The sequence below is a fragment of the Hordeum vulgare genome, chromosome 5H (genome assembly GCF_904849725.1).
Source record: "Hordeum vulgare subsp. vulgare chromosome 5H, MorexV3_pseudomolecules_assembly, whole genome shotgun sequence".
Taxonomy (NCBI): domain Eukaryota; kingdom Viridiplantae; phylum Streptophyta; class Magnoliopsida; order Poales; family Poaceae; genus Hordeum; species Hordeum vulgare.
The window spans coordinates 236,458,232-237,034,947 of NC_058522.1; the positions used below are offsets into that span (position 1 = coordinate 236,458,232).

At 45.7% G+C, this 576,716-nt stretch overlaps 1 protein-coding gene across 1 annotated transcript; it reads right to left on the minus strand.

Moving 5' to 3' along the window:
- Positions 1-215,099: 215,099 nt before the first annotated feature.
- Positions 215,100-217,752, minus strand: LOC123399600 (60S ribosomal protein L3). Its single transcript, XM_045093999.1, has 6 exons — positions 217,657-217,752; positions 217,299-217,403; positions 216,736-216,846; positions 216,134-216,438; positions 215,633-216,042; positions 215,100-215,539 (listed from the first exon to the last, which is right to left on the minus strand). The coding sequence occupies exons 2-6, from the start codon at positions 217,381-217,383 to the stop codon at positions 215,281-215,283; spliced, it is 1,170 nt and encodes a 389-aa protein (XP_044949934.1). The 5' UTR covers positions 217,384-217,403; positions 217,657-217,752; the 3' UTR covers positions 215,100-215,280.
- Positions 217,753-576,716: the final 358,964 nt, after the last annotated feature.

The window sequence follows — 576,716 nt, forward strand, 5'->3', positions numbered from 1 at the left end:
GCAGGAAAATTCAAGGGAAGATTCCCAAAGAAGAAAGTAAGAAAATGCTATCACTGTGAGGAAACCAACCACTTCTCCAATGACTGCCCTTATGAGAAGAGATAAGATAAACCAAGGTTTCCGAAGACCTTTGTAAAGAAGAAATTGCCAAACCCTATGAACTCCAAGCTCAAGAGGAGAGATGGAAGAGCAATGGTTGCACAAGAAGAATCAGATCCAGAAGACGTTGGTGGGGTTGCCGGAGTAGCTCATGATACACAAAACACCTTGAGGCTTGTCAACAAAAGTGGCGACGTTGTTCACTAGAACTATATGAAAGACTACAAGGGCAACGCCCACAAGTGTTTGATGGCAAAGATTGCCATAGAAGATGAGGAACACCAAAGCTCCCATGATAAGGTTAAGGTAACTCCACGGTTAAACTCTTTCAGTCTAGTTTCTACCTCATCTGATGAGTACCTTGATGCGGAGGATCACTATGAGGACAATGACTTAGATCATCCTATGTTTGCCAAAATAAACAAATTTATGTGCTCTCTTAAAGGAAAGAAGCTCACTATGTTTCGCATACTTATGGAAATGGTGAGTAAGCACACCAATACCATTAAGGAACTCGAAACCCTCGTCACTGAGGAGAAGGAAAGGAATGAAATCCTTGAGCAGAAAGTCCTGTATGAGGAAGCACAAAATGATGCATTATGCTCAAAAGTTGGTGAAAACCTTGATAAACATGCTAACGATCTTGCCTCCTTGAAAAAGGTTGAATCTGTGTGCAAAGTTATTAAATGATAAAAACAGACTTGTGAATTCTCATGCTTCTCTTACTAAGGACTGTGAGCGCCTATCCTTGTCTCTCAAGGACAATGAAGAGAAACTCACTTATCTTACAAAGAGCTTTGAGGCACTCAAGGTTACTTACCTTGACACTCTAGCTAAGGCTTACTCCTCACCTATTATTAATGTTGATACCTGCTCTGCTAACTCTAGTAGTGAACTGGCATCTATTCTTGAGGAAAACTGTTCACTAAAGGCACAGCTAGATAGAGGTCTCATGACATGTGCACAAGGACAAAAGACTCTCAATGAGATCTTGAGTCAACACAATGAAGTCTTCGCCAAGGAATGGCTTGGGTTTAATGCAAGCACCGCCAAGAAAAGTGTATCTCCTCTCAAGGGCACCACCTCGCTTAAAGAAATATTTGTACAAGAGGGACACAAGGAGAAAGGTAAGGTTGTGAGTGGGTCAGCCACTAGGGGTTTGCCCACTCTCAACAAGACAACAGAGTTCATGCCTCCATCCTATGTACTTTGCAAATCAAAGGAAGGAGAGGTTTATGCTAAATTCTTTGGTCCTCGTAATGCATTCCGGTTTTATGCTATTTGGGTCCCTAAGACTCTTGTAACTAATGTGAGAGGCCCCATGACGAAATGGGCACCTCAAACCAAGTCTTAATTCGTGTAGAGGCTGTTTTCTCCGGAGGAGTCAAATGGGTGATCGACAGTGGATGCACCAATCATATGACCGGAGATAGTAACTTGCTCTATGACTTCATGCAAGCCATTCGACCATACATGAGCATTGCATTACGAGGACCAAAGAATGTGAAATTCTTTAAGAGAGACACTCTGGAAGTGGCCTTTCTTGGAGAGTTGGATGGCAACCTTTACACGGTTGATTTCTCGAAAGAGAGCACTTTCCATACAACTTGTCTGATGGCCAAGGCTGACATGGGATGGCTGTGGCATCGCCGGCTCGCCCATGTTGGCATGAGAAATCTTCAAAATCTCTTAAAAGGCAATCACATCCTTGGACTAACGAATGTGTCTTTTAAGAAAGATCGTGTGTGCAGTGCATGCATAGCTGGGAAGCAACATCAATCAAAACACCCACCCAAGAATATTGTATCCACCTCAAGGCCTTTAGAGCTCCTTCATGTGGATCTGTTTGGGCCTCCTTCATGGGCTAGTCTTGGTGGGAAAAGGTATGGGCTAGTCATTGTTGATGATTACTCAAGATACACATGGGTATTCTTTCTCAAGTTCAAGGACGAGACGAAGATCACCTTCATTAATTTTGCCAAACAAGTCGAGCGCAAGTTTGACAAGGCCATCAAGGCAATAAGAAGTGATAATGGCTCCGAGTTCAAGAATTACACCCTAGAAGAATTTCTTAGCGATGAGGGAATTGAACATCAGTACTCCGCACCTTACACCCCTCAGCAAAATGGTGTAGCAGAGAGGAAGAACCGACACTTGTGGAAATGGCAAGGTCCATGTTAGACGAATACAAGTCACCACATATTTTTTGGGCTGAGGCTGTCAACACAACATGTCATGCATCAAACCGGATTTTCCTTCGACCAATATTGGAAAAGACTCCATATGAGCTCCTAACCGGGAACACGCCCAATGTCAAGTACTTTCGTGTATTTGGATGCAAGTGTTTCATCCTCAACAAACGGGACCGGTTAGGAAAATTTCAATCCAAAACAACTGAAGGGATTTTTGTTGGCTATAGATCAAACTCTCACGCCTACAAAGTCTACAACAAATCCAATGGATGTGTTATAGAAACCTGTGACGTGACGTTTGATGAATTTAACCGCTCCCATGGGGAGCAAGTTGATCTAAGTGATGCAGGTGAAGAAGATTCCTTGCAAGATATCTTGAACATGGGTGTTGGTGCAATCCTTCCCATGGAACAAGAACCCCATGATGATGATGAATATGATGAGAGTATTTCTCATCCTCAAGACAGTTCACTGCCCGTACCTCCACAAGATACTAGCACACATATCATGTCAGTTGTTTAGGATCAAGTGGGAGAACATGTCTCTCACCCTGATCACACTCAAGAACAAGTTGACCTTCAAGAGCAAGACCAAAGTATGGATATGGTTGATGATGAACTTCAACAGGTGCAACGCGAAGAGGAATATCTTCCACCGCACGTTAATGATCCATATGTTGAGGACGTTGATGATGGAAACAAGGTCGAACCTCGTGAAACCCTGACCTCCATCATGCCACGTGTGGTCGGTCGTGTTGATGTTGATCAAATCCTCACCGGCGTGTCGGAAGGTAGAGTGACTCGTAAACAATTAACAAACTTTTTTGCTCACTTTTCGTTTGTCTCTAGTACTATGCCACATAGGTTTCAGGATGCATTGTGTGACAATGAGTGGATCCTTGCTATGCAAGAAGAGTTAAACAGTTTTACACGCAACGAAGTATGGTCATTGGTAGAACGACCAACTAAGGAACACAATGTCATTGGAACTAAATGGATCTTCAAGAACAAGGAAGATGAGAATGGGATTGTCCTTCGCAACAAGGCAAGGTTAGTAGCATAGGGGTATTCCCAAGTTGAAGGTTTGGACTTTGGTGAGACTTTCGCCCTTGTTGCTCGTCTTGAATCCATTCGCATTCTATTGGCCTATGCTGCTTTCAATGGTTTTACTTTGCATCAAATGGATGTGAAAAGTGCTTTCCTTAACGGTCCTCCACAAGAAGAGGTATATGTATCACAACCACCTGGGTTTGTTGACCCCAATCACAAAGACCATGTGTACAAACTTCACAAGGCTCTGTATGGCCTCAAACAAGCACCCCGTGCTTGGTACGATCATCTTAAGAAGTTCTTACTCGATGATGGCTTTGTGAGAGGGGTGATCGATCCCACTCTTTTTACTAACAGGGAAAACAGTGATTTGATCTTATGCCAAATGTATGTCGATGACATCATTTTTGGTTCTCCTAACATCCATTTATGCAAGAAGTTTGCGGCCTCCATGACCAAGACCTTTGAGATGTCACTCAACACGGACTTGAAGTTCTTTCTTGGGTTTCAAATACAACAATTTCAAGAAGGAATTTTCTTGTCTCAAACTAAATACCTCAAGGACATTCTAGAAAAAATTGATATTGTTATTGCTCATGTGGGTACCGACATGCAGCTCGCTGACATCTTCACCAAGCCACTATGCGTAGCAAGATTTTGTCAACTTGGGCGTGAAATTGGTATCTTGGAGCTTGATAACATAACTTGAAATCCTGTACACATGCACACACTCACATTATGTTCTTATCTTGATGTTGGCATGCATTTAGGGGGAGACAGTAGCACTCACATCATAATTTTTGTTTTAACCCTATAATATGCATAAATCTACTACCTCCCACAAGTAGTATATATAGTTCTCATAGGCAACACTATTGGGTGACCCTTGTGATAAACCATGTCAAATCACCTCATCATCAAGATCCCAGAAATTGCCTCTGCCTGCTTCTCTCTCGGTCGTCCGAAGCTTCTCGGACGTCCGACGGCTGACACACTCCGGGCGTCCGGCACCTGTCGATCGTCCGGCGGCTGATGCCCTCTGGACGTCCGACGCTCGTCGGACGTCCGATGCATCGGGGGCCTCTATAAATAGAGGGGCGCGGGCAGGGCCTTGCCCTAGCCACCACACGCCCTCTCCCTCTCCCTCCACAGCCGCTGTCAGCCGCCATAGGAGCTCTACCTCGCGATTTCTTCTTCCGGTTGCCTTCTTCCTCCGCGGGATCCTTCTTCCGGCCATCCCCTTGGCTGATTCCATCCCTTTCTCCTTCCGATCTGCAGGTAAATCTCGGTTTCCCTCTTGATTGGTTCCGCTTTCTCACTAGTCAATGTGTTCGTTCCTGTGTCTTGACCGTGACCATTCCCCATTGGGTTTCCAATTGTGTAGGCTTTCCAATCATGCCCAAGATTAAGCACACTGTCCGGAAGAACTCTGCTGGCTCATCCGCTCGTGCCGCTCCTGGCACGGGGACGGATGACACCGATGTACCACGCCGTCCCTTCAAACGGCTCGCCCGACGTCCTCCTCCACAGCCCAGCTCCTCGTCTGATGGCTCTGACTTCGAGGATGAGCTTGCAGCGGAGGAACGTGCTGAATACGTTGCCCTTCGGAAGACTATGCTGAAGCCGGGGACTCGCATGCCCTCATATATGCCACCGCCTCCTCCTGAATAGCCAGCAGGTGATGCTCGACGTATCTCCTTAGAGCCTCCTCCCTCCTTGGGTCGTGAAGTCATGGACTTCACCAAAAAACCCAAATCCGCCTATTTTACTTTCTATAGAGATGTCAACCAATTCGATGCCGAACGTGATTCTCTGGATTCACGGTTTCACACAAATGTCCAAGCGGACATTTTCTCTACAGTCATAGTTCCTAAAGGTATTTCAGTTCATCATTGCATTGACCTCGAGCACATCCGCACTCACTCGACGAAATATCCGGGTGCCATTGAGCTTCTTGAGTCCTCGGGGCAAGCTGGTCCCCTTGCCTTTAAGTGCGATATTAACAGTGGCGCCATCCACCAATTCTATGCCACTTGTTAGTTTCATTCTGACGACTCCGTTAGCTGGATAACCTCTGATACGGAGTTTAGGGCCACTTATACGGAGTTTGTTTCCGCTTTGGGTTTTCCCGACACCGGTTTCAAAATTCACAAAACTGACCCTAACCATGCTCCCTAATCCGTTGCAACATGTGGTTCTCTTCTCAAACCACGTCACGAACTTGATGCTGATGAAAAACAGAAAGATCTCAACCAAGTGTCTATCTGGCGGTCTCCATACTTTATCATTTTTCAATGCCTTATCCGCACCATCTACCCCAAGATGGGTGACAGGGGAACCTGCAGCGGCTACTGCATTGATATCATGTCACACTTGCATGATTTTCCCAAGCGCAAGCTAAATGTGCCTCATTTTTTGTGGCATGAGATTCGGCTCGCTAGTCTTCAATACAAGCGAGCCTTCCCTCATGCCCCCTTCATCCAGGCTTTCATCAACTTTATTGCTGCTTTCCCGCTTGCTCCTACTCACACACACCATAAGTGGGTCATCCCCACTCATATGGAGAATGACTATGCTCCTAGGAAAACCCCATCCACCGCCACTCGTCGTGCTGCTTCCCGGTCAGACACTCCTTCATCCAGCTCTGCCCCTCTCGGTCGCTTTGCCAAATTCATTGGCAAAGCCCATTCTGCCATGATGAAGGCATTCTCCTTCCAGTGCGCTCAGAACCACGATATGGTTTCGCGCTTGATCTCCTCCAAGAATGCCCTCAAGGCTCGTCTGAGAGACTCGGGCACTCTTGATGTCAGTGACGATGAGGCTATTCCTGCTATTCCTCCTTCTGATTTTGGCTTCCCATCTGGTCCTGAGTGGGCTGATTTTCTTGACGAGGCTGGTGGCAGTGGCTTGCCTGAGGATGAGGATGATGAGGATGGTGGTGCTGATGATCTCTGAGCAAGGTTGATGTTTCTGGTGCCTCCCTTTTTGTTACTTGATGCCAAAGGGGGAGTAATGTATCCTAGTTTTAGTCTTTGGAGTTTTAGCTTTTGAACTCAATTTGCATGTTTGAATAATGTAATGGATAAACGACTGTGATGCACTATGTATGGCTACCTATGAATGTCGTGATTGCTATGATATCATCGTATGTTAATTATGTTTTGTTCTATTACTTCATATGATGATCGGTTGCCATATGATGATCTATTATCTCTACTAAGTCACGTAATATCTTCGATACACACATTAAGGGGGAGCTCCGTTATTTTACTGTGCACATACTAAGGGGAGCTCCGTACCAAACCTCTCCAAAGCTAAATGTATGTTAAATCTTTTGAGAGCTATGTATATGTTGTCATCAACTACCAAAAAGGGCGAGATTGAAAGTGGAGTCATGCCCTTAATCGAGTTTTGGTGTTAATGACAACACATACATAGGAAACTAATCTTATTTGTTGAGTGTATCTCAGGATGGCTTTTAAAGTACTCTTAGTAGATCTAGAATTATGTGCCAAGATGGCTTGAGAAGATCGGGACTTATATGTGAAGAAGGCTCGGGATTGAGAAAAGATGATGTAGCCTATCCTTTAATTTACTATTCTTGAGTATAGGGATCCCACACTATTAAGAGGGGATCACGGGTTTTGCGATGAACTTGCTCAAACTACATCTCTACTTTTCTGCTCATACCACATCTCCACTGCTCTCCTTTGATCTCAAAACAGAACCAATGCCTCGGACTTCCGGCTTCCTCCGAATGTCCGAGGGCCGGACGCCCGACCACTTCGGAAATCCGGAACCCTATAACCAGAGCCGAAGTCTCGGACATCCGGCTACCTCTCGACGTCCGAGGACCGAACGCCCGACCACTTCGGAAAACTGGAACCTTGCACCAGAGTCAAATACCTCAGACTTCCGGCCTTCCCCTGTCGTCCGAGGGCCGGACGTCCGAACGCTTTCGGAAATCCGGTGCCCTTGAACAGAGCTAAACTCTCGGACATCCGACCCTCTCTTTGGACGTCCGGTCCCTGTTCGACTACACAGTGGCCAACTGATATGAACACTCCTTCGATCGTCTGATGCCTGTCGGACGTCCGACCACTGTCAGACTTAAGTAACCTCAACGGTTATTTTAGTCTCCCCACTATATATACCCCCCTCCCACTTCGTGAGAGGGGGTTCAACACGGCAAGAACACTTACAAGAACACCTTCTTCCGCACTCACTCTTGCCTACACCCAATCTTAGATCCCAAGAGCATCTGGGAGCCCCTTTGAGTGTTGTTCCAATCAAAATATAGATCGTATCCTTCTCCTCCTCTCCACCAAAGCGATTTGTGATTTGAGCAAGTTTTGAGCAATCCCCGTGATCTTGTTACTCTTGGAGGTTGGAGACTCCTAGGCGGTAGGAGTCTTCGAAGAGGAATCAAACCATTGTGATTACCCCTCGAAAAGTTTGTGAGGGTTTGGAAGCCACCTCTAGGCTTACCACTAGTGGTTGAGAAACGCCTTCGTGGTGTTGTCTCAAAGGGAGAATAGGGTGAGCCTTCGTGGTGTTGGTGTGCCTTCGTGGTAACATCCGCCCCTCTAACGGTGACGTAGCTTCCCTCCAAGGAAGTGAACACCGGGATACATCCTCGTCTCTCTTGGAGTTTTGGTTATCCCTAACCCTAACTCTCTGTTTGTGTTAATCCTTATTACATACTTGCATTTGATTATACTTTACCGGTTGCCTTACTTTACTCTAAATAGCTTACTCTTTGTCTTTGCAATTATTAGGCTCGCTCTCATATTCCGCACCATTGCCTAAAATTGCTAAGTAACTATTAAAATTTGGAACTGTACCTATTCAGCCCCCCTCTAGGTCCATCTCGATCCTTTTCACAAAGATCTCGTCGTAAAGGGTTACGTCGATGCAAGCGTCGACACTTATACAAATGACTCTAAGTCTCAAACCGAATACATATTTATTCTTAATGGAGGTGCGGTAAGGTGGTGCAGTTCCAAGCAGAGCGTCGTAGTGGATTCTACATGTGAGGCGGAGTACATGGCTGCCTCGGAGGCAACTAAGGAGGGTGTTTGGATGAAGCAGTTCATGACGGATCTTGGAGTTGTGCTGAGCGCACTAAATCCAATAAGCCTGTTCTGTGACAACACTCGTGCTATTTGTCTAGCAAAGGAACCAAGGTTTCACAAGAAGACCAGACACATGAAACGACGCTTCAACCTCATCCGCGACTATGTCGAAGGAGAGGACGTAAACATTTGCAAAGTGCACACGGATCTGAATGTTGTAGATCCGCTGACTAAACCTCTTCCACGAGCGAAGCATGATCAACACCAGAACTGTATGTGTGTTAGATTCATTCCAATGTAAATCGCATAGCGATGTGAGACTAGATTATTAACTCTAGTGCAAGTGGGAGACTGTTGGAAATATGCCTTAGAGGCAATGATAAAATAGTTATTATTATATTTCCTGTTTGAAGATAATCGTTTATTATCCATGCTATAATTGTATTGAATGAAAACATAAATGCATGTGTGTATATATAGACAAAACATTGTCCCTATTAAGCCTCTAGTTGACTAGCCAGTTGATCAAGGATGGTTAAGGTTTTCTGACCATATGCAAGTGTTTGTCACTTGATGATTGGATCACATCATTGGGAGAATGATGTGATGGACAAGACCCAAACTATAAATGTAGCATGTGATCGTGTCATTTTGTTGCTATTGTTTTCTGCGTGTCAAGTATTCATTCCTATGACCATGAGATCATGTAACTCACTAACACCGGAGGAATGCCTTGTGTGTATCAAACATCGCAACGTTACTAGGTGACTATAAAGGTGCTCTACAGGTATCTCTGAAGGTGTCCGTTGAGTTAGCATGGATCAAGACTGGGATTTGTCACTCCGTGTGACGGAGAGGTATCTCGGGGCCCACTCGGTGATAAAACATCACATATAAGCCTTGCAAGCAATGGGACTAAAGTGGTAGTCACGAGATCTTGTATTACAGAACGAGTAAAGAGACTTGCCGGTAATCTTAGGTACGCAAATGATGAGATGTTGTCTTTCCTCTAGGGGTGTTATGTGAATGTCGACTACATAAAACTTCACCATTATTTGGGCCTAGAGGAAGGCATTGGGAAGTAGTAAGTAGATGATGGGTTGCTAGAGTGACAGAAGCTTAAACCCTAGTTTGTGCGTTGCTTCGTAAGGGGCTGATTTGGATCCACTAGTTTAATGCTATGGTTAGACTTTGTCTTAATTCTTCTTTCCTAGTTGCGGATGCTTGCGAGAGGGGTTAATCATAAGTGGGATGCTCGACCAAGTAAGGTCAGTACCCAAGCGCCGGTCCACCCACATATCAAACTATCAAAGTAACGAACGCGAATCATATGAACATGATGAAAACTAGCTTGACAGAAATTCCCATGTGTCCTCGGGAGCGTTTTACCTCCTATAAGACTTTGTTCAGGCTTGTCCCTTGCTACAAAAGGGATTGGGACACTTTGCTGCACCGTTTTTACTTTTTCTACTTGCTACGTGCTACGAATCATCTTACCACACAACTACTTGTTACCGATAATTTCAGTGCTTGCAGAGATTACCTTGGTGAAAAACACTTGTCAGGTCCTTCTGCTCCTCGTTGGGTTCGACACTCTTACTTATCAGAAGGACTACGATAGATCCCCTATACTTCTGGGTCATCAAGACTCTTTTCTGGCACAGTTTTCGGGGAGTGAAGCGCCTTTGGTAAGTGGAACTTGGTAAGGAAACATTTATATAGTGTGCTGAAATTTATTGTCACTTGTCACTATGAAAACTAATCCTTTGAGGGGCTTGTTCGGGGTATCTTCACCTTGAACGGAAGCACAAAGAGTTGCTCCTCAACCTGCTGCACCTACTGAAAATATTTGCTATGAATTTCCTTCGGGTATGCTTGAGAAACTGTTGGCTAATCCTTTTACAGGAGATGGAACATCACATCCCGACTTGCATCTAATCTATGTAGATGAAGTTTGTGGTTTATTTAAGCTTACAGGTTTGCCCGAGGATGAGGTCAAGAAGAGGGTCTTTCCCTTATCCTTGAGGGTTAAGGCGTTGACATGGTATAGGCTATGTGATGATACTCGATCATGGAACTACAATCAGTTGAAATTGGAATTTCATCAAAAGTTTTATCCTATGCATTTAGTACATCGTGATCGGAATTATATTTATAATTTTTGGCCTCGTGACAGAGAAAGCATTGCTCAATCTTGGGGGAGGCTTAAATCAATGTTATATTCATGCCCTAACCATGAGCTCTCGAGAGAAATTATCATTCAGAACTTCTACGCTCGGCTTTCTCATGATGATCGCACCATGCTTGACACTTCTTGTACCGGTTCTTTTATGAAGAGAGATATTGACTTCAGATGAAATTTATTGGAGAGAATTAAACGCAACTCTGAAGATTGGGAGCTTGATGAAGTTAAGGAGTTAGGTATGAATTTCAAGTTTGATTGCGTTAAATCCTTTGTTGAAACAAATACTTTTTGTGATTTTAGCACTAAGTATGGACTTGACTGTGAGATAGTAGCTTCATTGTGTGAATCATTTTCTGCTCATATTGATCTCCCCAAAGAGAAGTGGTTTAAATCTCATCCTCCCTTAGAAGTCAATGTAATTAAACCCAATCCAGTTGAAGAGAAAGTCATTGCCTATAATAATCATATTGTTCCCAGTGCTTACATTGAGAAACCACCTTTCCCTGTTAGGATAAAGGATCATTCTAAAGCTTCAACTATGATACGTAGGGGCTACATTAGAACACCTACAGCCCCTGAGCAAATTAGAGTTGAACCTAGCATTGCTATTATCAAAGATCTCCTGTCCGACAATGTTGAGGGCCATAATATTCACTTCTGAGAAGATGCTGCTAGAATTGCTAAACCACACGCTAGAGACAAACATAGGCCTGTTGTTGGCACGCCTGTTGTTTCTGTTAAGATAGGAGATCATTGTTATCATGGTTTATGTGACGTGTGTGCTAGTGTTAGCGCAATACCTCAATCCTTATATGATGAAATTAAAGACGAGATTGCACCTGTCAAGATAGAACTCATTGATGTCACTATTCAGCTTGCCAATAGAGATACTATCTGGCCTGTGGGAATTGTTAGAGATGTTGAAGTCTTGTGTGGTAAAACGAAGTATCCTGCTGATTTCCTCGTTCTTGCTACCACACAAGATAGCTTTTGTCCCATCATATTTTCTAGACCTTTTCTCAATACTGTCAATGCTCATATTGATTGTGAGAAGCAAACTGTCACTGTTGGCTTTGAAGGTGTGTCACACGAGTTCAATTTCTCCAAGTTTGGTAGACAACCTAATGAAAAAGAGTTACCTAGTAAGGATGAAACTATTGCCTTAGCTTCTATTGTCGTGCCTCCTAATGATCCCTTAGAGCAATACTTGCTTGAGCATCAAAATGATATGCATATGGATGAAAGGGATGAGATAGATAGAGTTGTCTTAGAACAATATCCCATCCTTAAGAATAACTTGCCTGTTGAACTGCTTGGGGATCCACCCCCACCAAAGCGTGATCCTGTGTTTGAGCTTAAATAGTTTCCAGATACTCTTAAGTATGCTCATCTTGATGAAGAAGAGATATATCCTGTTATTATTAGTGATAGCCTCTGAGAGCATGAAGAAAAGCAGTTACTAAAAACTCTCAGGAAGCACCGTGCTGCTATTGGATATACTCTTGATGATCTTAAGGGCATTAGTCCCACTCTATGCCAGCACAAGATTAAAACTGATCCTGATTCCAAGCCAGTTGCTGATCATCAACGGAGATTAAATCCAAAGATGAAAGAGGTAGTAAGAAAAGAAATACTAAAGATCCTAGAAGCGGGTATTATCTATCATGTTGCTCATAGTGATTGGGTGAGTACGGTGCATTGCGTCCCTAAGAAGGGAGGTATTATCGTCGTCCCTAATGATAAGAATTAATTGATCCCATAGAGGATTATTACTGGCTATAGGATGGTGACCGACTTTAGGAAATTGAATAAAGCCACTAGGAAAGAACATTACCCTTTGCCTTTTATCGACCAAATGCTAGAAAGACTGTCTAAACACACACACTTCTGCTTTCTAGACGGTTATTCTGGTTTCTCCCAAATACCTGTTGCACAATCTGATTAGGAGAAAACCACTTTCACCTGCCCTTTCGGTACCTTTGCTTATAGACGTATGCCTTTTGGCTTATGTAATGCACCTGCCACCTTTCAAAGATGTATGATGGCTATATTCTCTGACTTTTGTGAAAATATTGTTGAGGTTTTCATGGATGACTTCCGCGTTTACGGGTCTTCTTTTGATGATTGCCTCAACAACCTTGATCGAGTCTTGCAGAGATGTAAAGATACCAATCTTGTCTTGAATTGGGAGAAGTGCCACTTTATGGTTAATGAAGGCATCATCTTAGCACATAAAATTTCTGAAAGAGGTATTGAAGTCGATAAGGCTAAGGTTGATGCAATCGAGAAAATGCCATACCCCACAGATATCAAAGTATAAGAAGTTTCCTTGGTCATGCGGTTTTCTATAGAAGGTTCATTAAAGACTTCTCTAAGATTTCTAGGCCTCTTACCCATCTCTTGCAAAAGGATATTCCTTTTGTTTTTGACGATGATTGTGAGGAAGCCTTCGAAATACTCAAGAAGGCCTTGATAACTGTGCCTATTGTTCAACCACCTGATTGGAACTTACCTTTTGAAATCATGTGTGATGCTAGTGATTATGCTGTTAGTGCTGTCCTAGGGCAAAGAGTTGATAAGAAGTTGAATGTTATTCACTATGCTAGTAAAACTCTAGATAGTGCCCAAAGAAACTATGCTACTACGGAAAAGGAATTTTTAGCAGTCGTGTTTGCATGTGAAAAGTTCAGATCTTACATAGTTGATTCCAAAGTCACTATTCACACTGATCACGCTGCTATTAAGTACCTCATGGAGAAGAAAGATGCTAAACCTAGATTTATCATATGGGTTCTCCTGCTACAAGAATTTGATTTGCACGTTGTCGACGGGAAGGGTGCTGATAACCCCGTAGCAGATAACTTGTCTAGGTTGGAGAACGTTCTTGATGACCCACAACCTATTGATGATAGGTTTCCTGATGAGCAATTGAATGTCATCAATACTTCACGTAGTGCACCGTGGTATGCTGATTATGCAAATTATATCGTTGCCAAATATATACCACCTAGTTTCACACACCAACAAAAGAAGAAATTCTTCTTTGTTTTGAGACATTGCTTTTGGGATGATCCTCACCTTTGTAAGGAAGGAGTAGATGGTGTTATTAGACGTTGTGTACCTGAACATGAATAGGGACAGATCCTACAGAAGTGTCACTCCGAGGCCTACGGAGGACACCATGCGGGAGATAGAACTGCACACAAGGTATTGCAATCAGGTTTCTATTGGCCCACTCTCTTCAAGGATGCCCGTAAGTTTGTCTTGTCTTGTGATGAATGTCAAAGAATAGGTAATATCATTAAACGTCAGGAAATGCCTATGAACTATTCACTTGTCATTGAACCATTTGATGTTTGGGGCTTTGATTATATGGGACCTTTTCCGAAATCCAACGGGTATACTCATATCCTAGTTGCCGATGATTACGTCACTAAGTGGGTAGAAGTTATCCCCACTAGTAGTGCTGATCACAACACCTCTATCAGGATGCTTAAAGAAGTTATTTTCCCTAGATTTGGAGTCCCTAGATATCTAATGACCGACGGTGGTTCACATTTTATTCATGGTCCTTTCCGTAAAACGCTTGCTAAGTACGATGTCAACCATAGAATTGCGTCTCCCTATCACCCTCAGTCCAGTGGTCAAGTAGAGCTAAGCAATAGAGAGATTAAACTAATTCTACAAAAGACTGTCAACAGGTCTAGAAAGAATTGGTCTAAGAAGCTCGATGATGCACTGTGGGCTTATAGAACTGCCTATAAGAATCCCATGGGCATGTCTCCGTACAAAATGGTGTACGGTAAAGCATGTCATTTACCTCTTGAGCTAGAGCATAAGGCTTATTGGGCAATCAAAGAGCTCAAATTTGATTTCAAACTTGCTGGTGAGAAGAGGTTATTTGATATTAGCTTGCTTGATGAATGGAGAACTCAAGCATATGAGATTGCCAAGTTGTTCAAAGAAAAGGTTAAGAGGTGGCATGATAAAAGGATACAATAGCGTGAGTTCAATGTAGGTGATTATGTCTTGCTATATAATTCTCGTTTAAGATTATTTGCACGCACACTTCTCTGTAAATGGGAAGGTCCCTATATTGTTGAGGAAGTATATTGTTCCAGTGCTATCAAGATCAACAACACGGAAGGTAATTGTCCGAGAGTGGTAAATGGGCAGAGAATCAAGCATTATATCTCAGGTACTCCCATAAATGTTGAAAGCAATATTATCAATACCATAACTCCGGAGGAATACCTAAGGGATATTTATTAGCCTCTTTTAGACTAGGAAAACGAAGAGGTATGTGTTTTGGTAAGTAAACAGACTCCAAAACTTTTCCAGTAGGAATTTTTCTCCGTTTTGGAATATTTAGAAAAATAGAAAAATTTGAAGTAGTTCGGAAAGCGCACGAGGAGCGACAAGCCTGCCAGGCACGGGCCACCCCCTGGCCGCGCCTGGGGGGCTTGTGGCCACCTTGTGTGCCTCCCGGACTCCGTTTTCTTGCGGAGTACTCCTTCTGGTCGGAAAAAAATCATTATATATTCTCCCGAAAGATCTGACCCTCGTATCATGCAATTTTCCTCTCTTTTCGTTTCGAGCTTGTTTTCTGCCGCAGATCTAGAGATAGATGTCGTCTCACGAATCAGTGGGGGAGAAAAATCTCCCTCAAGTCTATGGAGAAGTAAATGCTGATCTGAAAATAATGGAGGTCATGGAGGCTAAGGAAAGGCTACCTAAAAAACCAAGGGCAAAACTAAGAAGGAGAATCAGGCGTGGGACGAAGGGCAATCTGTGTTCAACAAGGAAGAAGTTGAAGAAGTGGATTTCCTTCAACCCTACCTCCACCTACTGTCTCCATCCTTGATTGAACTCTTGACGTTCTTTGAAACAACTCGTGCTCGAATTACTTATCTCACTCGTGAAGTTGTTTTGCTCGAAAAACATATCACAGATCTCCAAGGTATAAATCCAAGATTGATGGCCCTCTTGGAATCAAATGACAAAACAACTCCACCACCATCACCTCCAAGGAAAGACAACTGAGCATGTGTGTGGGAAATCCGCTTGGCTTACGCCAAGCTTGGGGGAGTTGCCCCGGTATCGTATCACCATCACATCTTTTGCTTTTACCTTTGTTTTAGTTTGTTCCTTTCTGGTTTTATCTTTCTCTAGTAGAATAAAGGTCAAATACATAACACTTCACCATTATTTGGGCCTAGAGGAATGCATTGGGAAGTAGTAAGTAGATGATGGGTTGCTAGAGTGACAGAAGCTTAAACCCTAGTTTATGCGTTGCTTCGTAAGGGGCTGATTTGGATCCACTAGTTTAATGCTATGGTTAGACTTTGTCTTAATTCTTCTTTCGTAGTTGCGGATGCTTACGAGAGGGGTTAATAATAAGTGGGATGCTTGTCCAAGTAAGGTCAGTACCCAAGCGCCGGTCCACCCAGATATCAAACTATCAAAGTAACGAACGCGAATCATATGAACATGATGAAAACTAGCTTGACAGAAATTCCCATGTGTTGGGGATATTACCTCTTGATGACCTGCCTTAGTTGGGCCGGGTCACCAGATCAGGCGATTCATCTAAGCATGGTTTGGGCCTTGGCCTGGCAAGACCAAAGGTTGTATGGCGGTCTATAATTTCCTGAAGGTCTCCAAGCTTTGGAAGATGGCGACTTGGAGATCGTAAAGGTCATGGTTTGTAGAAAGGAAAGACCCTTGTAAACCCTAGGGACTCGACTTGTATATAAAGGCAAGTCCCGGGGCAGGAGAGGGCAGGTTAGAAATCATCGAGTGCTAGGTCTGGCGAGTTACGCCCTCCTTGTAATCGAAACTCCATCAATACAACTCAAAGCAGGACGTAGGCTTTTACCTCCTCACGAGGGGCTGAACCTGGGTAAATCCCCGTCTCTCTCCCGTTCAACCCCTTTGAGTCGCCACCAAAAGTGCGATGGCTCCAGTACTAAGTCCTTTCACGAGGACATCTGCCGTGACAAAACCACGACGGTTGGCGCCCATCGTGGGGCCTGCGCACGGTGGAGTTGAGTTCTCAAAGGGAGCCCTACCAGGGTTTGGGAGCTACGCGATGGGGCTCATGACCCGGAGCCACCGTGGGAAGATCTACATCAACAACCGGCAATGGGGACCTGAGGCGGATTCGATCGAATCTGGTTACAGGGTCCCCTTCGGCAAGATCAACATCTTCATCGGCATGATCGGATCATCCGTGCCTGAGCCGGACATCTCCACCGACATCGTCGAGCCGGCTAGGTACGTCCGCCCAGTAGTGACGCCAAATCTGACTCGCCCGGTCTTTGTTGGGTTCACGCAGGGATCGGAGGAACCAGAACACTCGGCGTCCCAGGAAACTACACCAGTCAACACTGATGACGAATCATCCATGGGCGATTAAGACTCAATCCGGCCTCTACATGGGGATTGTCTTGGGGGCTTGTCGCTGGCCATGGACCCCGAAGTCCTTGACCGAACCCGCTGCCAGATCGCCATTTATATGGCGGGGGCGACTCAACCCTCGCAAAACCCAACAAGAGGCGACGGAACCGGCAAGACGTCTAGAAGCCCGGCCATTGTCTTGGTGGAATTAGCGGCGGAAATCACAAGGCTCATGGCGACTCCCCTCACACCGGAGAACCAGGAAGAAGTAAACGTGGAGCTGGCGAAACTCAAAGAAGCGGTGGCAAAGGCTCATCGGGATGCCGAGGTGGAGTCTGCCAGGATCGAGAGCCGGCAAGCTCAAATTACGGTCGAAAGAACTCGCTTAAATACTGACAACTGGCGGCTCGAAAGACACCAGCGCGCATCTGACGCCGTCCATCAGCGGAGACACCAGGGTCACCTACCCCCTGATCTCAACCCAACCCACCTGTTCGATACTCCACGAACTCCTCGGGCGGGAGCCCCCCCAGGGGGAGGACTAGGTCAACCACCTAACCCGCCGGTTCAGCCAATTGAGGATCGCATTACCCGATTCCGGACACCTCAAGGTCACTTTTCCAACCCAGTGGACAACGTGCTTGCTGCAACTCGCCATTTGGAATCTCTTCCGATTCACGGCAACAATCGTGCCGAGATAGAAGCAAGGAATGCCATTGAGATGTTGAAGACGGCAGTGATTCAAAACGCCCAGTTCTCACATAGCCTAGATAGGCTGCATTCCACTCCCCACGCGAGTTACACCAGGAGTCGGCCAGAGGACCAGCCCGCCGTAAACAGCGGGCTGCGACTCGTCCCCCAGGACAACCCGCCTGATCATCATAACCCGCCGGGCCGGGATCTCCCGAACATCCAAGTCGCCCCGGCCCCTCTCGTCAGGAGCGGTGGATGAGTGGGGGTGCCGTGCTTGGCCCCCACCCTTCGCAACGAACGAATGCCCAAGGATTTTAAGGGACCAAGAAAGGTGCCTCACACCCCAGACCTTGAGCCGGCATCGTGGGTCGAGAGTTATGAAATCGCCATGGACATGCACGACGTAAACGAGGCAGACTGCGCCAGATACTTCACAATGATGCTCGAGGGGTCAGGACGTACTTGGTTAAAAAACTTACACCCAACTCCATCCAAACCTGGGCCGAACTGAAAGAGCGATTCATCAAAAACTTCCGAGGAACCTGCAAACGTCCAATGACGATTGTCGATCTGCTGCACTGCGTTCGGCGCCCCGATGAGTCGGCCCACCATTGGTCACGGCGGGTTGCGGAAATTATCCATTCATCAGACGGCATTATGGCAGCTCAGGCTGTGTTGATCCTCGAGTAGAATTGCCATTACGAACCCCTGGTACAAAAATGGGGCGACTCAAGCGAAAGGTCCAAGACATGGCGGAGCTAATGGATACCCTCACTAGGTACGCTGAAGCGGATGACACCAAAGATCTCGGTGAGGACGGTAAAGCTAATTCGCCCAAGAAGGGCGAGTCATCCAAAAATCATACCCGGTTCCAGGGACGTAACCGACACAATCAAGGAGCTAATGGCAAGAGAAGGCAGCAAGAGGAACCTTCGGATTTAGTCGCCAATACCAACACCAACAGTGGCAACCAACGCGAGAAGAAAAACAGGGGATTAAGTGGTAAGAGGCCGCATAACTATGATGAGTTACTCAAGGGCCCTTGCCCGCACCATGCCACGGTAGACGGCCCGACGACTCACTCCTGGGAGAACTGTTTCGTAATGCGGGAGTTTCGAGCGGAGGCGATCAAGAAAAGCCAAAATGATGACCTCGACCAACGGCAGGAGCAGTTTGCTGCACCCAGCCAACGCCAGAACCCCTTTGGCGGTTTTCCCGAACCGGGGGCTCAGGGAGGCTCGCAGCCAAGCAGCGGACAGTATCCGGTGCATCACCAGTGGCGATCCGATGCATCACCAGTGGCGGTATAACCCGCCAGGAGCCTTTAAGCAGCCGCCCCCACAGAGGGCTTCGCAGGGTCAGGATGACAACGGCAGCTTCCGCGACAATCCCAAACAGTTAAGTAATGGGCAGTATCACGTTTTCACCACCAATGCCTGTAGACATGATAAGAAGGTGAGTCACCGGGCGTAGAGTGTGTCTGAGCCGGCGCTTCCCAGGTACCTCCACTGGTCTGAACAGACCATATCATGGAGTAGGGAGGATCACCCGCCAAGAGTTGACAATCCTGGCGACTTAGCGTTGGTCGTAGCTCCCCAAGTTAGGGGGTACACCCTGTCCAAAGTGCTAATGGATGGTGGCAACAGCATTAATATCTTGTATTTCGACATTTTCCAAAGGATGAACCTATTGGAAAAGGACTTGATGCCTTCAACCACGGTTTTCCACGGAGTCGTCCCAGGAAAGTCAGCGTACCCCGTAGGCCGAGTCAGACTCACAGTGGCATTTGGAACGGCACTTAATTACAGGTCCGAGTCGCTGATGTTTGAGGTGGTCAAATTGAAAAGCCCCTATCATGCGCTATTTGGGCGGCCGGCTTATGCCCGTTTCATGGCTCTCCCATGCTATGTTTACCTTAAGCTCAAGATGCGTGGTCCTAAGGGACCCATAACAGTTGATGGTGATAGAAGGATTGCAAAGGAATGTTTAGAAGGGGACGCGGCTTATGCGGAAGTCGCCTGCGCTGCGGAGGAGCTCAAATATCATCGGACCAATGTTGACCCGGCAGACATGTCACCCCTAAAGAAGCCAACAACAGATGCTGAGTCGCCCTCAAGTTCGAGCCAACGGATGACACAAAAACAATCGATTTCGTTCCCGGCGATTCATCCAAGCAGTTCACCATTGGGACGGGTCTGGATCCCAAATAGGAAAGCGCGCTCATCGAATTCATCCGTGAGAATCGGGACATCTTCGCATGGAAACCTTCTGACATGCCTGGTGTGCTGAGAGAATTCACTGAGCACCATCTTAATGTTGACCCAAAGGCAAAACCTATCCAGCAGTATCTTCGGAGGTTTAACGAGGAACGACACAAGGCATCGGGAAGAGGTTGCCCGTCTCTTAGCCGCCAGATTCATCGTGGAAGTTTTCCACCCCAAATGGCTGGCTAACCCGGTTTTGGTACTCAAGAAGAATGGCACTTTCCGTATGTGCATTGATTACACGGACCTCAACAGAGCTTGTCCGAAAGACCCTTTTGCTCTTCCCCGCATAAACCAGATCATTGACTCGGTGGCGGGATGCGAACGATTATGCTTCTTGGACGCCTACTCTGGATATCACCAGATCAAGATGGCTGTGGAGGATCAAGAGAAAACAACTTTTATAACCCCCTTTGGGGCTTTTTGCTATGTGTCCATGCCTTTTGGACTCAAGAGTGCGGCGGCGACTTATCAGCGCCGCATCCAGAATTGCTTCCGCAGCCAATCGGTCGCAACGTCCACGCCTACGTCGACGATATTGTGATCAAAACCCGCCAGGGGGAGACGTTACTGGAGGATCTCAAGGAAACTTTCGATAATCTGCGGGTATATCTGATGAAGTTGAATCCCACCAAGTGTGTTTTTGGTGTTCCTGCAGGGAAATTGTTGGGCTTCCTGGTGTCTGAGCGTGGCACTGAAGCTAACCCAGACAAAATCGAAGCAGTTACATCCCTTGGAAAGCCGGCAAAGGTAAATCAAGTTCAACGACTGGCGGGTCGCATTGCGGCTCTAAGTCGCTTTGTAAGCCGCCTGGGAGAAAAGGCGATTCCTCTTTATCAATTACTAAAGAAATCTGACCATTTCGTTTGGACAAATGAACCAGACGAGGCGTTCGAAGCCTTGAAACGACAACTGGTCAAACCGCCGGTCCTAGCCGCCCCGACTGAGAAAGAGCCCATGCTTCTATATATTGCGGCAAACTCCAAAGCAGTAAGTGTGGAAGTGGTCGTTGGAAGAAAGGAGGAAGGGAAGGAGTACCCAGTGCAACGCCCGGTGTATTTTATCAGCGAAGTGCTAACCCTTTCCAAGAAACGGTACCCACATTGGCAGAAGTTAGTGTATGGTGTGTTTATGGCGAGTCGGAAACTTAAGCATTATTTCCAAGAACATCCTATCAAAGTGGTTAGTTCCACCCCCCTGGGGGACATCATCCAGAATCGGGAGGCAACAGGGCGGATTGCCAAGTGGGCGATTGAACTTGGGCCGCATCACGTACGATACACCCCTCGCACAGCCGTCAAGTCTCAAGCCTTAGTTGATTTCGTCAATGACTGGACGGAGTTGCAAGCCCCGGAGGACAAGTCTGATCTTACATACTGGACTATCTATTTTGATGGATCCAGACAACTGGTGTGGTACTGGTATCCCCTCAAGGAGATAAATTCTGTTATGTCCTCCGACTCATGTTTCCGTGCACTAACAATGCTGCGGAATACGAAGCTTTGCTTCACGGCTTGCGACTCGCCAAGGAGATGAATCTGACGCGAGTCAGATGTTTTGGCGACTCTGATCTGGTGGCGCAGCAAGTTTCAGGTACCTGGGATTCTCGGGACCCCGTGATGGCGGCTTACAGAAGAGGTGTGTCTGACGTGGCGGGTCATTTTCATGGTTATCAAGTAGACCACATTGATCGGCGCCTCAACGAGGCAGCTGACGCCCTTTCACGTCTTGGTTCCCAGCGAAAGCAGGTTCCCCCCAATGTTTTTCTGGATATTTTGCATAATCCATCCGTGAGTTTACCATCGGCGGAGGAGTTGGCAATACCGGATCCAGAGTCTCAGTTCGTGGCGGCTCTCCACGTCACGCCGGATTGGGTTCTACCCTATTTGGCTTATCTCGCCTGGGGCAAGTTACCAACAGACGAAGTTTCGGCCCGTCAAATCGTTTGGCGGAGCAAATCCATGGTGATCATCAATGGCGAATTATATAAGCGGAGCGCCTCTGGAGTTTTTCAACGATGTGTTTCGTCCGAAGAAGGATGCATAATCTTAAATGACATTCATTCCGGGGACTATGGGCATCACGCCGGGTCACGCTCTTTGGTTTCAAAGGCATTCCGTCATGGTTTGTTTTGGTTGACGGCTCATGCAGATGCAGAAGAGATAGTTCGTCGATGCGAGGGATGCCAGCGTTATGGACGACAGGCTCATGTACCGGCTCAAGAACTAAGAATGATTCCCATCACTTGGCCTTTTGCGGTCTGGGGGTTAGACATGGTCGGCCCCTTTAAAATGACATCCAACAAGAAAACCCATTTGCTGGTGGCGGTTGATAAGTTCACCAAGTGTGTTGAGGCAGAACCTATTGGAACTTGCGATGCGGAGACAGCGGTCAAGTTCTTGAAGAAGTTGATCTTCCGGTTTGGATATCCACACAGTATCATTACTGATAATGGCACTAACCTGTCCAAACGGGCGATGCATGAGTTTTGCCGTCGAGAACATATCCGGCTTGATGTTTCTGCGGTTGCTCATCCACAATCTAATGGGCAGGCGGAACGGGCGAATCAGGAGGTTTTACGAGGAATCTATCCCCGACTCGTGGTTCCCTTGGAGAAAACCCCAGGATGTTGGGTCGAAGAATTGCCTTCAGTATTGTGGAGCATCCGGACCACCCCGAACCGGTCCACGGGTTTTACCCCTTTCTTTCTGGTCTACGGAGCAGAAACTGTTCTTCCTACTCACATAAGGCATGACTCGCCTAGAGTCGCTGCATATGTGGAGCAAGACAACGAACTGGCGCGTCAAGACTCCTTGGACGCGTTAGAGGAGGCACATGACTTGGTTGCGGCCCGCTTGGCCATCTATCAGCAGGATCGACGGCATTATCACAACCGCCGAGTTAAGAGCCGAACCTTTCAGGAAGGCGACTTAGTGCTTCGGTTGATACAGGATCGTGCTGGCATGCATAAGTTGTCACCGCAAATGGCAAGGACCGTTCATCGTCAGCAAGAATCTGCGCAATGGCTCTTATTATCTGATGGATCTCCGGCCTAACCGGCCAACCACGGAGGCTGAGTCAACTCGCCCCTGGAATATTGCCCACTTGCGGCCTTATTACACTTGAGCTTTTAAGCTCTCCATTTTGTAAGTTTTTCAGTTTTTATTATGAAGCAATTAAATTAAAACGCCTCCCGACTTGGGGGCTTCCTCACTGAGATCAATTTTGTCATCCTGTCGTGTCCTTATGAGCCGACAAAATCATTTTCTAGGGTGGCGCTTGAGCTTTCTGACTCGCCCCATCCTGTCGCGACCTTATGAGCCGACGAAACCATCATCTTAGGGTGGCGCTTGAGCTTTCTGACTCGCCCCATCCTGTCGCGACCAAATGAGCCGACGAAACCATCATCTTAGGGTGGCGCTTGAGCTTTCTGACTCGCCCCATCCTGTCGCGACCTTATGAGCCGACGAAACCATCATCTTAGGGTGGCGCTTGAGCTTTCTGACTCGCCCCATCCTGTCGCGACCTTATGAGCCGACGAAACCATCATCATAGGGTGGCGGTTGAGCTTTCTCACTCGCCCCATTCTGTCGTGACCTTATGAGCCGACGAAACCATCATCTTAGGTTGGCGCTTGAGCTTTCTGACTCGCCCCATCCTGTCGCGACCTTATGAGCCGACGAAACCATCATCTTAGGGTGGCGCTTGAGCTTTCTGACTCGCCCCATCCTGTCGCGACCTTATGAGCCGACGAAATCACTTGGGTAGCGCTTGAGCTTTTTGACTCGCCCCATCCTGTCGCGACCTTAAGAGCCGACGAAACCATTATTTAGGGTGGCGCTTGAGCTTTCTGACTCGCCCATCCTGTCGCGACCTTATGAGCCGACGAAATCATTATCAAGGGTGGCGCTTGAGCTTTCTGACTCGCCCCATCCTGTCGTGACCTTATGAGCCGACGAAACCATCATTTTAGGGTGGCGCTTGAGCTTTCTGACTCGCCCCATCCTGTCGCGACCTTATGAGCCGACGAAATCATTCTTGGGTGGCGCTTGAGCTTTTTGACTCGCCCCATCCTGTCGCGACCTTATGAGCCGACGAATTCACTATTTTTATTTACCTTCCTGGCACTGCCACAAGGTTTTCCAGACTTTTTTCTGATTCATCTTGAAATATTTGTTATCACTTATTATTCATTAAGATGATTTCACATATGTTTTTCAAGCTTAGAACAGGTTGATGATCAAAATCACTTTATCCATGGCGGATTAAGCATCATAAAGAAACTTCAAAACGGCGGATCAAGTATTTCAAATCGCCTTAAGGGCGACATAAGGATTCTTTTTGAAAGTATCACAAAAGCAGTACCGATTCCTAAAGGAGACCTATTACATGGCTCTTATGGCCAACTCAATGAAGTTTATTCTGCTGACGCCCTTGGATCAGCTTGCTACGAGCTTTGGCCGACCTGAATCTGCAAGTCGCCCAGTACCCAGTTGCACTTGGCCAAAGCGGCAAAGTCATCTTCATCGGTCAGGATTGATGAAAGATCTGCGTCCAAGTCAAAAGGGTTCTTGGGTCGCCATGGAGTTAAGCTGGTCGTCACAAAGGTTGGCGGGTTGACCTTCTTGTTCTTACTATCAAAAGCAGCCTGGTACTTTGATAAGTCCAGACTTGCAGCAAGTTGAGCCGCCGCCAGACGGGAGTCCTTGACGACACGCTGGTAAACCTCTTCGGCGAATTCTGACCCGTCATCCTTGAGTTGAGGAAAGCCCGCACGCTACTTCTGGGTTGATCTCTGGAGCATATGCTAAGCAGCGACTTAATGTAGTCAACACTCCCTTCCGGGCGGCTGACCGAGTCAACTTGCCAATCTGGGGAGGAAGCGTGGATAGGCAGCCAAGCATCTTCTTGATGGAGGTTATAGGCTCCTTGGCGCCCATCACTACTTTCACAGTCAGTACACTGCCGGTATATAGCTGCTCTGTCAGCATGTAAATCGCCTTCAGCATCAGCACGCAATCATCCTGAAGGTTGGCGGCTCTCGGACCTGTACAAGGGATAATGATAATCAGCGACTCAAGATAATGATAATCAGCGACTCAAGATAATGATAATCAGTGACTCAAGATAAGAGGACAAAGGTTTAAGTATTTTACCAAAGACGGCTTGCGCCATGTTTGAGATATGACGTTTCAAACCGGACAGCTCTTGTTGCACAGTAGCTAGCTTGGCTTCAGCTTTCTCTGCTCGCTTTGTTGAAGCATCTTGGTCAGCTTGAGCCCTTTTTAAATCGGCTTTCAGTTTTTCCATCTCAGCTAAGATCAGTCGATACTTCTCCTCCGATTTGGCTCGGGCATCCTGCTGATCAGATAGGTTTTTCTTTAAGTCGCCAAGTTCTGATTCAGTCTGGATAAGAGATTCCTGTTGAAGTACATGATAAAGGGCAAGTCTCAGAACTATTGCAAGAAATATCCCTGACACTTGGGGGCTAATGTATAATTTTTTCAGACAAATTATACAGCATCAAGACCCGGCTCATCTTTTTACTCATGACCGGGCCCTTGGGGGTTACTGGTCAAAAGTTTTTTTTTCTAGTCATCAAGACCTGGCTCATCTTTTTACTGATGACCCGGCCCTTGGGGGTTACTGGTCGAAAGTTTTTTCTAGTCATCAAGACCCGGCTCATCTTTTTACTGATGACCCGGCCCTTGGGGGTTACTGGTCGAAAGTTTTTTCTAGTCATCAAGACCCGGCTCATCTTTTTTACTCATGACCCAGCCCTTGGGGGTTACTGGTTGAAAGTTTTTTCTAGTCATCAAGACCCGGCTCATGTTTTTACTGGTGACCCGGCCCTTGGGGGTTACTGGTTGAAAGTTTTTTAAAGTCATCAAGACCCGGCTCATCTTTTTACTGATGACCCGGCCCTTGGGGGTTAATGGGGATAATATAGTATACAACAAAACTTACCTCATGTTTATTCTTCAGCATCCGAAGCAGGCTTTTCTCCATCTCATAACTCGCCTCCAGGTGACTTGCAAAACCAGAGCAAAGTTCTTTGAATTCCAGATGTTCATATTCAAAGAGCTTAGCCTTGGAGAGTCCAGACTCAGGAACGGTTTGAGATGACGATGGCACATGCTTTGATAAAACCGCTGTGGCCGGTTTAGAGAAGCTGGTACCAGTGATAATTACAGCATCCGGGTCTTCTGCTGTTGTCAATGGACTTGGCGGCTTGGGGGCATCCATAGTTTCCTTGGGCGAGCTAGGAAGATCCACTTGATCCTCAGGATTGTCTTGGTCCGGGTTATCTTGGATCGGCGCCGGCTCCTTGATGGGTTCTGAGATTATGATAGGAGTTGACCCGCTGGTTGTCCTCTTCTTCGCCTGTGCCCTGGAAGAGGGAAGAGGCGCGTTTAAAGACTGAAAATTTATCACCATCAGATTCAAAGTAAAATTATCAAAGGACTTACCCAGGGACACGGATCATTGGCGGAAGTGTCGACATTACTGAGTCGCCAGATGTAGGAGGAGAATTCTGCAAGAGTTGTACGCCAAAGATATAAGCGGGTTACAAATGTGATCCAAAGAAACATGAAGAAGTATTCTTCTTGGGTACCTCATTTGGCCTTTTCTTGTTCTTTGTTGGTAAGCCGGACACCAGATCACCGGAATGACTTCGGTTCTTCCGATTTGAGGTGTATTGTGCATTCTTTAGAAGAAAATTTGGGTCCAAACAAGCATTTGGATGTGAGAAGGGAACTTTCCCACAAATTCTCCTGGCCGGCTTAGGTGGAGAAGGAGATGAATCGGAGGAAACAGAAATTACCTCTACGGAATCCTCCTGGCTTTCGTTGTCTTCATTCTATTCAAGAGAGGCAGAGATATAAATACAAATTTAACACTAATGGATGGTGAGTGAAAAGAAGATAGGTTTTTACCTCCGAAGGTGCGTCGCCGACTTGAGATTCATCGGCCTCGGATGGTTCGGCCACAGCAGCTTTGCCCTTGCCCTTGGTTTTCTTCTTTGTGGGCGGCTTAGCTTGCTTCATGGCTGGCTTTTTGGGCTTCTTGGACCAAAATTTATCACCTTTTTGAAATGGCATATGTTATAAAAGGCCATGATTCGAATGAAACGTAAGGAGTAAAGACAAAAGACGGGATAAAGTTGCTTACCTTGGGCGCCGGATTAATCTTGCAGAAGGGTTTAAGGCCTATTTGGCTGCATTTTCCCGCGGGCTCGCCGGTCAGCTTCTTGATGATGGTGACAACATCATTTTCTGTTAAAGCCGTGCGGAAGTAACATTGAGGATGATCTAGGGTGTCGTCAAATTCGCACATTAACCCGTCCCGGCGACTCAAAGGGAGGATGCGCCATTCGACCCAGCAGCGGATCAAGTCAACCCCAGTAAGGCCGTTGTTTGTCAAAGATCTTAACTCGGACAATACTGGGATAAAATCTTATTCCTCCTCTTCGGTGAGCTTGTTCGGAAGCTTGAAATTTGTTGGAAGGCGATCTTCCCTATAACCCAGAAGCTTGTTTTCGCCTACAGGCGAGGTCTCTTGACAATAGAACCAAGACTCGCCCGAGCCTTTGGGGTGGCTTGGCATGGCGAGTGACGGAAAAGGGCTATCCCTGCGGCGCTGAACATTTATGCCGCCGAGCTCCAGGCTGGGGCCATTGTGAAATTCCGTTTGGCGATTTAAGTGGAAGAAATACCAGCATAAGGGAACTGAGGGTTCCATCCGCAGGTAAGCCTCACAAAACACTTGGAACTGGCATAGGTTGCTTATCGAATTGGGCCCTAGATCCTGGAGGCGGACGTTCATGAAGGCCATGGCGTCTCTAAGGAACTTTGATCCGGGCGGCTTAAAACCCCGCTCAAGGTGTTCGACGAAAACAACTATCTCCCCTTCTTTGGGATTGGGGATTTCCTCTCCGAACCCGGTACGCCAACCGATAACATCGTGAGGGTCCAAGTTTCCTGTTTTCACATAATCCTCTAGTATGGCATCATTGACCTTGGTAGGGAGCCAGTCACTTTTGAAGACGGTACCCATGCTACAAAGGAATAAAGTACGGGTGAATTGACACGCCCGAACATCTACTGTAAGAGGTGAAATAATTTCATTTGACTCGCCAAGTAATTCGTCCGCGGGTTGAGGAGGAATCTTGACCCGCCCAATAAAGGCCCGAGTCGGGTTGCTATAGCGACTTACGAAGTTTGGCTACTCACAAGAGTTGTGTCTTAAGGCGTCAGAGGCATTTATCCAAAATGGTGAAGTATGAAGACTACAAACAGCTTTCACATAACGAGCGGTAGATTATGGATCTACTGGACTGCTGAAAATAATTGAGGAAAATGGTTGGATACGGCAACCTACAACCAAGATGAGATAATGTTGTTGGTTTGATGAAGTATTACTCTAAGCATGCAAATCGAGGGCGGACAAATAAAGGTATTAGAGACATTGGTTTTCTCGTCGTCATCGATACCAACTAATCAAGAATAAAGTAACAACTATTCGGGAAAGCATCAAGAACATGGTAGTGATGAACTTCAAAAAAGAATGGAGATCTGCTCTTGAATAAAGAGTGACCTAACCTGATAGGTTCGGCCGGAGATGGTCGACGGCGACGAAGGCTTTTGGAGGGGCACGAAAATCTCGGTCGGGCGCGAAGATCTTCGGCGGCGACGAAGTGCCTGGCAGCAGCGAGGTGGTCGACGACGGTGAGATGGTCGATGGCGGCGAGCAGCTCGGCCGCAGTGAAGTGCTTGACGACGACAAGATCTTTGGGCGGCACCAAAGCTTTCGGGCGATGGCAAGAACTACGGTCGGTGGCGGAGCTCTCGGAAGGCAATAAGGGTTTTCGCTGTGATAATGGGGAGAAGATTGACGATACTGGTGGGTGGAATATGCCAGACCTATCCCCCCACCTATTTAATAGGGCAGGCGCTGGAATCGAGGCGCCGTGAGCGGGAACTGCCAAAGGATAAGAGATTCGCCGTAATGGCGTTACAAAAATTTTGGGATAGCGATACCAAAGGATCCGTTCAGATTACGTCATTGTCTTTTCCAGAATTCAAGGGATAAGAAGAGACCAACGAGAAATGGTTTGGCGATTTAAGTTTTTCCGCGACAGATGGCGGGTTGAGTTCATGACGTATGTAGAAGGATGAAAAATGAATCGCCCTTAACTGAGCAAGAATATTGGCATGAAGAGAATTCAAGTCAATCTGGGGCCTAATGTTGGGGATATTACCTGTTGATGACCCGCCTTAGTTGGGCCGGGTCACCAGATCAGGCAATTCATCTAAGCATGGTTCGGGCCTTGGCCTGGCAAGACCGAAGGTTGTATGGCGGTCTATAACTTCCGGAAGGTCTCCAAGCTTTGGAGGATGGCGACTTGGAGATCGTAAAGGTCACGGTTTGTAGAAAGGAAAGACCCTTGTAAACCCTAGGGACTCGACCTGTATATAAAGGTGAGTCCTGGGGCAGGAGAGGGCAGGTTAGAAATCATCGAGTGCTAGGTCTGGCGAGTTACGCCCTCCTTGTAATCGAAACTCCATCAATACAACTCAAAGCAGGACGTAGGCTTTTACCTCCTCACGAGGGGCCGAACCTGGGTAAATCCCCGTCTCTCTCCCGTTCAACCCCTTTGAGTCGCCACCAAAAGTGCGATGGCTCCAGTACTAAGTCCTTTCACGAGGACATCTGCCGTGACAAAACCACGACACCATGTTTCCTCGGGAGCGTTTTACCTCCTATAAGACTTTGTCTAGGCTTGTCCCTTGCTACAAAAGGGATTTAGCCACTTTGCTGCATCGTTGTTACTTTTGCTACTTGCTACTTGCAACGAATCATCTCACCACACAACTACTTGTTACCGATAATTTCAGTGCTTGCAGAGATTGCCTTGCTGAAAACCACTTGTCAGATCCTTGTGCTCCTCGTTGGGTTCGACACTCTTACTTATCGAAAGGACTGCGATAGATACCCTATACTTGTGGGTCATCAGAGCCCTGCAGGAATAGATCATCACCATCACCGGCGCGTCATCATGCTACCGGAGAAATCATCTACTTCCCCGTCTCTCTTGCTGGATCAAGAAGGAGGAGATCATCATCGAGTTGTACGTGTGTTGAACACGGAGGTGCGATCAACATCAACCGCGTTTCTTAACGCTTCCCACTTAGCGATCTACAAGGGTATGTGGATCCGATATCCCTCTCGTAGATGAACATCACAATGATAGATCTTCGTGTGCGTAGGAAGTTTTTTGTTTCCCATGCAACATTCCTCAACAGGGAGGAGGAGGAGGATGCGATGTGCAAGGCTCCCAAGTGTGGCTTATATAGTGACGGCCAAGCCATGTGAAGGGTCGGTTAACCCCTTTAATGCGATGCAATGGCTCGAGTTTATTCCTCTTTAAATTGCACCTGCATTGAAGCGGCGTCTCTCCGGAGGTCGCATCGGCCAGCGTCGCCCTCCCTCCATTCGGTCACATCGCGGAATTAATGTCGTCCATTGCATGCTGTGGGCAGGCATGAATGCGGGCAAGCGGCACGTGCAACCGAAGAAAAGCGCACGATGGGCAAATGGATGGTTTGGCTGGGCCACGACGGTCAGAAGCGGGAATGGGAGCGGACGGGCTCCCGCAAAGCCTCCCACATTTGTCTCTGATTTAAGGGATAAAGTACGTTCGGACCGTGCCGCGGACCGATACATGACCGCGTCGTATGGCTTCCGCGATCTGGATTATTATGGGAGATTTTCGGGTCGGCGTTGGAGATGCCTTGACTACTTCGAATGCCGTCTCTCACACATGTCCAAACGTATCCATTAATATTAATCTAAGAAAACATATTTACGGATATATCTTAACTTGTGTGCAGCTTTGATGGTACCGAAAGGTGGCCTATTTGTAGACAAATTTTTTCATGATTTTTTTACAATTTTTAGCACAATTGTAGGGACAATATATGAACTTGGATGCTAAGTTTATTTACAACAAGCTCTTTCATTCACCGTCATCGAATGCTGGTGACAATGATTAGTATTCGGTGATGGATTCTCTTTCTTTGACCTGCAAGTGTTGCGATATTAACATGCTTCAACAAGCTCTATTATTTGTCATACTTTTGTAATGAGAAGGCTATGGAGTGCAAGTACACCGTCAATGACACAACTACGCCATGTGGTACTACATTGTCGACAATTGTGAAGAATAACTTTGAGTGGAAAAAAACTTTTGCCAAAATGTGGTACTCATTTGGAGTGATCCAAACTCCTTGGGCTATTGTTTATGGATTTGGGGGGTGATAGTGCATCAATGATCAAGCACAACATAATTATGGAAAATGAGGACGGTGGTATACATAGTGTTGATTTTGAGAAGTGTGGATGACACGCCATTTCTCAAAGATGCATTGACATTGTTGAGATTGAGAAGTGCATAAACAACTACGCGATGATCTTATGGGGCATTATCACCTTCTTTTAATCATGCCTGGAATTATTAGCGAGACCCACAGCATGTTCATCCATGGATGGATTATTACTGATGATGTTATTGTAGCCTATGAATGCTTGAAAACAATCAAGAAGAAAGGTAAAGTGGGGACATGTGCGGTCAAGCTTGACATCCATAAGTCTCATGACTCCATTGAGTGGGTCTTCTTGAAGGCAATTTTGGGCAAGTTGGGATTCAACGATAGGTCGATTGATCCTATCATGGCATGTGTCACTTAAGGGTAATATAAAGTGAGGTTCAACAACACGGAAATTGCACCTTTTATCCCAACTAGATGATAAGGCAAGGGGATGCCCTTTCCCCTTACTTATTTATCTTATACACACACGGCCTTTCTAATTTGATTCCTTTTGAGGAGGAAATAGGAAATCAAAAGGGTGTCCAGGTGTGTCATGACTCCCCTACTATTTCACGTTCGTTTTCTGTTGATTGTTCTACTATGAGGGCGGATGCTGAAAAACCAAACATGTTGAAAAGGGTTCTCAATGATTATTTTATGGCCTTGGGAGAAATGATTAGTGCAGCTAAATCATATTTTTTATTTCAGCCCCAATAGAGATGTTAATGCAAAGTTGAGGTAGGCCAAATTCTGGATATAATGACACAACCAACTTTTTATAAGGGCCTCTTTGATTTGCTAGATTCTAACAAGTGGGAAATTCATGCTCATCTCAATCCTACAAGATTTAAGGGTTTTTTCTGTTGCCTCGTAGGAAATACAAAGTTTTCTTTTAACTAGGTTTGGGTGGATGTTATAAACCCTATGGGAAGTATTACAAAGAAATCCTTAGAAAAAACATATAGGATTCAATCCTATGAATCAAACAACCAACATAGGAAAAATTCTAAAGGGTTCTATGTGACAGCCCCAATGCATTCCTTCCCCATTTATGTAAATGTTTCCTTCTATGGCAACCTTGCTATGTTAATGATAAGTGGTTTGAGCTCAGTTGTGGCATCATTTCATGTGCATCATGGTATCATGCATGGCATCATTCCATTTGTGTTCTTTGCCTTGTGTTGCTTGTTGCACCTTGATGTTTGAATGGAGTGTATGGTGTATATGCACCTTGGGGTTTTCTATATGATTGGTGCAACAAGATCAACTCAAAACCCCTTGTGCACCATAGTTTTAAAACTTTTGTCCCCTTACCAACTACTGCAGCAAATTTAAAAGCTTCTATTTTTGCCCCAATAAAATGTTCCTCCTCTTTTAAAATCTTCTTATTAATTGTGGGGTGCAACACTCTTTTCTTCAAATTTATTTTCCTTTTGTTTTTATTTAAAAAACAGAGTCCATTTAAAGTTAAAATCATTTAATTTTGGTCTCCTAAAATGCCACACTTGTTTTTACAAATAGTTGCAACATTTTAGAAGCCCAAAGTTAATTTTATTTTGGCAAAACCCTTTTTCATTTGACCCTTGTATATTTCAATCAAACCTAGCTCTGTTTTATTGAAAGAAAACCTTTTGCGAGGGAGAGAGAGAACGCAGTCCAGTGCGGTTAGTTGCGGCCCAGAGCCCACCGACGTGTCCCTCTCTTCCACCTCTCGACGTCACCTCTGTACGACTCCATGGACAGCCACCAGATCGATCTCCTCCTTCATCAGAAGACCACCAGAGCCCCCCCTCCGGCCTATTTAGACATGCATGCGCCCTAGGGTTCCTCCGCGACCCATTTTCCTCCTCCCCCCCCCTCGCACCGCCAGGGCAGCCCCGAGTGCCTCCACCGCCGCCATGACTTCTTTCTGCTCGAGCTCGACACCAGCGTAGCTAGCGCCCGTCTTCCCCAGCAGTACCTGGAGGACATGAACGCATAGGCCGACCCGTTCCCATGAAGATCGGGCGCCAGGGTCTACTTCCTCGACGTCCACAACGACCAGTGCTTCGGCCACCATCGACGATTCTTCTACAGAGAACCTTGACGCCGTTGTCGCCGTTTCTTTCCTCTGCGTCGGGATCTTTCTCCTCCGACCCTGGGTGAGCCGCAACCCCCGCTCTCCTCCGCTTCCCCCTATTTGTCTGTAGCCGTCCCACATCGCCGTCATTTTTCTTTGTAGTTTATGATTTTGTGTAGTTTTCCTTTGCTATTTTATGGTGTTTTTCTGCATGCAAATATAGCAGTATGACATATGGATTTGGGGTAGAAAGACCCGGGGAATTCAACGGTGGCACTGGATTTCAGCTTTGAGAAGTTCTGTAAAAGTGCCATTAATGATGAGGTGGCACTTTGTCATTTGAGTAGGTTAGTTTCTGTGCACATTTAGATGGTTGTGCATACGTGCATCATATTGTGTTCTGGTGTGTAGGGCCCTTTTATTTTTCTGCCTGTTAATACCGTGTTGTGGTGTGTAGGGCCCACGGGGCATACTCTGGGGCCCCTGGTGCCTATGACAAGTGGGCCCCCTGTCAAATTAAAATGTGGTATTTTTATTTCTGTTGATGTGATAATTCCATTTTTGGAATAGTCTAGAAATGGAATTTCCTAATCTGGTTTATACCAAATCTAGCACGTGCAACAACATCCCCTCTGCGTGACATGTGTAGTTTATGATTCTGTGTAGTTTTCCTTTGCTATTTTGTGGTGTTTTTCTGCATGCAAATATAACAATATGATATATGGATTTGGGGTAGAAAGACCCGGGGAATCCAACGGGGGCACTGAATTTCAGTTTTGAGCAGTTCTGCAAAAGTGCCATTTATGATGAGGTGGCACTTTGTCATTTGAGTAGGTTAGTTTCTGTGCATATTTAGATGGTTGTGCATACATGCATCATATTGTGTTGTGGTGTGTAGGGCCCCTTTATTTTTCTGCGTGTTAATACTATGTTGTGGTGTGTAGGGCCCACCTGGCAAACTCTGGGGCCCCTGGTGCCTATGACCAGTGGGGCCCCTTGTCAAACTAAAATGTGGTATTTTTATTTCTATTGATGTGATAATTCCATTTTTGGAATAGTCGAGAAATGGAATTGCCTAATCTTGTTTATACCAAATCTAGCACGTGCAAGAACATCCCGTGTTCGTGACATGTGTAGTTTATGATTCTGTGTAGTTTTCTTTTTCTATTTTGTGGTATTTTTCTTTGTGAAAATATAGAAATATGATATATGGATTTGGGGTAGACAGACCCGGGGAATCCAATGGCGGCACTGGATTTCAGTTTTGAGCAGTTCTACAAAATTGCCATTTGTGATGTGGTGGCATTTCGTCATTTAAGTAGGTTAATTTATGTGCATATTTAGATGGTTGTGCATACATGCATCATATTGTGTGTTGCATTATCATTTTCTGGTGTTTAGTTGTTGTCATTTCTTTGGGTAGCATCGGGCAAGATGATCGTGACCTTAACCGTTTTTAGCTTTGTTATGCATAGTTGATTCGTTTCCATCGTTATTGCTCCGCGGCCTACCACATGATATATAGGCCATCAAACATTGCCATGAAACGTCAAACACCTCCCCTCCTAGCAAACATTGTTTGGCTAAGTTAGGCTTGCTCAACCTTTATTATTAGCGTTGCTAGTTGCACGTGCAACTGGTCCATGTGATAACATGGGCAATTGATATCATCCTATTTAAATGCTATTTAATTAATGCACCTATATACTTGGTAAATAGCGGAAGGCCTAGCCTTTTGCCGGGTGATTTCTCCCGCTGTTGTCGCCTTAGTTTCAGCTACCCGTGTTTTATTCCATAACTAAGCGCTCATAACACGTTCGGGGTTGTTATAGGGACCCCCTTGGTAAATCGTTTAGTGTTAAGGCTTGTCTGGCAAGACCCAACTTTGGTGTTAATTTGCTAACAACTTAATAATAAAAAGCATAGGGAATAGCTACCCCGAGGAGACTAATCAACCCCCTGGGCCAGTGCTCCTCATGTGTGTTGGTCCAAACTAGAGCCATTTGCGGGGCCACCCGAGGCAACTCAAGGGATTTCTATCCGGCCGCCGTACGTAGTGCTCATCCGCGTGTCCTTAGAACGAGATACGCGGCTCCTATCGGGTTCGTCGACATGTCAGGTGGTCTTGCTGGACTTGTCTTACCTTAGCGATATATCTTGCGCATTGGGATTCCGGTGAGACTTTGGGTCTTGTCACAGTTGAGGTTTTCCTTTAAGGAATCCGACGAGATCGCAAGTTTCGTGGTCGAGGATTACTATGCGGCCTGTGGTATTGATGGATTAGTTGGAGCACCCCTATAGGGTTAAATCTTTCGGAAAGCCGTGCCCGTGGTTATGTGGCAATCATGGATACTTTGTTAACATCCGGTTCTAGGCAACTTAAAGTGACTTAATTAAAACCAGCCAACTGTGTGCGTAACCATGACTGTCTCTGTTAGAGCTCCATCTCTGATCGAGAACACGGTGGGGTTATGACTGACATAAGTAGGGGTTCAGGACCACTTAGTGATTATATTAGTTTACGACCGTCATGCGTAGACCACCGTATCTTTATTTCTTGTTCAACGTAAGTTAGCCACCATATATGCTTAGGTTGCTGCAAACTCAAACACTTACCCCAACCTCACCTATTAACTTAGTTAGACTCGATACCAAGGTCACGAGATTGCCGAGTCCCCGTGGCTCACAGATTACTACAACCAACCACAGGTACACGTACCCCAGATGCCGATGCTTCCGAGGATACCCAGCTGAAGTGGGAGTTCGACTAGGCTAGTGGCAGGTTCAACGTGACGTATCCCGAGGACTAGATGCACTTGGTCGTGATCATGGGGCTAGCAAGGCGGGATAGCATTAGCTTTTGTCGTTTATCTTGTCCATAGTCGGACCCTGTTTCCATTTGAATAATGTATGACTTTGTGACTCTATAATTTAGCTTGTGGAGAGTGTAAGCCAAATCTTATTACTCTTCCATCTATTATGTAATGCAATGTTTATCCTGCTTGTGGAACGTGTAGATGTGACTCTTTCCCCTTTTGAGGCCTCACCCCGAAATAAGGAAAGTGTCGCATCTTAGTCATTGCATTTTAATCCTCCAAAATTCATATGAAAATCCTTTGAATCAAAGGAGCCCTCATATTTGGGCCTTCTTTCTATGATTGGCATGAATCACGTGGATTGTTTTAAACATCTTATTGAGAGAATTCAAAAATTATCAAAGGATGGCAAGAAAGGATTTTATCTTATGGTGGCAAGGAGGTTGTGATTAAAGCGATGGCCCAAGCCATCCTAATATATGCGATGATTGTATACAAATTCCTGAAGAAAAATTAAAAGAGGAGAACTAATGCTATTTCACATTATTGGTGTGATGACGGGGAAAATTAATGTAAAATGCATTGATTCGCATAGTGAAGGATGTGAGTCCCAAAAGATAAAGGCGACATGTGTTCTCGTGATGTGCGTAGTTTTAATCTCGCATTGTTTGCCAAAAAATGTTGGAGGCTCATTGAGCATCATGATTCCTTACGTGCAAGGCTGATTTGATCAAAGTACTACTCCCTGACGGCTTGCTGAATTGTTAGTTTAAAAGGGTTCATCTTATGTCTCACACAACATTTCTCTCCAATGGCGACCCGCAAACTGCCCGCATACGTCCACACCGCATTGTCTGTACCGCGGAAGCCATCTAGCGTGGGCCTCTATCGGTCCACAGGGCGGTCCAGACGCACTTTCTCCCGCAAATTGGAGACAAACATGGGGGTGTAGGCATCCAGACGACACCAAACCCCGCATCTGGCCATCGTGGCCCAGCCCAACACCTCCCCCTTCATCCTCGTGCGTTCCCGCGTGGCACCAGTTGCTCGCATTCATGTCACTGTAGAGCACGCCGCTCCACATTGAAGATGGCTCAGGGCGGATGCGACTGGTTGCTACCTCCGGCATTGAAGCGGCGCACCGGTCGAGGACGCCGCTCGCGACCCGTCCCTGATGTAAGCATCTGTTCAATGTCGGCGACGTGTTATTGGACAAGACAGTTCTAATATTTAACACTCACATTCAATGCCTTTCTCGTCTATATGTCTCCATTAATTAGGCTCGCCAGCTGAGAAATTGACTCCGGCATCGTGTATTAACGTGTGACCTCACCGGAATCCGCTATTCAAAGGCGGCCACACCCAGCTAACTCAACGCCACAACACAAGTCGCTCCACATCCTCCTTCCTTTCACTGTGTCTGCGATGACTGTAGGCGGCGAAGTTCTGTGAGAGAGCATTTCCACAAAGATGAAGCACAAGGTGCCCGCCCTTTGTACCGCGTGGCACAGCCACCGTGCCAGGCGGATTGAGGTCGGCTTTCCAGCGAGCTTGCCCGAGGTCTCCGACGATGCGGATGACGCCATGATGGAGATGTGCTCTAACAACACCACCTCGGCTCTTGCGCCTGTGCACGCTGGTTTCATCATGGAACAGGTGTAGGTGCACTACAACACCACTATGGCGGAGGTGCATCTTGCGTCGATGCCTATGTTGGCAGCAGACGAAGGGCTAGATAAACGGCGAGGGCACGAGCGTGAAAGTTGTAGAGGCCATGGACACGGCAGACCCCAACTTCGTCGAGGAGCAGCATGCGACCTACAATGCCCTCCGCGCTCAAGCCGTTGCTCGCCAAGAAGTGGAACCCACAGAGGGGCAGCTGCATGTGAGTTCACTGACGATAACGCCGGTGCCACGATCTCCATCGTGGACCTCACGTCCACCGGCGATGGACAAAACGCGGACTCCTCCAAGGATGAGTTGGGAACGAGAGATGACAGGGACTAGTGTCCCATGTGGGTCAGTCTGTCTCTCGTATTCTACACTTCCTTCCCCGAGATCGAACCTCCACTTCATTGGTCTTATCGCCGATGCTCATGGAGACGGCGGATGGAGGACTGACACGTCCATTTTGCATCATGCTTTTATATCAATATTTATTGCATTATGGGCTGTTAATACACATTATGGTATAATACTTATGCCTTTTCTCTCTTACATTACAAGGTTTACATGAAGAGGGAGAATGCCGACAGCTGGAATTCTGGACTGGAAAAGGAGCAAATATGAGAGACCTATTCCGCACAACTCCAATAGTCCTGAAAAGTTTTGACCTTCGTATCACGACATTATCTCCTGTTTTTGTGTTGAGTTGTTTCTGCAGTAGATTTAGAGCAAGATGTCTTTGCAAGAGTCAGTCGGGGAGAACCGTGCGTTTCACCTCACACCAGGGTCCGAGGCATTCAGCAAAGCCAACCACTTCGGGTAGGCCATGGAGGAAAATATGGAGGCTGACTTGATAAGCATAGATGCTATGGAGGAAGACCAAGAAGTTACCTCCCGTGTACAACCTCAAGCCATGTTGGAAGAACTTCAGATCTCAACAATTCCGAATTCAGTAACTTGTCATCGGTGCAAGCAATAAAAATTGCTCTCTAAATATGTGTGATCGATTAGTGTGAGGAAAATAAACTTTGTACGAACTTGTGGTATGGAAGAAACTAAGTCCCACAAATCCCATTTTTGGTGTGGAACCCTCATTTGAGGTATTAGGCACTCCTGCAAAGTTTCAACATCATAGGACAAACTTAGCTATGTAGAGTTTCTCTAACTCCAATCTGGACAGAAGGGGTTTTAGGGTTATTTGGGGTCCTTAATCACCTTGTATCAAGGTGAAACTTTATGTGGACACCAAATATGGCTTAGGGATACCACTGGAATTTTCTAGGATTTTATGGGGAATATTTCCTTTGGAAATATTTCAAAAGGTCAAAACAGACAGAAATGGTTTTTAGGGTGTTACTCAAATAATTATAATATAAATAGGGGTTTAAAATCTTATGGAAAATATATGTTCTTCTAATCGTCTCCAAATTGAATCAGATTTTTCTAAGGTAGAAAAGTATTTTTCCAAGTAAGAATACCAATTCTGGCCTCAGAAATGGACATGCAAATTAATTAGGAAAATAATTCTAAAAATAGTTATTTTTTGGTTTTGAAGAACTAAAATGAAGTTAAAATCAGATCATTAAAGTTTGGGTAGAAACACTTCTTGCCATCAAGGGCATGTAGTGCAACTCAAAGTAGGGTTTTACCTTGATCAGAAACAAGTAAAGGTTTTTGGAAATAAATCGATATTGTGAAATAGGATTTTTATCATCACATGATCAAACACACAAGCATATGACAATCATGGCACTCACATCATTAGTTTTGAAAAAGTTTTAACAACCTCAGATTTTTGCATTATAGAGAAGTGGTAGTAAAAACAGGGTGTGACAGACCTATCCCCCTTACAAGAATCTCGTCCCCGAGATTCCTAAGCTAGGTGCTAAAAAGGTTCGGAAACTCAGATCGGAGATAGTCTTCACACTCTCATGTTGCTTCGGCTTCGGTGTCGTTGCTCCACTGAACCTTGAAATACTATATGGTGTGGCTTCTGGTGCAACACTCAGCTTCATCCAGAATGTGGATCGGCTTCTCGAGGTAGGTGAGATCCGGCTGAAGGTCGATGGCTAGATGGTCAATGTCCTTGTAAAGATCAGAATGATTTGGTGCTTGAAGACACTTCTGCAGTTGTGACATGTGGAATAAGTTGTGCACACCAGAAAGTTCCGGAGGTAGCTCCAACCGATAAGGAACTTCTCCACGCCTTGTCGTGATCTTAAAAGGTCCAATGAACCTTGGAGCGAGTTTCCCTTTAACATGGAAACGCTTGGTTCCCTGGAGAGGTGTGAGTCGGAGGTACACATGGCCTCCGGGAATGAACTCCACATCTGTGTGGCGAGAATCCGCATAGCTCTTTTGTCGCGACTTGGCTGCCTTTAGATTTTCTCGAACAAGTTGCACCTTCTCTTGTGCCTTGTGCAAAACTTCCGGCCCGAAAATCAGCCCTTCACCGGTTTCGAATCAGTTGAGCGGGGTGCGGCACTTTCGTCCGTACAACACTTCAAATGGGGCCATTTGGAGACTGGATTGGTAGCTGTTATTGTATGAGAACTCAGTGAACGATAGACAGTCTTCCCATTTGGCACCATGTGCCAAGACGCAAGCGCGGAGCATATCTTCGAGTATCTGATTCACTCTTTCCGTTTGTCCACCCGTTTGTGGGTGGAAAGCGGTGCTGAAAGAGAGCTTTGTTCCGAGGGCTCCTTGGAACTTCTTCCAAAATCTTGAGGTGAACTGCGTGCCTCGGTCAGATACAATCTCCTTGGGAACTCCGTGAAGGCTCACAATACGCTCAATATAGAGACTAGCCAACTTGTCCCCATCATAAGTGGCGTTTACTGGAATCAAATGGGCCACCTTGGTCAACTGGTCGACAATGACCCATATAGAGTCATGGCCTCTGCTTGACCTTGGTAAGCCGGTAACAAAGTCCATGCCTATCTTGTCCCACTTCCATTCTGGCACCTAGAGAGGTTGTAGCAATCTATCAGGTCGCTGATGCTCAACCTTGACTCGCTGGCACACGTCGCACGTGGCAACATAAAATGCTATTTCCCTCTTCACGCCATGCCACCAGTATCTTTCTCGAAGATCTTGATACATCTTGGTACCACCGGGGTGAATAGAGTAGGGTGTATCATGAGATTCCTGTAGGATCAAATCCTTGAGTTCAGCCTTGTTGGGTACGCATAAACGTTTCCCAAACCACACTACTCCTTGTTCATCCACCGAGAATCCTGGGGTCTTGCCTTCTTGATTCTTCTTCTTGATGACTTCAATGTTCTTATGACCCTTCTGGGTCTCCTTGATATCATCAACCAGCGTTGGTTTGACTTCAAGGTTAGCTAGGAATCCTGATTCTACCAGCTCCAAGCCGAAGTTCTCCAATTCTTCATATAAGGCAGGTTGCCTTTCCTTGAGCATGACGTTCAAGGTGCTCGTCTTCCGGCTTAAGGCATCAGTCACTACATTGGCCTTACCGGGGTGATACTAAATGTTGAGCTCGTAGTCTTTGATTAACTCCAACCATCTTCGTTGCCTCATATTCAATTCCCTTTGGGTGAAGATATACTTCAGACTTTTGTGGTTAGTGTATATTTCACATCGTTTCCCCAGAAGGTAATGTCTCCATGTCTTCAGGGCATGCGCTACTGCTGCTAATTCGAGATCATGGGTGGCATAATTCTCCTCATGCGGGCGCAATTGTCATGATAGATACGCCACCACTCTGTCGTCCTACATTAGAACCCTACCGAGCCCGGTTCTGGAGGCATCACAATATATCACAAACTCCTTGCTGATATCTGGAGTGGCCAATACCGGGGCGGTAGTTAATCTCTTCTTCAATTCTTGGAATCTTGCTTCACACTCCGGCGTCCATTCGAACTTCTTGCCTTTCTTCAACAGCTGTGTCATAGGTCGAGCGATGTGGGAGAATCTTTCTACAAACTTGCGGTAATATCCCTCGAGTCCGAGGAAGCTCGTGACTTCCTTCACATCAATTGGTGATTCCCAGTTGGTTACCGTAGTAATCTTGGAGGGATCAACCGCCAATCCACTTGTTGTCATGGTATGACCCAAGAATCCAACTTCGTTCAGCCAGAATTGGCACTTGCTGAATTTGGCATAAAGTTGGTCCTCTCCAAGTTTTTCCAACACTAACCTCAAGTGTTGCTCATGCTCTTCTTCGGACTTGAAAAAAAAAGTGTCATCAATGAATACGACGACAAACTTCTCCAGGTATTCCATGAAGTAAGCTGGGGCATTAGTCAACCCAAAAGACATGACAATGCATTCGTACAGACTGTACCGTGTCACGAACGCTTTCTTGGGTATGTCCTCGGGTCAAATCTTCAGTTGGTAATATCCAGACCGGAGATCGATCTTGGAAAATACCTTAGCTCCATTTAGCTGATCAAACAAGTCTTCAATCTTGGGGAGCGGATACTTGTTCTTGATCCTGACTTCATGGAGAGAACGGTAATCGACGCAGAGTCTGATAGTCCCATCCTTCTTGGACACGAACAGAACAGGTGATCCCCAAGGTGACGCACTCGGAGGAATAAACCGTTTCCTAAGTTGCTCATCCATCCGCTTCTTAAGCTCTGCTAGCTCTTCGGATCCCATCCTATAAGGCTTCTTATAGATTGGCCTTGATCCGGGCATGAGCTGAATGATGAACTCGATGTCTCGGTCAGGAGGCATTCCTGGTAGCTCATCAGGAAAGACGTCCGGGTACTCACAGACTATTGGCACTCGATCGAGTTCTACCGCTGACAGGTTGTTGACCCGTGGTGCTCGAGCGGGTACTGACTCAGATACATACATGACTTTGACCCCTTGGTCGCTTGTCATGGTAATGGCCCTGTTGGCACTGTCCAAGATGCTTTGATGCTTGGCCAACCAATCCATGCCGAGAAGTACTTCTAGGCCTTGCGACTTAAGCACAATGAGATCCGCTGAGAAGCTCGTCCCATTGATAACTATCCCGACCTTCCTACATCCTAGGTTGGTCCTCAACACTGCTCCCGGGTTTTGGATTTCCATATGCCCGCAAAGAAGAGTAGGTTTTAAACCACAATTTCCCGCAAATCTTTGTGTAACAAAAGAATGGGAAGCATCACAATCAAACAATACTGTTGCTGGGGAGGAGTTGACGAGGAACGTACCCAGAATGCAGTCCGGGTCTTCCTGTGCCTCTTCTGCAAAGATATGATTAATCCGCCCCTGCTGTGATACTGCTGATTGTGGGGAGCTTGGTTCCTGCCTGGTGCTCCTTGGCCTTGATTTGTCGCATTGGGGCGTGGTGCGTCGGGCTTATTGTTGGGACACTGCCTGGAATAGTGCTCTGTCTGTCCACATTCATAACAGGTAACTTGTGCTGGAAGATTGGTCTTGACTCCACTGTTGTTCAGTGGGTTGATTGCTGGCTTAGTGTTGACTTGCTGCTGAGGCTGGTAGTTCTAGCGGAATCTTGGAGTCTTGTACTGCTGCTGTTGATAGCTTGGTCTTGTTGGAGCTGACTGCCACGGGCGTGGCTTCGGGTTACTCAGTCCTCCACTTCCCATTAGCTTGCGCTTAAGGGCGTCATCCATAGCACGATGCTTATCCTCCAACATAAGAGCCTTATTAACCAGATCGCTGAAGGTCCGACATTCACAAACAACCAGCTGATACTGGACTGACTCATGGAGTCCTTCCATAAAGCGTTCTACTTTGACGGCCTCAGTGTTGACGTCTTCTGGTGCATATCTTGATAGGAGGTTGAACTTCTACAAATACTCCTTGACGGATCCACTTCCTTGCCTTAAGGTTCGAAATTCCTGCTTCTTAATGGTCATCATTCCAGGAGGAATGTGAGCAGCGCGGAATCCATCTTTGAACATAGCCCAAGCGATGACTTGCCCTGCTCGCATAATCTGAAATCCATCCCACCACGCTCTGGTTGTGCCTCCGAGACAGTGAGAAGCATAGAGGACCTTCTCATGATCATCAGTGCATTTGACCAGCACGAGGAGGTCTTCGATAGTACGGGTCCAGTCATCGACATCCAATGGTTCAGTCGTCTCCGTGAATATGGGTGGCGTAGTTCGCATGAACTCAGAGAGAGTGGAGCGACCATTGCCATTGCCGTTCTGCGGCGGGTTGTTCACCAAGGTTTGAGCTAGCTGCTGAATAGAGGCATTGTTGGCTTGACGTTCCTCTCGAAGAGCTTGAAGGAACTGAGCCAGACTCAAGCTTTCGGGAGTAGGCGGTGGCGGTGGAACATCGTCTTGCTGCTCGTGGTGATCTCCAGCTTGAGCTTCCCCTCCAGTTCCATGCTGCTGACCTGAAGAGGCAGAGCCAGGGTTCCGATGGTGCTGTTGTGAGTTGCATTCACCATCCTGCCACGGGAGTGGACACGTCAATTTGCCGATCTGGCCGAAATCATAAGGGATGACGCTCTATTAAAGAGGGGGTCTGGTGTTGTGCTAGTGTGAAATGTTTAGGCCAAAAGTTTTTGAAAGAGCTAATGCATTAGATTAAAACAAGCAATGTAGTCACTTACAAACTGCCTCGGGCAGCATGCAACTTGCATCCAACATGCTTACACAACACTCATGGTTCACTGAACCGATACATGAACTCCTACGCTCGGGGAGTAATTCCTACTTGCCTGGGTCACTATTACTAAGCGGCCGACTGCATGGTCTCGTAGGCGGGTTCTGCGGATCTTTGTCTTCATCTTCATCGTTATCTTTATCAGTGCTTTCCTTCTTGGACGGAGTAGGGGAAGGAAGCGGTCCATCGCGGCGTCTCTTGGTTGGCGAGGTAGCGAAGAGTTCGGTGTACTCTTCCGCAGTCAGGCGACGACTCTGAAGAGGAGTGGCCTGAAGCGGTGGTATTCCTCCTCGAAAAGCGATGCTGGGTGCTCCTTTTGGTGCTCCTTCCTTCTTCACCTCGCGGTTCTTCATCTTCTCCATGCGAAGTAGATCCTTGACTTGCTGCAACTCTTGGCGAATCTTTGTTGAATCTTTGATCAAAAGGTGCGTCAAAGTGTCGGAGGAGAGACTGAAGTAGGTGTGAACCTCAGTGGTGTCCCGTCCTCGGAAGATGGGTTGAGTGTCCAACTCCCGTCTATCCCATCCTCAACAAAGTCTAGGTGACGAGTAGATGGCTCGTCAGCCATCTCGGGAAGGATGTCGCGGAGTCGCACGAGTGCTTCTCATGCTGCTGTCTCCACTGCCAACATCAAATCCTCCATCCGTGGTCCTTCGAAGAACCAGCTAGTCGGGGAGTCATTAGCCTTCACTATCATGTCCACATGATATTCTTTGGTGTCGGTGTTGACCCAGTGCTCGTGGTAGAGGAAGATGGGCGTGCGGCGTACTTGGCACTTATCTAGGCTATCACTCAAAAGTAGAGGAAAGACCGTCTCCAGAAGCTTCTCAGGTACGGTGGCCATCTACAAGGTGTAGAGGAGAGGGTTAGAAAGTTTTTAGTGGGTGCATAATTTTTAAGGTCTACGTGCACTAATCGTTTTGGCTATCGTCCATGCTACCTAAGGCTTCCTATAGTCAGGATGGCTCTGATACCAGCTCTGTGGGGACCCCAACTTATGAGTCGAGATCGCCGAATGAACGTGCTCAGTTATCCCAGATATCAATGCTCACCCAACACACAGATTCCGAATAAAAGAGTCTTACATCCAAGTACCGAATTATTACATCACATGACCGAAGGGTCAAGTTCACAAGGTTGGGCCTAAGGCCAAATCATACTGATACAACTAATAGCGGAAATCATAGGGGCTAAGCGGGTGCCCATGCCATCAAGCCTACACCGACAGCCATTCTGACTCGGAAGCGTCCTAGTTCATGATATGAACAATGAAAGTGAAGGATAACAATGAACTTCAAACTTCGATCCTTCCAAGTCTGGTCAATAATAGAACCAGTGGCAAGCCAATGAGTACTTTTAAATGTACTCGCAAACATCCCATGATATGAACAATGAAAGTGAAGGATAACAATAACATGCATCATGGGTGTAATTCATCTTGGTGGAATGATCATGAATACGCATCAAGTTAATGAATCACTTTTGAAGAACAGGTTACAGATATCCATATATCTGTTGAGGGCTGAACCATCCGGGTTCTCCCTATATGCTAAGTCACCGAACCTGGTCATATCATTACTTTCATAATAACTCATGTTTATCACCACTCACACACACTTGGTTCATGCGGAAACGACTGGACGTAGTTTAAGCAGGATTACCCAACTGTCCTTGACCGTGGACACGTCTATTCGAATAGTTTTACACTCTGCAGAGGTAGTACGCTGGACCCACGAGATCCGGGAAACTTCCGTGTCATCCACGACTCGCGGTATATAACATACCCGAGGTAAGTACCCGATCAATGCTTTTGCCCTGACGATACTAGACAAAGAGGTCCACTAGATTGGTACCCAGCCCACATGTTGTACGTCTTACGAGCACCGACTCTGTAGAGTATCAACCATGCGGGGACCAACGGTGTGCGTGGAACTTATAAAAATGGCATAGTCGCCCTACCTGGCCACATATCACTCCCGCCACTAGTAATGTGGCTCTTTGCTAGCACCGACCAGAGTAATCAGCAAAGCCCCGTCCCATAAAAGGGTAACGTGGTCGTACAGGTAAGGTTGGGACGGTCGACACATCATAAATCTAATACCATTTCCGAAACCATACTCACTCAAAATACCCGGTGCACCACTTCACCAAAAGTGGCCACCAAACTCATCATCACCCTCGGGCATTAGTGGCACCCGATGGGGTTTTCATAAACCTTTGATTTATGTCGTCATCATTTTCAGGCTAATACTATTCTAATATTACTTGTCAACATGATACTAGCATGATCCTCAACGGGGTAGGATCAAGTTCAATGCAAGTGCTCCAGAGGAGCCATCGGTAACATCACATCAAATGATTTACCGGCACTTATGATCATATGCAACGAAAATACTTGATATCTTAACATGCAATATAACATATGCTAAGTCATGGTCAAAGGGCTGCTTGCCTTGGTCAGCTAGGTATCCGGGGTCTTCGAGGTCTTCCGCTCCGATTGCCTCGTCACACGGATTTTCTATCGTCGATAATAGAATAAATAAGAAATAGCTCACTCAAAAACAGATCACAAAGTCATTTTGAAAATCTTCTTTATTACTGATAAATCTAAGTTGTTATTTTGAAAAATATTTGCCTCTGTTTCCAATGAAGGAACGTTTTAAAAATCAACCAAACAGAAGCAAAACTATTCCAATTTAGTCCTTTTTATTATTGTAAAACTAAATAGTTGCTGAAAAATTCATCCAATGGTCTTATTAAATACTACATATTTCTAGAATAAAATCAATGGAAAATTTATATTTTTACACTCGTTTAATATTTTTATAAAAATCTTTGAAATCAGATTATAAAAATAAAGGAAAAATGGGCTAAGTCCCTGGCCTGGCTCAGCCTGGAACTGGGACGGCCCAAGGCCAGCCGATAGCCTACCCAGGCGCGCTCACCGTCAGGTTTGAACCTGACGTGCGGGGCCCTTGGTCAGTGGTTGCGGTCAGCAAGGGGGAGAGGGCTGGGCCACCGACAGGTGGGGTAGACCTGTTGGGGTCATCTCCTACCTCTGGCCAGAGAGGAGGAGGAGCACGCGGGTGAAGCTGCCGACGTTCTCAAGCCCCAACGAGGACAAAAATGGGTTCGGCTCGTCGCCGCCTACCTGCTGGTGGTCGGAACAACGACGGAGAGGCACGGGTTCACCGGCGACGAGGAGGCCGCGGCGAAGGAGTTTCGAGAGGTGGTCGAGAAGGTAGCTAGGGGCACGGAAATGCTTGGGAAAGTTGGGGGAAAGCTTCCTGAGGTCGAAGGGATCAGTTTGGTGGGTCGAGGGACGCATGAGCTATCGTGTAGCCAGAGATCGACCGGAGCTCCGAGGCGGAGGGGCCTCGGTCGATCTCGAGCAACGGGGCTCTACTGGCTTGCTGGGGTGGCTAGGGAGGTGCTAGTGGTCGTGGCGAAGCTGTCTGAGGGGTGCAGAAGCGAGAGGGAGAGCTATTTATAGGCCCACGACGGTGAGCCAATTCGGGAGCGCCGGCGACTCACCGTGGCGTGCATGGGGGTGCAGAGAGGGTATGGGGTCGAAACCATGGTCTCAGGACGTGGTTTTGGAATGCGAGAACCATCTGCAACACAGGGGGAGAGAGAGGAGTCGAGCATCCGTGGTCGCGCAACCTTGGCCGGTTCTAGTGCGCGCGGGCATGCGTCGCACGAGCTCTAGTGTGGGAGAGGAGGGGCCCTGATGGTTTCTCGACGCAGAGGTGTTGTCGGGGAAGAGATTGGACACCTTGGTGGAGGCTGGAACTGGCCGAGGGCATCGCCCCACCATGGTGGCTTCCTGTAGCGCGCCCAGAATGCAGTTTTGGCATGCCACGGCATGCTGGTGCGCTCTGAGGCACTTTGGACTTGTCTAGCATGTCCTGGCACTGGCTGTGAGTGAGGCTAGCCGTTGGGGTCCCGTGGGAGCTTCGGCTGGTCAAGGGAGACAAGGAATACTGGTGCTGTCAGCTTTGAACTAAAGCTTAGATTTGGGTTTTTGTCATTTCCACTTTGAACCAGTGAGGGGAAAGTTGACTGGGGTTGGGCATTGATACTGGCCACCTAATCTAAGAGTTTGGAGCAAAGGGTTTGGGTTTAGCTATGGGTTAAAGGGGCTTTTACCCATCTGTCAGAAGGTGTTTGACAGTGGTTTGGGGCAGTTGCACCCCACCACTCATGCTGCAACTTAACATGTTTGGGTTTGGTGCTAAAAAATTGGGTTTCACCAAGTTTGAGCTCCATTGGACAAGTTTAGCTTTGTAAACTTGAAAACACCACCATTTGACCAGATTTGTCCCTTCCAAAGAGAGTCTCGGCAAACCAAGTCCCACAAATCCCATTTTTGGTGTGGAACCCTCATTTGAGGTATTAGACAATCTTGTAAAGTTTCAGCATCATAGGACAAACTTTGCTATGTAGAGTAGCTCTAACTCCAATCTGGACAGAAGGGGTTTTAGGGTTATTTGGGGTCCTTAATCACCTTGGATCAAGGTGAAACTTTATCTGGACACCAAAATGGCTTAGGGATACCACTAAAATTTTCTAGGATTTTATGGAGAATATTTCCTCTAGAAATATTTCAAAAGGTCAAAATAGACAGAAATGGTTTTTAGGGTTTTACTCAAATAATTATAATATAAATAGGGGTTTAAAATCTTATGTATGGAAAATATATGTCGTTCTGATCATCTCCAAATTTAATCAGATTTTTCTAAGGCAGAAAAGTATTTTTCCAAGTAAGAATACCAATTCTGGTCTGAGAAATGGACATGCAACTTATTTTGTGGTTTTGAAGCACTAAAATGAAGTTAAAATCAGATCACCAACTTTGGGTAGAAACACTTCTTGCCATCAAGGGCATGTAGTGCAACTCAAGTAGGGTTTTACCTTGATCAGACACAAGTAAAGGTTTTTGGAAATAAATCAATATTGTGAAATAGGGTTTTTATCATCATATGATCAAACACACAAGCATAAAATGACAATCATGACACTCAGATCATTAGTTTTGAAAAAGTTTTAACAAGCTCAGATTTTTGCATTACACACAAGTGGTAGTAAAAACTGGGTGTGACAATATGTGTGTATGTATGAATAAAAGTAGTGTGTGCAGAATGTGTGTTCGTTTAGTGAATGTGGTGCTTGCTGTCCCAATGACATGGGGGGCCACGCCCCTAAAACAGAAAATTAAAATAAGTAAAAATAAAAAAAGGAATATATAAAAATAATAATTAATAAATAGTATAAATAAATAAATAGTGAATTAATTAATTTGTGAATTTATTAGTTAATATGACATTTAAGATTAATAGATTATTTAGTGAAATTGTTAATTAATATTTTTAATTATTTGTTTTTGATATTATGACATGTGGGTCCCTCCCACTAATTAAACTGATTAATTATTAGTTAATCGAAAAATTGAAATGTGCCTAAGGCAGCGGGGACCCACTGGTCATATTTGACTAGTCAAAGTTATTGTTGACTGGTGATATCATAATTGAAATATCTGAATTATTTAAATCTGTTTAATTCCTAATATTGAATAAAACTTTAAAATAATTATAAAATAAACCGTAAGTCACATGGAAATATTTTGAACATGAAAGTTCATTTGCAAAACGAGACGAACCGGATATGCTAGTCGTTCATGTGTCACGTGTCCCTAGCATAGTAAACGTAGAACTTTTCCACCGTTTTCATATGACCGGTAGTAGCAAGAGCCCCGGGAAATACCATCCGATATTTTCCCGATCCGTCTATGACGCATAGCAGTGCGTTAGCTCATGCCTAAGCCTGCTTTGACATGCCATGCTTACTGTTTGCATCGGTGTTATATTTATTGTTTCTTTCCCCCTCTTCTTACCGGTAGACCCCGAGACTGACGCTGCTGCCGGGTACGACTACCCACCTGACGATCAGCCCTTTGCCGCAGAGGAATAAGGCAAGCAAACCCCCTTGATCATTCCTATATCGCCCATTTCTTTCTCCCTCATGCTTGCACTAGAATGTTGCTACTGTTGTAGATAGATCCTATTCTGATGCATAGCATGATTTTGATGAATTGCTACTTTGAGTACTGCACCTTAAAACTGTTTAGTATAGGTGGAGCAGTCATCCCCCTGACCCTTAGTCCAGTTTCCCTACTTAATCTTCAAGTCTCGATCCCTGATCGACGAGCCAAGACCCGACACAGCACTTACACCCCCTTAGTTGTACGACGCTACACAGCTACTATCGGGTACCGAGGGTGACACCTCACGAAGTACCCATGATGATATCACTGTAGTGCAGCTAGTCGGTTGTGGTTATCGAGGGTGCTTCCTCCTTCATGACTCCCGATGATGACTTTGTCGTACAACCCCTCAAGTGTGAGACCCTCGAGGGTGATTCCTCTAAGTCCACCTTGATGGTTACATCATTCAGAATCCAACGAGGGTGATGCCTCGGATCCCCCTGATGGTTACAACCACATAGTTACTTGACCGTGTTACTGGGAACATTGATGAATAAATGTTAGGCGGGTGGATTCCCTCGTGGATGTGTCGATGAGTTAATTAAAATGTTAAAGGATTTGAGTATTTGATCTAGGTTGCTCGGAGACCTTATTCGCACTAATCGTCTATGTGGGAGAATTTATGGGTACTCGATGTCGTGGTATCAGCCGAATCTCTTCAGATGTCAGCAATGAAGCGGAGCGTGCCTGAGTGGTCTGGATATGCATCGGGCTTGTAATAAGGGGTTCTAGAACATACATCGGCCGCCCTCGCATCGGGTAGGAGGGCACACGGTGATGGGCCCATGACCCATGCGTGCTTAGGATTTAGACCGGCGGGCTGGCCTCTGTGTTGAGTCTAGGTGGGGCTGCGACGTGTCGATGTTCCGAGGCCGGGCATGACCCAGGAAAGTGTGTCCGTCCAGAAATGATCGAGCGTGACGGGGAATATGTTGTGCATCCCTGCAGGGAAGAACTTATCTATTCGAATAGCTGTGTCCATGGTTACATGGCGACTTGGAGTTGTGCCCCGATCTTATACAACTACAACTGTTACTTAACTCGAATGTTGCTCTGGGATTGCTTCCTCGCACAGAGTCGAAGAAAAATCTATGGGCGTGACCTCATATTAACATTGCTGCAACAATATGACTATATTTGTGTTACCTGTTCTACTCTTGTCTATTGCTGCAAGACCCCTGAAGATGCTAGTCTTCGATAGGACTAGACTTCTCTCTCTATTCTCATATTGCTGCAGTCAGTCCACATATTAAACCCCCCTTTCCTTGATACAGATGCATACCTAGCATAGTTCTGATGTCACTCCTGCGAGTACTTTGGATGAGTACTCACCGTAGCTGCGCTCCCCCTTTTCCCCGTGATCTGTTGTTGTGACCAGATGATGGAGCCCGGGAAATTGAGTATCCAGCCGACGACGACAGCTACCCCGATGGTGCCTACTACTACGTGGAGGTCGCTGAAGACCAGGAGTAGTTTAGGAGGCTCCCAGGCAGGAGGCCTTGCCTCGTTCGATCGTTGTATCTTTTGTGCTGGCCTTCTCTAAGGCATCTCATGTTTCATGTATGTACTCACATATTTGTTGCTTCCACTGACTCGTGTGTTTATCGAGCTTCTGTATTCTAGCCGTTGAGGCCCCTGGCTTGTAATATGAAGTTTGTATGTTTTATTTGTGTCTAAAGTTGTGTTCTGATATCTTTCCGTGAGTCCTTGAGCTTGGTTGTACGCATTTGCGTGTATGATTTGCGTATGATCAAATCTAGGGCATGACACTTATATTTACTCTTTCCTACGTTTGCGATAAATTGGAATTGCTTCAATGACAAAAAATATAGTTTGTTAGTTCTCAATAGAGTTCTTGATTCATATTTTACCTTGTGGATGAATTGTTACTCTTGCATAAGATATTCAATATGTGTTGCTGTCCTAAAGATAAGAGTGTTGCCTTTTCCCCCGCAGCAATGGAACATCCATGGGTTACGGGAGCTATAACTGTCATGGGAAAACTTCACACGGAAAGAATGGATCCTAGACGGCGAAGTAATAAGCTTGAGGAGGAGAATCGCATTGTGAGGAGCATCATCGCATAGAATATAAAACCACCACCTCCGAAGAAAGACAGCTAAACACATGGGTAAGGGCGGTCCCCTTGGCTTGTGCCAAGCTTGGGGGAGGTTCCCGGTATCGTATCACGATCACACCTTTTTACTTTCTTCGTTTTTCTTCGTTGATCCTTTTGGTTATATCTTGATCTAGTAGAATAAAGTTTTAGTCTTCTCTAGTTTTGAGTTTTGCTTTATGTTCCCCCTATGTAAGCAAGTCCGAGAGTTATATAATAAAGAGTAGTTTTGAATTGTGGGCTTTGCTTGCTATGATCTTGATAAATAGTAATAGAAAGAAGTACAGAATAAAAGCAAAAGAGTATACATAATAATCTTACGGGGAGTGATGACTTCAGATATAAAAAGTATGTTGAATGAAATTTATTGTGAGTTGACAAACAAAGTTGTTGGTCATTCTTGCAATTAAAAGGAAGTAATAAAGAAAGAGAGTTTCACATATAAATATATTATCTTAGACATCTTTTGTGATTGTGAGCACTCATTAAAATATTATATGTTAAGAAGTTGATGTTTGACAAGGAAGACAACATAATGAGTTATGTTTGCTTATTTCCGAATAGAAGTTATATGGTTATAGATCCTTCAACATGTGTCGCTTGCTTCCACACCATATTAGCCAAAAACTTCCGCACCAAGTAGATATACTACTTGTGCATACAAACACCTTTAACCCAGTTTTGCCTTGAGAGTCCACCAAACCTACCTATGGATTGAGCAAGATCCTTCAAGTAAGTCATCGGTGCAAGCAATAAAAATTGCTCTCTAAATATGTGTGATCTATTAGTGTGAGGAAAATAAACTTTATACGAACTTGTGATATGGAAGAAATAAAAGTGATAGACTGCATAATTAACTTCTTTATCACAAGGGGCAATATAAAGTGACGTTCTTTTGCATTAAAGGATAGCGCATCCAACTATAAAAGCACATGACAACCTCTGCTTCCCTCTACGAAGGGTCTATTTGTTACCTTTACTCTCTAGTACTTACCTTTATGCAAGAGTCGTGGTGATCTTCACCATTTCCTTTATTTCGCCTCTATCTTTTGGCAAGCGTCATGTGTTGGGGAATGATTTAGACAAATATATCCACTCGGGTTTTGACCTGGAAAAAATCATATTCGAACTTTTGGGGCGAAGCGCCGTCATCTCAAGGCGTAACTTCGGCAAAACCAGTCTAGAACTGCGACGGAGCTATTGTGCCGGGGAAACTTCCCTCCCGGAGGGGGAAATCGAAGCCATCGTCATCACCAACGATCCTCTCATTGAGAGAGGGGCAATCTCCGGCAACATCTTCATCATCACCATCTCCTCTCCAAACCCTAGTTCATCTCTTGTATCTGATCTTTCTCTCAAAACCTCAGATTAGTACCAGTGGGTTGCAAGTAGTGTTGGTTAGTACTTGTAGTTGATGCTAGTTGGTTTACTTGGTGGAATATTATATGTTCAGATCCTTAATGATTATTAATACTCCTCTGATTATGAACATGAATATGCTTTGTGAGTAGTTACGTTTGTTTCTGAGGACATTGGATAAGTCTTGTTACAAGTAATCATGTGAATTTGGTATTCATTCAATATTTTGATGAGATGTATGTTGTCTCTCCTCTAGTGGTGTCATGTGAACGTCAACCACATGATACTTTACCATTATTTGGGCCTAGGGGAAAGCATTGGGAAGTAATAAGTAGATGATGGGTTGCTAGAGTGACCGAAGCTTAAACCCTAGTTTATGTGTTGCTTTGTAAGGGGCTGCTTTGGATCCATATGTTTCATGCTATGGTTAGGTTTATCTTAATTGTTCTTTCGTAGTTGCAGATTCTTGCGGGAGAGGTTAATCATAAGTGGTATGTTTGTCCAAGTAAGGGCAGCACCCAAGCACCGGTCCACCCACATACCAAATTCTCAAAGTAACGAACGCGAATCATATGAGCATGATGAAAACTAGCTTGACAGAAATTCCCATGTGTCCTCGGGAGCACTTTGCTTTATATAAGAGTTTGTCTGGGCTTGTCCTTTGCTACAAAAAGGATTGGGCCACCTTGCTGCACCTTTGTTACATTTGTTAGTTGCTACCCGTTAAGAATTACTTTATCACAAAACTATCTGTTACAATAATGTCAGTGCTTGCAGAGAATACCTTACTGAAAACCGCTTGTCATTTCCTTCTGCTCCTCGTTGGGTTCGACACTCTTACTTATCGAAAGGACTATGATAGATGCCCTACACTTATGGGTCATGAAGGACGACAAGGGCTTGACGCCGGACACCGCCGTAAGATATGTTTAGGGTCGGGTCGAAACGGGATTTTTGTTTTTAATGCTCAAAATCTACAGAAAATTCATCCTGTTTGCATGAATGTAGTCCAGTTTGTATTTAATTCACGTGTGTTTGCACAAATTATGTACGATTAATTCAAAAGTGTTCAAAATGTATGTGAACATCGTTGGATGGCGGCCTCCCGCATCCGTGTCTGTGGATTGATGGACGAATATGAAAGGAAATTTTCGGTTTGTCATTGGAGAAGCCCTTACTAGTGAAATCTGAGATGGGCCTAGGGCCCATAAGACAATTTATAAAAAAACTCTAAGGGCCCATGTAGGTGGCATGACAAGGGGTGGTGGGAAGTTTAATCCCACCTTGCTAGTTGAGAGGGAGTTGGACCTCCTTATAAGGGTCTATCCTCTACATGATATTCGATCATGAGAAGAGAAGAGGCCCTCATGCACTCCTCCTCCGTCACCCGCCTTTCCATGCAACTCCTCGTCACGACGCGCCGTAGGTTGCGGGATTGAGGAGAGCCAAGTTCATACCTACGCACTTATTTTTGCCGATGAGGAACAGAGAATACGTAACGGATGCGCCACGATCTGAGATGTCAGATCATGGGCTGTTACTGACTCGGACATGGGTCCAACCCATGTCTCTCCACCTGGATGTGCCTACATAAGCGAGGCCTCGGCCAACTCTAGCCACCATGAGATCAGAACACATCTGCCTCCACATGCACCGCGTGTCATTCCTTTTGCTCTTGCTGCCTCCGATGACTTCGTCCCGTTCGCCGCTTACACGGTTGACAGGAGAGCAGTCCTCTGAAACCCACCCTCTTTGGATCTCGTACGGGCAAAGTTGTCAGAATCGCGATTCTGAATCGGATCGGAGCTCCGTTGCTAGGATCGTGAATCGTAGAATCTTAACTATCAGGATAGTATAAACTTAGATTCTATGAGCAAAATCGTAGAATCGGAGGGGCTATTTTGGATCGTAAGATCGTAAGATTCTAAGACTTGAGTCATGATTCTAACAACTTTGCGTACGGGAGAGAGGCAATTAGGTTTTTGGGGAGCGACTACACGAATGATCGCCTCTGTTTGTTTACTTCCTCGACGTCCGCATCACCTTCGTCATCATCACCATGTCGTGCCCAAGCCATGTCGATCGTGCTGCTACTGAGAAGCAGGCTGCCAATCAGAAGGCGGCCGAGGATGGTGTCGCTGCTACCGCTGCAGCTACGGCCAACTAGCCTATTGGAGGGTATAACTCATTTAGCCCACTCTAGCTTATTTTAGTTGTAGCACTGCTAGAGTTATGTATAGATGGATCTATTGTTAGCGTAGTATGTGCTTGCATAATCAAATATCAGCGTGTTTACATTTCTGTCAATGCCCTGCTAGTGAATTATTCTTGGATTAATTTACTCGAAAAATTGCCTATTTCCTCAACAATCCAAAAACCTAATGTTTGTAGGAATTTTTCGAGTAATGGTTTTGCTACTGCACTGTAACCGGATAAGTTTAAAAGTATGTACTTTAAGCGTTGTTACTCCTATGGGAACGATCACTCCTGAATAGGAGAAGGTGTTCACGGAGGCCACCGTCTACTTTCTCGAGGCAGTACTCATGGAGATCGAAGATAAGCTGGTTGACTCATATTTACATGTGCGGGTTCCCAAGGACTTATGGGAGGCGCTCGAATCAAAATTTGGGGCCACCGATGCTGGGAGCGAGATATATGTTATGGAGCAGTTCCATGATTACAAAACGGTTGAGAACCGTTCTGTGTTGGAACAAGCTCATGAGATAATATGCATTGCTAAAGGACTTGAGGTTCTTAAGTGCGATTTACCAGGCAAGTTTTTCGCAGGGTGTATAATTGCTAAGCTCCCTAATTCCTAGAGGAACTTTGCTACCACTCTGAAACATCACAGGTGTGAATTCTCAATAGAGGATGTCATCGACCATCTGAGTGTTGAGCAGAACTCAAGAGAAAAGGACTCACATGGAAAATGGGGCATAAGTCCTTTTGCTTACAATATGGTACATCAAACGAACTACAATTTCCAAAAGCCCAAGGGAAACAATTCTGTCCAACAGAATACCAACTTTAAGAAGAAGGGAAAGAAGACCTTCAAGAAAAACAAGAAGGGAAATGGCTGCTTCACTTGTGGTTCGGAGGAACTAGGCCAACAAGTGCCCAAACAATTACAAGAAGCTAGGGCAGGACAACAAGTCTGCCGATATGATTGTGATGAACAATGAAAGTGGTGCATCCGGGTACAATAATTTATTTACTGTATTTTCGGTTTGTTAATCCACCGCTTGGTGGGTGGACACATGTGCAAACATTCATGTGTGTGTTGCATCTCATTGTTCTCTTCTTACCAGGTCACAGGGCGCGGGTCCGTATTGATGGGGAATGACATGAGTGCTTCTATTCTTAGTGTTGGCACGGTCGATCTGAAGTTTACTTCGGGATGGATCGTGTAGGTGAAGAATGTGCAGCATGTCCACACTAACAACAAGAACCTCGTCAGTGGTCCCTTTTGTATAGAGAAGGGTTGAAGTTGGTCTTCAAGTCTAATAAATTACTCCCTCTATCCCAAGATATCAGTCTTCACTTTGTACTAGCTCTAGTATAAATTTGTACTAAGCTTAAGACACTTATTTTGGGACGGGGGGAGTAGTTGTTATGAAATATGGACTTTTCATTGGAAAAGGTTATGAATGCGGGGGTCAGTTGTCACACCCTGTGTTTGACTCTCCTAACTAAGTTAACTTATCTAAAAAATTAGGACCAATTAAAATTTTTGTGAGTGTTTATGATGCTTGATGTGATTGTTGCTTGCTTGCTTGTTGCTTGTGTGTGAGTCACAATGTTCCTGCTACCCTTAGACTCACCTCCTTGACCCAAGCCCTTGCCTAAGGATCCTGCCATCTGTATAGGACCAGAATATTTTTTTACCAAATATTATTTTTACCAAATAGCTTTTATTTAATTTAAGCTTTCAAAAACCCGTGAGTTGGGATTTGTACTACAAGTCCTCAAATTAGGGAAGTTATTTTGCACCAAATATTTTATTTGAACCCCATTATCAAAATGGCTTCCTAAAACCACAAGATTATTATTTTAAAAGTTATTTTAATATTTTATTTAAATGCCTTTCCTTGAGGCCAAAAATGGTCCCTTATGAAGGAAAGTTATTTTTATTGCTTTCAAAATATTTGAGAAGATTTAGGGAAACTCAGTGGACATATATATTCGATATATAAGAGTTTCAACACATGATCACGTTCAATATAATAGGCAAAAACCTTCAAAACCCTTCCTTGTCAATAAATCCCAGTAAATTTCTCAATAAATCCCAGTAATATTCTCAATAAATCCCAGCAAAATTCTAGCATGTCACACTTGTCATATGTGATGATCTTGCCTAGTTCATCTTAATCAAAGTTAATTTGATTCAGTTAAATATTCCAAAACCCTATCTGTCCAAATCCAAATTTGAACAACTCCACATTGTCAAGTGTATCCAATTTTTCCCACATTTGGTGGGCATGTTCTGATACTCTAATAATGCATCCACACAAAGTAGTGCACCAAGGAGAATAGAAGAACCTTCCCCAAACCCCTCAAAACCTTCTTTGTTGATTTCTAACTTTTGGAAACTTTAAGTTATAAAGTTTCTCCAATTGATCCCAACTTTTTGGGCATGCTCTAATGCTCAAATAATTCCACCACACCAAGTTGTGGGTTAGTGGGAATTGATTTTCATAGTTTTGTAAGCAGAAAGCCATTTGTGCCCATTTCATGGGTTTTTCAAGTCTACATTGGAAACTTTCTCCAGCAAATCCCAAATTTGGTGTCCAAGCTTATTTTCTCCTATTATGTTAGCTTGTTAAGTTTCATAGAAAATGGGCCCATTTGCTTGCCCAAGCATCCATTAAACACCTTCTGCACATTTACCAAAATTGCTTATTTGACCCCTTCTTTGAGCTTAAATTTTTTACCACAGCTCTATCTAGTCCTGTTTTACCTCTAGTAAACTTTACATGGCCTCTGGTCAATTATTGGAGGGGACTCCACCTCTCCACCTGTCATTTTTACCTTGGCAACACTTATTTTACCCTCTTGCTATACTTCTGCTCATGCCAATGCCCCCACATCTTTCCAGAGCGTATCTAGTATGATAATGCATCGTTCCAAACCAAAATATGGCATGCTCATATGGGAAATATGAGCAGCCCTTCTGAAACTTTTTTTTTGCATAATTATTGCTCTGAACTACAAGTACTAGCTACACTCCTTCCCGTGAGTTGGAAGTTAGCACTATTGTAGTCCTTGCATAGTTAGCACTGCTAGACATGGTTTCACCCCAAGATTCCCCCACTCAAAACCACTTTTGCTAGCCCCAAGTTTGTTGTAGCAAACTTAATCAGTGATGAAACCCAGCCTAATCAACCGATATGCAACCAAACTCCTAGGTCATCTTCCTAAATGTATGCCTTGCATGAAGGGCGTATTTGACTGGTCGTAAATCCACTGTAGACATGCATTGTCCTGAAGACCACCTCCCTGGCATGCAGAAATGGTGCTCTGCACCTTGTCCCCTTGCTGGAGCTCGGGTCCGGCAGAGGCAGCGTGTCCCACTGAGCGTGGGCACTCCCCTTTCACCAGTCATACCCTCCCTAATGCCAAGAAGAGGCCAAGATAGCTCTGGCGCCCGTGCTCTCCCATGCGCGGAGCATCCTAGGTCCTCTTCTATGCCCCCTCTGTTTTAGCCGCTCCCTCGAGCCCTGCTACCTCTTTCCCGCTCCCCTCTCTTCCACGAAACCCCCAGACCAGCCCAAGGCAGCCACTCAGCCCTCTCCTCTCCTCCACGGCCGAGATCCCTCTGTTGCGCTCCTCTTCGATTCGGCAACTCTGGTCTCCCTCTACCCCATGAGCCTCACCAGAGCTTTCCCCCTGGATCACCGCAAGTCCATGTCGCGCCTCCTTCCTCTTGCTATGGCCGGGGCACCACCCTCGCGGTCACTGCCATCGACCTTCACCGCGGCTAGGGGCTGGCGCTCTCCGATGCCTTCCAGCAGGGGAAAGCAGCCCATGTGGCGTGGCTCCCTCCCCTGAGCTCGTAGGTCGGTGCGGTGTCGCCAGCCACCGTCATGGGGCGGGAGGTAGGGGATAACTCGACAGCCGGGGCCACCTGTTTAAGTGGAGGCGGCTGCGCGGGACTCCGCCTCTCCGTGGCTAAGGCATATTTGGCACAGTGCGCCTTTGGTGTCACCGTGGCCGCGCGGCTGGGCCGGCCCCGAGGCCTATCGAGTGCACTAGGGACAACTTAACCCTCTGGTAAAGACCTTTTGTTTCTTTTTACCTTTATCAAAAAGTTCAAAAAACCATAGTTAATGCATGCTAACTCCAATTTGGCTAATTCAAATTTATGTAGGTTCCTAAAATCCAGATCTATCCAAAGAGGTGCATTGCACATTTTTCCAAATAACTTTTATATAGTATAATATTCAAATGCACATTTGAATATTTCTAGCCCCACCTTGCTAAAATCCTAGGAGACTCAAATCAACTCCAAATGGAGTGATTCCAATTTCCAGAGACATATTAAATCATTATCTAATTTCGTAGCCTAGGTAAACTTTTTTATCTGCAATGTTTGTGTTGCATCGAATAAATAGCCCTTTTTGCTATTTAGTCCATATTAGAAAATCCATAGGAAATTCATACCAACTCCAATTCCAGTGAAACCACTTCCTAAATGTTTCTAAATTCATGCTCTGTTAAATGCGTGCCTCCAATTATTTTTAGCAGAACGTTTTCTGTAGACTTATTATAGGAACACATATTCCTCCTATCCTCCATTCAAAAATCTATGATGATCTAGATCTCTTAGAACAAGCTTCAGGTATTTTTCTTATGACTAGAAAGGTACAAGAAAAATAAATCTATTTTGAGAGCACTTTTGTTTCTGCTTGCTGTGTGGCTTACTGTGGTTGTTTCCGACGATAGTTGACGTAATAGACGGAGTACTCGGAGTTGGACCGGAAGACCTCGAAAACCATGAAGACCTATTAGAGCAAGGCAAGAAACCCTTTGACCATACATGATAAAATATTTTATGCATGCCATGTTGAACACTTTATTTCGATACATATGATCATGATTAATCGGTATACCCTCGGTACGGTGTTACCGATGGCTCCTCTGGAGCACTTGCATTTGAGCATGACCTTACCCTCTATGAGGGTCACACCAATATAAAGTTGACAAGTAGATAGTAGTGCTACGCTTATGATGAGCATATGCATTGTGGTGGTAACACTAAAGTTATATCATAGGTTTTTACGAAAACCCCGTCGGGTGCCTCTAATGCCCGAGGGTGATGGTGTTGAGCTGGATGAACACTTGAGAAAGAAGTGATGTATCGGAAAGGTTTTGTGTGAGTGGTTACGGAAATGGGATTAGATTTAAGATTTGTTGACCATCCCAACCTTACATGTGCGACCACGATACCCCTTTATGGGACGGGGTTGTGTTGATTACTCTGGTCATGCTAGCAAGGAGCCTGCATTACTAGTGGCGGGAGTGATATGGTCACTCTCGTGACGGGGTCGTCCCAGGTAGGGCGACCATGCCATTTTTACATGTTTTGGGCAACCGTTGGTCCCTGCATGGATGATATGTTCTAGAGTTGGTGCTCGTAAGACATTCATCATGTGGGCTCGGTACCAATCGAGTGGACTCTTTGTCTAGTGTCGTCAAGGGAAAGCCATTGATCGGGTACTTACCTCAGGTATGTTATATACCGCGAGTCGTGGATGACACAGAAGTTTCTCGGATCTCATGGGTACAGCGTACAACCTCTGCAGAGTGTCAAACTATTCGAATAGCCATGTCCGTGATCAAGGATAGTTGGGTAATCTTTCTTAGACTGCATCGAGTCGTTTCCGCATAAACCAAGTGTGCGTGTGTATAAAGGTGTTACATAAAAAAGTGATTAGTTGGTAAAGTTTGTTGACTTGAGATGGAGGATGAACGTGAGGTGTTCAGCCCTCATCAGATATGTTGATATTTGTAACCTGTTCTTATGATTACCATCTACCCTATGATGCATGAATATACCTACACTTGACCATGTTAGTACATTAAAAAAAACCTTCTTTCCGCAAAGGTCGCATACTTATGCTATATCATGTTTCATTATTGCCTTGTTCCACATCATGTGTTGCTTGCGATTACATTCAAAGTACTCATTGGCTTGCCACTGGTTATTTCATTGACCGGGTAAGATTGAGAAGGAGATGGTGAAGAGTACCATGGTGGTGTTCCTGTTAGCTAGGGCTCTTCCCAGTCGGAATACTGTAGGTTGAGGCTCATGGCATGGGTTCATGCTTTCGACCTATAATTCCGCTATTGGTCAAGTTTGGTGTGATTGGCCTTCATGGCCGTATCTATGTAAGACTTGACCATAATGGTCCTTATTTGTATCGGACGTTAATTATGGATGTAAGACTCTTGTTATTCAATATATGTGTGTTCAGTGAGCATTGATCTCTGGGATCACTGTACACGTTCATTCGGTGATCTCGACTCGTAAGTTAGGGTCCCCACAGAGCTGGTACGAGAGCCATCGTGACTGTAGGAAACCCTTAGTTAGCACAGACTGTAGTTACGAGAAAGCTGTTTTTCCAGACCCTTCAAAAGTACTTGCAAACGTGTATATTTCTCACCTCTCCTAAATCTTCAAAGAAAGCGAAGGTTCTACCTTAGCACTTCCACCCTTATTCTCTTGACACTCCTTGTCTACTTTTTCAAAACTTGTAAATGGTCGCTAGCACCCTTGTGCCCTCTGATCCCCGGATTACTTACCCTCCTCGCGGGTAACTTGGAAGGAAGCAACCTTTCCGAGCGATCACCCACGTACTTGGAAGACAAGGATGGCAACGCTACGTAGAAATACCTCCATGAGGAATGAGGACATCGAAACCCAGAAGATGGAGACACCTCGACACTGTTCCGGATTGATGCAACCTACACCTACGATAACCAGGACATGAGATATGCAAGACCATGACATGCATTCCTGATAAAGCAACCCTGTCATTATCAATGTTGTGCCGACCACCACCGGTGGATGAGAACCTCGCCATTTGGTCCGCCTCACCTTAGTGAGTAGGAAAAAGGTTCTCTTCATCCCCCTCTCTAGGTGTTGATATTGTGATAAGTGTGACTGACATGTCGAAACTCTATCATGCCTTTCTGATGTCATTGCATAAAGTTTGTCCACTTGGAACTCTCGGCGCCTTGGAAGGCAAGAAGACAATGGCAAGATTATAAAGACAACAGAAGACCCTATCAACGACAGCCAAGAGGAACCACCCTCGCCGGTAGCTCACCAGACGATAAGTCATTAAGAATTCTTTTAAGCTCAACCCGAGTCATTTCGGCAAACAACAACAAGAGACATGGGAACACCATGAGAAGACCCAAAAGACTGAGCGGACCCTCTTCGGGACACGAAGCAAGCACACCCGTTGAGTCCAAGAACCCCTAGGGTAGGATGAGTGGTGAATCTCCTATATGAAGTCGAGTCCATGAAATGGTTCGTATGGGACCATGTTCTCTGTTGCTTGTTTTGTTTGATTGTGCTTTGATATAAGTCGCGCTTTTGCCTCGGGCAGCAAGTACACGATTATATCACCAGTCTTGTCTCAATTTTTGAATTGACTTTCGTTACTCGCTTGATTGCACCGCACTATAACACCCCTTAGGCATTCCCCTCTGTGTTGCTATTGTCTCTCTCACCCTTCTCGACAACTGGAGACCAGCGAGACAAGCTGCACCAAGGATCCACTTCGACGGACGGCTGACACTGAAGACTCCGACTACAGCATATTCCACCAGACGCAACCCCATAGCATTATGTTCCCCCTCAGGATTGGAAGACCCTCCCTAGACCAAACTAACATCACGAGCTTCCTCAGCTCAAATCCTGACCACATGTCTGATACACGAATTTGCCAGAGCACCCGTTGAGCACCAGTAACCCACGCTTAGCACTGGGTTCTTTATGGAACGAGTGATTAAAATGAACATGTATCCTTCATTCTTAAAGCTAGCGCCAAAACCCGTATGCCATAGGAAGGTTCGTTCTGGGTAAATGATTTGTAGGCTATGAGCTGTTGTGATGATAATAGGACTCGACGATATAGCTAGACTATCTTGGTGGGTCGTACGACCTGTGTGAAAGTAGGTGAACTTGGCGGAACAAGTTGATAAAGCAGCATAACCTACATATTCTTGGGGTAAGTTTGGATTCAGTACGACAATTATGCGCGACCTAAAATCTTGGTGATATAATGAATTGGCTTTATCGATTAGTAGTCATGGTTTGAGGATGTTACCATAATGACTTCGAGTAACGAATAAGAGTGCTTATTGTACTTGAGTTTCGGGTTTAAATAGGTAACCTTAATGGAGTATAAATGATGTATGAGGCCACATGGTTCGGAGTAAATTGGATTTAGCCCGATGATCTCGATCATGATACCATGTTTCTCGGTGGATAACGAGTAGAAGTATTTGGAGTCGTCGAAATGATTTATGCACCTATATAAGCTTAGCCTTGGAGATTAGTTGGCCATGATATTGGAAGTTGGTGGATACACTTTGGCGTAGTCCTTGCAACAATATGTGAATTATGAGGACACTAAGTGATCGGGTCGAACCCCATCGATATCGGATTGTAGGAGTGATGAGTCCAATGGTGATCAATAGGATAGGTGGACCACGTGATTGGATTCGTAGGAAGGAAACCGGACATTAGATTAGTATACTATGTGTTTGCTTAATATAGGAATGTAGTACCCTATCCATTGGATGATCTAGCTAAGCACTTGGATTGTGGTGTCTTAATTTAACTTAGAAGCTTGTATGCTTTCCCGAGGATTTTTACATAGGGATGCATGTGCAACTTAGTTATAGTATACCTATGAGATTTAGGTTAAGGTCTTCCCTCAGACCCCGGAGTTGACTAGCATCAGTGATGTGGAGTTAACCTGTGTGAGATGATATTTTCAATGATATAGGGTGATATTGGCCGGACATAGAGGTTAGACTATTGTCCCCCGAGGAAGGTGCTTAGGGATAAGATGATAGATGTTCACACACATCCTAAGTTCCTTGAAACCCCAAAGCTTCACCGAGCCATAAGATGGTCAGATTACGACCATAGGAAACGGCTCTAAGTCGTTGGAATATGGCTAGTACTCCGCCCTGAACGCCACCCATCATGTCTATGGAAAACATGGGCGCGAGGTACCACATCATGTTGGACCACAAACCCCTCGGCCAGTGACCGCCCATAGCGAGTTCCCGCTCTCCTCACCCGTCTCATGAGCACTGTGCTTATGTGATGCTTGGGGAGGTGTGTTGTCATCCTCAGGGATGACATGCTTATTCACCCAACAGGAGGAAGAGCACCTTAGTCCCATTTGGATGATCCCCAGGAACGACGATCGCATGCCCCTCGAGAGTAAGGTGTTATCTCGAGAATGTGGCTTCTCGAAGCAATCCCCAAGTAGCAGAAGTCAACCCTATCCGAGAGAGGCGAAAAAGCGTAATGGTTGGGAGACCATGACGAAGTAGAAGAAGTAGTAGAAGTGAACCACCGCTCCTGCGCCGGCTACATAAACTACGTCAAGAAGCATCGTCGACTAAGACGATGAAGCCGTTGGACAGCGACAGAAGTCAGAGAGCCTCTTCTTGGTCCAAATCAAGGACAAGAGTCCTAATTAGACCATGTGAAAACCTGCTAAAGGTGATTCACCCTCTTGCCGAGCCCCAGAACCCCTCTCGAACCTTCCGAGATGGAAGAACCCGTTATGAACATTCAGTCTTATAACTTAGACTCATGGGAGAGACCCAACCCAGACCCTTTCACGAGAAGCCTTCGAAGATCCACTGCAACACCCTCGAGGATGAAGACCACCTACGACCATAGCTCTCCTGCCTTAAGGGAGTCAAGGACTTCCCCGTCAGCAAGGAGCTACGCGAAGACCTTGACCCTTATGTTCTAACATGAGACATCTAGATGTCACTAACCGACATGAGCAGCCCCAGGACCAGCACCCACACACGCTACCTTGCCACGTATTCCGACCTCGATGTACACGTGCAAGCGAGAACCCTACGGGGACTTAGTTCACCAAGCACTTGACCCTCACTCAAGCCTAACTTATTGCTAGAACCCGCTCACGGTCGAGCAAAGACGTGCGGAGCATTCGAAGTTGTATCATCAAGCACCTCAAGACCCACAACAGCAACATGGGGACGTGAAGACTGTCTCCAACTTAAAATTCAGTATCTCTCCAACGCCTAGCCTAGAAATCTCGAGGACGACATTTTCTTAAGGGGGTAAGGTCTGTCACACCCTGTGTTTGACTCTCCTGACTAAGTTAACTTATCTAAAAAATTAGACAAATTAAAAATTTTGTGAGTGTTTTTATGCTTGATGTGATTGTTGCTTGCTTGCTTGTTGCTTGTGTGTGAGTCACACTGTTCATGCTACCCTTAGACTCACCTCCCACACCCAAACCCTTGCCTAAGGATCATGCCATGTGTATAGGACCAGAAACTATTTTTACCAAATATTATTTTTACCAAAAATCTTTTATTTAATTTAAGCTTTCAGAAACCCGTGAGTTGGGATTTGTACTACAAGCCCTCAAATTAGGGAAGTTATTTTGCACCAAATATTTTATTTAAAACCCATTATCAAAATAGCTTCCCAAAACCACAAGATTATTATTTAAAAGTTATTTTAATATTTTATTTAAATGCCTTTCCTTGAGGCTAGAAATGGTCCCTTATCAAGGAAAGTTATTTTTATTGCATTCAAAATATTTGAGAAAATTTAGGGAAACTAAGTGGACATATATTTTCCATATATAAGAGTTTCAACACATGGTCATGTTCAAAATAATAGGCAAAACCCTTCAAAACCATTCCTTCCTATTTCAAGCTTTTGGAATATTTATATAACAAATATTCTCAATAAATCCTAGTAAAATTCTAGAATGTCACACTTGTCATATGTGATGATCTTGTCTAGTTTCATCTCAATCCATGTTAATTTGATTTGGCTAAATATTCCAAAACCCTATCTGTCCAGATCCAAATTTGAACAACTCTACATTGTCAAGTGTCTCCAATTGTTCCCACATTTGGTGGGCATGTTCTGATACTCTAATAATGCATCCACACCAAGTGGTGCACCAAGGAGAATAGAAAACCTCCCCAAACCTTCAAAACCTTCTTTGTTGATTTCTAACTTTGTGAAACTTTACATTATAAAGTTTCTCCAATTGATCCCAAACTTTTTGGGAATTCTCTAATGCTCAAATAATTTCACCACGCCAAGTTGTGGATTAGTGGGAATTGATTTTCATAGTTTTGTAAGCACAAAGACATTTCTGCCCATTTCATGGGTTTTTCAAGTCTACATTGGAAACTTTCTCCAACAAATCCCAAATTTGGTGTCCAAGCTTATTTTCACCTATTATGTTATCCTGTTAAGTTCCATAGCAAATGGAGTCCATTTGCTAGCCCTAGCATCCAACAAACACCTTCTGCACATTTACCAAAATTGCTTCTTTGACCCCTTCCTCTAATTTCCTTGAGCTTAAATTTTTACCACAGCTCTATCTAGTCCCCTTTTACCTCCAGTAACATTTCCATGGCCTCTGGTCAATTATTGGAGGGTGACTCCACCTCTCCACCTCTCATTTTTAACTTGGCAACACTTATTTTACTCTCTTGCTATACTTTTCCTCATGCCAATGCCCCACATCTTTCCGGAGCGTCTCTACTATGATAATGCATCATTCCAAACTAAAATATGGCATGGTCATGTGGGAAATGTGAGCAGCCCTTCTGAAACTTGTTTTTTGGCAGAATTATGGCTTTGAACTGCAATTACTAGCTACACTCCTTCCCCTGAGCTGGAAGTTAGCAGTATTGTAGTCCTTGCATAGTTAGCACTGCTAGACATGGTTTCACCCCAAGATTCCCCCACTGGAAACCACTTTTGCTAGCCCCAAGTTTGTTGTAGAAAATTTAATCAGTGATGACACCCAGCCTAATCAGCCCCATATGCAACCAAACTCCTAAGTGGTCTTCCTAAATGCATGCCTTGCATGAAGGGCATCTTTGACTGGTCGTAAATCCATTGTAGACAGGCATGGCCGTGGTGACCACCTCCCTGGCATGAAGAGACGATGGTCTGCACCTTGTCCCCTTGCTGTAGCTCGGGTCCGGTAGAGGCAGCTTGTCTCACAGAGCCTAGGCACTCCCCTTTGACCATTCATGCCCTCCCCGACGCCAGGAAGAGGCCAAGATGGCTCTGGCGCGCGTGCTCTCCCATACCCGGAGCATCCGAGGTCCTCTTTGGTGCCCCCTCCGTTTTAGCCGCTCCCTCGATCCCTTCTACCTCTTTCCCACTCACCTCTCTTCCACGAAACCCGCAGACCAGACCAAGGCAGCCACTGAGCCCTCTCCTCTCCTCCATGGCCGAAACTCCTCCGTCGGGCTCCTGTGCGATTTGGCCACTCTGGTCTCCCTCTACCCCGTGAGCCTCACGAGAGCTTTCCCCGTGCATCACTGCAAGTCCACGTCGTGCCCCCTTCCTCGAGCTATGATTGAGGCACCACCCTCATGGTCGCTGTCGTCCACCTCCAGCGCGGCCAGGGGTCGGTGCTCTCCTGTGCCTTCCAACAGGGGAAAGCAGCCAAGGTGGGTGTGGCTCCCTCCCTCGAGCTCGTAGGTGGCCGTGGCGCCACCAGCCATCGTCGGAGCCACTAGGGCAGGCGCCGGCTAGGGCCCTATCTTGCTCTCCCCAACTCCTCCGTCGTGGGGAGGGAGGTAGGGGATGACCCAACGACCGGGCCCACGTGTAAGTGAGCCATAGGCCGGGGCCACCTGTTTAAGTGGAGGCTCCCGAGCGGAACTCTGCCTCCCCGTGGCTAAGGCGTATTTGGCGTAGTGCGCCTTCAGTGTCACCGTGGCCGCGTGGCTGGGCCCAAGGCCTATCTAGTGCAACTTAACCCTCTACTAAAGACCTTTTGTTTCTTTTTACCTTTATCAGATGTATCGAAAGAGGTGCATTGCACATTTTTTTAAATAACTTTTGTATAGTAATAATATTCAAATGCATATTTGAATATTTCTATCCCCACCTTGCAAAATTCCTAGGAGACTCAAATCATCTCCAAATGGATTGATTCCAATTTCCACAGACATATTAAATCATTCTCTAATTTCCTAGCCTAGGTGAACATTTTTATTTGCAATGTTTCTGTTGCATCAAATAAATAGCCCTTTTTGTTGTTTTTTCCATACTAGAAAATCCATAGGAAATTTAAACCAACTCCAATTCCAGTGGAACCACTTCCTAAATGTTTCTAAATTCATGTTGTGTTAAATGAGTGCCTCTGTCGGTGAATACTCACAACATATGCCATAGGTAGGCTAAAGTCGGTGAGAACCGAAGGGACAACGGAGGGCGTTGGGGACGCGGTTGGTACAAGCATGGAACGCACGATGTACCCACGTTCAGGGCTCTCCGTAGAGGTAGGACCCCTAGTCCTCCCGGAGTGTATGATGTATATGGATGGATTACATGGTTGCTCCGGGAGCTGTGTTGAGGAGGAAGAAGAGGGGAGTAGCCGGCTCGTCTCTGCCTCTCCCTATGTGGTTGGTGGGTGTGAAGTGTTGTTCGACCGACCCTCTGCATGGAGGGTGACCGGGGGCTTTTATAGACGATCCCACTGGCATACAATATGGATAAAGGGTACAAGAGTGGGACCCGGTTGGCAGCCTCGCCGGCTGGCCATGGAGCCCACGAGGGTCTTGTCTTGTCGCTTGAGGGGCCCGCCGGCTGCATGGTCTCGTCTAGCAGTGAGACCCGCCGGCTAGCCAATGAAGCTCTCGTGTAAGGTTGACGCCGAGCACGCGTTGTACGTCCGGCGTCGTCCAGCGAGATTCGTCATGGGCAGATAGTACGACCGCCTCCACTGTTCCCCACGCTGAGTGCAGTAATGGAGTGGGAGTTTGACGGTCCGATACTATGCTAGATGACGGATCAGAGCCGGGGTAGGTCAGCGGCGTGGCCGCCGACGCTCGTGCCTGCCGGGCACTACGATCCAGTACCTTTGCTCATGCGTAGCTATCTTTAATCATAGGGTCTCGTCATGACCTACGATCTGATGTTACTTGAGATCCCCATGCGGCTAGCCTGCTTGGCTAGCCGGCTTGGGCACGGCCGCCTCATTCCTAGCCGGTTGGCTTGGACAAGACAGTCAGGAAGAGGTAGCCGTCTCGACTCTAGCCAGTAGGGGTTGTCTGGCCGGCCAGAGAGTTGGCCGCCTCGTCCTCCAGCCAGCAGGTGCAGCCTAGCCGACAAGAAGACTTGGGCCTTGGGAAATGGTACTTGGTCATATCCTTTGGGCAGGAAATGAAGGAGCAGGCTCGATGAGCCTACCCCGGGGTTATCCCCCCAACAATAGTCACCGAAGCTGGAAAGGCCCGCCGTCTGCGGACGGGCGGCCTCGCCGGCTTGATATTTTGTCTTGGTATTCCTGCCGCCATCCGCGGCAGGGGACGCCGGCTCCGAAGCCTATTGGCTTCTAAGTGACGCCTCGGCTTCGTCGTAGGTCGCTCAGCACACGCCACGTGCCAGGCCCCGCCTAACGTAATGATGGTGATTACTGGTGACGGGACCGGTCATGGGCCCTGGGTCCCGCCACGATGACCCCTCGGCTTCCGCACGAGAGATCCTCTGCGGATTTACTCTGCGACGGTTGGGCTTAGGGAAGCGCCACCGCCCGTAATACATGGGGTTAGTGGGGTTCCACGCGCACCGGATCCCCTCCCCATGATGCTTTTTGGGATTTAAATAGGATGTGGGGGGTCCGAGGAGGCCATTCGCCCCCCTTCTCGCCCCGCATCAACGCCCTCTTCCTCCCTGAGACCAGAGAGAAAGAGCATGTCCTCTTCGTCTTCTTCATCTCTCTCGTCGTCGAGCCACCAGCCCTTTCGAGCTCTAGCCGCCCGCAGCCATGGTCGGCGGCTCTACCTCGAAGAAGACCTGATCACAGGGAGCATGGCTTGGCAGCGGGATCTCCGAAGGCCATATCGAGGCGCTCTGCCATCACCGGATGTTGCCCCCGGCCTCCCAGGTGCTGGTGCGGACCCCTGGCGCCGAGACCGCCCCAACACCCGTCGCGGGAGAGATCGTCGTTTTCGACGAGCATTTCTACACGGGCTTCGGGCTCCCGGCGAGCTCCTTCTTCTCCGAGTGGCTTCACTTCTTCGGCCTACAACCGCATCACCTGGCGCCGAATGCCAAATTGCAGATGTCGGCCTTCGTGGTCTTGTGTGAGGGCTTCCTGGGGATCGAGCCCCGCCTCGATCTTTGGCGAAGCTTGTTTTTCTTCAAGCAGCAGCCCATTGCGATGGACAAGGCCGATATGGAGAAGCTCACCGGACCGCGCCCGCTGACACCGTGCGGAGCCGCACCGGTGCATCATCGTGCGAACTCCGGCTTCCCCCAGCTGCCGCTGCAGGCGTCCATCAAGCAGTGGCAGAAGGGCTTCTTCTACATGAAGAACGCCGACCCTGCCCAAGACGCCCTCAACATGCCCCCATTCAACATCAATCCTCCGATGAAGTTGAACTGGGGGGCGAAGTCCCCCAAGAGGATTCCCGAGGAGGCGCAGATCAGCGCCCACCTCGACATTTTGGAGAAAGGCGGCCTCCTTGGCCGCGACCTGCTCACCACCATGGTGACTCGCAGGATCCTGCCGCTGCAGAGGCGGCCCCATCTGGTCTGCCAGATGAGCGGCCGGCATGACCCCTCCCGGACATCCACCAAGAGATTCACCCCCGATGCGGTGGCGCGAGGGGTGAACCTCATTTCCATTGCCCGTATGGACGACAGTGGGAACTGGTCATGGGGGATGACCTCCTACAACCGGTCCCGTCCGCCTCCGGTGGTAAGTGTTCTCTTATGTTCTATTCTTTGTTGTTTGTCTCGCGACTGTCCGTCTCGTTGAGCCGGCTGTCGAATCTTGTGCGTAGATGTTTGAGTGGTTGTAGGCAGCCCTCCGCCCGCCTGCTCCCGACGTGGCGGCGTCCGACGTCTCGGAGATCGAGGATGAGGGCATGATCGAGTCCCGCTCGGACTCCTCCGAAGGCTCGGAGAACGCGTTGGAGTCGGAAGGGACGGATCCGTCTGGTGAGTATCCGCGGCCCTCCGTCGCAGACTGGACGGATGACGACGGGACTTCCTCATTCCTATCTGATGCAGCCTTCGAGGAAGACTCCGACGGGGTGGAGGAGGTCAACAGCCCGCCGCTGACGCGCGGACGACGCCAACGGGCCGAGGCGGCCAGGAAGAAGGGCAAGGGTGCCACAGCTTCCAGGCCGGCTCCTAAGCGCCCGACGATGGGTCCTCTAGCTAGAGCACGGGCAAGCGGAGCTAAGAAGCGCCATGGTGGTGGCAGGAGGCAGGTGCCCATCGTCGCAGGGTAAGGGTTCCTCCCCCTTTTGTTCATTTGTCTTGTGCGAAGCTCTCTTTCTTAAAAACGTCGCCCGGCAGAGAGGTGGAGGACGTGGAGGAAGACACCGCCTCCGCAGTCGAGCGGGCCGGATGGGCATCCGCTGACGCTGCCCAGGGGGAGCTTGAGGAGCAATCCAAGCGCCGGTGGGACGTGGCCGCGGGGAAAACGGCCGAGGGCCAATCTCGCCCCAGCCGGGTCGAGAAGCCGGTGGAGAAGCGTACGAAGGCTAGACATGAACCCTCCGCGCATGCTCGCGTGGAGGACCCAGCTAGCGAGGTGGCTCTGAGGCGCTCCCCGAGGGCTGAGGAGGCCCAGACCTCCGAGCCGGACGCATGTGCACCTGTGGACCTAGAGGAGATCCCTGACTCCCCCAGGGCCGAGGCAGCGCCCAACGCGCCATAACTGATCCTGGACGCGCCAGACGTGGCCCCTGATGCACCACGGGTGACCATGGATGCGCCGGACGCGGCCCATCCACCTCCAGCTGAGGAGGCAGCGCTGGCCGGGACATCGGCGGAGCCGGTCGCCGTGCCGGCACCTGGAGCCGTCCCCATCGTTGTCCCCCACCACGGTCCGGCTGCGCTGGGAGGTGGTGCCCGGGTCGGGAGCCCGCCGATGAAGTCTTGGCGAGCGGCCAACCTGGCACGCCCGCGACTGCCCGCAGGCACCGCGCTCCACGGCGCCCGGAGCTGGTGTCGATGTTTTCCAGCAACCGGTTCAAGGTGGACCAGTTGGCCCGCGTGGTGGCCGGCGATTTGGAGCGCGTGGAGTATCGCACGAGGGTAAGTGCCTCATCTTGATCTTCTATTTTTTACTTTTCATCTTCTTGCATCAGTGGGGGCGCGCCAGCGCACCCACTCGGTATAGCCCCCGAGAATCAGGCCGACCAAGCATCGGCCGGGTCGAATCTCTTTGAGCTTGTCTTCTTGCTTTGCTTTTTTAGTTGGGGCGCGCTAGCGCACCCACTGGGTGTAGCCCCAGAGAATCGGGCTGGTTATGACTTAACCCGGCCGAATCTCACTTCTACTTCTTCTTTGGTTTGCAGGATCTTTATGATGCCCAGGTGCAGGCTTATAGGAGCTGCGGGCTCAGAACCAGGCGGCCGATGTCCAGGTTGCCGAGCTCCAAGCCGGCTGGGCAAAGTCGTCGTGGAGCGGGACGCCCTACGTGACGCAGCTGGACGGCTCCAGGAGCAGCTGGCTCTTCTCCAGACGGAGAAGAAGGAGCTCGAGGTGGCCAGCCGGGTCGAGCTGGAGCAGCTACGTGCCTCTCTGCAGGAGAAGGATGCCTCCCATACTACCGACGTGGAAGGCCTCGCGTCGGCCCATCTCGGGGAGATGAAGCTCAAGGACGCCGCCTTGAGGGAGAAGGAGGAGGCCCTTGTCCGGAAGTAGACGCAGTTGGGCAAGGCCCTGGACTCTGCGGCGACCCTCCAGGAGGAAGTTGCCCGCCTTACTCAAGCGAGCAAGGTGCGGGAGCTCAAGGTCCTGGAGAACGCTCATGAGACCGATGGCGCCTTCCATCGTGAGTCTTATTTTTGTTTTGTCTTGAAATTTCTTGTCCGTCTCCTCTTCTTACTCGTTTTTACACCCTGTCCCCGTCTCAGGCCTCTTCCCTGAGACCCAGGGCGCAGCCGACACGGCCGTCAAGGTGACCTGTGAGGAGCGCCGCGCGGCTGGGCAGGAGGCAGATGCTACCTCCGGCTGGAGCATGGAGGAGATTGGAGTGGGCCTCAGGGCCCGCCTACGCGTCCTCGGCGAGTCTGTGGCTCGGCTCCAGGTCGCAGGCTCGTCGATGGTGGCGGCCCTGTGGCCGGATGGCGTGGAGCCAGCGTCGATGAGCCGGCTCGCCCGCCGGCTTGCGGCTGGCGAGGATCGCCTTGACGCCTGGTGCGCTTCGGATGAGCGTGCTGGAGCCTACATGGCCCTGCGCTTGGCCAAGTCCTGGTATCGAAATCTGGACTTGAGCAAGCTCGTCGCTCAGCCCGACGGCTCGGAGGCAGAGCTGCAAGCTGTGGAGGAGGCGTTGCGCGTGAGGGCCAGCGACATGGCCACGTACGCCGCTTGGGATGAGCTCAACTTGGAGCGGGGTGGAGGCAGCGATGTGATCCATGAGGATCTACATGGCCTTTAGCCTTATGACATCGATGGCAGCTCCGACGAGACGGCCCACGAGGTGGATAACGATGCCGCCTCCAGCGGCGCGGCGTACGCCGACTCTGTTGCGGACGGAGCCGGGAGCCCACGCGGAGGAGACAACGCAACCGCCTCGGGAGCAGCCGGCGATGGTGAAACCACCACTTCAGGAGCAACAACCGGGGCGATCGATGAGGCCGCAGCCCCGTAGCCGGTGTCCTGTTTTCGTTGTCTGAAATTATTTTGTCAGTCCAACAGTTCCACCCACTGGGGGGTGTAATGAACCTCGGCCATCGTCTAATGCATTTTGAATGTATGTATTCAGCATTATATTCGTATTGCCATGCGTGTTGTTTTATATCTTTATCTTTTGATTCCTGGTTGACTTCTTTTTCCCCAATCCCTATATTCCCAATTTTCCACCCCCGCCAGCCCGACAGTCGGGAGCCGGTTTGTGACTTGGTCGAGGTTTCCGGCCTTAGAATACAAGACTTAGTTTTTTCCAAGCCATCAAGACTTAAAGGTTCAGACATAAACCAGCAGAGGCCGGCTAGAATGAGGTCGTAAAATAGATCAAGCCAACCCGAGTCGACAACCTTTTTGTAGTCAAACTTTGCATGCATCCGTCCTTACCTGGCATCGCCTCGCTAGCCGGACGGCCGGGAGACGGTCTGCAGCTGTTACGAGGTGACCAGGGATCGGTTCGGCATACACTATGTGTTCTTCTACAACGTAAGGAAGGCGTCCGGGCGGCTAGCGAGCCCCCGAGATGATTATAGCCAAAAGGGGCATCGCAGAGTGAGCACTCTAGACATGAACTTAAAAAGAAGCATGAGGCATGCTCTTTTCATTGCATTCATTGGGAATCCCTGAAGAGGGAGAAAGATACATATGTACATGCTCTTTCCGTGTTTGATACTTTCCTTCTAGTAGTAGAACGGGCGAAGCAACGCCGCGTTCCATGGACGTTTCGTCTCGTGGCCGGACTTGTACCTCTTGCCCTTCCTTGGCTTTTGGGCATCGATCAAGTAGTATGCGTTGTTGTGCAATGCCCTACTGATGATGAAGGGTCCCTCCCATGGGGATGAGAGCTTGTGCTGGCCGGTGGTGCGCCGGATTCTTCTGAGGACCAAGTCTCCATCTCTGAAAGAGAGAGGCTTGATCTTCTTGTTGTGGTAGTATCTCAGCTTTTGTTGATAGATGGCCGTCCGACTCAGGGCCAAGTCCCTTGATTCCTCAAGGAGGTCAACACCGTCTTCTCTTGCCTCCTTCGCCTCCGTTTCCGTGTACAGGGTGACCCGAGGCGAGTCAAACTCGATATCCGTAGGGATAATGGCCTCGGACCCATATACAAGGAAGAACGGAGTGAAGCCGGTCGACCGGTTGGGCGTGGTGCGGAGGCTCCATAGTACAGCCGACAGTTATTCGATCTAGCAGCTGGCCGACCTGACAAGTGGTGCCACCAATCTTGGCTTGATGCCGGCCAGGATCAGGCCGTTGGCCCTCTCCACTTGGCCATTTGACTGGGGAAGTGCCACTGACGCCAAGTTGGGCCGGATGCCTACCTTGGAGCAGTAGAGCGCCAGACCGCCTTTGGCGAAGTTGGCGCTGTTGTCGGTGATGATGTTCTGGGGGACGCCATATCGAACAGAGATGTCCGTGATGAACTTGACAGTCGTGGGGACATCAAGCTTCTTGATAGGTCTGGCCTCGATCCACTTGGTGAATTTTTCGACGGCTACCAAGAGATGGGTCATGCCACCACGAGCCGTCTTCAAGGGCCCCACCATGTCTAACCCCCAGACGGCGAAAGGCCATGACAGGGGGATGGTTTTGAGGGCCGAAGGCGGCATGTGGCTCTTTGCGCTAAAGAATTGGCAGCCTTCGCATTTGTCGACCAGATCCACGGCCTCCTCGAGGGCCGTGGGCCAGTAGAATCTGTGGCGGAACGCCCCGGCCACCAGGGTTCTAGAGACGGCATGATGCCCGCACTCCCCCTGGTGAATGTCTCTGAGGATCTCGTGTCCTATTTCTGATTCGACGCGGCGCTGGAACACGCTCAGTCATGCTACGCCGAACCAACTCGTGATTGATGATAGCGTAGGATGTAGATCTGCGTTGGATCTGCCTCGCCTCCGCCTCGTCTTGAGGAAGCTCCCCGCGAAGGAGGAAGGCCAAGATGGGTTGAGCCCATGACGGAGCCGACACAAGGGCTGGCTCCACCTCTACCTGACTGTTAGGGGCTGCTGCAGCCCCCGCTCTTGGTGAAGGAGTAGTCGTGGGCTCGAGACGAGGTGTCTCTGGTGCCGCCGTGGCTGCTGGCTTGCCATCTACCTCCATGACGTCCACCCACTGGGTGTTGAGACGACGTGATTCGAGGCAGGGCGGAGCCGGAATTGTTGTTGTAGCTGGTGTCGCTATTGGAGTCGGCATGGCCAGCATAACCGACACGGGAGCTATAGCCGGTGTAGCTGGTGGAGCCGACGACGCTTGCACCGAAGTTTGAGCCGGTGCCGCAGTTGGAATCGGCATGGCCAGCATAGCCGGCACAGGAGCTGTAGCTGCCATAGCTGGTGGAGCCGACAACGCTTGCACCGAAGAATCAGCCGGCACGAAGATTGATGCCGACTCTGGAAACGGTCTGATAGACGGCTTGTGGAGCTGCTCAAGGGAGACGCCGGTTGGGATAGCCTATCGCATGGAGCCAATCTTGGCCAGTATATCAGCCACCTCGTTGTCTGCTCTGGGACCATGGTGGAATTCGCAGCCCTCGAAGGGGCCGCTGAGCTGCTGGATGAGGAAGCGGTAGCTTGCCATGTTGGCGTCCCTGGCGTCCCATTCGCCAGAAACTTGCTGCAGCACCAAGTCTGAGTCGCCGAAGCATATGAGCCGCCGGATGCCAATCTCCTTGGTGAGCGGGAGGCCGTGAGCAAGTGCTTCGTACTCGGCGACGTTATTGGAGGCGGCGAAGTGGATCTGGAGGGCATACTTGAGCTGGTCTCCTTTTGGAGATGTCAAGACGATGCCGGCTCCCAGACCGGTCCACATCTTTGAGCCGTCGAAGTGCATCCGCCAATGCATAGAGTCTGGAGGTGGCGGCTCGAACTGGATTCCGGCCCAGTCGACTAAGAAGTCGGCCACCACCTGAGATTTGATGGCGGTGCGAGGCTCGTAGCGGATATCGTAGTCCGCCATGGCGATGGACTACTTGGCGATCCTGCCTGTTGCATCACGGTTGCCCATGATTTCTGAAAGTGGAGCAGTGCTCACCAGAGTGATAGCATGCTCTTGGAAGTATTGCTTCAACTTCTTTGGAGCAAGGTAAACACCATAACACATTTTTTGGTAGTGGGGATAGTTCTGTTTGGAGGCGGACAAGACCTCACTGAGGTAGTAGACAGGGCGCTGCACTAACAGTACCTTGCCCTCCTCCTTGCGTTGAACTACCAACACTACACTAACCTCGCGAGTGGTCGCTGCAATGTATATGAGTATGGGTTCCTTTTCGGCCGGCGCTGCCAATATTGGCAGGCTCGAGATGACCCGCTTGAGGTCGCGGAAGGCTTCGTCCGCCTGGTCGTTCCACTCGAATTTCGTCATCTTTTTCATGAGCTGGTAGAGTGGAAGGGCCTTCTCGTCGAGCCGACTGACGAACCAGCTAAGGGATGCCAGGCAGCCGGCGAACTTCTGGACGTCTAGGATCCGAGTCGGCCGCACCATCCGCTCGATGGTGCCGATCTTCTCGGGGTTCGCCTCGATGCCACGAGCGGACACGAAGAACCCCAAGAGTTTAGCGTCTGGGACCCCAAAGAGGCACTTCTCTGGGTTGAGCCGTATCTTATACTCGCGCAGGTTGGCGAACGTCTCCCGCAGATCGTCGAGGAGGCTGAAGTGCTGCTTCGTCTTGACGACGATGTCATCCACATAGATGTGGATGTTTCTGCCGATCTGTGGCAGTACGCACTAATGCATGCAGCGTTGGAACCTCGTACCAGCGTTCTTCAGACCGAACGTCATGGTGGTGTAGCAGTAGGCCCCAAAGGGCATGATGAAGGAGGTCTTCAGGCGATCAGTTGGATCCAGCTGGATTTGATGATAGCCTGAATAAGCATCCAGAAATGACAGTAGTTCGCAACCTGCAGTGGAGTCGATCACTTGATCTATTCTAGGCAACGCGAAAGGGTCTTTCGGACAGGCCTTATTCAAGCTAGTGTAGTCGATACACATTTGCCAAGTGTTGTTCTTTTCAGCACCAGGACTGGATTAGCTAACCAGCCTGGGTGGAAAACCTCCATGATGAAGCCGGCTGCAAGGAGCTGGGTAATCTATTCTCCAATTGTGTGCTGCTTCCCCTCGGAGAAGCGGCACAAAGGTTGTTTTACCGGTTTTGCATCCGATCGCACGTGAAGTTTGTGCTCGGCGTACTTCCTTGGAACACCCGGCATGTATTTGGGGGACCATGCGAAGATGTCTCGATTCTCAAGGAGGAAGTAAACGAGCTTGCCTTGCTATTTGGGCCTGAGGCCAGCCCCGATGGTGACGCACTGCTTGGGGTTTGCAGGGTCGAGTGGCACCTGCTTGGTTTCTTTGGCCGGCTTGAAGGAGCCCTCGCCGGCCGACTGGGACGGAGGAGAAGGAATCGCCGGCTGCTCGGTAGCCTGGGCCACGAGCCGGTCGATCTGCTGCTTCTCCTCGGCAATCACCAGGGCGTCGATGAGGCGGCTGCTATCTTGGGCGCACTCGAGCGACTTCTTGTAGTCGCCAGCAATGGTGATGATGCCCTTTGGACCCGGCATCTTCATCTTCAGGTAGGCGTAATGCGGGATAGCCATGAACTTGGCCAGAGCCGGTCTGCCCAGCAGTGCGTGATACGCGCTGTTGAGGTCCACTACCTCGAACCATATGGACTCTCGGTGGAAGTGAGGCTTGTCGCCGAAGAGGACGTCCAGCTGGATTTTGCCGATAGGCGAGCAGGACTGCCTAGGCACGATGTCGTGGAATATAGTGCTGGTTGGCAGGACGTCCGTCTCCTTGAGCCCGAGCTTGTGGAGAGTGTCAAGGTAGAGGATGTTGATGCTGCTGCCGCCGTCCACCAGCACCCGGGAGAACCGACAGGTGAGCCTCTTGGAGGCAAAGGTGGGGTCGAGGACGAGCGTGTATGAGCCCGGGTTGGGCATCACCGCGGGATGGTCCACCCGGCTCCATGTGATTGGTCTGTCAGACCAATGCATGTATTGGGGAACCAGGGGAACCGTAGCATTCACCTCGTGCCGTCTCTGGTGCAGGCTATGCTTGTCGTCGCCTTCACTGGTGAAGATGATGAATGCTCCGTCTTGATGGGGGTAGTCGTCGTGGAGGCGACCGTCGTCGCGAGGCGGCGGTGGTGGAGCCGGAGCAGGACCAGGAGTTGGGGCATGAGGCGCAGCCAGCGCACCTGGGGCAGCTGGCAGGCCATCCCCTTGCGACAGCCGGCGCGCGAAGCTGCACTGTCGAAGGGTGTGGGTGGATGGCTCAGCCCCAGAATGTATCTTGCAGGGGGCATCAAGCAGATGCTTGAAGGTCTGCTTGGGCAGCCAGTTTGCATTGCCCCTGTTGGGACGCTTCCGCTCAGGGCCGGCTTGAGGAGCCCACGTCTCGCCCTCCACACTGGCTACCAACTTGTTGTTGGAGCACGAATCCATATGATTCGCCTTGCGCTTGTTGTTGTTCTAGCCGCCTCGACCGTCATCGGCCGGCTTGCTAGTAGCCGGCATGGAGACAGCCTTGTCAGAGGCGGTCTTCTTGACTCGCATCGCCGAGTCGGCCGTGGCATACTTGTCCACCTTGGCCATGAACACCGCCAGAGAGGTGGGCTCGGAGCACATGAGCTTGTGCTTGAGCAGAGTGTCGTCTCGGCAGCCGTCAATGAAGTACTGGATGGCATGTACCTCATGCACCCCCTCACAGGAGTTGCGGACCTCCGTCCGCCGAGTGACATAGTCGCGAAGGGGTTCGTCAGGCCTCTGGACGCACATGGCCAGCTCGCGAGGACGGCCAGGGCGCTTGTAGGTGCCAGTGAAGTTGTGGACGAATGCCTTCTCGAATTCCACCCACGAGTTGACGCTACCGGCTGGAAGGCTGTTAAGCCAAGTCCGAGCCAAGCCGGCCAACATGAGTGGCACGTAGCGGACTGCTACGTGCTTGTTGCCCCAGGCAATGCCGACGGCTATGGTGTAGTCGATCAGCCAGTCCTCTAGATTGGCGGTGCCATTGTACTTGGGTGTGTCCCGAGCCAAGCTGAAGCCTCGGGGGAATGGCTCCCCTCGGATCCGGGGGCCATAGCAGGCCGGACCGATGGGACCGTCCTCCTCCACGAGGGCTGACTGGGCCAAGGTGATGAGACGCCTACGGGCGTCCTGGTCACCCTGGGGAATGCGAGTGCCGATCCGAGCCGCGAGTGGACAAGCACCTCGTGAACCGGAAGCGTGGGTTCTCCCCGAACGAAGAACCTCACACGCCGAGTCGCTGTCGTCACCTCCGCGACGCGTGCTCGAAGTATGCTCGCTCTAGCGCTGGGTGCGCCGGTCTTGACTTCCCTCGCCCCTCCGGCCGGAGGTACGATGCGAGGAAGATCCCTTCGCGTGGTGCTGACCGCTAGGGTTGCGACGCGCTCCGGGGTTGGGCCCCGGAGACTCTGACTGGGCCTGACTGGGGTCAAGCCGCGTCTGCTGTTCGTTGGCGGCATCAAGGGGATCCTTGACCCGCTTCTCCTGGAAGGCGAGCCCCTCGCCCTCCAAGCTTGACATTTCTTCCATGGCCAACTGCGCCACTCGCAAGTTGGCCGCAGGGGTCTCGTAGGTGGGCTGGTTGCCGCCTAAGATCTCAGCAATGAACCGGTCATGGCCGCGGACCAATCCGAGCCGGCTAGGGGCCTCGGAAATTGGAGTAAGGCCGTATGCGGAGTTATACTCGTGTTGCATGGCCTCCATCCGACGCTTTGCCGAGGCGACGACAATGCCCTCCTCCAAGATATGCTTGCGAGCCTCCTCTAGTGAGGCTCGGGCGTCATTAGGGTTTACAGAAGTGACGATGGGTGTCTTCTGGCCGGCGAGAGTGTCCTGAAGAGTATCAGCGGTGACAGCAGCAGGCTCACCAGCGTCCGCTGATGCCTTGCCATGAGCCGTGCTGGTGCTAGTGCCGATAACCATCACCTCCACGACGTTGGAGATGGCGGCAACATGGTATGGGGTGAAGAACCCCATCGACGGTGGAGGGCCGTCGAAGACGAGTTCGTTGCTGGGGTACACGTCATGTGCAGGCATATCAGCGATAGAGAGCCTGCTGAAGCTGGCGCATAGCACCTCAATGTCGAAGTCCTCGACGAAGTAGCGAGGACCGTCGTTGAGATGCAGGTCGCTAAAGAGAACGCTGAGGTTCTCCATAGCAGCGACGACGACGCTAGGAGGCGCCTCGTCATCGGAATCTTCATCCAAATCCGCATGGAGGATGGGGACGTCGATCATCATCGGTGTTGCCTCATCGAAAGTGGGCTCCATGGGCATGCAGATCGATCCGGACGCGATGCATCTGGTGGTGTAGGTGCGGGGCCCCGCCCAGCGCGTAAAGCCAGCCGATGTTGTGATCGGCCCCACAGTGGGCGCCAAATGTCGGTGAATACTCACAACATATGCCATAGGTAGGCTAAAGTCAGTGAGAACCGAAGGGACAATGGAGGGCGCTGGGGACGAGGTTGGTACAAGCATGGAGCGCACAATGTACCCAGGTTCAGGGCTCTCCGTAGAGATAAGACCCCTAGTCCTGCCGGAGTGTATGATGTATATGGATGGATTACAGGGTTTCTCCTGGAGCTGTGTTGAGGAGGAGGAAGAGGGGAGCAGCCGGCTCGTCTCTGCCTCTCCCTATATGGTTGGTGGGTGTGAAGTTTTGTTCGACCGACCCTCTGCAAGGAGAGTGACCGGCGGGTTTTATAGGAACCCACCAGCATACAATATGGATAAAGGGTACAAGAGTGGGACCCGGCTGGCAGCCTCGTTGGCTGGCAAGGGGGCGCACGAGGGTCTTTTATTGTCGCTTGAGGGTCCCGCCGGCTGCATGGTCTCGTCTGGCGGTGGGACCCGCCGGCTGGCCAATGAAGCTCTCGCATCAGGTTGACGCCGATCACGCGTTGTACGTCCGGCGTCGTCCAGCAAGATTCGTCATGGGCAGATAGTACGACTGCCTCCACTATTCCCCACGTTGAGTGCAGTAATGGAGTGGGAGTTTGACGGTCCGACACTATGCTAGGTGATGGATCAGAGTCGGGGTAGGTCAGCGGCGTGGCCGCCGATGCTCGTACCTGCCGGGCACTCCGATCAAGTACCTTTGCTCACGCGTAGCTACCTTTAATCGTAGGGTCTCATCATGACCTACGATCTAATGTGACTTGAGATCCCCGGCCGGCTAGCGTGCTTGGCTAGCCGTCTTGGGCACGGCCGCCTCATTCCTAGCCGGCTGGCTTGGCCAAGACGGTCAGGAAGAGGTAGCCGTCTCGACTCTAGCCGGTAGGGGTTGCCTGGTTGGCCAGAGAGTTAGCCGCCTCGTCCTCCAGACGGCAGGTGCAGCCTAGCCGGCCAGAAGACTTGGGCCTTGGGAAACGGTACTTGGTCATATCCTTTGGGCAGGAAATGAAGTAGCAAGCTCGATGAGCCTACCCCGGGGTTATCCCCCCGACAGCCTCCACTCATTTTTAGCGGAATGTTTTCTGTAGACTTCTTATAGGATCACATATTCCTCCTTTCCTCCATTCAAAAATTTGTGATGATCCAGATCTCCTAGAACAAGCTTCAGGTATTTTTCTTATGACGAGAGAGATCCAAGAAAAATAAAATTCCTATTTTTAGAGCACTTCTGTTTTTGCTTGTTGTGTGACTTACTGTGGTTGTTTTCGACGATAGTTGAAGGAATAGATGGAGTGCTTGGAGTTGGACCGAAAGACCTCAAAGACCCCGGAGACCTATTAGAGAAAGCCAAGAAGCCCTTTGACCATGTCTGAGAAAATATTGTATGCATGCCATGTTGAATACTTTATTCCGAGGCATATGATCATGATTAATCGCTACACCCTCGGTATGGTGTTACCGATGGCTTGCTGACCCACAAGTATAGGGGATCTATCGTAGTCCTTTCGATAAGTAAGAGTATCGAACCCAACGAGGAGCAGATGGAAATGACAAGTGGTTTTCTGTAAGGTATTCACTGCAAGCACTGAAATTGTCGGTAACAGATAGTTTTGTGATAAGGTAATTCGTAACGGGTAGCAAGTAACAAATGTACCAATGGTGCAGCAACGTGGCCCAATCCTTTTTGTAGCAAAGTACAAGCCTGGACAAACTCTTATATATTGAAAAGCGCTCCCGAGGTCACATGGGAATTTATGTCAACCTAGTTTTCAACATGCTCATATGATTCGCGTTCGTTACTTTGATAATTTGATATGTGGGCAGACTTGTGCTTGGGGTCTGCCCTTACTTGGACAAACGTCCCACTTATTATTAACCTCTCTCGCAAGCATGCGCAACTATGAGAGAAGGATTAAGATAAATCTAACCATAGCATGACACATATGGATCCATATGAGCCCCTTACGAAGCAACGCATAAACTAGGGTCTAAGATTTTGTCACTCTAGCAACCCATCATCTACTTATTACTTCCCAATGCCTTTCTCTAGGCCCAAATAATAGTGAAGTGTCATGTAGTTGATGTTTACATGACACCACTAGAGAAGAGACAACATATATCTTATCAAAATATCAAACGAATACCAAATTCACATGATTACTTATAACAAGACTTATCCCATGTCCTCAGGAACAAATGTAACTACTCACAAAGCATATTCATGTTCATGATCAGAGGAGTGTTAATAATCATTAAGGATCTAAACATATGATATTCCACCAAATAAACTAACTAGCATCAATACAAGGAGTAATCAACACTACTAGCAACCCACAGGTACCAATTTGAGGTTTGGAGACAAAGATCGGATACAAGAGATGAACTAGGGTTTGGAGAGTAGATGATGTTGATGGAGATTGACCCCCTCTCGATGAGAGGATCATTGGTGATGACGATGGCTTCGATTTCCCTCTCCGGGAGGGGAGTTTCCCCGGCGGAATAGCTCCGCTAGAGCTCTAGATTGGTTTTGTCGAAGTTTCGCCTCGAGATGGTGGTGCCTCGTCCCGAAAGATCTGATATGATTTTTTTTTCGAGGTCAAAACCCTTCATATAGCAAAAGATGGGCACCGAAGGCCTATCAGGGGGCCCACAAGCCTGCAGGGCGCGGTCAGGGGGTAGGCCGCGCCCCCTGGTTTGTGACCTCCTAGTGGGTCTCCTCCGATATTTCTTTCGCCCATTATTTTTTATATATGCCAAAACAATTCTCCGTAACGTTTCACGACTTTTGGAGCTGTGTAGAATAGGTCTCTAAGATTTGCTCCTTTTCCAGTCCAGAATTCCAGCTGTCGGCATTCTCCCTCTTCATGTAAATCTTGTAAAATAAGAGAGAAAGGGCATAAGTATTGTACCATAATGTGTATTAATGTCACACCCTGTTTTTTCTATCACCTCTCTGTGTTGTAAAATTCTGAGCTTGTTAAAAAAATTCAAAACTAATGTTGTGAGTGCCATGATGACATTGAATGCTTGTATGCTTGATCATGTGAAGTTTGAAAACCCTAAATTCCTTGGTATTTTACTAATTTCCAAAAACCTTTGATAACCAAAGTGATACCACCTTGAGTTGCACTACATGTCCTTGATAACAAGAAGTGCTACTACTCATATTTGGTAATCTAATTTTTACGTATCTTTATATTTCATAACCACAAAAATAATTATTTTTGTGAGTATTTTCCTAATTAAATAACTTGTCCATTTCTAAGGTCAGAATTGGTATTCGAACATGGAAAAATACTTTTCTGCTTTGGAAAAATCTGATTAAATTTGGAGATGATCAGAAGGACATATTTTCCATACGTAAGATTTTAAACCCCATTTTATATTATATTTATTGATTAAAACTAGAAAAGCTATTTCTGTCTATTTTGGCATTTTGAAATATTTCCAAAGGAAATATTCTCAATAAATTCCTAGAGATTCGAGTGATGTCCCTAAGCCATGTTTGGTGTCCACATAATGTTTCACCTTGATCAAAGGTGGATAAGGACCCCAAATAGCCCAAAAACCATGTCTATCGAGAATCAAGTTAGAGCAACTCTACATAGCAAAGTTTGTCCAATGAGGCTAAAACTTTGAAGGAGTGTCTAATACCTCAAATGAGGGTTCTACACCAAAAATGGGATTTGAGGGACTTAATTTGCCCACACTCCCTTTGGAAGGAACAGATCTGGTCATATTAGAGTGATTTCAAGTTTACAAAGCTAAACTTGTCCTTTGGAGTTCAAATTTGGTGGAACTCCATGGTTTACCACCAAAGCCAAACCTGTGAAGTCTCAGCACCAGTGGTGGGGTGCAACCCCCTGTGCCCACTGTCGAACACCTTCTGGCAGATAGGAAAAAGCCACCTTAGCCACAGCTAAACCAAACTCCTTTGCTTCAAACTCTTAGATTAAGTAGCCAGTACCTGTATCTAACCCCACTCAACTGGCCCTTCACTGGTTCAAAGTGGAAAGGCCAAAAACCCCAATTTAGACCTCAGTTCATGACTGACGGCACCAGTATTTTTTGCCTCCTTTGACCAGCCGAAGCTCCCACTAAAACCAAACGGCTAGCCACACCCCCAACAAGTGCCAGGACATGCTAGACACGTCCAAAGTGCCTCGGAGCGCACCAGCATGCCGTGCATGCCAAAACTGCGCTCTGGGTGCACTACAGGGAGTCACTGAGGTGGGGGCGACACCCTCGGCCAGTTCCAGCCTCCCCCGAGATGTCCAACCCCCTCCCCGATAGCCCCTCTGCGTCGGGCAAGCCTCAGGGCCCCTCCTCTCTCGCGCTAGAGCTCGCGCGACGCGTGCCCGCGCGCTCCAGAATCGGCCAAGCTTGCGCGGCCACGAATGCTCGCCTTCTCTCTCCCTCTCTTTGCTGCAGACGGTTCATGCAGTCCAATACCACGTCCTGAGACCGTGGTTTCAACCCTGACCTCTCTCTGCACCCCCATGCACGCCACATGAGTCACCGACGCTCCCGAATCTGCTCACCGTCGCGGGCCTATAAATAGCCCTCCCCCTCGCTCCAGCACCCCTCAGATAGCTTCGCCGCATCCACTAGCACCTCCCTAGCCACCCCAGCAAACCAGCAGAGCCCCGGTGCTCGAGATCGACCGAGGCCCCTCCGCCTCGGAGCTCCGGTTGATCTCTGGCTACACGACGGCTCATGCGCCCCTCGACCCACCAAACTGACCCCCTTGGCCCCAGGAAGCTTTCCCCGTCCTCGTCGAGCTTTTCCGTGTCTCTAGCCACCTCCTCAACCACTTCCCGAAACCCCTCCGCCATGGCCTCCTCGTCGTCGACGAACCCCTGCCTCCCCGTCTTGTTTCGACCACCAGCAGGTAGGCGACAGTCAGGTGGACCCATTCCCGTGTTCATTAGGGTCTGAGCACGTCGGCAACCTTGTCGGCGTCCTCCTCCTCCTCTCTGGCTGGAGGTAGGAGACGACCCCGACAGGTGTGCCCCACCAGTCGGTGGACCAGCCTGCTCCCCCGCGCTGGCCTCGGCCACTGACCGCAGGGCCCCGCGCGTTAGGTTCAAACCTAACGGCAAGTGCGCGCCTGGGCAGGTCGTCGGCTGGCCTTAGGCCAGCTTAGCTGTGGGCCGAGCCAGGCCATGAGCTGGCTTGTTTTTCTTTTTATTTTAAATCTGGATTTCTAAGATTTTTATGAAAACATTTAACCAGTGTAAAATAATAATGCTTCCACTGTTATTTCTCTAAAAATGTGTAGTATTTAATGATATGCTTAGATGAATTTTCCGAGCAACTATTCTATTTTACAATATTAAAAAGGGCTAAAATGGAATAGTTTTTCTTCTACTTGGTTGTTTTCAAAAATATTTCTTCAAAGAAAATTAAGGCAAGTATTTTTAAAATGATAACTTAGATTTATCAATAATAGGGAACATTTTTAAAATGACTTTGTGGACAGTTTCTGTGTGAGCTATTCCTTATTTATTGTTTTATTGACAATAGAAAATCCGTGTGACGAGGGAATCGGAGCGGAAGACCTCGAAGACCCCGGATACTTAGCTGACCAAGGCAAGCAGCCCTTTGACCATGACTAAGCACATGATTACTTTGCATGTTATGACAGCAAGTATCCCCGTTGCATATGATCATAAGTGCCGGTACTCATTTGATATGATGTTACCAAAGGCTCCCCCGGAGCACATGCATTGAGCTTGACTCTACCCCTTAGGTTCATGCTAATACCATTTTGACAAGTAAAGATAGCAGTAGTATTATCATGGGCATGATGTTGTCATAAAGCAAGAGTTTATGGAAACCCCGTCGGGTGCCACTAATGCCCGAAGGTGATGATGAGTTAGGTGGTCACTTTTGGTGATGTGATGCATCCGGTATTTGTGTGAGTAAGGTTTCGGAAATGGGATTAGATTTAGGATGTGTCGACCATCCCAACCTTACCAGTACGACCACGTTACCCCTTATGGGACGGGGCTATGTTAATTACTCTTGTCGGTGCTAGGAAAGATCCACATTACTAGTGGCGAGAGTGATATGTGGTCACTCTCATGATGGGGTCGTGCCGGGTAGCACGACTATGCCATATTTATGAGTTCTAGTCACACCGTTGGTCCCCGCATGGTTGGTACTGTCTAGAGTTGGTGCTCGTATGACGTACAACATGTGGGCTGGGTAGCAATCGAGTGGACCTCTTTGTCTAGTATCGTCAGGGGAAAGGCATTGATCGGGTACTTACCTCGGGTATGTGATATACCACGAGTCGTGGACGACACGGAAGTTTCCCGAATCTCGTGGGTCCAGCGTACTACCTCTGCAGAGTGTAAACTATTCGAATAGCCGTGTCCACGGTCAAGGACAGTTGGGTAATCCTGCTTAAACTACGTCCTGATATTTCTGCATAAACCAAGTGTGCGTAAGTGTGAGTGTGTGTGTGTGGTGATAAGAAAAGTGTTCCTGTGATAGCAATGATATGACCAAGTTTGGTGACTTGGCATATAGGGAGAATCCGGATGGTTCAGCCCTCGACAGATATATTGGTATCCGTAACCTGTTCTTCAAGAGTAATTCTTTAACTTGATGCATATTCATGATCATTCCACCCGGATGAGTTATACTAGAGATGCATGATATTGTTATCCTTCACTTCCATTGTTCATATCATGGGCTGTTTGCGAGTACATTCAAAGTACTCATTGGCTTGCCACTGGTTATATTATTGACCAGACATGGAAGGACCGGAGTTTGGAGATGAGTATGTCTTCGGCGACACCCCTGCGAACTAGGACGCTTCCAAGTCAGAATGCCTGTCGGTGTAGGCTTGATGGCATGGGCACCCGCTAAGCCCCTTTGTTTTCCTCTATTAGTGTATTTGTGTGATTGGCCTTAGGCCCTATCTTGTGAACTTGACCCTGCGGTCACGTGTTGTAATAATAATCGGTACTCGGATGTAAGACTCTTTATTCATTATCTGTGTTCGGTGAGCATTGATCTCTGGGATCACTGAGCACGGCGATTCTCGACTAGTAAGTCGGGGTCACCACAATTAACAGCCCATAATGCAATAAATATAGATATAAAAGCATGATGCAAAATGGACGTATCAACTCCCCCTAACTTAGACCTCGCTTGTCCTCAAGCGAAAGCCGAGATCAATAAATATGCCCTCATGTTTAGAGATAGAGGTGTCGATAAAATAAAAAAACGGACATGAAGGCATCATGATTATCTTTAGAATAGCAATACATATTGACATAGAATATCTTATACTAGAGTAACAATTCGTTCACAAGGCAAAGTATGAATCAAGAACTCTCTTGAGAAGTAACATACTATGATTTCAGTCACTGAAGCAATTCCTATTTATCGCAACATAGGTCAATATAAGAGCTTGTAAGGCAAATCCACATACTCAATCATCTTATAGTCTTTCATAATTGCTAACACTCACGCGGTACCTATGAGGTCAAAGCTTCAATCGGACACAAAGAAAGATAGGGGCTTATAGTTTTGCCTCCCAACTATTTACCTCAAGGGTAATGTCAACAATAATAACTCATGATCACCCACATCCGAGTGGATATATCTGTCAAGATCATTCCCCAACACATGACGCTTGCCAAAATATAAAGGCAAAATAAAGGAAATGGTGAAGATCACCACGGCTCTTACATAAAGTTAAGTAATAGAAAAGTAAAGGTAACAGATAGGCACTTCGCACGGGGAAGAAGAGGTTGCCATGCGCTTTTATAGTTGGATGTGCAATCCCTTAATGCAAAAGAACATCAATTTATATTGCCCCTTGTGATAAAGACCTTTATTATGCAGTCTGTCGCTTTTATTTCTTCTATATCACAAGTTCGTATAAAGTTTATTTTCCTCGCACTAATACACCACACATACTTAAAGAGTATTTTTTATGGCTTGCACCGATGACAACTTACTTGAAGGATCTTACTCAATCCATAGGTAGGTATGGTGGACTCTCAAGGCAAAACTGGGTTAAAGGTTTTTGGATGCACAAGTAGTATCTCTATTTGGTGTAGGAGTTTCTGGCTAATACGAGGTGGAAGCAAGCGACACATGCTGAAGGATCTACAACCATATAACTTTTATTCAGAAATAAGCAAACATAACTGATTATGTTGTCTTCCTTGTCCAACATCAACCTTTTGGCATATAATATTTTAATGAGTGATCTCAATCATAAAAGATGTCCAAGATAATATATTTATATGCGAACCTCCCTTTCTTTGTTACTTCCTCCTAATTGCAACAATGACCAATAGCTTTCTTTGTCAACTCACAACAAATTTCAATTTACATACTTTTTATATTTGAAGTCATCACTCCTCATAAGATCATTATGCATGTTCTTTTGCTTTTATTCTATACTTCTTTCTATTTCTTTTTCTTAAGATCATATGGCAAGCAAGCAAAGCCCTTGACTTAAAACTACTCTTTATTATATAACTCTCGGACTTGCTTACATAGGGGGAACAAAAAGAAAATTCAAAACTAGATAACACTAGAACTTTTTTCTACTAGATCAAGATATAACTAAAAGGATCGAACAAAGAAAAACACAAAAGTAAAAAAGGTGTGATGGTGATACGATACCGGGGCACCTCCACCAAGCTTGGCACAAGCCAAGGGGAGTGCCCATACCCATGTGTTCGGTTGTCTTTCTTCGGAGGTAGTGGTTTTATATTCTTGGTGGTGATTTCGCTCACAATGCGATTCTCCTCCTCTAGCTTATTATTTCGCCGTCTGAGATCCATTATTCCCTTGCGAAGTTTTCCAGTGACGGTTAGATCTCCCATAACCCATGGATGTTCCATTGCTACGGGGGGAAATGCAACACTCTTTTTCATATTTTCATAAGTAAGAAATTTAGCATTGGAAGGTATAACCGAATTCAGAATAATTGAGCTCTAAAGTTCTTCCAACATGCATTCACGTTGTAAACGAGAGGTGACTTCTTGGTCTTCCTACATAGCATCTATCCTCTTCAAGTCAGCCTCCATCTTTTCCTCAGTGGCCTGCCTGAAGTGGTTGGATTTGCTGAATGTCGCGCCCATTGTGTCGGGTGAAAGGCACGCTTCTCCCCGGCCTACTCTTGCAAAGACATCTTGCTCTAAATCTACTGCAGAAAACAGCTCAAAACGAAAACAGGAGATATTGTCGAGATACGAAGGTCAAAATCTTCAGGAGATTATATAATGAATTTTTGCCGACCCGAAGGAGTATTCCACAAGAGGGTGCACGGGGTGGACACAAGCCTACAGGGCATGGCTAGGGGGGTAGGTCGAGCCCCCTGGCTTGTCGCCTCCTCGTGCATGCTTTGGACTACTTTAATTTTTCCTAATTTTTTACATATTCCAAAACTCGTAAAAATTGCCATTGAAAATGTTTTGGAGTTGGATTGCTTACTGTAGCACATACCTATTACTTTTCGGGGTCCGAGGTGTTCTGATAGGTCTCCCTAATGTTCTCTTCTAGGGTTATGGTATTGATAATATTTGTTTCAACATTTATGGGAGTGCATGAGATATAATGTTTGATTGTTTTCCCATTTACCACCTTCGGATTTGTTCCTTCGGCGTTGTTGATATTGATGGCACCAGAACGATATAATTCCTCGATAATGTAAGGACCTTCCCATTTAGAGAGAAGTTTTCCTGCAAAAAATCTTAAACGAGAGTTGTATAGCAAGACATGATCATCTACATTGAATTCATGCTTTTGTATCCTTCTATCATGCCATCTCTTAACCTTTTGTTTAAACAACTTGGCATTCTCATAGGCGTGGGTTCTCCATTCATCAAGTGAGCTAATGTCAAATAACCTATTTTCACCAGCAAGTTTAAAATCATAGTTGAGCTCTTTAATTTCCCAATAAGCTTTATGTTCTAGCTTTAGAGGTAAGTGACATGCTTTACCATAATCCATTTTACAAGGAGACATAACCAAAGGGTTTTTGTAAGCGGTTCTATAAGCCTGTAATGCATCGTCAAGTTTCTTGGACCAATTCTTTCTAGATCTATTAACCGTGTTTTACAAGATCAACTTAATTTCTCTATTGCTCAATTCTACTTTCCCACTAGACTGAGGATGATAAGGAGATGCAATTCTAGGATTAACATCATACCTAGTAAGCGATTTACGAAAGGCACCATGAATAAAGTGTGAACCACCATCAGTCATTAAATACCTAGGGACTCCAAATCTAGGGAAAATAACTTCTTTCAGCATTTTAATCAAAGTGTTATGATTAGCACTACTAGTTGGAATAGCTTCTACCCACTTAGTAACATAATAAACAACAACTAGAATATGAGTATACCCATTGGATTTTGGAAAAGGTCAATAAAAACCAGATTGTAATACCTTGTGTGCAGTTCTATCTCTAGTGTGATGTCCTTCGTAGGCCTCGGAGTGACACTTGTATATGATCTATCCCTGTTCACACTCAGGTACACAACATCTAGTAATACCATCTACTTCTTCTTTATAAAGGTGTGGATCGTCCCAAAAGTAATGTCTTCAATCATAGAAGAACTTTTTCTTTCGTTGGATGTGAAACTAGGCGGTATAAATTTAGCAACGATGTAATTAGCATAATCAGCATACAAAGGAGCATTATGTGAAGCATTTATGACAGCTAATTTTTCACTAGGGAAGCTATCATCAATAGGTAGTGGGTCATCAAGAACATTCTCTAATCTACACAAGTTATGTGCTACGGGGTTATCAGCGCCCTTTCTATCAATAATATGAAGATCAAATTCTTGTAGCAGAAGGACCCATCTAATAAGTCTAGGTTTAGCATCTTTCTTTTCCATAAGGTACTTAATAGCAGCATGATCAGTGTGAACAGTTACTTTGAATCAACAATATAAGGTCTAAACCTATCGCAAGCAAACTCAACTGCTAAAAATTCCTTTTCAGTGGTAGCGTAGTTTCTTTGAGCAATGTCTAGAGCTTTGCTAGCATAATGGATGACGTTTAATTTCTTATCAACTCTTTGTCCTAGAACAGCACCAACAACATAATCACTTGTATCACACATAATGTCAGAGGGTAAGTTCCAATCAGGTGGTTGAACAACAGGTGTAGTGATCAAGGCTCTCTAAAGAATTTCAAATGCTTCTACACAATCATCTTCAAAAACGAAGGGAGCATCCTTTTGCGAAATATTAGTGAGAGGCCTAGAAATTTTAGAGAAGTCTTTAATAAATCTCCTATAGAAAGCAGCATGACCAATGAAACTTCTTATACCTTTAATATGTGTTGGACACGACAATTTTTCAATAGAATCAACTTTAGCTTTATCAACTTCAATACCTCTTTCGAAGATTTTGTGTCCCAATATAATGCCTTAATTAACCATAAAGTGACACTTCTCCCAATTCAAGACAAGATTAGTTTCTTCACGTCTCTGCAAAACTCGATCAAGGTTGCTCAAACAATCATCAAAAGAAGTTTGTAAACAGAAAAAAAATCATCCATGAAAACCTCAACAATCTTTTCACAAAAGTCGGAGAATATAGCCATCATACATCTTTGAAAGGTAGCAGGTGCATTGCATAAACTAAAAGGCATATGTCTATAAGCAAAGGTACCGAAAGGGAAAGTAAAAGTGGTCTTCTCTTGATCCTCTTTTGATACAGGTATTTGAGAGAAGCCAGAAGAACCGTCTAGAAAGCAAAAATGTGTATGTTTGGATAGTCTTTCTAGCATTTGATCAATAAAAGGTAGCGGGTAATGATCTTTCCGAGTAGCTTTATTTAATTTCCTGAAATCAATTACCATTCTATATCTTGTAACAGTTCTTTGCGGGATCAATTCATCTTTATCATTAGGAACAACGGTAATACCTCCCTTCTTAGGGACACAATGAACGGGACTAACCCATCTACTATCAGCAATAGGATAAATTATACCTGCCTCCAGAAGCTTTAGTATTTCATTTCTTACCACTTCCTTCATTTTAGGATTTAATCATCGTTGGTGATCAACAACTGGTTTAGCATCAGGCTCCATATTGACTTTGTGGTGACATAGAGTGGGACTAATGCCCTTAAGATAATCTAGAGTATATCCAATAGCAACATGGTGCTTCCTCGGAGCTTTCAATAATATCTTTTCTTCATGCTCTGAAAGGTTATTACTAATAATAACAGGATATATCTCCTTTTCATCAAGATAAGCATACTTCACAGTGTCGGGTAATTGTTTAAGCTCAAACACGGGGTCACCCTTGGGTGGAGGAGGACCCCCGAGTATTTCAACGGGCAGATTGTGTTTCAGAATAGGCTGCTGATCAAAGAAAATCTTATCTATTTTTTTCCTTTCATTCATATGCATATCATTTTCATGGTCTAGCAAATATTGTTCTAAGGGATCGGTAGGAGGCACAGCGATAGAAGCAAGACCAATAATTTCATATTTACTAGGCAATTCTTTGTCATGGGGTTGTCTACGAAATTAAGAGAAATTGAAGTGATGAGATGCTTCCCCAAAACTCACAGTAACCGTTACTTTTTCACAATCAATCTTAGCATTAAAAGTATTCAAGAAGGGTCTACCGAGTATAATGGGACAAAAAACATCTTGTGGGGAACCAAGAACAAGAAAATCAGTAGGATACTTTATTTTCCCACACTAGACTTCAGCATCTCTAACAATCCCAATTGGTGAAATGGTATCTCTATTAGCAAGCTTGATGGTGACATCAATTTCCTCTAATTCGGTTGGTGCAATATCATTCATAATTTGTTCGTATAAGGTAAAGGGAATTGCACTCACACTAGCACCACATCACATAAGCCATGATAACGATGATCTCCTATTTTAACAGAAACAATAGGCACACCAACAATAGGTCTATGTTTACCCTTAGTATCAGGTCTAGCAATTCTAGTGGCTTCATCGCAGAAGTGAATGACATGCCCATCAATATTATCAACCAAGAGATCTTTAAACATAGCAATATTAGGTTCAACTTTAATTTGTTCAGTAGGTATAGGTGTTCTAGTACAACTCTTACAAACCACAGTTGAAGCTTTAGGATGTTGCTTTATCCTAACAGGAAAGGGTGGTTTCTCAATAAGCAGTAGGAATAACAAGATCAGCCTTATAAATAGTAGTTTCTTCTTCAACTTTAATACGTTCTACCACTTTAACTTCAATGGGAGGATGATATTTAAACCACTTCTCCTTGGGGAGATCAACATGAGTAGCAAAAGATTCACGAAATGAAACTACTACCTTAGAGTCAAGTCCACATTTAGTGCTAAAATCACGAAAAGCATCGGTTATATTTAGTCCATCTTTAAGGCTTATACCTGAGTCATTACCTTCGTCGAGTTCCCAATCTTCAGAGTTGCCTTTAATTCTTTCCAATAAGTCCCATTTGAATTCAATATCTTTCTTCATAAAGGAACCAACACAAGAAGTGTCGAGCATGGATTGATCACTATGAGAGAGCCGGGCATAAAAATTCTAAATAATAATTTCTCTCAAGATCTCATGATTGGGGCATGAATATAACATTGACTTAAGCCTCCCCCAAGCTTGAGCGATTCTTTTTCCTTCACAAGGCCAAAAATTATAGATATAATTCTGATCACGATGAACCAGATGCATAGGATAAAACTTTTGATGAAATTCCAATTTCAATCGGTTGTAGTTCCATGATCCAATATCATCACATAGCCTATACCATGTCAACGCCTTTTCCTTCACAGATAAAGAAAAGACCTTCTTCTTGACATCATCCTTGGGCAGACCTGCAAGCTTAAATAATACACAAACTTCATCCACATAGTTTAGGTGCAAATCAGGATGTAGTGTTCCATCTCTTGCATAAGGATTAGCTAGCAGTTTTTCTATCAAGCCCGAAGGAATTTCATATAATATTTTCAGTAGGTGCAGCAGGTTGAGTGGCATCTCTTTGTGCTTCCGATCGGGGTGGAGATACCCCGAACAAGCCCCTCAAAGGATTGTTTTCCATAGTGAAAAGTGACAATAAATTTCAGCACGGTATATAATTTTTTCCTTACCAAGTTCCACTTACCAAAGGTGCTTCACTCCCTGGCAATGGCGCCAGAAAATATTCTTGATGACCCACAATATAGGGGATCTATCATAGTCCTTTTTATAAGTAAGAGTGTCGATCCCAATGAGGAGCATAAGGAAATGACAAGCGGTTTTCAGGAAGGTATTCCTTGCAAGCACTGAAATTGTCGGTGACAGATAATTTTGTGACAAGGTAGTTCGTAATGGGTAGCAAGTAACAAATGTAACAATGGTCCAGCAAAGTGGCCCAATCCTTTTTTTAGAAAAGGACAAGCCTTGGCAAACTCTTATATAAAGAAAATTGCTCCCGAGGACACATGGGAATTTATGTCAAGCTAGTTTTCATCATGCTCATATGATTCGCGTGCGTTGCTTTGATAATCTGATATGTGGGTGTACTGGTGCTTGGGTGCTACCCTTACTTGGACAAACATCCCACTTATGATTAACCTCTCTTGCAAGCATCCGCAACTACGAAAGAAGAATTAAGATAAATCTAACCATAGCATGAAACATATGGATCCAAATCAGCCACTTACAAAGCAACCCATAAAGTAGGTTTTAAGCTTCTGTCACTCTAGAAACCCATCATCTACTTATTACTTCCTAATGCCTTCCTCTAGTCCCAAATAATGGTGAAGTATCATGTAGTCGACGTTCACATGACACCACTAGAGGAGAGACAACATATATCTTATCAAAATATCAAACGAATACCAAATTCACATGATTACTTATAACAAGACTTATCCCATAACCTCAGGAAAAAATGTAACTACTCACAAAGCATATTCATGTTCATGATCAGAAGAGTATTAGTAATCATAAAGGATCTAAACATATAATCTTCCACCAAATAAACCAACTAGCATCAACTACAAGGAGTAATCAACACTACTAGCAACCCACACGTACCAATCTGAGGTTTTGAGACAAAGATCGGATACAAGAGATGAACTAGGGTTTGGAAAGGAGATGGTACTGATGAAGATGTTGATGGAGATTGACCCCCCCCCCCTCGATGAGAGGATCATTGGTGATGACGATGGCTTCGATTTTCCCCTCCAAGAGGGAAGTTTCCCCGGTGGAATAGCTTCGTCGAAGCTCTAGATTAGTTTTGTCAAAGTTCCGCCTCGAGACGGCGACACCTTGTCTTGAAAGGTCTGATATGATTTTTTCAGGTCAAGACCCTTCATATAGTAGAAGATGGGAACCGGAGGCCTGCAAGGGGGACCACAAGCCTGCACACTACAAGAAAAAACCTTATAGGCAGAACCTCAGTAGTAGCGCTGGAAAAAACAAAACGATGCTCCTAATTAGCAGCAGCGCTCATCCAATAAAGCGCTACTACTAACACATTAGCAGTAGCGCTGCTAATTAAGAAGGCGCTACTACTATGTGGAACCAGATGATGCCACCGACAGTAGCTGTAGTAGCAGCGTTGCCCAAAATCTAGCGCTACTGCTAAGTGTTTAGCGGTAGCGCTTTGTTTTGCAACATCGCCGTTGCTAGTTCGCCCCACTTAGTAGTAGCGCTCGCTGGTATGCAGCGCTACTACTAATAGAACAGCAGCAGCGCTCTCTGTTATTCAGCACTACTGCTAGTTGCGGCTGCCACCTTTTTACCCCCCTCCCCTCCCCACTTTCACCTCTCTCCCCCTCCTCTTCCCTCTGCACACTCTCTACACGATTATTTCTCTTCTTCTCTTCCTCCTACCTCTCTTCTCTCCTCATTAATGTCCCCCTCCACCATAACTCTCCTTCATAAATGACTTCTTTCACATCTCTCTTTGTCCCACCTCTCTTCCTCTCCCCATTTTATTAATTCCCCCCTCCATCATAACTCCCTCTCCATTAGTTAGATAGCTAGATTCACCTATCCTCCCCAACAACTAGATCTAGCTAGCTATTTAGCCATCCACACGTGCTCTTTCAATTGGTCTCTCTCGGGAGATATATAGATGAGTAAAAAGTAGTTCACTTAAAGAATGGGAATATGTGTGTGAATGAGAATTTGTGTGTTTGGGATATATATATATATATATATATATATATATATATATATATATGTATGTATATATATATATATGAAGAGATTTTTGCGAGTGTGACATGCCCTCTGATCGAGTTGCTTATGTTTTGCCGAAATGTCGATTTATTTCTGTTTCGGTGAATTTCGAGCAAACTCAATATGTCCTATTTTTAGGCAAGGTCATGCCAAAATTTTATATGACTTTGAAGCATGCATGCATTATTTATTTTATAACCCTTTTGCTTGTTATAACGTTGTTAGGGCCTATTTATGCCTAAGTAATTTTGGTGATTGATGACAGTACCTTAGTTGACTAATCGTGTGCATTGAGCATTTCAGATAATACATGACAAAGGCACAAGACGATTCCGCACCCTCCATTGAATAGAAGCACGGTGTATTCTGTGATTCTCTTTGGTGGTTTTGAGTCGTAGTAACGTCGTACTATTAAGAGGGGACCCGTATTGAGAAGGATTGGGTGGATCAATCTTGCACGCACACACCTTTTCTCCATCTCCTTTCCCTTGCAACTATGGAGCTTTTGCCCTCTGTGGTCTTTCTATTCTTGCAAAAATGTCCTCTGGCGGTAGTACCGCTGGCCCTGGCGGTAGAACCGCTCGCCCTGGCGGTAGTACTGCTGGAGCTGGCGGTAGTACCGCTGACCCTAGCAGTAGTACCGCTGGAGCTGGCAATAGTACCGTTGGCCTAACGGTAGTACAGCCCCTGGTCAGCGGTAGTACCGCTCTAGGACTTTAGTACCGTCATCCTTGCGGCTGTACTACGTCGGACTTTTTGTGAAGACTTTCTTGGCGGTGGTTGGCCTAGTAGTATCTTTGCGCTACCATGGGCTCAGGGGGAGTACCGCTGCAGCCAGCGGTAGTACCGGTGGGCTCGTGCTGTGAGTGAGGAAAACGGTTGGATTCTTCCCCCACTATATAAAGGGTTCTTTTTGCTCAAGAACCCTACCATTGACCCTCCCAAGCTCCATGGTTGCTCCCTAAGCTCAAAAGTGCCCGATCTCTCTCCCTAGCCAAGCAAACTTGTTGATTTCCAAGGGATGGGTTGAGAAGGCTAAGATCTACACTTCCACCAAGAGAAAATTGATTCCCCGCACTAATCCCATGCGGATCTTGTTACTCCTGGGCGTTTGAGCACCCTAGATGGTTGAGGTCACCTCGGAGCCACATTCCATTGTGGTGAAGCTCTGTGGTCTTGTTGGGAGCCTCCAAGCTTTGTGTGGAGTTAGTCCCAACCTTGTTTGTAAAGGTCCGGTCGCCGCCTTCAAGAGCACCCATAGTGGAATCACGGCACATTGCATTGTGTGAGGGCGTAAGGAGAATACGATGGCCCTAGTAGCTTATTTGGGAGCATTGTGCCTCCACACCGCTCCAACGGAGACGTACTTCCTGTCAAAGGGAAGGAACTTCGGTAACACATCCTCGTCTTCATTGGTTCCACTTGCGGTTATCTCTAATCTTTACATTGTGTATGTTATTGTTGTAGACTATTACTTACTTGCCTTAGCGATTATAGTTGGTAGCATCATATAGGTTCATCACCTAGTTGTCATTTTAGAGAACCTTTATGTTGCTAACCCTAACTTGTTAATAATAATTAAAAAGTGGTCATTGCCTATTCACCCCCCCTCTAGTCAACCATATCGATCCTTTCAATTGGTATGAGAGCCATGTATCTTTATTAAGGGTTTCACCATCCGAAGAATATGGATGATGATGAGGTAGGAGCCCATGGGCAACCCAAGGCCATGGCCTTGACTTCGGTCACAAGGGACGACTTGAATGCGGCTATGGCCAACCTCAGGACGTCCTTGACGAATGAAGTCAAGACCATGCTTAAAGATTTGATTGAGGGAATTAAAAGTTCTCCCGAACCAGCGTTGGTGGTTAAACCCACCAACACGGATTCGGAGGCCAATTCCTCTAGGGAAGCGGCTAAAGGTATGTGACCTTCTTCCCCTCTCGAAAATAATGGGACTGGAACCTATGCCTCAATTCCACCTCCCATGGTCTATGGAGGACCGGTTCCTACACCGCGTATTAATCCTATTGGTCCTCCTCCTAAGCTTGTTAAGGGTGATTTTGCTAACTGGGTGTTTTCTATTAAGTCTCATTTGAATCACAGCTCAACAAATTTATGGAGAATCATCGAGCAAGGCTACTATCCTCATGACCCAAGCAACCTCACTCCAAGAGAAGAAGCGGACAATCAATATAATCACTCCGCATTATTTATTCTCCAGTCCGCAGTGCCTCCTGAAGATCTTCCTCACTTGCGCCCCTTCACTCTGGCTAAGGACTGTTGGGAGCACATTATGGTGTTGTACAAGGGAAGCTCAAGCATTCAATGGTCCAATTATGAAGTGGTGCTTGATGAGGCGATGAGTTTGTGATGAAGGAAGATGAGGACCCTCGTGATCTCTATCGAAGGGTGACTGCTATTGTTGCTGCTCTCAAGGATCATGGCAGCAAGGATATGGATGACACATGGATCAAGCACAAGTTTCTCAAGGCCATCATGCCATTTAACAAAGCCATGTCATCCGTCATTCGCCAACGACCAGATTTCCACTCCTTGTCTTCCAGTGAGGTGTTGGATGAATTCATTGCAATGTCAATCATGAACAAGACCGCTGATAATGCACCTGCTCTTGTTCGGTCAAAGACAGCTTGACCCAACCTTTCTTTAAAGGCAAAGGCTGCTTCTGAAGAAGAAGAGGGTGAGGAAGAGGAGAGCTGCCCTGAAGACACTAAGTATGCTTATCACAAGCACATGGCTCTTGCGTCAAGGCAATTCTGGGGCAACAAGAGGAACTCAAGGCCCAACTTCTCCAAGAATAACTCAAGTGGGTTCAAGTCCAAGCAACGTGTGAGGACATGCTATAACTGTAACAATGTGAGTCACTTCGTGGTAGAATGTCCCTACGAGACGAGGGAAGACAATGGGGGCAAGCTCATTCGCAAAGACAAAACCAAGTCATTTCCAAACAAGAACAACTTTGTCAAGAAACCCCACCCAAAGGGTATGGTGTCACTTGAAGAGTACCCCTCCGATGATTATGACGATGACGATATGGTGGCAACTGCGAGTGTCACCATTGCCACCCCTTCTCCCAAGAATATGTCTCTCTTCAATGCCCCCAACGGTAACCACATCGCCAAGTGCCTCATGGCCAAAGGAATCGATCAAGTAACACCCAGCATTAAGACCACCATCACTACTGCTCCTTCATTGTTGAATTGTGTTGATGATAGTGATGTTGTGGAACTTAATGAGCATGATCTTGACAAATTTCTGTGTACGATCAAAGGAGAACCCAAGAAGCACTTTGTTGCTCTTTTGGAACAACTGGGTGAGGCTAATGACCTCATCGAGTCTCATGAGGAGACTATCTCTGAGCTGCAAGGACATAGTCGTGACAATGCCGATGAGATTGCTGAATTATCTATTGCACTAGAAAAGGAGCGCACTCTTCGTTTGGCTCTTGAGGAGTCATACAACGATGACTGCGCTAAATTGCAAAAGGAACTAGATCATGCTATTGTTCTTACTCGTGTGCTTAAGTCTGAAAAGGCTACACTTGGGGTTGGCCATGACAGACTCAAAGTGGAGTTTGACACACTTGACAAGGCTCACAAGGTCTTGAAAGGTGCTCATTTCTCCCTGAAAGAGTCTCATGATCAACTCCAAGCAAAGCTTACCAAGGAGATCTCTACTTGTCCTCCTTTCGTTAGAATTGATAATGCTTGTACAACAAACCCTTGTTGTGAGCATGTACATCTTGTGGAGGAAAATGCCAAGTTGAAGGATCAACTTGAGAAGGGCCTTGTGCCATGCATCCAAGGCGAGAAGAACCTAAACGGCCTCTTGAGCAATCAAAAGGGTGTTGTAGGAAAGGATGGACTTGGACTTACATCCAAGTCGAAAATAAAAAGGAAGAACAGGAACAAACGATCCCCTACCCTCATGGACATCTTTGTCAAAGAGGGTGAAGGGACTCAGAAGGAGAACAGGAACAAGGTGGAGAATGGTAGCATCAAGAAGGGAAAAACCATTCCTACCAACACAGCCGGCAAACTCAATCCATCCTATGTTTTATGTCGTGCTGGTGATGGGCATGTTTATGCCAGATTTGTTGGTTCTTACTATGAGTCCATTGAATGGGCTATTTGGGTTCCTAATACCCTTGTCTCTAACATTAAAGGACCCATTCAAAAATGGGTACCTAAAACCAATACTTGATCTATTGCAGGAGTTTGCTTCCGGTGGGGTGTCATGGTTGCTCGATAGTGGAGCAACAAATCATATGACCGGAAGCAAGGACTTAGTGGTGGATGTGCACCCTTCCCCATCTATGCCCACCCATGTCCAATTCGCCGATGCATCATCGTCAAAGGTATTGGGATTTGGTAAGGTGGTCATGTCTCAAGAGTTATCTATTAAGAAGGTCATGCTTGTTGAGTCCCTTGCTTACAATTTACTTTCGGTTCGTCAACTTGCAATTATGGGCTTTTCCACATTCTTTAATCTTGATACTGTGGTCCTTTTGTGGAGCAAGACTCTTAAATTAGCCTATGTGGTGAACTTTTCAAAGCGACCCACTAAGAGTGTGACTTGTCTAATGGCTCAAGTTGATGTGGGCTCGCTTTGGTATCGCTGACTAGCTCATGTCAATATGAGATCTTTGCAAAGTCTCCTCAAAGGGGACCATGTTCGTGGACTAACAAATGTGAGTTTTGCCAGAGATCGTGCTTGCAGTGCCTGCATTGAAGGGAAGATTCATGAAACTGCTCATCGTCCAACGACTCTCATTTACACTAAGAGGCCGTTGGAGCTCCTTCATATGGATCTCTTCGGTCCTCCATCATTTGATAGTCTTGGGGGCATAAAGTACTACTTGGTGATTGTTGATGACTACTCAAGATACACCTGGGTATATTTTTTCAAGAGGAAGAGTGAGACTCAACAAACTGTCATCAACTTTGCTAATGAAGCTCAACGTCAACATGAAGCAAAGATTTTGATGATTAGAAGGGACAACGGCACCGAGTTCAAGAACTACACCTTGGGTGAGTTTCTAGGTGATGAGGGAATCGAACATCAATATTCAGCACCATACACCCCTCAACAAAATGGTGTGGTGGAAAGGAAAAACCGGACGTTGATGGACGCGGCAAGAACAATGATGGCGGAATTCAAATCTCCGTATAACTTTTGGGCCGAAGCCATCAACACAGCATGTCATGCATCCAATCGGCTCTATATCCGGTAAGGCTTGAACAAGACCCCATATGAGATTCTCACCGTAAACAAACCCAATCTCAAGTACTTCCGGGTATTCGGGTGTAAGTGTTTCATTCTCAAGAAAGGTGCATGTTTAGCTAAATTTGATTCTACAGCTCAAGAGGGCATCTTTGTTGGTTATGCTACAAACTCTCAGGCTTACCGTGTCCTCAACAAGTCCACCGGGCTCATTGAGGAAATGTGTAATGTGGAGTTTAATGAAAATAATGGCTCCCAAGTGGAGCAAAGTGGTATCTGTGATGTAGGTGATGAAATTCCTCCCCAAGCCATAAGAAGAATGGGGATTGGTCAAATACTCCCCATTGAGGAACCCCTTGTGGTCGAAGGAGAAGGACAATGCTCTACTCAAGTGGAGCCATCATCCTCCCAAGCCCCACACGCTTCCGATGAACAAAGAGAAAACCCTCAACCAGTTGAAAAAGTTCAAGGACAAGATCAATTGCTCAAAGATGGTGATGTGCCCCACGATGTCCAAGTGCTTACACAAGGTTCCCAATCTGCTAAAGATCAAGATCAAGTGCAACTACAAGATCCAGACCAAATAGAGGCACAAGATCAAGATCAAGAGCAACCACAAGATCAAGGACAAACCAGTGAGCCTGCTCAAGTCGAAAATCAAGTTGATCAGGATGTTGTCTCTAAATTTCCTTCTGCGGCACCTAAGAGGGCTACTGGTGCCAAGGGAGGATCAAAACGCAAGGCCAAGCAAAGTAATCAATTCGATGCTCCCTAGTTATCAAATGCAGAACTCTTGGAGCGTCACGCAACCAAGATTGCAAACATGCTGAGAGTCAAGTCACATCTTATGAAGAATGTGCTTGGTAGTTTGAAAAGGGGAGTATCCACTCGTCATCAAATTTGGAATTATTGTGAGCATCACGTGTTTGTTTCGTATTGTGAACCTCAACAGGTACAGGAAGCGCTCGATGATGAGGATTGGCTTATGTCCATGGATGAAGAACTCAACAACTTCGAGCATAATCAAGTCTGGAAATTAGTGCCAAGAGCAAAGGAGGAACATAATGTCATCGGGACCAAATGGATCTTCAAAAACAAGCAAGATGCCAATGGGATTCTGGTTCGAAACAAGGCAAGATTGGTGGCTCAAGCTACTCCTAAGTCGAGGGTATCGACTACGATGAAACCTTTGCCCCTATTGCTCGTCTAGAATCTATTCGCATGCTGGTTGCATTTTCTTCTGATCACAATTTCAAATTACAACAAATGGATGTAAAAAGTGCTTTTCTTAATGGTCATTTAAATGAGTTGGTCTATGTCAAACAACCCTTGGGTTCGAACATCCCAAGCTCCCCAATCATGTATACAAACTTAATAAGGCACTCTATGGCCTGAAAAAAGCCCCCACGTGCGTGGTATGAGTACCTACTGAGTTGTTACAAGATCGTGGGTTTGAAATTGGGAAGATAGATCCCGCTCTTTTTACCAAGAAGGTCAAAGGGGATTTGTTCATATGCCAACTATATGTTGATGATATCATTTTTGGTTCCCCTAACGAATCTTTCAATGAAGAATTTGCTGCACTAATGACCGAGAAATTTGAGATGTCAATGATGGGTGAGTTGAAGTTCTTCCTCGGGTTCGAGATTAAACAAGGCTTAGAAGGGACTTTCATCAAACAAGCCAAGTACACTCAAGACATGCTCAAGAGGTTCGAGCTAGAGGATGTCAAGCCGGTCAAGTTTCCCATGCCAACAAGATGCAAGCTTGACAGTGATCCCAATGGTAAAGCAGTGGATCAAAAGGTATATCGCTCCATGATTGGATCCCTTCTTTACCTCTGTGCATCTAGACCGGATATCACGTTGAGTGTAGGGATCTGTGCACGGTTTCAATCTGCACCAAAAGAAAGCCATTATATGGTTGTTAAGCGAATCTTTCGATATTTGCCTCATACCCCAAACTTTGGCCTATGGTATCCCAAAGGAGCAAGCTTCAACGTAGTGGGCTATTCTGACTCAGATTGGGCGGGAGACTATGTGGAGAGGAAGTCAACTTCTGGAGGATGTCAATTCCTTGGTCGTTCACTGGTAAGTTGGTCTTCAAAGAAGCAGAATTGTGTCTCACTATCTTCCACTGAAGCTGAGTATGTGACAGCTGCGAGTTGTTGTGCACAGTTTCTATGGATGAGGCAAACTTTAAAGGATTACGGTGTCACTTGTGACAAAGTGCCTCTTCTATGTGACAATCAAAGTGCTATCAAGATTTCCCTCAATCCGGTGCAACATAGCAAGGCCAAGCACATTGATATTCACCATCACTTCATTCGTGAACATATCAAGCGAGGTGATATTGAGGTTCACTTCATCAACACTGAAGAGCAACTTGAAGATATTTTCACTAAGCCCCTAGATGAAGCAAGGTTTCGGGAGTTAAGGCATGAGCTAAATATCATTGATTCAAGTAATGTGGATTCAAACTAGGAACTTTGCACCTCACTCTGCATTATATCTTGTTCTAGGTGTAGGCATGGACATAGGGGGGTGTTGTTCTCTCAATGAACTTACCCTCCCACCATTATGCATAAATCGATCAAGTCTTTCACTTTGGCCATTATTAAATGGCACTTGTGCTTCAAAGACGAGCGTTGGTCATGAACCCAAGGATAATTCTTCATGGTGTCATACCTTTGTCACAAAAATAGGTGGCTCCGGCCACCGCCCACCTTTCTCTCTTGTTGAAGAAAGGATACAAAATGACTAGTCAGTATATCTTGCTGGTGTTACCTTTTTTCTCTACACTGACTAGTCGTTGCCCACATCATTTCCACGAAGTCCTAAGTCTCTTTGTGCTTTTCTGGAGCGGTACTACAGCCAGGGGGAGCGGTACTACCGCCAGGACCCCCAGCGGTACTACCGCCAGGACCCCAGCGGTACTACCGCTAGGGGGAGCGGTACTACCGCCAGGATCCCAGCCTTTCGTGGCTTGGTTAGGGCTTTTTAGGGCTGTCTCAAGGGGGGCGGTACTACCACCAGGGTGGCGGTATTACCGCTATGACCCCAGCGGTACTACCGCAGGGGGAGCAGTACTACCGCCAGGGTAGCGGTACTACCGCTATGACCTAGCGGTACTCCCGCTCCACCCGTGACCTGAGGACTATATAAAGGGAGAGGGGGCCGTTTTTCTGCACCTCTTTCATCTTCTTCGTGGTGCTCTCTCCCTCTACCCGAAATCTCCCTACTTGGATCTCCTTCCGTGGAGTCTCCCCTCTCTTTCTAGTTGGAGGGCTTGCTCCCCTCCCCCTTCCTCCTTCAAGTGCCATGGACTCCGGCAAAGCTCCTCCCCTTCCTCTCTTGGTTGGTGTGTTTGTTTCTAGGGTTAGGAGCTTGTTGATTTGGATCCATGGATATGCTTTATGCTTAGTTTTTGGATGGAACGGGGGAGAAATCTTAGGTGATTTTAGATCTAATGTTCTTCATTGCAAATATTTTGACATGCCCTAGTTCTCCATGTTTTAGATCTAGTAGCTCTTATCATACATCTCATGGATTTTATCTAAACTTCGATCCCATTGACGAGGCTTGTCTCCATCTAGATGATCTAGAGTTCCACATGTTTTAGGGCTATGATGATTCTTGTGATAAGTTTATTTGTTAGTCCTCGAGCTCTTGAAACGAATCTAGTAATTTTAGTTGTTTCAAATCTGTCTAGATCTGAAAGTCAACCCCTAGCGGTACTACCGCTCCACTCGGGCGGTACTACCGCTAAGGAGGCAGCGGTACTACTGCCAGCCTGGCGGTACTACCGCTGAGGGGCAGCGGTACTACCGCTATGACCCCAGCGGTACTACCGCGAGGGCGATGGTACTACCGCCAGGAGGGCATTTTATTTTTGATTTCCCTTCGAAATATGTGCTTCTTCTTATGATTTTTTAACATTGCCATGACTCCTTTTGTTGCTCTTTTTGTGTGTGTGTCTTGTGTGTCATGAGTGGTTCTCGTCGCTCGAATCCTGTCTGTAACACCCACTCAAAGCAGTACCGCAATCGTGAGGCTCCAGAAGGTTCCACAACTTCCAGTCTGAACCCTACAAAGAAGTCTTTCAAGAAGGTTGCCACCAAGTCCAAAGGGCCCAACGTCCGCACTACGCCTCCTAAGGACTTTGTGGCACTCCGTACCCGTGATCCCTATGGTAATGAAAAATCTCAAATCAAGGGTTGCGATCATGTTTGGTCACGGGAACAGGCAATGATCTTTCGTGACATCATCGTGCCCTTCAAGAAGATCTATGTCCCAGTGCAGTGGATCGACCTCTCTCACCTTCGGCGGCATCATGACTACTTTGGCGAGGATCTCTCCTTGGTTGAAAAGCTTGGCATTACGGAAGTCATCACCTTCAAAAATGACTTTGATCCAGATCTTGTGGCCCAGTTTTATGTCACCGTTCACTTTCAACCTGATGACGAGCGCACCATGACCTGGATGACGGCTGGTCAGAAGCTGACTGGTACCTGGGCGGAATTCATGCAACTCCTCAAGGTCGCCTTCGAGGGGCAAGAAACTGTTCTTGGGCTGCATCCTCATGCTCGAGCTAAGTCTACTTCCACCCCCAAGGACAGGCTGCAATATCTTCACATAAAAAAGGGTGTGTTCCCCACGCATCTGGATGTCATGCATTGGATCTTCCGTAACACCCTGTTCCCTCGTATTGGCAACAAGGACGAGGTGCATGGACATCTGGCTGAGATGCTTCTGCTATGTGAGGAGGCAAGGAATAAGGACACTGTGCCTCTCGACATAACTGATGTGATGTTCTGTGAGCTCTGGAATTGCATCATGAACCGTAAGGTCCCCATCTACGGGCCTTACCTGTTCGCCTTTATTCAGAAGAAGTGAAAAGATACCTATTCGGACGAGGTCCTCCCTATTGAAGCTGACTACTTTGTGCATGATCCTATCAAGTTGCGTCTAAAGGACAAATGGGCCAACACCTCGACTTCTTCTCAGCCCATGGAGACTGACATAGAGACTGCTGCTGGAGGAGGACCTGCTTCGCATACCCGCTCTTCTGCTATCCCATCTTGGGCTGTGAAGCTGAAGGATCAGATGAAGACTCTCTTTTATATGCAGGCCAAGGGACAGTATCAGTCTCATGTGGCTCAGAAGGAGAACCATCAGATGCACAAGCGTGTCTTAAGGACACTTGATGTGGCAATATCGAGCGGCTTAGGGGACGACATCACTCCATAGACTGACTTGATGAGGGCTCAAGGTTAACAGTGGAATGGGTCTAATGCTGAGGAGGAGGTTTCTGACGAGGACATTGAGGAGGAGCAGGACGAGCAGGATCCGGATGCCACGGATGAGTTTGAGGATGAGGAGTGACCACCTGTGTCCTAGGTGAGCCCCTTTTTGGTGTCTTGGTTCCAAAGGGGGAGAGAGTCTAGGAGTTGGATTTGCTTGCTTTATCTTTATCGTGTTTGCTTTGAACTTGATTTGATCGTATTTGCTATCTTTACTAGGTGTGATGTGAGACTTGTTTTTATTGTGAGACCTATTTTAATCATATGTTGTGAGTCATATGCTCTTCAATTATCTCTATTAAATTATCTTTATGCTCACATGCTTCCTACTGTGCAAATCTGATATTGTCATCAATCCACCAAAAAGGGGGAGATTGTTAGGGCATATTTATGCCTAAGTAATTTTGGTGATTGATGACAGTACCTTAGTGGACTAATCATGTGCATTGAGCATTTCAGATAATACATGACAAGGGCACAAGACGATTCGGCACCCTCCATGGAATAGAAGCACGGTGTCTTCTACGATTCTCTTTGGTGGTTTTGAGTCGTAGGAACGCCGTACTATTAAGAGGGGATCCGTATTGGAAAGGTTTGGGTCGAATCAATCTTGCACGCACACACTTTTTCTCCATCTCCTTTCCCTTGCAACTATGGAGCTTTTCCCCTCTTTGGTATTTCTCTTCTTGCAAAAATGTCCTCTGGCGGTAGTACCGTTGGACCTAGTTGTAGTACCGCTTGCCCTAGCTTTAGTACCACTGGAGCTGGCAGTAGTACCGCTGGCCCTAGCGGTAGTAGCGCTGGAGCTGGCGGTAGTACCACTGGCCCAGCAGACGTACCGCCCCTGGTCGGCGGTAGTACCGCTCCAGGACTTTAGTACCGTCATCCTTGCGGCTGTACTACGTTGGACTTTTTGCGAAGACTTTCTTGGCGGTGGATGGCCCGGTAGTATCTTTGCGCTACCATGGGCTTAGCGGTAGTACCGCTGGAGGGTTAGCGGTAGTATCGATGGACAGCCAGCGGTAGTACCGCTGCTGCCAACGGTAGTAACGCTGCTGCCAGCGGTAGTACTGGTGGGCTCGTGTTGTGAGTGAGGAAAACGGTTGGATTCTTTCCCCCACTATATAAAGGGTTCTTATTGCTGAAGAACCCTACCTTTGACCCTCCCAAGCTCCATTATTGCTCCCTAAGATCAAAAGTGCCCGATCTCTCTCCCTAGCCAATCAAACTTGTTGATTTCGTAGGGATTGGTTGAGAAGGCCAAGATCTACACTAACACCAAGAGAAAATTGATTCTCCCCACTAATCCCTTGCGGATCTTGTTACTCTTGGGTGTTTGAGAACCCTAGATGGTTGAGGCCACCTCGGAGCCACATTCCATTGGGGTGAAGCTCCGTGGTCTTGTTGGGAGCCTCCAAGCTTTGTGTGGAGTTAGCCCCAACCTTGTTTCTAAAGGTTCGGTCGCCGCCTTCAAGAGCACCCATAGTGGAATCACGTCACCTTGCATTGTGTGAGGGCGTGAGGAGAATACGGTGGCCCTAGTGCTTATTGGGGAGCATTGTGCCTCCACACCGCTCCATCGGAGACGTACTTCCTGTCAAAGGAAAGGAACTTCGGTAACACATCCTCGTCTTCATTGGTTCCACTTGCAGTAACACATCTTCGTCAAGCATCCGCAACTACGAAAGAAGAATTAAGATAAATCTAACCATAGCATGAAACATATGGATCCAAATCAGCCACTTACAAAGCAACCCATAAAGTAGGTTTTAAGCTTCTGTCACTCTAGAAACCCATCATCTACTTATTACTTCCTAATGCCTTCCTCTAGTCCCAAGTAATGGTGAAGTATCATGTAGTCGACGTTCACATGACACCACTAGAGGAGAGACAACATATATCTTATCAAAATATCAAACGAATACCAAATTCACATGATTACTTATAACAAGAATTATCCCATAACCTCAGGAAAAAATGTAACTACTCACAAAGCATATTCATGTTCATGATCAGAAGAGTATTAGTAATCATAAAGGATCTAAACATATAATCTTCCACCAAATAAACCAACTAGCATCAACTACAAGGAGTAATCAACACTACTAGCAACCCACACGTACCAATCTGAGGTTTTGAGACAAAGATCGGATACAAGAGATGAACTAGGGTTTGGAAAGGAGATGGTACTGATGAAGATGTTGATGGAGATTGAACCCCCCCCCCTCGATGAGAGGATCGTTGGTGATGACGATGGCTTCGATTTTCCCCTCCAAGAGGGAAGTTTCCCCGGTGGAATAGCTTCGTCGAAGCTCTAGATTAGTTTTGTCAAAGTTCCGCCTCGAGACGGCGACACCTTGTCTTGAAAGGTCTGATATGATTTTTTCAGGTCAAAACCCTTCATATAGTAGAAGATGGGAACCGGAGGCCTGCAAGGGGGACCACAAGCCTGCACACTACAAGAAAAAACCTTATAGGCAGAACCTCAGTAGTAGCGCTGGAAAAAACAAAACGATGCTCCTAATTAGCAGCAGCGCTCATCCAATAAAGCTCTACTACTAACACATTAGCAGTAGCGCTGCTAATTAAGAAGGCGCTACTACTATGTGGAACCAGATGATGCCACCGACAGTAGCTGTAGTAGCAGCGTTGCCCAAAATCCAGCGCTACTGCTAAGTGTTTAGCGGTAGCGCTTTGTTTTGCAACATCGCCGTTGCTAGTTCGCCCCACTTAGTAGTAGCGCTCGCTGGTATGCAGCGCTACTACTAATAGAACAGCAGCAGCGCTCTCTGTTATTCAGCACTACTGCTAGTTGCGGCTGCCACCTTTTTACCCCCCTCCCCTCCCCACTTTCACCTCTCTCCCCCTCCTCTTCCCTCTGCACACTCTCTACACGATTATTTCTCTTCTTCTCTTCCTCCTACCTCTCTTCTCTCCTCATTAATGTCCCCCTCCACCATAACTCTCCTTCATAAATGACTTCTTTCACATCTCTCTTTGTCCCACCTCTCTTCCTCTCCCCATTTTATTAATTCCCCCCTCCATCATAACTCCCTCTCCATTAGTTAGATAGCTAGATTCACCTATCCTCCCCAACAACTAGATCTAGCTAGCTATTTAGCCATCCACACGTGCTCTTTCAATTGGTCTCTCTCGGGAGATATATAGATGAGTAAAAAGTAGTTCACTTAAAGAATGGGAATATGTGTGTGAATGAGAATTTGTGTGTTTGGGATATATATATATATATATATATATGTATGTATATATATATATATATATATGGAGAGATTTTTGCGAGTGTGACATGCCCTCTGATCGAGTTGCTTATGTTTTGCCGAAATGTCGATTTATTTCTGTTTCGGTGAATTTCGAGCAAACTCAATATGTCCTATTTTTAGGCAAGGTCATGCCAAAATTTTATATGACTTTGAAGCATGCATGCATTATTTATTTTATAACCCTTTTGCTTGTTATAACGTTGTTAGGGCCTATTTATGCCTAAGTAATTTTGGTGATTGATGACAGTACCTTAGTTGACTAATCGTGTGCATTGAGCATTTCAGATAATACATGACAAAGGCACAAGACGATTCCGCACCCTCCATTGAATAGAAGCACGGTGTATTCTGTGATTCTCTTTGGTGGTTTTGAGTCGTAGTAACGTCGTACTATTAAGAGGGGACCCGTATTGAGAAGGTTTGGGTGGATCAATCTTGCACGCACACACCTTTTCTCCATCTCCTTTCCCTTGCAACTATGGAGCTTTTGCCCTCTGTGGTCTTTCTATTCTTGCAAAAATGTCCTCTCGCGGTAGTACCGCTGGCCCTGGCGGTAGAACCGCTCGCCCTGGCGGTAGTACTGCTGGAGCTGGTGGTAGTACCGCTGACCCTAGCAGTAGTACCGCTGGAGCTGGCAATAGTACCGCTGGCCTAACGGTAGTATAGCCCCTGGTCAGCGGTAGTACCGCTCTAGGACTTTAGTACCGTCATCCTTGCGGCTGTACTATGTCGGACTTTTTGTGAAGACTTTCTTGGCGGTGGTTGGCCTGGTAGTATCTTTGCGCTACCATGGGCTCAGGGGGAGTACCGCTGCAGCCAGCGGTAGTACTGCTGGACAGCCAGCGGTAGTACCGGTGGGCTCGTGCTGTGAGTGAGGAAAACGGTTGGATTCTTCCCCCACTATATAAAGGGTTCTTTTTGCTCAAGAACCCTACCATTGACCCTCCCAAGCTCCATGGTTGCTCCCTAAGCTCAAAAGTGCCCGATCTCTCTCCCTAGCCAAGCAAACTTGTTGATTTCCAAGGGATGGGTTGAGAAGGCTAAGATCTACACTTCCACCAAGAGAAAATTGATTCCCCGCACTAATCCCATGCGGATCTTGTTACTCCTGGGCGTTTGAGCACCCTAGATGGTTGAGGTCACCTCGGAGCCACATTCCATTGTGGTGAAGCTCTGTGGTCTTGTTGGGAGCCTCCAAGCTTTGTGTGGAGTTAGTCCCAACCTTGTTTGTAAAGGTCCGGTCGCCGCCTTCAAGAGCACCCATAGTGGAATCACGGCACATTGCATTGTGTGAGGGCGTAAGGAGAATACGATGGCCCTAGTAGCTTATTTGGGAGCATTGTGCCTCCACACCGCTCCAACGGAGACGTACTTCCTGTCAAAGGGAAGGAACTTCGGTAACACATCCTCGTCTTCATTGGTTCCACTTGCGGTTATCTCTAATCTTTACATTGTGTATGTTATTGTTGTAGACTATTTCTTACTTTCCTTAGCGATTATAGTTGGTAGCATCATATAGGTTCATCACCTAGTTGTCATTTTAGAGAACCTTTATGTTGCTAACCCTAACTTGTTAATAATAATTAAAAAGTGGTTGTTGCCTATTCACCCCCCCCCTCTAGTCAACCATATCGATCATTTCAACCATGCAGTCGGTCATGAAGGTGAGTGGATGGAAGGTGGAGCGGTACATGCAATTCGCGGTGATGGACATGCATGCAAATAATCGGACTACGATTAGATGTCCGTGTGCAAGATGCAAGGAAGGAGTCCTTTTTAACCCTTTTGATCGTGGCACTTTGAAGGCGCACCTGGTGATGAATGGTTTCATGGATGGCTATACTCGGTGGATAAGTGAAGAAGATGATGATGATGAGGACGTCCAAATGGCAGGGGAATAACGACATGGGGCTATACGAAGAGATGACCAATCGACGCGAAGACAATGGTGTCGGACATGGCGGTGGGGAAGATTCCGGAAACGACGAGGCGGAGAAGATCACGAACATGGCGAAGAAGAGTCCAGACATGGCGGAGAAGAGGTGGTGGTCATGCGTAGTCTTCAACGCTAATAAGTGCAGTCGTGCAAGACCCTCATGTTCAAGATCTCCTTCGCAAGAGTACGACTAGCGAGAGAGCTGCTTCTAGAGAGGACGCCAAGCTCGCTCAACTTGAAGTGGACTCGAGGACTCCATTGTATGACGGTTGCGATCCTGAGGTGACCCTCTTGAGTTCCACGCTCGAACTTCTAAAGACGAAGGCCAAAAAAATGGACAGACAAAAGCCTCGATAAGCATTTGAAGTATCTACATAATAAAGTTCTTCCCGCTGGGAACCTGTGTCCTAGTAATGTCGAGGAGGCCAAGAAAATCGTTTGCCCTTTTGATTTGCCGCACATTAGGTACCACGCATGCATCAACGATTGCATCATTTATTGGGGGAGCACACGGAAAACACTAAATGTCCTGTGTGCAATGCTTCTCGATACAAGAAAGCAGGAAAGAAAGCTCCTCAGAAAGTTGTATTGTACTTTCCAATCACTCCCGTCTGCAGCGGTATTTCGTAGATCCTAAGGAAGCAAAGCTCATGCGCTGGCACGCGGAGAGGAAGAAGCCCGACGGTGGAGATGATCCGAGGCTGAGACACCTCGTAGATAGTAGCCAGTGGAGAGCATTCAACATCGTATATGGATTTGCTAAAGAAGATCCAAGGAACATCGTGCTTGGTGCGAGTATCGATGGCATGAATCCGTTTGGAAACGAGAACACCAACCACATCACATGGCCCGTGTTTGTATGGATGTACAACCTCCCTCCATGGAAGTGCATGAAGACAAAGTACATACACATGTGCATGTTGATTCAAGGGCCGAAACAACCGGGAAATAGTATTAACCTGTATATGGGGCTTCTGCAAGAGGAGCTAGACACGTTATGGAAATCACCGGCATGGACAAGGGACGCCGACAAAGGAGAGTATTTCCATATGAGAGTCGCACTGATGAAGGCGGTGCACGGCTATCTCGGTTACGGGTACACCTCACGCCAGGTGTGCCATGGATATTGCGGATGTACGAGGTGCATGGCTGATACAACGTATCAGCAGCTTACGTCAACGGGAGATGGCGAGTCTGGGAAAATCATGTATATGGGGCATCGTAGATGGCTCGAGAAGGATGACCCGTGCAAAAAGCGTGGAGATCTATTCAATGGGTTGGTTGAGCTTCGAGGACCTCCACGTAAGAGGAAAGGCGCCGAAATCTACGAGCTATTGAGAAACTGGGGACAATGCCCCGCGCCGGGAAAGATCAAAAAGGCACCAGAGCCGCTGCTGAAGGTGTGGAAAACGGGGTCTGTTTTCTCGGACTTGGAGTACTGGCCCAATCACGACACGCCTCATTGCCTTGATCAAATGCATATCACGAAGAATGTCCTCGAGAGCTTGCTTGGCACACTAATGAACATGCCGGAGAAGACCAAGGATGGGCCGAAGGCAAGGAAAGACTTGGAAGATTTGAAGACCAGGAATGACATCCACCATAAAAAGTTGATGGAGGAGACGGAGACCGAGACAAAGAAGGGGGAAAGGGGCAGAAAAGTCAACAAGAAGGAGGAGAATTATTGCCCCCTTCTTGATTCACCTTAAGTCCGAAGGAGATCGATCAATTCATCAAGTTCCTTATGGGAATGAAAGTCAGTTCCGGTTACTGTGGGAAGATAAGCAGATTTCTAGACCCCAAGAAGAAAAGGTTCAGCGGGATGAAGTCTCATCGCTGTCACGTGATGATGACGCAGATACGTCCGTGACACGCTTATTGGTCTCTGCAACTTCTTCGACGTTATCTCTTGAAAGTCCATAAGTGTGAAGCAGCTCCGAAGGCTATAGGAAGAGATCGTTGTCATACTGTGTGAGCTTGAGATGTACTTCCCGCCCGCGTTTTTTAACGTCATGGTGCATCTGTGTGTCCACATCGTGGACGACATCATCGACCTCGGGCCGACATTCCTTCACAGCATGATGTCGTTCGAGAGGATGAATGGGGTCATCAAAGGATTCGTTCGTAACAAGTCACGTCCCAAAGGGAGCATCGTCCAGGGGTATCTGATGCATGAGTGTGTCTCCTTTTGAGAGAATTATATAAGCGTCGGAGACCCTGTTGTTGGTTTGCCCGTCAAGAAGCACCATGGGAAGCTCGAAGGAGATGGTCACAACAACGGCTAGAGGGAATTGCACGTGGACTACTCGGATCAATGGAATGACTTCGACAGGGCTAACTTAGTAGTGCTACAACACCAAGATGTGGTAGATGATTATGTGGCACGATACAAAGAAAGCATCGCAAAGAAGTACCATGATAAGGGGATGCTCAAGACGGACGACGAAGTTACTGTAGAGCACAACGCTACTTTCTTGTGTTGGTTCAAAGATCAAGTTCTTGAAAATTCCTTGGAAGAGGGCAGTTCGGACGGATTGCTCATACACGCCTTAGCACATGGCCCTGCGCCCAAGCTCGCGACCTATCAGTCCTACGATATCAATGGGTACACGTTCTACACGGAGTCCAAAGACATGGACAGTGATTACGAGAACTCTAGGGTTACAATTCAATGTGTGACCGACGCCAACGGCACAACTGAAAGATTCTACGGAAGGGTCGAAGAGATCTAGGACCTTGACTATGCTAGAATGCACAATGCGACGATGTTCCGTGTCAGATGGGCCAAGGACATCGTAAGAGAAAACAAGTATTTCACCACCATGTCTATACCCGACGCGAAGAGCACTCCCGTGAATGTTAACATCATCGCCAAAAATGAGCCATGGGTACACGCTAAGCACGTGACGCAATGCTTCTTCATAACCGACCCGGCCAATCCCAGTCGTGTTGTCGTGAGGAGATCCAAAAGGAGCATCGTTGGAATGTATGGAGTCGCTAATGAGGAAGACTACGACCAATACGGCAACCCGATGAGGGAAGATGACGATGAAGCATACGTTAAAAGAAGAATCAAGACTACATGGCGGCGGAAAGATCGTACTCCATGGCTCCGGAAAAGTCACAAGGAGGGGCTCAATTACTCGGCAACGAACAAGAAAGGGAAGAGCTCAATGTGACACGTCGTCAACGCAGCTGATCAGAAACCTACATTTATATAATTGTATATATTTTGTGTACGCACTTAAGTAACCATTATTGGTCAACTGATATGTTACCACATGCATGGTTCTGGTGATATTCGCGCATTGGGGGAGAGGGAGACGTCGTCGTCGTCGATCGAGAGAAAAATAAATAATAAAAAGAAAAGTAAAGTAAACAGAAAAGGAAAGAAAATAATAAAAATAAAAGAAAATTAATAAAAAGAAAATAATAAAGAAACATAATAAAAAGAAAGTAATAAAGAAAATAAAGTAAAGAAAGTTAGCAGTAGCGCTCGGTCGGTACAAGCGCTATTGCTAACTGCTATAGTAGTAGCGCTGGAAGTAAACCAGCGCTACTGCTAACTGCTATAGCAGTAGTGCTGGAACTAAACAAGCGCTACCGCTAGTTTGAGTTAACCGCCGCACGCGCTAAGTCACCAAATCTCCCTGCCGCCCCTGTTTCTTCCGCAATTGCTCCCCCCGACGCCCGTGTCCACCCAACATCGTCGTCACCCCCAGCGCCGCCCCTGACTCCTCCCCGCGCCGCCCCTGAATCATCCTCGCGCCGCCCCTGACTCCACCCAGCGTTGCCGTCACCCCCAGCGTCGTGCCCTTCATTAGCAGATCCGCCCCGAGCTATCCCATCAGCGTCGCCGCCCCTCCCTGTCGGCTAGGGTTGAGGTGAGGCCCCGGCAGGTACCCGACCCCCCCCTTTCTCTCTCTCTATCTATCTATCTATCTATCTATCTATCTATCTCTGACAGTGCTCTTCGGCAGCAGGTACCCAACCCCCCCGGCAAGGTGCTCTTCGGCAGCAGGCTTTGGTATGCATGCATATGGCTGATGTGTAGCATTTCTTATCTAGTTATGGTTTCTACAAATTCATTTCAACAGGCATGTGTTTTGGTAGAAACAGTAGTTTGATACGCTAATTTTGAACTAGTGGGCAGAAATTTTGATGTTTTGAACTAGTGGGCAGAAAATGTGGCAAGAAAATATTTTTCCCTAGTGAAACAATTTGCCTTTCTCAGATTCGGCGTAGGTCATTGCATCCCTTTGCTAGTACTTATTATATCCTCATGGTGTCCATAGTACTTATTATTATCTGTTTATATTTGTATAATTAATCTTGTGATGGTGTCAGGAGAATTCCATTTATTATCCTCATGGTATCTGAGTGGCCTATGTTTTGCCGGAATGTTGATTCATTTCCGTTCCGGCGAATTTCAGGCGCTCCATATGTCCACTTTTTTGCAAAGGTCATGCCAAAAAAATTGGCATGACTTGTGCTAGAAACTAGGACATATGGAGTACCCGGGATTTGCCGGAAGGGGAATGAATCAACATTCCAACCAAATATAGGCCCCTTTTTCTCTTCATTATATCTTTTATTTACAATTGTTGCATAGGAAACATGTGTACCGACGCCGAAGTCGTGGGTGGTTCTGCTCGCTCCGCAGACCCCATGGAGGAATCAAATCACTATTTCAATTACGTGGACGAACACCAGATGGGGTTGCATGGTTGCGGCAGTGGTCCCAACCTCGACCCCGGCGCCGACACCGTCACCAGCACCGACACCGCCCCCGAGACCGGAAACGATGATGTCGTAGCCGGTAAAGCACCAAAGAAGAAGAGGACACGAAAACCAAACGAGCTTGGCATCAGACAAATTGTGGTCACAAGGATTCACCCCTTGAAGTTAGAGCCAACGGCGCCACAGGAAGCGTGCAAGTGATGGGGCAATCAACTTGGATGCATCCTCAGGGAAACCGCCAACATCAACAATGAGAGGTTCAAGCAGATACCACATATGGAGCACATGCTCCTAAAGAAGTTGCACAAAGGTTCATGTTCCCCGGCCGGAATGAAAAGGAATATGAAGAGCCGTGGGACGACCCTGTCATGACAAAGATAAACGAGAAGGCGATGGTGGCGTTCACCAATGACTTGTCCTCCTAGAAAGTTCGGGTGAAAAAAGCGGTTGGGAAGAATGAACCGTGTTCCAAGATTCATGCTGCTAATCCGACAATAACGGAAGAGGACTTTGCAAAATTCCTGGAGAATTGCGAAAAAGAAGAGGTCAAGGCAAAGTCGGAGAAAATGAATGTGCTCCATGCCAGGAACATGCCTCCCCACCGCCTCGGAAGCCGTGGTTACGAGGGGAAGAGGCACATATGGGCCAAGGAGGACGCCCAACGTGAAAGTCTCGGGATCCCAGACCCCTTGGCGGAGTTCACTGACCTGCTGGAGCATGACTAGATCAGGGCCCGGTACAAGTTGGACAAAGTCAAAAACATCTTTTACATGGACCCGAACACGAGGGAGTTCATGAGACTTCTGGTAATTGTTATATTACCACATTGTCATATTAGCTTCCAATCAATTTGCTGCAAGTTTTGTCACATTAGTAAACCATCCACATTCCTTTTGCACAAAGAGCAGCACCAAAAGGCAGCGAAAAGCGATGTGTCGTCACAATCGTCGACGAGGCCCAAGTGGGACACCCCATTCAACCGGGCCCTGAACATACTGAAAAAGGTCCCGGTGGACAAGAGTCGACCTATGGACGTGTGCACGACATGAGAGATGGCACCTCATGGAAGACGTGTTACCCCGAGGGGCCAAAGGATAGAAGGAAGAGACGATTGGTCGTCACTCAGGAGAGCATCGACGAGAAGGTCGCGATTGCGGTCAATAAGACCAAAGTTGAGACCAAAGAAGAGTTGGTCGACGTAGTAAGTGGGTTGGTCACTGACGCGGTGGCCACCTTCATTCCGGCAATTTTCAATTGGTCAAAGAGCAATCCAAATGCACGGCCGAAGGACTACCCAATTCCCAGCTTTGTCAGGAGCAACTCGGCGAACACCACAACACCAACACCTCCCCAAGCAACCGCAAAAGGTCTCGTTCCTCTTCATAGTAGCCCGACCTCCGTCTTTGACATGCTCGGCGGGCCTTCCTCGTTGGCTGAGCTCGACGCCCTCACGGTAATTACACGTCATACCCTTTTCACCAGCATGTCTATAGTCTTCCGTTTTAGTTTGCCTTTCAGATGTTTGATGTCACGGACATGTCTCCTTCGTAGGCCGACGACACCCCGTGCACCCTACTCTATGACACCAAGGGCCAGAAGGTGGTTGTGGGAAAGGCAACCATCATGAAGCCAAGGGACCGCATGTTCCCCAACCGACAAATGCCCGATGGCGTCTTCAAGGTTAACGTGGCCAGTGTCTTAGCGGGCTTCGAGAATTTGCCTCCTCCGATACCAGTCGGTGATGACGAGACCTCTACGCTTATTGGCGCATGCAAGAACTGGTTCTTGACTTGGCCGAAGTCTCTTCTTCGTCTCGAGGAGCCCAGTATCACGCCAACGCCAACTTCTCAAGAAGGTATGAACACCACCCCACCTACCAAATTACCTGCACCTGTCGTGACGGATGATGGTAGCGTACGATGCGAGGGAGAGCCTCCATTAGTGCCAGATCATGTCGCCTCCGCTGTCGAAGAAGCAAATGTTGATGATGACACGGAGGATGATGATGAGGACTCGAACCAGTATTTCAATACCGCCTATGATGGATTGATGGCTCAGGACAACGAAGACTCTAGCTATGACCGCGGAGATGATGACTTGATGTTGCCTGATTTGCCGGAGCCGGAACGTCCTAAGGCAGAATGCAAAAAGTCTCTCTTCAAGCCATCCTCGCAGGAGACGCCTCCAGATGCCACCTCTACCCAGCAACCCCCCAAGGCCTGTCCATTGTTTAGCCCGAGAACACTTGGGGTGGTGGTTAGGGAAGGTATGGTGGGCTCACTACCGCCACCCCCCAAGAAGCAAAGGAAGAGATCGACCAAGAGACCTAAAGGCGCCATAGGTGCTTCAAGCAGCCAGCCGCCTCTGAAACCCTTGGTGGTAGACAGAATACCTATCGAAGGTAAGCCGTGTGTCCACATCGCCGGCGAGCCAATCCTACCGGCCGAAGCGCTAGATTACATACTGAACAATGATCTAAAGAGACTCCATGAAGATGTGATGGTAGAGAGAAAAACCTTCTGGTCACGAAACATCCAGGATACCTGCTTTACGCGGCTCGTGTGTCGGTGGGAAGTTCTACGTCGATACCTGGCCCGCGAATCAGTTCCTCCTGCGATTTGAGTACATCTACAACATGTTCCACATGACCAAGCTGGATTTCCAGTTCATCCGCATGTATGCGTTGTATCTGAACTCCATCATCAATATGGAGAGCATCAAATATATCTGCGTCGCGGACCCATACTATATGCACGAGGGCTTCTTGGAAGTTTGCAAAGAGCACTTTGACTATGCGAGCAAGTACCTCGGTGATTTCATGATCGCTAATAAGGACAAGGAAGCGATTCTCCTGCCTTATCATCCCTCGTAAGTCATCCGCGCATATCCTTTTATACATGTTAATCATTCCTTTGCAAGCATGGAGGCTAATTTGAGGTGTACTTAGTTTGCGCAGTGGGGGCGGCGCCGTCCTCGTCGTTCTGTACCCGGAATACTCCCATGCTATCTATTTGGACTCGTCGAAGAACCTCAAGAAAAAGGATTATACGCACGTAAGGAGTGTCCTCGACTCTGCCCTGTGGACCTTCAGCCTGACTAGTGGATATATCAAGGTGAAAAAGTACAGGAATAAAGCACCGGCTTTCGGCCATAAGACCGACTTCTGCTGCATCCAGCAACCGCACAACAGTATGGCTGATGGATTCTACCTCATGCATCACCTGGTGGAGTTCGGAAGGGATAATCAACGCCTTCGCATATCAGCTACTATCGAAGATGCCGAGATTGTCAGCTGGGCCACAATCATAGGAACGACACCGGATCATCGAATCCGAGCTGAGTTTTATCATGTACAGTGTGAACTAGCCCAAGTGCTCATGAAGCAAGTCCTCGAACCAACAGGGATGTTCTACAATGGGCCAATCACGTGGGTTGATGTCCGAGCACTGCTAGTCGCTCAGCGTCTGGACATGAAGCCTTTCACGAAGCTCGAGTGCGTCCTCCCTGACTATGAAGATTGGGACGAGGACCGGAACGACTGATTGTCAATGACAATGTGATGTAACTAAACCGTGGTCCTAAACTAGCGTGCCTTATCACTACTGTCTTTCTATGGCAAAACTTTGAAATTGTGCACGGCGAAACTATGTGATGTAACTAAACTGTGGTCCTGAACTAGCATAGATCGTTCTAGTTAATTAGTTTGGGTCTGAGGAACTTTGTCATTTATGTTTACTATTGGTTGCTTTTATTTTGCTAATCATGCCTCTTTGTTTTCTTAAGTACATTATGTTGCATATTATCGTTCAAATCAACAACTCATGATGCAGGTACCTAGATCAGAGATGGCGAACGACTACTATGTCGTGTACGTTGGGAGGTTTCTAGGAGTCTACGACCACTGGCCAGCCGCTCAGGCCAAGGTGCATAGGTACCCGGGTGCTACCCACAGAGGGTTTGACACGAGAGCTGAAGCAGAAAGTAGTTACTTCAGGTGGACACTCTAGCATGAGCAGGGGTGGGACCGCCGGTACTACATAGTCGCGCTCTTCCTCATGCTGATCGCTCTTCTCTTCTACATCATGTTGTAGATAGAGATGATGAAACTTGTGGGTGTGCCATGACCATGCAGTTGCACTTATTCAAAACATGACATGATCGCACTTATGTATCGCTATTTTTTAGATTATGTGATGGTATTTTGTGTTGAATGATGATGATGATGGTATGACGAGACTATTGTATGTCTATGATATGTGAGAATGGTGTATCTTTAATATGATGTGATGAAACTATTGTATAGAATCTGTATAAATACTTCACAAATACGTAGAGGGTGCAAGGTTGTGAAAGCAGTAAAAGTTAGCAGTAGCGCTGGTAAATACTTACCGGTAAAGTTGCTTAGCAGCAACGCTTACTATGGGAAAGGGCTACTACTATATTTAGCAGTAGCGCTGGGCACAGAAGCGCTACTGCTAATACTACTTACCAGTAGCGCTGCCCATACCATCTCTACTACTAGGATTTAGTTGTAGCTTGATAGCAGTAGCGCTCGACCCAGCGCTACTGCTATGCATATTTCCAGCGCTACTGCTAGGGTTTTCCCTAGTAGTGGCACGGCATGGCCAGGGGGTAGGTCGCGCCCCCCTGGCTTGTGACCTCTTGGTGGGTCCCCTCCGGTATTTCTTTTTCCCATTATTTTTTATATATTCCAAAACAAATCTTGGTAACTTTTCAGGACTTTTGGAGTTATGCAGAATAGGTCTCTAAGATTTGCTCCTTTTCGAGTCCAGAATTCTAGCTGTCGGAATTCTCCCTCTTCATGTAAATCTTGTAAAATAAGAGAGAAAAGGCATAAGTATTGTACCATAATGTGTATTAACAACCCATAATGCAATAAATATAGATATAAAAGCATGATGCAAAATGAACGTATCATGGCTCCTCTGGAGCACTTGCATTTGAGCATGACCTTACCATCTATGAGGGTCACGCCAATATAAAGTTGACAAGTAGATAGTAGTGCTACGCATAGGATGAGCATATGCATGGTGATGGTAACACTAAAGTGATATCAAAGATTTTTACAAAAAAAACGTCGGGTGCCACTAATTCCCGAGGGTGATGGTGTTGAGCTGGATGACCACTTGAGAAAGAAGTGGTGTACCGTAAGGGTTTTGTGTGAGTAGTTTCGTAAATGGGATTAGATTTTAGATTTGCTGACCATCCGAACCTTACATGTGTGACCATGATACCCCTTTATGGGACGGGGTTGTGTTTATTACTCTGGTCGTGCTACCCAGGAGCCCGCATTACTAGTGGCGGGACTGATATGGTCACTCTCATGATGGAGTCGTGCCAGGTAGGGCAACTATGTTGTTTTTATTTGTTTCGGGCACATCGTTGGTCCCTGCATGGATGATACGGTCTAGAGTTGGTTCTCGTAATACGTTCATGATGTGGGTTGGGTACCAATCGAGTGGATTCTTTGTCTAGTGCCGTGGATGATACAGAAGTTTCCTTGGGAATATTATATACCGCGAGTCGTGGATGATACAGAAGTTTCCCGAATCTCGTGTGTACAGCCTACAACCTCTGCAGAGTGTCAAACTATTCGAATAGTCGTGTCCACGGTCAAGGACAGTTGGGTAATCCTCCTTAGACTATGTCCAGTCGTTTCCGCATAAACCAAGTGTGCGTGTGTATAAAGGTGTTACATGAAAATGTGATTACTTGGTCAAGTTTGGTGACTTGACATGGAGGATGAACTTGAGGTGTCCAGCCCTCAGCAAATATGTTGATATCTGTAACCTGTTCTTATGACTACCATCTACCCTATGATGCATGAATATACCTACACTTGACCACGTCAGTGCATTTAAAGAAAAACCTGCTTTCCGCAAAGGCCGCATACTTATGCTATATCATGTTTCATTATTGCCTTGTTCCACATCATGGGTTGCTTGCGAGTACATTCAAGGAGGTAATAGGGACATTGGCTTGCCACTTGTTATTTCATTGACCAGGTAAGAGACAGAGCAGGAGATGGTGAAGAGTACCGTGGTGACGTTCCTGTGAGCTAGGGCGCTTCCCAATCAGAATGTGTGTAAGTCGGGGTCCCCACATCTGTTCCACCTTTCCCTTGCAGATTTTTGTAATCAAGTCATGAACAATTTTCATTCGAGTGTTAATGAATCTGAAGTTTGGCATTCATGTCTTTGTCACATTAGTTTTGGTGTTATGTCGCGGCTAGAGAAACTGAATTTAATCCCGAGTTTCACATTTGCCAAAGGTTCTAACATTCGTGTGTGCAAGAAAAGCAACCTCACGAGCCTCACAAGGCAGCGGAGGAGAGACACTTGGCGCCATTAGAACTCATACATTCTCATTTTCGTGAGATGAATGGTGTGTTGACTAAAGGTGGAAAGAAATACTTTGTGACATTGATAGATGATTCCACTAGATATTTCTATGTGTATGTGTGAAATACTAAAGATGAGGCTCTACACTACTTTAAATTCTATAAGGCAGAAGTTGAGAATCACCTTGAAAAGAAAGTTATACGAGTCTGGTCTGATCATGGTGGAGTGTACTAATCTAATGAGTTTGATTCTTTCTGTGCAGAACACGGTATTATTCATGAGCGGATGCCTACCTATTCACCCTAGTCAAAAGGGGGTTGCCGAGCGGAAAAACCATACTCTAACTGATCTAGTTAACGCCATCTTAGATACATCGGGTTTATCCAAGGCATGGTGGGGGCGCTGTATTGACTTTATGTCATGTCCTGAATAAGATTCCGACAAAAGATAACGAGGTCACTCCCTATAAGCAATGGTCGAAGAGAAGGACGACACTCTCCTACTTACGTACTTGGGGTTGTTTGGTCAAATTCAATGTGTCGATCCCCAAAAGGAGTAAGCTTGGACGAAAGACCATGGACTATGTTGATTTGGGCTATGCTAAGATTTGAGTTGACTATAGATTTCTAGTAGTGAAATCTGAGGTACCTGACGTGAAGGTCGGTACAAATATGGAATCTAATGATGCTATATTATTTGATGATATTTTCCCCATGAGAGATATGCAAAGCACTTCTAGACAGGAATCTGAGGAGACTCCTGAGCCTACCAGTCCTATGGAATATTATTAACAAACACATGATGAAAATCTTGACGAGGATGACGAGGAAACCCTTGGTAGGGGCAAGAGACAAAGGACTGCAAATACCTTTGGTGATGACTTCCTCGTCTACCTCGTTGATGATAATCCCACTTCTATTTCAAAAGCCTATGCATCTCCTGATGTTGACTACTGGAAAGATGCAGTCCGTGGCAAGATGGATTCCATCATGGCTAATGGAACATGGCAAATTACTGAGCACCCTTATGGTTGTAAACCATTGGGGTGTAAGTGGGTGTTCAGAAAGAAGCATAGGCTCGATGGTACGATTGAAAAGTACAAGGCTAGGCTTGTGTCCAAGGGCTATCCCTAGAAAGAATAAGAAGATTTCTTTGATACTTATTCACCTGTGGCCAGACGGACCACCATTTGAGTACTATTCTCGTTGGCGACCTCGCATGGTCTTCTCGTCCATCGAATGGGTGTCAAGACGGCCTTCCTGAATGGAGAGCTAGACGAGGAAATTTATATGCAACAACCAGATGGCTTTGTAATAAATGGTCAGGAAGGAAAGGTGGGAAGTTGTTGAAATCTTTATATGGCCTCAGACAAGCACCTAAGAAATGGCATGAGAAGTTTAATACAACTCTGACATCTGCTGGCTTCGTTGTTAATGAAGATGAAAAATGTCTATACTATCGCCATGGTGGGGGCGAAGGAGTTATACAATGCTTGCATGTTGATGGCATACTGATATTTGGAACCAACCCCAAAGTGATTGAGGAGGTTAAGTGTTTTCTGCCTTTGAACTTTGAGATGAAGGACCTTGGAGTGGTTGATATCATCTTGAACATCAAGCCGTTTAGAGATGATGAGGGTGGGATTACACTTCTGCAATCCCATTATGATGAGAAGATTTTGAGTCGTTTTGGATATTCGGACTGCAAAATTTCTCAAATACCGTATGATCCTAGTGTGTAGATTCAAAAGTTCAGAGGCACAGCTCAAGATAAATTGAGATACTATCAAATTATTGGTTCATTTATGTATCTAGCGAGCGCAATGAAGCCTGACGTAGCGTTTGTTGTGAGCAAACTGAGCCGGTTTATGGCCAATCCGGGTGATGTTCATTGGCACGTTGTCGAAAGAATTCTACGATATATGAAATGTACTATGTACCACAGACTTTGTTATACCAGAAACCCGTCGGTACTTGAAGGGTATAGTGATGTGAATTGGATCTCTGATGCTGATGAGATGAAGGCCACTACTGGGTATATGTTTACCCTTGGAGGTTGTGCTGTTTCCTGGAAGTATTGCAAGCAAATGATCTTAGCGAGATCGACAATGTATGAAGAATTATGAGCATTAGACACATCTTGTGTTGAAGCACAATTTCTTTGAGATATTTTGATGAACTTGCGAGTCGCTGAGAAGCCAGTTCCGGCTATCCTTATGAGTTGTGATAATCAGACGGTAATTGTCAAAGTAAAGAGTTCAAAGGACAACCTGAAGTCCAACAAACATATAAGAATAAGACTGAAGGCTATGAGAGGTTTCAGAAACTCCAGAGTGATAGCGTTGGATTATATCCAAATGGCTAAGAATCTGCCAGATCCCTTTACTAAAGGGGTATCGCATGTTGTGATATACATTGCATCGAGGGAGATGCGTATGAGACCCACATGAGTTTCCATGGACCTATGTGATCAGAGATCTCGTGAAGTAGTACATGGAAAAACAAGCCACTAGTGAACTGAGAAGAGTAATTTTACTAACCCACCCGTTGGAGATGCAATACTCTCGGATACGGTATGTGTCGTGGTTTTGTCACGGCAGATGTCCTCGTGAAAGGACTTAGTGATTGAGCCATCGCACCTTGATGGCGACTCAAAGGGGTTGAGCGGAAGCGAGACTCGGGTTTACCCAGGTTCGGCCCCTCCGATGGAGGTAAAAGCCTACATCCTGCTTTGTGTGTATTTGATGGTGGAATCGATTACAAGGGTGCGTAACTCACCTGACCTTGCTCTCGATGGATTGTAACTTAATCTTTCTACCCTAGAGACTCACCTTTATATATAGGTTGAGGCCCTAGGTTTACAGGAGTCCAGGTCACATAATGAATCGTGACCCGATATATCTCTAACCCGTCGTGTCTCTCAAGTAAGGAAACCTCCCAGCGAGTCTTCCTCTTCTTGGGTCTTGAGTCGCCCTCAGGGCTCATGGGCTGAATCGGACCTAATGATGAATATCACCTCATGCCTTGTGTGTTCTTAGGCCTTGAGTAGCGATGAACCTGACCCGGCCCAATAGGGCGGGTCACACAGCGGGTAATATCCCCATCGTTAGGCCCCATATTGTCTTGAATTTATTCACGCCAATAAATCTTTACTCCTCACAATGGCGACTCACACGGAATTTCTGACTCGGCCTTTTTGTTCAAAAAGTGAAAAGCCGCCAATCTCCATGCTTTGTCCAAATCCTCAGATTACTCATAGGTGACATCATCTACCCCATCATTTCAGGTATCTGGTGACGTTATCCCAACGGATCTTTTTTGACTTTATCATGTCACCCCGAAAATCCAGGCGCCATCATTGCCGATTTTCAATGTGTCCCCTCGATTCCCGCAACTGTCGTTCCAGCTCCGGTCTGGGGTCTTTAAATAGCCGGAGGGGAGGGGGCCTTTTCCTTCGCCTTCACTGTCGCTCCTCTTCCTCTTCCTCAAGTTGGCGCTGCGAGTGCTCCACCGCCACAGAGCTTCTGCTTCGGATCTGATGTCCCTGGATCATTCGGGCTCAGCGCTCGGCGCAGATCTTAGCGGGGCCGCCTCCGCCAACGTGTGCATTCACGAGGTAAACTTCTTCTTCTTCTAGATCTAGTTTACTCGTCATCTTGGTTCTTAGCGTAGTGCTATAGTTCTTCAATCCTGTGTAGATTGCGCCATTAATCCTCATAAGTACCATTTGAATCCCATAGCATAGTAAAAAGTCATAGTAGATTCGTTTAGTAATGATAGAAAATATGTTGCTCTTTTCCATGGCTTCATAAGATCCCCTCATGGACTCCGCGGTGCTTCTGCATCCTTAGTGTTCTTAGGACCTACAGAGTATATTACTGTATTTCTTTTATTTAGGGCACCCGTAGATCCGTATTTCCTAGCATCGTTTGGGAAACATGTTTGCCTCATATCCAGGAAATTTACTAAGGAAAACTTGAAAAGCAATTCGTCCTTAGGCTGCGGCGAGTCATAACTTCTGTCTAGACGCCTCTCAGGCTGTGGCGCGTCAAGATTTCTGTCTAGACACCTCCCAGGCTGCGGCGAGCCATAGTTTCTGTTTAAATGCCTCTCAGGTTGCGGCGAGTCACCATTTCTCTTTAGATGCTTCCCCAACCACTTGTTGGAGAGTTAATATTTCTACAGGTCCTTACGACCCGCCAATCGCCTTTATGCAGATCTCTGCCTCAGTGCCTTTGCGCCCATGGGTCACATTTCCAAGTGTAATTGGTTGCCATCTGAGGTCAGCGACACGTTCCTTGAAAACTTTGTGAAAGTGGGACCTCTAGCTCCAAAGGAAACAATCGGTTGGCGAACCGCCTTAGGAGAACAGCGTCCACAACCCGCTGATGGGGAGGTGGTGGTTTTTACTGACCATATTGAGTGGGGCTTCACACCGCCCGGCTCAAAATTCTTCACAGACGCACTGCATTTCTTTCATCTCCATCCCCAGGACTTAGGCTCGAACTCAATCACCAACCTCTGTCAATTCCAAGTATTCGGCGAAGCTTACTTGCAGATAGAGCCTACCATCCTTCTGTTCAGGAAATTCTTCAATTTGAACCGCCAAACTGAATTCGCATACGGCCCCTGCCTTGAACTTGGCGGGGTAAACATTCAGAGACGACGAGAATCCGGGTTCCCGGCTGCCGCTCTACGTAGTCACCCCAAGGGCTGGGGGAAGACTTGGTTTTACTGACGTGACACTGCTCCAGCCACCGAGAACCCTCTACCAGGTATTAGGCAGGAACGTCTACCCATGGGCTTTGAGCTGCCTGAAAAGCTGACTGATGAAGAAGAAGCTTCACTCTCCCCTGTCTTCGCAAAACTCAGGGCTTTGACCACCAACAGCCTCACTGGAGTTGACCTGATCCGCTGTTGGGTGGAATGGCGGATCATGCCTCTCAGCCGCCGGGGCGGCTTAATGTGCGAAAACGATGGCATCTTAACCCATCTGCAATGCTTCTACAACGTCATGCTTGCGGAGGAAGATATTGTCAATATCTTGAAGAAACAATGTGGCGAGCCAATTGAGAATTGCACCAAGATTGGCTTAAGACCGTTTTGTGTCTCCAACCCGACTCCAAAGGTAAAAGAACTTGACTCTCCTGTCTTGTTCTCTTTATAATTTTGAGCTTGTTCTCTGACCCGGCATCCAATCATGTTGACCAGAAGAACTCGCCTTTCTGTAAGCAAAGATCTAAAACCGTCATCAAGAAGACGACAACGAAAGCCGCCCCAAAGAAGAAGAAAGCCAAGGGCAAAGCCGCCAGCAAAGAGTCCTCTGTTGTGGGCGAGTCTCGCGTGGCACAGGAGCACTCAGAGGTAAATGCTTCTTGTCCTTTAATTCTACCTCAGTCCATACTTAAGAGTTGTCATTTCTATTTATAGGATGATGACACGGAAAGCCAAGATGAATACATCGAGGTAATTTCCATTTCTTCCGACTCAAATTCTTCCCCTCCGAGGCCGGAAAGGCGAATCTGTAGGAAAGTTCCCCTGTCTCACTCGGATGCTCATCTGGATCCCAATTTCCTTTTGAAGAAGGCGAGTTTCACACCAAAACGTCAGACTCGAAACCATTCTGGTGATCTTTTGTCCGGGTTGCCTGAGAAAATGGCCGGTCACAAACGACAGAGCGAGGTATGTGTTATACTAGACGTCCTTTCTTGTGCAGCCGATTCTTTATGAATTACACAATCTTTAGAATCTTATGCCCAACAGGTTTCACCTCCTTCATGTGGCGACTCAGCTCCTTTGACTCTTCCCCCTTTAATCTGCCTTCACGGGTAAGTTCATTTGCCAACATGTTCTTTGGACGCCAATGTTTCTATTTTAATGTAATTGCCATCTTTGTAGGTCTCAAGCGAAGAAAAGGAAAATCGACGAGTCGTCATCCATTTACAAGGTGGCTGAGATAATTGGAATGAGTGCTTCCATCCCAGAGGCTCGAGATGAGACAGTTGAGACTTACGCCAAAGCTCCTGACAACTTCCCTGATATCCAGGATGAGCTACCAAGCCCGTAGAAGGAAACAGCTGAAAATCCCGATGTGACAAGCCCTCAAAAGGCAGCTAAAGACGTGACACCTGATCCAGATCCACTCTTCATCATTGGAATAGACTATTCTAAACCTGCAACCGCAGCGTTGACCAAGCATGCGCCCAAGGATGCCCCAATCCTTGTAGAGAAGGGCATGACCAAATTGAATCTTCCCAACTTTGAGAAGCTGGAGTTTGATGAATTATATTATGGATTTTTGAGTCGCCTAGAGACGAGTCATGAAATGGAGAAAAGCCTGGTTAATATGATGAAAAGAAAACATGAGGTATCATACATGTTATCCTCCTTTACATGTACTCCCATTAGCCCTCGAAAGGGCGAGTCATCTGTGACGAGTCTTTGTAGAAATTTTCAACTTGTAGCCCTCAAGGGCCGGGTCATCTTCTTGAAGATGATCCGGGTCTTTAGCATTTATTTGAAGAGAGCTCCAACCTGTAGTCCCCAAGGGCCGGGTCATCTTCTTGAAGATGATCCGGGTCTTTAGCATTTATTTGAAGAAAGATCCAACCTGTATCCCTCAAGGGCCGGGTCATCTTTTTAAAGATGAGCTGGGTCTTTAGCATTTATTTGAAGAAAGCTTCAACCTGTAGCCCCCAAGGGCCGGGTCATCTTTTTAAAGATGAGTCGGGTCTTTAGCATTTATTGGAAGAAAGCTTCAACCTGTAGCCCCCAAGGGTCGGGTCATCTTTTCAAAGATGAGTCGGGTCTTTAGCATTTATTTGAAGAAAGCTTCAACCTGTAGCCCCCAAGGGTCGGGTCATGTTCTTGAAGATGAGCCGGGTCTTGCTTTAAGGTAGTACCTCGGAAAAATTGAACCGTACATTAGCCCCCAAGTGTCAGGGATATTGCTTGCAATCTGCATGAAACTTGTTATAACCATCTGGTGTTTGCAGGAATTGTTAGACCAGGCCGAATCAACCGTGTCCGTCCTAAGGCAAAGTTTAGTGGAGCAGCAAGATGCTCGAGCTAAGTTTGAAGAGAAGCTCTGCCTTGCATTGGTTGACATTGAGAAGATGAAGGCAGATCACAAAGAGCTTGAAGACAAAGCCGAAACTGAGCGAGCCGCCTTGCTGAAAAGAGCTGAGCAAGCCGAGGAATAGATGAAGGTCGCCGTGCAGGAACTCACCGGGCTAAAACTTCATATCTCAAAAATGGCCAATGCCCTGTTTGGTAAGTACCCGCCACCATACTTACTTACAAAGTCGTGTTGTAAGACATTCCGGCGACTTATGATCGTGTATCCATGCTGCAGGTCCTCGATCCGCCGATCTTCATGATGATTGCGTATTGAAACTGAAGGCAATATATACCTTGACAGAGCAACTGTATACTGGCGGCGTGATGGATATTAAGGCCGTTATGGGCGGCAAGGAGTCGATAAAGTTAATCAAATATATGATGCGATGCTTGTCCATGCTGCCACCCCAGATTGAAGAACTAAAAAGATCAGCTGCCCAGAAAGGAGTACTGACCACCCTGAGCCGGTGCCTGGCTTATGATCCAGAGCTTAAGCCAGAGGAAATAACTGCGGGATTTCCAGAGTACAAAGATGATGAGTCAGAATTTACTGAAGAGGATAACCATCGCTGTGTGAAGGAATCTCGCTTCGCGGTGACTCAACTGGCAACTAGTCTGGACTTAACCAAGTATCAGGCGGCCTATGATGAGCACAACAAGCGTGTTACTTCTCCCTCGTATGAAATCACAGTTCTGACTCCGCATCGCCATAAGCATCCTTTTGACTTTGATGCTGGCCCGTCTACCACCTTGACCGACGAGGCTGAGTTCCATGCCTTAACCAATTGCAATTGGAAAATGGGCGACTTACAGATCCAAGACGGCGAAAGTTCAATGCAGGATAATGTAGAGGCGGCTTGAACCAGGTGTCACTTGAAGATCGCCCATGGATATCAATTCAGAAAATCCAATGTCGGGTTATGTAACATTTGATGGCCTTCTGATCCATGTAATAGGTTAGAGATGAAAACAGTATTGTGTTGCACATGTACCTTTGTTGACTCTGAAGTCTCACCTTTTTTTAATATGAGCCGCCTTACTAGGCGTTTTTGCCATGTCTATTCACGAATAATTCCTCTTCCTGTGGTCACAGAAGAAATAATGAGCCGGCTCAATGAGACGCGACGGCTTAAGATGAGTTTTTCGAAAACTCTAACTATGCCACAAAGATACTTTGTAGTCATAAAGGTTGTCGGCTCAATGAGTCGCGGCAGGGAGGACGAGCTTGCAAGGCTCTAGTGCTACCCCAGAGAGGCTTTTGCAACAGCCTTAGTTGTTTTGACCGGCTAATCAGGCGTGAGTCAAGCTTCAGTGAAGTAGGTTCAGTGAACCCTTGGTTTGCCTATTTTCCATAAGTCGGCTCCCGCAGTCACCCTTCATTTTTTAAACAAGGCAACTTCAGGGTCCAGAACTGGATTCACTCGCCAAGAGTACATGGGACCATAGGGCGAGTCGCCAAACATATAATCCAGTATAACCATTGTAATGCGTTAATTTTTCGCTAGCCAAAAGGGTATTTAGGCTGAACTCAGCGAGTAGAAGCCCCCAAGTGACCTATGATAAGGGAAAAGTCGGACATAGGATTGCAGAAACGTTTACGCTTTTACTGCAAAACGACTTGTGAACTAGTAGCCCCCAAGTAAGCCGGCTTGATTCTCAAAACCATATAAGGCGCCCATGTTTGAACCGTGCAACATGGCAACTTTGGTCCTCTTTGGCTAACCAGTATCCAGTTTTGAAATAAGTGCAGCATGGCGACTTATGCTCTTTGATACTGGTAGCGTCCATGCTTGGACAACTTGTGAAACAATAAAGACTCATGCTCTCAAAAAGCTGAAATGGTAGAGACCCCGAAGTTCGTGAGCGTAGGCTTTATTTCTATATATATATATATATATATATATATATATATATATATATAAAGAGAGTACAATGACTAAACTATGTACAATGATAAGGAGCGAGTGGTTCTAAGTGTAATAAGGCTGCAAGTGGGCAATGTTCCAAGGCCGGGTTGTTTCAACCTCTATTGTTGGCCTATATGGACGAAGATCCACCAGGTAATAAGAACCATTATGAAGACTTTTGATGACGACAAACGGCCCTTCCCACGGGGGGGGGGGATAACTTATACATACCAGTATGATCTTGAATCAAACGGAGCACTAAGTCGCCCTCCTGAAAGACCCGGCTTCTGACTCGGCGGCTATGATAGCGTCGCAAGTCTTGTTGGTAAATCACCGACCGTGCTGCTGCTAAGTCATGCTCCTCCTCCAAAGCATCCAACGAATCTTGACGTGCCAGCTCATTGTCCTCCTCAACATAAGCGGCGACTCGCGGTGAATCGTGCCTGATGTCACTTGGTAAAACTGCCTCAACTATGTAGACCAAGAAAAAGGGTGTGTAACCAGTGGATCTGTTAGGGGTAGTCTGTATGCTCCACAAAATGGAAGGGAGCTCTTCGACCCAACAACTCGGGGTGTGTTCCAGAGGAACCATGAGTCAGGGCTTGATCCCATGCAAGATTTCTTGATTCGCTCGTTCTACCTGTCCATTGGATTGGGGATGCACAACCGCAGAGACATCAAGACGGATGTGCTCTTTTTCACAAATTTCTTGCATGGCGCTTTTGGATAAATTAGTACCATTATCAGTGATGAAACTATGAGGATACCTGAAGCAAAAAAATCAACTTCTTGAGGAACTTGACGGCCGTATCTGCATCGCAAATGCTAATCGGCTCTGCTTCAACCCACTTGGTAAATTTGTCAACCGCCACTTGTAGGTGAGTCTTCTTGTTGGAAGACATCTTGAAGGGACCAACCATGTCGAGCCCCCAGAATGCAAAAGGACATGTAATTGGGATTATCCGTAACTCTTGAGACGGCGCATGCATCTGACGCCCAAATTTTTGACACCCGTCACATCTGCGCACTATGTCCTCAGCATCTGCGTGAGCCGTTAACCAGTAGAATTCATGCTTAAAAACCTTGGACACCAAAGAGCGTGACCCGGCGTGATGGCCACAATCGCCAGCATGGATCTCATTAAGGATCACACATCATTCTTCGGACGAGACGCATCTTTGAAAAAATCCATAAGTGCTTCGTTTGTGCAACTCGCCCTTATGTATAACCATGGACTTGCATCACTGGATAATTTGGCGGGCCAGCAACTCATCAGTAGGTAAATGGCCTCGTGCCAAATATGCCATGTACGGGACCGCCCAATCTGGAGTGGCATGAAGAGCCGCGACAAGTTGACACTCCGGGTCAGGGACTATTATATCCTCTTCAGAAGGCAATTTCGCCGATGGGTTATGCAAAACATCCAAAAAAGACATTCGAAGGAACCGGCTTACGCTGCGACCCGAGTCGTGAAAGAGCATCAGCTGCTTTGTTGAGCCGGCGATCGATATGATCAACTTGATAACCATGAAAGTGACCCGCCACGTCTGATACAACACGTTTGTAAGCCGCCATCAAAGGATGCCTGGAATCCCACGTTTCAGATTCTTGATGTGCCACCAGATCCGAGTCGCACAGGCATCTAACTCTAGTGAGGTTCATCTCTTTGGCGATCCTAAGCCCATGGAGCAAAGATTCGTACTCTGTTGCATTGTTAGTACATGGAAACATGAGCCGGAGGACGTAGCAAAACTTGTCACCCTGGGGTGAAGTTAGTACCACGCCAGCCCCCGAACCTTCCAGCTGCCTAGATCCGTCAAAGTGGATAGTCCAATACGTGTGATTAGGTCTGTCTTCTAGGATCTGCAGCTCGGTCCAATCGTTGATGAAATCCACTAAGGCCTGAGACTTGATTGTCGTGCGGGGCATATACTTCACGCGGTGAGGACCAAGCTCGATAGCCCACTTAGCAATTCTCCCGGTTGCTTCATGGTTTTGTATGGTGTCGCCAAGTGGCGTGGAACTGACCACCGTGATCGGGTGCTCCTGGAAGTAGTGCTTCAGCTTGCGATTCGCCATGAAGATCCAGAAAACCAGCTTCTCCTAGTGTGGATAACGTTGTTTGGAGTGGGTTAAGACCTCGCTAACAAAGTATATTGGCCTTTGGACCGGATATTCCTTTCCTTCTTCTTTCCGTTCGACAACCACTGCCACGCTTACTGCTTTAGAGTTAGCAGCAATGTACAGGAGCATAGGCTCTTTGTGAGCGGGAACGGCTAAAACGGGCAGCTCAGCCAATTGCTTCTTAAAGGCCTCAAAGGCTTCGTTAGCCGCATCTGTCCACACAAAACGGTTTGTTTTCTTGAGCAGCTAATAAAAGGGGATGGCCTTCTCCCCAAGGCGACTTATGAAACGACACAGAGCCGCAATACGACCCGCCATACGCTGGACCTGGTTGATATTGGCCGGCTTGCCAAGTGAGGCAATCGCCTTGATTTTGTCCGAGTTAGCCTCAATGCCTCGCTCTGACACCAAGAAGCCCAATAACTTCCCTGCAGGGACACCAAAGACACACTTGGTCGGGTTAAGCTTCATCTGATACACACGCAAATTGTCAAATGTTTCCTTGAGATCCTCCAGGAGTGACTCTTTCTTCTGGGATTTCACCACTATGTCATCAACATAGGCATGAACGTTGCGTCCAATATGGTTGTGTAGGCAATTCTGGATACAGCGCTGATAAGTCGCCCCCGCACTCTTGAGCCCAAATGGCATAGAGACATAGCAAAAAGCGCCAAAGGGAGTTATGAAGGACGTCTTCTCCTGATCCTCCAAAGCCATCTTGATCTGGTGGTAACCTGAGTATGCATCCAAAAAACACAGTCGCTCACAACCCGTCATAGAGTCAATGATTTGACCAATACGGGAGAGGGAAAAAGGGTCTTTTGGGCAGGCTTTATTAAGGTCAGTGTAGTCAATGCACATACGAAAGGTACCGTTCTTCTTGAGGACCAAAACCGGATTGGCCAACCACTCTGGATGAAAAACCTCCACAATGAACCCAGCAGCCAAGAGTCGGGCTACCTCTTCTTCGACTGCTTCACGCCTTTCCTCGTTGAAACGAAGAAGGTATTGCCAAACCGGCTTCATCTTGGTATCTATATTAAGATGGTGCTCACCGAACTCTCTCGGTACACCCGGGATGTCAGAACGTTACCACGGAAAGATATCTCGATTCTCATGGATGTATTCGATGAGCGTGCTTTCCTATTTGGGATCCAGACTCGTCCCAATAGTGAATTGCTTGGAAGAGTCGCCAGGCGTGAAATCCACCAGCTTAGTGTCATTTGTCGGCTTAAAGTTAAGGGGCGGCTCTGAATTGATTGTGAGCTTCTTGAGTGGGGTCACGTCCGCCGGGTCAACATTGGCTTGATGAAACTTGAGTTCCTCAGCTGCGCAGGCCGACTCAGCATAAGCGGCATCTCCTTCTTCACACTCTTGAGCTATCTTCTGATCTCCACTGATCGTGATGGTTCCTTTAGGGCCTGGCATCTTGAGCTTAAGGTAGACATAACAGGGGCGGGGCATGAAAGGGGCGTAAGCTGACCGACCAAAAAGTGCGTGATAAGGGCTCTTGATCTTGACCACCTCAAACATGAGAGACTCGCTCATGTAGTTAGACTCGGTGCCAAAAGCCACATGGAGTTTAACCCGCCCAACACGATACACCGACTTACCTGGGACGATGTCATGGAAGACCGTTGAGGAAGGCATCATGTCACACCGTGTTTTTGCTATCACTTGTCTGTATTGTGAAATTCTGAGCTTGTTAAAACTTTTTCAAAACTAATGATGTGAGTGCCATGATTGACATTGGATGCTTGTATGCTTGATCATGTGAGGATTTAAAACCTTAAAGTCCTTTGGTATTATACTCATTTCCAAAAACCTTGCTTATTACTGACCAAAGTAAAACCACCTTGAGTTGCACTACAAGTCTTTGATATCAAGCAGTGCTTCTACTCACATTTGGTAATCTGATTCTTACCTATCTTTATATTTCAAAACCACAAAAATAATTATTTTTGTGATTATTTTCCTAATTAAATAACCTGTCCATTTCTAAGGTCAGAATTGGTATTCCAACATGGGAAAATACTTTTCTGCTTTGGAAAATCTGATTAAATTTAGAGATGATCAGAAAGACATATATTTTCCGTACGTAGGATTTTAAACCCCATTTTATATTATATTTATTGATTAAAACTATGAAAGCTATTTCCGTATGTTTTGGCATTTTGAAATATTTCCAAAGGAAATATTCTCAATAATTCCTAGAAAATTCGAGAGATATCCCTAAGCCTTGTTTGGTGTCCACATAAAATTTCACCTTGATCAAACGAGGATAAGGACCCCAAATAACCCTAAAACCTTGTTTGTCCAGAATCAAGATAGAACAACTCTACATAGCAAAGTTTGTCCAATGATGCAAAAACTTTGTAGGAGTGCCTAATACCTCAAATGAGGGTTCCACACCAAAAATGGGATTTGTGGGACTTAGTTTGCCCACACTCCCTTTGGAAGGAACAGATCTGGTCATATTGGAGTGTTTTCAAGTTTACAAAGCTAAACTTGTCCTTTGGAGCTCAAATTTGGTGAAACTCCATGGTTTACCACCAAAACCAAACTTTTTAAGTTTCAACATCAGTGGTGGGGTACAACCCCCTAAACTCACTGTCGAACACCTTTTGGCACATAGGAAAAAGGCACCTTAGCCACAGCTAAACCAAACTCCTTTGCTTCAAACTCTTAGATTAAGTGGCCAGCACCTGTATCTAACCCCAGCCAAGTGGCCCCTCACTGGTTCAATATGGAAAGGCCAAAAAACCCAATTGAGATCTCAGTTCATGACTGACAGCACCAGTATTTCTTGCCTCCTTTGACCAGCCGAAGCTCCCACTACAACCAAACGGCTAGCCACACCCCCAGCCAGTGCCACGACATGTTGGACACGTCCAAAGTGCCTCAGAGCGCACCAGCATGCCGTGGCATGCCAAAACTACGCTCTCGGCGCTACAGGGAATCGCCAAGGTGGGGGCGACGCCCTCTGCCAGTTCCAGCCTCCCCCGAGATGTCCAACCTCTTCCCTGACAACCCTTCTGCATCGAGCAAGCCTCAGGGCCGCTCCTCTCCCTCGCTAGAGCTCGCGCGACGCGTGCCCGTGCGCACCAGAACCGGCCATAGTTGCGCGGCCACGAATGCTCGATTCTCCTCCCTCTCTCTGCTGCAGATGGTTCGGGCGGTCCAATACCACGTCCTCAGACCATGGTTTTAACCCCAACCGCTCTCTACGCCCCCATGCGCGTCACGGTGAGTCACCGGCCCTCCCGAGTCTGCTCACCGTCGCGGGCCTATAAATATCCCTCCCCGTCACTCCAGCACCCCTCATATAGCTTCACCACGACCACTAATACCTCCCTAGCCACCCCAGCAAACCAGCAGAGCCCCGGTGCTCGAGATCGACCGAGGCCCCTCCGCCTCGGAGCTCCGGTCGATCTCAGGCTACACGACGGCTCCTGCGCCCCTCGACCCACCAAACTGACCCCCTCGATCCCAGGAAGCTTTCCCCCAACTTGCCTGAGCTTTTCCGTGTCTCTAGCCACCCCCTCGACCACCTCCCGAAACTCCTCCACCACGGCCTCCTCGTCGTCGGCGAAACCCTGCCTCCCCGACGTTGTTTCGACCACCAACAGGTAGGCAACAATATGGCAAACCCATTCTCGTGTTCATTGGAGCATGAGCGCGTCGGCAACCTCGTCGGCGTCCTCCTCCTCCTCTCTGGCCGGAGGTAGGAGACGACCCCGACAGGTGTGCCCCACATGACGGTGGCCCAGCCTCCTCCCCCGCGCTGACCTCGGTCGCTGAACGCATGGCTCCGCGCGTCAGGTTCAAACCTGACGGTGCGCGCGCGTGGGCAGGCTGTCGGCTGGCCCTGGGCCAGCCCAGCTCTGGGCCGGGCCAGGCCAGGAGCTAGCCTGTTTTACTTTTTATTTTAAACCCTGGTTTCTAAGATATTTACAAAAACATTTAACGAGTGTAAAAATAAAATTCTTCCACTGTTATTCTTCTAAAAATGTGTAGTATTTAATGATATGCTTAGATGAATTTTTCCAACAACTATTCCATTTTATATTTATAAAAAGGACTAAATTGGAATAGTTTTGCTTCTGTTTGGTTGATTTCAAAAATATTCCTTCAAGGAAAACTAAGGCAAATATTTTTCAAATGATATCTTAGATTTATCAGTAATAGAGAACATTTTTAAAATGACTTTGTGGTCTGTTTCTGTGTGAGCTATTTCTTATTTATTGTTTTATCGATGATAGAAAATCCGTGTGACAAGGGAATCGGAGCGGAAGACCTCGAAGACCCCAGATACTTAGCTGACCAAGGCAAGCAGCCCTTTGACCATGACTGAGCATATGTTACTTTGCATGTTAAAATAGCAAGTATTCCCGTTGCATATGATCATAAGTGCCGGTAATCATTTGATATGATTTTACCGAAAGATCCTTCAGAGTGTTTTGCATTGAGCTTGACTCTACCCCCTTGAGGGTCATGCTAATACCGTGTTGACAAGTAAAGATAACAGTAGTATTATCATGAGCATGATGTTGTCATAAATCAAGAGTTTATGAAAACCCTCCGGGTGCCACTAATTCCCGAGGGTGATGATGAGTCAGGTGGTCACTGTTGGTGAAGTGATGCACCCGGTATTTGTGTGAGTAAGGTTTCGGAAATGGGATTAGATTTATGATGTGTCGACCGTCCCAACCTTACCAGTACGACCACGTTACCTCTTATGGGATGGGGCTATGTTAATTACTCTGGTCGGTGCTAGAAAAGAGCCCCATTACTAGTGGCGGGAGTGATGTGTGGTCACTCACGTGATGGGGTCGTGCCGGGTAGGACGACTATGCCATTTTTATGAGTTCCAGTCACACCGTTGGTCCCCGCATGGTTGGTACAGTCCAGAGTTGGTGCTCGTAAGACGTACAACATGTGGGCTGAGTACCAATCGAGTGGACCTCTTTGTCTAGTATCGCCAGGGGAAAGGCATTGATCGGGTACTTACCTCGGGTATGTGATATACCGCGAGTCGTGGATGACACGGAAGTTTCCTGGATCTCGTGGGTCCAGCGTACTACCTCTGCAGAGTGTAAACTATTCGAATAGTCGTGTCCACGGTCAAGGACAGTTGGGTAATCCTGCTTAAACTACGTCCTGATATTTCTGCATAAACCAAGTGTGCGTGAGTTGTGTGTGTGTGTGTGGTGATGAGAAAGGTGTTTCTATGATAGCAATGATATGACCAAGTTCGGTGACTTGGCATATAGGGTGAACCCGGATGGTTCAGCCCTCGACAGATATATTGATTTCTTTAACCTGTTCTTCAAGAGTAATTCTTTAACTTGATGCATATCCATCATCATTCCACCCAAATGAGTTACACTAAAGATGCATGATATTGTTATCCTTCACTTTCATTGATTATATCATGTGTTGTTTGCGAGTACATTCAAAGTACTCATTGGCTTGCCACTGGTTATGTTATTGACCAGACATGGAAGGACCGGAGTTTGGAGATGAGTACGTCTTGGGAGACACCCCTGCGAACTAGGACGCTTCCGAGTCAGAATGCCTGTCGGTGTAGGCTTGATGGCATCGGCACCCGCTTAGCCCCTTTGATTTCCGCTATTAGTGTACTCGTTTGATTTTGGCCTTAGGCCTTGTCTTGTGAACTTGACCCTTCAATCACGTGTTGTAATAATCGGTACTTGGATGTAAGACTCTTTATTCAGTATTTGTGTTCGGTGAGCATTGATCTCTGGGATCAGTGAGCACGGCGATTCTCGACTAGTAAGTCCGGGTCCCCACAGAGCTGGTATCAGAGCCATCCTGACTATAGGAAGCCTTAGGTATCATGGGCGATAGCCGAAACATAGTGCACATAGATTGACCTGAGAACCGCACCACGAAATATTTCTAAACCTCTCCTCAACACCTTGTAGACAGCTGCCATACCCAAGATGCTTCTGGAAACGGGCTTTCCTCTGCTTTTGAGCGACAACCTCGAGAACTGTCAAGTACATCGCACGCCCGTCTTTCTCTACCGCGAACACTGGGTCAACACCGACACCAAGGAGTATCACGTGGATGTGATAGTGAAGGCTAACGACTCCCCAACTAGCTGGTTCTTTGAAGGGCCACTGATGGAGGATCTGATGTTGGCCGTGGAGACTGCAGCACGAGAGGCACTCGTGCGAATCCGCGACATCCTTCCTGAAATGGCAGACGAGCCAGCTACTCGTCACCTACCTTTTGTTAAGGATAAGGTAGACGGAAGTTGGACACTCAAACCCTCGTCCGAGGACGGGACGCCATTGAGGTTTCGGACCTACTTCAGCCTCTCCTCAGACACCTTGACGCATCTTTTGATCAAGGAGTCGACTAGGATCCGCCAAGAGCTGCACCAAAGTCAAGGACCTACTTCGTATGGAGAAGATGAAGAACCGCAAGGTGAAGAAAGAAGGAGCACCCGTAATATCACCTAGCTTTGCTTTCCAAGGAGGAATACCCCCGCTTCAGGCCGTTCCTCTTCAGAGTCGACGTTTAACCGCAGAAGAGTACACCGAACTCTTCGCTACCTCACCAACCAAGAGACGTCGAGATGGTCTGCTTCCTTCCCCTACTCCCTCGAGGAAGGCAAGCACTAATGAAGATGAAGACAGAGAGGAAGATGAAGATGAAGATCCCACAGAGCCGGCTTATGAGACCGCGCAGTCGATCGCTTAGCAGTGTAGGATGTACCGAAAGTAGGAGTTCTTGTATCAGGATTTTATGACCCCGGATGTTGTGTGAACCTGTTGGATGCAAGTCGCATTCTGCCTTAAGCAGCTTGTGAGCGACTACATCACTTGTTTTAAATTAATGCAGTAGTTCTTTTTCAAAAACAATGTCATAAACATCTTGCACACTAGCACAACACCAGACCCCCTCTCTACTAGAACGTCATCCCTTTTGAGTACAACCAGTTCGGCAAAAATTGACCTGTCTACTCCCCTGACATGATGGTGAATGCAACTCGCAACAACACCTTCGGCAACCCCGGCTCTGCCTCTTCAGGACAGCAGTAGGGAACCGGAGGGGAAGCTCAAGCTGGAGATCACCACACACAGCAAGACGATGTTCCACCACCACCGCCTCCCCCTGAAAGCTTGACCATGACTCAGTTCCTTCAAGCTCTTCGGGAGGAGCGTCAAGCCAACAATGCCGCTATCCGGCAGCTGGCTCAAACCTTGGTGAACCACCCGCCGCAGAACGGGAATGGCAACGTGTTGAGGCATAGTTTATGCCTAAGTAATTTTGGTGATTGATGACAGTACCGTACAGGACTAATCATGTGTGTCAAGGTTTCAGGTAACACTCGTCAACGGCACAAGACAACTCGTCTCCTCTCTGCTGGAACGGAAACACGGCGCTCTCTACGATTCTCTTTATCTGAGTCATAGGAAAGCCGTACTATTAAGAGGGGATCCGTAGTGGAAAGGTTTGGGTGGAATCTATCTTTACACACGCACTCATCACAATTCTCCCCTTCCGTGTTTGGAGCGGCCCTCGCCTATTTTCGTCTTGAGCATCTCTGCAAAATGGTCCCCGGTGATAGTACCGCTGGTGCCAGCGGTAGTACCGCTGGACTGCCAGCGGTAGTACCGCTGTAGCCAGTGGTAGTACCGCTGTCTGGCGGTAGTACCGCCACTTGACAACGGTAGTACTGCTAGCCAGCGGTAGTACCGCCACCTGGTCAGCGGTAGTACCGCTCCAGGTGCCTTGTTCCACCTACCTAGCGGTAGTTCGTGGACGGACCCTTTTGCGAAGACTTTCCCGGCGGTAGTAGTGCTTATGCACTACCAAGGGGCCAGCGGTAGTACCGCTGGTGCCAGCGGTAGTACGCTGGAAGCCCCAGCGGTAGTACCGCTGCAACGAGCGGTAGTACCGCCGGGCAGCGGTAGTACCACTCCTTCCCAGCGGTAGTACCGCTGGATCTCGGGCAGAGAGTGGGAAAACGGTCTGTTTTCCCCCCCACTATATAAAGGGTTCTTCTAGCTAAGGAACCCTATCTCTTACCCCTCTAAGCTCCATTGTTGCTCCTCAAGCTTAAAAGTGCCCGATCTCTCTCCCTACCCAATCAAACTTGTTGATTCTTTAGGGATTGGTTGAGAAGGCCTAGATCCACACTTCCACCAAGAGAAAAGTTGATTCCCCCACCTATCCCTTGCGGATCTTGTTACTCTTGGGTGTTTGAGCATCCTAGACGGTTGAGGTCACCTCGAAGCCATATTCCATTGTGGTGAAGCTTCGTGGTCTTGTTGGGAGCCTCCAAGCTTTGTGTGGAGTTGCCCCAACCTTGTTTGTAAAGGTTCGGTCGCCGCCTTCAAGGGCACCTATAGTGGAATCACGGTACCTTGCATCGTGCGAGGGCGTGAGGAGAATACGGTGGCCTTAGTGGCTTTTTGGGGAGCATTGTGCCTCCACACCGCTCCAACGGAGACGTACTTCCTGTCAAAGGGAAGGAACTTCGGTAACACATCCTCGTCTCCATCGGTTCCACTTGTGGTTATCTCTACCCTTTACTTTGTATTTGCTTTTACTTGTGACTATATCTTACTTGCCTTAATAGGTCTTGTTGGTAGCATCTATAGGGATCACCTCTTTGTCATATTATTTGTGAACCCGTATAGTGTTTACCTTAACTTGTTAAGATTAATTAAAAAGTGGTCGTTGTCTATTCACCCCCCCCCCTCTAGCCAACCATATCGATCCTTTCAATTGGTATCAGAGCCACGTCTCTTTATTAAGGGTTTAACCACCCGAAGAGTATGGAAGGCGGAGAGGAAGTTAACCGTGGGCAACCCGAGGACATGGACTTGACTTCGATCACAAGGGACGACTTGAATACGGCTATGGCCGCCCTCAAGACGTCCTTGACGAGCGAAGTCAAAACCATGCTTAAAGAATTAATTGATGGTCTTAAAAGTTCACCCGAACCGGCTTTAGTGGTTAAACCCACCATTTCCGATTCGGAGGCCAACTCCTCTAAGGAAGCGGCTAAAGGTATGCAACCTGCTTCACCTCACGAAAAAGATGGGACTGGAACATATGCTTCGGTTCCACCTCCCATGACATATGGAGGACCCGTTCTCGCACCTCGTCTTAATCCAGTTGGTCCTCCTCCTAAACTTGTAAAAGGTGACTTTGCTAACTGGGTATTTTCTATTAAGTCTCATTTGAATCACAGCTCAACAAACTTATGGAGAATTATCGAGCAAGGATATTACCCCCATGACCCAAGCAACCTCACTCCAAGAGAAGATGCAGACAATCAATATAATCACTCTGCGCTGTTTATTCTCTAGTCTGCTGTGCCACCTGAAGATCTTCCCCACTGACGTCCCTTCACATTGGCCAAGGATTTTTGGGAGCATATTACGGTGTTGTATAAGGGGAGCTCAAGTATTCAACGATCCAACTATGAAGTAATACTTGATCAGGCCGATGAGTTTGTGATGAAGGAAGAAGAGGACCCTTGTGATCTCTATCGGAGGGTGACTGCTATTGCTGTGGCACTAAAGGACCATGGGAGTAAGGATGTGGATGACACTTGGGTCAAGCGCAAATTTCTGAAAGCCATCATGCCTTTCAACAAAGCCATGTCATCTGTCATTCGTCAGCGGCCAGACTTCCACTCCTTGTCTTCCAGTGAAGTGTTGGATGAGTTCATTGCTATGTCAATCATGAACGAAACAGCCGACAATGCACTTGCTCGTGTCCGATCAAAAACCACTTCACCCAAACTTGCGTTAAAGGCAAGAGCAATGCTTGAAGAGGAAGAAGAAGATGAGGAAGAGGAGAGCTGCCCGGAAGACACAAAGTATGCCTATCATGAGCACATGGCTCTTGCATCAAGGCAATTCTGGGGAAATAAAAGGAACTCAAGACCAACCTTCAACAAGAACAACTCAAGTGGATTCAAACCCAAACAACGAGTAAGGACATGTTATAACTGTGGGAACGTGAGTCACTTCGTGGCAGAATGCCCCTATGAGAAGAGAGAAGACAACGGAGGCAAGCTCATTCGCAAAGACAAAACCAAATCATATCCAATCAAGAACAACTTTGTGAAGAAACCTCACCCAAAAGGAATGGTGGCCCTGGAGGAGTATCCCTTTGATGATGATGATGATGATGATGATACAGTGGCAACGGCAACTGTTGCTATAGCCACTACCCCTTCCCAGAAGGTGTCTCTCTTCAACGCCCCCAACGAGAACCACATCACCAAGTGCCTCATGGCAAAAGGTACCAATCAGGTAACTCCTATCATTAAGACCAACATTGCTTCTGCTCCTTCATTGTTAAATTGTGTAGAAGAGAGTGATGTTGAAGAACTTAATGAGCATGATCTTGATAAGTTTCTATGCACTATTAAGGGAGAAACCAAGAAGCATTTTGTTGCTCTCTTGGAACAACTGGGTGAGGCTACTGACCTCATTGAGTCTCATGAGGAGACCATCTCCGAGCTTCATGGACATAGCCGTGACTATGCCGATGAAATTGCCGAATTATCTAGTACTCTAGAAGATGAGCGCACTCTTCGTTTGGCTCTTGAGGAGTCATATAACGATGACTGCACTAAAATGCAAAAGAAACTAGATCATGATGTTGTTCTTACTCGCATGCTTAAATCTGAAAAGTATGCTCTTGAGGTTGGCCGTGACAGACTCAAAGAAGAGTTTGACATACTTGACAAGGCCCACAAAGCCTTGAAAGGTGTTCATTTCGCTCTGAAAGAGTCTCATGATCAACTCCAAGCAAAGCTTACCAAGGAGATCTCTACTTGTCCTCCCTTTGTGTTAATTGATAATACTTGTGCAACTAACCCCTGTTGTGAGCATGTTCATCTTGTGGAGGAAAATGCCAAGTTAAAGGAGAAACTTGAGAAGGGCCTTGTGTCATGCAGACAAGGTGAGAAGAGTCTGAACGATCTCTTGAGCACTCAAAAGGGTGTTGTAGGAAAGGAAGGACTTGGACTTACCTCTAAGTCAAAAGGTAAAAGAAAGAACAAGAACAAACGATCTCTCACCCTCATGGACATCTTTGTCAAGGAGGGTGAGGGGACTCAGAAGGTGAACAGGAACAAGGTGGACTATGGGAACCCCAAGCAGGGCAAAACCGCTCCTACTAACACAGCCGGCAAACTCAATTCCTCTTATGTATTACGTTGTGCTAGTGATGGGCATGTTTATGCCAGATTTGTTGGTTCCTACGATGAAGATATTGAATGGGCTATCTGGGTTCCTAAGACCCTTGTCTCTAACATGAAAGGACCCATTAAAAAATGGGTACCTAAAACCAAGCCTTGATCTATTGCAGGAGTTTGCTTCCGGTGGGGTGTCATGGTTGCTCGATAGTGGAGCAACAAATCAAATGACCGGAAGCAAGGACTTAGTGGTGGATGTGCATCCTTCTCCATCTATGCCCACCCATGTCCAATTCGCCGATGCATCCTCGTCAAAGGTATTGGGATTTGGTAAGGTGATCGTCTCTCAAGATTTGTCTATTGAGAAGGTCATGCTTGTTGAGTCTCTTGCCTACAATTTACTTTCCGTTCGTCAACTTGCAATCATGGGTTTTTCCACATTCTTTAATATTGACACTGTGGTCCTCCTAAGCAGCAAGAATCTTAAAGTAGCCTATGTTGGACATGTCGAAAATGGTCTCTATGTGGTAAACTTTTCTAAGCGACCCACTAAGACTGCGACATGTTTAATGGCTAAAGTTGACGTGGGCTGGCTTTGGCATCACCGTTTAGCTCATGTCAATATGAGATCTTTGCAAAGTCTTCTGACAGGGGACCATGTTCGTGGACTAACAAATGTGAGCTTTGCTAAAGATCGTGTTTGCAGTGCTTGCATTGAAGGAAAGATTCATGAAACTGCTCATCGTCCAATGACTCTTATCTACACTAAGAGGCCATTGGAACTTCTCCACATGGATCTGTTTGGTCCTCCTACATTTGATAGTCTTGGAGGCAGAAAGTATTGCTTAGTCATTGTTGACGATTACTCAAGATATACCTGGGTATATTTCTTCAAAAGGAAGAGTGAAACTCAACAAACGGTCATCAACTTTGCTAATGAAGCGCAACGTCAACATGAAGCGAAGATCTTGATGATTAGGAGTGACAACAGCACCGAGTTCAAGAACTACACCCTAGATGAGTTTCTAGGTGATGAGGGAATAAAGCACCAATATTCTGCACCGTATACCCCTCAGCAAAACGGCGTGGCAGAAAGGAAGAACCGGACCTTGATAGACGCTGCAAGAACAATGATGGCAGAATTCAAATCTCCATACAACTTCTGGGCAGAGGCCATCAACACAGCATGTCATGAGTCCAATCGGCTCTACATCCGCAAAGGCTTGAACAAGACTCCATATGAGATTCTAACTGGAAACAAACCCAATCTCAAGTACTTCCGGGTATTCGGTTGTAAGTGTTTCATTCTTAAAAAGGGAGCTCGATTAGCTAAATTTGATTCCAGAGTACATGAGGGTATCTTTGTTGGTTATGCCACAAACTCTCATGCTTACCGTGTCCTCAACAAGTCCACCGGACTAATTGAGGAGACGTGTAACATAGAGTTTGACGAAAATAATGGCTCCCAAGTGGAGCAAAGTGGTCTTTGTGATATAGGTGATGAAATTCCTCCCGAAGCCATAAGAAGAATGGAGATTGGTCAAATACTCCCCATTGAGGAACCCCTTGTGGCCGAAGGAGAAGGACAATGCTCTACGCAAGTGGAGCCATCACCCCCACAAGCCCCACACGCTTCCGATGAACAAAGAGAAGACTCTCAACAAGTTGATCAAGCTCTCGGTCAAGATCAATTTCCTAACAATGGTGATATGCCCTCTCAAGCACTACCAGACCCTTAACCAACACGAGATCAAGATCAAGAGAAACCACTAATACAAGATCAAACTAGTGAACCTGCTCAAGTCGAAGGACAAAGTGATCAGGAGACTGTCTCACAATTCCCGTCTGGAGCTCCAACAACCGGCTCAAGACGCAAGGGCAAACAAAAGATACAAGTCGATGCTCCCCCGTTATCTAATGAAGAACTCTTGGAGCGTCGAGCAGCCAAGAATGCGAACAAGCTGAAAGCCAAGTCACATCTTATGAAGAATGTTCTTGGTAGTTTAAAAAGGGGAGTATCTACCCGTCAACAGCTTTGGAATTATTGTGAGCATCACGCGTTTGTTTCGTATTGTGAACCTCAACAGGTACAGGAAGCGCTCGATGATGAGGATTGGCTTATGGCCATGCACGAAGAACTTAACAACTTCGAGCGCAACCAAGTATGGGATTTAGTGCCACGACCAACGAAGGAACATAATGTCATTGGGACCAAATGGATATTTAAGAACAAGCAAGATGCAAATGGAATTGTGATTCGAAACAAGGCAAGATTGGTGGCTCAAGGCTACTCCCAAGTCGAGGGTATCGACTACGGTGAAACCTTTGCCCCTGTTGCTCGTCTAGAATCTATTCGCATGCTACTTGCTTTTGCTTCTCATCATAACTTCAAATTACAGCAAATGGATGTGAAAAGTGCATTTCTTAATGGTCCTTTAAATGAGTTGGTATATGTCAAACAACCCCCGGGATTCGAACATGCCAAGCTCCCCAATCATGTGTACAAACTCAATAAGGCACTCTATGGTCTTAAACAAGCCCCACGCGCGTGGTATGAGTACCTTACTGAGTTGTTACAAGATCGTGGGTTTGAAATTGGGAAGATTGATCCCACCCTTTTTACTAAGAGGGTTAAAGGGGATTTGTTCATATGCCAACTATATGTTGATGATATTATCTTTGGCTCTCCTAACATTTCATTCAATGAAGAATTTGCTGCGCTAATGACTGAGAAGTTTGAGATGTCCATGATGGGAGAGTTGAAGTTTTTCCTCGGATTCGAGATTAAACAAGGTCTAGAAGGGACATTCATCAAACAAGCCAAGTACACTCAAGACATGCTCAAACGGTTCGAGCTCGAAGATGTCAAACCGGTCAAGTTCCCCATGCCAACCAGATGCAAGCTTGACAGTGATCCCAATGGTAAAGCAGTGGATCAAAAGGTATACCGCTCCATGATTGGATCCCTCCTTTACCTTTGTGCATCTAGACCGGATATTATGTTGAGTGTAGGGATATGTGCACGGTTTCAATCCGCACCAAAAGAAAGCCATTACATGGCTGTCAAACGAATCTTTCGATATTTGGCTCATACCCCAAACTTTGGCCTCTGGTATCCCAAAGGAGCAAACTTCAATCTAGTTGGCTATTCTGACTCAGATTGGGCTGGAGATTGTGTGGGGAGGAAGTCAACATCTGGAGGGTGCCAATTCCTTGGTCGCTCTTTGGTAACTTGGTCTTCAAAGAAGCAGAACTGTGTCTCCTTATCATCCACCGAAGCTGAGTATGTGGCAGCTGCAAGTTGTTGTGCACAATTGCTATGGATGAGGCAAACCTTAAAGGATTATGGTGTCACTTGTGACAAAGTGCCTCTTCTATGTGACAATCAAAGCGCCATCAAGATTTCCCTTAACCCAGTGCAACATAGCAAAACCAAACATATTGATATTCGTCATCACTTCATCCGTGAACATATCAAGCTAGGTGATATTGAGGTTCACTTCATTCACACTGAAGAGCAACTTGCAGATATTTTCACCAAGCCACTAGATGAAGCAAGGTTCCGGGAGTTAAGGCATGAGCTAAATATCATTGATTCAAGTAATGTGGAATGAAACTAGGCATGTTGCACCTCACTTTACATTTCATCTTGGTCTAGATGTAGGCATGGACATAGGGGGAGTGTTGTTCTCTCAATGAACTCTCCCTCCCCCCATTATGCGTAAATCAATCTAGTCTTTCACTTTAGCCATTGTCAAATGGCACTTGTGCTTCAAAGACGAGCAGTGGTCATGAACCCAAGGATAATTCTTCGCGGTGTCATACCAATGTCTCAAACATAGGTGGCCTCGGCCACCGCCCCTCCATCCTCTCTTGCGTATAAAGGAGAGGATATACAATGACAAGTCAGTACTTTTTCTTGGAAGTCATCCATTTTTACTCACTTGTCATGTGCCCAAGTTTTCCCGCTTTCCTTAGCCGTGTTGAAACATGTACAGCGGTACTACCGCCAGGACCCCAGCGGTACTACCGCCAGGGATAGCGGTACTACCGCCAGGACCCCAGCGGTACTACCGCCATACCTGGCGGTACTACCGCCAGGATTCAAAATCTACCACGACCGGCTAGAAAATTTCTAGGGTTTCAAGGGGGAGCGGTACTACCGCCAGGACCCCAGCGGTACTACCGCTGCACCCCAGCGGTACTACCGCCAGGTCAGCGGTACTACCGCTGCACCCCAGCGGTACTACCGCTGGTCGTACCCCTTGGGCTATATAAAGGGAGGGGGAGCCCGATTTTCCCATCTGTTTCTTCTTCCTCGCGGCTCCTCCCTCCTCTAGACCGAAAACCCCCCGATTGGATCTCACTTCGTGGAGCTCTTTCTCCCCGTTGGTGTGGAAGGGCTGCTTCACTTCTTCTTCCTCCTCCAAAGCCATGAATCCCGGTAACAAAAGCTCCTCCCTTCTTCTATTTGGTTGTTCTTCGTGTTCTAGGGTTAGGAGCATTGGGGATTGGATTCATCTTGTTGATCCTAAGGCTAGTTATTGGATGGCATGAAGGAAATTTTTGAGGGGAGTATAGGTCCAATGGTTTGTTGTTATGATTGCTGCCATGGTTTAGGATTTCATCGTCTTAGATCGAATATCTGAACTTTTGGATTAGATCTAAAACGTGCTCTCTCTTGCCTAGGCATGTTTGTACCTCGTGTTACTATGTGTTCCTCTTGACAGTAGGGCTGGGGTGTACGTCTTAATGTTCATATTCAGTCCATGCCCTCGAAAACGAGTTTTATATGTCTAGATCTGAAAGTCAAACCCCCAGCGGTACTACCGCCAGGGGGTAGCGGTACTACCGCTAGGCCCCAGCGGTACTACCGCCAGGGGTAGCGGTACTACCGCTATGACCCCCAGCGGTACTACCGCCAGGACTGGCGGTACTACCGCCAGGCCCCAGCGGTACTACCGCCAGAAGCATTCACGGTGTATTTTTTCGTTTGCTTAGCAATGCATGTTTCCTTTTTCTGCGTTTTCAAGATTCATTGCCTTGACTTTTCTTGTCGCCTCTTTTTCGCTTTGTGGTCTGTGTCACAGGTGGCTCTTCTCGCCGCTCGAACCCCCCACGGGACACGGCATCCAAACAGTTTCGCAACACAGAGGTGCCCGAGGGGTCTGCCACGTCTGGTCTACCTCCCAAGAAGAAGACCTTCAAGAAGGTCGCTCACAAGGAGAAGAGGGTCAATATCCGTTCTATGTCCTCCAAGGACTTTCTGCAATTCCGCACCAAGAACCCCTATCTCAAGGAGAGGGAAGTGATTGATGGGGTTGAAAATGTTTGGGTAAAGGACCAGTGCAGGATATATCGGGATGTTATTGCTTCCTTCAAGAAGAACCACGTCTCTGTTCAGTGGATTGATCTGGCACATCTTCAGCGGAACATGGAGTACTTTGGTGATGCCCTCTCTCTGGTTGACAAACTGGGCATCAAAGACATCATTACCTTCAAGACGGACTTTTATCCCACTGCAGCAGCCCAGTTTTATGTCACAGTCCATTTCTCACCTGATGATCAGCGTTCCATGATCTGGATGACTGGGTCAAAAAAGATGACTGGTTCCTGGACTGAGTTCATGCAGTTCCTTCACATTGACTTTCAGGGTGCTGACACTCCTCTTGGGCTGCGTCCACATGCTGCAGCCCCCACCAATAGGGCCTCCGCAAAGGACAGACTGCAGTCACTGTATCTGAGGAAGGGGGTGCTTCCCAAGCACCTAGACATCATGCATCGGATTCTTCGCAACACTCTTTTTCCTCGGATTGGTAACTTCGATGAGGTACATGGCTACTTGGCTGAGATGTTGTTACTGTGTGAGGATGCTATGTCTCAGGAGTCTGCTCAGCTGGATATTGCAGATGTGATGTTCACAGAGCTCTGGAACTGCATCATCAATCGTAAGGTTCCTATCTATGGGCCTTACCTGTTTGCATACATTTGCCATAAGTGGGAACAGGCTTTTCCGGATGAGGTGCTCTACGCACAATCTGATTACATTGTGCATGACCCAATCAGGTTGCGCGTCAAGGACAAGTGGGCCAACCCATCTTCATCTTCTCAGCACATGGACACTGATATAGAGACCGCTGCTGGCAGAGGACCTGCCTCTCAGCCCCGCTCATCTGCCATGCCATCTTGGGCTATCAAACTACAGGACAAGATGAAGACACTTTTCTGTATGCAGGCCAAGGGACAGTACCAGACACATGTGGCTCAGAAGCAGAGCCATCAGAGGCATAAACGTGTTCTCAGGACCTTGGATGTGGACATCTCCAGCGGCTCCGAGGACGACATCACTCCGGAGGCCACTTGGATGCATGCTCACGGGTACCAGTGGTCTGGCGATGAGGCAGCAGAGGAGGAGCAGACCGACCAGGAAGGGACAGATGAGTCTGGTGATCCTGAAGACGAGGAGTGGTTACCTGTGGCATTAGGTGTGCCCCTTTTTGGTGTCTTGTGCCAAAGGGGGAGAGAGTCTAGGATTTGCTTTCACTTCGAACTTTGCATTGCTTTGCTTTATCTCGTATGGTTTGCTTTGAACTTGGTTTGATTCGTTTGCTATCTTGTGTGAGACATGATCTTTCTTATGTGAGATTAGATTTATTTCCATCATATGTTGTGAGTCATATGTCATATATCTCTATCTTTTTATTCTCATATTATTATCTGTGCAAATCCGGTATTGTCATCAATCCACCAGAAAGGGGGAGATTGTTGAGGCATAGTTTATGCCTAAGTAATTTTGGTGATTGATGACAATACCGTACAGGACTAATCATGTGTGTCAAGGTTTCAGGTAACACTCGTCAACGGCACAAGACAACTCGTCTCCTCTCTGCTGGAACGGAAACACGGCGCTCTCTACGATTCTCTTTATTTGAGTCATAGGAAAGCCGTACTATTAAGAGGGGATCCGTAGTGGAAAGGTTTGGGTGGAATCTATCTTTACACACGCACTCATCACAATTCTCCCCTTCCGTGTTTGGAGCGGCCCTCGCCTATTTTCGTCTTGAGCATCTCTGCAAAATGGTCCCCAGCGGTAGTACCGCTGCAGCCAGCGGTAGTACCGCCACTTGACAGCGTTAGTACCGCTAGCCAGCGGTAGTACCGCCACCTGGTCAGTGGTAGTACCTCTCGAGGTGCCTTGTTCCACCTACCTAGCGGTAGTTCGTGGACGGACCCTTTTGCGAAGACTTTCCCGGCGGTAGTAGTGCTTATGCACTACCAAGGGGCCAGCGGTAGTACCGCTGGAAGCCCCAGCGGTAGTACCGCTGCAACGAGCGGTAGTACCGCCGGGCAGCGGTAGTACCGCTCCTTCCCAGCGGTAGTACCACTGGATCTCGGGCAGAGAGTGGGAAAACGGTCTGTTTTTCCCCCCACTATATAAAGGGTTCTCTAGCTGAGGAACCCTATCTCTTACCCCTCTAAGCTCCATTGTTGCTCCTCAAGCTTAAAAGTGCCCGATCTCTCTCCCTACCCAATCAAACTTGTTGATTCTTTAGGGATTGGTTGAGAAGGCCTAGATCCACACTTCCACCAAGAGAAAAGTTGATTCCCCCACCTATCCCTTGCGGATCTTGTTACTCTTGGGTGTTTGAGCATCCTAGACGGTTGAGGTCACCTCGAAGCCATATTCCATTGTGGTGAAGCTTCGTGGTCTTGTTGGGAGCCTCCAAGCTTTGTGTGGAGTTGCCCCAACCTTGTTTGTAAAGGTTCGGTCGCCGCCTTCAAGGGCACCTATAGTGGAATCACGGTACCTTGCATCGTGCGAGGGCGTGAGGAGAATACGGTGGCCTTAGTGGCTTTTTGGGGAGCATTGTGCCTCCACACCGCTCCAACGGAGACGTACTTCCTGTCAAAGGGAAGGAACTTCGGTAACACATCCTCGTCTCCATCGGTTCCACTTGTGGTTATCTCTACCCTTTACTTTGTATTTGCTTTTACTTGTGACTATATCTTACTTGCCTTAATAGGTCTTGTTGGTAGCATCTATAGGGATCACCTCTTTGTCATATTATTTGTGAACCCGTATAGTGTTTACCTTAACTTGTTAAGATTAATTAAAAAGTGGTCGTTGTCTATTCACCCCCCCTTTAGCCAACCATATCGATCCTTTCACAACGGTCGCTCAACTCTCTCTGAGTTTATGCGGACTACGCCGCCCATATTCACGGAGACAACTGAGCCCTTGGATGCCGATGACTGGATCCGCACTATTGAAGACCTTCTCGCGCTGGTCAAGTGCACTGACGACAACGAGAAAGTCCTCTATGCAACCCACTGTCTCGGAGGCACAGCCAGAGCCTGGTGGGATTGGTTTATGATCATGCGAGTCGGGCAAGTCATCACTTGGGCCGTGTTCAAAGATGGATTCCGCGCTGCTCACATTCCTCCGGGAATGATGACCATTAAGAAGCGAGAATTCCAAGCCTTAAGTCAAGGCAGTGGATCAATCAAGGAGTATTTGTAGAAGTTCAACCTTCTATCAAGGTATGCACCTGAAGATGTCAGCACTGAGGCTGCCAAAGTGGAGCGCTTTATGGAAGGACTGCAGCAGTCACTCCAATATCAACTAGTTGTTTGTGAATGTCGGACCTTCAGTGACCTGGTTAATAAGGCTCTTATGTTGGAAGACAAGCGTCGTGCAATGGACGACACCCATAAGCGCAAGCTAATGGGTAGTGGAGGACCGATTAGCTCGAAACCACGACCATGGCAGTCAGCCCCGGCAACACCCCAACTATCAGCAGCAGCAGTACAAGCATCCAACATTTCGCCAGAATTACCAACCTCAGCAAGTCAGCGCCAAGCCAGCAAGCACTCCGCCGAACAACGGTAGGGGCAAGACCAGCCTTCCAGCGCAAGTTACCTGTTTCTGGTGTGGACAACCAGGGCACTATTCCATGAAGTGCCCCAACAAGAAACCCGCTGCTCCGCGCCCCAATGCGCCAAATCCAGGCCAAGGAGCACCAGGCAGGAACCAGGCTCCCCGCAATTAGCAGTATCACAGCAAGGGGCGGATTAATCATATTTCCGCAGAAGAGGCAGAGGAAGACCCCGACTGCATTCTGGGTACGTTCCTCGTCAACTCTACCCCAGCAACAGTACTGTTTGATTGTGGTGCTTTGCATTCCTTTGTTACACAAAAGTTTGCGGAGAAGTGTGGTCTAGAACCTACCTTGCTTCGTGGGCATATGGCAATTCAAACCCCGGGAACAGTTTTGAGGACCAACCTAGGGTGTAGGAAGGTCGGGATAGTTATCAATGGAACGAGCTTCTCAGCGGATCTCATTGTGCTTAAGTCACAAGGCCTAGAAGTAATTCTTGGTATGGACTGGTTGGCCAAGCACCAGAGTATCTTGGACTGTGCTAACAGGGCCATTACCATGACAAGTGACCAAGGGGTCAAAGTCAAGTATGACTCTGAGCCAGTACCCACTCGAGTGCCACGAGTTAACAACCTATCAGAGGAAGGACTCGACCGAGTGCGAATAGTCTGTGAATATCCGGACGTCTTTCCTGATGAGATACCAGGGATGCCTCCTGACCGAGACATCGAGTTCATCACCAAACTCATGCCCGGGTCAAGGCCTATCTATAAGAAGCCTTACAGGATGGGATCCGAAGAGCTAGCAGAGTTGAAGAAGCAACTGGATGAGCAACTCAGGAAAGGGTTTATTCGTCCGAGTGCGTCACCTTGGGGATCACCTGTTCTCTTCGTGTCCAAGAAGGATGGGACAATCCGACTTTGCGTCGATTACCGTTCTCTCAATGAGGTCATGATCAAGAATAAGTATCCACTCCCCAGGATCGAAGACTTGTTCGACCGGCTAAATGGAGCTAAGGTATTCTCCAAGATCGACCTCCGATCTGGATATTACCAACTAAAGATTCGACCCGAAGACATTCCGAAGACAGCATTTGTGACCCGGTACGATCTGTAAGAATGCACTGTCATGTCCTTTGGATTGACGAATGCCCCAGCTTACTTCGTGTACCTCATGAATAAGGTCTTCATGGAATATCTGGACAAGTTTGTCATCGTATTCATTGACGACATATTAATCTTTTCCAAGTCTGAAGAAGAGCATGAGCAACACTTGAGGTTAGTATTGGAAAAGCTTCGAGAGCACCAACTGTATGCCAAGTTCAGCAAATGCCAGTTTTGGCTAAAAGAAGTTGGATTCCTGGGTCATACCATGACAGCAAGTGGATTGGCAGTTGATCCCTCTAAGATTACCACGGTAACCAACTGGGGATCGCCAATCGACGTAAAGGAAGTCAGGAGCTTTCTCGGACTCGCGGAGTATTACCGCAAGTTCATAGAAGGATTCTCCCGCATCGCGCGACCTATGACTCAGCTCTTGAAGAAAGGCAAGAAGTTCGAATGGACGCCGGAATGTGAGGCAAGCTTCCAAGAGTTGAAGAAGAGGCTAACCACCGCCCCTGTATTGGCCACTCTAGATATCAGCAAGGAGTTCGTGATATATTGTGATGCCTCAAGGACCGGGCTAGGTGGGGTTCTAATGCCGGATGGCAGAGTCGTGGCATACTTGTCACGGCAACTACGCCCGCGTGAGGAAAAATATGCCACCCATGATCTCGAATTGGCAGCAGTAGTGCATGCCCTAAAGACATGGCGACATTACCTTCCGGGGAAGCGATGTGAAATATACACCGACCACAAGAGTCTGAAGTATATCTTCACCCAAAGGGAATTGAATATGAGGCAACGGAGATGGTTGGAGTTAATCAAGGACTACGACCTCAGCATTCAATATCACCCCGGTAAGGAAAACGTAGTGGCTGATGCCTTGAGTCGGAAGACCAGCGCCTTAAACGTCATGCTTAAGGAAAGGCAGCCCGCCTTATATGAAGAATTGGAGAACTTCGGATTGGAACTCATGGAATCTGGATTCCTAGACAACCTCGAAGTCAAACCAATGCTGGAAGACGACATCAAGGGAGCCCAGAAGGGTCACAAGAGCATTGAAGGTATCAAGAAGAAGATTCCAGAAGGCAAGGCCCCAGGATTCTTGGAGGATGATCAAGGAGTGGTGTGGTTTGGCAAACGTTTATGCGTACCCAACAAGGCTGAACTCAAGGAACTAATCCTACGGGAAGCTCATGATACACCCTACTCCATTCACCCCGGTGGTACCAAGATGTATCATGATCTTCGGGAAAGATTCTGGTGGCACGACATGAAGAGGGAAATCGCGTCTTATGTGGCCAAGTGTGTTGTCTGTGAGCAAATTAAGGGTGAGCATCAGCAACCCGCAGGACAGCTACAACCTCTCCAGGTGCCGGAATGGAAGTGGGACAAGGTAGGGATGGATTTTATTACCGGCCTACCAAGGTCTAGCAAGGGCCATAACTCGATATGGGTTGTTGTCGACCATTTGACCAAAGTGGCCCATTTCATCCCTGTCAACACCACTTATGACGGGAACAAGTTGGCTAGTCTCTATATCGAGCGCATAGTAAGCCTTCATGGAGTTCCCAAGGAGATTGTATCTGACCGAGGCACGCAGTTCACCTCAAGGTTTTGGAGGAAACTTCAGGAGGCCCTCGGTACCAAGCTCTCTTTTAGCACTGCCTTCCACCCGCAGACGGGAGGACAAATGGAAAGGGTGAATCAGATACTCGAAGATATGCTCCGCGCGTGCGTCCTAGCACACAGAGCCAAATGGAAAGACTATGTGTCGTTCACTGAGTTTTCGTACAACAACACCTACCAGTCTAGTCTCTAGATGGCCCCGTTCGAAGTACTGTACGGGTGGAAATGCCGCACCCCGCTCAACTGGTCAGAAACCGGAGACGGGCTGATTTTCGAACCGGAAGTTTTGCACAGGGCAGAAGAGAAGGTGCAACTAGTCCGAGAAAACGTGAAGGCAGCCAAGTCACGACAAAAGAGTAATGCAGACTCTCGCCGTAGGAATGTGGAGTTCATTCCCGGAGATCTGGTGTACCTCCGTGTCACCCCTCTCAAGGGAACCAAGTGTTTCCACGTTAAGGGGAAACTCGCTCCAAGGTTCATTGGGCCATTAAAGATCACGGCAAGGCGTGGACAGGTTGCTTATCAGTTGGAGTTACCTCCAAAACTTTCAGGTGTGCACAATGTTTTCCACGTGTCACAACTTCGGAAGTGTCTCCAAGCACCAAGTCGTTCCGATCCTTGCAAGGACATTGATCACCAGGCCATTGACCTTCAGTCTGATCTCACCTACCGCAAGAGGCCAATCCGCATTCTGGATGAAGCAGAGCGATGCACGAGAAGCCGCACCATCAAGTATTTCAGGGTTCAATGGAGCAACCACACCGAAGCCAAAGCTACATGGGAGCATGAAGACTATCTCCGATCTGAGTTTCCACACCTTTTTAGCACCTAGCTTAGGAATCTCGCGGACGAGATTCTTGTAAGGGGGATAGGTCTGTCACACCATGTTTTTGCTATCACTTGTCTGTATTGTGAAATTCTGAGCTTGTTAAAACTTTTTCAAAACTAATGATGTGAGTGCCATGATTGACATTGTATGCTTGTATGCTTGATCAGGTGAGGATTTAAAACCTTAAAGTCCTTTGGTATTATACTCATTTCCAAAAACCTTGCTTATTACTTACCAAAGTAAAACCACCTTGAGTTGCACTACAAGTATTTGATAGCAAGCACTGCTTCTACTCATATTTGGTAATCTGATTCTTACCTATCTTTATATTTCAAAACCACAAAAATAATTATTTTTGTGATTATTTTCCTAATTAAATAACCTGTCCATTTCTAAGGTCAAAATTGGTATTCCAACATGGGAAAATACTTTTCTGCTTTGGAAAAATCTGATTAAATTTAGAGATGATCAGAAGGACATATGTTTTCCATACATAGGATTTTAAACCCCATTTTATATTATATTTATTGATTAAAACTATGAAAGCTATTTCTGTCTGTTTTGGCATTTTGAAATATTTCCAAAGGAAATATTCTCAATAAATTCCTAGAAAATTCCAGTGATATCCCTAAGCCCATTTTGGTGTCCACATAAAATTTCACCTTGATCAAAGGAGGATAAGGACCCCAAATAACCCTAAAACCCTGTGTGTCCAGAATCAAGTTAGAACAACTCTACATAGCAAAGTTTGTCCAATGATGCTAAAACTTTGCAGGAGTGCCTAATACATCAAATGAGGGTTCCACACCAAAAATGGGATTTGTGGGTCTTAGTTTGCCCACACTCCCTTTGGAAGGAACAGATCTGGTCATATTGGATTGTTTTCAAGTTTACAAAGCTAAACTTGTCCTTTGGAGCTCAAATTTGCTGAAACTCCATGGTTTACCAACAAAACCAAACCTGTTAAGTTTCAGCACCAGTGGTGGGGTGTAACCCCCTAAACCCACTGTCGAACACCTTTTGGTAGATAGGAAAAAGCCACCTTAGCCACAGCTAAACCAAACTCCTTTGCTTCAAACTCTTAGATTAAGTGGCCAGCACCTGTATCTAACGCCAGTCAACTGGCCCCTCACTGGTTCAAAGTGGAAAGGCCAAAAACCCCAATTTAGATATCAGTTCATGACTGACAGCACCAGTATTTCTTGCCTCCTTTGACTAGCCAAAGCTCCCACTAGAACCAAACGGCTAGCCACACCCCCAGCCAGTGCCAGGACATGTTGGACACGTCCAAAGTGCCTCAAAGCGCACCAGCATGCCGTGGCATGCCAAAACTGCGCTCTGGGCGCGCTACAGGGAATCACCAAGGTGGGGGCGACACCCTCGGCTAGTTCCAGCCTCCCCCGAGATGTCCAACCTCTTCCCCGATAACCCTTCTGCGTCGAGCAAGCCTCAAGACCCCTACTCTCCCGCGCTAGAGCTTGCGCGACGCGTGCCTGCGCGCACCAGAACCGGCCAAGGTTGCGCAGCCACAAATGCTCGATTCTCCTGTCTTTCTCTGTTGCAGATGGTTCGAGTAGTCCAATACCACGTACTAAGACCGTGGTTTCAACCCCAACCTCTCTATGCGCCCCCATGCGCGCCACGGTGAGTCACCGGCTCTCCTGAATCTGCTCACCGTCGCGAGCCTATAAATAGCCCTCCCCCTCGCTACAGCACCCCTCAGATAGCTTCACCACGACCACTAGTACCTCCCTAGCCACCCCAGCAAACCAGTAGAGCCCCGGTGCTTGAGATCGACCGAGGCCCCTCCGCCTCGGAGCTCCGGTCGATCTCCGGCTACACGACGGCTCGTGCGCCCCTCGACCCACCAAACTGACCCCCTCGATCCCAGGAAGCTTTCCCCCAACTCGCCCGAGCTTTTCCGTGTCTCTAGCCACCCCCTCGACCACCTCTCGAAACTCCTCTGCCACGGCCTCCTCGTCGCCGGCGAACCCCTGCCTCCACGACGTTGTTTCGACCACCAGCAGGTAGGCAACAATAAGGCAAACCCATTCCCGTGTTCGTTGGAGAATGTGCGCATCGGCAACCTCGTCGGCGTCCTCCTCCTCCTCTCTGGCTGGAGGTAGGAGACGACCCCGACAGGTGTGCCCCACCTGTCGGTGGCCCAGCCTCCTCCCCCACGCTGACCTCGACCGCTGACCGCACGGCCCCGCGCATCAGGTTCAAACCTAACGGCGCGCGCGCCTGGGCAGGCTGTCGGCTGGCCTGGGCGAGCCCAGCTCTGGGCCGGGCCAGGCGAGGAGCTAGCCTGTTTTTCTTTTTATTTTAAACCCTGGTTTCTAAGATTTTTACAAAAACATTTAACCTGTGTAAAAATTAAATTCTTCTACTGTTATTCTTCTAAAAATTTGTAGTATTTAATGATATGCTTAGATGAATTTTTCGAACAACTATTCTATTTTATATTAATAAAAAGGACTAAATTGGAATAGTTTTGCTTCTGTTTGGTTGATTTCAAAAATATTCCTTCAAGGAAAATTAAGGCAAATATTTTTTAAATGATATCTTAGATTTATCAGTAATAGAGAACATTTTTAAAATGACTTTGTGGTCTGTTTCTGTGTGAGCTATTTCTTATTTATTGTTTTATCGACGACAGGAAATCCGTGCGACGAGGGAATCGGAGCGGAAGACCTCGAAGACCCCGGATACTTAGCTGACCAAGGCAAGCAGCCCTTTGACCATGACTGAGCATATGTTACTTTGCATGTTAAAATAGCAAGTATTCCCGTTGCATATGATCATAAGTGTTAGTAATCATTTGATATGATTTTACCGAAAGCTCCTCCGGAGTGTTTTGCATTGAGCTTAACTCTACCCCCTTGAGGGTCATGCTAATACCACGTTGACAAGTAAAGATAACAGTAGTATTATCATGAGCATGATGTTGTCATAAAGAAAGAGTTTATGAAAACCCCGTCGGGTGCCACTAATGCCCGAGGGTGATGATGAGTCAGGGGGTCACTGTTGGTGAAGTGATGCACCCGGTATTTGTGTGAGTAAGGTTTCGGAAATGGGATTAGATTTATGATGTGTCGACCGTCCCAACCTTATCAATACGACCAAGTTACCCCTTATGGGACGGGGCTATGTTAATTACTCTGGTCGGTGCTAGCAAAGAGCCACATTACTAGTGGCGGGAGTGATGTGTGGTCACTCTCGTGATGGTGTCGTGCCGGGTAGGACGACTATGCCATTTTTATGAGTTCCAGTCACACGATTGGTCCCCGCATGGTTGGTACAGTCCAGATTTGGTGCTCGTAAGACGTACAACATGTGGGTTGGGTACCAATCGAGTGGACCTCTTTGTCTAGTATCGCCAGGGGAAAGGCATTAATCGGGTACTTACCTCGAGTATGTGATATACCGCGAGTCGTGGATGACACGGAAGTTTCCCGGATCTCGTGGGTCCAGTGTACTACCTCTGCAGAGTGTAAACTATTCTAATAGCCATGTCCACGGTCAAGGACAGTTGGGTAATCCTGCTTAAACTACGTCCTGATATTTCTGCATAAACCAAGTGTGCGTGAGTTGTGTGTGTGTGTGTGAGTGTGTGTGTGTGTGTGTGTGTGGTGATGAGAAAGGTGATGCTATGATAGCAATGATATGACCAAGTTCGGTCACTTGGCATATAGGGTGAACCCGGATGGTTCAGCCCTCGACAAATATATTGATATGTGTAACCTGTTCTTCAAGAGTAATTCTTTAACTTGATGCATATCCATGATCATTCCACCCAGATGAGTTACACTAAAGATGCATGATATTGTTATCCTTCACTTTCGTTTATTATATCATGGGCTGTTTGCGAGTACATTCAAAGTACTCATTGGCTTGCCACTGGTTACGTTATTGACTAGACATGGAAGGACCGGAGTTTGGATATGAGTACGTCTTCCGAAACACCCCTGCGAACTAGGACGCTTCCGAGTCAGAATGCCTGTCGGTGTAGGCTTGATGGCATCGGCACCCGCTTAGCCCCTTTGATTTCCGTTATTAGTGTACTCGTGTGATTTTGGCCTTAGGCCCTGTCTTGTGAACTTGACCCTTCAGTCACGTGTTGTAATAATCGGTACTTGGATGTAAGACTCTTTATTCAGTATCTGTGTTTGGTGAGCATTGATCTCTGGGATCACTAAGCACGGCGATTCTCGACTAGTAAGTCGGGGTCCCCACAGAGCTGGTATCAGAGCCATCCTGACTATAGGAAGCCTTAGGTAGCATGGGCGATAGCCAAAACAATTAGTGCACATAGATTGACCCGAGAACCGCACCCACGAAATATTTCTAACCCTCTCCTCTACACCTTGTATATGGCTGTCGTACCTGAGATGCTTCTGGAAATGGGCTTTCCTCTGCTTTTGAGCGACAGCCTCGAGAAGTGTCAAGTACGTCGCACGCCCGTATTTATCTACCGCGAACACTTGGTCAACACCGACACCATTAGTAGCAGCCATCACCGCTTGCCACAACTGTAGCAACTTTGAACACTGGAAATTGCCTTGCTGCTGCTTAGCTCTCTCTTGCAACAACTGTAGCAGCATCTGAGTGTTTGCATTAGTAGCAGCCATCACCGCTTGCCAAGCCTCAGAAGGAGGAGGCGGCGGAGGAGGAGGATTCTCCGAAGGAGGAGGTGGTGGCGGCACATCATCACGCCCTGGGTTGTGACGAGTCGGTGGAGCCATCTTGAAGACGGACAACACATTAGCCCACAGAATAAATTGAAGATATTGTTGAATCAAAATGACAGGAATATCTGAACAGGAAATAGCAATTGCACTCGAACAAAATAGTAAGAATGGTTCCTCAAACTCACGGTCGACAAAATTCTGATTAAGACCACTTCAAACAATTATGAGCTAGAACTGCTCGGAACAAACATATGATCGAGATTTCATCCGATATCTTCGTGGATAAGATCGCACGGGCTCGAATTTACAGTAGCCATCCTGTGCAAGGTAGTGCACACGACATAAGAAGTATCCCCGAGTCGTAGCGAGCTACAAGGACTCTTTAAGACACAACGAGAACCGCTGTAAGACGACCGTGAACAAACACACCCACTGAACATCGAATCCCAACCTTAATCATACATCTGTAGGAAGATAGTCCTATAAGATACTACTTCATATCCCACCTATGAATTCCCAAAATAACTGGTCATGCAATCTGGTACACGGATACAAGGAGTAATATCACACAACTCCTACACTAATCCATCACCTGTATCACATCCGTCAACACACAACCAGCATCTCGGACCTTCATCTACTACAGATCCTCGTGATCACAACGATACCAAGTATGGCAGTACTCCCGAACAATCTGCACCAGTACGGGGGACATCGGGGTTATCTCGCCACTACCGGTATTGAAGCAATAACGAACATCCTTCGTTCTTAGATACTCAGAAATCTGAATGATGACGATGTGCGCAAGAATCCCCTGGAGCTCAACTCCCCGGAAGAAATCAAGGCAGACAGGAGGCACCAAGACAGAACTCCGTCACGTTGAAATCATATAGATTTCACAAATACCCGCGTGATCCTAAAAAAATTTGAGCGAGAAGAGGAGTAAAATAAAGATTTCCTAAGTCGGGAACCTCACCAGAGCATGGAAGAGGAGAAAAAAGAATCCTACTCTCCGATATAATTAAGACTCAAAACATTTTACTAGACTCGACTCGGCCAAGTACGATCACACAAAGGCTCCTATGGTCGTAAGGCTCTGATTACCAACTTGGTAACGACTAAGATGTTGGTCCTTTCCGATTTGGGGATCGAGGCCCCGAATTGGAAAGAAGCGCATCTAAGCATTTCGCAAACATGGTAACATAGCACATACATAAATAATAGAGGAATGACAATAAGGGATTCAACTGTCATCTCATAAATATCTCAGAGTTACATCATGCATTCAAACAAGGTAGTTCCGCTACGGACTACAAAACAAGGGAAATGACTATGCTACCCTACGTGCTTGCCCATGATCACGACCACGCCTCAATCTTCTGGATAGGTCACGTACAGGCAATCGTTCTCCTCATCGTACTGCCACGCCAGCTGTGTGACGTCGGGATCACCTGTCTCGGGGGTACCTAAACCTGTTGGTGTTGTGAAGGAATATGTGAGCCACGGGGACTCAACAATCTATGACCTCGGTGCCAGAACTAGTCAAGTTATTAGGTTGGATAGATGGAGTATTTAGGTTGCAGAATCCTAAGCTTAATATGGTGGCTAACTTACGTAGAACTCATATGAAGGTGGTCTATACTAGCGGTCGATGATAGATGATCACTAAGTGATCCTGAACACCTATCTACGTCAATCATAACCCCACCATGTTCCCTATCAAAGAGAGATCTTCGAAGGGGATGGTCATGGTTATACACACAGTTGGCAATTTTATTAGCTTTTGTTTAAGTTATCTAATACCGAATGTTAGCAAAATATTCCAAGTTGCCACATAACCGCGGGCACGGCTTTCCGAAAGATTAAACACTGCAGGGGTGCTCCAACTAGTCCATCACAAACGTACACGGGCCGCAAAGTAATCCTCTATCACGAACCTCGTGATCTCGTCGGATTCCTTAGAGGAAAACCTCAACTCTGGGGAGAACCAGAGCTTCACCGGGATTCCTATATGCAAGATATATCGCTAAGGTAATACAAGACTAGCAGGACCTCCCGACGTGTCGACGACCCTGATAAGACCGGTGTATCTCAGTCTGAGGACATGCCGGATGAGCGATGGTTACCACGCCAAAACACCGAGTTGCCCCGGGGAGTGTAATAAGCTGCTCTGGGTTGGACCAACACTGATGAGGAGCACTGGCCCGGGTTGTAGATTAAATGCCCTGGGGTAGCTATTCCCTATGTAGATTATTATTAAGTGATTAGCAAATTAACACCAATGTTAGGTCCTGCCGGACAAGTCTTAACACTAGCGATTTATCGAGGGGTCCCCATAACAACCCCGAACGTGTTAGGAGCGATCAATATGGAATGAAACACCGGTGCATCAATTAAATAACAGAATTAAGATAATGATATCAAGCTCATGTTATCACATGAGGCCAAGCACCTGCATCTAGCAACGCTAACATTAGTAGCTGAGCAAGCCTACTTAGCCAATCAAGATTTGCTAGGAAGGGATAAGTGTTTGGTTTCATGGCATTTCAGGAGGCAATTATTTCAGTGGTAGGCAGCGAGCATATGATGGAACAAACGTAATCTAGCATAACAAGTCTAGAGATGGAATCAAGGTCATATCATCTTGCCCGTGATATCCTCAGCTTGGAATGGTTCTTGATCGTCCTGCACGTACTCTACCGGATCCACGTACTCGTTCTCCGATCCCGGTGCTACCCAACATAATAATAACATCCAATGAACACCAGCACCTCAAGATGCAACAAGCACATGATGCATGAGATGAATATGAGCATGCATCACTATTACTATCACTAGCACAAGCATGAGAAGTAATACATGTTCCTAGACATAAATGCATTCTAAGCTAACTTTACATGCATTAGAATGACATGATCAGATGTGTCTCGAGAAAACGATGCAAAAGCGTATAAAGAACTTTGCAATCGGAGCTACGGATCAACGGGAATCAACAAAACAAGATATGAAGAGCTACGTGTCAAATTCATCACCACACACTCCAATGGCTCAACTCTGGTATTTCCAGGTAGCCAAGACATATAACAAACCAAAATGGATGGGGTGGAGCAAAGAAGAACACCACATCATGAACTAAGCACTCACAATCATCAAAACATCAAAACTACCCAATCTACCATAAACTGCATCATTGCACTTTCTGAGCTACATGCAAAGCATCTACAGCCACCTAAACATGCCAAATAAGATACGTGGATGTATCTATCCAAGAGTACTACAAGCACAAGCAAAAATATCACACGAAGGAGTTAAACACAGAAAGTTACAAAGCTGCAAACTTGCCCAAAAATATCAGATTTCAGGGACTTAGTGAAAATTCCAGATTCTCACTATATGTTTATGCTCTGAAGCATTTTGACAGCAGTCAAAACAATATCTACAGGACTCCAAATGGAATGAAAATTTACAGGGAACTAGACAAACATATAAGATTCAACTTTCCAGTTGAAAGCTAAGGCTGAATCACAACACATTGACCTGCACAACCTCATCGACAGGAGAAGAAAATATAAACAGATTCTCACACATAGTGAAAATCTCAGATTGATTTTCACTAATCTGGAATTTCAGCCACATGCCTACTTTGAATGGGCACAACTTTCAAATATGGATTCCTAGGCATGAAAGAAAACCAATATGTGGTAGAGGGGGTCACCCTCTACTACCACAACCAAGAATCAAACTCTTGGGCACACCACAACTCATGGAACCAAGCTCTAAACATAGAACAAATCTGAAATAAGTCATTTTCAAAAGGTGGTCCAATGGCAAAAATGACTTCACCAATGGATTCCTGGGATCTTTCTACCCCAAAAGCATATATAAAACCTATGCACTTGCTTGGAACAAATGAGCACAAACTAGAGAAGAAAAACTACATAGAATCATATGTAGTGAATAGTGCTACATCACATGTGCAAAATCATTAGAGAAAATCCTACACGGGCTCTTGCACATGACCACAACATCAATGGGGGTACATGAGGGGTAGACCTCATGCCTAGGTGCCTTGGCACTTTACCAGACCATCACTAGCAACAAGCACAACACCATACAACACCTACACATGAAATAGAGGAATCCACCTAGTTGACACCAAAGATACTACCCCTACTATATAAGCAAGAACATGGGCACATCAAGGTCAACATGGCTTGGGCATATGTATGGCACACACACACATGCACACACACGCACAAGGTATGTGGGGAGGGGTAACCCATCCACACACACACACCACACTCATGAGTTCACTAGCATAAACCACATCCTACCTAAAACTAATAAGATGTATCTACACATGCTGCACTAGTGCTAACTCACACAACCTCATGCACATAAACTTACAAGCTAACAAAACAACCTACTCATCTCCCCGTTCTAAGTACAAATACACAAACACACAAGTGCACCACCATGGATTCACATAGCTAGCCAAACTACAACACTCCCTTGCTGGACTGAGAGAAGGGAAAAATATATGTCCTCATGTGCAAACTCACACAATGCCACAATGACCAGGGCTGCAAGAAATTAAAACAGGAAGTAAAAAAATTAAATATACAAGGAAAAGAAAAGGGATAAGTTCTCGGGTCGAACCCGAGACATACTGGCACTCAACTCTGCTACACACCACTGGGCTGAGATGCCCTTGCTCGACAGAACAGAGCAGTCTAGCCGGACAAGTGCTCTGCATCGCTACGCTACTGTGCCGAAGGGAAATAAACCAAAAAAAGGGGTGCCGAGGGGGGATCGAACCCACGACCTCTCAACAGGCAACAACAGCATGCTACCACTACGCTACGAAAGGGAGTCTGACCGAGAATGGGGATCTGATCTTTTGAGCACCCCTTCGGGATCCACCGATGAACCACGGCGGCCGGAATAGGGGAGCTACCTCGCCGGCGACACACGCTAAATCGAGCACCGGCTCGTTGATGGAAGGACACCCATGAGTCCGCGGTTCCATTTCCTATGCTAAGTCTGCTCGAGAAGACCCACCGTTACGCCTCTACGGTGCGCGGCGGCGGCGGCCACAGGGAGCAGCACGGCGGCGATCCTACGGCTCCTACACGTGATCTATGACAGGGAAGGGGAAGAGGAGGATCTACTGACCCCACAACCGAAGAGATCGAGCCGGCCGGAGAGGAAGCAGAGCACGGTGAGGAAGAAGCTGCGTCGAAGAGGTTCGTCAAAGCGGAAGGAGACGTCGATGAAGTAGGGGAAGAAGAGACGATGTCGATGTCCTAGCCGCGGGAATGGGTTCCCACGAGGTCCCGCGAGCTTGCCGTCGCCTTGGAGAGGAAGCAGAGCCACAGCATCAACGGCGGCGAGCTCCTTCACGTGCCGGCCATGGCGGATGTGCCCTCCACTTACCTAAGGCCGTCGACAGAGAAGAGAGGGAGATGGGAAGAAGTGGCGGCGGAGGAAGAGGAACCCTAGCCTTTGGCACAGACGCCAAGGTGGATTAAATAGGGGAAGGAGAGGAGTGGGAAGCGGCACGGCCATGTGCGCGAGGTGCTCTGGTGGAAAGCAGAGAGGGGAATATGAGTCGCTGACAGGAGGGCCCCGGTGTCGAGCTGGAAAGGAGGAAGACGAGGAACGTCGCGCGGGCTCCTGCGCTAGAGAGAGGAGAAATGGGCCGGCCTGTGGGAGTAAGCCCAGAGCTGGCGACAGATAAGAGGAATTAACCCGTGGAGCATGTACTATTTACAGAAAGAACCAGACAAGAAATAAAGCACAGAAGAAAATACTGGGGATAAAAACAAAATGAAAATACCCCTGGTCATGATAATTCATGACCTATTTGAATAAAATGTAAAATGGATATTTGGGGCAAATGAATATTTACAAAACAGCATTATATGGTTTGTTTTGTAATGTTTTGGACCTTTTGAAAACACCTTTTAAAACAGCAACTCCACATTACAAAATCACCACAATTCTGCTAACACAAGAGCATTTTTAAAACAGGAAAGAGGCAACAAAGAAATATGGGCTTGAAATAAATAGGAGGGAGATAGTTTTGAACCCTTATGCCACCACAAGCACTATTCCTATAACACATGCAAACAACTAGAGCTGCACCACACCACACATATCATAAATCCACACCATCACACAAGGTATCACATCAACCCATAAGAACACAATGCAACATCACAAAGACATGGGCATGATATGATATGTTATGCATGCATGCAAGGAAGAAATACAAGGGACATCACATGAAATCATGAGCATGAACTCTCTCATGGCATTGACAAGGTGGTCACACATAAGAAGGTTCCCAAAAGGGAAGGTTACACCCTTGGGGCATTACAAATTCTCCCACACTGCAAAAAGATCTCGCCCCGAGATCTACGCGTGAAAGAATTCCGGAAATTGAGAACGGAGGTGATCCTCGCGTTCCCAAGTAGCCTCTTTATCGGAATGGTGTGACCATTGCACTTTGAGAAATTTGTCAGTCTTGTTACGGGTCTTGCGCTCAGTCGCCTCGAGAACCGCAACTGGATGCTCACGATAAGAAAGGTCAGGCTGAAGGTCGATGTCTTGAAGATGAACAGTGCGCTCGGGGGTCTTGAAGCACCTCCGGAGCTGAGAAACATGGAACACATCATGGACATTTGCAAAGTTTGACGGGAGCTCGAGCTGGTACGCAAGGTCGCCTCTCTTGCTGACCACTCTGAACGGACCAATGAAACGAGGCGTAAGCTTGCCTTTGATGCCAAAGCGCTGCATACCCTTCATTGGCGACACCTTGAGATAGACGAAGTCATCAAGCTCATAAGACATGTCATGGTGCTTGCTATCATAATAGCTCTTCTGACAGGACTGAGCTGCTCTGAGGTTGTCGCGAATGACCCGACACATCTCCTCAGCTTCTTCTATCAAATCATTCCCAAGGATCTGACGTTTGCCAGTCTCGGACCAGTTGAGCGGGGTACGGCACTTCCTGCCATAGAGAATTTGAAACGGAGCCTTGCCAGAACTAGCTTGATAACTGTTGTTATACAAGAACTCCGCAAAAGGCAGACAATCCTCCCACTTCATACCAAAAGAGATAACACAGGCTCTCAGCATATCCTCGAGAACTTGATTGACTCGCTCCACTTGACCACTAGTCTAAGGATGGAACGCTGTGCTGAAGCGGATCTTCGTGCCCATTGCAGACTGAAAAGAGTCCCAGAACTTGGAAGTGAAGATACTTCCGCGATCCGAAGAGATCATCATAGGCACGCCGTGCAAAGACACAATCCTGGAGGTGTACAACTCTGCAAGCTGCGCTGCTGAAATGGATTCCTTGACTGGAAGAAAATGAGCCACTTTACTCAACTTGTCGATGACGACGAAGATGTCATCATTACCCATCTTGGACTTCAGAAACCCGGTGACGAAATCTATCTCAATTTGATCGAACTTCCACTCGAGAATCGGCAAAGGCTGCAAAAGACCCGTTGGACGTTGATGCTCTGCTTTCACCCTTCGACATACATCACATTCATTTACGAACTGAGCAATCTCACGCTTCATACGAGTCCACCAAAAGGTCTATTTCAAGCCCGGGTACATCTTGGAGCTTCCAGGATGAATAGAGAGCAGAGAGTTATGAGCTTCCTCCATGATTACCTTTCTGAGATCACCTTTCGGGACGACAAGACGATCCTCGAAGAACAGTGTATATCTGGCATCAACAGTGAAGCACTTATACTTGGGAAGACTCTTTGCCACGCCAATCTTGACTTTTTTCACCATTGCATCAAGAAGTTGTGCTGCTCAGACCTGATCTTCCAAGGTAGGAGAGATCTAAAGGTTTGCAAGAAATCCCTGAGGTACTAACTGAAGGTTGAGCTTCCTAAAAGGCTCACAAAGACCAGGCTGGAGAGGTTGCAGAATCATACTGTTGCAGTACACCTTCCTTCTCAAGGCATCTACCACGACATTAGCTTTGCCTGGCGTGTACTCAACACTCGGATTAAAATCCTGGAGCATTTCCACCCAACGTGTTTGCCGAAGATTCAGGTTAGGCTGAGTGAAGATGTACTTGAGACTCTTGTGATCAGTGAAAACTTCAACCTTACGTTCCAACAAGAGGTGTCTCCAAGTCATCAGAGCATGTACCACAGCTGCTAGCTCAAGATCATGCACAGGATAGTTCTTCTCCGTTGGCTTCAACTGCCTGGAGGTATAAGCAACCACCTTCTTCTCTTGCATCAGTACTGCACCAAGACCCTGGAGAGAAGCGTCGCAAAAGACCTGGTAAGGCTTGGAATCATCCGGAGGAACCAAGACCGGAGTGGAGGTAAGCTTCTCTTTGAGTGTGTTGATGGCCAACTGACACTCTGGAGACCAAGCATACTTAACACCCTTCTGAAGAAGACTTGAGAGCGGCTTCGCAATCTTCGAGAAGTTCTCAACGAACCTTCTGCAATAGCTTGCGAGGCCGAGAAAGATTCGAAGTTGCTTCACATTCTGCGGAGGCTCCCATTCAACAATGGCCTGAACCTTGGACGGATCAACTTTAATGCCCTCGGCAGAGATAATGTGACCAAGATAGACGACTTCTTTCAGTCAGAACTCACACTTGGAAAAGTTGGCATACAACTTGTACTCTCTCGGCTTATCAAGCACCAATCTGAGATGTTCTTCATGTTCTTCCTCAGTTTCAGAAAAGACCAGAATGTCGTCGAGATAGAGCAAGACAAAGTCATTCTTGAACGGAGAGAATATGTAGTTCATAAATTGACAGAATGTCGGAGGAGCATTAGCCAGACCAAAAGATATGACCGTATACTCATACAAGCCAAAACTAGTCAAGAAGGCAGTCTTCGGAATAACTTCTTCGCGAATGCGAATTTGATGATAGCCCATTCTCCGATCAAGCTTGGAGAATACCTTGGCACCTTTCAATTGTTCGAACAACTCGGTTATGTTTGGAAGTGGATATTTGTTCGTGATTGTCTTCTTGTTCAATGGACGGTAATCGACACACAGCCGGTCCGTGCCATCCTTCTTCTTGACAAACACAACTCCACAGCACCACGGAGACGAGCTCGGTCTGATCAGACCCAAACGCTCCTGCTCATCGAGTTGCCTCTTAAGTTCCTTCAATTCTTCTGGACCCAGTTTGTACGGTCGTTTGCACACCGGCTCGGTGCCTGGCTCAAGCTCAATCACAAATTCAACTTCTCGGTGCGGAGGCATGCCTGGCAGCTCTTCAGGAAACACATCTTCATATTCGCAGACCACTGGGACTTGCAAAATAGGATTAATCTCACCCTTTTCATTCAAAGAGAACAGACGGATTGTATCATCACGCGCCGTGAATATAATCACGTCCTCCAAAGAGTGGGTAAGCTTCACTTCTTTAGCTTCACAATCAATTGATGTCTTGTTCATGGCCAGCCAGTCCATACCAAGGATCAAGTCAATGTCGGAATTTCCCAAGACAATAGGAGACGCCAGAAAAGAATAACTGCCTATCTTGATAGAAGCATCCGGAACCAACATGTGAGAACTCATGCGCATGCCCGGAGAAACCACACGGAAGGGACTATCCAAATGAATTGCAGGAATATCATGCTTAGCAATGAAAGGCTTGGAGACGAAGCAATGCGATGCACCATAATCAAATAACACTTTAGCAGGAGTATCACTAACGTGGAGGTTACCCATGATCACATCTGACCAGTTTTCTGCCTCAGCCGCATTCACCATGTTGACTCGAGCTGATCTTGGGTTGAACTTTACAAGAGCATTACTTGGAGGTTTGCCTGGAGGAGGAGGTGGCAGACGGAGCTGAGAAGTACACTTGTTGGCATAATGACCCTTATGCCCACACTTGTGACAAGTAACATATGTTGTCTGCCGGTACTGAGTCTGAGGAGGCCCTTGCTTCTGATGCTGGAATTTCTGCTAAAAGACAGGGTTGGGTGGGTGGGAAGAACCACGGCCACCAGAGTGCTTGAGCTGCTGCGAGTGCCGACGAGGAGGAGGAGACACCCAAAACTTTTGTTTCTTTTGAACCACCTGAGTAGAGGAAGAGCTGGAATCTCTGAAGCGCTTCTTAGAAATCTCCACCCTGAGAAAGGCTGCCTCTGCTTTGAGAGCTAAGTTGTAGAACTTGTTGAACTCCTCAGGATCGTGCAAAGCAAGAGCTAACTGCAAATCTTCTTTCAAGCCACCTCTGAACTGATAAATCTTGCTCTTTTGATCAGGGATATCCTGCAAGGCGTATCGGGCTAGCTCGTGGAACTAAACGTTGTACTTGTACACAGAATTGCCACCCTGCTTCAAACGCCTGAACTTCTCACGCATTTCCTCCACAAAGCTGGAAGGAATGTAGTGGGACCTGAAGTCACGGCAGAACTCATCCCAAGTAATCACTCTAGCGCCTCTGGAGTCCTTCAGCTGTTGCCACCAGATAGAAGCCTGCCTCTTCAACTGGAATGTTGCAAATTTGACAAAATCCTCAGGATGAACATTGCTACACTCGAAATGCTTGTTCATATCACGGATCCAATCCTCTGCATCAAATGGCTGGTCATAGGAAGTGAAAGTCTTTGGCTCATTCGACAGGAACTGACTCAGATTAGCAAACTGATTGCCACCATGTTGGAAATTGCCTTGCTGCTGGTTAGCTCTCTCTAGCAACAACTGTAGCAGCATCTGAGTGTTTGCATTAGTAGCAGCCATCACCGCTTGCCAAGCCTTAGCAGGAGGAGGCGGCGGCGGAGGAGGATTCTCCGGAGGAGGAGGTGGTGGCAGCACATCCCCACGCACTGGGTTCTGACGAGTCAGTGGAGTCATCCTCAAGACGGACAACACATTAGCCCACAAAATAAATTGAAGATATTGTTGAATCAAAATGTCAGGAATATCTGAACAGGAAATAACAATTGCACTCGAAGAAAATAGTAAGAATGCTTCCTCAAAGTGACGGTCGACAAAATTTTGATTAAGACCACTTCAAACAAGTATGAGCTAGAACTTCTTGGAACAAAGATATGATCAATATTTCATCCGATATCTTCATGGATAAGATCGCACGGGCTCGAATTTATAGTAGCCATCCTGTGCAAGGTAGTGCACACGACATACGAAGTATCCCCGAGTCGTAGCGAGCTACAAGGACTCTTTAAGACACAACGAGAACCGCTGTAAGACGACCGTGAACAAACACACCCACTGAACATCGAATCCCAACCTTAATCATACATCTGTAGGAAGATAGTCCTATAAGATACTACTTCATATCCCACCTATGAATTCCCGAAATAACTGGTCATGCAATCTGGTACACGGATACAAGGAGTAATATCACACAACTCCTAAACTAACCCGTCACCTGTATCACATCCTTCAACACACAACCAGCATCTCGGACCTTCATCTACTACAGATCCTCATGATCACAACGATACCAAGTATGGCAGTACTCCCGAACAATCTGCACCAGTACTGGGGACATCGGGGTAATCTCACCACTACCGGTACTGAAGCAATAACAAACATCCTTCGTTCTTAGATACTCAGAAATCTGAATGATGGCGATGTGCGCAAGAATCCCATGGAGCTTAACTCCCCGGAAGAAATCAAGGCAGACAGGAGGCACCAAGACAAAACTCCATCACATCGAAATCATATAGATTTCACAAATACCCGCGCGATCCTAAAAAATATTTTGAGCGAGAAGAGGAGTAGAATAAAGATTTCCTAAGTCGGGAACCTCACCAGAGCATGGAAGAGGAGAAAAAAGAATCCTACTCTCCGATATAACTAAGACTCAAAACATTTTAGTAGACTCGACTCGGCCAAGTACGATCACACAAAGGCTCCTATGGTCATAAGGCTCTGATTACCAACTTGGTAACGACTAAGATGCGGTCCTTTCCGATTTGGGGATCGAGGCCGCGAATTGGAAAGAAGCGCGTCTAAGCATTTCGCAAACATGGTAACATAGCACATACATAAATAATAGAGGAATGACAATAAGGGATTCAACTGTCATCTCATAAATATCTCAGAGTTACATCACGAATTCAAACAAGGTAGTTCCGCTACGGACTACAAAACAAGGGAAATGACTATGCTACCCTGCATGCTTGCCCATGATCACGGCCATGCCTCAATCTTCTGGATAATTCACGTACAGGCGATCGTTCTCCTCATCGTACTGCCACGCCAGCTGCGTGCCGTCGGGATCACCTGTCTCGGGGGTACCTGAACCTGTTGGTGTTGTGAAGGAATCTGTGAGCCACGGGGACTCAGCAATCTATGACCTCGGTGCCAGAACTAGTCAAGTTATTAGGTTGGATAGGTGGAGTATTTAGGTTGCAGCATCCTAAGCTTAATATGGTGGCTAACTTACGTAGAACTCATATGAAGGTGGTCTATACTAGCGGTTGATGATAGATTATCACTAAGTGATCCTCAACACCTATCTACGTCAATCATAACCCCACCATGTTCCCTATGAAAGAGAGATCTTAGAAGGGGACAGTCACGGTTACGCACACAGTTGGCAATTTTATTAGCTTATGTTTAAGTTATCTAATACCGGTTGTTAGCAAAATATTCCAAGTTGCCACATAACCGCGGGCACGGCTTCCCGAAAGATTAAACCCTGCAGGGGTGCTCCAACTAGTCCGTTACAAACGTACACGGGCCGCAAAGTAATCCTCTATCACGAACCTCATGATCTCGTCAGATTCCTTAGAGGAAAACCTCAACTCTGGGGAGAACCAAAGCTTCATCGGGATTCCTATACGCAAGATATATCGCTAAGGTAAGACAAGACTAGCAGGACCTCCCGACGTGTCAACGACCCTGATAAGAGCCGCGTATTTCTGTCTCAGGACACGCCGGATGAGCGATGGTTACCATGCCAAAACACCGAGTTGCCCCGGGGAGCGTAATAAGCTCCTCTGGGTTGGACCAACACTCATGAGGAGCACTGGCCCGGGTTGTAGATTAAATTCCTCGGGGTAGCTATTCCCTATATAGATTATTATTAAGTGATTAGCAAATTAACACCAATGTTGGGTCCTGCCGGACAAGTCTTAACACTGCGCGATTTATCGAGGGGTCCCCATAACAACCCCGAACGTGTTAGGAGCGATCAATATGGAATCAAACACCGGTAGCCGGTAACTATGGCGGCAATAACGGAACAAAACACCCGGCAAAAGGCTAGGCCTTTCGTTATTTACCAAATATATAGGTGCACTAATTAACTAACAGAATTAAGATTATGATATCAAACTCATGTTATCACATGAGGCCAAGCACCTGGATCTAGCAACGCTAACATTAGTAGCTGAGCAAGCCTACTTAGCCAATCAAGATTTGCTAGGAAGGGATAAGTGTTTGGTTTCATGGCATTTTAGGAGGCAATTATTTCAGTGGTAGGCAGCGAGCATATGATGGAACAAACGTAATCTAGCATGACAAGTCTAGAGATGGAATCAAGGTCATATCATCTTGCTTGTGATATCCTCAGTTTGGAACGGTTCTTGATCGTCCTGCACGTACTCTCTTCATTCTCCGATCCCGGTGCTACCCAACATAACAATAACATCCAATGAACAGCAGCACCTCAATATGCAGCAAGCACATGATGCATGAGATGAATATGAGCATGCATCACTATTACTATCACTAGCACAAGCATGAGAAGTAATACATGTTCCTGGACAGAAATGCATTCTAAGCTAACTTGACATGCATGATAATGACATGATCAGATGCATCTCGAGAAAACAATGCAAAAGCATATATAGAACATTACAATCGGAGCTACGGATCAATGGGAATCAACAAAACAAGATATGAAGAGCTACGTGTCAAATTCATCACAACCCACTCCAAAGGCATATCTCTGGTATTTCCAGGAAGCCAAGACATATAAAAAACCAACATGGCTGGGGTGGAGCAAAGAAGAACACCACATCATCAACTAAGCACTCACAATCATCAAAACATCAAAACTACCCAATCTGTCGTAAACTGCATCATTGCACTTTGTGAGCTACATGCAAAGCACCTACAGCCACCTAAACATGCCAAATAAGATACGTGGTTGTAGCTATACAAGATTACTACAAGCACAAGCAAAAATCTCACACAAAGGAGCTAAACACGGAAAGTTACAAAGCTGCAAACTTGCCCAAAAATATCAGATTTCAGGGACTTAGTGAAAATTCCAGATTCTCGCTATCTGTTTATCCTATGAAGCATTTTGACAGCAGTCAAAACAATATCTACAGGACTCCAAATAGAATGAAAATTTACAGGGATCTAGACAAACATATAAGCTTCAACTTTCCAGTTGAAAGCTAAGGCTGATCACAACACATTGACCTGCACAACCTCATCGACAGGAGAAGAAAATATAAACAGATTCTCACACCTAGTGAAAATCTCATCTGGAATTTCAGCCACATGCCTACTTCAAATGGGCACAACTTGCACATATGGATTCCTAGGCATGAAAAAAAACCAATATGTGGTAGAGGGGGTCACCCTCTACTACCACAACCAAGAATCAAACTCTTGGGCACACCACAACTCATGGAACCAAGCTCTAAACATAGAACAAATCTGAAATAAGTCATTTTCAGAAAGTGGTCCAATGGAAAAAATGACTTCACCAATGGATTCCTGGGATCTTTCTACCCCAAAAGCATATATAAAACCTATGCACTTGCTTGGAACAAATGAGCACAAACTAGAGAAGAAAAACTACATAGAATCATATGTAGTGAATAGTGCTACATCACATGTGCAAAATCATTAGAGAAAATCCTACACGGGCTCTTGCACATGACCACAACATCAATGGGGGTACATGAGGGGTAGACCTCATGCCTAGGTGCCTTGGCACTTTACCAGACCATCACTAGCAACAAGCACAACACCATACAACACCTACACATGAAATAGAGGAATCCACCTAGTTGACACCAAAGATACTACCCCTACTATATAAGCAAGAACATGGGCACATCAAGGTCAACATGGCTTGGGCATATGTATGGCACACACACACATGCACACACACGCACAAGGTATGTGGGGAGGGGTAACCCATCCACACACACACACCACACTCATGAGTTCACTAGCATAAACCACATCCTACCTAAAACTAATAAGATGTATCTACACATGCTGCACTAGTGCTAACTCACACAACCTCATGCACATAAACTTACAAGCTAACAAAACAACCTACTCATCTCCCCGTTCTAAGTACAAATACACAAACACACAAGTGCACCACCATGGATTCACATAGCTAGCCAAACTACAACACTCCCTTGCTGGACTGAGAGAAGGGAAAAATATATATGTCCTCATGTGCAAACTCACGCAATGCGATAATGAAAAGGGCTGCAAGAAATTAAAACAGGAAGGAAAAAAATACAAGATACAAGGAAAAGAAAAGGGATAGGTTCTGGGATCGAACCCCAGACCTACTGGCACTCAACTCTGTTACACACCACTGGGCTGAGATGCCCCTGCTCGACAGAGCAGAGCAGTCTAGCAGGACAAGTACTCTGCTGCACTACGCTACTATGCCGAAGGGAAATAAACCAAAAAAAGGGGTGCCGAGGGGGGGATCGAACCCACGACCTCTCAACACGCAACAACAGCATGCTACAACTACGCTACGAACGGGAGTCTGACTGAGAAGGGGGGTCTGCTCTTTTGAGCACCCCTTCGGGATCCATCGATGAACCACAGCGGCCGGAACAGGGGAGCTACCTCGCCGGCGACACACGCTAAATCGAGCACCGGCTCGTTGATGGAAGGACCCCCATGCGTCCACGGTTCCATTTCCTATGCTAAGTTTGCTCGAGAAGAACCACAGCTACGCCTCTACGGTGCACGGCGGCGCCGGCGACAGGGAGCAGCACGGTGGCGATCCTACGGCTCCTACACGTGATCTATGACAGGGAAGGGGGAAGAGGAGGATCTGCTCACCCCACAACCGAAGAGATCGAGCCGGCCAGAGAGGAAGCAGAGGACGGCAAGGAAGAAGTCGCGTCGGAGAGGTTCGTCGAAGCGGAAGGAGACATCGATGAAGTAGGGGAAGAAGACACGATGTCGATGTCCTAGCCGCGGGAATGGGTTTCCACGAGGTCCCGTGAGCTCGCCGTCGCCTTGGAGAGGAAGCAGAGCCACAGCATCAACGGCGGTGAGCTCCTTCACGATCCGGCCATGGCGGATGCGCCCTCCTCTTACCTGAGGCCGTCGACAGAGAAGAGAGGTAGATGGGAAGAAGTGGCGGCGGAGGAAGAGGAACCCTAGCCTTTGGCATGGACGCCAAGGTGGATTAAATAGGGGAAGGAGAGGAGAGGGACGCGGCACGGCCATGTGCACGAGGTGCTCCGGTGGAGAGCAGAGAGGGGAAGATGAGTCGCTGAGAGGAGGGCCCCGGTGTCGAGCTGGAAAGGAGGAAGACGAGGAACGTCGCGCGGGCTCGTGCGTGAGAGAGAGAAGTGGGCCGGCCTGTGGGAGTAAGCCCACAGGTGGCGACACATAAGAGGAATTAACCCGTGGAGCATGTACTATTTACAGAAAGAACCAGAGAAGAAATAAAGCACACAAGAAAATACTGGGGATAAAAACAAAACAAAAATACCCCTGTTCATGATAATTCATGACCTATTTGAATAAAGTGTAAAATGGATATTAGGGGCAAATGAATATTTACAAAACAGAATTATATGGCTGTTTTGTAATTATTTTGCACCTTTTGAAAACACCTTTTAAAACAGAAACTCCACATTTCAAAATCACCACAATTCTGCTAACACAAGAGCATTTTTAAAACATGAAAGAGGCAAGAAAAAATATGGGCTTGAAATAGATAGGAGGGAGATAGTTTTGAACCCTTATGCCACCACAAGCACTATTCCTATAACACATGCAAACAACTAGAGTTGCACCACACCACACATATCATAAATCCACACTATCACACAAGGTATCACATCAACCCATAAGAAGACAATGCAACATGACAAAGACATGGGCAAGATATGATATGTTATGCATGCATGCAAGGAAGAAATACAAGGGACATCACATGAAATCATGAGCATGAACTCTCTCATAGCATTGACAAGGTGGTCCCACATAAGAAGGTTCCCAAAAGGGAAGGTTATACCCTTGGGGCATTACAATTGATCTCCGGGATCACTGAGCACGGCGGTTCTCGACTAGTAAGTCGGGGTCCCCACACATCAAGTCGCTTTTAGAGAAATTCATTCTTCGAAAAGTGTCGTAGTATAATATGTTGATGCTGCTGCCACCATCCATGAGGACTTTGGAGAGGGTATACCCCCCTACCTATGGTGCCACGACTAATGCTAAGTCGCCAGGGTTATCAACCCAAGGCGGGTGATCCTCTCTACTACAGATAATAGGCTACTCAGACCAATTGAGATACCTGGGGAACATCGGCTCAGTGACGCTAAGGGTTCTGTGTTTAACCTTCTTGTCCCTTTTGCAAGTACTGGTGGTAAACACATGATACTGCCCACTATTCAACTGCCTGGGGTTGTTCTGGAAACCGCTGTTGTCATTTTGCTGCTGAGAGCCACCCTGGTGAAGCTGCTGCTGAAAACCGCCCTGCCAATTATATTGCTGGATATTCTGGACCGGGTACTACCCAGCGTTGGAATGTGACCCGCCCTGAGGACCAGGGTTGGAGAAACCGCCAAACGGACTCCTGTGTGAGTCGCCCGATCCAAATTGGTCTCGGTGTCCACCACTTTCTCCTCCTTGGTTGCTCTTGAGCGCCTCGGCACGGAACTCCTACATCACATAGCAGTCTTCCCAAGAATGAGTGGTTGGACCTTCCGCCGTGGTATGTTGTGGGCAGGGGCCCTTGAGCATCTCGTGATAGTTGCGTGGATTTTTCCCACTGAAACCCCTTTTCTTTGGACGCTGGTTCCCAGTCCCAGTGTTAGTATTGGCGACGAATTCAGTGGCCCCTTCCTACTGCCTTTTCTTCCCTTGGCCCCCGGGGTTGTAGTTATTTCGCCCCTGAGTCTAAGAGTGGCCTTTGGATGATTCTCCTCTCCTGACACTGCTGATTTTATCGTCGTCCTCCCCGGGATCTTTGGTGTCGTCAGACTCGACGTACCTAGTGAGGGTGTCCATCAGCTCTCCCATATCCTGCACTTTACGCTTGAGTCGCCCAAGCTTCAACACCAAGGGCTGGTAATGACAGTTTTTCTCCAGGATCAACACGGCCTGAGCCGCCGAGATACCATCCGATGAATGGATTACCTCTGCATCCCGCCACGTCCAATGATGGGTCGACTCATCTGGGCGCTGGATACAGTGTTGTAAGTCGACAATAGTCATCAGGCGCTTGCAGGTTCCTCTAAAGTTCTTGACAAAACGCTCCTTCAACTCGGCCCAGGTGTTGATGGAGTTGGGCGGCAGGTTCTTCAGCCAAGTGTGCGTCGTCCCTTCAAGCATCATTGTAAAGTACTTGGCACACACCGCATCATTAACATCGAGCATATCCATCGCAAGCTCGTAACTTTCAATCTATGCCCCTCGCTCAAGGTCCGGCGTGTAATTGGGAACCTTGCGCGGACCCTTAAAATCCTTGGGCATACGATCATTGCGGAGGGCGGGTGACAGATAGGGGATCCCTATGTTCCTGCCTCCTGACTCGCCCTGCGCGGGGGAAGGCGGCACATAAGCCGGATAGCCTTGGCCCTCCGTGGCCGCCGTATCCGTCAGGCGGGCGGCTCGTGCTGCATCCACGAGGTCCTGGGTGCAGGTGTCTGGCAGCCCGGGCGGGTTGATTTGTGGAGGTCGACGATGTTCACTTCTGGACACTGCGGGCGGGTCGTCATGGCGACTCCTGGTATGACTTGCCTGAGGCGTGGAGTCCAGCCGATCACGACTATACGAGTACTGTGCATGTTGGACCACCATCGTTTTTGACATCTCGATGGCGTTCCTTGCCTCCACCTCAGCTAGAAAGTTTCCGTGGATGGGAAGAGACTCTAGGTTGCTAGTCGGAGCCAATACATTGTCAACGGGGTTAGAAAAGTGACCCCGCGGCGTGTGGAAGCGTGGTGGCTGGGATGGCGCCAGCCAAGGCGCCCCGAGTCGACATGTTGAGTAACTCACCGTGGCTGGTTAGGTTCCATCCCACGTATATGTGGGCTCTCGAAAAGTCGAGTAGGATTCAGATCGACTGGTAGACGATTACGATGCCCCCTTTGGTGAATCGCATCGGAAGCGCGCTGCTGTCGTTCAAGCCGCCATCCCTGAACACTTAGTCGCTCTGTCTCTGTGGTGATCTGGGCCTATTGGGTCGCCATCCTGGTAGCCTCGCCTTCAATCTCGCGTTGGATCTTGGTCATCTCCTCCCTCGGTTTTGCTAACTCGGCGTTGACCTCTTCCTGGTTCTCCGCCGTCACGGCAACTGCCGTGAGTTTAGCCATCTTTGCTACCAGATCTGCCATAGCTTGAGCCGGAGTCTTTCTTAATCCGTTGGCTTCGTTGTTCCCGGCTGCGGTCGGCTGAGCCGCCGCTGCTCCTGCCATGTAGATGGCAACCTAACGATGGGGTACTTTGAAATCCTCGGAGATTGCCGCCTCAGGCAGTTCCCCAAGCCGCCCTTGTGGAGAGGGTAGATCGAATCTATGTCGCCGATCGACGACTCATCGTCCGAGTTGATAGGGGTGTTCTCCTGGATCACCGGCTCATCTCGCAGGTCGATCCCCTGCGTAAAACCAACGAAAGTGCGACATGTCCTGACCTGGCGTTTGGCAGGATGGGCGTACCGGTCCGGCTCGATGATGTCGATGAAGGCGTCCGGCTCAGGTATGGGAGCCCCAAACTTGCTAATGAAGACCTGAACCTTGCCGAAGGGGACCCTGTATGCGAACTCGATCGAATCGTCGCCAGGCCCCCACTGAGAGTTGTCGATGTAGTACTTTCCGCGGCTTCTCTTAGTCATGAGGCCAACCGCGTAGCTCCCAAACCCTAGAAGGGCTCCCTTTGAGAACTCAACTCCAGTGTGCGCTTGCCCCACGGTGGGCGCCAACTGTCGTGGTTTTGTCATGGCAGATGTCCTCATGAAAGTACTTAGTGATGGAGCCATCACACCTTGGTGGCGACTCAAAGGGGTTGAGCGGAAGCGAGACTCGGGTTTACCCAGGTTTGGCCCCTCTGATGGAGGTAAAAGCCTATGTCCTGCTTTGTGTATATTTGATGGTGGAATCAATTACAAGGGTGTGTAACTCGCCTGACCTAGCTCTCGATGGATGTAACTTAATCTTTCTACCCTAGAGACTCGCCTTTATATATAGGTCGAGGCCTTAGGTTTACAGGAGTCCAGGTCACATAATGAATCGTGACCCGATATATCTCCAACCCGCCGTGTCTCTCAAGTAAGGAAACCTCCCAGCGAGTCTTCCTCTTTTTAGGTCTTGAGTCGCCCTCAGGACTCATGGGCTGAACCGGACCTAATGACAAAGATCACCTCACGCCTGATGTGTTCTTAGGCCTTGAGTTGCCATGAACCTGACCCGGCCCAATAGGGAGGGTCACACAGCGGGTAATATCCCCAAGAGTATGGTAGGATGACTACTATCTTAATGTGTTCTAAAGCTTATGTGTAAGCAAGATGTTGTCCTACAGAGTGATCTTTGGAGGAACACATCTATATGAGCCCGACCGCTGATCACGATCTATGGGATTGGGGTGATCTCTAGTAAGCTCATGAATAAGCCTGGAGTATAACTAATATGCTCCACCCGAGGGGTTAGCCTTCGGTAGCCTAGTACTAATAAGACATGTGGTGAAACTTCTTTACACCAAACTAACAATTCAAGGCATAGTCCATTTTTTAGTTGTGAAGGAGTGTATCTACTTGCTCTAGGGGAAGCTCAACCTTAACAGGTCTTCACTGAAATGTTGGTATATCAAAACAGTAATTGGAATAGAGGACAAAACGGGCCCTTGAGATGTGGTGGGGGTTGTTGAAATATGAGATGGGCCTAGGTCCCATAAGATAATTTCAGAAAAGTATCTAAGGGCCCTTGTAGGTGGCATGAGAAGGGGTGGTGGGAAGTTTAGCCACATCTTGCTAGTGGAGAGGTAGTTGGACCTCCATATAAGGGTCTCTCTCCTACATGCTATTGGAGTTTGAGAAGAAAAGAGGCCCTCGCACACTCCTCCTCCGCCGCCCGCCTCACCACGCCAAGCCACGCCATGCCTCATCACAAAGCGTCACGGGTTGAGGGATTGATGTGAGCCGAGTTCATACTTGCGCGCTTATTTTTGTCGGTCAGAAACGGAGAATATGTAACTGATGCGCCACGATGTGAACCGTCAGATCACGAGTTGTTACCTACTCGGACGTGGGTCCAGGTGTCGAGCCAACATATCTCCACCCGGACGTGCCTACATAAGCGAGGCCTCGTCCAACCCTAAACGCCACGAGATCATAACACATCTACATCCACGCACACCGCATGTCATTCCTTTTGCTGCTGCTGCCTCCGGCGACTCCTTCCCATTCGACGCTTACACAGTTGACGGGAGAGGAGGCCTTCGAAACCCCGCCTCTCTAGTTCCTGTACGGGAGAGGGGCAATTAGGTTTTTGGGGAGCGACTACGCGACTGATTGCCTCCATTCGTCTACTTCCTCTACGTATGCATCACCTTCATTGTCATCACCATCTCGCTCCCAACCGACACCGACCGTGCACGTACTGAGAAGTGGGTTGTCGATCAGAAGGCGGGCGAGGATGTTGTCGCCGCTGATACAGCCATTTTGCATCATGATTTCCTACTGTTGTTTATAATGTTTTTATGCATAATAATGCTTTGTGGAGTAATTCTAATGTCTTTTCTCCCATAATAAGCAAGGTTTACACGAAGAGGGAGAATGCTGGCAGCTCGAATTTTGACCTAAAAAGGTATATTGGAGACACTTATTCCGAACATATCCAAATAAAGTGAAACTTCCCGGAAAATTATTTTGGAATATATTAAAAATATTGGAGCAAGTAACTACCGGAGGGGGCCACGTGGTGACCACACGACACCAAGGCGCGCGAGGCCCCCCAAGTGCGCCCTGGTGGGTTCTGGCCATCCCAGCCCACCTTCGATGCCCATCTTCTAGTACTTAAGGTCTAATGACCTAGAAAAAATTAGGAGGGGACTTTCAGGATGGTATGCTACCGTCTCGAGGCGGAACTCGAGCAGGAGCACTTCTGCCCTCCGGCAGAGCGATTCCGCCGGGGGAACTTCCCTCCGGGAGGGCGAAATCGAAGCCACTGTCATCACCAACAACACTCTCATCTTGGGGAGGAAAATCTTCATCAACATATTCAATAGCACCATCTCCTCTCAAACACTAGTTCATCTCTTGTGTTCAATCTTCATACCAGAACCTGAGATTGGTACGTGTGGGTGACTACTAGTGTTGATTACATCTAGTAGTTGATTACTACATGGTTTATTTGGTAGAAGATTATATGTTCAGATCCACTATGCTATTTAATACCCCTCTGATCTTGAGCATGAATATCATTTGTGAGTAGTTACATTCTTTCTTGAGGTCACGGAAGAAGTCATGTTGCAAGAAATCATGTGAAGTTCATATGTGTTCGATATTTTGATGATGTGAATGTTGTGATTCCCTTAGTGGTGTCATGTGAACAACGACTACATGGCACTTCACTATGTTTGGGCCTAAGGGAATGCATTGTGGAGCAGTTATTAGATTATGGGTTGCTAGAGTGACAGAAGCCAAAACCCTAGTTTATGCACTACTTCGTAATGGACTGATTTGGATCCAAATATTAAATGCTATGGTTAGATATTATCTTAATTCTTTTCTCATAGTTGCAGATTCTTGTGAGGGGGTTGATCATAAGTGTGAGGTTTGTTCAAGTAATAAAAGCACCCAAGCACCGGCCCACTCACATATCAAATTATCAAAGTAGCGAACGCAAATGAAACCAACATGATGAAAGTGACTATATGAAATTCCCGTGTACCCTCAAGAATACTTTCTTCTAATAAGAGTTTGGCATCTCCTTTCCACAAAAGGATTGGGCTATCTTGTTGCACTTTATTTAAATTTACCATTACTTGCTCGTTACCAATTATCGTGCTATCAAACTACCTGTTACCTACAATTCCGGTGCTTGCAGAAATTACCTTGTTGAAATCCGCTTGTCATTTCCTTCTGCTCCTCGTTGGGTTTGACACTTTTACTTATTGAAAGGACTATGATTGACCCCCTACACTTGTGGGTCATCAAGACTCCATTCTGGTGTCGTTGCCGGGGAGTGAAGTACTCTTGGTAAGTGGAAATCGGTAAGGAAAAATTTATACTACGTGCTGAAATAATTTGTCACTTGCTACTATGGAAAACAATCCTTTGAGAAGTTTGTTTGGGGTATCTTCACCTCGACCAGAACCACAATTAGTTGCCCCTCAACCTACTGCACCTACTGAAAATATTGGTTATTAAATTCCTTCGAGTATAATAGAACAACTGCTAGCTAATCCTTATGGACTTTTCTGAACTGAACATCCTGATATGCATCTCATACGTGTGGATGAAATTTGTGGATTATTTAAGCTTGTAGGTTTACCGAGAGATGAAGTTAATAAGAAGGTTTTACCTTTATCTTTGAAGGGAAAGGCGTTGACATGGTATAGCCTATGTGATGACATTGGATCATGGAACTGGAATCGATTGAAATTAGAATTTCACCAAAAGTTTTATCATATGCATCTAGTTCATCGTGATCGGAATGATATATATAATTTTTGGCCTCGTGAAGGATAAAGCATCGCTCTAGCTTGGGGAGTATTAAGTCAATGTTATATTCATGCCCCAATCATGATCTCTCGAGAGAAATTATTATTCATATTTTTTATGCTCGGCTTTCTCATAATGATCAATCCATGCTCGATACTCTTGTACTAGTTCTTTTATGAAGAAGACTATTGAATTCAAGTGGGATCTATTAGAAAGAATAAAATGTAGCTCTGAAGATTGGGAACTTGACAAAGGTAATGAGTCAGGTATTAAACTTAAGTTTGATTGTGTTAAAACTTTTATGAATATCGATGCTTTTCAGAAGTTTAGCACTAAATATGGGCTTGACTCTGAGATAGTAGCCTCTTTCTATGATTCATTTGCTACTCATTTTGACCACCCTAAAGAGAAATGGTTTAAATATCATCCGCCTATTAAAGAAGAAATTAAAGAACCAGTAAAAGCTAAAGATGAAACCATCATTTATGGTATTGATCCAGTTGTGCCTACTAGTTATATCGATAAACCACCTTTCCCTGTTAGGATAAAGGAACATGCTAAGGTATCAACCGTGGTTCACAAAAGTAACATTAAAGCACCTAAGCCCTCTAAACAAATTAAAGTAGAACCTAGTATTTCTATGGTTAAAGATATCTTGGTAGAAAATATTGATGGGCATGTTATTTACTTCTGTGATGAAGCTATTAGAATTGCTAAACGCGATGAAAAAGATAAACATAGACCCGTAGTTGGTATGCCTGTTGTCTCAGTTAAAATAGGAGATCATTGCTATCATGGTTTATGTGATATGGGTGCTAGTGTGAGTGCTATTCCTTTTAATTTATACTAAGAAATTATAAATGACATAGCAAGTGCTGAAATAGAAGACACTGATGTTACTATTAAACTTGCTAATAGAGACACCGTCACACCACTTCAGATTGTCAGATATGTTGAATTCTTGTGTGGGAAAATAAATATCCTACTGATTTTATAGTTCTTGGTTCCCCACAAGTTGACTTTTTTCCCATTGTCTTTGGTAGACCTTTCTTGAACACTATCAATGCTAGGATAGATTGCAAGAGGGAAACCATCAGTGTTAATTTTGGTGATGTGTCTCATGAGTTTAACTTTTCTAAGTTTAGTAGACAACCGCGTAATAAATAATTATCTAGGAAGGATAAAATAGGTGGTCTTGCTTCTATTGTCGTTCCTCCTAGTGATCCACTAGAACAATATTTGAGACCATGAAAATGATATGAACTTGCATGAAAGAAATGAAATAGATAAGATTTTCTTTCAACAACAACCTCTCCGAAAACACAATTTGCCTATTGAAACTATAGGAGGACATCCTCCACCTAAAGGTGATCATGTGTTTGAATTAAACGATTTCCTGACACTTTGAAGTATGGTTATCTTGATGAGAGAAAGATATATCTTGTTATTATTAGTGCTAACCTTTCAAAACATGAAGAAGAAAGATTATTAAAAATTCCGAGGAAGCATCGGGGTGCAATTGGATATACTCTTGATGATCTTAAGGGCATTAGTCCCACTCTATGTCAGCACAAGATTAATATGGAACCTGGTGCTAAACTCGTTGTTGATCACCAATGATGATTGAATCTTAAGATGAAATAAGTGGTAAGAACTTGAATATTAAAGCTTCTGGAAGCATGTATAATTTATCCCATAGCTGATGGTAGATGGGTAAGTCACGTTTATTGTGTACCTAAGAAGGGAGGTATTACTATTGTTCCTGATGACAAAAATGAACGTATTCCATAGAGAATTGTCATTGTCTATAGAATGGTAATTTATTTTAAAAAATTAAATAAAGCTACTAGAAAAGATCATTACCCGCTACCTTTCATTGATCAAATGCTAGAAATATTATCTAAGCAAACACACTTTTGTTTTGTGGATGGTTATTCTGGTTTCTCTCAAATACATGTATCACAACCTGATCAAGAAAAAACCACCTTTACTTGTCCTTGTGGAACTTATGCTTATAGACGTATGCCTTTTCGTTTATGCAATGCACCTGCTACCTTTCAAAGATGTATGACTGCTATATTCTCTGATTTTTCTAAAAAGATTGTGGAGGTTTTCATGGATGATTTTTCCATTTACGGAACTTCTTTCGATGATTGCTTAAGCAACCTTGATTGAGTTTTGCACAGATGAGAACAAACTAATCTCGTCTTGAATTGGGAGAAGTGCCACTTTATGGTTAATGAAGGTATTGCCTTGGGGCATAAAATATTTGAACGAGGTATTGAGGTGGACAAAGCTAAAGTTGATGCAATTGAGAAAATGTCATGTCCTAAAGATATTAAAGGTATTCGAAGTTTCCTTGGTCATGCTGGTTTCTATAGAAAGTTTATTAAAGACTTCTCTAAAATTTCTAGGACTCTTACTAATCTTTTACAAAATTATATTCCATTTGTTTGTTATGACGATTGTGTAGAAGCCTTTGAAACACTTAAGAAAGCCTTAACTTATACGCCTATTGTTCAACCACCTAATTGGAACTTGGCTTTTGAAATTATGTGTGATGCTAGTGATTATGATGTTGATGATGTTCTAGGACAAAGAGTTGATAAGAAATTAAATGGTATCCATTACACTAGCAAAACTCTAGACAGTGCCAAAAGAAATTATGCTACTACTGAAAAAGAATTTTTAGCAGTTTTGTTTGATTGTGATAAATTTAGATCCTACGTCGTTTATTCCAAAGTTATTGTTCACACTGATCATGCTGCTATAAAATATCTTATGGAAAATAAAGATGCTAAACCTAGACTCATTAGGTGGGTTCTCTTGCTTTAAGAATTTGATTTACATATCACTGATACGAAAGGAGCGGAGAACCCCGTACCTGATAAGTTGTCTAGGTTAGAAAATATTCTTGATGACCCACTACCTATTGATGATAGTTTTCCTGATGAACTGTCAGCTGCAATAAATGTTTCTCAAAACACTCCTTGGTATGGTGATTATGCTAACTACATTGTTGCTAAATATATACCACCTAGTTTCACATACCAACAAAAGAAAAGAAAATCTTCTATGATTTAAGACATTACTTTTGGGATGACCCAGATCTATATAAAGAAGGGGTAGATGATATTATTAGATGGTGTGTATGTGAGCATGAAAAGGAACAAATCCTATGGAAATGTCATTCTGAAGCCTATGGAGGACATCATACGGGAGATAGAACTGCTCACAAGGTATTGCAATGTGCTTTTTATTGGCCTACTCTCTTCAAGGATGAATGTAAGTTTGTCTTGTCTTGTGATGAATGACAAAGAATTGGTAATATCAGTAAGCGTCAGGAAATGCCTATGAATTATTCACTCGTTGTTGAACCATTTGATGTTTGGGCTTTTGACTATATGGAACCTTTTCCTTCCTCTAATCGATATACTCATATTTTGGTTGTTGTTGATTATGTTACTAAGTGGGTAGAAGATATTCCAACTAGTAGTGTTGATCATAACACCTCCATTAAAATGCTTAAAGAAGTTATTTTCTCGAGGTTTGGAGTCCCTAGATATTTAATGACTGATGGTGGTTCACACTTTATTCATGGTGCTTTCCATAAAATGCTTGCTAAATATGATGTTAACCATAGAATTGCATCACCCTATAATCCTCAATCTAGTGGTCAAGTTGAACTTAGCAATAGAGAAATAAAATTAATATTACAAAAAAAATCAATAGGTCCCGAAAGAATTGGTCTAAGAAACTAGATGATGCGCTTTGAGCCTATAGAACAGCTTATAAAAATTCTATGGGTATGTCTCCATACAAGATGGTATATGGAAAAGCTTGTCATTTTCCTCTAGAGTTAGAACATAAAGCATTTTACGCAATTAAAGAACTTAACTATGATTTCTAACTTGCTGGTGAAAAGAGGTTATTTGATATTAGCTCACTAGATGAATGGAGGACCCAAGCTTACGAAAATGCCAAACTATTCAAAGGAAAACTTAAAAGATGGCATGACAAAAGAATCCAAAAGCTGGAATTCAAAGTTGGAGAATATGTTCTTTTCTACAAGTCCCATTTTAGAATTTTTGCACGCAAACTTCTTTCCAAATGGGAAGGACCATATGTTATCGAAGAGGTTTATCGCTCGGGAGCTGTCAAGATTAATAATGTTGAAGGTACTAGCCCATAGATGGTCAATGGACAAAGAATTAAACACTATATCTCAGGTACGCCTATTAATGTTGAAAGCAATATTATCCAAACCATGACAAAGGGGGAACACATAAAAGAAACCTTCCAGAACACTCCAGAATCCTAAAAAGAGGAGGTATGTGATACGTTAAGTAAACGGACTCCAAAAAATCTGCAAAAATATTTTCTGTTAGTTTTGGAATATTACAAAAATAAAGAAAATAATAAATAAACAGGAAAGCAACTGAGGTGAGCACGATACACTAGGGCGCGGGCAGGCGCGCCCTCGTGGGTTATGCCCTCCTCGGGCACCTTCCCGACTCCGTTTTCCTTCCATATTATTGTTTACCAAGAGAAAATAAATCTCTATGTATACACCCGGACGATCTGACCACTGCATCGCAAAAAAATCCCACATTCTTGTTTCGTGTTGTTTTCCTGACACATGTGAAAATATGTTGTCCCAAGATTCAGAGGGGGAGAGCTATGTTGTTGACTATATTGCAAACCCTAAGGTCTATGGAGAGGTGGATCATTATGGATGGACCACAGATGAGGAGGAAGACACCAACATGAAGGAAACAAAGGATGATAGCTCTAAGGAAGAGGATGACCCACTACCTCAGCCTGGAGACATGCATGTGGAATTCAAGAATTCAAGCCTCCCTAAAGGATACAAACCTAAGGTTCAATTTATTCCATCTCGTTTTCTGGAGGATAGCAAGGAGGCATTATGCAAAAAGATATTAAAGCTTGAGTAAGAGTAGGAGCATCTAAGGGAGGAAAAATTTATGCTCAAGTATAAGCTGAAGAAGAAGACAACCTCATCATCACCATCTTCGTCATCTTCCCCACCAAAGGAGACTTGAGTACACGGGTATGGGCACTCCCCTTGGCTTGGTCCAAGCTTGGGGTAGATGGCCCGGTATCGTATCACCATCACTTTTATTAAATTTGCTTATTTTATTTTGATCCTTAGCGATTTCGTGATTTAGTTGAATAAAATTTTAGTATGATCTATTTTTGAGTGCTAGTTTTGTGATCTATTTATCTATGTAATCGAGTGAGAGTTATATAATAAAGTTTAGTTTGAGATTTTTGCTTCTTTACTTTGTTGTTGCAAACAAAATAAAAAGAAAATAAATGAAAAGGATCCTATGTTGATCTTATGGTAAGTAATGAAATCACATAAGGAAAAGTATAAGTAGTAAAATTTATTGGGGATTGACAAACATAGCATTGGTCAATGATGCAATTCATGAGAAATTTAATTAGGGAAGAGAAGATTCACATGCAAATACATTATCTTGTACATCTTTTATGATTGTGAGCCCCCATTAAATATTACATGCCAAAATCATTGACGTTGGACAAGGAAGACAATGTAATGATTTATGTTTGTTCATATTCACATAGAAGTTATATTGTCATAAATCCTTCAACATGTGGTGCTTGCTCAATATCTTTGCTAGCCAAAAAGTTTGCACTAAGTAGAGATACTACTTATGCATCCAAAAAACCTAAACCCAAACTCATATTTTGAGAGTCCATCATACCTACCTATGAATTGAGTAAGATCCTTCGAGTAAGTTGTCATCGGTGCACTAAGGCAATAAAAATCGCTTGTAAATGTGTTTGATCAATTAGTGTAAAAGAAAATTGAGCGTTGTATGAACTTGTGGTGGCGAAGTAATAAAAGCGATGGACTGCATGATAAAGGTTGCTATCATAAGGGGCAATATAATGTGACGTTCTTTTGCATTAAGGGATTTTTCATACAAACCAGAAAGCACATGACAACCTCTGCTTCCCTCTGTGAAGGGTCTATCTATTACTTTTATGTACTCCCTCCATTTTTATATACAAGGCCACAAACCCATATTACAGGTACCAAGGCAAAAGTTAATGCCTTCTTATTTGCCGTGTAAATTAATGTGTATTTTTCTCTCTCGTGCACATTAAGCCAATGATCTCACTCCCACATGCATGCAAGGGATGATTAATGTCCTCCTTTGTTAGTACTACGGGGCAAACACCATTAATATATCATCGATTAGTGTTATTGGCCTTGTATTTGTGCAAATTGTAATTTCGATATTGGCCTTCTATATAAAAATGGAGGAAGTATTTACTTTTATGCAAGAGTCGAAGTATTTTTCCCTATTCCTTTTTACTTTTACTTTTTGCGAGCATCATGTGGTGAGGAATGGTCTAGGCACATATATCCCGTTGGATATGAGTGTGCATGAGTTATTATTCTTGACACCACCCTTGAGGTAAATACGTTGGGAGCCAAAACTATAAGCCCCTATCTTTATATGTGTCCGGTTGAAACTTTTTGCTCATGGGTATGTTGTAAATGTTAGCAATCATAGAATATTAAATGATGGTTGAGTCTGTGGACTTGCCAAAAGGCTCCAACATGACACCCTTCCTAAAAATATGATGACTTGTAGTTGCAAAGTTGACTCAGAACATAGTTTGTTGGTTTTCAATAAGGTATGTGCTTTATACTTCTATGTTGTGATGAATTAGTACTTGTTCATGAGAAGTTATATGAAAATGTCCTTTGACAAAGTTTGTTGCTGCTATGGTAATAATCATGATGCTATTATGTCTGTATTTTGTTTTTATCTACACCTCTCTATCAAACCATGTGGACATGTTTTTTGATATCGGCTTTCGCTTGAGGACAAGCGAGGACTATACTTGGGGGAGTTGATACGTCCATTTTGCATCATGATTTCCTATTGTTATTTACAATGTTGTTATGCATAATAATGCTTTATGGAGTAATTATAATGCATTTTCTCTCATAATATGCAAGGTTTACACAAAGAGGTAGAATGTCGGCAGCTGGAATTCTGGAACTGAAAAAGAATATGAGAGACACCTATTATGCACATCTCCAAATAAGTTAAAACTTCACGAAGAATTATTTTGGAATATATATAAAAATTGGAGCAACTAACTACCCTAGGTGGATCACGGATGTGAAAACTAGTTTGTGCCCATGTCTTCTTCATTGCATCCAAGAAAATGAAATGAAATCAAAAGCAAAGCAAAGAAAACAAAAGCAAACCCTAACAACTCTATATTCAAAAGCAATTCAAATTTGGTGGCAAATTAAAAATTCCAAAATGGCCATTAGAAAAGTTCATCATTTCTGATAAATGTTGAAAACAAAATATCATGGGTGAAATATATTTTCAAAGTGCTTTTGGCATTTTAAATTAAAGTTAAAAGCTACTAGGAATGCGGAAATGAACATCCGAACAACATGGTAACAAGCAACTGCTATATATACACCATGGTTCATACACACCATTACATAGTTCAGTACAACCTTAACCGAAGAGCAAACTACTGAAAAGATGATACTACTCATCAGAGGCTTTCCAAGCTTCCTATACATTATTTATCTATGCCTCCGGAATTCATCTCACGACATAAGCATACTCCACAAGACACACAGGACTGTGGAAGTACAGCTACTACCATACTACTCCTCCACTCACGGGTTCAGGCATCCGCATAAAACATCTCATAAAGGTTACCTCCATGGCCTGGGAGCTCAACCTGCAGATCAAGAAATACTCGAGCCTGAGACCCCTCGGAACCGTAAGGACACGGGTGTGGCCTTGGTCCCCTGACTGGTGGTAGTAGAGGTCCCCGAAGAGGGGTAACTCCTCCTATAGCAGGCCAGTCAACATGAGCCGGAAGATGGGTCCTAACAGGGTTCAGCATCTCCATATCTCCATACCCCGTCTGGACTACAGGTGCCAGCTGTGTCAAGGCCGTCCACAGACGAGCACGTGTAGCATAGAGCTCCGTACGAAGGGCACGAGCATCCCTGTCTCTATTCTCTAGCATCTCAGCGGTGGACTGCAGCAGCTAATCCTCCATAGAGGAATCAAAGTAGACCCCACTGAGGTATCCTTCTTATCCTGGCTGAGAGGCAGGAACATAACAAAACTCTGAATTCTACAGCAGTGCATCTCTGGCCCTCATAATGGTCAAACTGAATAGGCACCATCTTGTACTGCCATGTCAACAGTAACCCCCAATCCATAAGACCAATGGATTGGCTCCTCACCTCCAGGGTAATCTGGGAATACCCTAACAGTGCACACATACTGACTCTGATTAAAATCCCGGTATTTCTCCTCCACTGTATACTCTGGGTACGAGCGGTAACCGGCTACTGACATCATTTTGATTAGCATGGCCGTGTGACCCGGCACATCTATGCACCTAGTCAGACGGACCACCTGACGAGAAAGACGGTGAGGCATCTGAAAATAGAGAGTAATGCAAAGGCATTAGAGCTCTGAAGACAAAATTGGGCACCATAACGGGTGTAAATGCTCAAAACAATTTTGAGACAACCCTCAAAATATAGAATAGCATAACCACTCAACTATCAAGTTCAATTCCATGGTCATCAAAACTTACTTTCTTTTCCTTGGAATAAAAGAAACCCAGAGTAACTCTGGACTAGTTATCCTATAATCTACCGATCAGCAATACACGCAAAAGCAATGCAAAGAAAACAAAAGCAAACCCTAACAACTCTATATTCAAAAGCAATTCAAATTTGGTGGCAAATTAAAAATTCCAAAATGGCCATTAGAAAAGTTCATCATTTCTGATAAATGTTGAAAACAACATATCACGGGTGAAATATATTTTCAAAGTGCTTTTGGCATTTTAAATTAAAGTTAAAAGCTACTGAAATCAACTATATAATTGATTTAAAATAATCCAAAGTTTTCAAAAATGTTGAAACTTTTATATATGTTTGGAAATATTCCAAATAACACTTCAGCATGTTTCAAACTATTTTAGGAATAGTTTGGAGCCAAAAATAAAACAAAACCATATCAGAAATGTTTTAACAGAAACAGAAAAGAGAAAAAAATAGAAAAAGAGTTATCACACGCTTACCTGGCCCAGGCCAAGCTCGCCCTGTCGTCTACCTTCTACCTTCTACCTACGTGCATGCCTGGCCACCGTTTCGCGCTGGCGAGGAAGGATAAGCCTCCCGCGACCTCCTCCCGTGCTTTCCCCCTCCTCATTCGCCCCCTGTTCTCCCTTCTCTCGGTCGCCATTAGAGCCCGAACTGAGCTCGAGCTCGCCGTCGCTCCAGCCCCTCCCCCTCTCACTTGAGCTGCGCAATAGCTTCGCCTTGGTCTCCTGAAGCTCTCCAACCAGACGCTCAACACCGAGAACCCCTGAGACGCCGTGACGCCATCGTCTTCAACCTCTGATCCCCGGAGCTCGCCGACGTCGTTCTTCCTCCTCAGACCGTCCCCGAGCCCGCTCTCGTCGCCTCTGCACTCCTTGTGAGATCAGGGTGCTTAACCCCTCATTTTCCCCTTAGATCCCGAGCTCTAGGCCCCGATTCCACCGGTGCCCGACAAGATCCGCCGTGGGACCTCGTCATCGGTAGCTCTCCGATGATCGGCTGGTCATTCTGAGGCCACGAGCAGCATTAGTGCGTCGCATGGATGACGTAGGAGCTAAGCCCTGACCCTCCTAACCTCTGGATCAATGATCTCGATGGTGCCCGAACTCCGGCAGCCGCTGAGCTCGTCACCGGCGTCATCTTCGGTGGTTTCAGCCCCTGTTCTTTGCAAAAATGGATCTGCGATCGAGCGGTCGATCGTGTGGTGCCCTCCGCCGTGCGTTTGATCACCGGAATAGCAAACCCGAGGCCCTCCGCCGTTCTGGCGGTCGCCGGAGCCTCGCCGCCGGTGGGTTTGACTCCCCCGAGTCTTTCGCAAATGGGGCCAGCCCCTTGACTAATTAAGTTTAGTCAAAACAAAAATAAAAATTATATTAAAAGTTAAATAGTCACTGACATGTGGGTCCAGCTCCGTTAATTAGCTCATTAAGTTTAACTTAATCTAAAAACTGGCCAGAGTCACTGACCGGTGGGTCCCACTAGTCAGGTTTGACTTTCAACGGCCAGCTGACCTGCTGATGTCATGCTAATGCAATAAATCTAATTCTGGTTTTAATATAATTCCAGAATAATTGCAAAACTCTGGAAATTCATAGAAATTTGAATATAACTCCAAATCAGACAAATAATATATGCAAAATGACCAGAAAAATTCAATGAACACAATGGTGCTACTTTCATGCATGAAAAACAAAGTTATGAAACAGCATCAGGTCAAATCAATTAAATGCTTAAGATAAATATGCCATTTCAAATAATATTTGAAATTGGATTTCAAACGAGATGCAAACTAAGCTTTCACCAACCACATTGAATCTTATCACCTTTCATTTCATGCCATGTTCATGCATCATAACTGTTGCATATGATTGTTAATAATTGTATGTTGTTATTCGGTAGGCCCCGCCCCTTCGGATACGACTGATTATCCGACTGACACATATCACCACTCTGCTGAGCAACAAGGCAAGCAACAATTTTGATCATCCCGATAAATCCCATGTTCTCCCTCCTGCTCTTACTTATTGCATTAGGTCAAAATGCTTTCAATGCTTTTACCACGTTAGTTGAACCCATTCCTTTGCATGACCTGTCTTTGTCATAGTAATTAGCTAAACCTTGCAACCTAGCATACCTGGTAGATGCTTGAGCCATGATGTGTCTTATCATGCTATGCTTAGAGTTGTGTATGGTCTGTCATCTGGGTGATGAACAGGATCGTGAGAATGTGTTCAGTTAATAAAGGTTGTGTGTTGAACCTGATTTGGTAAAGGTACCGGTGAAAGGTTGTGTAGGAGTACATGGTGGGTTGTTTCATTGGAACCATCCTTAGGAACTAAGTTCCGTGTATGTAATCCAAGACAAGATACTACCACATGCTGGGCCCTGAAATATGACCCCGCTCGACTTATTAATCCCCTAGTACTCGGTCTAGTAGTTGCAAGTAGTTTCTGGTGTTTATAGTCATGCTGGAGGTCGTGCATAGTGCTGACCTTGGAGGTTGGCTATGATGCGGTAGGCAGTGGCACGGTGTACCAAGTGGCACCCGGATGGTGGGCTTGGGGACCCTGCCCACATCTTTTGGGGCCGTGGCGGAAACCTCGGCCGGACTTCCGTGCGGGTTACCCTCAGATAGGCGATAAACCTGGACTAGGTATTAGCGTGGTTAACGGTCATGGCCGACTACCTCGCTGGGCTTCCGTTTGAAGGTTGTCGAGGTGCATGACGTGCACATAGAGATAAGTGGCGAGAGCATGTGTGAAGAAGTACACCCCTGTAGGGTTATGATCTATTCGAATAGCCGCGTCCGCGGATATGGACTACTTGGAAACATATGTTGTTCATAGACAACTATAATGGCTACTCATAAAAATGGCAAGATAAGTGTGAGTGTCGTGGATGGCATTTCCGTAGGGAGACGGAATGATTCCACGATGGTGTATTGGTTTTGTGTTAATGGACTCGCGTGCGAGAAAACAAAGTTTTCAAAACTATTTAAAATTGTAGTTGTCTAGCCAAGAGTCAAAGTTGGCTTTCTGCATGAACCCCACAACTCCGTGTTGATACATTGCATGAGTAGATAGATTATTCTAAAGTCTTGTTGAGTACTTTTGTACTCATGTTTGCCTAATAAATTGTTGCAGAGGTTGTTAATGACCCTAATGGTGGGTTCTATCTAGACGTTGACGACGACGAGTAGCTGGTGTTCGAGCTACGATCTGGCCCTAGGTTGGGTCTGTAGATAGTCAGGCCAAGTGCCTTTTACCTTTCATTTGTGTGTACTCGGACAGTTTTAATCTTCTGCTGGCTTGTAAGACTTGTTTGAATGACTTGTGATGATGGGTCGTGAGACCCCTATCTGTGTACTATTATGTGTGAGGCTATTCCAAGCCTTCTAAATAAAGTTTGTATGTTTATGGTTACGTTGTGATGCCATCGATGTATCTATGCATATCGGGTATGCCATGCGTACGTGTGTTGTACCTGATATGTATGGGGTTCGAACACCTAGTCGTATGCCTTAGTAGCACTCCTTACGGGGAAATGTCCCTTTGTGTTCCACCGAGCCATGGTAGTTCGCTACTGCTCCGGACACATTGGTTGACCGGCATGTGTCCTTCTTAGCTGTTGTGTCTATCCCTTTGGAGAAATGTCACGCGGTGTAACGGAGTCCTTGTAGCTTGCTACGACTCGTCTACACTCGCTGATGACCGACACCTGCCTTGCTGGGTCATGTATGCTTGTCCCTTTACGGAACTGTCACTTGATTTTATGACTAGACATGTCGACCCGGGTTCTTTGACATCGGAATGATAGTGACACAATTGCATACGCGAGTCAAAAGGCGCAAATGGTCTCAGTTAAGGTAAGGTTGTAGCCATGGGGATAACCGTGCGTGAGACCGCAAAGAGATGTGATGTGTTATAGGCTGGATTCCTATGGCTTAGGATCGGGGTGCGGAAACCTCGGCCGGACTTCCGTGCGGGTTACCCTCAGATAGGCGATAAACTTGGACTAGGTATTAGCGTGGTTAACGGTCGTGGCCGACTCCCTTGTTGGGCTTCGGTTTGAAGGTTGCCGAGGTACATGACGTGCACATAGCGATAAGTGGCGAGAGCGTGTGTGAAGAAGTACACCCCTGCAGGGTTATGATCTATTCGAATAGCCGCGTTCGCGGATATGGACTACTTGGAAACATATGTTGTTCATAGACAACTATAATGGCTACTCATAAAAATGGCAAGATAGATGTGAGTGTCGTGGATGGCATTTCCATAGGGAGACGGAATGATTCCACGATGGTGTATTGTTGTGGTGTTAATGGACTCGCGTGCGAGAAAACAAAGTTGTCAAAACTATTTAAAATTGTAGTTGTCTAGCCAAGAGTCAAAGTTGGCTTTCTGCATGAACCCCACAACTCCGTGTTGATACATTGCATGAGTAGATAGATTATTCTAAAGTCTTGTTGAGTACTTTTGTACTCACGTTTGCCTAATAAATTGTTGTAGAGGTTGTTAATGACCCTAATGGTGGGTTCTATCTAGACGTTGACGACGACGAGTAGCTGGTGTCCCAGCTACGATCTGGCCCTAGGTTGGGTCTGTAGATAGTCAGGCCATGTGCCTTTTACCTTTCCATCTATCTGTACTCAGACAGTTTTAATCTTCCGCTGGCTTGTAAGACTTGTTTGAATGACTTGTGATGATGGGTCGTGAGACCCCTATTTGTGTAATATTATGTGTGAGGCTCTTCCGAGCCTTCTAAATAAAGTTTGTATGTTTATGGTTACGTTATGATGCCATCGATGTATCTATGCATATCGGGTATGCCATGCATACGTGTGTTGTACCTGATATGTATGGGGTTCGAACACCTAGTCGTATGCCTTAGTAGCACTCCTTACGGGGAAATGTCCCTTTGTGTTCCACCGAGCCATGGTAGTTCGCTACTGCTCCGGACACATTGGTTGACCGGCATGTGTCCTTCTTAGTTGTTGTGTCTGTCCCTTTGGAGAAATGTCACGCGGTGTAATGGAGTCCTTTTAGCTTGCTACGACTCGCCTACACTCGCTGATGACCGACACGTGCCTTGCTGGGTCATGTATGCATGTCCCTGTACGGAACTGCCACTTGAGTTTATGACTAGACATGTCGAGCCGGGTTCTTTGACATCGGAATGATAGTGACAGAATTGCATACGTGAGTCAAAAGGCGCAAGCGGTCCCGGCTAAGGTAAGGCTGCAGCCGTGGGGATAACCGTGCGTGAGACCGCAAAGAGATGTGATGTGTTACACGCTGGATTCCTATGGCTTAGGATCGGGGTCCCGACAGCGTTGGTAACAGATCATGACTGACTGTAGGATTACCAAGCCAAACTAGTCGAAGTTGAGTCTAGAATTGCTTTACTTATATATAAGGGAATTGTTTGTGGAAGGGAACGTAATATTCTTGCTTCTCTTCTGAGGTCATTCTATTCTGGTCATCTTCGTCTTTTCTGCGGGGATTAAGAACTAGGTTGCTTATCTTTCTCTGAGGATCGTGTATTGCTGATCGGTAGATTATAGGACAACGAGTCGAGAGTTACTCCGGGTTTCTTTTATTCCAAGGAAAAGAAAGTAAGTTTGATGACCATGGAATTGAACTTGATAGTTGAGTGGTTATGCTATTCTATCTTTTGAGGGTTGTCTCAAAAAAAAAATTTGAGCATTTACAGCTATTATGCTGCCCAATTTTGTCTTCAGGGCTCTAATGCCTTTGCATTACTCTCTATTTTCATATGCCTGGCCGTCTTTCTCGTGAGGCGGTCCGTCTGACTAGGTGCATTGATGTGTCGGGTCACACGGCCATGCTAGTCAGAATGATGTCAGTAGCCATTAACCGCTGGTACCCAGAGTATACAGTGGAGGAGCAGTACTGGGATTTTAATCAGAGTCAGTATTTGTGCACTGTTAGGCTATTCCCAGATTACCCTGGAGCTGAGGAGCCGATCCATTGGTCTTATGGATTGGGGGTTACTATTGACATGGCAGTACAAGATGCTGCCTATTCAATGTTGACCATTATGAGGGCGAGACATGCACTGCTGCAGAATTCAGAGTTTTGCTATGTTCCCGCCTCTCAGCCAGGAGAAGAAGGATACCTCACTGGGGTCTACTTTGATTCCTCTATGGAGGATCCGCTGCTGCAGTCCACCACTAAGATGCTAGAGAATAGAGAGAGGGATGCCCGTGCCCTTCGTATGGAGCTCTATGCTACACGTGCCCGTCTGTGGACGGTCTTGACACAGCTGGCACCTGTAGTCTAGACAGCGTATGGAGATATGGAGATGTTGAACCCTGTTAGGACCCATCTTCCGGCTCATGTTGATTGGCCTACTATAGGAGGAGTTACCCCTCTTCGGGGACCTCTACTACCACCAGTCAGGGGACCAAGGCCACACCCGTGTCCTTACGGTTCCGAGGGGTCTCAGGCTTGAGTATTTCCTGATCCGCAAGTTGAGCTCCGAGGCCATTGAGGCAACCTTTATGAGATGTTTTACGCGGATGCCTGAACCCGTGAGTGGAGGAGTAGTATGGTAGTAGTTGTACTTCCACAGTCATGTGTGTCTTGTGGAGTATGCTTATGTCGTGAGATGAATTCCGGAGGCATAGATAAATAATGTATAGGAAGCTTGGAAAGCCTCTCATGAGTAGTATCATCTTTTCAGTAGTTTGCTCTTCGGTTAAGGTTGTACTGAACTATGTAATGGTGTGTATGAACCATGGTGTATATATAGCAGTTGCTTGTTACCATGTTGTTCGGATGTTCATTTCCGCATTCCATGTGTTCTGTGCATTCTTAATCCATAGCTGGTATTGATGTTGATATTGGTCTAAGCTGTGAGTTTGTTTGTCAGGATGGTGTTCACCTGGCTGAACCGTGCCCCTGCCCATGAGCAGGGAGAGGGTAGTCAAGCACCGCAGGAGGAATTGCCTCACCCGCCTTCCTTGGTGAAAGTTATGCTTGAGGCGGAAAGAAATAAAAGGGAGACCAACCATCTGCTAGAGCGTATTGAGCAAAATACGGCTCGTCGGCTGAGGAATGATGCAGTGTCCCTCAATGACTTCGTAAAGCTGAATCCTCCGAAGTTCCATCACTCCGTCGATCCTCTCGACGTCGATGACTAGTTGTGGAGTATATCGCGCAAGATTCGCTCTGCCAATGTTTCTGAGGCCGACAAGGTTACCTTTGCAGCGTACTTTCTGGAAGGACCCGCCAGTCTGTGGTGGGAAAACTTGGAAGCTATGCGTCCTGCCGGACCAGCAGCCACATGGGCAGACTTAAGTGCAGCCTTCCGTGTGCACCATATTCCAGAGGGTCTCATGGACCGTAAGCAAGAGGAATTATGTGCCTTCAACCAGGGAAAATTGACCGTGGATGCTTAAAGCCGAGAGTTCGGTAACCTCGTCCGCTATGCAAGTGAACACGTGTCAAGTGATGCCAAGAAGCAAGCAAGATTCCGCAAGGGTCTGAGCCCTGAACTTCGTCGTGACTTGCGCCTCCACGGATGTACAAGCTTTCAAGCTCTTGTCAACTAGGCGATCAGTGCCGAAAGTGGTCATACCGATTATGAAGCCACGAAGAAGCACTCCCGTGACTCTGGCTCGTCATCTGGTTTCGCGTTTCCAAAACGCGGGCTGTGGGTTCCAAATAGCTCTCTGCCGCCAAGATATACCCCGAGGCCATCCTATGTGGCGCCTCAAGCGAATCAGACCAACCCTCCAACAAAAACCTATGGTGGTCCAGCTAGCAATGGTGCACCACGTGCCAATCAGGTGGTCTGTTACAAGTGCGGAGAACCAGGGCACTACTCACGAGAGTGTCCTCAGAATATGGGTGCCAAGCAACCTGGAAAGTCCGTTGGGCAAGGCAAGTCGGGCAAAGCTTACTATGTGAAGCCAACTCCTGCACGTGGTCGCGTGAACTATGTTTCAGCAGAAGAAGCTGCAGAGGATCCCGACGTCATATTCGGTACGCTCCTTGTCAATCATCACCCAGCGTCTGTTCTTTTTGACACTGGGTCATCTCATTCTTTCATTTCAGAAAGTTATGCACAGTTGCATAACATGTCCTTTTGTGATATGCCAATTACATTGGTTGTCCAAACCCCTGGTAGTAAGTGGCAAACCTCCAGGATAACCTATGACAATGAAATTCTAGTAGACAGGCTAATTTTTCTAGCATCTTTGATAGCCCTGAAATCTTCGAATATCAATATCATCTTGGGTATGGACTGCATGTCAGCTCATTATGCCAAGATTGATACCCATTCAAGAAATGTTCAGCTTACCCATCCCTCGGGGGAGATAGTTAATGTCTATACTCGAGTTTCCAAATGCCAACTTTATTCCCTCAATGCAAATCCTCTTCCAGAACTTGAAGACATTCCGGTAGTCCGTGACTTTTCGGATGTTTTTCCAAAAGAACTGCCAGGAATTCCACTTGACAGGGATGTAGAGTTTGTGATAGACCTTGTTCCGGGAACTGTTCAATAGCCAGAAGTCCTTATAAGATGTCACCCCTGCAGCTAGCCAAACTTAAGAAGCAACTAGTTGAGGCCTTGAATAAAGGTTTCGTTCGTCCTAGCTCTTCTCCTTGGGCTTGTCCCGTCCTCATCGTCAAGAAGAAAGACGGAACGGATCGGATGGTTGTAGATTATCGACCAGTTAACCTGGTCACCATAAAGAACAAGTATCCCCTCCCCAGGATCAACGACCTGTATGATCAGATCGTTGGATCCTCAATCTTCTCCAAAATGGATTTGAGGTTGGGTTACCATCAAATCAAGATCAAGAACGGGGACATTCCAAAAACGGCTTTTGTCACTCGTTATGGCCAATACGAGTACACCGTCATGTCCTTCGGTTTAACCAATGACCCAGCCACCTTCTCTCGCTTCATGAATTCAATCTTCATGGAGTATTTGGATAAATTCGTCATGGTATACCTCGATGATATTCTCATCTACTCAAAGAACAAACAAGAACATGTCAAGCATCTAAGGCTGGTGTTGATGAAACTTCGAGAGCATCGCCTTTATGCCAAGTTTTCAAAATGTGAAAATTGGTTACCAGAAGTGACCTATCTAGGCCAAGTAATCTCCGGTAAGGGTATTGTCGTCAATCCCGAGAGAGATCAAGCCGTCCTTGATTGGACTCAACCTGAATTGGTTGAGCAAGTTAGGAGTTTTCTTGGTCTAGCGAGCTATTGTCCCGCCTTGTCGAGAATTTCTCCAAGGTTGCAAAGCCTCTAACTGAACTCCACAAGAAAGATAAAAAAGTTCGAGTGGACACCATAGTGTGAGCATAGTTTTTAGGAACTGAAAAGACGCCTGACTTCCGCACGTGTGTTGCTACCACCAGATTTCTCCAAGGACTTTGTTATCTATTGCGACGCCTCGCGACAAGGATTAGGTTGCATCCTCATGCAGGATCGTCATGTGATTGCATATGCATCTCGACAGTTGCGTCCACATGAGGATAATTATCCCACACATGATCTTGAGCTTGCAGCTGTGGTCCATGCACTTAAAACCTCGCGACATTACCTTCTTGGTAATTGTTGCGAAATATAAACTGATCACCAAAGTCTGAAATATATCTTCACCTAGCCGGATATGAATCTCACGCAAAGACGGTGGGTTGAGTTGATCACAGATTACGACTTAGGGATAACTTGCACCCCGGGGAAGGCCAATGTTATGGCTGATGCACTAAGTCGTAAGTCTTATTGTAATAAGCTGATGCTACAACGAGGTCAACCACATCTCTATGAGGAATTTCGGAAGTTAAATCTTCACATCGTTCCTCAAGGATTCCTTTCTAACCTGGTGGCGAAGCCTACTCTTAGGGATCAAATCATAGCTAGCCAGAAGCGTGATAAGGGTATATCACGGATCAAGGAGAATATTATTAGCGGAAACGCTAAGGAATTCTCCATGAATGATCAAGATGTTGTGTTCTTCCAGAATCGTCTAGTGGTTCCTAAGAATCCACATCTAAGGCAGTTGATCCTTAAGGAGGCTCATGATTCTCCTCTCACCATTCATCCTGGTAGTACTAAGATGTATCAAGACCTACGCCAGAGGTTTTGGTGGACTAGGATGAAGAGAGAAATTGTTGAGTTCATTGCTAACTGCGATGTTTGTCGTCGAGTTAAGGAAGAACATCAAAGGCCTGCTGGCACCCTTCAACCTTTAGCTATTCTTGAATGGAAATGGGATAAAGTCAGTATGGATTTCATCACTGGATTTCCCAAGACCAAGAAAGGAAATAATGCTATCTTTGTGGTCATTGACCGTCTTTCCAAAGTAGCTCATTTTCTTCTAGTTCGTGAGAGTATAACAGCTAGCCAGCTAGAAGAGTTATATATCTCTCGAATAGTGTCTCTTCATGGTGTTCCTCTGGAGATTAACTCAGACCATGGAAGTATTTTTACTTCTCGCTTCTGGGAAAGTTTTTAGAATGCCATGGGGACTCACTTGTCTTTTAGCACTGCTTTCCATCCTCAATCAAGTGGTCAAGTAGAAAGAGTGAATCAAATCCTAGAAGATATGCTCCGAGCTTGTGTTATATCGTTTGGTATGAATTGGGAGAAGTGCCTTCCATTCGCCGAATTTGCTTATAACAATAGTTATCAATCAAGCTTGGGCAAAGCTCCTTTTGAAGTTCTCTATGGACGAAGATGTCGAACACCTCTTAATTGGTCAGAAACCGAAGAGAGGCAACTCTTTGGTCCGGATATGATCCACGATGCAGAAGAGCAAGTTCGCATTATTCGTGAAAAGTTGAAAACAGCCCAGTCTCGTCAAAAGAGCCAATATGATCGTCATCATAAGGCTGTGACCTTTGAAGTTGACGAGAAGGCTTACCTTCGGGTTACACCTCTGAAGGGTACCCATCGTTTCGGTATCAAGGGCAAGTTGGCTCCTCGTTATATCGTTCCTTTTCGCATTCTTGCCAAACGAGGAGAAGTTTCCTACCAATTGGAACTTCCTCCGCATCTTTCCAAGGTTCATGATGTATTCCACGTCTCGCAACTCAGGCGTTGCTTTTCGGATCCTATCCGTGAAGTGGACCACGAAACGCTTGATCTCCAAGATAACCTTTCATATCGAGAATACCCTATTCGTATTCTTGATCAAGCTGAGCGTACCACTCGACGTCGAAACCTCAAGTTTCTTAAAGTTCAATGGTCAAATCATTCTGAAAAAGAGGCAACATGGGAAAGAGAGGATCGTCTACGACATGAGTATCCCGCGCTATTCCCGACGACTTCCAAATCTCGGGACGAGATTCTTTGGAGGGGGGTGAGTTGTCACATCCCTGATCCCTAATAGAGTATAGCAAGTTTGTGCTCATGTCTTCTTCATTGCATCCAAGAAAATGAAATGAAATCAAAAGCAAAGCAAAGAAAACGAAAGCAAACCCTAACAACTCTATATTCAAAAGCAATTCAAATTTGGTGGCAAATTAAAAATTCCAAAATGGCCATTAGAAAAGTTCATCATTTCTGATAAATGTTGAAAACAAAATATCAGGGGTGAAACATATTTTCAAAGTGCTTTTGGCATTTTAAATTAAAGTTAAAAGCTACTTAAATCAACTATATAATTGATTTCCAATAATCCAAAGTTTTCAAAAATGCTGAAACTTTTATATATGTTTGGAAATATTCCAAATAACACTTCAGCATGTTTCAAACTATTTTAGGAATAGTTTGGAGCCAAAAATAAAACAAAACCATATCAGAAATGTTTTAACACAAAAGAGAAAAAAAATAGAAAAGGAGTTATGAGACGCTTACCTGGCCCAGGCCGAGCTCGCCCTGTCGTCTACCTTGTGCCAGTCGGCAGCAGGAGGTGGCCGCCGCTCCCTCCGGCGTGGCCACGCACCTGCGTGCGTGCCTCGCCGCCGTTTCGCGGTGGCGAGGAAGGATAAGCCTCCCGTGACCTCCTCCCGTGCTTTCCCCCTCCTCATTCGCCCCCTGTTCTCCCTTCTCTCGGTCGCCATTAGAGCCCGAACTGAGCTCGAGCTCGCCATCGCTCCAGCCCCTCTCCCTCTCACCTGAGCTGCGCAATAGCTTCGCCTTGGTATCCTGAAGCTCTCCAACCAGACGCTCGACGCCGAGAACCCCTGAGACGTCGTGACGCCATCGTCTTCAACCTCGGATCCCTGGAGCTCGCCGCCATCGTTCTTCCTCCTCAGACCGTCCCCGAGTCTGCTCTCGTCGCCTCTGCACTCCCTGTGAGCTCAGGGTGCTTTCCCCCTCATTTTCCCCTTCGATCCTGAGCTCTTGGCCCCGATTCCACCGGAGCCCGACGAGATCCGCCGCGGGACCTCGTCGCCGGTAGCTCTCCGGTGATCGGCTGGTCATTCTGAGGCCACCAGCAGCATCAGTGCGCCACATAGATGACGTAGGAGCTAATCCCTGACCCTCCTAGCGTGTGGATCAATGATCCCGATGGTGCCCGAACTCCGGCAGCCGCTGACCTCGTTGTCGGCGTCATCTACGGTGGTTTCAGCCCGTGTTCTTTGCAAAAATGGATCCGCGATCGAGCAGCCGATCGTCTAGTGCCCTCCGCCGTGCGTTTGGTCACCGGAATAGCAAACCTGAGGCCCTCCGCCGTTCTGGTGGTCGCCGGAGCCTCGCCGCCGGTGGGTTTGACCCCATCGCCGGTGGGGTTGACTCCCCTGAGTCTCTCGTAAGTGGGGCCAGCCCCCAAACTAATTAAGTTTAGTGAAAATAAAAATAAAAATTATATTAAAAGTTAAATAGTCACTGACATGTGGGTCCAGCTTTGTTAATTAGCTAATTAAGTTTAACTTAATCTAAAAACTAGCCAGAGTCACTGACTAGTGGGTCCCACTCGTGAGGATTGACTTTCAACGGCCAGCTGACCTGTTGATGTCATGCTGATGCAATAAATCTAATTCTGGTTTTAATATAATTCCAGAATAATTGCAAAACTTTGGAAATTCATAGAAATTTGAATATAACTCCAAATCAGACAAATAATATATGCAAATTGATCAGAAAAATCAATGAACACAATGGCGCTACTTTCATGCATAAAAAATAAAGTTATGAAACAACATTAGGTCAAATCAATTAAATGCTTAAGATAAATATGCCATTTCAAATAATATTTGAAATTGGATTTCAAACCACATGCAAACTAAGGTTTCACCAACCACATTGAATCTTATCACCTTTCATTTCATGCCATGTTCATGCATCATGACCGTTGCATATGATTGTTAATAATTGTATGTTGTTATTCGGTAGGCCCCGCCCCTCCTAATACGACTGATTATCCGACTGACGGATATCACCCCTCTGCTGAGCAACAAGGCAAGCAACAATTTTGATCACCCCGATAAATCCCATGTTCTCGCTCCTGTTCTTACTTATTGCATTAGGTCAAAATGCTTTCAATGCTTTTACCACGTTAGTTGAACCCATTCCTTTGCATGACCTGTCTTTGTCACAGTAATTAGCTAAACCTTGCAACCTAGCATACCTGGTAGATGCTTGAGCCATGATGTGTCTTATCCTGCTATGCATGCTATGCTTAGAGTTGTGTATGGTCTGTCATCTGGGTGATGAACAGGATCGTGAGAATGTGTTCAGTTAATAAAGGTTGTGTGTTGAACCAGATTTGGTAAAGGTACCGGTGAAAGGTTGTGTAGGAGTACATGGTGGGTTGTTTCATTGGAACCATCCTTAGGAACTAAGTTCCGTGTATGTAATCCAAGACAAGATACTACCACATGCTGGGCCCTGAAATATGACCCCGCTCGACTTATTAATCCCCTAGTACTCGGTCTAGTAGTTGCAAGTAGTTTCTGGTGTTTATAGTCATGCTGGAGGCCGTGCATAGTGCTGACCTTGGAGGTTGGCTATGATGCGGTAGGCAGTGGCACGGTGTACCAAGTGGCACCCGGATGGTGGGCTTGGGGACCCTGCCCACATCTTTTGGGGCCGTGGCGGAAACCTCGGCCGGACTTCCATGCGGGTTACCCTCAGATAGGCGATAAACCTGGACTAGGTATTAGCGTGGTTAACGGTCATGGCCGACTACCTCGCTGGGCTTCCGTTTGAAGGTTGTCGAGGTGCATGACGTGCACATAGAGATAAGTGGCGAGAGCGTGTGTGAAGAAGTACACCCCTGTAGGGTTATGATCTATTCGAATAGCCGCGTCCGCGGATATGGACTACTTGGAAACATATGTTGTTCATAGACAACTATAATGGCTACTCATAAAAATGGAAAGATAAGTGTGAGTGTCGTGGATGGCATTTCCGTAGGGAGACGGAATGATTCCACGATGGTGTATTGTTGTGGTGTTAATGGACTCGCGTGCGAGAAAACAAAGTTGTCAAAACTATTTAAAATTGTAGTTGTTTAGCCAAGAGTCAAAGTTGGCTTTCTGCATGAACCCCACAACTCCGTGTTGATACATTGCATGAGTAGATAGATTATTCTAAAGTCCTGTTGAGTACTTTTGTACTCATGTTTGCCTAATAAATTGTTGCATAGGTTGTTAATGACCCTAATGGTGGGTTCTATCTAGACGTTGACGACGACGAGTAGCTGGTGTCCCAGCTACGATATGGCCCTAGGTTGTGTTTGTACATAGTCACGCCATGTGCCTTTTACCTTTCCATCTGTCTGTACTCACACAGCTTTAATCTTCCGTTGGCTTGTAAGACTTGTTTGAAGGACTTGTGATGATGGGTCCTGAGACCCTATGTGTGTAATATTATATGTGAGGCTCTTCCGAGCCTTCTAAATAAAATTTGTATGTTTATGGTTACGTTGTGATGCCATCGATGTATCTATGCATATCGGGTATGTCATGCGTACGTGTGTTGTACCTGATATGTATGGGGTTCGAACACCTAGTCGTATGCCTTAGTAGCACTCCTTACGAGGAAATGCCCCTTTGTGTTCCACCGAGTCATGGTAGTTCGCTACTGCTCCGGACACATTGGTTGACCGGCATGTGTCCTTCTTAGTTGTTGTGTCTGTCCCTTCGGGGAAATGTCACGCGGTGTAATGGAGTCCTTGTAGCTTGCTACGACTCGTCTACACTCGCTGATGATCGACACCTGCCTTGCTGGGTCATGTATGCATGTCCGTGTACGGAACTGCCACTTGAGTTTATGACTAGACATGTCGACCCGGGTTCTTTGACATCGGAATGCTAGCGACACAATTGCATACGCGAGTCAAAAGGTGCAAACGGTCCCGGCTAAGGTAAGGCTGCAGCCGTGGGGATAATCGTGCGTGAGACCGCAAAGAGATGTGATGTGTTACAGGCTGTATTCTTATGGCTTAGGATCGGGGTCCCGACAATAAGGTGATTAACAGCTAACATCAGGAAGCCACCCTCGAGTTCTCCACACCATCGCTCGGGACAGGTTTATTAGAAACTGCCCATTCGACAGTAGCTTGGGATGTAGGCACATATATGTTTTAAGAACCGTGTGATACAGATCAACAGTGTATGTAGGTAAACCAAACAATTTAACAATAAGAAAATACTGCATCCAACGACCTTAGTTGGACATCGTACGGGCAACCAAACGTGTCCTAAATATCAATGCTTCGTTCTTACAGGTTCAGGGCCGGCCCTGGGGGGTTCCGCGAGGGCGGCCGTACTGGGCCCAAAATTGTTGGGGGCCCGCTGCATATATAATACGTATACTAGGTCAGGCATGTACTAGGTATTGTAAAGTCTCTCGTCAGGCTTGTCTCTCGTCTCCCTGCACGCCGCGACTCTCATCTGTAGGAGTACGAGACTACGACGCGGGCTGCGGGCAGGCCCTGGACGTCGGCTTCATTGCCACGCAGGCACGCACGCCGGCACGCGGAAGGGCCCTCGTCGGTTGCTTCTTCCGTAATGTCCGTCAGTCTGTCTGTTCTCCACTTCTCCTGAGGATCTCGTTCTAGTTTGATTCGTAGATCAGTTCCCGTTCTAGTTTGCAATTTACTGATGCCTGATGGATCTGGACCTGCAATTACTTCTAGTGATTCATTTTAAATCTTTGGGTAGTTAATGCCCTATTTTTGATTCAGATTTATTTATTTTCAGAATTACTCCCTTCGTTCCTAAATATAAGACCTTTTAGAGATTCCACTATGAACTACATACGGATGTATGTAGTCATATTTTAGGATGTAGATTCACTCATTTTGCTCCGTATCTAGTCTATAGTAAAATCTCTAAAATGTCTTATATTAAGGAACAGAGGGAGTAGTAATGAAGCCTGAATCAGGTGCTGTCAAAAGAAAAAAGAGGAAAGGAGATTAAAAATTGGTAGATTCACAAAGAGGATTTCTTCGTAAGTTTTTGGCGAGTAACCCAACCACTTCAAAAAATCCAGACGAGTTGGCGTTAGTTCTTGTGAAAGAACCAAGTAATGTGAATCTAGAAGATGATATCCATACAGAAGACAATGTTGACATTGACGCGGACGATAACAATGTGAGTGATCATGATCATAATTCATTTCTCACGTAATCTGCACTACTTATTTATACTTAGAGGGCCTAAATTTTAGTTTCGCCCCGGGCCTCCAAAATCTCAGGACCGACCTTGTACAGGTTAAACGATGAAACCCAAGCCGGTTCCTAAGCATACATTGGTGCATATATGGCGAAGCTGGAGCACGTAGCAGATGTCTTCTCGGCTGAAGCTAGTGCTCTCGGTGAGGGCTCAAATGACCGGATGCAACTCCATCATTGTACAAATGGATAATCTGGTTATTGTTGAAACGGTATATCTTAACTTGGCAATTCAAATTGGCCCTATCCGCGATAGTTATGTGATTTCAGTAAGTTCAAACATTGTAATAGAGTCAAACATGGGCCATGTTGCCAAACCCCTAGATCCTGTTATTTAGCAAATGATGTGAGTGTTATATGAAATTAATAAAAACTTTCCTTCAAACAAGGGATGACCTTTTAGGTCTGCTTTGGTTCGTAGGAATGTCATAGGATAAGATTGTAAAAGAAAAAATTCCTATGAAGCCCTTTAGTTTGTAGGAATGGATTCCTATTTCTATTTTAAAGAAGAAAATAACATTAACCTGACTTGATGAAAAATTTCCTACCCTATGCATCAAATGACATGTGTTTTCTTTATAGGAACTGAGATGCATATCATCTGACTTTCCATCCGCTTCCATCAATCACTTTCTTTTTCTTTATAGGAACTGAGATGCATATCATCTGACTTTCCATCCGCTTCCATCAATCACTTTCTTTCCGCTTATATGAAAACATGGGGCAACAAAATATTTGCTCTTGGATGCCCTCCGTTCGGACCTCGCATGAGAAAGCACGTACTGTATTTTACGGACCACGCATGAGAAAGCACGTACTGTATTTTACGGACCACGCATGAGAAAGCACATACTGTATTTTTCAGACATTGCATGAGAAAGCACGTACTGTATTTTTCTGAACCAAACTTTCTGCACTTGCTGCACCTACTGTATTTTTCTGAATCAAACTTTCTGCACTTGCTGCCCCATGGCGCTCGTAAAACTAATCGGTGAGTTTGGTTTACTTTTCAGACCAACCAAACGATACTATAGTCCAGGCAGAGCCTACAGCATGGGCATGGGCACAGCTCAAACATTAGCTTTCAAATTTGAAGGCATGCCACAAGTTCAAAATGCATAAAACACGTCAGTTCAAATATTCGCAGCAGCAGCTCAGAGTTGCAATTGCAATGCATAAACCGGTACCCAATCAATCTGCCACAAAGGTTGGAAGAAGAAGAAAAAAAGGCTGGTAACACTATGGGATAAGATCTGTCGCAGCCTAAGCCTTGAGCTTGCCGTAGAACCTCTGCTTCTCTTCGGTTGTCTGGAAGCGGCCATGTCCGAACTTGGATGAGGTGTCGATGAACTTGAGCTTGATATCCTCAAGGGCCAACCGCGAGGTCTGCTTCAACAGGGACTGGCGGAGGGTCACCACCCTCTTCTTGGGGCCCACGCAGCAGCCCTTGATCATGAGGTAGTCACCCTTCACCACACCGTAGTGAGGGAACCCACCCATGGGGGTGATGTCCTTCTCAGTCCTGCAAGCACCACCATGGAGTCAGTTTCATGGTAAATGTTCAAGGAGCATAACAGATGATAGCATGCAACAAATCAGATCCGCTCAACAATACCTGTCAAACTCAGTGCAGGCCTCGTGAGACTCCTGTCCAGACTTGCCGATCTTATAGACCTTCTTGTTCATCTCTGTGCGGTGGTGGTAACCATTCTGACCAGCACGGGCAACAGTGTAAGACACCCTAGCAGGATGCCAGGCACCGATACAGGCAACCTTTCGGAGACCCCTGTGGGTCTTGCGGGGAAGGCGGGTGACACCCCAGCGAGTGACAACACCTTCATACCCCTTACCCTTGGTGACACCAATGATGTCAATCATCTCGTCTTTTTGGAAGACAGCTTCAACTGGGACTTCCTTCTCAAAGAACTTGTAGCCATAGTCAACCTTGTCTGCAATGGTGCCACCATTAACCTGGATCTCCATGAGGTGAGCCTTCTTTTGCTTCAAGCCCTTCATCTTCCTAATCTGATGTTCAGAAATGGCATGGTAAAGATGAGTGAAACATTTTAATAAAAAGAATACTTGACCAAGATGAATAGGGGAATGGCAATCACACCTGAGTATGGGCAATAACACGGACAATAGTAGCATACTTCTTCATTTTCTCAAGCTGCAACTGGATTTCCTTCTTGCCTGCATCACTGTCATACTTGAGGGCGTACTTTGTGAAGGCCTTCTTCTTGCTCTTGCACCAGTTCTTGTAGAACCTTCTCCTCACATCTTCGCTAAGGTGCTGAGCCCAGACAGAGTTGAGAGTGCGAAGGCCACGAGGGGTCTTCACATATGCCACAAGACCAACAATGACAAGAGGAGGGGTCTCAATGATGGTAACAGCCTCACAGGTTTCCTTCTTGTGGAGCTCTGCACAATGTACCAACAACCATATGCAATACTTAAGAATCAACAAGAGCAAACAATCAAGCAAATATAACATGCAGGGCCCTATTTACAGAAGATAACTTCGGTTGGCAAATATAACATGGAAGTACTAGGTCAGCATGATAAACTAAATAACAAGCTAGCAAGTATCTACCTGACTATTGCTTCCAGCTGGTCATGCAACTGTGTTATTTACAAAAACTAGAATTGTTCCTATGCATAAATCATGTTTCAGTAATCAAACAACCATGATCGGCTTAACGGAATGGTTAGACATACTGGATCCAGGCTTCTCGACCTCACGAACAATGTGGGTCATTCCAGCCTTGTAGCCCAGGAAGGCAGTGAGGTGGCACGGCTTCTGTTGGTCATCCTTGGGGAAGGACTTCACTGCATAAGAGAAAATAAACAAGTGAGGCGGATAAATAAGATAAGTATTCACTGAACTGCACACGGAAGAAACAAGTAGTTACTAGTACAAGGTAACAACAATTTCTAACAGAATTGCCTTATTTGAACAAAGAATAGATGTGCAAAGGATTTTTAAGACCGTATTCAAGGGGAAATACTGGATCACACTACAGAAGATCGCAATGCAATTCTGGAAAGGTGTGAAGCAACATTTGCTACTATTTACAGGTTCCAATATAGGGGGGGGGGGGGGGGGGGGGGGGTCTAGAATAAACAGAAGAGAGGACATCTGAATCAAACAACCATATACAAGCACAATGAGATAAGACTATAGGCTATATGTGAAAACCACGCTCAACTACATCAGCATGGAAAGAAACGGGGCGCCATGGAATAGGTGCTCTAATGCAAGTGATACTTGGACTGCGTACCCTTTCCACGGTGACGCGAGCAGCGCTTCCTGGGGAGGAAGCCGAGGGAACCGTGCCTCGGGTGCTCAAACTTGCGGTGCGACATCGCCGCTGCTCCTTCCTTACCTGCAATGCCAGAAACAGCCAGATACCGATACCATTAGATCTACAACCATTAGAGCCGCAAACTGCAAAGACCAAACGCGACGGAGTCCCATGTCGCTCAACGCTGAACGCTAGAACAGCAGGAGAATATGGCATCCGCGAAGGAACTACACAAAAGTAATGGGCTCCGCATCTGCGGGTTTACGGAGAAACGAAAATCTAGACGACGAGACTTCGACAAGCGATCGGCGAAGAGATCGTAGCGCGTGCTCACCTGCGGTAGAGCGGCGGCGGCGGCGGCGGCGGCGGCGGCTGTGTGCAGAAGGCGAAGCGGGTAACCCTAGTGCTGCTATTTATATATCGCTGCGGAATGCGAGGGTTTGGCTTGGGTCCGACGGGAGGGAATGCCGGGCTTCGTGGGCTGGGTGCGGTCAGGCTTTTCCGGCTGAGTAAACGACCCATCCGTACTAAATTTGGGCTGGGCTGGAACCCAATGGGCATTCTTCATGTGTGTGATCACTTCCACTCAAAAAACAAAATATGTGTGTGATCACTTGGGGCGTGTTTGGATTTGGATGACTCACTAAAACAAAATATCTGAGGAAAGTGGCTATCAAGATGCGGGCTTGGCATAAGGAGGAAGTAGGGGAGAGAGCAGGAAGACTGAAAAAGGCACAGGCTAAGCTGGAGAGATGTATGTGCGCACGAGTATCCGAGTCGAATGTCCGAGAAGAGGGGAGGCTACGGGGTGTTGTGCATGACTTGGAGGAGAAGCAACATATCAAAGCAAAACAGCGGTCCCATGTTGCTTGGCTCAAGGATGGGAATAGAAACACAAAATATTTCATGGCGGTGGCTTCAGCGAGGAGGAAGAAAAACAAAATTAAGGGGCTCAGGAGGGAGGATGGATCGGTAGTGCAGGAGGGGGCAGAGCTAACCAATTATGTGTGCTCCTTTTTTCAGGACTTATTCACTACAACGGTGGGGGGGCATATGGAGGATCTCCTGCGCAAGGTGCAGCCTCGGGTAACACTCGCGATGAACACCCTCATGTCGGCTGCATTCACTAAGGAGGAGATCAAAGTTGCCCTTGATCACATAGGAGACCTGAAGGCACCTGGCCCGGATGGTATGCCCTCCGTTGTGTACAAGCGCAACTGGCACCTCATGGGGGATCAAGTAGTGGAGGAAGTCTTAACAGTGCTTAATGGCGGCGCAATCCCAGAAGGGTGGAATGACACCCTTATTGTTCTGATTCCCAAAGTTAAATCACCGACCAGGATTAAGGACTTGCGCCCCATCAGCTTGTGCAACGTGGTTTATAAATTGGTGTCCAAGGTAATCGCGAACCGGATGAAAATGATCCTGCCAGAGATTATATCTGACAATCAGAGTGCCTTTGTACCTGGCAGACTTATCACCGATAATGTGCTGATCTCATATGAGATTTCAGACTATCTCCTTCACAAGACCAAGGGGAAAGAAGGATTTGCGGCGGTCAAGGCGGATATGAGCAAGGCGTATGATCGGGTCGAGTGGAGTTTCTTGGAGGCCATGTTGTCCAGACTGGGCTTCAGCCACGAGGTGGTAAAGCTTATCATGCGCTGCGTTACCACTGTAAGATACCAAATTAAGGTTAATGGGGATCTCACTGAGCAGTTTTCTCCGACGAGAGGCCTTCGCCAAGGGGACCCGCTATCGCCGTATTTGTTTGTCATTTGCGCAGAAGGCCTGTCGGCACTCCTCCAAGAAGCGGAGGCCGCTGGGCGGATCAGTGGGGTGAAAATATGCAGCACGACTCCAACGGTGTCACACCTATTCTTCGCTGACGACTCCGTCCTACTTATGAAAGCTGAACCGAGGGAGACGGTAGTGTTGAAGGAAATCCTAGATCTGTATGAGAGCTGCTCCGGCCAGTGTATTAATACAGAGAAATCAGCGCTCGTGTTCAGCCCCAATACTACAGACGATACACGCATGGCAGTGAAAAACATCCTGGGGATCCAAAGCGAGACATGGAACGAGAAATACCTGGGCTTGCCGGTTCATGTGGGCCGTTCCAGGAGGAAAGCCTTCGCTTACATCAAAGGGGCAGTCGCGGGGAAGGTTTATGGCTGGAAGGAGAAGCTTATTGCAAAGCCAGGCAAAGAAACCCTAGTCAAAGCTGTGGCACAAGCAATACCCACATATGCCATGTCCTGCTTTTACCTTACGAAGGCGTTCTGTGAGGAGCTTAGTTCGATGGTGGGGAAATACTGGTGGAGCCAGCAAGAGAAGGAAAACACCGTCCATTGGATCAGCTGGGAGAAGCTCACAAAACCAAAAGATCAGGGTGGATTGGGCTTCCGGGACATGGACTGCTTCAATATAGCTATGTTATCCAGGCAGGTTTGGAGGCTAATTCAGTGCCCAGACTCGCTGTGTGCTAGGGTACTGAAAGCAAGGTACTTCCCTCACACCCATGTTCTTGATGCTACCCCACGCCCGGGCATCTCTTACTCCTGGAGAAGTCTACTACATGGTCTGGAGCTCATCAAGGACGGATACATCTGGCGCATTGGAGATGGTATGAACGTTAACATATGGAAAGATCCTTGGATACCGAGACCGTGGTCGAGACGGGTGATCACGCCCCGGAGGGGTAACCTGCTTGAGCATGTCAGTGAGCTCATTGATCCAGCTACTGGCAATTGGGATGAAAGGCTGGTTCGTGAGACCTTTTGGGAGGATGATGCCTGACATATCATGCAGATCCCACTGAGAGAAGGGGTTCCGCATTTTGTGGCCTGGCAATACGAGAGCAAAGGAGCCCACTCCGTCAAAAGCGCATACAGGCTACAGGTTCAGTTACGGAAACACTTGACACTTGGAGATGTGGGGTCAAGCACGGCCGCGGCTCCCATCAACCCATGAGCTGCTGATTCATGGCGTCGTCTGTGGAAGATCAGGGGGCCGAGGGACATCCACACGTTCGCATGGCGGCTAAAGCACGATTCCCTGGCTCTTCGGGTGAATCTCAAGAAAAGGGGGATCCCAGTGGAGAACACTAAATGCCTCTTCTGTGGTAGGGCGGACGAGGATGGTGGACACTTGTTCATCAAATGCAAGAACGCCAAGGCGGTCTGGAGAGAGCTTGCGCTGGAGCCAGAACGGCGGAAACTGCAGGAAATCCCATCGGTGCACCACACATTGGATTATATCTGGAGCATTAGTGAACACAAAAGGATGCTTATCCTTACCTTCTGGTGGCTCTAGTGGTCTAACCGGAATAGGCTGAGGGAAGGGGAGTTACAGGAATCCGCAGAGGCAGTCGCTAGACGGGCACGGGCTAATGTCATCCAATATGAGCAGATATACTGTGTACCGAAAGCTGAGCTGTCTCCCCAACGGTGGCGGCCGCCCCCTGATGAAATGATCAAGATCAATGTGGATGGCTCCTTCATTCCGGGACATGAGGGCTCGGGGTGGGGTGTTATCGCCCAAGACGCAGATGGAGCGCTGGTTGCGGCAAGGGCTGGCAGACAGGAACGTGTCGAGGATGCCTTTGGGGCGGAGGTATATGCCCTTGCTCACGCTATATCATGTGCTGCCGAACTCGGCCTGGTGCGAGTCCTATTCGAAACAGATTGCACACTGCTCCAGGAGGACATGGACTTTGCCCGGGTGGATGCTTCAGCATATGCAGCGGTGATCGAGGATCTCAAATTTCAGCTCAAGCTGTGGTTCTCTAAGATTAAGATCACGGTGTGTCGTAGGGAGGCTAACACGGCAGCGCATAATCTAGCTAGCATAGGTCGGTCGTATGCTCCCAACCACTTCGAGGAGTGGGAAAACTATGTACCTGCCCCAGTGGCAACTTGTGTCGAGGGCGACTTACCCTCACACCGTTTAAGTTAATGAGTATGGTGTTTACCCTAAAAAAACAAGCAAATTTAAGTAAGCAAAAACAAAATCTGTCTAAAACAAAACAGTCTATAATAGTTAGAATAAAAATAATACTTTTCTAACTTTAAAATACTGAAAAAATAGAAAACATGATAAATTTGTATACAAATATTGTATAAAAAATCAGATCAAAAAGACGTTTCACTAAAATCAAAGAAATTATGCACTAGACGTAAGACTTTCTGTTTTTGCTCAAGATCAATTCTACCATCTTTTAAATCATCACAAAGGCTTTACTTACAATAATCATTAATTAAAACATAAAAATGCAATCATTACCGTAGCAATAATCATGTCATCACACCAAAACACAAAGTAAATGCAAAAATTTAAGATAACTATTAAGTTGCCTTCCAACTAGCCTTATTTTTGTTATGTCCCTAGCTAGGCATAATGCATAGTATCCATCCTTCATGTTCAATTCATAAGTGGCCTTTGCGTGTGCGAGCTCCTTCGTTAGAGTCCTCTCCTTCCTCCTAGCGACTTCAAGATTTTCTTCAAGGTGGCCAGTTTCAACTTGAGATTGACGTTGACATCGCCGGAAGCGGAGGGTCCTTGGGTCTTGGTAGATATGGATGTATGTAGCTCCACCAAGCTGTGAGCGGTCTTCTCTATGTCTTCCTTGAGCGCCAAGACCTCTTTGTCGCTGGTGGTGAACTCTTCTTAAACATTCTTCACCCTGGACTCCGACTCAACCTTGGTGGCCTCAGCGACTTCGGCAGTCTTGATAGCTCCTGAAGTTTGCTGGCATGATCCTGGGCCAGAGCATTTATGGCATCATTATGTCTCTACTACAACTCCTCGATCTATCGATCGAATTATGCTTGGATCTCATCCTCCTTACCGCGGAGTTTGACGGTAAGCGCTTTGATGCGGAGCATCCTACGGTCATCACCATGTACACTCCAACTAGTCCCCAAGCCCCAAGTTCCATCGAACATAAGGTGAACTCGCTCCTAAGTCCCTATCCTTTCAATTCACTCGGGTATACTCAGGTACATCCGAGGAGACCGTGGAGAACCCAAGGACCAAGGCCAATCTTGTACGGGAGCGAAGCACGGAGAAGGAAGAAGAGCCAGAGTGTCCAACGGCCGGACATCCGGCCCATGGCCCGGACATCCGACGTGTGAAGACCCAGCCAGCGCCAAGGCGGAGCCGGCCAAGCTAGAAAGCCCGGACATCCGGCCCCAGCCCGGACATCCAGCGTCTGCCCCGAAAATCCGACTTGAAAACACCAGTACTACGGCTCCCTGACCAGCGCCAGGCCAGACATCCGGCCACCAGCCCACACAATCGGCGCCCCGCGAACGACCACACATATGGCGCCTCCCACGTGCAGCCACGGTCCAAGGGCCCATGGCTCTATCTATCGCTCACCCTCATATTACCTTGGACTATAAATATACACCCCCATCCTCCTTTTTGGGCTTAGCAATGGTTTAGCTCATAAAAAGTTGAGTCTAGATCCTTCCACTGCCTTCTCTCTTGGAAATGATGCCTCCATGTGACAAGACCCCATAGTGGATGTCAAGGCCCCTACGAGGGAAGCTCCCTAGTGGATTCAAGACCTCATCTTCCTATGGGATTTGGGATGAACTACCATGTATCATCTTTCTCTTTATTGTTATTGCACCTTTGTGGATCTTATGTGCATGAGAGTCTAGTGGATGTGTGATTGGTCTTGTTCTTGAATGTTTCTCTTGTGATTTATCCTTGTTCTTCCCCGTGTTCTTCGTGTTCTTCGTGGAATCCCCCTTAAATTCGTGAAAGATCAAAACCCACGGGTTTCCCCGTATCATATTGGTATCAAGAGCCACGTTTCCCACAAAATTGGAGTCCTCCCCTTCGTTTTCTAGCCTAATTTTGTGTGTTTTGTACCAATTCGAAAATCCCCACCAAAATTAGCCCCGCCGTTTTTTTGTGATTTGTTGGTTTTGTGGGATTTTGTTGATTTTGACCATGGATTTCGTGTTTGGCAAGTAGATCTAGCTTTCCCACCACCAAATCCATCTTAATTTTTCGTTTTCTCGATCAATTTTGACCCCCGAGTTCAAAATTTCCTCTCCAAATTGAGTTCCCGAACCCAAATCGCGATCTGGAATCGTCGGGCTACTTTTAAGAGGAGAGACTTATGCAAATCTCTTATGTGCTACTTTTAGCGTGCACACATCTTGTTATCTCTCATGTGCTACTTTTAGCGTGCACACATCTTGTTATCTACATTGTGCCATAAGTCTCTCCTGTGCAAATCCAACATACTTGTCTCATATCTTGGTTCGAGCATCAAGCATAGTAAAAAATAGAGTAAAAGAAGAAAAAAACTTTTAAGCAAAAGAGGAGATACAAAATAGCTTATAAGCAATAGCAATAGCATTGAGCCATTTTGCATAGTTCGTACACTTGGATCATACATACATAGCATACTTGGGATTGAAGACGACACATTTACTCTTTTAGGTTGGTGCACAAGCACGTATCTAGCCCATTTGAGCAATCGAGCTATTGCCTCTCTAGTATTCGTGCAACAAGAGCTTTTCTCGTGTCTCGCATATTTTGTGTTCATTCCTTCGTTGCACGGATCCCATTTATCTACCTGTGTGTGTGTTCCTAGTGCCACCATAGCTATTGAGCTATTTGCTTTGCGTTGCAATTTTGTGAAACATTCTCAACATTTTCGGTATCTTGACTAGCATTTTGCTTGAATTTTGTGCCGCTTGTCCTAACCAAGCCACTCGATAAGCTTTACTTTGTAGGTGTGAGTGAACAAGTTCGGTTCCAATTCAGTTATTCTATCAATTCACATTGAGTGAAACGGGATACATCCTCAACTTTGGGAAACGGTATCTTGGTATTGTTTATCTCATTTCCCACTTAACTTTGCTCAAGTCTTGTGATGGCTAGGCAAATCACGACATCTTTGGTCTTTGAAGACAACATCAACATGAACAACTACATCAACCAAAAACTTGAGCAAATCGCCACCGGCATACGACACACCGAAGCTCGGAAAAGAGACTACATCGACAATAAGTGGGACGCGCATATGGAGAAACTTTGACATGTGTTGGCCAACTACAAGTCTTCTTCCACTTAGTCATCTTCAAGGCAGAGACAATCAAGTCGCGTATCTTTAGAGCGCCCATCCGATGCAACCACAAGTCAGCCACATCCTCGTCTTCGAGACGACCACTACAACAACCATCATGTTCGTGATCAACATCATCGCGAAGGGGAAGCTACCTCCAAGAAACAAGTGCGCCTAGCAGGCTTGTGGGGCCCCCGTGGCTCCTTTGCCCTACTTCTTCCGCCTATAAATTCTCTAAAAATCTAAAACTGCCGGAGAGAGCCACGAAAATACTTTTCCGCCGCCGCAAGCTTCTGTCTCCACAAGATCCCATCTGGGGACCATTCTGGTGCCCTGCCGAAGGGGGATTCGGACATTGAGGGCTTCTTCATCAACACCATTGCCTCTCCAATGATGCGTGAGTAGTTCACCACAGACCTTCGGGTCCATAGCTAGTATACAAAGTTCTCCATGATCTTCATGGAGATCTATCCGATGTGATCTTCTTTTGCGGTGTGTTTGTCGATATCCGATGAATTGTGGATTTATGATTAGATTATCTATGATTATTATTTGAGTCTCCTCTGATCTCTTATATGCATGATTTCGTATCCTTGTAATTCTCTTCGAGCTGTGGGTTTCGTTTGGCCAACTAGATCTATAATTCTTGCAATGGGAGAAGTGCTTGGTTTTGGGTTCATACCGTGCGGTGTCCTCACCCAGTGACAGAAGGGCTAGCGAGGCACGCATCGTGTTGTTTCCATCAAGGGTAAAAATATGGGGTTTATATCTATTGCATGAATTTATCCCTCTACATCATGTCATCTTGCTTAAGGCGTTACTCTGTTTGTTATGAACTCAATACACTAGATGCATGCTCGATAGCGGTCGATGTGTGGAGTAATAGTACAAGATGCAGACAGTGTCGGTCTACTTGTCTTGGACGTGATGCCTATATGTATGATCATTGCCTTAGATATCATCATGACTTTGCGCGATTCTATCAATTGCTCGACATTAATTCGTTTACCCACCGTAATACTTGCTATCATGAGAGAAGCCTCTAGTGAACACTATGGCCCCCTGGTCTACTTGTCACGCCCAAGATGCGACCCTATCCTCAATTTGGCACGAGGTCCTCGTCAGGGATAGAAGCGCATCTCGTCGTGTCGCAAGAATGGATATCGTTACAAGTACATGTACTGAAAAGAAGAGATACATAAAGAGTTGGCTTACACTCGCCACAACCTACATCAGAGTCACATCAGTACATTACATAATCATCAAGAGTAAGAGCAGGGTCCGACTACGGACGAAAACAAACGACAAAAGAAGAATGACGTCCATCCTTGCTATCCCAGGCTGCCGGCCTAGAACCCATCCTAGATCGATGAAGAAGAAGAAGAAGCAACTCCAAATGAACAATCAACGCGCTCGTGTCAATTACCTTTACCTGTACCTGCAACTGGTGTTGTAGTAATCTGTGAGCCACAGGGGACTCAGCAATCTCATTTTCAAAGGTATCAATAGTAGCAAAGCTTAATGGGTGAGGTAAGGTTAAGTGGTGAGCTTGCAGCAGCGGCTAAGCATATATTTAGTGGCTAACTTACGAGTACAAGAAATAAGAGGGGGAAGATCTACGCATAACGGACGTGAACTACTCGTGATCAAATGAATGATCCTGAACACCTACCTACGTCAGACATAACCCCACCGTGTCCTCGATCGGAGAAGGAACTCACGAAAGAGACAGTCATGGTTACGCACACAGTTGGCAAGTTTTAATTAAGTTAACTTCAAGTTATCTAGAACCAGTGTTAAACAAAGTTTCCACGTTGCCACATACCGCGGGCACGGCTTTCCGAAAGATTTAACCCTGCAGGGGTGCTCCAACTAGTCCATCACAAATTACCACAAGCCCCATAGAAATCCTCAATCACGAAGCTCGCGATCTCATCGGATTCCCTAGTGGAAAACCTGAACTCTGAGATTACCCAAAGCATCACCGAATCCCGATGCACAAGATATCTCGTCAAAGGTAAAACTAATCCAGCAAGGCCGCCCGGCGTGTCGACGATCCCGATAGGAGCCGCGTATCTCGTTCTCAGGACACGACGGATAAGTGGCGCGTACAAGTGCCAAACCTCGAGTTTCCTCGTGGTGGCCCCGCACAGTGCTCTGTTTTGGACCAACACTCATGAGGAGCACTGGCCCGGGGTTGATTAAATTATCCTCGGGGTCCGGAAAGTCCCTATGCAAGTTTATTAGGTGATTAGGCAAATGTAGTACCAATGTTGGGCCTTGCCAGACCAGCTTTAATCTAAAACGAATTATCAAGGGGGTCCCCATAACAACCCCGACCGTGTTAGGAGCGCTCATTTATGGAACATAACACCGGTAGCCGGAAACTAAGGGGGCAAAGGTGGAACAAAACACCAGGCTAGAAAGGCCGAGCCTTCCACCTTTTACCAAGTATATAGGTGCATTAAATTAAATAGCATTTAAATATGGTGATATAACAAGGAACCCATGCTTTCACATGGAAGAAACTGCACCTGCAACTAGCAACACTATCAATAGGTTTAAGCAAGCAGTAACATAACCAATCAGTGGTTTGCTAGGTTGAACAGGTTGAAGGTTTGCATGGCATTGTTGAGAAGACTGATATTAAACAGGTGGTAGGCAACGAGACATAATCGATAGAAGCGATAAACTAGCATGGCAATGATAGTAATGGTATCTAGGGAAATGATCATCTTGCCTGAGATCCCGCTTGGAAGAAGAATGCCTCCGTGAAGCAGACGAACCGACGTAGTCGAACGGGTCCTCACATCCGACACGCTTGCGAAACTCTATCGAGACGAAGCAAACCGGAAACACAAATCAACACACGATATTCACCACACAATGCACACCACAAATGATGCATGAGCAGCTGAAAACATGCAAGTCACGGCATGACAATTCACACAATCAAACACTACACATTAAGTGAAGTTCAATATGCAACGAGTTGCATATTGACGAAACTCCACGTTAATTTATTTAGTTCTATCCCGATTAGGTACACGTCAATATTAAATGTGATTAAACATGGCAAGAGGTGAAGCGCAATTAATCTACCTATCTAGGCATTTTAAATGAGGTCGGAAATGACATATAGCACCTCCGAGACGACCTCACATGTTAATTTACAATTCTGTCCAGATCTGAACTAACACATTTAATTAGTTGTTAAACAACAAAACAAATAGGTTCACGTGATTCTACGCGTCATTTCAAGCAATCTACACATAAAGAACATCTCCAACGGAGCTACGGTTTAACAGATACAAGCACCGCAAGATATGATGGCATGAATGCAAAATGTGTGCAACGACGGTCACGAGCACTTCAAAACTTACAACCAGCAAGAGAAAATGAAACTATACGAGATACTAAGCAAGTTTCATATAGGACACGATCAAATCGGAGATACGGTTCAAAAACTACGAGCAAAACAAGAAAACACTACAATCTGCCAAAATCAGCCACATAGCATTTTCTACGCCCCACAACTACGGCTACACAACTCCGATATGCTCAAGCAAGGCATGGCACGGAATAGGGCAAGAAGCACTACTACAAACAACTAACAACAACTAGCATGGCAGCAAGGAGCACTAGGAAAAGAAGACACAAAATGGCATCTCACACACTATTTCAGACTTAGTGAAAATCACACCTCATGAAAGTGCAGTTTTCGATCTGAAGCTATATTGACTGCAGCAAAACCTATAGCTACCGGACTCCAAATGGCATGAAAATTTACAACATGCTAGAGAAACACGAGGGGTACAACTAACTCCATTGGACCAACCTCAAAAGAGCTACAGATCTAAAGATACAAGCAAGACAAGACAACAACAAAATATAACAGATTCCAGGCTTAGAAATATTTCAGCTCCTCCAAATCAACACTATTTCTAGCAACTTGAGAGCTAGAAAATCACACCTAAACATGCATTTCTATTGCAACCAAAAATACCATGAGCTAGACAAAACATCCAAGATCAACTCTCTAGTTGACAACTCCGTCAAACGAAGAACGGATTAAATCCTACTAATTAAACAAAAGGCCAACATAGCAAAATATCTCGCGAACTAACTTGCTCTAATGCTAAAACTAATTGCACAGAAAAATCCATGGGATTTTTCTACCACGGAAACATATAAAATACGTGGGGTTGCAACACAAAATAAAGCCACACATTAATGCGGGAAAATAACCTATATACGGGAAAATAAACCAGAGGCAATTCCCTACACGCAAAAATACAAATGACCGCTCTAAAATGCATGGAAAAATGGTCCCTAAAACATGGGCATTTTATCTAAGGCGCTCGAGCATTCCGGACCGCAAGAAAAATAAATACGGGACGTTCCCCTATTGGGACAACACGCTAAACTAGGCGTTTGGCACGTAAAACTACGTCAACTAATTATGCAAGTCATGAAATCGTGTTCTACTCGCAAAACTACCCCAAAACCATATAAAATACTCCTCGTTCCGACTTACGGATAAAAAGCTACGGGCATTACAATATTTGTCTATTTCCTGAAATTAAATAAATCCGAAAACTAAAAAAAATCTACCGGGCCTAATTCTACTGCAGATGGGCCTACAGTACACGGGCGCGGGATAGCAAAAGGCGCACAGGGGGCACCGGATAGAAGGGCTCACCTGCGTGGCCTCTTGGGCCGGCCTAGTGCAGCACGGGTGGAGGCCTCGGCTTGGTGGACCGAGCTGGGCCTCGGCGGGGCGGATGTTGGGCCGGCGCGGGGCCCACGGGGTGGCCGTGGAGCGGTTGCGCCTCGTCGTTCCTCCCGATCCCGATCGGATCGCGGGGACAGTGGCCGGCTCGGCCGCCGCCGTGCTCCAGGCGACGAGGCAACGTCGGCAGGGAGGCAGGGAAGGCCACGGCGGGGCTGGCCTTGGCTCCAGCGAGCTGGGCCACAGGAGCGCCGCGACGAGAGTTGGGACGAGGTGCCAGCAGCCGAGGGGGGGCGGAACCGTCGCGGGATGACCAGGGCGGCGGACTCCACCGAGGAGGCGCAACGCGAGCTCCAGATCCATGGCGGCGGCTGCTGCTTGGTGCGGCGGGGAACTGGGCGGCGCACACGCAAGGGGGAAGCTGGCGAGGGCGCGCTAGGGCGGCGCGATAATGGTCCCGGTGCAGGCGGCGCGACGACGGGTAGATGTGGGAGGCAACGCGGCTGCGGGGCGAGGGACAAGTGCCATGGGAGGGGAGCTCGGCTAGGATTAGGGTTTCGGGCCCGGGGCGGGCTCCAGATGGGCCTGGCGGGCCCTGGCGCGGGAGGAGAGAGGAGAGGCAGAGGGAGAGGTGGCGGCTGGCTGTTGGGGTGGCACGGAAATCGAGGTGGGGGGGGGGTTGGCTGCCTAAAATTTAGGAGGAGGTCTATTTATAGACAAATGGGGTTAGGGTTACCCGAATCAGGATCCGTTTTCGCCCACGGAATCGTGAGCGGACGGTCACGGACACGGGAATGGATTGGATGGGCTGTGTGGAGTGGCTAGCCGGGGACGAGAGGGAAAAGGTGCGGCACGACAACGCGATTTTTTAAAACAACGAAAAACGTCCGACGATAGACCGAAGACGGTGTCGCTACGGTCGACCGTTCGGGTACCAGACGGACTCCGATTGCGACGAAATTCGACAGGCGGCCTAGCTATAACTAATCACGACCGCAAGCCAAGTTTCACCCCGATCAGAGAAAGTTTTATGCACACTTTTTTAAAACAGGGTTTCGACGATGCCGCGGGCGCGTGCGTGTGCGGTCGGGCTGAGAACGGACAACGACGAGAACCGGCAACTAACAACGGATGCAAGTTTGAAAACGGGCGGCAACAGAAAGGCCGATGCAATGCTGATGATGCGCATGATGCGATGACGATGCGACAAAAGAAAATAGACACACGATGAAAACGGAAAGAAAAGGGGAATCTTCTGGAACGTCGGCATCGGGCTATCACACTACTTCACACCATATTTTGAGCTCTACACTTTTACTTTGTTGCACTTTCCACCTTCAGATCTCACCTTGCAAATAATCGTGAAGGGATTGACAACCCCTTTATAGCGTTGGGTGCAAGTTTATTTGTTTTTGCGCACGTACATTGGTGCCTCATCTTGATACTCCTACTGGATTGATACCTTAGTTCTCAAACTGAGGGAAATACTTACTGGTACTATGCTGCATCACCCTTTCCTCTTCAAGGGAAAAACCAACGCAAGCTCAAGAGGTAGCAAGAAGAATTTCTGGCGTCGTTGCCGGGGAGGATCAAGTCAAGAATAGTCTCCCGTCAACATGCCAATTCCTGGCGCCATTGCCGAGGAGTATTCAAAGTGAAGCATATCCAAGTAACTGTCGCAAACTCATCTCTTGCATTTACATTATTTGCCTTTTGCCCCTCGTTTTCCTCTCCCCCACTTCTGAAAAAAACAAAATTTACAAAAAAAATTGCCTTTTTTGTTTGCCTTTCCTTTGCTTGTTTGCTATGTGCCTTCAATATGCTTGCATCTTCGCTTGCTGAAAATCTATTGATATGGATCCTCATCCACTTTCTAATCTCTTTAAGAGATCCAATTATGTTGAACCAATTGTTAGTGAGTTGAGTGCACTTGACTATATTTATGAAGTTTTGCTTGATATGCGTGAATCTGAAAATTGTGATGAAGAAATTTATGAAGTGATTCACGAGGGCTCCTTGAATGGCATGATTGCAATGGTTTCACTACGAATTCTATTAATGTCAATCATGCTAAAAATATGCAAAACCCTAAGCTTGGGGATGCTAGTTTTGCTATGTCCACTACTTGTTGCAATGATCATGATTGGGGTAATGGTTTTTCTTATGATCTTGAAAATTTGTTTAAGCCTCATGATGATTATGATATTTGCAATAATATGGAAAGTGGGATTGGAGAAGACATGACTTTAGTTGATGATAATCCCACTATTTTTGAAGAGCGTCAACTTTGCATGCATGTGGATTATGAAAAGAATATCCTATGTGATAGCTATATTGTTGAATTTGAATATGATCCCACATGTAATTATTATGAGAGAGGGAAATATTATGGTAGAAACTTTCATGTTACTAAATCACCTCTCGTTATGTTGAGATTGCTATTGTCTCTTTCTTCTTCCTTGCATATGGTAACTATTGGTTGTCTTGACAATTTGTTTTCCTATAAAATTCCTATGCATAGGAAGTATGTTAGACATAGATGTGATTTTCACATGCTTTATGATGCTCTCGTTGTGCTTCAATTCGTGTCTTTTGTGTGAGCATCATTGAATTATCAATGCCTAGCTAAGGGCGTTAAACAATAGCGCTTGTTGGTAGGCAACCCAATGAATTTATCTTTGCTTTTTTGCTTTCTGTTTTGTTGTGTACACACCATCATAATTCTGTTATGATTGTGTTTTTTATGTTTCTTTTAGTGTTTGTGTCAAGTAGAACCTTTATGATCAGTTTTGGTGATGGTTGTTTGATCATGCTGAAAAAGACAGAAACTTTGTGCTCACGAAATTATTTTTCATTCCTATCCAGAAAAAGCTTTTGACTTGATTCTTTTTGCTGCTGGTTTATATGAAAAATGCCCTAATTTTCATAATGTTTCAGAATTTTTGGGATACCAGAAGTATACGAAGTATACAAATTGCTACAGACTTGTCTGTTTCTTACAGATTCTGTTTTTGTTGTGTTGATTGCTTATTTTGATGAAACTATGGATAGTATCGGGGGGGGGGGGGGGGGTACTAGCCATGTAAAAGTGAGAATACAGTAATCTAACATCAATCTAAATAGAAATCAAGTTTACTACAGTACCTAAAGAGTTGGTAGTTTGTTTTCTTATGCTAATGATATCACGAGTTTCTGTTTAAGTTTTGTGTTGTGAAGTTTTCAAGTTTTGGGTGATGTTCTCATGGGCAATGGGATAAAGAGTGGAAAGAGCTCAAGCTTGGGGATACCCAAGGCATCCCAAGCCAAATTCAAGGACACCAAAAAGCCTAAGCTTGGGGATGCCCCGGGAAGGCATCCCCTCTTTCGTCTTCAATCCATCGATAACGTTACTTGGAGCTATATTTTTATTCACCACATGATATGTGTTTTGCTTGGAGCGTCGTGTATTATAGGAGTCTTTTCTTTTTGTTTTGTCGCAATCATCCTTGCTGCACACCTTTTTGAGAGAGACATGCACTCATCGTGAATGTGCTAGAATACTCATTGAGCTTCACTTATATCTTTTGAGTTAATTTAGCTCGCATGTGCTTCACTTATATCTTTTGAGCTAGATAACTTTGCTCTAAGTGCTTCACTCAGATCTTTTTAGAGCACGGCGGTGTCATATTTTGAAGAAATAAAAACTCTCAATCTTCACTTATATCTTTTTGAGAGTGCTCTCTCTAAGTAACTTGGTAATTGGCTCGTGCTATGAAAGTAGTCCTAAAGATGATAGGCATCCAAAGAGGATATAATAAAAACTTCCATATTCAAGTGCATTGATTAGTAAGAGAAGTTTGATTCCTAATAGTTAACTTTTGAGATATGGATATGGTAATATTAGAGTTATGTTAGTAGGGTGTTGTGAATCTAGAAATACTTGTGTTGAAGTTAGTGATTCCCATAGCATGCACGTATGGTGAACCGCTATGTTAGGAAGTCGGAGCATAATTGATTTATTGATTGTCATCCTTCGTGTGGCGGTCGGGATCGCGCGATGGTTTACACCTACCAACCCTTCCCCTAGGAGTATGCGTTTAGCACTTTGTTTCGATTACTAATAAAACTTTCGCAATAAGTATATGAGTTCTTCATGACTAATGTGAGTCCATGGTATAGATGCACTTTCACCTTCCACCATTGCTAGCCTCTCTAGTGCCGCGCAACTTTCGTCGGTACACAAACCCACCATATATCTTTCTCAAAACAGCCACCATACCTACCTATTATGGCATTTTCATAGCCATTCCGAGATACCATGCAACTCCCACCGTTTCGTCTCATGACTTGTGCCGTCACTTACATATTGCCATTGCATGATCGTAAGATAGCTAGCGAGATGTTTCAACGTCATACACTAAGCTAGATCGTTGCACATCCCGGTACACTGCTGGAGGCATTTCCTATAGAGTCATCATTGCTCTAAGTATTGAGTTGTGAGTAAATAAAAGTGTGATGATCATCATTATTAGGGCATTGTCCCATGTGAGGAAAAAAAGAGGCCAAAGTTGCCCATCCAAAAAATAATAATGAAAAGAGGCCAAAGAGCCCAAACAAAAAAAGAGAAAAAGAGAGAAGGGACAATGCTACTATCTTTTTCCACACTTGTGCTTCACAATAGCACCATGTTCTTCATGATTGAGAGTCTATTGTTTTGACACTTCCATTTACTAGTGGGAATTTTCATTATATAATTTGGCTTGTATATTCCAATGATGGGCTTCCTCAAAATTTCCCTAGGTCTTCGTGAGCAAGCAAGTTGGGTGCACACCCACTAGTTCTCCTTTTGAGCTTTCACACACTTATAGCTCTAAGTGCATCCGTTGCATGGTAATCCCTACTCATTCACATTGATATCTATTGATGGGCATCTCCATAGCCCATTGATACGCCGAGTCGATGTGACCATCTCCTCCTTTTTGCCTCACAACCTCCACCGCACTCTATTCCACCTATAGTGCTATATCCATGGCTCACGCTCATGTATTGCTTGAGAGTTGAAAAAGTTTGAGAAAGTAAGAGTGCGAAAACAATTACTTGGCGAATACCGGGGTTGTGCATGATTTAAATTCGTTGTGTGGGGATGATGGAGCATAGCCGTACTATATGATTTTGTAGGGATAACTTTTTTTGGCCTTGTTATTTCAAAAGTTCATGATTACCTTGATAGTTTGCTTGAAGTATTATTGTTTTCATGTCAATAGTAAACTATTGTTTTGAATCTTACGGATCTGAAAATTCATGCCACAAGAAAGAAGTTACAAAGGACAAATATGTTAGGTAGCATTCCACATCAAAAAATTCAGTTTTTATCGCTTCCCTACTCGAGGACGGGCACGAGTTAAGCTTGGGGATGCTTGATACGTATCCAACATATCTATAATATTTGATGGTTCCATGTTATTATCTTGTCAACTTTGGATGTTTTGTATGCATGAATATGCTATTTTATATCTTTTTTGGGACTAACCTATTAACTCAGTGCCAAGTGCCAGTTTATGTTTTTTCCGTGTTTTTGACCTTTTTCAGAGAAGAATATTAAACTGAGTCCAAACGGAATAAAACCTGCGGAATGATTTTTTTCCATAACATAAGATACGCAAGGGACTTGAGAACCAAGGCAAAGGACCCCGGGGGAGGTCACAAGCCCCCTAGCAGGCTTGTGGGCCCCCCCGTGGCTCCTTTGCCCTACTTCTTCCGCCTATAAATTCTCTACAAATCCAAAACTGTCGGAGAGAGCCACGAAAATACTTTTCCGCCGCCACAAACTTCTGTCTCCGCAAGATCCCATCCGGGGACCATTCTGGTGCCCTACCGGAGGGGGGATTCGGACACGGAGGGCTTCTTCATCAACACCATTGCCTCTCCGATGATGCGTGAGTAGTTCACCACAGACCTTCGGGTCCATAGCTAGTAGCTAGATGGCTTCTTCTCTCTCTTGAATCTTCAATACAAAGTTCTCCATGATCTTCATGGAGATATATCCAATGTAATCTTATTTTGCGGTGTGTTTGTCGAGATCTGATGAGTTGTGGATTTATGATCAGATTATCTATGAATCTATTTGAGTCTCCTTTGATCTCTTATATGCATGATTTCGTATCCTTGTAATTCTCTTCGAGTTGTGGGTTTTGTTTGGCCAACTTGATCTATAATTCTTGCAATGGGAGAAGTGCTTGTTTTTGGGTTCATACCGTGCGGTGTCCTCAACCAGTGACAGAAGGGGTAGCGAGGCACACATCGTGTTGTTGCCATCAAGGGTAAAAATATGGGGTTTATATCTATTGCATGAATTTATCCCTCTACATCATGTCATCTTGCTTAAGGCGTACTCTGTTTGTTATGAACTCAATACACTAGATGCATGCTGGATAGCGGTCGATGTGTGGAGTAATAATAGTAGATGCAGACAGTATCGGTCTACTTGTCTTGGACGCGATGCCTATATGTATGATCATTGCCTTAGATATCATCATGACTTTGCGCGATTCTATCAATTGCTCGACAGTAATTCGTTCACCCACCGTGATACTTGCTATCATGAGAGAAGCCTCTAGTGAACACTATGCCCCCCGGGTCTACCACACACCATATTTTGAGCTCTACACTTTTACTTTGTTGCACTTTCCACCTTCAGATCTCACCTTGCAAATAATCGTGAAGGGATTGACAACCCCTTTATAGCGTTGGGTGCAAGTTTGTTTGTTTTTGCGCAGGTACATTAGTGCCTCATCTTGATACTCCTACTGGATTGATACCTTGGTTCTCAAACTGAGGGAAATACTTACTGCTACGGTGCTGCATCACCCTTTCCTCTTCAAGGGAAAACCAACGCAAGCTCAAGAGGTAGCAGCCACCTCCACATGAGAGTCATGAGTGCCTCCACCATATGTGACATTGAGTGCCTTTCCTAAGAGAGGATGAGTGTGACCACCACTAGCTCCATACACGAAAATATGCAACAAGTCCTATGTGAGGTTGAGAGCCATCACCACCCATTGTGTGATTCAACACTCAGTGAGTGAGGTAGTTGAGAGGGCACATGAGGCCACTATGATTTCTAACAACTTAACCTCTACTCCTATCGTGTCTTTTTCTTTGGTGCAAGGTCTCATACATGACGACGCGCCTACCCTCGACGAGTCCATCCCTCCAATGGGAATTACGATGGCCATGGTGGAAGATTATGCACCCCACACATGGTTTCATCATGATGTTGACCACGAGTTGGTCCTTCCCACCTCACCTACATCACATGAGCAGAACTCTAAAGGTAACATAGGTGAAGGTGATGCTCGTGTCCCGGTAGTCGACTATCTCGAGATTGATTGCTTGCATGATGTTGACCACCTTATGGATACTTCACATGCTATGTCTTCTTCATGCTTAGATGTGCCACCTATTTATGATTTGTATGATGAGGATCATGTAGAATTACCTAGTTGTGATGCTATACTCCATAGGATATCATGTGAAAAATCTATTGGTCAACATCATGTTTGATAATCCGCTTGATTTGTCATATGATATGCATGAGATAAACTATTTCAAATATTTGAAGTCTCATTGTAGTAACTATGCATATCCCATAATAATTAATCCAATTTGCGAATATGGCATGGATGACAAACCTATGGTTATTAAAATTTGCTTTTCTTGTGATGATATTGCCATGCTTCCTTTGCATCATTTTTGCAATTATTCACATGTGCCATGCCATGACTACAATGCTCCGGAAATGCATTGTTGTTTTGGAAGTTGTCCATATTCTCCGAATTATGCTCCCGCTATTGCACATGGGAAGACCCCCATAGTTTCCTCATACATGTTAGGAGATTTTGTTCCATCCCATTCATTGCATGATCCTACTAATTGTGTGCACCATCCGCATATCATGATTAACAGCTCTCGATATTTCTAGTGATGCACTACATAATTCTAGTCTCCATTATGGTATACATCAAAACAAACATTTCATGATGAATGACATGTTCCTATATCACGCATCTCACTTATTTGAGCATTGGACATTTTGTGCTAACGAACACAAGCACATGCACATCCTAAAGGATGATGTGTACATATACCACGCACACACAATTTTACCTTTGTCTTTGTTGTGTGTAGGTACTCATGGACACTCGTCAACCTCACAATCCCATGAGTTGACGAAAAGAGATTTTGAGAGCAATGACGGTTTGGGATTCATGGGAATGTTTTTACAACCATTCCCCTTGCACAAGGACTACACTCCCCTCTTCTACTTGGTTCTCACACGACTATGGGCTATATACCACTTGTTGTCTTATGCCCATCTTTTTGTGTTCACTTTGCATGATATGCTCATTCCTATGCTTTTTCCATGCTATTGTGACCCTTTCTTGCATTTACCCGTGATTCACAGTTCACCTACTACTATGTGTATTTGCATGGTTGGTGGAGATCCTAGTTGTTATTACCATGTTCACCTAGCGTGCTATGCTATTTGTTGCTTCTTGTGTTGGGAGATTCATGATGTACCATTGCTATTTACGTAGGACTTCTTGCAAATACAATGATGATACTTTGATCATATCTTGTTTTCATGCGTGTGATATGTCATGTGCATTATGTATGTCCACTATTTGTACACATGACATGATTGTTATGAGTACATCTAGCATGTTGCGTCTTTGCACTACTAGCTTCCATGCCTTGATTACTATGATTGCTTGCCTTGTTGCATCACCCACGACACATATTTGCTCGTTTCATTGGGTTGGTGACATACATGGCCATGCCTCTCACATGATATATTTTGTGCGTTGTCACTTGTCTCCATTAGATGCCTTTGTGATATTCACTTGTAGTGAGGACAACCATGTTAGGATTATTGATCTTGGAGACTTGTGAAGCATGCTTATTTTATTGAGATTCATATCTTTGGTTGTGCTAGCATCATACACTTACATACCATGCCACATTCTCTTGTCCCCTTTTATGTTTGGAATGATTATGACATTTGTTGGGTATTTCACCACACGAGTGATAGGTTTTGCATTCACTCTAATCTAATTTGTTTTTCTGAGTGTTTGTCATGTTCTTTCATTTTGAAGGCTTTTCAAGGTGGTGACGGCATGCGACTTATTGGTCATGTGAAGGCACATATATGAGCGACAACAACATCTTCGAGAACTTTCCTATGGTGAGCTCATTCCCTTTGGGTCATTTCACCATGAACTTATTGTTTGGGCCACATTTCCATTGTTGTTTCCTCTTTGTTGTTTACATGATACATCTCATGGATGGAGAAGCAACATATCTTGTGCTTATGAGTAGCCTTGGGTACATTCTCATGCATTTGGACGTTTGTTCCAACAAATTCTAATTTGTTGCCCAACATACTACATGGAAACATGCTTTCCACAACAAATTTGCTCATTATGAATGGATTTACTCGTATTTTGACCGGCTCCATGCTTCTTGTCTTTCCATCTCATACTTGATATATGAGCTTGTGCACTTTCTTAACAAATTTGTTGTGATCTACCTTGATGGACTATTTATACATGATGAGCATTGTGTCCAACATCCATTGCATGATAACACAATCATTTTGAGCCATATTTGCCATGTCCATGCTTTTGATAAATCCTCTCTATGGCATCATGCTACATAATGGTAGAATTTGTGACTTGGTGCACATAGAACGTGATCCCATGAATGCTTTGCATATCATTCTCTTTCATTCCATAAAGCTTCATGATACTTGCCATGAACAATCATATCACATGAACTCGTGCTTAACTGGTGGACACCTTATGTGCATTAACCATTGTATTTCCAAGTGTTCTTTGTGTCTGCTCATTTTGCATGTACACCATCTCAAAGACATCTTGGAATACTTCGAGCGCACCATGGCTTCCACTCCGTCCAACTACAAGTCCATTCAAGACTACTGTTTTCATGAAGTTTTTGATCCGAGGATGGATCTTTCACAAGGGGGAGATGATGCGGAGCATCCTATGGTCATCACCATGTACACACCGACTACTCCCCAAGCCCCAAGTGCCATTGTACACAAGGTGAACTCGCTCCTAAGTCCCTCTCCTTTCAATTCATTTGAGACATGCATGCTACCTCAAGATTGGACCTTGTGTATACTCAGGTACATCTGAGAAGACCATGGAGAACCCAAGGACCAAAGCCAAGCTTGTACAGGAGCGAAACGAGGAGAAGGAATAAGAGACAGAGTGTCGAGTGGCCAGACATCCAGCCCATGGCCCGGACATCCGACGCCTCAAGACCCAGCCAGCGCCAAGGTGGAGCTGACCAAGCTACAGGGCCAGGACATCCGGCCCCATCCTGGGCATCCGGCCACACCCCGGATATATGGCGTGTGCCCCGGAAATCCTATTTTAAGACACCAATACCATATCTCTCTGACCAGCGCCAAGCCGAACATCCGGCCACCAACCCGGACATCCGGCGCCCCACGAACGGTCGGACATCTGACACCTCCCACGTGCATCCACGGGCCAAGGGCCCATGTATCTCTCTCTCTCTCGTCTCCATCTTACCTTGGACTATAAATAGACACCCCTCCTCCTTTCTAGTGTTAGCAATGGTTTAGCTCATAGATAGTTGGGCCTATCTCCTTCCACTACCTTCTCTCTTGGAGATGATGCCTCCATGTGAGAAGACCCCATAGTGGATGTCAAGGCCCCTTGCTAGGGAAGATTGCTAGTGGATTCAAGACCTCATATCCCTATGGGATTTGGGATGAACTACCATGTATCCTCTTTCCCTTTGTTGTTCTTGTACCTTTGTGGATCTTATGTGCATGATAGTCTAGTGGATGTGTGATTGGTCTTGTTATTAAGTGTTTCTATTGTGATTCCTCATTGTTCTTCCTCGTGGACCCCCCTCCAATTCAGAAAGATCGACACCCACGGGTTTGTCCCATATCACGCTTCCTCCCGGGTGGCGGGATCTTCTTCAGGAGTGTCAAGAGTAACATTGCGCTCGTTCATCTCGGCTTTAGTGACTGCTATCCTTTGGCCGGCCTCTTCATGGGCTCGATCGATCGCAGCCTTCTCCGGGATGAACTTGTTCACCTCCTGGACGAGTTGCGCCTACGGGTCCCTGATGTGCTCGAGGTTATTGATGTACCAGGTCCGCGCATCGTTGACACGCAGCTAGAACTCTTCTTCTACTTGTGCGACAAGAGCCTCTCAGCGATCAAGACGTGATACGTCTCCAATATATCTACTTTTACAAACACTTCTGCTCTTGTTTTGGACTCTAAGTTGCATGATTTGAACCCGGATTAACACTGTTTTCACGAGAACTACCTTGGTGTTATTTTTGTGCAGAAATAAAAATTCTCGGAATTGGACAAAACTTTTTGTGAATTGTTTCTGGGAGTTATAGTGAATTATAATGCAAAGATCCACAAAAGGGGGTCCCTATGGCCCACGAGGGAACAGGGCGGAACCACCCCCTAGGTCACACATTGTTGTGTGGTAGGGCCCAAGAGACTCCCCTGACCCTAACTTCAGTCCTATAAATTTACATATTTGGGAAAAATCAAATAGAAGTTGTCATCGCGATCTAGGAGACAGAGCTGCCGCCACCTGTTAGTCTCCCTGGGGAGGGCTGGTGTGGAGTCTGTTTAGGGCTCCACAAAGGGGGATTCGTCGATGTTGTCATCACCAACCCTTCTCCGTCAACTATTCCATGATGCTCACCACCAGGAGTGAGTAATTCTTTGTAGGCTTGCTGGTCGATGATGGGTGTGGATGGCATTGATCATCTAATCAAGTTAATTTGATAGGGCATGATACCTAGTATCCACTATGTTCCGAGATTGATGTTTGTGTGACTTTGCTATGCTTAATGCTTGTCACTAGGACCCGAGTGCCATGATTTCAGATCTATACCTATTATGTTTTCATGAATATAAGGGTGATTTTGATCCTATCTTGCAATTTGTATGCACCTATTACGTGTCTTGATCCACATACCCCAAGGTGATAATAATTGGGATTCTTTCCGATGATTGTCGTAGTTTGAGGAGTTCATGTATTCACCATGTGTTAATGTTGTTCCGGTTTTCTATTAAAAGGAGGCCTTAATATCCCTTAGTTTCCAATAGGACCCCAGTGTCACGAGAGGGTAAGACAGATGATGTCATGCAAGTTCTTATCGCAAGCACGTATGACTATATACGTAATACATGCCTACATTATATTGATGAATTGGAGCTAGTTCTGTGTCGCCCTAGTATTTAACTGCTATATGATCAATGTCATATAAATCATTATCCATTGTTGGTCCACGTGCCTACGCTTTACATATACTGAATCTTGCCAAGTTATTATTGTTACTATTACTGTCACACTTGCTACTTAATTGTTGATGCTACTATTGTTACTAAAATTGCTACTGAACTTTGGGCGGAAAGAAAAATGATTCTCTAGCAGGTACATTGGACGTTGCAATTTTATTTGCTCGTTCAAAGAGATTATATATCGAAGAATTACATCCAAATCTAGATCCCTGAATTCTTTGATCGTTGTTCTACGGGATTGATTGTGTCATCCTGCCGAGCCTATCCGCTCCGGAGCAAGGATGGTACATCATCACATCACATGGGGTGGTGGTGCGCCACCGGGCGGGCTACCGATACTACTAGAGTACTACTAACAAATTTTAATTGGTGGTGGTACCGCAATCCCCACTAGCATATCAGCAGCATATGGTCCATTTTCTGCTCTCGCACCAACATAATGGCGTTGCCCTTTTTCCCATCACGCGTGTGCTTTCTACTAACCTTGGCATGAACGCCACCTCTCTTCTCCTCTAACCAACTTCCCAAATCCCAACCGAATGTGGAAAACGTGTTGGATGACAACTCTCGTCATTCACCGTTCGCATTTCGCAGTTTACATCTGTTCGTTTGGATGTTGCTGAAGCCTTTGCTTTTGCTTCGTGCAAGCACACCGGTTCATCACCATGATCGCTAACGGCTTGGTGCAGCTTGGTCTAGTCGCCTTCGGGCTCGCGCAGGGCCGTGGTAGGACGCTGCCGTGGTGTTGTTGTTGGGCCCGCGGAAGAAGTAGGGCAAAGGAGCCACGGGGGCCCCACAAGCTTGGTAGGCACCCCCAGGCCGCGGCCAGGGGGCTTGTGGCCTCCCCCGGGATCCCTTGACTTGGTTCCCAAGTTCCGTGCGTATCTTCTGTTACGGAAAATATCATTCCGAAGATTTTATTCCGTTTGGACTCCATTTAATATTCTCCTCTGAAAAAGGTCAAAAACACGGAAAAAACAGAAACTGGCACTTGGCACTGAGTTAATAGGTTAGTCCCAAAAAAGATATAAAATGCATGCAAAACATCCAAAATTGACAAGATAATAGCATGGAACCATCAAAAATTATATATACGTTGGAGACATATCAGTGACTCATGATAGCTGCTTGATTGAAAAGCATGATTGCAATGATGTTACTATAAATTCTATTAATGTCAATTATGTTAATGATATGCAAAACTTCAAGTTTGGGGATGATAATTTTGTCATATCCACTTCTTATTGCAATGATCATGATTGGGGTGATAATGCTTCTTACGATCTTGAAAATTTATTTAAGCCTCATGTTGAATATGTTATTGATAATAATGTTTGCTATAGTATCGAAAGTGGGTTTGGGAGAGCATCAACTTTAGGTAAAAAGAATCCCACATATTTGGGGAGTGTTCAATCTTATGAATTTTATGATAAAAGTGGGTTTGGAGAGGTCATAACTTTAGTAGATGATAATCCCACAATTTTGGAAGATGATAAAAACTTTATGCATGTTGATCATAAAGAGAGTATTGTTTATGATAGCTATATTGTTGAATTTGATTATGATCCTACATGTAATTGTTACGAGAGATAAAATTACGGTTGTAGAAATTTTCATGATACTAAATAGAACAAATGCCCATGAGTTCCACCGGGCGAAAAAACGGACATATGTGTCATTGTACATCATTTTTATATCCAGTTTTTAATAAACATTGGAATACGATCAAATGTGGAAATTTATTTATTTTCTATAAAAGTAATTGTTTTAGCAAAAGAGTCTGTGCATTGCTAAGGGTATGAAATAAATTCCATGGTTTGCGTGATATTCGAGAGTTTATCTCTCATGGTGAAATACTAATCTATGTGTCTCAATATGTTAGACTCTTCCTCGTCTTATCATGGATTCATAATTTTATACTTGACTACTTTAAAGATAAGACGATCCATTAGATTGTAAAGAGTTTATAATACTTGGTGCTTTTTTTTATATGCTAACGCCAGTGGTAGGAGCACACCAACACAATTAGTTTCCTTACCACCATCATGAAGGCTTGAACATGATCAGGAATAGGACATGCAAATGTACGGGGGAGATGGTATGATGGAAGGGAGTAGCCACATGCATGGCAGTGGTGCACGGAAGAACCGAGGACATGGTCAGCCTAGCCATGACCGCATGCTTCTCCCTCTCCCTCCCTAGCCGGTGTGCAGGGTGAAATAGAATGCAACGCGTCCTCTAGACCCAGTTCGAGCTAGATGAACCATTGTTGTACTCTCTCAACTCTTCGTTCTTCCCTCCTCTCTATCTCACCAACGTCATCAGAAATATCTACACTCGAGGAATATATTGATGACGAGGTAGTCCATAGTTGAGTCACAAATATCTTTTCTCTTAAGAAATACTCCCTCTGTTAAAAAACAATGGATAAAATTGATGTATCAAGAACTAAAATACGTCTAGATATATCCATTTCTCCGACATGAGGAAGTAGTATTTCTTTCCAATATATTTTTCCAAACAAATATTTTCATTATTCCACTCACATATAATTTAAGTACTGTAACCACTAATCTATTCATAATTAAGATTAAGATATGGTAGTTTAAACCGCATCCAAGTATGCTAACAATGGTAACAGAGATCGGCATCTAGCTCTACTCAACAACAAAGAAGAGACCGACATCTAGCAGCAGCCACATCGCAACATCTAGCCGCCTCGCTCGCACTCATGTGTATACGGACTCGTCGGTCCCAGTCATCCATCTTGACCGCAGTTCATTATTTTTTCAAACGGCTCGGCTCTCGCCACATCCTAATCAAGATCCACAACCCCTAAGGCACGCCGTCGTTGGCCGCTTGTGCCCACAACCGCCCCAAGCTGTACACATCTTTGGATCCTCCCCAAGCTCCTCCACCGCTGGATCTGCCGCTCCATCAGCCACATGGCACTGGCTACACACCCACGTGCCATCAAGATGCCGCTCCCCCGTATCTCGTGAGGAGATGGCTTCGGCCGTGTGCTCGAGGCCGCTAATACGTCCATTTTGCATCATGTTTTCATGTTGATATTTATCGCTTCTTTGGCTGTTATTTCACTTCACGGTACTATTATTATGCCTTTTCTCTCTTATTTTGCAAGGTTTACATGAAGAGGGAGAATACCGGCAACTGGAATTCTGGCCTGAAAGTGGAGCAAAGTTGAGATACCTATTCTGCGCAACTCCAAACACCGTGAAAATCAATGGGGATTTTTTCCCAATTTATCAAAAATACTGGGTCGAAGAAGTGCCAGAGGGGCACCAGGGGGTGCCCACAAGCCTGCACGGTGCGCCCCCCAGGCCGCGCCATGGGGGCTTGTGAGCAGCCCACTGCCCCCCCTCTTTTGCTATATGGAGGGTTTCGTCCAGGAAAAAAATCAGAAGGGAGCTTTTTCGTGGTTTCGCCGCCGCCATGAGGCGGAACTTGAGCAAAACCAATCTAGAGCTCCGGCAGGACGATCCTGCAGGGGAAACTTCCCTCCGGGAGGGGGAAATCGTCGCCATCGTCATCACCAACACTCCTCTCATCGGAAGGGACTCGTCACCATCAACATCTTCATCAGTACCATCTCATCTCCAAACCCTAGTTCATCACTTGTAACCAATCTCCGTCTCGTGACTCTGATTGGTACTTGTAAGGTTGCCAGTAGTGTTGATTACTCTTTGTAGTTGATGCTAGTTGGATTATTTGGTGGAAGAGTTTATGTTCAGATCCTTGATGCTACTCATTACCTCTCTGATCATGATTATGATTATGCTTTGTGAGTAGTTACTTTTGTTCCTGAGAACATGGGATAAGTCATGCTAATAATAGTCATGTGAATTTGGTATTCGTTCGGTATTTTGATGTGTTGTATGTTGTTTTTCCTCTAGTGGTGTTATGTGAACGTCGACTACATAACACTTCACCATTATTTGGGCCTAGAGGAAGGCATTGGGAAGTAGTAAGTAGATGATGGGTTGCTGGAGTGACAGAAGCTTAAACCCTAGTTTATGCGTTACTTCGTAAGGGGCTGATTTGGATCCACTAGTTTAATGATATGGTTAGACTTTGTATTAATTCTTCTTTTGTAGTTGCGGATGCTTGCGAGAGGGGTTAATCATAAGTGGGATGATTTTTCCAAGTAAGTGCAGTACCCAAGCGCCGGTCCACCCACATATCAAACTATCAAAGTAACGAACGCGAATCATATGAACATGATGAAACTAGCATGACAGAAATTCCCGTGTGTCCTCGGGAACGTTTTTCCTCCTGTAAGACTTTGTCCAGGCTTGTCCCTTGCTACAAAGGGATTGGGCCAATTTGCTGCACCGTTGCTACTTTTGTTACTTGTTGCTTGCTACGAATCATCTCACCACACAATCACTTGTTACCGACAATTTCAGTGCTTGCAGATATTTCCTTGCTAAAAACCACTTGTCAGATCCTTCTGCTCCTCGTTGGGTTCGACACTCTTACTTATCGAAAGGACTACGATTGATCCCCTATACTTGTGGGTCATCAATACTCTTTTCTGGCGCCGTTGCCGGGGAGTGAAGCGCCTTTGGTAAGTGGAACTTGGTAAGGAAACATGCATATAGTGTGCTGATTTTTTTTGTCACTTGTCACTATGGATACTAATCCTTTGAGGGGCTTGTTCGGGGTATCTTCACCTCCAACAGAAGCAAAAATAGTTGCTCCTCAACCTGCTGCACCTACTGAAAATATTTGCTTTGAATTTCCTTCGGGTATGCTTGAGAAACTGCTGGCTAATCCTTTTACAGGAGATGGAACATCACATCCAGACTTGCATCTAATCTATGTAGATGAAGTTTGTGGTTTATTTAAGCTTGCAGGTGTGCCCGAGGATGAGGTCAAGAAGAAGGTTTTTCCTTTATCTTTGAAGGATAAGGCGTTGACATGGTATAGGCTATGTGATGATACTGGATCATGGGACTACAATCGGTTGAAATTGGAATTTCATCAAAAGTTTTATCCTATGCATTTAGTACATCGTGATCGGAATTATATTTATAATTTTTGGCCTCATGACACAGAAAACATTGCTCAAGCTTGGGGGAGGCTTAAATCAATGCTATATTCATGCCCCAATCATGAGCTCTCGAGAGAAATTATCATTCAAAACTTCTATGCTCGGCTTTCTCATGATGATCGCACCATGATTGACACTTCTTGTACCGGTTCTTTTACGAAGAGAGATATTGACTTCAAATGGAATTTATTGGAGAGAATTAAACGCAACTCTGACGATTGGGAGCTTGAAGAAGGTAAGGAGTCAGGTATGAATTTCACGTTTGATTGCGTTAAATCCTTTGTTGAGACAAATACCTTTAGTGATTTTAGCGCTAAGTATGGACTTGACTCTGAGATAGTAGCTTCATTGTGTTAATCTTTTGCTGCTCATATTGATCTCCCCAAAGAGGAGTGGTTTAAATATCATCCTACTTTAGAAGTCAATGTAGTTAAACCCAATCCAGTTGAAGAGAAAGTCATTGCCTATAATGATCTTGTGGTTCCGAGTGCTTACATTGAGAAACCACCTTTCCCTGTTAGGATGAAAGATCAGTCTAAAGCTTCAACTGTGATACATAGAGGCTATATTAGAACACCTACACCCCTTGAGAAATTTAGAGTTGAACCTAGCATTGCTATTATCAAAGATCTTCTGTCTGAAGAAGTTGAGGGACATAATATTCACCCCTTTTCTCTCGCTTATTCTCTGTTCGTCTCTGTGGGATAGTCTACCCGTTCTCATGGCTAGATCCACCACTTTGAACGATACTCCCGAGAGAGAAGTTCTAAATTTCAAACAAATTGAGGAAGAAAACTTAAAGGACGCTTGGTATAGGATTTGCATTGCTCAGAGTAGATCTACTCATAAGCAATCCACTACCGTCTTGCTTCGCAGTTTTTATGTGGGTGTTTCTCCTTGGAATAGGTATATTCTTGACACCATCGTAGGTGGAAATTTCTTGGGTAGCCATACCGTTGATTCTTACGGATCTGTGATAAATTTAGTAGGCTCACCCCCACTCATGGTTAATGGAACTACCTTAACGCTGGAACATGTGATGCGTAGGCTGGACGTTATTGAAAATAAAGTTGCTACGATTGAACTCATTGAGAATTTGGATAAAAAAAATCCACAATCAAATCACTCAGTACGGATCCAAGGTGGGAATGGTTTTGAAAAATTTAAAGGAGAAGTAACCCACAGTTAACGAAAAGCTAGGTCATGATTCTGCTAGGATTGGTAAACTAGAGGATGTTATAACCAACTTGGGTTCCGCTTTTGTCGCTGTGCAGAATACTCCAAATTTTGCCCACAATAAAATCACCAAGTCTATTTTTGTTCCTAAAAGTAGTGGTGTATCTTCTAGCAAGAAAGATGAAAACCTTAAGATGATAAGTGATCACACTACTTATGGTTTGAGCACCAAAGACGACAATACGTGATTCTATCGCTTCTATGCCTAGCTAAGGGCGTTAAACAATAGCGCTTGTTGGGAGGCAACCCAATGAATTTATCTTTTTCTTTCTGTTTTGTTGCGTCTACACCATCACAATTATGTTGTGATTGTGTTTTTTGTGTTTCTTTTTGTGTTTGAGCCAAGCAAAACCTTTATGACTAGTCTTGGTAATAGTTGTTTGATCCTGCTGGAAAAAGACAGAAACTTTTAGCTCACGATATGATTTTTCATTTTTATTCAGAAAAATCTTTTGAGTTGATTCTTTTTGCTGCTGATTGATATGCTTTTTTCCCAGGCCGTCGTAATGTTTCAGATTTTTTGAGGTAGCAGAAGTATACGAAGTATACAGATTGCTACAGACTGGTCTGTTTTTGACAGATTCTGTTTTTGTTGAGTTGGTTGCTTGTTTTGATGAAACTATGGTTAGTATCGGGGGGGGGGGTACTATCCATGGAAAAGAGAGAATACAGTATCCCAACACCAATATAGATGGAATTCAAGTTTGCTACAGTAACAAAAGAAGTGGTAGTTTGTTTTCTTGTGCTAATGTTATCACGAGTTTCTGTTTAAGTTTTGTGTTGTGAAGTTTTCAAGTTTTGGGTGATGTTCTCATGGACAGATAGATAAGGAGTGGAAAGAGCTCAAGCTTGGGGATTCCCAAGGCATCCCAAGACAAATTCAAGGACACTAAAAAGCCTAAGTTTGGGGATGCCCCGGGAAGGCATCCCCTCTTTCGTCTTCAATCCATCGGTAACATTACTTGGAGCTATATTTTTATTCACAACATGATATGTGTCCTGCTTGGAGCGTCTTGTATCATAGGAGTCTTTTCTTTTTGTTGTGTCATAATCATCCTTGCTGCACACCTTTTTGGGAGAGAGAGACATGCACTCATCGTGATTTTTGCTAGAATGCTCATAGTGATTCACTTATATCTTTTGAGCTAGATACTTTTGCTCTATGTGCTTCACTTATATCTTTTAGAGCACGACAGTGCGTGATTTGGTAGTTGGCTTATGCTATGAAAGTAGTCCCAAAAGCAGTAGATACCCAAAGAGGATGCAAAAACCTCCATCTTCATGTGCATTGAGTAGAAAGAGAAGTTTCGATTCCTCTCAATTAGTTTCGAGACGTGTATTCGGTAATATTAAGAGTTATGTTAGTAGGGTGTTGTGAATCTAGAAATACTTGTGTTGGAGTTAGTGATTCCCGTAGCATGCACGTATGGTGAATCGCTATGTTAGGAAGTCAGAGCATGATTGATCTATTGATTGTCATCCTTTGTGTTGAGGTCGGGATCGCGCGATGGTTTACACCTACCAACCCTTCCCCTCGGAGTATGCGTTTAGCACTTTGTTTCGATTACTAATAAAAACTTTCGCAACAAGTATGTGAGTTCTTCATAACTAATGTGATCCCATGGTATAGATGCACTTTCACCTTCCACCATTGCTAGCCTCTCTAGTGCCGCGCAATTCTCGCCGGTACAGAAACCCAACAAATTCCTTAGTCAAAACAGCCACCATATCTACCTACTATGGCATTTTCATAGCCATTCCGAGATATATTGCCATGCAACTCCCACCGTTCCGTCTCGTGACTTGTGCCGTCACTCTCATATTACCATTGCATGATCGTAAGATAGCTAGCGAGATGTTTCAACGTCATACGCCAAGCTAGATCGTTGCACATCCCGGTACACTGCCGGAGGCATTTCCTATGGAGTCATCATCATTGTGATCTTTGAGCTGTGAGTAAATAAAAGTGTGCTGATTATCATTACTAGAGCATTGTCCCATGTGAGGAAATAAAAAAAAGAAAAGAAAAGAAAAGCGGCCAAAGAGCCCAAAAGCAAAAAAAAAAGAAGAGAAAATAAAAGAGGCCAAAGAGCCCAAATGAAAAAAGGAGAGAAAAAGAGAGAAGGGACAATGCTACTATCTTTTTCCACACTTGTGCTTCATGATAGCACCATGTTCTTCATGATTGAGAGCTTCTTGCTTTGACACTACCATATGCTAGTGGGAATCTTCATCATATAACTTGGCTTGTATATTCCAATGATGGGCTTCCTCAAAATTGCCCTAGGTCTTCGTGAGCAAGCAAGTTGGATGCACACCCACTAGTTTTCCTTTTGAGCTTTCACATACTTATAGCTCTAGTACATCTCTTGTATGGCAATTCCTACTCATTCACATTGATATCTATTAATGGGCATATCCATAGCCTATTGATACGCCGAGTCAATGTGACCATCTCCTTCTTTTTGTCTCACAACCACCACCACACTCTATTCCACCTATAGTGCTATATCCATGGCTGGCGCTCATGTATTGCGTGGTAGTTATAAAAAGTTTGAGAAAGTAAGAGTGCGAAAACAATTACTTGGCCAATACCGGGGTTGTGCATGATTTACATTAGTTGTGTGAGGATGATGGAGCATAGCCAGACTATATGATTTTGTTGGGATAACTTTCTTTGGCCTTGTTATTTTGAAAGTTCATGATTACTTTGCTAGTTTGCTTGAAGTATTACTGTTTTCATGTCAATAGCAAACTATTATTTTGAATCTTACGGATCTGAACATTCATGTCACGTGAAAGAAGTTGCAAAGGACAACTATGCTTGGTAGCATTCCACATCAAAAATTCATTCTTTATCACTTCCCTACTCGAGGATGAGCAGGAGTTAAGCTTGGGGATGCTTGATACGTCTCCGACGTATCTATAATTTTTCATGGTTTCATGCTATTATCTTGTCAAACTTTGGATGTTTTGCATGCCTTTTATATATTTTTTGGGACTAACTAATTAACTCAGTGCCAAGTGCCAGTTCCTGTTTTTTTCCATGTTTTTGACCCCTTTTAGAGGAGATTTTGAAACGGATTCCAAACGGAAGAAAATCCCTGAAAAGATTTTTTCTGGAACGGAAGAAGATCGGGGAGCTTGGGAGCCAAGGCAGGGGAGCCCGAGGGGCCCCACAAGCCCCCACCCCGCGGCCGGGGGAGAGGCCGCGCCATCCAGGTTTGTGGGCCCCTTGAGCATCCCCTCACCTAGGGGTTGCGCCTATAAATTCCCTAAAAATCCCCAAAAAATCACGAGATCATCACAATCACTTTTCCGCCGCCGCAAGCTTCTGTTTCCGCAAGATCCTATCTGGGGCACGTTCTGGTGCCTTGCCGGAGGGGAGATTAGGACATGGAGGGCTTCTTCATCAACACCATGACATCTCAGATGATGCGTGAGTAGTTCACCATAGACCTACGGGTCCATAGCTAGTAACTAGATGGCTTCTTCTCTCTCTTGGATCTTCAGTACAAAGTTCTCCATGATCTTCATGGAGATCTATCCGATGTAATCTTCTTTTGCGGTGTTTTTGTCGAGATCCGATGAATTGTGGATTTATGATCAGATTATCTATGAATCTTATTTGAGTTTCTTCTGATCTCTCTTATGCATGATTTCATATCCTTGTAATTCTCTTCGAGTTGTGGGTTTTGTCTGGCCAACTAGATCTATGATTCTTGCAATGGGAGAAGTGCTTGGTTTTGGGTTCATACCGTGCGGTGACCTCACCCAGTGACAGAAGGGGTAGCGAGGCACGCATCGTGTTGTTGCCATCAAGGGTAAAAAGATGGGGTTTTCATCATTGGTTTGAGATTATCCCTCTACATCATGTCATCTTGCTTAAGGCGTTACTCTGTTCGTCATGAACTCAATACACTAGATGCATGCTGGATAGCGGTCGATGTGTGGAGTAATAGTAGTAGATGCATAAAGTATCGGTCTACTTGTCTTGGACGTGATGCCTATATGTATGATCATTGCCTTAGATATCGTCATGACTTTGCGTGGTTCTATCAATTGCTCGACTGTAATTTGTTCACCCACCGTGATATTTGCTATTATGAGAGAAGCCTCTAGTGAACACTATGGCCCCGAGGGTCTACTCCACACCATATTTTCAGCCTTACACTTTTTTCTTCGTTGCACTTTCGGCCATCAGATCTCACTTTGCAAACAATCTTGAAGGGATTGACAACCCCTTTGAAGCATTGGGTGCAAGCTTGTTTGTGTTTGCGCACGTACTTTGGACTTGACAAGGCCCTCCTTCTGGATCGATACCTTGGTTCTCAAACTGAGGGAAATACTTACTGCTCCTGTGCTGCATCACCCTTTCCTCTTCAAGGGAAAAATCGACGCAAACCAGAGAAGTAACAAGAAGAATTCCTAAGCGCCAGGGAAGAATTTTGTTGCCGCAGCAGGTGGTGGGTCGACAACGCGTGGTTTGGCGAAGAGGGGAGGAGCGTGGGATGAAAGGAAGTGGTTGCCGCCCTCGCCAAGCCCCCGGTCACCTGTGGTGTCCTCCTACACCTCCTAGACCCCGTCTCCTTGCACCCGCACGTCGACCCCTTGTCCTCACGTCGCCGGAGACAAGGCCACTGTGACAGCCCGATGCCGACGTTCCAGAAGATTCCCCTTCTATTCCGTTTTCGTCGTGTGTCTATTTTCTTTTGTCGCATCATCATCGTATCATGCGCATCATCTGCATTGCATCGGCATCTCCGTTGCCGCCAGTTTTCAAAACTTGCGTCCGTTGTTAGTTGCCGATTCTCGTCGTTGTCCGTTCTGAGCCCGACCGCACACGCACGCGCCCGCGGCATCGTCAAAACCCTGTTTTAAAAGTGTGTTGAAAACTTTCTCTGATCAGGGTGAAATTTGGCATGCGGTCGCAATTAGGTATAGCTAGGCCGCATGTCGAATTTTGTCGCGATCGGGGTTCGTCTGGTACCCGAACGGTCGACCGTAGCTGCACCATATTCGGTCTACCGTCGGACGTCTGTCGGTGTTTTAAAAATCATTGCCGCGCTGCCCGCTTTCCCTCTCGTCTCCGGATACATACTCTACACAGCCACTTGTCCATCACGTGTTCGGAATTAGTCGAATCCGACCGGGTCGAAATTTCGCTAAACCTAGCCCCCCCATTTGTCTATATATAGTTCCCCAGTGCATTTTTAGACAGCCCCCTCCTTCCACCTCGGGATCCGCGCCCCTCAAACCCTACCCCAGCAGCCTCTCTCTCTCCCTGCCTCCCACCTCCAGCCGCCGGGCCCGCCCGAGCCCGGGTCAGGCCCGCCGAAGCCCATCGGGGCCCGAGGCAAACCCTAGCCGAGCCCCCATGGCTCTGCCTGCCCGAGCTTCACTGCCCGTGCCGCCGCACCTCCCTCGCCGAAGCACCTCTCCGGCGCCGCCCCGCCTGCCGGAGGTTCGCCGGAGATCCCCCGAAGCCGCCACCAGGACCCCGAGACCCTCCCCATGGTGCTGCAACCCAAACTCCAAGGAAGGCCGACCCTAGTTCCTCGTCACCGGGAACGGCGCCCCTCGGCCAGATCCGGGCAGCTCGAGGCCGGATCCGCCGCCGGCTGCCGCGGCCTGGCCGCCCCCTCGCCGGTGCCGCCTCGTCTCCTGCCTACTAGCCGCGCCGCCATGGCCTCTCGACGGGAGGTCGATGCCGTCATCGGCAGCGCTCGCCTGCGCCTCTTGGGCCGCCCCGCGTCGCGGCCCATCTCCAAGCACCCCTGAGGCCCAGTCGCCCCCTAGCCGGCCCGAGTGCCTCGGCCTCCTCTCCTCCGACCGGTCAGGCCAGATCCGGCCCAAAGGTGAGCCCCTGCCCTATCCCGCGCCCGTGGCGTAGCTTAGTTTTGCTGCGCCCCCTGTTCGGCCCAATAGTTTATTAGGATTTTTCAGAATTATAATTAATTCCACAATATAGACGATATTTAGAATGCCCGTAACTTTAAATCCGTAAGTCGGATCGCGATGAATTAGATATGGTTTTGGCATAGAATTTCACGTAGAATATGTTTTTGCAACATGCATAATTGTTTGGCGTAGTTTGAGACGCCATATGCATAGATTTACGTGCTGTTCCAATAGGATCCACTCTGTAGTTTATTTTCCGCGCATGTTTGAATTGCTCGGGTGCCCTAGTATAAATTCTCATGTTTTAGGAACCCCTTTGCCATGTATTTTAGAGTAGTCGTTGGTATTTTTGCGTATAGGGATTGCCGCTAGTTTATTTTTCCGTGCTTAGGTTATTATCTCGCATTTACGTGTGGCAATATTTTTGTTGCGCAACCCCACATATTCTATATGTTTTCGGGGTAGAAAAAAATCCATAGGATTTTTCTATGCAATTAGTTTTAGCTTTTGAGTAAGTTAGTTCGCGCGATATTTTGCCATGTTGCCCTCTTGTCTTTTTCGTAGGATTTATTCCGTGCTTCGTTTGATTAAGTTGTCAACTAGGGAGTTGTTCTTTGATGTTTAGTCTAGACCCTGGTATTTTAGATTGCAATAGAAATGCATGTTTAGGTGTGGTTTGATTGCTCTCAAGTTGCTAGAAATAGTGCTGATTTGGAGGAGCTGAAATATTTTTTAAGTCTGGAATCTTTTATATTTTGTTGCTGTTTTGTTTTGCTTCTATCTTGTGATCTGTAGCTCTTTTGAGGTTAGTGCAATGGAGTAAGTTGTAGACCTTGTGATTCTCTAGCATGCTATGAATTTTCATACCATTTGGAGTCCTGTAGCTATTGGCTTTGTTGCTGTCAATATGCCTTCAGACTGAAAACTGCACTTTCATGAAGTGTAATTTTCACTAAGTCTGAAATAGTGTGTGGGAAGCCATTTTGTGACTTCTTTTCCTAGTGATCCATGCTTCCATGCTAGTTGTTGTTAGGTGTTTGTGTTAGTGATTCTTGCCCTCTTTCGTGACATGTCTTGGTTGATTATATTTGAGTTGTGTAGCTCGTAGTTGTGGGGTGTAGAAAGTGCTATGTGGCTGATTTTGGCAGATTGTAGTGATATCTTGTTTTGCTCGTAGTTTGTGAACCGTAGCTCCGATTTGATCGTGTCCAACATGAAACTTGCTTAGAATCTCGTGTAGTTTCGTTTTCTCTTGCTGGTTGTATGTTTTGAAGTGCTCGTGTCAGTCGTTGCACACATATTGCATTCATGCCATCATATCTTGCGGTGCTTGTATCTTTTGATCCGTAGCTCCGTTGGAGATGTTCTCTATGTGTAAATTGCTTGTAGCGACGTGTAGAATCACGCGAAGCTATTTGCTTTGTTGTTTAACAACCAATTAAATGTGTTAGTTCAGATCTGGACAGAATTGTAAATTAACATGTGAGGTCGTCTCGGAGATGCTATATGTCATTTCCGACCTCATTTAAAATGCCTAGATAGATAGTTTAATTACGATTCACCTCTTGCCATGTTTAATCACATTTAATATTGCCGTGTACCTATTCGGGATAGAATTAAATAAATTAACGTGGAGTTTCGTCAATATGCAACTCATTGCATATTGAACTTCACTTAATGTGTAGTGTTTGAGTGTGTGAATTGTCATGCCATGTCTTGCATGTTTTCAGCTGCTCATGCATCATTTGTGTTGTGCATCGTGTGGTGAATTCTGTGTGTTGATTTGTATTTCCAGTTTGCTTCATCTCGATAGAGTTTCGCAGCATGCCGGATTGTGAGGACCCATTCGACTACGTCGGTTCGTCTGCTTCACGGAGACATTCTTCTTCCAAGCGGGATCTCAGGCAAGATGACCATTTCCCCAGATACCATTACTATCATTGCCATGCTAGTTTACCATTTCTACCGATTATGTCTCGTTACCTACCACATGTTAAATATCAGCCTCTCAACAATGCCATGAAAACTTTCAACCTGTTCAACCTAGCAAACCATTGATTGGCTATGTTATCGCTTGCTTAACCCTGTGTTAGCGTTGCTAGTTGCAGGTGCAGTTGCTTCCATGTGAAAGCATGGGTTCCTTGTCATATCACCATATTAATGCTATTTAATTTAATGCACCTATATACTTGGTAAAAGGTGGAAGGCTCGACCTTTCTAGCCTGGTGTTTGGTTCCACCTTTGCCCCCTTAGTTTCGGCTATCGGTGTTATGTTCCATAATTGAGCGCTCCTAACATGATCGAGGTTGTTATGGGGCCCCCTTGATAATTCGTTTTAGATTAAAGCTGGTCCGACAAGGCCCAACATTGGTACTATTTGCCCAACATAATAATTTGATAATACTGAAATGCATAGGGAGTTAGCGCTACCCGAGGAGTAATTCTACATAATACAGGTAGGGCCAGTGCTGATGGTGTTGGTCCAAAACAGAGCACTGTGCGGGGCCAAACTAGGGAAACTTGGGTGATTTCTATCAGGCCTCCATACGCGTAGCTTACCCTCGTGTCCTGAGAACGAGATACGCGGCTCCTATCGGGATCGTCGACACGCCGGGCGGCCTTGCTGGATTAATTTTTACGTTTGACGAGATATCTTGTGCATCGGGATTCCGGTGATGCTTTGGGTAATCTGAGAGTTGAGGTTTTCCACTAGGGAATCCGACGAGATCGCGAGCTTCGTGATTGAGGATTTCTATGCGGCTTGTGGTAATTTGTGATGGACTAGTTGGAGCACCCATGCAGGGTTAAATCTTTCGGAAAGCCGTGCCCGCGGTTATGTGGCAACGTGGAAACTTTGTTTAACACTGGTTCTAGATAACTTGAAGTTAACTTAATTAAAACTTGCCAACTGTGTGCGTAACCGTGACTGTCTCCTTCTTGAGTTCCTTCTCCAATCGAGGACACAGTGGGGTTATGTCTGACGTAGGTAGGTGTTCATGATCATTCATTTGATCATCAGTAGATCACGTCCGCTATGCGTAGATCTTCCCCCTCTTATTTATTGTACTCGTAAGTTTAGCCACCAAATATATGCTTTGCCGCTGCTGCAACCTCACCACTTAACCATGCCTCACCCATTAAGCTTTGCTAGTCTTGATACCTTTGGAAATGAGATTGCTGAGTCCCCTGTGGCTCACAGATTACTACAACACCAGTTGCAGGTACATGTAAAGGTTACTCAACGCGAGCGTGTTGCTTGTTCATTTGGAGTTGCTTCTTCTTCTTCTTCTTCTTCGATCTAGGATGGGTTCCAGGCCGACAGCCTGGGATAGCAAGGATGGACGTCGTTCTTCTTTTATCGTTTGTTTTCGTCCGTAGTCGGACCCTGCTCTTCTTCTTGATGATTATGTAATGTACTGCTGTGACTCTGATGTAGCTTGTGGCGAGTGTAAGCCAATTCTATATATATATATATATATCTTCTTTTCAGTACATGTACTTGTAACCAGTGGCGAATCTAGGATTTTAGATTAGGGTATGCCGGCCAAAAAACAATCACACACGATAAGGTTTAAATTCATGAATAAGCTGAAACCATCCACTAAATACAATATAAATAGTTCAAAAATCATACTGATAATTAAAATATCGGTATATATGTGAACTAGAGACTTACAATGCTATTTTTGTGACTATTTTATTCGACGCTGTCGAAGGGACATAAATGTCTTGATAATATCATCTTCATCAACTTGAAAGAAAATATCCCGCTCAATAAAAGTGACTAGACAATCATCCAAAAGACTATTTCCCATCTTACTTCGTAACTCTGTTTTCACTAAAACCATTGCAGAAATACCCTTTCAACACTTGCTGTTGCCACTGGTAGAAGCAATACCAATTTGAGCAGCTCATAAACCAAACCATACACTTTGTGCCTCTTTGTTTGAACAAGCTTAACTGAGAGATCAACAATATTGTTTAGACCTTTGAATCTATCATCCTGTCTCATGTCATCAATATAATTACGTAGCTGCAATTCAAGCATGAGCAAATTATTATTTGAGAATTCCTTTGGATAGAACTCAGCTAGTCTGCGTAGCTTCTGTGCATCAAAAGAATCAAATGAATTAGAAGGATTGAAGGCTGACATGCAAGACAACAACTCCATATTAATCTCGTCAAACCTATTATCAAGTTCTTGACTTATTTGATCAATAACACCAATATATACTTCTCTTCTGAAGTGGTCATCATTGGTTTGCTTTCGAGCACGAGCTTTCCTTGCTGATTTGCCATAAGGAACATAATCACCATCCATAGCAGGAACATCAACACCATGTTTGTCACAAAATGAAGTGACCCTCTCAAGAAAATTATCCCAACCATCAGACCTCAATTCTTGCATTCTTTTCTTTGCCGCATTAACAAGTGATATTGCATTAAGAATATCTTGCTCCCTTCTTTGCAAACACTCCGATAACTCATTTGTGTATCCAAGAATAATATACATCAAGTGTGCAAAGAAAACAAATTCAAAGGTCTCAAATGCTCCAAGCACAAAATCTATTTTGGTCCAATCATCCTTATATGAAGGATCATCCCCAAGATCTGCTAGTACATCATGGATTGCTTCATACATAGTAATGATGCTGCACACAGTTTTGTAATGAGATCCCCATCGAGTATCTCCGGGCCTAGGCAAACTCATCTCTTGATGTAATCCACTTCCAGATTCAATCTCACCACAATCAAGTGCTTTCTTGACATTCTCAAGCCTAGCATTTCTAAGCATGTCATGACGCTTACAAGAAACTCCAACAATATTCAACAATATAGATATTTGATCAAAAAAACTCTTGCAATCAGTATTTCCCTTGGCAATAGCAACAAGAACCAATTGGAGCTGATGAGCAAAACAATGAATATAATAAGCAGAAGGTGATTCTCGCATGATCAATGTTTTCAACCCTTTAATATCTCCTTTCGTATTGCTAGCCCCATCATATCCTTGACCACGGATTTGAGTCATAGTCAAGCCATGACTAACTAGTAAAGCTTCAATTGCATCCTTAAGTGATGCAGAGGTAGTATCATCTACATGAACAACACCAATAAAATGCTCACACGGCCTTCCCAATTTATCAACATAGCGCAAGCAAAGAGCTAGTTGTTCTTTATGTGATATATCACTGGACTCATCAGCTAAAATTGCATATGGTTCATCACCAAGTTCTTCAATTATTTTCTTTCTAGTTTCTATGGCACAACAGTGAATAATTTGCTTTTGTATGTCCGGGCTAGTTAAGGTACAGTTACCTCGAGCATTGTCCAACACATACTTGTTCACTTCTTCACTATTTCCAGCAAGAAACTTCAAAAGTTCAATGAAGTTCCCTCTGTTGCTAGATTGTTCACTTTCATCATGTCCACGAAATGCCAACCCTTGATGCAAAAGAAACTTGATACACCTAAGTGAATAAGTCAACCTTTTCTTATAAAGACGAAGATCCTCGTCACTCCACTTCTGAATATTATAATCAATTGCTACTTTGGGATTTTTAAAGTTGATGTATCTCTCTTGAGCTGCAATATGTGTTGGGGAACGTCGCATGGGAAACAAAAATTTTCCTACGCGCACGAAGACCTATCATGGTGATGTCCATCTACGAGAGGGGATGTGTGATCTACGTACCCTTGTAGACCGTACAGCAGAAGCGTTAGTGAACGCGGTTGATGTAGTGGAACGTCCTCACGTCCCTCGATCCGCCCCGCGAACCGTCCCGCGATCAGTCCCACGATCTAGTGCCGAACGGACGGCACCTCCGCGTTCAGCACACGTACAGCTCGGCGATGATCTCGGCCTTCTTGATCCAACACGAGAGACGGAGAGGTAGAAGAGTTCTCCGGCAGCGTGACGGCGCTCCGGAGGTTGGTGATGATCTTGTCTCAGCAGGGCTCCGCCCGAGCTCCGCAGAAACGCGATCTAGAGGAAAAACCGTGGAGGTATGTGGTCGGGCTGCCGTGGAAAAGTCGTCTCAAATCAGCCCTAAAACCTCCGTATATATAGGGGGAAGAGGGGGAGCCTTGCCTTGGGGTCCAAGGACCCCTAAGGGTTTCGGCCGAGCCAAGGGGGGAAGGTCTCCCCCTCCAAACCGAGTCCAACTTGGTTTGGAAGGTGGAGTCCTTCTCCCTTTTCCCACCTCCTCTTTTTTTTTTCTCTTTGATTTTTCTTCCTATGGCGCATAGGGCTCTTTTGGGCTGTCCCACCAGCCCACTAAGGGCTGGTGTGCCACCCCCAAGGCCTATGGGCTTCCCCGGGGTGGGTTGCCCCCCCGGTGAACTCCCGGAACCCATTCGTCATTCCCGGTACATTCCCGGTAACTCCGAAAACCTTCCGGTAATCAAATGAGGTCATCCTATATATCAATCTTCATTTACGGACCATTCCGGAAACCCTCGTGACGTCCGTGATCTCATCCGGGACTCCGAACAACATTCGGTAACCAACCATATAACTCAAATACGCATAAAACAACGTCGAACCTTAAGTGTGCAGACCCTGCGGGTTCGAGAACTATGTAGACATGACCCGAGAGACTCCTCGGTCAATATCCAATAGCGGGACCTGGATGCCCATATTGGATCCTACATATTCTACGAAGATCTTATCGTTTGAACCTCAGTGCCAAGGATTCATATAATCCCGTATGTCATTCCCTTTGTCCTTCGGTATGTTACTTGCCCGAGATTCGATCGTCAGTATCCGCATACCTATTTCAATCTCGTTTACCGGCAAGTCTCTTTACTCGTTCTGTAATACAAGATCCCGCAACTTACACTAAGTCACATTGCTTGCAAGGCTTGTGTGTGATGTTGTATTACCGAGTGGGCCCCGAGATACCTCTCCGTCACATGGAGTGACAAATCCCAGTCTTGATCCATACTAACTCAACGAACACCTTCGGAGATATCTGTAGAGCATCTTTATAGTCACCCAGTTACGTTGCGACGTTTGATACACACAAAGTATTCCTCCGGTGTTAGTGAGTTATATGATCTCATGGTCATAGGAACAAATACTTGACACGCAGAAAAACAGTAGCAACAAAATGACACGATCAACATGCTACGTCTATTAGTTTGGGTCTAGTCCATCACGTGATTCTCCTAATGACGTGATCCGGTTATCAAGCAACAACACCTTGTTCATAATCAGAAGACACTGACTATCTTTGATCAACTGGCTAGCCAACTAGAGGCTTGCTATGGACTGTGTTTTGTCTATGTATCCACACATGTAAATGAGTCTTCATTCAATACAATTATATCATGGATAATAAACGATTATCTTGATACAGGAATTATAATAATAACTATATTTATTATTGCCTCTAGGGCATAATTCCAACAGTCTCCCACTTGCACTAGAGTCAATAATCTAGCCCTCACATCATCATGTGAATTACATTGTAATAAATCTAACACCCATACAGTTCTGGTGTTGATCATGCTTTGCCCGTGGAAGAGGTTTAGTCAGCGGGTCTCCTACATTTAGATCCGTGTGCACTTTGCATATATTTACGTCCTCCCCTTCGACGTAGTCGCGGATAAGGTTGAAGCGTCATTTGATGTGTCTGGACTTCTTGTGAAACCGTGGTTCCTTTGCTAAGGCAATGGCACCCGTGTTGTCACAGAACAAGGTTATTGGATTCAGTGTGCTTGGCACCACTCCAAGATCCGTCATGAATTGCTTCATCCAGACACCCTCCTTAGCCGCCTCCGAGGCAGCCATGTACTCCGCTTCACATGTAGAATCTGCTATGACGCTTTGCTTGGAACTGCACCAGCTTACCGCACCCCTACTAAGAATAAATACGTATCCGGTTTGCGACTTAGAGTCGTCCGGATCTGTGTCAAAGCTTGCATCGACGTAACCTTTTACGGCGAGCTCTTCATCACCTCCATACACGAGAAACATCTCCTTAGTCCTTTTCAGGTACTTCAGGATATTCTTGACCACTGTCCAGTGATCCACTCCTGGATTACTCTGGAACCTACCTGCCATACTTATGGCCAGGCTAACGTCCGGTCTAGTGCACAACATTGCATACATGATAGAACCTATGGCTGAAGCATAAGGGACGGAGCGCATATGCTCTCTATCCTCATCAGTTGCTGGGCACTGAGTCTTACTCAATCTCGTACCTTGTAAAACTGGCAAGAACCCTTTCTTGGACTGTTCCATTTTGAACCTCTTCAAAACTTTATCAAGGTATGTGCTTTGTGAAAGTCCTATCAGGCGTTTTGATCTATCCCTATAGATCTTAATGCCTAGAATGTAAGCAGCTTCTCCTAGGTCCTTCATAGAGAAACTTTTATTCAAGTAATCCTTTATGCTCTCCAAAAGCTCTACGTTGTTTCCAGTCAGTAATATGTCATCCACATATAATATTAGAAACGCCACAGAGCTCCCACTCACTTTCTTGTAAATACAAGATTCTCCAACCACTTGTATAAACCCAAATGCTTTGATCACCTCATCAAAGCGTTTGTTCCAACTCCGAGATGCTTGCACCAGTCCATAAATGGATCGCTGGAGCTTGCACACCTTGTTAGCATTCTTAGGATCAACAAAACCTTCGGGTTGCATCATATACAATTCTTCCTTAAGGAAACCGTTAAGGAACGCCGTTTTGACATCCATCTGCCAGATTTCATAATCGGAAAATGCAGCTATTGCTAACATGATTCTGACAGACTTAAGCATCGCTACGGGTGAGAATGTATCATCGTACTCAACTCCTTGAACTTGTGAAAAACCCTTTGCCACAAGTCGAGCTTTATAAACGGTCACATTGCCGTCAGCGTCCGTCTTCCTCTTAAAGATCTATTTGTTCTGAATAGCCTTGCGGCCCTCAGGCAGTACCTCCAAAGTCCACACTTTGTTCTCATACATGGATCCTATCTCGGACTTCATGGCTTCTAGCCATTTGTTGGAATCTGGGCCCACCATTGCTTCTTCATAATTTGCAGGTTCATTGTTGTCCAACAACATGATTGATAAGACGGGATTACCGTACCACTCTGGAGCAGCACGTGGTCTCGTCGACCTGCGTGGTTCGACAGAAACTTGAACCGGAGTTTCATGATCATCATCATTAACTTCCTCCTCAACCGACGTCGCAACGACAGAGGTTTCCCCTTGCCCTGCGCCACCATCCAGAGGGATGAAAGGTTCGACAACCTCGTCAAGTTCTATCTTCCTCCCACTCAATTCTCTCGAGAGAAACTCCTTCTCGAGAAAAGCTCCGTTTTTAGCAACAAACACTTTGCCCTCGGATTTGAGATAGAAGGTGTACCCAACTGTCTCTTTTGGGTATCCTATGAAGATGCACTTTTCCGCTTTGGGTTCCAGCTTTTCAGGCCAAAGCTTTTTGACATAAGCATCACATCCCCAAACTTTAAGAAACGACAACTTTGGCCTTTTGCCATACCACAGTTCGTATGGTGTCGTCTCAACGGATTTTTATGGTGCCCTATTTAAAGTGAATGCAGCTGTTTCTAATGCATAACCCCAAAACGATAACGGCAAATCAGTAAGAGACATCATAGATCACACCATCTCTAATAAAGTACGATTACGACGTTCGGACACACCATTACGCTGTGGTGTTCCAGGCGGTGTCAACTGTGAAACAATTCCACATTGTCTTAAGTGAACACCAAACTCGAAACTCAGATATTCACCCCCACGATCAGACCGTAGGAACTTGATCTTCTTGTTACGATGATTTTCAACTTCACTCTGAAATTGCTTGAACTTTTCAAATGTTTCAGACTTGTGCTTCATTAAGTAGACATAACCATATCTACTCAAATCGTCAGTGAAGGTGAGAAAATAACGATATCCGCCGCGTGCCTCTACGCTCATCGGACCACACACATCGGTATGTATGATTTCCAACAAGTGACTTGCACGCTCCATTGTTCCGGAGAACGGAGTTTTAGTCATCTTTCCCATGAGGCATGGTTCGCACGTGTCAAGTGAATCAAAGTCAAGTGACTCCAAAAGTCCATCGGCATGGAGTTTCTTCATGCGCTTTACACCAATATGACCTAAGCGGCAGTGCCACAAAAATATGGCGCTATCATTGTTAGCTCTAACTCTTTTGGTCTCAATGTTATGTATGTGTGTATCGCTAACAAGATTCAATATGAACAATCCTCTCACATTGGGTGCATGACCATAAAAGATGTTGCTCATAGAAATAGAACAACCGTTATTCTCTGACTTAAAAGAGTAACCGTCTCGCAATAATCAAGATCCAGATATAATGTTCATGCTCAACGCAGGCACTAAATAACAATGATTCAAGTTCATAACTAATCCTGATGGTAACTGAAGTGAAACTGTGCCGACGGCGATTGGATCAACCTTGGAACCATTTCCTACGCGCATCGTCACTTCATCTTTCGCCAGCCTTCGTCTATTCCGCAGTTCATGTTTCGAGTTGCAAATATGAGCAACAGAACCGGTATCGAATACCCAGGCACTACTACGAGAGCCGGTTAAGTACACATCAATAACATGTATATCAAATATACCTGATTTTTCTTTGGCCGCCTTCTTATCTGCCAGATACTTGGGGCAATTGCGCTTCCAGTGACCCATACCCTTGCAATAGTAACACTCTGTTTCAGGCTTAGGTCCAGCTTTGGGTTTCTTCGTTGGATTTGCAATAGGCTTGCCGCTCTTCTTTGAATTACCCTTCTTGACTTTGCCGTTTCTCTTGAAACTAGTGGTCTTATTCACCATCAACACTTGATGCTCTTTACGGAGTTCAGACTCTGCGACTTTCAGCATCGCAAACAACTCGCCGGGTGACTTGTTCATCCCTTGCATGTTGTAGTTCAACACAAAGCCTTTATAGCTTGGCGGCAGTGATTGAAGGATTCTATCAGTGATAGCCTCTTGCGGGAGTTCAATCCCCAGCTCAGCTAGACGGTTTGAGTACCCAGACATTTTGAGCACATGTTCACTGGCAGACGAGTTCTCCTCCATCTTGCAAGCATAGAATTTATCGGAGGTCTCATACCTCTCGATCCGGGCGTTCTTCTGAAAGATAAACTTCAACTCCTGGAACATGTCAAATGCTCCATGACGCTCAAAGCGACGTTGAAGTCCCGGTTCTACGCCATACAAGACTGCACATTGAACTACTGAGTAGTCCTCCTTACGTGCTAACCAAGCGTTCTTAACATCCTGATCAGCCGTAGCGGGTGGTTCATCTCCTAGCGCAGCATTAAGGACATAATCCTTCTTCCCAGCTTGTAAGATTAGCTTAAGATTACGAGCCCAGTCTACAAAGTTGCTTCCATCATCTTTCAACTTAGCTTTCTCTAGGAACATATTAAAATTCAGGGTGACTGTCGCGTGAGCCATGATCTACAACACAAATATATTCAAAGTGGATTTAGACTATGTTCAAGATAATTAGAGTTTAACTTAATAAAATTATTCACTAAACTCCCACTCAAAAAGTACATCTCTCTAGTCATTTGAGTGGTTCATGATCCACTTACACTAGCTCAAGTCCGATCATCACGTGAGTTGAGTATAGTTTCAGTGGTAAGCATCCCTATGCTAATCATATCATCTATATGATTCATGATCGACCTTTCGGTCTCATGTGTTCCGAGGCCATGTCTGCACATGCTAGGCTCGTCATGCTTAACCCGAGTGTTCCGCGTGCGCAACTGTTTTGCACCCGTTGTATGTGAACGTTGAGTCTATCACACCCGATCATCACGTGGTGTCTCGAAACGACGAACTGTAGCAACGGTGCACAGTCGGGGAGAACACAATTTCGTCTTGAAATTTTAGTGAGAGATCAACTCATAATGCTACCGTCGTTCTAAGCAAAATAAGGTGCATAAAAGGATTAACATCACATGCAATTCATAAGGACATGATATGGCCATCATCACGTGCTCCTTGATCTCCATCACCAAAGCACCCGCACGATCTTCTTGTCACCGGCGCCACACCATGATCTCCATCAACGTGTCGCCATCGGGGTTGTCGTGCTACTCATGCTATTACTACTAAAGCTACATCCTAGCAAAATAGTAAACGCATCTGCAAGCACAAACATTATTATAAAGACAACCCTATGGCTCCTGCCGGTTGCCGTACCATCGACGTGCAAGTCGATATTATCTATTACAACATGATCATCTCATACATCCAATATATCACATCACATCGTTGGCCATATCACATCACAAGCATACCCTGCAAAAACAAGTTAGACATCCTCTAATTTTGTTGTTGCATGTTTTACGTGGTGACCATGGGTATCTAGTAGGATCGCATCTTACTTAAGCAAACACCACAACGGAGATATATGAGTTGCTATTTAACCTCATCCAAGGACCTCCTCGGTCAAATCCGATTCAACTAAAGTTGGAGAAACTGACACTTTCCAGTCATCTTTGAGCAACGGGGTTACTCGTAGCGATGAAACCAGTCTCTCGTAAGCGTACGAGTAATGTCGGTCCAAGCCGCTTCAATCCAACAATACCGCGGAATCAAGAAAAGACTAAGGAGGGCAGCAAAACGCACATCACCGCCCACAAAAACTTTTGTGTTCTACTCAAGAAGACATCTACGCATGAACCTAGCTCATGATGCCACTTTTGGGGAACGTCGCATGGGAAACAAAAAATTTCGTACGCGCACGAAGAGCTATCATGGTGATGTCCATCTACGAGAGGGGATGTGTGATCTACGTACCCTTGTAGACCGTACATCAGAAGCGTTAGTGAACGCGGTTGATGTAGTGGAACGTCCTCACGTCCCTCGATCCGCCCAGCGAACCGTCCCGCGATCAGTCCGACGATCTAGTGCCGAACGGACGGCACCTCCGCGTTCAGCACACGTACAACTCGACGATGATCTCGGCCTTCTTGATCCAGCAAGAGAGACGGAGAGGTAGAAGAGTTCTCCGGTAGCGTGACGACGCTCCGGAGGTTGGTGATGATCTTGTCTCAGCAGGGCTCCGCCCGAGCTCCGCAGAAACGCGATCTAGAGGAAAAACCGTGGAGGTATGTGGTCAGGCTGCCGTGGAAAAGTCGTCTCAAATCAGCCCTAAAACCTCCGTATATATAGGGGGAAGAGGGGGAGCCTTGCCTTGGGGTCCAAGGACCCCTAAAGGTTTCGGCCGAGCCAAGGGGGGAAGGTCTCCCCCCCAAACCGAGTCCAACTTGGTTTGGAAGGTGGAGTCCTTCTCCCTTTTCCCACCTCCTCTTTTTTTATTTTCTCTTTGATTTTTCTTCCTATGGTGCATAGGGATCTTTTGCACTGTCCCACCAGCCCACTAAGGGCTGGTGTGCCACCCCAAGGCCTATGGGCTTCCCCGGGGTGGGTTGCTCCCCCGGTGAACTCCCGGAACCCATTCGTCATTCCCGGTACATTCCCGGTAACTCCGAAAACCTTCCGGTAATCAAATGAGGTCATACTATATATCAATCTTCGTTTCCGGACCATTCCGGAAACCCTCGTGACATCCGTGATCTCATCCGGGACTCCGAACAACATTCGGTAACCAACCATATAAGTCAAATACGCATAAAACAACGTCGAACCTTAAGTGTGCAGACCCTGCGGGTTCGAGAACTATGTAGACATGGCCCGAGAGACTCCTCGGTCAATATCCAATAGCGGGACCTGGATGCCCATATTGGATCCTACATATTCTACGAAGATCTTATCGTTTGAACCTCAGTGCCAAGGATTCATATAATCCCGTATGTCATTCCCTTTGTCCTTCGGTATGTTACTTGCCCGAGATTCGATCGTTAGTATCCGCATACCTATTTCAATCTCGTTTACCGGCAAGTCTGTTTACTCGTTTCGTAATACAAGATCCCGCAACTTACACTAAGTCACATTTCTTGCAAGGCTTGTGTGTGATGTTGTATTACCGAGTGGGCCCCGAGATACCTCTCCGTCACACGGAGTGACAAATCCCAGTCTTGATCCATACTAACTCAACGAACACCTTCGGAGATACCTGTAGAGCATCTTTATAGTCACCCAGTTACGTTGCGACGTTTGATACACACAAAGTATTCCTCCAGTGTTAGTGAGTTATATGATCTCATGGTCATAGGAACAAATACTTGACACAGAGAAAAACAGTAGCAACAAAATGACACGATCAACATGCTACGTCTATTAGTTTGGGTCTAGTCCATCACGTGATTCTCCTAATGACGTGATCCAGTTATCAAGCAACAACACCTTGTTCATAATCAGAAGACACTGACTATCTTTGATCAACTGGCTAGCCAACTAGAGGCTTGCTATGTACTGTGTTTTGTCTATGTATCCACACATGTAAATGAGTCTTCATTCAATACAATTGTAGCATGGATAATAAATGATTATCTTGATACAGGAATTATAATAATAACTATATTTATTATTGCCTCTAGGGCATAATTCCAACAATATGTGCCTTAGAACCCAAATGTTTCAGAAGTGCTTTCTCTCCTATATTCCAATTCTTCTAGCCATCAACATTAAATGCATCTAACCCAGTACCCTTCTTGAACAAGTAGCATATAAAGCAAAATGTAGCATCCTTCTTAATACTATACTCAACCCAATCATGATTGTACATCCAACAATAATTGAATTGGCGATCTTTGCCGAAAATCTTTCTTTTTGGAAAATCATGTGCAAAAGGTTTGCATGGAGCTTTAATAATATATGCTCTTCGAATTGCATCTTGATCATTAACAGGATAACTTAGAATGGGATGTCTTTCACCTGGATCATGTGGAAGACGATTGATGTCATAAACTGGTGGCAATGAAGACGGTTGTGGCGGTGGCGGTGGCATAGGATTTACAATTTCCTCAATTACTCTCTCATGGGTCTCCTCTTCCACCACAAGTTCAACTGGATCAGGGGAATGATTAGAAGTAGCAGCATCCACCGTTGCCTTCTTCTTTGCTGCATGATTTTGAAAAAGAGATGCAATGTCCCCGTTTCTCTTCATAACTGCATAAATATTACAAAAATAAGTGATATTGCATTAAGAATGACTTGTGGGTTCTCCAGTTCACATTCTGCAGCTTGTGTAAATAGTGCTTACCTGCAAATTGTCACTTGTCCGTCTTGGCGTTTCTCTTAATCTAATGAAATCAGTGCTCCCATCTTTTTGTCAGAAAAATTATGTAGCTTTAGTGCATATTGCATTCTTTGTGTACATACTAAATTTATATTGCGATCAGTAGTTTTCTTCAGATTGCTCTATACTATTCATCATAACAATCATAATTTTCTTCATATCATCATATGCACTGAATCAAGATTTCTAAAATAATTGGGAATTGTGCATGTTGTTTCATCCAGTGTTTCTCTAACCTGGAGACCAGCGATGCCCCTGATCACATATGCACTGAATCAAGATTTCTACAATAATTGGAAATAGTGCATGCGGTTGGTCGAGTGTTTCTCTAACCTGGAGACCGGCGATGGTTAGATTAAATCTCCGTTGTCAGCTGCACGGCGGCGGCAACAGCATGCATCAGCGTTGCGACTCGTCACTCGTGCCAGTCGGCGGCTCGGTGGCGTGCGCGTCCTACTGCCAGTCCTGCCACCTTGTCCTTGGCGACGTTCGCCGGTCGCCGGTCTTCCTGCCAGTCCTGCCTCCTACGACGGCGCGATCCTAGCCGATAGATGAACCGTCACTGAGTCTAGTCCTGGCTGAGTCGCGTGATCCGTAATTAGCGTCGGTGGCCAAAAGTCTCCAATCGCTAGCTGTGCATGGGCCAAAGAGTCTCCAATCGTATGCAGGATGGAGGGGAGACGGTCTACGGTGGGCTTCCTGCATACGTCCTCAGCCTAGCTGTCCTGCAGGTAAGTGTTTTTTTTGTTTTTTATAGAAACATGTATATATACACGTACACTTGACAAAATTTCAGGGTATGCCGGGGCATACCTGGCATACCCTGTAGCTCCGCCCCTGCTTGTAACACGACGAGATGCGCTTCTATCCCTGACGAGGCCTTCGTGCCAAATTGAGGATAGGGTCGCATCTTGGGCGTGACAAGTTGGTATCAGAGCAGTACCGACCTAGGAGCCCCCTTGATTGATCGAACTTGGCCGAGTCAAGTCTAGTGAAAAACTGCTTTGAGTCTAGTTATATATCGGAGAGTAGGATTCTTTTTTCTCCTCTTCCATGCTCTGGTGAGGAATCTTGACGTAATATTTTAATTCTACTCCTCTTCTGCCTCAAATTTTTTTTAGGATCACGCGGATATTTTAGGGATCTATATGATGCAGATGTGACGGAGTTCTGTCTTGGTGGCTCCTGTCTGACTTGATTTTCTTCCGGGGAGTTGAGCTCTAGGGGATTCTTGAGCACATCGTTATCATTCAGATTTCTTAGTATCTCAGAACAAAGGATGTTCGTAATTGCTTCAATACTAGTAGTGGCGATATAACCCCGATGTCCCGAGTACTGGTGCAGATTGTTCGGGAGTACTGCCATACTTTGTATCGTTGCGATCACGAGGGTCTGTAGTAGATGAAGGTCCGAGATTCTGGTCGTGTGTTGACGGATGTGATACAGGTGACGGGTTAGTATAGGAGTTGTGTGATTATTACTCCTTGTATCCGTGTACCAGATTGCATGACCATATATTTCGGGAATTCTTAGGTGGGAATTCAAGTAGTTGCTTATAGGACAATCTTCCAACAAATGCGTGATGTTAGGTTGGGGTTCGACATCTAGTGGATTCGTTTGTTGACGGTCGACTTACAGTGGTACACGTTCTGTCTTAAAGAATCCTTGTAGCTTGCTACGACTCGAGGACGCTTCGTATGTCGGGTGCACTGCCTTGCACTTGATGGCTACTGTAAGGATCGAGCCCGTGCGATCCTGTCCACGAAAATATCGGACGAAATCTTTCTCATGAGTTTGTTCTGGCTTGTTTCATAAGCCTCACCCTTTGTTTTGTTGGAATATGGTAATTCGTGTTGCTTCGATGTCAAGTGGTGATTTCAGATCTTTCCTAAGAGGTGTTCTCATATTTTTATGTGAGAGTGCAAATCCTTTTGCTCAATCAGTTATCTTATCAATTCTTTTCAACCAGAGTCATTGTATCAATTCTTTTTCAACTAGTGTGTTTCTCTCCAAGTGGATTCAATTCTCTCCAATTTTGCAAGATCATTCTCTGAATTCTTTCCGGAGTTGTCTCATCTGTCTCAAGTTGTCTTTGTTTTTTCCCCGCCCTCCCACCCTTTTCTTCGGTGATTCAATTTTCATCCAAGCGCATTCATTTCATTGTGCTTCCGCTATATTTTCTTCCATGTCTCATCCGGTGATTCATTGCGAAGATTCTCAGGAGCTTCGTGTTCATCTTTATTCAATTTGGTCATCTTTTCCGGTGAATTCTATTCAGTTGTCCATGTTCATTATATCCTATTCGTCCTTGTAATTCTTTCCTAAGTTGGAAACTTTTATCAGCCTATCTTGTTTATTCATTCCTCTCTTTTCTATCCAGAGCGTTGAAGATGTCTTAGAGTTTCTTGTTTTCAATTCTTTAATTATTTCGAGGTGCCAACCTCATCTAGTTCTCGTTATACCGGTGCAATATCTCTCCTTATAATCAGTTGTTTCAACGGTGGTTTCTTTGAGTGGGCCCATAACCCACAGGTTCTTCCCAGGATCTTTCCTGGCTCTTTTAATCTTTTCCCGGAGATCATTAATTCTTTTCAACTATGACGTAAGCATGATTTTCATCAGTCATATTCCTTCTTCAAGATCTATTTGAATTATTCTCATATTTGGCTCAACCTTTCATTCTTCATTATTCCGGAGTGTCTCAGTATTCTTGGTGTTGTTTCTCGTCATCATTCTCAGTTTGCAAAATCTGAAGGAGTGTTTCTATCAAATCTTGGTCCATTCTCTTGGAGATTCATCATTTTAGCTTCGTGTTATCATCTTGAATTTGTTCTCAATCATGAGAATCCATTTCTCGCTATCCGGTGCTTTTATGAGTTGTTTTCATTCTCGTTCCTCCGAAGGCCATCTTTTTAGAAGATTCTTCGTTCTCAGCTTTTAGCTTTCATCCTCGATTCTTCTCAATTGTTGTCTCTTCGTTCGTCTCTCGATTATTCCGGTGCCTTATTGAAGTTTTCTATTAGGTGGGTCATGATCTCTTCATTCTCATGTGTTTCCATGCATTCGTGGTGTTCCCATTCAATTGTGAATTCTTACGGGTGCTTTCTTCAATCATACTTCAAGTGGTGCTTATCTCTCTGTCTCTTCAAGATTCATTTCAAGAAAAATAAGTTGTATGCTAGATCCGTTGCTTGTCATCAATTTACTTGATGAAGGATAGGCATAACATAATTCTTATTCTTCTCCATAGTGGTTTCAATTCTTCTTCTGGAGTGGCTCATGGTATCAATTCATTCTCAAAGTGTTCTTCAAGATTCACGTGGGAGAACCTCAAGTATCCTTTCTCTTGCATGTATATGTGCAATTGTTCTTCCTTATCCTTTGAGGTGGTATTATAGCATTCTTGTTAGTGTAGGAGTTTCGAAGAGATTTCCTTTCCAATATGAGATAATTAAACCCACCAATTCTATGATCATGAGATATTTTCAACCCATGATTTCTTCATTGAGCTATCTTGGTTTGGATTTCATCTAAAACTTCTCCTATGGATTGTTTCTATCATGGTGCTTGTCATTAATCCAAGTTCTCAATGTATCCTCTTGGTGTAAGAAATTGTCAATATCTTGTTTCTCCCAAACAATCCTTGTTTCTGTTAGTGGCTGGTTGTCACTTCATTAGTTTGAAAGGTTTCCATAAGCCCACTACTATCTCGTTCTTTTCGTTGTTGTTTTTCCAACAACTCCGTTCAATTATTCTTGCAAGGATGCTTGCCAAGTTCATTTGTGATATAGTTGACATTCTCTCTTCATTCTCTTCTTTCGTATGAGCTAGTTCCTATTCTTTTGTTCCGGAGGCATTGTGATGTTGCTCTTTTGGGTCAATCTTGTTGTTCTATCAAGATCATGGTGTTCCCTTGCTCTATTTAGTTGTTTGTTATGAATATTGTCTAATTCTCCTACCTTTTCGAATTTTTTGTCCCATTTTCCTACCGAAGTGCTGCCGAAATTTTCCGAGAATTCTTGCTTCTTTCTCATATCATTCTCATCTCTTTGCAACTTCAAGGATCGTTGGTTTCACTCGTTTGTCAAAGAAGCGACTAAGTTTTTACCTATTGTTCTTTCTCATCCTCTCCCCCTTTCATTCTTGGATCTCGGGGCGAGATCCTCTTGTAGTGTAGGAGAGTTGTGACAGCCCGATGCCGACGTTCCAGAAGATTCCCCTTCTATTCCGTTTTCGTTGCGTGTCTATTTTGTTTTCTCGCATCATCATTGCATCATGCACATCATCTGCATTGCATCGGCATCTCCATTGCCGCCAGTTTTCAAAACTTGCGTCCGTTGTTAGTTGCCGGTTCTTGTCGTTGTCCGTTCTGAGCCCGACCGCACACGCACGCGCCCGCGGCATCGTCAAAACCCTGTTTTAAAAGTGTGTTGAAAACTTTCTCTGATCGGGGTGAAACTTGGCATGCGGTCCTAATTAGATATAGCTAGGCCGCCTATCGCATTTCGTCGCAATCGGGGTTCGTCTGGTACCCGAACGGTCGACCGTAGCGGCACCGTATTCGGTCTACCATCGGACGTTTGTCGGTGTTTTAAAAATCGTTGCCGCGCCGCCCGCTTTCCCTCTCATCTCCGGATACATACTCTACACAGCCACTCGTCCGTCACGCGTTCGGAATTAGTCGAATCTGACCGCGTGGTTGGATCTGGGTCGAAATTTCGCTAAACCTAGCCCCCCATTTGTCTATATATAGTTCCCCAATGCATTTTTTAGACAGCCCCCTCCTTCCACCTCGGGATCCGTGCCCCTCAAACCCTACCCCAGCAGCCTCTCTCTCTCCCCTGCCTCCCACCTCCAGCCCCCGGGCCCGCCCGAGCCCGGGTCAGGCCCACCGAAGCCCATCGGAGCCCGAGGCAAACCCTAGCCGAGCCCCCATGGCTCTCCGTGCCCGAGCTTCCCTGCCCGTGCCGCCGCACCTCCCTCACCGAAGCACCTCGCCGGCGCTGCCCCGCCTGCCGGAGGTTCGCCGGAGATCCCCCGAAGCCGCCACCAGGACCCCAAGACCCCCCATGGTGCGGCAACCTGAACTTCGAGGAAGGCCGGCCCTAGTTCCTCGTCGTCGGGAACGACGCCCCTCGGCCAGATCCGGGCAGCTCGAGGCCGGATCCGCCGCCGGCTGCCACGGCCTGGCCGCCCCCTCGCCGGTGCCGCCTCGTCTCCTGCCTACTAGCCGCGCCGCCATGGCCTCTCGATGGGAGGTCGATGCCGTCGCCAGCAGCGCTCGCCTGCGCCTCTTGGGCCGCTCCGCATCGAGGCCCAGGGAGCCGCAACGGCCCATCTCCAGGCACCCCCGAGGCCCAGTCGCCCCCTAGCCGGCCTGAGTGCCTCGGCCTCCTCTCCTCCGACCGGCCAGGCCAGATCCGGCCCAAAGGTGAGCCCCTGCCATATCCCGCGCCTGTGGCGTAGCTTAGTTTTGCTGGCCCCCTGTTCGGCCCAATAGTTTATTACGGATTTTCGGAATTATAATTAAATCCAGAATATAGACGATATTCAGAATGCCCGTAACTTTAAATCCGTAAGTCGGATCGCGTTGAATTAAATATGGTTTTGGCATAGAATTTCGCGTAGAATCTGTTTTTGCAACATGCATAATTGTTTGAGGTAGTCTGAGACGCGATATGCATAGATTTACGTGCTGTTCCAATAGGATCCGCTCCGTAGTTTATTTTCCGCGCGTGTTCGAATTGCTCGGATGCCGTAGTATAAATGCCCATATTTTAGGAACCCCTTTGCCATGTATTTTAGAGTAGGCGTTGGTATTTTTGCGTATAGGGATTGCCGCTAGTTTATTTTTCCGTGCTTAGGTTATTATCTCGCATTTACGTGTGGCAATATTTTTGTTGCGCAACCCCACATATTCTATATGTTTTCGGGGTAGAAAAAAATCCATAGGATTTTTCTATGCAATTAGTTTTAGCTTTTGAGTAAGTTAGTTCGCGCGATATTTTGCTATGTTGCCCTCTTGTCTTTTTCGTAGTATTTATTCCGTGCTTCGTTTGATTAAGTTGTCAACTAGGGAGTTGTTCTTTGATGTTTAGTCTAGCCCCTGGTATTTTTGATTGCAATAGAAATGCATGTTTAGGTGTGGTTTGCTTGCTCTCAAGTTGCTAGAAATAATGCTGATTTGGAGGAGCTGAAATATTTCTAAGTCTGGAATCTGTTATATTTTGTTGCTGTTTTGTTTTGCTTCTATCTTGTGATCTGTAGCTCTTTTGAGGTTAGTGCAATGGAGTAAGTTGTAGACCTTGTGATTCTCTAGCATGCTATGAATTTTCATGCCATTTGGAGTCCTATAGCTATTGCTTTTGCTGCTGTCAATATGCCTTCAGACCAAAAACTGCACTTTCATGAAGTGTAATTTTCACTAAGTCTGAAATAGTGTGTGGGAAGCCATTTTGTGACTTCTTTTCCTAGCGATACATGCTTCCATGCTAGTTGTTGTTAGTTGTTTGTGGTAGTGCTTCTTTCCCTCTTTCATGACATGTCTTGGTTGATTATATTTGAGTTGTGTAGCTCGTAGTTGTGGGGTGTAGAAAGTGCTATGTGGCTGATTTTGGCAGATTGTAGTGATATCTTGTTTTGCTCGTAGTTTGTGAACCGTAGCTCCGATTTGATCGTGTCCTACATGAAACTTGCTTAGAATGTCGTTTAGTTTCATTTTCTCTTGCTGGTTGTATGTTTTGAAGTGCTCGTGTCAGTCGTTGCACACATATTGCATTCATGCCATCATATCTTGCGGTGCTTGTATCTTTTGATCCGTAGCTCCGTTGGAGATGTTCTCTATGTGTAAATTGCTTGTAGCGGCGCGTAGAATCACTTGAAGCTATTTGTTTTGATGTTTAACAAACAATTAAATGTGTTACTTCAGATCTGGACAGAATTGTAAATTAACATGTGAGGTCGTCTCGGAGATGCTATATGTCATTTCCGACCTCATTTAAAATGCCTAGATAGATAGTTTAATTACGCTTCACGTCTTGCCATGTTTAGTCACATTTAATATTGACGTGTACCTATTCGGGATAGAATTAAATAAATAAACGTGGAGTTTCGTCAATATGCAACTCGTTGCATATTGAACTTCACTTAATGTGTAGTGTTTGAGTGTGTGAATTGTCATGCCGTGTCATGCATGTTTTGAGCTTCTCATGCATCATTTCTGTTGTGCATCGTGTGGTGAATTCCGTGTGTTGATTTGTGTTTCCGGTTTGCTTCGTCTCGATAGAGTTCCGCGGCGTGCCGGATTGTGAGGACCCGTTCGACTACGTCGGTTCGTCTGCTTCACGGAGACATTCTTCTTCCAAGCGGGATCTCAGGCAAGATGACCATTTCCCCAGATACCATTACTATCATTGCCATGCTAGTTTACCATTTCTACCGATTATGTCTCGTTGCCTACCACATGTTAAATACCAGCCTCTCAACAATGGCATGAAAACCTTCAACCTAGCAAACCACTGGTTGGCTATGTTACCGCTTGCTTAACCCTATGTTAGCGTTGCTAGTTGCAGGTACAGTCGCTTCCATGTGAAAGCATGGGTTCCTTGTCATATCACCATATTAATGCTATTTAATTTAATGCACCAATATACTTGGTAAAAGGTGGAAGGCTCGGCCTTTCTAGCCTCGTGTTTTGTTCCACCTTTGCCCCCTTAGTTTCGGCTACCGGTGTTATGTTCCATAGTTGAGCGTTCCTAACACGATCGGGGTTGTTATGGGGACCCCCTTGATAATTCGTTTTAGATTAAGGCTGGTGCGGCAAGGCCCAACATTGGTACTATTTGCCCAACATAATAATTTGATAATATTGAAATGCATAGGGAGTTAGCGCTACCCGAGGAGTAATTCTACATAATACAGGTAGGGCCAATGCTGATGGTGCTGGTCCAAAACAGAGCACTGTGCGGGGCCAACCCAGGGAAACTTGGGTGATTTCTATCAGGCCTCCATACGCGTAGCTTATCCGTCGTGTCCTGAGAACGAGATACGCGGCTCCTATCGGGATTGTCGACACGCCGGGCGGCCTTGCTGGATTAGTTTTACCTTTGACAAGATATCTTGTGCATCGGGATTCAGGTGATGCTTTGGGTAATCTCAGAGTTGAGGTTTTCCACTAGGGAATCCGACGAGATCGCGAGCTTCGTGATTGAGGATTTCTATGCGGCTTGTGGTAATTTGTGATGGACTAGTTGGAGCACCCCTGCAGGGTTAAATCTTTTGGAAAGCCGTGCCCGCGGTTATGTGGCAACGTGGAAACTTTGTTTAACACTGGTTCTAGATAACTTGTAGTTAACTTAATTAAAACTTGCCAACTGTGTGCGTAACCGTGATTGTCTCTTCCGTGAGTTCCTTCTCCGATCGAGGACACGGTGGGGTTATGTCTGACGTAGGTAGGTGTTCAGGATCATTCATTTGATCATCAGTAGATCACGTCCACTATGCGTAGATCTTCCCCCTCTTATTTCTTGTACTCGTAAGTTTAGCCACCAAATATATGCTTAGCCGCTGCTGCAACCTCACCACTTAACCATGCCTCACCCATTAAGCTTTGCTAGTCTTGATACCTTTGGAAATGAGATTGCTGAGTCCCCTGTGGCTCACAGATTACTACAACACCAGTTGCAGGTACAGGTAAAGGTTACTCGACGCGTGCGCGTTGCTTGTTCATTTGGAGTTGCTTCTTCTTCTTCTTCTTCGATCTAGGATGGGTTCCAGGCCGGCAGCCTGGGATAGCAAGGATGGACGTCGTTCTTCTTATATCATTTGTTTTTGTCTGTAGTCGGACACTACTCTTCTTCTTGATGATTATGTAATGTACTGATGTGACTCCGATGTAGCTTGTGGCGAGTGTACGCCAATTCTATATATATATCTCTTCTTTTCAGTACATGTACTTGTATCGATATCCACTCTTGCAACACGGAGATGCGCTTCTATCCCTGACGAGGACTTCATGCCAAATTGAGGATAGGGTCGCATCTTGGGCATGACAGCCACGCCACAGCTCTCGAAGCTTCCTCGCCTCCTCACGGAAGCCGCCGGCCGGTGTCCACCTGGACACCCTCGACCCCGCCTCCTCGCGCCAGCGAGCCGCCCCTCCTCTACCCTGCCTCCTCGTGACTGCACGCAGGTGGGACGGCGGCGTGCGATGAGGCGGGATGAGCGTGGTAGGAGGTTGCGGTGCGTGCTACGTCGACAGAAACCTACTGTCGTCTCTGGAGCTTGCGTTGCTTTTCCCTCATTTTGAGAACCAAGGTATCAATCTAGTAGGAGAATCTCGTCAAGTCCAGAGTACCCGCACAAACACAAAGAGCTTGCACCCAACGCTATAAAGGGGTTATCAATCCCTTCTAGATTGATTGCAAAGTGAGATCTGAAGGCGGAAAGTGCAACGAAGAAAAAGTGTAAGGCTGAAAATATGGTGTGGAGTAGACCCGGGGGCCATAGTGTTCATTAGAGGCTTCTCTCAAAATAGCAAATATTACGGTGGGTGAACAAATTACTGTCGAGCAATTGATAGAACCGCGCAAAATCATGACGATATCTAAAGCAATGATCATACATATAGGCATCACGTCCGAGACAAGTAGACCGATACTTTCTGCATCTACTACTATTACTCCACACATCGACCGCTATCCAGCATGCATCTAGTGTATTGAGTTCATGACAAATAGAGTAACGCCTTAAGCAAGATGACATGATGTAGAGGGATAAACTCAAACCAATGATGAAAACCCCATCTTTTTACCCTGGATGGCAACAACATGATGCGTGCCTTGCTACCCCTTCTAACACTGGGTGAGGTCACCACACGGTATGAACCCAAAACCAAGCATTTCTCCCATTGCAAGAATCATAGATCTAGTTGGCCAAACAGAACCCACAACTCGAAGAGAATTACAAGGATATGAAATCATGCATAAGAGAGATCAGAAGAAACTCAAATAAGATTCATAGACAATCTGATCATAAATCCACAATTCATCGGATCTCGACAAACACACCGCAAAAGAAGATTACATCGGATAGATATCCATGAAGATCATGGGGAACTTTGTATTGAAGATCCAAGAGAGAGAAGAAGCCATCTAGCTACTAGCTATGGACCCGTAGGTCTATGGTGAACTACTCACGCATCATCGGAGATGTCATGGTGTTGATGAAGAAGCCCTCCGTATCCGAATCCCCCCTCCGACAGGGCACCAGAACGTGCCCCAGATGGGATCTTGCAGAGACAGAAGCTCGCGGCCGCGGAAAAGTACTTTCGATGATCTCCTGATTTTTCTGAGATTTTAGGGAATTTATAGGCGAAAGACCTAGGGCAGAGGAGGCCCAGGGAGGCCACCAGCCTGGGAGGCGCGCCCCCTGGCTGCGGCTAGGGGGCTTGTGGGGTCCCTGGTGGCCCTCTGCCCCGATTCTCAGGCTTCCCGATATTTTTCTGTTCCGGAAAAAATCTTTTTGGCAGTTTTGTTCCGTTTGGACTCCGTTTAAAATCCTCCTCTGAAAGGGGTCAAAAACATGGAAAAAACAAGAATTGGCACTTGGTACTGAGTTAATAAGTTAGTCTCAAAAAAGATATAAAAGGCATACAAAACATCCAAAGTTTGACAAGATAATAGCATGAAACCATCAAAAAATTATAGATACGTTGGAGACGTATCAAGCATCCCCAAGCTTAACTCGTGCTCGTCCTCGAGTAGGGAAGTGATAAAGACTGAATTTTTGTTGTGGAATGCTCCCTAGCATAGTTGTCCTTTGCAACTTCTTTTGTGTGACATGAATGTTCAGATCCGTAAGATTCAAAACAATAGTTTGCTATTGACATGAAAACAATAATACTTGAAGAAAACTGCGAGGTAATCATGAACTTTCAAAATAACAAGGCCAAGGAAAGTTATCCCTACAAAATCATATAGTCTGGCTATGCTCCATCATCCTCACACAACTAATGTAAATCATGCACAACCCCGGTATTGGCCAAGTAATTGTTTTCGTACCCTTACTTTCTCAAACTTTTAATAACTATCACGCAATACATGAGCTTGAGCCATGGATATAACACTATAGGTGGAATAGAGTGTGGTGGTGGTTGTGAGACAAAAAGGAGGAGATGGTCACATTGACTCGGCGTATCAAAGGGCTATGGAGATGCCCATTAATAGATATCAATGTGAATGAGTAGGGTTTTCCATACAAAGGATGCACTAGAGCTATAAGTATGTGAAAGCTCAAAAGGAGAACTAGTGGGTGTGCATCCAACTTGGTTGCTCACGAAGACCTAGGGCAATTTGAGGAAGCCCATCATTGGAATATACAAGCCAAGTTCTATAATGAAGATTCCCACTAGCATATGGTAGTGACGAAACGAGAGGCTCTCAAACCTGAAGAACATGGTGCTATTATGAAGCACAAGTGTGGAAAGAGATAGTAGCATTGTCCCTTCTCTCTTTTTCTCTCCTTTTTTTTATTTGGGCTCTTAGGCCTCTTATTTTTACTCTCCTTTTTTTTATTTGGGCTCTTTGGCCTCTTTTTTTATTTCCTCATATGGGACAATGCTCTAATAATGATGATCATCACACTTTTATTTACTCACAGCTCAAAGCTTAGAACGATGATGACTCTATGGGAAATGCCTCCGACAGTGTACCGGGATGTGCAACGATCTAGCTTGGCGTATGATGTTGAAACATCTCGCTAGCTATCTTACGATCATGCAATGGAAATATGAGAGTGATGGAACAAGTCATGTGACGGTACGGTGGGAGTTGCATGGCAATATATCTCGGAATGCCTATGAAAATGCCATAGTAGGTAGGTATGGTGGCTGTTTTGAGGAAGGCATATGGTGGGTTTATGTACCGGCGAAAATTGCGCGGCACTAGAGAGGTTAGCAATGGTGGAGGGTGAAAGTGCATCTATACCATGGACTCACATTAGTCATGAAGAACTCACATACTTGTTGCGAAAGTTTTTATTAGTAATCGAAACAAAGTGCTAAACGCATACTCCGAGGGGAAGGGTTGGTAGGTGTTAACCATCGCGTGATCCCGACCTCAACACAAAGGATGACAATCAATAGATCAATTATGCTCCGACTTCCTAACATAGTGGTTCACCGTACGTGCATGCTACGGGAATCACTAACTTCAACACAAGTATTTCTAGATTCACAACACCCTACTAACATAGCTGTTAATATTACCAAATCCACATCTCAAAACTAATTGAGAGGAATCAAGACTTCTCTTTCTACTCAATGCACATGAAGATGGAGGTTTTTGTATCCTCTTTGGGTACCTATCACCTTTGGGACTACTTTTATAGCATAAGCCAACTACCAAGTCACGCACCGCCGTGCTCTAAAAGGTCTAAGTGAAGCACAAAGAGCAAAATTATCTAGCTCAAAAGATATAAGTGAAGCACTATGAGCATTCTAGCAAAATCATGATGAGTGCATGTCTATCTCTAAAGGTGTGCATCAAGGATGATTGTGACACAAAAAAAAGAAAAGAATCCTAAGATACAAGATGCTCCAAGCAAAACACATATCATGTGGTGAATAAAAATATAGCTCCAAGTAATGTTACCGATGGATTGAAGACGAAAGAGGGGACGCCTTCCCGGGGCATCCCCAATCTTAGGCTTTTTGGTGTCCTTGAATTTGGATTGGGATGACTTGGGCATCCCCAAGCTTGAGATCTTTGCACTCCTTATCTCTTTGTCCATGAGAACATCACCCAAAACATGAAAACTTCACAACACAAAACTTTTAAAAGAAACTCGTGATAACATTAGCACAAGAAAACAAACTACCACCACTTTAGGTACTGTAGCAATCTTGATTTCTATTTATATTGGTGTTGGGCGACTGTATTCTCACTTTTCCATGGCTAGTACCCCCCGATACTATCCATAGTTTCATGAAAACAAGCAACCAACTCAACAAAAACAGAATCTGTCTAAAACAGACCAATCTGTAGCAATCTGTATACTTCGTATACTTATGGTACCTCAATTTTTTTGAAAAATTACGAATGAATGGGAAAAAGGCATATCAACCACCAGCAAAAAGAATCAACTCAAAATCTCTTTCTGAATAAAAATGAAAAATCATCTCGTGAGCGAAAAGTTTCTGTCTTTTTCCAGTAGGATCAAACAACCATTACCAAGACTAGTCATAAAGGTTTTGCTTGGCTCAAACACAAAAAAACACAAAAGACATAATCATAACAGAATTATGATGGCGTGGACGCAACAAAACAGAAAGAGAAAGATAAATTCATTGGGTTGCCTCCTGCTACGTCGACAGAAACCTTCTGTCGTCTCTTGAGCTTGCGTTGGTTTCCCCTTGAAGAGGAAAAGGGTGATGCAGCACACGAGCAGTAAGTATTTCCCTTAGTTTGAGAACCAAGGTATCAATCCAGTAGGAGAATCTCGTCAGGTCCAGAGTACCTGCACAAACACAAAGAGCTTGCACCCAACGCTATAAAAGGGTTGTCAATTCCTTCAAGATTGATTGCAAAGTGAGATCTGAAGGCGGAAAGTGCAACGAAGAAAAAGTGTAAGGCTGAAAATATGATGTGGAGTACACCCGGGGGCCATAGTGTTCACTAGAGGCTTCTCTCAAAATAGCAAATATTACGGTGGGTGAACAAATTACTGTCGACCAATTGATAGAACCGCGCAAAGTCATGACGATATCTAAGGCAATGATCATACATATAGGCATCACGTCCGAGACAAGTAGACCGATACTTTCTGCATCTACTACTATTACTCCACACATCGACCGCTATCCAGCATGCATCTAGTGTATTTAGTTCATGACGAACAGAGTAACGCCTTAAGCAAGATGACATGATGTAGAGGGATAAACTCAAAGCAATGATGAAAACCCCATATTTTTACCCTTGATGGCAACAACATGATGCGTGCCTCGCTACCCCTTCTATCACTGGGTGAGGTCACCAAACGGTATGAACCCAAAACCAAGCACTTCTCCCATTGCAAGAATCATAGATCTAGTTGGCCAAAGAAAACCCACAACTCGAAGAGAATTACAAGGATATGAAATCATGCATAAGGGAGATCAGAAGAAACTCAAATAAGATTCATAGATAATATGATCATAAATCCACAATTCATCGGATCTCGACAAACACACCGCAAAAGAAGATTACATCGGATAGATCTCCATGAAGATCATGCAGAACTTTGTATTGAAGATCCAAGAGAGAGAAGAAGCCATCTAGCTACTAGCTATGGACCCGTAGGTCTATGGTGAACTATTCATGCATCGTCGGAGAGGTCATGGTGTTGATGAAGAAGCCCTCCATATCCGAATCCCCCTCCGACAGGGCACCAAAACGTTCCCGAGATGAGATCTTGCGGAGATAGAAGCTTGCGGCGGCGGAAAAGTACTTTCGATGATCTCCTGATTTTTTCTGGGATTTTAGGGAATTTATAGGCGAAAGACCTAGGGCAGAAGAGGCCCAGGGAGCTCACAAGCCTCGGAGGCGCCCCCCGGCCGCGGCTAGGGGGCTTGTGGGGTCCCTGGTGGCCCCCTGCCCTAATTGTCACGCTTCCCGATATTTTTCTGTTTAGGAAAAAATCTTTTTGGCAGTTTCGTTCCGGTTGGATTCCGTTTAAAATCCTCCTGTGAAAGGGGTCAAAAACATGGAAAAAATAGGAACTCACACTTCGTACTGAGTTAATAAGTTAGTCTCAAAAAAGATATAAAAGGCATACAAAACATCCAAAGTTTGACAAGATAATAGCATGAAACCATAAAAAATTATAGATACGTTGGAGACGTATCAAGCATCCCCAAGCTTAACTCCCGCTCGTCCTCGAGTAGGGAAGTGATAAATACTGAACTTTTGATGTGGAATGCTAGCTAGCATAGTTGTCCTTTGCAACTTCTTTCATGTGACATGAATGTTCAGATCCGTAAGATTCAAAACAATAGTTTGCTATTGACATGAAAACAATAATACTTCAAGCAAACTAGCAAGGGAATCATGAACTTTCAAAATAACAAGGCCAAGGAAAGTTATCCCTACAAAATCATATAGTCTGGCTATGCTCCATCATCCTCACACAACTAATGTAAATCATGCACAACCCCGGTATTGGCCAAGTAATTGTTTTCGCACTCTTACTTTCTCAAACTTTTTATAACTATCATGCAATACATGAGCGTGAGCCATGGATATAACACTATAGGTGGAATAGAGTGTGGTGGTGGTTGTGAGACAAAAAGGAGGAGATGGTCACATTGACTCGGCGTATCAAAGGGCTATGGAGATGCCCATTAATATATATCAATGTGAATGAGTAGGGATTGCCATACAAAGGATGCACTAGAGCTATAAGTATGTGAAAGCTCAAAAGGAGAACTAGTGGGTGTGCATCCAACTTGGTTGCTCACGAAGACCTAGGGAAATTTGAGGAAGCCCATCATTGGAATATACAAGCCAAGTTATATAATGAAGATTCCCACTAGAATATGGTAGTGACGAAACGAGAGGCTCTCAAACATGAAGAACATGGTGCTATTATGAAGCACAAGTGTGGAAAGAGATAGTAGCATTGTCCCTTCTCTCTTTTTCTCTCTTTTTTTATTTGGGCTCTTAGGCCTCTTTTTTCTCCTTTTTTTATTTGGTCTCTTTAGCCTCTTTTTTTATTTCCTCACATGGGACAATGCTCTAATAATGATGATCACCACACTTTTATTTACTCATAGCTCAAAGCTTAGAACGATGATGACCCTATGGGAAATGCCTCCGGCAGTGTACCAGGATGTGCAACGATCTAGCTTGGCATATGACGTTGAAACATCTCGCTAGCTATCTTACGATCATGCAATCGCAATATGAGAGTGACGACACAAGTCATGAGACGGAACGGTAGGAGTTGCATGGCAATATATCTCGGAATGGCTATGAAAATGCCATAGTAGGTAGGTATGGTGACTATTCTGAGGAAGGCATATGGTCGGTTTATGTACCGGCGAAAATTGCGCGGCACTAGAGAGGTTAGCAATGGTGGAAGGTGAAAGTGCATCTATACCATGCACTCACATTAGTCATGAAGAACTCACATACTTGTTGTGAAAGTTTTTATTAGTAATCGAAACAAAGTGCTAAATGCATACTCCTAGGGGAAGGGTTGGTAGGTGTTAACCATCGCGCGATCCCGACCTCAACACAAAGGATGACAATCAATAGATCAATTATGCTCCGACTTCCTAACATAGCGGTTCACCATACGTGCATGCTACGGGAATTGCTAATTCCAACACAAGTATTTGTAGATTCACAACACCCTACTAACATAGCTCTTAATATTACCAAATCCACGTCTCAAAACTAACTGAGAGGAATCAAGACTTCTCTTTCTACTCAGTGCACATGAAGATGGAGGTTTTTGTATCCTCTTTGGGTACCTATCACCTTTGGGACTACTTTCGTAGCATAAGCCAACTACCAAGTCACGCACCGCCGTGCTCTAAAAGATCTAAGTGAAGCACAAAGAGAAAAATTATCTAGCTCAAAAGATCTAAGTGAAGCACCGTGAGCATTCTAGCAAAATCATGATGAGTGCATGTCTATCTCTAAAGGTGTGCAACAAGGATGATTGTGACACAACAAAAATAAAAAACTTCGAAGATACAAGACGCTCCAAGCAAAACACATATCATGTGGTGAATAAAAATATAGCTCCAAGTAATGTTACCGATGGATTGAAGACGAAAGAGGGGATGCCTTCCCGGGGCATCCCAAAGCTTAGGCTTTTTGGTGTCCTTGAATTTGGCTTGGGATGCCTTGGGCATCCCCAATCTTGAGCTCTTTCCACTCCTTATCTCTTTGTCCATGAGAACATCACCCAAAACTTGAAAACTTCACAACACAAAACTTTAAACTAAAACTCGTGATAACATTAGCACAAGAAAACAAACTACCACCACTTTATGTACTGTAGCAATCTTGATTTCTATTTATATTGGTGTCGGGATACTGTATTCTCACTATTCCATGGCTAGTTGCCCCCGATACTATCCATAGTTTCATCCAAACAAGCAACCAACTCAACAAAAACAAAATCTGTCAAAAACAGACCGGTCTGTAGCTATTTGTTTACTTCGTATACTTCTGGTACCTCAAAAATTCTGAAAATTACGACCGCCTGGGCAAAAGGCATATCAACTAGTAGCAAAAAGAATCAACTCAAAAGCTCTTTCTGAATAATAATTAAAAATCATCTCGTGAGCCAAAAGTTTTTGTCTTTTTCCAGTAGGATCAAACAACCATTACCAAGACTAGTCATAAAGGTTTTTCTTTGCTCAAACACAAAAAGTGAAAGGATCAATATGGTTGACTAGAGGGGGGGGGGGTGAATAGGCAACGACCACTTTTTAATTAATCTTAACAAGTTAGGGTAAGAAACATACGGGTTCACTAAAATAGCAACAACGAGGTGAACCTATATGATGCTAACAACAAGAACAACTAAGACAAGTAAGAGATAGACAACAACATAAACATACACAAAGTAAAGGTTAGAGATAACCACAAGTGGAACTAATGAAGACGAGGATGTGTTACCAAAGTTCCTACCCTTCGACAGGAACTACGTCTCCGTTGGAGCGGTGTGGAGGCACAATGCTCCCCAATAAGCCACTAGGGCCACCGTATTCTCCTCACGCCCTCGCACGATGCAAGGTACCGTGATTCCACTATAGGTGCCCTTGAAGGCGGCAAACCTTTACAAACAAGGTTGGGGCAAACTCCACACAAAGCTTGGAGGCTCCCAACAAGACCACGAAGCTTCACCACAATTGAATGTGGCTCCTAGGTGACGTCCACCGTTTAGGGATTGGTGGGGGAATCAACTTTTCTCTCGATGGAAGTGTAGATCTAGGCCTTCTCAACCAATCCCTAAAGAATCAACAAGTTTGATTGGCTAGGGAGAGAGATCGGGCACTTTTTAGCTTAGGGAGCAATAATGGAGCTTGGGAGGGTCAAAGGTAGGGTTCTACAGCAAGAAGAACCCCTTATATAGTGGGGGGGGGGAATCCAACCGTTTTCCCACTCAGAGCTCGAGCCTAGCGGTACTACCGCTCGCTGCAGCGGTACTACCGCTGGGCGCATGGTAGTGCAGAAGCACTACCGGGCCAACCACCGCCAAGAAAGTCTTCGGAAAAAGGTCCGACGAAGTACAATCGCTAGGAAGGCGGTACTAAGCTCCTGGAGTGGTACTACCGCTGACCAGGGGTGGTACTACCGCCAGCACAACGGTACTACCGCCAGCATGAGCGGTACTACCGCCAGTTCCAGCGGTACTACTGCTAGGGCTAGCGGTACTACCGCCAGTTCCAGCGCTACCACCGCTAGGCACAGCGGTACTACCGCTGAGAGACCTTTTGCTTAGATGAGATAAAAACAGAGGCGGGAGCCACTCCAAAGTTGCAGGTAAAGGGAAAGGAGATAAAGTGTGTGCGTGCAAAATTGATTCCACCCAAACCTTTCCACTACGGGTCCCCTCTTAATAGTACGGCGTTCCTATGACTCAAAGAAGGAGAATCATAGAGTACACCGTGCTTCTTTTCCAGGGAAAGAGGGGGCGAGTCGTCTTGTGCCGTTGACATGTGTTTTCTGAAATAATAACACACACGATTAGTCCTTTGCGGTACTGTCATCAATCACCAAAATTACTTAGGCATAAAATATGCCCTAACAATCTCCCCCTTTTTGGTGGATTGATGACAATACCGGATTTGCACAGTGAATAGCATGTGAACATAAAGATAGTGGTATAGAAAATTAAGGAGCATATGACTCACAGCATATGATAAAAATAAATCTCACACTAGTTCAAGTCTCACATCACACAAAGCAAACATAGCGAATAAGAGCAAACCAAGTTCAAAGCAAACACGATAAGATAAGCAAAGCTCAAATCTCAAATCCAGCTCCTAGACTCTCCCCCCTTTGGCACAAGACACCAAAAAGGGGCACACCTAATGACACAGGTGGTCACTTGTCACATCCCTGAAACCCTAATCAAGTATAGCATTGTGCTCATATCTTCTTTGCATTGCATCCAAGAAAATTGCAACAAGATCAAAGCAAGTGGTGAAGCAAAACTCAAAAATCCTAGCCACTTCTCAAATTCAAAGAAATTATAAACTTGTTCAAATCAATGAACCCAAAATGGCCTCAAGAAAAGTTCAACTTTTCTGATAATTCATGGAAGCAAGTAAGCAGTGAAGAAAACTATTTTCATAACACTTTTGGCATTTTATTTAAATGCAAAAAACTACTGGATTCAAGTTTAAAATTTGAATTCAAAAACTTTAAGTTTTCAAAAATGTTGAAAAATTCAGGAATGGTTGGATATATTCCAACAAACATTCTGGTGTGTTCAAAATATTTTTTGTAAACTATTTTGGAGCTGAAATAAATAGCAAACCAAAAGTATTAGTAAAACAGAAAACAAAACAAGAAAGAAAGGAAGAAACGCCTACCTGACGCTCACCTGGCCCAGGCCCAGTCCCTGTGTCGTCTTCCTCCTCGCCAGTAGGAGCAGGAGGTGGCTGCCACGACGCCGCGCGCCTCCACGTAGCTCCCTGTCTGTCTGGCCGCCGCTTCGCGCTCGCGCGCACGGGGATAACCTCCCCGAGCTCTGGCCTATCCATTCCCGTGCACCATTCCCCCTCTCCTCTCGGTTCTTTCCTCCTCCCTTCTGCCGCCATTGTCAGGAGCTCGAGCTCGAGCTGCCCGTGCCTCTGGCCACTAGTTCTCTCCCCCGAGTGCCCCATTCGCTCCACCTCGACGAGTTGGTCCTCCCTGCAGAAGCCGAATGTCCCCCGAGCCCTGCAACACCCATGGCACCGTCGTCTTCAAGCTTCGGCCGCCGGCGAGCTCCGATCGATTCAACGCCTACATCGCCTCCCCGAGCAAGCTAGCGCCACCACTGCACTCCCCGTGAGCTTGCGCAGCTTTCCCCCAAGTTTTCCCCGTCGATCTCTTCCTCTAGGCCTAGTTCCACCGGAGCCCGACGAGGACCGCCGCTGCAGCTCGTCGCCGGTAGCCCTCCGGTGAACGGTTGGTCCATCTGAGGCCACCAGCAGCTTCAGGCCGTCGCGTAGATGCTTTAGGAGCCCAGCCCCACGCGATTTGACCCTGTTTCCGATGACCTCGACGATGGCCAAACTTGGTCGCCGCTGCAGCTCGTCGCCGGCGTCGATTCCGGCCACCCCAGCCCGTGGGGTTTGCCCGATCGTGCGCGACGTCGAGTGGCCGATCTCCCTGTGGTTTCTGCCGTGCGTTTAGTCGTCAGAGATGAGTTCCCGATGCCCTCCGCCGTTCTGGTGGTCGTCGGAGGCTCCCCGCCGGCGAGGACGACCTCGTCGCCGGTGGATCTCAGCTGGCCTGAGCCACTGACGCGTGGGGCCAACCTTTGGAAGTTTTCGATTAATAAAAATAAAGTTAATTAATCTAATAAGTCACTGACATGTGGGTCCAGTACCGTTAATTAGCTAATTAAGTTTAAAACTAATCTAAAACTGACCAGAGTCACTCACGAGTGGGTCCCACTAGTCAGGTTTGACTTTCAACGACCAGTTGGACCTGCTGATGTCATGGTGATGCAGTAAAGATTTTTTGATTTAAAAGAATTCCAAAAAAATGCCAAAACTTCTAAAAATCATAGAAATTAATCTGTAACTCCAATGAAAATAATTTATATATGAAAAAGTATCAGAAAAATCCAAGGAATCTGAATATGTCATTTTCAAACCTGTTTGAAAATGTTACTGGACCAAACATGTAGAAGAATGAATAAGTTAAATTTTATAAATGCTTTGGAGATGGAATTTGAAAATCATTTGAATTCCACTTCAAATTCTATGATCAAACATTGTTCAATCACAACCAGAAACTTAACATATCATTTCCATGCATGTTAAAAACAAGTTGATCTGAGCATCAGGTCGAATCAATTAAAATGGTATTCGAGAATACCTCGTTTGAAGTGATATTTGAATCTGATTCAAATCAACTTCAAACCTAATAAATGTTAGCTATATTAGCATACCACCTTGCATCCTCATGCCATGCTCATGCATCATCTTGTTGCATATGATTGTTAGTGATTGTTGTCATTTCTTTCGGTAGGCTCCGCTCCTCCGGATTCCACCGAATATCCGACTGACGGATATTGTCCCTCCTCTGAGCAACAAGGCAAGCAACCATTTTGATCATCCCGATAAATCCCATGTTCTCGCTCCTACACTTACTTGTTGCATTAGGATCAAATGCTCAAATGCTTTTGCCACGTTAGTTGAACCCACTTCCTTTGCATGACCTGTCTGTGTCACAGTAAATAGCCGAACCTTGCAACCTAGCATACCTGGTAGATGCTTGATCCATGATGTGCCTTATCCTGCTATGCATGCTATGCTTAGAGTCGTGTATGGTCTGTCATCGGGGAGATGAACAGAATTGTGAGATTGTGTTCAGTAAGTAAAGGTTGTGTGTTGAACCTGATTTGGTAAAGGTACCGGTGAAAGGCTATGTAGGAGTACATGGCGGGTTGTTTCATTGGAACCGTCCTTAGGAACTGAGTTCCGTGTATGTAATCCAAGACTAGATACTACCACACGTTGGGATACTTAATTGACCCTCTCGACTTATTAATCGCTTAGTACTCGGTCCAGGAGTTGCAAGTAGTTTCTGGTGTTTATAGTCATGTTGGAGGCCGTGCATAGCGCTGACCTAAGAGGTGGGCTGTGATGCGGTAGGCAGTGGCATGGTGTACCAAGTGGCACCCGGATGGTGGGCTTGGGAACCATGCGCACAACGTTTGGGGCCGTGGCGGAAACCTCGACCGGACTTCCGTGCGAGTTACTCTCAGATAGGCGATAGACCTGGACCAAGTATTAGCGTGGTTAACGGTCGTGGCCGACTCCCTCGCTGGGCTTTCGCTTGAAGGTTGCCGAGGTGCATGACGTGCACATGGCGATAAGTGGCGAGAGCGTGTGTGACGAAGTACACCACTGCAGGGTTATGATCTATTCGAATAGCCGCGTCCGCGGATATGGACTACTTGGAGACATATGTTGTTCATAGATAACTTCAATGGCTACTCATAAAATTGTCAAGATAAGCGTGAGTGTCGTGGACGGCATTTCTGTATGGAGATGGAATGATTCCACGATGGAGTATTGTTGTGGTGTTAGTGGACTCGTGTGCGAGAAATCAAGTTGTCAAAAATTGTTTTAAAATGCAGTTGTCTAGCCACGAGTCAAATGCTGGCTTTCCGCATGAAACCCCACAATTCTTTATTGATACTTGCATGAGTAGATAGTAATCCTAAGTCTTGCTGAGTACCTCCGTACTCATGCTTGCTTAATAATTGTTGCAGAGGTTGTTAATGACCCTAATGGAGGGTTCTACCTAGACATCGACGACGACGAGTAGCTGGTATCCCAGCTACGATCTGGCCCTAGGGTGGGTCTGTAATATAGTCAGGCCATCTGCCTTCTAGTTTCATCTGTGTGTACTCAGACAGCTTATCTACTTCCGCTGGCTTGTAACTTGAATGACTGTTATGATGGGTCGTGAGACCCCTACTGTGTAATATTATGTGTGTGGTTCTTCCGATCCTTTTAAATAAAGCTTATACGTTTATGGTTATGTTGTGATGTCATCGATGTATCTATACATATCGGTATGTCATGCGTACGTGTGTCGCACTTGGTATGTATGGGGTTCGATTACCTAGCCGTAGACTTTAGTAGCATTCCTTACAGGGAAATGCCCCTTTGTGATCCAACGAGCTAGGGTAGCTCGCTACTACTCCGGACACATTGGTTGACCGGCACGTGTCCTTCTTAGCTGCTGTGTCTGTCCCCTTTGGGGAAATGTCACGCGATGTAATGGAGTCCTTGTAGCTTGCTACGACTCGTCTACATTCGCTAGTGACCGACACCTGCTTTGCCGGGTCATGTATGCCTGTCCCTGTGCGGAGCTGCCACTTTGGTTTATGACTAGACATGTCGATCCGGGTTCTTTGTCATCGGATTGCTAGCGACACAATTGCATACGCGAGTCAAAAGGCGCAAACGGACCCGGCTAAGGTAAGGCTACAGCCGTGGGGTTAACCGTGCGTGAGACCTCAAAGAGATGCGATGTGTTACAGGCTGGATTCCTATGGCTTAGGATCGGGGTCCCGACAGCGTTGGTATCAGAGCCTGACTGACTGTAGGACTACTAAGCCAAACTGGTCGAAGTTGAGTCTATAATTGCTTTAGTTATATATAAGGGAATTGTTTGTGGAAGGGAACGTAAGACTCTTGTTCTCTTCTCAAGTTATTCTATTCTGTTCATCCTCGTCTTTTCTGCGGGAATTAAGGACTAGGTTACTCATCTTCTTCTAGGCTCGTGTTTCTGATCGGTAGATTATAAGACTACGGGTCGAGAGTTATATTGGGTTTCTTTTATCCCTAGGAAAAAGGAAGCAAGTTTGATGATCAGAGGATTGAACTTGATAGTTGAGTGGTTACGCTATTCTATTTTCGGGTTGTCTTGAAATTGTTTTTGAGCATTTACAACCGTTATGCTGCCCAATTTTGCATTCAGAGCTCTAATGCTTTTGCATTACTCTCTATTTTCAGATGCCTGGCCGTCCTTCTCGTCAGGTGGTTCGTCTGACCAGGTGCATTGATGTGCCGGGTCATACGGCCATGCTGGTCAGGGTGATGTCGGTGTCCGGTTACCGCTGGTACCCAGAGTACATAGTGGAGGAATAGTACCGAGACTTCAACCAGAGCCAGTATCTCTGCACTGTTAGGGTATTTCCGGACTACCCTGGAGCTGAGGAGCCAATCCATTGGTCCTATGGATTGGGAGTCACTGTTGACATGGCAGTACAAGATGCTGCCTATTCAATGCTGACTATTATGAGGGCGAGACATGCACTGCTGCAGAATTCAGAGTTCTGCTATGTTCCTGCCTCTCAGCCAGGTGAAGAGGGATACCTCAACGGGGTCTATTTTGATTCCTCTATGGAGGATCCGCTACTGCAGTCCACTGCTGAGATGCTAGAGAACAGAGACAGGGATGCTCGTGCTCTCCGCATGGAGCTTTATGCTACATGTGCCCGTCTGTGGACGACTTTGACACAGCTGGCATCGGTAGTTCAGACAGGGTATGGAGATATGGAGATGCTGAACCCTGTTAGAACCCATCTTCCGGCCCATGTTGACTGGCCAGCTATAGGATGGGTTGGCCCATTTGTCTTTGATGCGGAGCTTGATAGGATCGTGCACAAAGTAATCAGCCTGAAGGTGGAACTCCTCAATCAAATAGACGTCGTGCCACCTCTGGCGAATATAGGCAAACAAGTAGGGCCCGTAGATGGGAACCTTGCGGTTCATGATGCAGTTCCAGAGCTCATTGAACATCACGTCAGAAATATCGAGAGGGGCAGACTCCTTAGTCCTAGCCTCCTCACAAAGCAGAAGTATCTCAGCTAGATAACCATGCACCTCGTCAAAGTTGCCAATGCGAGGAAAGAGAGTGTTGCGGAAGATCTGTTGCATCATATCCAGATGCTTGGGGAGCACATCTTTCTTCACATAAAGTTGTTGCAGCCTGTCCTTGGGGGTGGTAGTAGATGAAGATGGAGCATGAGGACGCAACCCAAGAGGATTGTCAGCTCCCTGAAAGTCGACCTTGAGAAACTTCATGAATTCTGACCAGGAACCTGTCATCTTCTGAGTACCAGTCATCCAAGTCATGGTGCGCTCTTCATCAGGTGAGAAGTGAACAGTGACATAGAATTGGGCCACAACATCTGGATCAAAGTCGCGCTTGAAGGTGATGATCTCCTTAATGCCAAGCTTGTCAATCAAAGAGAGAGCCTCACCAAAGTAATCCGGGTTCCGCTGAAGGTGAGCCAAGTCAATCCACTGAACTGGAACAAACATCTTCTTGAAGTGCTTGATGATGTCGTGATAGATCATGCAGTGATCCCGTGACCAAACATGCTCGACATTCTTGATCTGAGCCTTCTCATCTAGATAGTGATAGCGGGTGCGGAACCGCAGAAAATCCTTAGGGGGCATATTGTGAACGTTGATCCCCTTGGTCTTGTGAGCTGTCTTCTTGAAAGACTTCTTTTTGGGATTCAGACCGGAAGTGGCGGAGCCCTCTGGAGCATTTGGAGTGCGATACTGCTTCGGCTGGGTGTCCCGTGGGGGATTTGAGCGGCGAGCACCACCCGTGACACACAAGACACACACCGAAAAGAGCGACAGGAGGAGTCAAGGCAATGAACAAAAAGAGGCATAAAAGTAAACTCACATTGCCAAGAAAATGGAAAAGAAGAAAAAATATCCTCCTGGCGGTAGTACCGCTGGGGTCCTAGCGGTAGTACCGCCAGCCGGGCGGTAATACCGCTAGGGGGTTCACTTTCAGATCTGAAATAGAAAAAGACCCATAGGAACAGCTAGATTGGATTTACGAGGGCCATGGGTACTACATAGAATCACTACAAAAACCACCATAGCCCTAAACACATGAGGATCTCAAGAATCATCTAGATAAAGACATGCCTAGGCAAGAGGATCCAAGTTTTAGATCTAATCCAAAATAAGAGAAAAGTGCTTGATCTAAACCATGAAGAACCTTGAGCATGTCAATATAAACGCAATTAATCATAGGCCCTACACTCCCCTAGAATATCTCCTTCGTTCCAACCAAGAACGAATCACAAAACCATAGTCATGGATCCAAATCACCAATGCTCCTACCCCTAGAACAATAAAATACCAATCAAGAGAATAAAGGGAGGAGCTTTACCGGAGTCCATGGCACTTGGTGGAGGAAGGAGGAGTGGAGCAAACCCTCCAACTCAACGGAGAGAAGGGGCTCCACAGATAGAGATCCAAATAGGGGGAGTTCGGGGTTGGGGAAGGGAGAGCCACGAGGAAGAAGAAAGAGGGCAGGAAAAACGGGCTCCCCCTCCTTTATATAGTCCAAGGGGTACGGGCCAGCGGTAGTACCGCTAGGGTCCTAGCAGTAGTACCGCTACCCATGGCGGTAGTAGCTCTGCTTGTAGCGGTAGTACCGTTGGGGTCCTGGCGGTAGTACTGCTCCCCCTGGTAGTAGTACCGCTCCCCCTTGAGATAGCCCTAAAAGCCCTAGTCAGGTCGTGGTAGGCTGGGGTCTTGGCGGTAGTACCGCTATCCTGAGCGGTAGTACCGTTGGGGTCCTGGCGGCAGTACCGCTCCAAATGGCACAACGAGACATATGATTGCATGAGAAAGACGTGGGCAAACGACAAGTCAGTGAATAAGAAGATAACACCAGCAAGATATACTGACTCGTCATGTTGTATCCTTTCTTCCATATGAGAGAAAGGTGGGGGCGGTGGCCGAGGCCACCTATGTTTGAGACAAAGGTATGCCACCGCGAAGAATTATCCTTGGGTTCATGACCAACGCTCGTCTTTGAAGCACAAGTGCCATTTGGTAATGGCTAAAGTGAAAGATTTGATCAATTTATGCATAATGTGGGGAGGGAAAGTTCATTGAGAGAACAACACTCCCCCTATGTCCATGCCTACATCTAGAACAAGATCGAATGCATAGTGAGGTGCAAAGTGCCTAGCTTCAATCCACATTACTTGAATCAATGATATTTAGCTCATGCCTTAACTCCCGGAACCTTGCTTCATCTAGGGGCTTAGTGAAAATGTCTGCAAGTTTCTCTTCAGTGTGGATGAAGTGAACCTCAATATCACCAAGCTTGATATGTTCACGAATGAAGTGATGGCGAATATCAATATGCTTGGTCTTGCTATGTTGCACTGGGTTGAGGGAAATCTGGATAACACTTTGATTGTCACATAGAAGAGGCACTTTGTCACAAGTGACACCGTAATCCTTTAAAGTTTGCCTCATCCATAGCAATTGTGCACAACAGCTTGCAGCTGCCACATACTCAGCTTCGGTGGATGATAGTGAGACACAATTCTGCTTCTTTGAAGACCAACTTACCAGTGAGCGACCAAGGAATTGGCATCCTCCAGAAGTTGACTTCCTCTCAACACAATCTCCTGCCCAATCTGAGTCAGAATAGCCCACTAGGTTGAAGTTTGCTCCTTTGGGATTCCATAGACCAAAGTTTGGGGTATGAGCCAAATATCGAAAGATTCGCTTAACAGCCATGTAATGACTTTCTTTTGGTGCGGATTGAAACCGTGCACATATCCCTCCACTCAACATAATATCTGGTCCAGATGCACAAAGGTAAAGGAGGGATCCAATCATGGAGCGATATACCTTTTGATCCACTGCTTTACCATTGGGATCACTGTCAAGCTTGCATCTTGTTGGCATGGAGAACTTGACCGGTTTGACATCTTCAAGATCGAACCTTTTGAGCATGTCTTGAGTGTACTTGGCTTGTTTGATGAAGGTCCCTTCTAGGCCTTGTTTAATCTCGAATCCAAGGAAGAACTTCAACTCTCCCATCATGGACATCTCAAATTTCTCGGTCATCAGTGCAGCAAATTCTTCATTAAAGGAAATGTTAGGAGAACCAAAAATGATATCATCAACATATAGTTGGCATATGAACAGATCCCCTTTAACCCTCTTAGTAAAAAGAGTGGGATCTATCTTCCCAATTTCAAACCCACGATCTTGTAACAACTCAGTAAGATACTCATACCACGCACGTGGGGCTTGTTTAAGGCCATAGAGTGCCTTATTAAGTTTGTACACATGATTGGGGAGCTTGGGATGTTCGAATCTTGGGGGTTGTTTGACATAGACCAAATCATTTAAAGGACCATTAAGAAAGGCACTTTTCACATCCATTTGCTGTAATTTGAAATTATGATGAGAAGCAAATGCAAGCAGCATGCGAATAGATTCTAGACGAGCAACAGGGGCAAAGGTTTCACCGTAGTCGATACCCTCGACTTGGGAGTAGCCTTGAGCTACCAATCTTGCCTTGTTTCGAATCACAATCCCATTGGCATCTTGCTTGTTTTTGAAAATCCATTTTGTCCCGATGACATTATGTTCCTCCTTTGGTCTTGGCACTAAATCCCAGACTTGATTACGCTCGAAGTTGTTGAGTTCTTCATGCATGGCCATAAGCCAATCCTCATCATTGAGTGCTTCCTATACCTGTTGAGGTTCACAATACGAAACAAACGCGTGATGCTCACAATAATTCCAAATCTGTTGATGGGTGGATACTCCCTTTTTTAAACTGCCAAGTACATTCTTCATAAGATGTGACTTGACTCTCAGCTTGTTCGCAATCTTGGCTGCTCAACGCTCCAAGAGTTCTTCATTGGATAACTGGGGAGCATCGACTTGTTTACTTTGCTTGCCCTTGCATATTGAACCTCCCTTGGCACCGGCTGTTGGTGCTGCAGAAGGGAATTGCGAGACAGTATCCTGATCATCTTGACTTTCGACTTGAGCAGGTTCACTTGTTTGTCCTTGTACTTGTGGTTGCTCTTGATCTTGATCTTGTGCTTCTATTTGGTCTAGATCTTGTGGTTGCACTTGATCTTGATCCTGAGCAGGTTCGGTACCTTGGGTAAGTGCTTGAACATCATGGGACACATCACCATCGTTGGGCAATTGATCTTGACCTTGAGCTTGTTCAACTTGTTGAGAGTCTCCTCTTTGTTCATCGGAAGCGTGTGGGGCTTGTGTGGGTGATGGCTCCACTTGAGTAGACCATTGTCCTCTCCTTCGGCCACAAGGGGTTCCTCAATGGGGAGTATTTGACCAATCCCCATTCTTCTTATGGCTTGGGGAGGAATATCATCACCTACATTACAAAGACCACCTTGCTCCACTTGGGAGCCATTATTTTCATCAAACTCCATGTTACACTTCTCCTCAATGAGTCCGGTGGACTTGTTGAGGACACGGTAAGCATGAGAGTTTGTAGAATAACCAACAAATATGCCCTCTTGTGCTCTAGAATCAAATTTAGCTAAACGTGCACCTTTCTTGAGAATGAAACACTTACAACCGAATACCCGGAAGAACTTGAGATTGGGTTTGTTTCCAGTGAGAATCTCATATGGAGTCTTGTTCAAGCCTTTGCGGATATAGAGCCGATTGGACGCATGACATGCTGTGTTGATGGCCTCAGCCCAAAAGTTATATGGAGATTTGGAATCCGCCATCATTGTTCTTGCAGCATCCATAAAAGTCCGGTTCTTCCTTTCTGCCACACCATTTTGTTGAGGGGTATATGGTGCTGAATATTGATGTTTTATTTCCACATCACCTAGAAACTCATCCAAGGTGTAGTTCTTGAACTCGGTGCCGTTGTCACTTCTAATCATCAAGATCTTTGCTTCATGTTGACGTTGAGCTTCATTAGCAAAGTTGATGACAGTTTGTTGAGTCTCACTCTTCCTTTTGAAGAAATATACCCAGGTGTATCTTGAGTAGTCATCAACAATCACCAATCATACTTTCTGCCTCCAAGACTATCAAATGATGGAGGACCGAAAAGATCCATATGGAGGAGCTCCAATGGACTCTTAGTGTAAATGAGAGTCGTTGGACGATGAGCAGTTTCATGAATCTTTCCTTCAATGCAGGCACTGCAAGCACGATCTCTAGCAAAACTCACATTTGTTAGTCCACGAATATGGTCCCCTTTGAGAAGACTTTGCAAAGATCTCATATTGACATGAGCTAGTCAGCGATGCCAAAGCCAGCCCACATCAACTTTAGCCATTAAACACGTCGCAGTCTTAGTGGGTCGCTCTGAGAAGTTCACCACATAAAGACCATTTTCGACATATCCAACATAGGCTACTTTAAGAGTCTTGCTCCACAGGAGGACCGCAGTATCAAGATTAAAGAAAGTGGAAAAACCCATCATTGCAAGTTGACGAACCGAAAGTAAATTCTAGGCAAGAGACTCAACAAGCATGGCCTTATCAATAGATAACTCTTGAGAGATGACCACCTTACCAAATCCCAATACCTTTGACGAGGATGCATCGGCGAATTGGACATGGGTGGGCATAGATGGAGAAGGATGCACATCCACCACTAAGTCCTTGCTTCCGGTCATATGATTTGTTGCTCCACTATCGAGCAACCATGACACCCCACCGGAAGTAAACTCCTGCAATAGATCAAGGCTTGGTTTTAGGTATCCATTTTTTAATGGGTCCTTTAATGTTTGAGACAAGGGTCTTAGGAACCCAGATAGCCCATTCAATGGACTCATAGTAAGAACCAACAAATCTGGCATAAACATGCCCATCACCGGCACGACATAAGACATAGGAAGGATTGAGTTTGCCGGCTGTGTTAGTAGGAATGGTTTTGCCCTTCTTGACGTTACCATCGTCCACCTTGTTCCTGTTCACCTCTTGAGTCCCTTCGCCTTCTTTGACAAAGATGTCCATGAGGGTAGGGGATCGTTTGTTTCTGTTCCTCCTTTTTCCTTTTGACTTGGAGGTAAGTCCAAGTCCCTCCTTTCCTACAACACCATTTTGATTGCTCAAGAGGTCGTTCAGGCTCTTCTCACCTTGTATGCATGCCACAAGGCCCTTCTCAAGTTTCTCCTTTAACTTGGCATTTTCCTCCACAAGATGTACATGCTCACAACAAGGATTAGTTGTACAAGAATTATCAATTAACACAAAGGGAGGACAAGTAGAGATCTCCTTGGTAAGCTTTGCTTGGAGTTGATCATGAGACTCTTTCAGAGAGAAATGAACACCTTTCAAGACCTTGTGAGCCTTGTCAAGTGTGTCAAACTCCACTTTGAGTCTGTCATGGCCAACCCCAAGAGCATACTTTTCAAACTTAAGCATACGAGTAAGAACAGTATCATGATCTAGTTTCTTTTGCATTTTAGCGCAGTCATCGTTGTATGACTCCTCAAGAGCCAAACGAAGAGTGCGCTCTTTTTCTAGTGCAATAGATAATTCAGCAATTTCATCGGCATAGTCATGACTATGTCCCTGAAGCTCGGAGATGGTCTCCTCATGAGACTCGATGTGGTCATTGGCCTCACCCAGTTGTTCCAAGAGAGCAACAAAATGCTTCTTGGATTCTCCCTTAATAGTGCACAGAAATTTGTCAAGATCATGCTCATTAAGTTCCCCAACATCAATATCATCAACACAATTTAACAATGAAGGAGCAGTAGCGATGTTGGACTTAATGATGGGGGTTACCTGATTGATACCTTTTGCCATGAGGCACTTGGCGATGTGGTTCTCATTGGGGGCGTTGAAGAGAGACACCTTCTTGGGAGAGGGGGTGGCAATAGCAACAGTTGCCGTTGCCACCATATCATCATCATCATCATCATCATCGAAAGGGTACTCTTCAAGGGCCACCATGCCCTTTGGGTGGGGTTTCTTCACAAAGTTGTTCTTGATTGGGAATGACTTGGTTTTGTCTTTGCGAATGAGCTTGCCCCCGTTGTCTTCCCTTTTCTCATAGGGACATTCGGCCACGAAGTGACTCACGTTACCACAGTTATAGCATGTCCTCACTCGTTGCTTGGGTTTGAACCCACTTGAGTTGTTCTTGGTGAAGGTGGGTCTTGAGTTCCTCTTGTTGCCCCAGAATTGCCTTGACGCAAGGGCCATGTGCTCATGATAAGCATACTTCGTGTCTTCAGGGCAGCTCTCCTCTTCCTCATCCTCTTCTTCTTCTTCAAAAGTTGCTTTTGCCTTTAACACAAGGTTGGGTGAAGCTGTCTTTGAGCAAACACGAGCAAGTGCATTGTGAGCTGTCTCGTTCATGATTGACATTGCAATGAATTCATCCAACACCTCACTGGAAAACAAGGAGTGGAAGTCTGGTCGCTGACGAATGACATATGACATGGCTTTATTGAAAGGCATGATGGCTTTGAGAAACTTGCGCTTGACCCATGTATCATCCACATCCTTGCTCCCATGGTCCTTGAGTACCACAGCAATAGCAGTCACCCTCCGATAGAGATCACGAGGGTCCTCGTCTTCCTTCATCACAAACTCATCGGCCTTATCAAGTACCACTTCATAGTTGGACCATTGAACGCTTGAGCTTCCCTTGTACAACACCATAATGTGCTCCCAATAGTCCCTGGCCAAAGTGAAGGGACGCAAGTGAGGAAGATCTTCAGGTGGCACTACGGACTGGAGAATAAACAAAGCAGAGTGATTATATTGATTGTCCGCTTCTTCTCTTGGAGTGAGGTTGCTTGGATCATGGGGATAATAGCCTTGCTCGATGATTCTCCACAAATTTGTTGAGCTGTGATTCAGATGAGACTTAATAGAAAATACCCAGTTAGCAAAATCACCGTTTACAAGCTTAGGAGGAGGACCAATAGGATTAAGACGCGGTGTGGGAATCGGTCCTCCATAGACTAAGGGTGGTGGAACAGATGCATACGTCCCATTCGCATCATTTTTGAGAGGAGGGGTAGGTTGCATACCTTTAGCCGTTTTCCTAACGGAATTGGCCTCCGAATCCGTGGTGGTGGGTTTAACCACCAATGCCGGTTCGGGAGAGTTTTTAATTCCCTCAATTAACTCTTTAAGCATGGTCTTGACCTCGTTCGTCATGGACGTCTTGAGTGCGGCCATAGCCGTATTCAAGTCGTCCCTTGTGATCGAAGTCAAGTCCATGCCCTCGGTTTGTGCATGGGGAACTCCCTCATCATCTTCCATACTCTTTGGGTGGTTAAACCCTTAATAAAGAGATGTGGCTCTGATACCAATTGAAAGGATCAATATGGTTGACTAGAGGGGGGGGGGTGAATAGGCAACGACCACTTTTTATTTAATCCTAACAAGTTAGGGTAAGCAACATACGGGTTCACTAAAATAGCAACAACGAGGTGAACCTATATGATGCTAACAACAAGAACAACTAAGACAAGTAAGAGATAGACAACAACATAAGCATACACAAAGTAAAGGTTAGAGATAACCACAAGTGTAACCAATGAAGACGAGGATGTGTTACTGAAGTTCCTTCCCTTTGACAGGAAGTACGTCTCCGTTGGAGCGGTGTGGAGGCACAATGCTCCCCAATAAGCCACTAGGGCCACAGTATTCTCCTCACGCCCTCACACGATGCAAGGTATCGTGATTCCACTATAGGTGCCCTTGAAGGCGGCGACCGAACCTTTACAAACAAGGTTGGGGAAAACTCCACACAAAGCTTGGAGGCTCCCAACAAGACCATGCAGCTTCACCACAATGGAATGTGGCTCCGAGGTGAACTCAACCATCTAGGGTGCTCAAACACCCGAGAGTAACAAGATCCGCAAGGGATTAGTGGGGGAATCAACTTTTCTCTTGGTGGAAGTGTAGATCTAGGCCTTCTCAACCAATCCCTAAAGAATCAACAAGTTTGATTGGCTAGGGAGAGAGATCGGGCAATTTTGAGCTTAGCGAGCAACAATGGAGCTTGGGAGGGTCAAAGGTAGGGTTCTACAGCAAGAAGAACCCCTTATATAGTGGGGGGGGGGGGAATCCAACCGTTTTCCGACTCACAGCCCGAGCCTAGCGGTCCTACCGCTGGCTGCAGCGGTACTACCGCTGGCTGCAGTGATACTACCGCTGGGCCCATGGTAGTGCAGAAGCACTACCGGGCCAACCACCGCCAAGAAAGTCTTCACAAAAAGGTCCGACGAAGTACATCTGCTAGGAAGGCGGTACTAAGCTCCTGGAGCGGTACTACCGCTGACCAGGGGCGGTACTACCACCAGCACAATGGTACTACCGCCAGCACTAGCGGTACTACCGCTAGGGCTAGCGGTACTACCGCTAGGCCCAGCGGTAGTATCGCTAGGCACAGCGGTACTACCGCTGAGAGACCTTTTGCTTAGATGAGATAAAAACATAGGCGGGAGCCACTCCAAAGTTGAAGGTAAAGGGAAAGGAGATAAAGTGTGTGCGTGCAAAATTGATTCCACCCAAACCTTTCCACTACGGGTCCCCTCTTAATAGTACGGTGTTCCTATGACTCAAAGAAGGAGAATCGTAGAGTACACCGTGCTTCTGTTCCATGGAAAGAGGGGGCGAGTCATCTTGTGCCGTTGACATGTGTTATCTGGAATCTTAACACACACGATTAGTCCTTTGCGGTACTGTCATCACTCATATGCCCTAACAAAAAGAAACACAGAAAACACAATCATAACAGGATTATGATGGTGTGGACGCAACAAAACAGAAAGAAAATGAAATAAATTCATTGGGTTGCCTCCCAACAAGCGCCATTGTTTAACGCCCTTAGCTAGGCATAAGGCGATAGAATCACGTATCATCGTCTTTGGTGCTCAAACCATAAGTGGCCCTCATCATGGATTCATAAGGCAATATTATGTTCTTTCTAGGAAATTGCTCCATGATCTTTTTAAAGGAAATTGAAATCTAATATTCCCTTCCTTCATATCGATTATGGCACCGATAGTCCTTAGGAAAGGTCTACCAAGAATAAAAGGGCATGTAGGATTGCAATCAATGTTAAGCACAATGAAATCCACGGGTACATAGTTCCTATTTGCAATAATAAGAACATCATTGATCCTTCCCATGGGTTTGTTGACAGTAGAATCCGCAAGATGCAAATTAAGAGAACACTCTTCAATCTCATTAAAACCTAGAACATCACATAAAGACTTTGGAATCACGGAAACACTAGCACCCAAATCACACAAAGCATTGCATTCATAGTTTTTGATTTTGATTTTGATAGTAGGTTCCCACTCATCGCGAAGCTATCTAGGGATAGAGACTTCCAATTCAAGTTTATCTTCAAGAAATTTTATCATGGCTTCGACGATATGATCGGTAAAGGCCTTGTTTTGGCTATAAGCGTGTGGAGAGTTTAGCATGGATTGCATCAAGGAAATGCATTCAATCAAGGAGCAACTATCATAATTGAATTCCTTGAAATCCAAGGTAGTAATTTCATCCGGAAACCTTCGTGGCGTCCGTGATCTCATCCGGGACTCCGAACAACCTTCGGTCACCAACACATATAACTCAACTATACTAAAACATCATCTAACCTTAAGTGTGCAGACCCTGCGGGTTTGAGAACTATGTAGACATGACCCGAGACACTCCTCGGTCAATATCCAATAGCGGGACCTGGATGCCCATATTGGATCGTACATATTCTACGAAGATTTTATCGGTTGAACCTCTGTGCCAAGGATTCATATAATCCCGTATATCATTCATTTTGTCCTTTGGTATGTTACTTGCCCGAGATTTGATCGTCGGTATCCGTATACCTATTTCAACCTCGTTACTGGCAAGTCTCTTTACTCGTTCTGTAATACAAGATCCCGTGACTTAAACTTGAGTCACATTGCTTGCAAGGCTTGTATGTGATGTTGTATTACCGAGTGGGCCCTCAGATACCTCTCCGTCACACGGAGTGACAAATCCCAGTATTGATCCATGCTAACTCAACGGACACCTTCAGAGATACCTGTAGAGCACCTTTATAGTCACCCAGTAACGTTGTGACGTTTGATACACACAAGGTATTCCTCCGGTGTCAGTGAGTTACATGATCTCATGGTCATAGGAATGAATACTTGACACGTAGAAAACAATAACAACAAAATGACACGATCACATGCTACGTTTATAATTTGGGTCTTGTCCATCACACGATTCTCCTAATGATGTGATCCCATTATCAAGTGACAACACTTGTCTATGGTTAGGAAACCTTGACTATCTTTGATCAACGAGCTAGTAAACTAGAGGCTTACTAGGGAGAGTGTTTTGTCTATGTATCCACACATGCATTTGTGTTTCCAATCAATATAATTATAGCATGGATAATTAATTATTATCATGAACAAAGAAGTATAATAATAACTAATTTATTATTGCCTCTAGGGCATATTTCCAACAATGGTATCCTCCTCTGAATGTTCGATTGGCTTGATTTGGCACATGTTCATGCATGTAGTTGAATCAAAACCAACATAGGTTCTATGATATTTATGTTTATGGTGTTCAAATCCTACTCATGCTAGTATCCAATGTTACTTATGCATAATGCATGTTCATGACCGTTGTTGCTCTCTAGCTGGCTGCTTCTCAACCTATTTCCTAGCCTTCGCCTGTACTAAGTGGGAACTCTCCTTGTACACCAAAAACCCGAAACCCAAGTTATTCCAGATGAGTCCACCATACCTGCCTATATCACTACTGTAATTCATAAATTTGCCGTATGCCTGGCCTTTGCCGTCTGCTGACGCATGGCAAAGGTACTCTTTGCCATCAGCTGTTGCAGTGCTGATGGCAAAGAGGTGTCTGATGGCAAAGGTTTATTTTGTCGTCGGCCACCTCTTTGCCGTCCGCCAGCGGACGACAAAGAATAGCTATGCGGACGGCAAAGGGCGGGCGGACGGCAAAGCCCCCACCCCCACCCACCCAAACGGCCGAAACCCCCACCTCACCCACCCCTCCCCTTTGTCGTCTGCCTAGGGGTCCTTTGTCGTCTGGCTGAGGGCACGGCGGACGGCAAAGGAGACGGTGGTTGCCCCCACCCGATGCCTCCCCACCCCGCCCCTTTGCCATCTGCTTGGGGGTCCTTTGCCGTCTGCCTGGTGGCACGGCGGACGGCAAAGGGGAGGCCCACCAACCACCATCAGGCCAACCCCCTCCTCCCACGTAGCCCTAGGCCTGCTCAAATCCACCCCACCCGACGCCCCTCCCGCGCCGCCCCGACGTCCCTCCCCTCACCGTGCCGCCCCGACGTCCCCCGGTGCAGCCCATGCGCCGCCCCCTCTCCTCACTCGCCGCCGGCCCCCTGCGCCCCCTCTCCTCACTCACCGCCGGCCCCCTGAGCCCCCTCTCCTCACTCGCCGCCGGCCCCCTGCGCCGCTCCCTCTATTTCCGATTATGTTAATTATAAAAACATCGTATTTGTGTTGATCGTGTGAATTTCAATGTGCAGTTGTTCGACGACCTCCACGTGCATTGGACGAGCTCCGCCCTTGCGTTTGTTGGTGAGCACAAATGACTTCTCCTCCTACCCCCTTAATTTGCTCTGTCCCGGTCTTCGTGCCGATGAAACTTGCTAGCTATAGGTTTCTTCAATCATGAGTATGTGTGACCAGTATGCGTCTCCCGTTCGAAAGGGTGACATCTATAAATATGCATTTCTTTGCATATTTATAACCGCCATCCTTTCGAATTGTCCAACATTATCCATGGACAACCCGAGTATGTGTAGATTGGGTTCGTTTTCCCCTATGCTGTGCTCTGGATCCGATGCCGAATTTCGTCAGTGCCTCCCTGTTGTTCTCCGGGTATACATCCTCTCTGCTTGTTGCCGAGACGTGTATCCGGAGAACAGTGGGGAGGTGCTGCCGAAATTCTGCGTCGCATCTGGAGCACAGCATGGGAAAACGAATCCAATCTACACATACTCGGGTGGGATTAGGACCTATCTTTACCTATTAGTGTGTAGGTTGCGTGGACGTAATAAACCTGGCAAACTTGATTAGCGTATGAATGTAGATGATGAATTATATATTTATTTCTTGTGCCCCCATAGGTAGCTAGTCAACATGAGTGATCGTGCTTGGATGTACACTGGTCACCCTAGTCAGGAAGACATGACCCATGAATGGTTAACAAAAACCAGGGGGTTTGTGAGAGTCACATTTGCAAATGGCCAGCAAAAAACATGGCGCCCATGTCCCAACTGCGACAACTAGAAAAAGCAGACATAGTTTGAAATGGGTAAACACCTGCAGAAGTGGGGTTTTACGCCTAATTATACAGTGTGGCTTTTCATGGTGAGTCTGACCAACGTGCCAGAGCTGAGGTGATTCGTCGTCGCACCGACGAGCATGGTACCGGGATTGAAGACATGGTGCAAGACTTTGATGATGCTCAGGATTCAGACGATGAGATGAAGGAATCTGCAAAGGCCTTCTATGAAATGTTGGAGTCTTCAAAACGTCCTCTCCACGAGCAGACTGAGCTTTGTCAGCTGGATGCCATCGCGCAAGTAATGGCTCTGAAGGCTCAATTCAACCTAGGCAGAGAATGCTACAACGCGATGATGACGATATTTGGACGCTTTCTACCCATAGGCCATGTACTGCTTGCAAACCTGTACCAGTAAGAGAAAATCCTCCGTGTACTTAAGATGCCCTATGAGAAGATACATGCCTGTGAGAATGGATGTGCCTTATTTAGGCTTGAGTATGCGGCCTTGAACGATTGCCCCATTTGCAATTCTTCCAGGTATATTGTGGTAGACAACGGTATGGGTGAGAAGAATCAGACCAAAATCCCCATTAGTGTTCTTCGGTATCTTCCAATCATACCAAGACTTCAACGTCTTTTCATGGTCGAAGAGACGGCCAGACAGATGACATTGCACAAATTGGGCAAAAGAACCGAACTAGATGCGGATGGGAACAAGATGCTGGTACACACTTCAGATGGTTTTGCGTGGAGGCACTTCGATGCATTACATAAGGATAAATCGGAAGATCCAAGGCAACCTAGAGTTGCCATCAGCACGGATGGGTTCAATGTGTATGGTATGACGGCAGCACAATATAGTTGTTGGCCTGTATTTGTCATTCCACTAAATTTGCCACCCGGAGAGATTATGAAAAGAAAGAACATTTTCCTGACGTTGATAATTCGAGGGCCCAACTATCCGGGGAAGAATATGAATGTGTACATGCAGCCGCTTAAGGATGAGTTGCAAGAAGCTTGGGATAATGGGATCAAGACCTATGACGTGGCTACCAAAACAAATTTCAAAATGCATGTGTGGTACATGTACTCAACGCATGATTATCCGGCGTTTGCGCTATTCGCTGGCTGGTGTGTGCATGGAAGGTTCCCGTGCACCACTTGCAAGGCAGCTCTTCAGTTCCGTTGGCTGCAGGCTGGTCGCAAGTATTCTTGCTTCGACATGCATAGACAATTCCTGGATCCTGACCATAAGTTCAAAAAAGACAAGAAGAATTTCATCAAATGTAGAGTTGTCAAAAACACTGCACCAGCTGCGTTGATAGGCCAACAAACCCTTGATCAGTTAAACGCTCTCAAGCCTGCTCCTTTGCGTCTAGGATACTTCAAAGGGTATAATACGGAACACGCCTGGACTCACAAGTCATGCTTATGGGATCTGCCTTACTTCAAAGACCTCCTTTGCCCACACAACATCGACGTGATGCACATTGAAAAGAATATTGCGAAGGCCATTTTTGGTACATTGTTCGGCATAGAGGGGAAGTCAAAAGATAATACTAAGGCTAGAACCGACCTGGAGGCTCTATGTGATAGACCGTTGCAAAACTTGCGACAACGGAAAGGAAAGCAAAGCATAGCGAAGCCAAAGGCATGGTTCAATCTTGAAAGGCCGGCTATGAGGGAAATACTATTATGGGTGAAAATGCGGTTGATGTTCCTCGATGGGTATGCTGCGAATCTAAAGAGGGGAGCGAGTCTTGAGAAATTGAAAATATTTGGTCTGAAGAGTCATGATTGGCACATATGGATTGAGCGGGTAATGCCGGTGATGTTGCGTGGCTTTATCCCTGAGGATGAATGGCTAGTACTGGTAGAGCTGAGCTATTTCTTCCGTTCTCTTTGTGCGAAAGAACTATCGCCTGGCGTGCTAGATGAAATAGAAGAGTGGGCGCCGGAGTTGATCTGCAAATTAGAAAAGATCTTTCCACCGGCCTTCTTTAATCCAATGCAACATTTGATTTTTCATATACCGACCGAGGCAAGAATGGGGGGGGGGGTTGGAAATCGATGGTGCTACTAAACTGAGAGGATGCAGAAGACGCTTTGAGCTAGGTGTAAAAATAAACGTAGAATTGAAGCATCGATGGCCGAGGCATTCATTACTGAGGAGGCGGCAAACTTCGTGACAACACACTACGAAGCCAAAAATCATCATTTGCATAACCCGAAGCCTCGGTACAATGATGGCGATCCAAAAAAAGTTCGATCCAACCTCAGCCTATTCAAAGGTAAGCTCGCACCATCTGGTGCTTCGAAAGGGAAATCGTTGGATGTCGAAGAATGGCGGACCATTTAATTGTATATCTTCACCAACCTAACATAAGTGCGGCCGTACATCGAGTAAGTTCTCGGTAAATTATTGTTACGCAACTTCTAATTGCTTTGAACTACTCTTATTCCCGGATATTTGATATAGTCGACACGTCGCCGAATTCTCGGATGGAGCGGTCATCGAAAAGGATTCCGTCGAAGAGTATGAGCTTCTCGCAAAGCATGGAGGCGACCATCCCGGTTTCATCTCTTGGTTCAAACAAAGGGTAATTAATTACCATTAAGGGCGTATTTGATTTCTTGGTCTAATTTGCGGCTAATGCATCCATTCTTTCGTATTAAACTTGTAGGCTGATGCACAATCTATGGACGCTAAGTTGAGACAAGTCGCTAATGGTTTTGACTATAAGGTCCGTTCATTTGACAAATACAACATCAACGGGTATCACTTTCGTACCTTTGGCAAAGAGCTATCTATGCCCGACCTATAGACTACAAATTGTTCTGTCTCTGCTGTCGGCGAAGGAGACACCGAGTATTATGGAAGATTTGAAGCAATTTATGAACTTCTATTCTATGGTGAAAACCCACCGACCGTCGTAGTCTTCAAATGTTATTGGTTTGAGCCGAGGGAGACTAGAAGGACTCATGAACATATAGGACTAGTCGAAATCAACCAAAACACCCACTTAGATGTTCCCGATGTCTATATGACGGCTCAACAAGCGACACAAGTTTTCTATCTACCGTGGGCCTGCCAAACTGATCCAAATCTCAAAGGTTGGGATGTCGTTTATGAAGTGCCACCACATTTAGACCACCTACCCTCAATGAAGAGGATTACGAACCTCACATTAACCCAGACACATATAAAGGAGAATTCTTCCAAGAAACACGTATGTCCAAGAAACGTTTCAAGAACCGTTGTACTTCACCCCAGAACATTGAAGTAGACAGCGATAGTGAATCCGTCTTAACCCGTGAGCCCGAACAGGAAGAGCTGGAAGAAGAAGAGGTTACTGCTGCGGATGACCTATCACTTCTTGACCGATTACATAATGGTGGCCTTCCACATGTTCTTCGTGATAGTGATGATGATGATGCATTTATTGATGATAGTGATGATCATGATGCATTTATTGACCCCGAAGCATATATAGACGAGCACGATTGTTATTAGTTCATGTCAGGTATTCAACTATTATACTCTATATAAATTTTGAGTTCATGTTAGGTATTCAATTTTTATTAGTCATGTTGGTATTTATGACGATGATACACTTAAATTATATACATTTTATTACTCATGTTGGTATTTATGTTGTACTAATTTAATTTACTCTTTGTCATGACAGGTGTTGAAAGATGGTGGGAAAGGGTCGAAAGCACTCCGCGGCTCCTTCTTCGTCGGCGGGTGATGGGATGGGTACTTCCATTCCTGCCTCGCCTCTTCGGAGAGTGTTGCTCTCTACTATGCAAGGAGCGCCCCCCGTGAGAGGAGGTTGACCCCCCGCGAAGCCGAGAGGTACTAAATGTACACGTTGATTTCATGTTGGTATTTATGTTGTACTCATGTTGTATGCATATTGGTATTTATATACATTTTATTACTCATGTTGGTATTTATGTTGTACTAAAGGTACACGTGGCCGCGGGAGAGGTAGGGCGGTGGCTGTCATGCATTATGAGGTGGAGGCTACACGGTCTCCGCCACCACCCCAAGCTGATTCACCTGAGCACAAGACTTCTAGGGTGGATTCGTCTGAGGTGGGGGCTACACGATCTCTGGTTCACGAGCCTCGGGTCGACGAGCCTCATGTCGACGAACCTTCGACCCACGAGACTCGTGTGTGACCCCCTCGTTTTAATCATACGCTAATCATACACGCAAATGCGTACGATCAAACCCAAGGACTCACGGGAAGATATCACAACAGAACTCTAGACACAAATAAAATAATACAAGCTTCATATTACAAGCCAAGGGCCTCGAGGGCTAGAATACAGATGCTTGATAAGCACACGAGTCAGCGGAAGCAACAATATCTGAGTATAGACATAAAACATGGGGTGCCTTAGAGAAGGCTAGCGCAACATAAACACGATCGAACGAGGCGAGGCCTCCTGCCTGGGAACCTCCTAAACTACTCCTAATCTTCAGCGGCCTCCACGTAGTAGTAGGTACCGTCGGGGTAGCTGTCGTCGTCGGCGGGGACCTCCATCTCCTGGGCTCCATCATCTGGTCGCAGCAAATGGATCAAGGGGACAAGGGGGGAGCAAAGCAGCGGTGAGTACTCATCCAAAGTACTCGCAAGTCTTACATCAGAACTATTCTAAGTATGCATCAATATCAAGAAGGGGGGTTGTTATATGTGGACGGACTGCATCAATGCGAGAATACAGAGAGAAGGCCTAGTCCTATCGAAGACTAGCCTCTTCAGGGTCTTGCAGCAATAGACGAGAGTAGAACAGGGGTAAAACAAAAAATAGTCATATTGTTGCATCAATATTAAAGTGAGGTCACGCCTAAAGATCCTCCCTCGACTCCCTACGAGGAAGCAATCCCGAGGCAAACTAATTCCAGTTAAGTAACAATTGTAGTTGTATAAGATCGGGGCACAACTCCAAGTTATCCTGTAACCGTGGACACTGCTATCCGAATAGTTAATTTTCATCCCTGCAGGGGTGCACCACATGTCCCGTCACGCTCGATAACACTCTGGCCGGACATACTTTTCTGGGTCCTGCCCGGCCTCTGAGTATCGATACGTCGCAACCCCACCTAAGACTAATCAGAGAGGTTAGCCCGCCGGTCTAAATCCTAAGCGCAAAGGGTTCATGGGCCCAGTTCCCCTCCGCGCTCCTGCATGATGCGAGGGCGGCCGACGTCAGTCCTAGCATCCCTTAATCACAAGCGCAATGCATCTCGGGACCACTCGGGCATGCGCCACTACGATTGCTGACATCTGAAAAGCTTCGGCTGATACCGCGACGCCGAGTACCCATAATTCTTCCCACATGGCCGGTTAGCGCGAAAAGGTCTCCGACCAACCCAGATCAAATACCCAAATCCATTAACATTTTAATTAGGCCAACAACACAGTCTCACGGGAATCCACCCGTCTTACAACTAATCATCAAAGATCCCAGTAACATGGTCGAGTAACTGTGTGGTTGTAACATCGGGGGGAATCCGAGGTATCACCCTCGTTGGATTCCGAACGATGTATCCATCAAGGTGGGCTTAGAGGAATCACCCTCGGGGGTCCCACACTTGAGGGGTTGTACGACAGAGGCATCGTCGGGAATGGTGAAAGAGGAATCACCTTCGATAACCACGACCGACTAGCTATACTACAGAGATATCATCAGGAGTACTTAGCAAGGTGTCACCCTCGGTACCCGATAGTATCTCTGTAGCGTCGTACAACTAAGGGGGGTGTATGTGCTGTGTTAGGTCTGGCTCGTCGATCAGGGATCGAGATTTGAAAACAAGCGGGGCAACTGAACTACGGGGTTAGAGGGGATGACTGCCCCACCTATACTAAGCAGATTAAAGGTACAGGACTGAAAGTAGTAGTTCATCAAAAATAGGCTATGCATCAGATATAGGAGCTAACTACAACAGTAGCAAAATACTAATGCAAGCAGTAGGAAGAAAGACATAGGCGATATAGGAATGATCAAGGGGGGTTTGCTTGCCTTGCTACTCTGCAGCAAAGGACTGATCGGCAGGGTTGTAGATGTACCCGGCAGGAACGTCAGTCTCGAGGTCTACCGGTAAGAAGAGGGGGAAGAAACAATAAATAATAGCAACAGTGCAACACAAAGCATGACATGGCAAGATGTAGGCTAGACATGAGCTAACGCAGCAACATCCGTCATAGACGGGTCGGAAGAATATCTGACGATATTTTTCGGGTCTCGGGCTACTACCGGACAGATGGAAAACGATGGAAATGTTCCACGTTTGCTATGCTAGGGACGCGTGACACACGAATGGACCGTGTATCCGGGTTCGTCTCGTTCTGCTGATCAACTTTCATGTTGAAAATATTTTGATGTGACTTACGGATTATTTTATATTAATTTGTAAAGTTTTATTCAATAATTAGGAATTAAAAAAAGATTTAAATAATATAAGAAAATGCTATTATGACATCAGCATGATGTCATGCTGACATCAACACTTGACTGGTCAACTGACCAGTGGGTCCCGAACGTCATAGGCACAAGTTTTAATTAAGATTAATTATTAATTAATCACATTAATTTAGTGGAGGACCCACGTGTCATACTCTAATTATCGAATTAATTAATTTCACTAATATATCTATTTATTTATTTAATAAAAACATTATTTTTATTTTTATATTTTAATTTTCACTTTTCTTTAAAAGAGGTTGTGGGGCCTCCCTGTCATAGACAACGGGGTGCGTTGGCCCCACCGGTAAGTGGCTTTAGGCCAAATACACATTTTTACTCACAGATACATAAGCAAACATTTAACGTATACCGCCATATACCGAAATACATACATACATACATACGTGCATCTCATACATACAAAAATACAAACGCAAATACAACGTTTATTTGTATTTCTCTCAAAAACTCTCATCTCCCTCTCTCTGTTAACACAGAGTCTTCTTCTATGCTTCTTCTCTTCTCAACAGAGAAGAAACACTAGCTTCAATCTCTCCTACGCGAACATCACGTCGTCGGAACGGAGCGTCGTTTGTCGGAACGAAACCGGGACGGCGAGGGGAACGAGATGGTGGGAGGAGCCCGAGGAGGGGCTCACCGACGTTGACGAGACGGCCCGGTGAAGCCGGAGTTCGCGGGAAGGGGCGGAGGAGACGGCGTGGAGGTATTCCCAGAGGCGGTGATGACGGATCCGGCGAGGTGGGTCGCCGGAGAAAGCCTCCCGGATGTCGGGGCCGGCCGGATGATGATGATGATGATGATGGACCGAGCGGGAGGAAGGGGCCGACGGGGGGGGGGGGGGGGGACGGTGCAGGGGCTCGGCCGACGAGGCTCCTGGGGTTGGGGCTCGGGAGGGAGCCGGAGGTGGGCCGCCGGCGGGAGAAGCGCAGGGGAGGGGCGAGCTCGGTGGGGATTAGCAGGGGGGTCGGTGCCGATCTGGGATGGGTGCTGCTGAGAGATGGGCTTCGGCTCCAAGGGGTGTCGTGGGGGAGAAGGGAACGATGGGGGTTTGGTGGGGCGGTTGGATCGAGGGGAGGGAACCCTCGGGTGGATCTGTGCACGGGGGAACTGGGAGGGAGAGAGGAGACCGAGAGGTGAGGGTGGCCTCTCGTGGGTGTCGTGGGAGGGGGGCCGAGAGAGTAGGTGGGGGTGGGGCCCAGGTTGTTGGTGGGAAGCAGGGGGCGAGAGGCTGGGGGGTGGCTCTCGCGGGGGAGCCTCTCGTGGCGGCGGCCGAAGGGAAACGGGAGGAAACGGGGTTGGCGCTAGGGTTGCCACGCGGGAGTTGGTGGCCGGGACGGCTGGGCCACTAGGCCCAGTTGGGCCAGGGGGCCTCTTTTTTCCTTTTTTTTTCTTTTTTCATTATCCTATTTTATTTACTTTCTTTTATAATTTATTATTTATACTTTTAATTCTTACTTTTACTTATATATTTTCATTTACTATATTTTCTTTACTTATTTTGTTTAAAGCTCCTTTCTTAAATATATTGGGATTATCAATTATTCCAAAAGTGCCCGACTCGCTTTTATACTTTGCTAGAGAAATTTTATAACTCCCCGACGTTTTTACTTTAACAACATAAGACCTTTCTCGTCTGACTTTAAATTTGAAATTTCGAACTTTGATTCGGTTTCAACCAACACGAGATCATTGATATAATTAATGATGACGTGGCATCATTAACGCGGGATTACTGTTGCTTAATTACAATCATCACTGTAGCAAAAGTCAAGGATGTCACATCGTGTCCCAGAGGCTTCGTTCCAGGCGACTCCGGAGCAAAGCAGGGAAGAGGGTACGTCCCCAGAGACCGAGTGGGATACCTGGGTTGAGCCAAGTGGCCATGGTGGTAGCGACGAGGAGCTGTGTGAGGGGGCTACCGTCTACCAGCGTGGTAGTTCGGGGCTACCGCTCGTGCCGGTGACCCCCGAGCAGAGGTGGTCGATTAGGACAAATGGGGACAAGTAAGTTAATTTACTCTTATTTAACCTTTTGCCTTCACTTTTCTGAAATATCTAATGTTTTGGCTTTAATTTGTCATATCGTAGGGGTTGGATTGTTGCCAAGGGTGTCCGCAAGCCCAACAGCGTCCTTGATGTGCTTTGCCGTAAAAACTTCCCAGGGTTTGTTATGTTGCCCAGTCGGGAGCGAGAGGTAGGAATGACCTGGGAGCACTACCTGGGTGCCCCGGCCCCGCTGGAGGTGGAGATCGATGGTGTTTTGTGCCACACGAGGGCTGACATGGTGATCCCACAGTTCTGGGTAATTTCTCCTTCACACAATTATAAATCAACCATAGCTAGTTATTGTACTAATCGGTGTTGTCTCGTTTGCAGACCTACTACAGGTGTGAGGAGGGATACAAGGAGGACGCGACAAAGGTTATTGAAACCGAATGTCGTCGCCTACTTCAAAACTTTCGGCACGAGGCTCGGGTGCAGGCTGTTCGAGACTACTATGCCACGCGGCGTATTAGGATGTACAAGGCGAAGTGCCGTGATTCTAAGATGGAGAAGGAGCATTACATGAAGGTAATTACATATTATTAAGGCTTTGTAGTTAGTTTCCTTGATTTGGTTCTTACGCGCTCAAATTTCTCTTTATTAACTTAGGTGCCCCAGAGATGGTGTGTGGATAAGATGAATTGTTGGGAGGCCTTGGCGGATCAGTGGTGCTCCGAAACGTGGGAGGCGAGCCACAACAACGCCAAGGAGAGGCGTGGTAAAATGGTTGGTGTGCCACACCATCAAGGGAGCGTCAACTTAATCGAATTTGGCGAGAACTAGGTATGTGGTTTGCTTCATGCCTCATGCAATTCATTCTTAATGCTATCTTGAGACCTTTACTAATACAATTTTCCTCTCTCACTCTTTTAGGCGTGTCACAATAAGACGGAGGTGCCACAGATGTACGACCTGTATGCGATGGCCCATACTGCCTCGTACAAGAAGGTCTAGGCATTCTCTGAGGCTGACCTCGAGCATCCAGAAAACTTCACCAACATCTCCTCCCACCACAAGCTCGTGAAGTACAGAGATCACGGGAAGGCGAGGAAAGGGGAGGACTTTAACCCGAGCGAGGGGCCTATTGATCCAGAGTTGGTGATGATAGCTGGCAACGGGAGGCCCCATGGCTTGCTCGCCATTAGAGACGACCTTATACGTTGTCCTAGCACTCTCCGGCAGATAAAGGCACGCCAAACGAGCTCCTGTTCGGAGATAACACCTCGTCCACGGCCAGTCGAGCTCGCCATCGAGGTTAGTTTAATGGACTCAACTATCTTTCCGCATTATGTTGTGCGTTGGAACCAATATGATTACATTGCTAACAACGAGTTGTGTTGCAGGCTGCTATTCAGAAAGAGAGAGAGGCAATGCAGGCGGCTATGGCGCAGAAGGATACGGAGATGAGGGAGCTGGAGGAGAGGACGATTGCATTGGTGGAGGCGGAGAGGGCACGGAATGATGCGTCTAATAGGGCCATATACGAGCTCTTCGTGGTAAGTTTCTTCTTCATGTTATTTCAAATCTTGCATTTTAATGTCCGTTTCATTAATAAATAAAAAGTTTGACTTGTCGAAACCAAATGTACAGTCTATGTGCGAGAAGAGCGGCCAAGTCCCTCCGCCGATGCCAGTCATTAACATGGCAGGGACAGTGAGTTTCATTTCAGTGCAGTGATCTTAAGAGTGTCCTCATGCTAACGACACATTGCAAACGATGTTTGGTGCAGAATATTTCCCGAAATGCATCGCACGACCCTTCTACACTGGAGTCATCTCCAGGGCTGCATTCTCCAGGTGAAACAAGCCCGAGCCACCGTGCTTCACTGACGTGATGACGATAATGGTATGTTATTTCTAGTGTTTTAATAAAAATTAGCTAGGCTTCCATCTAAATGACATAATTAGCTTAGTTAGCTCCAAATGGTCTATTTAATAAAACATGACCTATACTTAGCTAATTATCCTCGAAATGACATAATTAGCTCCAAAAAGGCATTCTTAGCTAATTTAGCCCGAAGAAGGGGACAAGAGGAGAAGAAAGAGGAAAAATAAAAGGAAGGAAGGAAGAAGAAGATAAGAAGAAGGATAAGAAGAAGGAGAAGGAGGAGAAGAGGGAGAAGGAGCTCCTCCTTCTCCTTCTTCTTCCTCCTTCTCCTTCTCCTTCTTCTTTTCTTCTTCTTCTCCTCTTCCTTCTCCTTATCCTCCTCCTCCTCCTCCTTCTTCTTCTTTTACTTCTTCTTCTCTTTCTCTTCTTCTACGTAGCTTAGACTCATCCAAGAAAGACTAAATTGGCTAATTATCCTACAAAATGACATAATTAGCTTAGTTAGGTGAAAACATCATGAGAACCTTGGTTAGCTCATTAAAATGACCAATTTAGAAAAAAATGAAATAATAAGCTCAAAATGGCATAAGAACATTGGTTAGCTCATGAATATTATATACTTAGCTTGGCTTCCACCTAAATGACATAATTAGCTTAGTTAGCTCCAAAATGACCTATTTAATAAAAAATGACCTATAGTTAGCTAAGTTCTCTCCTAAATGACATAATAAGGCTTATGTAGCTCGAAGATGACCTATTCCCCCTAACTTAGGTATTAAATGGCCTATAATTAGCTTAGCTAGATCCAAAATGACTTAATAAGCATAGTTTGCTCATGAATGACACATTTTACCCAAGTTAGTTCCGAAATGACCTATAGTTAGCTAGGCTTCCATCTAAATGACATAATTAGCTTAGTTAGCTCCAAAATGGTCTATTTTATAAAACATGACCTATACTTAGCTAATTATCCTCGAAATGACATAATTAGCTCCAAAAAGGCATTCTTAGCTAATTTAGCCCGAAGAAGGGGACAAGAGGAGAAGCAAGAGGAAAAATAAAAGGAAGGAAGGAAGAAGAAGAGAAGAAGAAGGATAAGAAGAAGGAGAAGGAGGAGAAGAGGGAGAAGGAGCTCCTCCTTCTCCTTCTTCTTCCTCCTTCTCCTTCTCCTTCTTCTTTTCTTCTTCTTCTCCTCTTCCTTCTCCTTATCCTCCTCCTCCTCCCCCTTCTTCTTCTTTTACTTCTTCTTCTCTTCTTGCATCTTCTCTTTCTCTTCTTCTACGTATCTTAGACTCATCCAAGAAATACTAAATTGGCTAATTATCCTACAAAATGACATAATTAGCTTAGTTAGGTGAAAACATCATAAGAACCTTGGTTAGCTCATTGAAATGACCAATTTAGCAAAAAAATGAAATAATAAGCTCAAAATGGCATAAGAACATTGGTTAGCTCATGAATATTATATACATAGCTTGGCTTCCAACTAAATGACATAATTAGCTTAGTTAGCTCCAAAATGACCTATTTAATAAATAATGACCTATAGTTAGCTAAGTTCTCTCCTAAATGACATAATAAGGCTTAGGTAGCTCGAAGATGACCTATTCCCCCTAACTTAAGTATTAAATGGCCTATAATTAGCTTAGCTAGATCCAAAATGGCTTAATAAGCATAGTTTGCTCATGAATGACACATTTTACCCAAGTTAGTTCCGAAATGACCTATAGTTAGCTAGGCTTCCATCTAAATGACATAATTAGCTTAATTAGCTCCAAAATGGTCTATTTAATAAAACATGACCTATACTTAGCTAATTATCCTCGAAATGACATAATTAGCTCCAAAAAGGCATTCTTAGCTAATTTAGCCCGAAGAAGGGGACAAGAGGAGAAGAAAGAGGAAAAATGAAAGGAAGGAAGAAGAAGAAGAAGAGAAGAAGAAGAAGAAGAAGAAGGATAAGAAGAAGGAGAAGGAGGGAGGAGCTCCTTCTCCTTCTTCTCCTCCTTCTCCTTCTCCTTCTCCTTCTTCTCCTTCTTCTTCTCTTCTTCTTCTCCTCTTCCTTCTCCTTCTCCTCCTCCTCCTCCTCCTTATTTTACTTCTTCTTCTCTTCTTTCTTCTTTTCTTTCTCTTCTTCTACGTAGCTTAGACTCATCCAAGAAAGACTAAATTGGCTAATTATCCTACAAAATGACATAATTAGCTTAGTTAGGTGAAAACATCATAAGAACCTTGGTTAGCTCATTAAAATGACCAATTTAGCTAAAAAATGAAATAATAAGATCAAGATGACCAATTTAGCTCCAAAATGACATAATTAGCCCATTTAGCTACAAAAAGACATAATTACAAAATTTAGCTCCAAGAATAGGAGAAGAGGAGAAGAAATAGGAAAAATGAAAAGAAGGAAGAAGAAGAAGAAGAAGAGAAGAAGAAGTGAAGGAGAAGGAGGAGGATGAGAAGAAGGAGGAGGCGAGGAGGACGAGAAGAAGGAGAAGGAGGAGAAGACCTTTTCCTTCTTCTCCTCCTTCTCCTTCTCCTTATTCTTCTCCTTCTTCTTGATTGCTTCTTCTTCTTTTTCTCCCCCTCTTTATTCTCCTCTTTCATATTCTCCTTACCTTATTTTCCCCAACAATGACATAATTTGCCCATTTAGCTCCAAAATGACATAATTAGCCCATTTAGCTCCAAAAAGACATAATTAGAAAATTTAGCTCCAAGAATAGGATAAGAGGATAAGAAATAGGAAAAATGAAAAGAAGGAAGAAGAATAAGAAGAGAAGAAGGAGAGAAGGAGAAGGAGTAGGAGGAGAAGGAGGAGGAGAGGAGGAGGACAAGAAGGAGAAGGAGGAGAAGACCTTTTCCTTCTTCTCCTCCTTCTCCTTCTCTTTCTTCTTCTCCTTCTTCTTGATTTCTTCTTCTTCTTCTCCCCCTATTTATTCTCCTCTTTCATATTCTCCTTACCTTTTCCCCAACAATGACATAATTAGATAATTTAGCTCCAAGAAGAGGAGAAGAGGAGAAGAAATAGGAAATATTAAAAGAAGGAAGAAGAAGAAGAAGAGAAGAAGATGAGAAGGAGAAGGAGGAGGAGGAGGAGAAGGAGAGGAGGAGGAGAAGAAGGAGAAGGAGGATAGACCTTCTCCTTCTTCTCATCCTTCTCCTCCTCCTCCTCCTTATCCTTCTTCTTCTCCTTCTTCTTGATTTCTTCTTCTTCTCCTCCTCCTCCTCTTTCTTCTCCTCTTTCATATTCACATTTTTGTTGTTGTTGTTGATTACCTCATAAACATCATATGTTCTTCTTCTTCTTCTTCTGACTTAGCTAATTTCTCTCCGGAATAACCTATATATACTTCTTCATCTAGTATTATTCTTCTAAATTTCTTATTTGTCATTTTGCAGATTACATTCACTTCACGGGAAGCTTGGATTACATTGATGGAATGCTTGAAGATCATTTCTTGTACCATGGCTTCACGGAAGCTTGTATTGAAACTATTGTAGTATATGGATATATATGAAACTTTGTATGCATGTGGATGAAACTGGTGTAATATATGGTTTGGTACGGATGGAACTTGCATAATATGTATGTACTATGGATGAAAGTTATTTTAATATGGTTATGAGTACGGAAACAAATTTATTTATGTCAAATATAAATATATATATATATATATATATATATCCTGATTATTGTGAAAATGCTGGATATAATAAGAAATAAAATAAAAAGGGGCTGGTTCCCCCCTTTGCCGTCTGCCCCCACATGGCAAAGGGGGCATGGCAGACGGCAAAGAGGGGAGAGGGGGGGGGGCTTGGTTCCCCCCTTTGCTGTCTGCCCCCACATGGCAAAGGGGGCATGGCAGACGACAAAGAGGGGAGAGAGGGGGGCTTGGTTCCCCTTTGCCGTCTGCCCACTCATGGCAAAGGGGGGAATGACAGATGGCAAAGAGGGGAGAGAGGGAGGGGAGAGAGGGGGGCTTGGTTCCCCCCTTTGCCGTCTGCCCCCTCATGGCAAAGGGGGGAAAGGAAGACGGCAAAGAGGGGAGAGAGGGGGGCTTGGTTCCCCCCTTTGCTGTCTACCCCCTCATGGCAAAGGGGGGATGGCAGACGGCAAAGAGAGGAGGCATGCCGTTAACACTTAACGGGACCGTTGGTGTATCTGCCGTCCCATTTAATTTGCCGTCTGCCCCGTCATGGCAAAGATTCTTTGCTGTCCGCTTTAAAAAAGTAGACGGCAAAGAACCTCTTCACCGGATTTATTTTGCCGTCTACTTTGCCGTCTGCTGACCGACGACAAAGCCTTTGCCGTCCGTGGTTCCCCCCTTTGCCGTCTGCCATGGGGGACGACAAATTTCTGAATTTCAGTAGTGTATGCCGTATTACCCTGCCGTCCTAAGTAAATTTGCATGTGCCATCTCTAAAAACTTCAAATAAATATCCTTTTTGTGTGTCTGGATCGTTCATGGAACGACAGGAGGTAGTCAGTATCTTCCAAGCTAAGCAGGTTATTCTCAGGTCACTCGCCATCGCACGAGAAAATGGCGGTAATAGGGATGCCCAGTACCAAACTGTAAAAACAATTGATCTCTCAAACAATCAAACAAAAACTCCCAATGGAGTCATAACCTTTACCTTTCCGCTTGGGAACCGCCACCAGCATGCTTAGCATGAGAGATATTGATAACTGATGGTCGTGAAGTAAATGAGAAGGGTGCATGTCTCAAAATTTCATTTACCTCTGTTTTAAAAAGTTGAGCTCTGGCACCTCTACAAATCACTTCTTCCCTATGCGAAGGGACTATCTATTTACTTTTATGTTGTGTCATCACCTTCTAAAATAAGCGCGAGAACCTGAAAGCACTGCTATCATGCTGATGCATTATGTGTAGAGAATGTTGGATGCATCATGACTGGATCTTTTCTACCATGAATTACAATGTTTAGTCGGTGCTTGAACTTTGGGGGTGCTCTGCATTTATGTTTTGCGGTCTTAGAAGGGGTTATCGAGATACCACTATTGTCATATTGTATCATGGTTGTTTTGACAATGTGTTGCTGTTTGAGATATCTTATTATTGCTCTCTACTTGATTATGTCATTGGAATAAGTTAATATAATTTTTAAGAGTTATTGCCAACATGGTTAGTTATAATCTTTGCTGAAAACCTGAGTCTTGTTTAAGCTTATTTATGAAACAAGAAGTAAAAGAGTTCGTAAAAGTTTTTCTTTTTCACTTTCAGTTTATCAACTGAATTACTTGAGGACAAGCAAAGGTTTAAGCTTGGGGGAGTTGATACGTCTCCAACGTATCTACATTTCCTAACGCTTTTCCTCTTGTTTTGGACTCTAGTTTGCATGACTTTAATGAAACTAACCCCGGACTGACGCTGTTTTTGGCAGAACTACCATGGTGTTGTTTATGTGCAGAAATAAAAGTTCTCGGAATGGAACGAAACTTTGCGAGGATTTTTTTATATCAATAAAGAGAATTTCTGGAGCCAAGAGCCACCTCAGGGGGGCACGTGGGTGGGCACAACCCACCAGGGCGCTCATGAACCCCCAGGCGCGCCCCGGTGGGTTGTCCACACCTGGTGGCCCCTATGGCCCTGAAACCGATGCTATAAAATCACATTATTCCAGAAAAAATCAAGGGAGAAAGAATTATCGCATTTCACGAGATGGAGCCGCCGTCGTGTGCTGTTCTTTACCGGGAGGCCAGATTTGGAGTCCGTTTGGGGCTCTAGAGAGGGGATTTTCGATCTTCGTCATCACCAACACATTTCCATCGCCAATTCCATGATGCTCCCCACTGGGAGTGAGTAATTCCTTCGTAGGCTCGCTGGTCGGTGAGGAGTTGGATGAGATTCATCATATAATCGAAATAGTTTTTTTAGGGCCTGATCTCTAGTATCCACTATGTTCTGAGATTGATGTTGCTATGACTTTGCCATGCTTAATGCTTGTCACTTTGGGCCCGGGTGCCATGATTTCAGATCTGAACCATTTATGTTATCACAATTATATCCATGTTCTAGATCCGATCTTGCAAGTTACAGTCACCTACTACGTGTTATGATCCGGCAACCCCGGAGTGACAATAGTCGGATCACTCCCGGTGATGACCGTAGTTTCAGGATTCATGTATTCACCATGTGTTAATGCTTTGTTCTGGTTCTCTATTAAAAGGAGGCCTTAATATCCCTTAGTTTGCAATAGGACCCCGCTGCCACGGGAGGGTAGGACAAAAGATGTCATGCAAGTTCTTTCCATAAGCACGCATGACTATTTACGGAATACATGCCTACATTATATTTTTGAACTGGAGCTAGTGCCATATCGCCCTAGGTTATAACTGTCTCATGATGAGTATCATCCAACGAGTCACCGATCCAATGCCTACAAATTTACCTTATATTGTTTTTGCTAAGTTACTACTATTGCTACTGCTATCGTTACTGCTACAAAATCACCGCTATCAATGTTACCGTTATTATTGCTGCTGCTACAATCATCAAAACTATCATATTACTGTGCTACTACTCACTTTGCAGCAGATAATTAATCTCCACGTGTGGTTGAATTGACAACTCAGTTGCTAATACCTTCAGATATTCTTTGGCTGCCCTCGTGTCGAATCTATAAATTTGGGTTGAATACTCTACCATCGAAAATTGATGCGATCCCGTATACTTGTGGGTCATCAGTGCGCCACCTCTCTAAGGCCATGGGACCCTCTGGGATAGGTGTACCTTCCCGGTGGACCCACGGAACCCTTTCCGACACTCCCAACGAAATCCGACACCCGAAACTATTGTGGAACCCAAATATGAACTTTCCATATATCAATATATATCTCCGGACCATTCCTAAGCTCCTCGTCATGTCCATGATTCATCTGGGACTCCGAAAAACTTTCAGTCACCAACATACATAACTCAATAATACCAAATTGTTACCGAACGTTAAGTGTGGACCGTGAGGTTTGAGAATGATGCAGACACGACTTAGACACTCTCCAGCCAATAACCAATAGCGGGACCTCGATGCCCATATTGGTTCCTACATATCCCATGAAGATCTTTATCGGTCGAACCATGATGTCAAGGATTCAAACAATCCTATATACGGTTCCCTTTGTCCATCGGTATGTTACTTGCCCGAGATTCGATCATCAGTATCTCCATACCTAGTTCAATCTCGTTAGTCACAAGTCTCTTTATCCATTCCATAATACAATATCCAGTAACTAACTCCATAGTCACACTGCTTGCAAGCTTCTTGTGATGTTGTATTACCGAATGGGCCCAGAGATACCTCTCTGTCATATGTGTTTGAAATATGCCCTACAGGAAATAATAAATTGGTTATTATTATATTTCCTTATTCATGATAATCGTTTATTAACCATGCTAGAATTGTATTGACTGGAAACTCAAATACACGTGTGGATACATAGACAACACAATGTCCCTAGTGAGCCTCTAGTTGACTAGCTCGTTGATCAAAGATGGGCAAGGTTTCCTGGCCATAGACAAGTGTTGTCACTTGATAATGGGATCACATAATTAGGAGAATGATGTGATGGACAAGACCCAAACTATAAACGTAGCATATGATCGTGTCAGTTTATTGCTACTCTGCATGTCAATGTATCTGTTCGTATGACCATGAGATCATGCAACTCCCAGACACCGGAGGAATACCTTGTCTGTGTCAAACGTCGCAACGTTACTGGGTGACTATAAAGGTTCTCTACAGGTATCTACGAAGGTGTCTGTTGGGTTGGCATGGATCAAGACTGGGATTTGTCACTCCGTATGACGGAGAGGTACTCGGGGTCGACTTGGTAATACAACATCACAACAAGCCTTGCAAGCAATGCGACTAAGGAGTTAATCATGGGATCTTGTATTACGGAACGAGTAAAGAGACTTGCTAGTAACGAGATTGAACTAGGTATGAAGATATCAACGATCGAATCTCGGGCAAGTAACATACCGAAGGACAAAGGGAACAACATACGTGATTAATTGGATCCTTGACATAGAGGTTCAATCGATGGAGATATTCGTAGAATATGTAGGAGCCAATATGGGTATCCAGGTCCAGCTATTGGTTACTGACCGGGAGTGTCTCAGGTCATGTATGCATAGCTCTCGAATCCACAGGGTCTGCACAATTAAGGTTTGATGAAGTTTCGGTATAGTTGAGTTATAGGTGTTGGTGACCGATGGTTTTCGGAGTCCCGTATGAGATCTTGGACATCATAAGTAGCACCGGAATGGTCTGGAGGTAAAGATTGATATATAGGAAGTCCTGTTTTGGTCACCGGAAAGGTTTCGTGCCTATCAGTAGTGTACCGGGAGTGCCGGGAGGGTACGGGGGGACCACTGGGAGGGGTGTGACGACCCAAGGTCTTTATGGGTTGTGAGAGGAGGTGGACTAGTCCTTGGTGGGCTGGATGAAGCCTCTCTCAAAAGCCCACGAGTCTAGGAGTGGAGATAAAAGGCAAAAGTCCTTTAAAAGGAAAGGAAGGAGGAGTCCTCCCAAAGTAGTCCACCTCCCTTGTGCGAAGGTGGAATCTTTCTTGTAGGGTTCGGCCGACCCATTCTCCTTGGAGTAGGGGCCAAGGCTGCCTCCTCTCCCCTCCTGCTATATGTACTAGAAGTTTTGAGGGTTTTGAGACACAGAAATCAGCCACGGCTGCCTCTCTCTCCCTCTAGATATTTTTCTCCTCTAGTCTAGTTCGACAATGCTTATTCAAAGCCTTGTTGGATTAGTTCACCACCACCACCACCACGCCGCCATGCTAGAGAACCCATCTACCTCTCTGCCCCTCTTGCTGGATCAAGAAGGCAGAGATCGTCATCGAGCTGTACGTGTGCTGAACGCGGATGTGTCGTCTGTTCGGCACTAGATCGGCATGGATCGTGATGGGATCGCGGGAAGGATCGTGATGAGATTGCGGGACGGGCTACGATTTGGATCGCGAAGATGTTCCACTACATCAAGCGCGTTATATACGCTTCCGCCTAGCGATCTACAAGGGTATGTAGATTCACTCTCCCCTCTCGTAGATGATCATCACCATGGATAGGTATTGCGTGTGCGTAGGATTTTTTTGTTTCCCATGCAACGTTCCCCAACAGTGGCATCATGAGTTAGGTTCATGCGTAGATGATATCTCGAGTAAAACACGAAAGATTTGTGTGCGTTGATGTTCAAGTTGCTTCCCTCCTTCGTATTTTCTTGATTCGACGGTGTTGGGAAAATGACACCTATGGGAACCTCCAAGGATCCCTTGATCGTTCGGCGGAGGGAGAGAGGTTGCACCAAGAGCAGAACTAGCGATCAACACCGGCAAGGCCTTTTACCTAGGTTCGGGCTGCTTGGCGCATAAAACTCTACTCCTGCTTTGTTTGTTGTATTGGGTGCTTACTGTAGGGTTACTTGCTACAGTAATTGCCTTTCGGCTGGTGATCAAAGAGTCTAAACCCCAAAAGTTCCAACCTCTAGAACTGAGCCTCGGGCCTCCTTTTATAGGTAATGGGTTCACCAACAGTGCTCTGAAGTGAGTTCACGAGTTGCATAGTGAACATAGTTCACCGCTTATCTATCTACCGTAGTTTCAGGGTCAGTAAATGCCTTGTCAGGCCCGCTGACCTGCATCAAGGTGGCATCGACACGTACCCAGGTGTATTGACACCTGGGCTTTGTGCTGGCGCATGAGGGATGCGCTGGAGCGGTGGCAGTCGGTGGCACTATGATAGGAGGGACACCTAGCGGGCAAAGGGAGCCTGCTGGCCTAGCGTCCTTGCTAGTGGCCTAACCCGTCCTCCCGGAAAGGAGGACTTGTCAGGGCCTTGGACGTCTTCCCGGCAAGGAGGGCTTGACGGGGTCTTGTGAGTCTTCTCGGCAAGGAGGGCTTGCCGGGGCCTTGTGGGTCTTCTCGGCAAGGAGGGCTTGCCGGGGCCTTGTGGGTCTTCTCGGCAAGGAGGGCTTGCCGGGGCCTTGTAGCCTGGGCTGGTTCTTCACACCCTTGGAGGGGTGTGACCTTGGCGAGCCTGGGTTATCTTCCCGTTGGTCCTTCTTCGTGTACTGCCGCCAAGGGTGTTGCCGGCGCCCGTGCACAAGTCTTGGGCACAGGAGACCCCAGTCTCTAGTGCACCGACAAATGGTATTGTTGGATTGAAGCGGCCCAGACGAACATTACTCGTACGCTTATGAGAGACCGGTTTCATCGACTAACATGCAACTTGTTGCATAAAGATGACTGACGTGTGCCTGTTTCTTCAACTTTAGTTGAGTCGGATTTGATCGAGGCGGTCCTTGGAGAAGGTCAAATAAGAACTTGCATATCACCATTGTGGTTTTGCGTAAGTAAGATGCGGTCATACTAGATACCCATCGCATCCACGTATAACATGCAACAACAAATTAGAGGATGTCTAACTTGTTTTTGCAGGGTATGCATGTGATGTGATATGGCCAATATCATGATATGATATATTGGATGTATGATATGATCATGTTGTAATAGTTAAATATCGACTTGAATGTCGATGCTATGACAATCGGAAGGAGCCATAGGGTTGACTTTAATTATTTTCGCGCTTGGAGATGCTTTGCTTTATCGCTAGTAGTAGCTTTAGTAGTAGCATCATAGTTAGCGAGACAACCCCGATGGCAGCACAATGATGGAGATCAGTATGATGGAGATCATGGTGTGGCGCCGGTGACGATGGAGATCATGCCGGTGCTTTGATGATGGTGATCAAGAAGCACAAGTTCATGGCCATATCATGTCACTTTGATTTGCATGTGATGTTAGTCCTTTTAGGCACCTTGTTTTGCTAAGGATGATGGTAGCATTACAAGGTGACCCCTCACTAAAATTTCAAGATAAAATTGCGTTCTCCCCGACTGTGCACCGTTACGACAGTTCGTCGTTTCGAGACACCACATGATGATCGGGTGTGATAGACTCAACGTTCACATACAACGGGTGCAAAACAGTTGCACACGCGGAACACTTGGGTTAAACTTGATGAGCCTAGCATGTACAGACATGGCCTCGGAACACAAGAGACCGAAAGGTCGAGCATGAATCATATAGTTGATATGATCAACATGGAGATATTCACCATTGAAACTAAACTCAACTCACGTGATGATCAGACTTGAGTTAGCGAATTTGGATCATGCACCACTCGAATAACCAAAGGGATGTCAATTTGAGTGGGAGTTCTTAAGTAATATGATTAATTGAACTTATTATCATGAACATAGTAAAAAGGCCTTTGCAAATTATGTTGCAGCTTGCGCTGTAGCTCTATTGTTTTTGATATGTTCTTAGAGAAAACTTAGTTTAAAGATGATAGTACCAATTATGCGGACTGGGTCCGTAAACTGAGGATTGTCCTCAATGTTGTGCATAAGGCTTATGTCCTTAATGCACCGCTCGGTGTGCCGAACCCTGAGCATCGTCTTTGGATGTTGCGAACATCTGACATACACGTTTTTGATGACTATGTGATAGTTCAGTGCGTAACGCTTAAGACTTAGAATTGAGGCGACGAAGACGTTTTGAACATCACAGAATATATGAGATGTTCCAAGAGCTGAAATTGGGATTTCAGGCTCGTGCCCATGTTAAGAGGTATGAGACCTTTGACAAGATTCTTGGCCTCTGAAGTAAGGGAGAAAAGCTCAATCGTTGATCATGTGCTCAGATTGTATGAGTACTACAATCGCTTGAATCAAGCGGGAGTTGATCTTCCAGATAAGATAGCGATTGACATAGTTCTCCAAAGTCATTGCCACGAAGCTGCTGAGCTTCGTGATGAACTATAACATGTCAGGGATAGAGATGGTTATCCCTGAGTCATTCGCGATGTTCGACACTTCGAAAGTAGAAATCAAGTAGGATCATCAATTGTTGATGGTTAGTAAAGCCTCTAGTTTCAAGAAGGGCAAGGGAAAGAAGGGATACTTCACGAATGGCAAACTAGTTGCAGCCCTAGTGAAGAAACCCAAGGTTGAACCCAAACCTGAGACTAAGTGATCCTATGATGAGGGGAACGGTCACTGAAGCAGAGCTACCCAAGGTACTTGGTAGATAACAAGGCTGGCAAAGTCGACGAAAGTATATTGGATATACGTGATATTGTTGTGTACCTTGCTAGTACTCCTAGTAGCACCGGGGTATTAGTTACTGGTTCATTTGCTAAGTGTTAGTAACTCTAAATTATATCTACCGAATAAACGAATACTAGCAAGGGCGAGGGGACGATGTGTGTTGGAAGTGTTTCCAAGGTTGATGTGATCACCATCGCACGCCCCCTCTACTTTTGAGATTAGTGTTGAACCTAAATGTTGTTTGGTGTTTGCGTTGAGCATGAACATGATTGCATTGTGTTTATTGCAATACGATTATTCAGTTAAAGAGAATAATGGTTATTCTGTTTACTTGAATAATACCTTCAATGGTCATGCACCTAATATGACTGGTTTATTGAATCTTGATCGTAGTAGTACACATGTTCATAATATTTGATGCCAAAATATACAAAGTAGTAATGATAGTACCACTTACTTGTGGCACTGCCGCTTGAGTCATATTGGTATAAAATACTTAAAGAAGCTCCATACTGATGGATCTATGGACTCACTCGTTTTTGAAACGTTTGAGACATGCGAACCATGTCTATTGGTGTAAACACATGAAGAAAATCCATGCAGATGGATCGTTTGGACTCACTTGATTTTGAATCACTTGAGACATGCAAATCATGCCACATGGGTAAGATGACTGAAGGCCTTGTTTTCCAGTGAGATGGAACAAGAAAATAACTTGTTGGAAGTAATGCATTTTGATGTGTGCAGTCCAATGAGTGCTGAAGCACGCACTGGACATCGTTATGTTCTTACTTCACACATGATTTTAGTAGATACTTGTATATTTACTTGATGAACACAAGTCTGAATTATTGAAAGGTTCAAGTAATTTCAGAGTGAAGTTGAAGATCGTCATGACAAGAGGATAAAATTTCTACAATATGATAGTAGAGATGAATATCTGAGTTGCGAGTTTGGTACACATTTAAGACAATGTGGAAATTGTTTCACAACTAATGCTACCTGGAACACCATGGAGTGATGGTGTGTCCGAACGTCATAGCCGCGCCCTATTGGATATGGTGCATACTATGATGTCTCTTATGGAATTACCACTATCATTTTTGGGTTAGGCATTAGATACATCCGCATTCACTTTAAATAGGGCACCACGTAATTCTGGTGAGATGATACCGTATGAACTATGGTTTGGAGAAACCTATGTTGTCATTTCTTAAAAGTTTGGGGATGCGACACTTAAGTGAAAAAGTTGTGAGCCTAATAAGCTCGAACCCAAAGCGGATAAATGCATCTTCATAGGACAACCAAAACAGTTGGGTATACCTCCTATCTGAGATCTGGAAGCAAAGTGTTTGTTTCTAGAAACGAGTCCTTTCTCGAGGAAAAGTTTCTCTCAAAAGAATTGAGTGGGAGGATGGTGGAAACTTGATGAGGTTATTGAACCGTCACTTTAACCAGTGTGTAGCCGGGCGCAGGAAGTTGTTCGTGTGGCACCTACACCAATTGAAGTGGAAGCTGATGATAGTGATCATGAAGCTTCAGATCAAGTTACTACAAACCTCATAGGTCGACAAGGTCACGTACTGCTCCAGAGTGGTGTAGTAACCCTGTCTTGGAGGTCATGTTGTTGGACAACAATGAACCTACAAACTATGGAGAAGCGATGGAGAGCCCGGATTCCGACAAATGGTTGGAGACCATGAAATCCGAGAGAGGATCCATGTATGAAAACAAAGTGTAGACTTTGGAAGAACTACTTGATGGTCATAAGACTATTAAGTACAAATGAATCTTTAAAAGAAAGACAAACGATGGTGGTGAAAAGTCACCATTAAGAAAGCTCGACTTGTCACAAGGATGTTTCAGACAAGTTCAAAGACTTGACTATGGTGATACTTTCTCACTCGTAGCGATGCTAAAAGTCTGTTGGAATTATGTTAGCAGTTGCTGCATTATTTATGAAATCTTGCAGATAGGATGTCAAAACATTGTTTCCTCGATGGTTTCCTTGAGGAAAGGTTGTATGTGATACAACCAGAAGGTTTTGTCGATCCTAAGGATGCTAACAACTATGCAAGCTCCAGCAATCCTTCTATGGACTCGAGCAAGCATCTCGGAGTTGGAATATACGCTTTGACGAGATGATCAAAGTTTTTGGTTTTATAGAAAGTTTATGAGAAACTTGTATTTCCTAGGAAGTGAGTGGGAGCACGAGAGGATTTCTGATAAGTATATGTGGTTGACATATTGTTGATCGGAAATAATGTAGAGTTTCTGGAAAGCATAAAGGTTTGTTTGAAAGGAGTTTTTCAAAGGAAAACCTGGATTGAGATACTTGAACATTGAGCATCAAGATCTATAGAGATATATCAAAACGCTTAATAGAACTTCCAAATGAATACATACCGTGACAAGATTTGAAGGAGTTCAAAATAGATCACTCAAAGAAAGTGTTCTTGACTATGTTATAATGTGTGAATTTGAGTAAGACTCAAACCCTGACGACGACAGAAGAAAGAGAAAGTACGAAGGTCGTCCCCTATGACTTAGTCGTAGGCTCTAAAGTATGCCATGCTGTGTACCGCACCTGATGTGTGCCTTGCCATGAGTCTGTCAAGGTGTACAAAGAGTGATCCATGATTGAATCACTGAACAACTGTCAAAGTTATCCTTAGTAACTAGTGGACTAAGGAATTTTTCTCGATTATGGAGGTGATTAAAGAGTTCGTTGTAAAGGGTTACATCGATGCAAGCTTTGACACTAATTTGGATAGCTGTGAGTAGTAATCCGGATTCGTATAGTGGAGCAGTCATTTGGAATAGTTCCAAATGGCCCGTGGTACTAGCATCTATAGGATGACATAGTGATTTGTAAAGCACACACAGATCTGAAAAGTTCAGGCCTACTGACTAAAACCTCTCTCACAAGCAAGTAACGATCAAGCCCTAGAACTGTATGGGTGTTAGATTCATTACAATCACATGGTGATGTGAACTAGATTATTGACTCTAGTGCAAGTGGGAGACTGTTGGAAATATGCCCTAGAGGCAATAATAAATTGGTTATTATTATATTTCCTTGTTCATGATCATCATTTATTTTCCACGCTAGAATTGTATTGATTGGAAACTCAAATACATGTGTTTATACAAAGACAACACAATGTCCCTAGCGATCCTCTAGTTGAATAGCTCGTTGATCAAAGATGGTCAAGGTTTCCTGGCCATAGACAAGTGTTGTCACATGATAACGGGATCACATCATTAGGAGAATGATGTGATGGAGAAGACCCAAACTATAAACGTAGCATATGATCGTGCCAGTGTATTCTACTGTTTTCTGCATGTCAATGTATCTATTCGTATGACCATGAGATCATGCAACTCACGGACATCAAGGCTGTGTGTATCAAACATCGCAACATTACTGGGTGACCATAAAGGTGCTCTGCAGGTATCTCCGGAGTTGTCTGTTGGGTTGGCATGGATCAAGCCTTGGATTTGTCACTTAATATGACGCAGAGGTATTTTAGGGCCCACTCGGTAATACAATATCACAATAAGCCTTGCAAGCAATGTTACTAAGGATTTAGTCACGTGATATTGTATTACGAGACGAGTAAAGAGACTCGCCGGTAATGAGATTGAACTAGGTATGATGATACCGACGATTGAATCTCGGGCAAGTAACATATTGAAGGACAAAGGGAACAACATACAAGAGTAATTGAATCCTTGACATAGAGGTTCAAACAATAGAATATGTAGGATCCAATATGGGCATCTAGGTTCCACTATTGGTTACTGATCGGGGAGTGTCTAGGGTCATGTCTGCATAGTTCTCGAACCCACAGGGTCTGCACACTTAAGGTTCGATGACGTTTTTGTATAGTTGAGTTATAGGTGTTGGTGACCGAAGGTTGGTCAGAGTCTTGGACATCACAAGGAGCTTAGGAATGGTCCAGAGGTAAATATTGATATATAGGAAGTCCTGTTTTGGTCACCGTAAAGGTTTCGGGCTCATCGGTAGTGTATCAGGAATCCCGGGAGGGTACCGGCGGACCACCGAGAGGGATGCGATGACCCAAGGGATTAATGAGCTATGAGAGGAGGTGGACCAGCCCCTGGTGGGCTGGCTGAAGCCTCTCTCAAAATCCCATGAGGCTAGGAGTGGAGATAAAAGGCAAAAGTCCTTTAAAAGGAAAGGAAGGAGGAGGCCTCCCGAAGTAGTCCACCTCCCTTGTGGGAAGGTGGACTCTTCCTTGTAGGGTTCGGCCGACTCTTCTCCTTGGAGTAGGAGCAAAGGCTGCCTCCTCTCCCCTCCTCCTATATACTAGAGGTTTTGAGGGTTTGGCCACGTAGAAATCAGCCACGAGTGCCTCTCTCTCCCCTAGATCTGTTTCTCCTCTAGTCTAGTTCGGCAGTGCTTAGGCGAAGCCTTACTGGATTACTTCACCACCACCACCACCACGCCGCCGTGATGGATAACTCATCTACCTCTCTGTCCCTCTTGCTGGATCAAGAAGGCAGAGATCATCATCGAGCTGTATCTGTGCTGAATGCGGAGGTGCCGTCTGTACGGCACTAGATTGGAATGGATCGTGATGGAATCGCGGGACGGATCGTGATGAGATCGCGAGACGGGCTGCGATTTGGATCGCAAAGATGTTCCACTACATCAACTGCGTTATATACGCTTTCGCTTAGCGGTCTACAAGGGTATGTAGATTCACTCTCCCCTCTCGTAGGTGATCATCACAATGGATATGTATTGCGCGTGCATAGGAATTTTTGTTTCCCATGCAACGTTCCCCAACAATATGGAGTGACAAATCCCAGTCTCGATCCATGCCAACCCAACGGACACCCTCGTAGATACTTGTAAAACACCTTTATAATCACCCAGTTCGATTGTGACATCTGATGCACTCAAGGTATTCCTCCGGTGTCAAGGAGTTGCATGATCTCATGGTCATAGGAACAAATACTTTACATAACGAAAGAACTAGCACTAAACTAACACGATCAAATGCTATGCTTACAATTGGGTCTTGTCTATCACATCATTCTCCTAATGGTGCGATCCTGTTATCAAATGACAACTCGTGTCTATGGTCAGGAAACCTTGACCATCTTTGGCCAACGAGCTAGTCTAGTAGAGGCTCACTGGGGACATAGTGTTTGTCTATGCATCCACACATGTATATGAGTTTTCGATCAATACAATTCTACCATGGATAATTAACGATTATCATGAACAAGGAATTACAATAATAACCACTTTATTACTGCCTCTGGGCATATTTCCAACAGTTTCCCACTTGCACTAGAGTCAATAATCTAGTTCACATTGCCATGTGATTTACATTGTAATAAATCTAACACCCACAAAGTTCTGGTGCTTATCGTGTTTTGCCCATTGAAGAGGTCTAGTCAACGGGTCCGCAACATTCAGATTCATATGTATTTTGCAAATATTTATGTCCTCCTCCTTGATGTAATTGAGGATGGAATTGAAGCAGTGTTTTATGTGCCTGGTCCTCTTGTGAAACCTGGGCTCTTTGGCTAGAGCAATGGCACAAGTGTTGTCACACAAGAGAGTCATTGTATCGAGTGATGTCGGACTTGGAGCTCCGGGGACCCGAAATAGATTCGAACTCTAGGGCGCGTCGACTCTCAACTATGTTGACTCTCACCAGCCTACCGCGATGCCTCGGTATGCTTGAGCTTGGGGGAAGAAAAATGGCCATAGCTAACTACCCTACTTTTGCTTTTCTGAATTGCTTGGTTTAAGAGGGGGGAATACCACCTGTCTCATCCTGCTGCGACCTACCCCTCCTTATATTGGCCCTCGTCCTCTCGCCCCCCTTGATAAAACCTGGTGAGAAGGATTGCCACAATCAGCCAGTTTAAAGGGGACATGATTGCGGCCTATCCACATGAAAGTAGTCTTCACCTGCTAAAGCTTCTCGCCATGACGCGTTGGTGGGCTCGGGGATGACCTCCGTCCTCACTATCCCCCTACCTTGGTCTTCTTTCACCCAAAATGAAACCTTTGGGAAACTGCTTTGGGATAGGCGGGCCGGCCCCGCTTCCTTAACACAGATGAGTCATACCTCCCCATTTGTGCCTGCTAGCATGGCCCCGTGCACCGCCTCGCGTAGCACACGTCGCTTTCCCGAAGGCGCATGGTGCATGGCCCCGATGAGCCACCCTTGACCGGTCTTCTGAGCGATGCCCCAGGGGAACAACCTCATTAGCCTCTCTCGCGATGCCCTAAGAGCCATCTCAGGCTGAACCCCGTGAAATGCAAGGGCCCCATGAGGGCCTTCCTTGCGAAACCCCCCGCGGCAGGCCGTCCCGGGCCTCCGACACACGTTGCGAGCCCGACCATAGGCAGACGGGCCTGGGTACCCCCGATTCTAGGGGCCTGACAGTAGCCCCCGTGCCCGCGATGTGCACGATCCTGCGACACATGGTGCACGGTCAGGTGCGGGACACCTCCGCTTCCTATGACACCTCGGTAACTGCTCGGTCCGTTGCTGAGCATGCGCGCCGCACTGGGTCCTCATGGCCTCCCACACACCACGCCCATGCTTTAGAGACAAGGAGGCAAGTGACAGCCATAGGCCAGATGCTTTATAGAGGTGGGGGGAGGCCTCCATCCTCATCTCTCCACCTTCACCCTAAGCCTCTACTTGCCATAGCAGCAATAATGGCACATGTGAGGAGGTTTTCCTCCGCCGAGAAGGGGAATGCTGCAAAGGAGGAGACGGGGGTGCCAATAGCGGTGAGCGGGCGGGGCCACCTCCGGACGCATTTGCTGCGCGCGGGGCGCTATCAAGGGAGCGCGAGCGTTCCCGGCAGCGACTCTGGCCGGTTTGAGTTTCCACAGAGGGGAATTGGCCCACGGGCGCGGGGGACAAGGCCGCCGCGATCGGGGCAGGAGGAATACCTCTTCTGCCCGACCACCCACCCATGGAGCCACTCCACCGACACGGCCCATGAGTTCATCGTGGGGATGGTTAGCTCTCCTCGCACTTGGCTCCGACTCGTGGAATCCTTTGCGAGGGAGATGGATAAGCATGCACCCTTGTGCTTGTGGCTGCAACCAGACGACTGATGCAATGGGTCTTCTTGGGTGGCGACATAATTCAACCCCCTCGGCTTCATGTTCTTGAAGCAGGGGTGGAAGTCGTTTGCTTTGGCGCGCAGCTTGAAGGAAGGGCATGTGCTCCACTTTAAATTTGACGGGTCCACCATGCTCTTCGTGGAAGTCTTCGGGAAGGCTGGTTACCGCGTGGAGAGTGGTAGTAGCAACGGTGGCTCTTCTAGCAACGACGACAACATTAGCTCCTCCCTCGAGGGAGCGAGGGGTGGAAACGGCTCCGGTAGCGACTCCGGACGCTCTCCGGGCACCCGCGTCAAGCAGGAGGATTCTGAGTGAGCACAGGTGGTGCTGGGGCTGAAGCCTCGGGGGCAGTATCGCTTGGGAACGACCCCCCTTATTTTGTGTTATCTTCTGTAGTGAACCATGCTGGCCCATGTGGGTGTGTAAGAAAGATTGTGGCTTTCGCGCCTAGAACCCCATGTTGTTTTTGGTTGAGGATGCATCTGACCGTGCTGATTCTCCTTTGCTTGTTCCTATTCCCTTGCTTGCCTTGATGCATTTCTCGCACCAGGGCTTGCTGACTCGACCAGGGCTTGAACGTCGGGTTGCGTCACCTAGGACGAACCTCGGGGCAGCAAGCCCGGGGCCCCACAATAGCCCCCAAGGTGTGTTGTTCAGGGGTCTTCGCCCCTCGAGGCCCCCTTCAGGCCGCATTCCTGGGGATAGAGGGGGGGTCCGACCTTCAGAAGGCACCCTCTTGTTGGCTCGTTCATGTGCATCACGTGAGGAGACCAGGTACTAGAAAAAGTGCTCGGAGTCCTGGTGAGGTGGTACGCACGAGGGTCGACCCACAGTTCGGAGCCTGTCACATGAGCTTCCAAAGACGTTGGGGCCGACCCGAGTGTAGGCACCGTGTCGAGCCCCCGCTCATGGGCAAATCCTATTTGGCGCTGCACGCGCCAGTTAACATGCATTTTTGCAAACCGACGCTTGCAGCGCACACCATCTGCGCGAGTTGGGTCGGCCCGTTTTCACTTTCTTTCTTATTCTGTGTTTTTCGAAATGAGAAAAAACGCTGAATTGGTGATTTGAACCCACGACGAGGCTTTCAAGTAGTACGAAAGATAACCACCTAGCCACCTCAACTCCTTGTTATTATGTAGATATTTTACCTTTTTTTGTTCCTATTTCTCTTTTTTTATTTTCCTTTTTTTTCTCTGTTTCTTTTCCTTTTTTTATTCCATTTCAGCGGAGTTTTATTCTATTTTTTCTTAAATTTGTGGAAATTGTTTTCAAATTCATGAAAGTTTTTTTTCAATTTAATGAAACTTTTTCAAATTCAATGACCTGTTTCCAAATTTAATGATTTGTTTTTCAAATTGATGGATCTTTTTTGAAAAATGATTGAACTTTTCTCAAATTTCGATGAACTTTTTAAAAAATTGTATGAACTTTTTTCGGAATCGATGAACTCTTTTCAAATTCAATAAACTTTTTTCATAAATTCTATGATTTTTTTTGAAATTGATGAACTCTTTTTAAAATTTGATGAACTTTTTAAAAAAAATTGATGATTATTTTTTGAAATTGATGAACTCTTTTCAAATTTGATGAACTTTTTTTAAAATTTTGATGAACTTTCTTCAAATTTGATGATTTTTTTTCAAAAATTGGTGAATTTTTTTGAGAATGGATGAACTTTTTTAAAAAATTGGTGTATTTTTTGAAAACGGATGACCTTTTTTCAAAAATTGGTGAACTTTTTTGAAAATGGATTAACTTTTTCCAAAAATTGATGATCTTTTTTGAAAAATGGATGAACTATTTTCAAAATTGATTAGTTTTTTTATTGAACTTGTTTGAATTTTAAATAGCGCGTCTGGAGTAGTTCTTAAATAGTGCGCGCTGCATTGAATCACTAGTACCTGAATGGTATAGTGGTAGCCGCCTACTGCAGGATTATTGCGGCGGAAGTTTGATTCCCGCTCGACGCACAAGTTTATTGATGGTTTTTTGCGTTACAGTATTTAGCCGCTTCACATGTTCATGGCCCGACCCATTAGATTTGGCTGCGAGCGCCAGTTCAATTCTGGGGCGCTTAAGGCGTCGACTAGGACCTCCCCCGCTCGTGCAAAGCACAGGAGGGAGCGAACAAGCGCACGGCTCTTGCAAAAAAAGTGTTGAAAAAAGACCGCAACGTTCAAGAAGACCAGGGCTTTGCTTAAGTGGGGCAACAAACTTGTTCACAAGAGGGTAGGACGGCATTCTTCACACGCAACGCGAGGGATGGGGCTTCCACTTGGGCGTGGACATAGTCGCAGTTCGACAGTAATTCCACTAGCATGGTGCATGGGGCTTCCACTTGGGCAGGGGCATAGTCATGGTTCGACGATATTTCCACCTGCGCGAAGCGTGGGGTTTCCACTTTGGCCTGGGCATAGTCTCGGTTCGACAATATTTCCGCCAGCATGGAGCATGGGGCTTCCACTTGGGCGTGTGCGGGAGTCCGCCCGATGCCACGGCATGGCGGATCAGGAGGCTTCGGGGAGTATACAACCCCACTCAATCTTACATGAGAGTGTCACGGGTAGACTCCACGAAGGTGCCGAGCACCCCGCGAGTTTTGGACGGGGGCGCCGTCTTTTTCCTCCGTGAGGTCCACACCCGGCCCCGGGGCATGAGCGCCCCCAGCGGGGGCTTCCCACAAGGGCGGGGGCTCGCGGGAGACCCCTGTGGAGAGGGTGTGCCGGAGGGCGGGGCCCCCGACCGCGCGAGTGCGAGGACAAATGTCGGGGCCGCAGCGGCACCGCCAGGCCTGCTGGTGCCTCGGGGCGTGGATGGCGGCCTTGCGACGGGCTTCCCCAAGGATCGAAGGTCGCCCCCCCCGGCCATCGTGACGCGCCTCCTCAGGTGCCAAGACCCGCGTAGAACCGTGCTTGGACTCCAGGGGAATAGCTGCCTCAGGCCCGCTAACGATGAGGGGGGGGGGTTAAGTGGGGGACTGTGCGGACCCCAATGGGTGGTGCAGCTCGCTTGACAACCCCTCCCGCCGGCTTCCACCTTCTCCCTCGAAGCCCCCTGGTTCGAGGCCCTCGGGGAGCTTGGCGTGGGTTCACTTGGCCCGGCCATCGCCCCTTGGGCAGGCTTAACGGAGTCGTGCATACCTGCATACCAACATTAGTGCAATACGACTTGAAGAAGCTACATGCGGGTTGGGAACCATGGGGGGTGGGGGTCATCGGCGGCCCATCTACGACTGCCGTAGTCTTGAGGCTGCTCCAAGCATTGAGGGAGGCAGTTTACCGCGACCGCCTTACGGAGGAAGCGCCTCCACCGGCCACGCGCTTCGGGAGGGAGGCATCCGCGTGAATCACTTGGACCCTGGGGCTGCACAGGCCGTCGTGTGAGGGTCATGATAGCCCCCACCCCCTCGCCCTGCTGTGCGTTCCCATTCCTCCTGGGCAATGAATGCGAGAAAGGACAGTCGCGGGGACAATCCTCATCGGGGCTGGCGCGAGCAACCTCAAGGGGGCGTCCAACATGAGTAGTTTCACAAAGTGCGCCCTCAGGAAGGCGTCACCTGTGTACAACCTGGTGACTGGCCTCGTTCCGGGCCATTGGAGATTCATCACGGGGTGGGTTACGTGGCATACCTCCCATCAACAGGGCGCACAAACAACACATAGGCTGATCCCCTGGTCCGCCGTTTCATGGGTTGAGGCTCGATCCCGTGCCATGCCGAAGCCCGGCTTGCTCGCCGCACGGGGGAGGCGGCGGTGGCACCCTGCGCGCCATGCCTCTAGCTTGAGGTGTTGGGGGGAGCAAGAGAGGAGGCGTTGGGGTTCCTCCGGCTATGGTGATGAGTTCTGTGACGCGGCCCAGCTAGGCGCCATAGTCAGCGCATGTCGGATGGTAGCATAGCAACACTCGTCCCACAACAACATCACCTCGCTCGCTCCGCTCCCCATCTAGGGTTGCTGGCGCCACCGGGCGAAAGTGCGCCTGCCTCCTTGAGAGCAATTTGTCTTGAGAGGAGCAGACCGCGGAGGCACGACCGCCCCTCTATGCAAAAAGGCATGCGACAAAGCCTTCCTTGCTCGCGCGCCGCAGGGTTGGTGGCGACAGTAGCTTGGACGTCGGCGGAGCGACATCGGCCATCGTGACCTACGGGCACAGTACGTGCGACGCGGGCTGCTTGGTGCTTAGTGAACACACGACAACCTTCGACTATGGGGTCAGAAGGGCGGAGCTTGAATGGAGCCAAAGGGCGACAACACACCCCTACCTGGTGCGCCAAATCTCGAAATTGGGGCTCCGGGGAGCCAAAATAGGTTCGAACTCTAGGGTGCACCGGCTCTCAACTACACTTACTCTGCTAGCCTATCATGATGCTCCAATGTGGTTGAGCTTGGGGGGAGAACAATGGACACAACCAGCTACCCAGGTTTGGGCCACCTTGCGGTGTAAAACCCTATTCCTGCTTGTGTGAATTGCTTGGTTCCAGAGGGGAGAATACCACATGTCCCATCGTGCTCTGACCTACCCCTCTTTATATTGGCCTTGGTCCTCTTCCCCCTGAAAAACCCGCCATGAAGGATCGCCAAAATCGGCCATTTTAAACAGGGATAGGACTGCAGCCTATCCCGACGAAAGTAGTCTTTGCATGCTAAAGCTTCTCTGCATGACGCGTTAATGGGCTCAGGGCTGACCTACGTCATGACGAGCCCCCTACCTTGGTATTCCTTCACCCAAAATGAAAACTTTGGGAAACTACTTTGGGATAGGCGGGCCAAGCCCGGTTCCTTAGCACGGATGAGTAATACCTTCCCATCCATGCCTGCTGGCATGGCCTAGCGCACCGCCTAGCGAAGCGCGCATCGCTTTCCCAAAGGCGCATGGTGTAGGGCCCCAATGAGCTTCCCTTGACCGGTATTCCTAGCGAGGCCCCGGGGGAGCAGCCTCATGAGCCGCCCTCACGACACCCTCGGAGGCACCTCACGCTGAACCCCGTGAGAAGCAAGGGCCCCACGAGGGCCTTCCTTGCGACCCTCCGGTAGCAGCCCATTCCAGGCCTCTGACACGCTTCACGACCCCGACCATATGCAGACGGGCCTGGGTACCCCGGGTCCCACGGGCTCGACAAGGGCACTGTGCACAACTACAAGGTCTGTCATGACTGCTTGATCTAGACTCCTTCCTTCGCCGCTTCCAGAGCAGCGATGTACTCCGATTCACATGTAGAATCTACACCACGCTTTGCTTGGAACTACACGAGCTTACCGCTCCATCATTCAGAATATATATGTATCCGATTTGAGATTTAGAGTCATCTTACCTATGTTAAAGCTATCATCAATGTAACCCTTTATGATGAGCTCTTGATCACCTCCATAAAAGAGAAACATTTCCTTTGTCCTTTTCAAGTACTTAAGGATATTCTTGACCGTTTTCCAGTGTTCCATTCTTGGATCACTTTGTAACCTCCCTGCCATACTTATAGCAAGGCTGACATCTGGTCTTGTGCACAACATCGCATACATGATAGAGCCTATGGCTGAAGCAGAGGGAATTCCACTCATATTTTCTCTATCCTCTTTAGTCGCCGAGCATTGAGTCTTACTCAACTTCACACCTTGTAAGGCAGGCAAGAACCCTTTCTTGGACTGTTCCATTTTGAACTTCTTCAAACCTTATCAAGATATGTGCTTTGTGGAAGTCCTATTAAGTGTCTCGATGTATCACTATAGATCTTGATGCCTAATATGTAAGCATCTTCTCTGAGGTCTTTCATTGAAAAACGCTTGTTCAAATATATCTTCACACTTTCTTTCTAAAAAGTTCTATATTGTTTCGAATCAGCAATATGTCATCCACATATAATATTAGAAACGCTATAGAGCTCCCACTCACTTTCTTGTAAATACAAGCTTCTCCATAAATTTGTATGAACCCAAATGCTTTGATCACCTCATCAAAGTGAAGATTCCAACTCCGAGATGCCTGCACCAGTCCATAAATGGAACGCTAGAGCTTGCACACTTTGTCAGCATTTTTAGGATCGACGAAACCTTCTCGTTGCATTATATACCACTCTTCGTTAAGGAAACCATTAAGGAATGCTGTTTTGACATCCATCTGCGACATCTCGTAATAAAAAAAAATTAGCTATTGCTAACATAATCCCAACATACCTAAGCATCGCTACGCGAGAGAAACTCTCATCGTAGTCAACTCCTTGAACTTGTGAAAACCCCTTTGCAACAAGTCGAGCTTTATAGACAGTGACATTACCGTCTGCGTTTGTCTTTTTCTTAAAGATGCATTTATTCCGTATGGCCTTACAATCAAATGGTAATTCCTCCAAAGTCCACACTTTGTTCTCATACATGCATCCTATCTCGGATTTCATGGCCTCTAGCCATTTGTTGGAATCCGGGCCCATCATTTCTTCTTCATAACTCATAGGTTCACTGTTGTATAAGAACATAACCTCCAAGACAGGATTGCTGTACCACTCACGGGTAGTATGAGTCCTTGTCAACCTATGAGGCTGGGTAGTAACTTCATCTGAAGCTTCATGATCATCATCATTAGCTTCCTCTTCACTTGGTGTAGGTGCCACAAAAACATCTTTCTGTGTCGTGCAAGTATCCAACTGAAGTGATGATTCAACAACCTTATCAATTTCTGCCTTCCTCCCACTCAATTCTTCTGAGAGAAACTCTTTCTATAGAAATGATCAATTCTTGGAAACAAAGACCTTGCCTTCCGGATCTGAGATAGAAGAAGTACCCAACTATTTCCTCAGGGTATCCTATGAAGACGCATTTGTCCACTTTGGGTTTGTAACACCCTCGATTTGGTGCTACAGTAATCATTGTAATTAAACTATAGTGATGGACAAGATTAAGCTAATGCTTTTGCTAATCCAATTATGATAATTGTTGGAATCAAGCCCTAATTCAATTTCCTTTGCAATTCAAATTCATTTCAAACGTGGATTTAAATTTTTTGCAAACCAAGAATTAAAAATCATGAACGGGTTGTAAATATTTCATAAGGTTTTGTAAAATTGCAATACACATTGTATAAAGTGGCTTGGTACCTCAAAATAAATAAATATAGGCCAACTCAATTACTAATCGCCCTTTTAAAGTTTGGTATTTTCAAAAAAGATTCAAATGGCCCCAAACATTTTCTCGCAGCGTATAAAAATGATGTGGGAATAAATGGCCTTGTGCCATATTTTTACATAAGTGCTAAGGTACTGAAAATTAATAAAACAGAAATAAAAAGGAATAAAAAAAGAAAAAGAAATAAAACACCCCACTCGGCCGACCCCAATTGGGCCAATCGGCCCACCTAAAGCCCCAACCTGCCCACCCTCACCTCAGGATATAAAAGCCTGAGGGAAACCCTAACCCTCACAGCCACCCCACTCCCCACCCGTCTCTCCTCTCTCACTCCCGATCCAGATCGGGATTGGGGCCCCTGCGCCCGACACCGTCGTCCCGATCTCGCACCGTTGTCGGCCGGTGCCACCGCCGGCCATCATGCCTCTTCCCCGCCGGTCCTCCACAAACTGCCCTGTCAGTCCTCCCCAAGCCTCTCCTTCCCCTTCAATCACCGGTGAGCCCCTGGGCTCCACCCTCCTCATCCCCTCCTCCCCTCACTCCGTCCATCGCGGTCCCTCTGCATCCACGACCACCACTCCGGTGCCCCCTCCGCCCCGCTCTCACCACGGCCGCACCGCGCCCCATTTGCCCTGCTCCCGTGCGGCGTCCCCTCCCCACTCCGGCGTCCCCCTCGGCCCTGGCCGCTACTCCCCTGACGACACGCCCGTGCCCGCGCCATAGCTCGCCTGACCACGCGCCCTGCTGTCGGCCTCCTCCCCAGCTCGTGCGACCACCGCTAGCCGCCACTACCACCGGCAGCCGTCGCCTACCCCTCACTGGCCTCGCCTCGGCTGAATTCCGGCCACTGGCTTCGCTCGTGGTCCCAGGCCCCGGCCGGTGCTCTCTATAGCACTGGGGGTAGCCCATGTGTTAGTTTAGTTTGGGGTAAAGCCCGCTTCAATGGATGACAACACGGGCCCATGTCCATGTTTAACAAAACAGTAAATTAAAATAAAAAAATGATTATATATATAATTAGTTTACTTCATTAATTAACCAATTAAGAATCTAGTTCATTAATTAAATGTAGGAGTAATTAGATTGATTAACTCCCTCGGTTTAGGACATGTGGGCCAAGGTCATTAGCACTAATGACTGTGTTAGTTTAAGTTAAAATAATTAATTTAGTCTAATATGGCACTCACATGTGGGCCCCATTGGTAATAAAACCTGCTGGATTAATTTAATTCTGGATTAGTAGTGTGTCTATAACAGGTGGGGCCCCTCTCTTTGTTTGACGAGTCAAATGAGGCTGTTGACTACTAATGTGAGCCATGACATCATGCTGACGTCACAAACAATTATTTGAATTAAAATAAATCTATTTAATTCCTAAGTAATAATAAAACTTTGAAAATTAATATAAAATAATCCGTAATCCGGGTGAAAATATTTTGTACATGAAAGTTGATGAGAAAAATGAGACAAACCCGGATACGCTGTCCGTTCATCTCTCACGCGTCCCTAGCATAGAAAATATGGAACTTTTCCATCGTTTTCGCTTGTTCGATGCATAGCCTATTTTTGATGAACTGCTATTTTACCCTACCACACTTTAACCGTTTAGTATAGGTGGAGTAGTGATCCCCATTGACCCCTTAGTCCAGTTGCCCCCGCTTTTTCATCAAAGTCTCGATCTCCTAATCGACGAGCCAAGACCCATCACATCACTCACCCCCCATGTTGTACGATTCTGCAGGGCTACTATCGAGTACCAAGTGTGACACATCGATACGTACTCCTGATGTTAGCTCTGTAGTGTAGTTAACCAACGGTGGTTCCCGGAGGGTGGTTCCTCCTTCACCACCTCCGATAACAACTCTGTCGTACAACCCATAAAGTGTGGTCCATCGAGGGTGATTCCCCTGGCCACCTTTATGATTACATAGTTCGACATCCATCGAGGGTGATACCTCAGATCCCTCTGATGTTACAACCACACAGTTACTTGACCTTGCTACTCGGGACATGATGAGATGTGCTGCGTGTGGATTCCCGCGTGAATGTGATGTGGCGTGTCCGGGCATTCTGGGCCCTTGCCACACATCCCCGAGACGGGGCGATGGGACCACATATCGTGGATTGCTAATCGTCGCCGTAGTGTTAATTAAAATGCTAATGGGATTTGGGTATTCGATCTGAGTTGGTCAGGAGACCTTTTTCACTAACCTTCATGTGGGAGAAGTTATGGCCGTGTACTCGATGTTGTCGTATCAGCTAAAGCTCTTCACACGTCACCAATGGAGCGGTGCGTCCTGAGTGGTCCGCGTAAGCATTGTTCTTGAATAAGAGGTGCCACGACTGACGTCCGCTGCCCACACATCATGCAGGAGCGCAAAGGGTGATTTGCCCATGACCTTTGCGTGCTTAGGATTTAGATCGACGGGCTGGACTCTCTGTTGAGCCTAGGTAGGGTTGCGACATATTGATTTTCCGAGGCCGGGCATGTCCTAGGAAAGTGTGTTCGGATAAATTTTATCAAGCGTTTTGGGTACTTTGGTGCAGCCCTGCAGGGATGAAAATTAACTATTCGAATATCCGTGTCCATGGTTACAGGACGACTTGGAGTTGTGCCTCGATCTTATGCAAATTCAACTGTTACTTAACTGGAAAGTTTGCTTCGGGATTGCTTCCTCGTAGGGAGTCGAGGAAGAATCTCTGAGCGTGACCTTAATTAATATTGGTGCAACAATATGAATATTTAATTTTGTTACTTGCTCTACTCTCGTCTATTGCTGCAAGACACTGAAGATGCTAGTCTTCGATAGGACCGGTCCCATCTCTCTATTCTTGCGTTGCTGCTGTCGGTCCACATATAACCCCTTTCCTTTAATACTCACACATACTTAGTATAGTTCTGATGTCAATTTTGCGATTACTTTGGATGAGTACTCACCGTTGCTTTGCTCCCCATTTTCCCCTTGATATGATTGCTACGACAAGTTGATGGAGCCCAGGAGATGGCGTATCCCGCCAATGAGCCTACTACCACGAAGATGCCTACTACTACATGGAGGCCGCTGACGACCAACAACAGTTTAGGAGGTTCCCAGGCAGGAGGCCTTCCCTCGTTCGACCCATGTATCTTTTGTGCTAGCCTTCTCTAAGGCATTACCTTTGTTTTATGTCTATACTCAGATATTTGTTGCTTCCGCTGACTTGTGTGTTTCTCGAGCTTCTGTATTCTAGCCCTTGAGGACCCTGACTTCTAATATGAAGCTTGTATGTTTTTATTTGAGTCTAGAGTTGTGCTGTGATATCTACCCGTGAGTCCTTGAGCTTGGCCATACACATTTGCGTGTATGATTAGCGTACGATGAAATCGAGGCCGTCACAAGTTGGTATCAGAGCCGACTACCTGTAGGTAGCCCCCCTTCCAACTCGTTGGCCAAAGTTGAGTCTATTACATGAAAAAACTTTACTTACATTGTTGCGTGGCTTATGGGCCCACATCTTAATCGGGTGGTATTAGTATCTTTTACTCCTCTTCTATACTCTAGGTTTTAATCTCTCTGTTCTTTTGGGTTAAATATTTTGCTAACTCTAACATTAGGTTCTCGTAATCACATCAACCCGGAGAGCTGGAATATCTATTGTTGTTCTTCTGATAAAATATTATACACATTGTCATTTGACATCCTTGAACCTTCTTTTCATATATGCCGCCAAGACAAATTGTACGCCTCACTATGGCTGTTGATGCAACTGGGTGATGACCCCCAAGTGTAGGGGATCTATCTTAGTCCTTTCGATAAGTAAGAGTGTCGAACCCAATGAGGAGTAGAAGGAAATGACAAGCAGTTTTCAGTAAGGTATTCTCTACAAGCACTGAAATTATTGCCAACACATAGTTTTGTGATAAGGTAATTCGTAACGGGTAGCAAGTAAAAAATGTAACAATGGTGCATCAAGATGGCACAATCCTTTTTGTAGCAAAGGACAAGCCTGGACAAACTCTTATATAAAGAAAAGCGCTCCCAAGGACACATGGGAATTTATGTCAAGCTAGTTTTCATCATGCTCAGATAATTCACGTTCATTACTTTGATAATTTGATATATGGGTGGACCATACTTGGACAAACCTCCCACTTATGATTAACCTCTCATGTAAGCATCTGCAACTACGAAATAAGAATTACGATAAATCTAACCATAACATGAAACATATGGATCCAAATCAGCCCCTTACGAAGCAACACATAAACTAGGGTTTAAGCTTCTGTCACTCTACCAACCCATCATCTACATATTACTTCCCAATGCCTTCCTCTAGGCCCAAATAATGGTGAGTGTCATGCAGTCGACGTTCACATGAAACCACTAGAGGAGAGACAACATATATCTTATCAAAATATCAAACTAATACCAAATTCAAATGATTACTTATAACAAGACTTATCCCATGTCCTCAGGAACAAACGTAACTACTCACAAAGCATATTCACATTCATGATCGTATGAGTATTAATAATCATTAAGGATCTAAACATATAAGCTTCCACAAAATAAACCAACTAGCATCAACTACAAGGAGTAATCAACACTACTAGCAACCCATAGGTACCAATCTGAGGTTTTGAGACAAAGATCGGATACAAGAGATGAACTAGGGTTTGGAGAGGAGATGGTGCTGATGAAGATGTTGATGGATATTGACCCCCTCGATGAGAGGATCGTTCGTGATGACGATGGCTTTGATTCCCCCCCAGGAGGGAAGTTTCCCTAGCGGAATAGCTCCACCGGAGCTCTAGATTGGTTCTGTTGAAGTTCCGCCTCGAGATGGCGGCACTGCGTCCCAAAAGGTCTGATATGATTTTTTACAAGTCAAAACCCTTCATATAGCAGAAGATGGGCACCGGAGGCCTGCCGGGGGACCACAAGCCTGCAGGGCGCGACCAAAGGGGTAGGCCGCGCCCCCTCTCTTGTGTCCTCCTGGTGGGTCCCCTCCGGTATTTATTTCTCCCATTTTTTTATATATTCCAAAACAATTCTCCATAACTTATCAGGATTTTTGGAGGTGTGCAGAATAGGTCTCTCAAATTTGCTCCTTTTCTAGTCCAGAATTCCAGTTGCCCGCATTCTCCCTCTTCATGTAAGTCTTGTAAAATAAGAGAGAAAAGGCATAATTATTGTACCATCATGTGTATGAACAGCCCATAATGCAATTTATACTGATATAAAAGCATGATGTAAAATGGACGTATCAACTCCCCCAAGCTTATACCTCGCTTGTCCTCAAGCGAAAGCCGAGATCAATAAATATGCCCAAATGTTTAGAGATAGAGGTGTCAATAAAATAAAATACGAACATGAAAGCATCATGATTATCTTTAGAACAACAATATATATTGACATAGACTATCTTATACTATAGTAAAAATTCATTCACAAGGCAAAGTATGAATCAAGAACTCTATTGAGAACTAACAAACTATGATTTCACTCATTGAAGCAATTGAAATTTATCGAAACGTAGCAAAGAGTCAATATCAGAGCTTGTAAGGAAAATCCACATACTCAATCATCTTATGGTCTTTCATAATTGCTAACACTCACGCGGTACCTATGAGGTCAAAGATTCAATCGGACACGGAGAAAGATAGGGGCTTATAGTTTTGCCTCCGGATTATTTACCTCAAGGGTAATGTCAACAATAATAACTCATGATCACCCAAATCCGAGTGGATATATTTGTCTAGATCATTCCCCAACACATGACGCTTGCCAAAATATAAAGGAGAAATGAAGGAAATGGTGAAGATCACCACGACTCTTACATAGAGGTAAGTACTAGAAAAGTAAAGGTACCAGATAGGCCCTTCACAGAGGGAAGAAGAGCTTGTCATGCACTTTTATAGTTGGATGTGCAATCCCTTAATGCAAAAGAACGTCTCTTTATATTGCCCTTGTGATAAAGACCTTTATTATGCAGTTCGTCGCTTTTATTTCTTCTATATCACAAGTTCGTATAAAGTTTATTTTCCTCACACTAATAAACCACACATAATTAAAGAGCAATTTTTATTGCTTGCACCGATGACAACTTACTTGAAGGATCTTACTCAATCCATAGGTAGGTATGGTGGACTCTCAAGGCAAAACTGGGTTAAAGGTTTTTGGATGCACATGTAATATCTCTACTTGGTGCAGGAGTTTTCGGCTAATATGAGGTGGAAGAAAGCGACACATGTTGAAGGATCTACAACCATATAACTTCTATTCGAAAATAAGCAAACATAAATCATTATGTTGTATTCCTTGTCCAACACCAACCTTTTGGCATATAATACTTTAATAAGTGCTCACAATCATAAAAGATGTCCAAGATAATATATTTATATGTGAACCTCTCTTTCTTTATTACTTCCTCATAATTGCAACAATGGCCAATAGCTCTGTTTGTCAACTCACAACAAATTTTAATCGGCATACTTTTTATATGTGAAGTTATCACTCCTCATAAGATCATAATGCATGTTCTTTTGCTTTTATTCTATACTTGTTTCTATTTCTTTTTCTTAAGATCATATGGCAATCAAGCAAAGCCCTTGACTCAAAACTACTCTTTATTATATAACTCTCGGACTTGCTTACATGGGGGGGCAAAAAGAAAACTAAAAACTAGATCAGACTAATACTTTATTCTACTAGATCAAGATATAACTAAAAGGATAGAAAAAGAAAAACAAAAAAGTAAAAAAGGTGTGATGGTGATACATATCGGGGCACCTCCCCCAAGCTTGGCACAGGCCAAGGGTAGTGCCCATACCCATGTGTTTAGTTGTCTTTCTTCGGAGGTGGTGATGTTGGAGTTGTGGGTGAGGTTGGAAGTTTGTCCTCCGTCTTCCAAGGCATGGGCTCACCATCGTGAAAAGATGAACTAGTATCCGGAATCCTCAAACCTGCAGCCAAACTCATTTTCTTAAATCTGTATTCATACTCAAAGTTTTGGTTTTGCAGGTCATAGATCTGGGCTTGGAGGTGCTCGATTTTCTCGTAAATCTCGAAGACGTGATCCGAGAGGTTATTGTCGTCCAACTTGTGCGTATGGGTAAAGTCCGCGATCATCAGGTGATTGGCATTAAGTCCTCGTTCCACCATCCCTTGGCACTTGAAGACTTGTTGCTCCATTGCTTCGAGCCTTGCCTCCATGCTTCCAGTATTCTTTGACCCCTCAACATCATGGATGTGCAGAACCCCCTCATGCATCTCAATGGTTTGAGGGTGTTGCAACACTTCCGCATGGTAGGGGTTGATGACCATCTCAAATAATTTGTCCTTCAGAGTACTTGAAGATGTCATGTTGATCTAAATCCGTTACAGAAACAGCTCGAAACGAAAACATGTGATATTTTCAAGATACGAAGGTCAAAATCTTCGGGAGATAATATAATGAATTTTTGTCGACCCGAAGGAGTATTCCACAAGAAAACAGAGTCCGCAGGGTGGACGGGGTGGCCACAAGCCTGCAGGGCGTGACCAGGGGGTTAGGTCGCGCCTCTGGCTTGTCGCCTCCTCGTGCACACGTCGGACTGCTTTAAATTTTCTAATTTATTTAAATATTCCAAAACGGATAAAAATTTCCATTGAAAACGTATTGGAGTCGGTTTGCTTACCGTAGCACATACTTATTTCTTTTCGAGGTCCGAGACATTCTGATAGGTCTCCCTAATGTACTCTTCCGGAGTTATGGTATTGATAATATTAGTTTCAACATTTATGTGAGTACCTAAGATATAATCTTTGATTCTTTGCCAATTTACCACCTTCGGGTTTGTGCATTCGACATTGTTGATCTTGATGGCACCGGAATGATATACTTCCTCGATAATGTAAGGACCTTCCCATTTAGGGAGAAGTTTTCCTGCAAAAAATCTTAAAATAGAGTTATATATCAAGACATGATGACCTACATTGAACTCACGCTTTTGTAACCTTCCATCATGCCATATCTTCACCTTTTCTTTAAAAAACTTAGCATTCTCATAGGCATGGTTCTCCATTCGTTAAGTGAGCTAATGTCAAATAACCTCTTTTCACCAGCAAGTTTGAAATCATAGTTAAGCTGTTTTATTGCCCAGTAAGCTTTATGTTCTAGATCTAGAGGTAAGTGACATGCTTTACCAAAACCAATTTTATACGGAGACATACCCATAGGGTTTTTGTAAGCGGTTCTATAAGACCATAATGCATTGTCAAGTTTCTTAGACCAATTCTTTCTAGATCTATTAACGTTCTTTTGCAAGATCAATTTAATTTCTCTATTGCCTATTCTACTTTCCCACTAGACTGAGGATGATAAGGAGATGCAACTCTATGATTAACATCATACCTAGCAAGCAATTTACGGAAAACACCATGAATAAAGTGTGAACCACCGTTAGTCATTAAATATCTAGGGACTCCAAATCTAGGGAAAATAACTTGTTTCAGTATTTTAATAGAAGTGTTATGATCAATACTACTATTTGGAATAGCTTCTACACACTTATTAACATAATCAACAACAACTAGAATATGAGTATACCCGTTGGATTTTGGAAAAGGTCTCATGTAATCAAAACCCCAAACATCAAATGGTTCAATAACTAGAGAGTAATTCATAGGCATTTCCTGACGTCTACTAATATTACCATTTATTTGACATTCATCACAAGACAAGACAAACTTACGAGCATCCTTGAAGAGAGTAGGACAATAAAAACCAGATTGTAATACCTTGTCTGCAGTTCTACCTCGAGCGTGATGTCCTCCTAGGCCTCGGAGTGACACTTGTATATGATTTGTCCTTGTTCATGCTTAGGTACACAACGTCTAATAATACCATCTACTCCTTCTTTATAAAGGCGTGGATCGTCCCGAAAGTTATGTCTTAAATCATAGAAGAACTTTTTCTTTTGTTGGTATGTGAAACTATGCAGTATAAATTTAGCAATGATGTAATTAGTAGAATCATCATACCAAGGAGCATTGCGTGAAGCATTTATGACAGCTAATTGTTCATCTGGGAAGCTATCATCAATAGGTAGCGGGTCATCAAGAACATTCTCTAATGTAGACAAATTATCTGCTACGGGGTTATTAGCGCCCTTTCTATCAATAATATGCAAATCAAATTCTTGTAGCAGAAGAACCCATATAATAAGTCTAGGTTTAGCATCTTTGTTTTCATATGGTACTTAATCGCAGCGTGATGAGAGTGAACAGTCACTTTGGAATCAACAATATAAGGTCTAAACTTATCGCAAGCAAACACAACTGCAAAAAATTCCTTTTTAGTGGTAGCGTAGTTTCTTTGAGCACTGTCTAGAGTTTTACTAGCTAATGGATGACATTTAATTTCTTATCAACTCTTTGCCCTTGAACTACACCAACAACATAATCACTAGCATCACACATAATTTCAAAGGGTATGTTCCAATCAGGTGGTTGAACCACAGGTGCAGTGATCAAGTCTCTCTTAAGAATTTCAAATGCTTCTATACAATCATCATCAAAAACGAAGGGAGCATCCTTTTGCAAAATATTAGTGAGAGGCTTAGAAATTTTAGAGATGTCTTTAATGAATCTCCTATAGAAACCAGCATGACCAAGGAAACTTCTTATACCTTTCATATCTGTTGGACACGACATCTTTTCAATAGCATCAACTTCAGCTTTATCAAGTTCAATACCGCTTTCGGAGATTTTGTGTCCCAAGACAATGCCTTCATTAACCATAAAGTGGCACTTCTCCCAATTCAAGACAAGATTAGTTCCTTCACATCTCTGCAAAACTCGATCAAGGTTGCTCAAGCAATCATCAAAAGAAGTTTCGTAAACGGAAAAATCTTCCCTGAAAACGTCAACATATTTTCACAAAAGTCAGAGAATATAGCCATCATACATCTTTGAAAGGTAGCAGGTGCATTGCATAAACCAAAAGGCATACGTCTATAAGCAAAGGTACCGAAAGGGCAAGGAAAAGTGGTATTCCCTTGATCCTCTTTTGATACAAGTATTTGAAAGAAGCCAGAGTAACAGTCTAGAAAGCAAAAATGTGTATGTTTGGATAGTCTTTCTAGCATTTGATAAATAAAAGGTAGTGAGTAATGATCTTTCGAAGTAGCTCTATTTAATTTTCTGAAATCAATTACCATTCTATATCCTGTAACAATTCTTTCCAGGATCAATTCATCTTTATTATTAGGAACAACGGTAATACCTCCCTTTTTAGGTACACAATGAACGAGACCAACCCTTCTACTATCAGCAATAGGATAAATTATACCTGCCTCCAGAAGCTTTAGTATTTCATTTATTACCACTTCCTTCGTTTTAGAATTTAATCGTCGTTGGTGATCAACGATTGGTTTAGCATCAGGTTCCATATTGATTTTGTGCTGACATAGAGTGGGACTAATGCCCTTAATATCATCAAGAGTATATCCAATAGCGGCACGGTGCTTCCTTGGAGTTTTCAATAATCTCTTTTCTTCATGCTCTGAAAGGTTAGCACTAATAATAACATGATATATCTCTTTTTCATCAAGATAAGCATACTTCAGAGTATCAGGTAATAGTTTAAGCTCGAACACGGGGTCACCCTTGGGTGGAGGAGGATACCCGAGTATTTCAACAGACAGGTTGTGTTTCAGAATAGGCTGCTGATCAACGAAAATCTTATCTATTTCAGTCATTTCATTCATATGCATATAATTTTCATGGTCTAGCAAATAATTTTCTAAGGGGTCGGTAGGAGGAACAACGATAGAAGCAAGACCAATCATTTCATCTTTACTAGGCAATTCTTTGTCATGGTGTTGTCTACAAAATTTAGAGAAATTTAACTCATGAGATGCATCCCCAAAACTTACAATAACCGTTTCTTTTTCACAATCAATCTTAGCATTAACAGTATTCAAGAAGGGTCTACCGAATATAATGGGACATAAGTCATCTTGTGGGGAAGCAAGACAAGAAAATCAGTAGGATATTTTATTTTCCCACACAATACTTTAACATCTCTAACAATCCCAATTGGTGAAATAGTATATCTATTAGCAAGTTTGATGGTAACATCAATTTCCTCTAATTCGGCTGGTGCAATATAACTCATAATTTCTTGGTATAAGGTAAAGGGAAATGCACTCACACTAGCACCCACATCACATAATCCATGGTAACAATGATCTCCTATTTTAACAGGAAGAACAGGCACGCCAACAATAGGTCTATGTTTAGCCTTAGTATGAGGTCTAGCAATTCTAGCGGCTTCGTCAGAGAAGTGAATGACATGACCATCAATATTATCAACCATGATATCTTTAACCATAGCAATATTAGGTTCAACTTTAATTTGTTCAGGAGGTATAGGTGTTCTAGTACAACTCTTACGAACCACAGTTGAAGCTTTAGCATGTTCCTTTATCCTAACATGAAAGGGTGGCTTCTCAATATAAGTAGTAGGAATAACAGGATCACCATTATAAATAATAGTTTCTTCTTCAACTTTAATAGGTTCTACAACTTTAACTTCAATGGGAGGATGATATTTAAACCACTTCTCCTCGGGGAGATCAACATGAGTAGCAAAAGATTCACAAAATGAAGCTACTACCTCAGAGTCAAGTCCATATTTAGTGCTAAAATCACAAAAAGCATCGGTGTCTATAAAGGATTTAACACAATCAAACTTAAGGTTTATACCCGACTCATTACCTTCGTAGAGTTCCCAGTCTTCAGAGTTGTGTTTAATTCTTTCAAATAAGTCCCATTTGAATTCAATATATTTCTTCATAAAGGAACCAACACAAGAAGTGTCTAGCATGGATTGATCATTACGAGAGAGCCGAGCATAAAAAATCTAAATAATCATTTCTCTCGGGAGCTCATGGTTGGGGCATGAATAGAACATTGACTTAAGCCTCCCCGAAGCTTGAGTGATTCTTTCTCCTGCACGAGGTCAAAAATTATAATTATAATTCCGATCACGATGAACCAGATGCATAGGATAAAACTTCTGATGAAATTCCAATTTCAATCGGTTGTAGTTCCATGATCCAACATCATCACATAGCCTGTTCCATGTCAACACCTTTTCCTTCAAAGATAAAGGAAATACCTTCTTCTTGACATCATCCTAGGGCAGACCTGCAAGCTTAAATAATCCACAAACTTCATCAACATAGATTAAATGCAAATCAGGATGTAGTGTTCCATCTCCTGCATAAGGATTTGCTAGCAATTTTTCTATCTTACCCGAAGGAATTTAATAATAAATATTCTCAGTAGGTGCAGAGGGTTGAGGAGAATCTCTTTGTGCTTCTGTTCGGGGTGAAGATACCCCGAACAAGCCCTTATTTTCCATAGTGACTAGTGAAAGTAAATTTTAGCATAGTATACATTTTTTTCCTTACCAAGTTCCAATTACCAAAGGCGCTTCACTCCCCGGAAACGGCGCCAGAAAAGAGTCTTGATGACCCACAAGTGTAGGGGATCTATCATAGTCCTTTCGATAAGTAAGAATATCGAACCCAACGAGGAGCAGAAGGAAATGACAAGTGGTTTTCAGTAAGGTATTCTTTGCAAGCACTGAAATTATCGACAACAAATAGTTTTGCGATAAGGTAATTCGTAACGAGTAACAAGTAACAATAGTAAATAAGATGCAGCAAGGTGGCCCAATCCTTTTTGTAGCAAAGGACAAGCCTGGAAAAACTGTGATATAAAGGAAAGTGCTCCCGAGGACACATGGGAATTTATGTCAAGCTAGTTTTCATCCTGCTCATATGATTCATGTTCGTTACTTTGATAATTTGATATGTGGGTGGACCGGTGCTTGGGTGATGCCCTTAATTGGACAAACCTCCCACTTATGATTAACGTCTCATGCAAGCATCCACAACTATGAAATAAGAATTAAGATAAATCTAACCATAGCATGAAACATATGGATCCAAATGAGGCCCTTACGAAGCAACACATAAACTAGGGTTTAAGCTTCTGTCACTCTAGCAACCCATCATCTACTTATTACTTCCCAGTGCCTTCCTCTAGGCCCAAATAATGGTGATGTGTCATGTAGTCAACGTTCACATGACACCACTAGAGGAGAGACAACATATATCTTATCAAAATATCGAACGAATACCAAATTCACATAATTACTTATAACAAGACTTATCCCATGTCCTCAGGAACAAACGTAACTACTCACAAAGCATATTCATATTCATGATCATAGGAGTATTAATAATCATTAAGGATCTGAACATGTAATATTCCACCAAATAAACCAACTAGCATCAACTACAACGAGTAATTAACACTACTAACAACCCACGGGTACCAATCTGAGGTTTTGAGACAAAGATCGGATACAAGAGATGAACTAGGGTTTGTAGAGGAGATGGTTCCGATGAAGATTTTGATGGAGATTGACCCCCTATCGATTAGAGGATCGTTGGTGATGACGATGGCTTCGATTTCCCCCTCCGGGAGGGAAGTTTCCCCGACGGAATAGCTCCGCCGGAGCTCTAGATTGGTTTTGTCGAAGTTCTGCCTCAAGACGGCGGCGCTGCATCCCGAAAGGTTTGATATGATTTTTCCAAGTCAAAACCCTTCATATAGCAGAAGATGGGCACTAGAGGCCTGCCAGGGGGTTCACAAGCGTGCATGGCGCGACCAGGGGGGTAGGCCGTGCCCCTGGCTTGTGACCTCCTGGTGGGTCCCCTCCGATATTTCTTTCACCCATTATTTTTTATATATTACAAAACAATTATCCATGTCTTTTCAGGATTTTTTGAGCTGTGCAGAATAAGTCTCTCAGATTTTCTCCTTTTTCAGTCCAGAATTCCAGCTGCCGGCATTCTCCCTCTTCATGTAAATCTTGTAAAATAAGAGATAAAATGCATAAGTATTCTACAATAATGTGTATTAACAGCCTATAATGCAATAAATATTGATATAAAAGCGTGATGCAAAATGGACGTATCACTGGGTTCCCGGCCATATCTTCACCTTTTGTATTCTCCCATCATGCCATATGTTCACCTTTTCTTTAAACAACTTTGCATTCTCATAGGCATGGGTTCTCCATTCGTCAAGTGAGCTAATGTCAAATATCCTCTTTTCACCAGCAAGTTTGAAATCATAGTTTAGCTCTTCAGTTGCCCAATAAGCTTTATGTTCTAGATCTAGAGGTAAGTGACATGCTTTACCAAAAACCATTTTATACGGAGACATACCCATAGGGTTTTTTGTAAGCGGTTCTATAAGCCCATAATGCATCGTCAAGTTTCTTAAACCAATTATTTCTAGATCTATTAACGTTCTTTTGCAAGATCAATTTAATTTCTCTATTGCCTATTCTACTTGCTCACTAGACTGAGGATGATAAGGAGATGCAACTCTATGATTGACATCATACCTAGCAAGCAATTTACGGAAAGCACCATGAATAAAGTGTGAACCACCGTCAGTCATTAAATATCTAGGGACTCTAAATCTAGGGAAAATAACTTCTTTCAGTATTTTAATCGAAGTGTTATGATCAACACTACTAGCTGGAATAGCTTCTACCCACTTAGTAACATAATCAACAACAATTAGAATATGAGTATACCTGTTGCATTTTGGAAAAGGTCTCATATAATCAAATCCACAAACAATAAATGGTTCAATAACTAGAGAGTAATTCATAGGAATTTCCCGACGTCTACTAATATTACCAATTATTTGTCATTCATCACAAGACAAGACAAACTTACGATCATCCTTGAAGAGAGTAGGACAATAAAAAGCAGATTGTAATACCTTGTGTGAAGTTCTACCTCGAGCGTGATGTCCTCCTCGGCCTCGGAGTGACACTTGTATACGATCTGTACCTATTCATGCTCAGGTACGAAACGTCTAATAATACCATAAACTCCTTATTTATAAAGGTGTGGATCGTCCCCAAAGTAATGTCTTAAATCATAGAAGAAGTTTGTCTTTTGTTGGTATGTGAAACTAGGCGGTATAAATTTAGCAACAATGTAATTAGCAGAATCAACATACCAAGGAGCATTGCGTGAAGCATTTATGAGAGCTAATTGTTCATCAGGGAAGCTATCATCAATAGGTAGTGGGTCATCAAGAACATTCTCTAATCTAGACAAGTTCTCTGCTACGGGCTTATCCGCGCCCTTTCTATCAATAATATGGAAATCAAATTCTTGTAGCAGAAGAACCCATCTATTAAGTCTAGATTTAGCATATTTCTTGTCGGGGGGATAACCTCGGGGTAGGCTCATCGAGCCTACTCCTTTTCCTTCAACCAAGAAGGAACAACAAGAGCCATTCTGCAAAGCCCAAGTCCCCCTGGCCGGCTAGAGCATTACCTGCCGGCTGGGGGCGAGACGACCAACTCTCTGGCCAGCCAGAAAGCCCCTACCGGCTAGAGACCAGGAGGCTACCTCTCCCTGGCCGCCTAGGGCAAGCCAACCGGCTAGGGACGAGGCGGCCGTGCCCAGGCCGACTAGTTAAGCAGGCTAGCCGGCAAGGGATCACAAGTCACAGCAGATCGTAGGTCATGACGAGACCCTACGGTTAAAGGTGGCTACGTGTCAGCAAAGGTACTGGATCGGGGTGCACGGTAGGTACAAGCGTCGGCGACGACGCCACTGACCTTCTTCGGCTTCGATCCATCACCCTGCACAGTTGGAGCCCGTCAAACTCCCACTCCATTACTGCACTCGGCGTGGGAACAGTGGAGACGGCCGTACTGCCTGCCCAAGACGATCCTCGCTGGACGACGCCGGACGTACCACACGTGTCCTGCGTCAACCTTACATGAGAGCTTTATTGGCTAGCCAGCGGGTCCCACGGCGAGATAGGACCTCGCAGCCGGCGGGCCCCTCCAGCGACAAGACAAGACCCTGTGGGCCCCCTGGCCAGCCGGCGAGGCTGCCAGCCGGGTCCCACTCTTGTACCTTTTATCCATATTGTAGGTCGGTGGGTTCGTCTATAAAACCCCCCGGCCCCCTCCATGTAGAGGGTCGGTCAACTCAGCACACACACCAACAACATAGGAGAGCCACACGCAAGCGGGCGGCTCCTTCTTCCTCCTCCGCAATACAGCTCCAGGAGCACTTTGTAGTCCCATTCATACATCATACACTCCAGCAGGATTAGGGGTGTTATCTCTACGGAGAGCCCTGAACCTGGATACATTGTGCATTCCATGCTTGTACCAACCTCGTTCCCAGCGCCCTCTAGTGCCACTTCGGTTCCCACCATCTTTAGCCTACCCATGGCTTAATTATGTTGTGAGTAAACACCGACATTTGGCGCCCACCGTGGGGCCGTCCGCGACATTGGCTGGCTTCACGCGCTGGGCGGGCCCCCGCGCTTACACCGCCGGATGCATCGCGTCCGGACCGATCTGCATGCCCATGGAGCCTGCCTTCAATGAGGCTTCATCGATGATGATCGACGTCCCGGTCTGTCATGCAGACTCTGATGGGGAGTCCAACGATGAGTCGCTCCCCAGCGTCGTCGTCGCTGCTATGGAGAACTTCAACGTTCTCTTTAGCGATTTGGACCTCAACGAGGGTCCTCGCTACTTTGGCGAGGACTTCGATACGAGGCGTTATGCGCCAGCTTCAGTAGGATCTCTATCGTTGAGACGCCTACATTCGACGTGTACCCCAACAATGTACTCGTCTTCGACGGTCCTCCCTCGTCTGCGGGGTTCTTTACCCTGTATCATGTCGCCACCGTCTCCAACGTTGTGGAGGTGATGGTCATCGGCGTAGGCACTAGCATGACTCATGGCGAGGCGTCAGCAGACGCTGGTGAGCCTGCTGCTGTCTCCGCCGACACTCTTCAGGCCGCACTTACCGGCTTGAGGATGCCCATCGCCACCTCCAGAAACCCCCACCGACGCGCGGGCCTCGCTGGAGGAGGCTCGTAGGCAGATCTTGGAGGAGGGCATCGCCATTGCCGCGGCTAAACACCGGATGGAGGCCATGCAACGCGAGTATAACTCCGCCTATGGCCTCATTCCGGTTTCCGAGGCCCCTAGCCGGCTTGGCTCGGTCCACGGCCGCGGCCGGGTCATCGCCGAGATTCTAGGCGGCAAACAGCCCATCTGCGAGACTCCTGCGGCCAACTTACGGGCGGCCCAGGCGGCCATGGCAGAAATGCCAAGCTTGGAGGGCGAGGAGCGCGCCTTCGAGGAGAAGCGGGTCAAGGATCTCCTTGACGCCGCCAACGAGCAGCAGACACGGCTTGACCTCGGTCAAGCTCAATCGGAGTCTCCGGGACCCAATCCCAGGGCACGTCGTAACCCCAGCGGTCATCAACAAGCCGAAGGATCTTCCTCGCATCGCACTTCCGTCCGGAAGGGCGATGGCAGCCACGACATGCGTTCTCAGTGCCAGAGCGAGCATACTTCACGCTGGCGTCGCGGGGATGATGACAGTGATTTGGTATATGAGGTTCCTCGTCCGGGGAGGACCCATGCTACCGGCTCACAAGGCGCCCTTCCGATCGCGGCTCGGATCGGCGTTCGCGTCCCCCAGGGCGACCACGATGCCCGCATGCGTCTCAACGCCCTGGCACAGTCAGCTCTTCTGGAGGAGGACGGTCCCATCGGTCCGGCATGCTTCGGCCCCCGGATCCAAGGGGAGCCCTTTCCTCGAGGCTTCACTCTGCCTCAGGATACTCCTAAGTACAATGGCACAGCCAAGCCAGAAGACTGGCTGATCGACTACACCACCGCCGTTGGCATCGCCAGGGGCAACAAGCGCGTAGCCGTCCGCTATGTGCCGCTCATGTTGGCCGGCTCGGCTCGGACGTGGCTTAGTAGCCTTCTAGCCGGCAGCATCAACTCATGGGTTGATTTCAAGGAGGCGTTCGTCCGCAACTTCACTGGCACTTACAAGCGCCCTGGCTGGCCTCGCGAGCTGGCCATGTGCGTCCAGAGGCCCGACGAACCCCTTCGCGACTTCTTCACACGCTGGACGGAGCTTCGCAACTCCTGCGAGGGAGTGCATGAGGTACAGGCCATCCAGTACTTCATCGACGGCTGCCGAGACGACACTCTCCTCAAGCACAAGCTCATGTGCTCCGAGCCCACCTCTCTGGCGGTGCTTATGGCCAAGGCGGACAAGTACGCCACGGCCGACTCCGCGATGCGGGTCAAGGTGACCGCCTCGCACAAAGCTGTACCCACGCCGACTACTCCCAAGCCGGCTCGTGACTATCGAGGCGGCGAGAACAACAACAAGCGCAAGGCGGATCAACTTGGTTCGCGCTCCAACAACAAGCTGGGAGCCAACATGGAGGGAGAGGCGCCGGCTACTCAGGCCGGCTCTCAACGGAGGCGGACCGGCAAGAACGACTGGCAGCCCAAGCAGTCCTTCGAGCAGATGCTTGACGCGCCCTGCAAGATGCACTCTCGGGCGAAGCCCTCTACCCATACCCTTCGAAATTGCAGCTTTGCACGACGACTGTCGCAAAGGGAGGGACTGCCGGCTGCCCCAGGCGCACCTGTGGCGCTTTATGCTCCGGCTCCCGGTCCAGCTCCGGCTCCACCACCGCTGCCTCACAATGACGTCCGTCTCCACGATGACTACCCCCATTAAGACGGAGCATTCGTTGTCTTCACCAGCGAAGGCGACGACAAGCACAACCAGCGCCAGCACCGGCGCGAGGTGAATGCCACTGTCCCACCGGTTCCCCAATACATGCACTGGTATGAAAAGCCCATCACATGGAGCCGGGTTGACCATCCTGCGGTGATGCCAAACCCTCGCCCATACGCGCTTGTCCTCGACCCCACTTTTGCCTCCGAGAGGCTCACCTGCCGGTTCTCCCGGGTGTTGGTCGATGGCGGCAGCAGCATCAACATCCTCTACCTTGACACCCTCCTCAAGCTCGGGCTCAGGGAGAAGGACCTCCAACCGACCAACACTGTCTTCCACAACATCATGCCGGGATAGTCCTGCTCGCCGATCGACAAAATCCAGCTGGACGTCCTTTTCGGTGACAAGGCTCACTTCCGCCGCGAGTCCATATGGTTCGAGGTGGTGGATCTCAGCAGCCCGTATCACGCGCTGTTGGACAGACCGGCTCTGGCCAAATTCTTGGCCACCCCCCCACTACACCTACCTCAAGATGAAGATGCCGTGTCCGAAGGGCATCATCACCATTGCTGGCGACTACAAGAAGTCGCTCGAGTGTGCACAGGACAACAGCCGCCTGGCCGACGCCATGGTGATTGCTGAGGAGAAAAGGCAGTATGACCAGCTCGTGGCTCAGGCTACCGAGAAGCCGGCGATCCCTACTCCTCCATCCCAGTCGGCCGGCGAAGGCTCCTTCAAGCCGGCCAAAGAGACCAAGCAGGTGCCACACGACCCTGCGAACCCCAAGCAGTGCGTCACCATCGGGCTAGCCTCAGCCCCAAATAGGAAGGTGAGCTCGTCGACTTCCTCCATGAGAATCGGGACATCTTTGCATGGTCCCCCAAGGACATGCCTGGTGTTCTGAGGAAGTACGCCGAGCACAAACTTCACGTGCGACTGGATGCAAAGGCGGTGAAACATCCTTTGTGCCACTTCGCTGAGGGGAAGCATCGCACAATTGGAGAAGAGATTGCCCGGCTCCTTGCAGACAGCTTCATCATGGAGGTTTTCCACCCGGACTGGTTAGCCAATCCAGTTCTGGTGCTGAAGAAGAACAACACCTGGCGAATGTGTATCGACTACACAATCCTGAATAAGGCATGCCCGAAAGACCCTTTTGCTTTGCCCAGGATAGATCAAGTGATCGACTCCACAGCCGGCCGTGAACTGTTGTCGTTTCTGGATGCTTATTCAGGCTACCATCAAATCAAGCTGGATCCAGCTGATCGCCTAAAGACCTCCTTCATGTGGTGACCCCGACTGGTAAGTCGAGATCGCCGTGCCCAGTGATCCCAAGGATCAATGCTCACCGAACACAGATACTGAATAATAGAGTCTTACATCCATACATACCGTTTGATACAATAAATGACCACTTCGGTCGAGTCTTACATACATAGGGCCTTAAAGGCCAAAGCACCAAACTAGACCAATAGCGGCATTAATGGTTGAAAGCGTGAACCCATGCCATCAGCCTTAACCTACAAGCATTCTGACTGGGAAGCATCCTAGCTCGCAAGAACGTCACCGAGTTAATCTTCACCATATCCTGACTTTCATACCTGGTCAATGAAATAACCAGTGGCAAGCCAGTGAGTACGTTGAATGTACTCGCAAACAGTCCATGATATGAACATTTATAGCGAAGAATAACAGTAACATGCATCTTTAGTGTAACTCATCTGAGTGGAATGATCAGGTATATGCATCAGGTTAAAGAATTACTTTTGAAGAACAGGTTACGGATATCATCATATCTGCTAAGGGTTGAACACACCGGGTTCACCCTAAATGCCAAGTCATCGGACTTGTCATAACCTCAATGTATTAATGAGGGCTAAACCATCCGGGTTTACCCTATATGTCAAGTCACCGAACTTGATCATATTATTTTGATTATCATGATTATAATAACACCTTTTTAACACCACACACACACACACTTGGTTTATGCGGAAACTCAGGACGTAGTTTAAGCAGCACCACCCAACTGTCCTTGACCGTGGACACGGCTATTCAAATAGTTTACACTCTGCAGAGGTAGTACGCTGGACCCACGAGAAACGGAATACTTCCGTGTCATCCACGACTCGCGGTATATCACATATACCCGAGGTAAGTATCCGATCATCATCTTTCCCCTGACGATACTAGACAAAGAGATCCACTCGATTGGTACCCAGCCCACATGTTGTACGTCTTACGAGCACCGACTCTGGACTGTAACAACCATGCAGGGACCAACGGTGTGCCTGGAACTCATAATAATGGCATAGTCGTCCTACCTGGCACGACCCCATCACGAGAGTGACACCGATCACTCCCGCCACTAGTAAAGTGGCTCTTTGCTAGCACCGACCAGAGTAATCAACAAAGCCCCGTCCCATAAAGGGGTATCGTGGTCGTACTGGGTAAGGTTGGGACGGTCGACACATCATAAATCTAATCCATTTCCGAAACCATATTCACACGAAAATCACCGGTGCATCACTTCACCAAAAGTGATCACCAACTCATCATCACCCTCGGGCATTAGTGGCACCTGACGGGGTTTTCATCAACTCTTTATTTAACTCATCATTATGCTTGAGATGATATGCCTTACTTGTCAACATGAAAATATCATGACCCTCACGGGGTAGGGTCAAGCTCAATGCAGTGATTATACTCTACTAGTCAACATGACAGTAGCATGATCCTCGTAGATGCTAGGATCAAGCTATTCTAGCATGCATCATTTTATTTACTTAAGTCATGGCAAAAGGGCTGCTTGCCTTGCCCACGTAAGTCATCGGGGTCTTCGAGGTCTTCTGCTCCATCCCCGAGTACTCCGTCTACCGTCAACTACGTCGGAAATAACCATAGTAAGCCATATTTCCAGCAGAATAAAAGTGTTCTATAAATAGAATTTATATTTTTCTTGGACCTCTCGGGTCATAAGAAAAATACCCGAGGCTTTATATAGGATATTTGGGTCATCAATGATTTTTGAAGGGATGGAAAGAGCAATAGGTGGCCATTGAATAAGCCAACAGAAATCTTTCTGTTAAAAATGAGTGGAGGCACCCATTTAACAGGGAAGGTTTTTAGAAATATTTAGGAAGTCGTTTCACTGGATTTGGAGTTGAAATGAATATTCTAGGGATTTAACAATGAGGATTAAACAGCAATAGAAGCTATTTATTTATTGCAACAGATTGAAGTTTGATAAAAATATTGACCAAGTCTCTAAAAATGGAGAGTGATTTTAGAAGGTTCTGGAAATTGGAATCACTCCATTTGGAGGTGATATGAGGCCTATGGGATTTTTGAAAGGTGGGGCTAATGATATCCAGAGGTGGATTTTAATTATCACACCACAGAAAAATGTCTTGGAAAAATGTGCAAGGCACATATTCGGATAGAGCTTGATTTTAGGAGCCTGCAGGAGTTTGAATCAAAAGATTTGGAGTTAGAATGAATTTGCAATGGATTTTAGAAGATAGGACTAAAAGAAAAAAAGGAGAAAGGGGCACTTATCCTTGAGTTAATAAGTGCCTGGGGCGGCAGATAAGCCAGTGGGCCGGCCTGCTGGCTCGGCCTGGTGCACAGCGCCACGGAGGAGACGTATTCAGTGGAATACGCCTCCGGCTGGGAGGAGGCGCAAAGCGCCTAGGGCGTCTCCTCTTATCCGGTGGGCCTCTGCCGTGGCTCCCTGACGAGGGGCCTCGCATGCAGGATTTTCTCCTACCTCCAGCATGCGCAGAGAGGAGGAGCAGGAGCCGAGGGCTCGCTGGCTCCCGATGCCCTGGCCACCTCCGGTGAGGTCCGGCTCCCCGGCGGCTCGGGCGGCCGCGCTGCGCCTACCCGGGGGTCTCGTTCCTGCAGGGGAACCGCGGGAGAGGAGGCTTTGGCCGTGGTTCGAGGGCGGCGTCGATAGCCGAGGAGGTCGGCGCCCGGCCATCTAGATGGATGGAAAGCAGGGGAAGATACCCCGGAGGGTCCACGGCGAGGGAGAGCTCAGTCCTTCCCGAGCATGGAGCAAGGGCCACGAGAGGGCGTCGGCCATGGGGGCTACGCAGGGAAGAGCCAGCTGCGGGAAGTCGTCTACCCCCTGGCTTCGGTCAACCGCGAAGGGAGAGAGAGAGCTGAAGGCGCTGGGAAGGAGCTGCGGCAGCCTTGGGTACCTCTGTGGGTAGCTAGATGGGAAGGGGGAAGCCGATTGAGCTCGAGCTCAAGCTCGGCCGAAGTTTCCCATGGCGGCCGTGGGAGGAGAGGAGAAAGCTAGGGAGTTCAAAGGGGAGGCTCCTGGGGTGGCTAGGAGGGAGAAGGGACTCCGGGGAGAGGATCTGGGGCTCTGGGCGCTCGGGGGAAACCATATGGAGAGGGGGAAGAGGAGAAAGCTCAGGAGCTGTCTGGAGCTCTGAGAGCACGGGGTAGACAGCGTGCCAGAGGGGTTTTGGAGGGTAGCTAATGGATGGAGATGGCTTGAACGGTCAAAAGGAGATGCACTGACGCTCTAAGACATGGTGCAACTGCGGGACATGAGCTAGGGAACAAGGAAATGGCGCAGAGCACCATTAGTGCAGGCCAGAGTGGTGGTCACCACCCCACCTGGTGTCCTGGGGCACCCCTTGGCCAGGCCAAGGTGTCAACCATGCAAGGCATGCTTGCCATGATGCACTGGAGGAGTTTGAAAGCATATGGGGCTGGTTTGAACTTGCTTTGACTGTTGTGAAGTTTCTAACAACAAACTTGGAGCTGATCAAAGTGGGTCTTAGGTGGGGAGACTTGGGGAGAAACTATGTGTGGCAGTGCTAGGCATGGAAGGACTTTAATACTGCAAAGTTGCAGCTCAAGAAAACAAGTGTAGCTAGTACTTGCTGTACAAAGTCACAGTTCAGCCAGAAATGAACTTGAGGAGGTGCTGCTCATTTTCTCCACATGAGTATGCCATAACTTTGCTCTAAATGAGGCCTTGGCATATAATAGATGCCCTGGAAAGAGCTGGGGGTGATAGCTTAAGCAGAAGGATGGAAAGAGAGGTAAAACAGTGCTGCCAAGGGTGAAAATGAGAGAAAGTTACAAAGGGTCCTTCCCAAATAATTGACCAGTGGTCATGGGAAAGTTACTGGAGATGAAATGTAACTAGTTGAGGCTGTGCTAGAAAGTTGAGCTCAAGGGTAAAAGTAGAAGGGGCAATAGAAGCCAATTTAGATAGTGCACACAAGGCGTTTGATCTGTGGTTAGGCTACCAGATGGATTCCAATGGCTATGAAACTTAACATGCTCAAATAATAGATGAAAATAGGCATGCACACCAAATTTGGGATTTGCTAGATAAGTTTTCCAATGTAGACTTGGAAAACCCTAGATATGGGCAGAAATGGGTTTCTACTTAGAACCCTAGTCAAATAAATTCCCACAAATCCAATATTTGGCGTAGGGGCATGATTTGAGCATTTAGGCATGCACAAAAAGTTTGAGGTCAATTGGACAAACTTTATAATGTAAAGTTTGTCAAAGTCAGAAATCAACAGAGAGGGTTTTGAGGGTTTTAGGACAAGTTCCTCTATTCTCCTTGGTGTACCACTTGGTGTGGATGCCTCATTGGAGTAGTGGAACATGTCCACCAAATTTGAGCACAATTGGAGACACTTCACAATGTAGAGGTGCTCAAATTTGATTCTGGACAGATAGGGTTTTAGAGGGATTAGGGGAGTCAAATCAACTTGGATTGAAATGAAACTTGGCAAGATTATCAAGAATATCATTGATGACATGCTAGAATTTTACTGGAATTTATTGAGAATATTTCTTATAGAAATATGACAAAAGCTTGAAATACATAGGAATGGTTCTGAGGGGGTTTGCCCAATATTTTGAACATGACCATGTGTTGAAACTCATAAATATGGAATAAATATATCCACTCAGTTTCCCTAAGTTTTCTTAAATATTTTGAAAGTAATAAAAATAACTTTCCTTCATAAGAGACCATTTCTGGCCTCACAGAAAGGCTTTTAAATAAAATACTAAAATAACTTTTAAATAATAATATGATGGTTTTTGGAAGAAATTTTGATAATAGGTTTTAAATAAAACAATTGGTGCAAAAGGAACTCCCTAATTTGAGGACTTGTAGTACAAACCTCATCTCACGGGTTTGAAAGTTTAATTCAAAGAAAATGCTTTTTGCTGAAAATAATATTTGGTAAAAATAGATATTTGTCCTAAACACATGGTATGATCATTAGGGAGAAGATCATGGGATGAGAAGATGATTAAGAGAATGGCAAGAATTAATGGAGATCAATCACATGCAAAACAAACAAACAAACAATAGTCATTCCAAGCATCACAAGCATTCACAAATTTTTTAATTGGTCCCAAATTTTGAAATAAATTACTTAGTCAGGAAAGCCAAAAATTGGGGTGTGACAGACCTTACCCACTTAAGAGAATCTCGTTCCCGAGATTCCTGGGCTAGGGGTTGGAGAGATACATAATCTTGAGTTGGAGGTAGTCTTCATGTCCTCCTGTTGCTGTGGTGGTCTTGAGGTGCTTGATGATACAACTTCGATTGTTCACAAGTCCTCGACTGATCGTGAGCGGAATCTGGCAATTAGCTATGCTTGACCGAGGTCAAGGGCTTGGTAAGCTAAGTCTGTGCAAGGTTCTGGCGTGCGAGTGTATTCCAAAAGAGAATACGTGGCAAGATAGTGTGTCTAGGATCTGGTCCTGGGGTTTCGCATGCCCGTTAGTGACATCAAGATGTCTCGTGTTAGAACGCACTACCAAAGTCTTCGCATGGCTTCCTGCTTACGAGGAAGTCCTTGACTCCCTTTCAGCAGTCAAGCTATGGTCGCAAATAGTCTCCGCAGGCTTCTCATGGAAGGGTCTGGGCTGGGTCTCACCTATGAGTCTAAGCTCGGAGGCTCAGGTCCCGAACAGGTCCTGCCATCTTGGGAGTTGCGAGGGTTTCTGGATAAGCTGGCTACCCAAGAGTATAGACCAGTCATCCATTCCCAAGGTCTGCGACTCGGCAAGCGGAAATCACCTTTAGCAGGTTTCCACCACGACCTACTAGTATTTGCGTCCTTGATTTGGACCAAGGAGAGGTCGTCGGATTCTTTCGCTTGTCCAAGGGCTTCGTCATCTTGAATCGTCGAGGCTTCTTGACGTCGTTGATGTAGTCGGTGTGCGGTCGGTGGTTGACTTCTTGCTGCTTCATTGTCGTTGTCGTGGCTTCCTCGTCGCGGCGGTTCTTCATCTTGACTTGCGTAGGTTAGTCTTCCGTCGTCTTGGGATTGCTTCGAGAAGTCCACCTTCTCGAGATATCACGGTACCCTCGAGAGGAATAACAATCGGCGTTCCTGGGGTCGACCCAACACGACTAAGGTGTTCTTCCTCTTACTGGTTGAGTAAGTATGTCATCAGTGAGAATGACAACCTACCTTCCCAAACACGACATAAGCACAATGCTCAAAGTCAGGTGAGGAGAACGGGACTTGCTATGGGCGGGTACTGGCCACATTTCAATGACTTAGAGTCGTCTTCTATGGTCGTAGTCCGTCAATCTTCTGGCTCAGCGAAGCTTTAGGGTCTTAAGGAACTTAGGATGTGGGCGAACGGTTATCATCTTATCTCTAAGCACATTCCTTAGATGCCAATAGTTCGACCGCTAACTTGAGACGAAATCATCTCATCTTATCAAGGGTATCATCCTACGTGGGTCAACTCCACACCGCTCATGCTAGTCAACTCCGGGTTGAGGGAAGAACTAAACCCAAACACTTAAAAATATGGCGTAGCCCCAACTATACATGTATCACTATGCAAGGACCTTGGGGAGACATACAGCTACCACGACTAAATCTGAGGCAGAACAAATCCCATTGTCCACCTAAGTCATCCAACGGACAGGGTACTACACTACTATACTAAGGAAACACGTAGTAGACCAATCCAATATTTTGTTTCCTTCCTATGAATCCGATCATGTGATCCATCAATCCGACCAACCATGACTAGACTCACCGCTCCTACGAATCCAACATTGATGAGGTTCTACATAGCCTCTTAGTGTCTTCATAACTCACATATTTCTACAAGAGCTACGTCATAGTATATCCACCAACTTCAATAATCATGGCCATCTAATCTCCAGGGTCAAACCACATAGGTTGTAATTCAACTGACAACTCCAAGTATGCGCACTCTATATCCACCGAGGAAACATGGTATCATGATCGAGATTAACGAGCGAAATCCAATTTACTCCGAACCATGTGGTCTTTGTCATCCTCAATACTCTATTAAGATTACCTATTTAAATCCAAGACTCAATCCAGCAAGAAGTCTACTTGATACTACAAGTCATCATGGTAATTATCTCCAAACCATGCCAACTACTAGCTAAAGTCATGTATACCACCAAGAATAAAGTTCACGATCATAATCATCCTACTAAATCCAATCTTACTCCAGATTATGCAGGTTATTCTACTGTATCAACTCGTTCCACCAAATCCACCTACCTTTATAAGGGTAACACGATCCACCAAAATAGTCTAGCTATATCGTGAAGACATATATTATCATCACAACAATCTTAGTCTAATGCTGTCATATCGGAGATCGGTCCTCTTATGGCATCAAGGTTACAGTGCTAGCTTAAGATGAAGGGTACTTGTTCACGGTGATCACTTGTTCCACAAGGAACCCAATGCTCAGTGGGGTTTATCGGGGACCTGCACGTGTTCTGGCAAGTACGTGTACTAGACACGTGACCAGAAAATTTGAGCCGGAAAGGCTTGTGGATGCGAGTCTGATCTAGTGTGGTTTTCCAATCTCGAGGGGAAAACACACTCCTATGGGTTGCGTGTGGTTAAGCATAGCACAATTAGTGTCTTCAATGTCAGCCGTCCTTTGAAGCGGATCCTTGGCGCATCTGCCCTGTCGTCTTCAGTTGCCGAGAGGGTGAGAGAAAGAAAGAGAGCACAGAGGGGAGTGTCTAAGGGTCTCAACGCAATCAATCATGCGTTGAAAAATCAACTCAAACAAGTGCTAAAATTATTTTGAACATCAAAATAAGACAAGTGATATAACCGCATGCTTGTTGCCTAAGCAAGAGTGCGACTTATATCAAAGCACAAACAACAAAAACAACAACACACAACATGGTCCATCCGAACCATCTCACGGACTCGACTTCGCATAGGGGATTCACGACTCACCCTATCCTAGGTTCAGGGACTCGACAGTCGTGCTTGCTTCTTGTTCCGGAGAGGAGTCCGCTAAGTCTTCTGGACCTTCTTATGGTGTTGTCACGCCTCTTGTTGTCGCTTGCTGAAGTAATTCGCCTGAGTTGTTAGGAACTCTGGTTGTCTTCTCGTCTGGGAATTTGCTGACGAAGGTGGTTCTTCATAGCTGTCACTGACAGGGTCTTCTGTTGTCTTCATGATCTTGTCAGCGTCTTCTTATCTTCTGAGGCTTCGAGGGTCTCAAGTGGACACCTTCATGCACCGATATTTGCATGACATGATAGAGTTCTGATCTGTCAATCATATTAATTGCGATATCGACACCTAGAGCGGGGGATGAAGAGAACCGTTTTCCTGCTCACTAAGGTGAGGCAGACCAAATGGCAAGATTCTCATCCACCGGTGGTGGTCGACACAATTATTTATGACTGACAGGGTCGCTCTATTAGTGATGCAGATCAAGGTTTGCATATATATTATGTCTAGATTATCGTAGGCAAAAGTGGTATCACTCTGGAACAGTGCTCAGGGTTTCACCATCTTCTAAGCCTCGTTAACCTTGTTCCTCATGGAGGTACTACTGTTGATGTCGTCTGGTCGTAGAGCTGTCTTTTCTGTCCTTCAGCACATGTGTTTGCCTGGGAAGGTTACTTCCTTCCGGGCTGCCCACGAGGAATTCAATTTATCCCGTGGTGAGAAGGGCATAAGGTACTAGCGACCGTTTGCAGTTTTGAAAAAAAATAGATGAGGAGTGTCAAGAAAATAAGACTGGAAGGCTAGAGCATAACCTTCAATTTCTTTGAAGTTTTAGGAGAGTTGAGGAAATATGTAAGTTTTGTAAGTATTTTGAAGGATCTGGAAAGCAGTTTTGTCCTAACTAACGTCCATGCTAACTAAGGGTTTCCTATAGTTAGGATGGCTCTGATACCAGTTCTGTGGTGACCCCGACTGGTAAGTCGAGATCGCCGTGCCCAGTGATCCCAAGGATCAATGCTCACTGTACACAGATACTGAATAATAGAGTCTTACATCCATACATACCGTTTGATACAATAAATGACCACTTCGGTCGAGTCTTACATACATAGGGCCTTAAAGGCCAAAGCACCAAACTAGACCAATAGCGGAATTATTGGTTGAAAGCGTGAACCCATGCCATTAGCCTTAACCTACAGGCATTCTGACTGGGAAGCATCCTAGCTCGCAAGAACGTCACTGAGTTAATCTTCACCATATCCTGACTTTCATATCTGGTCAATGAAATAACCAGTGGCAAGCCAGTGAGTACGTTGAATGTACTCGCAAACAGTCCATGATATGAACATTTATAGCGAAGAATAACAGTAACATGCATCTTTAGTGTAACTCATCTGAGTGGAATGATCAGGTATATGCATCAGGTTAAAGAATTACTTTTGAAGAACAGGTTACGGATATCATCATATCTGCTAAGGGTTGAACACACCGGGTTCACCCTAAATGCCAAGTCATCGGACTTGTCATAACCTCAATGTATTAATGAGGGCTAAACCATCCGGGTTTACCCTATATGTCAAGTCACCGAACTTGATCATATTATTTTGATTATCATGATTATAATAACACCTTTTTAACACCACACACACACACACTTGGTTTATGCGGAAACTCAGGACGTAGTTTAAGCAGCACCACCCAACTGTCCTTGACCGTGGACACGGCTATTCGAATAGTTTACACTCTGCAGAGGTAGTACGCTGGACCCACGAGAAACGGAATACTTCCGTGTCATCCACGACTCGCGGTATATCACATATACCCGAGGTAAGTATCCGATCATCATCTTTCCCCTGACGATACTAGACAAAGAGATCCACTCGATTGGTACCCAGCCCACATGTTGTACATCTTACGAGCACCGACTCTGGACTGTAACAACCATGCAGGGACCAACGGTGTGCCTGGAACTCATAATAATGGCATAGTCGTCCTACCTGGCACGACCCCATCACGAGAGTGACACCGATCACTCCCGCCACTAGTAATGTGGCTCTTCGCTAGCACTGACCAGAGTAATCAACAAAGCCCCGTCCCATAAAGGGGTATCGTGGTCGTACTAGGTAAGGTTGGGACGGTCGACACATCATAAATCTAATCAATTTCCGAAACCATACTCACACCAAAATCACCGGTGCATCACTTCACCAAAAGTGATCACCAACTCATCATCACCCTCGGGCATTAGTGGCACCCGACGGGGTTTTCATAAACTCTTTATTTAACTGATCATTATGCTTGAGATGATATGCCTTAACATTACTTGTCAACATGAAAATATCATGACCCTCACGGGGTAGGGTCAAGCTCAATGCAGTGATTATACTCTACTAGTCAACATGACAGTAGCATGATCCTCGTAGATGGTAGGATCAAGCTCATCATATTTGTGCTCCGAGGAGCTATGTGAATATCACTACTATAATGCAAGGGCTTCGAAGAAGCCTTCGGTACCATCACATCAATGATGAACCGGCATCGTGATTACATGCAATGGAAAATACTTGCTATTCTAGCATGCATCATTTTATTTACTTAAGTCATGGCAAAAGGGCTGCTTGCCTTGCCCACGTAAGTCCTCAGGGTCTTCGGGGTCTTCCACTCCGTCCCCGAGTATTCCGTCTACCGTCAACTACGTCGGAAATAACCATAGTAAGCCATATTTCCAGCAGAATAAAAGTGTTCTATAAATAGAAGTTATATTTTTCTTGGACCTCTCTGGTCATAAGAAAAATACCTGAGGCTTTATATAGGATATTTGGGTCATCAATGATTTTTGAATGGATGGAAAGAGCAATAGATGGCCATTGAATAGGCCAACATAAATCTTTCTGTTAAAAATGAGTGGAGGCACCCATTTAAAAAAGAAGGTTTTTAGAAATATTTAGGAAGTTGTTTCACTCGATTTGGAGTTGAAATGAATATTCTAGGGATTTAACAATGAGGATTAAACAACAATAGAAGCTATTTATTTATTGCAACAGATTGAAGTTTGATAAAAATGTTTACCAACTCTCTAAAAATGGAGAGTGATTTTGGAAGGTTTTGGAAATTGGAATCACTCCATTTGGAGTTGATATGAGGCCTATGGGATTTTTGAAAGGTGGGGCTAATGATATCCAGAGGTGGATTTTAATTATCACACCCCAGAAAAATGTCTTGGAAAAATGTGCAAGGCACATATTTGGATAGAGCTTGATTTTAGGAGCCTGCAGTAGTTTGAGTCAAAAGATTTGGAGTTAGAATGAATTTGCAATGGATTTTAGAAGATAGGACTAAAAGAAAAAAAGGAGAAAGGGGCACTTATCCTTGAGTTAATAAGTGCCTGGGGCGGCAGATAAGCCAGTGGGCCGGCCTGCTGGCTCGGCCTGGTGCACAGCGCCACGCAGGAGCCATATTCAGTGGAATACGCCTCCGGCTGGGAGGAGGCGCAAAGCCCCTAGGGCGTCTCCACTTATCCGGTGGGCCTCTGCCGTGGCTCCGTGACGAGGGGCCCCGCATGCAGGAGTTTCTCCTACCTCCAGCATGCGTAGAGAGGAGGAGCAGGAGCCCGAGGGCTCGCTGGCTCCCGATGCCCTGGCCACCTCCGGTGAGGTCCGGCTCCCCGGCGGCTTGGGCGGCCGCGCTGCGCCTACCCGGGGGTCTCGTTCCTGCAGGGGAACCGCGGGGAGAGGAGGCTTTGGCCGTGGTTCGAGGGTGGCGTCGGTAGCCGAGGAGGTCGGCGCCCGGCCATCTAGATGGATGGAAAGCAGGGGAAGATACCCCGGAGGGTCCACGGCGAGGGAGAGCTCAGTCCTTCCCGAGCATGGAGCAAGTGCCAGGAGAGGGCCTTGGCCATGGGGGCTACGTAGGGAAGAGCCAGCTGTGGGGAAGTCGTGTACCCCGTGGCTACGACCAACCGCGAAGGGAGAGAGAGCTGAAGGCGCTGGGGAGGAGCTGCGGCAGCCTGGGGTACCTCTGGGGGTAGCTAGATGGGAAGGGGGAAGCCGAGGGAGCTCGAGCACAAGCTCGGCCGAAGCTTCCCATGGCAGCCGTGGGAGGAGAGGAGAAAGCTAGGGAGTTCAAAGGGGAGGCTCCGAGGGTGGCTAGGAGGGAGAAGGGACTCGGGGGAGAGGATGTGAGGCTCTGGGCGCTCGGGGGAAACCATATGGAGAGGGGGAAGAGGGGAAAGCTCAGGAGCTCTCTGGAGCTCTGAGAGCACGGGGTAGACAACGTGCCAGAGGGGTTTTGGAGGGTAGCTAATGGATGGAGATGGCTTGAACGATCAAAAGGAGATGCACTGACGCTCTGAGACATGGTGCAACTGCGGGACATGAGCTAGGGAACAAGGAAATGGCGTAGAGCACCATTAGTGCAGTCCAGAGTGGTGGTCACCACCCCACCTGGTGTCCTGGGGCACCCCTTGGCCAGGCCAAGGTGTCAACCATGCAAGGCATACTTGCCACGATGCACTGGAGGAGTTTGAAAGCATATGGGGCTAGTTTGAACTTGCTTTGACTGCTGTTAAGTTTCTAACAGCAAACTTGGAGCTGATAAAAGTGGGTCTTAGGTGGGGAGACTTGGGGAGAAACTATGTCTGGCAGTGCTAGGCATGGAAGGACTTTAATACTGCAAAGTTGCAGCTCAAGAAAACAAGTGTAGCTAGTACTTGCTGTACAAAGTCACATTTCAGCCAGAAATGAACTTGAGGAGGTGCTGCTCATTTTCTCCACATGAGTATGCCATAACTTTGCTCTAAATGAGGCCTTGGCATATAATAGATGCTCTGGAAAGAGCTGGGGGTGATAGCTTAAGCAGAAGGATGGAAAGAGAGGTAAAACAATGCTGCCAAGGGTGAAAATGAGAGAAAGTTACAAAGGGTCCTTCCCAAATAATTGACCAGTGGTCATGGGAAAGTTACTGGAGGTGAAATGTAACTAGTTGAGGCTGTGGTAGAAAGTTGAGCTCAAGGGTAAAAGTAGAAGGGGCAATAGAAGCCAATTTAGTGAGTGCACACAAGGCGTTTGATCTGTGGTTAGGCTACCAGATGGATTCCAATGGCGATGAAACTTAATAGGATCAAATAATAGATGAAAATAGGCTTGCACGCCAAATTTGGGATTTGCTGGATAAGTTTTCCAATGTAGACTTGGAAAACCCTAGATATGGGCAGAAATGGGTTTCTTCTTAGAACCCTATTCAAATAAATTCCCACAAATCCAATATTTGGTGTAGGGGCATCATTTGAGCATTTAGGCATGCACAAAAAGTTTGAGGTCAATTGGACAAACTTTATAATGTAAAGTTTGTCAAAGTCAGAAATCAACAGAGAGGGTTTTGAGGGTTTTAGGACAAGTTCCTCTATTCTCCTTGGTGTACCACTTGGTGTGGATGCCTCATTCGAGCACTGGAACATGTCCACCAAAGTTGAGCACAATTGGAGACACTTCACAATGTAGAGTTGCTCAAATTTGATTCTGGACAGATAGGGTTTTAGAGGGATTAGGGGAGTCAAATCAACTTGGATTGAAATGAAACTTGGCAAGATTATCAAGAATATCATAGATGACATGCTAGAATTTTACTGGAATTTATTGAGAATATTTGTTATAGAAATAATCCAAAAGCTTGAAATAGACAAGAATGGTTTTGAGGGGGTTTGCCCAATATTTTGAACATGACCATGTGTTGAAACTCATAAATATGGAATAAATATATCCACTGAGTTTCCTAAATTTTCTTAAATATTTTGAAAGCAATAAAAATAACTTTCCTTCATAAGAGACCATTTCTGGCCTCACAGAAAGGCTTTTAAATAAAATACTAAAATAACTTTTAAAATAATAATATGATGGTTTTTGGAAGACATTTTGATAATAGGTTTAAATAAAACAATTGGTGCAAAAGAAACTCCCTAATTTGAGGACTTGTAGTACAAACCTCATCTCAGGGGTTTGAAAGTTTAATTCAAAGAAAATGCTTTTTGCTAAAAATAATATTTGGTAAAAATAGATATTTGTCCTAAACACATGGTATGATCATTAGGCAGAAGATCATGGGATGAGAAGATGATTAATAGAATGGCAAGAATTAATGGAGATCAATCACATGCAAAACAAACAGACAGACAATAGTCACTCCAAGCATCACAAGCATTCACAAAAATTTTAATTGGTCCCAAATTTTTGAAATAAGTTACTTAGTCAGGAAAGCCAAAAATTGGGGTGTGACATTCATCACGACCTTCGGGGCCTACTGCTACACCACCATGACGTTCGGTCTGAAGAATGCTGGTGCGACATTCCAACGCTGCATGCAGCTATGCCTACTCCCACAGATTGGCAGAAACATCCACGTCTATGTGGATGATATCATCGTCAAGACCAAGCAGCACTTTAGCCTCCTCGATGAGTTGCGGGAGACGTTTGCCAACTTGTGCGAATACAAGATCCGGCTCAACCCAGAGAAGTGCGTCTTCGGGGTTCTAGGGGGCAAGCTCTTGGGGTTCTCCGTGTCCGCTCATGGCATCAAAGCGAACCCAAAGAAAATCGGCACCATCGAGCGGATGGTGAAGCTGGCTCGAATCCTCGACGTCCAGAAGTTCGTCGGCTGCTGGCGTCCCTTAGCCGGTTCGTCAGCCGGCTCGGCGAGAAGGCCCTTCCACTCTATCAGCTCATGAGGAAGACAACCAAGTTCGAGTGGAATGACCAGGCGGATGAAGCCTTCCACGACCTCAAGCGGGTCATCTCAAGCATGCCAATCTTGGCAGCACCGGCTGAAAGGGAACCCATTCTCATATACATTGTAGCGACCACTCGTGTGGTTAGTGTAGTGCTTGTAGTTGAGCGCAAGGAGGAGGGCAAGGTACTGTTAGTGCAACGCCCTATCTACTATCTCAGCGAGGTCTTGTCCGCCTCCAAGCAAAACTACCCCCACTACCAGAAAATGTGTTATGGTGTTTACCTTGCCGCAAAGAAGTTTAAGCAATAATTCCAAGAGCATGCCATCACTGTGGTGAGCACTGCTCCACTTTCAGAAATCATGGGAAACCGTGATGCGACTGGCCGGATCGCCAAGTGGTCCATCTCCATGGCTGACCACGACATCCGCTACGAGCCTCGCACTGCCATCAAGTCTCACGTGGTGGCCGACTTCCTTGTTGACTGGGCTGAAACCCAGTTTGAGCCGCCGCCTCCAGAATCCACTCATTGGCTGATGCACTTCGACGGCTCAAAGATGCGAACTGGTCTGGTAGCCGGCATTGTCTTGACGTCTACGAAAGGAGACGAGCTCAAGTATGCTCTCCAGATTCACTTCGCCGCCTCCAACAACGTCGCCGAGTACGAAGCGCTCGCTCACGGCCTCCGTCTTGCCAACGAGATTGGCATCCGGTGGCTCCTTTGCTTCGGCGACTCAGACCTTGTGGTGCAGCAAGTCTCTGGCGAATGGGACGCCAACATGGCGAGCTACCGCTTCCTCATCCAGCAGCTCAATGGCCCTTTCGAGGGTTGCGAGTTTCACCACGTTCCCAGGGAGGACAACGAGGTAGCTGATACATTGGCCAAGATTGGCTCTACAAGACAAGCAATTCCAGCCGGTGTCTCCCTCAAACAGCCGCACAAGCCATCAATAAGGCCGTCTCTAGAGTCAGCATCAATTTTTGTGCCGGTTGATCCCTCCGTGCAAGCGCCGTCGGCTACGCCAGCTGCGCCGGCTACAACTCCTGTGTCGGCTACACTGGCTCTGCCGACTCCAATTGGGGCACCGGCTACAACCACTTCGCCGGCTACAACAACAAATCCGGCTCCTCCAAGCCTCGAATCCTGTCATCTCGACACCCAGTGGGTGGACGTCATGGAGGTAGACGGTGAGCCGGCTGCCACGGGCATCAAAGACAGAGAGTCTCGAGCCTACGACTGCTTCATCAAGCGCGGGGGTTGCAGAAGCCCCTGACACTCAGGTCGAGACGGAGTCAGCCCTTGTGTCGGCTCCGTCGTGGGCTCAACCCATCCTGGCCTTCCTTCTTCGTGGCGAGGTCCCTCAAGAGGAGGCGGAGGCAAGGCAGATCCAGCGCCGATCTGCAGCCTACGCCATCATCAATCGCGAGCTGGTTTGGCGTAGTGTGACTAGCGTGTTCCAGCGCTGCGTCGAATCACAAAAGGGGCAGGAGATCCTTAGATACATTCAGCAGGGGGAGTGCGGACATCATGCCGCCTCTAGAACCCTGGTGGCCAAGGCATTCCGCCATGGATTCTACTGGCCAACGGCCATCGAGGAGGCCGTGGACATGATCAACAAATGCGAGGGCTGCGAACGCTTTGGCGCACAGAGCCACATGCACCTTCGGCCCTCAAAACCATCCCCTTGTCTTGGCCTTTCGCCGTCTGGGGGTTGGACATGGTGGGACCATTCAAGACCGCTCGAGGCTGCATGACTCATCTCTTGGTAGCCATCGATAAATTTACCAAGTGGATCGAGGCTAGACCCATCAAGAAGCTTGACGGCCCCACGGCCGCCAGGTTCATCACGGACATCGTTGTCCGATACGGTGTCCCCCAGAGCATCATCACCGACAACGACACCAACTTCGCCAAGGGTGCTTTCGCGCTCTACTGCTCCAAGGTAGGCATACGGCTCGACTTGGCATCGGTGGCACACCCCCAGTCCAACGGCCAGGTGGAGAGGACCAACAGCCTAATCCTGGCCGGCATCAAGCCAAGACTAGTGGCACCACTCATCAGGTCGGCCGACTGCTGGATCGAAGAGCTGTCGGTAGTACTGTGGAGCCTCCGCACCATGCCCAACCGATCAACCGGCTTCACCCCATTCTTTGTGGTATATGGGTCCGAGGCTATCATCCCTACGGATGTTGAGTTCGACTCGCCTCGGGTCACCCTATACACAAAAACAGAAGCAAAGGAGGCAAGAGAAGAAGGCGTCGATCTGCTCGAGGAGGCACGTGACCTACCCTTGAGCCGGACGACCATTTATCAATAGAAGCTGAGATACTACCACAGCAAGAAGATCAAGCCTCTCTCTTTCAGAGAGGGAGACTTGGTGCTCAGAAGAATCCAGCGAACAGCCGGCCAGCACAAGCTCTCATCCCCATGGGAGGGACCCTTCATCATCAGCAGGGCATTGCATAACAATGCATACTACCTGATCGATGCCCAGAAGCGAAGGAAGCGCAAGAGGGACGAATCCGCCCAGGAGACGGAGCGTCCATGGATCACGGTGTTGCTTCGCCCGTTCTATTGCTAGAAGGCAAGTAAGAAAAATGGAAAGAGCATGCACATATGTATCTTTCTCCCTCTTCGGGATTTCCAATAAATGCAATGAAAAGAGCATGCACATATGCTCCTTTTGGATTCATAACTAGAGTTTTCACTCATTTTGTGAGTCCCTTAGTCTGGCTCTAACGGCCCCGGGGGCTTGCTAACCGACCAGAACGATTACCTTAGTTGTAGAAGAACATATAATGTACGCCGGGTCAAACCCTGTCCGTCTCGTAACAGCTAAAAACCGGCTCCCGGCTGTCCGACTAGAGAGGCGGCGCCAGGTAAGGCTGGCTGCGTGAAAAGTTCAACTACAAAAAGGGTCGCCGGCTCGGGTTGGTTTGATCCTTTTTTGCGATCTTATTCTAGCCGGCCTCTGCTGGCTTGTGTTTGAGACTTTAAGTCTTGATGGCTTCGAAAAATCTAAGTCTAATATTCCCAAAGGCAGAAGCCTCGACCCAGTCACAGACCGGCTCCCGGCTGTCGGGCTGGCGGGGCAGATGCTAGAGGGAATAAAGGGGTTGAAAAAGAAGTCAAGCAGGAATCAAAAGATGAAAGTACAAGGCAGCATGCGTGGCATTATGACTTTGATGCAGAATTCATACATTCAAAAGCATTGGCTCACGGCCGAAGTTCATTACACACCCCGAGTGAGTGGAACTGTTGGACTGATGGATACATTGTAGACAACTAAAACAAAAACAGGACCAGCTAAGGGGCGGCGGCCTCGTCTCTTGCCCCGGCTGCTGCTCCTGAAGTGGTGGCTTCACCATCGTCGGCTGCTCCCGACGTGGCGGCGCCGTCTCCTGTGCGTGGGCTTTCGGCTCCGTCCATGGCGGAGTTGGCATAAGCTTCGCTGCTGGATACGGTGTCTTCCTTCTCAAGGGCCGCCTCATCGGAGCTGCCATCGGCAACATACGGCTGAAGATGGTGCAAGTCCTCAGGGACGTCCTCATCGCGCTCCAAGTTGAACTCGTCCCAAGCGGCATACGAGGCGATGTCGCTGGCCCTCATCCACAATGCGTCCTCCATGGTCTGCAGCTCCCCCTCCGAGCCGTCGTGCTGAGCGACGAGGTTGCGCAAGTCCAGGTTCCGATAGGACTTGGCCAAGCGCAGCGCCATGTAGGCACCAGCACGCGCGGCTGAGGCGCGCCAGGCGTCAAGGCGATAGCCACCAGCTGCAAGCTAACGGGAGAGCCGGCTCACGAACGCTGGCTCCATGGCGTCGGGCCACAGAGCCCTTATCGGCACCGAGCCCCCACTCTAGAGCCGCTCCATTGATTCGGCCAGGACCAGCAGGAGGGCTCTGAGGCCCACGCCAATCTCCTCCATGCTCCAGCCGGCTGTGGCATCCACCTCCTGCCCGGCAACGCGACACTCCCCGCGGCTAACCTCGACACCCATTTCAGCCGCTTCCCATGTCTCAGGGAAGAGTCCTGGGATAGGGGAAGGGGTGCGAAGAAGAATAAGAGCAGAGAGCAGCAAAGAAGAAAAATTCAAGACAAAATAAAAGAAGGCTTACGGTCGAAATGGGTGTCGGTTTCGTGGGCGTCCTCCAGGGCGTCGAGCTCCCGCACCTTGCTTGCTTGGGCTGCGCGGGAGATCTCTTCCTGAAGGGCCACGGCCGTCTACAGCGTCTTGGCCAACTGCACCTGCTTCTGGATCGGGGCTTCCTCCTTCTTCTTCAGGGCAGCATCCTTAAGCTTCATCTCTTCGAGATGAGTCGTCGTGAGGCGCTCCACGTCCGCAGCATGGGAAGCGTCCTTCTCCTGCAGAGTGGCGCGCAACTGCTCCTGCTCAGCCTGGCGGGCTGCCTCACGATCCTTCTTCTCCGTCTGGAGAAGAGTCAGCTGCTACTGGAGCCGCTCGCCGGCTTCACGCAAGACGTCTCGCTCCGATACGGCCACGCCCAGCCGGCCCTGAAGATCAGCAACCTGGCCATCAGCCGCCTGGGGTTGAGCCCGCAGCATGTTGTACGCCTGCACTTGGGCGTCATGAAGATCCTACGGGCAAAAGCAAAAGGGAATAATATTCGTCTTGGCTAATTCATAGCCGACCCATTCTCGGGGGCTACACCCAGTGGGTCCGCTAGCACGCCCCCACTAAAAAGCAAAGACATGGCACGAAGAGATTCAGCCCAGCCAAACGCTTGGCCGGCCGATTCTCGGGTCTACACCAAGTGGGTGTGCTGGCGCGCCCCCACTAATTCAAGAGAAGAAAAAACCAAAACCAAGACAAGGAAGATGAAAAGGATAAAGAACTCACCTTGGTGCGCTCCTCCAGGCGCTCCGGATCGCAGTGGGCCACCCTGGCCATTTGTTGCACCTTGTCCCGGCTGCTGGCAAACATCGCCACCAGCTCCGGGACACCGCTCAGCACGACGCCTGGGGTCAACGTCAGGCGCTCGGTGTTGGCCACGCGCCAAGTCTTCATGGGCCAACTCCTAGAGATGGAGCAGACGGACCACGATTGGTCACGATGATGGCTCCATCTTCAGGTGGCTGGTTGGTGGCCGGCTCCATCAACGCCCCAACCATCGTCGTCTCCGCAGCAGGGGGTGGATCGGCCGCGTCCGGCGCATCCATGGCCATCTCTGGCGCCTCCAGATTCAGCTCCGGCGCGTCGGCCGCCGCCTTGGCCTCCGGCGTGTCGAGGATCACCTCGAGGTCCACAGGCGCGGAGGCGTCCGGCTTGGACGGCTTGGCCGCCTCGTCCCTCTGGGTGCGCCTCGGGGCCGCCTCGCTAGCTGGCTCCTCCACGCGAGCACGCATGGAGGGGTCATGTCTGGCCTTCGTACGCTTATCCCTGGGCTTCTCAGCTCGGCTGGGTTGAGATTGGCCTGCAGCCATCTTCTTCGCCGCTACCGCCCAACAGCGGGAAGATTGATCATCAAGGGCCTTCTGGGCAGCCTCAGCTGCTGCCCAGCCGACCCGTTCGGCGTTGGAGGCAGTTTCTTCCTCCACGTCTTCTGCCTCCTTGCGAGGCATAATTTGGGAAACCCATTCCTCACTCGACAAAGCTAAACAAGAACAGTGAAGGATCCTTACCCCACGACGACGGGCACTTGCTTCCTGAGGGCGCGAGCTCGATGCTTCTTGGTGCCGCCTGCTCGCCCTCTGGCTGGAGGTCCTGGCGCGGCGCGTTTGGGGGCCGGCTTGGAAGCTGTGGCACCCTTACCCTTGTTCTTGGCCGCCTCGGCGAGAGCGGCCCTCTCGCCAGCATGACGGCAGCCTCGGGTCATTGGAGGGCTGGTGACTTCCTCCACCTCTTCGGCACCCTCCCCAAAAGCTGCTTCATACAAAGATGGTGGCGTCTCCTCATTGTCCGTCCATTCAACAATGGGAAGCCTCAGGTGCTCACCAGACGGCTCGGAGCCTTTCAACTACAGTGCCTCCTCGGGGACGGCGTCCCGAGTCTCGATCATCCCCTCGTCTTCAATCTCCGAGGGGTCTGACGTCTCCACGTCTAGAGCCGGCGGGTTGAGATCTTGCGGATTCCCAAACAGCTGGTTCAACAACAGTTGGCAGCCGGCTTAAACAAGAAGAAACAACAGTTTCAAAACACGAAGCAAATACCAGATCTAGAGGGCACTTACAATTGGGGGAGGTTGGTTCCTATCGTAAGGGACCAACCCCCACTCCCAGTCTGCTCCTTTATCCATGTTGGCGAAGGAGATTTGGTTCACGTTCTTTGCCACCGCCCAAGGTGGAAATTTTTGGTGGAGAGCCGGCAAGGATCGTGCTGGCCACTCATCTGGCATATTAGATGAGGTCGTCTCTGCAGGGGCAGGATCCGGCATGTCATCATGGTGGTGAGCAAGTCGCGACCCACGAGGTTGTGGTTCTTCAAGCTGTCGAGGTAGGCGCCTATCTGTGCCACCTCGGGAACCGGCTTGGGGTACTTGGCGTGCCAGTTCTTCTTCGCCATCGGAGGCTCGATGGTGAAGGGGGGCATGTTGATGGCATCGCGGGTGGGGCTGGCATTCTTCACGTAGAAGAAGCCGCTCTGCCACTGTTTGATGGAGTCTTGGAGCGACATCTGGGGGAAGCCGCACTTCGTCCGGTGATGCACCAATGCTGCGCCGCACAGGGTCATCGGGCGAGGGCCGTCGAGCTTCTCCAACTCGGCCTTGTCCATCTTCTTGGACTGCTGCTTGAAGAAGAACAAGCTCTACCAGAGGTTGAGGCGGGGCTCGATCCCCAGGAACCCCTCACACAAGACGACGAACGAGGCGAGCTGGAGGATGACGTTCGGCGCCAGATGATGCGGCTGTAAGCCGAAGAAGGTGAGGAAGTTGTTGAAGAAGGCGCTCGCCGGGAGCCCGAAGCATCGGTAGAAGTGTTCATCGAACATGACTACCTTTCCCTCCTACGGCTTCAGAGCATTCTCGGCTCCGGGGATCCGCACGGTCACAAGGGAGGCTGGAGGCAGCATTCGGCGATGGCGGAGCGCGTCGATGTGCTCGGCGCAGATGTCGCTGCCGAGCCAAGCACCGTTGTGCTGCCCCTTCTTGGAAGAGCTGCTGGACATGGCGGCAAGCGGCGAGAACTCGAGGGGACGGTGGTGGTCTGTGCGTCGGCGAAGACGACGAAGAAGACAAAGTCTCTCTCTCTTGGCTCAGGGAGGGAGGAAGCGCAAGTGCGGGACGAGAGGGGGGCGAATAGCCTCCTCGGTACCCCCGCACCCCATTTAAACCCCATGAAGGATCAAGGGGAGGGGATCCAGTGCGCACCGGTCCCATTACCTCCGATTATTACGGAGGCTTTTACGATTCCCGAAACCCAATCGTCCCAGAGTAAATCCACAAAGGATCCTCTGCATGGGGGCTGAGGGGGCGTCATGGCGGGACCCAGGGCTCAGGCCCCGTCCCGTCAAACTGAACAAACCATCATCACGTTAGGCCTGACCTGGCATGTGGCGCGATTTGCATGACCCACGATGAAGCCGAGGCGTCACTTGGAAGCCAGCCGGCTTCTGAGCCGGCATCCCCTGCCGCAAGCGACAGCAGGACTACAACCACAAACAACTTAAGCCAGCAAGGCCGCTCGCTCCAAACCGGTGGGCCTCCCCAGCTTCGGGGACTACTGTCGGGGGGATAACCCCGGGGTAGGCTCATCGAGCCTACTCCTTTGCCTTCAAACAACAAGGAACAACAAGAACCATTATGCAAAGCCCAAGTACCCCTGCCCAGCTAGAGCATTACCTCCCGGCTGGGGGTGATACGACCAACTCTTTGGCCGGCCAGGAAGCACCTACCGGCTAGAGACCAGACGACTACCTCTCCATGGCCGCCTAGGCCAAACCAACCGGCTAGGGACGAGGCGGCCATGCCCAGGCCGTCTATTCAAGCAGGGTAGCCGACCAGGGATCACAAGTCACATCAGACCATAGGTCATTACGAGACCCTACGGTTAAAGGTGGCTACGCGTCAGCAAAGGTACTGGATCGGGGTGCACGACAGGTACAAGCGTCGGCGGCCACGCCGCTGAACTCCTCCGGCTCCGATCCATCACCCTGCACAGTGTCGGCCCGTCAAACTCCCACTCCATTACTGCACTTGGCGTGGGAACAGTGGAGACGGCCGCACTGCCTGCCCATGACGATCCTCGCTGGACGACGCTGGACGTACCACACGTGTCATACATCAACCTTACGCGAGAGCCTTATTGGCTAGCCGACAGGTCCCACGGTGAGACGGGACCTCGTAGCCGGCGGGCCCCTCCAGCGACAAGACAAGACCCCATGGCCCCCTTGGCCAGCCGGAAGGCTCCGAGCCGGGTCCCTCTTTTGTACCTTTTATCCATATTGTAGGCCGGTGGGTTCGTCTATAAAACCCCTCGGCCCCCTCCATGTAGACGGTCGGTCAACTCAGCACACACACCAACCACATAGGAGAGGCAGACACGAGCCGGCGGCTCCTTCCTGCTCCGCATTACAGCTCCAGGAGCACTTTGTAGTCCCATTCATACATCATACACTCCGGCAGGATTAGGGGTGTTATCTCTACGGAGAGCACTGAACCTGGGTACATCGTTCGTTCCATGCTTGTACCAACCTCGTTCCCAGCACCCTCCGGTGCCACTTTGGTTCCCACCATCTTTAGCCTACACATGGCTTATGTTGTGAGTAAACACCGACATTTCTTTTCCATCAGGTACTTAATGGCAGCGTGATCAGTGTGAACAATCACTTTGGAATCAACAATATAAGGTCTAAACTTATCGCAAGCAAACACAACTCCTAAAAATTCATTTTCAGTGGTAGCGTAGTTTCTTTGAGCACTGTCTAGAGTTTTACTAGCGTAAGGGATGACATTAAATTTCTTATCAACTCTTTGCCCTAGAACAACACCAGCATCATAATCACTAGCATCACACATAATTTCAAAGGGTATGTTCCAATCAGGTGGTTGAACAACAGGTGAAGTGATCAAGGCTCTCTTAAGAATTTCAAATGCTTCTACACAATCATCATCAAAAATGAAGGGAGCATCCTTTTGCACAATATTAGTGAGAGGCTTAGGAATTTTAGAGAAGTATTTAATAAATCTCTTATAGAAACCAGCATGACCAAGGAAACTTCTTATACCTTTAATATCTGTTGGACACGACATTTTTTCAATAGCATCAACTTTAGCTTTATCAAGCTCAATACCTATTTCGGAGGTTTTCTGTCCCAAGACAATGCCTTCATTAACCATAAAGTGGCACTTCTTCCAATTCAAGACAAGATTAGTTCCTTCACATCTCTGCAAAACTCGATCAAGGTTGCTCAAGCAATCATCAAAAGAAGTTCCGTAAACGGAAAAATCTTCCATGAAAATGTCAACATCTTTTCACAAAAGTGAGAGAATATAGCCATGATACATCTTTGAAAGGTAGCAGGTGCATTTCTTAAACCAAAAGGCATACGTCTATAAGCAAAGGTATCGAAAGGGCAAGTAAAAGTGGTATTCTCTTGATCCTCTTATGATACAGGTATTTGAGAGAAGCCAGAGTAACCGTCTAGAAAGCAAAAATGTGTATGTTTGGATAGTCTTTCTAGCATTTGATAAATAAAAGGTAGTGAGTAATGATCTTTCCTAGTAGCTCTATTTAATTTTCTGAAATCAATTACCATTCTATATCCTGTAACAATTTTTTGCAGGATCAATTCATCTTTATCATTAGGAACAACGGTAATACCTCCCTTTTTAGGTACACAATGAACGGGACTAACCCGTCTACTATCAGCAATAGGATAAATTATACCTGCCTCTAGAAGCTTTAGTATTTCATTTCTTACGACTTCCTTCGTTTTAGGATTTAATCATCGTAGGTGATCAACGATTGGTTTAGCATCAGGTTCCATATTGATTTTGTGCTGACATAGAGTGGGACTAATGCCCTTAAGATCATCAAGAATATATCCTTTAGCGGCATGGTGCTTCCTCGGAGTTTTCAGTAATCTCTTTTCTTCATTCTCTAAAAGGTTAGCACTAATAATAACATGATATATCTCTTTTTCATCAAGATAAGCATACTTCAGAGTATCAGGTAATTGTTTAAGCTCGAACACGGGGTCACCCTTGGGTGGAGGCGGATCCCCGAGTATTTCAACAGACAGGTTTTGTTTCAGAATAGGCTGATGACCAAAGAAAATCTTATCTATTTCATTCATTTCATTCATATGCATATAATTTTCATGGTCTAGCAAATATTGTTCTTAGGGATCGGTAGGAGGAACAACGATAGAAGCGAGACCAATCATTTCATCTTTACTAGGCAATTATTTGTCATGGGGTTGTCTACGAAATTTAGAGAAATTTAACTCATGAGATGCATCCCCAAAACTCACAGTAACCTTTTCTTTTTCACAATCAATTTTAGCATTAACAATATTCAAGAAGGGTCTACCGAATATAATGGGACAAAAGTCATCTTTTGGGGAACCAAGAAAAAGAAAATCAGTAGGATATTTAATTTTCCCACACAATACTTCAACATCTCTAATAATCCCAATTGGTGAAATACTATCTCTATTTGCAAGCTTGATGGTAACATCAATTTCCTCTAATTCGGCTGGTGCAATATCATTCATAATTTCTTGGTATAAGGTAAAGGGAAATGCACTCACACTAGAACCCACATCACATAATCCATGGTGAAACAACAGGCATGCCAACAATAGGTCTATGTTTACCCTTAGTATGAGGTCTAGGAATTCTAGCGGCTTCATCACAGAAGTGAATGACATGCCCATCAATATTATCAACCATGATATCTTTAACCATAGCAATATTAGGTTCAACTTTAATTTGTTCAGGAGGTAGTACAACTCTTACGAACCACAGTTGAAGCTTTAGCATGTTCCTTTATCCTAACACGAAAGGGTGGCTTCTCAATATAAGCAGTAGGAATAACAGGATTATCATTATAAATAATAGTTTCTTCTTCAACTTTAATAGGTTCTACAACTTTAACTTCAATGGGAGGATGATCTTTAAACCACTTCTCCTCTGGGAGATCAACATGAGTAGTAAAAGATTCACAAAATGAAGCTACTACCTGAGAGTCAAGTTCATATTTAGTGCTAAAATCACGAAAAGCATCGGTCTCTATAAAGGATTTAACACAATCAAACTTAAGGCTTATACCTCACTCATTACCTTCTACAGTTCCCAGTCTTAAGTGTTGCATTTAATTCTTTCCAATAAGTCCCATTTGAATTCAATATCTTTCTTCATAAAGGAACCAACACAAGAAGTGTCGAGCATGGATTGATCATTACGAGAGAGCCGAGCATAAGAATTCTAAATAATATTTTTTCTCGGGAGCTCATGATTGGGGCATGAATATAACATTGAATTAAGCCTCCCCAAAGCTTGAGCGATTCTTTCTCCTTCACGAGGCAAAAAATTATAATTATAATTCCGATCACGATGAACCAGATGCATAGGATAAAACTTCTGATAAAATTCCAATTTTAATCGGTTGTAGTTCCATGATCCAACATCATCACATAGCCTATACCATGTCAACGCCTTTTCCTTCAAAGATAAAGGAAATACCTTCTTCTTGACATCATCCTAGGGCAGACCTACAAGCTTAAATAATCCACAAACTTCATCAACATAGATTAAATGTAAATCAGGATGTAGTGTTCCATCTCCTACATAAGGATTTGCTAGCAAATTTTCTATCATACCCGAAGGAATTTCATAATAAATATTCTCAGTAGGTGCAGAAGGTTGAGGAGCATTTCTTTGTGCTTCCGTTCGGGGTGAAGATACCCCGAACAAGCCCCTCAAAGGATTATTTTCCATAGTGACAAGTGATAGTAAATTTCAGCATAGTATATAAAAGTTTCCTTACCAAGTTCCACTTACCAAAGGCGCTTCACTCCCTAGCAACGGTGCCAGAAAAGAGACTTGATGACCCACAAGTGTAGGGTATCTATCATAGTCCTTTCGATAAGTAAGAGTGTCGAACCCAACGAGGAGCAGAAGGAAATGACAAAAGGTTTTCAGTAAGGTATTCTTTGCAAGCTCTGAAATTATCGATAATAGATAGTTTTGCGACAAGGTAATTCGTAACGAGTAACAAGTAACAATATTAACTAAGGTACAACAAGGTGGCCAAATCCTTTTTCTAGCAAAGGACAAGCCTGGACAAACTGTGATATAAAGAAAAGCGCTCCCGAGGACACATGGGAATTTATGTCAAGCTAGTTTTCATCCTGCTCATATGATTCATGTTCGTTACTTTGATAATTTGATATGTGGGTGGACCGGTGCTTGGGTGATGCCCTTAATTGGACAAACCTCCCACTTATGATTAACCTCTCTCGCAAGCATCCGCAACTACGGAATAAGAATTAAGATAAATCTAACCATAGCATGAAGCATATGGATCCAAATGAGGCCCTTATGAAGCAACGCATAAACTAGGGTTTAAGCTTTTGTCAATCTAGCAACCCATCATCTACTTATTACTTCCCAATGCCTTCCTCTAGGCCCAAATAATGGTGATGTGTCATGTAGTCAACATTCATATGACACCACTAGAGGAGAGACAACATATATCTTATCAAAATATCAAACGAATACCAAATTCACATAATTACTTATAACAAGACTTATCCCATCTCCTCAGGAACAAACGTAACTACTCACAAAGCATATTCATATTCATGATCAGAGGAGTATTAATAATCATTAAGGATCTGAACATATAATCTTCCACCAAATAAACCAACTAGCATCAACTACAAGGAGTAATCAACACTACTAGCAACCCACGGGTACCAATCTGAGGTTTTGAGACAAAGATCGGATACAAGAGATGAACTAGGGTTTGTAGAGGGAGATGGTGCTGATGAAGGTTTTGATGGATATTGACCCCTTCCGGGAGGGAAGTTTCCCCGACGGAACAGCTCCGCCGGAGCTCTAGATTGGTTTTTTCAAAGTTCCTCCTCAAGACGGCGACGCTGCGTCCCGAAAGGTCTGATATGATTTTTCCAAGTCAAAACCCTTCATATAGCAGAAGATGGGCACCAGAGGCCTACCGGGGGGCTCACAAGCGTGTAGTGCGCGACCTGGGGGTAGGCCGCGCCCCTCGCTTGTGACCTCCTGGTGGGTCCCTTTCGATATTTCTTTCGCCCATTATTTTTTATATATTACAAAACAATTATCCATGACTTTTCATGATTTTTGGAGCTGTGTAGAATAAGTCTCTCAGGTTTGGTCCTTTTTCAGTCCAGAATTCCAGCTGCAGCATTCTCCCTCTTCATGTAAATCTTGTAAAATAAGAGAGAAAAGGCATATGTATTGTACAATAATGTGTATTAACAGCCCATAATGCAATAAATATTGATATAAAAGCATGATGCAAAATGGTCGTATCACTGGGTTCCCGGCTTTTTTGGTCAACCTCTTGATTAGGCTGGTATATCGCTGGTATCTCGAGTACACTGTGTACGAGGACTTCCACGAGTTCAACCAGGAGCAATACGAGGGTGACGTTCACATCTTCAATCAGACGGACATCTCCACAACCGAGCTGCACACCTTCTGCGGGGTTGGGTTGACGATCAATATGGCCGTCCATGATGCTGTCTATATCGCTATCACTTGGCTTCGTGGAGCGCACCATTGCGTGGAGGAGATTGCATTCAGATACACCCCGTATAGTCGTGCTGGGGATGACACTGGATTCGATCTCACTGCCTACACTGCTCCTGTTCGGGAGCGCAACGATCTCTCCCACGTCGTTGTCTGTACCCCCTACGTGAGTCATCACTACGACCCACAGGTTCTAGTGCAGTACACCGAGGCGCTGGATTGTGCCTTTCGAGCTCAAACTGTTGAGCTACATGCCACGCGTACCCGTCTTTACGATGCATTGACATAGTTGCAGCCAACAGTCAGCACGAGGATCCACCCTGAGTACATCCTCCACCCGTGCAGGACAGAGCTACCACCAGGCCTTGAGTGGCCTACTATTGGGGGTCGTACCCGTGCACTTGGACCTCTGCTCTCCGATTCGATGCGCCACGAGCACATGATTCACAACGGGATGGAGATTCCTGTCCCTAGGTTCTTTTAACGGGGTCACCGTCAGCTACCTGGATTTAGCTGTTGTCTCCGGCTTTCATGTAGCATTATCACTATGTCTCCTTGTTGTATCCCTCCACCGCGTGCCTACATCCTCCTAGTGAGTCCAGGTTATCGCCAAATTTCGAATTTTAGTTTGAGTCATTGTCTCCGACATGATGTAACACTATCTCTATGTCTCATTGTTGTATTCCTCCACCGCGTGTCTATGTGCCGCCTAGTGAGTCCACGTAATCGCGAAATTTCGAAATTGTAGTCGAAGGTCTGTAACCGAACTTTATGTGTGGATATATTTCTCGAACTTGGTTATTATGAAGCATCTATCACATTTTCCCTTCGTTATGCTTGAATTACTTCATGAATGATTCCATTCTAAACTACCCGTGTTAAATATTAGCAGCATGGTTAGACCAGCTGGGCGCCCGAGTGGTGCCGCGAATAATGCACCAGCCCCGCCCCCTGAATATATGGCTAGGACGGTCCAACAGTTTGAACTAAACTGCCAGTTTATGCATGGGCTCATGTACAAGTTCCCAAGGCCAAATCTGAACCAGCAGCAAGGCTTGACACTTCAAGACTTCTGCCTCCTCAACCCTATGATTTACCACAGCTCAACTCAGCCTCTTGATGCTGATGACTGGCTCCATGACATCGCTTATGAGCTAGAGTCTGCCAATGTGCCCCTCGAAAGCTATGTCAACTTTGTAGCGTACTTTCTAAAGGTCCCCGCTGCTCAATGGTGGGACAGTCACATGCGCTCTCAGCATGTTGGAACTATCATCACCTGGCCTGAGTTCCAAGTCGCTTTTCATGCCCGGTACATTCCTGAGGGAATCATGGACCGGAAGAAGCCTGAGTTCCGCAACCTTGTCCAGGGTAACAAGATTGTTGATGCCGATCAGCGGGAGTTTCTGGACTTACCCCGCTATGCAGAAGAAGACATTGCAATTGATGCTCGCAGACAGGAGAAGTTTCGTGATGGCCTCCTCCCTCACATTAAGCTCGCACTCCTTGTTTAGGACTATGATAATTTCTCCACCTTGGTGAATATGGCCATTAAGGTTGAAACTGGTGTGCACGAATACAAGGATAGCAGCAAGCGCAATCGTGACATGGACTCATCTTCGGGAGCATGTGCATAGAAGCGAAAGATCTGGATTCCCCACAACATGTACCATGCACCTGCACCCACTCCAAGGCCGTCTTATGCTGCAGCTTGTCTGCCTCCTCCACCAGCTAGGCAGCTGAGACTTACAACTCCACCACAACGAGGTCCTCCTTCCCGTCCTAAGGATGGGCTGTGCTTCAAGTGTGGCCGTCCAGGTCACCGTGATAGAGACTGCACGCATAATCCGAATCAGCTGGCACTTCCTTCAACCGGAAGTGGCAACAATCATAACCACAACAACAATGCCAAGCGTGCTTATGTTCGTGGTCAGGCCAACACCATTGAGATGGGTCAAGCTCAAGACCAGCTTACTATCGTGATGGGTACACTTCTTGTTAACTCAGTATGTGCTTCTGTATTGTTTGATACAAGAGCCTCACATTCCTTTAGGTCAGAAAATTTTGCATACATGCTTGACAATAGAAGCGAAGAGACGAACATTCCAAAAGTGGTAAACACCTCCGCGGGCCAATGTCAAACCTTCGTGGTTTGCCCCAATGTTCTTATTGAAATTGAAGGATTTGAATTCCTTGCCACTCCCATATTACCGAAGTCTTCCAACATTGACCTCATATTGGGAAAGGACTGGTTGAAGGCTCATACGACTTCAATCGTTTGTGGCACCAAAACTCTCCACCTCTTACACCCTTCAAATGAATTAATAAGCTATCATGCTCATCTCGTTCGAGACAGTGGGAATGGACTGGTTGAAGGATCATGCGGCTTCAATCATTTGTGCCACCAAAACCGTCCACCTCTTACACCCTTCAAATGAATTAATAAGCTATCATGCTCATCTCGTTCGAGATAGTGAAGCACGACTATATGCCCCAAATGCTTTAAATGCATTACCTCTTGAAGGGATCGAAAACATTCCAATTGTCTGAGAATTGCAAGATGACTTTTCAGAAGAACTTCCGGGGACCCCCCCTACTCGAGTTGTTGAGTTTGTCATCGACTTGGTACCCGTTACCACTCCTATCGCCAAGCGTCCTTATAAAATCCCACCACATGAACTCCTTGAACTTAAGAAAGAAATTGACAATTCGCTCCACCTGGGTTTCATTCGTCCTAGTTCCTCCGCTTAGGGAGCACCTTCTCTCTTTGTTAAGAAGAAGGATGGAAAAAATCGTTTAGTTGAAGACTACCATATCAATGATGCCACTATAAAAAACAAATATCCTCTTCCTCGGAAAAATAATTTGTATGATCAACTTGTTGGTTCCTAAGTCTTCTCTAAGCTCGACTTGAGGTTGGGATACCACCAGATCCATGTTTGCGAAGAGGATATCCCAAAGACCGCCTTCGTTACTCGATATGGTTCATACGAGTACACAGTAATGTCCTTCGGCTTGACCAATGCACACACAACCTTCTCTCGGTTGATGAATTATATATTCATGGACTACCTCGACAAATTCATCGTGGTATATCTGGATGATATTCTTGTATATTCAAAGAATAAAGAAGAACATGCCGAACATCTTTGTCTTTTACTGGAAAAGCTCCGAGAGCATCAACTTTATGTGAAGTATTCCAAATGTGAATTCAGGCTGGACGAAGTGACTTACCTTGGTCATGTGATTTCCAAGGATAGTATTGCGGTCAACCCCGAACGAGTTCAGGCTATTCTTGACTGGACTCCCCCGAAGAATGTCAAGCAAGTCAGAAGTTCTCTCGGACTCGCCAGCTATTGTCGTCGATTCTCAAGAACTTCTCCAAGATTGCGAAGCCCTTAACCAATCTGCTTCACAGAGGTGTTAAGTATGAGTGCACAGATAAATGTGAGGAAAGTTTCCAAACACTCAAGGACAAACTGACATCTGCTCCAGTACTTGCTCCTCTGGACATTAAAAAGGATTTCATCATATATTGTGATGCTTCTCGTCAAGACATAAGTTGTATCCTGATGCAAGATTACAAAGTGTTTGCTTATGCCTCTCGTCACCTGCGTGCTCATGAAAAGAACTATCCAGTTCGTGACCTCAAACTTGCTGGAGCTGTACATTCACCGAAAGAGTGGTGGCATTACCTTCTTGGTAATCCTTGTGAGATCTACACCGACCATCAAAGCCTGAAGTACGTGTTTACTCAGCCTGATGTGAATCTACGTGAGTAGAGATGGATGAAGCGTATATCAAATTTTGACTTGGGTATTTCTTATACCCCTCGCAGGGCTGATGTAATGGCTGATGCCTTGAGCCGCAAGTCATACTACAACCACCTCTAGGTTCATAAGATTCACGAACGTCTTCAAGAGGAATTCAGTAAGCTGAACATACATATTGTTCCTGAGGGTTATCTTGTTACCCCTCCTCAAGAGGCTCGCAAGATGAACCTCCGTGTTGTCAATGAGGGTTCCCTCAGTAACCTGGTTCCTCAACCAGATCTCGTGAGTAGCATCAAAACTATTCAGCTGTTTGACCCTAAAGTCGATAAGATTAAGAGCTACCTTGCAGAAGGTAAATCCTCTTGCTGATGATGGCGCCTTGTACTTCAAGGGTCGTATTTACATACCAAATAAGAGGGAAAACCTGAGAATGACTGGAAGGGTGATGAAAGAAGCTCATGATACACCGCTGTTTATTCATCCGGGTAGTGCCAAGATGTATGAAGACATCTGTCAAAGGTTCTGGTGGTCAAATATGAAACAAGATATTGCATGCTATGTTGTAGAATGTGATATTTGCCGGCGAATCAAAGCAGAACATCAAAATCCTTCTAGAACTTTGCAACCTGTCTCTATTCCTAAATGGAAATGGGACATGTTGAAATGGACTTTGTCACTAGTTTTTCCAGACCTCAGAAAGGTAATGATGCTATTCTTGTCGTCATTGACCGACTATCCGAAGTTGCACATTTTCTGGCCGCCACAGAAACAATTACTGCTAGTCAGCAGGCAGATCTATATATGTCTAGAATTGTTTCACTTCACGGTATTCCATTGGTAATCATCACGGACCGTGGCAGCTTGTTCATTCCAAAATTCTGGGAAAGTTTCCATAAGTCTATGGAGACTCATTTGTCCTTCAGCACCGCATTTGATCCTCAATACCACGGACAAGTTGAACGAGTCAACCAAATTCTGGAAGACATGCTTCGAGCTTGTGTAATTTATTTTGGTAAGAAATGGGAGGAATCTCTCCCATATGCCGAGTTCTCCTACAACAATAGCTATCAAGCTTGTTTGAAGATGGCCCCCTTTGAAGTATTGTATGGACGAAGGTGTCGAACTCCTCTGAATTAATGAGAAACTGGGGAATGATCACTCTTTGGTCCGGATATTCCACACGTCGAATATCAAGTCTACATTATTTATGAGAATCTGAAGGCTGCTTAGTATCGTCAGAAAAGTCAGTATGACCATCATCAACAAGATATGGTCTATCAACCTGGCGAAAAGGCTTATCTTCAAGTCACACCAATGAGAGGTGCACACTGTTTTGGGATCAAGGGCAAGCTAGATCCTCGCTATATTGGTCCATTCATTGTTATCGAAAGACGTGGAAAAGTGTCTTATCAATTGGAACTACTGGCGAACCTTTCTTAGGTTCACGATGTCTTCCATGTTTATCACCTCCGCTGCTGCTTCAAAGATCCTGTCCGAGCAGTGGATCATGATATACTTTTGCTACAACAAGACCTCTCATATAAAGATCATCCAGTCCGCATTATCGATCGGACTGAACATCGGACTCGTTGCAAGGTCACTAAGTTCCTTAAAGTGTAGTGGTCAAATCATTCTAAAGCTGAAGCCACTTGGGAACATGAGGATCATCTTCGTGATGAATGCCCCGAGCTCTTTCCTTCTACCCGTTGATTCCCGGGGCGAGAATTTCTTTTAGTAGGGGAGAGTTGTGACACCCTAGATTTGGTGCTACATTAATCATTGTAATTAAGCTACAGTGATGGCCAAGATTAAGCTAATGCTTTTGCTAATCCAATTATGATCACTTTTGGAATCAAGCCTTATTCAATTTCCTTTGCAATTCAAATTCATTTCAAAAGTGGATTTAAAAGTTTTGCAAACCAAGAATTAAAATATTGAATGGGTTGCAAATATTTCATAAGGTTTTATAAAATTGCAACACACATTGTATAAAGTGTCTTGGTGCCTCAAAATAAGTAAAGAGATGCCAATTCAATTATTAGTTGTCCTTCTAAATTTTCGTATTTAAAAAAAAAGATTCAAATGGCCCCAAACATTTTGTGGCAGTGCATAAAAATGATATGGGAATAAAAGGCCTTGTGCCATATTTTTATAAAATTTCTAAGGTACTAAAAGTTAATAAAACAAAAATGAAAATAATAGAAAAGAAAAAGAAAAACAAATACACCCCCAGTGGGCCGCGCCAACTGGGCAAACCGGCCCACCTAAACCCCTAGTCGGCCCACCCTCACCTGAGGGTATAAAAGCTCCATGGAAACCCTAACCCTCACATGCACCCTACTAACCCACCTCTCTCTCCTCTCTCACTCCCGATTGAAATCGGGATCAGGGATCCCGCACCCGACACCATCGTCTCAACCTCGCACCGCTGCCGGCCGATGCCACCGCCAAATTGCCATGTCGGTCCTACCCAAGCCTTTGCTTCCCCTTCAACCGCTGGTGTCGTGGTTTTGTCACGACAGATGTCCTCCTGAAAGGACTTATTGATGAGGCCATCGCAGCTATGTGGTGACTCAAAGGGGTTGATCGGGAAACGGGAGGCGAGTTTACCCAGGTTCTCCCCCTCATATTGAGGTAAAAGACTACGTCCTACTTTCTGTATATTGATGTGGGAATCGATACAAGGTTGCGGATTCGCCTGACCTAGCTCTCGATTGATGTTAACTTAACCTTATCTGCCCTAGAGACTAACCTTTATATACAGGTCGAGACTCTAGGCCTTACAAGAGTCCAACTCTCATTACTATTTGTAAGCCGATTTATCTCTAACTCATCTTATCTCCCACGCAAGAAAAATCCTGGCGTCTCTTTCCTTACATGGATTGCAAGTCGCCTTTGTTGAGTCTTGGGCCAACCGTCTCATCTGGCGCCTTCCGCCTCTTTAATAACGGCCCATCTTATCCATAGGGATAGAGCCGCCATTATCCTGACCCGACCCACATGGCGGGTCTTACAACGGGATAATATCCCCAACATTAGTCCCTAGATTGACTCGAATTTATTCACGTAAATAGATCTCTTCTTAACTCTTGGTGGCACACTTAAATCGCCATCTTACTTCCAACGGAAACATTTCCGGCTTATGAACTTTCTTCAATTTTCCGCCACGTGGAATGATAATGTCACTCACTCCAAAATTCCAGGAATCTTCATGACATCACCCAACGGTTCCATTCGATCTTATCGTACAACCTGAAAATCGAGGCGCCATTAACTCTGAATTTACAGCACCTCCTTGTTTATCGCGCGTGTTGTTTTGTTTGCCCCTTCGGACCTTAAATACCGACGGGGAATCTTTCCACTTTTTACCCTAGCTCATCTTCTTCCTCCTCGAGCTGCTCGACACTTGACGCGCTGCCGCTGCATCTTCTCCAGCGATCCCCTCCGAGGCACGGATTTCTTCTTCGCTCATCTAAGCACCCAACTTCGGTCTTTTTCTTTCATCAGTCGACGCCGTTTGGTACTTCTTCATATCCTTGTATAGATTTACTCAAATCGCATGTCGTAGTTCGCCAGAGCTCCTCTAGGGTTCGTCGCACCTCCATTAGTAGTGCTAGTTAATGTACTCCTTTAAACGCAGTGAAACCTCCTTGACAAGTAGTGGAAACGAATGAGGGATGAATCTAGCAAAAACTTTACTGATATTTCTGCATGTAAATCCGTCACCCTTTAGTTGTTGTCGCCGTTGTTTTTCGCTGTTTTGATTTCAGCCATTTACTTTTCCTTTCTGCACTGTTTGTAGATCCAAACTGTTTTGTATTTCTGATAAAAACTGTTCTTACAACACTTAGCAGAATTCAATCGTCCGTGGTCCTTCTTGTCCTTGAGGCAACTTACTATGCCGTTAGTTTAATCTTTTTCATGACCCGCCAGTATCATGCACCTTTCCATTTTTAGGCGACTTAGAACATTGCAATGTCCCCTCTTGCTAGTTATTTTAGAGTTACCCGCCGTTTATATCCATGTAGCTGACCTTTTTTGGCTGAGGACATTATGTCAAAACCATCGAAGTGCGACTGGTTACCCTCTGATATTGACGAAGACGCCTTACAACATGTTGTGTCAATGGGAATCTTGCTTCCTAAAGAGGTGATTGGATGGAGGGCTCCCGTCAAAGAAGCTCGACCTCAACCCACCGAAGGGGAAGTGGTAGTCTTTGCAGACCACTCAGAACAAGGATTCTCGCCCCCCGGCTCAAAGTTCTTTCAAGACGCTCTCAACTTTTTCCATCTCCACCCCCATGATCTGGGTCCCAATTCAATCAGTAACCTGTGCCAATTCCAGGTTTATTGTCAAGCATATTTGGAAATAGAACCCACATTTTCTTTGTTTAGAGAAATTTTCTATTTAAATCGCGAAACATAATGTGTTGATGGTCCTAGCTTGGAGCTTGGCAGAGTTACCATCCAGAGGCGTCATGAAACTGGTTTCCCTGTTGCACCTTTGCCCAACCATACTAAAGGGTGGGGGAAAACCTGGTTCTACTGTAAGAACACCGCTCCAGATCACGAGAATCCCCTACCAGGCTATAGAGAAGATCGTCTTCCAATGGACTTTCAACTCCCTGAACCTCTGACTTCTGAAGAAGAAGCCGCCCACAAAACTATTTGGCCCCGACTGAGGGCTCTAAACGCCAATGGTTTGACCGGCGTCGACTTGATCCAGAGTTGGATTGAATGGCAGATCATGCTTCTAAGCCGCTGCGAGGGTCTGATGTGTCAGTATGATGGTACTTTGAACAATTCTCAGCGTTTCACGAATATCATGCTTGACACTGAAGAAATCAACAGTCTCGTAAAAAAGCGGTGTGGTGAAACCAAAGAGGCTTGTTCCAAAATTGGTCCAAAACCGTTCTGTTGTGCCAACCCTGCTCCTGAGGTAGATAATTTTACCTCTTATCCTTTTGATTTGATGCCTTCTTATGCTTTTTAAGAGAACTAACTTCCCCTCTTTATAGAAAACTGCACCCTTCTGGAAACGTAAAGTCGTCAAGCCGCCTGTAAAAAGAGTGAAGACCCTTGCGAAGAAAAAGAAAAGCAAAACCGACGCGGGCGAGTCATCCGTTGTGGGAGAGTCGCCACATGCTGAAGGCGTGTCTGAGGTAAATTCCTGGACCATCCCGTTATGGCATCATAGATCTGTTCTAACCTTGTACTTTAACTTCCAGGGAGAAGACGGGGAAAGTGATGCTGAAGAGGGTGAGTTAATTTCCATTTCTTCTCATTCAAATATTTCCTTGGAAAGACCTCAGAGGCAGGTTTGTAGGAAAGTTCCTATGAGTCACCCAGATGCTCACATGGATCCTAACTTCCTTTTGAAAAAGTCCTTATATACTCCAAAACGCCACACCCGTAGCTCTTTGGGTGATCTTATGGCGGGTTTACCTGAAAAAGCATCCGGCCGCAAACGTCGAACTCACGTACTTTGTTATTTTCTGTCATGTTTTATTGACAAACTTTGCCTACATTCATTAAACCTTGCAACTATAACAGATGTCTCGTCCTTCATTTGGCGACTTAGCATCTTCCAAACTACCACCTCTTGTACGCCTCCGAGGGTATGACATCAATTGTTGTATGCATTTTTCCTTATGATGTTCAATTTAAGTGTGTCTTAACCTTCCATATTTGTAGATCTCAAGCTAAGAAACGAAAAACGGGCGGGTCAACTTCAAACGTTGACAGGCCTGGAATGGATGAAGCAGATGTTCCTATTCCTGATATTCCGGAAAAAGATATTGGGGCTTACGCTGATCCTCCTGAAGGCGCCCCCACAAATAACATCCTTGATGTCCAAGTTACTCCATCTAGAAATGATAATAAGGTGGTGAAGTTAAGTCACAAGGAGAAACTCAAACCACCAAGCCTCATGAAATCAACCAAAGGCACTTTACCCGAAGATGATGTTGTCACTATTATTGGGACGGGTCATACAACCCCTATCCGCAGTGTGTTGGCAAAGCACACTGCCGGGGACGTCTGCACCAAGATGACAGCAGGAAAATCTGTAATGGACCTTCCAAACATTGAGAAGCTAAACTTCGAAGAGCTCCACTCAGGATATCTGAAACGCCTCGCGTCAAGCCAAGATTTTGAAGCCGGCTTAGTAAATATGATGAAGAGAAGATACGAGGTATTTTCGGCACAAACTGTCTTATATATCCTCATTTAGTATCTTTCTTTAGCCCCCAAGTGCCGGGTCATCTTCTTGAAGATGAGCCGGGTCTTGTTTAATAACCTGTAGAAAGCTTCAACCTATAGCCCCCAAGGGCCGGCTCATCTTCTTGAAGATGAGTCGGGTCTTGTTTATTAACCTGTAGAAAGCTTCAACCTGTAGCCCCAAGGGCCGACTCATATTCTTGAAGATGAGCCGGGTCTTGTTTATTAGTCTTTGAAAAGCTTCAACCTGTAGCCCCCAAGGGCCGGTGTCATCCTTTTGAGGATGAGCCGGGCCTTGCTTAGTAGAAATGAAAAACTTATCTTCTCTCTGAGAAAAACAAGTGCATTAGCCCCCAAGTGCCGAGTGGATTGCTTGCAATATGCTTGAGACTTGTCCGTCCACTTTTCAACGCAACCCGTATAATATTAAGGTCACTTATCTTTCCTGTCAGATTTTGTAGGAGACGATTAGGAAAACCGAATCATCCTTAAGTGAGATGCAAAAAAGCCAGGTATGCCAACAAGACGCCAGGGCCATACTAGAAGAAAAACTCCGGGCCGCAACGGAATAGCTTGGACAGGTCAGAACTAAATATCTAAAGTATAAGGAGTCAACCACGACGGAACAAGCCGCCCTTGAAAAACGAACAGAGAGAGCCGAGGGTCAACTTGCAGAAGCTACACCAGAATTGTCTGGCCTGCATCAACATATCTTCAAGATGACCAATGCTATTTTTGGTAAGTCCTTCATAAAACATGTTATCATTGTGACAAAAGACACGCGGTGCTCGGCGACTTATATATCCCTTGTTTCTTTATAGGCCCTTGATTCACCAACCTCCAAGATGATTCAGTACTGAAGCTGAAGGCCATATACACTCTGACGGAGCAATTGTATGTTGGCGGCTTGTTGACTGTCAAGGATGTTTGGGGAGATAAAGACCTAGTAAAATACATCAAAGACATGCTGAGGCGACTCTCAACGATCCCTCAACATATAACTGAAATAAGAAAATCATCCGCGTGCAATGGAGTGATGGCGGCCATGAGCCGGGCGCTGGCTTATGCTCCAGAACTCAAGAGGGATGAAATAGCTCGCGGCTTTCGAGAATATAAGGATGATGGTCAGAATTCATAGAAGAAGACTACGCGAAATGCATAAAGGACATTCGCCCTGCAGCAAGCAGCCTTGCTGAAAGCTTGGATCTTCTGAAATATCAATCCGCTTATGATGATGAAGGGAGACGCATGGCGATTCCTAGCTTCGTGCCTTTGGACTTAGCACCTCAGTGTCGTAAGCCTCTTTTCGCCCCTGATGCTGACCCGTCAACCATCTTAACAGACAAAGCTGAATTTCACGCCTTAATCATTTGTATGTGGGATGTGGACAACTTCTAGATCCAAGACACCGAGACCGCCGACAGCGGCCTAGAGGTGGCGACTCTGTGAAGCTTCAGACCGCATAAGAGACTGAACCCGGCGGAATCTTGCCAGCGGGTTGTAGCATAGAAAATCTATGGCCTTAAAGTGCCATGTAATCGTTGTTTCAGAACACGTCCAACAACTGCTTTTGTCTATGCATGGTATGTTTGAATTTTCATGACATTACCTTTGCAATAGTAGTCGCCTTGATTAGGCGGGTTGAAGAAGAGTTGTACTCCCACTTTGACCACCTCCTCTTTAGATGAGTTTAGTCTTTGCTATTTTGAATCTTCTGCTCGGCAGTATAGTCACCATATAAGGTGTAAAATGAGCTGCCTCTGTGAGTCACGACAGGTAGACGGGCTTGCAAGGCTCTAATCGTACCCAAAAGAGGTTTTTGCAAAAACCTTTATGTGTTTAGACTGGCTGATCAGGCTCAAGTCAAGCTTCAGTGAAGCAGGTTTAGTGAACCCATGGTTTGTCTATTTTCCATATACTAGCTCTCGCAAGTACCTCAATGTTTTAACCTTGGGAGTTCAGGGTCCAATACTTGGATTGACTCGCCAAGAGTACACGAGTCTTATGGGTGAGTCGCTTCAAACATACAGTCTAGTATAACCATCCAGTAACGCGTTAACTTTTCGTTGGCCAAGAGGGTATTATGGCGGGCTCAATGAGTCAGAAGCCCCTAAATGACCTATGATCAAGGAAAAACAGGCATAGGATAGCAGAAGACAATGCTATTACTGCTAAACGACTTGGGAACCAATAGCCCCCTACTAAGCCGGTTTTTATCGTTCATGATCATACATAGGCGCCTATGTTTGAACCGTGCATCATGGAACTTGATCCTCTTTGGCTTTACTGGTACCTATGTTTGAGTGGTCGCATCAAGGCGTCTTACTCTCTTTGATACCAGCAGAGTCCATGTTTGGATAGCCTCCCCAATGGCGGCTTATCCTCTTGGGTGACGTAATGTTAATCAATAAATACTCATGCTCATATGTGGGCTGAAATGGCAGAGACCCCTAATTTCTTAGGCGTCGGCTTTATTGATATAATGTAAAGAGTATACAAGGATCGAAAATATGTACATAGATAAGGAGCCAATGGCTCTAAGTATAGTAGGGCCGCAGATAAGCGATGTTCCATGGGCGGGTTGTCTCTTCCTCCGTGGTTGGTTTGTCGGGGCATAGATCAATTAGGTAATACGAGCTGTTGTGGAGGTTCCTGCTGACGACGAAAGGCCCCTCCCAAGCGGGAGAAAGCTTGTGCATACCCGTATAATATTGAATCAACCGAAGCACCAAGTCGCCCTCGTGGAAGACCCGACTTTTAACAAGCCGACTATGGTAATGACGCAAGTCTTGCTGGTAAATCGCCGATCGTGTAGTAGCCAAATTATGCTTCTCTTCCATAGCGTCCAAAGAATCCTGACGCGCCTGCTCATTATTAGCTTCAACATATGTGGCGACTATGGGAGAATCGTGCTTCATATCGCTTGGAAGAACCGCCTCTACACCATAGACAAGGAAAAAGGGAGTGTACCTAGTTGACATGTTAGGCGTCGTCCTGATACTCCATAACACAAAGGGGAGCTCTTCAACCCAACATCCTGGAGTGCGCTGCAAAGGAACCATGAGCCATGGTTTGATCCCACGCAATATCTCCTTGTTAGCTCGCTCAGCCTGACCATTAGATTGTGGATGAGCTACTGCAGGAACATCAAGCCGGATGTGCTCTCGCTGACAAAAATCTTTCATTGCCCCCTTAGATAATTTAGTACCATTGTCGGCTTCTTGAGGAACTTGACTGTCGTTTGTATTACTAACTGGTTCCGTTTCAACCCACTTGGTAAATTTGTCAGTGTCGGGACCCCGATCCTAAGCCATAGGAATCCAGCCTGTAACACATCACATCTCTTTGCGGTATCACGCACGGTTATCCCCACAGCTGCAGCCTTACCTTAGCCGGGACCATTTGCGCCTTTTGACTCGCGTATGCGATTGTGTCGCTAGCAATCCAATGTCAAAGAACCCGAATCGACATGTCTAGTCATAAACTAAAGTGGCAGTTCTGTACAGGGACAGACATACATGACCCAACAAAGTAGGTGTCAGTCATCAGCGAATGTAGACGAGTTATAGCAAGCTACAAGGACTCCATTACATACGCGTGACATTTCCCAAAGGGACAGACACAGTAGCTAAGAAGGACACATGTCAGTCAAACAATGTGTCCGGAGCAGTAGCGAACTACCATGGCTCGATGGAATCACAAAGGGGCATTTCCTCGTAAGGAGTGCTACTAAGGCATATGACTAGGTATTCGAACCCCATACATATCAAGTACAACACACGTACGCATGGCATACCGATATGTATAGATACATCGATGGCATCGCAACATAACCATAAACATACTATTTAAAAGGCTCGGAAGAGCCTCACACATAATATTACAAGATAGGGGTCTCACGACCCATCATCACAAGTCATACACACAATTTTTACAAGCCAGCGGAAGATTTAAAAATGTCTGAGTACAGACAGATGGAAAGATAAAGGCACATGGCCTGACTATCTACAGACCCATCCTAGGGCCAGATCGTAGCTGGGATACCAGCTACTCGTCGTCGTCGATGTCTATATAGAACCCTCCATTAGGGTCATTAACAACCTCTGCAACAATTATTAAGCAAACGTGAGTACAAAAGTACTCAGCAAGACTTTAGGATAGTCTATCTACTCATGCGATGTATCAACAAGGAGTTGTGGGGTTTCATGCAGAAAGCCAACATTTGACTCTTGGCTAGACAACTTGCATTTTTAAATAGTTTTGACAACTACGTTTCTCGCACATGAGTCCACTAACACCACAACAATACTCCATTGTGGAATCAGTCCGTCTCCCTACGGAAATGCCATCCACGACACTCACACTTATCTTGACCATTTTATGAGTAGCCATTATAGTTATCTATGAACAACATATGCCTCCAAGTAGTCCATATCCGCGGACGCGGCTATTCGAATAGATCATAACCCTGCAGGCGTGTACTTCTTCACACACGCTCTCGCCACTTATCGCCATGTGCAAGTCATAACCCTGCATGGGTTACCTTCAAGCGGAAGCCGAGCGAGGGAGTTGGCCACGACCGTTAACCACACTAATACTTAGTCCAGGTATATCGCCTATCTGAGGGTAACCCGCACGAAAGTCCGGCCGAGGTTTCCGCCACGACCCCAAACGATGTGCGCAGGATTCCCAAGCCCACCATCCGGGTGCCACTTGGTACACCGTGCCACTACCTACCGCATCATAGCCCACCTCTAAGGTCAGCGCTATGCACGACCTCCAGCATAACTATAAACACCACAAACTACTTGCAACTCCTGGACCGAGTACTAAGCAATTAATAGGTCAAGCGGGTTTATATTTCAGGGCCCAGCATGTGGTAGTATCTTGTCTTGGATTACATACATAGAACTCAGTTCCTAAGGACGGTTCCAATGAAACAACCCTCCATGTACTCCTACATAGCCTTTCACCGGTACCTTTACCAAATCAGGTTCAACACACCACCTTTACTTACTGAACACATTCTCACAATTCTGTTCATCACCGAGATGACAGACCATACACAACTCTAAGCATAGCATGCATAGCAGGATAAGGCACATCATGGCTCAAGCATCTACCAGGTATGCTAGGTTCAGCTATTTACTGTGACAAGGATAGGTCATGCAAAGGAAGTGGGTTCAACTAACGTGATAAAAGCAGTGAAAGCATTTTGACCTAATGCAATAAATAAGAGCAGGAGCGAGAACATGGGATTTATCGGGATGATCAAAATGGTTGCTTGCCTTGTTTCTCAGCAGAGGGGTGAGATCCGCCAGACGGATAATCAGACGTATCCGGAGGGGCGGAGCCTACCGGAATAACAACAATCTATCAATATCAAACATATGCAACAAAATGATGCACAAAATGCAATGTAGCATGGTTTGAGATGACCAACAGAACCTTTTGGTGATCTTGATTTGAAATCATAATTCAAATATCATTTGAATTATAATTTATTACATTCTTTTAATTGATTTGACCTGATGCTGTTTTATAACTTTGTTTTTCATGCATGAAATTAGCACCATTGGATTCCTTGGATTTTTCTGATCCATTTACATATATTATTTGTCAAATTTGGAGTTATATTCAATTTTCTATGAATTTCCAAAGTTTTGAACTTATTCTGGAATTATTTTTGAACAGAAAAGCTTTTATTGCATCAGCATGACATCAGCAGGTCCAACTAGCCGTTGAAAGTCAAACCTGACCAGTTGGACCCACTGGTTAGTGACTCTGGCCAGGTTTTAGTTTAAATTTAACTTAATTAGTTAATTAACAGAGTAGGACCCACATGTTAGTGTCTGTTATAGTTAGTTAAATAAGTTATTTTTATTTTTACTAAACTTAATTAACCAGGGGCTGGCCCCACCTGTCATAGGCTCAGGGGGTCAGATCCACCGGCGACGTGGTCGATCTCACCGGCGGTGAGCCTCCGGTGACCACCAGAACGGCGGAGGGGCTCGAGAATGCATCTCTGACGACCAAATGCATGGCACAGGGCACCAAACGAATCAGCACATAGCCGCAGTTCCATTTCTGCAAGGACCCGAGGCTAAGATGGCCGGAGATGACGCCGGCGACGAGCTTGGCGGCGGCCGAAGCTCGGGCTATGTCGGGATCAACGAAACCGAAGGCAAAACGAGCGGGGCTTAGCTCCTAGAGCACCTATGCGACGCACTGAAGCCATTGGTGGCCCCAGAATGACCAGCTGATCACCGGAGAGCTACCGGCGACGAGGTCCCGCGGCGGATCTCGTCGGGCTCCGGTGGAATCGGGGCCTAGAGGAAGGGATCGAGGGGGAAAACTTAGGGGAAAGGATCCTGAGCTCACGAGGAGTGCAGAGGTGTCGAGAGTGGGCGCGTGGATGGCCTCGGGAGGGAGAACGACGGCGGCGAACTACGGTGACCCGAGGAAGAAGACGATGGCTTCATGGTGTTTCAGAGCTCCTCGTCGTCGCGCGACTAGATGGAGAGCTTCAGGGGATCATGGCAAAGTTGTTACGCGGCTCAGAAGAGAGGGAGAGGGGCAGGAGAGACGACTAGCTCGAGCTCAAGCTTCGGTCATGGCGGCCGAGAGAGAGAGAGAGAACAGGGGGGAATGAGGAGGGGATGAGCACGGGGAGGCCTCGGGGAGCTTATCCCCGTTCGCGCCAGCGCGACGCGGTGGCCAGGCAGGCGCACAGGTACGTGGCCGCACCAGATCGAGCGGCGGCCGCCTCCTGCTGCTCGCTGGCAAGGAGGAAGACGACAAGCGCTAGGTGGGCTAGGCCTTAGGTGAGCGACATGTAAGGTTCTTTCCTTTTTCTTCTTTTATGTTTTCTGTTTATTCTTTCTATTATTTGTTTCATTTAATTCTGGCTCCAAACTATTCCTAAAAATAGTTTGCAAAATACGAGAGTGTTAGTTGGAATATTTCCAACCACATATAAAGTGTTCAACATTTTTGGAAACTTTGAAATATTTGAAATCAAATATACAATTGATTTCAGTAGCTTTTAAGTTAAATTTAAAATGCCAAAGATAGTTTGTAAATATTTTCATCTCTGATATTTTGTTTTCAACATTTATCAGAAATATTGGACTTTTATGAAGGCCATTTTGGATTCATTGATTTTGCACTTGTTGGAATTCTTTTGAATAAGAAGTGGCTAAGGTTTTGCTTTGGATTTCACCACTTCTTTTGGGTTTATTCTCATTTCTTGAATGCAATGATAGAAGACATGAGCACAAGTTGTTAAACCCTAACAGGGAATCCAGGGATGTGACAACTCACCCCCACTCAAAAGAATCTCGTCCCGAGATTTGGAAGTCGTCGGGAATAGCGCGGGATACTCAAGTCGGAGACGATCCTCTCTTTCCCATGTTGCCTCCTTTTCAGAATGATTTGAACACCGAACTTTAAGAAACTTGAGGTTTCGACATCGAGTGGTACGCTCAGCATGATCAAGAATACGCACAGGGTATTCTCGGTATGAAAGGTTATCTTGGAGATCAAGCATTTCGTGGTCCACTTCACGGATAGGATCCCAAAAGCAACGCCTGAGTTGCGAGACGTGGAATACGTCTTGAACCTTGGTAAGATGTGGAGGGAGTTCCAATTGGTAGGAAACTTCTCCTCGTTTGGCAAGAATGCGAAAAGGACCAATGCAACGAGGAGCCAACTTGCCCTTGGTACCAAATCGATGGGTACCCTTCAAAGGTGTAACCCGAAGGTTAGCCTTCTCGTCAACTTCAAAGGTCACAGCGTTATGATGACGATCATATTGGCTCTTTTGACGAGACTGGGTACTTTTCAACTTTTCACGAATAATGCGAAATTACTCTTCTGCATCCTGGATCATATCCGGACCAAAGAGTTGCCTCTCTCCGGTTTCTGACCAATTAAGAGGTGTTCGACATCTTCGTCCGTCAGAACTTCAAAAGGAGCTTTGCCCACACTTGATTGATAACTATTGTTATAAGCGAACTCGGCGAATGGAAGGCACTTCTCCCAATTCATACCGAACGATATAACACAATCTCGAAGCATATCTTCTAGAACTTGATTCACTCTTTCGACTTGACCACTTGATTGAGGATGGAAAGCAGTGCTAAAAGATAAGTGAGTCCCCATGGCATTCTGAAAACTTTCCCAGAAGCGAGAAGTAAAGATACTTCCACGGTCTGAATTAATCTCCAGAGGAACACCATGAAGAGACACTATTCGAGAGATATATAACTCTGCTAGCTGGCTAGCAGTTATACTCTCACGAACTGGAAGAAAATGAGCTACTTTGGAAAGACGGTCAATGACCACAAAGATAGCATTATTTACTTTCTTGGTCTTGGGAAATTCGGTGATGAAATTCATACTGACTTTATCCCATTTCATTCAGGAATAGCTAAGGGTTGAAGGGTGCCAACAGGCCTCTGATGTTCTGCCTTAACTCGACGACAAACGTCACAGTTAGCAACGAACTCATCAATTTCACTCTTCATACTAGTCCACCAAAACCTCTAGCGTAGGTCCTGATATATCTTAGTACTACCAGGATGAATGGTGAGAGGAGAATCATGAGCCTCCTTAAGGATTAACTGCCTTAGATGTGGATTCTTAGGAACCACTAGACGATTCTGGAAGAACACAACATCTTGATCATTCATGGAGAATTCCTTAGCGTTTCCGCTAATAATATTCTCCTTGATCCGTGATATACCCTTATCACGCTTCTGGCCAGCTATGATTTGATCCTTAAGAGTAGGATTCGCCACCAGGGTAGAAAGGAATCCTTGAGGAACAACGTGAAGATTTAACTTCCGAAATTCCTCATAGAGACGTGGTTGACCTCGTTGTAGCATCAGATTTTTACAATAAGACTTACAACTTAGTGCATCAGCCATAACATTGGCCTTCCCCGGGGTGTAAGTTATCCCTAAGTCATAATCCGTGATCAACTCAACCCATCGTATTTGCGTGGGATTCAAATCCGGCTGGGTGAAGATATATTTCAGACTTTGGTGATCAGTGAATATTTCGCAACGATCAAGCAGGTAATGTCGCCAGGTTTTAAGTGCATGGACTACTGCTGCAAGCTCAAGATCATGAGAGGGATAATTATCCTCATGTGGACGCAACTGTCGAGATGTGTATGCAATCACATGACGATCCTGCATGAGAATGCAACCTAATCCTTGTCGCGAGGCGTCACAGTAGATAACAAAGTCCTTAGAGAAATCTGGTGGTAGCAACACAGGTGCGGAAGTCAGGCGTCTTTTCAGTTCCTGAAAACTATGCTCACACTGTGGTGACCACTCAAACTTTTATCTTTCTTGAGGAGTTCAGTTAGAGGCTTTGCAACCTTGGAGAAATTCTCGACAAAGTGGCGACAATAGCTCGCTAGACCAAAAAAACTCCTAACTTTCTTAACCGATTTAGGTTGAGTCCAATCAAGGACAGCTTGAACTCTCTCGAGATTGACAACAATACCCTTACCAGAGATTACGTGACCTAGACAGGTCACTTCTGGTAACCAAAACTCACATTTTGAAAACTTGGCATAAAGGCGATGCTCTCGAAGTTTCATCAATACCAGCCTTAGATGCTCGGCATGTTCTTGTTCGTTCTTTGAGTAGATGAGAATATCATCGAGGTATACTACGACGAATTTATCCAAATACTCCATGAAGATTGAATTCATCAAGCGAGAGAAAGTGGCTGGGGCATTGGTTAAACCGAAGGACATGACGGTGTACTCATATTGGCCATAACGAGTGACAAAAGCCGTTTTTGGAATGTCCCCGTTCTTGATATTGATTTGATGGTATCCCAACCTCAAATCCATTTTTGAGAAGACTGAGGAACCAGCGAGCTGATCATACAGATAGTTGATCCTGGAGAGCGGATACTTGTTCTTTATGGTGACGAGGTTACTGGTCGATAATCTACAACCATACGATCCGTTCCGTCTTTCTTCTTGACAAAGAAGACGGGACAAGCCCAAGGAGAAGAGCTAGGACGAATGAAACCTTTGTTTAAGGCCTCATCTAGTTGCTTCTTAAGTCGGGCTAGCTCCAGGCGTGCCATCTTATATGGTCTTCTAGCTATTGGAACGGTTCCTGGAACAAGGTCCATCACAAATTCTACATCTTTGTCTGGTGGAATTCCTGGCAGTTCCTCTCGAAAAACATCCGGGAAGTCACTGACTACCGGAATGTCTTCAAGTTTCGGAAGAGGGTTGGCATTGAGGGAATAGAGCTGGCATTTGGCAACTCGAGTAGAGACATTGACTATCTCACCCGAGGGATGGGTAACCTGAACATTTCTAGAATGAGTATCAATCTTGGCATAGTGAGCTGACATCCAGTCCATACCCAAGATGATATTGATATCCGAAGATGTCAGGGCTATCAAGGATGCTAGAAAAACTAGCCTGTCTACTAGAATTTCATTGTCATAGGTTATCCTGGAGGTTTGCCACTTACTACCAGGGGTTTGGACAACCAATGGGATTGGCATATCACAGAAAGACATGTTATGCAATTGTGCATAACTTTCTGAAATGAAGGAATGAGAAGACCTAGTGTTAAAAAGAACAGACGCTGAGTGATGATTAACAAGGAGCGTACCCAGTATGACGTCGGGATCCTCTACAGCTTCTTCTGCTGAAACATAGTTCACATGGCCACGTGCAGGAGTTGGATTCACATAGTAAGCTTTGCCTAACTTGCCTTGCCCAACGGACTTTCCGGGTTGCTTGGCACCCATATTCTAAGGACACTCTCGGGAATAGTGCCCTGGTTCTCCAGACTTGTAACAGATCACCTGATTGGCACGTGGTGCAGCATTCCTAGCTGGGCCACCATAGGTTTTTGCTGGAGGGTTGGTCTAATTCGCCTGAGGCGCCACATAGGATGGCCTCGGAGTGTATCTTGGCTGCAGAGAACTGTTTGGAACCCACAGCCTGCGTTTTGGGAACGCAGAACCAGATGACGAGCCAAAGTCACGGGAGTGCTTCTTTGTGGCTTCATAGTCGTTATGACCAGTCTCGGCACTGATCGCCTTGTTGACAAGAGCTTGAAAGCTTGTACATTCGTGGAGGCGCAAATCACGACGAAGTTCAGGGCTCAGACCCTTATGGAATCTTGCTTGCTTCTTGGCATCAGTAGACACCTCCTCTGTTGCATAGCGGGCGAGGTTACCGAACTCGCGGCTATAGGCATCCACGGTAAAGTTTCCCTGGGTGAATGCATAGAACTCCTCTCTCTTTCTGTCCACCAGGCCCTCTGGAATATGGTGCAGACGGAAGGCTGCACTAAAGTCTGCCCATGTGGCTGCTGGTCCGGCAGGACACATAGTGTTGGGGATATTATCTGTTGGGTAACCCTCCCTAGTTGGGCCGGGTCACCAAGCTGGCGACTCATCCTCAAAGTGGTTCAGGCTTGGGCCCGCAGAGGCCAGGAGCCAGATGGCGGTTCGAAGATCTTTGGGAGGAATCCATCGATGGTGAGATCTCCAAGTCTTAGAAAGATGGCGACTTAGAGATAGAAAGAATCACGATTTGTGTAAAGGCAAGGACTCTTGTAAACCCTAAGGGCTCGACCTATATAACAAGGCGAGTCCCAGGGAAGGAAGGGGCGGATTAGAAATCATCGAGGACTAGGCCTTTACCTCCTAACGAGGGGCCGAACCTGGGTAAATCTCTGTCCCGTTCCCGAATAACACCTTTGAGTCGCCACCAAGGTGCGATGGCTCGAACACTAAGTCCTTTCACGAGGACATCTGTCGTGACAAAACCACGACAGTTGGCACCCACCATGGGGCCTACGCATGGTGGAGTTGAGTTCTCAAAGGAAGCCCTACCAGGGTTCGGGAGCTACGCGGCGGGGCTGATGACTCGGAGCCGCCGCGGGAAGTACTACATCGATATCTTGCAATGGGGGCCCGAGGCCGATTCAATCGAATACGGCTACAGAATCCCCTTCGGCAAGATCAACTTTTTTGTTGGCATGATCGGATCGCCTACGCCTCAGCCGGACATCTTCACCGACATCGTCGAGCCGGCCAGGTACGTTCGTCCTGTCACAACGCCAAACCTAGCACGCCCGGTCTTTGTTGGTTTTACACAGGGATCTGAGGAGCCAGAACGATCGGCGACTCTGGAGACCACGCCGGTCAACACTTATGACGAGTCATCTATGGGCGACTCAGATTCAATTCAGTCTCTACACGGGGGCTGCCTCGTAGATTTGTCACTAGCAATGGACCCCGAGGTTCTTGACTGGACCCGCCGTCAGATCGCCGTTTACATGGCAGGGGCAACTCAGCCCTCACCAAACTTGACAGGCAATGACGGGACTGGCGAAACATCCAGAAGCCCAGCTGCAATCTTGGTGGAGTTGGCAGCCGAGATAACAAGGCTCATGGCGACCCCTATAACATCAGAAAACCAGGACACGATAAACGCCGAATTGACAAAGCTAAGAGATGGGGTGGCAAAGGCTCAACGAGACACTGAGGTAGAAGCCGCCAGGATCGAGACCCGGCAGGCTCAAATTACCACCGAGGCAGCTCGCCTGAAGACCGAAAATTGGCGGCTCGAGAGGCATCAACGCGCATCTGACGCAATCCATCAGCAGAGGCACCAGGGGCGTTTACCCCCGGATCTCAACCCGACCCGCCTATTCGACACTCCATGAACTTATGGGGTTGGAGATGCTCCGGGAGGAGGGCCGGGCCAGCCACCAAACCCGCCGTTTCAGCCCGTTGTTGATCACGTCCCTCGGTTCCAGACACCTCGAGGTCACTTTTCCAACCCGATGGACAACGTCCTCGCAGCGACTCGCCATTTAGTGTCCCTTCCGATTCATGGTAACACCCAGGCTGAGATAGAAGCACGGAACACCATTGTGATGTTGAAGACGGCGGTGGTTCAAAACGCCCAGTTCTCGCACAACTTCGATCGGCTACACTCCACCCCCCAGGCGAGCCGCACCAGGAGTCGTCCACACGACCAGCCCGCCATAACCAGCGGACCGCGACCCTTTCCCCAGGTCAACTCGCCTGATCATCGGGACCCGCCGGGTCGGGATCACCCAGACATTCAAACCGGCCCAACACCACTTGTTGGAGGCGGCAGACAGGTGGGGGTGCCATGCTTGGCCCCCGCCCTTCGCAATGAGCGAATGCTGAAGGATTTTAAAGGACCAAGAAAGGTGCCTAACTACACCCGGACCTTGAGCCGGCGTCATGGGTCGAGAGTTACGAAATCGCCATGGACATGCTCATGTAAGTGAACCAGTCTGCGCCAGGTACTTCACAATGATGCTCGAGGGAACGTCACGTACTTCGTTAAAAACTTGCCTCCCAATTCCATCCAGACTTTGGCTGAATTGAAAGAGTGTTTCGTCAAAAACTTGAGGGGGACTTGCAAGCGCCCGATGATGATAGTCGATTTACAACACTGCGTTCAGCGCCCTGATGAGTCGGCCCACCATTGGACATGACGGGTCACTGAGATCATTCATTCGCCAGACAGTATGACGGCGGCTCAGGCCATGCTGATCTTGGAGCAAAACTGCCACTATGAGCCCCTGGTACAGAAGTTGGGGCGACTCAAGTGGAAAGTCCAAGATATGGGGGAACTAATGGACACCCTCACTAGGTGCGCTGAGGCGGACGACACCAAAGACCCAGGAGAGGATGGCGGCAAGGCCAGCTCGCCGAGAAAGGGAGAGTCATCCAAAAATCATACTCGGCTTCAGGGACGCACCCGCAATAACCACGGAGGGAACGTCAAAAGAAGGCAGCAGGAAGAGTCTTCTGACTTAGTCGCCAACACCAACGCCAACAATGGCAACCAATGCAAGAAGAAGAGGGGTTACAGTGGCAAAATGCCGCGCAATTATAACGAGATACTCAAGGGCCCATGCCCGCACCACGCAATGGCAGTCGGACCGGCGACTCATTCCTGGGAGGACTGCTACGTGATGCGGGAGTTTCGGGCGGAGGCAATCAAAAAATGGCAAAGCGGTGACCCAGACCGGCGGTAGGAACAGTTTGGTGCACCTAATCACACACAAGCAGTGGCCAGTATCCAATGCATAACCAACGGCCGTATAACCCGCCCGGAGTTTTTCAACAGCCGCCCCCACAGGGGGCTCCGCAGGGGCAGGATGATAATGGTGGCTTCCGCAACAATCCCAAACAATTAAGCAATGGGCAATACCATGTCTTCACCACCAATGCGTGCAGGCGTGATAAAAAGGTGAATCACCGAGCGTACAGTGTATCTGAGCCGGTGCTCCCTAGGTATCTCCACTAGTCCGAGCAGATTATATCATGGAGTAGGGAGGATCACCCGCCCAGAGTCGACAACCCCGGCGACTTAGCGTTGGTCGTGGCTCCTCAAGTCGGGGGATATACCTTATCGAAGGTACTAATGGATGGTGGTAGCAGCATCAACATATTATACTTCGACACTTTTCGAAGGATGAACCTGTTGGAGAAGGATTTAATGCCTTCAACCACGGTATTCCATGGAATTGTCCCAGGTAAATCGACATACCCCATAGGCTGAGTTAGGCTCACATTTGCGTTTGGGACAACATCCAACTACAGGAGTGAGTCGCTTATGTTTGAGGTGGTCAAGCTAAAGAGCCCCTATCATGCCTTGTTTGGGAAACCGGCTTACGCCCGTTTCATGGCTCGCCCTTGCTATGTTTACCTTAAACTCAAGATGCCCGGTCCTAAGGGACCCATCACGGTTGACGGTGATAGGAGGATTGCAAGAGAATGCGAAGAAGGAGATGCGGCTTACGCAGAAGTCGCCTGTGCTGCGGAAGACCTCAAATATCACCAGGCCAATGTTGATCCGGCTGACATGTCACCTCTAAAGAAGCCAACAACAGACACTGAGCCGCCCCTCAAGTTCAAACCAACAGACGACACTAAGATAGTGGATTTCGTCCCTGGCGACTCAACCAAGCAGTTCACTATCGGGGCGGGTCTAGACCCCAAATAGGAAAGCGCGCTCATCGAATTCATTCGTGAGAATCGAGACATCTTCGCATGGAAACCTTCTGACATGCCTCATGTGCCAAGAGAATTCGCTGAGCACCACCTTAATGTTGACCCAAAAGCAAAACCGATTCAGCAGTATCTTCGTAGGTTCAATGAGGAATGACGCAAGGCAATCGGGGAAGAAGTTGCCCGTCTTTTGGCCGCCGGATTCATCGTAGAGGTCTTCCACCCCAAATGGTTGGCTAACCCGGTCCTGGTGCTCAAGAAGAACGGTACCTTCCGCATGTGCATTGATTACACAGATCTTAACAGAGCTTGTCCAAAGGATCCTTTTGCCCTTCCACGTATCGATCAAATTATTGATTCAGTGGCGGGATGCGAGCGTTTGTGCTTCCTCGACGCTTATTCCGGGTATCACCAAATCAAGATGGCTGTGGAAGATCAGGAGAAAACAGCTTTTATAACCCCCTTTGGGGCCTTTTGCTATGTGTCCGTGCCGTTTGGGCTCAAAAGCGCGGGGGCGACTTACCAGCGCTGCATCCAGAATTGTCTCCGTGGTCAAATCAGACGCAACGTCCACGCTTATGTCGACGACATTGTGGTCAAAACTCATAGGAAGGAGACGCTCTTAGGAGATCTAAACGAAACTTTTGACAATCTGCGGGTATACCAGATGAAGCTTAATCCCACCAAGTGTGTCTTTGGCGTTCCTGCAGGAAAATTGTTGGGTTTCCTGGTATCTGAGCGCGGCATTGAAGCTAACCCAGACAAAATTGAGGCGGTTACTTCACTTGGGAAACCAGCGAATATCAATCAAGTTCAACAAATGGCGGGTCATATCGCAGCTTTATGTCGCTTCATAAGCCGTCTAGGAGAAATGGCTATTCCCCTTTATCAATTGCTTAAGAAATCTGACCATTTTGTTTGGACATACGAAGCCAACGAAGCTTTTGAAGCCTTGAAGCAGCAGCTGGTCAACCCGCCGGTTCTGGCCGCCCCGACTGAAAAGGAGCCTATGCTTCTGTACATTGCGGCAAATTCCAAGGCAGTAAGCGTGGCAGTGGTCGTTGAAAGGAAGGAAGAAGGTAAGGAATATCCGGTGCAACGCCCGGTGTACTTCATTAGTGAGGTGCTAACTCTTTCCAAGCAACGATACCCGCACTGGCAGAAGTTGGTCTATGGAGTCTTTATGGAAAGTCGAAAGCTCAAACACTATTTCCAAGAGCATCCCATCACGGTGGTTAGCTCCGCTCCCCTCGGAGACATCATCTAGAACCGAGAAGCGATAGGGCGAATTGCCAAGTGGGCGATCGAACTTGGGCCACACCATGTGCGATACACCCCTCGCACGGCTATCAAGTCGCAGGCCTTGGTTGATTTTGTCAATGATTGGACCGAGTTACAGATCCCGGAAGACAGGCCCGACCTTACGTACCGGACTATTTAGTTTGACGGGTCTAGGCAATTGGAAGGCTCGGGGGCTGGCGTGGTGCTGATTTCACCCCATGGAGACAAGTTCTGCTATGTTCTCCGACTCATGTTTCCATGCACCAACAACGCTGCAGAATACGAGGCCTTGCTTCATGGTTTGCGAATCGCTAAGGAGATGAACCTCACGCGGGTCAGATGTTTTGGCGATTCGGATCTGGTGGCTCAGCAAGTTTGAGGTACTTGGGATTCTCGGGACCCCTGATGGCGGCTTACAGGAGGGTTGTGTCTGATGTGGCCGGTCACTTCCATGGCTATCAGGTTGATCATATCGACCGGCGCCTTAACGAAGCAGCTGATGCCCTTTCGCGTCTCAGTTCGCAGCGTAAGCCGGTTCCCCCCAATGTCTTTCTGGATACTTTGCATAATCCTTCCCTAAGGTTACCCTCAGAAGAGGAGTTGGCAATACCAGACCCTGAGTCTCAGTTCATGGCGGCTCTCCGTGTTACGCTGGATTGGGTTTTTCCGTATCTGGCATATCTCGCCCGAGGCGAGTTACCTTTGGATGAAGGATTGGCTCGCCAAATTGTTCGTCGAAGCAAATCCATGGTCATCATCAATGGCGAATTATATAAATGGAGCACTTCCGGGGTATTCCAACGATGCGTTTCCTCTGAAGAAGGATGCGTAATTCTAAACGACATCCATTCCGGAGATTGTGGGCATCATGACGGGTCATGCTCCTTGGTTTCAAAGGCTTTCCATCATGGTTTCTTCTGGTTGACGGCTCATGCAGATGCGGAGGAGATAGTTCGTCGATGTGACAGTTGCCAGCGTTATGGACGACAGGCCCATGTGCCGGCTCAAGAACTAAGGATGATACCTATTACTTGGTCTTTTGCAGTCTGGGGGTTAGACATGGTTGGCCCCTTTAAGATGTCGTCCAATAAAAAAACTCATCTGCTTGTGGCGGTTGATAAATTTACCAAGTGGTCGAAGCAGAACCTGTTGGTGCTTGTGATGCGGAGACAGCGGTCAAATTCTTGAAAAAGTTGATCTTCCGGTTTGGATATCCACACAACATTATTACTGATAATGGTACTAATCAATCACAAGGGGCGATGCAGGAGTTTTGTCATCGTGAGCACATCCGACTTGATGTCTCTGCAGTGGCTCATCCACAATCTAATGGGCAGGCCGAACGGGCGAATCAGGAAGTGTTGCGAGGAATCAAACCCCGACTCATGGTTCCCCTGGAACGCACCCCAGGGTGTTGGGTTGAGGAGTTGCCTTCAGTAATATGGAGCATCCGGACCACCCCAAAACCATTCTACGGGTTTTACTCCCTTTTTCTCGTATATGGAGCAGAAGCTGTTCTTCCCACTGACATTAGGCATGACTCGCCCAGAGTTGCCGCTTATGTGGAACAGGACAACGAGTTGGCGCGTCAAGATTCTTTGGACACTTTGGAGGAAGCACGCGATTTGGCTGCCGCTCGATCGACAATTTATCAGCAGGACTTGCGGCATTATCACAGCCGCCGGGTCAAGAGCCGAACCTTTCAGGAGGGCGATTTAGTGCTTCGATTGATACAAGATCGCATTGGCATGCATAAGTTATCACCACCATGGGAAGGACCGTTCGTCGTCAGCAAAAGCCTTCACAACGGGTCGTACTATCTGGTGGATCTGTGGCCTGATCGGCCAACCACGGAGGCTGAGTCAACTCGCCTCTGGAACATAGCCCACTTGCGGCCTTATTACACTTGAGTTATTAGCTCTGCTTTTTGTAAGTTTTTCATTTTTTATGAAGCAATAAAATTGATGCCTCCAAGCATGGGGGTTTTCCTGCTTTTTCATCTTATTGAAAGTATGGATCTTTATTTTGCTCTTCAACAAGTCGCCCAAGCATGGACGCTATCCATACCAAAGAGCATAAGTCGCCATGATGCGCTTATTACAAAACTGGGTATCGATAAGCCAAAGAGGATCGAAGTCACTACAAGGCACGCGATTCAAACATGGGCGCCTTATATGATTCTGTGGATTAGGCCGGCTTACTTGGGGATAGTTTGTTCTCAAGTCGTTTTGTGGTAATAGTGTATACGCTTCTACAATCCTATGACCTGTCTTTCCCTTAATCATAGGTCACTTGGGGGCTTCCTCTCACTGAGATCAGCCTTACAACCCATTTGGCCTGCGAAAAATTACCACATTACAAATGGTTATAGTCGACTGTGTGTTGGCCGAATTGCCATATGGACCCATGAACTCTTGGTGAGTTACTCCGCTTTATGGACCCTGAACTCGCCTTGGTTAAAACATGTCTGGTACCGGCTAGCGCCCCACATGGAAAATAGAGAAACCATTGGTTCACTGAACCCGCTTCACTGAAGCTTGACTCGTGCCTCATCAGCCGGTCTAAATACTTGAGCTTTTATACAAAAGTATCCCTCGGGTAGCACTTGAGTTTATATAACTCGTCCTATCCTGTCGCGACCTGATGAGCCGACGAAATTGTTATTTTTACCTTCCTGGCACTGCCACAAGGTTTTTCAGATTTTTTCTCACTCGCCTTAACATCTTGAGTCGGTTATTGTTTATTATCATCCATTACTCACTGAGATGGTTTGATATATGTTTTTAAGCCTAACTGGTTGATGATCAAAATCATTATAGCCACGGCGGGTCAAGCATCATAAAACGCCCTGAGGGCGAGTAAAGCATTATAAGGCACCCTAAGGGCGACATAAGGGTTTTCAAGACATCACAGAAGCAGTTTGATCTCTATAAAAGACTTATTACATGGCTCTTATGGCCAAATCCATGAAGGATTATTCTACTGATGACCTCGGGTCAGCCTGCTTCGAGCTCTGGCCAACTTCAGTTTGCAAGTCGCCTAGTACCCAGTTACACTGGGATAATGCGGCCAACTCATCTTCATCGTTCAGCACTGATGAGAGATCCACCTCCAAGTTAAAAGGGTTCTTGGGTCGACGCGGAGTTAAGCTGGTTGTCACAAAGGTTGGCGGATTAATTTTCTTGTTCTTGTCGTCATAGGCGGCTTGATATTTTGATAAATCCAAGCTTGCTGCAAGTTGAGTCGCCGCCAAACGGGATTCTTTGACAACATGCTAGTAATCCTCTTGAGCAAATTCTGACCCGTCATCCTTGAGCTGGGGAAAGCCTGCCGCTACTTCTTCAGGTTTTAATTCTGGAGCATATGCCAGACACCGACTCAGCGTAGTCAGTGCCCCTTTTTGGGCAGCTAACGGGGTTAGCTCACCAATGTGAGGAGGAAGAGTGGATAAGCAGCCAAGCATCTTCTTTATTGATGTTATGGGTTCCTTAGCACCAATCACTGCTTTCACGGTCATCACACTTCTGGTATACAGCTGCTCTGTTAACGTGTAAATCGCCTTCAGCATCAGGAGACAGTCGTTCTGAAGATTGGCAGCTCTTGGACCTACAAAAGGAATAATGATGATCAGTAACTTCTACATACTAAGTTATTTATTTACAAAGTGCAAGGTAAGGGTTTTGTTTTTAGCGAATATAGCTTGTGCCATGTTGGAGATATTTCGCTTTAAGCCAGCCAGCTCTTGTTGCATGGTATCCAACTTAGCTTCAGCTTTTTCTGCTTGCTTTACCAGGGCATCTTGATCAGCTTGAGCCTTTTTTTAAGTCGGCTTTCAGCTTCTCCATCTCAGATAAGATCATTTGACATTTTTCTTCTGATTTTGCCCGTGCATCTTGTTGATCAGCTAAATTTTTCTTTAAATCGCCAAATGCTGATTCAACTTGGGTAAGTGATTCCTGTCAAAATATATTATGAAGGGGCAAGTCTCAGAATTATTGCAAGCAACATCCCTGACACTTGGGGGCTAATGTATAATTTTTTAGACCAAATTATACAGTATCAAGACCCGGCTCACCTTTTTACAGATGACCCGGCCCTTGGGGGTTACAGGTCGAAAGTTTTCTTCAATTATCAAGACCCGGCTCATCTTTTGACAGATGACCCGACCCTTGGGGGCTACAGGTCGAAAGTTTTCTTCAATTATCAAGACCCGGCTCATCTTTTTATAGATGACCCGGCCCTTGGGGGTTACAGGTCGAAAGTTTTCTTCAGATTATCAAGACCCGAGTCATCTTTTTAGAGACGACCCGGCCCTTGGGGGTTATAGGTCGAAAGTTTTCTTCAAAGTATCAAAGACCCGTGTCATCTTTTTGCATATAACCCGGCCCTTGGGGGTTAATGAGGATAATACAATATGCAGTAAGGCGTACCTCATGTCTGTTTTTCATCATGAGGAGCAGACTCTTTTCCATTTCGTAACTCGCCTCCAGGCGACTTACAAAGCTGGAGCAAAGTTCTCTGAATTCAAGATTCTCATACTGGGAGAGCTTAGCCTTGGAAAGTTCATACTCAATAGAAGGTTGAGTCGATGATGATACATGCTTCGACAGAACTGCTGAGGCCGGCTTAGAAAAGCGAGTACCAGTGATTACCACATCATCTGGATCTTCTGCCGTTTTCAATGGACTTGGCGGATTAGGCGTTTCCATGGTTTCCTTGGGCGAGTTCGGGAGATCTAGTTGATCTTCAGGCTTATCTTTGGCCGACTTATCCTGAATCGGGGCAGATTTTTCAATAGGCTCTAAAGTTGTAATGGGAGTTGACCAGCCAGTTTTCCTCTTCTTTGCTTGAGACCTAAAAGGAAAAGGGGTGCATTTAAAAACATACATTATTATAATCAGGACAATGTAAGTATTATAAAGGACTTACCCTGGAACGCGGATCATCCGCGGAAGCGCTGACATCACTGAGTCGCCTGATGAAGGAGGAGAATTCTGCAAAAGTAACACTTCAATATATGAGCGAGTTATAAGTATGATCCAAAAGGAAATGAAAAAAGATGCTATTAAAAAGGTACCTCATTTGCCTCTTCTTGGTTTTCGTTGGTAACCCGGACACAAAGTCTCCAGAATGACTCCGAGTTTTCCGATTGGAAGCATGTTGCGCTTTCTTCAAAAGGAAATTAGGATCCAAACAAGCATTTGGGTGAGAGAAGGGAACTTTCCCACAAATCCGCCTGGCCAGCTTAGGTGGAGGAGAAGATGAGTCGGAGGAAACAGAAATTACCTCTACGGAGTCTTCCTGGCTTTCATTGTCCTCGTTCTACACAAGAGATACGGAGGTGTAAACACAAAATTATAACAATGAATGGCGAGTTAAAGAAGATGGATTTTTACCTCTGAAAGTACGTCGCCGACTTGGGATTCGTCGGCGCCAGACGGCTCGGTAACGGCGGCTTTGCCTTTACCCTTGGATTTCTTCTTTGAGGGCGGCCTGGCTTGCTTCAGGGCCATCTTTTTTGGCCTCCTGGACCAGAATTTGTCACCCTTCTGAAATGGCGTTTTTATTATGAGAATCATAGCTCAAATAAGTCGGGAGGAATAAAGTAAAGGCGGGTTCAGTGATTACCTTTGGTGCCGGGTTGATCTTGCAAAATGGCTTAACACCTATTTGGCCACACTTGGCCAAGGGCTTGCTGGTCAATTTCTTGATGATAGAGACGATGTCGTTTTTTGTCAGTGCTGTATGGAAATAACACTGGGGATGGTCCAAAGTACCATCAAACTCACACATTAATCCATCCCGACGACTTAAGGGGAGGATGCGCATTCAACCCAGCAGCGGATTAAGTCGACCCCAGTAAGGCCGTTGTTTGTCACAGATCTTAACTCAGACAGTACAGGGATAAGATCTGACTCGTCTTCTTCGGTAAGCTTGTTTGGGAGTTTGAAGTTTGTTGGAAGGCGCTCCTCCCTATAGCCAAGGAGCTTGTTCTCACCCTCAGGAGAAGTTTCCTGGCAGTAAAACCAAGATTCGCCCCAGCCTTTGGGATGGCTTGGCATGGCGAATGACGGGAATGGACTGTCCCTACGGCGTTGAACATTGACGCCTCCAAGTTCCAAGCTAGGGCCGTTGGAAAATTCTGTCTGGCGATTCGAATGAAAGAAGTACCAGAATAAAGGAACTGAAGGTTCCTTCCGCAAGTAGGCTTCACAGAACACTTGGAAGTGACATAGGTTGCTCATCGAGTTAGGCCCTAAGTCTTGGAGGCGGACATTCATAAAGGTCATGGCGTCTCTGAGAAATTTTGATCCAGGCGGCTTAAAACCCCGTTCGAGGTGCTCAACAAAAACAACTATTTCTCCTTCCTTTGGGTTGGGAATCTCTTCTCCCAACCTGGAACGCCAACCGACAACCTCTTTGGGATCAAGATTCCCCGTCTTCACACAGTTGTTGAGAAGAGTTTCATCAACCTTGGTTGGAAGCCAATCAGCTTTGAAAACGGCACCCATGCTACAAAGGGAGAAATTACGGGTAAATTACCTCGCCAAGCGCCTACTAAATGGTTAGAAAGATCCATTGACTCGCCAAACATTTGTCAGGTGATCAAGGGAGTTTGTTGACTCGCTAACAAAGGGCCTGGTCAGAGTACCAGGGAGATTTATAAAATTCCCACTACTTAAGAGAGATGGTTCACGGCTTCAGAGGTGTTCGCTAAAATGGAGAAGTATGGATCTACAAACAGGTTTCATACGAAAAGTAGTAAAATATGGATCTACGGAGCAGGCAAAAATGAACGAGAAAAACTTGGATAAAACAGCCTATGGCTAGGGTGAAAACAGTACAGTTCCTCTGACGTAACCCTTTCTAGATCTTCAAACAAAGGCTAGTCAATTTGGGGTATGGAAGATGCTGCTGTGCTTATTGTCGTCATCATGAACTGACCGGCGAATACGGAGCCGTTCAAGGTGTTCTAAGGAAATGGCGGACATGAACCTCGAGAAACTAAGATCTGCCTCTAATGGCGGAGACTGACCTGGTAATGGCGGTTGGAGGCAACCGAGGAAAGATCCGTGGCGAGTGTTGCGTGTTCGGCGGGCGTCGGAGTGCGTCGGATGCGGCGGTCGGAGACGGAGGTCTTCGGGCGGCGACGAAGCTCTCGGTGTGGTGGCGAGGAAGAAGGGGGCGACAAGACGGGTAGGTGGAAATGCGTCCTGTCTTGTCCCCCCGCCTATTTATTAAGTCAGGTGCTGGAATCAAGGTGCCATGCGCGGGAACTGCCAACGGGATAGAGATTCACTATAATGGCGCCCAAAATTTTCGGGATATCTGTGCCGAAGGATTCGTTGGGGATCGCATCATTATCTCTTCCGAGATTAAAGGGATAAGATGACGCAACAAACGGCGGTTTAAGTGCGGGCTGCATAATAAGGAGTGAAATGAGTCGCCTCTCACTGGATGAAAATATTGGCATGAAACAATTCAAGTCAATCTGGGGCCTAATGTTGGGGATATTATCTATTGGGTAACCCGCCCTAGTTGGGCCGGGGCACCAAGCTGGCGACTCATCCTCAAAGTGGTTCAGGCTTGGGCCCTGAGAGGCCAGGAGCCAGATGGCGGTTCGAAGATCTTTGGGAGGAATCCATCGATGGTAAGATCTCCAAGTCTTAGAAAGATGGCGACTTAGAGATAGAAAGAATCATGATTTGTGTAAAGGCAAGGACTCTTGTAAACCCTAAGGGCTCGACCGGTATAACAAGGCGAGTCCCAGGGAAGGAGGGGGCGGATTAGAAATCATCGAGGACTAGGTCAGGCGAGTTATGCCCCCTTGTAATCAAAACACCATCAATACAAACACGAAGCAGGACGTAGGCCTTTACCTCCTAACGAGGGGCCGTACCTGTGTAAATCTCTGTCTCGTTCCTGAATAACCCCTTTGAGTCGCCACCAAGGTACGATGGCTCCAACACTAAGTCCTTTCACGAGGACATATGCCGTGACAAAACCATGACACATTGCTTCAAAGTTCTCCCACCACAGATTGGCGGGTCCTTCCAGAAAGTACGCTGCAAAGGTCACCTTGTTGGCCTCAGAAACATTTGCAGAGCGAATCTTGCGCGATATACTGCACAACCAATCATCAGCGTCGAGGGGATCGACAGAGTGATGTAACTTTGGAGGATTCAGCTTCACAAAGTCATTGAGGGACACTGCATCATTCCTAGGCTGACGAGCCGTATTTTTCTCAATATGCTCTAATAGACGGCTGGTCTCCCTTTTGTTTCTCTCTACCTCAAGCATAACTTCCGCCAGAGAGGGCGGGTGAGGCAGTTCCTCCTGCGATGCTTGACTACCCTCTCCTTGCTCATGAGCAGGGGCACGGTTCAACCTGGTGAACACCATCATGACAAACAAACTCACAACTTAGACCAATATCAACATCAACACTAACTATGGATTAAGAATGTACTGAACACATGGAATGCGGAAATGAACATCCGAACAACATGGTAACAAGCAACTCCTATATATACACCATGCTTCATACACACCATTAGATAGTTCAGTACAACCTTAACCGAAGAGCAAACTACTGAAAACATGAAACTACTCATCAGAGGCTTTCCAAGCTTCCTATACATTATTTATCTATGCCTTCGGAATTCATCTCACGACACAAGCATACTCCACAAGACACATAGGACTTTGGAAGTATAACCACTACCATACTATCCTTCCACTCACGGGTTCAGGCATCCGCATAGAACATCTCATAAAGATTGCCTCCATGGCCTGGGAGCTCAACCTGCGGATCAGGAAATACTCCAGCCTGAGACCCCTGGGATCCGTAAGGACACGGGTGTGGCCTTGGTCCCCTGACTGGTGGTAGTAGAGGTCCGCGAAGAGGGGTGACTCCTCCTATAGCAGGCCAGTCAACATGAGCCGGAAGATGGGTCCTAACAGGGTTCAGTAGCTCCATATCTCCATACCCTGTCTGGACTACATGTGCCAGGTGTGTCAAAGCCGTCCACGGACGGGCACGTGTAGCATAGAGCTCCATACGAAGGGCACGAGCATCCCTGTCTCTATTCTCTAGCATCTCAGCAGTGGACTGCAGCAGCGAATCCTCCATAGAGGATTCAAAGTATACCCCACTGAGGTATCCTTCTTCACCTGGCTGAGAGGCAGGAACATAGCAGAACTCTGAATTCTGCAGCAGTGCATGTCTAGCCCTCATGATGGTTAGCATTGAATAGGCAGCATTTTGTACTGCCATGTCAACAGTGACCCCCAATCCATAAGACCAATGGATCGGCTCCTCTGCTCCAGGGTAATCTGGGAATACCCTAACAGTGCAGAGGTACTGACTCTGATTAAAATCCCGGTATTGCTCCTCCACTGTGTACTCTGGGTACCAGCGGTAACCGGATACCGACATCATCCTGACTAGCATGGCCGTATGACCTGGCACATCAATGCGCCTATTCCGACGAACCACCTGACGAGAAGGAAGGCCAGACATCTGAAAATAGAGAGTAATGCAAAAGCATCAGAGCTCTGAAGACAAAATTGGGCGGCATAACGGCTGTAAATGATCAAAACAATTTTGAGACAACCTATAAAATAGAATAGCGTAACCACTCAAATACCAAGTTCAATTCCATGGTCATCAAAACTTACTTTCTTTTCCTTGGAATGAAAGAAACCCGAAGTAACTCTCGACCCGTTGTCCTATAATCTACCGATCGGAAGCACGAGCCTAAGAGAAAGATAAGTAACCTAGTCCTTAATCCCCGCAGAAAAGACAAGGATGACCAGAATAGAATAATTAAAGAAGAGAAGCAAGAATCTTACGTTCCCTTTCACAAACAATTCCCTTATGTATAACTAAAGCAATTCTAGACTCAACTGCGACCAGTTTGGCTTAGTAATCCTCCAGTTAACCTGGCTCTGATACCAACGCTGTCGGGACCCCGATCCTAAGCCATAGGAATCCAGCCTGTATAACATCGCATCTCTTTGCGGTCTCACGCATGGTTATCCTCACGGCTGCAACCTTACCTTACCCGGGACCGTTTGCGCCTTTTCACTCGCGTATGCGATTGTGTCGCTAGCAATCCAATGTCAAAGAACCCGGATCGACATGTCTAGTCATAAACTAAAGTGGCAGTTTTATACAGGGACAAGCATACATGACCCAGCAAAGCAGGTGTCGGTCATCAGCGAATGTAGACGAGTCGTAGCAAGCTACAAGGACTCCATTACAGACGCGTGACATTTCCCAAAGGGACATACACATCAGCTAAGAAGGACACATGCCGGTCAACCAATGTGTCCGGAGCAGTAGCGAACTACCATGGCTCGATGGAATCACAAAGGGGCATTTCCCCGTAAGGAGTGCTACTAAGGGATACGACTAGGTATTCAAACCCCATACATATCAAGTACAACACACGTACGCATGGCCTACCGATATGTATAGATACATCGATGGCATCACAACATAACCATAAACATACAAACTTTATTTAAAAGGCTCGGAAGAGCCTCACACATAATGTTACAAGATAGGGGTCTCACGACCCATCATCAAAAGTCATACGCACGGCCTCCAGCATGACTATAAACACGAGAAACTACTTGCAACTCCTGGACCGAGTACTAAGCGATTAATAAGTCAAGCGGGTTTATATTTTAGGGCCCAGCATGTGGTAGTATCTTGTCTTGGATTACATACACGGAACTCAGTTCCTAAGGACGGTTCCAATGAAACAACCGGCCATGTACTCCTACATAGCCTTGCACCGGTACCTTTACCAAATCAGGTTCAACACACCACCTTTACTTACTGAACACATTCTCACAATTCTGTTATCACCCAGATGACAGACCATGCACAACTCTAAGCATAGTATGCATAGCAGGATAAGGCACATAATGGCTCAAGCATCCACCAGGTATGCTAGGTTGCAAGGTTGAGCTATTTAAGGACAGGTCATGCAAAGGAAGTGGGTTCAACTAACGTGATAAAAGCAGTGAAAGCATTTTGACCTAATGCAATAAATAAGAGTAGGAGCGAGAACATCAGATTTATCGGGATGATCAAAATGGTTGCTTGCCTTGTTTCTCAGGAGAGGGGTGATATCCGTCAGTCGGATAATCAGACGTTTCCGAAGGTGCGGAGCCTACCGGAATAACAACAATCAATCAATATCAAACATATGCAACAAAATGATGCATGAAATGCAATGTAGCATGGTTTGAGATGACCAACAGAACCTTTTGGTGATCTTGATTTGAAATCATAATTCAAATATCATTTGAATTATAATTTATTACATTCTTTTAACTGATTTGACCTGATGCTGTTTTATAACTTTGTTTTCATGCATGAAATTAGCACCATTTGATTCCTTGGATTTTTTTGATCCATTTACATATATTATTTGTCAAATTTGGAGTTATATTCAATTTTCTATGAATTTCCAAAGTTTAGAACTTATTCTAGAATTATTTTTAAACAGAAAAGCTTTTATTGCATCAGCATGACATCAGCAGGTCCAACTAGCCGTTGAAAGTCAAACCTGACGAGTGGGACCCACTGGTCAGTGACTCTGGCCAGGTTTTAATTTAAATTTAACTTAATTAGTTAATTAACAGAGTAGGACCCACCTGTTAGTGTCTGTTTAAGTTAATTAAATAAGTTATTTTTATTTTCACTAAACTTAATTAACCAGGGGCTGTCCCCACCTATCATAGGCTTAGGGGGTCAGATCCACCAGAGGCGAGGTCGATCTCGCCAGCGGTGAGCCTCTGGCGACCACCAGAACGGCGGAGGGGCTCGGGAATGCATCCCCGACGACCAAATGCACGACGGAGGGCACCAAACGAATCAGCACACAGCCGCAGTTCCATTTGGCCGGAGACTAAGATGGCCGGAGACTAAGATGGCCGGAGAAGACGCCGGTGACGAGCTTGGCGGTGGCCGAAGCTCGGGCTATGTCAGGATCGACGAAACCGAAGGCAAAATGAGCGGGGCTTAGCTCCTAGAGCACCTACGCGATGCACTGAAGCCATTGGTGGCCTCAGAATGACCAGCCGATCACCGGAGAGCTACCGGCGACGAGGTCCCGCGGCGGATCTCGTCGGGCTCCGGTGGAATCGGGGCCTAGAGGAAGGGATCGAGGGGGGAAACTTAGGGGAAAGGATCCTGAGCTCACGAGGAGTGCAGAGGCGTCGAGAGTGGCTGAGGGGATGGCCTGGGGAGGGAGAACGACGGCGGTGAACTCCGGGGACCCGAGGAAGAAGACGATGGCTTCACGGCGTTTCAGAGCTCCTCGGCGTCACACGACTAGTTGGAGATTTTGAGGGGATCACGGCGAAGCTGTTGCGCGGCTCAGAAGAGAGGGAGAGGGGCAGGAGCGACGGCAAGCTCGAGCTCAAGCTTCGGTCATGGCGGCAGAGAGAGAGAGAGAGAGAACAGGGGAATGGGGAGGGGATGAGCATGGGGAGGCCTCGGGGAGTTTATCCCCATTCACGCCGGCGCGGCGCGGCGGCCAGGCAGACGCACAGGTGCGTGGCTGCGCCGGATCGAGCGGCGGCCACCTCCTGCTGCTCGCTAGCAAGGAGGAAGACGACATGCGCTAGGTGGGCTGGGCCTTACGTGAGCGACAGGTAAGCTTCTTTCCTTTTTCTTCTTTTCTGTTTTCTCTTTATTGTTTCTGTTATTTGTTTCATTTAATTCTGGCTCCACACTATTCCTAAAAATAGTTAGAAAAATACCAGAGTGTTAGTTGGAATATTTCCAACCACATATAAAGTCTTCAACATTTTTGGAAACTTTGAAATATTTGAAATCAAATATATAATTGATTTCAGTAGCTTTTAAGTTAAATTTAAAAAGCAAAAGATAGTTTGAAAATAATTTTCATCTCTAATATTTTGTTTTCAACATTTATCAGAAATATTGGACTTTTATGAAGGCCATTTTGGATTCATTGATTTTGCACTTGTTGGAATTCTTTTGAATAAAAAGTGGCTAAGGTTTTGCTTTGGATTTCACCACTTCTTTTGGGTTTATTTTCATTTCTTGAATGCAATGAAAGAAGACATGAACACAAGTTGTTAAACCCTAACAGGGAATCCCGGGATGTGACAGTCAACTGCAACGAGCAGCTGTGTCTTTTTGTCCGAAGATCTTTTAAAAGGGCCAACCATGTCAAGACCCCAAAGTGCAAAGGGCCAAGTAATGGGAATCATGCGCAACTCCTGAGCGGGCACATGTGCCTGGCGTCCGAACTTCTGATATCCATCGCATCGACGTACTATGTCTTTAGCATCGGTATGAGCCGTCAACCAGTAAAAACCGTGACGAAAAGCCTTTGACACCAGAGATCGCGACCCGGCATGATGTCCACAGTCGCCCGCATGTATCTAATTGAGAATCTCTCTCCCCTCTTCGGGTGAGAGACAACGCTGGAAAATCCCACAAGTGCTTTGTTTGTGCAACTCGCCTTTATGTATAACCATGGTTTTGCATGATCGGACGATCTGTGTGGCGAAAACTTCATCACATGGCAACTGGCCTCGAGCCAGATAAACCATGTAAGGTACATTCCATTCAGGAGTTGCTCTGAGGGCCGCCACCAACTGTGACTCCAGGTCAGGAATTGCTATGTCTTCTTCCGAAGGCAATTTCACGGAAGGGTTATGGAAAACATCCAAGAAGACATTAGGAGGGGCAGACTTACATTGTGACCCAAGCCGGGAAAGAGCATCAACCGCCTCATTCTGTCGACGAACAATATGATCAATTGGATAGCCATGGAAATAACCCGCCACCTCGGTGACTGCTCGCCTCTAACCTGCCACCAACGGATCCTTGGAATCCCAGGTACCTGACACTTGCTGAGCCACTAAATCTGAGTCGCCCAACCATCTAACTTGGCTCAAATTCATCTCCTTAGCTATTCTGAGCCCGTGCAATAAAGCTGCATTGTTCGTGCAAGGGAACATAAGCTGCAGAACATAGCAAAACTTGTCCCCTCTTGGAGATATCAATACTACTCTGGCGCGTGAACTTTCCCATTGCCTAGAGTCGTCGAAATGAATCGTCTAATCTGTGTTGTATGGCCTGTCTTACGGCACTAGCAACTCGGTCCAATCATTGATAGAATCCACCAACGTGTGAGACTTAATAGTTGTACGCGGTGCATACTTCACATGATGGGGACCAAGCTCTATCGCTCATTTAGCAATCCTCCCCGTAGCCTCTCTTTTCTGTATAATGTCCCCAATAGGCGCAGAACTGACTATGGTGATGGGGTGCTCCAAAAAGTAGTGATTCAACTTCCAACTCGCCATAAAGATCCCAAAGACCAACTTCTGCCAATGTGGATACCGCTGCTTGGACAAGGTTAACACCTCGCTAACGAAATATACTGGCCGCTGGACTGGGTATTCCTTGCCTTCTTTCTTGCTCTCAACAACCACTGCCACGCTCACCGCTTTAGAATTATCGGCAATGTACAAGAGCATCGGCTCCTTGTCAGCTTGGGCTACCAGCACGGGCGGCTCAGCAAGTTGTAATTTAAGGGCCTCAAACGCTTCATTGGCAGCATCAGTCCAAATGAAGTGCTCTGTCTTCTTGAGCAGTTGATAGAGTGGGATGGCCTTCTCACCGAGGCGACTTATGAATCGACTAAGTGCCGTGATACGACCCGCCATACGCTGAACCTGGTTAATGTTGGCCGGCTTCCCAAGTGAGAATCGCCTTAATCTTGTCCGGGTTAGCCTCTATGCCATGCCTGGATACTAAAAACCCAACTAACTTTCAGCAGGGACCCCAAACATGCACTTCGTGGGGTTAAGCTTCATCTGCTAGATCCGGAGGTTGTCAAACATCTCCTTGAGATCACCCATAAGCGTCTCCTTCTTCTTCGGCTTTACCACAATGTCATCAACATAAGCATGAACGTTGCCCCCAATCTGACCTTGAAGACAATTCTGGATGCAACGCTGATAAGTCGCCCCTGCACTCTTGAGCCCAAAGGGCATTGAGACATAACAAAAGGCACCAAAGGGAGTGATAAAAGCCGTCTTCTCCTGATCCTCCTTGGCCATCTTGATCTGATGGTAACCTGAATATGCATCCAGAAAGCATAGGCGCTCGCAACCCGCCGTCGAGTTGATGATTTGGTCAATACCGGGCAACGCAAAGGGATCCTTGGGACAAGTTATGTTAAGATCCATATAGTCGATGCACATACAGAAAGTGTCGTTCTTCTTAAGAACTAGGACCGGGTTAGCCAACCATTTAGGATGAAAAACTTCAACAATGAAACCAGCAACTAAGAGGCGGGCGACTTCCTCTCCATTTCCCTAGCGTCTTTCCTCGTTAAAACGACAGAGGTATTGACAAACCGACTTCATCTTGGGATCTACATTGATATGGTGCTCAGCGAATTCTCTCGGTACACCTGGCATGTCAGAAGGTTTCCATGCAAAGATGTCCCGATTCTCACAGATGAATTCGATGAGCGCTTTTTCCTATTTGGGATCCAAGCCGGTCCCAATGGTTAACTGCTTTGAAGAGTCGCCAGGGACGAAATCCACCTGCTTGGTATCATCTCTCGGTTTAAACTTAAGAGGCGGCTCAAAGTCGACTGTGATTTTCTTCAATGGGCTCATGTCAGCTTGATCCACATTGGCTTGGTGGAACTTCAGCTCTTCGGTAGCACACGACGACTCAGCGTATGCGGCGTCCCCCTCTTCACATTCCTGGGCTATCTTCTGGCTTCCATTGAGTGTGATGGTACCATTGAGACCCGACCTTTTAAGCTTAAGATATACATAGCAAGGCCGAGTCATGAGACGGGCATAAGCCGGCCGCCCAAACAAAGCGTGATAAGGACTCTTGATCTTGACGACTTGAAACGTCAATGACTCACTTTTATAATTGGACTTATCACTGAAAGCCACATTCAACTTAATCCGCCCAACAGGATATGCCGACTTACCCAGGACGATGTCGTGAAAGACCGTGGTCGAGGGCATCCAATACTCTTCTTTAAAGTTCGTCCACCGGAAGGTGTCGTAGTATAGAATACTGATGTTGCTGGCTCCATCCATAAGGACACCTTAGAGAGCGTATACCCTCCAACCTGAGGCGCTACTACTAATGCAAACTCGCCAAGGTTATCAATCTGGGGTGGATGATCAGCCCTACTCCACATCACAGGCTGCTCCGACCAATTTAAGTATCGGGGGACCGCTGGCTTAGTCATACTTATTGTCCTCTGCCTCACCTTCTTGTCTCTCTTGCAAGAGCTCGTGGTGAAAACATGGTAGTGTCCACCATTCAGCTGCTTAGGGTTGCTCTGGAAACCGCCCTGGTTGTTTGGTTGTTCGAATTCTCCCCGCTCGTTATACTGCTGATTGCCTTGGCCGGACGACCGCCCAACATTATTATGCGAGCTGCCTCGACCTTGAGCCCCCGAGTTAGGAAAATTACTGAACGAAGATCCACGTGACCTGCCCGAACCAAACTTATCCTGCGGGGCGCCTTAGCCACCTCCTTGATGACCTCTGGACGTCTGAAGGTGAAACTCCTGCATAACAAAGCAATTTTCCCAAGAATGAGTAGAAGGGACACGTGGGGTACTATGCTTGGGGCAAGGTCCCTTGAGCATCTCCTCGTAATTACGTGGCTTATTCCCAGTGAAGCCTCGATCTTGGAAACCGCCCTGATTCGTGTTCCGACGTTGATTTCGTGGCCCTACATTGGTGTTGGCAACAAACTCAAGATGTTGGTGGTGGCTCTCTTTCCGTGACCTCCCTGATTATTATTGCGCCCAGAATTTTGGTGGTGGCTCTTGCCTCCTTCACCTCTTCGGGCTCCATCGACCTTCTCATCATCAGAACCGACATCCTTCGTGCCATCCGACTCAGCATACTTGGTGAGGGTGTCCATCTATTCGCCCATATCCCACACCTTTCTCTTGAGGCGGCCAAGCTTCAACACCAGGGGTTTGAAATGAAAGTTCTTTTCCACAATCAACACGGCCTAAGCCACCGAAATATCGTCCGAGGAGTGGATGATTTCCGCGACCCGTCGGGTCAAATGATGGGTAGATTCATCTGCACGCTGAACGCAATGTTGGAGATCCACAATTGTCATCGGACGCGTGCAAGTCCCGTGGAAATTCTTGAAAAACGCTCCTTGAGTTCTGCCCAGCTGTTGATGGAGTTTGGCGGTAGGTTCTTCAACCACGTACGAGCCGACCCTTCCAACATCATGGTGAAGTATTTGGCGCAGACCACATCAGTCCCGTCGAGGATGTCCACGCCCGGCTCATAACTTTCTACCCATGCCCCTGGCTCAAGATCAAGAGTGTAATTTGGCACCTTGCGGGGACCTTTCAATTCTTTGGGCATGCGTTCATTGCGTAGGGTGGGTGATAGGAAGTGTACTATGACGTTCCTACCTTGGCCACCATGTCTTGAGGCTGGTTGAGCATGACCCGGGATTCCTTGACCCGCCAGGGCTGCCATCGCTTTCGCCTCGGCCTGGCGGGCGGCTCATGTAGCATTGACAAGCGCCTGAGCATTGGATGTTGGCGGCTCTGGTGGATTGGCCTAAGCGTGACGCCAACGAGCGTCACTAGAAATCATCGGAGGGTCATTTGGGCGGCTCTTTGTATGGCTTGCCTGCAGTGTGAAATGCAGACGATCGCGACTATACGAGAATTGGTCATGCTGGACGACCGCAGTCTTTAACATCTGTATGGCATTTCGTGCCTCCACCTCCAGGGTAGTATTCCCATGGATGGGGAGAGACTCTAGATCGCGGGTCGCAGCCAACACGTTATCCACCGGATTGGAGAAGTGACCCTGAGGTGTTTGGAACTGCTGACTCGCCTGTGGGTTCAATGGGGTTTGCATTGGCTGCTTGACGATCTCCCCATGTGGGTTACCCTGTCCTAGTTGGTTGCGATCTGCCCCGGGCATTTCTGGGCTGTTGAACAAGCGGGTTGGATTAAGGTTGGGTGGGATGCGACCCTGGCGCCTCCGCTCGTACACAAATTCCGAAGCAACTCACCGGCGTTCAAGTCGCCATGCCTCCAGCTTTAGACGTTCCTCCTCCTCGTCCATCCGGGCTCGTTGATCCATCATCCGGGTCTTCTCCGCATCGATCTGGTGCTGAATCTGGGCCATCTCTTCATGGATTATAGCCAATTCGGTGTTAACCTTCGCCTGATTGTCAGCGGTCACAACCACCTCCATGAGTTTTGCCATCTCTACCATCAGATCTGACGTAGCCTGAGCTGGGGTTTTGCCTGATCCGCTGGCTCCGTTGGCATTTGCGCTGTTTGGCTGATCCTGAGCCACTGTCGTCCCTGGCATATGGATGACGATCTTACGGGGGTGTCCCTGTGTTTCTTCGGAAATCGTCGCCTCAGGGAAACCACCCAGCCTTCCCTCGTGGAGAGGGCAGATTGAATCGATGTCTCCAATCAATGACTCACCATCAGAATTGACAGGAGTGTCTCCGCCAGCTTCCGGCTCTTCTGGGAGGTCGACTCCTTATGTGAAGACGACGAAGGCGCGACGTCGTCTGTTCTGACGCACGGCGGGTTGAGCTAGTCGAGCCGGCTTGACGATGTCAGTGGAGACGTCTAGCTCGGGAACCGGCGTTCAACCCTTGTCGATGAAGATGTGGATCTTGCCGAAGGGGACCCAGTACTCGGATTCGATCGGTCCGGCCTCGGGGCCCCAGCTTGCGTTGTTGAAGTAGTACTTGCCACGACGGCTCTTCGTCATAAGGCCAACCGCATACCTCCCGGACCCTGGAAGGGCTTCCTTTGAGAACTCAACTCCACCGTGCACAGGCCCCACGGTGGGCACCAACTGTCGTGGTTTTGTCACGACAAATGTCCTCATTAAAGGACTTAGTGATGAGGCCATCGTAGCTATGTGGCGAATCAAAGGGGTTGATCGGGAAATGGGAGGCGAGTTTACCTAGGTTCGGCCCCTCAGATTGAGGTAAAATCCTACGTCTTGCTTTGTGTATATTGATGTAGGAATAGATTACAAGGTTGCGGATTCGGCTAACCTAGGTCTCGATTGATGTTAACTTAACCCTATCTGCCCTATAGACTCGCCTCTATATACAGGTCGAGGCTCTAGGTCTTACAAGAGTCCAACTCTCATTACAATTTGTAAGCCGATTTATCTCTAACTCGCCTTGTCTCCCACGCAAGAAAACTCCTCGCGTCTCTTTCTTTACATGGACTGCAAGTGGCCTTTGTCGAGTCTTGGGCCAACCGTCTCATCTGGCGCCTTCCGCTTCTTTAATAACAGCGCATCTTATCCATAGGGATAGAGCCGTCGTTATCCTGACCCGACCCACAGGGCGGGTCTTTCAAATGGATAATATCCCCAACAGCCGGTGAGCCCTCGGGGCTCCACCCTCCTCATCTCCTCCTCCCCTCACTCCCGCCACCGCCGCCCGCAGCATCCGTGGACACCACTCCGATGGCCCCTCTGTGTCATAGTGGGGGTAGCCCGTGTGTTAATTTAGTTTGGGGTAACCCTCCCTCCAGTGGATGACAACAGGGGCCCACGCCCCTGTTTAAGGGAACTATAAATTAAAAATAAAAATGATTACATATAAAATTAGTTAAATTAATTAATTAATTAATTAAGAATCTAGTTAATTATTTTAATCTTGGATTAACTAGCTTAATTAAGCCCGTGGGTCTATGACATGTGGGCCTAGGTCATTAGCAATATTGACCCTATTAGTTTAAGATAAAATAATTAATTTAGTCTAATATGGCACTAACATGTGGGCCCTCACTGATAATTAAACCTCTTAGATTAATTTAATTTTGGATTAGTACTCTGTCTATGACAGATGGAGCCGCTTTGTTTGTTTGACCAGTCAACTAAGACTGTTGACTACCGATGTGAGCAATGACATCATGGTGATGTAATAAAAAATTATTTGAATTAAAATAATTCTATTTAATTCCAAAATAATAATAAAACTTTAAAAATTAATATAAAATAATCCGTAATCCGGGTGAAAATATTGTATACATGGAAGTTGATCAAAAAAACGAGACGAACCCAGATACGTTGTCCCTTCGTGTGTCACGCGTCCCTAGCGTAGCGAACATGGAAATTTTCCATCATTTTGCTTGTCACGTAGTAGCCAGAGACCTGGGAAATATCATCAGATATTTCCCGATTCATCAATGATGTGTTGTACTGTGTTAGTGCATGCCTAGCCCTACGTATTGACATGCCATGCATCGCGTTGCATCTGTGCTTTATATTTATTGTTTCTCCCCCCTCTTCTTACTGGTAGACCCCAAGACTTATGCTGGTCCACTGATGACCAGCCCTTTGCTGCACATCAACAAGGCAAGCAACCCCCCTTGATCATTCCTATATCGCATATTCTTTCTCCATCATGCTTGCATTAGATTATGCTACACTTGTAGATAGCTCGCTTCTGATGCATAGCCTATTTTTGATGAACTGCTATTTTACCCTAGCGCACTTTAACTGTTTAGTATAGGTGGAGTTGTGATCCCCATTGACCCCTTAGTCCAGTTGCCCCCGCGTTTTCATCAAAGTATCGATCTCCTGATTGACGAGCCAAGACCCGTCACATCACTCACACCCCCTTGTTGTATGATGCTAGAGGGATACCATCGAGTACCGAGGGTGACACCTCGACACGTACTCCTGATGTTAGCTCTATAGTGTAGTTAACCGACGGTGGTTCCCGAAGGGTGATTCCTCCTTCACCACTTCCGATAACGACTATGTCGTACAACCCACCAAGTGTGGTCCATCGAGGGTGATTCCTCCCTGGCCACCTTGACGGTTACATTGTTCGGCATCTATCGAGGGTGATACCTCGGATCCATCTGATGTTACAACCACACAGTTACTTGACCTTGCTAGTGGGGACATGATGAGGTGTGTTGCGGGTGGATTCCCGTGTGAATGTGATGAGGCGTGGTCGGGCATTCTGGGCCCTTGCCACACATCCTATTCAGACGTTAGCAATTGAGCGGCGTGCGCCTGAGACATCCGCGTAAGCGTCGTTCTTGTATAAGAGGTGCCTGGACTGACCTCAGGCGCCTACACATCATGCATGAGCGCAAAGGGTGATGGGCCCATGACCCCTGCGTGCTTAGGATTTAGACCGACGGGCTGGCCTCTATGCTGAGGCTAGGTAAGGTTGCGACATGTTGATGTTCCGAGGCCAGGCATGATCCAGGAAAGTGTGTGCGGCCAGAGTTTATCAAGCGTGTTGGATACTGTGGTGCACCCGTGCAGGGATGAAAATTAACTATTTGAATATCTGTGTCCACGGTTACACGACGACATGGAGTTGTGCCCCTATCTTATACAACTTCAATTGTTACTTAACTGGAATGTTTGCTCCGGGATTGCTTTCTCACACGGAGTCAAGGAAGAATCTCTGGGCGTGACATTAATTAATATTGCTGCAACAACATGACTATTTAATTGTATTAATTTCTCTACTCTCGTCTATTGCTGCAAGACGCTGAAGATGCTAGTCTTAGATAGGACTAGTCCCCTCTATTCTCGCATTGCTGCAGTCAGTCCATATATAACCCCTTTCCTTTGATACTGATGCATACTTAGTATAGTTCTGATGTCAGTCTTGCGAGTATTTTGTATGAGTACTCACCATTGCTTTGCTCCCCCTTTTCCCCTTATACGAATGCTGCGACCAGTTGATGGAGCCCAGAGATGGCGTATCCTGCCGACAATGCCTACTACCCTGATGGTGCCTACGACTATGTGGAGGCTGCTGATGCCCAGGAGTAGTTTAGTAGGTTCCCAGCCAGGAGGCCTCGCCTAGTTCGATCCTTGTATCTTTTGTGCTAGCCTTCTCTAAGGCATTACCTTTGTTTTATGTTAGTATTCAGATATTTGTTGCTTGCGCTGTCACATTTGTTTCTCAAGCTTCTGTATTCTAGCCCTCGAGGCCCCTGGCTTGTAATATAATGCTTGTATGTTTTTATTTGAGACTAGAGTTGTTTTGTGATTTCTTCCCGTGAGTCCTTGAGCTTGATCATATGCATTTGCGTGTATGACTAGCGTACGATCAAATCGAGAGTGTCACAAGGTTGGAGCTTATTAGGTTGAAGCCTTTTCACATAAGTTTGCAACCCAAACTTTAAGAAACGAGAGCTTAGGTTTCTTGCCAAACCATAATTCATACGGTGTCGTCTCAACAGACTTTGGTGGTGCCCTATTTAAAGTGAATGCGGCTGTCTCTAATGTGTAACCCCAAAAGATAGTGGTAGATCAGTGAGAGTCGTCATAAATCGCACCATATCCAATAGAGTGTGATTATGATGCTCGGACACACCATTACACTATGGTGTTCTAGCTGGCGTAAGCTATGAAACAATCCCACACTATCTCAAATGCATGAGAAACTCATAACTTTGATATTTACCACCATGATCAGATCGTAGAAACTTTATCTTCTTGTTACGATGATTCTGTACTTCACTCTGAAATTGCTTACACTTCTCAAACATTTCAGACTTGTGTTTCATCAAGTAAATATACCCATATCTACTCAAATCATCAGTGAAGGTAAGAAAATGACGATATCCACCGCACGCCTCAACACTCATCGCACCACACATATCAATATGTATGATTTCCCATAAGTCATTTGCCCGCTCCATTGTACCAAACAACGGGGTTTTAGTCATCTTGCCCATAAGGCATGGTCCGCATGTATCAAGCTATTCAAAATCGAGTGATTCCAGACGTCCATCAGCATGGAGCTTCCTTATGCGTTTTACACTTATAGGACCTAAGCGACAGTGCCACAAGAAAGTGGTACCATCATTATTAACTTTGCATATTTTGGCATTAATGTTATGAATGTGTGTATCAATACTATCGAGATTCAACAAGAATAAATCATTCACATTGGGTGCATGACCAGCAAAGATGTTACTCATATAAATAGAACAACCATTATTCTGTGATTTGAATGAATAACTATCTCGCAATAAACAAGATCCATATATAATGTTCATGCTCAACGCATGCACCAAATAATTATTATTTAGGTTTTCTACTAATCCCAATGGTAATTGAAGAGCGAGCGTGCCGACGGTGATAACATCAACCTTGGAACCATTTCCGACGCGCATCATCACTTCATCCCACGCCAGCCTCTGTTTATTCCGTACTTCATGTTTCAAGTTACAAATATGATCAACCAAACCTGTATAAAATACCGAGGGACTACTACGAGAGATAGTGAGGTACACATCAATAACATGTATATCAAATATACATTTGTTGACGTTGCCGACCTTCTTATCAGCTAGGTACTTGGGGCAATTCCTCTTCTAGTGGCCAGTCCCCTTGCAAGAGAAGCATTCAGTCTCAGGCTTGGGTCAGCCTTGGGTTTCTTCACGGGAGCAGTAACTTGCTTTCCATCCTTCTTGAAGTTTAACTTCTTTCCCTTGCCTTTCCTGAAGCTAGTGGTTTTATTCATCATCAACACTTGATGCTCCTTTTTACTTTCTACTTCTATGACTTTCAGCATCGCGAATAGCTCAAAATCGGACTTATTCATTCATTGCATATTATAGTTCATCATGAATCTTTTGTAGCTAGGTGGCGGTGACTCTAGAATTTTGTCAGTGACCGTCTCGAGCGGAAGCTCAACTCCCAAATCGGTTGTAGTACCCACACATTCTGAGTAGGTGTTCACTGACAGAACTATTCTCTTCCATCTTGCAGGAAAATAACTTATCAAAGGTCTCATACCTCTCGATCTGAGCATTTGATTGAAATACTAACTCCAACTCCTGGAACATCTCATATGCTCCATGGGGTTCAAAATGCTTTTGAAGTCCCAATTCAAAGCCGTACAACATGGTGCACTCAACTATCGAGTAGTCATCAGCACGCGTGTGCAAGACGTTCACAACTTCTGCAGACGACACTAGAGGGGGTGGCGCACCAAGCGGCGCATCAAGTACATAAGCCTTTTGCAAATCTATGAGGATAACCTTTGATTATGGACCCAGTCCGCATAGTTACTTCCATCTTCTTCCAGCTTAGCTTTCTCTAGGAACGCATTAAAATTCAGGGAGCTACTGCGCAAGCCATTGATCTACAACATAATTTTTCAAACACAACTTAGACTATGTTCATGATAATGAGTTCAATTAATCATATTACTTAAGAAACTCCCACTCAATTCAACACCACTCAGGTTGTCTAAGTGTGACCTGATCCAAATCCACTAACCCAAGTCCGATCATCACGTGAGATGAGGTGGTTTCAATGGTAAACATCTCCATGTTGATCATATCTAATATATGACTCATGTTCGACCTGCGAACTCATAGCGATAAAGTAGAGCAAAAATGGCGAAAATAAATTAAAGACAACCCTATGGCTCCTATCGGTTCTGACCTATTGTTTTTGCTTCGTCCCCTCAAGATATTTTGGTCCCTAGGGATGTGGTCTTCAGTGACTATGCCACCACAGGAGGAGCCCGAGTCTCTTGGACTGTCCCCTGTTATATCTTGGTGGCAACTTTTGCAGATCGGATACCTTAGGATGAAGATCCTTTGCGAGTGAATGGTAATCCACATCCCCTGCCAGGAGTGTCATTTCCAGAGCACCTTGCTCTCCCACCATACCCTGCTGTGGGATGGAATGATCTTCCCCCAGTCCCACAACTGGGCTCATGGTCACTAGGGTGATGCATAGGTAGAAGAACCTCCAAGAAGATCATCCCATCAGGATCAAGAATCCACTGTGATTGATCAACCATCTGCCACACTTTCAGAGAACAACTTCAATTAACAACACCATCAAGATCAACATGATCACCTACAAGAGGACCAACTGCAGATTGACCAGGTTCAGGTGGAGCCAGTGCAAGAGGAGCAACAACTTGATGAGCATCTACAAAATGATCAACATTTGGCAATTGTTCCCTACCAACCACCTGTGTTAAATGATCATCAAATATTTTTTGGAGCTATCAGGGTGGTCTATGTGCCTCCCCTACCATCACAGCTTGCTTGGAAGAGGACTTTTGAGACACTACTACAAGGTGAGATGTTTTTTGAAGTCTCAAAGCCTTTGTCACTTAAACCTATGTCCCCAGTCATCCTTTCCAAAAGGAACTGGGCCCTTGCATTTGATGACATTCAGGTCCTATCTCGGACACAACAGAGGGAAGATTCTTCTAGAAGGCCCACTGCTAGGCTTTTGTTGCCTCAGCTGGAAGCCTCTTTTGATGCGCCTGTGGAGGAAGCTGCTATTGCTATCAGTCCGGAAGACAACACCATGCAATTCGAGGCTATTTCAACGAATAAAGGTAAATCAAAGGCTAAAACTCCTCTCGTGGAATCACAAGTCCGCCGATGCACCAGAGTTTCAGTTTGGCGGGGTGGTTTCAAGCATGTGTTTCTTGAGCTAGTATCAGAGCCAAAGAAGAAGAAGCCGTGCAGTAGGCCTATCAGGGAGGCCAACACTTCAAGATCAGAGCATAAGGAAGCAGATGTCCCACCACCCACACCGATCAAGGCGCTTCAGGTGATTTGTCATCACCTTGGAATTGAGGAAGGCAAGCTCTCGGAGGAGCAACTTATGGCTTCCCATGCAACCAAGACAGACGTGGTTGCTGATGATTAATCTACCTACTCTCTAATGGGTCTGGCGCGTCCATAAGTCTGCCTTCATATGTGTGCTATCTTGTAAGTTTATATCAGTACTATGTCGTGACATGTTATCTTTTGGCATGTCTATATGTCGCTTGTTACTATGTAACTGGCTGATGGCTACTACTTACCTGGGATATTAATGAATAGTCATAAGCATAGAAACTAGAATGTACTATGTTGGAATGTCTGAGGGCTTAACTTTTCGGCTAGGTAGAGAGCCGTGCGACAAAAATGGAGGAAAGCCAATGTGTTGTCGCATGCTTCCAGGAAACTCAGTGTGGTTCGTACACACTTAAGGAGATTCAGTCTTTTTGCCCAAGACAGTATGATCATTTTGCTTTTGCCCCTTCTAATGGTTCTTCGGGGGGACTTTTTGGTGATTTGGAACTTTGCAATTCTCCAGGGTGATTTAATAGAGATACAATCGTTTGGAATGGTAATTAAGTTCACCTCCAAAGTGAGCGCGGATGTTTGGACATTAGTCAATGTGTATGGACCATGTCAAGGGGAATTGAGAGACATTTTTGTTGAGTGGCTATATAATTTGCAGATTGCTTTTGAGGAGAATTGGCTACTATTGGGAGATTATAATTTTATTAGATCCCATGACAACAGAAATCTCCCTGGTGGGGATATTAATGATATGCTCATCTTCAATGAAATCATTCGGCATTTGGGTATAGTTGAACTACCTATTAAAGGAAGATCCTCATCTAGAGCAACTAGATTGGTTCTTTACTTCCACTAACTGGATCTAATGTTACCCACTGAATAAAGTTTTGCCTTTTGCCAGAACTGCGTTTGATCATGTGCCCTGTGTGGTGGTTATCACCACCTCAATCCTCAAAACCACTATCTTTAGATTTGAAAATTATTGGACCAAGGTGGAGGGTTTCTTGGAATGTGTTGCCAAATCCTGGAACAAGCCTTCTTATAAGAGAGATCCTGCAGCCATTCTCACTCACAAGCTTAAAACCGTGAGACATGATCTTAAGCATTGGAAATTGGGACTTTCAAAGATGAAAATTGTCATAGACAAATGTAATAAGGTGATTGAATGGATAGACAGTTTGGAGGAGCTCAGATCCCTTTTCAGGCAGGAATTTAATTTCAGAAAGATTGTCAAGTCACACCTGCAGCATTTATTACATATACAGTTTCTTTACTCGTAAAAGAGGTGTACGATTAGGTCAATCAAGGTAGGGAAAGAGAATGCTAAGTTCTTCCATGCCATGGCCTCTGAGAGACATAGAAGGAACTCTATTGGCAATCTGACCCCGATTGATGGCACAATGATTTCAGAGCATAGTAAAATGGAGGGGATTATTTGGTCTTCATATAGAGGACAAATGGGCACAACTGAAGGTATCAATATGGGTTTTGATTAGCCCAATCTTATCAAGCCAGTGCCTGGATTAGATGTGTTGACTGTGCCATTCACCAAGCAGGAAATGGATCGGGTTTTCAAATGCATGGCTGAGGACAAGGCACCAGGTCCAGATGGTTTCAATAGGATGTTCCTTAAACAGTGTTGCCATTTTGTTAAAACTGAATTTTATGCACTTGCTCATCACCTTTTTCAAGGGAAAGCCAATCTGGAAAGTCCGAACAACTCATTTATCACCCTAGTTCCAAAGAAAGCCTAACCAGACTGTTGGGGATTACATGCCCATATGCTGGACAGGTTTGGGTATCAAATTCTGTTGGAAATATGCCCTAGAGGCAATAATAAAGTGGTTATTATTATATTTCCTAGTTCATGATAATTGTCTATTATTCATGCTATAATTGTATTAACCGGAAATCGTAATACATGTGTGAATACATATACCACAACATGCCCCTAGTGAGCCTCTAGTTGGCTAGCTCGTTGATCAATAGATGGTCATGCTTTCCTAATCATGGACATTGGATGTCATTGATAACGAGATCACATCATTAGGAGAATGATGTGATGGACAAGACCCAATCCTAAGCATATCACAAGATCGTGCAGTTCGTGTGCTAAAGCTTTTCTAATGTCAAGTATCATTTCCTTAGACCATGAGATTGTGAAACTCTTGGATACTGTAGGAGTGCTTTGGGTGTACCAAACGTCACAACGTAACTGGGTGGTTATAAAGGTGCACTACAGGTATCTCTCAAAGTGTCTGTTGGGTTGGTACGAATCGAGACTTGAATTTGTCGCTCCGTGTGACGGAGAGGTATCTCTCGGCCCACTCGGTAATGCATCATCATAATGACCTCAATGTTACTATGGAGCTAACACGGGATGATGTACTACGAAACGAGTAAAGAGACGTGCCGGTAACGAGATTGAACAAGGTATAGGGATACCGACGATCGAATCTCGGGCAAGTGTCATATCGGTAGACAAAGGGAATTGCATACGACATTGAATGAATCCCCGACATCGTGGTTCATCTGATGAGGTCATCGTGGAACATGTGGGAGCCAACATGGGTATCCATATCCCCCTGTTGGCTATTGAAAATAGAGTTGTCTTAGTCATGTGTGCACGGTTCCCGAACCCGTAGGGTCTACACACATAAGGTTCAATGATGCTAGAGTTGCAATGGGAATAATATGTGGTTACTGAAGGTTGTTCGGAGACTCAGATGAGATCCCAGACGTCGCGAGGAGTTCTGGAATGGTTCAGAGGTAAAGATTAATATATAGGAAGTGGAGATTTAATCGCCGAAAATGTTTCGAGGATCATAGGTATCGTACGAGGACCACCGGAAGGGTTCCAGAGGTCCACCAGCACCAAAGGGCCACGTGGGCCAAAAGTGGATTGGAACCAGCCCCTAGATGGGCTGATGCGCCACCCACCAAGGCCCAAGGAGCGAAAAAGGGAAGGGAGGCAAAACCCTAGGCGTGGGGGCTTCCTTGGGTGGCAAGCCACCCCCTAGGGCGCCGCCCAACCTCCATCTAGGGCTGCCGCACCTCCTAGGGTTTCCCTAGGGGTGTCGCACCCCCTCTCCCTCCCTCATATATATAGTGGAGGATTTGGGAGGGCTGCACAACCCTTTTACACCACCTCTTGGCGCAGCCCTACCTCTCCCTATTCTCCTCCTCCGCGGTGCTTGGTGAAGCCCTGCCGGAAAACTGCATAGCTCCACCACCACCACGTCGTCGTGCTATCGGAGCTCTCCCTCATCTTCTCCTCTCTCCTTGCTGGATCAAGGTGAAGAAGACGTCACCGGGCTTCACGTGTGTTGAACAGAGAGTCGCTGTTGTTCGACACTTAGATTGGAATCTTCCGCGATCTGAATCGCTACGAGTACGACTCTATCAACCACGTTCGTAGTAATGCTTCTGCGTGGCAATCTTCAAAGGTATGAACATGCTCTCCCCTTGCTCATTGCTAGCATCTCCTAGATAGATCTTGGAGTGACGTAGGATTTTTTTTGAATTACTACTACGTTCCCAACAGTGGCATTCGAGCCAGGTTCTATGCGTAGATTCTATACACGAGTAGAACACAAAAGTTGTGGGCGATGATTTTGTCAATTGCTTGCCGTTACTAGTCCAATATTTTGTCGGAGGTATTGTGGGATGAAGTGGCCCGAACCGACTTTACACGTACGCTAACGTAAGAGTGGTTCCACCGCCTGACATGCACTTGTTACATAAGGTGGCTAGCGGGTGTCTATCTCTCCCACTTTATTCGAATTGGATTCGATGAAAAGGGTCCTTATGAAGGGAGAATTGGCATGTTAACATTGTGGCTGTCACATAGGTAAGAAGCTTTCTTTCTAGAAACCCAAATCAGCCACGTAAAACTTGCAACAACAATTAGAGGACGTCTAACTTGTTTTTGCACGGTATTCTATGTGATATGGACAAAAGGATGTGATGTTATATATGTCATGTATGAGATTGATCATGTTCTTGTAATAGGATTCACGACTTGCATGTCGATGAGTATGATAACCGACAGGAGCCATAGGAGTTGTCTTGATTTATTGTATGAGATGCAACACCATGTGATTACTTTACTTTATTGCTTACCGTTAGCCACAATTAGTAGAAGTAATAGTTGGCGAGAAGACTTCACGAAGACACAATGATGGAGATCATGGTGTCATGCCGGTGACAGTGATGATCATGTCATGCCCCGAAGATGGAGATCAAAGGAGCAAGATGATAATGGCCATATCATGTCACTATATGATTTGCATGTGATGTTTATCATGTTTTTCATCTTATTTCTTAGAACGACGGTAGCAAAGATAAGATGATACCTCATTAAATTTTGAGATAAGTATCCCCCTAAGTGTGCATCGTTGCGAAGGATCGTTGTCTCAAAGCACCACGTGATGATCGGGTGTGATAGATTCTAGCGTTCCAATACAACGGGTGTAAGCCAGATTTACACACGCAAAACACTTAGGTTGACTCGACGAGCCTAGCATGTACAGACATGGCCTTGGAATACGAGAGACCGAAAGGTCGAACATGAGTCATATGGATGATACGATCAACATGTAGACGTTCACCATTGATGACTAGTCCGTCTCACATGATGATCGGACACGGGCTAGTCAACATGGATCATGTATCACTTAGATAAATGGATGGATGTCAATCTGAGTGGGAGTTCATTAAATAATTTGATTAGATGAACTTTATTATCACAAACTTAGTCTAAAATTGTCTTTACAATCTATATTGTAGATCCAATGGCCAACGCACATGTCCCATTCAATTTCAACGCGTTTCTAGAGAAAACCAAGCTGAAAGACGATGGTAGCAACTATGCGGACTGGGCTCGTAATTTAAAGCTCATCTCATGGCTTCCAAGAAGGCATATGCCCTTGACGAACCGCTAGGTGACCCTCCCATTCCCATGGCAGCCCAGGACGTTCTGAACGCCTGGCAGTCATGAAGTGATGACTACTCTCTAGTTCAGTGCGGCATGCTTTATAGTTTAGAACCGGGGCTCCAAAAGAATTTTGAGCAACATGGAGCATATGAGATGTTCGAGGAGCTGAAACTAGTTTTCCAAGATCATGACCGAGTCGAGAGATATGAGGTCTTCCACAATCCTTCAGCTGTAAGATGGAGGAAAATAGTTCTGTCAGTGAGCACGTACTCAGAATGTCTGGGTTGCACAACCGCCTGTCTCAGCTGGGAGTTGAACTTCCGAATGACGCGGTTATTGACAGAATCCTCCAGTCGCTTCCACCTAGCTAAGGGCTTTGTGATGAACTACGACTTGCAAGGGATGGAGAAGACCATTCCCGAGCTGTATTCAATGCTGAAATATGTGGAGGTGCAAATCAAGAAAGAAAATCAAGTGTTGATGGTGAATAAGACCACTAGTATCAAGATAGGCAAGGGTAAAAAGAACTTCAAGAAGGACGACAAAACAGTTGCCGATCCCAGTAAACGAGTTGTCAGGAAGAAGCCAAAGAAAGGACCCAAGCCTGATACTGAGTGGCATTATTGCAAGGGAACCGGTCACTGGAAGCGGAACTGCCCCAAGTACCTAGCGGATAAGAAGGCCGACAACGTCAAAGGTATATATGATATACATGTTATTGATGTGTACCTTACGAGCACTCATAGTAGCTCCTGGGTATTTGGTACCAGTGCTATTGCTCACATTTGCAACTCAAAACAGGAACTGCGGAATAAGCGGAGACTAGCAAAGGACGAGGTGACGATGCGCGTCGGGAATGGTTCCAAGGTGGATGTCATCGCCGTCGGCACGCTACCTCTACATCTTCCTTTGGGATTAGTTTTAAACCTTAATAATTGTTATTTAGTATGAGCTTTGAGCATGAATTTTTATCGGGATCTCTCTTGATGCAAGATGGCTACTCATTTAAATCTAAGAATAATGGTTGTTCAATTTATACGAGTGATATGTTTTATCGTCATGCCCCGTTGGTCAATGGTTTATTCTTGATGAATCTTGAACGTGATGTTACACATATTCATAGTGTGAGTACCAAAAGTTGTAACGTTGATAATGATGGTCCAACATACTTGTGGCATTGTCGCCTTGGTCATATCAGTGTCAAGCGCATGAAGAAACTCCATACAGATGGACTTTTGGAGTCTCTTGGTTTTGACTCATTTGACACATGCGAACCGTGCCTCATGGGCAAGATGACCAAGACTCCATTCTCCGGAACAATGGAGCAAGCAACCAACTTGTTGGAAATAATACATACCAATGTACACGGTCAAATGAGCGTTGAGGCTCGCGGTGGCTATCGTTATGTTCTCACGCTCACTGATGACCTAAGCACATATGGGTATGTCTACTTAATGAAACAAAAGTCTGAAACATTTGAAAGGTTCAAGGAATTTTAGAGTGAGGTAGAGAGTCAACATGACAAGAAAATAAAGATCCAACGATGTGATCGTGGAGGAGAAAATTTGAGTCACGAGTTTGGCACGCTCTTAAGAAAATGTGGAATTGTTTTACAACTCATGCCGCCTGGCACACCTTGGCGTAATGGTGTGTCCGAACATCGTAATCACACTCTATTGGATATGGTGCGATCTATGATGTCTCCTACTGATTTACCGCTATCATTTTGGGGATATGCATTGGAAGCTGCCGCATTCACTTTAAATAGGGCACCGTCGAAATCCGTTGAGACGACACCATCTGAATTATGGTTTGGAAAGAAACCTAAGCCATCGTTTCTGAAAGTTTGGGGCTATATGCTTATGTGAAGAAACTTCAACCTGAGAAGCTCGAACCCAAAGCAGAAAAATGCATCTTCTTAGGATACCCTAAGGAAACTACTCGGTATACCTTCTATCTTAGATCCAAAGGAAAAATATTTGTTGCCAAGAATGGATCCTTTCTAGAGAAAGAACTTCTCTCGAAAGAAGTAAGTGGGAGGAAAGTAGAACTTGATGAGGTAATTGTACCTCCTCTTGAACCGGAGAGTAGCGGAGTGCAGGAAAATGATTCTCTGGTGCCTGCATCGGCTAGAGAAGAAGTTAATGATGATGATCAAGTTGCTACTGAACCTCGAAGGTCCACAAGGACACGTTCTGGACCAGAGTGGTACGGCAATCCTGTCATGGAAATCATGTTGTTGGACAATAGGGAACCTTCGAACTATGAAGAAGCAATGGCGGTCCCAGATTCCAAAAAATGGCTTGAAGCTATGAAATCCGAGATAGGATCCATGTATGAGAACAAAGTATGGACTTTGGTAGACTTGCCCGATGATCAGCGAGCCATAGAAAATAAATGCATCTTTAAGAAGAAGACTTATGCGGATGGTAATGTGACCATCTATAAGCTCGACTTGTCGCAAAGGGTTATCACAAGTTCAAGGAATTGACTACGATGAGACTTTCTCACCCATGGCGATGCTTAATTCGGTCCGAATAATGTTAGCAGTTGCCGCATTTTATGATTATGAGATCTGGCAAATGGACGTCAAAACGGAATTCCTTAACGGCTTCCTTAAGGAAGAATTGTATATGATACAACCGGAAGGTTTTGTCGATCCTAAAAATGCTTACAAGGTATGCAAGCTCGATCCCTCCATCTATGGGCTGGTGCAAGCATCTCGGAGTTGGAACATTCGCTTTGATGAGGTGATCAAAGCATTTGGGTTTGTACAGACTTATGGAGAAGCCTGTATTTACAAGAAAGTAAGTGGGAGCTGTGTAGCATTTCTCATATTATATGTGGATGCCATATTGTTGATGGGAAATGAAATAGAACTTTTGGAAAGCATAAAGGCCTATTTGAATAAGTGTTTTTCAGTGAAGAACCTTGGAGAAGCTGCTTACATATTAGCCATCAAGATCTATAGAGATAGATCGAGATGCCTCATTGGTCTTTCACAAAGCACATACCTTGACAAGATATTAAAGAAGTTCAATATGGATAAGGCCAAGAAGGGGTTCTTGCCTGTATTACAAGGTGTGAGGTTGAGCACAGCTCAACGCCCGACCAGGACAGAAGATAGATAAAAGATGAGTACCATCCCCTATGCTTCAGCCATAGGCTCTATTATGTATGTCATGTTGTGTACCAGACCTGATGTGAACCATGCCATAAGTTTGGTAGGGAGGTACCAAAGTGATCCAGGAGTGGATCACTGGACAGCGGTCGAGAATATCCTTAAGTACCTGAAAAGTACTAAAGATATGTTTCTCGTTTATGGAGGTGCCGAAGAGCTCGTCGTAAAGGGTTACGTTGATGCTAGCTTCGACATAGATCCGGATGACTCCAAGTCACAAACCGGATATGCGTATATTTTGAATGGAGAGGCAGTCAACTGGTGCAGTTGCAGGCAAAGCATCGTGGCGGCATCTACATGTGAAACAGAGTACATAGGTGCTTCGGAATCAACACAGGAAGGAGTCTGGATGCAGCAGTTCATCACCGACCTAAGAGTGATTCCCAGTGCGTCGGGCCCGATGACTCTCTTGTGTGACAACACTGAAGCTATTTCCATTGCCAAGGAGCCCATGTTTCACAAGAAGACCAAGATTCGTTGACTACAGGTTCGTTGACAACACTCACATCAAGTGCTGCTTCAACTCCATTCGTGGATACATCCATGATGGAGATATAAATATTTGTAAAGTACATACGGATCTGAATGTCCCAGATTCGTTGACTAAACCTCTTCCACGAGCGAAACATGATCAACACCAGAACTCTATGGGTGTTCGATAGATCACAATGTAATAAGATTATTGACTCTAGTGCAAGTGGGAGACTATTGGAAATATGCCCTAGAGGCAATAATAAAGTGGTTATTATTATATTTCCTAGTTCATGATAATTGTCTATTATTCATGCTATAATTGTATTTACCGAAAACCGTAATACATGTGTGCATACATAGACCACAACATGTCCCTAGTTAGCCTCTAGTTGGCTAGCTCGTTGATCAATGGATGGTCATGGTTTCCTGATCATGGACATTGGATGTCATTGGTAACGGGATCACATCATTAGGAGAATGATGCGATGGATAAGACCCAATCCTAAGCATAGCACAAGATCGTGTAGTTCGTCTACTAAAGCTTTTCTAATGCCAAGTATCATTTCCTTAGACCATGAGATTGTGAAACTCTCGGAAACCGTAGGAGTGCTTTGGGTGTATGAAACGTCACAACATAACTAGGTGATTGTAAAGGTGCACTACAGGTATTTCCGAAAGTGTCTGTTGGGTTGGCACGAATCGAGACTGGAATTTGTTGCTCCGTGTGCATCATCATAATGAGCTCAATGTGACTAAGGAGTTAGTCACGGGATGAGGTGTTACGGAATGAGTAAAGAGACTTGCCAGTAACGAGATTGAACAAGGTATAGGGATACCGACGATCGATTCTCGGGCCAGTGTCATACCGGTAGACAAAGGGAATTGCATACGGGATCGATTGAATCCCCGACATCGTGGTTCATCCGATGAGATCATCGTTGAACTTGTGGGAGCCAACATGGGTATCCAGATCCTGTTGTTGGTTATTGATCGTAGAGGTGTCTCGGTCATATCTGCATGTTTCCCGAACCCATAGGGTCTACACACTTAAGGTTCGATGACGCTAGAGTTGTAACGGGAATAGTATGTGGTTACTGAAGGTTGTTCGGAGTCCCGGATGAGATCCCAGAATTCACGAGGAGTTCCCGAATGGTCCCGAGGTAAATATTAATAAATAGGAAGTGGAGTTTTGATCGCCGGAAATGTTTTCGGGATCATCGGTATTGTACCGGGACCACCGGAAGGGTTCCAAGGGTCCACCTGGAGGGGCCACCAGCCCCGAAGGGCCACGTTGGCCAAAAGTGGATGGCAACCAGCCCCTAGATGGGCTGGTGTGCCACCCACCAAGGTCCAAAGCACACAAGGAGGCAAAACTGTAGGCGTCGGGGCTGCCTTGGGTGGCAAGCCAGCCCCTCGGGCGCCGCCCCCACCTCCATCTAGGGATGCCGCACCTCCTAGGGTTTCCCTAGGGGTGCCGCACCCCCTCTCCCTCCCTCCTATATGTAGTGGAGCATTTGGGAGGTATGCACACCCCTCTTACACCACTTCTTGGCGCAGCACTACCTCTCCCTCTTCTCCTGTTCTGCGGTGCTTGGTGAAGCCGTAACGTGAAACTACATAGCTCCACTGCCACCACGCCGTCGTGCTGCCGGGGATCTCCCTCAACTTCCCCTCTCTCCTTGCTGGATCAAGGTGTAGGAGACGTCACCAGGATGCACGTGTGTTTAACGTGGAGGCGCCATTGTTCGGCGCTTAGATCAGAATCTTCCATGATCTGAATCGCTACGAGTACGACTCCATGAACCGCGTTCATAGTAACGCTTCCGCTTAGCGATCTTCAAAGGTATGAAGATGCTCTACCCCTTGCTCATTTCTAGCATCTCCTAGATAGATCTTGGTGTGACGTAGGAGTTTTTTTGAATTACTTCCTCACCAAGATGGCTGCCAATAGATTGCAAGATGTCATTCTTGACTGTGTTCATAGAAACTAGTATGGATTTATCATGACGAGAACCATTCAGGACTGCATTGGTTGGACCCTGGAATACTTGCATCAATGCCATCCGTCCAAAAAACCAATTCTCATTTTTACACTATATTTTGAGGAAGCTTGTGACTCTATTGAACATGAGGTCATCCTGGATATACTTATGTATAAAGGGTTCAACAGAAAATGGAGAGGATGTATTCATCAGTTCCTCACCCCTGGGTCATCTTCCATCCTGCTTAATGGTGTTCCTGAAAAGCATTTTCATTGTATGGACGGTGTCAAACAGGGAGATTCCATCTGACCTTTACTCTTTGTTCTAGCAGAAGATTTGCTACAATCTGTTGTTAATGATATGTTAGCCAAGGGACACATTCACTTGCCAATTCCATGCCATGACAAGGATTTTCCTATTGTCCAATATGCTGATGATACTTTGATCATGTTTCCTGCTGAGGAAGGGCAGTTGAAGGCTCCGAAAGAGATGCTTCAGGTTTTAACTAGATCAATAGGCCTACACATTAACTTTGAGAAATCATCAATGGTGCCAATCAATGTTTCTTCAGAGGAAACTGCGAGACTTGCTCAGGATTTTGGCTGTAAAGTTGGCACTATGCCTTTTACATATCTTGGACTGTCCGTTGGCACATCACCGCCCAAGATGGAGCACCTGATGCCTGTAGTTTCATGCATGGAACGGAGAGTGTCCTTTAGCTCCTCTTTCCTGGCTCAAGGAGGACGGCTGCAATACCTGAATTCTTCTCTATCCTCTTTGCCAATCTTTTTCCTCTGCAGTCTTTCTATCCCTCCAGGAAATCTCAAGCAGTTGGAAAGGATCCAGAGGCAATGTTTCTAGAGAAGGAACATAAAGGAGCATTCACCATCTCTTGCTGCTTGGGAATTGATCTGCAGACCGAAGAACACGGGTGGATTAGGTATTCTAAACCTGGGTCTACAAAATGCAGCTCTGCTTTTGAAACATGCCAACAAATGTCTTAACAGAGTGGATCTGCCTTGGGTTCAGCTGATCTGGAACACTTACTACCATGACAGAGTACCACAAGGAACCGAGCCATGTGGATCACATTGGTGGAACAGTATCCTCAAGTTATTGGACAACTTTAGGGAGGTCACTTGGGTGCAACTCAAGCATGGAGATACTGTTCTCTTTTGGCATGATAAATGTAACATTGACAACTCAGTCATTCTTCTCAAAGACAGATTCTCTAGACTGTTTTCATATGTTAAGGACCCTTGGACAATGGTCAAAGATGGGGTAAACACCGAGGATCTGCCCCCTGGTTCAATTTGCCTCTCTCTGAGCATGCCTTCTTGGAGCTGTCCACACTTCAAGGTCTCATCAAAGAATTTCAACCCAGTACAAGCCATAATGATGTGTGGTCTTGGATGGAAACAACTAAACCTTATACCCAAAAGGATTTCTATTCCCATGTGCATAGGGATCAAACTTTTAACCCTGTGCTGGATATGATATGGGCTAGTTCTTACACATTGAAGATCAAGGTCTTTGCCTGCATGTTGGTCATGGAAAAACTGAATACCAAGGATATGGTAGAAAGAAGACATTGGCATATGGATGATGGGGTCAATATGAGAATCTGCCATGCATAAGTGAGAGAAGATAGGGAACATCTGTTCTTCACCTGCCTCTTCAGCAGCAGAATTTGGAACTATTTGCAAATCGACTGGGGTGATAATATGGCAGATGCTGTCTCCCATGCTAAAAGTTCCTTCCAGCACCCTTTTTTATCTAAGATGGTGTTTATTGCATGTTGGAACATTTGGCTAGTCAGAAATGCCAAGTTATTCCAGAATGTTCAGCCTAGATTTGCTGCGTGGAAGTCAGGATTTATAACTGACATGTCCCTTATGGCACATAGGATCAAGCCAAAGTTTAAAGAGGACTTGCTTAAATGGGCCCCTTTCTTACCACCCTAAATATAGACATCTCTTTAGGTTAGGCTCCTACCCCTTCTATTTTTCTTTCGGTTACCGAGGTAACCATGTACATATTTTAGTATCATTTTAATAAAGGTTTGTAGCTCCGGGTGGCTTTGCCCTTGCAGTGTTCGGTCAAAAAAGACTAAAGTGGGAGAGATAGACCCCCTCCAACCATATTTATGCAGTGAGTTGCATGTCAGTCAGTGGAACCGGTCTCTTGTAAGTGGACGAGTAAGGTTGGTCCGGGCTGCTTGATCCCACAATACCGCCGAATCAAGATAAGACCGAGGAGGTAAGCAATCTGAACATCAACGCCCATAAACTATTTTGTGTTCTACTCGTGCATGTTATCTATGCATAGACCTAGCTCATGATGCCACTGTTGGGGAACATTGCATGGGAAAGAAAATTCCTACGAACACCCAAGATCTATCTATGGAGATCAACAACTACGAGAGGGGAGTGTATCTACATACCATTGTAGATTGCTAAGCGCGAAGAATTAAGAAACACGGTTGATGTAGTCGAACGAATCACGACCAGTCCCGTGATCCAATCACGACCCGTCCCGCAATCCAATCACGACCCATCCCGTGATCCAATCACGATCCGTCCCAATCTAGCACCAAACGAACGACACCTTTGCGTTCAATACACGTACAACTCGATGATTTATCTGCCTCCTCGAGCGGGCGATTGAGAGCGGAGTGGTAGATGAGTTCTCCGGTATCATGACGCCATGGTGGCGGTGGTGGTGGAGCTGTCCCGACAAGACTTCGCCAAGCGCTACTGCGACATGAACAAGAGGAGAAACCAATCTAGAGAGAGAGGGAGGGGTGTTCCGTGGCTTGTGGTGCTACTGCCCTCCTTCTCCTATCATATATACAGACGAGGGGGAGATCAGCGCGGACCCTAGGGCCTCCCACAAAGGGGGGGCAAGGGGATGCCTGGTCCCAAAGATAGGTGGGACGCATCCCCTCTAGGGTTTCCCTAAACCCTAGGGCGCGTTGGGTCCTTGGAAGGAGTGGTGCCCAACCCACCAAGGGTTGTTGCGCCACCTCTCTCAGCCCATGGGGCCCTTCGGGACACGTGGCCCCTCCCGATGGACCATAGGAACCCTTTCTAGCGCTCCCAACGAAATCCCAAAACTATTCCAGATCACGAATATCAACTTCCCATATATCAATATTTATCTTCGGACCATTCCGAAGCTCCTCATCATGTGTGTGATCTCATCCGGGACTCCGAACAACTTTCGGTCACCAACATACATAACTCATTAATACCAAAGCATCACCGAATGTTAAGTGTCCGGACCCTACGGGTTCGAGAATGATGAAGCTATAACCGAGACACTCCCCGGCCGATAACCAATAGCTGGACCTGGATGCCCATATTGGTCCCTACATATTCCACTAAGCTATTTGTTGGCCGAAACCTGATGTCAAGGATTCATACAATCCCATATACAGCCTCCTTTGTCCTTGGGTATGTTACTTGCCTGATATTCAATCATCGGTATCTCCGTACCTAGTTCAATCTCGTCCAGCAAGTCTATTTACTCGTTCTGTAATACAAGATCACGTGACTAACTCCTTAGTCACATTGCTTTCAAACTTCTTGTGATGCTGTATTATAGAGTGGGCCACAGATACCTCTCCGTCATACAGAGTGACAAATCCCAATATCGTTCCATGCGAACAGAACACACACTCTCGAAGATACGTGTATAACACCTTTATAATCACCCAGTTACGTTGTGACGTTTGATGCACACAAGGTATTTCGTCGGTGTCAGGGAGTTGCATGATCTCATGGTCATAGGAACAAATACTTGACATAAAGAAAGCAATATCAATAAACTAACACGATCAAATGCTATGCTTACTGTTGGGTCTTGTCCATCACATCATTCTCCTAATGACGTGGTTCCATTATCAAATGACAACTCATGTCTATGGTCAGGAAACCTTGACCATCTTTGATCAACGAACTAGTATAGTAGAGGCTCATTGGGGACGTAGTGTTTGTCTATGCATCCACACATGTATCTCAGTTTTTGATCAATACAATTCTAGCATGGATAATAAATGATTATCGTGTACAAGGAAATATAATAATAACCACTTTATTATTGCCTCGATATCGACTAGAGCGGGGGTAAATAGGCGACTTCTACAAATTTTTCACTGAGGATTTATTCTTTGAGGAATTTGCGAAGTGACGAACTACTCGCAGTGGAATAAGTACTCAAGCGCATACAAAACATCACACTAGCATAGTCATCGTGATGAAATGAAGCATGCATAGATTACAAGTAGCATGAATCAGGATAAGAAGGTGAAGAACAAGGTGACTGAAGAATTTGAGATGAGGAATTTAGAGAGTCTTTAGACGAATTCTTCAAACAACAACGATCAATTTCATCAACAAGTTCGAGGAAATGAGAGGGTTTAGGAAATAGAACCAGGTGCTCGGTGAAGACTGTGATTTGATGACCCAGTTCCAACAGCTGTGACAGTCGTACATCTGGTTTGGAGGGGCTTGGTATTTAAACCAAAGGACACACAATCCTTACCATATTCTTGTTGAGTTAAGGTCACACAGACCTCACCCAACACTCGTGGTTAGTCTTTAGGGTAGACTATCAAAACCCTCACAAACTCGGTCACCCGATGATCCACAATTTATTGTTGGATGCTCTAGACCATGACACCTAACCGTCTGGAGGATGCACAATCCTCAAAGGTAACAAGCGTCGGTTACACAGAGGAACAATCTCTTAAGTGATGCTCAATTACTTTGGGTTTTTGGGATTTTTGTTGGTTGTATGGGTTTTTTCCCCACTAATGATATTCGCTCAAAGTCCTGACGAAATGGGTTTCTCTCGAATAACACTTGTCAAGTTCTCTCTCGGAGCAGCCAACCAACAAGTGGTTATGGGGGGTGGCTATTCATAGCGAGGGTGCAACCCGACATGTTATCACATATATGCCCCTGAATGATATGATCGTTATGCGGATAAGAAGTTTGGGACAGCTAGCGCTAAGCACAACAATGGTCGGATTTCAAACTATGGAAGTCCTCAGGGCTATCATGTTCCTCACTTATAGGCAGTTCTTACTTGCAAAATCTAAACTCCTCTGTCAGATCAATTTCCTTAGAGACCACAAGAACTTTGTCTCTATCCCTGAAGAATTTATGTGAACTGCAAGAGATTACCAAAGGCTTCACTCAAAGGATTGGGTATGTCTAGGCTTTGAGTTGAGCATCAATTGGAAATGTTCCTTAGTATTACCTCGACGCCCTTTAATAGTACGATGTTTCCTATGAATCAAAAATAGGAAATGAAACAAATAAAACAAAGTCTTGACACTTCAAAGTCCTCGCATCGATATCTTCAAGGTCACACCAATTTCTTCATTTTCAAAGTCTTTCAAAAGCATCAAAGTCTTCACTTGAAGACATTCATATTTGGGGGTCAACATTCGTCTGTTTCTCAAACTCCTCAGGGAATTATAGGACATGTGTACACTCACAAACACATCAGTCTCTTCACCTATAAGTCTTCAATACACCAAAATCACTAAGGGCACTAGATGCACTTACACCAACTGATGGAACGGTAGAAGAGAAATTGCAGATTGAAGCAGGAGAGCACAATTTTCTTACTAAAGGTGGCGAGATAGTTATTGAAGATGTAGTGGTTTTAGATTCAGATTTTAATGATAGTGATTATGAAATAAATGAGGGGGTTATGATATTTGAGATGACAATATTGACCTTTATGTTGATGAAGAAGTTGAGCAAGATGAGGAAGATGTGGAGCCTGACTATTTACTTGAAGATGAAGATCTGAACTTATCCATCGAGGAGTCAGAGCAACTTAAGTACAAGTTTAAATCTTTCATTTCTTAGGTGGGCATGGCTTCCCCAATTTTCATAATAAGTATGGTATTTTCTAACGTGGTGGAGTTAAGACATGCTCTTACTTCATATTCAGTTGTGAACAGAGTGCAGATCAAGAAGATCAAGAATGACAAGATAAGAATAGAGGAAGTTTGTGAAAGAGGTTGCCCATGGGTACTTAAAGTTGGCAATGACAACCAGATCGCAGGATTTGTTATCAAGAGCTATAATCTAGAGCATAGGTGCAAGAATAAATGGAATTTAAGGTCTCTAACAACTAAATTCCCGTGCAAGTATTCCATATATGAGTTTAGAGATGACTAGAAGATGTTATTTGGCACATTTGCAAGGAAGATCACCAAGGCATTTTATGTTACACATAACAAATTAAAGCTAGCTAGGGATAGAAAGAAAGCATTGCATGATATCCATGGCGATGAGGAAGAGCAGTTCAACAAGTTGTGGGATTATTGGCATGGATTAAGGAGTCAGAACCGTGGGTCTACATTTCTTCTGTCAATTGAGTTGGTGAAAGACAAAAAGTTTCCACTTGGCAGGAAAGGTATGAAAACATTTTATTAGTCCTGTGATGCATGTAGAAGAGGTTGGATAAAGGGCTGCATGCCTAGTATTTTCCTTGATGGTAGTCACATGAAAACAATGTTCAACACATTGTTGCTCAGTGTTATAGGTATTGATACTAATGACTGCATTTACCCCATTGCAATGGGTTGGGTAGAAGTATAATGCAGAGATGTTTGGGAGTGGTTTCTCACCACTTTGAGAGATGATCTTAACATCACAAACACTTCTCATTTCATAATTATGAGTGATAAGTAGAAAGGACTAATAAATGTTGTGCATACAGTCTGTACAGATGTGAGCATAGGTTTTGTGTGAGGCATATATAACAAAATTTCAATGAGAAGCACAAAGGAGAGTTGTTGAAACAAGACCCATGGTCCATTGCAAGATCAACAAGCAAGGTCAAATGGAGGCAAAACTAGGAGAAAATGGAAGAACACGACTCTGTGCCTTCCACTTGGCTGAAAGACAAGATCCAAAGACTTGGTGTAGAGCATTTTTAGTGAATTTTCCAAATGTGACATTTTGCTCACAATAATTCTGAAGTATTAAACACGTAAATGTCTTATAACATATTGGTAGTACTGCTAATCACATAAATCCTCAATTTGGTTACTGCACTCCTGGTGTATATCATAGATAGTTGAATTTTTTCTATCACTGTGCAGCTACATTGCGGAAGGAAGAGAGATGGCAGTGCTGCCAATGCTGGAATACATATTTTACAACATGATGCATAAGCTAGTGAGTAAATAGAGAGAAGCAATAGAAAGTGGGCACGTCAGAGAATATGCCCAAAGACCGAGAAGGAATTAGACAAGAAAACTGAATTTGCTGCAAATTCCCATTTATCAGAAGCAGGCCTAAAAATCTTCAAAGTTCAGTGTGCTAACTCTAGCTACACAGTTGACTTGTGCTTGTAGGAGATGGCAGCTGTTTGGAGTGTCATGTGAGCATTCTGTAGCATGTTGTAGGGAGGAGAGAATTGACCGAGAGACAATGGTTGATGATTGGTACACTATGGAGGATTACCTGAAAGCATATGGATAGACCCTGGTCCCACTTAGAGACCCAAAAGACAAGGACAAGGGAAATGGCTGCAATGTTTTTCCACTAGTGTTCACTAAACAACTAGGAAGGCCAAAGAAAATCAGGAAGAAGGCATCAGAAGAGAAGATAAAGAATGGTGTTTGATATTTGAACAGAAAACATGGAAAATGCACTGCTCAATTTGTGGTAGAGTCGACCACAACAGAAAGGGGCACTATTGATGGCATGAAGCACTAATTGAAGAAGGGATTGAGCTGGTTGATGAAAATTATGATGACCCCACATTTTTGTAGGCATGTTTCAGTTGCATCTGGAAATTAAATGAGGTGTGCTAAACTAAAAAACTAAGCTTATCTTCTGAAAATTGTGTTAACTTTCCTCTAATTGCATTATCTATGCTTAAATTCTGAAAATTGCTTGCACATGTTTTCTCGTAGAATATCTACCCCAACAGGCGAGATCATAGGTTGGATCCTACTTGGTCACCAACGAATATGGTGTTCAACATTGCCAATAGAGAGAGAGAGCAAGAATAGCTCCTCAAAGGGCTCATGTCCCATTTTGAGAGAAGTCTTTATTTGTTTCTGGTGCTGGTGCTACAATATCGCAGCCAAAAAATAGTACTAAATGAACATAGGTACGCATACAAGAGAAAACACAATAGTTGGCACAGGAGAAGGATCTCAAGGTACTAGCAAGGGATGAGGGAGGAAAAGACAAAGAAATACAGATGTAGGTACACGGAGAGGAAAAACTCCAAATGTTAGGAGAGGAAGAGGAGAAAATGCAGCAAGAGGCAGAGGATCTACTAGAGCATGAAGAGTAGGAAGATTAGGAAGAAATCCAAATGCAACTGGAGGAGGAAGAAGTATAGATGTTCCCACAGGGAGAGGTTGAGGACCATACTCGCTCTTGCTTGGAGATGAAAAGGCCAACCAAATTCTTGATTTGAATGCTCCTCTAGAAGAGTTACATGTCCTAGAGAATGCACCAGATCCTTGATTTGGTGACAATTTTTACTGCCACTTCTTGTCCGGCCTAATGTGTCGTAATTCATTGACTAGCCTTTTTTCGGATGTCAAGGTGTTTAACATTTCCTTTTTTGGATGGAAAACAGTGTATAACATTGGCCTTTTTTATGGCAAATAGTGGCATACGTTGCTATTTTTTGTAACTAAATATTACTCCCTCTGTACCATAATAGTTGTAGTTGGGGAGAACTAGATTAGTTTTGAGTTCTCCCCAACTACAGTTATTATGGTACACAGGGAGTATTATGGAGTATTATGTTAAGTGCTGAAAGTTATCTAAATTCAGTTAAATTCATTGTTGAAAGTTCAATTTTTAGTTACAAAATCATTGATGCCACTAGTTTTAGTGTAACCAATTCAATCATGTTTTCACTGCCATTATTAAGTGCCTATACAAAAATTTCTTAAATTTTCACTCATCATAAAAGGTGTTGAAAGTTTAGTTATCTATATGTTAATGTTAACTGCATATACCAAAAAATTATAAAAACATATTTTCAGTGGTGATTTCATATCGATAGTTGTTAACTGAATTTCTAGTAATGCAAAAAATTAAAAATAATAAAACAAAAAAAGGTTGGGCTTGGGACATGAACCTAGGATTTGTAATGTAAAACGATGCATGCAATACTAGTGGGATAGTACTAGTGATTTGTATTATTTGTTCGTCTCATCGTAGTTATTGGCAATTTTATGCTACACGGGCTATGTGGTGTGTGTTGTGTTGCATGGGCTGTTTAGGTTTCCACGGCGATAAAATGTCCCCATACACCGCTTCCCTCTCCACTCCCCCACTCCTCGTGTCCCCGCGGCCCTGCCACTACCCACCATCCTTGCTCTACAGTAGAAAACCCTCACCGCCGAGATCCATTCCACTACTATAGCCATGGTAAAGAGCCTTGGGTGGCCTGAGGCCATCGAGGATATGGACGACAAGGACAAGGAGATCCGCACACAGCCTCGAGAGATTGCAAAGTGGTTCCCGAGCGTGCAGATGATACACAAGCACTCGCGGGACCTGGTCAAGGTTATGACCAATGACGTCAAGCACTCTGCCTTCCCCAATGGCTATGCCGCCCCTCCAGTCACCGTCCTCCCGTGGGTGATGAGGGAGGTGCAGTGCTCCGATGACGCTATGTTACTTGTAAACTACGTTGGAATTTTACCCGAAGCGGAGGGGAGATGCATAGAGTAGAGATAAGTATTTCCCTTAGTTAGAACTAAGGTTATTGAACCAATAGGAGAATCATGCATACCCGTTTGAGAACACCTACACACACAAAAGCAAATACTTGCACCCAATGCGAGCAAGAGGGTTCTGAAGCCCCTTGAACTCGTCACTTCCAAGGATTAAATATTGATAGATAGATAGATAGGATAAATATAAAAATAGATAAATATTGAAAGATAAATTGAGTTTTAGTAGATATATTTAAGTAGACCCTGGGGCCATAGTTTTTCCTAGAGGCTTGTCTCTTGAACATAGCATACAGTGGGTAAAAAACTTACTTTTGGGCAATTGTCAGAATAGCGCATAGTTATGATATGTTATTTATAGCAATGATCATGTATATAGGCATAATGTCCATAAAAAATAGACCAACTCCTGCCTACAACTACTACTATTACTCCACTCATTGACCACTATCTAGCATGGTCATGTCTACTACACAACTTTATTCTTGTTGACGTTGTTGGGCTTCCAAGTCCAGAGTTTTGTAGGACAACAACAAATTTCCCTCGAGTAGATGACCTAAGGTTTAACAATATGTGGGAGGTGTAGGATGAAGATGGTCTCTCTCAACCAACTCCGCAATCAAATAAAAGAAATCTCTTGTGTCCCCAACACAACCAATACAATGGTAAATTGTATAGGTGATCTAGTCGGCGAAGAGATGGTGATACATGTGTAGTACGAATAGTAAATATAGGTGTCACACCCTGTTTTTACTACCACATTCTCTGTATTATGAAAATCTGAGCTTGTTAAAACTTTTTCAAAACTAATAATGTGAGTGCCATGATTGTCATCGTACGCTTGTGTGTGTGATCATGAGATGATAAAAACCCATTTCACAATATTGAATTGTTTCTAAAAACCTTTACTTGTTTGTGATCATGGTAAAAACCCTACTTTGAGTTGCACCACAAGCTTTTGATGTCAAGAAATGTTGCTACCCAAAGTTGGTGATCTGATTTTAACTTGTCTTTATATTCCAAAACCACAAAAATAATTGTTTTTATAATTATTTCCCTAATTTAATTGCATGTCCATTCTCAGGCCAGAATTGTTATTCCTACATGGAAAAATACTTTTCTGCCTTAGAAAAATTAGATTAAATTTGGAGATGATCAAAAGGACATATATTTTCCATACATAAGATTTTAAACCCTATTTTATATTATAATTATTTGGATAAAACCCTGGAGACCATTTGTGTCTGTTTTGACCTTTTGAAATATTTCCAAAGGAAATATTCTCAATAAAATCCTAGAAAATTCCAGTAGTATCCCTAAGCCATATTTGGTGTCCACATAAAGTTTCACCTTGATCCAAGGTGGTTAAGGACCCCAAATAATCCTAAAACCCCTTATGTCCAGATTAAAGTTAGAGCAACTCTACATAACAATGTTTGTCCAATGATGCTCAAACTTTGCAGGAGTGCCTAATACCTCAAATGAGGGTTCCACACCAAAAATAGAATTTGTGGGACTTCGTTTGCCCACACTCTCTTTGGAAGGGACGGATCTGGTCAAATTGAAGTGTTTTCTAGTTTACAAAGCTAATCTTGTCCAATGGAGCTCAAACTTGGTGAAACCCCCTGTTTCAGCACAAAACCCAAACCTGTTAAGTTGCAGCACCAGTGGTGGGGTGCAACCCCCTCAAACCATTGTCGAGCACCTTCTGACAGATGGGAAAAAACCACCTTAGCCACACCTAAAACCAACCCCTTTGCTCCAAACTTATAGATTAGGTGGCTAGTATCCATATTTAACCCAGTCAACTGGCCCCTCACTGGTTCAAAGTGGAAAGGCCAAAAACTCTGAATTAGGCTTCAGTTCAAGGCTGATAACACCAGTATTTCTTGTCTCCCTTGACCAGCCCAAGCTCCCACGAGACCCAAACGGCTAGCCACACTCCCAGCCAGTGCCAGGACATGCTAGACATGTCCAAAGTGCCTCGGAGCGCACCAGCATGCCGTGGCATGCCAAAACTGCGCTCTGGGCGCGCTACAGGAAGCCACCAAGGTGGGGGCGGCGCTCTCGGCCACTTCTAGCCTCCCCCGAGGTGTCCAACCTCTTCCCCGACAACCATTCTGCATCGAGCAACCCTCAGGGCCCCTCCTTTCCCGCGCTAGAGCTCGTGCGACACGTGCCCGCGCGCACCAGAACCGGCCAAGGTTGCGCGGCCACGGATGCTCGACTCCTTGATCTCTCCCTCTGCAGCAGATGGTTCTAGCAGTCCAAAACCATGTCCTGAGACCGTCGTTTCGACCCTGGCCCCTCTCTGCACCCGCATGCGCGCCATGGTGAGTCACCGGCGCTTCCGGATCGTCTCACCGTCGTGGGCCTATTTATAGCCCTCCCCTTCGCTCCAGCACCCCTCAGATAGCTTCACCACGACCACTAGCACCGCCCTAGCCACCCCAGCAAACGAGTAGAGCCCCGATGCTCAAGATCGACCGAGGCCCCTCCGCCTCAGAGCTCTGGTCGATCTCCGGCTACACGACGGCTCCTACGCCCCTCGACCCACCAAACTGATCCCCTCAACCCCAGGAAGCTTTCCCCCAACTCGCCCGAGCATTTTCGTGCCCCTAGCTACCTCCTCGACCACCTCCCGAGAATCCTCTGCCGCAACCTCCTCGTCGCCGGTGAACCCCTACCTCTCCGATGTTGTTCCGACCACCAGTAGGTAGGCAACGTCAAGGCGAACCCATTCCAGTCTTTGTTGGGGCTTGAGTGCGTCGGCAGCCTCGCCGGTGTGCTCCTCCTCCTCTCTGCCAGAGGTAGGAGACGACCCCGACAGGTGTGCCCCACCTGTCGATGGCCCAGCCCTCCTCCCTCGTGCTGCCCACAGCCACTGACCGTAGGGCCCCGCACGTCAGGTTCAGACCTAACGGCGCGTGTGCCTGGGCAGGCTATCGGCTGGCCTTGGGCCAACCCAGTTCTAGGCCGAGCAAGGCTTAGCCCATTTTTCTTTATTCTTAAAAACCTGATTTCTAAGATTTTTATAAAAAACATTTAACCAGTGTAAAAATATAATTTTTAGACCGTTATTCTTATAAAAAATATGTAGTATTTAATGATATGATTGGATGAATTTTGCAGCAACTATTCTATTTTACAATAATAAAAAAAATACTAAATTGGAATAGTTTTGCTTCTGTTTGGTTAATTTTAAAAATGTTCCTTCAAGAGAATTTGAGGAAAATATTTTTCAAAATGAAAACTTAGATTTATGAATAATAAAGAACATTTTTAAAATAACTTTGTGATCTGTTTCTGTGTGAGCTATTTCTTATTTATTCTATTATCGACGATAGAAAATCCGTGTGACGAGGGAATCGGAGCGGAAGACCTCGAAGACCCCGGATACCTAGCTGACCAAGGCAAGCAACCCTTTGACCATGACTGAGCAAGTATTTCCGTTGCATATGATCATAAGTGCCGGTGAATCATTTGATGTGATGTTACCGATGGCTCCTCCGGACTACATGCATTGAGCTTGATCTTACCCCTTTTTGAGGATCATGCTAGTATCATGTTGACAAGTAATACTAGAGTAAATAGCAAGAGCATGTTGTTGGTATAAATCAAGGAGTTTATAAAACCCCGTCGGGTGTCACTAATGCCCGAGGGTGATGATGAGTTAGGTGGCCACTTTGGTGAAGTGGTGCACCCGGTATTTGTGTGAGTATGGTTTCAGAAATGTGATTAGATTTATGATGTGTTGACCGTCCCAACCTTACCAGTACGACCACGTTACCCCTTATGGGACGGGGCTATGTTGATTACTCTGGTCGGTGCTAGCAAAGAGCCACATTACTAGTGGCGGGAGTGATGTGTGGTCACTCTCGTGATGGGGTCGTGCCAGGTAGGACGACTATGCCATTTCTATGAGTTCCAGGCACACCGTTGGTCCCTGCATGGTTGATACTGTCTAGAGTCGATGCTTGTAAGACGTACAACATGTGGGCTGGGTACCAATCAAGTGGACCTCTTTGTCTAGTATCGTCAGGGGAAAGGCATTGATCGGGTACTTACCTCGGGTATGTTATATACCGCGAGTCGTGGATGACACGGAAGTTTCCCGGATCTCATGGGTCCAGCGTACTACCTCCGCATAGTGTAAAACTATTCGAATAGCCATGTCCCCGGTCAAGGACAGTTGGGTAGTCCTGCTTAAACTATGTCTAGTTGTTTCCGCATAAACCAACTGTGAGTGAGTTGCGTTAAAAAGGTGTTGTTATGAAAGTTGATATGACCACGTTTGGTGACTTGGCATATAGGGTGAGCCCGGATGGCTCAGCCCTTGACAGATATATTGATATCTGTAACCTGTTCTTCAAAAGTAATTCTTTAACTTGATGCATATTCATGATCAAACCACTATGATGAGTTCCACCAAAGATGCATATTATTGTTATTCTTCACTTTCATTGTTCATGTCATGGGCTGTTTGTGAGTACATTCGAAGTACTCATTGGCTTGCCATTGGTTATGTTATTGACCAGACATGGAAGGACCAGAGTTTGGAGATGAGTACGTCTTCGGAGACGCCCCTGCGAACTAGGACGCTTCCAAGTCAGAATGCCTTTCGGTGTAGGCTTGCTGGCATGGGCACCCGCTTAGCCCCTTTGATTTCCGCTTCTCATTGTATTTGAGTGATTTGGCCTTAGGCCCTGCTTTGTGAACCTGACCATTCGGTCTTGTGTTGTAATAATCGGTATTTGGATGTAAGACTCTCTTATTCGGTATCTGTGTTCGGTTAGCATTGATCTGTGGGATCACTGAGCACGGCAATCTCGGCTCATAAGGCATGGTCCCCACGGAGCTAGTATAAGAGCCATCCTGACTATAGGAAGCCTTAGGTAGAATGGACGATAGCTGATACGATTAGTGCACATAGACCCTAACCTAAGATTCTGCACCCACTAAAAACTTTCTAACTCTCTCCTCTACATCTTGTAGATGGCCGCCGTACCTGAGATGCTTCTGGAGACGGGCTTTCCTCTGCTTTTGAGTGATAGCCTCGAGAAGTGTCAAGTACGCCGCACGCCCATCTTTCTCTACCACGAGCACTGGGTCAACGCCGACAACAAGGAATATCACGTGGACGTGATAGTGAAGGCTAACGACTCCCCGACTAGCTGGTTCTTTGAAGGACCATAGATGGAGGACCTAATGTTGGCAGTGGAGACCGCAGCACAAGAGGCGCTCGTGCAACTCCGAGACATCCTACCCGAGATGGCTGACGAGCCAGCTACTCGTCACCTACCTTTTGTTAAGGATAGGGTAGACGGGAGTTGGACACTCAACCCATCTTCCGAGGACGGGACGCCACTGAGGTTTCAGACCTACTTCAGTCTCTCCTCCGACACTTTGACGCACCTTTTGATCAAGGAGTCAATTAGGATTCGCCAAGAGCTGCACCAAGTCAAGGATCTACTTCGCACGAAGAAGATGAAGAACCACAAGGTGAAGAAGGAAGGGGCACCCATAGGACCACCTGGTTTTGCTTTCCGAGGAGGAATACCACCGCTTCAGGCCACTCCTCTTCAGAGTCGTCACCTGACCACGGAACAGTACACCGAACTCTTCGCCACCTCGCCAACCAAGAGACGTCGTGATGGTCCGCTTCCTTCTCCTACTCCTTCAAAGAAGGGAAGCATTAATGAAGATGAAGATGAAGATGAAGATGAAGACAAAGATCCCACAGAACCCGCTTATGAGACCGCACAGTCGGCCGCTTAGCATTAGCAGCGTCGGCAATTAGGATGTACTCCCCGAGCGTAGGAGTTCTTGTATCCGTTTGTATGAACCACGAGTGTTGTGTAAGCATGTTGGATGCAAGTCGCATTCTGCCTTAGGCAACTTGTGAGCGACTACATCGCTTGTTTTTAGTCTAATGCGGTAGCTCTTTCAAAACCATTGGCTTAAAATTTTCACACTAGCACAACATCAGACCCCCTCTTTACTAGAGCATCATACCTTATGATTTCAGCCAGTTCGGCAAATTGACCTGTCTACTCCCCTAAAAGGATGGTGAATGCAACTCGCAATAGCACCTTCGGCAACCCCGGCTCTGCCTCTTCAGGTCAGCAGCAGGGAACCGGAGGAGAAGCTCAAGCTGGAGATCACCACGAGCAGCAAGACGATGTTCAACCGCCACCGCCTCCTCGTGAAAGCTTGACCATGGCTCTGTTCCTTCAAGCTCTTCGAGAGGAGCGTCAAGCCAACAATGCCGCTATTCAGCAGCTGGCTCAAACCTTGGTGAACAACCCGCCATAGAACGGGAATGGCAATGTTCGCTCTACTCTCTTTGAGTTCATGCGGACTACGCCACCCATATTCATGGAGACGACTGATCCATTGGATGCCGATGACTGGATCCCTACTGTCAAAGACCTCCTCGCGCTGGTCAAGTGCCCTGATGATCATGAGAAAGTCCTCTATGCTTCTCACTATCTCGGTGGCATGGCCAGAGCTTGGTGGGATGGATTTCAGATCATGCGAGCGGGGCAAGTCATCACTTGGGCTATGTTTAAGGATGGATTCCGCGCTGCTCACATTCCTCCCGGACTAATGACCATTAAGAAACGGGAATTCCGAGCCTTAAGGCAAGGCAGTGGATCCATTAAGGAATATTTGCATAATTTCAACCTCCTGTCAAGATACGCGCCTCAGGACGTCAACACTGAGGCTGCCAAAGTGGAACGCTTTATGGAAGGACTGCAATAGTCACTCCAGTATCAGCTGGTTGTTTGTGAATGCGGGCCTTCAACGATCTAGTTAATAGGCCCTTATGTTGGAAGACAAGCGTCGTGCTATGGACGGCACCCGTAAGCGCAAGCTAATGGGTAATGGAGGACCTAGTAACACGAAGCCACGCCCATGGCAGTCAGCTCCAGCAAGACCCAACTACCAGCAGCAGCAGTACAAGTATCCAACATGTCGCCAGAACTACCAGCCTCAGCAGCAAGTCAACACCAAGCCAGGAAACAATCCGCCGAACAACAGAGGAGTCAAGACCAATCTTCAAGTTAGCTATTTTTGTTGTGCACAAACAGGGCACTATTCCAGGCAGTGCCCTAACAGGAAGCCCGATGCTCCGCTCCCCAATGCGCCAAATCCAGGCCAAGGAGCACCAGGCAGGAATCAGGTTCCCCGCAATCAGCAGTATCACGACAAGGGGTGGATTAATCATATTTCTGCAGAAGAGGCAAAGGAAGACCCGGACTACATTCTGGGTACGTTCCTCATCAACTCTACCCCAACAACAATATTATTTGATTGTGGTGCTTCGCATTCTTTTGTTACACAAAGGTTTGCGAAAAAATGTGGTTTAAAACCTACCTTGCTTCATGGGCATATGGCAATTCAAACCCCGGGAGCAGTATTGAAGACCAACCTAGGGTGTAGGAAGGTCGGGATAGTTATCAATGGGACGAGCTTCTCAGCGGATCTCATTGTGCTTAAGTCGCAAGGCCTAGAAGTAATTCTCAGCATGGATTGGTTGTCCAAGCATCAAAGCATCTTGGACTGTGCCAACAGGGCCATTACCATGACAAGCGACCAAGGAGTCAAAGTCAAGTATGTCTCTGAGCCAGTACTCGCTCGAGTACCACGGGTTAACAGCCTGTCAGAGGAAGAACTCGATCGAGTGCCAATACTTTGTGAGTACCCCGGCGTCTTTCCTGATGAGCTACCGGGAATGCCTCCTGACCGAGACATCAAGTTCATCATTGATCTCATGCCCAGATCAAGGACTATCTATAAGAAGCCTTACAGGATGGGATCCGAAGAGCTATCAGAGTTGAAGAAGCAACTCGATGAGCAACTCAGGAAAGGATTTATTCGTCCGAGTGCGTCACCTTGGGGATCACCTGTTCTTTTCGTGTCCAAGAAGGATGGGACTATCAGACTCTGCGTCGATGACCGTTCTCTCAATGAGGTCACAATTACGAACAAGTACCCACTACCCAAGATTGAAGACTTGTCCGATCAGCTAAATGGAGCAAAGGTATTCTCGAAGATCGACCTTCGATCTGGATATTACCAACTGAAGAATCGACCCGAGGACATACCCAAGACTGTGTTTGTGACCCGGTACGGTCTGTATGAATGCACTGTCATGTCTTTTGGATTGACTAATGCCCCAACTTACTTCATGTACCTCATGAAGAAGGTCTTCATGGAATACTTGGACAAGTTTGTCGTCGTATTCATTCATGACATATTAATCTTTTCCAAGTCAGAAGAAGAGCGTGAGCAACAGTTGAGGTTAGTATTGGAGAAGCTTCGAGAGCACCAACTTTATGACAAGTTCAGCAAGTGCCAATTCTGGCTGAACGAAGTTGGATTCTTGCGTCATACCATGACAGCAAGTGGATTGGTAGTTGATCCCTCCAGGATTACTACGGTAACCAACTAGGAATTGCCAATTGATGTGAAGGAAGTCAGGAGCTTCCTCGGACTCGCGGGATATTACCACAAGTTCGTAGAAGGATTCTCCCGCATCGCTCGACCCATGACTCTGCTCTTGAAGAAAGGCAAGAAGTTCGAATGGATGCCGGAGTGTGAAGCGAGCTTCCAAGAATTGAAGAAGAGATTAACCACCGCCCCGGTATTGGCCACTCTAGATATCAGCAGGGTGTTTGTGATATATTGTCATGCCTCCAGGACCGGACTCGGTGGGGTTCTAATGCAGGATGGCAGAGTTGTGGCGTATCTGTCACGGCAACTGCGCCCGCATGAGGAGAACTATGCCACCCATGATCTTGAGTTGGCAACAGTAGTACATGCCATGAAGACTTGGCGACATTACCTTCTGGGGAAGCGATGTGAAATATACACTGCCCACAAAAGTCTAAAGTACATCTTCACCCAAAGGGAATTGAATATGAGACAATGAAGATGGTTAGAGTTAATCATAGACTACGACCTCAGCATTCAATATCACCCCGGTAAGGCCAATGTCGTGGCTGATGCCTTAAGCCGGAAGACCAGCACCTTGAACGTCATGCTCAAGGAAAGGCAACCCGCCTTATATGAAGAATTGGAGAACTTCGGGTTGGAGCTAGTGGAATCAGGATTCCTTGATAACCTCGAAGTCAAACCAACGCTGGTGGACGACATCAAGGAGGCCCAAAAGGGTCATAAGAGCATTGAAGGCATCAGGAAGAAGATTCAGGAAGGCAAGGCCCTAGGATTCTCGGTGGATGAACAAGGAGTGTTGTGGTTTGGAAAATGTTTATGCGTACCCAACAAGGCTGAACTCAAGGACTTGATCCTAGAGGAAGCACATGATACACCCTACTCTATCACCTCGGTGGTACCAAGATGTATCAAGATCTCCGAGAAAGATTCTGGTGGCATGGCATGAAGAGGGAAATAGCGTCCTATGTTGCCAAGTGTGACGTGTGCCAACAAGTTAAGGCTGAGCATCAGCGAACTGCAGGACTGCTACAACCTCTCAAAGTGCCAGAATGGAAGTGGGACAACATAGGCATGGACTTTGTCACTGGTTTACCGGGGTATAGCAGAGGCCATGCCTCTATATGGGTTATTGTCGACCACTTGACCAAAGTAGCTGATTTCATTCCTGTCAACACCACTTATGATGGGAACAAGTTGGCTAGTCTCTATATTGAGCGTATTGTAAGCCTTCATGGAGTTCCCAAGGAGATTGTATCTGACCGAGGTACGCAGTTCACCTCAAGATTTTGGAAAAAGTTCCAAGAAGCCCTCGGAACCAAGCTCTCTTTCAGCACTGCTTTCCACCCGCAAACGGGCGTACAAACGGAAAGAGTGAATCCTATACTCGAAGATATGCTTCGCGCATGCGTCTTGGCGCATGGAGCCAAATGGGAAGACTGTCTGCCATTCGCTGAGTTTTCATACAAAAACAGCTACTAGACCAGTCTCCAGATGGCCCCATTTGAAGTGTTGTACGGACGAAAGTGTCGGTCCCCGCTAAACTGGTCCGAAACCGGAGAAGGGCCGATTTTTGGGTCGGAAGTTTTGCACAAGGCAGAAGAGAAGGTGCAACTTGTCCGAGAGAATCTAAAGGCAGCCAAGTCGCGACAAAAGAGCTATGCGGATTCTCTTCACAGGGAGGTGGAGTTCATTCCCGGAGATCTGGTGTACCTCCGTGTCACTCCTCTCAAGGAAACCAAGCATTTCCACGTTAAAGGGAAACTCGCTCCAAGATCCATTGGGCCTTTTAAGATCACGACAAGGCGTGGAGAAGTTGCTTATTAGTTGGAGCTACCTCCGGAACTTTCGGGTGTGCACAACGTCTTCCACGTGTCACAACTTCGGAAGTGTCTTCAAGCGCCGAATCGTCCCGATCTTTACAAGGACATTAACCATCAGGCCATTGACCTTCAGCCTGATCTCACCTACTGCGAGAAGCCGATCCACATTCTGGATGAAGCTGAGCGTTGCACCAGGAGTCGCACCATCAAGTATTTCAAGGTTCAATGGAGCAATCACACCGAAGCAGAAGCAACATGGGAGCGTGAAGACTATCTCCGATCTCAGTTTCCGGACCTTTTTAGCACCTAGCCTAGGAATCTCGGGGACGAGATTCTTGTAAGGGGGATAGGTCTATCACACCCTGTTTTTACTACCACATTCTCTGTATTGTGAAAATCTGAGCTTGTTAAAACTTTTTTAAAAATAATAATGTGAGTGCCATGATTGTCATTGTATGCTTGTGTGTGTGATGATGAGATGATAAAAACCCATTTCACAATATTGAATTGTTTATAAAAACCTTTACTTGTTTCTGATCATGGTAAAAACCCTACTTTGAGTTGCACCACATGCTTTTGATGTCAAGCAATGTTGCTACCCAAAGTTGGTGATCTGATTTTAACTTGTCTTTACATTCCAAAACCAAAAAAATAATTGTTTTTATAATTATTTCCCTAATTTAATTGCATGTCCATTTTGAGGCCAGAATTCGTATTCCTACATGGAAAAATACTTTTCTGCCTTAGAAAAATCTGATTAAATTTGGAGATGATCACAAGGACATATATTTTCCATACATAAGATTTTAAACCCTATTTTATATTATACTTATTTGGATAAAACCCTGGAGACCATTTTTGTCTGTTTTGACCTTTTGAAATATTTCCAAAGGAAATATTCTCAATAAAATCCTAGAAAATTCCAGTAGTACCCCTAAGCCGTATTTCGTGTCCACATAAAGTTTTACCTTGATACAAGGTGATTAAGGACCCCAAATAACCCTAAAACCCCTTCTGTCCAGATTGAAGTTAGAGCAACTCTACATAGCAAAGTTTGTCCAATGATGCTCAAACTTTGCAGGAGTGTCTAATACCTCAAATGAGGGTTCCACACCAAAAATGGGATTTGTGGGACTTAGTTTGCCTACTCTCTCTTTGGAAGGGACATATCTGGTCAAATTGAAGTGTTTTCAAGTTTACAAAAGCTAAACTTGTCCAATGGAGCTCAAACTTGGTGAAGCCCCATGTTTTAGCACCCAACCCAAACCTGTTAAGTTGCAGCACCAGTGATGGGGTGCAAGCCCCTCAAACCACTATCGAGCACTTTCTGACAGATGTTAAAAAGCCACCTTAGCCACAGCTAAACCCAACCCCTTTGCTCCAAACTTATAGATTAGGTGGCCACTATACATATCTAACCCCAGTCAACTGTCCCCTCACTGGTTCAAAGTGGAAAGGCCAAAAGCTCCAATTTAGGCTTCAGTTCAAGGCTGACAGCACCAGTATTTATTTTCTCCCTTGACCAGCCGAAGCTCCCACGAGACCCAAACGGCTAGTCACACTCCCAGCCAGTGCCAGGACATGCTAGACACGTCCAAAGTGCCTCGGAGCGCACCAGCATGCCGTGGCATGCCAAAACTGCGCTCTGGGCGCGCTACAGGAAGCCACCAAGGTGGGGGTGACGCTCTCGGCCAGTTCTAGCCTCCCCCGAGGTGTCCAACCTCTTCCCCGACAACCCTTCTGCATCGAACAACCCTCAGGGACCCTCCTTTCCCGCGCTAGAGCTCGTGCGATGCGTGCCCGCGCGCACCAGAACCAGCCAGGTTGCTCGGCCACGGATGCTCGACTCCTCCTTCTCTCCCTGTACTGCAGATGGTTCTGGCAATCCGAAACCATGTCCTGAGACTGTGGTTTCAACCCCAACCCCTCTCTGCACCCCCATGCACGCCACCATGAGTCACCTGCACTCCCGAATCGGCTCACCGTCGCGGGCCTATTTATAGCCCTCCTCTTTGCTCCAGCACCCCTCAGATAGCTTCTCCACGACCACTAGCACCTCCCTAGCCACCCCAGAAAACCAGCAGAGCCTCGGTGCTCGAGATCGACCGAGGCCCCTCCACCTCGGATCTCCGGTCGATCTCCGGCTACACGACTGCTCGTGCGCCCCTCGACCCACCAAACTAATCCCCTCAACCCCAGGAAGCTTTCCCCCAACTCGCCCGAGCATTTCCGTGCCCCTAGCTACCTCCTCGAGCACCTCCCGAAACTCCTCCGCCCCAGCCTCCTCATCACCAGCGAACCCCTGCCTCTCCGACGTTGTTCCGACCACCACCAGGTAGGCGACGTCAAGGCAAATCCATTCCAGTCCTTGTTGGGGCTTGAGAGCGTCGGCAGCCTTGCCGGCGTACTTCTCCTCCTCTGTGGCAAGAGGTAGGAGACGACCCCGACAGGTGTGCCCCACCTGTCGGTGGCCCAGCCTCCTCCCTCACGCTGCCCACAGCCACTGACCACACGGCCCCGCACGTCAGGTATGAACCTGATGGCGTGCGCGCCTGGGCAGGTTGTCGGCTGGCCTTGGGCCAGCCCAGTTCCAGGCCGAGCCAGGCATAGCCCATTTTTCTTTATTCTTAAAAACCTGATTTCTAAGATTTTTATAAAAACATTTAACCAGTGTAAAAATATAATTTTTCCATTGTTATTCTTCTAAAAATATGTAGTATTTAATGATATGATTGGATGAATTTTCCAACAACTATTCTATTTTACAATAATAAAAAAAGACTAAATTGGAATAGTTTTGCTTCTGTTTGGTTAATTTTAAAAATGTTCCCTCAAGAGAATTTGAGGCAAATATTTTTCAAAATGACAACTTAGATTTGTCAGTAGTAAATAACAATTTTAAAATAACTTTGTGATCTGTTTCTGTGTGAGCTATTTCTTATTTATTCTTTTATAGATGATAGAAAATCCGTGTGACGAGGGAATCGGAGCGTAAGACCTTGAAGACCCCGGATACCTAGCTAACCAAGGCAAGCAACCCTTTGACCATGACTGTGCATATGTTATATTGCATGTTAAGATAGCAAGTATTTCCGTTGCATATGATCATAAGTGCCGGTAAATCGTTTGATGTGATGTTACCGATGGCTCCTCCGGACCACATGCATTGAGCTTGATCCTACCCCTTTTCGAGGACCATGCTAGTATCATGTTGACAAGTAATACTAGAGTAAATAGCATGAGCATGTTGTTGGTATAAATCAAGGAGTTTATAAAACCCCGTTGGGTGCCGCTAATGCCCGAGGGTGATGGTGAGTTAGGTGGCCACTTTGGTGAAGTGGAGCACCCGGTATTTGTGTGATTATGATTTCGGAAATGGGATTAGATTTATGATGTGTCGACCATCCCAACCTTACCAGTACGACCACGTTACCCCTTATGGGACGGGGCTATCTTGATTACTCTGTTCGGTTCTAGCAAAGAGCCACATTACTAGTGGCGGGAGTGATGTGTGGTCACTCTCGTGATGGGGTCGTGCCAGGTAGGACGACTATGCCATTTTTATGAGTTCCAGGCACACTGTTGGTCCCTGCGTGGTTGATACTATCCAGAGTCGGTGCTCGTAAGACATACAACATTTGCGCTGGGTACCAATTGTGTGGACCTCTTTTGTCTAGCATGGTCAGGGGAATGGCATTGATCGGGTACTTACCTCGGGTATGTTATATACCGCGAGTCGTGGATGACATGGAAGGTTTCCGGATCGGGTGGGTCCAGCGTACTACCTCTATAGATTGTAAAACTATTCGAATAGCCATGTCCACGGTCAAGGACACTTGGGTAATCCTGCTTAAACTACGTCTAGTTGTTTCCGCATAAACCAAGTGCCACTGAGTTGCGTTAAAAAGGTGTTGTTATGAAAGTTTATATGACCAATTTTGGTGACTTGGCATATAGGGTGAGCCCGGATGGCTCAGCCCTCGACAGATATATTGATATATGTAACCTATTCTTCAAAAGTAATTCTTTAACTTGATGCATATTCATGATCAAACCACTATGATGAGTTCCACAAAAGATGTGTATTATTGTTAATCTTCACTTTCATTGTGCATGTCATGGGCTGTTTGCGAGTACATTCGAAGTACTCATTGGCTTGCTACTGGTTATGTTATTGACCAGACATGGAAGGACCGGATTTTGGAGATGCGTACGTCTTCGGAGACACCCTACGAACTAGGACGCTTCCAAGTCAGAATGCCTGTCGGTGTAGGCTTGATGGCATGGGCACCCGCTTAGCCCCGATGATTTCCGCTTCTCGTTGTATTTGAGTGATTTGGCCTTTGGCCCTGCTTTGTGAACTTGATCATTCGTTCCTGTGTTGTAATAATCAGTATTTGTATGTAAGACTCTCTTATTCGGTATCTGTGTTCGGTGAGCATTGATCTTGGGGATAACTGAGAACGGCGATTTTGACTCGTAAGTCGGGGTCCCCACAATAGGTTTTTGTAATATGAAAATATATAGACAGCAAGGTAACAAGTAGTAAAAGTGAGCATAAATAATATTGCAATGCTACAAAATAAGGCCTAGGGTTCATACTTTCACTAGTGCAATCCCTCATTAATTCAAACATAATAAAATCATATGATCATCCCTCAACGTGCAACAAAGAATCACTCCAAAGTCACTATTTAGCGGAGAACACAAGAATGAAATTGTTGTAGGTAGTAGAACCACCTCAAAGTTTTCCTTTCCGATCAATCTATTAAGCCATTCGTATAAGTGTCACAAACCGCCCTAGAGTTCATACTAGAATAACACCTATCATACACATCAATCAACCCTAATTTCACCTACATACTCCAATGTCACCTCAAGTATCCATGAGATAACTGTTCGACATGCATCAAACAGTTTTAAATGCAATGAAACTTTCCGATGATTTTTTGGACAAAAATAAGACCAGGAAGCTTCGCAAGAAGACCGGAGGACACACGGGGTAGCGCCAATCCATCAGGGTGCGTCCTAACAGTTTGGGACCACCTCCCTCGGCCTCCTCACCTAATTCCACTCCTATGAATTCTAAATTGATGGGAAAGCACGAGAGAGATAGCCAAAATGCTTTTTTCGCCGCCGCAAGCTTCTGTTCCGTCGTAATTCCATCTGGAACCCTGTTCTGGTGCCCTGCTGGAGTGGAATGGATCATAGAGGGTCTCTACATCAACCTTGATACTCCCATGGTGATGTGTGAGTAGTCGACCATAGACCTACGAGTCTGTACTTAGTACATAGATGGCTATCTATCTCTCTATGTTCTTCAATGCAAAGGTCACCGTGATTTCTGCAGTGATCTATCTTATGTAATCCTCTTTGAGGTGTATTTGTTGTTATCCGATGTATTGTGGGATTATGAGATTATTCATGAAAATATATTAAGTCTTTGCTGGTATTTCATATATGCATGATTATGATAGCCTCATATTTCCCTCTGATCTATCGGTTTGGTTTGGCAGACTAGATTGATTTATCTTCATTGGGAGTGGTGCATTGTGATGGATTCAATCTTGCGGTGTTCAATCTCAATGACATAAGGGCACATGACACATATAGTATTGCTGCCATGAAGGGTAAAACAACGGGGTTCACTCATTTTAGTTGAGTTTACTTCGTCTATATCATGTCATCTTGCTTCAAGCATTACTTTGTTTTTACTTAATACTCTAGATGCATGTTGGATAACACTCGATGAGTGGAGTAATAGTAGTAGTTTCAGGCAAGAGTCGGTCTACTTGCGTATGGACGTGATGCCTATATGTGTGATAATTGTCATGAATAAATATTACATAACAATACACTTTTCTATCAAGTGCCCAATAGTAATTTGTTTACCCATCGTATTTTTTCTTTGAGAGAGAACCTCTAGCGAAAACTATGGCCTCGGGTCTTCATAAATCATATTCCAAAAACACTAAAAATATTTCTGCACTTTTACCTTTTTATTTCATATTTATGTTATCTATCTATCACTACTTATCGCTTGCAAGTAATGAGTTCAAGGGGATTGACAACCCTCTTGCCCGCGTTGGGTGCAAGTGTTTGCTACTTGTGTAGGTGTTGAAGACGGACATTTGTCTGGTCCTCCTATTCGTTCGAAAACCTTGGTTCTCACTGAGCGAAATACTTATATCTACTATGTTGCATCTCCTCTCCTCTTCGAGCGAAATCTCAAGGCAGTTTACATGTAGCAGTGAACTACCCCTTCCTCATCATGGAGACCGTCGGGATGATGAAGATGGCCTCCGGTGATGGTTGCCCGCTCCGACATGGTGCTGGAAGAGGGCTGCAATTCAGATCGCTTGGTAACGGAGACTTGGGGCGGCGGATGATAACCCACAAGTGTAGGGGATCGTTTGTAACCTTCTTCGATAAGTAAGAGTGTCAAACCCAACGCGGAGCTAAAGGTAGAATTAATATTCTATCAAGTTCTATCGACCACCGATACAACTCTACGCATGCGAATGCTTACTTTACCTAGAACAAGTATGCAACTATTTTGTAAGTGATAGGATAGTTTGCATGAGTGAAACTAAAAGCACTTTGCAGGAATAAAACTACGAGTAAATTGCAAGATAATAAAATTTAGTTATTTAGTAGAAACCTTTATTCAAACAAGAAGGTTATTTGTCCCCAGGCAATTGATAACTAGACAGGTAATTGCAAATTTTACACGGGGGAGAGGCGTGAGCTTACATACTTTATCTACTTGGATCATATGCACTTATGATTGGAAATCTAGAAAGCGTCTGCAACTACTAAAGATCATTAAGGTAAATCCGAACCATAGCATTAAGTATCAAGTCCTCTTTACTCCCATACGCAACAACCCACCTACTCGGGTTTGTGCTTCTGTCACTGCCGCAACCCACAATAAGAAAATCATGAACATATTGCAACGCCCTACAGCGGGAATCCCTCACATTTGCGCGAGACGAAGGGAATCATAGGACAACACCATAAGAAAATATACACTCAAACAAACCACGATCATCAATTAGCCCATAGGACAAAACTGATCTACTCAAACAACATAGGATAACCACATATCATTGGGAAATAATATATAGTGTTGAGAACCATGTTTAAGTAGAGATTACAACGGGGAAGAGAGGTGTTACATCACTGCATAGAGGGGGGAGTTGTTGTTGACGGTAGTAAGATTGTTGATGTAGAGAGGAGGAGATATACCCCTCCTTCTTCTTATTACTTCGCCTCCCCCTAGATGGGAGGAGAGTTCCCCCTCTGGTGCATGGTCGCCACGTCGTCGGGCAGGAGCCCTGTGAGATTGGTTCTCCCTCTTTGTTCTCTTCTGTTTCTCATTCCTGTTTTTTGGCCGAAAAACGTTTCTTATATCCCCAGAGATCCGTAACTCCGATTGCGCTGAGATTTTAACATGATTTTTTCCATATAATAGCTTCCTTGCGCCTGAAGGAGAGCTCCAACCGACTTACAAGGTGAGCATAAGACACCACCCCACACCTGGTGTATTGTGGTGGCTTTGGGTCTCCTTTTTCATTGATTCCACCTCCCAAAATTCATAAACATTCCAAAATAATTCTACATAAATTTTTATCGTGTTTGGAATTTGTTTGATATGTAGTTTCTGCGAAACAAAATACACACAAAAAACAAGAACTGGCACTAGGCAATGGGTAAGTAAGTTATTTCCCAAAATATTATAAATGTTGCCAAAAGTATATGAAAGTTGTAGAATATTGGCATGAAGCAATCAAAAATTATAGGTATGATTCAGACGTATCAGTGCAGTAGAAGTTTAAGGTTTATTTGTGAGGGTCTCTCTATTTATAGGATTTGTGAGCGTTGGAATCACGCTAAAACGGAGCCACATGGTGGGCCCAAGGTAACAGGGCATGCCCTAGGGGGTGGTTGCGCCCTATTGCCCTGGGGGCACCTGGTGGCCCCCCTTTGGTGGTTCTTCACTCTAGTATTTCTTATATGTTCGAAGAAAATCATCAAAAAGTTTCGGGTGATATCGAAAACTTCTATTTTGTGCACAAAAACAACAACATGGTAATTCTGCTTGAAATAACATCAGTCCGGGTTATATCCAAATAATCATATAAAGTGCATCAAAACCATATAAATTTTTTGTAAACATAGGTAAATATGGCATGAATACTTCACAAATTATCGATGCATTGGAGGTGTATCACATGCACCTAGAGTATTAAGTATGCAACAGACTAATGCTTGAAGCAAGATGACATGATGTAGACAAAGTCAGACAAGCAACATGTTCACACCCCGTTATTTTATCCTTAATGTTAAAAATACAAATACGTGACATGTCCCTTTCTATCACCGAGATTGAGCCCCGCAAGACAGAACCCATCACGACACACCACTCCCACTGAAGATAAATCAATATAGTTGGCCAAACCAAACCAATTGATCAGAGAGAAATATGAAGCTATAACAATCATGCCTAAAGGAATTCACAGAAGACTCGGTATATATTCATGAATAATCTGATCATAAACCCACAATTCATCTAATTCCAACAAACACACTACAAAAAGGATTACATCGGATAGATCATCGTGAGAATCGCGGTGAACTTTGTATTGAAGATAAAAGAGAGGGAAGAAGCTATTTAGGTACAAGCTATGGAACCATAGGTCTATGGTGGACTACTCGCACATCATCATGGAGGCAACAAAGTTTATGTAGATGGCCTCCATGATCGATTGCCCCTTCGGCTGGGCACCAGAAAAGGTCTCCACATGGGGCGGAACAAAGGCTTGCGTCGGCGAATAAAATGGTTTGGGTTGCTCTTTGTTGGTTTCCTGATTTTATATAATTTATGGAGGTGGAATTAGGTCATACAGAGCCACGAGGGGTCCACTAAGGGAGTCCTGGACTAAGGGGTCTGACGGTGTCCTGGACTAGGGGGTACTCACACGTCATCTCCCAACCAATGGGTCGGGCCGAGGACCCCCATTGCCGTTCAATAATGGGCTACTTCGGGCAGTCCATGATGCATATAAAGGAGATTCCACAAGACTTAGCAGACAAGACAAGGACTCCTCTAAACCCTAGGCCTCTAATGTATTATATATTCCGAGACCGGGCTAGTCAATAGACGTTATCATATTCATTACAACAATCTCGTGGTAGATATCTATACTATATACTATCACCATATCAATATAGTTAAAAGCAGCACGTAAGGTATTATCACCTTGAGAGAGCCCGAACCTGGGTAAAATCCTGTGTTCATGTTACCATCTTTCCAAGATGCCTAGCTTAGGATCCCTACTATGAGATATGTCAAATTTGACATCGACATTAGTGCTTTCATTAAGATCCTGCTGGCAGTCACCATGGTGCGATGGGAATTTAGATAGTCTCCGACGCGATCTTTGTGTCAGAACCGAGCTTTGTAGTTGATGTTGGCATCTTCTTCGCCGGCTCAACTAGTCACTGCTACTGCAACAAAAGACCTTCCAACGGCGCCAGAAATAGGTGTGTCGACGGCACCAGGAATCCTTCAGCTATGGCTACGCCTTAAGGGACTTCCTAGGAAAATATGCAAAGGATTTCCCCCGTGGCCTTGGAGGCTTGCATTGGTGTTCCCTTGAAGCGGAAAGGGTGATGTAGCGCAGTGGTGGTAAGTATTTCCCTCAGTTTTGAGAACCAAGGTATCGATCCAGTGAAGGGGTATCACAAGAGCCTGCACAAACACAAAGAACCTGCTCCCGACGCTATGAAGGGGTTGTCAATCCCTTAGAGATTGTTCGCCAAGTGAGAACTGAAAGCAACAAAGTAACAAAGCAAAGTAAAAGCAAAAGTGGAAACGATAGATGTGAATAGACCTGGGGGCCATAGTGTTTACTAGTGGCTTCTCTCATGAAAGCAAGTAGACGATGGGTGAACAAATTACTATCGAGTAATTGATAGAACCGCGCAAAGTCATGACGATATCTATGGCAATGATTATATCTATAGGCATCACGTCCAAAACAAGTAGATCGATACTTTCTGCATCTACTACTATTACTTCACACGTCGACCGCTATCCAGCATGCATCTAGTGTATTAAGTCCAAAAGAACAGAGTAACGCCTTAAGCAAGATGACATGATGTAGATGGACAATCTCATATCAACGACACAACCGACCTTGCTACCCTTGATGGCAACCACTCAATGTGTGCCTTGCTGCCCCTACTGTCACTGGGAAATGTCACCACATGGTAAGAACCCAAAACCAAGCACTTCTCCCATTGCAAGAATCATAGATCTAGTTGGCCAAACAAAACCCAAGACTGGGAGAGACTTACAAGGATATCAAATCATGCATATAAGAAATCAGCAAATCCACAATTCATCAGCTCTCGACAAACACACCGCAAAAGAAGATTACATCGGATAGATCTCCATGAAGATCATGGAGAACTTTGTATTGAAGATCCAAGAGAGAGAAGAAGCCATCTAGATACTAACTACGGACCCGTAGGTCTAAAGTGAACTACTCACGAGTCATTGGAGGGGCTATGATGATGATGAAGAAGCCCTCCAACTCCAAAGTCCCCTCCGGCAGGGCACTGGGAAGGGTCACCAGATGAGATCTCGCGGAAACGGAAGCTTGCGACGGCGGAAAATTATTTTCGTGGATCCCTTGATTTTTTTGTGAGTTTTAGGGAATATATAGGCGCAAGATCTAGGTCAGGGGGGGCGCCAGGGAGGCCACAAGCCTGCCCACCGCCGCCTCCCCCTGGTGGCGGAGTGGGGGCTTGTGGGCTCCCTGTAGCCCTCCTGGCTTGGCCCACAGCCCCCCTGATCTTCTTCCTTTCGGGGAAAAATCATTTCGGGGATTTTATTCCATTTGGACTCCGTTCCAAAATCAGATCTGAAAAGAGCCAAAAACATAGAAAAAACAGGAACTGGCACTTGGCACTGAATTAATAAGTTAGTCCCAAAAAAAAATAAAAGGTACATAAAACATCCAAAGATGACAACATAACAGCATGAAACCATAAAAAAATATAGATACGTTTGAGACGTATCAGTCACCTCGGCTGGACCGAGGATTGCGCTCTCCATCGGATCATCAAGATCGTACTAACACTTTCATCATCATCAATTCCGATCTCTATCAAGATCATGGGGAATCATCAATGGAGCTTGGGGTCTCGACATCAACATAGTCCTCGAGCGACGGTGCAGTTTTTCTGGACAAAGGATTCATGTTCGTCATCCCCGCCGTCTCGAGCGTTGCTTTGAAGATTGCTTATGTGGATTTGTGCGAAATTGAGTATAGAATAACCTTGTAAAATATCATCTTGTTCCGACAGGGGAATCTCCGTCAATCCCTGATATATCGAAGACTTGTCGAATCTGGTCGGGCATCCGGACAAGTTTAGGGCGAGGAGTCTAGCGTCTAGCTCGGACATCATTTGGAAGATCCCACCGTTCATTGGGAGCATAATTCTCATACCAATCACCCCTCGACATTTCACCTCGATCTGACCGTTCAAACTCCGGGAAACCTCCAATTTGTGCATCAATTTTCGGATCTTCTTTGTGCACGAAAATGAATCCGACCCGAATTCATCTTTCTTCATGAACGGGACATTGAACATCTTTTTGAAGATTTTTTTTCTAGGGTATTGTTTTCTATTTTCATACATGTGCCTACAAAATTTTAGTCTTTGTCGCACCGATGTCAAACCGCCCCAACCATGTTGCTCCATGGTTACCAAACTGCGCCAACATCGACCGCGTCGTCACTCCATCAAGTCGATGACACCCACCTCGAATCATCACCTCGGTGAGACAACAAAGAGTTAGGCATCATGAACCACAAATAATCATCAAGATAAGATCATCTCCCCATAGATTACACGGGTCGGGTGTGCCAGCATCGCCGCATAGTCACTTCTGAAGTCGGCATTGACCGCATCACAAGTTTCGACCTGCATCGGCATGGCCGTGCCGTCAATTCTTGATGCTGATATCCACTACACCAACCTGGTTCAACACGTCGGCTGGCATGGGGGCTGTAGCGCCAACTTACCGAGCTACTCCGTCACCTCGACTTGACCAGGGACCTTGCCACCTCTTCGTGAACCTACTCCGGGGATTTTAAGGTCACCTACCGACCAACTTCATCACCTCGTTGGGAAGAGGGCTTCTCCTCGCCATATCGACCATGCTACATCGCCACTTCATGAAGTTGAGCTCTATGCTTGGGCACCTCGGGACCATCTTGGGGGTTGGGACCTCGACCCTCCGCAAGCTCGACCCACGTCATCAACACCGAGCACATTAACCAGCTAAGTCGCTTTCATGCTCAACTTCTTTTATTTTTTAATTTCTGTGTGGTCCAACCAAGCATTATATTTGTGTCAAACAAAAATTTTTTGTCAAAAACTTAGTTTGAGAAAAAATTCTTTACCCAATTTAGCGGTGGCTCTTAAACTTATGTGAGTCATTTTATAATAAATGTGTTTCCTCCTGGTCATTCCAAAGTCTTTATCTACTACTCCTTTTTCTGGCACGAGTGTTTGGTCAATAGCCAGGTAGCCTCGTTTCTTTCTATAGCCGCTTGAGTTTAGTTCGCTAAACATGCCTTGGAGAAACACTCCACCTTCAGGATATGGATGTTGAAGCCAAAGGCTGGCCTCCTTGAAGTCTGGAGATCGGATGTATCATGTTAAAGCACGACCAAAAAACATATTAGTTTTAAGATTAATTTTCGATTGGCACCAAGAAACTTGATTTAGTTCAGACATGAGTGTTTTCTAAACTTTTTTGGTATTACCAAGCTTATGACACCTTTAATCTATTTATATATTTTTCTTTTAGTAGGTAGGACATCCTCTTGTTCTAGGTATTCTGCATGGTGGATCTCCTCGAAAATCTTTTCCGACCCGTAGTTTGGCATCTTTCTAGCCAAGTTGCACCACGTCGTTGAGGGAGTCCCCTCTTGACTGGTGTGCCCTACGTAATAATTTAGCTGGGGAAATATTTGCCTACCCACAGTTCGACATCTTCCCTACCAACCTGCACCTCAACATCTTGAATATTCCTTTATATGCACCAGTTTCGAATTGTGTCTTTGGTCAATAGTTGGGTAGCCCGGTTCTTCTGATTGCCTCCTACATTATGCTTTCTTCGGCTATGTCTGCAAAGGGAGAACCACTGTAATTGTACTTCCGATTTAACTAGTCAAGTACCTTAGTGGAGAAAGCCGAAAACTGATTGTCACAGCGAGCGTAAACTGGTCAGAGATCCGATTACTATATCAAACTTTGGACCAATAGAGGTTACCCCGTGGGCCTTTCATAAAATTGGCCAAATTGTTAATGGCTTGACCTCGACTGACACCGAATACTAACGAGGGGCTAGTAACTGGCCTCCCAAACTTGAAGCTCCTATTACTAAGTAAAAGTTACAAAGCCTAGATATTTGATTGCCTCGTTTCCACTAACACAATATCTTCTGGGCACTGAGACATCGACTAAGGGCTGTCTTGTTACTGCGGAAACATCTTGCATGGCATCTACAAAGGGGTAGAAGCCGACGACGGGTAACTCTCAAATGATAAACAATCACAAAGGAGTCAAAATAGCATATAGCATAAAAGCATTTGTGTTCAATATGCAAGTGTCGCCTTCCGTAATCATCGTTATAAAGACATAATTATGCATAAATTGGATTTAAGATTTTAGCCGAGCTAGGTTGCCTGGCTCCTGTGCTTACCCCCTATTTTCCCGATTGTTCGACTAGGGAGTAAAGGGATCACCTTTGTGATTGTTACTTCCGGGTCATCTGGGTTAGTACCTCAGTATGGGTAAAGCCAAAAGCTAGCCATCTAAAGAATATAATTGGTTGGCAATGACGAAAGTGAAATTTTTGGTTCATTAAAAACCATAGAGTTCGGGAACATTCCCCAAACTAAAACTTCAATCTCCCCCCCACACATTCATCATAGTTAGGCTTTCACGGTCATGGTGAACATGATATCCTGGAAAAAGGAACTTATAAATGAACTATTTTTCCCAAAATATGTTTCTTACGTTAAATGGTAATATAACATATCTCTCGCCTATCTTTGTTTATAAAACCATATGATCGGATTGCCTTGTTTGCCATAAATATTTGCCCTTATAAGGCTTTATAAAGTAGGACAAACACTCCTTAGCTACTGGTTGAGGAGGTTGAAGTCGATGGTCGGTCAATGAAGTCTTGTATAGTGCGGATCCTAGCATTAATGATGTAAAGTACTTGGATACATAGAATCATTACACATGAATTGTGCCAAACGTAACAAAGTTTGTGTCAAACAAGTATCAATCGTTAATTCGACCACCCTGCCCAAATTAAGGCTCGGGGGCTACTGCATTGCCTATTCAATCCAGCAAATTAAAAGTACAATACTTTTCGAGGAGATTCGATCCTCAGACCGGTCGGCTGCACCCAACCTAAGTCTCGGGGGCTACTCCACATCGTTATTCCATTCCTGATGTATGTCGCCGAGCAAGAACTTGATCTTGAGGCGGAATTTGCAAATCGACCTAAGTCTCAAGGGTTACTGGGATCAGTTGTTTTATTCTTTCCTGCATGTGCATCTCGAGTTTTAGACCGACACACACCTTGAGGGCTATTGGCTATACACCTCGGTAATAAATAAATGGAGACGATCGGAAATAAATACGACAAAAAATCAGCCCACGGCCGACATGCTGGACCATCTCCAAAGCAGTGTGGTGTAAATCCCAGATGCAAGTGGTTGGATCAATAGAGGGCATTGCCCACATTAGGCTCGACCAAACTCGTTCAACCTTTTCAAAGACCGATGTAATATATGACACCTCGGAAGTCGACCATCATTGGAGCTCAGCTGCAAAAAACATCTCAGATGCAGTTCGACACAGGAGCTCGGACGCAAGAAGTCACCGCCACACGGGATACACTTCAAACCCGAGGTGTGGCGTAAAAATAACAAGGCATCGATAAGGTCCAAATATTTAAAGGGATCCCCAGATGCCCGACATGTGAACTCCTCGGATTCAACTCGGCGATCCTCAAGATCGAAGATGGGAAGTTCTGTTGAAACCGTTCTAAAGACGGACGACCGAAGATGAATAACAGTTCGGAAGAACCAGGATCATCCCCAACTTGAAGATCGGTTTAAGGGGCTACTGATGGTGTCCTGAACTAGGGGGTACTCATACGTCATCTCCAGACCAGTGGGTCGGGCCAAGGATCCCCATGGTGGTTCACTAATGGGCTACTTTGGGTAGTCCATGATGCTTACAAGGAAGATTCCACAAGAATTAGCGCACAAGAGAAGGACTCCTCTAAACCCTAGGCCCCTGGTAGATTATATAAGCCGATGCCAGGCTAGTCAATAGAGATCTCATATTCATTACAACAATCTCGTGGTAGATACCTGTACTATATACTATCACCAGATCAATACAATGAAAAGTGGGAGCTAGGGTATTATCTCCGTGAGAGAGCCCGAACATGGGTAATATCATGTGTCCATGTTACCATCTCTCCAAGACACCTAGCTTAGGATGCCTACTATGAGATATGTTGGATTTGACACTGACAGGGTCCCAAACGAGGTGGTTTAGTCCATGGTCCGGACTGGGGGCCATCAAGGCGAAGGACTTTGGAGGCCTTATAACAAAGCGTGGATACTCAGGACTCTATCAAAGGCTTGGCATGCACTCCACAGAAAGGATGATTCATTCGGCATGTAATCTACAGATGGTAATCGTCATTCATGTAACCCTAGATACCCCTAGTGCCTATATAAACCATGTGGGTTAGCCCATAGAGGATACCCATACACACAAACTACAACCCATAGGATTTAGCCCACAATCTCACTATCTCGAGGTAGATCAACTTTGTAATTATCACAACATCAATACAACAAGAGCAGGATGTAGGGTTCTACCTCCATCAACAGGGCCCGAAGTTCGTTAATAACTTCGTGTTGTTTGTCTCATGTTACCCTTGATCTGATCTCACATTTCTTGCCCCCTACCCGAGATATGCTAATTTTGACACCGGCATTGGTGCTTGATACGTCTCCAACGTATCTATAATTTTTTATTGTTGCATGCTATTATATTATCATTCTAGGATGCTTTTTAGGCATTTACTTGTTGTTTTATATTATTTTTGAGCACCAACCTATTTACCCAGTGCCAAGTGCCAGTTGTTGTTTTCTGCATATTTTTGGGTTTTCACGAATATTGTACCAAATGAAGTCCAAACACAACGAAACTTTTTGTTAATATTTCTTTACAAAAAAAGACCTAAAAGCTTTAGAGGAAGACTGGAGGGCGCGTGAGGTGATGCCAAGCCAACAGGGTGTGCCCAGGGGGGGTGGTCACGCCCTCATGGCTTGGGGCCACCTCCGAGCCCTCCAGCTCTCATTCTCTGGTCTATAAGTTCTCTAATATCCCAGAAACCTAGAGAGCCTCCCGAAACACTTTTTCCACTACCACAAACTTCTGTTCCAACGTCTGCCCATCTAGAGCCCTATTCCAGTGCCCTGTCGGAGGGGGGATCGATCATGGAGGGCCTCTACACCATCCTTGCTACTGCCATGGTCATGTGTGAGTAGTTCACCATAGACCTACGGGTCTATAGTTACTACCTAGACGGTTATCTATCTCTATGTTCTTCACTGCCATGATCACGTCGATTCCCACGGTTATCTATCTTATGTAATCACTCTTGTGCGGTGATGTGACTCCCAGGTAAATTAAGCTATAGTAACCCTATGCTAATGGTGTCACGTCACCGGGATCAGTGTTTGTAGTCTCACGTAGTTTCAAACCGATCCAAATTCTAATTTAAAATAGGATCAAAACAAGAAAAGTTTTTGAATGCGAAAATAAAAATGTGGTGGAGTTATAAAAATTCCCCAATGAATTATAAAAGTGGACCGGGCATTTTTAAAATTATTTATAATCCCTATATATTTATAACAGAAGCTATATCCAAAAAGAATAAATAAATAAAAATAATAACAAAAAAACCCAAAAGCCCCTGGCCCAACTTGGCCAAAGTGGCCTAGCCGGCCACCCCACATTCGGCCCACCCACCTCGGGGTATAAGACCCTCACGGGGGAACCCTAGCGCCAGGCGCCACCCCCTACTCCACCTGCCGCCGCCAGGAGAAGAGGGAACCCTCCCCTTGTCACCCCCACCAACCGCCAGCGCCCCACCTACCCCCGCGCCTCCCGTTCCCCGTCGCTCGCTCCCTCCCTCCCCATGATCTCCCTCTCCGCAACGATCCCTCCCCTCCCTGGAGCACTCGCCACCTCGGCCCCCACCTCACCACCTCCACCGCTGCCTTCCAGCGCCACTCCAGCGCCACCCCCGTCGTCCAGCCTACCACCCCGCCGGCCGAACCTTCCTTCCCCACGCCACCTCGCCCCACTGGCCTCCCCTTGCGACGCTCTCAGCCAGCGCTCGCTCCTGGATCCCCGCGCCGGCCGAGCGCCCCGTTCACCCTGGCGCTCGCCTCACCTCTGCCTGCTCCCTCGCGCGCCACGAACCCACCCCATGCAGCGCCTCGGGCGCCCGCCAAACCTCCCTCGTCTCGCCGAGCCCCTCTCCTATTCCCACCAGCACCACCGCGCCCCTCCAACCGCCGCGCCTCAGCGGCGCCTCCTCCCGCAACCAGCCGCACCACCACCGGCGCCATGTTCACCACCCCATCAACGTCACCGGCCGGCTTCTCCTCCTACTTCACCTCGACGCCGACGACGCCCCGTCAACCGCACCGGCCTCCTCATCTCTTCCCCAATGGCCGGTTCACCGCCTCCTCCGCCCCTCCCCGAGAACTCAGGCTACACCGGGCCTTCCCAACAATGTCGGTGAGCCCTCCATTCGGGATCCTGCCAACACCATTCCTTCCTTTCCTCGCCCCGGTTCCGTTCCGACAATTATTGTCTTGTTCCGGCAACGATGATTTCCTGTATGTGGAGGTGGAGTTTGCCTCTGTATCTCTCTCTGTTGAGAGAGAGGAACAAGGAACAGAGAGTTAGCACAGAGATGTGTGAGAGAAAAGAAAATAAGAAGAAAAAGATAATGTATATGTGTATGTATGTATGTATGTATGTATGTATGTATTGCGTATGTATGCATGTATGTAGAAAAAGAAAAAGGTATAAAAATAAAAAAAAATACAAATATATATGTATATATATATGTTTTAGTTAATAAAATAAATAAATAAGTAAATAGATATATTATTTAATTAATTAGTTAATTAATTAAATAGATAATTAAGATAATCTATTAATCACGATAATTAAATTATCCTATTAGACTATGACACGTGGGTCCCCCACTAAATCAATTTGATTAATTAATAATTAAACAATTAAAAATTTGTGTCAATGACACGTAGGACCCACTCGTCAGTTGATTAGTCAACTACTGATGTTAGCATGACATCATGATGATGTCATAATAGTATTTAAATAAATAATTAAATATGTTTTTTATTCCTAAATAATTAATAAAACTTTAAAAATTAATATTAAATAAATCGTAAGTCAGATCAAAATATTTTCAACATGAAAATTGATCAGCACAACGAAACGAACCAGGATACGCGGTCCATTAGTGTGCACGCATCCCTAGCATAGCAAACGTGGAACTTTTCCATCGTTTTCAGTCTGTCCGGTAGTAGCTAGAGACCCGGGAAATATCATCTGATATTTTCCCGACCCGTCTATGACGGATGATACTGCGTTAGCTCATGCCTAGCCTGCATATTACCATGTCATACTTAGTGTTGCACCTGTTGCTGTTATTTATTGTTTCTCCCCCTCTTCTTACCGGTAGACCCTGAGACTGACGCTGCTGTCGAGTACTCCTACCCTCCCGACGACCAGCCCTTTGCCGTAGAGCAACAAGGCAAGCAAACCCCCCTTGATCATCCCTATATCACCTATTCTTTCTTCCTCATGCTTGCATTAGAATTTTGCTACTGTTGTAGCAAGCTCCTATATCTGATGCATAGCTTAATTTTGATGAATTGTTACTTTCAGTACAGCACTTTAGACTGTTTAGTATAGGTGGAGCAGTCATCCCCTCTGACCCCGTAGCCAAGTTGCCCAGCTTTGTTTTCAAGTCTCGATCCCTGATTGACGAGCCAGATCCGACACAACACTTACACCCCCCTTAGTTGTGCGGCACTACAAAGATACTATCGGGTACCGAGGGTGACACCTCACGAAGTACTCCTGATGATATCTCTGTAGTACAGCTAGTCGGTCGTGGTTATCGAGGGTGATTCCTCTTTCACCATTCCCGACGATGCTTCTGTCGTGCAACCCCTCAAGTGTGGGACCCTCGAGGGTGATTCCTCTAGGTCCACCTTGACGGTTACATCGTTCGTAATCCAACGAGGGTGATGCCTCGGATCCCCCTGATGTTACAACCACACAGTTACTTGACCATCTTAGCGGGGATCTTTGATGAATAGATGTTAGGCGGGTGGATTCCCACGTGTTTGTGTCGATGACCATAATTAAAATGATAATGGATTTGGTATTTGATGTGGGTTGGTCGGAGAACTTTTCGCACTAACCGGCTACGCGGGAAGAATTATGGGTACTCGACGTCGTGGTATCAGCCGAAGCTCTTTAGACGTCAGTGATGTAGCGACACACGCCCGAGTGGTCCCGAGATGCATCACTCTTGTATTAAGGGGTGCTAGGACTGACATCGGTCGCCCTCGCATCGTGCAGGAGCGCGGAGGGCAAGTGGGTCCATGACCCCTTTGTGTTTAGGAGTTAGACCGGCGGGCTGGCCTCTCTGCTGAGCTTAGGTGGGGCTGCGACGTGTCGATATTCTGAGGCCGGGCATGACCCATCCAAGTGTGTCCGGCCCGAGTGTTATCGAGCGTGACACACACCTGCAGGGATGAAAATTAACTATTCGGATAGCCGTGTCCACGGTTACAGGATGACTTGGAGTTATGCCCTAATCTTATACAACTACAACTGTTACTTAACTGGAATTAGTTGCTCCGGGATGGCTTCCTCGAATGGAGTCGAGGGAGGATCTCCGGGCGTGACCTCATATTAATATTGCTGCAACAACATGACTATTAATTGTGTTACCTTGCTCTACTCTCGTCTATTGCTGGAAGACCCTGAAGATGCTCGTCTTCGATAGGACTAGGCCTTGTCTCTCTTTTCTCGCATTGCTACAGTCAGTCCACATATATAACCCCTTCTTTGATACTGATGCACACTTAGCATAGTTCTCATATAAGTCTTGTGAGTACTTTGGATGAGTACTCATCGTTGATTTGCTCTCCCTTTGCCCCTTGATCCGTTGCTGCGACCAGATGATGGAGCCCAGGAGATGGAGTTTTCCTGTCAACGACTGCTACTCCGACGGTGCCTACTACTACATGGAGGCTGTAAGTGCATCTAGTGCCCCTTAGTGATTTTGGTGGTTTGAAGACTTATAGGTTAAGTATCTAATGTGTTTGTGAGTGTACAGAGGATCTATAAGTCATTGAGGAGTTTGAGATATTTGAAGAATATCGACCCCTAAAAATATATGTCTTCAGTTGAAGAAATTGGTCTGAAGCTGAAGAAATGAATCGCGAGGAATCTATGATGAAATTGATATTCCTCATGAAGATACTGATATTGAGAAGTCCGGTGTGTCCTGAAGAAAATCACTCTGAAGAATTTGAAGCATGAAGATTAACACTTTCTGTTTTATTTTCTTCGCATTTGAGTAATAGGAACACCGTACTGTTAAAGGGGGTCGAAGTTACACTATGGAATGAATTTCCTCATGATGCTCAACCCAAGCCTAATCCTACCAAAAGCCTCAAGTGAGGAATACGAGTGACAAGAGGACTCTCACAGTTGAGGGTCCCGACCGTTTCGATAGCCACGCCAAGTCATTGGTCTTATCCACTCCAACGGTCATATTATTAAGGGCATTAGTGTCAAATCATGTCGGGATGCTCCCAGGCTATAAATAGCCACCCCCACAAACATTAGCTCGTTGGCTGCTCCGTTAGAAACTGACACTTGTCATAAGAGCAACCCAAATTCCTCAGAGCCTTCGAGAGTAATTCATCAGTGAGGAAATACACCACCCACCGAAACCACAAACTAAACCTAGTGATTGAGCATCACTAAAGAAGTTGTTCATGTGTGGGACTGAAGCCTTTTACCTTTGTGGACTGTGCATCCTCCTGACGGTTAGGCGTCATGGTCTAGAGCTTTCCAGCAGTCAATTGTGGATCGCCGGGTGACCAAGTTTGTGAGGGTTTGGAAGTCTGCCCGGAAGACTTACCACGAGTGTTGGGCGAGGAATGTGTGTCCTTAGCTCAAGGAGAATACGGTAGGGACTGTGTGTCCCGGGACTGGGTGTCCTTTGGTTTCAATGCCAAGCCGCTCCAAACGAGATGTACGATTGTCACAGCAGTTGGAACTGGGTCATCAACGACTGTCTTCACTGAGAAACGGGTTCTAATTCCTCAACTCTTTACTTTCCCCGTATTATGTGTTGATGACTTTCACTGCGACTGTTTGAAGAATTTGCTGAAGACTTTCTCTGCATTTCCTCAACCCCAAATTCTTCAAGTTAGTTATCCCTCATCTGTATTCTACGTGCCTTCTCACTGGGCAATCTGTTTTCACATTCTTCACTCTGAAAAACTGTTGTTGTGAAACTTTGCACTTCCGATCCTTTATTGTTTCCGCTATAAGTTAGTCATCAGTGAGGAATTTCCTCAAAAGGAATTTCCTCAGCGATGAAATTCTAAAAATCTCCTATTCACCCCCCTCTAGTCGATATAACGCACTTTCAATTGGTATCAGAGCAAGGTACTCCCTTGTTCTGTGTGATTTTTGTTTAACCACCTGGAATTTTTGTTATGTCGACTGCAGGCATGTTTAAGGTGACTGCAGCATGTCCTACCTACGAAGGAAAGAACTTTCCCTTCTGGAAGAACAAAATGCAAATGCATCTACAAGCTATTGATAATGATCTCTGGTATATTGTGGAACATGGCGTCCCCATCATCTGTGCCCGTGTCTCTGCTGCTGATGTGAAGAAATTCAAGCAAATCGATTCTCAAGCAAAGAACATCATCTATGGCCATCTGAGCCCAGGCCAGTTTGGAAGAGTAAGTGCTTTGGGCTCTGCAACACTGATCTGGGAGAGAATGTGCAAGGTAAATGAAGGAGTATCAACCCAGCGTGACTCTCGTGTTGATATTCTTCACAATCTCTTCAATCGCTTAAAGAGACATGACAATGAAAGCTGCCAAGACACCTTTGATTGCCTCACTGACATATCAAATGAACTGCAAGCACTGGGAGCTCGAGACATCACTGATCACGAAGTTGTGAAGAAACTGCTGAGATCTTTGGATTCTTCATTTGATACTTTAGTTCTGATGATTCAAGAAAGACCAGATTACAAGATGCTTGATCCAGCTGATATACTAGAAAGGCTAAATACTCATGAATTCCAGCTAGAAGAAAAGAGAGATTTATATGGACCAAGCTATTCCAGACCACGTGCACTGAAGGCTAGAGCAATTTCCTCATCTGAAGACGAAGACACAGATGACAACATTTGTGACCCTGAAGAATTTGGACAGGAGCTTGCAATGCTCGTGAGGAAATTCGAGAAATTTACTTGACGTGGTTAGTTCGGTAAATCTTCAAGAAGAGACATGAGGAAATCAGAATCTTCATCTGAGGACTACAAGAAACGAACCTGTCACAAGTGCAAGAAATCAGGTCATTACATTGCTGATTGTCCCCGTTGGGGAAAGGAATCAAAGAAGAAGAAATACAAGGATGACAGTTCTGATGACTCGAAGAAGAAGAAGAAATCTTCAAAATCCTCATCTTCAAAGCCCTCATCGCACAAGAAGACTAGTTTCCGAAAGGCTCGGGCACTTATTGGCAACGAAATGGACTCCGAAGCAGAATCAGAGGAATGTGATGAAGAAGAGGGTTCTGATGAAGATTCAGAATCCGGATAGGCTAGTCTTGCACTGGCAACCACTTTCGTCAGCAAGTCAATCTTCAACCTTGAAGAAAATGATAGCACCATCCTCACTGATGACTATGCTGATGACTTCGCTCCAACCTTTTGCTTCATGGCAAAAGGTTCAAAGGTACCAAATAATGCCTCCTCCTGTGATTCAAGTGACTGTGAACCTGATAATTATAAGAAACCCAGTTACAGTAAACTTGCTATCATTGCCACTAAACAACAAACTGCTCTGGAAAAGCTTCAGAAACTGCTAGATAAAAGTGATGATCTATTGAATGATGAAATGAATCTTACCCAAATCCTCACTAAAGATGTGAAAAGTCTTCAGTCTAGATTTGATAATCTTCAGGATCGTTATGATACACTCCTCACTAATCATGAGAAGCTTTCCTATGAATTTCTTCAAAGGAAGCTTGATCTTGAGAAGCTGAGGATGTCTCATGATGATCTTCGTATGGAAATTGATTCATTACTAGTTGAACAGATTAGCGCTGGTCAAGTTGAATTCATTCCTCTATGTCTTAAATGCATTGAACGTGAAACTGCTAATTCCTCACCAAAATCATCAAATGCTACTATTGCTACAAATTCTTCAACTGCACCTGCTGTGTCTATTTCCTCACTTGAGGAAAACACAAATGTTACTGATGAAAATGCAGGATTGAAGGAATTGTACGTGACAGGCATGTACAAAAGCCACAAAGGACATCAAACCCTTTGTGATGTGCTCAAAAAGCAGATCTTGAACAGGAACCCGAGGAAAGAAGGAATTGCCTTTGAGAGGAAATTAAATGCTGATGGATCTTATTGGAAACCTCACCAGTATCCCAAAACGTCATGGGTTGCTGCTACTGGGCCTCCTTTTGATCCATCTAATCTAACTGGTTTTTCATGTGAATTATCCTATTCCTCAGATGAGTCATTTGACTCCAACTATAACTGTTCAAAAATCAATCTGGTGAAGTATTTGCTCGATATGTTGGAACTAACTGCAGGAATGGCCCTCCTCTGAGGAAAATCTGGGTTCCCAAAAGTTGTCTTGAAAATCTTCAGGTGAATGTCCTCATGACACCACCACTGAAGAATCTGAACCCCAGATCAAATTCCTCAGGAGGATCAAAGTCTTCAAGAGGATCAAAATCCTCAACTGGTCAAAACTATGCTCGTTCCCATGCTAATGCGTCTAACATGCAGGGAAACTACAAGGAATATGAATACGAGCGTTACTCCTCAAATCATTATATTCATAAATCCTCAAACCAGTTCTCTCCATATTCATATGAGTACTTTAATCCCCCTACTGTTAGGAGAAGTGCATTGGCTTCAATGCCACCTTTCTGATATGGTGCTCGCAGGATGATGAATGATTTTCCACCCCTTGAGATGTGGGTGGTAAAGAAATCGAACTAATCGCTTCTGCAGGACAGGTCTCCAGATGAAAATCATCATCTGAAGAATTTGCTGGAGACCTGAGGAAATGTTTGATAGGACGCAAGCTAATGATTGATGAAATAGAAATATTTCACACGTCCTTATAGTTCTTTATGATGAAATTACTGATCTGATGAAATTAGTATCATATTCTTCAAATTTGAAGCATATGAGATGCTAAGCTGTACTAATTCATCCGCAGGATGACAAACCCAAGAATACTGAGTGGGTTCTTGATAGTGGCTGCACACATCACATGACTAGTGATAAAATATTACTGATGAATATGCCACTAACTCCATCACCTCTGAAGCAAATCACATATGCTGACAAAGGTAAAAGCAAGGTATTGGGAACTTGACAAAGTGGCTATTTCCAAGGATAGGCATATGGACAAAGTGATGCTTGTTGAATCCCTTGGTTTTAACCTTATGTCAGTCTCGATGCTTTGTGATCTTGATATGATTGTTATCTTTGGTAGATATAGATGCGTAGTCATCATGGAATCTGACAGATCCAAAGTCTTCGAAGGTGTAAGAAGAGGGGATTTGTACATTGTTGATTTCTCTACAGGTCCTCAACCAGCCACTTGCTTACTGGCAAAAACCTCAGAAGGATGGCTGTGGCACCGAAGACTAGGTCATGCAGGCATGAGGAATTTGCACACGCTCGCGAAGAAGAAGCATGTCATCGGCATCGAATGAGTCAAATTCCTCAAGGATCATCTCTGCGGTGCTTGTGAATCTGGGAAAATGACAAAATCCAAGCATCCCTCGAAGACTATCATGACCACTACACGTCCATTTGAATTGCTTCATATGGATCTATTTGGACCTACTCACTATGCCACACTAACCAATGCAGCATATTTATATGGCTTCGTCATAGTTGACGATTATTTCAGATATACTTGGGTGCATATCATAGTGTATAAAACTGAAGTGCAGGAAATCTTCAAACGATTTTATTCAAGGGCCTCGACGAACTTTGGCATCAAGATCAAACATATCAGGAGTGATAATGGAACCGAGTTCAAAAACACTGGTCTTGATGATTATCTTGATGAACTTGGTATTACTCACGAATTATCTGCTCCTTATACTCCTCAGCAGAATGGTGTCGTCGAAAGGAAGAACAGGACTCTGGTTGAAATGGCAAGAACTATGCTTGAATAATATCAGACTCCTCGTCGCTTTTGACCTGAAGCAATCAACACTGCATGCCATATCATCAACAGGGTATATCTTCACAAATTCCTCAAGAAAACCTCATATGAACTCCTCACTGACAAGAAACCCAATGTAAGTTATTTCAAAGTCTTCGATGCAAAATGCTGGATTAGAGATCCTCACCATAGCTCAAAATTTGCACCTAAGGCACATGAAGGTTTTATGCTCGGTTATGGAAAGGACTCGCACACTTACACAGTCTTCAACAACTATCACAACAAAGTTGTTGAGACTGTAGATGTGCGGTTCGATGAAACTAATGGCTCGCAAAGAGAGCAATTGCCTTCTGATCCAGATAAGCTGTCTCCTGAGGAAGCAATAAACCTCAAGCCTACTGAAGACATTGTCCCCACTGAGGAAATTGGTGAAGAAACGATCCCCATCACTGATAAAAATCAAGAAGGTGCTCCTGTGGAAATTGCACCAGCACCACTTCCTCAGCCCAGACAAAATCCTCAACCAGCTCATCCAAGGATTGCAAACGAAGTAGAACTTGACAAAATCCTCAACGACATCAACGCGCCAGGTCCTCTGACTCGCTCAAAAGCTTCACACTTAGTTAACTTTTGTGGGCATTTTTCTTTTGTATCCATCACAGAACCCTCAAAAGTTGCTGAGGCTTTTCTGGAACCGGAGTGGATCCAAGCTATGCAAGACGAACTTCTTCAATTCAAGCTGAATGACGTATGGGAGCTAGTCAAACGACCAGATCCTCTCAAGCAAAATATCATCGGCGCCAAGTGGATTTTCCGAAACAAGCAAGATGAGGACGGTCAAGTGGTGAGGAACAAGGCACGACTTGTAGCCCAAGGCTACACCCAGGTTGAAGGAATAGATTTCGATGAAACTTTTGCACCTGTTGCTAGACTTGAAGCTATTCGAATACTACTTGCTTATGCTAATCATCATAACATCATCTTATATCAAATGGATGTGAAAAGTGCATTCCTCAATGATAAGATTGAGGAAGAAGTATATGTTGCTCAGCCCCCAGGTTTTGAGGATCCAAAGAATCCAGACAAATTCTTCAGACTCAAAAAGGCTCTTTATGGTCTCAAGCAAGCCCCTCGGGCATGGTATGATACATTGAAGGAATTCCTCATGAAGAAAGGCTTCAAACCTGGTTCACTCGATCCAACTCTTTTCACTAAATCCTATGATAATGAGCTATTTGTGTGTCAAATATATGTCGATGATATCATATTTGGTTGTACTGACAAACGATACGGTGATGAATTTGCTTACATGATGAGTGAAGAATATCAGATGTCCATGATGGGGGAGCTGAAATTCTTCTTAGGTCTTCAAATTCGTCAACAAAGCAATGGAATCTTCATATCACAGGAAAAATACCTCACGGATGTTCTGAGGAAATTCGACATGCACGAATGCAAAGGTGCCAAGACTCCAATGCCTACCAACGGCCACATCGGCACTGATGAAAATGGTAAAGATTTCGATCAGAAGGTATATCGTTCTATGATTGGCTCTTTATTGTATTTATGTGCATCTAGGCCAGACATAATGCTTAGTGTTTGCATGTGTGCACGTTTTCAAGCAAAACTGAAGGAATCACACCATAAGGCTATGAAACATATTCTTCGATACTTAGCTCACACACCAACACTAGGAATATGGTATCCCAAGGGCTGCAATCTTCATCTGGTAGAGTATTCTGACTCAGACTATGCTGGTGACCGTGTGGATCGCAAGTCAACTTCTGGCACATGCCATTTCCTTGGAAGATCACTAGTTTGTTGGTCCTCAAAGAAGCAGAACTGCGTATCACTCTCCACTGCCGAAGCTGAGTACATTGCTGCTGGTTCTTGTTGTGCTCAATTGCTATGGATGAAGGAAACCCTCAAGGACTACGGCATCAACATGAAGAATGTGCCTCTCTACTATCACAATGAGAGTGCTATCAAGATTGCATACAACCCAGTACAACACTCGAAGAACAAGCACATCCAGATTCGTCATCATTTTCTTTGGGACCATGTCCTCAAGGGCAATATCCTCATCGACCATGTGAAGACTGATGATCAACTTGCAGATATCTTCACTAAGCCCTTGGATGAGAAAAGGTTTTGCAAGTTGCGGTGTGAGCTAAGTATCTTAGGATCTTCAAATGTTTTGTAAAAACATGCACACATCCTAACACTTATGCAAAGTTGATGACTTAGATGTGCAACACATGATGAATCGATTTTCTTCAACTCATGAAGAATGTCACTCTGAATGTGAAAAATTAATGAAGAAATTGATTCTCAGGGCCCTACGACAATTGTACGCGGCGTCTGTAATCAACATTCTTATATGGTGGGTCACGCCACCGCCCAATGTGAAATTCCTCAAGTTGTTTTTCTTCAAATGATCAATTTCCTCAAAATGTGTTTTTCTTCAAAACAGTTGTTCTTCAGTGTGATGATTTATCACAAAATCTTCAGAAACACTTGATGACTTTCATTTGACTAAATAGACTGTGATTTCAAGTCCTCGACAACATTCACTTATTGCTATTTGTTCAAGTTGATATTTTTGCAAAGTGAACGTGATCGGACCCTACATTCCCTCTACGCTATACTCATCCAGTCTATTCAATTCTTCATATGCGTTCTACTTGAAACTTTGTTCAAAATCCTCACTGCGTCCGTGTCAGCTGATGATTTTGTGACAAAAATCCTCAAATCTTCAAAAATTGTTTCTTTGAATACACAGTAACTGAACCCCACTTCCCATGATCGGATAACCACGATCTCCACTATCTCCACCACACTATTCGGGAGCTACACGTGTCTTGCGGAGACGTAGAGGCAGGGGCGGTTTGGTCCGAAATTTTCGCGCCAATAGTAACTTTTGGCTATAAATATGTCCTTATCCCCCTTGGCATACCCTTCTTCGCTCCATCGCTCTCCTGCCACAGCATACACCACCGAACCCTGGCGCCATCGCTGGTAGTCTCGTCGCCGGTGAGGAAGAGCTTCACTGCCTCAACTTCTCCGTCGCCGGAACCACGCCGGAGTCGGACCACCTTCGTCCGCCGCCGCCGTAGACGTCCTCTGTCGCCGGGTTAGGGTGCATTGGACACGCGACCGAAAGCTTCTCCACACACAACTTTCTGTGTTCTTCGTGCGCACCTTCTAGGGTAAATAAATCCCATTTTTACAGCAAGTTAGATCTAAAATTTTACATCTTCTATGTGAAATCCGTTTTTCCTCAAGAAACGATAAGCACTTGATTCCTCAAACACTGCCTATCACCACATCATTGATGAACTATGCTAAGCATCTAAGATTTTCACGAGATTCCTCAGTTGTGCGAATTTTCGGATCTGTACAACTCTGGAACCGAAGAACAGTATGCTTAGGCAAATTCCTCAACCACTGGTTATATTCCTCAAACTGTCAAACTTTTTCATTTTCCTCAAATCTGAGAATGCATATGACCTCTCCAAATTCCTCGCAACTATACTCTGTTCACAGCTACACACATGTCAGCTGATGAATCTCTCGGTTCTCATCACATTAACTCATTTGCAGCGTTTCTGGAAGAAAATCTTCAAGTCTCATCAGAATCCTCAAGAGTTCAATCTCATCAGCAAAATCCTTAGCTGAAGAAAATGGAGGATGACAGAAAACAGAAGGGAGGAAAGAAACTTGAGAAAAACACAGCTGTGGATATCCCTGAGGATATTTACTTGGACTATTGCACGCCTGATGAAAATGAGACAATGTCCAAGAGAAAAATACGGCTGCAGAAGATAGAACACCGATGGGCAAAAGAATGGAAGGAATACAGGTTTGTGACTGTCAAGTATGCGAAGAAATTCGCTTTGAAGCCCCCTGGCAGACGGGCCCCACTTGAGGATCATCAAGTAGCACATCCCTCAAGCCTCAAGCCCATTGATGACTATCCAGATGAGAAGTTAAAGCATCTGGCTAAGCTCAAGAAGCAGGCAGAAGCTGTAGTGAGGAAATTCAATGAATCCTCAGCTGTTGCCTTAGCTACTGCTACTTCCTCTGCCGCTGAGACCTCTGGTTCAGCAATTCCTCAACCACACTCTGTGCCGTCAAAGCCAAGGGCTCCAAAGCCTCAAGAGAAGTATGCTCAGGCTTCAGTCACAAAACCCTCAGCACAAAAAACTTCAACACCAAAACCATCAGCGCCAAAACCCTCAGTGCCAATCTCCTCAGCTTCAAAATCCACAGCACCACCACCAAAGCCTCAGGAGAAACCATTACAGAAGCAAGTCATGAAGCCTATGACCGCCAACTCCAGCTCCTCACTCCCAGCTGCAACCAGCTCGGAGACAAAGTCTTCACCACCTCCAGTGAAGACTCAGGTGTTTGCTGAACGTGCAACTCTGCCAAGCCCTAGAAAAATCATCACCGTCCCATCTGCATCAGAGGGCAGTGATGAATATAATGATCAAACCCTGCAAGCCATCATCAGAAACAAGCAGGAAAGAGTAGCTCAAGCATCAGGCAGTGCCATTCCTCTGGCCATGGACCCCAAGGTCCTCCTTGACTACATCAACATCTGGTATGAGGACCCAAACACTCCGGTTGATGATTCGAAACTTCCCCCTGGCATTAGCCACATGGTGGCCACTTTCATCAATGAAGCCAAGTGGAAAGAACAGCAGGCCAGGCGGGCCAAAGTTGCAAAGAGTAAAAAGGAGAAATTCCTCAAGCAGAATCTCCTCAAATTAACTCCTGATGCACTGGTGTCAACACAGGCAGAGCTGAAGAAATTGACTGACAAGTACTCCAAGCTGTCAGATCACAAAAGTATCAAGAGCAATTTCATCAAGCTGGCCACTAGTGTTGTTGATGAATACAATAAGAAGGCCGCACCCCCAGCACCAACTTCTCAGCCCCTGATTGAGGAGCCGGCAGATGAATCTCCTCATGATGAGGAAACTCCTCAAGCTGAGGAAGTACACCAAGAAAGCCGTGTGGATGAACCGGCTATTGAAGAAATCATCATGGAAACTCCTGCTGATGAATTTGCTGCAGCTGATGAGACTGCCCCTGACCCAGTTGCTTCGCCAAAGCAAGCTGATGACTCTATTCCAGCTGGTTCCTCAATACCAGCTGAAGAATCTGTCAAGAAAACCCCTTCACCAAAAGCTTCAACGGTGAAGAAGATGACTCCGTCTGCATCAGACGTGAAGAAAACCAGGGCTGCTGAGAAGGAAGCCAAGAAGAGAAAGGCCTCCTCGGCAGAAGAAGAAACACAGGCCAAGCGCCTCAAAGCACTTGAAGAAACTGCTCCTCTGGACCCTGTGCCACTGAATGTCGCTCCTTCCAATGAAATGGTCATCATTGATGATCCAGCGAAAAAGGAAGATGAGGAAATGAAGGATGCCGCGTGTGAGAAACACACTGATGAGGAGATTCAGATAGACGAAAGTCCTCAGCCTCTCATTCCTCAGAAAGACACTATTCAAGCATCAGCTGCATCAACTGATGAAACTGCATCTGCCACCAAGCCAGCCGAGGAAGAACAAACTGAAAATCCTCAAGCTGATGAAATTCAACGCTCTGAGCAGAATCCTCAAGATGAGGAACATGCTGACCCAACCCCTCAAACTGAGCAAGAAGAAGCTATTCCTCAGCCTGATGCACAGCCAGACCAAGCCCCTCAGCCTGAAGAACCAGCCGCTGAAATTCCTCACCCTGAGGAAAATGCCGAGGAGAATTCACCTGACCAAGACAATACATTCATCATGCTCAACCAGAGACTGCCATTGCTGTCTCCCCTCCAATTCCTCAGCAAAATCTTAAGCCAGTTTAGCGTCAGCCATTCTCCAAGCATCCTAAGTTTCAAAAGGAAAACTTCTTTGAAGAACGCATGTACTTCATTGGAGAAAACCCATATGACAAGCCTCAAATGAGGCATCTGAAGTTTTGGACTAGAACTCAGATGAACTACTATGCCTCTGTGCTCTGTGGACGAAACAAGATATTCCAGCACAGACATATTCCTCATGTTGAACTTGAAGCTATACCGTGCTTAGAGCCAGTCCTCAATGTACTCCATGATGCTGGTTTACTCCCAATCTGCTCCGACATCTCTGACTGGAACATGGAGCTAATTCTTCAGTTTTATGCCACTCTTCACATATCCGGCAACCCTGAAGACATTAACACTTGGGTGTTTGATTGGATGACACAAAACACTCACTACAAGGCTCCTGCTACTGAACTCCTTAGAGAACTGCCTGTAGCAATTCCCTCAAAAGAGGCTGTGAACCTTTATGGTGAGCGTGAGCTGCCCAATGGGATGATGGAAGTCCTCATGAAACCTTTGGCTGAAGGAAACTCTCCGAGAACGACCTTCCTCGTCCACGAGCTCAAGTACACATCCAGGTCTGTTTACAGAATCCTCTGCAGTGTGCTCGCACCGATCAAAGGCCATGATGATGAAGAAGATGTTGTAGGCCTCATGAAGAATATCCTCTTCAACATTATCCTTGGTATTCCTATCAACATCCATGATTTCTGCTTGAGGACTTTGGCCGACAATGCTATGTGTCCTTTTGATCACAAGATATATGCCCCATGGATCATGAGATTCATCAGGACAAGGACAAGCATCAACTTCCATGCTGAGTGCCAAAACCATGTTGGTTATATGCCTCCTATCCAGGTTAACAAGAAGACTTTCGAGCCCATTGAAGGAAAAGGCAAATCAGTGATTGAAGAAGGCAGTAGGCCCCTTGAAGGTCAGTTCAGAGAACCAGAAGCTTATTCCTCATGGGATGATACTGAGACTCGTCCGGCAAGCCCCGTTCCTCCTCACGTGACGAATACAAGAGAGCTCCTCCTCAGTCTTCACCAGAAGGTGGATCGCAATCACAAGTGGGTCAAACGCCAGTTTGGCGCCATTGTGAAAACCCTCACTGAAACACTGAACTTTGTGAAGCTCAACCATCACTATCTGCATGAGGTTTTTGATCGCACCTGGGCTACACTTGCACATCTGAAGACTCAGACTGAGCTTGAAGGAATGGACTTTGAGCGAGACTTTGAATGGTCGTGGCCTCCCAAGAAGAAGTTCAGGCCTATTCCAGTGCCAGACCTTGAAGACAGCTCCTTTTCTTCATTCCGCACTGCTGAAACTGATGAAGAACAACTCAACACTGCTACCGGTCCAAGGAAGAAGACTACTCCCAAGAAGCATCACGGCTCTTCCTCAACTGCCACGAAGTGAAATCTTCATGGACGTTAGTCCTCAGTTTGTCCCTTTTTTGTCACTTGATGACAAAGGGGGAGAAACTTGAGAGTTAGTCTTCAAGCGGGATATTTTTGGGGCTTATGAACTATATTTAAGTTACAAACTCTTGGCTCTTCTGAAGTGTTTACGTAATGAGTTGTAACTTAAGCCCGATGGTACTCTGACACTTTTGAACGTTTTTCTTCGCATGCTTATTCTTCAAGTTTTAATGCACGCATGCTGGAATTCGTCAGATACCATTTGTCATCATGCATATTCATTTTCTACATATGAGATGTTACATGTATGCATGATTTACAAGACTCAGGGGGAGATCTCCATGATATAAATCATCAATGTGCATTTGCTGTGAAAAGAAAAATCTTCAAGATATGCACATCTTCAGGGGGAGTCTCTCTGAATCTTGATTTCAAATTCCTCAAATGAGTATTTACACTTCATATTTTTGATCCCTGTTGAAGACTTAACCTAATTGTCATCAACCACCAAAAAGGGGGAGATTGTAAGTGCATCTAGTGCCCCTTAGTGATTTTGGTGGTTTGAAGACTTATAGGTTAAGTATCTAATGTGTTTGTGAGTGTACACAGGATCTATAAGTCATTGAGGAGTTTGAGATATTTGAAGAATATCGACCCCTAAAAATGTATGTCTTCAGTTGAAGAAATTGGACTGAAGCTGAAGAAATGAATCGCGAGGAATCTGCGATGAAATTGATATTCCTCATGAAGATACTGATATTGAGAAGTCCGGTGTGTCCTGAAGAAAATCACTCTGAAGAATTTGAAGCATGAAGATTAACACTTTCTGTTTTATTTTCTTTGCATTTGAGTAATAGGAACACCGTACTGTTAAAGGGGGTCGATGTTACACTATGGAATGAATTTCCTCATGATGCTCAACCCAAGCCTAATCCTACCAAAAGCCTCAAGTGAGGAATACAAGTGACATGAGGACTCTCACAGTTGAGGGTCCCGACCGTTTCGATAGCCACGCCGAGTCATTGGTCTTATCCACTCCAACGGTCATATTATTAAGGGCATTAGTGTCAAATCATGTCGGGATGCTCCCAGGCATAAATAGCCACCCCCCACAACCATTAGCTGGTTGGCTGCTCTGTTAGAAACTGACACTTGTCATAAGAGCAACCCAAATTCCTCAGAGCCTTTGAGAGTAATTCATCAGTGAGGAAATACACCACCCACCGAAACCACAAACCAAACCTAGTGATTGAGCATCACTGAAGAAGTTGTTCCTGTGTGGGACTGAAGCCTTTTACCTTTGAGGACTGTGCATCCTCCAAACGGTTAGGCGTCATGGTCTAGAGCTTTCCAGCAGTCAATTGTGGATCGCCGGGTGACCAAGTTTGTGAGGGTTTGGAAGTCTGCCCTGAAGACTTACCACGAGTGTTGGGCGAGGACTGTGTGTCCTTAGCTCAAGGAGAATACGGTAGGTACTGTGTGTCCCGGGACTGGGTGTCCATTGGTTTCAATACCAAGCCGCTCCAAACCAGATGTACGACTGTCACAGCAGTTGGAACTGGGTCATCAACGACTGTCTTCACTGAGAAACGGGTTCTAATTCCTCAACTCTTTACTTTCCCCGTATTATGTGTTGATGACTTTCACTGCGACTGTTTGAAGAATTTGCTGAAAACTTTCTCTGAATTTCCTCAACCCCAAATTCTCCAAGTTAGTTATCCCTCATATGTATTCTGCGTGCCTGCTCACTGTGCAATCTGTTTTCACATTCTTCACTCTGAAAAACTGCTCTTGTGAAACTTTCCACTTCCGATCCTTTACTGTTTCAGCTATAGGTTAGTCATCAGTGAGGAATTTCCTCAAAAGGAATTTCCTCAGCGATGAAATTCTAAAAATCTCCTATTCACCCCCTCTAGTTGATATAACACACTTTTAGAGGCCGCAGAAGACCAAGAGTAGTTAGGAGGTTCCCGGCAGGAGGCCTCGCCTGGTTCGATCGTTGTATCTTTTGTGCTCGCCTTCTCTAAGGCACCCCATGTTTATGTCTGTACTCTGTTTTTGTTGCTTCTGCTGACTCGAGTGTTTTTCGAGCTTCCGTATTATAGCCCTCGAGGCCCGTGGCTTGTAATATGAGGCTTGTATTGTTTTATTTGTGTCTAGAGTTGTGTTGTGATATCTTCCCGTGTGTCCTTGAGTTTGATCGTACGCATTTGCGTGTATGATTAGCATATGATTAAATCGAGGGCATCACAGGTGCGTTTGTTCGGACTCTTATTGTGGTTTTATGTTCAGATTATTCATGAGATTATATTGAGTTCCTTGCTGGTGTTTGATATATATGCATGATTATGATAACTTCGTAATTCTCTCTGAAATATTGATTTTGTTTGAACAACTAGATTGATTTATCTTTAGTAGGTGAGGTGCATTGTAGTGGGTTCAATCTTGCAGTGCTCAATACCAGTGACAAAAAGGGACAACACATGTATTGTATGGCTGCCTCTAAGGGTAAAATGACGGGGTTCATTCATATTGATTGGATTTACTTTGTCTACATCATGTCATCATTCTCCAAGCATTACTCTATTTTCACTTAATACTAGTGATGCATGTTGGATAGTGGTCGATGGGAAGAGTAATAGTAGTAGATGTAGGAAGGAGTCGATCTACTTGTTTACATATGTGATGCTTATATGTAATGATCATTGCCATGAATAAATATTTCATAACTACGCGCTTTTATATCAATTCCCAATAGCTATTTTCCTACTTGTTTACATATGTGCAATGATATTGCGTAAGATGTAAATAACAATGATCGGTGGATGTGCCATGAATACTATACCAGCCATATGTTCATGCAAAGCAATATGATGATGAACACACAGGTCATGTGATGTAATGGTGGAAGTTGCATGGCAATATATCTCATAATGGCTATGGAAAGGACATGATAGGTAGATATGGTGGATGTTGTGAGGAACATATAAGGTGTCTTATGTGTGATAGAGCGTATAATATCACGTTGTTTGGATGCACCGGCGAAGGTTGCATCAACCTTCGAGGTGAGAATGGGACATGCACGGTAACGAAGAGGCTAGTAATTATGGAAAGGTGAGTGTGCATACATCCATGGATTCACATTAGTCATAAAGATCTCATATACTTATTGCAAAGCCTTATTAGCTCTCTCGAAGCAAAGTACTACCGCATGCCCCTAGGGAGGAGGTTGGTAGGAGTTAATCATTGTGCGCCCCTGACCTGAACAACACTAGGATTTCAACGAGGAACAAGAATGCTCACACATCATCACCATGCCATAACCAATATTTTCTTCAACAAGTAACATCTTTTAACTATTGATTTTTGTATTAACCAACAACCATGTACTCACGCCCTTTCATATTACCACATCAAAATCATTAGCCCACAACTTCTCGTTTGTGTGCTACATGAAAGTTCTTATTTTATCATCCTTTAATACCTATCCTTTTATGACTAGTTACCCATCCAAATTACTGTTACCTCCTATTAGACTCCCAAACAAATATAAGTGAAGAATGAGAGTGTAATTATGTCTATAAAATCTACCCGCCATCGTCCTCTAACAGATATAAGTGAAGCACTAGAGCAACTGCTTATCTCAAAAGATATAAGTGAAGCACATAGAGTATTCTTAGAAATCATGATGAACATGTGTATCTCAAATAGGTTTTGTCAAGAAAACAATGAATGTGGAAAACTGAAACTAAATAAAACTATAATACATGACCCTCCAAGCAAAACACATATCATGTGATGAATACAAATATAGGTCTAAGTGACATACCGGTGGAATGGAGACGAAAGAGGGATGCCTTCCGGGGCATACCCAAGCTTAGACGCGTGAGTCGTCCGATGATATTACCTTGTGGTGACTTGGGCATCCCCAAGCTTAGGGTCTTCCTACTCCTTATTCCTTCATCCGTCGTGATCGCACCCAGAACTTCAAACTTCAGCACACAAAACTCAATAGAACCCTCATGAGATCCATCAGTATAATAGGCAAACCATAAACTTCATGTACTGTTATAAATTGATTCATATTTAATTATTGCATAAGATACTATAATCTAACTTATCCATGGATTATACCCCCCGATATAATCCATAGCATCATCAAAACAAGCAAATTATGGAAGCAAAATGAGAATATGTCTAAAACAGAACAATCTGTAAAGATCAGCACTAAAACCATACTTCTCTAACTTTGAAAATTCTGAAACATTAGACAAACATGAGGAATTTGTATATCAATGGTGTGTAGAAGAATCACATCAAAATGACATTCCGGTAAAATCACAAAAAATCTGCACGGGGCGTAAGATTTTCCCTTTTTGCACAGGAACAAATCTACCATCTTCCAAATAATTCCAAAGGCTTTACTTGGCAAAAACAATAATTAAAATATAAAAACACAACCACCGCAGTATCAATAATCATGTGAACAGAAAATAACATATATTATTTGGTTGTATCCCAGCAAGCTCTTTCTTTATAGCCATTAAGATAGGCATGGGATAATAATGATGCTCACATAAAAGACCTGAACTGAAGCATAAAGAGAGCATCATAAAAGATTGACAATCAGAGTTAAGTCTAACATACTTCCTATGCATAGAAATTTTATAAACAAACAATTTATCAAGACAAGACGTGTCTACCATATGCAAGTAGAAGAATGAAACATTGACAATTTCAATATCAAGAGACGTATGTGAGTAACATGAAAATTTCTAGAACCATATTTGTCTCCATCACAATAATTACACGTAGGATCATATTCAAGTTAATTCATAGGAATAATGTATAAAATATTTTCTCCTTGATCCACATGCACATAAGTTTTACAATGCTCCAAGATAGTGGGATTAACGTCAACTAAAGTCTTGACCTCTCCAAACCCACTTTTATCAAAAAGTTCATAAGAGTGATCATTCTCCAAAGTAGTGGGACCACTATTACCTAAATTCGACGCTCTTCCAAACCCCCTTTTGTTAGAATTTCCAATATCGTTATCAATAGTAGATTCAACATGAAGCTTAGATTTCTCAAGATCGCAAGAACTATCATGATTATTACCCCAATAATGATAATTGGAACAATTGATATTCATAGAATTTATACTAGCAAAACTGCAATGATGCATTTCATTGAAGGAACTATCATGAATCACTTTATTTCTTTTAACACTGCATCACATTTTTTTAAATTCACGAATTTCAAGCAAGACCTCATAAAGACAACCTAGTGCACTCAACTCACTAGCAATGGGTTCAACATAATCGGGTCTTTAGAAAAGATTAGTAGGTGTATGAGGATCCATTTATCTAAAACTTCTGTTTTACTTTCTGTTTGTGTGTGACAAAGATAAAGATAACATTGCTAGGCAAGTAGAGAGTTGAAAAAATGAATGATAATGTGTGTGTAGGTACTTGATAAGAATTTGGTGATACTCCCTGGCAACAGCGCCAAAAATTCTTCCTGCTACTTAAAAACTACGTTGGGTTTTCCCCAAAGAGGAGAGGAGATGCAGCACGGTAGAGATAAGTATTTCCCTCAGTGAGAACAACGGTTATCGAACCAATAGGAGGACCACAAAAATGCTCGCCGTCAGCACCTCACACAAAATACCAAATACTTCCACCCAACGCGGGCAAGAGGGTTGTCAAGTCCCTTGAACTCGTTAGATAGACCCCGGAGCCATAGTTTTCACTAGAGGCTGCTCCCTCGAAGATAGCATACGGTGGGTAAACAAATTACTCTTGGGAAATTGGTATAAAAACGCATATTTACATAATATTAATTCGCAAAAATTATCACACACATAGGCATCACGTACATAAGCAAGTAGACCGACTCCTGCGTGCGTCTACTACTATTACTCCACTCATCGATCACTATACAACATGCATTTAGAGTATTAATTATAAAACAAGAGTAACACTTGAAGCAAGATGCCATGATGTACACAAAGTAAAATCGAGGAATATGAATAAATCCCATATTTTTATCCTTAATGGAAGAAATACAAGATGTGTCATGTCCCCTTTTGTCATTGGAATTGAGCATTGTAAGATTGAACCCATCATAACGCACCACTACCACTGAAGATAAATGAATCTAGTTGGCCAAAGAAAATCAATAGATCAGAGATAAATACAAAGCTATCATAATCACGCATATAAGAATTCAGAGATGAATCAAATAGTTTTCATGAATAATCTGAACATAAACCCATAATTGATTGGATCCCAATAAACACACTACAAAGAGGATTACACCTAATAGATCACCGCGGGAATCACGGTGAACTTTGTATTGAATAACATATATATATAGAGAGAGAGAGAGATAGCCATCTAGGTACTATCTATGGACATGTTTGTGTGATGTAGAATAATCACACATCACTATGGGAGCAGCAAGGTTGATGTAGAGGCCCTCCATGATCGATCCCCCTCCGATTGGGCTCCAGATGGGATCATGGTGGAACAAAACCTTGCGGCGGTGGAATTGTTTTTTTGGGTGGCTCTCTCATGTTTTCCCAACATATTAGGATTTATAGAGGCAGAGTTATGTCAAGAGGCATCAGGAGGTGGTCCCAAGCCATCAGGGCGTGACCACCCCTGGGCGATCCTGGTACATCTCCAATGTATTGATAATTTATGAAGTATTCGTGCCAATATTCTATAACTTTCATGTACTTTTGGCAATATTTTTTATAATTTTTAGGACTAACTTACTTATCGAGTGCCTAGTGCCAGTTCATTTTTTTGTGTTTTTTGTTTCATAAAAAATCAATATCAAACAAAGTCCAAAGGCGATAAAAATTTATGGATTTTTTCTGGAATATATCTAAATTTTAGGAAGAGGAACCAACGCAAGAGGGTGCCCGAGGGGTCCACAAGCTAACAGGGCGCGACTAGGGGGGTGACCACGCCCTGATAGCTTGTGGCCCCACTTAAGTAAACTGGTGACCTTCTTCCGCTGTAGGAAAGGTAATTTTCTGATAAAAATACTCTCAAAATTGTATCCTGATCGGAGTTACGGATCTCTAGATAGTAAAGAAACGGTGAAGTGCCTGAAAACAACAACGAAAACATGAGAGAAACAACGGAGGGGCTATAGCCCCTTCAGGAACCATGTAGACCAAGTACCAGAGGGGAGAACCTCTCCCCATCTAGGGAGAGACAATTGAGGAGGAAGCCTAAGGGCGAAGACTCTCTCCCCCTCTCTCTCGGTGGCACCCGAATGCCACCAAGGGAACCATCGCCACGATGATCGTCTTCATCAACATCACTATCCCCATTACCTCCCCTCATGTATTTTCAGCGGTCTACCCTCCCTCATCCCGCTGTAATCCCCTACTTGAACATGGTGTTTCATGCCACATATTATTAATCAATGATGTGTTGTCATCCTATGGTGTTTGAGTAGATTCTTGATTGGTATGAGTGTATATTTTATTTTGGTGTTGTCCTATGGTGCCCTCCATGCCGCACACAAGTGAGGGAATTATCGTTGTAGGGTGTTGCAATATGTTCTTGATTCTCTTATAGTGGGTGTCTAGAGTGATAAAAGCATACACCCAAGAAAGGGGATTGTTGCATATGAGAGTAAAGGGGACTTGATGTTTAATGCTATGGTTGGGTTTACCTTAATGATCTCTAGTAGTTGCGGATGCTTGCTAGAGGTACAATCATACGTTCATAGGATCCATCTACAGAAAGTATGTTATCTCATGCCTCTACCTCCTATAAAATTGCAAGAATGATTATCGATCTTGTTTTCAATTGCCTACCACAATTTCGCACACCATACCATCATTATTCCACACTTGCTATTTGTAATGTATTGTGATATATTATAAATATATTTAGGGCAGCAACTATTTTTCATATTTTAGTTCTCCAATATCATGCAAAGCTATCCTATTTATACCCACAATGCAATTTTATTTCTCGTTACTAGATAGAAGGAAACGCTCGGTGTACATAGAGTCGTATCGGTGATAGCTAGGACTTGAGAGAATATTGATCCTGCTTTAATTCCTCATGGGTTCGACACTCCATACTTATCAATTCCATATTTGCAAAGTACTATGATGATTCCTTGCACTTGGGGATTATCGAGCTCTTTTCTGGCGCCGTTGACGGGGAACAATAGCGTGGGGTTAATATTTTCGTGTATGCTTGTTAGCTTCTATCACTAAGTAGATTTTGTTTTCCTTTTGTTTCTATTTTTTTTTCTTTTCTTTAGTTGTGGGTGAAACAAACAAAAAAATAAAAAATTGAAAACACAATTTTTTACTTGGCTTTTTTAAGAGAAGCGGTTGGAAATTTATGCATTGGACAAGTGAGGGCCGATCTTGAACACTTGTGTTCATGCTCATGGAAACAATGTAGAATTATCATGGAAGATTCTCATAAAAATAGTTATTCCATTACATATACCACTGTACCATAAAAATAATGTGCTTGTCATAATATTCATGATGCTCTTTTGCATCTTTGAACTACATGTGAGCGTCATTCAAATTATCATGGCTAGCTAAAAGGCTTTAGTCAAAATCGCTTGTTGGGAGACAACCCAATACTTATCCTTTCTATTTTTGTGTGTTAACATGATTAAGCTACTGTATTAATCATGTTTTGTGTCTCTTATTTCAATAATGTGCCAAGTAAAACCTTTTGGGTGATTTGAGATGATAAGTAGAATTGATATGGTGCAAAAACAGAAACTTTAACGCCCAGTGCAGAATTTTTGTGATTTTACTAGAACGTATTTTTCATCAGAATTTCTAACATAGAATTAATATAAAAATTCTAAAAGTCTTCACAAGTTTTCAGAATTGTTTGAGTTACACACATATGGTGTTTGTGCTGGTCATTACACACTATTCTGTTTTACACAGATTCTTTTTTTGCTTGCATAGTTTGCTTGTTTTGATTATGCTATGAATTGTAACAAGGGGTATAAGCCACGGAGAATTTAGAATACAATAACTTATGCAATAATTAAATATGAATCAATTTATAACAGTACCTAAAGTTTATGATTTGCCTATTATACTAACGCATCTCAAGAGGTTTCTATTAAGTTTTGTGTGATTGAAGTTTTCAAGTTTTGGGATCGCAAGGCACCCCTAAGGTAATATCCAAGTAACTATCAAGCGTTGGGGATGCCCCGGATGGCATCCCCTTTTTTGTCTTCAACACTGACAGTATATTTTACTTGGAGCTATGTTTTTATTCATCACATAATATGTGTTTTTCCTGGAGCTGAAGTTTATTTTGCTATTATTTTCTTAAGGTTATTTATAATCTTGTTTTTCATTAAAAATTTCCAAGAATTGCCTTTAGAATGCTTGAATTGCATGTGTGAAGTGTGCTTTATAAAAACATAAACTTTTGCGGTAGTATTTGAATTATGAGATTTTACTGGATCATGGAAAGTTTCTGAGATTTTTATACAATAGTGTCATAAAACTTATTTAGTGTTTACTATATTTTCATAATTTTTGGAGATACGTAAGTACACTATTTACATTGATTACTACAAAATGTCTATTTGGACAGATTGCTGTCATAGTTTTGTTATCTACTTATCCTAGAGTTTTCATGGCTTATATTGGTAGATATAAATTGTGGAAATAATAGTATACAACACATAATGTTTTTAAATTATTATTCAACTTGTATTGGAAGTACATGAAGTGTTGATTTATTCTTATGTGTACTAACCTATCTCACTAGATCTTTTCAAGTTTTGTGTGGATTAAGTTTTTAAGACTTAGGTGAAACCGGGATATGAGATGATTGAACAGGATAAAAAATACAAAGATTAGGGGTGCCCAACGCTCCCCTTGTAAATATTACAACAATTCTCAAGCATCTAAGCTTGGGGATGCTACGCATCCCACCTCTCTTCGTCAACAATTATCGGTTAGCCAATGTTGATCCTAAGTTCTAATCTGTTCACTTGCACTATTCTTGGAGCATATTTTGTGTTTATTATTTCTTTTTATTTTATGCACCATGGTGTTATGAGATAATCATTGGCTTATTTATATAATGCTTCATGCGCTTCACTTAAATCTTTTAAGTATGGCTTTATAGAATACTTTGTGTGCTTGACTTGCATATTTTGAGCTTGGATATTGGTATTTCTATATTCATTGAAGAATGCTCTATAAACTTCACTTATATATTTTTGAGAGTAGTTTGATGATCATTCTTGTACTTCACTTGTATCCTAAGAGAAAATGTTGAATGAATTGAATGTCATAAAACATGAAATTATATATGCTTCATATGCTTGTCCCATGGGGAGCAGTGGCTTCACATACAAAGAGTATAAGCACTAAAATTTATTGGAGGTTAGCAAACATAGCATTGGTCACTTCAAAAATTCATGAAATAATATTGAATGAAGATATATTTCACATATAAGTAGAATATCTTTGACATCTTATATTATTTTGAGCCCCCATTAATTATTTTTGAACTTGATAAAGTAGTTGATGTTGGACAAGGAAGACAGTGTAATGGTTATGTTTGCTCACATTTACATAGAAGTTATATTGTCACGGATCCTCTAACATGTGGTGCTTTCTTAGGATCTATTGCTAGCCAAAAATTTGTACTAAGTAGATATACTACGTGTGCATCCAAAAAACCCTAAACTCAGTTTTTTCCATGAGAGTCCGCCATATCTACCTATGGATTGAATAAGATCCTTCAAGTAAGTTGTCATCGGTGCAAAAAGCAATAGAAATTTCTCCTAAATATGTATGATATTTTATTAGAAGGGAAAATAAGCTTTGTACGAACTTGGGATGGTAAAGAAGTAAAAGCGGCACACTGCATAATAAAGTTTTCCATCACAAGGGGCAATATAAAGTGACCTTCCTTTTCATTAAGATATTGCACATCCAAAACAAAAAGCACATGACAATCTCTTGTTTCCTCTGCAAAGGGCCTATCTCTTACTTTTATGTATTTACTTTTCCTTATTTACCTTTATGCAAGAGTCAATAATGTTCATTCCAATTCCAATCTATTAATTCTTTAGTTGGCAAGAATCATGTGTTGGGAGAAATCCACACACATATATTCAGTTGGATATAGGTGATCATGATTCATTATTGTTGACATTATCCCTGAGATAAATAAGTTGGGAGGCGAACATAAATGCGTTTGTTTGAAACCGCTTGTTCTAAAAATATGCTTTGAGTTTCAGCAATCATGGAAGACTAAATGATAGTTGAGTATGTGGAATTTGCTAAATCAAAGCTCTTACATAGACCCTTCCTGAAAATAAGACGAATTGTACTTGTTTGATGACTGAAAACATAGTTTGGTAGCTATTGCGAAAGTTTAAGGTGTATACTTTAACATGTGAATAGCTTGTTACTTGATCATGAGAAGTTCTATGAAAAAAGTGATTGGAAGTAACATTCATCAAACTTATAGACTATCGTAGCATTTACACTTCATAAATTATTTCTTTTTATCATTTACCTACTCGAGGACGAACATGAATCAAGCTTGGGGATGCTGATACATCTCCAATGTATCGATAAGTTATGAAGTATTCGTGCCTACTTTCTACAACTTTCATATACTTTTGGCAACATTATATATTATTTTTAGGACTAACTTACTTATCGAGTGCATAGTTCTAGTTCGTGTTTTTGTGTGTTTTTTGTTTTGTAGAAAATCCATATCAAACGAAGCCAAAATGTGATAAAATTTACGGAGGTTTTTTTGGAATATATGTGAATTTTGGGGATAAGAATCAACGCAAGACTATGCTCGAGGGGCCCAAAAGCTAAAAAGTTGCCGCGGGGGGGGGGGGGACGCCCTAATAACTTGTGGCCCCCTTTAAGTCGATTGGTACCCTTCTTTCGCCGCAAGAAAGACAATTTTTTGATATATGTTCCCTCAAAATTTCAGCTCGATCAGAGGTACGGATCTCTGCATATTTAAGAAATGTTGAAGGGCCCAAAAATAACAACAAAAAACAATAGAGAAACAGAGAGAGAGATCCAATCTCGGAGGGGCTATCGCCCCTCCGGGATCCATCGAGGCCAAGGACCAGAGGGGAGAACCTCTCCCCATATAGGGATATCCCATGGAGGAGTAAGCATAAGGGGGGAGACTCCATCCCTCTCTCTCCCGGTGGCGTCGGAGTGCCGACGGAGGAACCATCGCCGAAGGGATCATCTTCATCAACATCACCGTCTTCATCACCTTCCCTCATGTCTTTTCAGCTTTCCACTCTCCCTCACCCCTGTGTAATCCCCTACCTGAATATGGTTTTCTGTGCCACATATTATTAATCAATGCTGTGTTGCCATCCTATGATGTTTGGATAGATTTATGTTGTCCTTTGGGTTGTTTGACGATCTTGATTGGTTTGCGTGTATGTTTCATTTTGGAGATGTACTATGGTGCCCTATGTGCCACGCACATGTGAGGGAATCCATATTGTAGGGTGTTATAGTACATTCATGATTCTCTTATAGTGGGTGGCTAGAGTTACAGAAGCTTACACCCGAGTAAGAGGGTTGTTGCGTATGGGAGTAGAGGGGACTTGATGTTTCATGAAATGGTTGGTTTTACCTTAATGATTTCTAGTAGTTGCGGATGCTTTCTAGAGGTCCAATCATAAGTTCATATGATCCATGTACGGAAAGTATGTTAGCTCATGGCTCTTTCTCATATAAAATTGCAAGAATGATTGCTCATCTTGTTTTAAATTGCCCGAGACGATTCTGCACACCACACCATCATTATTCTACACCCGCTATTTGAAATATATTGTGATATATTCTAACTCTGTTTAGTGAAACAACTATTTTTCATATTTTACTTCTCCAATATCATGCAAAGCTATCATATTTATACCCACAACACCATTTTATTTCTCGTTACTAGCGAGAAGCAAACGCTCGGTGTGCGTACGATCCTATCGGTGGCAGATAGGACTTGAGAGAATATTGATCATACCAACTCCTAACTTACCACTTCCATCTTTGGAAAGTGCTACGATGATTCCTTGCACTTGGGGATTATCAGCGCCGTGTTGGCTTGGCGCTACCTCGTCTGGTCTCTAGTCTCGCTCCGAAGCTTCGAGGTCTTACTTTTTTCCAGAAAAAATCATCAAAAAGTTTTGTTGTATATGTACTTTATTTGGTACCAACTTTCTGAAAAGGCAAAAACACAGAGAAAACAACAACTCGCACTAGGCACTGGGTTAATTGGTTTGTTCCCAAAAATATACGGAACATCATATAAATGCATATAAAGCATCCAAGAATGATAATATAATAGCATGGAATAATAATAAAATATAAATATGTTGGAGACGTATCAACAGCCAGGAGTTTAGGTTCTTTAGATGGAGTCTCGTAAAGAGCGGGAGCGCAACAATGGTCTCAGTACGGGGCTCGGTGATGTAGAACCATTCACGTTGCCACATCTTCACCATCTCCACAAAGGTACCCATCAGCCACACCACCTTCTCGTGTTTGCTGATCATCACCACACCGCATTCCGCGAGGTCACCCCTTTCTGCCACTGCCACTCTTCGGCTTCAGCAGAAGATGTTCAGAAACATGCGAATATGTCGAGATCCTTAAGAAGGCTTCATACACCGTAATAAAGGCAGCGAGGTGGAACCCAGACCTCGCACGAGGTGGGAGATGAAGTTGACCCGCTCCCCGCCTTCGAGAGTGGAGATGCGTTGATTGGGCTATGGCACTCCGTAGGGAGCACCCGCGCGAATATATCCCACTGGACACAGCTCATCGATGGTGGCGAGGTCCACCTTTGAAGGGCCCCATAGCCCATTTGGTCCCGCATCCACCATTGAGATGGAAAGGCTTGGGCAGGGATGACTGTAGTCACTACAGACGGAGGGTGTTTAGATATGGAGCAGTGAGGAAGCGTCAGGAAAGGATTAACCCCCTAGGGCCTTTATAGGCTGGCAGAAAGATGAACGGTCCCCTTAACCATGTCGGTGAAATCTCCATGTTTTGGGTGGATTGAGCTGATGTGGACGCGTGGGGTATAATACTTGATTGATGATATCCTTGAATCACAAGGAATGATCTATGTTTTGATATGACGCGCCAAGAGTCGCCTCGAACCGCGGTTCGAGTAAGTTATGACCGGTAGGCATGATTTCATTAGTATGAAAACTCAGAAAAAGTTGAAGACTAAACAAGATTATCCGACGAAGATCCTCTTGCTCGGCATTGAAGACTAGTTTGGGGACTACTGAGGGATTACTGGACTAAGGGTTCCCATCCGAGGTGGTTTAGTCCATCGGCCAAACTGGGGGGCCATGAGGGAGAAGGACTTTGGAGGGCTTATAAAAAAGCATGGATACTTCAAACCGTGTCAAAGGCTCGACAGGCACTCCAGGGAAAGGATGATTCGTTCGGCATGTAATCTATAGATGGTAAACGATATTCAGGTAAGCCCAAATACCCCTAGTGCCTATATAAACGTGGGGTTTATCCCGTAGAGGATACCCATAGACACAATTTACAACCCGTACGGTTTAGCCAACAATCTCACGATCTCGAGGTAGATCAACTGTGTAATTATCACAACATCAATACAACAAGAGCAGGACGTAGGGCTTTATCTCCATCAACAGGGCCCGAACCTGGGTAAGAACATCATCTTCCTTGTCTCTTGTTACCCTCAACCCAATATCACAGCTCGGCCCCCCTATCCGAGATCTGCTGGTTTTGAGAGCGATACCCACAAGGCATCAGGGCGCACCTATCCACCTGGGCATGCTTTGTTGCCTTGATGTCTCCTCATCTCTTGTCTAGTCTCCTTGCCAAGCTACCAGGGTCTGTTTTGACCAATAAAAAATCTTCAAAAAGTTCCGTAGCGTTTGGCCTTCGTTTGGTACTGATTTCCTGGAAAACAAAAAACAAGAAGAAAACAACAACTGGCACTTGGCAGTGAGTTAACAGGTTAGTTCCCAAAAATGATAACAAGTAACATATAATTTCATATAAAGTATCCAAGATTGATAATATAATAGCACAGAACAATAAAAAATTATCGATAAATTGGAAACGTATCACCATCCCCAAGCTCAATTCTTGCTCGTCCTCGAGTAGATAAATGATAAAAACAGATTTTTTTTGATGTGACATGCTACCTAACATGTAATATCTTTTAATTATGAGCTTGAGGAACAATGAACTAATTGATATCAACATAATAATATCTGTCAACATAAGAAGCATGATCTTTCATATTCGAAATATACGATCCTTAAAGAATGTTATTCCCTACTCATTTTCTCATATTAGCATGGCATGACTCCGTCTTTGGTAAGTCTCCAACATATCTATAATTTATGAATTATTCATGCCATGTTTACAATAATTTTATATGATTTTGGTATGATTTTATTAGAACTAACCCGAACTGACGCTGTTTTTAGCAGAACTACCGTGGTATTCTTTTTGTGTAGAAATAAAAGTTCTCGGAATGGGCTGAAACTTTATGGAGAATATTTTTGGAAAATATAAAAAATACTGGAGCAAAAAGATACCGGAGAGGAGTCCCGACGCAGTCACATGCCTAGGGGGCGCGCCCTCACCAAGGGCGCCCCCCCGTGGCTTGTGGGTCCCTCAGGAGTCCCCTTGACGTGAGACAAGCGCTAAAATTCCTATAAATCCCCAAAACCCAGAAAGAAATCTTGATCAGGAGTTCCACCACCGCTAGCCTCCAGAGCCACGAAAAACCAATCGGGAGCCCGTTTTGACACCCTGCCGGAGGGGGAAACCATCACCGGAGGCCACCTTCATCATCCCGACGGTCTCCATGATGAGGACGAAATATTTCAACCTCGGGGCTGAGGGTATGTACGAGTAGCTATGTGTTTGATCTCTCTCTCTCTCTCTCGTGTTCTTGATATGGCATGAATCATATGGAGTTTTCTCCTCTCTATCTTCTTGTGATGAATTGAGTTTTCCCTTCAAAGTTTTCTTATCGGATTGTGTATTTAAGGATTTGAGAACACTTGATGTATGTCTTGCGATGGGATATCCGTGGTGACAATGGTGTCGGCGTTGCTAGGTCGACACCTATGGGAATCAACGTGATACCCTTGTGATCGTAGGGCGGGGAAAGACAAAGTCAAGAGCAGATCTAATGATCAACACCCGGCAAGCCTTTTTACCCAGGTTCGGGCCGCTTACACGTAAAACCCTACATCTTGCTCGTCTGATCGTATTAAGTGTTTTGTTGTTCGTTACAGTGATGATAACCGTCTTCTTGGCCAATCTCCAAAGAGTCCAACCCCTTGTGAATGAGCTAAGGGCCTCCTTTTATAGGCAAATGGGTCGGTGGCACAGTGACAAGGGCGGTCGCCCTCAAGTGCCTAGCCTCGTCGTCTCGGCAAGGGGGCTTCCCGGGTCCTTGGGTATTCATCCTGGCAAGGAAGCTTGCCGGGGGCTTTTGTTGTCGTCCCGGCAAGGGAGGTTTGCCGAGGCCTCGTTGCTGGTGAGTTCATCCCCCCCATGAAACGGGCATGGCCTTGGTTATCCTCCTGGCAAGGCAGGCTTGCCGGGGCCTTGGTAATCTTGGGGATGCATATTGTTCGGACTCTGCCACGCCCTACCGTCAGCGGCTCTTTGCGCCCGTGCATAAGTCTGGGGCACTAGGGACCCCTGTCTTCAGTGCACCGATAGAGCCCCCGGGCCTGGGCCACACATGCGCGTGGAGCGTTGTTGGGTCAGGCCCAAAGAGGTGCATGGTCCTTCGTGGCTGAATCTGTTGGCGGTTGCCTTAACCCACGCCGCACATTGATCATGCGGAGTGGGGAGTTGTGCATGCAGTGGCCGAGACGGCCGCGAGCGAGGGAAACAGTTGGTAGAGCAGGCAAAGGGTCGGCCCGCGTCCCCATAAGAAGGGGAAATATGAGCTCTCCTAGCCCATTGTTCCCAGTCCTTTTCCAATCTCAAACGCAGTCGCCGTCGCCACCCTCTGCTAGAGCTTCCCCACGCCTCCCCTTCCTCCCTGTAGTTCCGCTTCGGGCGACAGCGTTCATCCTCTGCCGTCGTTATGCCGCCGAAGGCTTCTGGGGAAAGGGTGCTGCCTCGGAGAAGGAGTACGCCTTCTTCCCCAAGGGCCTGGACATGGCCACTCTGAAGAGCCGCTACCAGATCATGTGGGCTGCCGAGACGAAGGTGCATCCGGCCACCGTGGGGCTCCCTGGGATGGGAAGTGGGGGCCGGACCAGTTCCCCTTCTTCACGAATTATATCTTCTCCGGGCTTTGCCCGCCATACTCAGAGTTCTTCCTCGGCCTCATGCACACCTATGGCTTCCGCCTACTCAACTTTACTCCGAACGTAGTGACGTGCATGTCCATCTTCGTGCACCTTTGTGAGAACTTCGTCGGGATCACCCCCAACACAGCTCTCTTCTGCCACTACTTTGCTTCTCGCATCCAGGGCGGGGAGGGCCTTTCGGGCTCCATCGCCTGGGTCCCAAGGACTGGGCGCAAGGAGGCCTACCTGGGAGGTACCCTTCGCGAGAAGTGGGATGAGTGGCGGGGGAAGTGGTGCTGGATTCGTCAGGAGGGATATCCGCCCTGTTGCAAGCCCAGGACCTCCAGGATTGGGTCCCGGGGAGAGGTCTGGAGCGAATTGTTCCCTGACAACGATAAGCTGACCATCGCTACCACCAGGATCGTGTGTCTTAGGGAAACGGGGTTGACGATGGAGATCGTGGATGCCGATTTCATTTGTAGGCGCATCGCCCCCCCTCCAGTACAGGGGAGGGATGCCGGCTTCGGCCATCGCAAATGCGGTGGATGTCATGCGACTGCGACCGGGGGTGAACAACGATCTAACGGCCATGGAGCTTGGGTACTTCTGCCAGAAGTTGTTCAGTTCTGAGCTGAAGATCCGGCTGCCGCAGGGGGTCCTCCCGTGGTGCAACAGCTCGGCCCTGAGCAGCCTCACGGCGATGATGCCGAATTGTGATGCCCACGGCGTGGCCGCAACCTGGCTTTAGCCCGCAGCGTAGGTGGTCTCGTCCTTCTTCGACGGATTGTCGGAGGTCTCCATCCGGGAAGAAAAAGGTCGCGTCCACGAAACCACTGCCGAGGAAGAGGCGCACATCGCCCTCCGGATGGAGGAGCATACCCTCGCCCTTGGGGCTAGGCGCGCGGGCTCCCATGGCAGGGAAGCGACTGGCGGAGAGGCGCCACCACAAGCAAAGCTCACCGGGGTTCCGGCACTTCGGCTGTCGGTGCCTGTCCAGAAGAACGGACGTCTGCCGCTGGGACGCAGGAGGGGAAGGAGGAGATGGAGGAGTGCTTGGTCCATGAAATTCCAAGCGAGTGCTCCGTCGCGTCGGCTCCAACATCCCGGCCCGGCAAAGTCCGCCTGCCGGGCCCGCCAAATGTCCGAGGGCAGTGCCCCCTTCGGTGGGTGCTGGAGCGGAGGTCGATTATGATATCTCGATTTTGAGCTCGGAAGAGGAGGACGACGAGTAAGAGTTCGACCTTCCATCCCCCCCTCACTCTTGCTTGCTTGGTGTTTTTGCTCACTTGGTGTCGTCGCTCGTTCGCAGGGACACCCATATGCTAGACCAAAGGTCGGTGAAGAGGGCTAGGGCGTCAGCCCCCGACGAGCCGTCGGCGCGAGCGGACACATCGGCTAGCGAGGTGCCTCCCTCAAGCCCCAAGCGCACGGTCGAGGGCGATCCCTTGGTGGATATCGACGCGTCGGCAATGAGGTGCCCCCGGTGGGTGCCATGGAGCGAGGCACAAACAACCACTTGGCGAATGCCTCAGAAGCTCCGTCGGCGCCTTCGGCCACTCTCTTGCCCAGCCCCGTCAAAGCCCCCAGCGTGCATCGCCTGAGCCTGTGGTGCTTGAGGACGAGCCCCCGGCAATGGACGTCGCTGGGGAGGGGCAGCTACCATCCACCAGCAGGAGGGCGGTGAGCGCCTACCTGGGAGCATCCGCAAGTTGGGTCTTGAGCTTTCTTCTTGATTAACTTGTCTGATTTCGACCATTCCTTTTCTTTTCGTGGCCCACAGATCCTTCTCCCATGGAGGAGATGGACGTCGACGTCGTGGTTACGAAGGTTTCCCGCAAAGCGGTGGCTGAGGCCTCCGACGCCATGGTGCGCGAGGCTACCCACGAGGAGAGGGAGCAGGAGCAGGATATCTAGGATCCTGCAGAGGGGCCCGTTGAAGGCCCGGAGGCGTGCGCTGACGATTCTCTGTCTGTAGGGGGCGGGGAGACAACCAAGAGCGAGGAATCCCATCCCACCAACGGGGACGTAGGCTGCGGTCAGCCCCCAATCCCGAGGATATTCTGTGCAGCGCGTACCTCCATGTTGGCAAGGAGATGTTCGTCGGCCCACCGGGGCCGGAGCGATCGAGGGTCTTGGTGGAGGGGGAGAGCGTTGATACGGAGGTTTTCGTCGGCATTGGCCCCGACGCCCTGGTGGGGCTGGAGACCGGCGGCGGAAAACTCAGCAAGGAGAAGCTCTTCCTCTCTTTGAGAGACCATGTCAGCCAGCTCCAAGCCTTGTACCGCGTAAGGAGGGAGAAGTTGGAATCTCGGGAGGCGGTCATCAAGGCGGCGGAGGAGGCATTTGAGAAGCGTTTCGAAGAAACGCGAGCTCATTCCGACGTGGCTTACTAGGCGCTGCAGGGCGAGCGCGAGAAACTCAAGGCCGAAGATCAAGCGCTCAACCTTCGGTCGGACAACGTCCGGAAATAGGAGGAAGAGTCTCGGCGCCGAACCGCAGCCTAGGAAGCCCACCTCACCAACATCCGGATCAGCCTGGAAGATCATGAGAAGGAGATTGCCGCCCGTGAGCAGGCGCTCAGCGAGGGGCTCCGCGCCAAAGACGAGGAGCTCGAGAAACTGGTGGCGCAGCATACTCAGGAGCTGGTGGACCAGTTCAAGACCGACCTCGATGCCCAGGCTTTGGAGTGCACCGGCAAGCGCTAGGAGGTCACTGATCGAGCGTCTGCCGCCCAAGTCGCCAAGGATGGGCTCACCGGGATGGTGAAAGAGCTCGAGGAAGAGCTCGATGGCCTCCGTGATAAGGTGTCGGTGCTTTCCCTCCGCGTGGGACAATGCCCTCGCCAGCTTGAAGGATGCTGAGGCCGCTGCGACTGACAAGGCCACCCAGCTTCGTAGAGCCAATGCCTCCCTGGACGCCCTGCGGACCAAATTGACCTCCATGGAGGAGGCACTCAAGGAGGGAGTAGTCCGAGACGAGGATTTGACTCGGAGGCTCCAGGTCGCGGCGGAACAGCTTGACGCTGCTTATGTCGACCACGACAAGTACGTGAAGGTCGTCAAGTTGTGGACGGGGCGCCTTGTTAACGCCGCGTCCGCCATCGCCGATCAGCTGGCCAGCTTGGATCTTGAAGGCCCCGGGCATGCTCCTTCTCCGGGGGCTCCTCCGAGCGTCAATTTGGCCTTGTACTTCAAGAGTCTGACCGATGCCCTGAAGCGTCTCCAAACTGATGAGACGACCTGGCTCGCAAGCGAGGCCCGGCGGCTGTGCCGGAATGTCCTCCTCAAAGTGCTCACCAAGCTGGCGTACAGGAACCCCGATTTGAATATCTCCATGGTACACGTGCCGAAGGACGTGGACCCCAAGCCCATCGAGGAGAAGTTTATGCCTGTCATTGACAGGATAGACAAAGTTAAGAGGGTGCAAGGTCCACGTCAGGACTAGCCCCCGTGCTCCTCGTTATTGTAATCTATGCTTCAAACATTGTTATTTGTAGTATACTCGGTGCTCCGTTTGGGAAAGTAGTGTTGCCTTTCCTCTATTGCCCCCTTTTCTCTTTCTTGCGATACTTTGTCGGGGGCCGTCATTACCGGCAGGATGTTCAGCTCCCTTCCGGGCCATGTCGTGGGCCGCCGCGCATGCTTTTTACAAAAGAGGTATGCTGGACAAGCCACCTTGGTTGTTGACCGCGCTTCGAGGCGACCTCTAGGAGGCTAGTGACAGTGATCCCCAACGCACATGTTTTTCCACTTGAGAGAAAACGAGGGTGTTTTAGAGAGGAGAGGAGTGTACTCACCCAATCACTTACCGAACGACTTACTCAAAGTGTTCGCAACTTATCTATCGGTTGCGTTTACTTTTTTCGGCTTTGAGTGGGTTATCTTGACTCTTACTGCTGCCGTGGGCGTCCCCACTATCTTATGTGGGCGTCCCCACTATCTCCCCCCCGACAAACCTGTGCGAGGGGTTATACCCGTCTTTCAAAGGAAAGAATAGAGGGAAAATATCGGCCGGGGCTATGGTACCCTTGTTAGCTCATGCGTTTCACAAACTCATAGATGCATGCATGTTTTTTATCATGAGGATCTATATGATGATGCGGAACGCTATGCTTTATTTGAATGCGCTCAGGGTCTTCGCCTCGCTTTGTACAAAGGATTACATGCAACTTCGGCAAGACTTGTACAAAAGGTGGTCGCCGGTTAGCCCGGCAACCTCTCCCTACGGGTAGAACTTTTGAAGATGCTCTATGTTACAGGAATTGCTCACCAGTAAGCCATCTTCGGTCTCCAGGCAGACAGCGCCGGGCCTGGTGACTCGCACTACCCGATATGGGCCTTCCCACTTCGGCGTCAACTTGTTGGTATTTTTGGCCGACTGAACGTGCCTAAGAACAAGGTCGCCTTACTCAAAACTTCTGGCTCGTACCTTGCGGCTATGATAGCGGAGCGAGGCTTGCTGGTAGCGAGAGGCTCGCACAGCTTCCTGAATCCGGGTTTCCTCGAGGAGGACTGTGTCGTCTGGAAGCAATTGCTCTTTCTCCAGCTCATCATAAGCGAGCACCCAAGGTGACCCATAAGTGAGTTTCGTGGGAAGAACTGCTTCTGCACCATAGACCAGGGAGAATGGTGTGTGTCCAGTGGCTCGATTTGGAGTCGTTCTGATCGACCAAAGAACTTCCGGCAGTTCATAAATACAATGCTTTCCATGCTTGTGTAGCTTGTCGAAAGTTCTGGTCTTGAGCCCGCGCAGTACCTCGGCATTTGCTCTTTCAGCTTGAACGTTGCTTCTTGGGTGACGACGGAAGCGAAGCATATTTTGCTGCCAAGGTCCTGGGCATATTGCATGAAGATACGGCTCGTGAACTGGGTGCCATTGTCGGGGATGACCATGTTCGGGACACCAAAGCGACAGACTATCCCCTTGAAGAACTTGACGGCTGACTGCGATGTTACCCTTCTCACTGACTCCACTTCTGGCCACTCTGTGAACTTGTCGATTGCGATATACAAGTACTCAAAGCCCCCGGCAGCGCGGGGGAAGGGCCCGAGGATATCGAACCCCCACACCGAGAATTTCCACGAGAGAGGGATTGTTTGGAGAGCTTGCGCTGGCTGATGAAGCTTTCTCGAATGGAACTGGCACGCTTCACACTTGGTTACTAGTGCAGTTGAATCCTGGAGTGCTGTGGTTCAGAAGAAACCTTGCCGGAACGCCTTGCCGGCAAGGGCCCTTGACCCTATGTGGGATCCACATATTCCTCCGTGTATTTCGGTCAATAGCTCCAGTCCTTCCTCCTGGGGGATGCACTTTAGCTTCACACCGTTCAGTTGTCTCTTGTAGAGGGCATCATCCATGAATTGGTACATGCTTTACTGGTGGGCTATTTTTTCTGCTTCTTCGGGTTCTTCAGGAAATTCCCCAGTTCGGAGGTATCGGACTATGTGATGTGCCCACGGCCGAGCACGTGGCTCGATGGCAAGGACTAATGGCATGTCTTCTGTCGGGGTGGGATCACCCCGGCAGCTCTGCTTCTAGTCCGGCAACTTCTTCCGCGACAAGGTCCTTGCCGGGTCTCCTTGGTAGGTCTGCCGGGAGATACTTTCCGGAGTTAAGCTTCTTCTCTTGTCCTGCTTGGTTGATGGTGCCACGGAGGGTTGAGTCAGTCGTAGCACGAAAGTCCCTGGTTCCGCAGGAAGTTGGGCGGCGGCGGCTCGGGCCCGAGCGGGCCTCGGATGGGTTGAGCGGGCCCGCGGTGGCTGGCGAAGGAGAGAGAGAGTGGGGGGCTAGGGTTTGGTGCGGATTTCGAGGAGATATGGAGAGAGGTTGTCTAAATTAAGAGGGGGTCTATATATAGACAAATCGGGGGGCTAGGTTAGCCGGAATTTCGTTCCGGATCCAACCGTGCGGTCAGATTCGGACGATTCCGAACGCGGGAACGGTTACGAGGCCGTGTAGAGTGGATATCCGGAGACGAGAGGGAGAACGGGCGGTGCGGCAACGAATTTTAAAACACCGACACACATCCGACGATAGACCGAATACGGTGCCGCTATGGTCGACCGTTCGGGTACCAGACGGACTCTGATCACGACAAAATTCGACAGGAGGCCTAGCTATAACTAATCACGACCGCATGCCAAGTTTCACCTCGATCAGAGAAAGTTTTCAACCCACTTTTAACACAGGGTTTTGACAATGCCGCAGGCGCGTGCGTGTGTGGTCGGGCTCAGAACGGACAACGACGAGAGCTGGCAACTAACAATGGATGCAACTTTGAAAAAAGGTGGCAAAGGAGATGCTGATGCAATGCAGATGATGCGCATGATGCGATGATGATGCGACAAAAGAAAATAGACACACGACAAAAATGGAATATAAGGGGAATCTTCTGGAACGCCGGCATCAGGCTGTCACACTTGACTCTACCCCTTAGGGTCATGCTAATACCATTTTGACAAGTAAAGATAGATGTAGATTCATCATGAGCATGTTGTTGGCATAAAGCAAGAGTTTATGAAAACCCCGTCGGGTGCCACTAATGCCTGAGGGTGATGATGAGTTAGGTGGTCACTTTTGGTGAAGTGATGCACCTAGTATTTGTGTGAGTAAGGTTTCGGAAATGGGATAAGATTTATGATGTGTCGACCGTCCCAACCTTACCAGTAGGATCACATTACCCCTTATGGGACGGGGCTATGTTAATTACTCTAGTCGGTGCTAGCAAAGAGCCACATTACTAGTGGTGGGAGTGATGTGTCGTCACTCTCGTGATGGGGTCATGCCGGCTAAGACGACTATGCAATTTTTATGAGTTCCAGTCACACCGTTGGTCCCCGCATGGTTGGTACTGTCTAGAGTTAGTGCTCGTAAGACGTACAACATGTGGGTTGGGTAACAATCGAGTGGACCTCTTTGTCTAGTATCGTCAGGGGAAAGGCATTGATCGGGTACTTACCTCGGGTAAGTGATATACCGCGAGTCATGGATGACACGGAAGTTTCCCGGATCTCGTGGGTCCAACATACTACCTCTGCAGAGTGTAAACTATTCGAATAGCCGTGTCCACGGTCAAGGACATTTACGTAATCCTGCTTAAACTACGTCCTCATATTTCCGCATAAACCAAGTGTGCGAGAGTGTGTGCTTGTGTGTGGTGATGAGAAAGGTGTTGCTATGATAGCAATGATATGACCAAGTTTGGTGACTTGGCATATAGGGTGAACCCGGATGGTTCAGCCCTCGGCAGATATATTGATATCTGTAACCTGTTCTTCAAGAGTAATTTTACACTAGAAATGCATGATATTGTTAGCCTTCACTTTCGTTGATTTTTATCATGGGCTATTTGCGAGTACATTCAAAGTACTCATTGGCTTGCCACTTGTTATGTTATTGACCAGACATGCAAGGACCGGAGTTTGGAGATGAGTACGTCTTCGGAGACACCCCTAACAACTAGGACGCTTCCGAGTCAGAATGCCTATCGGTGTAGGCTTGATGGCATGGGCACCCGCTTAGCCCCCTTTGTTTTCCGCTATTAGTGTATTCATGTGATTTGGCCTTAGGACCTGTCTTGTGAAGTTGACACTTCGGTCACATGTTGAAATAATCGTACTTGGATGTAAGATTCTTTATTCAGTATCTGTGATCGGTGAGCATTGATCTCTCGGATCACTGAGCACGGCGCTTCTCGACTAGTAAGTCGGGGTCCCCACAGAGCTGGTATCAAAGCCATCCTCACTATAGGAAGCCTTAGGTAGCATGGGCGATAGCCATAACAATTAGTGCACATAGATTGACCTGAGAACCGCACCCACTAAATATTTCTAACCCTCTCCTCTACACCTTGTAGATGGCCGCCGTACCCGAGATTCTTCTGGAAACAGGCTTTCCTCTGCTTTTGAGTGATAGCCTCGAGAAGTGTCAAGTGCGTCGCACGCCGGTCTTTCTCTACCACGGACATTGGGTCAACGCCGACACGAAGGAGTATCACGTGGACGTGATAGTGAAGGCTAACGACTCCCCAACTAGCTGGTTCTTTGAAGGACCACGGATGGGGGATTTGATGTTGTCCGTGGAGACTGCAGCACGAGAGGCACTCGTGCGACTCCGCGACATCCTTCCTGAGATGGCGGACGAGCAAGCTACTCGTCACCTACCTTTTGTTAAGGATAAGGTAGACGGGAGTTGGACACTCAAGCCCTCATCCGAGGACGGGACACCATTGAGGTTTCAGACCTACTTCAGCCTCTCCTCAGACACCTTGACGCATCTTTTGATCAAGGAGTCAACTAGGATCTGCCAAGAGCTGCACCAAGTTAAGGACCTACTTCGTATGGAGAAGATGAAGAACCGCAAGGTGAAGAAAGAAGGAGCACCCGTAATATCATCTGGCTTTGCTTTCCGAGGAGGAATACCCCCGCTTCAGACCGTTCCTCTTCAGAGTCGTCATTTAACCGCAGAAGAGTACACCGAACTCTTCGCTACCTCACCAACCAAGAGACGTTGAGATGGTCTACGTCTTCCCCTACTACCTTGAGAAAGGGATGCACAAATGAAGATGAAGACTGAGAGGAAGATGAAGACGAAGATCCCACAGAGCCGGCTTATGAGACCGCGCAGTCGATCGCTTAGCAGCATAGGATGTACCAAACGTAGGATTTCTTGTATCAGGATTTTATGACCGGATGTTGTGTGAACCTGTTGGATGCAAGTCGCATTTTACCTTAAGCAGCTTGTTAGCGACTACATCACTTGTTTTAAATTTAATGCAGTAGTTCTTTTCAAAACGTTTGTCATAAAACCTTGCACACTAGCACAACACCAGACCCTCCCCCTTTTACTAGAACGTCATCCCTTTCGAGTGCAACCAGTTCGGCAAAAATTGACTTGTCTACTCCCCTGACAGGATGGTGAATGCAACTCGCAATAGCACTTTCGGCAACCCCGGCTCTACCTCTTCAGGACAGCAGCAGGGAACCGGAGGGGAAGCTCAAGCTGGAGATCACCATGTGCAGCAAGACGATGTTCCACCGCCGCCTCCCCGTGAAAGCTTGACCATGGCTCAGTTCCTTCAAGTTCTTCGGGAGGAGCGTCAAGCCAACAATGCCGCTATCCGGCAGCTGGCTCAAACTTTGGTAAACCACCCGCCACAGAACGGGAATGGCAACGGCCTCTTAACTCTCTCTGAGTTCATGCGGACTATGCCGCCCATATTCATGGAGACGACTGAGCCCTTGGATGCCAATGACTGGATCCGCACTATTGAAGACCTTCTCGCGCTGGTCAAGTGCACTAATGACAACAAGAAAGTTCTCTATGCAACCCACTGCCTCGGAGGCACAGCCAGAGCCTGGTGGGATGGATTTCAGATCATGCGAGCCGGGCAAGTCATCCCTTGGGCCGTGTTCAAAGATGGATTCCGCGCCGCTCACATTCCTCCGGGAATGATGACCATTAAGAAGCGAGAATCCCGAGCCTTAAGGCAAGGCAGTGGATCAATCAAGGAGTATTTGCAGAAGTTCAACCTGCTATCAAGGTATACACCTGAAGATGTCAGCACTGAGGCTACCAAAGTGGAGTGCTTTATGGAAGGACTACAGCAGTTACTCCAGTATCAACTTGTTGTTTGTGAATGTCAGACCTTCAGTGACCTGGTTAATAAGGCTCTTATGTTGGAAGATAAGCGTCGTGCATTGGACGAAACCTGTAAACGCAAGGTAATGCATAGTGGAGGACCGATTAGCTCGAAACCACGACCATGGCAGTCAGCCCCAGCAAGACCCAACTATCAGCAGCAGCAGTACAAGCATCCAACATTTCGCCAGAATTACCAACCTCAGCAAGTCAGCGACAAGCCAGTAAGGCCTCCGCCAAACAACGGTGGGGGCAAGACCAACCTTCCAGCGCAAGTTACCTGTTTCGGGTGTGGACAACCAGGGCACTATTCCAGGCAATGCCCCAATAAGAAACCCGATGCTCCACGCCCCAATGCGCCAAATCCAGGCCAAGGAGCACGAGGCAGGAACCAGGCTCCCCGCAATCAGCAGTATCACAGCAAGGGGCAGATTAATCATATTTCCGCAGAAGAGGCACGAGAAGACCCGGACTGCATTCTGGGTACATTCCTCGTCAAGTCTACCCCAGCAACAGTATTTTTTGATTGTGGTGCTTTGCATTCTTTTGTTACGCAAAAGTTTGCGGAAAAGTGTGGTCTAGAACCTACCTTGCTTCATGGGCATATGGCAATTCAAACCCCGGGAGCAGTTTTGAGGACCAACCTAGGGTGTAGGAAGGTCGGGATAGTTATCAACGGGACGAGCTTTTCAGCGGATCTCATTGTGCTTAAGTCTCAAGGCCTAGAGGTAATCCTCGGTATGGACTGGTTGGCCAAGCATCAGAGTATCTTGGACTGTGCTAACAGGGCCATTACCATGACAAGTGACCAAGGGGTCAAACTCAAGTATGTCTCTGAGCCAGTACCCACTTGAGTGCCACGAGTTAACAGCCTAACAGAGGAAGGACTCGAACGAGTGCCAATAGTCTATGAATACCCGAACGTCTTTCCTTATGAGCTACTAGGGATGCCTCCTGACCGAGACATCGAGTTCATCATCGAACTTATGCCAGGATCAAGGCCTATTTATAAGAAGCCTTATAGGATGGGATCCGAAGAGCTAGCGGACTTGAAGAAGCAACTAGATGAGCAACTTAGGAAAGGGTTTATTCATCCCAGTGTGTCACCTTGGGGATCACCTGTTCTCTTCGTGTCCAAAAAGGATGGGACAATCCGACTTTGCGTTGATTACCGTTCTCTCAATGAGGTCACGATCAAGAACAAGTATCCACTCCCCAAGATTTAAGACTTGTTCGACCAGCTGAATGGAGCAAAGGTATTCTCCAAGATCGACCTCCGATCTGGATATTACCAACTAAAGATTCGACCCGAAGACATTCCGAAGACGACACTTGTGACCTGGTACGGTCTATACGAATGCACTGTCATGTCCTTTGGATTGATGAATGCCCCAGCTTACTTCATGTACCTCATGAATAAGGTCTTCATGGAATATCTGGACAAGTTTGTCATCGTATTCATTGAGGACATATTAATCTTTTCCTAGTCTGAAGAAGAGCATGCGCAACACTTGAGGCTAGTATTGGAAAAGCTTCGAGGACACCAACTGTATGCCAAGTTCAGCAGATGCCAGCTTTGGCTGAACGAAGTTGGATTCCAGGGTCATACCATGACAGCAAGTGGATTGGCAGTTGATCCCTCTAAGTTTACCATGGTAACCAATTGGGAATCGCCAATTGACGTGAAGGAAGTCAGGAGCTTCCTCGGACTCGCAGGATATTACCGCAAGTTCGTAGAAGGATTCTCCCGCATCGTGCGACCTATGACTCAGCTCTTGAAGAAAGGCAAGACGTTCGAATGGACGCCGGAATGTGAGGCAAGCTTCCAAGAGTTGAAGAAGAGGTTAACCACCGCCCCGGTATTGGCCACTCCAGATATTAGCAAGGAGTTCGTGATATATTGCGATGCCTCAAGGACCGGGCTAGGTCGGGTTCTAATGCAGGATGTCAGGGTCGTGGCATACTTGTCACGGCAACTGCGCCCGCATGAGGAAAATTTGGCCACCCATGATCTCGAGTTGGCAGCAGTAGTGCATGCCCTGAAGACATGCGAGATGACCTTCTGGGGAAGCGATGTGAAATATACACCGACCACAAGAGTGTGAAGTATATCTTCACCCAAAGGGAATTGAATATGAGGCAATGGAGATGGTTGGAGTTAATCAAAGACTACGACCTCAGCATTCAATATGACCCCGGTAAGGAAAATGTAGTGGCTGATGCCTTGAGTCGGAAGACCAGCACCTTAAACGTCATGCTTAAGGAAAGGCAGCCCACCTTATACGAAGAATTGGAGAACTTCGGATTGGAACTGGTGGAACCAGGATTCCTAGATAACCTCGAAGTCAAACCAACGCTAGAAGACGACATCAAGGGAGCCCAGAAGGGTCACAAGATCATCGAATGTATCACGAAGAAGATTCCAGAAGGCAAGGCCCCAGGATTCTTGGAGGATGATCAAGGAGTGGTGTGGTTTGGGAAACGTTTATGCGTACCCAACAAGGCTAAACTCAAGGAACTCATCCTACGGGAAGCTCATGATACACCCTACTCCATTCACCCAGGTGGTACCAAGATGTGTCAAGATCTCCGAGAAAGATTATGGTGGCACGACATGAAGAGGGAAATCGCGTCGTATGTGGCCAAGTGCGTTGTGTGTCAGCAAGTAAGGCTGAGCATCAGCGACCCACAGGACTGCTACAACTTCTCCAGGTGCCGGAATGGAAGTGGGACAAGGTAGGGATGGATTTCATTACCGGCCTACCCAGGTCTAGCAAGGGCCATAACTCGATATGGGTTGTTGTCGACCATTTGACCAAAGTGGCCCATTTCATCCCTGTCAACACCACTTATGACGGGAACAAGTTGGCTAGTCTCTATATCGAGCGAATAGTAAGCCTTCATGGAGTTCCCAAGGAGATTGTATCTGACCGAGGCACGCAGTTCACCTCAAGGTTTTGGAGGAAACTTCAGGAAGCCCTCGGTACGAAGCTCTCCTTCAGCACCGCCTTCCACCCGCAGACGGGAGGACAGACGAAAAGGGTGAATCAGATACTCAAAGATATGCTCCGCGCATGCGTCCTAGCGTGCGGAGCCAAATGGGAAGACTGTCTGCCGTTCGCTGAGTTTTCAAACAACAACAGCTACCAGTCCAGTCTCCAGATCGCCTTGTTCGAAGTGTTTGTACGGACGGAAATGCCGCACCCCGCTCAACTCGTCTGAAACCGGAGACGGGCGAATTTTCGGACCAGAAGTTTTGCACCGGGCACAAGAGAAGGTGCAACTAGTCCAAGAAAATCTCAAGGCAGCCAAGTCGCGACAAAAGAGTTCTGCGGACTCTCGCCGCAGGAATGTGGAGTTCATTCCCGGAGATCTGGTGTACCTCCGTGTCACACCTCTCAAGGGAACCAAGTGTTTCCATGTTAAGGGGAAACTCGCTTCAAGGTTCATTGGGCCATTTAAGGATATGGCAAGGAGTGGAGAGGTCGCTTATCAGTTGGAGTTACCTCCAAAACTTTCGGGTGTGCACAATGTTTTCCACGTGTCACAACTTCGGAAGTGTCTCCAAGCGCCAAGTCGTTCTGGTCCTTACAAGGACATTGATCACCGGGCCATTGACCTTCAGTCTGATCTCACCTACCGCGAGAGGCCAATCCGCATTCTGGATGAAGCAGAGCGATGCACCCGAAGCCGCACCATCAAGTATTTCAAGGTTCAATGGAGCAACAACACCGAAGCCGAAGCTACATGGGAGCGTGAAGACTATCTCCGATCTGAGTTTCCAGACCTTTTTAGCACCTATCTTAGGAATCTCGGGGACGAGATTCTTGTAAGGGGGATAGGTTTGTCACACCCTCTTTTTGCTATCACTTGTCTGTGTTGTAAAATTCTGAGCTTGTTAAAACTTTTTCCAAACTAATGATGTGAGTGCCATGATTGACATTGTATGCTTCTATGCTTGATCATGTGAGGATTTAAAACCCTAAATTCCCTGGTATTATTACTGATTTCAAAAACCTTTGCTTATTGCTGACCAAAGTAAAACCACCTTGAGCTGCACTACATGTCCTTGATAGCAAGCAGTGCTGCTACTCATATTTGGTAATCTGATTTTTACCTATCTTTATATTTGAAAACTACAAAAATAATTATTTTTGTGATTATTTTCCAAATTAAATAACCTATCCATTTCTAAGGTCAGGATTGGTATTCCAACATGGAAAAATACTTTTCTGCTTTGAAAAAATCTGATTAAATTAGAGATGATGAGAATGACATATATTTTGCATACATAGGATTTTAAACCCCATTTTATATTATATTTACTGATCAAAACTATAAAAGCTATTTCTGTCTGTTTTGGCATCTTGAAATATTTCCAAAGGAAATATTCTCAATAAATTCCTAGAAAACTCGAGTGGTATCCCTAAGCCTTGGTTGGTGTCCACATAAAGTTTCACCTTGATCAAAGGTGGATAAGGACCCCCAAATAACCCAAAAACCATGTCTGTCCAAAATCAAGTTAGAGCAACTCTACATAGCAAAGTTTGTCCAATGAGGCTAAAACTTTGCAGGAGTGCCTAATACCTCAAATGAGGGTTCCACGCCAAAAATGGGATTTGTGGGACTTAGATTGCCCACACTCCCTTTGGAAGGAACACATCTGGTCATATTGGAGTGTTTTGAAGTTTACAAAGCTAAACTTGTCCTTTGGAGCTCAAATTTGGTGGAACTGCATGGTTTACCACCAAAACCAAACGTGTTAAGTCTCAGCACCACTCGTGGGGTGCAACCCCCTAAACCCACTATCCAACACCTTCTGACAGATAGGAAAAAGCCACCTTAGCCACAGCTAAACCAAACTCCTTTGCTTCAAACTCTTAGATTAAGTCGCCAGCACCTGTATCTAACCCAGTCAACTGGCCCCTCACTGGTTCAAAGTGGAAAGGCCAAAAACCCCAATTTAGACCTCTCTTCATGACTGACAGGACCAGTATTTCTTGCCTCCTTTGACCAACCGAAGCTCCCACTAAAACTAAACGGCTAGCCACACCCCCAGCAAATGCCAGGACATGCTAGACACGTCCAAAGTGCCTCAGAGCATACCAGCATGCCGTGGCATGCCAAAACTATGCTCTGGGCGCGCTACAGGGAGTCACGAGGTGGGGGCGATGCCCTCGGCCAATTCCAGCCTCCCCCGAGATGCCAACCTCTTCCCCGACAACCCCTCTGCGTCGGGCAAGCCTCAGGGCCCCTCCTCTCTCGCGCTAGAGCTCGCGCGACACGTGCCCGCGCGCTCTAGAACCGGCCAAGGTTGCGTGGCCACGAATGCTCGCCTTCTCTCTCTCTCTGCTGCAGATGGTTCGGGCGGTCCAATACCACGTCCGGAGACCGGGGTGTTTCAACCCCAACCTCTCTGTGCGCCCCATGCGCGCCACAGTGAGTCACCAGCGCTCCCGAATGTGCTTACCGTTGCGGACCTATAAATAGCCCTCCCCCTTGTTCCAGCACCGCTTAGATAGCTTCGCCACGATCACTAGTACCTCCCTAGCCACCCTAGCAAACCAGGAGAGCCCCGGTGCTCGAGATCAACCAAGGCCCCTCCGCCTCGGAGCTCCGGTTGATCTCCGGCTACACGACGGCTCCTGCGCCACTCGACCCACCAAACTGACCCCTCGATCCCAGGAAGATTTCCCCCAACTCGCCCGAGATTTTCTGTGTCTCTAGCCACCCCCTCGACCACCTCCCGAAAGTCCTCCGCCACGGCCTCCTCGTCGACAGCGAACCCCTGCCTCCACGTCGTTATTTCAACCACCAGTAGGTAGGCGACGATCAGGCAAACCCATTCCCGTGTTCATTGGAGCATGAGCGCATCGGCAACCTCGTCGGTGTCCTCCTCCTCCTCTCCGGCCGGAGGTAGGAGACGACCCTGACAGGTGTGCCCCACCTGTCGATAGCCCAGCCTCCTCCCCCGGGCTGGCCTCGGCCATTGAGCGCAGGGCCCCGCACGTCAGGTTCAAACCTGACGGCGCGCGCGCCTGGGCAGGTTGTCGGCTGGCCATTGGCCAGCCCAGCTCTGGGCCGAGCCAGGCTAGGAGCTAGCCTGTTTTTCTTTTTATTTTAAACCCTGGTGTCTAAGATTTTTATAAAGACATTTAACCAGTGTAAAAATAAAATTCTTCCACTGTTATTTTTCTAAAAATGTGTTGTATTTAATGATATGCTTAGATGAATTTTTCCAGCAACTATTTTATTTTATAATAATAAAAAGTGCTAAAATGGAATAGTTTTGCTTCTGCTTGGTTGTTTTCAAAAATATTCCTTCAAGGAAAACTAAAGCAAATATTTTTTAAATGATATCTTAGATTTGTTAGTAATAGGGAACATTTTTAAAATGACTTTGTGGACTGTTTCTGTGTGAGCTATTTCTTATTTATTGTTTTATCGACGATAGAAAATCCGTGTGACGAGGGAATCGGAGCGGAAGACCTCGAAGACCCCGGATACTTAGCTGACCAAGGCAAGCAGCCGTTTGACCATGTTGATAAGTAAAGATAGATGTAGATTCATCATGAGCATGTTGTTGGCATAAAGCTTGAGTTTATGAAAACCTCGTCGGGTGCCAGTAATGCCCGAGGGTGATGATGAGTTAGGTGGTCACTTTTGGTGAAGTAATGCAGCCGGTATTTGTGTGAGTAAGGTTTCGGAAATGGGATTAGATTTATGATGTGTCGACCGTCCCAATCTTACCAGTACGACCACGTTACACCTTATGGGACGTGGCTATGTTAATTACTCTGGTCGGTGCTAGCAAAGAGCCACATTACTAGTGGCGGGGGTGATGTGTCGTCACTCTCGTGATGGGGTTGTGCCGGGTAGGACGACTATGCCATTTTTATGAGTTCCAGTCACACCGTTGGTCCCCGCATGGTTGGTACTGTGCAGAGTTGGTGCTCGTAAGATGTACAACATGTGGGCTGGGTACCAATCGAGTGGACCTCTTTGTCTAGTATCGTCAGGGGAAAGGCATTGATCGGGTACTTACCTCGGGTATGTGATATACCGCGAGTCGTGGATGACACGGAAGTTTCCCGGATCTCGTGGGTCCAGCGTACTACCTCTGTAGAGTGTAAACTATTCGAATAGCCGTGTCCACAGTCAAGGACAGTTGGGTAATCCTTCTTAAACTATGTCCTGATATTTCCGCATAAATCAAGTGTGTGTGTGTGTGTGTGGTGATGAGAAAGGTGTTGCTATGATAGCAATGATATGACCATGTTTGGTGACTTGGCATATAGGGTGAACCCGGATGGTTCAGCCCTCGGCAGATATATTGATATTTGTAACCTGTTCTTCAAGAGTAATTCTTTAACTTGATGCATATTCATGATCATTCCACCCAGATGAGTTACACTAGAAATGCATGATATTGTTATCCTTCACTTTCATTGGTTTTTATCATGGGCTGTTTGTGAGTACATTCAAAGTACTCATTGGCTTGCCACTGGTTATGTTATTGACCAGACATGGAAGGACCGGAGTTTGGAGATGAGTACATCTTCGGAGACACCCCTGCGAACTAGGACGCTTCCGAGTCAGAATGCCTGTCGGTGTAGGCTTGATGGCATGGGCACCCGCTTAGCCCCCTTTGTTTTTCGCTATTAGTGTATTCGTGTGATTTGGCCTTAGGCCCTGTCTTGTGAACTTGACCCTTCGGTCACGTGTTGTAATAATCGGTACTTGGATGTAACACTCTTTATTCAGTATCTGTGTTCGGTGACCATTGATCTCTGGGATCACTGAGCACGGCGATTCTAGACTAGTAAGTCGGGGTCCTCACAGTTTATAAATATATGGTGAATAGACCCGAGGGCCATAGTTTTCCCTAGCAGCATCTCTCATGAAATTAAGAATACGTGGGTAAAAAAATTACTCTTGGGCAATTGACAAAACAATGGATAGTTACGCGATATTCACGACAATGCTCATGTGTATATAGGCATCACGTCCAAGTCAAATAGGCCAACTCGTGCGTGCACCTATTACTATTACTCCACTTCAGGAGCGCTTCTATGATTGCCTCTCTACATATTAAGTTCAGGACAAACAGAGTAATGCATGGAGAACGATGACTTGATGTAGACAAAGTAAACTCAAGCAATATGAATAAACTCCATCATTTTATCCATAGTAGCAACAACACAAAGACGCATCTTGTCCTCTACTTTTTCACTGGGATATAGAACCCGTGAGATTGAACCTACCACAACGCACCTCTCTCACCGAAGAAATATCAAACTAGTCGGCCAAACTATTTCAATAGACCGGAGAGAATTACGAAGTTATCATAATCATGAACATAAGAATCATATTTGAATTCAGAGAAGACTCAAATATTTAATATGAATAATCTGAACATAAACCCACAATTCATCAGATCCCAACAAACGCACCAAACACAAGTATTACATCAGATAGTTCAAAGCGAAGATGCGATGACCATTGTATCAAATATCGAGAGAGAGAGAGAGAGACAGAAAGATTGCAATCTAGGTGCTAGCTATGGACCCGTAGGTCTGTGGTGAAAAACTCACACACCATCATGAGGGTAGCAAGGTTGATGAACAGGCCCTCCATCACCGATCCCCTCCGACAGTGTGCCCGAACAGACCTCCAGATGGCCAGCGGCAGCGTAAAAAGTGTTTCAGGACTGCCTCTAGGGTTTGTGGTGTCATAGCCCTAGATTGTAGCTTGTAGTTAGTTGCATCAGTGAGCATTCATGCATGCATTCAAATCAACTTAATACAATGGGGATGATCTAGAATTGGGAAGTGATCAAAACCCCAATAGCTATTTGGAATGGAATTATTTTGATTCCTTCTATTTTAAAGATTCAAAAATGTTGAGACTTTTATGTGGCATTCGATATTATTATCTCTGTCACATAATAACATTTTAGGGTTTTATTTTTGGTCAAACAATTTATTTTCAAACCTAAATCTAAATGCCAGAAAAAAATAGAATAGAAAAAAAAAGAAGCTTACCTGTCGCCCCGTGCAGGCCCAGCCCACGAGGGGCTCCCGTGTCATCTTCCTCCTACTGCCAGTAGGCAGAGGAGAAGATGAGCACGGGGCTGGCCGCGCCACCTCCTCCTCGTCGTGGGAGCCTCTCCTCGCGTCCTCTGCGCCAGCAAACCCCCCCCCCCCCCCCGCCCCCCCCCGTGCCTCTCTTTTCTTCCTCCCCTAGCCCCTCCCTCTCTCCCTCCCTTATCTCTCCCTCCTCGCTCCCTGTCGTTACTCCTCGCCGTGGCTGAGATCTAGCGGAGCCGTCGCCGCCGATTCGCCGCCTCCAGGTCCTCCCTGACCCTACCGTCAGCTCTAGGAGCTTCATCGTGAGCCGCTCGTTCCATTTTCCTCCTTCCCGACACCGTTCCCCTCCTCTTTTCCCCTTCCATCGCGAAGCCCGAATTCCCTGCGCCGGCAATGGCCGCCGAGGCCAGGGGCTCTTCCTCGCCCGGCCGAGCACGCTCGCATGTTCATGGGGGCACGTAGGTGCCTCCTAGTCCCCCAGATCCTCCTCTTGCACCCTGTGGAGACGAGCCCCACCTGGCCGAGCTCCGGCCGCCGCCTCTGTCGTCGCTGCCGCCAGCTCCGTCCACCGCAGCGCCCCAAACCGATCGGGATGGATGCGGTTGAGCGTGGGCTTTGCCCTGGTGCTTTCAGCACCTTCAGCTGATGCCGGACGGCCATTACGGCGAGTCTCCACCGTCTCAGGTCGTCGTCGGCGATGAGTCGCCGGCCATCACCCCTACTGATAAGCCTAACCACCTCTTGGGTCCATGACAGGTGGGCCAGAGCCCTTAATAACCGCAGGTTAACTAACTAACTTCTTTTAAAGGTTGCGTCAATGACACATGGGTCCCACGGTCAAGTTTGACCTGGACCAGTCGCGGTTGACTGGATGACGTCAGCATGATGCACTATTTTATTTTCTAGATTAAAACAATTCAGTAAAATTCCAGAATAATAGCAAAACTTCAAAAATTCATAGAAAATAAAATATAACTGAGATGGAAATAATTTATATATGAAAAATGATCAGAAAAATCCAAAGAATCTGATTATGGCATTTTCATGCATGTTTGAAAAAGTTAACAAAACCAAATAGGCAAAATGATGAATAGGGTAAATTTAATAAAAGGTTTGAACTTGGAATTTGATTCCTATTTGAATTCCACTTCAATTACTGTGACCAAACAATGATCTAGGAAACTCAGCACCCCAAAATGCCATCCTCATGCATGTTAAAAACAAGTTATACCTGAGCATCAGGTCGAATCAATTAAAAGGGTATCTGGAAAATACCTTGTTGAAGTGATGTTCGAATCCTGATTCAAATCCAGCTTCAACCTAAGAAATGGTAGCTATATTAGCCCTGTCACATTTCATCTCCATTTCTTGATCATGCATCATAGTGTTGCATTTCCGTGAAGTAATTGTTGTTCCTTTCTTGTTTGTCGGTGTTGTTCCGTCTCGGTAGATGATGGTTTCGACGATGTGATCGTTGACATTGATGAAGACTCATCGCTATCTTCAGACGTGTCAAGGAAGCAAACCCCCTTTAACATATTGAAATAAACCCACTCTCTCGCTCCTGCTCTCTTTTACTGCATTAGGACACAGACGATTCAACTATACATGTTATCGGTAGTTGAACCCATTCCTCTGAATGACCTTATTTTGTCACAGTAAATAGTTGAAACCACTTAGCATGAGTAGCAACTGCTTGAGCCTTGTTGTGCTTACTCATCCATGCTTGTTTACAATGCCTGCTATGCTTAGAGTCGTGTCGGGTCTGATCCATCTGGATGATGAATCGGAATGGTTGTGATCATGTTCTACAGTGTGAGAGTAAAAGTATGAATCCGATTTGGTAAAGGTAGCGATGAGAGGCCATGTAGGAGTACATGGTGGGTTGTCTCATTGGGACCGTCCTTAAGAACTGAGTTTTATGTATGTTATCCAAGACAAGATACTACCACACATTGGGATACTTAATTGACCCTCTTGGCTTATTAATCGCCTAGTTCTCTGTCTAGGAGTTGCAACTAGTTTCTGGTGTTTGTAGGAAAAGTGTTGGCGGCCTTGTTTAGCTCTGCCCGACGGGGTAGGCTTTTCTGCGGTAGATACACAGTGGCACGGTGTACCAAGTGGCACCCGGATGGTGGGCTTGGTAACCCTGCGCACATCGTTTGGGGCCGTAGAGGAAACCTCAGCCGGACTTCCTTGCGAGTTCAGTCTCAAATAGGCGATAAACCTGGCGTAGGGTCTTGTGTGGTTAACGGTCGTGGCCGACACCCACACCAGTGCTTCCGCTTGAAGGTTGCCGAGATGCATGACGTGCACATGGTGATAAGTGGTGGGAGCGTCTGTGAAGAAGTATACCCCTGCAGGGTGATTTAATCTGTTCGAATAGCCGCCTCCTTGGATATGGACTACTTGGAAGCATTACGTGGTACATAGACAAGTTAAATGGATACTCTAAAACATGCAAGATAAGTGTGAGTGCTATGGAAGGCCTTCTCGTAGGGAGACGAGAGTGGATCCATAGTGGTGTATTGAATTGGTGAATATGTGGACTCGTGTGCGCTATCCCACCTCAAAGAAAGAACTTGTAGTCGCAGTACAGGTTAGCCAAGAGTCAAAGCTGGCTTGCTGCAATCAAACCCCACAATCCTTTCATTGAAACATGATGCATATGTAGATAGTTCTGATGTAAGACTTGCTGAGTACCTTTGTACTCGCGGTTGCTTTATTTATGTTTTTGCAGAGAAGACTCAGACTCATTAAAAGGTTCTACGCGATGTGTTCGATGTTGACCGGAATAGCTTGGGAATCCCGGATAGAGGTCTGGCTCCTTTGGTAGGGTCGTAGTAGCTTTCAGGCTCTTCCATCCACTTTTAGTAGATGTCTGTACCCAGACATGATTTGCTTCCGCTTGTTCTTTGTATGACTTGAGTGTCGGGTCACGAGACCCCTGTTTGTAATATCACACTATGTTGATTCTTATGAGTCCTTAATAAAAGCTTGAGTCATAGAGTTATGTTGTGATGCCATGTTGTATCTACACATATCGTGCATATTGTGTGTATGTTATGAAATGCATTATATGTGTGGGATTCGACACCTAGTTGTGTGCCTTTAGTAGCACTCTTTACAGGGAAATGCCTCTTTGTGCTTCTATCGAGCCTTGGTAGCTTGCTACTGCTCTAGACACATTGATTGATCGACGTGTATCCTTCTTTGCTGCTGTGTCTGTCCCCTCGGGGAAATGTCACGCGGTGTAATGGAGTCCTTGTAGCTTGGTACGACTCGTCTACACACGCTGTTGATCGACACCTGATTTGCTGGGTTATGTATGCATGTCCCTGTACGAATGTACCGATTGGGTTTATAACTAGTCATGTCGACCCGGGTTCTTTGTCGTTTGAACGCTAGCAACATATTCATATATGTGAGCCAAAAAGATGCAAACGGTCCCGGCCAAGGTAAGGTGGCAGCCATGGAGTTTACCGTGCGTGAGGCCGCAAAGTGATGTGATGTGTTACAGGCTGGGTTCTTATGACTCAGGATCAGGGTCCCGACATGTGGGATATTAGAGAATTTATAAGCTAGATAACAAGGCCAGAGGAGCCACGAGGGGCCACAAACCATTAGGGCGCCCCCAAGTTGGCTTGTGGGGCCCTCACGCGGCTCCCAGCCTCCTTCCGAAGTTTCCACGTCTTCTTTTGGTCCGAAAAAAATCATCAAAAAGTTTCATGGCAATTGGACTTCGTTTGGTACTATAAACCTGAAAAGTGAAAAACATGTAGAAAAACAGCAGCTGGCACTAGGCACTGGGTCAATAGGTTAGTGCTAAAAATAATATAAAATGGTAAATAAATGCCCAAAAAATATTCTATAATGATAATATATCATCATGGAACAATCAAAAATTATAGATACGTTGGAGACGTATGAGTATGTGACTCCTGCATTGCGCCAATTAGTTTTTGCTTAGGGTTTATATTTTGCATATTTTGGTGCGCTTGGTGCTACTGAAAATGAGCATGCATGTTGAATTATTTGAGTTCCAAGTGGTATGCATGCTTGATATGACCTCTAGGCACCTATATGAGTAGTCACTATCAATTTTACAAAGTTTTATTCATATAATTTTGTGGCCCAAAAATTAGAGAAATTTGTTCATAGGAATATGTGTTTCTTTAGGAGGAGCTCTTCAAGGAGACATACTTATGGTGAGTCATCAAGAGGGGGCTTAGTACGATAAGCATATGTTGAACCTAGATAAAGTTTGACAATCATGGTCGCCGCCAAATCATGCTGCTGGCCATGTGATGAGTTCATGGGAGGTGCAGATATGAAAGAGGAATTTGATCAATACATTTATAATACCGACCTCACCGGCTTCCTCGCTGATAAGTGTATCCAACACTATGATCTTACATGATCATTTACACAAGTGTTTCAATATAAATATCGTACTTCTAGGGTATTGTTTATTCTCTATGATAACTATTTCAGTATGTCTCTAGAAGAATTTTGTGATACGTGCGAACTTCCATATTTGGGCTAACTTGAAAAACCACTAAAATCTGATTATAATATGTTCCTTTAAAGTCTTTCTGTGGGAGAGGATAGAGGAGTGATGCATGCTAGAATAAAAAGTATCCACTTCCCCTCTATTTGCTACTTTGCATTGTTTAATGGGAAATGTATTGTGGGCAAGCAAGATTATAGTTCACCGTGTGCTCCTGACTTGAGAAACATTTACACTGCGGTAACGTGTATTAAATAGTATGACCTTGGGGAAATTATTTCTCGTAGACTACATATTAACGCGGGTAACGATGACTTATATGGAGGGATTTATGCCTCTCACGTAGCTACAAAACCAGGAGTCTCTCCTCGACCTAATGATCCCATGCTACCTGAAAGATATTTAGATTCTGAAGCCATGCAGCGTCATTATTTTATTAAGGACGGTGGTCGAGGTTATGAGTATAACTTAATATGTGATAAATATAACCATGTCTATGTTGTGTTTCCTGTGCCTACTCTCTTTGATTTTTAGAAAAAATGGAGATATTATGTTCCCGAGAGCGAAGTGTAGGAGCACAATGCAACTGTGGAGGCCGCTCGCTTGGCTAAGAAGGCGACATGGAATGCCCCTACAACCTACCACTTAGATAATTATCCAGACCAGCCATGGTGAACACCAAGCTAGGCAAAAGCCTAAGCTTGGGGATTATGTATTTTTCGCTGACATTACGTTCATGTTCACACACTTCATACAAATTGATGGTATTCATCCTCTTTCATTGTATATCCATGTTAGTTTTATTTTTTGGCTTCTTCTTGTGTGTTTGAAAACTTGGAAAATCCAAATATTTCTTAGTTCTTTTCGGGTTTTATTGTTTCTTGTTTAGTTAGTTTCCAGTATTAAAAACCCAAAAAGATTTCCATTGCAAGTTGGGAGCTTTCCCATGTAAATAGTTTTTTTTCCTTTTTTTATTGGATTCCTTCGCAAAAAATAAAAATTCCAAAAATATTTGAGTGTGTTTCTGTGAATTTCTTTTCTTTTTATTGAATCATTAAAAGGATAAGACCATGATGAAAATGTTGAGTGGCTCTCATATGCATTAGTGTTGCTCTAACAAGGAGCCAATATTACCCTATCTTCTCCTTTGCATAAACTATTTCGTAGATTCGAGCTTAGTCTATGAGACACTTACATTATTATTATCATCACATCATTTCGTTATATAATTGAAAGGCAATAATACCGATATTTCATGAAGTGATCGTGGTAAAGGAAGTTGGTATGTACTCTTCTTGTTCTCCGTTTTTGTAAATATGTTTAGGTCATTCAATCTGCATTCAACATATTATGAGTAAACATGTTTATGATGATAATTAGAGATTATAGTTTCTCATGCCATGATTCAATAGTTAGGAGTTGATAATGATTTATCTTACGTGTCAACATGAATTAAAATGGTTATGATGTGGTATGGTAGTATGGTATTTCCCTCTAACTAATTCGAGCGGCTTGACATGGCCCATGTGCAAACATGTAGTTGATTCAAAACCAACGCATCCTTCATGATATTCAAATTCAGAGTGTCCATATCCTACTCGTGCTAATGTTGAATGTTAGTTATTCTCAATGCATGATTATGACTATTTTCCCTCTCTAGATGGTCGCTTCTCAATCTATTGCCAGCCTTCACATGTACTAAGCAAAAATACTGCTTCTGTATCCAAACTCTTAAACCCAAGTTATGCATTGCCCTGTCGTTCCAAGTAAATTTGCACATGCCACCTTTAAACATTCAAATAAACATCTGTTTTGTGTGATCGTACCGCTCATGGAGCGATGGGGCGGTCGATATCTTCCATGCTAAGCGGGTTATTCTCAAGATGGGAGTTTATTCGTGTGTCATTCTACGAGAGAGGCGAGTAAAAAGGATGCTCAGTCCTACATAATCAAAATAAATTAAACAAAACTCCTCGGATAGTTGATATGTTGGAGGGCACCCGAGTATTGGGTTAGGCATGGCTTGTGTATGGATGGTGGATTGGAGTAAACTTTATATTCTGCTTGGGAACCACCAATGTGTTAAGAATGGACGATATATCGTGATGTTGATTGGAAAAGCACACCACCCAAAATTACAATTACATCTCTGTTTTAAATACCGAGCTCTCGCACGTCTACAAATCAATTCTTCCCTCTCCAAAGGGCATGCAAGATATTTTGTTATTGCTCACTACCTGTTTATATTATTGTCATGAGTGAATATCATGTTTAATTATTATGATGCATATGGTTATTTATGATTCATGTTGAAAATATGAATACTAGCTATGCATATATATAGCAACAAGAACAAAAGAGCTTGTAGAAGTTTTCTTTGTCACTTTTAGTTTATCAACTGAATTGCTTAAGGACAAGCAATGGCTTAAGCTTGGGGGAGTTGATATGTCTCAAACGTATCTACTTTTCCAAACACTTATGTTCTTGTTTTGGACTCTAATTTGCATGATTTGAATGAAACTAACCCAGGACTGGCGTTGTTTTTAGCACAACTACCATGGTGTTATTTTTGTGCAGAAATAGAAGTTCTCGGAATTGGATGAAACATTTTGTGGATTTTATATGGAAAATTTGAAGATTTATGGAGCGAAGACCCACAAGAGGGGGTACCTATTGGTGACAAGTCAACGGGGCACGCCCACCCCTTAGGCGCACCCAGATGGCTTGGGGCCGCCTCGTGGATCCTCTACCCTAATTCCAACCCTATGAATTCACAAATACGGAGAAAAAATTAAGAGATAAGTTTTCATTGCGTTTTACGAGAAGGAGCCACCGCAACCTCCTGTTCATCCTCAAGAGGGCTGATTTGGAGTCCATTTGGGGCTCCGGAGAGGGGGATTCATCATCGACGTCATCGTCAACCCTTCTCCATCAACAATTCCATGATGCTCACCACCAGGAGTGAGTAATTCCTTTGTAAGCTTGTTGGACGGTGATGAGATTGGATGAGATTGATCATGTAATCGAGTTGATTTGATAGGGCTTGATGCCTAGTATCCATTGTGTTCTAAGATTGATGTTGTTATGACTTTGTTATGCTTAATTCATGTCACTAGGGCCCGAGTTCCATGATTTCAGATGTAAACTTATTATGTTTTCTTGGAAAATGAAAGTGTTCAAATCCTATCTTGCAAGTTGCATGCACCTATTACGTGTGTTGATCCGCATCCCACAAGGTGAAAAATTGGGATACTTTTCAGTGATTGTCATAGTGTGAGGAGTTCATGTTTTCACCATGTGTTAATGCTTTGTTCCGGTTGTCTATTAAAAGGAGGCCTTAATATCCGTTAGTTTCCTTATGGACCCTGCTGCCATGGGAGGGTAGGACAGAAGATGTCATCCAAGTTCTTATTGCAAGCACGTATGACTATATGGAGAATACATGCCTACATTACATTGATGAATTAGAGATAATTATGTGTCGCTCTAGTGTGTAATTGTTACATGATTTATTTCATCTAAATCATTATCCATAATTGGTCAATGTGCCTACGCATTTCATATACTCAATCTTCCAAAGTTACTATTGTTGTTTCTACTGTTACAATCACTACAAAACTGTTGTTGTTACCATTACTACTACTATTTTGCTGAGCTACTAAAACCTTTTTTGCACAGAGATATCCAACGTGTGGTTGACTTGGTAACTAAGCTGCTAAGACCAAGAAATATTATTTTGCCTCCCTTGTGTCAAATCAATAAATCAGGGTGTAATACTACCCACGAATACTGTAGAGATCCCCCATACTTGTGGGTTATCATGCCACTCCTTGTCAGCCACCACCTTAGCAAAATCAACTTTGAAGAACATCAGATCTTTTTCCATATTTTCCTTCTCTCCCGGGATCTTCAAGTTTTCTTCAGCATTAATAATGTTTTGCCTTAGCCTCAGCTTGACCTCATCTTCATATATGTCCCAGATCCTACCTAGAGTAATCTTCAATTGAGCATGCCACTCAAGGTCAACACACTTCACACAGCTACATTTAGGCCCTTCATACAAATTTGGGAAATAAAAATTAGAGTTAAACTTCTAGATTCATATGAAGTTGTGCAAAACCAATGTAATGAATAGATGCATACAAATTCAGTTAACTATAAAATTTAATCAAGTGCACAAATGTTGTTAGTTGTACAAATGCAAACGAATTCAGTTAGCTATAACATTTAGTTAACTTGTAGAATTGAACAAATTTAGTTAAATGCTTAATTCAGTTAACTGTAACATTCTCTCTGACCAGTCAATACTGCAAGAAGGTCCAAATATGACACATCAATCTGAGACCCTTCGACCAAACTATGCGCGATCCACCAATTGCGAACAATATATTTCTTGGTCAATCGCCAATAGAAAAAACTGTGTGTAATGGCTGGTCCATCAGGCACGAGTGAGACGAGACTTGCGTGTGCGATGCATGACATACAAATGGTTCTTATGAACTTTTTGCGGTTAGCCAAGAGAGCACAAACGGTTAACAAAATACATATGTGTGCAAAGTATGACATACCGTTCATCGGATAAACTGTTTGCGCTCATCCAGCAGAACACTAACGAGTTACCATAAGAAGGTGTGTGATACCCGACAAACAGTTCATTCACAAGAATTGTGTGGCAGTACCAATAATAACCCACATGATTCATCCTAACAAGATGTGTGGGCAGATGGTTGCTGCTAAACAAATGTCGGCGATTAATGAAATCATTACCGATGTTATGTAGGGAAGTGTCATTTGCATGTATTAATATTGGTGACATTTTATTATTATTAACTGTATGCCTACGCATCACCCCGTCCACCTCTCTCGCATCTTGTGACCGCATTGCCGCTCGAGGATTCCAATGCATTCGTCACCGCACATGTGTTTCTTTTGGGCACATGTCGGCTTGATGAGCCCGTTCCTGCGCACAAAAACATGTTATGGATCTTGCTTCCCGCCAGGCTCCGTGAAATCCACCCAAACCCCAATGTTTGCCAGCCTGCTCTAAAAACCCTCACGGCCGGAGACTCCATGTTACCTTCATCCCCTCCCTCCACGTACCTTATCTAGTTTGCTTCACCCTAATCGCCAATGGTACCGGCTGGTCATCATCACTCAACCACCCCGCCAGAGGACAGCTCCAGCTAGGAGGCTTCACCGCATAGGTGTGACAGTCCTCTGAAGTGTTTAGTGCACTAGCGTTCCTGGTGGGTGTGCGCAAGCCACCCGCCGCACACTCTAAGACCACTGCCCGAAGGCAGCTCATGACCCACAAGTATAGGGGATCAATCGTAGTCCTTTCGATAAGTAAGATTGTCGAACCCAATGAGGAGCATAAGGAAATGATAAGTAGTTTCAGCAAGGTATTATGTGCAAGTTTTGTGAGTAACAATGATAGATAGTTTGGTAGCAAGATAATTCGTAAAAAGTGACAAGTAACAATAGTAGCAAGTGTGCATCAAGGTATCCCAATCATTTTTATAGCAAAGGATAGGCCTCAAAGTACTATTATATAAAGCAAGTGCTCCCGAGGACACATGTGAATTTATGTCTAGTCATGTTCATCATGTTGAGTTGATTCGTGTTCGTTACTTTTGTAATTTGTTATGTGGGTGGACCAGTGCTAAGGTGTTGTTGTTACTTGAACAAGAAACCCACTTATGATTACCCCCTCTCGCAAGCATCCGGAACTACGAAGGAAGAATTCAGATAAATCTAACCATAGCATGAAACTTGTGGATCCAAATCAACCCCTTATGAAATAATGCATAAACTAGGGTTTAAGCTTCTATCACTCTGGCAACCCATCATATCCATATTACTCCACAATGCCTTCCCTTAGGACCATAATATGGTGAAGTGTCATGTAGTCTACCTTCACGGGACACCACTAAGAGAAGGAACAACATACATATCATCAAAATATCAAACGAATACCAACTTCACATGATTACTTTTAACAAAACTTCTCCCATTTCCTGAGGAACAAAAGTAACTACTCCCACATCATCTACATGTTCAAGATCGAAGGAGTAATAATGATGATTAAGTATCTAAACATAATATCTTGCACCAAGTAAACAACTAGCATCAACTACAAGACATAATCAACACCACTAGTAACCCACATATACCAATCTGAGGGTTTGAGACAAAGATGGAATACAATAGATGGACTAGGGTTTGAGATGAGGTGTCACTCGTGAAGATTTTCATCAAGATTGGTCGGCCCATGAAGGAGGAAGCGTTGGTGATGATGATGGCTTCGATCTCCCCCTCCTGGGGAGATATTACCTCGGCAAAATCTCTTTGTAGGAGAGCAAAAGGGCCTCTGTCCAGTTTTCCGCCTCGAGACAGAGGTTTTTTATCGTGAAACTATCCTATTGTTTTTTTCTAGGTGACAACAGACATTATAGCACAAGAGGGGGGCGAGGGCACCTGCGAGGGCCCCACAAACTAACAGGGCGCGCCTAGGGGGGTTGGTGAGCCCTGTTGGCTTGTGGTTAGCAAGTGGGCCCCTCTGGTATGTTTTGGGACCAATGATTCTTATATATTCTATAAAAAATCTCCATGAAGTTTCAGGTCATTTGGAGTCCAGTGAATTTTCACCCTTTTTCTTGGTTTTTAGGTTCAGAATTCCAGTTCCCGGCAATTTCCATATTTGTGATGTACCTTGTAAATTCAGGGATAAAAGGCATAAGAGTTGTATCGTAAAGTGGAATAATGACCAACAACAACATACATATCAATAGGGAATCATGATGCGAAATGGACATATCAACTCGCCCAAGCTTAGAGCTCGCTTGTCCTCAAGCGAAAGCCGAACTAGATAACAATGACCACATAATTTGAGAGAGAGGTGCGGATAAAAACAAAATAAAAACATGAAAGCATCAAGAATATTAACATAGCAGCAAGTGTTTCATCATATAGCTTCTCATAGACAAGTAACAATCTATCCACAATTGTTGAGGTATGAAGCATAAACTTTATTGACAATTTACAAAATATGTTCTTAGTCATTGAGACAGTCATAATTCATCATATTTCAGAGAAGATTCTATGTAAGCGCTTCCAACTTAGCAAGTTCGCATACTCAACTATCATTCATTCTTCAATGATTGCTGACACTCATTGCATATTTTTGGAGCTAATGTTTCCATCGGACATATAGGAAGATAGGGGCTTTATTTTTTTGCCACCCAACTCATTTACCTCAAGAGTAATTTCAACAATTATGAATCATGATCACCTACATCCAGCTGGATATATATATCTAGATCTTTCCCCAAGACATGACGCTTGCCAACTAGAGAGTTGCTAGTTAGGAATAGGGATAAACATTATTGACTCTTGCATAAGAGTAAATATATGAAAGTAAAAGATAGGCCCTTCGCAGAGGTTGTCATGTGATTTTTATTTTTCGATGTGCAAGCTCTTAATGGATAGGAACGTAACTTTATATTGCCCCTTATAATAGCAAACTTTATTATGCAGTATCTCGCTTTTATTTCTTTGCCATCAAAAGATAGTACAATTTACCTTAAAATAAAAGATCCTACATAATTAGTTGCAAATTTTTATTGCTTTGTACAATGATGACAACTTACTTGAAGGATCTTATTCAATCCATAGGTAGGTATGGTGGAATCTGTAGCAGGAAACTAGGTTTAAGGGTCATGGATGCACAAGTAGTATATCTACTTAGTGTGAATTTTTGGGCTGACAAATGATCTAAAGCAAGCACCACATGTTAGAGGATCCATGACAATATAACTTTATGTGAATGTAAATAAACATAGCCTATTCTTGTCTTCCTTGTCTAATAACAACACATTGATCATTATATCATATTTGGTGGGGGCTCACAATCATAAAAGATATCCAAGATAGTATATTTATGTGAATCTCCTCTCCTCTATCATAATCTTGCATAGATTGTATCAATGACTAATGCTATGTTTGTTTACTCTGTACAACTTTTATCTATCATACTTTCTAATGGGAAGTCATGACTTCCTATGGGATTAGCATATGATTTTTTTACTTCTTTTATTTCATTGCTACGATTGATGCATGAGAGTAAAGCAAGCAAGCTCAAACTAATCTTTATTATATAACTCTCACCCTCGATTACAAGGATAGATAGATCTCAAAGCAAACACTCTAAGCAAAGCAAAAATGAAATTATAATACTCTAAATCACGACATAACTAAGGATCGAACTAGAATGGATGATAATGGTGAAAGTGATGGTGATACGATACCTGGGAACCTCCCCCAAGATTGGAACAAGCTAAGGGTGGTGTCCATACCCATGTACTCACGTGGCCTTCTTGGGTGATGGTGGTGGTGAGGTAGTAGGCTTATCCTCTGTCTTCCATGGCATAGGTTACCTGTTGAAGAAGGAAGAGATTTTCTTTGAAATACTGAAACTTGCAGCTATACTCATCCTCTTGAAACGAGATTCATACTCACAGTTTTGCTTTTGTAGATCATAAATTTGAGTGTTTATATCTTGGAGTCTATCATGGAGCTTGAATATCATATCCACAATTTCCTTGCTGTCCTTCTTGTTCTCATGGATGAAATCTGTGATCATGGAGTGATTGGCACTGAGCCCATGCTCCATCATCCCGTGGCACTTGAAGATCTCCCATTCCGCTGCTTCAAGCCTGGCCCTCTCCCTTTCCTCCTTCTTTGGCCCTTGTACGTCCCAGATGTGCAGCACCCCGTCACACAGCTCAATGGTTTGAGGGTGTTTCATCACCTCCGAAAGGTAAGGGTTGATGACCTTATCGTAGAACTTGTCGTTGGAGCAGCTTGATGGCATCGTGGTGATCTAGATCTGCGAGAAAAATAGCCTGAAACAAGAACATGGGAGAAACTTGCGATCTGGTGGTCAAAACAGATGGGAGTATATATAGTGATTTTTTCTAGGGTAGAATAGGTGTCCAGGAGGAAAACAGAGTACAGGAGGCACCCGAGGGGCCCACAAGCTATCAACGCGTGACCACGGGGTAGGGCGCTCCCTGTTGGCTTGTGGCTCCCTCGTTGGTCCGCCTGACTCATTTTTATTTTTTTTATTTTTTTTTAAATACCAAAACCAACAGAACATATTTTTTTGGAACTTTTGGAGTTAGTTTACTTACCATATCACATACCTAGCCCCTTTTAACCTTTGTGGATTGTTCCGAAAGGTCTCTCTGAAGTGTTCTTCTCGGTCATCACTTGAATAATATTGTTTTCAACATTAATGGGCATACCTAAAATATATTGTTTAATTATTTGCCCATTTACCACCCTTGGATATGGGCCCTCGGAGTTATGATCTTGATAGCACCGGAGCGTTATACTGCTTCATCGATATAAGGTCCTTCCCATTTGGAGAGGAGCTTACCTGCAAAAAAATCTGAAACTAGAATTGTACGAAAGAACAAGGTCTCCAAGATTGAATTCTCGTTTTTGTATTCTCTTGTCATGCCATATTTTAACTTTTCTTTAAAGAACTTGTCATTTTCATAAGCTTGTGTCCTCCATCCGTCTAACGAGCTAATATCAACTAACCTATTTTTACCAGAAAGTTCGAAAACATAGTTAATTTCTTTAATTTCCCAATAAGCTTTGTGTTATAACTCAACACATAAGTAGTTCTATAATCCTATAAAGCATCAACAAGTTTCTTAAACCAATTCTTTCTAGATCTATTAACAGTCTTTTGCAAGATTAATTTTATTTCTCGGTTACTCAACTCAACTTGGCCGCTAGACTAAGGATATTAAGGTCATGCAATTTTATGGTTAACATCATATTTAGATAGAAGTTTACGGAAAGCACCAAGAATAAAATGTGAACCACCATCAATCATTAAATATCTAGGGACTCCAAACCTCGGGAAAATAACATCTTGAATCATTTTAATATAAGTGTTATGATCAGCACTACTAGTTGGAATATCTTCTGCCAACTTAGGAACATAATCAACAACAAGTAAAATATGAGTGTGCCCATTAGAGGAAGGAAAAGGTCCCATAAAGTCAAAACCCCAGACATCAAATGGTTCAATAGCAAGTGAATAATTCATATGCATTTCCTGACGTCTACCAATGTTACCAATTCTTTGACATTCATCACAAGAGAGCACACACTTATGAGCATCTTTTTACCTTATGTGCAGTTCTGTCACCAGCGTGGTGCCCTTAGTAAGCTTCACATTGACACTTGCGTAGGATCTTGAAAGTGCGTTATATCGACTAGAGGGGGTGAATAGGCGATTTTGACAAATTATTCACTCGGGAAATTCCTAGTGAGGAAAGTCCTTAGTCATGAACTGGGTGCAGCAGAATAAGTACTCAAACACACGTGCAGAAACAACTAAAGCTTAGTCGTTAGAGTAACATGAAATGTTCAAGTTGCATAGGTAGCGTGATGAGGATAAGCAGGTGACAAATAACTTAAGTGAAGAATTTTACATGAGGAATTTGAGAAAGTCTTCAGTCAAATTCTTCAAATTGTAAAGATCAAAGTCGTCAACATACAATTGAGTAAATGAAAGGGTTGAGGAATTAGAACCCGTTCCTCGATGAATATAGTGATTTGATGACCAGTTCCAACTGTTGTGATAGTGATACATCTGGCTTGGAGCGGCTTGGTATTTAAACCAAAGTACACATAGTCCAAGGGCACTAAGTCCTTATCGTACTATCGTTGAGCTAAGAACACACAGTCCTTGCCCAACACTTGTGGTAAGTCTTCAGGGCAGATTTCCAAACCCTCACAAGCTTGGTCACCCCGCGATCGACAATGCACTGTTGGATTCTCTCGACCATGACGTCTAACCGTCTCGAGGATGCTCAGTCCTGAAGGGTAACAAGTGTTGGTTCCACACATGAACAATCTCTTCAGTGATGATCAATCACTTTGGGTTTTGGGTTTTGGTTCGGGTGTTTGTGGTTTTTCCTCACTGATGATTTTCGCTCAAAGTCTTCGAGGATTGGGTTACCCTCAAATGACAAGTGTCAGTTTATCTCGCGGGGAAGCCAACCAACGAGTGGTTATGGGGGTGGCTATTTATAATCGGGGAGGAATCCCGACATGAAGTGACATTAATGTCCCAATGATATGACTGTTAGGTGGATAAGGTCGGGGACAGCTAGCGCGCAACATAGCAACGGTCAGAACCCTTCAACTGTGAAAGTCCTCATGTCAGTCATCTTCCTCACAGGTAGGTGATTCGCACTGCCAAAGACCTAACTTCTTAGTTAGAACAAATTTCTCAAAGACCAGAAGATCTTCATCTTTCTCACTTAAGAATTTGTCTAAGCTATTGAAGATTTCCAAAGGCTTCATCCGAAGGGTTTGACTGTGTAGGATTTGAGATGAGCATCACTTAGAAACTTTTCCTTTGTTTTACCTTGACCCCCTTTAACAGTATGCTGGTTCTAGGACCCAAAATACAGAAAATAAAACTATGAAAATGAAAGTCTTCACGCTTCAGAGTCTTCACATCAATTTTTTCACGGACACATCATTTTCGTCACTTTCAAAGTCTCCACAGGAAATACCAAAGTATTCAGCCAAAGACAAACATTTTTAGGGCTCGATATTCTTGGAATAAGTCAAACTCCTCAGGGACTCATAGAGCATGTGTACACTCACAAACTTATGAGTCTCTTAACCTATAAGTCTTCAATACACCAAAAGCACTAAGGGGCACTTGATGCACTTACGATCTCCCCCTTTTTGGTGATTGATGATAAACAAGTTAAGTTTTCAATGGGGATAATGATACGGGGTGTAAGTACAGAGTTTAGGGAATTTAAATGCAAGATATAGAGAGACTCCCCCTGAAGAGGTGCATATTTGAGGAATTTGCTTTGGACTATAATTGCACATTGAGGATTTATACCATGGAAATCTCCCCCTATATCTTGTCATCCATGCACGCATTTGACATGTAACTTGAGGAAATTGAAATGTATGATGGGAAGTGGAGTGTGATGAATTTCAGCATGCATGCATTAATCATCATGAGGAATAAGCATGAAAGAAAATGGTTCAAAAGTTTCAGACCACCACGGGCATAAGTTTACAACTCATACAACCAAACACTTAGAAGAATGAGAGTTGTAACTTAAAGAAAATATAGTTCAAAAGCCATAAATTGATAAAATAGACCCGCTTGAAGACTAACTCAGATTTCTCCCCCTTTGTCGTCAAGTGACGAAAAGGGATGAAATTGAGGACTAATGCCCTTGAAGAATATTGCTTCGTTGGTGGAGGAGGAGCTTTGGGGTCGTTCGTCGCTGTAGTGTCGTCAAGGTCTTCAGCGTCATCAGTTGTGCGCGTTAAAGAAAATGAGCTGACCACCAGTTGAGGAACTGGAATCTTTTTGAACTTCTTCTTTGGCAGCCAGGACCAGTCGAAGTATTGCTGTAATTCCATTTCAGTGAGTTCCTCAAATGTCTTGAGGTGAGACAGAATGGCCCATGTGCGAGCAAAGATCTCATGAAGATAACACCGATTTTTCTTCACTACATTCTGAGTCGCATTGAGGTTTTTCACAATGGCACCAAACGGATGCTTGACCCATTTGTGGTTGCAATCAACATTCTAATGAAGACTTAACAAGAGCTCATGGTCAGTCATCACACACGGTATAGTTGGACTAGGGGCTTCATGCGAGGTAGTGTCGTCATTGGTGGAGTATGACGCTGCTTTGTGAAATTGTCCATCAAGGGTCCGAGTTCCTTCATTAATCATAGATTTTCCTTTTCCTTTAATCATGTCGAAAGAGCTCTTGACGACTTCAAGTCAAGGAAACTAGGTGAGGTGATTCAGAATATCTTACCTGTAAGGAATTCCTGATCTTTTCGTGATAAATCTCAAGATCCATGGCGCATAAGGCTTCAGATCAAAAGGTGACAGAGAAGTGTGGGACAAAGTCCTCAGGAAGAAATCATGAAGATTAATTGGGATTCCATGGATGATATTGAAGATCAAATTCTTCATTATGCCCACAATCTCTTCATCATTTGAGTCATGGCCTTGATTGGACAGAAGGTTTTGTCCAAAATGTGGTACATTGTCCTGGGCATATAGATCAACTCCTTTGCGAGGAATTTGGTTCTTGGCGGCTGGCCAGGAGCTAAAGGCTTCATGAGCACTTGCATTAGGTGATTCGGCAGTTCAGGTTCATCATAGACGCATCTTGCTCCTTCTGAGGGAATTGGAACTGGAAGGGCTCGAAGCGATTCTATTACTCATGCTTTGAAGTGAGTATCTTGAGTCATACAATACAGAACCCAAGTGGTGAGACCTGAGACATCTCATGAGATGTGCGGTGTAGCATAGAATTGAAGAATGATTTATTCATTCCACTCACAGATGTCAGCGCAGGATTGCAATAGTCCAGCTTCTTGAAGAACTTGAAGAACTAGATTGTAGTAAGGAATATCCTCCATATCTTTATGAGTAATTTGCGTGTGAGTAAAAATCTTGTCCTTGTTGAAGAGTACTACGCCATAGTAGTTCATTTGACTGAGAGTCCAGAATCTGCTACGCCTGATCTGTGGAGAGTCAAAAGGATTGGCGCCAGTGAAATAGTGATGTTTGTCAAAGAATTGGGCCTTGTCAAACTTTGGCCTTTTGTTCGTTTGAAGGGCTGAAGACTCTTCGGTTGAAGATTTGGCTTGAAGCGGCCAACAAGTCTTCATAGATTTTCAGTTTGAGGAATTTCAGCCAGGACAACTGCCGCTGAGGATTATCAACATGAGGTTCAGAGGCATTGTCTTCAGTCTAAGGAACATGTTCCTCAGCGGCACACTTCTCAGTTTGAGGAATATGTTGTGCACATTCATCAACTTCTGGAGTAGCAATTTCCTTAGTTGTAGTTTGATTGGCAGTGTCTTCAGCTGATGCAGTTGATTCAGTTTTCGGAACAGACTTCACCGGAGTGCTCTTTTCTTCAGACCATGTCTGAATTTCAGTTGCGGCACGCGACACATGCACTTGAGGAATTGGAGTGGCCAATGGTTAGTTGGGATGAGTCTTTCCTAGAATTCATCTTGGATCACTGGTGTCGTGATGCCAATGTCCACATATTCAACCTTTTTCATCATCTATATCAGTGTTCTGTTGTGGTCGAGGAGTTGAAGCTTGAGGAATTGCAGGATTGGGATCAACTTCAATTTCCTCATCAAATTGTGTGGAAGCAGTAGAGCGAATGCCTTCCATTTCTTCATCACCTTCTTGGATGACTTGCTCCACACCAAATGGCACCATCACATAGGCACGTGCACCATTCATAGGGGTGGGATCAATTGGAGCAGTTGAGGAAGATGTCATGGTCCTCAAACATTTTGCCTCTGAGGACTTTGAGCTTGTTGAGGCCTTTCTCTTCTTTGCTACTTCCTTTTCAGCAGTCTTAGTTTTGTTCACTTCTATTGCAGAAGGAAGCTTCACTTTCTTCACCTGTGAAGATTTTGAAGCAGGACGGGCATTTTCTTCACGCACGGCTAATGCAGTCGTCCTGGCTGGGACAGTTTCTTCAGGCCCAACAATTTCTTCAGCTGCCCTGACATGTTCGTCAGTTGGAGGAAGTTCATCACCAGAGTCGTCACGCAGCTCAACAATGTATTTTTCGTGAGGAGTTTTAGGTTGCATCTTGTCTGCAACCTTCTTGTTGTGTTAAGTGATGACTTTTTGGCAACATTGATGAATTTAACCTTTGCGCCCTTCCAGTCAGCATTGAAGCGACTGTGTTCTTCACTGAAGTTTTTGATCTTAGTTTGAGCTTTGAGGAGTTGATTAGGGGTCATAGTAAGAATGTTGCTCTTTGGAAAGGTCTCTTTCTGAGTCCGAGCCTTTTTGGCTTGCCTGGCTTTCTGCACCTTCCACTTTTCTTCATCAATGAAGGATGTCAACATATGGCTCGGTGCATGTGGAAGCTTCAAGTCATCAGTTGGTGTTTGAGGATTATCATACCAAATGTCTATGAAGTCTAGTATCTCCTTTGGATCCATCATGAGGGGAATGGTGGTTCCTTTGTCCAGTGCAACCCTTTCTTGTTTTCTTCTGATGATTGCATCAAGTGTTTCATCATCAGCTTCATCTTCATCCTCTGGTGGAGAGGGAACATTGAGGACTTTGCTAGGACTGGGCCTTTTTCCTCGCCCAGCTGTCACTTTCTTCTTGAGATTTGCACTGGAGGAAGTATGTGCAGAGCCTGAAGTAGATGGCCCGCGGGGATTCTAATTGGTCGTCAGCTTTAGTGGCGATGAAGGCTTTGTGGAAACAGTTGAGAACTTTGCTAGCACCGTAGTAGCTATCTCAGGATTTTGCGCTGAAGGTTGAGCAGTTGTGGACTTTGGGTTGACAACAGACCTCTTCAGAATGCTTCATTTTGGAGCAGTCTCAGTGCCAGAGACCTCGGGAGCAGAGGAGGAGGTAGCAACCACTATAGTAGCAGAATCCTCATTGAACCTCTTCACGGCCAGGTGTTCAACTTTCTGCAGTTCGGCCTTGTGCTTGGCATATTCTTCAGGGAAGTCATGAATGGTTACAACACTTGTTGGATCGGCAACCTGTTGAGTGGCCAGGGGAGCCCTTTTGCATGGAGGCTTTAGGGCGAATTTCTTCATGTATTCGGGAGTCACATATCTATACTCCCTCCATTCTTTGGCCCATCTCCTCTCAATTTTCTACAAGCGCGTATTGCGCTTTTGCTTTGTTTCCTTTCCATAGACAGCTTCATCAAGCGTACAATATTCATCATAAATATCATCAAGAATCTCAAAGGCAGTGTTGAGTTCTTCCTTCTTTCCACCCTTCTGTTTCTTCTCATCAGTCATTTTCTTCACTTGACACTACTGAAATTCAGAAATTTGTCGTCTGCCAAAGCGGACGGCAAAGGGTGCAACCACGGACGGCAAAGGCTTTGCCGTCGGTCAGCAGACGACAAAGTAGACGGTAAAAAAAATCCAGTGAAGAGGTTCTTTGCTGTCTGCTTTCCCAAAGAGGACGGCAAAGAATCTTTGCCATGAGGGGGCAGACGGCAAATTAACTAGGACGGCAAAGGGTGCAACGTCCCCGTTAAGTGTTAACGGCAGGCCTCCTCCCTTTGCCGTCTGCCTCCCCTCCTTTGCCATGTGGGGGCAGACGGCAAAGAGGGGAGAGAGAGGGGGCAGATTCCCCCCTTTGCCGTCTGCCTCCCCCTCTTTGCCATGTGGGCGCAGACGGCAAAGAGGGGAGAGAGAGGGGGCAGATTCCCCCCTTTGCCGTCTGCCTCCCCTCCTTTGCCATGTGGGGGAAGACAGCAAAGAGGGGAGAGAGAGGGGGCAGATTCCCCCCTTTGCCGTCTGCCTCCCCCTCTTTGCCATGTGGGGGCAAAGGACAAAGAGGGGAACCAGCCCCTTATTTATTTATTTTTTGTTATATCCAACATTTTTAACAATAATCAGGATATATATATATATATATATATATATATATATATTTGACATAAATAAATTTCTTTCCGTACTCATAACCATATTAAAATAACCTCTTATATCCAGCTTTCAAGTTGCATCCACGTGCATACAAAGTTTCATAAATTACACCAGTTTCATCCACGTGCATACAAAGTTTCATATATTCATATACTACAAAAGTTTCAATACAAGCCATGGTACAAGAAATCATCTTCAAGCATTCCATCAATATTTTCCAAGCTTCCCGTGAAGTGAAGGTAATCTGCAAAATGACAAATAAGAATGTTAGAAGAATAATACTAGATGAATTAGTGTATATATAGGTTATTTCGGAGAGAAATTAGCTAAGTATAGACCATTTAGGAGCTAACTAAGCCAATTATGTCATTTAGGTGGAACCCTAGCTAACTATAGGTCGTTTCGGAGCTAACTTGGGTAAAATAGGTCATTCCGGAGCAAACTATGCTTATTAAGCCATTTTTTATCTAGCTAGGCTAATTATAGGCTATTTAATACCTAAGTTAGGGGGAATAGGTCATGTTGCAGCTACGTAAGCCTTATTATGTCATTCAGGAGAGAACTTAGCTAAGTATAGGTCATTTTTATTAAATAGACCATTTAGGAGCTAACTAAGCTAATTATGTCATTTAGATGGATAATTAGCCAATTTAGGCTTTGTTGGATGAGTCTAAGCTACGTAGAATAAAATAAAGAGAAGACGAAGTAAAAGAAGGAGGAGGAGGAGGAGGAGGAGGAGAAGGGGAAGGAAGAGGAGAAGAAGAAGAAAAGAAGAAGGAGAAGGAGAAGGAGGAAGAAGGAGGAAGAAGAAGGAGAAGGAGGAGCTCCTTCTCCTTCTTCTCCTCCTTCTTCTCCTTCTTCTTATCCTCCTACCTCTCCTTCTTCTTCTTCTCCTCTTCTTCTTCTTACTTCCTTTCATTTTTCCTCTTTCTTCTCCTCTCGTCCCCTTCTTCAGGCTAAATTGGCTAAGAATGCCTTTTTGGACCTAATTATGTCATTTCGAGGATAATTAGCTAAGTATAGGTCATTTTTTACTAAATAGACCATTTAGGAGCTAACTAAGCTAATTATGTCATTTAGATGGATAATTTGCCAATTTAGGCATTGTTGGATGAGTCTAAGCTACATAGAAGAATAGAAAGAGAAGAAGAAGTAAAAGAAGGAGGAGGAGGAGGAGGAGGAGGAGAAGGAGAAGGAAGAGGAGAAGAAGAAGAAAAGAAGAAGGAGAAGGAGGAAGAAGGAGGAAGAAGAAGGAGAAGGAGGAGCTCCTTCTCCTTCTTCTCCCCCTTCTTCTTATCCTCCTCCCTCTCCTTCTTCTTCTTCTCCTCTTCTTCTTCTTCTTCCTTCCTTTCATTTTTCCTCTTTCTTCTCCTCTCGTCCCCTTCTTCGGGCTAAATTGGCTAAGAATGCCTTTTTGGAGCTAATTATGTCATTTCGAGGAAAATTAGCTAATTATAGGTCATTTTTTATTAAATAGACCATTTAGGAGCTAACTAAGCTAATTATGTCATTTAGATGGATAATTAGCCAATTTAGGCTTTGTTGGATGAGTCTAAGCTACGTAGAATAAGAGAAAGAGAAGAAGAAGTAAAAGAAGGAGGCGGAGGAGGAGGAGGAGGAGGAGAAGGAGAAGGAAGAGGAGAAGAAGAAGAAAAGAAGAAGGAGAAGGAGTAGGAGGAAGAAGGAGGAAGAAGAAGGAGAAGGAGGAGCTCCTCCTTCTTCTCCTTCTTCTTATCTTCCTCCCTCTCCTTCTTCTTCTTCTACTCTTCTTCTTCTTCCTTCCTTTGATTTTCCTCTTTCTTCTCCTCTCGTCCCCTTCTTCGGGCTAAATTGGCTAAGAATGCCTTTTTGGAGCTAATTATGTCATTTCGAGGATAATTAGCTAAGTATAGGTCATTTTTTATTAAATAGACCATTTTGGAGCTAACTAAGCTAATTATGTCATTTACATGGATAATTACCCAATTTAGGCTTTGTTGGATGAGTCCAAGCTACATAGAAGAAGAGAAAGAGAAGAAGAAGTAAAAGAAGGAGGAGGAGGAGGAGAAGGAGAAGGAAGAGGAGAAGAAGAAGAAAAGAAGAAGGAGAAGGAGAAGGAGGAAGAAGGAGGAAGAAGAAGGAGAAGGAGGAGCTCCTTCTCCTTCTTCTCCTCCTTCTTATCCTCCTCCCTCTCCTTCTTCTTCTTCTCCTCTTCTTCTTCTTCATTCGTTTCATTTTTCCTCTTTCTTCTCCTCTCGTCCCCTTCTTCGGGCTAAATTGGCTAAGAATGCCTTTTTGGAGCTAATTATGTCATTTCGAGGAAAATTAGCTAATTATAGGTCATTTTTTATTAAATAGACCATTTAGGAGCTAACTAAGCTAATTATGTCATTTAGATGGATAATTAGCCAATTTAGGCTTTGTTGGATGAGTCTAAGCTACGTAAAAGCAGAGAAAGAGAAGAAGAAGTAAAAGAAGGAGGAGGAGAAGGAGAAGGAAGAGGAGAAGAAGAAGAACAGAAGAAGGAGAAGGAGAAGGAGGAAGCAGGAGGAAGAAGAAGGAGAAGGAGGAGCTCCTTCTCCTTCTTCTCCTTCTTCTTATCCTCCTCCCTCTCCTTCTTCTTCTTCTCCTCTTCTTCTTCTTCCTTCCTTTCATTTTTCCTCTTTCTTCTCCTTTCGTCCCCTTCTTCGGGCTAAATTGGCTAAGAATGCCTTTTTGGAGCTAATTATGTCATTTCGAGGATAATTAGCTAAGTATAGGTCATTTTTTATTAAATAGGTCTTTTTGGAGCTAACTAAGCTAATTATGTCAACTAGCTATCTTTTATTAAAACACTAGAAATAACATACCTAAGTTAGGGTCATGCACGGTGGCTCTGGCTTGTTTCACCTGGAGAAGGCTGCCCTAGAGAAGGCTGCCCTGGAGAAGGCTCGATTGTAGAAGGGTTGTGCGATGCGTTTCGGGACATATTCTGCACCAAACATCGTTTGCAATGTGTAGTTAGCATGAGGACACTCTTAAGATCACTCCACCGAGATGAAACTCACCGTCCCTGCCACATTAACGACTAGCATCGGTGGAGGGACTTGGCCGTTCTTCTCGCACATAGACTGTACATTTGGTTTCGACAAGTCAAACTTTTTATTTATTAATGAATCGGACATTCAAATGCAAGATTTGAAACAACATGAAGACGAAACTTACCACGAAGAGCTCGTATATGTCCCTGGTAGACGCATCATTCCGTGCCCTCTCCGCCTCCACCAATGCAGTCGTCCTCTCCTCCAGGTCCCTCATTTCCTTATCCATCTCCGCTATAGCCGCCTGCATTGCCTCTCTCTCTTTCTGAATGGCAGCCTACAACACAACTCATTGTTAGCATACTGGTTCCAATGCATAACATAATACGGAAAGATATTTGAGTCCATTAAACTAACCTCGATGGCGAGCTCGACTAGCCGTGGACGACGTGTTATCTTCGGACAAGAGCTCGTTTGGTGTGCCTTTATCTGCCGGAGAGAGCTAGGACAACGTATAAGGCCGTCTCCAATGGCGATCGAGCCATGGGGCCTCCCATTGCCAGCTATCATCACCAGCTCTGGATCAATAGGCCCCTCGCTCGGGTTAGAGTCCTCCCCTTTCCTCGCCTTCCCGTGATCTCTGTACTTCACGAGCTTGTCATGGGAGGAGATGTTTGTGAAGTTTTCTGGATGCTCGAGGTCAGACTCAGAGAATGCCTTGACCTTCTTTTACGAGGCAGTATGGGCCATCGCATACAGGTCATACATCTGTGGCGCCTCGGTCTTATTGTGACGCGCCTAAAATAGAGAGAGAGGAAAATTGTATTGGTAAAGGGCTCAAGATAGCATTAAGAATGAATTGCATGAGGCATGAAGCAAACCACATACCCAGTTCTCGCCAAATTGGATTAAGTTGACGCTCCCTTGATGGTGTGGCACGCCAACCATTTTGCCACGCCTCTCCTTGGCGTTGTTCTGGCTGGCCTCCCACGTTTCGGAGCACCACTTATCCACCAAGGCCTCCCAACAATCCATCTTATCCACACACCATCTCGGGGGCACCTAAGTTAATAAAGTGAAATTTGAGCGCGTAAGAACCAAATCAAGGAAACTAACTACAAAGCCTTAATAATATGTAATTACCTTCATGTAATGCTCCTTCTCCATCTTAGCATCACGACACTTTGCCTTGTCAAGCCTAATATGCCGCATGGCATAGTAGTCTCGAACAGCCTGCACCCGAGCCTCGTGCCGAAAGTTTTGAAGTAGGCGGCGACATTCAGTTTCGATAACCTTTGCCGCGTCCTCCTCGTATCCCTCCTCACACCTGTAGTAGGTCTGCAAACGAGACAACACCGATTAGTACAATAAATAGCTATGGTTGATTTATAATTGTGTGAAAGAGAAATTACCTAGAACTTTCGGATCACCATGTCCGCCCTCGTGTCACACAAAACACCGTCGATCTCCACCTCCGGCGGGGCCGGGGCACCCAAGTAGTGCTCCCAGGTCATTCCTACCTCTCGCTCCTGACTGGGCAACGTAACAAGCCCTGGGAAGTTTTGACGGCAAAGAACACCAAGGACGCTGTTGGGCTTGCGGATACCCTTGGCAACAATCCAACCCCTACAGTATGACAAATTAAAGCCAAAACGTTAGATATTTGAGAAAACGCGAAGGCAAAAGGTTAAATAAGAGTAAATTAACTTACTTCTCCCGATTTGGCCTAATCGACCACCTCTGCTCGGGGGTCACCGGCACGAGCGGGAGCCCCGAACTACCACGCTGGTAGACGGTAGCCCCCTCACCCAGCTCCTCGTCGCTACCAGCATGGCCACTTGCCTCAACCCAGGTATCCCACTCGGTCTCTTGGGACGTACCCTCATGCCTGCTTTGCTCCGGAGTAGCCTGGAAGGAAGCCTCTGGGACAGGAGTCTCGTGGGTCGAAGGCTCGTCCACCTGAGGCTCGTCGACCTGAGGCTCGTCGACCCGAGGCTCGTGAACCGGAGACCGTGTAGCCTCCACCTTAGACAAATCCACCCTAGAAGTCATGTGTTCAGGTGAATCAGCTTGGGGTGGTGGCGGAGACCGTGTAGCCCTACCTCTCCCGCGGCCACGTGTACCTTTAGTACAACATAAATACCAACATGAGTAATAAAATGTATATAAATACCAATATGCATACAACATGAGTACAACATAAATACCAACATGAATACAACGTGTACCTTTAGTGCCTCTCGGCTTCGTGGGGGGTCCACCTCCTCTCACGGGGGGCACTCCTTGCAAAGTAGAGAGCAACACTCTCCGAAGAGGCGAGGCAGGAATGGAAGTACCCATCCCATCACCCGCCGACGAAGAAGCAGCCGCGGAGTGCTTTCGAACCTTTCCCACCATCTTTCAACACCTGTCATGACAAATAGTAAATGAAATTAGTACAACATAAATACCAACAGGAGTAATAAAATGTATATAATTTAAGTGTATCATCGTCATAAATACCAACAGGAGTAATAAAATGTATATAATTTAAGTGTATCATCGTCATAAATACCAACATGGCTAATAAAAATTGAATACCTAACATGAACTCAAAATTTATATATAGTATAATAGTTGAATACCTGACATGAACTAATAACAATCGTCCTCGTCTATATATGCTTCGGGGTCAATAAATGCATCATGATCATCACTATCATCAATAAAGGCATCATCATCATCACTATCACGAAGAACATGTGGAAGGCCACCATTATGTAATCGGTCAAGAAGTGACAGGTCATCCGCAGCAGTAACCTCTTCTTCTTCCAGCTCTTCCTGTTCGAGCTCAGGGGTTAAGATGGATTCATTGTCGCTGTCTACTTCAATGTTCTGGGGTGAAGTAGAGCGGTTCTTGAAACGTTTCTTGGACATACGTGTTTCTTGGAAGAATTCTCCTTCATATGTGTCTGGGTTAATGTGAGGTTCGTAATCCTCTTCATTGAGGGTAGGTGGTCTAAGATGTGGTGGCACTTCATAAACGACATCCCAACCTTTGAGATTTGGATCAGTTTGGCAGGCCCACGGTAGATAGAAAACTTGTGTCGCCTGTTGAGCCGTAATATAGACATCGGGAGCATCTAAGTGGGTGTTTTGGTTGATTTCGACTAGTCCTATATATTCATGAGTCCTTCTAGTCTCCCTCGGCTCAAACAAATAACATTTGAAGACTACGACGATCGGTGGTTTTTCACCATAGAATAGAAGTTCATAAATTGCTTCAACTCTTCCATAATACTCGGTGTCTCCTTCGCCGATAGCAGAGACAAAACAATTTGTAGTCTTTAGATCGGGCATAGATAGCTCTTTGCCAAAGGTACGAAAGTGATACCCGTTGATGTTGTATTTGTCAAATGAACGGACCTTATAGTCAAAACCATTAGCGACTTGTCTCAACTCGGCGTCCATAGACTCTGCATCAGCCTACAAGTTTAATACGAAAGAATGGATGCATTAGCCGCAAATTAGACCAATAAATCAAATGGGCCCTTAATGGTAATAAATTACCCTTTGTTTGAACCAAGAGATGAAACCGGGATAGTCGCCTCCATGCTTTGCGAGAAGTTCATACTCTTCGACGGAATCCTTTTCGATGACCGCTCCATCCGAGAATTCGGCGACGTATCGACTATATCAAATATCCGGGAATAAGAGTAGTTCAAAGCAATTAGAAGTTGCGGAACAATAAATTACCGAGAACTTACTCGATGTACGGCCGCACTTCTGTTAGGTTGGTGAAGATATACAATGAAATGGTCCGCCATTCTTCGACATCCAACGATTTCCCTTTCGAAGCACCGGATGGTGCGAGCTTACCTTTTAATAGGCTGAGGTTGGATTAAACTTTTTCTCGATCGCCACCATTGTACCGAGGCTTCGGGTTATGCAAATGATGATTTTTGGCTTCGTAGTGTGCTGTCATGAAGTTTGCCGCCTCCTCAGTAATGAATGTCTCGGCCATCGATGCTTCAATTCTACGTTTATTTTTACACTTAGCTCGAAGCGTCTTCTGCATCCTCTCAGTTGAGTAGCACCATCGATTTTGAACGTGCCCCCCCCATTCTTGCCTCGGTCGGGAGATGCAAAATCAAATGTTGCATTGGATTAAAGAAGCCCGATGGAAAGATCTTTTCTAATTTGCAGATCAACTCCGGTGCCAACTCTTCCATTTCATCTAGCACGCCACATGATAGTTCTTTCACACAAAGAGAACGGAAGAAATTGCTCAGCTCTGCCAGTACTAGCCATTCATCCTCAGGGATAAAGCCACGCAACATCACCGGCATTACCCGCCCAATCCATATGTGCCAATCATGACTCTTGAGCCCAAATATTTTCAATTTCTCAAGACTCACTCCCCTCTTTAGATTCGCAGCATACCCATCGGGGAACATCAACCGCATTTTCACCCACAATAGCATTTCCCTCATAGCTGGCCTTTCAAGATTGAACCATGCCTTTGGCTTCGCTATGCTTTGCTTTCCTTTCCGTTGTTGCAAGTTTTGCAACGGTCTATCACATAGAGCCTCCAGGTCGATTCTAGCCTTAGGATTATCTTTTGACTTCCCCTCTATGCCAAACAATGTACCAAAAATGGCCTCCGCAATATTCTTTTCAGTGTGCATCACGTCAATGTTCCGTATTATACTTGAAGTAAGGGAGATCCCATAAGCATGACTTGTGAGTCCAGGCGTGTTCCGTATTATACCCTTTGAAGTATCCTGGACGCAAAGGATCAGGCTCGAGAGCGTTTAACTGATCAAGGGTCTGTTGGCCTATCAACCCAGCTGGTGCAGTGTTTTTGACAACTCTACCTTTGATGAAATTCTTGTCTTTTTTGAACTTAGGGTCAGGATCCAGGAATTGTCTATGCATGTCGAAGCAAGAATACTTGCGACCAGCCTCCAGCCAACGGAACTGAACAGCTGCCTTGCATGTGGTGCAAGGGAACCTTCCATGCACACACCAGCCAGCGAATAGCGCAAACGCCGGATAATCATGCGTCGAGTACATCTACCACACATGCATTTTGAAATTTGTTTTGGTAGCCGCGTCGTAGGTCTTGATCCCATTATCCCAGGCTTCTTGCAACTCATCCTTAAGAGGCTGCATGTACACATTCATATTCTTCCCCGGATAGTTGGGCCCTGGAATTATCAACGTCAGGAAAATGTTCTTTCTTTTCATAATCTCTCCGGGTGGCAAATTTAGTGGAATGACAAATACAGGCCAACAACTGTATTGTGCTTCCGTCATACCATACACATTGAACCCATCCGTGCTGATGGCAACTCTAGGTTGCCTTGGATCTTCCGATTTATCCTTATGTAATGCATCGAAGGGCCTCCACACAAAACCATCTGAAGTGTGTACCAGCATCTTGTTCCCATCCGCATCTAGTTCGGTTCTTTTGCCCAATTTGTGCCATGTCATCTGTCTGGCCGACTCTTCGACCATGAAAAGACGTTGAAGTCTTGGTACGATTGGCAGATATCGAAGAACACTAATGGGGATTTTAGTCTGATTCTTCTCACCCATGCCGTTGTCTACCACAATATACCTGGAAGAATTGCAAATGGGGCAATAGTTCAAGGCCGCATACTCAAGCCTAAATAAGGCACATCCATTCTCACAGGCATGTATCTTCTCATAGGGCATCTTAAGTACACGGAGGATTTTCTCTGACTGGTACAGGTTTGCAGGCAGTACATGGCCTTTGGGTAGAAAGCGTCCAAATATCGTCATCATCGCGTCGTAGCATTCTCTCCCTAGGTTGAATTGAGCCTTCAGAGCCATTACTTGTGCGATGGCATCCAGCTGACAAAGCTCAGTCTGCTCGTGGAGAGGACGTTTTGAAGACTCCAGCATTTCATAGAAGGCCTTTGCAGATTCCTCCATATCATCGTCCGAATCACGAGCATCATCAAAGTCTTGCACCATGTCTTCAATCCCAGTACCATGCTCGTCGGTGTGACAACGAATCACCTCAGCTCTGGCATGTTGGTCAGACTCACCATGAAAAGTCCACACCGTATAATTAGGCGTAAAACCCCACTTCTACAGGTGTTTACCCATTTCAAACTCTGTCTGCTTTTTCCAGTTGTCGCAGTTGGGACAGGGGCACCATGTTTTATGCTGGCCATTTGCAAATGCGGCTCTCACAAACCCCCTGGTTTTTGTTAACCATTCATGGGTCATGTCTTTCTGACTAGGGTGACCAGTGTACATCCAAGCACAATCACTCATGTTGCCTAGCTACCTATGGGGGCACAAACGGAAGGGCGGAGCTCGTCCAATGCACGTGGAGGTCGTCGAACAACTACACATTGAAATTCACCCGATCAACACAAATATGATGTTTTTATAATTAACATAATTGGAAAATATGTGACCTAACTCATAATTTACAAAATTATGACCCCGTCGGCGGTCGGGGGTTAGTTGTGTCGGTGGTCTGGGGTTAGTGTTGTCGGGGGTCGAGGATCACTGGCGTCGGGGGTTGGGGTCTCTTTGGTCAACAAGAGGCGGAAGAGGGATCGGGGGTCGGGGGTTGGGGGTCAATGGTGTCGGGGGTCGGGGGTAGGGGGTCGAGGGCCAGGGACGTCGGGGGTCGGGGGTCGAGGCTCAGTGGCGTCGGGAGTCGAGGGTCAGTTGCGTCGGGAGTCGAGGGTCATTTTAGAGTTTGCACAGGACCTTGAATTTTGTCGGCCCGGCCCTGTGTCTATACTATATATACTATATGTCTATATACTATATGTCTATACTATTCTCTTATTTTCTTCTATACTATATACTATATACACTATATGTCTATACTATTCTCTTATTTTCTTCTATATTATATACTATATACACTATATGTCTATACTATAAGTAACAATACTAAACCGGCTAGCATTTGATCTTTCTCATTTTTCTGACTTTTTTCTTACTTCTGAAGTGGGAGGAATTACGTGGAGGGACAGGTGTTTACTTTTACTTGCTCGGTTACCGAGCCTTCGGAAACCCAAGTCTTCAATCCCTCGAGTTCTCTTCCTCAAAGGAAAACAAAGCATTATCTCCTATTAAAAATACATGGCTTTCTTCCATGTGCTCGACTGCTCGAGCGCCGATGCCGCCGACGGCTGCGCAGCCCGTGCTGTCGACATTCCCCTTCCTTTCCCCTTTGCCACCCTCCCCCCGAAGGCCCCCCGCCCCTATCCCTCGCTTCCTTGACCTCCACCATGAAGCACACAGCTTCCTTGACCTCTCAAAGTAGCAGTAAAATAAAGTCATCCGTTAAAGAGTTCAGGCCCAAATTTCACCCATTACGTATCAGTTTCACCATAAGGAACACCAACTAAGTATTCATATTGTCTACATTTTCAGACCTTTATTATTTCATACTTCCAAGTTCCAACCAGTAGAAAGTTAGAAAATCGAGTAAGAATTTTTGACCAAATTTCAGAGGGTGCATTTGTGCAGGAGTTGCGATGTGCTGCCACAGGCTCCGGTCCCCAACCTTCCAGTAAGAAAGGGAAGAGATTCAAAGCATTGTTCAGATCATTTGTACCTTAGATCACTAGTTCCAGGATTATATAGGACTTTTAAACTGGAAAAAAGGTTGTAGGGCATTTAGTGGAAACCCCGAAATTTGATTATTATTAGGCTGATATATGTTGTTGGCAAGTTGTCAAATTAGAACTTAAAACTTGTTTTACTTTCGCCGGCTTTCATTGCTCTTCTGCGGCAATGCAGGCATCCACCTCACCAATTTACCAGACTTTCCTGCAGATATACCGGTGTCCACCTTACAACTCGATTGTCTTGGAGCCACTAGCGAGATCCCTAATCTCATCGATGCTACTATGTCTCACCAACGAGCCGTGGTAGGACCTAGCGTCCCCGCCTTTTAATTTCTACTATACATTTAACTGGTTTCGTATCTAACTATCCATGGATGATCGTTCAGCCATGTTGTTATGTGCATCAACTATATTTATTGTATTCCGGAATGGAGAGACTTAATAGAACACTTTTACAAAAGCTAGAGTGGTGAGTTTTCCATTTTTTGGTGATTTGCTTGATTTATTTCAACTTCTGTAATTATATTTGTCTATTTCGTATCTGTGAGCAGGTGTGTACAGTGAGAGATCAAAGTTATGCTACGATATGCACACCTACAATTTGAAGTTCAGGAGGCTACTTTTAGGATGTGTGCCAACTGCCACAAGGTAATTTGACAAATATTCAGTTTGTTCTCAGTTTCATATATCTTGCCCTTCAAAGATAAAAATGGATGGGATTGTAAGATAGTGCCACTTTAATGGGAGATAATATATGTTGGATAATTGATAAAAGTTATTCACTTGGTATCTAGCAGTCTAATATGATATTATTCCCACCCACTTGATAAAATTATTCATCTTTCTTTCAATCCGGAGGCTAACTCCGATAAGAGGTGCACTTTTCACTCCATTAGAAAGTAAAACTATCGCTACAATCAACCCGACGACACTTCCACTCAGCTTATCTCTTCCGCTTTCTATTTTATACATTTAACACGAACAACATTCAAAATATAGATGGGCATTAACACGAGCGCGGCATGCGCCGTGCTTTTCGGTGCTAGTATACACTATATGGCTTCCTCTTCTTCTACACACTATATGTCTATACTATATACTCTCTACTAGTTTAAAAGAAAAAACAGGAAATAAAGAAAAAAGAAAAAAAAACTTACCTGCAGTGGGAGGAGGGCAGTGGGAGGAGGGGAGGGCGAGCTCCGGCCCTGGGCGGCGGGGAGGAGGGGCGTGGGGAGGACGTGCGCGGGGAGGAGGGGAGGGCGAGCTCCGGCCGTGGGGGTGGCGCCCCTTTGCGGGGAGGAGGGGAGCGGGGAGCTCCGGTCGTGGGCGGCGGGGAGGAGGGCCGCAGGGAGGAGGGATGCGGGGAGGAGGGGAGCGGGGAGCTCCGGTCCTGGGCGGTGGCGGTGGGCCGGAGCAGTGAAGGGGGTGGTGGCGGCGGCGGCGCTGTAGTGGGCAGGGGCGCCAGAGATGCAGGAGATCGAGGGGAGCGGGGGTGCAGCATGGCGTTAGGGGAGCGGGGGTGGGGGCTGGGTGCCGTTAGGGGGAGCCCCCCTTTGCCGTCTGCAGA

Excerpts from the sequence above, each read along its gene's own strand:
- LOC123399600 (XM_045093999.1), bottom strand. The coding sequence starts at position 217,383 with ATGTCGCACCGCAAGTTTGAGCACCCGAGGCACGGTTCCCTCGGCTTC. Across the intron at positions 216,847-217,298 it reads CTCGCGTCACCGTGGAAAGG|TGAAGTCCTTCCCCAAGGAT; the intron begins GTACGCAGTCCA and ends TCTCTTATGCAG. Across the intron at positions 216,439-216,735 it reads GGTCGAGAAGCCTGGATCCA|AGCTCCACAAGAAGGAAACC; the intron begins GTATGTCTAACC and ends TACATTGTGCAG.